Source organism: Myotis myotis, unplaced genomic scaffold, assembly GCF_014108235.1.
Source record: "Myotis myotis isolate mMyoMyo1 unplaced genomic scaffold, mMyoMyo1.p scaffold_m19_p_14, whole genome shotgun sequence".
Classification (NCBI taxonomy): domain Eukaryota; kingdom Metazoa; phylum Chordata; class Mammalia; order Chiroptera; family Vespertilionidae; genus Myotis; species Myotis myotis.
This window is the reverse complement of record NW_023416318.1, coordinates 20,043,477-20,613,349: the sequence shown is the minus strand read 5'-3', so window position 1 is coordinate 20,613,349 and position 569,873 is coordinate 20,043,477. Positions and strand designations below refer to the sequence as shown.

Below are 569,873 nucleotides of genomic sequence, written 5' to 3'. Positions count from 1 at the left end.
AAAGGTAAAGTATGATCTGGGAGTATATATCACGTTACGAGGGACTAAGTAAATGTGTTGGATTTCAGGTGTGAAACTATACTTAGAAATACTTTTTTTAAAAGTCAGAACTATCTACATACGTAAAAGTCTAAGCGACCATCCGACCAACCATCTGACCAGTAGCTATGACATGCAATGACCACCAAGGGATAGACGCTCAATGCAGGAGCTGCTGAGCTGTGGTGACTTGGCAGCTGCAGTTCCCAAGTAACGCATTAGAACCAGAGAGGAGGGAGCCCGATTTTGGGGTGCATCCCCCGAGAACTACCCTCACAGTCCGGGACTCCTCAGGGGATGTTGGAGAGCTGGTTTCAGCCCAATCCCCGCAGGCCAGGCCAAGGGACCCCACCGGTGCACGAGTGCATGCACTGGGCCTCTAGTTCATTATGTAGACATGCTCATTTTCACAAGGGTTAAATTTTTTTTTAAATTTTATTTTATTGTTTAAAGTATTACAGATAGCAGTGCATATGTCTCCTTTTTTAACCCCATTGACCTTCCCCCGGGCTCCTCTACCCCCCAGCACATGCCCTCACCCCACCCCTCCCAGTGTCTTGTGTCCATTGGCTATGCTTATATACATGCATACAAGTCCTTTGGTTGATCTCTTACCTCCCCCTCCCCCAACACTCCCCACTTCACACTGTAATTTTAAAGTCTGTTCCATGCTTCTCTGCCTCTGTATCTCACAGGGGTTAAATTTTAATCTCATTTTTCAGTGACTGGTTCTGAAAATTAGTATATATCGAAGGAAAACAATTATCTGCTAATTTACCCTTAGGGACAATTTGAGAGACAGGGTTTGTGGCTTGAAATCTTATAATATTGGGGCAGGAGAATGAATTTTAAAACACTACATTGGATCCCACTCCTGACACCAAAAAAAAATAAAAATAAAACACTACGTTGGTGCTTACAATAAGCATAATTGTCTTACAACAGCAATTTAGTAATATTAAAATGCTCCTCTAGCAGAAGCAGTAAAGTGAAGCTGGGCTAACATTATTTTCCACTGTTCCACAGCTTTGAAATCAGAATTCCTAATGGGTGTCATGGACCATAGGGAATCCTTCGCAAATGTATATAAGAAGTTTTATTTATATGCATTTTTCTGGGGAGAAATTCATAGCTTTCATCACCTTTTCAAAATGGTTCATGACCCTAAAAATAGGGGTGGGGGACCACAGCTATCCAGAATTGAATAATCCCGGACTCAGGGGAATTTTTTCCCATAAGATTTTCCTGTGGTATATTTCTGAAAATGTACTATGGCTCCTAACTAGTAAAGTGGGCTGATGGAGGATGCTGAAACACCAAATTTCTCTCCAGGTTTCTTTATATATTTCAGATGAAACTTCTTCAGTACTTAGAAAAATGCTTCCTATTGCATTTATAAATGTCTTCATGTTAATTTAGATTCATCAACGGGGTCAAACTTTAGTTCAACAAATCAGAGTAGAATAGCTTATAATGGCCATTAGAAATGGTAAAAAGTAGTTAATCATTAAAGATCCTAATCCTTATGATTTAAAGTATCATTAAAGTTCTCTTGTTCTTCTGTTTGTGGTTCAGACTAGAATGTATACTGAACAGACCAATAGAACTTTAGTTTAAAAAACATTTTTTATAAATAAAATTGTATTTAAATAAATAACTGCCTATTAAATCTTCCAAAGCTTAGAATTTAGGCCATAATGATAGTGATAAAAAGTGCAGATGTTGGGAGAAAAAACCAATCTCAATAATGGTAACTATGTATTTCCTTGGAATTTTTTCAGAAGAATTATACAAGGTCATATCCTTCCCAAATTTCCTATTTTTTCTGAAATAATTTCTGAAGTTAGTAGAACATAAGATTATTATTAGACTTGCTATAATTTTTAAGCTATTACTACATTTTAGCAAAGATCCACATAATTACTTTATAAACTGCTTAGGATATCTTTGAGGTAAATGGTGCTACATCAATCATTCCACAGTGTTAAGTAAAATGAATGCAGCTGTGTGTGTAATTCATTTTAATTTTTCCTGCCTTTTATTTGGATTGTCTTATTTCTTAGTTATACACATGAGCCTCATTTGTCTGAAATAAGTAATCAAATAAACTTGCTTTGATAAATAGGTGTTTATGATTGATATTATTTGGGAGTAATTTTATTTTTCAAACTGACAACCAATTTGGTTATACCACTCAGTTTTTTGGGAAGATAATGATAACCACTACCTGCTTAATCTGAAAGTGAAATTCATACTCAATTTGCCTCATAAGAATCACTTATTAAATATTTGTTATCAAGCAATAGCATCTGCCTCATATATTGAGGGCAAAATTCTGTCAGCCTTGTGGTCAATATCAGGTGACCAGAGTCCTCTACTAATGGCTAGCCAGTGATGGCAAACCTATGACACGCGTGTCAGAGATGACACGCGAACTCATTTTTTTGGTTGATTTTTCTTTGTTAAATGGCATTTAAATATATAAAATAAATATCAAAAATATAAATCTTTGTTTTACTATGGTTGCAAATATCCAAAAATTTCTATATGTGACATGGCACCAGAGTTAATTTAGGGTTGTTCAAAATGCTGACACGCCGAGCTCAAAAGGTTCGCCATCACTGGGCTAAACAGAAATACATTTAGCAATCATGCCTTTGGTACTGTCTACAGAGGGACATGTTACAGAGCTGGTTACATTCTTGTTTCTGAAGTGACTTTTTTTATAGCCGAACCACGTATCTTGAATACTAATAGTACTGAATTCACAAGACCCTATGTCTGCATCATTAAGGTTATTAGCAAGCCACTCGTAGCACCGATGGAAACACGTTTGACATTTATTACGTTGATTAGCAGGGCCGCCTGAATCCATAGAGCAATGGATAACAGAAGGGCGGGGCCCCTGGTACTCACTGGTGAAGCGGGGTCTTCCAGATTGGATTGCCAGCTGACCATCCCTGGAGTGTGACTTTCTGATAAGGGCAACTCACTGATCCTAGGATATAACACAAATATCCCACTATGCTGAAATGTTTTCAAGTTAACATCATAAGTTCTTTGTGGGTCCAAATGCATTAAAGTATTAAGGTCAAAATAGAATGTATTATAAATCACATTTTCTAAAACTATCAAGCCATAAGATCCAGCCAAACTTACTTACTAGTCCTTAAAAGGACAGGCTTCTAAACCCTGATGATTGATATTTTGGGCCTAATGATTGCACAAAGCCTTCCATGTGAACTTGGTCAGAGTGATTCGGCCTACATTCCCTAACATGTTACTTGTACCTTTTAAAATTTTAATCTAACTTGTGTAATGTTCACTTTACCTAGTTGTTTGCCCTGATGAGGTTGTAGATTTGAGAGTAGTAACCTTTATCCAAGAATCTTCATGTAGTCGGATGCCCAAAAAATGCTGAAAAAGAAAATGCATGAGTCCTGCTTGGTTGGTTGTTTTTGATCTTTTGGCTTTTGTTTTTATTTATTTGAATAGGATTATCTAGAAGGGAGGCCTGATGAAAGAACTAAGATGCAGAGGCAAACAAAACTTAGTGGAAATCATTAAGACATGTTTTTCAAACTTTTCCAACTGTAACACTGAGTAAGAAATACATTGACATTGCAAGTCAGCACATGTATATACACATAAATGAAAATATTTGTATATATAATTTATATAATCAAAACAAGTTTCACAAACACTGCTTTCCTGACTATGTGTAATACAGATTGATACTTTGTTTTATTACTTTTTCAGTGCTAGTTGTGATTTAACAAAGGTGTTTTCACAACCTCTCCTGAGTCATGACCTACACTTTTGAAATACATTGCATTAGAAGTTCTTTTCCCAAAAATTCATCTCAAACTTCTTCCCCCAAAAGTTCATCTCAAAACCTGGATCATCTTTTCTTTATTCAGTCGGTTCTAGAATGCAAACTGGTATAGGAAATAGTACCAGAAAGGATAGTATGAAGCATGTGGAAGAAGTAGATGATGAAGGATATATAGATGTTCCTTTCTCCTAAAGAAAAATATTACCAGGAAACTTACATCTTTGCATCAGTTGGTAATTTTTAAAAATGTAAAAGCCAAAAATCAGCAAAGAGCAAGACTTAGGACATTTAGATGGTATTTATTTTAGTATAGGTCAGTTGACCTCTGATGGCCAAGGGATGTCATCAATCCCTGAAGGGTAGACTGGAGGTAAACTAGAATGACAGACATCTTATTAACCAAGAGCCACTCACGTGAGATACATAAATTACTCATTCAGAGAATTCTATTGTACACGTCTCCCATATAATATCCCAGGAACTCAAGTATACTAGAGAATTCAGGTCCAATAGTAAAAGTATTATCTCCCCTTGGCTGGTATGGCTCAGAGGTTGGGGCATCGGCCTGAGCACTGAGAAGTCACAGGTTTGATTCTCAGTCAAGAGCATGTACCTGAGTTGCTATTCGCTTCCCAGCCTCCCACCCCCGTGTGTGCGCAAGAGGCAACCAGTCAATGTGTCTCTCCCTCCCACCTTCCTTTCACTCTCTGAAAAGCAATGGAAAAAATATCCTCAGGTGAAGATAACAAAAAAAAGGTATTACTATCTCCTGAGAAATTCTAGATCATAATTATAAAAATGTTTAACTGACTAAGCATTTAGGATATGCCTTTTAAAACATTGTGGCATTACTCCTTACAATGAGGTAGCAGTTATTTACAAATGAGGAAATGGAAGCTTAAAGAGATTATATGACCAGCTCAAAATTGCATGACTATTAATTGGTAGACTCAGGAAGTATGATTCAAAGCCTAGTGCTCAGCTATAGCTCCCATTTATGAAACAAGTTAGACAAAGGTGTGGATCAAATCCATGCCAACCTGCATTCTTCCGGGGAGTCTGAAACTTGAGGTAAACCTGGTCAGCAGCAACATTGGTCATTTGTGATGGGCTGCAGGGGGCACTGGTCTCCTGCAGAGAGTCCAAGGCTAAGAATCAGAAAAGCTCAGTTCTGGCCCAGCACTGCCCCTCAGATTTGGGTAACTTCGACACTCGATCCCCACTGTGCTTTGTTTTCTCCCATCTGAAACGTAGAGAAGCTGTGACAGGAAAGTATTCCAAAAGAGTCATAGAGTTGCCCTAACCGGTTTGGCTCAATGGATAGAGCGCCAGCCTGCAGACTGAAAGGTCCCAGGTTCGATTCCGGTCAAGGGCATGTACCTTGGTTGCAGGCACATCACCAGTGGGGGGTGTGCAGGAAGCAGCTGATCGATGTGTCTCTCTCATCGATGTTTCTAACTCTCTATCCCTCTCTCTTCCTCTGTAAAAAAATCAATAAATATATTAAAAAAAAAAGAGTCGTAGAGTTCTACAGATAGGATGGACAGACAGTTAATCTCCCAGAATAATAGCCATGTAACATTCCCTAGACATCAGTCTAGATTGGAGCAGGAAGAAAAGGGATTCAGGAGAATACTGCCACGAAAAGAAAAATGAAAGTGAAGGTTTACCTGATAAGCTTGATCATAGTGGAAGGAAATGAACATTTCTATCAGAGTTTGAGAATAACCAAGTAAATGTTTTAAAACATTAATTTTAGGGAAATCAAAAGGCTAAATAAAGAGGAACTGTAACTACAGTGTGTCACATGGCTCAGCTGTGAATATTTATATAGTTGTAATAAGTAGAGAATATTGAACTATACTGAGAAGGGGAGAGGAAGGACAAGGTAAGAGTCAAATCCCCATCTTCAGTGGAAGTAGAAAATATCGAAAACTAGAATAGTGTAAACATGTTATTTAGAAATAGGAGAAAAGCAAATAGAAAACTAGGAGTAACTAATACAAAAGCCTTAAAACGAAAATAATTGCCTCTAGGGAACAGAAATCAGGACTAGGGGGAGACTGGGAAGAGATGACTTTTGTTGTTGTTAATCCTCACCAGAGGATATTTTTTCAATTTTTTTTTGTTTTGTTTGTTTTTTTGTTTAGAGTGAGAGTGAAATGGGGGGAGGGAGAGAGAGAGAGAGAGATGTATTGGTTGCCTCCTGCACATGCCAGGACCTGGACCAGGGATTGAACCTGCAACTCAGGTACGTGCCCTTGACTGGGAATCGAACCCACAACTCTTTGGTGCACTAGCCAATGCTCTTAACCACTGAGCAACACTGACCAGGGCAAGGAGATGACTTTTTTTTAAAAAAAAAAGACTTGTAGGGCATTTTGACTTTTAAACTAATGTAGCCACTATCTATCCAGTATGTAGTAAGAGAGTGTTGTAGACTGTGGAACAGAGGGCCTTCAAGCTCATCTCTTACCACTTATAGGCTCAGATTCCAGCTCTCACTAACTGAGAAACTGTGGAAAGTACTTAATTGCTCTGTGGCTCAGGTTTTTTTCTGCTAAAAATAAAAGAATCTACCTCCAAGAGTTGCTAAATGGATTAAAAGAGAATCCAGAAGCTCTTGACACATAGTGGAGTTCAATAAATAACTGAGACATTAAGAAGTTTACACAAAAGAGCTCCTCATGCCCTATTCATGGCACTTGAACTACACTGGGCATCTCCTCCTGAAAACATCAGAAAAACCAGGGAAGAAAGCCAGTGTCTGTCTCCCCGGCCAGACAGACATAACAGATCTCTGCCTCCCATGCAATGATGTGGAGATCGTGTTTCTTGCCCTGCCATCAAGCCTTCTCCAAACAGAACAGTTGTTTTATTTGAAGAAAGTGTATTATAAGACTCATTTAATTCTTACAGGGTTTCACTGGCTTATTCTTCAGTCTGCTTAAAGGTTACAACAGGACAAGCTGAGATGAGGAACCCCAGCCAGCTCAGGACTCCCAGAGCGCCTAGTTACTAGAACAGGTGCACCACCAGTGTGCAATAGACACATCCTCTCATTTCAGATCAGACTCCACACATGGAGAAATAGCGACAGGAATGATCTAAAGCCACACCTATTCCCAGATGCACCTATACCTCACTACTCCCACCTTTCCTGGGAGTGAGACAAGACTGTCTAACCCAGATCCAAAGTCACTTCCTGCCCCGGCTTCACAGCAATTCAAAGAACTTCTAAGGGCAGGTTCTTTCCAAATAGATTGGTTTCTTGAAACTCACAAGAAGTCAAACACAAGAAAAAAAGGGGATTTCTGAAAGCCACCCACTAGGATGGCAACTGGTACTTGATAGTTTCAAATATTAAGAAAAGAAAAGAAAAAATTAGCGTTGATTAGGCAGTATCTAATCTCCCTGAGCACAGACTGAGCACAGGAAGTGAAGGCGATGGAGCCTGATTTGCAGGAGGGCCTGAGGTTGCACAAAGCAGCCACTCCTCCAGCAAGGCCCACTCACTGCCTGCCTCCAGCTGAGCACACTAGAGGGAAAGCACCACTAAATTCCCTGAGAGCTCTGGGCCAGTTCGCTGCACCAAGGTCACCAGGTGAAGGGGACGGGGAAGGATGGACCCAAGGAAGAGATCAGTTTGAAAGGCTACGTTAATGGGGTGAGTGTGAAACAGTAGCCACGAAGCCATTCATTTCTTAAGGGTTTATCAAGCCCCTAATGTTCACCGGGCATCAAGGTAGGCACCCAGGACACAAACAAAAATTAAACCCATATCTACACTAAAGGACCCCTCAGACAGGTGGGAAGTTTGCTGACAGCTGGGTTATGTCTGCCTTGGTCAGCGGTGGTGTTAGAGAAGGGTAACCTCAGGGTCGAATGTTGTCAGGCAAGGAGGAGTTTTCCAGGCAAACAGTGGGGTAGGTGGGAGGGTGGAAAGCAAGGCAGAGGACAACACATGTGCAAAGGACAGAGGTTCTGGAAATCAGAGGTTGTAGGAAGGGCGTGTGCAAGGTGTGTGGATGCACGCATTTGGGGAAAAAGATAAGAGGAGGCTGGAAATGTAGGGGAGTCTTTCTGCCTGAGGATGGGAGAGGAAGAGGCAGAGGTAAGGAAAGAGTGAGGCTCTTGGTATGGTCCAGCTAAGAAATGGGGAGAGAGGACGCCTAGGCAGCAGAGTGGGGGAGGGGGACACGTTTCGAGAGGTTTCTTAGGTAGGATGGATGGGATCTGCTGAGAGACTGGGCTAGGGAAACAATAGGGGATAGTTCCCTTGGGGTGGGAGACAGATTGTATTGTCATTAATTCTGAAAGTGGGGGGTGGTGAAATGATCAGGAATTCAGATTTGGCTGTGGTGAATTTGGGCTGCCTCAAATTCATCTGCGTAGAGATGTGCTGGAGACTGGGAAATGCTCTCTTCAGCTCAGGAGAGAGACTTTGGCTGGAAGTCCAGATTTCACAGTGTGGCAGGGTTGTCTTAGATATAAGTTAGGGGGCACTAGCCTCATGAGAGGGGTTCTTACGAGAGAAAAAGGGAGGGGCAGCTTATCTGATTGGTCAGCTTAAAGAAGGAACTGAGCAGACGCAATCAGCAGGAGGTGGTGGGGGGGGAGGAGGGGAGGTGGCTCCCCGCTCTTGATCCATCCCACCAAGGGCTGAGTGGTTCGAGGGACTGCAGTGGGTTGGTCTGTAGAGTGAACCACTGGGTGCGGTTTCCAATCAGCTTTGTCAGTAATAAAGCAAATGTTTTTACCTTCATCTGTCTCCTACAAATTCACCAGGGAGAAAGAGTTGATTACGGAAACCACTGCTAAACTCCCAACAATATTAATGCGTGTTTTGTTTGTTATAATTTTCCCTCCTCTGCATTCCAAGCAGGTGTAAGGTCTGAAGCCATTCCTTTGCTCACCTTGTAAAGGTTGTTTGTCTGTGTGTGGTGTTCCCGGCAGCAGAGCTTTGAGAGATGCTTGCAACAGGAGAGAGGAGAGATTCGGCCTGGGACTGAGAAGAGGGGGAACATCAGCCGTCTGGGTGCTGCTCTGTGTCAACTCGCTGGGGAGGTGGCATGTCCTCAAAGAGGGCCATTGATCAGGATAGTTAGGAAGGCTGGACCCCAGACACACGAGCACTGATTTTGTCAAAGATTCCTTTGCTCCAAGCAGCAAGGTCATTGGACCTGAAGGGTTCATGTCGTCAGACCAGGGACCATCTCGACAATTAATCAGCCAGAACCAAAGGCCAATGGCTTTGCCTAGAGGGGCCTCCCAGGAGGAGCTGACATTGGCACATTCCTGGGTGGAAGGGGGAAGGGGGGTGGTGGTGACGGGACAGTCAACGATTCCTGAGATTAATTTCCTGCCAGCTCAGTAGAATGAGGCCTCCTTGTTAGATTGAAGTTGATTTAAACAAGATCACAAGGTCAAGAAAGTGTTATTTTCTTCACCTCAGATTTGGAAGACTAAGATTCATAACTCCAACAAAAGTTATCAGAACATTCGAGGTGCTGGGAGTAATGAATATGGGAATTCAGAGGGAGTGAAGCTAAGAAGTTGAGCTAAGCCTGGACAATCTCAGATTTAGGGGTAAGTGAAGAAAGATGGGGCTGAAAAAGTGGAGTCAGCAAGCAAGAGAGGCTAAGAAGAGAGTTAACAGCATTAAATACTGCAGAGGTCAAGCACTGAAAGGTAGCCATCTGAGCTGGCATTTATGGTGACCTTAGCAGAGAAGTGGAGGTGGAAGTGAATGCGAGGAATAAAGGTCACATTCTCAAGAAGAGTAGCAGGGGAAGGAGGAAAAGATCAGGGGTCACAGATCAAGGTGGCAGAAAGGTTTATTTTTAACCTAAGAGATTTCGGAACATGCCTCAAGGTTGAGGGGAAGAAGCTAATGGAACATATAGAGCTAGATTCAGAGGACAGGAACATTTGCACATGTTGAGGAACTAGCCCAGGCAGGAAGTAGGAATATGGTCCCAATGATCTCTGCCCCCTGGTATTCATGCCCTTGTATAATCCCCTCCCCTTAAGTGGGGGGTGGACTTATTGACTCACTGCTAACAAATAGAGTGTGGTAGAAGTGATGGTATGCCACTTCTGATATTTGGTTATCAGAAGTGGCATACCATCTGATGCCACTAGAGGCAATCAGCTGCTGTGTTGTCAGGCAGCCCTATGTAAAGGCCCACATGAGTGACCTTAGGAGAGCATTCTGTAGCCTCAGTCAAGCCTTGAGACCACTGCTGCCCCAGCCAATAGCTTGATTGCAACGTTATGAGAGACCTTGAAGGAGAGGCACCCAACTAAATCACAGCTAGAGTCCATAAACTGTAAGATAATAAATGTTTGTTAATTTAAGCCACTAAAGTTTGAATGCAGCAATAGGTAAGTAATAAGAAATAGATACGTTTGCATGTGTGAAAGGCAAAACATTGGAGGAAGCATGGCCACAGTGGAAGATGGGAAATTTAGCTGGCTAAGGGGATGCATGAAAGAATGGACCAGTATTCTTAAGGGCCCAGTTGAGACTGGTGACAACAAAGTCAAAGCTACTGAGATATGCAGTTAGGGAATTGTTGTCCATGACCTTGACATCCTGAAATAGAAGAGAAAGAGGTTGTTGAAATGACCAGGATTGGGAGATTATAAAATAGAGTTGAAAGCCAAACAGGCAAATTAGTTGAAGATGCTAGCAAGAGATAGGCTACAGGAAGGGAACAAGAGGTGGTTAAAAGGTCATGATTGGATGAGGGGAACATGGTAGTTTCAATGAAACTGGTGAGCTGATATGATGGGTTTAAGAGTGAGAGGAACTAAAAGGCCTTAGGTATATGTTTAGGGGAGAGCAGTTCTTGGAAACCAGACAACTCAGGGTGTGCCCAAGGGTATAGTTTTCTAAAATGGAGTGCCCTCTGCCAACTCTTTCAATCTCACTCAAACCAGACTGAGCTCCCTCTGACCCTTCGCCATGAACACCATGCGTTAGCCTCAGAAGACTCCAATGGTTCTATACTTGTCACATCTGCCTGGGTTGCCCTCCTTTCCATCCCCATCTTACCCCAACACATTCCTTTCAACCCCAAGCTCCAGCTGATGTTCTGCTTCCTTAGTGAGGTCCTCACAAATGTTTCCAGTCTGAATTAATGTCTCCCCACCCCCAGCCCAGTATAGCCCTGTCATTTGCCATATGTTATCATTAGGTTGATAAGATAGGGTTTTATGTTTTCTCCATTGGAAGGTACATCCTCAAAGGACAGAAAGTGTGATCCAGGATCTTTAGGTTCCTGATGTCCCCACCAGAGCGGCTGATTCGCACCCAGTGCTCTCTGTATCAAGTTGGATAAAGTAGTTAAATAATAAGACTGAAGATGCTGAGCTGACAATACATCTCCTGAGGAACTCTGAGATGAAAAAGGCAGTGGGAAAGAGCTATGAGTCACTGAGCACTTGATTTGTAGAACATATGCCAACACTCACAACAACTACGCAAGTGGATCTTGCATTGTTTGGAAAACTAAGGCTTAAAGGTTCAGACACTTGGCCATGACTTTTGTCTTTACTCTTCCCTAGGGTCTCAAGACTAAATTCCATGAATATGCTGATCACTCTGATTTCCTCTCCAGCCCAGACTGTTCCCATGCTGAACTCTAGACCAGCAGTTGCCAACTGGTGGTCTGCAGACCACTGGTGGTCCTCGAGGTCTGAAAGGTTGGCAACCACTGCTCTAGACAACTCCCACCTGCTTATGCAGCATCTCTAATAGACCTCTCAAACTTCACCTAGTAAAAACCAAACTGGATCCTCCCCCAAATGTGTTGTTCCCACAGTTGTCTTCATCTTAGTAAATGGTCAGTCCACTCTATAGTTAGGACTAAAAAACATTGACTCCTTTATTTTATACATCCACTCCCAATTATCCTATCGGCACTTCCTGACTGCTCCACCATCCACGTGTGTCTAAATTCAACTCCTTGCTCCCCAGCTTCCAGCACCTGCTGGGAGCCACCAGCACCTCTCACCTGGATTATCGCAAGCTCCTCACCATCTCCCCACGTCCACATCTGCCCTCTCCAGCCTATTCTCAGAGCAACAGAGAGCATCTTTTCAAATGGAAATCCCATCATTTCACTCTTCTGCTTAAAGCCAGCTAATAACGCCCCACCTCAGAGTAAAAGCACAAATCCTGAAGACCTACCAGGCCCTGTGTGATTCCATCTCCTGTGGGCCACTGTTCTGATTTTTAAGAGAGCTTTTTCAGATAAAATTCACATACTATACAGTTTACCTAAAGTATAACTGTGTGGCTTTTAACATAGTCACCGAGTGGTGCTGCCAACATCTCAACAAGTTTGAGAACATGTTTATCATTTCATAAATGAATCCTGCACTCCCTAGCCATCCCTCCCCCATCTTCCCTCTCCCTGCCCTTGGCAACCTGCTCTCCATAGATTCACCTGCCACCATAGACTTGCCTGTAGTGGATATTTCCTATAAACCCCTCTCATTTTTATCTCCTACTCCTGGAAACTCCTCCTCCACTCCTTCTCCATCTTCTTCCCCCACCCTCAGCCCCACCCCACACCTTGGCCTCCAGGTGCCCCCAACACTCCCAGCACACTCCCTTCTCGGGGCCTCTGCACTACAGTTCCTTCCATCTGAAACCCACTCTCCCCAGATCTCTGCACTGCACAGCCACACCTTCCCCTCTTCATGTCTCTGCTCAAATGCCATCTTGTCACAGAAGCCTTCCCTGACCTTCACACAAAACAGCACTCCCACCATTCCCTTATCCCCACATCCCACTTAATGTTTTCCATGTCACTGATCGTTATAAATAATATATCACAATAGAATATATCTCTATCTATAAAAGCCTAAGCAACTGTTACAATCGGTCGACCAGTCGCTGTGACGCGCACTGACCACCAGGGGACACTCAATGCAGGAACTGCCCCCTAATGGTCAATGCGCTTCCACAGCCAACCTGCTGTGGCCAACCAACCTCCCATAATCCCTTCCCCACCCCCTATTTCCCTCCCCCTCCCCCAGGCAGCTGGCCCTGATAGGCCCTGATTGGGACTGGGCTAGACAGCCCCAATCGCCCTAATCGCTGGTCAGGCTGAGGAACCCCAACCGTGCACGAATTTGTTCACCGGGCCTCTAGTATTATAATAATATAGTATATACTATAGGCCTGGTGCATGAATTCATGCACAGGTGGAGTCCGGCTGCACACCCCTCCCATAGGGGCCGATAGGGCCAGGCTGGTGCGGGGGAGTGGACATGGGTGGTTGGCCAGCCGGCCCCGTTCCCGATCGGGGTGAGGGGGTCAATTGGGGGTGGGGCTGGCCAGGGGGAGAGGTCAGCTAGGGGGAGGGGCCGCTCTCCAATCAGGCTGGTTGGCCTGCCACAGTGGGCATCATTGCGACCGGTCGTTCCAGTCATTCTGGTTGTTCTGGCATTCCGGTTGCTTGATTTTTATATATATAGATGATATTATGTAATATCATATAGGGAATATAAGCTCCGGAGACTGGGGGGTTATCACCATTGTAGCCTTAGTACCTTAACAGCACCTAGAATACACTCTATCAATATTGTTAAACAGACGGCAGAAATAGGATTTGAACATGAGTCTCTCAGACTCCAAAACCTACATCCTCACCATTATACTCTGCAGATCTTAGAGGACAGGAAGGATTTAAACAGGTGGTAAAAGGCAAAAAGGTCTAATGCCCTTGCTCAGTGTGATGGATGCTGAGGCATGTTGTCCAGCTCTCTCTCAGGATGGGGCATTCCTTACCCAGCTGCCCAGAGTGTTGGCAGCCAGTGGCTGGCAGCTGCATCAGCTGAGTTTGCCCTGGCCTAGAAGGAGCCGCCTCACCCTGGCCCCTGGCCCCTTCCTGAGCAGCCTGTAGCCAATGGTGCCCTCGGTGTATAAAGCCTGCCCAGGCTCCAGGTTTAAAGGGCCATTCTCAGTTCCAGAGCCCCTGTGACATTAGCAAAAACCTTTGTTGTGACAGCACTGAAGTTCGACTTTTCCCTCTGTCTATCCTGCTTCCCTCTCACTCCCTCAGGTGTTGATCTTGAGAGCACTCCCCAGTTAATTTGTATGCAAATCTCTATTGCAGAGCCTGTTGCCTGGAAACTCAACCTGGTGCTCAGAATAAATGATTGAATGGCTTTCCGGAAAGGCAGAAGGATATTTGGGTTTTGGCTACATACCCAAATGAAAGCCACGCCAACAACATGATGAACCAACCCAACCTGTGTTGGAATGAGCCTGGCTCATCATAATCCTTTTAACAAAATGGAAAGGGAGAGATTGTGCGTCCAGCATGTGTTGCTCAGTGGTTGAGCATCAATCTATGAACAGGAGGTCACAGTTGGATTCCTAGTCAGGGCACATGCCTGGGTTGTGGGCTCAAACCTGTGTGGGGGAGCAGGCATGCAGGAGGCAGTGGATCAATGATTCTCTCTCATAATTCATGTTTCTATCTCTCTCTCCCTTCCTCTCTGAAATCAATAAAAAATATATATTTTTAAAAAACAAAGGGAGAGAATGTGGTGTGCATGGCCATGATCACCTCCACGACTCTGAAGCATCACTCATGTAAAAGCAGCTCCATTTCTTGGCCAAGCAGACCTGAGTTTGGGCTCCCAGTCTGTGCTGTGACATCATCGTGCTGTGCCAAAGTACAGTGACTCATGAGTCACTGGCTCAATCAAAATTTCCTTAGCTATGTGCCCCATCCCCACCCCAAGGACAGTGGTTATGACACCTCCCCCTCTGGAGCAGGGCTGCTGAGTGGAAGAGAAGAGGGAGAGGGAAAGTGAGTCAGTCAAGAAGTGACAACCCCAGGGGGCAAGAATATCCCTGCCTGGAGTCTAGAGAGGAACAGGCAAAAGTTATTCAAGTTATATTTGCCTGTCAACCTTTTAGTTGAATAGGAAAATAGAAGGTGGCACCCACCCTTCCTAGTGTGAGAGCAGTTTGAGCACAGGTATTTGTTATAAGTAATAGTAAAGGCCAAGGCTCAGAAGAGACTGTGCCAAGCTTCTGTCATGAGATAGGTACCATTTTACATATTGACTAGTTAGTGAGATAGGTACCATTATTATCACCCCCATTTTGCAGATAAAGAGACTGAGGTACAGAAAGCTTAAGAAAGGGTATAAAGCATATAACACTTATGAAGACCAAAAAGGCTATAGGTGGTTTTGGCTGCTGTATTATACTGCCTGTGTGTGGTTCAGGGCTGCAGTCAGCGCCTGGGGCTTCCTTGGATGCACTAACCACATACCATACCCCCCCAGGAGCAAGCGGAGGAGAACTGCCCACCAGAGACCTGGGTTCCAGAGAACATGGGTTAAGAAGACCTGCAGGGTCCTCCTGCCTGATGTCCAAGGGCTGCGTGCATCTCCCCCTGGCTTGATTCATGGCGTCCGCTTCCGTTTTGATGCATTCATTCTTTCCAGATATTTTACTTTCCATTTGCTCACGAGAAGGCCTACTGGGGCGGAAACATCACGCCAGAGTTACAGGAGAACAGTGGGTGCTGAGGTGCTGAGGTGCCGAGGTGCCGAGGAAGCCTCGAGTGTGGTGGCTGTATTGTGGTTCCTGAGCTTCCTCCATGCAAGATCTGATCTTACATGACGCCCAGCAGGGCCAGTGGAGACCTCATCACTTCCTCCCTCAACAAAAGGTGCTAATAAAAGACACTTTTCTTCTCCTGGGCCAGTTGGCTGCTGATTGATTAGAACAAGATCTCTGTAGACTCTAGTCATTTATTTGTCCTTTTGGAATATGGTTGTGTCTGTACCTACAAGCCCCAATTCCTCCCAACATACAGCAGGATCTTAGCTATGTTTTCCCAAGGGCATGCTGGGTAGCGTTGCTTATTCCCAAGATACCTTCCTTGACCAAAAAGCAAGGTCATCACCTTAGGTTCCTGATTTTGGAGATATGAGAACATCCAGGTTTAGTGAGACCAATTTACTCAAGCTGTTTGCATTATCACCTCCCAAAGGAGACTTGCCATGTACTCTTTTCCTAATCACCCTTATCCCATGACATCCTATCTAATAAAAGAGAAACATGGGAGTGAGATTGGGGGAGGGAAAATGGCGGCGGTATAAACAGATGTGTCCTGTGCCTTGTCCTAGAGCAGATAAGGGTGAGCAGCTGAAACGGGTAACATACAGCCCGAATAGGCAGAGGATTTTCAGCTGAGAGACTGTCTGCAGCTAGGAAAGACCGAGAACCCCCAGGAAAAAAAGGACGGTTGGAGACTGCGGCTGAAACCTCTCATGGTGCGTCAGCTAAGCAGCGGAGACTGCGCCATCTTAAGTGGTTGTTGCCGGCATCCAGAGACCAGCTACTAACCTGGAAACAAGGGATCGCAAGCAGCGTGACTGCATGAACTCAGACGAGCACTGCTTCTTCTCATGGAAAGCAGAGAGAGAACTACATAACCAAACACCTTGAGAAGAGAAATCATGGTGAAACAAAGAAACAACCCAAATATGAAAGAAAAACAGGCATCATCAGAAAAGGAAGTAAACGAAATCGAGGAAATGGAGGCAAGCAACCTGTCAGAGAAAGAATTCAGAGAAATGGCCATAAGGTGGATGAAAAGAATGGAAGACCGATTCAACAATATGTGTAGGAACCAAGAGGAAATGAAGAAGAACCAAGAGGAAATGAAGAGAAACCAAGAAGAAATGAAAAATGACATCACTGCCATAAAGAACTCAATAGAAAGCATCAACAGTAGACTAGAAGAAGCAGAGGACCGCATCAGCGAGCTAGAAGACAAGGTAGAAAAAAATACCCAAACAGCACAGCTTCTAGAAAAAAAAATTAAAAAGCAGGAGGAGAGCCTAAGAGAACTCTGGGACAATGCTAAACGAAACAACATCCGAATAATAGGGGTGCCAGAAGGAGAGGAAACTGAGCAAGGAATAGAAAACCTGTTTGAAAAAATAGTAACAGAAAATTTCCCTGATATAGGGAGGAAAAAACTCACAAATCCAAGAAGCTCACAGAGTCCCAAACAAAATGAACCCGAAAAGACCGACACCAAGGCACATAATAATTAAATTGGCAAACACCAATGACAAAGCAAGAATCTTAAAAGCAGCCAGAGACAGAAAGTAACCTACAAAGTATCCCCCATCAGACTAGCGACCGATTTCTCAACAGAAACACATCAGGCAAGAAGGGAATGGAATGAAATATACAAAGTCATGCAAAGGAAGGGTCTAAATCCAAGAATACTGTACCCAGCGAGGCTATCAATCAAAATTGAGGGTCAAATCAGGAGCTTCACAGACAAAAACGGTCTACGGGAGTTTATTACAACCAAACCAGCAATGCAAGAAATGCTAAAGGGTCTGCTGTAAATAGAAAAAACAGGAAACAAAGAAGGAACGCAGCGGTAAAGAACAAAAATGGCAACTAACAAGTTTCTATCAATAATAACTTTAAATGTAAATGGATTAAATTCCCCAGTCAAAAGGCATAGGGTAAATGAGTGGATAAGAAAACATGACCCATATATCTGCTGTCTACAGGAAACCCACCTCATAAAAAAAGACGCACACAGACTGATGGTGAAGGGATGGAAAAGGTTTTTCAGGCCAATGGAAGTGAAAAAAAAGCCGGGGTAGCAATACTTATATCTGACAAGTTAGATCTAAAAGTGAAGGACATAAAAAGAGATCAAGAAGGCCACTTCATAATACTAAAGGGAGCAGTCCAACAAGAAGAAATAACTCTGGTAAATATATATATGCACCCAATATAGGAGCACCCAAATACGTAAGAAATCTTCTGGAGAAGATCAAGGGAGAGATTGACAGCAATACAATCATAGTAGGGGACCTTAACACCCCATTATCTCCACTGGACAAATCCTCTAAACAGAAACTCAGCAAAGAAACATCAATCCTAAATGACTCACTAGATCAGATGGAATTAATTGACATCTTCAGAACATTTCACCCCAAAGCCACAGAATATACATTCTCCTCAGGTGCACATTTGTCATCTTCAAAGATAGACCATATATTGGGTCACAGACAAAGTCTCTTCAAATTCAAGAAAACTGAAATCATATCAAGCATCTTCTCAGACCACAAAGGCATAAAACTGGAAATCAACTACAACAAAAACAATCCAAAAAAATCAAACACATGGAGACTAAATACCATGCTATTAAACAATGACTGGGTTACCAGTGAGATCAAAGAAGAAATAAAAAACATCATGGCAACAAATGACAATGAAAACACAACAATCCAAAACCTATGGGACACAGCAAAAGCAGTCTTGAGAGGGAAGTTCATAGCTCTACAAGCCTACTGCAAGAAACAAGAAACAATGAGAATAAATGACCTAACTCTACAACTCGAAGAGTTAGAAAGAGAGCAACAAAAAAAGCCCACTATAAGCAGAAGGAAGGAAATAACAAAGATCAGAGCGGAGATAAACGACATAGAGACCAAAAAAAAACAATACAAAAGATCAACAAAACCAAGAGCTGGTTCTTTGAAAGGATAAACAAGATTGATACACCTCTAGCCAGGCTCACCAAGAAACAAAGAGAGAGGACCCAAATAAACAAAATCAGAAATGAAAGAGGAGAAATAACAACAGACCCCATAGAAATACAAAGGATTGTTAGAAAATACTATGAACAACTCTACTCCAACACACTAGACAACCTGGAGGAAATGGACATATTCCTAGAAAAATACAACCTTCCAAAACTTAACCAGGAAGAATCTAAAAATCTCAATAGGCCAATAACTATGGAGGAAATCGAAGCAGTAATCAAAAAGCTTCCAGCAAACAAAAGCCCGGGGCCAGATGGCTTCACAGGGGAGTTTTACCAAACATTCAAGGAAGACCTAAAACCTATCCTCCTCAGACTATGTCAAAAGATCCAAGAGGAAGGAACACTTCCCAGCTCATTCTATGAAGCCAACATCACCCTAATCCCAAAACCAGATAAAGACAATACAATGAAAGAGAATTATAGGCCAATATCCCTCATGAACATAGATGCCAAAATCCTCAACAAAATCCTAGCAAATCGGATCCAGCAGTACATCAAAAAGATCATACACCATGACCAAGTAGGATTTATCCCAGGGATGCAAGGATGGTACAATATCCGCAAATCAATAAACGTGATACATCACATAAACAAATTGAGAGAAAAAAACCACATAGTCATATCAATTGATGCGGAAAAAGCATTTGACAAAATCCAACACCCTTTCTTGATAAAAATTCTCAGCAAGATAGGAATTGAGGGATCATACCTCAACATAATAAAAGCCATATATGACAAACCCACAGCCAACATCATAATCAATGGGCAAAAACTAAAACCATTCCCCCTAAAAACAGGAACAAGACAGGGATGCCCCCTCTCACCACTCCTGTTCAACATAGTACTGGAAGTACTAGCCATTGCGATCAGACACGAAGAAGAAACAAAAGGCATCCAGATTGGAAAAGAAGAAGTAAAACTGTCCTTATTTGCAGATGACATGATACTGTACATACAGAACCCTAAAGGCTCCATCAAAAAATTATTAGACTTAATAAATGAATTCGGAAATGTAGCAGGATACAAAATTAATGCTAAGAAATCCATGGCATTTCTTTACACCAATAGTGAACTTACAGAAAGTGAAACTACAGAAGCAATCCCATTTACCATTGCACCAAAAAAATTAAAATACCTAGGAATAAACTTAACTAAGGAGGTAAAAGACTTATATGCTGAAAACTACAGGACACTGAAAAAAGAGATAGAGAAAGGCATAAACATATGGAAGAATATACCATGTTCATGGATTGGTAGAATCAACATCATCAAAATGTCCATACTACCCAAAGCAATTTATAGATTCAATGCAATCCCCATTAAATTACGAACGGCATATTTCACAAATCTAGAACGAACGTTCCAAAAATTCATCTGGAATAAAAAAAGACCCCAAATAGCTGCAGCAATCCTGAGAAAGAACAAAGTAGGTGGGATCTCAATACCAGATATCAAACTGTATTACAAAGCCACTGTTCTTAAAACAGCTTGGTACTGGCACAAGAACAGACATATAGATCAATGGAATAGAATAGAGACCCCAGAAATCGACCCAAACCACTATGCCCAATTAATATTCGACAAAGGAGGCAAGAGCATACAATGGAGTCAAGACAGTCTTTTCAATAAATGGTGTTGGGAAAATTGGACAGATACATGCAAAAGGATGAAACTAGATCACCAACTCACACCATACACAAAAATAAACTCAAAATGGATAAAAGACTTAAACGTAAGACGGGAAACCATAAAAATTCTAGAGGAATCCACACGCAGCGAAATCGCAAACATATGCCGAAGAAATTTCTTCTCTGATAATGCTCCTCGGGCAATGGAAACTAAAGAGAAAATAAACAAATGGGACTACATCAAAATAAAAAGCTTTTGCACAGCAAAGGAAACCATCAACAAAACAACAAAAAGACCCACTACATGGGAGAACATATTTGCCAATGATACCACCGATAAGGGTTTAATCTCCAACATTTACAGGGATCTCATGAAACTTATCAAAAGGAAGATAAACAATCCAATAAAAAAAAATGGGCAACGGACCTAGATAGACACTTTTCGAAAGAGGACATACAGAAGGCCGAAAGACATATGAAAACCTGCTCAAAGTCACTAATTATACGAGAGATGCAAATCAAAACGACAATGCGTTATCATCTCACACCTGTCAGAATGGCTATCATCAACAAATCAACAAACAACAAGTGTTGGAGAGGATGTGGAGAAAAAGGAACCCTTCTGCACTGCTGGTGGGAATGCAGACTGGTGCAGCCACTGTGGAGAACAGTATGGAGCTACCTCAGAAGGCTAAAAATGGAACTCCCATTTGACCCAGTGATCCCACTACTAGGAATATATCCCAAGAAACCAGAAACGCCAATCAGAAAGGATATATGCACCCCTATGTTCATAGCAGCACAATTCACCATAGCTAAGATTTGGAAACAGCCTAAGTGCCCATCAGCAGATGAGTGGATTAGAAAACTGTGGTACATATACACAATGGAATACTATGCTGCGGTAAAAAAAAAAAGGGAACTCTTGCCTTTTGCTACAGCATGGATGGAACTGGAGAGCATTATGCTAAGTGAAATAAGCCAGTCAGAGAAAGATAAATACCACATGATCTCACTCATTTGTGGATTATAGAGAACAACATAGACTGATGAAAAGGGACAGACTCAAAGACTGAGAAACAGCGATCAGGCTATCAATCCCCAGAAGGAAAGTAGGGGAGGGTGGGGGTAAGGGGAAGAGATCAACCGAAGGACTTGTATACATGTATATAAGCCAAACCAATGGTCATGGACAACAGGGGGATGGGAGCATGAGTGTGTGTGTGGGGGGGGAGGTTGGGGGTTAATGGAGGGGATGAGGACACATTTGTAATACCTTAACTAATAATAAAAAAAATAAAAAAATAAAGAGAAACATGGTAAATAGCCGTACATCCGCTACCCTTCCCATTGGCTAATCAGTGTGATATGCAAATTAACTGTCAGCCAAGATGGCAGCCGGAAGCCAGGCAGCTTGAAGCTAACATGAGGCTTGCTTGCTTCAGTGACAGAGGACTCCAACGTTCCCCGCCTGCCTTGCTGGACTCTGAGCTTGCAGTTTGAAACATTGTTACAAATATAGAAGCTAAACAAAACCCCAGAAACCTGCTTTCAGCCAGCCAGGATCTCAGAGCTGGAGTTGATACAGTGTTTCGATTATAGAACCCAAACAAACCAGATACCTGCTTTCAGCACCAGAGGCCTCAGAGCTGGAGCCAGAGCTAAAGCTGGCCCAGAATAAAAAAGAAAAAAAGAAGAAAAGGAGCAGTTGGGAGCTTCAGTCACCCACCAGCCTGAAAACAGCCCTCAGCCCCTCACCCAGACTGGCCAGGCACCCCAGTGGGGACCCTCACCCTGAAGGGTGTGTGACCAGCTGCAAACAGCCATCATCCCCTCATCCAGGCTGGCCAGGCACCCCAGTGGGGACCCCCACCCTGATCCAGGACACCCTTCAGGGCAAACCAGCTGGCCCCCACCCATGCACCAGGCCTCTACCCTATATAGTAAAAGGGTAATATGCCTCCCAGCACCAGGATCAGCGGAGCTGAGAGGCCTCCCGGCACTGGGATCAGCGGAGCCGAGAGGCCTCCCGGCACCGGGATCAGCATGACAGGGGACAGCGCCCAAACCCCCTGATTGCCCTGTGGCTCTGTGTGTGACAGGGGGCGGGGCCACAACCTCCCTATCGGCCCTGCTCTGTTCGTGACAGGGGAAGGCGCCCCAACCCCCTGATCAGCCCAGCTCTGTGCATGATAGGGGGGAGCTCCCCAACCCCCTGATCGCCCTGAGGCTCTGTGTGTGACAGGGTGCGGCGCCCCCACCGCCCCCCACCCCCCCCACCCCCCCCGCCACGGGCCCTGCTCTGTGCATGACGGGGTAGAGCCATAACCTCCCCATCGGCCCTGCCCTGAGTGTGACAGTGGCGGCGCCCCAACCCCCTGATCGGCCCTGCTCTGTGTGTGACAGGGGGTGGCACCACAACCTCCCCATCGACCCTGCCTTGAGTGTGACGGGGCAGCGCCCCAACCCCCCAATTGGCCCTGCTCTGAGCCCGAGCAGGGCCTGCACCTAGGGATTGGGCCTGCCCTCTGCCACCCAGGAGCAGACCTAAGCCAGCAGGTCGTTATCTCCCGAGGAGTCCCAGACTGCTAGAGGGCACAGGCCGGGCTGAGGGAACCCCCCTGCCCCCCTGAGTGCACAAATTTTTGTGCACCGGGCCTCTAGTTATTGTATATCTGTGTAACTCAGGGCCACAAACCATTGTAATTGCTAAGATATTTTTCACAAATCCAATGTCACCTGTTGAGAACACTCGAGCTAGAAGCAGCAGCTGAGTGCCCCAGCTGGCACTTTCTCCTTTTTGGGTGGTGATAGCTGACACCCGGTCCCAACATTGCATTTCTTGCTTATGGTTGTATATAAACTCCCACCTACCTCTCGCAGTCAAACCTTAAGCCTGAAGCAATTTCATACCTTAAGTAATTACCCGAGAGAAATGAGTGCCTGTGTCCACCAAAAGACCAGCACAAGAATGTTCATAGCTGCTTCATTCATAATAGACAAAAACTTGAAACAATCTAAGTGATCTATGATAAGGGAATAGATCAATCTATCAGGCTGTATTCACACAATGGAATATCACCAGCAACAAAGAAGGAACAAACTACTATTACACCTATCAACATGGATAAATTGCAAAAACATAATGTGAGTAAAAGAAAACAGACATAAAAGAGCATTTCCTGTATGATTCCATGTCTGTGAGCTTCAAGAATAGGCAAAATGAGTCCCTGGTAATGGCCAGGTTAGTAGTCACCTCTGGGAAGATTTAGAGGAAAATTTCCTTCTCTATCCTGTTCTGAGTGATGGTGATGCAGCAGCTTAAAACGTGTTATTATATAAAAATTCTAACTGTACACTTAAGATGTGTGCACTTAACTATATTTTAAATAGGTCCTTGAAAGCTCCTAAAAAAAATTCAGCCAGGGGGTACCTGGTTAAGATGCAGATTTTAGGGTCCTATCCAGAGACCTCCCTGGGGCGGGGATGAGAAACAATCTTATCCAACCCCCCCCCCCCCCCCAGGTAATTCCGATGCAGGTGGTTCTGGATCTAAACTCTAAGACACACTGGCCAAGAGTTTCAGCAGAAGATAATTACAACTCCATTAGCTTCTGGGTACATGTTCCCTTCCATAAACCTAAGGAATGTAGACTGAACAGAATATAGCAAAATGTTCCTGAAAAGCTGTGAGGAGTGCAACGGAAAGAAACCCGGTGTCCCATCAGCTTAAATTGAATCCATGTGCAGACAGACTTGCCCAGGATGAAGCTTGTGATGTTGGAGGCAAGGAAAAAGGCAGAGGAAGGGACCCTTTGACTAAACAGTGTTTAACTGTGGCCACTGAGTACTCTGGTCCCAGCACAGCCTAAGTCACTGTGTGGAGGAAGGCAGAGAATCATGCTTGGACTCTGACACTATCTTCTCCTGCCGTGAGATGGGACTTTTGGTAAATTATTTAACAACTCTGATCTTCAGTTCCTTCTCTGTGAAATGGGAATAATAGACTTTACTTCATGGGGTTGTTGTAAGGATTAAAGGAAAGTATGTATGGTCATTGTATCATATATAGGGTACAAAAAAATCTTTGTCCTTCTACCCTTTTAAATTCTATAACCGGGGCTCTATAAATTAGACTAACAAAAGACAGATTAACAAGAAAAATACTAACAAAATGTTATTAACGTGTGCACTGTATGTACACGTGGGAGGACCCAGTAATGAGTAACTCAAAGGGGTGGTTAAAACTTGGGCTTATCCATACCAATGGACATGGACAACAGGGGGATGGGAGCATGAGTGTGTGTGGGGGGGAGGTTGGGGGTTAATGGGGGGGATGAGGACACATTTGTAATACCTTAACTAATAATAAAAAAAAAAAAAAAATTACAGAGCAAAAAAAAAAAAAAAAAACAACAAAAAACAAAAAAACTTGGGCTTATATAGCATCTTAACAAAAGAAAAATATGCTTTTAGAGAAGTGACAAGGAAAGGACTTTGAGTTTCTAGGGCAGCAAATTGTGGGAAGAAGAAATGGGGGAACTAATGGAAGATAGGGCTAGTTAGTAAAGTTCATTACGTAGTGTCCTCTCGTCACATTTCTGGGCTGATAAGGGTCTAGAGCTGTCTGCAGCGATTAACATCTGTCCTTCCTGGTAGAGAGGGGAGAGGGACACCGTTAGGAATTTCTATCCTGCTTTTAGGCAAATAGGGAGAGACAGAGAGCTTTTCTTGTATCTGCTTCTTCTCAATGGCTATCACTCAAAATAATCCTACACCAAAGTGGTGTGTTTTGGGGTGGCATTTTCTGCTACCAATCATCCATATGTCTGGCCTGCAGAAGAAGCTTGTTAAGTGTGGCTTTCTCCAATCTTTCCTGAAATTTAAATTGCTGTTTGCACTAGTTTCAGCCCCTTATTCACTCATTGATTATTTATTGGGCACCTATTTGGGGTCCAACATTGTACCAAGGACGGGGCCTGGAGGGATAAATGAGATATGGACCCTCATAGTAGATGGGGTGAGCAAAATAATCTGGGAGTACAGATACTGGGGATGCCCTGCAGGCATACCCCCAGTCTCCAGGGATTAGGGACAGCTTCTCAGAGGCCCCCCCCCGCAAGATGAATTTAGCAGAATAAATAAACATTGCCAGAAAAAGCAAGTCATAAGGAAGATCAAAGGCCGGGGGTGAGGAGGCAATCGAACTATGTAAACTTTGTGGGTTCTCTTTCATGGGGCACATTAGTGAGAGATTGTCTGTGTCAGACTCCGGGTTAGAGACCATGAGAAATACGAGGATGACTAAGATAACCCATGTTCTCAGACTTGTCGTCTGAATTAAGCCCTCCTTAACCACTAGGGTGGTAGAAAGCAGGGGATCGGAATGACATACATAATTTGTACTTGTGGATGCCAACCAACTGCCGGTTCTCAGAGGGGAGGGAGGAGGTCTTGAGTGCCTCTATTATTTGTTCTAGCACCTGGTAATCGTCTCTGACCATGGCCGGGTCAGCCAGCAGTGCTGAGTGGCCAGGTCCAACCACTTCCATCACCCTCAAATTACATCATTTATGAGGTTCTGCTTCTTGAAAGTCAGTTGCCAGGAAACATTCATGAGTAACAGAAATCACACTCCATCTCAGGCAGACCAGCAGCATCTTTTCCCAGCTACTCAGGCAGGATCCAAAGGCCACCATGTCACTCACCTTTTCAAGACAACTTGTGATTCCATGGCAGTGGCTCTCAACCTGTGGGTCGCAAACAATGAAAGTACATCCTGCTTATCAGATATTTACATTACGATTCATAACAGTAGCAAAATTACAGTTATGAAGTAACAATGAAAATAATTTTATCGTTGGGAGTCACCACAACATGAGGAACTGTATTAAAGGGTCACGGCATTAGGAAGGTTGAGAACCACTGTGGGAAACTGGGTAACTTCTCTAAGGCAATGAGAGTTGGTTCACGCTCACTGACATGTTAGTAAATGTTTAAAATGGTTTCAGCACAGCCGAAAGCACTGTGCAAAGGAAACCAGAGAAACATATTTAGACCCTGCTATCCCCTCCTGTTGTGGGCTGTGTGACACTCCAAGGAAGAAGGCGGGGAGGGGAAGCCCTGATTTGATTGCCAATTTTCTCTGGTGTAAATACTCCCACTATGACCAATTTCAAGTTGCCAATGCGGTGTCACTAAATGTGGAGCTGGGAAGAGATGTGCAGTCAGCTCTTGCAAGCAGAAAGGAGCCTGCTCCAAATCACCACTGACTCTCACGCTACTTGGGCCCTGAAAGATGACTTACCAGAATGATCTGCAGATGTTACCTCAGTGATGAATAACAGCATATTCTTAAAAGCCAAAAAGCAGTGTTTGAAACATCTTGAGCACTAGAGTGACATGAACTCTGAGCTGAGCCCAGGCCTAAGGAACCAGGGCTCTATTCTTCTCTGGACCAGTCTACCTTCTAGATCAGGTCCCATTCTTCCGCTGCCCAATCATTACCCTTCCATTCTCTGCTTGAGTAACGTCCTCAAGGAAGTCTTCCCAACACCCCACTCCCCACCTAGGTCAAATCCTCCCACCATGAGCTCTGCAAGTTTCACTGACCTCTCCTTCCTGGGCTTATCACAGTTCAATGTTACATGTTGTTGGTGTGGTTATTTGATTTGTATTTCTCTCCTAGACTGATTTACCCAGGGGCAGAGTCTGGTCACCATCAATTCCTCCTGAGCACATGATAGGAGCTCAGCACATACTGTGGGACAAAGAAGTACATGATGTGAAGAAGTGACTAGACCAGTGGTCGGCAGACTGCGGCTCGCGAGCCACATGCGGCTCTTTGGCCCCTTGAGTGTGGCTCTTCCTAAGCCTTAGGAGTACCCTAATTAAGTTAATAACAATGTACCTACCTATATAGTTTAAAAAATTTGGCTCTCAAAAGAAATTTCAATCGTTGTACTGCTGATATTTGGCTCTGTTGACTACTAATGAGTTTGCGGACCACTGGACTAGACCAAAAGAGCAGGGACACAAGGCAGAGCCAGAACTACCTTTCTCTCTCTTTCATCTTTAGTCAGTTTCAAGGTTTTCAACTCCAGTGTCAATTCAACCACAGGGTCATCATCCAGCAGAGAAGAAAAATTTCCAGCTGAGATAGGAGGCCATCTAACCATGGGCCTTACATGGCTTGAGTATAGATTAGATAAAGATCTCTCCCCTGTGGCCAGAGCCCCAAGGACCCTTGGGTTTGCCATAGGATGCTCTTTGGTGAAGGAAAATGCACTTCTTCCTCAGAGCACACAGCTTGGTGGGCAGCCCTCAGTCTGTGCAGTGCACAAGCTGCAGAAGTGTTCACAGCAGCCGTTTGGCTCAGCTTCCTCGGGAGCCAGACTTGCCTAGAAGCAGAGAGTTCCAGGCAGAGGGAATAGCAGTGCAAAGTCCCTGAGGCAGGGCTCAGCTTGGGCATTGAGAAATAGGAGGTTAGGGTGGCTGGAATTCCGTGAAGGCAGGACAAAATGAAAGGGATGGTGTGTCAGAGAGGTGGTCAGCAGAGACCAGAAATATAGGGGCTTTGAGTTAAGTGAAGAGCATTCTTTAAATATATTTTTATTGATTTCAGAGAGAAAGGGAGAGGGAGAGAGAAATAGAAACATCAATGATGAGAGAGAATCATTGATCTGCTGTCTCCTGCATGGCCCCTACTGGGGATCGAGCCCGCAATGCAGGCATGTGCCCTTGACTGGAATCAAACCCAGAAACCTTCGGTCCACAGGCCGATGGAAGAGCTTATATTTTAAGTGTTTGTTGAATTACATGGAAGTCATAAAATTAGATAAAACAAGGTTTTTCATTCTTATTGTCATTACAAGTTTGGGGACCAGGTCCTCTCCCAGGGCATGCAGGACCTGAGCCAAGTTATACTGTGAATCCACCTTCCCCTCCAGGTACAACCAGCTCACACTAAATATCAAGGATGGCCTTAAAGGGGTAGACATTGTTACATGAATCTATCCCCTTTCCCTTCTTTTGGGATTGTTCTTTTCCCTGCTTTAGTCATGTGATCCGAATGGGGGTTGCCATGTTCTTATAGGCCCTGCTCTTGGCCACAATCCTGAGGTGGAAACTTGACCCTAAATTGTGTGGATGGAAAAAAAGGGGTGGGGGATTCTATGGGCAGTAACTTCACAGGGTGATCAGATTATAAATTCCTACCAGGGCAGATCATGGCATATAACAGCTTCAGTAAAAGAGTTATCTTTAACCTAAGCAAGCCCTGTCCATTGTTTCTGTGCACACCTTTGAAATGCTTCTTGTCAGATCCCTCCTAAGACTTAACCACCCTCAGAAGAATAAATCATCTTAACTATTTTGTAACCTGCTCCCTCCTGCTCCCCCACCTTTCTTTTACCTTCATGTAATCTATCTTCATTTGATTTAAGCAATTAGGTAATCTATCTTAAGTCCCCTCCTTAATTTCAAATTCATAAAAGACACTGAATTTGAGATCTTGTTTCCCAGCATATATTGTCAGTTTGGCTCAAGTAAACTTATAAAAATTCTCTACAGGTTTGGAAATTTTTTTTTTAAATGTCCACAGCTGGAAGCTAAACCAGTCACAATTCTTTCCTAAGATTTTTAAAATATATATTTTTATTGATTTCAGAGAAGAAGGGAGAGGAAGAGAGAGCTAGAAACATCAATAATGAGAGAGTATCATTGATCAGCTGCTTCCTGCACACCCTCTACTGGGGATCGAGCCTGCAACCCATGCATGGGTCCTTGACTGGAATCGAACCCGGGACCCTTCAGTCTGCAGGCAGACACTCTAGCCACTGAGCCAAACCAGCTAGGGCTTTTCTAGGATTTTTAAAATGTGGACCAGAGAGGCCTGAGTAACTTCTTTCTGGTTCATTCACTTAGCCAACATTTTTCTTTTTAGGAGTGAGGACCTATTACAAATCTGTGCGTAGGTAAAAAGGATACAATGGTAATAAAAGAAAAGGGCACAGTCCTTGCCTTCTCAGAGCTTACAATCTGGTAGGAGGGACACTAGACAAATTCCAATGGTGCTTTGAGAACCTGTGATGGGGAATTGACCTGATGAAGTAGGTCAAGAATAGCTTCCCCAGCCCTAACCGGTTTGGCTCAGTGAATAGAGCATCAGCCTGTGGACTCAAGGGTCCCAGGTTCGAGTCTGGTCAAGGGCATGTACCTTGGTTGCGGGCACATCCCAGTAGAAAGTGTGCAGGAGGCAGCTGATCGATGTTTCTCTCTCATCGATGTTTCTAACTCTCTATCCCTCTCCCTTCCTCTCTGTGAAAAATCAATAAAATTTTTTTTTTTAAAAAAAAGAATAGCTTCCCTGAGGAAGTGATGACTGAGCTGAGATCCAGACATTGGAAATGGCATGTCAGACAAATAAGAGGCAGGAGAAGCATGGTGAGTACAGAAGAGAGGGCAGTGTGATTAGAGAAGGTGGAGGGGGGTCTGGTGCCAGATGAGGATGGAGGTACCGGAAGAGGCCATTATCCGTGTTGGGAATTGTGTCTGGTTCTAGTTATAGGGGCCTGGAATAGGACTAGCTTCAATATGATAGGAATTTGTCATTTCTCACCTAAAAGTTGTCCTTAGATACAAAGTAGGCATCTTTCTCCCACACTCCTTCCACCATTTCTCTGCCATTTTTAGTGCTAGCCAACCTCTTCAAGTTGTCCTCATAGTCTCAAGATGACCACTGCGACACCAATTATGACACCCACATTCCACGCAGAAGGAGAAGAGAGGCAGAGGGCAAAAAATGGCAAAACTTCCAGCTGAGTCAGCCTTTCGTCAAGAACTTTCCCTAGAAGCTCATCTTAATCACCTCTGCAAACATCTCTGTCCATCCCTGGCTACAAGGAAAGCTGGAAAATGTAATCTTCTCAGCTGGGTACATTGCCACTTCCAACATGGGGATTCCATTAGCAAGAAAGAAGAGGCAAGTTTCAGATGTCTTTGAGATGCCCAAGAGGAGCTGCAGTTGGCATTTGGCCTACAGTTTGGAGAAAGTCTGTGTTGGAGAATAAATGTATGAATCCTCTAAGCAGAGTTGGTGATTAAAGCTGCGGCCATGAATGAGATCTCTGAGGGAGGGAGTAAGAGGTCCTAGAAGAGAGCCTTAAAAAAAAAAGTAATCTCACTTAGCCATTGTTTCAAGCCATTCCACTTGAATTTAGTTAACATGCAAGTTTTTCTCTTCATAATATGGCTAGAGATAACTCAGTGTTGTTTTAATCTGTCTTTTAAAATTTTATAGTGCAATATATAGTTATTTGAAGTTTGACATTTTTCCTTGGGTGTCAAGATGAAGTCATTTTTCTTTCTTTTGGTGATGAATAAAATAGTGGAATGAGTAAAAAAAAAAAAGAAAGAAAGAAACTCCAACATTTGATGGTCAGTAGAGGGCTGAGCTCACCAAAGAGATAGAGAAGGAGAGGGTGGGATGGAAAGGGAAACTGTGGCTGTGGCACCTCCATCATGGGGAGGACCCCAATCTGGGAGAGAGAAGAAAGCCTCCTTGCAGAGAGTTAGCGAGAGAAAGATTATGGGAGAAGAGATGAGAGAGAAATGGATTCGCCGGTTTCCCTGCCCTTCCTGTGATTGAGTTGTTGAACTTTCTGTTATATGAGACTTCCAATAAGCCCCCTCTTTTGTCTAAGTCATTTTGATTCTATCCCTTTATAGTTTATTAATATAGGCAAATTGAGGCCTAAGAAGTGTAGAAAATAACTCCACCCACTGTTTCATGTGAAAAGAGGGTGCAGCTGCTGGCTGTAAATGAGTCTTAGGTCTTTTCTGCATGATTGCTGGGCCCAGTTTGGGGGAGTCCTAAGTGTGAGCTCTCGAGGTCAGCTCTTGTATCTTCCCAATGTGTGGCTTATAAATGGTTCGATTCGTTTGAATGAGTAAATATTTGTGGAATGAGAACCACCATGGCATGCTCCTTGTTTCAGCACTCTTGAAGCCATTGGCTTGGTCAGAGTAGGGTTCATTTAGTCATGCACGTGGTCAGAGTTGGGTTTGTTTAGTCATTCACTTCCCTTCTCCTCCTCCCCTCAATCACTCTCTTAATGGTCCCAAGGCAGAAGCACCACATCATACATTTTCTAGTTACGAAGACAAGTAGACCAATGGCAATAAAGATACAAAGATAAAGGCTCATTGCTAATGGTTGTGTTCTAACCACAATATGTACCTAAGAGCAAGGGCAGCCTATATCCCCCCCCCAAAAAAAAAACACATGTTAATCATTATATAAATGACATTCCTGAATATTCAAGGTGACGAATTGACTGATTATCTATACAATAATTCACCACCTGACAAACAGAACTTAACTAAGCTCTCTATCCCTGTGCCTGAAAAGAAGAGCAAAATCAGGTCTGGCCAAGAGGAAGAAGGATTTTTAAGTAGTAGGGAAAGGGCAAAAAATCTATTGTCTTTTGTTTTGTTTTGTTTTGGTTTTTTTTGTGGTTTTTTTTTGTTGTTGTTTTTTGTTTTTTGTTTTGTAGGGGATTGAGGAATGGTTTGAGTAGAGAGGACAAATAGATAAATCATATACCATTTCCCTAGGGACTTTATAAACAAGGATATGAAACACATCCTTTCTACAATCACATTGGCCATCACCAGCCATAAGCTTCTCCAAATTTCCTTCTCCAATCCAAACCAATTATACACACAGAAACCATCAACTTCACCAGTGTTGAAAGTTGTGGGAAGAGCTCAGGAGATTTATCTCAGTGCAGTGGCGGATGCAATGGCGTGAGCGCACTCCACCTATACAAGCTTCCTCGGCACACCGGGAAGTGGCAGCGCCCGCCTGAGTAAGCCCCCTAGAGCCCCTACATAGTACCCTAACTTTCCTACCATTGGTTGCCCTAAGGATGTTGTAAACTTCTGATTGGTCTGGAATGTTATATATGTCGCTGTACTTAAACAATAAAACTCAGATCTGCGTCTTGAACCTGATCTCCAGAGTCGGGCATGCTTCGTTAGGACTCCGTCGGCCTCACCCTCGCGGGACCCCCTGCCTCAGAAAGTAAACATGGAAAATAGCCCAGTCCTCATCCATTACACTACAGGGGCGCCAGTGTGTTAACTCAAGCCAGTCTCAGTAGCTAACATATCATCTATCCCTATCTACTCTCTTGAGAAGGAGCTAGGCAAATTGGATGAAACAGGAAAAGTGAGCATTTAATTCAGGAAGGGAAATATATAGTACTTTTCAAAAGGAAATATTTTTCTCTAGGAAGAAGTAGTCATGAAAAAAATGTTAAATTTCTCATTGGCTTAAGGTTTAATCTAACTGGTAGGTCCATGACAGATTATCTGGTCTTGAAAAGTCTTATCAGCACCATCCTTGGGTGAAATGTCCCCACACTTTGCCACTTTCAAGTCTTTAACGGTAGGGTTTTGGCCTTCAACCCTTTTATATTTCCCCCTTAAGGGATATAAAACTGTTGTTTGTTCTAGATCAGTCACTGAATTAAATAAAACTTCCCCTCTGAATAAACCAACTTCCTCTCTGACAGAATTAAGGAATGAACCAACAGATAGACAGATGGATGAATGCTAGACAAAAGCTTACTAATACCAACTTATTGAAATTCCTACATTGGAGACACAGAGAAGGGATCCTTGTCATCAAATACAGATTTAGTGATCAGATGTTATTCACTTGCCTTTTAAAATCTGATGGCATTTGATGCCAACAGCTCAAACAGTATTTATTGCTTCCTTTAACTTTACATATGTAATAGTAAAATACTATCAGGGTAACAATACCAATAAGTTTCTTTTAGGTATTTTTTTTTTATTTTATTCTAACAGAGGACAAACAGGAAGGGAAAACAGGAATTGAATCCCCTCGCATGTAGTCATGTGTTTCTGTTTCTCAGAGCCTCGGTTACAGGGAAGATGCGAATGACATTTAGATGTAAGGCTAGTGACTGACTCGCAGTCTCTGGTGAAATAGGGTATTTCCATTTGGTAATCACTGCTCTAAAAATGGCAATCGGGTGTTGTCATTCTGCTGAACAGAACTCCAGCCCAAAGGAATTTCCCTGGGAGCCCTGCTTTAGCCATCTCCCTGGCCCCTGGGTACTGTTTGTCTGGTTTTTGCTCAGTTCTGAATGTGACGTCATCACCATCACCCTGGCTATTCAGGGCACTGAGAAACAAAAGGGTAGGAGGTGGACATGGTGCCATCCATGAGGGAGCAGAGGGGACTCCAGGACACACAGTTAAGGAAGGGAGCAAGGCTTTGCTCATGGAGTAGGTGAGTGGAGAGGCCAGGAGTGTATGAGGTGGCAGAAGATGGCCAACTTGAGACAATCTTCCTTTTGGCAAGTTGATAGCGAAACAAAAGTGGCAGATCAGGAGTGTGTTGGTGAAGCAGGGAGGACCGAATGCATTTGTAGGGGAAGGAGGCAGTGAAGGAGGGGAGGCTGGGCTACATGAAAGAGGGAAAAAATAGCTAATGGAGGGAAGTGCAGTGGGAGACCAGAGGAAACCAAGATCAAGATGGAGGGGAAAAACTGGGCTGCAAGAACTTTTCTTCCTTCAAGACCAGAGATGAAGATAGAGACAGATTTTCAGGGAAGAGAGAAGCACAAGGAGTTCATACTGGAGATGGGCAGCCCTGGGACCCAAGGCCGGCATTGTGACTGGGAAGAAGTTAAAGGCCTCTCTAAGCTCTGGTGTCATCTGCAGAACACAGTTATTGATAGGCACCTCGCAGCTGAAGCGTATTTGTCGCATCAGCCCAGTGCTGTGGTTGCTGCATAACTGAGAGCAGCTATGATCATTTTGTTACTAATCTCGGGAAAGCAGGAGGCAAGGGTATATGCAGAAGAGAATGGTTTGGGTCTTTGGGGGAAGTGAGCCACCAGGGGAATTCGACAGATTCACAATCAGAGATGACCAAAAGGAAGGCCAAGAGGCAGTGAAGGACGAGCTGAGAGGTCAGAGGGCAGAATTTGGGGCAGTCTATTGGTAGCTCTGGGACTTGAACTAGTAGTAGGGCTCAGCAGCCTGGGAGAGGCATCCACATTGTCAAGGTGTGGACATTTTCATCCACATTGCATTGATATTCCTATTGTTGAAGGAAGTGGTAGATTTCAGTGTTACAGAGCCTGGCCTTTGGGCCAGGATTTGTACAACAAAGTGTCACTTCAGTACCTTCATTCTCCTATCATGTTGAGGCCATTTCCAGCCCCGTCTCTGCCACTATAGGAGGGCTCCTTGTTTCTCAAGCATCAGCCTTAGAATCAGGTTCTCACCATTGCTTTAGTTAGAGCCACTGTCTTTTCACGGGTGGGGAGGTGGGAGTGGACCTTCCTAAGGAAGAAAGAGCCAGGTATGTGCTGTACAATGGTCTATGGGGGAGATCAAACTGCAAACTGCCTTTGAGAAGTTACCTCCTACTGCTTGCTCATCATTTCATGTTGACGACCTGAGCACCCAAGAACAGGATTTCTCAGCATCTGCACTACTGACATTTGGGGCCAGATAGTTCTTTGTAGGGGGTCGGGGGCTGTCCGGTATATTGTAGGATATTTAGTAACATTCCTGGCCTCTACCTGTTGCCTACTAGATACCAGTAGCAGCTCTCCCCACCCCCACCCACTTATGACACCAAAAATGTCTCCAGACATTGAGGGGGGCGGTCTAGGGTAGTGGTTCTCACCTATGGCTGAGAATCACTACCCTAGAAGGACAATGGTAATCCTCGAAATAAAACATCCTGGTACATACGTCTCATCACTTTGAACTCAGCTTTGGGGATCTATCACCCTCCTAGCAGTTCTCCAGGGACCTCACCATCAGATCCCCCAGCTGTTGCATTGCCTCACCTGGCGAGGCAGAGCTAAATGATTGTAAAAAGTAAATCTGCAGGCCCTGACTGGTTTGGCTCAGCGGTTAGAGTGTTGGCCTGCGGACTGAAGGGTCCCGGATTTGATTCCGGTCAAGGGCATGTACCTTGGTTGCGGGCCCATCCCCAGTAGGGGGTGTGCAGGAGGCAGCTGATCGATGTTTCTCTCTCTTCGATGTTTCTAACTCTCTATCCCTTTCCTTCCTCTCTGTAAAAAAAAAAAAAAAAAAAAAAAAAGTAAATCTGCAAAGCAAGAGCTACAGAAAGAGACAGGCATTTCCTCAGCAGCTCCTGTTTTTAAGCCTGAAAATATCTGCACTCTGGGAAGCCCATTCAGGACTGCTGATGCCAAGTTATAAGCACCAACTCGCGAGGGCCCCTCTTGGGCTCTGGAAGAGGCTGGGCCTAAGGGAGGGCCTTGAATCTCAGTCTTCATCAGTTTCGCCATGAACTTGCTTCTACACACCAGGCAAACCTAATTCTCTGCTCAAGTTTCTTCTCTTGCCTGAACTATTTTTTTTTCCAGAATACTATGTCAGATGACTCCACATATGACATCCAATGTGTTTTGCTCTTATAAACAAAGACTTAAGACTATCCCTTTTCCCCACAGAAGTGATTGAAGGCGAAACCACACTGCTTTCTCCCCCAAGAGGTGTGAAGTTGACCAAGACTATGTAAAAGAAGCCATCTAGATCTTCATTTCCAGGGTCTATGGAAAATGAAATTGTTCTACTTATTAAAATAGCCTTTCTTCAAATTCTTGTGACTTACTAAAAAGGACCATTAACATTTCCAGTTGGTTCCATTTTGGTTTTGGTCACGGTTTCTTCTGAACTGAGTTTCACTAACAACTTTGGTGACATTTTATCCTTCCTTCACTTCCCTTTTTTTTTTTTTTTCCCTGGTGCCTCTGGGACTGAGGCTAAGGGATGTGCCACTCTTGTTAGCACAACAGCTTCTCTTTCTGGTTAGGATTGGCTGAGACTCGATGCTCCCATAAAGTCAGTAAGTCATGTTTTCCTTTCCAAAGCACTCTCCAAGTTACTCTCATTAATGCTATCCCTAAGAACCTCTTGTGAGTGCAACATTGACCAGGCTTACTTGAGAATCCAACATAAACAGGGCCCGCCTTTACCCCACAGAAGCTTACAGTCCAGTAGGAATGACACATAAGTATATCTAAATAATGACAATAATAATGGTGTGGTAATAATAATAGTTTGAGTATGCACTATGTTGCTATACTGTTCAAGCACTTTACAAACATTAACTCATAATATATTGGGCAACCCACGATGTTAGTTATAATGACAAATAACAAATATGTTATCTGAGGCCATATCAATTACAGCTGTGGGGGAGAGCAACCAGGAGAGTGCTGAGAGCAGGAGAAATTTCAACTTGAAACCCCTGTGCTTGATGCAGGCATCACACACACTTACTTATCAACCCCTTATCCCAGTGGTTCTCAACCTTGGCTGCACATTAGAATCACCTGGGAATCATTTTAAAATCCTGATTTCTGGGCTTCAACCTCCAGAAATTCTGTTTCTTTGTTACTAATGCTGTGGCCCCACCCCATAACAAAGAAACAGAATTTCCGGAGGATGAGACCCAGGAATCAGGATTTTAAAAAGATTCCCAGGTGATTCTAATGGGCAGCCAAGGTTGAAAACCACTGCCTTATCCCCTCACAAGGCTACTTACAATAAAAAACACAGCCACAAAAGAATTGTTAAAGCGGTACTTAAAACACAAAGATCGCTTTAAGGAAGAGAAGGGAGAGCTGTGCGAGAGAATCTCGGCAAAGAATATTTCTTAGAATTGAAGTAAAAATCTAAGTGCCCTGGCAACTTGGGTATAATGAGTTTCATACTTTCAACTTCTCTTTAAAAAGCACACACGCTTGCTCTAAACTCTAAGAAAACTGACAGGATGAATCTTTAACCAAGGGGGTGGTGTGTGGCAGCAGAAATTTTTTCCCACAGATACAGGAAGGTCTTCTATACACCTGTTTCAGATGTTAAAGTACTGTCCTGTGATGGCATTTCTGTAGAGAGCTGAGAAGCTGAGATTTCTGGTGTTTTAATTGGAAAGGGATCACGGGAGAGAGCCTAGAGCAAAACTCTTCAGGTTCTCATGTGCACCCCAATGACCTGAGGATTCTCATTCCGTTGGGCCGGGTTGGGACCTGCGGTTCTGCATTTCTCACAGTGGAGAGGCAAGAGCTTATAGCCGGCCTTCTCCACTGTGAGCAGGCACCGGAATCACACAGGGACGGCTGGGTCCCACCTCCTGAGTTCTGATACAGTAGTTCTGGTGTGGAGCCCAACACCTGGCATTTCTTTCTTTTTAAAACCACTTTATGGCCCTAGCCGGTTTGGCTCAGTGGTTAGAGCATCGGCCTGCGGACTGAAAGGTCCCGGGTTCGATTCCAGTCAAGGGCATGTACCTTGGTTGCGGGCACATCCCCAGTAGGGGGTGTGCAGGAGGCAGCTGATCGATGTTTCTCTCTCATTGATGTTTCTCTCTATCCCTCTCCCTTCCTCTCTGTAAAAAATCATATATATATATATATATATATATCTCCACTTTTTGGAGGTCTGATGACATACAAAAAGCTGTAGATATTTATTATATACAACCTGATGAGTTTGGAGATAAGTAGTTATCTGGGGACCCATCACCACCATAAACATACCCATCACCTCCAAAAGTTTCCTCCTGCCCTCTTTATTAATTATAATTTTTCTGCTAATAGAAGTTTGCATTCCTAAAATGTTTCCAGGTCACATTCATGCTGCTGACACCCACCCCCACCACCACCACCACCACCACATTTTAAGAGCCACTGGCTTAGAACATTTCTTAGACCACCTGAGTGGTCTCTCCTGGACTTTGCAGGAAAGCTGGGAAGCAGGGGTGGAGAATTCAAGATAAAACCAGCAACATGGGCCTTCAAAGCAGGTATTCTGTGGGCTTGAATGAGAAGGGATTCATATGCTTCAGATGGTGAAGATAAGGACGGCTAGCATTTGTTGACATTTTCTCTGTGCACCAAGCTAAGGGTGTAACTCACATTTTCTCCCTGGGCATCCGGCACGGGTGGCAGAGCTGGTGTGTGATGTGTAGCTGAGGAGCTGGATCTCAGTCTGGTGCGTGCCAGGAGGCAGCGTCCCATATCTGTGTGTAGCTGTGATCTGCAGAGGTACCTACAAGCCGGCCCCCAGGAAACACCTTTCGATCTGGACAGGCAGGCACTGCTGAGTTCTGCTTCACAGGGCTTGCAGGAAACAACCCAAAGAATTGAAGGGCAGGTGTTGATAATCGTGTCTCAACCACAAGAATACCTGAATATAGCACAGAGTTTACCAGCCCTGGTGCACACCAGAAGCCCTGGATGCCTAAGACCCATCTGGAGGGAGACATGTTTAAAAGCTCCTCAGACAAGATTGAGAACTGCTTGTATAGTTTTGATTTGGTGCCAGATGAACGGGGGAGAAACCAAACTTATCAAACAAAATACCTATTCCCAGAATGAATCTCGTGAGGGCTTGCCAAATTGGCCAGATTGGTTTCTGTGCTATTTACAGCCGTGGTTTTCCCATTTCAGGGTGCATGAGAGTCACCTGGAGGGTTTGCTACAGCAGATTTTGGGCCCCAACCCCAGTTTCTAATTCCGCAAGTCTGGGGCAGCCAAAGAATTTGCATTTCTAACTCATTCCCAGGTGGTGCTGATTCTACTTGTTCCAGAATTTTACGTAGTTGCTTTGCTATAAAGACCTTAACTAGTGTCTACTTTGCCTCAGCCTTTTTCCTTTTTGTTAACTAGAGCAAAAACATGACAACACTGAAATCACCCATGATCTAATGATAAACCACAACAAGCAGCAGCTTTCCCCCCTACACAATAGATACTGTGCACAGATTTTCTTTCAGAAATTATGATGATCCTATGAAGAACATTTCGCGTCTAGAAAGATATTTACTAGTATGTAATCCATGTTTCAATGCCCCTTAGGTCAAAATCTACACAACACAGTTTGCTTTGAGTTTAGAGCGACAGCAAAGTTTGTTTCTTTGGATAACACCTTGAATGCTTTGAATAAAAGTCGTTTTAGAAAAGCTATATCAAGCTACTGAATTAAAAGTTAAAGAAGCGATAGCCAGGTTAACATGCTATTTAGGTTGAATTTTAGAGGTATCATTTTGGTAAAGCCTCTGAAGAAATGTGAAAAGTAGGATCTCTTTTCATCTATAGGGCTTGGCCCATAAATGTTTTATGTTTATAAACTTAGAGTAATGATCAAGAGATACTAAAAGCTTTCACTGTTTTATTACCGTTTTCTCCATGGAGCAAAGTTGAGAAAAGCGAACAGCTGGGTGGGGGAAGCTGGCTCGGGGTGGGATAGAGGAATTGAGCAAAAAAAGAAAAAACTCACGGACATGGACAACAGTCTCCCCCCCCCACCCCCAAGACCTTTCCCTCCCTCTGGCAATCACCACACTGTTGCCAGAGGGGAAGGAGACTATAGAGAGGATAAATGGTGATGGATGGTATAATTTTATTAACCAGTGTCACCCCAATAAATTCAATTAAAAAGAGGGGGGAAAAGTGGAGTGAACTTAGAATTTGCCCACCTCTCACATATGGGACAAGAGTTAGAAAACCAGCCCAGACCTCCTTGCAGGTGATAGCACTGATGTGGTGGCATTGTGTGTGGGCTAAAAGATTATATATTAAAAATAAGACCAAGAAAAAAAAAAAGACAAGAGCGAAAATAACAACTTAGGTCACCACAGTAAAACAGAAAAATACAAACGAAGAAGCAAAATCTCCACAATGGGACAGGCCCGTAAAAATAATGAAAAGCTGATGCAACTGTTCTGAATAGTGAACTTGAAATTAAATTCAGGAATCCCTTCTTAAGGGAAGGTGGCTGTGGGCAGTCCCTAAAGCTCCTGTACTTGGGGGTAGGTCTTCAGTCACTGCTCCAGGTGAAGAGCCTCCTCCTCACCCTCAGGGGCGTGTCCTCAAGGGCCATTCCTGCTGTCAGCCATTTGTCCCCCAGCCCTCTCCTCACCAGACAGCCCTGGGGCCCCACCACTCTGAGGCCCCCTGGGTCAGCGCTCAGACACACAGCCACAGGTCTTCCCTCCCGGCCAGAACGAACCAACAGACAGAGGGCAGTGTTCTCAGCCCTGGATGCGCCCCTGAGAAGGCCCCTGCCAGGACTTCACCCCAGGGATTCTGCTGTAATTGGTCTGAGGTGGGAACTAGGCAACAGTTTTGCTTTGTTTGTTTGGTGTTTAAAATATTTTCTCAATTACAGTTGATGTGCGATATTATATTAGTTTCAGGTAGTATACAACATAGTGATTTGACATTTAAATAACTTGTGAAGTGATCACCTGGATAAACCTAGGACCCATCTGATACCATACATAGTCATCACAATATTATTGACTATATTCCCTATGCTGTGCTTTACATCCCCATGACAATTCTACAACTACCAATTTGTACTCCTGAATCCCTTCACCTTTTTTTTACCCATCTCCTCCCATTTGGCAACTGTCCAAACATTCTCTGTATCTCAGCCCGTTTCTGTTCTGCTCGTTTATTTTGTTTTGTAGATTTCACATCTAAGTGAAATCATCCGGCATTTGTTTTTCCCTGCCTGACTTATTTCACTTAGCATAATACTCTCTATGTGCATGCATGTAGTTGCAGATGGCGAGATTTCATTCTTTTTTTTATATATATATGTAGCTGAGTCATATTCCATTGTGTGTATATGCTCCACTTCTTTTCCCATGCATCCATTGATGGACACTTAGGTTGCTTCCATATCTTGACTATTGTAAATAATGCTGCAATGAACATATGGATGCATGTCTTTTCAATTTAGTGTTTTGGGTTTCTTCAGACATAGACCCAGAAGTGAAATTGCTGGGTCCTTCTTTGTCTCTTGTTATAGCCTTTATTTTAAAATCTATTAGTATTGCTACCCCTGCTTTTTGTTTGTTTGTTTCCATTTTCGTGAAATACCTTTTTCCATCCCTTTACTTTCAGTCTGTGTGTCTTTGGATCTTAAGTGAGTCTCTTATAGACAGTATATGTAAGTGTCTTGTTTTGTTATCTATTCAACCACCACATGCCTTTTGATTGGAGCATTTAATCCATTTGTATTTAAAGCAACTGTTGATAGATATGTATTTATTGCCATTTGATTATTCACATTTTTTATCTTTTATTTTTCCTTATTCTTATAAGGACCCTTAACTTTTTTTGTAATACTGGTTTGTGGTGATGAACTTTTTGAGCTTTGTCTTGCCTGGGAAGCTCTTTATCTGACCCTCAATTCTAAAAGAGAGCTTTGCTGGGTAGAGTAATCTTGGTTGTAGGTCCTTACTATTCATCACCAGATGCCACGGCCCCTTCTCTATTGCTCCTGTCCAGGGTTTAAGAAAGAAAAGGCAGCAGGAGGACTCAGGTCTCTGGTGGTGGTTGTGAAAAGCACACACACTCTTCCTTCAGGCAGGGATGATGTAAAATAGTAAGTGTGCCCCTTCAGGAGTGTTCAGTGTCCTCGGGCTCTCAGCGCTTCTTTATCCTCACTGGATGACCTGGAACAGAACCCAGTCTCTCTGAGTCTCAAGTTCCTCATGGGTAAAATGGGAACAGACAGGTTTCCCTTGCATTCCCAAAGTAGAGCATTTCTACGAAATCTTTTACCAACCGAAATGGTGTAAGGTGAAGAGGCAATTACCATTAATTTATACGGAAACATTTTTGAGCATTCCCAGACCCAAAACTCGATGCACATCCAATGTCTTTATTTCCTTCACCACAATCAAAACACTTAATTACATCCAGTTTAACACTGAGCTCTCTTAGGCTTTTCTGATACCTTAGGACACATCTTGCTGAGAAAATAAATCTAGATAAAATTCAGACGCTCACAGACACAGTCAAAGCTATGGCAGCTGGGTGTTGAGATGCAGAATGTGGTTCCTAAAGAAGGAGGTTGGTGGTGCCACTCTTGCTGCTTGGGGTGCACCTTTTTTTTTTTTTTCTTTTTCCTTTTTTTTTATATAAAAGCAAAAATCCTCTTCAGATTTCTTTTGGTTGGGAAAAACAGGTTCAGTGCTGATGTAGGTCTTCTGTAACATTAAAATGGCAAAATGCGAACTTTAGAAAAGCATGGGAAACCTATAATACATACTTATGTGTTAAAGAATGAATAACATATAAAAACCTAAAACATACAAGCATTCAATATGATGTAGATACTCTTGATATTTCTAGATAGAGCACATTAGCCCTGAATCTTCAACGTTTCCCTCTCTACTGGATCTTTTCCATCAGTGCACCAATGTGTTATTTCTCCTATCTTTAAAAAACTCTCTCAACCCTACCTCTTCCTCTAGCTTGAGCCCCATTTCTCTCTTCCATTTAAAATGAATGGCCTCACAACCCCAATGCCCATCAATAGATGAGTGGATACAAAAGCTGTGGTACGTTTATACAATGGAATATTACTCCACCATAAAAAAGGATGAAATCTTACCATTTGCGACAATATGGATGGCCCTAGAGCAGTGGTTCTCAATCTTCCTAATGCTGCGACCCTTTAATACAGTTCATGTTGTGGTGACCCTCAATTTCATTGTTACAAATTGAACATAATTAAAGCATAGTGATTAATCACAAAAACGATATGTAATTATATATGTGTTTTCCGATGGTCTTAGGCGACCCCTGTGAAAGGTCATTCGACCCCCAAAGGGGTCGCGACCCACAGGTTGAGAACTGCTGCCCTATAGGGTATTATACTCAGTGAAATAAGTTGGTCATAGAAAGACAAATGCCACATAATATCACTTATGTATGGAATCTAAAGGACAAAATAAACAAACAAATAAAATTGAAACAGACTCATAGATATGGAGAACAGACTGATGGTTGCCAGAGAGGAGGGAGGCTGGGGGATAGGTAAAAAAGGTGAAGTGATTAAGAAGTGCAAATTGGGCCCGGCTGCATGGCTCAGTGGTTGAGCGTCAACCTATGAACCAGGAGGTCATGGTTCAATTCCAGGTTGGGGCACATGCCCAGGTTGTGTGCTCAATTCCCAGTGTGGGGCATGCAGGAGGCAGCCGATCAATGATTCCCTCTCATCATTGATGTTTTTATTCTCTTTCACTCTCTCTTCCTCTCTGAAGACAATAAAAAAATAAAAATGTTAAAAAGAAGGACAAATTGGTAGTCACAGGGAGATAAAGTACAGCATAGAGAATATAGTTAATAATCTATATATATAAAAGCCTAAGTGACCAGCCAACTGTCTGACCATCCGACCATTTGACCGTCTGGTAGCTGTGACATGCACTGACCACCAGGGGACAGACACTCAATGCAGAAGCGGAAACCACAGGCATAGAAACATGGAACAGACTGATGAATCTCGGAGGGGGAGGGGGAGGGGGGAGGGTGGAAAGAGATTAACCAAACATCTTATATGCATACTAGAGGCCTGGTGCATGGATTGTGCACCGGTGGGGTCCCTCAGCCTGGCCTGCACCCTCTCGCAATCTGGGACCCTTTGAGAGATATTGAACTGCTTGTTTCAGCCTGATCCCCGCAGGCCAAGTCGAGGGACCCCACCGGTGCATGAATTCATGCAGCGGGCCTCTAGTATTATAATAACTATGTATAGTGCCAGGTGGGTAATTCAAAATATCGAGGTGAACAATTTGTAAAGTATATGATAGTAACCACTATGCTGTACACCTGAAACTAATAATAATATTGACAAAATAATATTAAATGTAAACTGAAAATGCGATTTTTAAAAAAGATTACAAAAAACACACCACACCACCAAATGTCCTTCAAAGCATGGTTCATACCGACTGATTGTAATTCTTCCTCTTCATTTGTTCTTGAACCTTTCCAACAAGACTTCCACCCCCACAGCTCCACTGACATTACTTTTTTCACGGTTACCGATGACTTTGGCTTTGGAGGATTCTCAGTCACATGTTACTTGCTCTGTCAGCAGCTGTGGGCACAGTTGATTTCTCCCACCTCCTTGACATATCTTTTTTCATTTGCCTTTCAGGACAGGCACCAGACCCCTCTAGTCTCCTCCTATCTCATTGGATGACTCTTTTGTGTGTGTATGGGGTTTTTGTTGTTTTTTTGTTTTGTTTTGTTTTTTGTTTGTTTTTTTTGCTTGTTTTCCCCCAGCCATAAGTACTAGACTGTTCCAGGACTCCTGTCTTAGATTTCTCTTTTCCATCTACTGTAGTTCCTCAAACATCTTATCATTTCTTAGTTTTAAATGCCACCTACTCATTGATAACTCCCAAAAGTTTATCCGCAGGCGTGACCTTTGCCCTGAGTTCCAAACTCATATATCTGGCCTCTCCACTTGGACATCCAACAGGAATCCAAAATGTAAATTCCCACAACTGAGTTCTTGATTGTCTCCCCAACCTGCAGCCCTGATGGCTTCCCTCTCAGTTCATAGCAACTCCCCTTTTCTAGTGGCTGAAGTAAAAAACCTGATGTTCTATTTCACTGCTTTCTTTCTCACACCCCACAACCAACCTACTAGCAAATCATTTTTACTCTATTTTCAAAATATACCCAGAATCTCAGCACTCCTCACCGTCTCAATTACTATTATCCTGATCTGTGATTCTTTCTTCTTTCCCTTAGACCAGCGGTTCTCAACCTGTGGGTCTTGACCCCTTTGGGGGTCGAACGACCCTTTCACAGGGGTTGCCTAAGACCATCGGAAAACACATATATAATTACATATCGTTTTTGTGATTAATCACTATGCTTTAATTATGTTCAATTTGTAACAATGAAAATACATCCTGCATATCAGATATTTACATTATGATTCATAACAGTAGCAAAATTACAGTTATGAAGTAGCAACGAAAATGTTACAGTTGGGGGTCACCATAACGTGAGGAACTGTATTGAAGGGTCGCAGCATCAGGAAGGTTGAGAACCACTGCCTTAGGCTATTTCAGGAGCCTCCTAAACTGGTTTCACCCTGGCCCTTCACAGCTTATTTTCAACACAGCAAGTCAGATCATGTCACTGCTCGGCTTAAACCACACAGTAGTTTCCCATCTTGTCAATCAACGTGCTTATAAAGGCCCTCCATGATTCCCCACCCACACACCCGCACCTTTCTGACCTCATCTTCCACTCTTCGCATGCTCATCCTTTCTTGATTCAGTCACACTGGCCTGCTTTAGTTGATCCCTAACCTTGCCAGGCATGCCCCTGCCTCTGGCCTTTCGTTGGTTCTCCTCTATGCCAAGAATGCTTCTCCTTCAGATATCCTGTGCCTCTTCCCCTCCTCCTCCAAGTCTTGATTTAAATGTCACCTTCCCAGTGAGCACTTCCCTGACAACCTTACTTTATATTGTACCCCTCTTTATTTTCTCCCTTGCACTTCTCACCACTAAACACAACACACACACACACACACACACACACACACACACACACACACTACGTGATCTTGTTTAATGTTTGGTTTCCCAGGGAGAGTGTATCAGGTACAAGGGCAGGGTTTTTGTCATTTCAGTTCACTCCCAATTTCTCCAGCACCTGGAGTGGTGCTTGCTTATAATACAAGCTTAGTAAATATTGGTTTAATGAATGAGTTAGTCCCTACTCACAAATGAAAAACAAAACCAACAGCCTTAGTAAAAGAGATCCTGGCGGAAATCCCCACACGTTGGTTGGCATGAAAGAAATACAACTTATTTAAAGGTGTAAATAGTTTTGGGCTTCCCTTTTATTTCAAAAAGTTCTATTTAACAAAGACGAGCCATTGCCTGTCCCGGTAATCCTATCTAGTCTTTAATGTGCCTTAATGAAAATGAGAACACAAAAAAGAATACAGAATGGGAGTCTGGGGGAGGGGGGAGGAAAGAGGGAGGAGAACAGAGGAAGATAAATAAAGGGTAGAAGGCTCCGTGGAATGCATGACCCGCAGGAACTGGACTTGCCCTGGGTCTTTTCTGCCTCAACTAGGTCCTGAAGCAGGTTTCCTGCCTGCGTCCTGCTCTCTAGGCCCTCCTCCTAACCAAAGAATCTTTCTGGCAGCCTGGCTATTTGCATCACTAATGAAGCCTCGGTTAGGTTGTTTCACAGCCTCCCCATTTAAATGTTCTATCATGCAATGGCATCTGTGAAGAAAGAATACAGAACCAGTCCGACCGGTGTGGGGCAGTGTTTGAGCATCAACCTATGAACCAGGAGGTCATGGTTTGATTCCCGGTCAGGGCACACTACTGTGAGCAGGTTGTGGGCTCAATCCCCAGTAGGGGGCAAGTAGGAGACAGCTGATCAATGATTCTCTCTCATCATTGATGTTTCTCTCTATCTCTCCCTCTCCCTTCCTCTATGAAATCAACTATATATATATATATATATATATATATATATATATAGAGAGAGAGAGAGAGAGAGAGAGAGAGAGAGAGAGAGAGAATACAGAACTATTAACAGTCAGTATAAATACCATTTCTCCCGCTAGAGGTGGGAGAGGGTGGAAGGGATGCTGTCCGCCACAGTGCCCGATAGGGAGAAAGTGGTTTGCTTTCCTTAAATGTACACCTCAGTGATGTGTACACAACAGAATGGCCAACCAGCGAGCAGCTGGCAAAGGCTGATGAGACAGCCACTCACCTGGCATGATTTGAGGGGCACCAAAGGCCATTACCACTCACCTGCCACAGCACATGCCCTGCTCTGGTTAGGACAGCTCTTCCTTGGGTGAAGAGGCTGTGTCTCTAAGGGTTGTCTAGCAAAGCCCAGATGTCCTGTAGAGGCAGAGAATCCAATCCAAGACTGTCCCTTACACTTGCCTGGGCAAGAGTACAAATGGCAGCCTACAAAATACGTGTTTAAATATTTAAGTTATAAACGAAGCCAACGAACCAATAAAATATGTTCCATCCTCCTATCCTGGAAACAACCTGTAAGGTTAGATTCACATTTAGAATTCTCAGATTCCTTGGACGTATCTGCCAGAAGTGGAGACCATGGAGGGCCACCTGTGGTCCCAGCTCATGTCCAGCCTCCCTTCTCCTCCCACCCTGGCTCCACCCCACCCCACAGCGCCTCCTGCACATGCCTGTGGTCACCACAGTGTGCACCTCCAAGTGCTGCTCACCTCCCCAAACAGCTGCCCTTGGCCACCTTGGGTTTGGGGTACGCACACCATGGGCACAGTCTGCCCTCCAGAGGACCAACACTGGGGATAGGCCTAAAGGAGGGATGAAGTTTTGGGGGGTGGCAGCTTCCCAGAATATGCTCTAGAAGAAGAGCTCGGGCTCTGGGATGGGACAAGAGGGCATGTCCCCTTGGCCCTAAGGACTCCTCACCCCTGTGAAGGGAGGCATGCCAGGAGCAGCTTTCCAAAGTGCAGGGCTCAGCCAGGGGGCCCCTCTTGCCTGGGTCTAAGGGACGAGCTTCTCAGGTCTAGGGCGTGAAGCGGAGCACAGAACCGTACCCAGGAGGGAGAAAGGACGAGCGTGTGGCCAGCGTGAGATGCTGCTGGGCAGGGGCTCACCGTGAGGGGTCGGGGAAGGAAAGTGAGGAAAGAAGAAATGGAAAAGGGTGAGTGGAAAGTAAAAAGGCACTGAAAACAAACCTACTTTATTACTATTTTTTCATGGGTTACCAAGTTTATTACATGACACAAATAAGTTCTGGGGAACTAATGTACAACAGTGTGACTCTAGTTAATAATTCTGTATTGTACACTGTGGGGCGCGGTTACGGTGTTTTGGCCAGGTTCAGGCCTCGGACTAATGAAAGGACAGGGTCCTCTCATTGCCACGTGCAAGTCCCAGCTGGAGGGCAGGGCCCGCCCAGCACAATCATAGCCAACGGCTGTGGTTGTGAGCTTGAACCTATGGTCCGAACACGTGGCCCCTCGTGCCTTGTGCTAGAGTTCAGGCGCATGTAGTTGAGTGGGGTTGGAGCTCTGGAGAATGCTGTAATCAACGTGATCACGCCCCTACTTTGCCTCGTGGCATCTGCTATAAAATAAAGACACAGCTTGTGGGCGCTGGCGTTGTCTCCTCATCAGGGAGGCAGCGTCCCACCGAGACCCAGCTATTACTCTCTTGTCTGTCTTTTCCTTAATCCTTTCACCCCCCCACTGGGGATCACCCTGGGTTGTGCAGCCACAGTATACTTGTTAAGAAGATAGATCTTAAGTGTTTACCCCCCTACACACATACAAAAACAACAACCATGAAAAACATGATAACTAAGTGAAGTGATGGATATGTTAAGTAGTTTGAATATGGTCATTTTCTTCACAATGGATACATATATAAAATCATCAAGTTGTGTGCCTTAACTACATGCAAATTATAATTTTCATAAACCTTAATAAAACTGGAAAATATACTAATAATAATGCAAGCCCAATATCCAAAATAAAAACATCTCATTTACAAATATAACATGGATCACATCAGCATAAACCAGCGGTTCTCAACCTTCTGGCCCTTTAAATACAGTTCCTCATGTTGTGACCCAACCATAAAATTATTTTCGTTGCTACTTCATAACTGTAATGTTGCTACTGTTATGAATCGTAATGTAAATATCTGATATGCAGGATGGTCTTAGGCGACCCCTGTGAAAGGGTCATTTGACCACCAAAGGGGTCGCGACCCACAGGTTGAGAACCACTGGTATAAACTGTTTTCAGATATTATGATGGTTTGAAAATATTATCTGTTATTTGTCTAATTTGTTAGTTAACTAAGAAAAAACCTGATTTCTGATTTATCCAGATTTATTAATCATATCCATTGATTTTATTTTCTCTATTTCTATAATTTCTACTTTTATCTTTATCATTTCTTCCTAGTGACTTTCTTATCTTACTCTTTGCTCTGTTCAAACCTACTTTATAATTAACCTTGGGTTTATTTATGTAAGTATGATGTGGTTTTTTATTGAACTATTAATATTACTCTCAGTTCATGGTACATTGTCATCATTATCCTTGTATCACTAGAGGCCCGATGCATGAAAATTTATGCAAGAGTAGGCCTTCCTTCCCCCGGCTGCCGGCACTGGCTTCCCTCCGGCACTGGCTTCCCTCCAGCACCCAGGACCCGGGCTGCTTCCCTCCTCCACCTGCTGGCAGGCACCCAGGACCCAGTCTGGCTTCCCTCCGACCCCGACTTTGTCAGGAAGGACATCTGGAATGATGTCCAGAAGACGTCTAGTCTAATTAGCATATTACCCCTTTATTATTATAGATTATTATTACATTGGGTGGTAAAAGATCACGCTTGTTTTATTTATGTATTTTTCCCTTTCCTTTCTTTTTAAAATATATTTTTTTAATTTGAAGCAACCTTATCTTTTTAAATATCTTTTAATTAATTTTAGACAGAGAGGAAGGGAGAGGGATAGAGAGATAGAAGCATTAATGAGAAACACCAATCGGCTGCTTCCTGCATGGCCCCTACTAGGGATTGAGTCCACAACCTGGGCATGTGCTCTGGTTCATAGGTTGATGCTCAAACACTGAGCCACGTTGGCTGGCCAGCTGGGCTTTCCTATCCTCCCCATTCCCCACTTCTCACCCTATCCCCAGCCCCACTGGCAATCCTTCTAATATATTAAAGAATATTTTGGCACTCTCTAAGGGCCATCCTGCTTCCTCTCTCTTCATCTCTGGGTACAATAGCCCTCTGTCTCAGGCATGCCTGAACCAGCAATCATTTTCTGCCTCTACCTGTTATGTGTCTTTGAAGTGACCATGTGTCCTTTATGTCCAATAGAAGACGTAGTCATCTCCCTCCTAGGCCTCAGAAGAAGAACAGACCACATTAAAACTTCCAGAAGACCCTGTTACCCTAGAATGGACTTTTGCAAAAATCACTCCATCTTGGACCCCCTACAAAAGAAAGGCCAACATCTCAGGAGTTATTTTCATCTATAAATACTCCTGCTGTGTTTTCTTATGATGCTGTCTGAAGTCTGTTACATCCCAGTGTAATACTTTGCCTGCTAAAGACATCTGGCATACATGCTATATGGTGAGTAGAAGAATGTTTCTGTACTAATTTATTCTTGGGAAAGAGTTTGTTTAAAGTTTCTGGCTACCAAATGTAGTGTAATTTTGATTACCATACTTTTTCTTGGATAGTTCAGTTAACTCCTCTACCTAATCAGTTCATAATAAATCTTTATATTATGATTTCACTTACCCTTGAACACCAAAAACATGGATAGATTTTCATTAACTTAAAATTGTTGATTAAGTATAATATCCAAAGTTTAGACTTTAAAAACTAATTTGATATGATTTGGTGCGGTGTATGCATGTGTTTTTTTAAAAAAATAACATATATCTAAATTATCTGGAATTTAAAATAAATTTTTGTCATTAGTCCTAATTTTTTTCCTTTTAATAACAGATTTAATTCATAATATAAACTAAACATATTTTTATAGTAATACATTTCTATTTATGGAATTTAATTAATATTATAGGAAAGCAGGCCCTGATTGGGTAGCTCAGTTGGTTAGACTTAGAGCATCCTCCCAATACACCAAGGTTGAGAGTTGGATCCCTGGTCAGAGTACTTATAAGAACCAACCAATGAATGCATAAATAAGCGGAACCACAAATCAATGTTTCTCTCTTCTCTTTTCTCTCTCTCTCTCTCTCTCTCTCTCTCCCTTCCTCTCAGTCTAAAATTAATTTAAAAAACATTTTTAAAAAAATAAGGAAAGCAAATACTGAGAGACCTATGAGACCTTCAGAATCAGAGGCTGGTCTGTTTGTAGGCCTCCTCACCAGTAATCTGATGTATGGGCCTCTAGGGAACTAACGTGTTGTCACTAGGGGAGGGTTAAGACCATTGGATCCTGGTGATCTTACCAGATCAGGATTTAAATTCTTGGTCAATAGATGCTAAAATAATTTCTGGCAGGAATAAGGGCAAACACTTTCAGGGACGAGGAGCCTTGTTGTTTCTGCCCTAAGGGGCTTTTGAAGCTATCTCTGAACGTGAAGCCAGAGCTGCCAGCCACTGGTCCTGGCCTTACAGGTGAACATATGACCTACCATCCTTTTTTCTTAAATATATTCTTATTGATTTCAGAGAGGAAGGGAGAGGGAGAGAGATAGAAACTGGCTGCCTCCTGTACGTCCCCCACCTGGGGATCGAGCCCGCAACCCTGGTATGTGGCCTGACCAGGAGTTGAACCATGAGCTCCTGGTTCACGGGTCAACGATCAACCACTGAGCCACACTGGGCGGGCTGACCTACTATCCTTTATTCCTTCTCTTGGGTACCAGCATCCTCCCATCCAGGGCTGCTGCGTCTTTGTGCAAATTAGAAAAAGGTGAGACAGACAGACAGAGCCTTGCACCCAAGACACCTGGCCTGGACAGCAGGGTGCAGCCTACTTTGCCCCGCCACAACCATTACAAGCACATACACCTGTCCTTCCCCATCAGTTTTCAGACAAACTGTGTCCCCCTTAAAGAACCCTCCTCCTGGACACCCTTCAGTGACTACCCCAACGCTTGGTTCCCCTCCCGAACCTTCAGTAAGGTCACCAGCAGATTCCAAGTGGCTAAATCTAAGGAACAGTTTTTGTTCCTTGTTTTACTGTTGCCTCAGGGAAACTTTGACCCTGCTGATCACTGTCTCCATAAAATGCTCTTCCCTTGGCCTGTGTGGCACCACAGATTCCTGGTCCTCCTCCTCTCTTTGGCCTCTCCTCTCGGTCTCTTTGCCTAGGGCTTCCCGCCTTGAAACCACATTTAGACGTGGACCTTCCTCCAGCCTCAATCCTGACCTTCCCCTCTTCCCATTTTATTCTCTTTCATTGGTGCCAATGACCTCAAATATTATTCCCACAGTCAGGGAAAACCTTATTCCTCCATCCTCACACATCCACCCCAGGAAGAAACAGTACTGGAGCCGCTCTCCTGGCCATCTTGCCACAACTTACCTTTCTTCTCCAAAGACCAAATGAATGGGCTGATTGGGAAGGTTTGAGAAAGACTGCATTAACTGCAGTGACAACACGGTTAAGTGTGGCAATGCCCTTAGCAGACCAGGAGGCCTGGCAGCTGGGGTGGGGAGATTCAATTCAGAAGGAAGGTATGAGGAAGCCCAATAATGGCTGCAGATTTCGAGCTGTACCTTCCAATTCAGTGTTATCAGCAATGGGGCTGATACACTGAACCCTAGCAGTGGCCTAACCCTTCTTCTCAGTTGGTTCAGGATTCGGAATGGGGGTTGATTTGTCTCCTCCTCACCCCAAACTCAGTCCACATATCAGGGAAGCTTAAGAAAAACAAAGATAGAGCTTTGGAGATTTAAGATCTATCCCATGAGAAGGATGTTTCGGGTGTGGCTGGGATAGGAGGTGTCAGTACGTTAGTAAACACAGGACTTCGAGGTCCTGGACTGCTGTAAGACACAGCAGTTTAATGAGATGGGAGTCACAGGGCCTCGGCAAACCCAGGCCGTTGCAACCTCGGTGTACACAGGCTGTGCAGGTTTTTGCAACTTATAGATCTAAGCAGGTGTGCCCAACGTGGGGATTAACTGAGTCTTTCCATCACTTAAAACATGCAGAGCTTCAGCAAACAAATTCTTTAGGCATTAGTGGTTGGGAAAATTTCTTGCTGCTCCTACCATATTTCTGGGCAGGAACAACCCAAAGGAAGCAAAGTTTCACATGAAACTTCCTGTACAGGGAGCTTGTGGTTCTCAAACTCTAACGTTCATGAGAATCCCCTCTTGAGTTTGTTATCATTATTTCCTGGGCTTCCACCCCCAGATTCAGTGGGTCTGGGTGGAGGCCTATGAATTTGCATTTTGAGCAAGTTCCCAGGTGATGCTGATGCTGCTTGTCTGAGGACCACTTCAGAGCCACTGGGTTAGAGTGGTTCTAACTTTTAGGTGCATTAAATCAACTGCCTCAAACTCTCTTCCTCTTTATATTATGTTGAACTGGATCCAGTTTTAGAGCCAAAGAGTGAACTGCGGTGGAATTAATCTCTTGATTTCTTTATCTGTTGGGTTTATCCCCCCTGGAGGATATTTTTTCCATTGATTTTAGAGAGAGTGGGAGTAAGGGAAGGGGGTGGAAGAGAGAAAAGAGAGAGAAAAACATCAATGTTCCAGAGCCACATCAATTGGTTGCCTCTTGCATACTCCCCAGTCGGGATGGGGAACCTGCAGCCCAGGTACATGTCCCTGACTGGAATTGAACCTGTGACCCTTCGGTTTGTGAGCTGATGCTCTAACCACTGAACCACATCGACCAGGGCTCTTGATTTTTTTATGACTTACCTACAGACTCCTAGAATCACCTTCAAACCCCCACTACATAGATCAACGTCCTCTCTAAATTTGTTACTTAAGCCTGACCATGGCTTTGGTCAGAGACTCATATTTAGAAGTTTGGCCACAGAGGGTGGTGGTTTTTCATCAATAAACAAATAGAGGAAAAGGGACCCTTATTTTATAGATGGCAGGCCATCTTTTTGGGCACTTTTCACCCCTGATGTTTCAACAATTTTTCATCCACTGACCCTTGCCCTGCTCCTTGGTTATAAATTCCCACTTTTGCCTCTTGTATTCGACAACTGTAAAACTCCATCGCAGTGGTCCCTACTCCTACCACAATAGTCCTGAATTAAATCTGCCTTGTGCTTTCACAAGAGCCATGAATAATTTTTTTCTTTAACAAAACATTGATCTTAAAGTTGGAGAGAGAGAAAAATAAGTAAAGGAGACAGGTTGATATTGGAGGGCGGTGGTCAGCAGGGGAAGCCTGGGGTTCATCCAGAGACATACCTTGGTTGTTTGAAGCCAGGGTCCATCCTGATTGGCCAGCACTGAGCCTACCACCACTGCCATGTAGAGAGAAGGAATTCTTTAAGAGAAGGGTTTTAATTGTTGCGGCCAGGATAGTCCAATATGAAAGGTGAAAGGAGATGTGCTTGGACCTAACTGCTCTCAAGGAAGGTCTTAGAAACCCTTTTTGTTTGTTTTGGTTAGTACTAGACCAGAGGGCTGGCTAGAATCCAGAGAACTCAATACAGGAAGATGAGATTTCAGAGAACAGACTGAGATCATCTACACCCAACACCACCCCCCAATCAGGGAGGTCAGCAGTTCCAGGAAGCTTTTGAGAAGTGCCCTCTTAAAAGGTCAGATAAGGAGTCAACAATAAGTGTAACTGGGGAACCACCCTTTAATGACTGTGATAGTTATATCAGGCAGTCATGCAACTGGGGCCAGATTAGAGCGGGGAGGTCTGGGATGATGACCACAGAATGCTTCTAGCATTACCAGTGATTTTCAAGGTGGCTAAATTATTATAGGAGAGAATGCAGGCATGGGCTGTGCCCTTACAGAACATACCCAGGAAACTTTTGGAGGGGGACAAGGAAGGCATAGGAAGATGAAATAAGCTACAGGTGAACTAGGTAATATAGTGGTAGACAGAGTCCATGCCTGGGTTAGATATTGGTCCAGTAGAACAACAGCATCCATTTTGGATCACCCACCCAGGAAGACAGACAATATCTAAGGAAAGTCTTTGCTGCCATCTCCATAGCTTTACTACCCAAGAGGAAGGCAGCGTTCTCTGGAGTAGCACATGGCAGAGGCGATTATCCTCACCAGCCCCAGGAAAGAGCCTCAGGACCACCACCACAAGCAAATATGTATTGAGAACCTTCTCTGTGCCAGGTATTGCTCTAGGCACTGGGATTACAGCAATGAACAAGACCTCTGCCCTCATGGAACATATACTCAATAGCAGCTTTAGTTGAGGAATCCACTAGGAGTGATTCTCCAGATTAAACAAGTGAGAAAACAGGTATTACAGGCCTAAGAAATTCCAGGCAAAAGGCAATAGCTCTTGGGGGGGGGGGGGGGGGCAGCTCAGAAAAGCTGATAGTAACATATTCAGGGATTTTGAGCCACAACTTTGGTGGCTTGAAATTTTCCATGGTGGGAGTATTTACACTAAGGAAATGGGCAAAGTCTTTAAATCAAGGCCCCGCCGCCCCCGCCCCATGAGACAGCACACTATTGCAATAATTGCTCACCAGAGAAATGTAGGTGATTCCTTGGTTTGACAGGGACATAGGGGAAATTGAATTTAAGGGCAGGTTTCAATTTCCATATATAATATGGTAAACTTAAGTCGTAATTAACCTCTTCATGAAAGCCTTTTCCCAACATTGTAAAGTTCACAGGTCAAAAACTATAGAAAATTGGCATACAGACAAGACTGATATGGACAAGATTTTCTCTTTCATGTTTTCTTAGTCTTCCCTTCTTCCCCAGATACTGCCAGGCCTCTGCCCAGGTCTTCAGCTAATGCCAAAACTATGTGTGTTCTGAGATTCTGAGAACTTTACTTAGATTGAAGTAGACATTTGTCATGACTTTTGGCTGCCCATCATCTGAACCTCTTTCCTCTGCTTTTACAAAAGCAGAAAATTCCATCTACTTCCCCAGCTTCCCTTGAAGCCTAAGACAAGGGTGCAGCCACGTGACCAAGGCTCAGGCTGTGAGACACACCCACAGGAGTATCTTCAATCAGGAGTCAGAGATGCACAGACACAGCCCCAGCAGAAAATTCCCCACGACAATGGGTGCACAGCTCAGCTGTTGACAAGTGTCCTCATGGGACCACTTTGTAGGTCATACTACTCAAAGACAGGTTTTCCAAACCTCCCTACAATTCCCCCAACTGCCCAAAGAACCATCAATAAATTCCTTCTCAGTTTAATCAGGCTGAGTTGGTTCCTACAGCTCACAACCTACTATCAGGACTGATGCAACTGGTCTAAATGCCCTCATGGGCCAGCAGATTTGCTCTAGTTTTCTAAATTTCTTGGGTGTGGAGCTGGTGTCGGGTAATCTTTCATGTCTTATTAACTTTAAAGTCTTTTTTTTCTTTCTTCTGTGGCTGGTGATAGAAGTAATGGAAAAGTGAAGAAGTGGAAGAAAATTGAGGGCTCTTACCAAGAAAATACATTTTGAAATGATTTTAATCTTGCCCTTAGAATTACTAAGGGTTTTACTTTTTGAATTTTATTGAATTTATTAAGGTGACATTGGTTAATAAAATTATATTGGTTTCAAGTGTATAATTCTATAACACATCATCTGTACTGTGTGTTCACCACCCCACGTTAAGTCTCCTTTCATCACCAACTATCCCCCTTTTACTCTCTTCTACCTTCTCCCCCAACCCCCTTTCCCTCTGGTAATCACCATATTATTGTCTGTGTCTATGAGGGTTTGGTGGGGTTTTTTTGCTTAATCCCTTCACCTTTTTTCACCAACCCCACAACCCCCACCCCTCTAACAGTTGTCAGTCTGTTCTCTGTATCTATGAGTCTATTTCTATTTTGTTTGTTAGTTTATTTTGTTCATTAGATTCCACATGTAAGTGAAATTGTAAGACACTTGTCTTCCTCTGACCAGCTTATTTCACTTAGAATAATACTCTCTAGGTCAGTGATGGCGAAACTTTTAAGCTTGGCGTGTCAGCATTTTGAAAAACCCTAACTTAACTCTGGTGCCGTGTCACATATAGAAATTTTCTGATATTTGCAACCATAGTAAAACAAAGACTTATATTTTTGATATTTATTTTATATATTTAAATTCCATTTCACAAAGAAAAATCAACCAAAGAAATGAGTTCGCATGTCACCTCTGACACGCGTGTCATAGGTTCGCCATCACTGCTCTAGGTCCATTCATGTGGTCACAAAAGATAAGATTTCCTTCTTTTTTACTGCCAAGTAGCATTCCATTGTGTAAATGTACCTCAGCTTTTTTATCCACTCATCTGATGGGCACTTGGAGGTCTTCCAAATCTTAGCTATTGTAAACAACACTGCATTCAATGTAGGGGTGCATATAATCTTTTGAATCAGTGTTTCCAGTTTCTTTGGATATATTACCAGAAATGGAATCTCTGGGCCATATGGCGGTTCCATTTTTTATTTTTTGAGGAAACTCCATACTATTTTTTACAGTGGCTGCACCAATCTGCATTCCCACCAACAGTGCACAAGCATTCCCTTTTCCCTACATCCTCACCAACACTTGTTGTTTGTTGATTTGTTGATGACAGCCATTCTGATTGGTGTGAGGTGACATCTCGTGGTTTTAATTTGCATTTCTCTGATGATTAGGGACATTGAGCATCCTATATAATAAAAGCCTAATATGCTAAGTGTCCGACTGTCCATTTGATCGTTCGACCATTCGACCAGTCACTACGACACGCACTGGCTACCAGGGGGCAGACGCTCCAACCAGTAGGTTAGCTGGGGTCCGGCTGATCGGGACTGGGCGAGACAGGCCAGACACGCCCTGGACGAATCCGTGCACCAGGCCGGTTTGGCCCAATCCCCGAAGGCCAGGCTGAGGGACCCCACCGGTGCACAAATCCGTGCACCAGGCCTCTAGTTTTTTCATATGTCTATTGTCCATCTGTATGTCCTCTTTGGAGAAGTGTCTATTCAGGTCCAACTTTTCTCAATGTTCTGAATCACTTTTTAAAAATTGAGAGATCATTCACATAGCCTAAAACTCATCCTTTTAAAATATACAATTCAATGGTTTTTAGTATATTCACAAAATTGTGCAACCATCACCAGCACCTATCCCAGAATATTCATCACCCCCTAAAAAAACCCTGAATCCACTAGCAGTCATTCCCCCATTCTACTCTCACTCTCCCAGTCTTGCAATCAGAAATCTACTTTCTGTCTCTAAGCTCGAAGTGGCCTGTGTGGTACCAGATGGCATCACCCTGTGTCATCAAGAGCACCGGTGATGGAGCATTTTACCACAGTGCTCTGCTCTGTCTGCTGGATTTTCTTCCAGGCTACAGACACCCATCCTGCCAGTTTTGATGCACATGGTAGGTAATGATACCTCCTCCCAACAGCTGCCTGGCTGATGCGATTGTAATAAAATGTAGAGGGAAAATTCACATCTTAAAACCAATGAAATACTGTGATAGATGGAAGTTATTTGGGACATTTTAATTTTATTAGCTTAGCATCATTGTCAAACATCATACGTTTATGCTGTCATTTGATCCATTGCATATCTTCTGGTAAACCAGTTGGACAACACAGCTGAGCAAATATGAGATAGGAAGGAGGAGAGTGATGAGTTTTCACCCTAGGGTACAATGGGCATTGATAATTTAAAGAACTGTCCTGCTCCCACTTCAGAGCCTTCTTGGAGCAAAGGGACTCAAAGGAGCAGTGGATGGTAGGGGCTGGGGTATGTAGGCTAACCTCATAAAGGTGAGAGGAGGATAGCAGGCTTCTAATCCTCACCTCGGGAAGTTCACTGCCAGAAGAGGAAGGAGAGTAGCCTCTTTCCCTCTCTCCAGCCCTTACTAACCATGGGCTGGTCATTTTTTGGTTGCCCATTTTCCACCTTTTCTGCCTCCTCTGTGCCTGGGCAGGCTGACTGCTACAGACTGCATTCCCGGGTCTCTATAGTCCGATGGTTTCCTGTGGGTTGGTCTATGAGAGGAAGTTCAGAAAGTGGGAAGTCGCCCGACAGGCATATGGCTCAATGGTTGAGTGTCGACCTATGAACCAGGAGGTCACAGTTCGATTGAGGTCAGGGCACAAGCCCGGGTTGCAGGCTCCATCTCCAGTGGGGGGCATGCAGGAGGCAGCCAATCAATGATTCTCTCTCATCATTGATGTTTCTAACTATCTCTCCCTCTCCCTTCCTCTCTGAAATCAATAAAAATATATTTTAGCCCTAGCTGGTTTGGCTCAGTGGATAGAGTGTCGGCCTGTGGACTGAAGGGTCCCAGGTTTGATTCCGGTCAAGGACACATATCGAGGTTGTGGCTCAATCCTCAGTGTGGGGCGTGCAGGAGGCAACCGATAGATGATTCTCTCTTATCATTGAGGTTTCCATCTGTCTCTCCCTCTCCTTTCCTCTTTGAAACCAATAAAAATATTTTTTAAATATATATATATATATATATTTTTTTTTTAAGAAAAGATTTTTTTAAAAAGTGGGAAGAGCAAGTAGACAGAATATTTCTCTTCCCCACCTCTAGAGACTCCCCTCACCTCTGGAGAGTGAGGGCCACAGTTTTGGCACTGGTTCCTTCCCTCGGCCACATTCCTGTTGGGCAATGCCTCTGCCTGGGCTACAGCTCCTACGGATTCTGGTAAGAGCTTCCTCCCCTATCCCTATTAGAACTTTCCCGTATATAGTTCCTGGATGCTTGTACATCCCTTGTTGATACCCTTAACCTTGTCCACACCTCTGCAAATAATCCCTTTGCCATATTCCCTTCAATTACCTCTTTGAGTACACCATTGTTTCCTGCTGAAACATTCAGTCGTCCCAAGGGGAGTGACTTACGAATAGCTTGGGTGCCTATCTTTCTCATCTCTCTTTTTTTTTTTCTGGGTCCATGTCCCCGGTATCAGGCTCCCAGTTTTCTCTCTTACATGACACAATCCTACTGGGCCAGGTTCAGTTTCTGCAATAGGGGGGTTTACAGTTGGGGGCCAAAAAGATTAAATTCGGGGGGAAGATATCAAAAAGCCAAGTTTTGTCTACACATCAAAGCTGTATTCTTTAATCCAGTTTAACCAATAAAAATGTTGAGAGTTTGAGCCCTGAGATCTATTTCTCAGTTGTTTCTGAACCCAGAAGGTAGGGGGCATTATTCATTGGTCCTCTTAAATCCCAACAACAACTCTCAAATTTATATCTTCAGTTTCAGACCCACATAGAAGGCTGCCTTATTGTTTCTCAAGCTGCTCAGATAGAACATTATCCACCCTCAACCTCTTCCAATGTGCCCTATTTCATTCTACCATACCACACTCTACCCAGTTGCTCATGCCAGAAACCTGAAAGTTATTCTTTTTATTTATTTATTTTTAAAATACATATTTTTATTGATTTCAGGGAGGAAAGGAGAGGGAGAGAACGATAGAAACATCAATGATGAGAGAGAATCATCAATTGGCTGCCTCCTGCATGCCCCCTACTGGGGATTGAGCCAGCAACCCAGGCATGTGCCCTGACCTGGAATCAAACCAGTGACCTCTTGATTTCTGGGTCAGTGCTCAATTGCTGAGCTAAACCCAACTGGGCATCTTTTAAAATATATAAATATTTTTCTTGACACCTCCTTCATTATACATATATATATAATATATATATATATATATATATATATATATATATATATATATATATATAATTTTCAAATATTGTAGAGCCTGTCTATGAATAAGTCATCAATCCATTCACCAATCTCCATCATCACTGCTACAACCTTTAACTCTTGCCTGGACCACGGTATCAGCTTTCTAAAAAGCTGAAAGTTGGAAACAAACTAAAGAGTCAAAAATCAGACCATATTCTACAGTCTCAGATGTATCATGAAGCTTCCAGTAAGTCCCAAATAGCCAAGAAACATTTGTTCTAGTTTAGAAGGGCTAGAATCTAGCCCTTTTTTTAAGAGTAAGTGACATTTTCAAATGAAAGCACCTCTCATATCTATGGGCCTGAAAGCAACAAGAAAGAAGTGTCCGAGTGTTTGAAGCCGTGGGGACCATGAAGGGTGGGTGGTGTTCTCTATTTACTCCAGGTTTGCAAGTGCTCCCTAGGATGAAGACTGAGCTAAATCTGGTGGCCATCGCTAGCATCGCTGTCCCAATTACATAATAAGGAGGATATCTTTGGTCCAAGGAGCCTCCAGGGCTCTCTGCCTAAGTCCATTGCTGCTATGGTTTAAATTGTGTATCCCAAAAAGATATGTTCACGTCCTAAGCCCCCCCCCCCCGCCCCCCGCCAGGTACCAATGAATGTGATCGTATTTGGAAATAGGCTCATTACAAATGTATTTACTAGTAGTTAAGATGGGGTCATAATGAATAAGGGTATGACTGGTGTCCTTATAAGAAGAGAAGAAGAAACACAGGCACATACTGAGAGAAGACAGCCATATGGAGACAGAGGCAGAGATTAGAGTTATGCTGCCACAAACCAACAACACCTAGGGCTACCAAAAGCTAGAAGAGGCGAAAGGGGTCTTCTCCCAGAGCCTTGGAAGGAGCATGGCCCTGCAGACTGCAGACTTCTGGCCTCTAGAACTGTGAGATAATAAATTTCTGTGATTTTAACCCATGCAGTTTGTAGTACTTTGTCCTGGAAACCTTAGAGTGCTAATAAACCAGCATTTAGGAATTTAGTCCTCTACCCTATTTTTATATGGGTTGGCAAACTATGGTCCATAGACCATATCCATCCCACTACCTATTATTTTTTAATTTAAATTTTTGTTTAAAGTATTACGTGAGTCTCCTCCCCCCCCCCCGCCACCCCCCCTCCACTGACCTCTCCCCCAGCACTCCCCTCCCCCCCAGCACATGCCCTCATCCCCCTACTTGTCTGTATCCATTGGTTATGCTTATATGCCACTACCTATTTTTATATGGGCCACGAAATGAGAACTTTTTTTTTTCAGAAGAACATTTGAAATCAATTTAAGGATACAGAACATTAACTTTGAAACAAATAAATAAAATGTTATCTCCCAAAAAAGAATTGCATTCTTCTCATTAGTAGATCTGTATTACAAAGAAATTATATTCCATTATTATTATATTTTAAATTTCATCACTTCAAAATGTGCAGAAATTTGTCCTTGGTTGTTATATGAGTACCTTTGTAATAGCTACAATATTGCCACTTGGCCCGAACAGCCTAAAATATGTTCTATCTGGCCTTTTACAGAAAAAGTTTGCTTGCCGAAACCGGTTTGGCTCAGTAGATAGAGCGTCGGCCTGCGGACTGAAAGGTCCCGGGTTCGATTCTGGTCAAGGGCATGTACCTGGGTTGTGGGCACTTCCCCAGTGGGGGATGTGCAGGAGGCAGCTGATCGATGTTTCTCTCTCATCGATGTTTCTAACTCTCTATCTCTCTCCCTTCCTCTCTGTAAAAAATCAATAAAATATATATTTTTTTAAAAATCAATAAAATATATTTTTTTAAAAAAAGAAAAAGTTTGTTAAACTCTACCCTAGAGGAATCTCAGCATCATCTTCTCAGTTAGCCTTGGGAATTTCTAAGCATCAGTGAAAACATTTAAATTATGATTTTTATCTGTCTTCATGTTATATAAACTTTTTTCCCCATGTTACTTTTTTAAATCATAGCTTTATTGAGATATAATTAACACACCATACAGTTTTCCCATTTAAAATGTATAATTTAGCCCTAGCCAGTTTGTTTTAGTGGATAGAGTGTTATCCTGTGGACTGAAGGGTCCCAGGTTCAGTTCTGGTCAAGGGCACATATCTGGGTGAAGGCTTGTGGAAGGCAACCAATCGATGTGTCTCTCTCACATAGATGTTCTCTCTCTGTCTCTCCCCTTCCCTTCCACTCTCTCTAAAAATCAATGAAAAAATGTCCTTGAGTGAGGATTAACAGAAAAATAACAATAAAATGTATAATTCAATATATTTTTAGTATATTAAGAATTTTGCAATTATCACCATGATCAATTTTAGAACATTTTCAGCTTCCCATAAAGAAATTTCATATTGATTTTATTTATTAGCAATCAGTGCCCATGTTCCTCCAGGCCCAGTCCCTCCAGCTCTAGGCAACCATTAGTCTACTTTCTCTCTATGAAATTGTTTACTCTGGACATTTTCACATACAAGTTGACCTTGAACAACATGGGTCTTAGAGATGCAGTCGAAAATCTGCAAATAACTTTTGACTCCTCCAAAACTTACTAGTAACAACTAATAGCTTACTGTTGACTAGAAGCCTTACTGATAACATAGACAGTCGATGGACACATATTTTGTATGTGTTATATACTGTATCCTTACAGTAAAGTAAGCTAGAGAAAATGTTAAGAAAACCATAAAGAAGAGAAAATACATGTACTGTACTGCTTTTATTTTTAAAAATCCACATATAAGTGAACCTGTGCAGTTCAAACCCATGTTATTCAAGGGTCAAATGTACATTTTCTAAGTTACTTTTCTTACATTTGGTTTCATTGATCTTAATTTTTATTCATTTTCTCTCAATATTTTACAACAAGAACAAAAAGAATACCAGAAGTGTGAGCCATAGAAGGCTTAGACTTCTCTGACATCCCTTTCCCACCATGAAATTTAGCCCGCAGATAGGGCCCCCCTGGCTACACGTCCTATATCAACTAAAAGTGTCCTGCACTTTCCCTTATAGAAATGCCACATCACTGAATGTTCTGAGGTCAGGAAAAGTCTCCCACTGCATTGTGATCCTAAACCTCCCAATTTGTAGCTTCTTGAATTGTGACAAACTCAAATATGTGTCATAGTTTATTGGTAATATGAATCTCTGAAACAGGAAGAAAAAGTGGTAAAATGAAAATTACTTATGCAAGTTACCCTTGAGAAATATGGCATAAGCGTTAAATATTTCGTATTAACTAAAGTGCAGTTCTTTCAGAATCAAGACTTTTTAAAAATCTTGGGCGTGAAGGAGGCCTAATATAAGGTGAGGGAGGGTGATCTAACTCTGGGTGGTGAGCACACAGTGCAATATACAGATCTTGTAACAGAAATCTACACCTGAAATTTATGTGATCCTATTAACCAATGTCACCCCAATAAAGTTAATAAAATTTTTTAAAATCTTACTTGGCCTTACTAATTATTCACTGTTATTATTGGTAATAGGTCCTCTGACTGGAAACCACCACTTCACCTTGTCATAGTAATTACACTTGCCATAGTAATTAGCTATAATGGCTTCTAATGGGCCTGTAGACTCTTTCCTTACTCATTAAAGAACCATTGTATTTAAATCACGTCATCTATTGTTCTGGCTATCCATTGCTGCATAAACAAACCACCCCCAAGCTCACTGGCTTAAAACTACAACAATCAATTTATTATCTCATGATTTCCATGGGTCAGGAATTCATGCAAAGCTCCACCCATAGAATTCCTCATGCAGTTGCAGTCAGTGGCAGGAGCTGGGACAGTGGACATTAGGAGAGCTTGGGGTAGCTGGGCATCAATCTCTCTCCATGTCAGGGGCCTCTCCATGCGGGGTGTCTACATGGGTTAGCCTGTGCTTCCTCACAGCATGGTGGTCTGAGGGTGGTAATGCTTCTTGCATAGTGGCCCATGGCTCTAATGCAGGATCTAGCAAACCAGGCAGAATCTGCTCCAGGTTTTATGACCTAGCCTGTTAAGTTCCATAATGTTACTTCTGCCATACTTTACTGGTCAACTAGTCCCTAAGGTTTGGCCCAGATTCAAAGAGAGGGGCCACAGAATTCACCTCTTCATGGGAAGAGAGGGTCAAGGAATTTGCAGAAAGGTTTGAAAATTGCTGTTGTCTATGCAGAAACATTCTTTGGTTTACGCAATAATTGCTTCCTTGAGAGACATTATTTTTCTCTTCCTTCTCCTTCCTTGTGTTTTGTCTCCTTTTTCCTGATCCCCTTAAAATGTTTACAAATTAAAGATTTTAGCTCTAAATATTTTGCTTGGCACTTTGTGTTGTATAAATAGATTAATCTTGTGCCAGGCCCAAATATTTCCGGCTGTGCTGTTCTATTCTACCTACTTCCTGTTTGGTTGAATTTTATTTCCTGCACTCTTGTCAAGGGTTTGTCAAAGTTGTAAACTTGCATTTTGGCCTAAGCACTACGCCCTACCTCTGAATCTACCAGTGGTCTTGAGCAACAGTATGAGTAGAGTAACTGTAAGTATAATATAAGAAATGAAAATTAAAATTCTATGTCTTGCCCTAACCAGTTTGGCTCAATGGATAGAGCGTTGGCCTGCGGACTGAGGGTCCCAGGTTCGATTCTGGCCAAGGGCATGTACCTTGGTTGCGGGTACATCCCCAGTAGGGGGTGTGCAGAAGGCAGCTGATCGATGTCTCTCTCATCAATGTTTCTAACTCTTTATCCCTCTCCCTTCCTCTCTGTAAAAAATCAATAAAATATATTTTAAAAAGTACTATGTCTTAATATTAATAGAATTAAATGCCTACTTTAAGGAAATACATATTTTATTAGAGAACATTATCCAGGAGCTCAGATCTCAAAAAGTCAGTTCACCTCTCAGTGGTGAACTTCTTTGGACCATTGAGGGTACAGCCCCGAAGATCTTATTCCCGAGTGATTACAAACCTAGTTAGACTTCTTTTAGGGACAGCTCTATATCTCTTAAATTGCATGGGGCTGCAAACAACAGGAACCTCAGCTCAACGGGTGTAAACTATAAGGGAATGTTTATTATCTCATATAACAAGGAGTCTGCGGTGGGATTGTTCCAACTCAATAGCTAACCATGTCATCAAAAACTCAGATTCCTTCTAAATCCTTTTGCAATAATATCTTCATCATGTTGCCTTTATGTTTAACACATGGTCTTAGAATGGCTTCTATAGTTCTCTTGTCACTGCAGATGCAGCAAAGTCCAGTGAATTCCGTGGTATCTCTTTTTACGAATGGAAAAAAAAAATTATTCCAGAATTTCCCCTGCAAATTTCCCCCCTGTTACATTGATCAGAAGTACATCATTTGCCCATTCCTAAGCCACTCTCTGTCGCAAGAATGGGATAACCATGATTGACTTAAAGGCACACTTGGGTCCATCTGGTGTGGCTCAGCATTTGAGTGTTGATCCATGAATCAAGAGGTCATTGGTTCAATTCCCAGTCAGGGCACATGCCTGGGTTTCGGGCTCAATCCCCAGTAGGGGGCATGCAGGAGGCAGCCAAACAATGTTTCTCTCTAATCAATGTTTCTATCTCTCTGTCCCTCTCCCTTCCTCTCTCTCTAAAATCAATTTTTTTAAAAACTTGGCATTTGTATCAGGGTAGACTAGTCAAAATCAATATTCTATTTAAAAGGGGAAGTGGTGGTGGGAATGCAGACTGGTGCAGCCACTGTGGAGAACAGTATGGAGTTTCCTCAAAAACACTAAAAATGGAACTCCCATTTGACCCAGTGATCCCACTTCTAGGAATATATCCCAAGAAACTAGAAACACCAGTTAGAAAGGATATAGGCACCCCTATGTTCATAGCAGCACAATTCACAATAGCTAAGATTTGGAAACAGCCTAAGGGCCCATCAGCAGATGAGTGGATTAAAAAACTGTGGTACATCTATACAATGGAATACTACACTGCGGTAAAAAAGAAGGAGTTCTTACCATTTGCAACAGCATGGATGGAACTGGAGAGCATTATGCTAAGTGAAATAAGCCAGTCAAGAGAAAGATAAATATCACATGATCTCACTCATTTGTGGAATATAATGAACAACATAAACTGATGAACAAAAACAGATCCAGAGACAGAGAAGCATCAATCAGACAGACTGTCAAACCTCAGAGGGAAGGTAGGGGAGAGTGGGGGTAAGGGGGAGAGATCAACCAAAGGACTTGTATGCTAGCATATAAGCCTAACCAATGGACACAGACAACAGGGGGAGAGGGTGAGGCCATGAGTTGGGGGGCTGGGGGTAATGTGGGGATAAGGACACATATGTAATAACTTAATCAATAAAAAAATGAAAAAAAAATAAAAGGGGACATGGGGGAAGAATGGCAGGCAGGGGCCTTTTAAGTTTTGGACTTACTGTACTACAAAGGGGTACATTTCCCTCCCCTAGAATTTCTCTATCATTGAATGGCCCCCTAATTAATATAGTTGCTCAAAGCGGAAACCTGGCCGTTCTCTTTACCCGTGTCTCCCAAATATCAGTTCCCCAAAGCCGCTGCCTTCATTCAAGCACTTACCTTCTCTCCTCTCCATTATTGCAACTGTTTTCCCTACTAGTCACTACCTCTAGTCTTGTACTTTCCCCCGTCCAGCGGCCACCCTGTTGAGAGGGTAAGCTTTCTCTCATGCATTATCAGTGTTCTCACTGGAGCTCAAATGCTAAAAACGGAGTCAGATGCCTCTTTCACTATCCACTTCCTCCAGCATGTGAAATGTGTTTTGTGACTGCAGCAGTATGAAAGAGTTCAGGTGCAAGGGGGTTCAAGAGACAGGTGTGAAAGCAAGGATGGTAGCGAGGTGGGAAGGCCATCCACTCCTGTCATGAGCCTGATGACGGCAGGAAAATGGGTTAAAGCCAAACGATAAAGGAACTGTATGCATGACAGGTTCTGTGAGACTTGGGGCACAAGCAGTCCTTTCTGAAGCCTCGGTGACAAAGTGTGATAGAGTGGGACAGAGGGGCCGTCTCCGGGGCTCAGCCAGGCAGGAGAGAAGACCCCCTGATCCCTTGTATCCACCTTATATTAGAAGGGCAGGTCTGTGTCTCCACTAGCCTGTGGGGTGCTTGATGCTGGGACATAAATTCTCCTTTGTATTACTAGTGCCTAACACGGCGCTTGGCATGTGGCAAGTACTTAATCACTGACTAATTCAACACTTCTTAAGTTTAATTTGTATTTATAACCATTGATAGAACATATCACAAGTCTAAGGCAAAATGTCTCTCTATAGGCAGAGTTACTTCTCTCTTTGGACAGGGAAGCGGGCGTTAAACCTTGTGACTCACTCTCCTTTTTTAAGTAGTACTAGTAGCATCTAATGCCCAAGTATTTAAAAAAAAATATAACCAAGTAATATGAAAGTATAATTTTATTATTTATAATGTTGATCTATCACTTTTATAAATAAAAATGAATGTGCATGAAAATGAAAATTTTGATATGAAAATAAAAAAAGTCCCATCTGGACTATCCAAAATTAGGTTTAATATATTTTGAACTTCACTAGGGTTTTTGATCCTTTGCTGTAGCTATTGGATGAAATATTTAGATTGGATTATAAGATATGTTAAAATAGGTAGCAACAATGGAAAATGTGAATAGTATAAAGATGAAGTGAGGGGGAAAAAGGGCTACCAAATTTTATGTATGTACAGTCGTCATACTTGTAGTTATATAAAGTATTCAATTAAGGTGATGAGAGGATAGATTCTAAACCAATACTCTTGAATATTTTTTACACAGGGTTGGGGATGATCTCATTTTAATAGACTCTTTTTTTCTCTGCTATAATTTTTTACCATGATCAAATAATAGCAGAAGAAATAAATCAAAGCCTGCATATGAAAAAGCTCTGGAAGGGAACACACTCACACCTGCACATTGGTGATATTCAGATTAGTGAGGCAGAATTATAGGTCATTTTTCTTCTTTTCTCCAATCTTCCTTTATATGTATATTTTTGATGTTGTGATTTTAAGATAAAAACTTTAGCAAAAAATCAAGGATTTTGAATATTATTAAAGAACTTTATTAACTGGTTGGCTCAGCTTGCTTTTATGCTATCAAATTCATGATTTTGGTATTCATCTTAACATAATCGTATTACTAGTATGTCTCTGTACAGACAGAGTTACTTCTCTCTTTGGACAGGGAGGCGGGTGTTAAAACTTGCCACTCTCTCTCTTCTCTTTTTAGTAGTAATAGCATCTAATGCCCAATGGTAATATATTGTCACTCATATTAATACTAGAGTGATTCAATGTGTAACAACTTATATTTCATTAGATACTTACTAAGTAAGAATCTACAATACTCTGGGCAGTATACTAACCCCTACAGTGGTTCTCAACCTTCCTAATGCCGCGACCCTTTGATACAGTTCCTCATGTTGTGGTGACCCCCAACCATAAAATTATTTTCATTGCTACTTCATAACTGTAATGTTGCTACTGTTATGAATCGTAATGTAAATATCTGATATGCAGGATGTATTTTCATTGTTCGCGACTCACAGATTGAGAACCGCTGCACTAGAGGGAATAAACGATGAATAAAACACAGTCCACGCCTTACATTTTTAAAAAATTTGAAGAACTGATCTTTACTTTTTCCACAGAGATATTGAATTGAGGATTTTGGAGAAAAGAGCTTGAGACATACAGAGCCTTTGAATACTACACATTCCAGATGTTAGCATTTTCATTAGTAAGATTAAGGCAGTTAGTTAGCTAACAAATATGTTTAAATTGCTTTGTGTCTTAGGTCATATTTGGAAATGCAATGTGGTATAGGGGAAAAGAGAACTAAGAGTTCGGAGATCTAGTTTCAAGTCCCAGCTGAGCAACTAACTAGCTGCATGAAGGTGGACAAAGTACTTAACTTTCCTGGGCCTCCATTTCTTTTTTCTTTTTATTTAAAATATGTTTTATTGATTTTTTTTACAGAGAGGAAGGGAGAGGAATAGAGAGCTAGAAACATCGATGAGAAAGAAACATCCATCAGCTGCCTCCTGCACACCCCACACCGGGGATGTGCCCGCAACCAAGGTACATGCCCTTGACCAGAACTGAACCTAGGACCCTTCAGTCCGCAGGCCGAGGCTCCATCCACTGAGCCAAACCGGTTAGGGTTGGGCCTCCATTTCTTCATGTGTAAAATGATCTGTAGGGTTCCTTTCGACCTTAAAACTGACTACCCTCTGTTGAGGCATCTCAGAAACATCACATGACCTTACGGTGATGATGTTGTTACCAGTTCTGAAAAAATGGTGATTCTAAATCGGTACTAGTAATTATTGGATCTCATGCTTGTGAAACATCCGCTATTACTGTTACAGAAACCAAGTTAGTGCACTGTGCTATACTTCCCAGCAGTGCTACCCATGCAAAACTAGCATAGATAGCACTACCGGACTCACACAATATAAACAAACATAAAGATGACAGAGGCATTTTTAAAAGAAAGGTTTGATGACTGCTTTTTAGAGTTTTCATGTACTAAGATTTCATTTCTCTGGGTGTTCACAAATGTAATGTTTCAGTTCCGTAAATGAAAATAGGTGAGCAGGGCAGGTTTGCTCATAGCTACCGTTCTTACATTAGGGACTGTCCCTTTCCCCTTGAGTTTGCTTTAAGGATGGTGGTGTATGGACTGGTGTTGGATTGGAAGGAGAACAGGCAAAATCGATGATGGCAGGATCTGGGTCTGCTGCCACACTCCAAACTACTTATGAATTTTTAAAGTTAATCTATAAATTTCCATTTCCCTGACAGAAATCCCTGCTGTATCGGCAGTTTCCCAAATTAAGAATCTGGGACTTTCTTTGACTCTTGGTTCTCTTTCACTCTCTGTATCCAGTTGGTCACCAAGACCGTCACCTTCTCTTTATAATATCTTATGATTGTTTCCCTTCCTCTTCATTTCCATGTTCAAGATCCTGGTCTGTTTCACTGCAATACTCTCTAATGAAGGCTTTTCCCGCTGATTTTCCTGAAACACTTACCTCCATCCTGGCACTCTCTAAGAGCCTGCAGTATTTCTCCATTGCCTCTGAGATAAAACTAAACGACTCCTCCCAGCATTCTAACCCACCCATTACCAGATTTTAACTTTATTTATCTGTTTCCTAGTATATACTCATATCAGTTCCTACAATGATATAACAAAGAGACGTAAATGCAATTGAATTCAGTATCTGAGTTCCAGGCTGCTCCATGCACTCATGCAGGTTCCTTCCATCTTGTTTCTCAATCGTAACAGTGTCCTCAAAAATTGAGTGGGATATGCATCACAGGACATCTTTTTAGCCCCAGGGAAGGCGAGGAGAAGGAGAAGAAGGAAAAGGAGAAGAGGAGGGGGAGAAGGAGGAGGAGGAGAAGGAGGAGGAGGAAGAGGAGGAGGAGGAGGAGGAGGAGGAGGAGGAGGAGGAGGAGGAGGAGGAGGAGGAGGAGGAGGAGGGGAGGAGGAGGAGGGAAGAAGGCGGCTCATCATCTGAAAGTCTCATATTGTACTCAAAGGAAGCTGGGAGGTATAGTGCAGTTGAGCAAATATTTATCAAGCTACAATTAATACAGCCAAAGAAGTCAGCCAGCACTGTCTGCCTGCCCCACATCCTCTGCTTCAATTGTCCTGGTCTCTCCCACACTCCGTTTTTCTTTCTTTCTCTCCACTTACCTAAACGACACCCACCCTGCTTAAGTATCACTTCCTTCTGCAAGTATTGTAGCCATTTTCAAAGAATGCTTCAGTACGCTGAAGAAAGTGGAAATAGTTCCTGGACACTTCAAAACCGATTTATAGGGCCTAATCCTTGTTCTTTATAAGCTGTCTTTCCCCCTTAACTTTTGGCTTTTACAACTCTTAAATTCATAGAAGTGGATGTCAGAGGTCTCAAACAATACTCATGTAGTAAGTACAGGCATATCTAGTTTTATTGTGCTTCACAGATACTGAGGTTTTTTATATATATATATATATATAAACTGAAGGCAAGACTCTCCACCAGCAAAAAGATTATGACTCACTGAAGGCCTAGATGATTAGCATTTTTTTAGCAAAAAATAATTTTTTAACTAAGGTATATACATTTTTTTAGACATAATGCTATTGCACACATAATAGACTACAGTAAACATAACTTTTATAAGCAATGGGAAACAAAAAAATGTCTCACTTATTGCAATATTTGCTTTATTAGGAGATATCCATAGTATCGCCCAGGTGTGCCTGTAAACAGGTGAGCAGCAGGTAAAATCCACTCCTAACGGTTGAGTCCTTCTATTGCAACTACGTGTCCTGACTTGCAGTACTCTATTGGATCTAGGCTTTATTTTCAACCAGGCTTAATTTCTTATGAAATGACCTTGTGGCCTAAATTGATGTAAAATATCTGCATAAACTGTGTAACAGAGGGAAGGGAACATGGGTAAAAGGTGTATCAAAAAGAAGCAATTTGGTAACGTTCGTCTAGAATTCTCTGAGAGAGAGACACAGTGAATCTGATGAACGGGATTGTTCTGGTTACTAGCGAAGCATAAAAATAACGGCTTATGCATGTTGAAGTGTGCCAGTGTCTGCAATTTATTTTGAAATACATTTAAAGTAAGGAATGAACGGATGGATGGACAGAGGGATAAAAAGTGGCTAGACAGGTGATAAGGCAAATTAGTAAAATATTAATTTGCGAAGCTAGTTGGTGGATACATACATGTTCCCTGCAAAGTTCTTTCAACGCTGCTGCGCGTTTGAAAATTTTTATGATAAAAGATGGGGGAGAGGGGGACTTGCTAACATTTTCAACGCTTTCCATGTGTCAGACACTTTAATGATCTCATTTTGTCCTCACATCAAGCCTGTGAGATCGTTACTATATTATTATCCCCATTTTACAGATGAGCAAACCAACACAGAGAAGTTAAGTGACTTGCCCAATACCCCACATTTTACAAGCGGCTGACCTAAGATTCAAACCCAGGTTTGTGCTATTTGCAAAGCCAGAGCCCTTAGTATGGCCCAGGGATAAGCCCACAGACTTTCCCAGCCTCCACTGAGTGTCATTCAAGATTCCCTCACTGACTTTGCCTGACCCCCTAATCCACGAAGCAGTCATTCACGTTCTTCCCAAACAACTGCACCTGAGAAAGGAATGCCCGGGACCCAGTGGATGAAATACATACTTTTCTCACAAGAACAGCTTCTGATCAAACTCCAGTCCTGTGCTTGCTTCTCAGTTGGTGGTGAAAAACAGATGCCCTCTAGGCAGTGTTAGGTTTTCATGTTAATCACCAAGCTGAGCTCCACTCTCTTCCGACGTTCAGCTGGAAGGCTAGGACACCATTCCCTGCGGTCCATTTGGACTCCTTCGTAGGTTACCACTAACTTCGTAGGTTACAGCTCCCCCTGTCCCATCCAAGTACCTTCCCTAACCTCTCCAAACACTAGTCATTGTTTTTCTGGCCCTCCCCTATTACCACTTGAGTTTTAAAATCTATTCTGTGTTAAATAATTATTAGGGTAGTAAGATTAGACTCAACAGTATTATTACAATTTTCAACTACTAATGGAATTTTTAAAAATATATATTATTTTATTGATTTCAGAGAGGAAGGGAGAGGGGAAGAGAGAGATAGAAACATCAATGATGACAGAGAATCATTGAACGGTTGCCTCCGGCACGCCCCACACTAGGGATCGAGCCCACAACCTGGGCATGTCCCATGACCGGGAATCAAACCATGACCTCCTGGTTCCTAGGCCGACGCTCAACCACTGAGCCATGCCGGCCGGGCTTAAAAAATATTTTCGGTATGGTGTAATGTTAAGGTCAGGTTTCATTATTGTCCATATAGGTGACAGATTTGTCCCAGCACCAGTTAATGAAAAGACCTTTCCACCCAGAGTATTATAGTAGAGACTGTTACAAACAAGTTTCTCACCCACCCCATTGTTCTATTTGTCTAAATTTGTGCCAATATCACACTATATTAATTTCTGTACTTTTATAATAAATTTGGATATCTGGTAAGGTACATTCTTCAGCTTTATTTTCCGCTATTGGCTTGGCTATTCTAGGACCTTGGCATTTCGATATACATTTAAGAATCACCTTATCAATTCCATCAACAAAAAATACGTGGGAGTTTCAGCTGGGAGTCATTAATATACATTAATTTGGGGAGAACTGATATTTTGACAATACTGAATCTTGCAATCCATGAACACAGCATGTCTCTGGGGAGAAGCATTATAGGCAGATGGGAAAGCATGAACAAGGGCAGAGAGACAAGAAACAGCCTGGATCCTGGAATATGAGAAGCTACAAAGCAGTTCAAGGAGGTGTAAAGGAGGCATGGAGTGCAGAAGATGAGGCTGAAGAGGCAGAGGCCAGATTATAGAGCAGTGGTTCTCAACCTTCCTAATGCCGTGACCCTTTAATACAATTCCTCATGTTGTGGTGACCCCCAATTTCATTGTTACAAATTGAACATAATTAAAGCATAGTGATTAATCACAAAAACAATATGTAATTATATGTGATTTCCGATGGTCTTAGGCGACCCCTGTGAAAGGGTCGTTCGACCCCAAACGGGGTCGCGACCCACAGGTTGAGAACCGCTGTTATAGAGGAACTTATCAGTCACCTCTAAGAGTTTGGATCTAAGGCTGATGGATGGTTTTAAAGCACAAGAGTATGGTCTGATGTGCATCCATACAGAGGATTCAATCAGCAAAGGGTCTGAATAGGTTTGAATGCAAAAGTGTAGACAGGCCTAATTGGAGATGATTACAGAAGTTAAGGTGAAATATGATGATAATTTGAACAAGGACAGTGGCAAGATGGAAAAGAAATGACCCTAGGCAGTTTGGCTCAGTGGAAAGAGCATCGGCCCCCATACAGAAGGGTCCTGGGTTCGATTCTGGTCAAGGGCATGTACCTTGGTTGCAGGTTCCCTGGCCCTGGCCAGGGAGTGTGCAGGAGGCAACCAATCGATGTGTCTGTCTCACATCGATATTTCTTTCTCTCTCTCCCTCTCCCTTCCACTCTCTCTAAAAATCAATAGAAAAATATCCTCAGGTGAGGATTAGCCCAAAAAAAAAGATGGAAAAGAAATGGATTCATATTTGATTGGTAAAATCAGTAGGATTTGGTGACTGGATGTTGTGGGGTTGATGAGGGTGGTCAGTGAGAGAATCAAGGGTGGCTCCTAATTTTATTTTTTTAAATCTTTATTGTTGAAAGTATTACAAATGTCCCTTTTTTCCTCCCATTGGCTTCTTCCAGCCCTCCCACCCCACACCCAGGCCTTCACCTAGTTATGGGAAGATGGCGGTATAAGGCATATGGGAGGATGAGTAAACTTGGGACAGATGCTGAGTAGGTTGAGTTTGGATGCCTATGACTTTCCCCATGGAGGTGTCTTGAAGATAGTTGGATATATAGGTCTGAAGTCAAGAGAACGATCCAGGCTGGACATATGGTCCTGTGACCATGAGTAAAATCATGAGAATCGACAAGATTACTCAAGGAGTGCGTGGGTGGGGCGGTATTATGTGTTCCTTCCTCATATTCCCATTCAGATTTAAGTTTTCCTAGTTCTTTGTCTTCTTTTTCATATTATCCATTGATATCCCTTAGGTCCGTGGTCGGCAAACCGCGGCTCGTGAGCCACATGCGGCTCTTTGGCCCCTTGAGTGTGGCTCTTCCACAAAATATCACGTGTGGGCGCGCACGTACAGTGCGATTGAAACTTCGTGGCCCATGCGCAGAAGTCAGTATTTTGTGGAAGAGCTGGTATTTTGTGGAAGAGCCACACTCAAGGGGCCAAAGAGCCGCATGTGGCTCGAGAGCCGCGGTTTGCTGAGCCGCAGTTTGCCGACCACTGCCCTAGGTTAAAAACCATATAAGAAATACTATTGCCCTAGCCTATTTGGCTCAGTGGATAGAGCGTCATTCTGTGGACTGAGGGGTCCCAGGTTCAATTCCGGCCAACGGCACATTCCTTGGTTGCGGGCTCAATCCCCAGTAGGGGGCGTGCAGGAGGCAGCTGATCAATGATTCTCTCTCAATGATGTTTCTATCTCTCTATCCCCCCCCTTTCTCTATAAAATAAATAAAAATTTTTTTTTTTTAAAAAAAGAAAAGCTGTTTACTGGTCTAACATTACATTTATGACCACTAATTTCAAATGGATATTTAGTACAGCCAGATATACCTTATAAAGTTCCATTCTCATATACCATATTTTCAGCGTCTCTTCTTCCTTGAGCCTCCCATTCCCTTGCCTTAGCCTTCCACTCTCAGTTGAACCTTACATCATCATTCTTCACTATTTAAAAAAACAAAAGGCAATTTGACTGATTACCTCATCTTCATACCATCAAGTCTACCAGGTTCTCTGCATCTGCTGTCTTCCTTCTTGTTACTGAAGAAGTGTCCCCATTCTAATCTACAGCCAGCCCCATAACCTGTGCTCTACATTTCATTCTCTCTCTCTTCTTCAATAACCTGTGCTCTAGATTTCATTCTTTCTCTCTTCTTCACACATTACCTCCTGCGTTCTATCATCATCCACGTCGCCTTCACTGCTGAGTCAGTCTCATTTTAATACAAATGTGCCTTAATATCAAAACAAAACCCTCTATAACAAAACAAAACTTCAGTGCCAGAGGCTGCTAATGCTCATGGACACATTTTCTTCTCTTCTTTCTGGGCACACAGCTAAATTACATTTCTCAAATTTTATTTCTCAGCCCCATTGTGGAGGCCATATGGAAAGTAGATTGCGACCAGAAATAATGTATTCCACTTTCAGGCTTGGCCCATAAAAATCTCCCATTCATGTCCTGGCCAGGTAGCTCAGCTGACTGGAACATCATCCAGTACGCCAAAAAGGTTGCGGGTTCAATCCCGCCAGGGCAACCAATTGATGTTTCTCTCACACATCTATGTTGTTGTTGCTTTCTCTCTCTCTCTCAGAACAATAAAAACATATCCTCAGGTGAGGATTAAAAAAAAATCTCCCCTTCCTGATTCTCTACTCTCTTTCCTTTTCTGAGGTGACTTTGACGGCTACATGTTGGTGCTATGAGATTGAACATGCCTGGGTCCTGGAAGAAAGCCACTCAACTCACATTGGACTGACTCAAATGATAAACAAGCTCTGTTTATGTTAACATGTTGAGACTGCAGTTGTCAGTGATAGCCTTGGCCTAATATCACTCCACATCCCCCTCTAGCTATTGCTCCATTTCTGTTTCCTTTAACACTCTGAATAATTAATTGTCTACACTCATGGTTTCCATCACTCTCTTCTCAATCTCCTTCAATTCAACTTTCATCCCCACCATTCCACTGATACGACTCTTATCAAGGTCATTAGTGATCTTCATCTTGCCAAAACCAAGGTCATTTCTTTATTCTCATCTTTTTCAATTTCTCAGTATCATTGACAACAGCCGACCACTTCCATTCTTTTTGAAACATTCGCTGGGACACCACAGTCTATTGGTTTTCCTCCTACTTCCCTGGCAGCTCCTTCTTCTCTAACAGTCCCCTAAGACTTGGCGGATCCTAGTGCTCTTTTAAAATTTTTTTCTCTATCTGCATTTTCTCTAGGTGAAATGCTGCTCACTCCCAAATCTGTATTCCTAGCCCTGTCCTCTCCCGTTAGCTTTAGTTCTGCATGTTCTCCTGGGGTATCTATTAGGCATCTGTAAAATAATATCTGATTTTCCCTCTCAAACCTTTTTCTTCCTTTTTACTTGGTTGCTCAGACCAAAAATAGGGGAATTTCCAATTCCTTTTTTCCTTTCCCACCTACATCCAATCCATTACCTAGTACTTCTGGCTCTGCTACCACAGTATCTTACTAAATCTGACTTCTTTTCACCACCTCCTCAGAACAGCAGTCGAAACACCACTTTTACTTCTCAGATTACCCCAGCGTTTCTTAACTGCTTTGCCTTCACCCATGCCTGTAGTGTATGCTAACAATTTAACACATCAGTCGGGGAGAACATCTCAAAATATAATCGTAAGTCAACCACACGCTTAAAAACTCTCAATAGCTTTCTGTGTAAAACTGGAATAAAATCCATCCTCCTGACCGACCAAGTGAGATTTCTTCTTTGTCTTTACAATCTCTTTAGTGCATTACAATATGGTTTAATGCTTATCATAGTTCCCTTCTTTTGTACTTTTCTACATTTTGAGGAAATAATATTTTGGGGTTGGTAGGAGACCCTCCCACCCCCAGCTGGGCCCTCCAGTTCCCACACTTGTGTGGCAGGCTGATGTTCCCCATTCCCCATCCTTATTTTAGACAGCAAGGGAAGTGGAAAGGGCATGGAGGTTCGGAATCAGACAACCCATTGTTGAAACTGTGCTTTTCTTTTTATCAACATTCTGAAGTAGGAACTTAATTTCTCTGAACCCCGATTACCTCCTCTATAAAATGAGGATAACAATATGTTATAAATGAGCTGACATACAGGTTCTTAGCACATGAAGGAAAACAAAGACTAGATTCCTTCAACACAACGATTTTCAACCTGTGTGCCCCAATCATTTTTTAAACATGCAATACTTGACTATTTAATCAGGGTCACTGACATCTTTCTCCTTAGGTGGTCAGATGAAAAAAATGCCAACATCCAACACAACAATAGCCATCTAGTGTTAATGAATCAAAGTTATACCTATTTTTTTTTTTTGGTAAGATGGGCAAAAATACACTTTTTTGGTGTGCCGCAGAATTTTAGTCATTAGTTTATGTGTCACGAAATGAAAAATATTGAAAATCACTGCTTTAAACACGCTAAATGTTCCCATTCACCCTTTCCTTCTGGGTATCTGTGAAATCCCAGGATAGGGTCCACCCCACGAATCTTGAGCACACTGCGTAATGATATAACGTACTCGCAGTGCGGTGAACCTTCAGAGTTGAAGAAGCCAGGTAAAGTACGTAAAGTTAATTTAGACATGAAGAGGGAAAATCAGACTGCGGAGGACCCTGATGCAAATACATGAACTACAAGTGCCTACGGACGACAGCCGCTCCCGCACTTCCCCTCCCGGGCGCACCGCGGCCGTAGCGCAGCGCCGCCCGCAGGCGCGGGGGCGGAGATTTGCATGTGCGAAATCGGGAAGAGGGGGGGAACCACCCGGAGAAAACCCCGGGCCCCGGTTCCACCCGCCCGGGGAGGGCCCGCCTCACTTCGCTGCCCGCCCCTTCCCCAGGGCTCCCGGCGGCCGGCCCTCCCGACGTCACCGTCCCCGCCTCCTCGCTCCTGAACTTTAAATCGAGCTCTTTAGCACAACCTGGAGGCGGGGGATTTCTCGGGCGCCGGCGCTTCCGCACGCTCGGGACCCCAGCACTCCCGGCTCCAAGCGCTCCCTGCGCTCCCGAAGGTTGCGCGCACCTGCTGCCCCGACCCAGTCCCGGGTCCCCGCGGCTCCCAGGGCGGGAGCGTGGGCGGGGCGCGGCGGGGCGGAGCGTGGGCCGCGGAGGGCGGATGCGCGCGCGCTCGGCGCGAGGTCGCCCGGCGCCTCCGCCCCCGGGAAGGCGGCGGCTTGGAGCCGACGTCAGCGGCGGGAAATCCCCCACAGCCGGGCGCCCGGCTCTCCAGCGGCAGCCGCTCGGCCCCGCGGCGCTTCGCCCCCTGGCTTCTGCACCCTGGACGGGCGACGCCGGGCCATCCGCAGCGCGAGAATTAAGGGGGTGGGAAGGTGTGAGCCGCAAACCAGGGGAGGGCGGGCAGGAGGAAGACGCCCCGGGGGTGGCCTGGGGGACGCAGGGGTCCCGGCGGCAGAGGACGGCGCGGCGGGCTGACTGACTGCGGCTGCCTTCGGTCCGGACGCGCTGCGCGGAGCGGAGCCATGGCCTCCGGTGAGTGCGCTCGGCGCCGGGGCCGATCCGGGTCTGGGGGTGGGGAGGGAGCTCGTCCCGGACGCGGGGCAGGGGGGCTTGCTGCTCAGTTTCGGGGGCTCCGTTTTGATTGTGGAACCTTCTGACTTTAAAATCGCCTTCTCTGGCAAATTGTCAGTCTTGTAAAAAAAAAAAATGGTTCGAGGTTTGCGTGCGAAATCAAAGCCATGCTCTGTAATGTGATGCCATTACTATAGCCGGAACCTTAGAAATTCCCCACGACTTGGCTTTAGAAGTTAGGAAAGTAATCATCTAAGTAGCAGGAGACAAAGAGTTCTCGTATTGAAAAATGGATTTTGAAATGGTGGTTTTGTGTTTTAGACTAGAAATGAGGAACCTCAGACTTCAGGAGAGCTTTGAGTGCGTGTGTGTGTGTGTGTGTGTGTGTATGTTTAGTTTAGTTTAATTTCATCCAGTGCTAAGAGGTGATGCTGCTGTGCTAACAGTGGTACAAAATATGTGCCTTTAATATGTGCCACCAGGGGCATTTAACAGGGCTTAAAGTGGAAATGTTGCTTCGACAAAGTGGGCAACTTTTACAGTGCGCACATCCTAATTTACGGAGTTCTGTTTTGTTTTGTTTGTTCCTTTGTTGGAAAGAAGGGAAAAGAGAATTTTTAGAATACCCATGTTTTACAGTAGGGGTAGGGGTGAAAACCACTTTGTGTTGCTTATGTAAATACTCATTTTCAGTGAATAAATGCGTGAAACTCTTGCTTTTGGGGAGAAGGGAACGGCTCAGAGGGCAAAGGAGGGAGCCTCGTATTTATAGCCATGGTTGAGGTCAGCCTGTACCCGAAGGGGAAGTAAACCAAGTCGTCTGCGTTCGAGTTGGACCTTTTCGGGGTTCTGGTGAGGGTCCTAGGGGCTCCTTCCCGGCCGAGGGAGCAGCGTAAGCAAAGGCGGGGAGGCGGGGAGGCGGGGAGCTGCCGGTGAGCGCCTCACCAGCGGGCTGGACAGGGGCGCGGGTCTGCGCCGGACCCGCATCCTCCCGAGTCCCGGAGACCGTCACCCGCAGGAGGAGACTGACGATGTCTGGCCGAGAAGAGGAAGTTGCAAGCTCAGAGGACTTTTTTAAAGGGTTGAAGCTGAACATATGCTGCTGATTTAGGCTGCAGAGGAAATTGGGGTGGTTCACATGACACTTGATTTCAGTTTGTGTGTGTGGTTTTCAAGTGGGTTTAAAATATTTCAACTTTCTCTCTACCCACTTCACTGACCCTCAAACTTTCAGATAATCTTGTAAGTTGATACATTCAAAGTGTGTTTAGATGAAAAGTGCAAAGATGACTTGAAATGTTAGGTTAATTTGTTGCTTATGAGAGCTTGTATGAACGTAGTAGAGAATGGCGAGCATGATAAATTTAACCAAAAAAGGTCAGCCTGCTGGCAATTGAACCAAACTTTATTAATGTATGGCATGAATGTAATACTTATGATTCTTTCAAAAAAGAGAGAAAAATAATTTAACCACATAGAGAAAGAGTATTGTAAAATCCACATCATTTAAAAATGTGATACAGTTTAAACTTGTTTAATGACATTATAGTTTGTGCTGTTATGAGGACTGATTCCCTAAATTGAAGGAGAAATTTTTTAAGGAGTGTAAAGTTGTAGAGTAATTATCAGAAGTTATTTAAATTATAATTCGGTTGTTTGAAAATTACTAAGCAAATTTTTAAAGGGAGTTTGGGTGTACTTTCCTTTAGCAGTTGTAAAGACTTTAGAGAGTTACTAACTTATAAATTCTCATCCTGTTTCGAAACAGTAATTTAACCTAATCACACACAAAAAGTGTGATAAATTAGTTATCGTTGACTAGTTTAGATTCTGTTTGTAGTAAGGTAGTATTAAAACCTCAAAAGGTATTTTTATTGATTACCAAGCCTTAACCATTTCTTCTTTCCTCCCGGATGTCCTATGTAAATAGGTATGTGTAGTTGAATATGTGATATGTATAACGTAAAAAGTAACATCATAATCTCATAAGCAAATTCTGTAAGTACCATGTGTAACTGGGCTGTGATATCTGTATATATATTTTATATAAATTCTAAATTTTGTTCAGGTAAATTATCAGATTATTTAGAATTTCACAGTTTGTGTTCTATCAAGTTGTCTTTTTAAATTACACCTTGATTCCAGTCTTTTGACATGATTAGAGTAGGCATTGTGAAAGAAAATGCCCATTGTTCCATTGTAAAGTATAAAATATTCTTGTGTGTACATAGCAGCTCTGTTTACTAATAAAAGTACTATCTTTGATAAAATGTTTTAAAATTTAGATAATTTATTTTTATTATCAGTTTTCTTTAATATATAGTTCTATGTCACATAGGAAGTACACAAAGAATTTGTTTTTGTCAACGACACACTACTTCCCTCCTGTCTGTAGTGTAAATTTCACGAGAACTATTTCTCTTGAGTAAGGGGGGGAAATGTAAGTATATGGTGCAATTTAAATTTTTAATGGTAGAGCTGCAAGCTGGACTTGATAGCTAAAACAAATGACTTTTTTTTTAAAAAAAAAATAAAAGACTACATAGAAATATGAAGGCTATTTCAGAAATGCAATACATGAAAATAACAGTAATATAAAGGAATGAAGGTGATATATGGTAGGCAAAAAGTAAAGGGAATGAGTGAATGAAATGACTAGTGAGATGTCAGATCATGAATCATTTTGGGAACACGTGGAGTGTGTGTACTGTAGTATCTCAAATACGATTTAAGGGATTCAGCATTCCTTTTATTCCATCTTTTTCTCATCTGTTCTCTGCAAATGATTGGGGTTGTAGGCACACGACCTAAGTAACTGGATGAAATGTACTTTTTTTTTATATACCAAAGGAAATTATTGTAAACAAGATATAACGTACAACAAAAGAAATATTGAACAAATTGTAAATCCCAAGGATTATTTATTTATTAAAAGAAAACTTTTTATTTTCCAAGGGTCCAAGTTTGGATGTCAGAAATCTAGACACAATATAGAAAAATGTTAAATGGGAAGGTATAGGGATATTTTTCATTATATATTTTAAACAATTTACTTTTGTTTTACCACTGTGTGAATCATTCACATAACCCCACCCCCCAAAAACCCACCTCCTGTAAATTAGCAGGACAATGTTTTCCCATTTTTGAAAAATGATCATTAACATTGCGTGGGATATACTTATACAAAAAATATATTTTAAATTCATATTTAAATGAGCATCCTGCAATTTTTATTTTTAAATCTAGTGATCTTAATCAAGACAGATGATTTGGCCCTGACATCTATTCTTAATTTAGTTAAATACCTGAAAGATCTAGGACAGATTTTAAATATTTCTCTACTTTTTTACCCTGGAAGTTAATTTTTTTTTCAATCCTTATTTTTTTTTACCCCCACAACAATGAAATATCTAATAGTAGACTCTCTGTTGTCATAATCTTTTATTTACCTTGTGATGCATACATCAGTCAAATACTCATCCAAAAATTCCCTTACTTGGATTATTATTAAGACCCAATTGAGAATCAGCCTGTTATGTTGGAATAAACCTGGACTTTAGCCTATGATGAACCTGAATTGGTTTTTATTCCATTTCTACCACTCTGTGATATAAAAATGGGAATAATTACTGCTGAGTCTTGTGGGGAACAAATATGATCATGAATGCCCATAATCACATTTTTTTGTAATGGAGCAGTTTGGGGACTCAAAACTGTAGGAAACAGAAACTACTAGAGGCCCTTGGCACTTACTATTTAAGCATCTGGTGATTCTAGAATTTTGTGAAACCATAGAACCAATATTAATAGACTAGATCAGATGCTAGATAGAAAATATATCTAATATCCTATATAATAAAAGGCTAATATGCAAATTGTCCCCACGGGAGTTCGACCGCTCGCTATGACGTGTGCTGACCACCAGGGGGCAGTGCCGGATGAAGGAAGGCCCCAGCTGGCCCTGATCACCGGCCAGGCCTAGGGGCCCTACCGTGTACGAGTTTCATGCACCAGGCCTCTAGTTAATATATAAGAAAGGAATGCCCATTTACTTTTAAAATATTTGAAAAGGTATATTTAAACTAGGGGAGTAGAATTTGACAGTGATGTTGGACTCAGTGTATTTTTTTCTCCTTTGTCCACTTAAATGATAGTAAGCATTCCGGGGGGGGGGGGGGGGGGTAAATCTAAAATTGTTTAGTAGATAAATCATGTGTCCTTTTGCCAAGTTGATTGATATAACTTATCCTCTATTTTATTCTTTTTGCACCTTCCATGTTAGTCTTTTTCCTTCCTGATGGGAATAGGCTTAAGTTTTCTTTGCCCCTTTGTTAATTGCATGCAATTGTAGCTATTAAAGAAGTGGTAACTCTAAATTCTGATGATAACAAAGAAGAAACAGAAAAAGTTACCTGTGTCCTAAGGTAAAGAAGATCATCACCATGATCCAGTTGGGTTCTGAGGTTGAAGGAAAGAAGAATAGTTATTATTTTCTTTTTCTTCAAAATGAGTAGAGGTGATATTTGGAAAAGTATATATTGTTAGCTCCATTTGCTCCTTTGGGTCTCTGGTATCCAGTACCCCTGTGAGGGAGATGCAGGCTGTAGTTAATTATTCTCAACTGTGGTGTTGACACATTGGCATATTATGATCATTTGTGTGCTGTATTTAAGAAATATTTTTGATAGTTAAAATATTAATTTTGCAAACGATTTACTTTTTAAAATAGATCAGAGTGACTAAAGGCTATCCTTATAGTAATGTTTCCTCCCCTTTGCTTGCATTTGGATAAGCTTTTTAGAGTGGGAGGGAGGGGAAGAGGAGTGACAAGCAGTCAGAATTCTTCTGCCTAGTTTATCTATCACCCAGCCTATACTTGTATGTGAATTTTTGGATTACTTCTCCAGATATGTGCATCATTGTTTCCACTTCTTTATGTTCCAGGGCAATGGTTCTTAATCAGGAATGTGTTAGAATTGCTTGGGAGGCTTTTTCAGGAACATGTCTGGGCTTTAGATGGATCTGTTTCTGTTCAGCAGACCTCAGGTGGGGCCAAGGGGATGTGTATGTTTTGAAAGCTACCTAGGTGATTCTTATTTACAACCCCAGGATGAACTCTGTTCCAGGAATATCATTGGATCTAAATATGCACCTGCCTGTAGCAAGATGCATATCTTTTTCACTTAAGTTGCCTTTATTTTAGGTTATTTGCTGTATCAGTTATTGTGAATTTATCCTCAGCTGTTTTTATGCTTATTGTTGGTATCTCAGCTGTCATATTTGCTAATGTCATTCATAATTTCATATAATTTTGAGCTTTAGTTTTATCTGTAAAATGGGATGATAATTTCTGTTCTATTCTTATGAAGAATAAAATTATAAAAGGATCATATGAGAAATGATAAGGTGCTTAAAGACAGTGTTATAATTACTATAATTAATATTTTTTCACTGTATAAATAATGCTGGTTCCAATTCTAGCTATACAGTTTTAGTTTATAATGTGGCTATTTCTGACAGTTGATCCATTTTTAACTTTTATTTCAGTGTAATTTCTTTTTTTTTTAATCTTATAAACTCATACATTGTTAGGTAGGCACTGTTTTAAAATAGCACTTTTTGCATACGTGCAGGTAAGACCATAAATATCTCTTGCAAACATTTTGGCTATATTTCAAATGTTATTCTGGTCTGTATTGGCTTTTTATAATATTATTCAAAATATAGGGGCCAATCCCAGTTTATTAATTAAAGAAAAGTACAGTCATCAATTTGTTTGGAACCAATTTTGAAGACTTTTCGGTGCTTTTCAAAACTTTAGTGATTTGAGATAGTGTTTTGAATTGAGTACCCCTTTTCCTTGCAACTCCCTGATTTATATTCAAAACAGGGAATTGAGGAAGGAAGTAACTGGAGTACTGATACATGATATAAATGATTTATAGCTGGAAGTTTTTAAAAAACAAATACATATAAAGAAATCAGAATATAAATGGATAGGAGGAGTATGAAGATGTAGCCATTCTGGTACATACAAAGCACTATTTTTTTTTCCATAGTAGGTGGAGTCTATTGAAGAAAATCTGATTATCATGAATGCGTAACTTACACAAACAAAAAGATCTTTAGATTTTTATTCATTCATTCAACAGATATTTACTGAATATCTGTGTGCAAGACACCAATGAGTAAGACGCAATTCCTGCCTTCAAGTAGCTTAAAGAAATAAAACAAGTAGTTTTTTTTTTCAAGTAGAAATAGTAAGTCTTCCCTCCATTATAGTTATTTGGAATAATTGCCATAAACAAAATAGTATGGTAATTTAGAGTAGGGGAAGGTAATTTCCAACTGGAGGAATGTAGACTATTACAATAAACTCTGGCTGTTGGTAAGACTTTTTACCAACAGAGAGCTTCTACAGTAGGAAGAATAGAGTTCAAGGTTTTTTTTAAGTGCTTGATGTTATATAACTAACATGTCATTTTTATAACTTAAAAAATCTTTTTAGCCCTAACCGGTTTGGCTCAGGGGACAGAGCGTCAGCCTGCAGACTGAAGGGTCCTGGGTTCGATTCTGGTCAAGGGCATGTACCTTGGTTGCGGGCACATCCCCAGTAGGGGGTGTGCAGGAGGCAGCTGATCGATGTTTCTCTCTCATCGATGTTTCTAACTCTCTATCCCTCTCCCTTCCTCTCTGTGAAAAATCAATAAAATATATTTTTTAAAAAAATCTTTTAAAAATGTTTTATTTAATTTTTAACAACTGCTTTTCTGTTCTCTTGTGTATAGACTTCTTCATAAACACTTTCTAGTTTAAGGAAGTGTTGTGTAACCAGTGAAATCATTTGAATTCTCATTTTGAGCCTAGCATTTTTGTTCACACTCCTCCCCCTAAAGTTAGCCACTTACCCTTAATGATGTCATTCTATGTCAACTTCCCACCAAGACAACCTTTAAGTAGTGGGCAGGGATTTATTTGACCTTTAGTTCAACCACATAAATGATTTAAGATATCACTTTAAAAATTTTTAAAAATCTTTTGAGTATTTTGAATTATTGTAAGAAAAATGTATTGCACTTTAAATATTCCTGCAAGGATATATAAGCATGTGAGATATTTGAAACTGAAATGTGGATGTGAATTACTTTAAATATACAAAAATATATAAGGATATGAAATTATGAAATATCTGCATGCCTACTTTTTTCCCTGTAAAATTGAAATAAGTGTTATGAACTTGATTAGGTTAAATTCATTTTTTTTTCTGGCTCTTTGTCTTTTGAATAAACAAATAGGTAGTAGAGTCAAACGCAGGAAGCCTGGTCCAAACAGAATAAAATTAATGGTGACAGTAATTCTTTACTCAGTAACCCAAAGTAGAAACTATGGAGCCATCAATGATTCTTTTTCATATATATATATATATATATATTAATTTTTATTGATTTCAGAGAGGGAGAGAGAGGGGGAGAGAAATAGAAATGTCAGTGATGAGAGAGAATCATTGATTGTCTGCCTCCTGCATGCCCCCTACTGGAGATCGAGTCCACAACCCCGTCATGTGCCCTTGACCGGAATCAAACCCGGGACCCTTCAATCCACAGTCCAAAGCTCCACCCACTGAGCCAAACCAGCCAGGGCAAGGATTCTTTTTCTTAACCCTAATGTTCAGTCAGTCACCAAGTACTGTCAATTTTATCTTTTAAATAACCCTTCATTTCTATTACTACCATATTTCAGACATACTCTCATCATAACTCATATTATTGTAACAACCTCTAAAACTGATCACCTTGCTTTCTCTTTTCAATCTGTTTATTGCCACCAGAATTCTTATTTGAAAATTCCAATCTGATCATGTGATTCCCCTGCATAAAATCATTCACTGATTGACATTCAGAGAATAAAATCCAAATCCCTAAATGTACTCTGGCTTTTGGTTCTCTTTCTAAGCAAGGGAAAGGCACCCCATTCCCATCCGGGCTATTTTGGTGATTCTTAAAATCTTCTCTTCCAGCCTTAACTGGTTTGGCTCAGTGGCTAGAGCGTTGGCCTGCGGACTGAAGGGTCCCGGGTTCAATTCCGTTCAAGGGCATGTACCTAGGTTGCAGGCATATCCCCAGTAGGAGGTGTGCAGGAGGCAGCTGATCAATGTTTCTCTCTCATCGATGTTTCTAACTCTCTATCTCTCTCCCTCCCTCTCTGTAAAATCAATAAAATATATATTTTTAAAAATCTTCTCTTCCACTGAGGCTCTATCTTCTATACTGGTACACCTTTGGACACACTGTTTCCTTTTCTTAGATTGCCTACCTGTTCCCCTTCTCCCTCCCTCTCCACCTTTTTGCTTCATTAACTCCTATTTTCCTTCGTGTTGTTTGCCTACCTGTTCTGTAAAATCCTTGAAAGTAGCAGTTGTGATACCATCACGGTATCACTATAAATCATTGTTTTTAAGAAAGCACCTGAAAGAATCGACACTATTATATTCGAGACACTTGGTAAGAACTTAACACAACAGCCCACTGAGGTAGAACCGTTGTTATTAGCTCCATTTTATGCAGTGGGAGGTTTAAGAAATTTAATAACATTTACAAGGTTTTCATTGTTAAGATTTAGTTTGGTAAGATTCAAAGGCTTCCTCCCTTGAATCCGTAATGCACTAAGACCCACTGTGTTACCCTTTTCTGAAGATTTGTTTGCAGTCTAACACGGAGTAAGTCTATAGTATATATTAAAAAAAGGATATCTAATTTTAGTGTAAAGGCCGCTGAAGTGAGCACACAAAAATGGATATCTAATTGAGGCAATTTAGAAATAACTAAAGTGATTGAGGAAGGTTTTTCATTGACGGAAGTTCTCTTCATGTGTCTGAAACAAAGACACAGTGCTAGGTATTCTATTTGTAAGCACATTTTAGTGAACTTTTGTTTCCACAATTTGAATAAGGGGGGGTAAGGTATATATTTTTTAGAGAGCTTTATTGACATATATTAAATTGCACTTGTTTAAAGTATGCATTCTGGTGTTTGTTTGTTTTTAAAATAATTCTTTATTGTAAGTATTACATATGTCCCCTTTTTTCGTTCTGGTAAGTTTTGACATATGTACAGCCTTGAAATCATTGCTTACAATCATGATAATTAGCATGCCCCTTTCCCCCCAGTTTCCCCATCCACTCCAACCCCCAATCTGCGGTCTGACATTATAGATTATTTTACATATTTTAGAGTTTTATATCTATGGAATCGTACAGCATGTGCTCTTTAAGCCTGGCTTTCGCTCAGTATAATTATTTTGAGATTCATCTGTTGTGTTTATCAGTAGTTCATTCTAAAGTTGCATATTTCGAATTGTATTTGTTATAGAAATAATTATTTTCTTTTCCTTCATGGCATCTTATACCTTAGAAAGGTTTAGATCAGCCGTGGGTAAACTACCGGCCCGCGCCCGTTTGAAATGAATAAAACTATTGAAATAAAAGACCGTACCCTTTTATGTAATGATGTTTACTTTGAATTTATATTAGTTCACACAAACACTCCATCCATGCTTTTGTTCCGGCCCTCCAGTCCAGTTTAAGAACCCATTGTGGCCCTCGAGTCAAAAAGTTTGCCCACCCCTGGTTTAGATGAGACTGATTGAAGATTATTGAAGCCCCTTGTGGAACTTGTTTTGATATACTCTGTAAAAGTCCACTGACTGCAAGGGTTTTAAATGCATTTACATTTCCAATGAGTAGTCTTTTAGTCCACTATTAAGAGTCTGAGGTAAAATCAAGCCGTTCAACTCACTTTTGGAGTATAACATTGAACTTCTGAAGATTTTCTTCTTGACTCTTCTGGGGGAACCTTGGGAGAAACCCTTCTGCTTGGTGTCATGTGAGAAGTGGGTATCCCTAAAGTGGCTATCTCAGAACTTCACATTGGCATTAGCTCTAGATATTAAGTGATAAAGTGCTAACCAATCAATATGATTTGAATGGCGTGTGTTAACTCGATTTGGAGCTCAATTTGAATGGGAGAAAAAGATGTCTTTGCCACCCAATCTTAGATTTTAAACCTTGTTATTTAATTTGGGAGGGAAAATATTTTAGTCTGCTGTTTTTTAAAAAATGAAATGGTTAATAGCCATTATTATTGCTGTTTGAATCTTACGCTCCTTGCCCCTCCCCCTTTTTTTAAAATTTCAGGTGGGTATAACCCATATATAGAGATAATTGAACAACCCAGGCAGCGGGGAATGCGTTTTCGATACAAATGTGAAGGGCGATCAGCGGGCAGCATTCCGGGGGAGCACAGCACAGACAACAACCGAACATACCCGTCTATCCAGGTAATGGACCGTTCTCCTGTGTTTGTGTCTCACTCTTAGTTGCTTCATATTTTAGCTACAGCAATTGCATTAAAGGCCCAGTTTCTTTACAGTCATTTCCATGGGCTTTTCTTCTTCTTTTTAACTAGAGGCCCGGTGCACGAAATTGTGCACACGTAGGGTCCCTAGGCCTGGCCAGCAATCAGGGCCGATCTGTGGGGCGACTGGCGGGGCGATTGCTGGCCCTGCCCTTTGCTGCCTTCCTCTGTGAGGTGACTGGCGGCGGGGGGCGGGGGGTGGGGGGAAGTGCTGCTGGCACCCACCTTGGCTGGCCTGGGGGCAGATCCTGCATTGAGCATCTGCCCCCTGGTGGTCAGTGTGCATCATAGCCGCCAGTCGTTCCACCGGTCATTCTGCCATTTGGTCGATTTGCATATTAGACTTTTATTATATAGGATTGATTTGTACTAAGTAGCTATCTAGGGTCATTTCTTAACTATAGTATGGATTCTTCATCCCTGCTGATAGCTTCGTTTGTGTGTTAATCTAAGTAGAGTGATTCACAGTGCTTAGTGTACATTGGCAGCTTTGGGGTGATGATTCCCCTCATGAAACACAGAGCTAATGAGGAGAAAGCATTCCCTCCTTCCAGCAGTGAGCAAAGTCATTCCGTAGATTAAAGACGTGGATTTGGGAACCCAATCAGAATTCTTTCTACAATCATTTGGCTAAACTAGGGTCTACAGGAAAGGAGAATGAACGTTTTTGCCTCCTTTTTCCTTGCCTTTATTATCTATCCCTGATACTCTGGGTTTCATTGACTTATTTGAAATATAGTCATTTTCTAAATAGTTTTTGATGTTAGCATAAGTTTTAAAAGTAGTTTTTGATCCAAAATGACAGTATATTCTACTTATAAAATATACTATATTTCATTTGATTTTTAATGAATTTTTATCCGTTAAATGCCAATTAAAAATTTGAATGGCAGAGTGGATTTTGAGAAGTGTTATTTAGCCTTTCTTCAACAGATGTTAATTCACTGTTTTATAACTAACTTGTTTACAAAGTTTATTCTATTGAACTTAAGGGGAAGGCTAAATTATAGAATAAAACAATGGCAAAATTATTGAATTGTAAGATCCTAATTTTTGTCACTTTTTGGGCAGCAATATGGATTTGAGTTATCCAAGTCCTTTTGTTTAAATGTTAAAATGAGAGAAATGCTACTAAATGGTAGCATTCCATAATTCAGCTTATTCTGTACGTTCTCTAAAATATTTCTAAGATCCAGTAGGTTCTGAACCCTTTACACCTTGAGTTTTACATCAGCCTATATTACAGTTTTAAGTGGTTACGGTGTCTTTTATTCAGAAAGGCAATAAATACTTCCTGGTTGCTTTTCAAATTAAGTTTAAATTCAGGATTATGGATTTTAGTGTCCTCTTACCTGTAAAGCTACCCATCATTATGTAACTGCTTTGCTCCTTTGTCATATCTGGTTTTCATTTTCCCTGCTTTGTGTTTCCAAACTGAACCTTCTCTTCCTCCCCATGCTCAGAGTACCCTCTTTCCATGTTTAACTCTCCTCTTTATTCTCAGTGTCCTAGATGTACTCACTGTGTGAAAACAATTTTGTGAAACTCAACTTGATTTATTGCCTACTGTACAGCAAGCACTTGGGATAGCTAACTGATGAACAACTGTCTTTGTGAGCTGAAATGTCACATCTTAAATAAAATGGTCCTATGTATTGGTGTGCTATCATATCCAGTATGGCTTAAGTATATACTTTGAAGGGATGTGTATGGTATGACAGTGAATCTAAGAGCATGGCATTCGCTGACTTAATGATTAAGTATTTTCTCATGCACTGTGATAATATTTTGGTATAATTTCACTTGTTTTTAAAAGGAAACTAAGCAGAATCAGATGCTAATGGCCAATTGAAATTAATATGCCAAGGAACTGAGAGGTAAATTCTTCGCTACTGGTATTCTTGGCAGGTTTCATCCAAACTGCAGTTGCCAGCCAACTGGATACAGTACTAGCCACATTATATAAATTGAACCTTCATTTAGTAGAATAGTTCTTCATGAGGAATATTTATGGATCATTTATTTCTTTCTTTTTCAGATTAAGAACTGTTATGGAAAAGGAAAAGTGAGAATTACATTAGTAACAAAGAATGACCCATTTAAACCTCATCCTCATGATTTAGTAGGAAAAGACTGCAGAGATGGCTACTATGAAGCAGAATTTGGACAAGAACGCAGGCCTTTATTGTACGTATATTGAGTTGTCATGCTTATTTAGTCTCCTTTAATTTAGACCAGGTTCCCAGCCTTTTTTCATCTTTCATGATGTTAACATTGTTGAAACGTCTAGGCTGTTTGTTTTGAATATTGTTGTTCAATATGGATTCGTCTGAATGGTTGCTCCTATTTATATCCATGTTCCCATGAATAGCATGAATGATATTTTCATGTTAATATGAAACATTTTGGACAAGGAGTCTACAGAGGCGATGCTGTATTCTTCTCAAAATATCTCTTCAGGAGACGTGATATTAGTTTTTCCCACTTGTGATATTAATTGGCATTCTACTGTAGAGAAAAATTTTCCCATTTTACCCTTCCCCATATAAAAAGAATAACACTATAGACCAGTGATGGCGAACTATGACACGCGTGTCAGAGGTGACATGTGAACTCATTTTTTTGGTTGATTTTTCTTTGTTAAATGGCATTTAAATATTTAAAATAAATATCAAAAATATAAGTCTTTGTTTTACTATGGTTGCAAATATCAAAAGATTTCTATATGTGACACAGCACCAGAGTTAAGTTAGGGTTTTTCAAAATGCTGACATGCCGAGCTCAAAAGGTTCGCCATCACTGCTATAGACCCATGGATTTTTATAGTCAATGTACTGACATTGTTTTGATTTTCAGATTGACCCAGATTGGACTAATTCAGGCCCTTTCAGACTGTTTCCACTGTCCTTTGGACATGGCCCCATATTTCTTTAAGCACTTCTTTACTTCCTGACACAACAAAGTGTTCAAGACTTACTTCTCCTTTTCTTGCCACTGCCCTGAAATCAGCTCTTTTCTCAAGAGCCCTCGTTTTTTCAGTGGGGAATGTACTCAGTCTGATTGTCTTTTTGACATATTCTCTTAAATATCTCAAAAGAACCTCAAATAGAATACGCCCCACACCATGCTCTTATATAATCATTCCGCTGTCCTCTCAAAATTGGTCTCCTAATGTACCTTAAGTCAGAGGTCGCCAGTCGGTGGTCCGTGAGGCCCAAAAGGTTGACGACCGCTGATCTAAGTGGTTGCTGTAAAAGCCCCAAACATAGTTTCATCCTTGGCACCTCTCACACAGGTGCACACGTTGAGTTCACTGATGGGTACTTCCTAAAGAGTTCTTGAATCTGTCTCTCCACTTGTCTCAGTGACCTCCCTCACTTCCCCGCTACCGACGCGGTCGTCTAAATGTGGGCTGCGAAGAAGAGCCTCTGACTGCTCTCCTCCCGTCAGCTCTTGTTGTGTCCTCCGCTTTAGCCAAAGTGATCTTTCTAAAAAAAAATTTAAATAAATAAATGTATTTATTCAGCGTGATCTTTTGAAATACAAATCTGATGGTCACATCTCTGCTTAAAACATGTTGATGGCTTTATGTGACTCTTGGGATTAGGACAACATTCCTCAGAAGCCCACGTGACCTGCGTGTATCTCCAGCCTCTGGTGTGCGGTGTTCTCCTTGACCGCCATGCTGCAGTCGCGAGGCCTTCCTTCAGTTTCCAGGGCGCACACTGCTCTTCCCTAGGCTCTTTGGCATGTTCTTTTCCTTCGGCCTGAAGTCTCTTGACTCTCCTTTTCCCCTCGTTCATTTCTGTTCATAGTAAGTGTCACTTCTGACAAGAAGCCTGTCTGCCTTCCCTGAGTTGACCACTTCTTTCCCCTCATAGGGCTCTCATGGCAGCATGTCCATCTCCTTTATAAAAATTGTCATGGTTTCAGTTTAGCGTTTTTGTGTGTGTGATTCCTTAATGTCCATCTGCTTCACTACACTAAAGGTTAGCAAGTTTCTTCCGTAAAGGGCCTGAGAGTAAATATTTACGGCTCTGCAGGCCGTATGGTCTCTGTGGCAACTTCTCAGCTCTGCTGGGGCAGCATGAAAGCACATCAGCAAATCCGTTGAGTTGTGCTCCGATAAAATTTTGCTTGAAAAAGCAGGCAGGGGGCCAGATTTGGTCCATGGACTGTAGTTGGCCACTCCCTGCACTAGACTGAACTTCGAGAAGGGAAGGATTATAAACCCCCATTTTCCCAGAGTTTTTGGTACATGGTAAGAACCCCAAAACTTGTTGAATGACTATGAAGGAATGAATGTATGATTCAAGTAATCTCTATGATCCTTGGTTTCCTCCTGTCAGAATTTCAGGAATCTCTACCACTTCTAATCTGTGACGAGGCAGTCAAATATGATTCAGATGAAACTAAATCAAGTAGTGTAAAAATATATTAAAGGGGAGGATTCTTTACAATCTTTTGTCAAAGAAAAAGAACCAAGCTAAGAATCTTTCTTTCAAAGAAGCAGAATACTTTTGAGGAAGAGGATTGTGGTTTTGGGGTTTCAAGAAAGGATTATGAATTCAAGACTCATTTTCTTTTTAGTTATTGGAGGCAGAGGAAAGAAATGTCAAGGATAGTTGAGGTGCTGACAACATCACAATGCGGTAAATGTGAAGAGCATGAGCCTGGAGAGGGGCAGGCAGGCAGCCTCCTGTTGCAAGTGCCCTGTGAAATTTGAACAAATAGGAATGTTATTATAATCAGTTTTGCTTCCTTATTCACACCCACCCATCTTGAATGATGTCATGGTTTTTCCATGTGGGAACAAGTATGACTGGTGGTGGTAGGGGAGTTCCCCCAACCATCATCTGTAGTACACATGCAAATTAGTAATATTTGTAGCTATTGAGAAGTTTTCCATAAATGACATTTTGAAACTTTTGTTAAATATTATTGTTAGTATCAAACATCTTTCTAATTAAAGAACACATTTCAGTGCTTTCTTGTGATGATTATTATAACTTCATATAATGTGACATAAAATATGTTCCACCGCTACTAGCAGTGTAGTCAGGGCTCAAATAACAAGTGTCTGTGGAGTGGAGTGTGCCAGGTGTGAGAGGACTCGCAGGCACCATAGCAAACTGGAGAGCCCTCCTTCAGCTTCAGCAAGGTGTTTCTGAACCAGCCTACTGTCGGCAGACCTTTAAAACGGGCAAGAAACCAGAAATCCAGATATTTGTATGCAGTTACCTGATTTTTAAATGTTGGTAGTCTATGAACATTTTTTTTAAATGTAGACAACACTTTTATGAGGTCAGCAAAATATACCTGTGGGCTTCAGCCTGTGGGTATCTTTTATAAATTTTGCTTTACATTATCAAATATACAGATTCTATTGATTTGATAATGAATTTGGTTAGAAGGTGAATTTGAGCTTTTTAAAAAATAAATATTTTTGTTGATTTCAGAGGAAGGGAGAGGGAGAGAGAGATGGAAACATCAATGATAAGAGAGAATCATTGATTGGCTGCCTTCTGCATGTCCCCCACTGGAAATCAAGCCCGCAACTCGGGCATATGCCCTTGATGGGAATCGAACCTGGGAACCTTTAGTCCACAGGTGGACACTCTATCCACTGAGCCAAACCCGCTAGGGCTGAATTTTAGCTTTTTGATGTCACTTCCCTGTTAATCTTTACCTACTTTGGTATATTTGACCTACGCATATTAATATGGTGTAATTGTAAAATACTGTATGCAACAGCTATATGGTATGCATTATTTTTCTTTTAACAGTTCTCTTAGAATTTAACCCCACTTTTTTAGCCTCATACCTTTATTATCTCAGTTGGAAATTTACAACATGCTTTATCATCTCCATCTGACAGTATGGAGACTCTTCTCTGTTGGATGGATGCTTAATACTTAGGATATTCTTTGGTGTTTATGTGTTTAACTATAGTGCATTTTGACAGTTCTGTTTTTTTCTTTCTAGTTTTCAAAATTTGGGTATTCGATGTGTAAAGAAAAAAGAAGTAAAAGAAGCTATTATTTCAAGAATAAGGGCAGGAATCAATCCTTTCAATGGTAAGTATGTTTGATATAATCATTTCTGTTATTTGGATATTGGTTTATTTATGTGTTTTCTATTTGTATTTTAAACCTATGGTTAAAAGCTATCTTAAATTCTGTGTTCACTTTTCTACTTGTTGACTTGTGTCTATGTCTGAATAATGAAGTATATTCAATATCTTTCAGTGTTAAAAAAATTCTTATGCTTTCTTATATCAGTGGAGATTGCCATTTTTCTATAAGAAAACCTCAGAAATGTTCTTTTTCATTCTGGAATGTAAAGCTCTTTTTAATTCAAGTATCATTGACATAGAATATATATTAGTATCAAGTGTACAACATAGTGATTTGTCGTTTATATACCTTATAAATGCAAGAAGTCTAGTAACCATCTGTCACTGTACAAAGTTATTGAGATATTGCCCTGACTGGTTTGGCTCAGTGGATAGAGCATCAGCCTGTGGACTCAAGGGTCCCAGGTTCGATACCTGTCAGGGGCATGTACCATGGTTGCGGACACATCCCCAGTAGGGGGCGTGCAGGAGGCAGCTGATCGATGTTTCTCACGGATGTTTCTGACTATCCCTCTTCCCTCCTCTCTATGGAAAAATCAATAAAATATATATTAAAAAAAAAGTTATTGAGATATTATTGACTGTATTCACTGTGCTGTACTTTATATTCCCATGGCTCACTTATATTATAACTATAAGTTAGTGCCACTTAAGCACCTTCACCTTTTTGCCTATCCCCCCACCTCCCCACCTTCTGGCAGTTTGTTCTTTGTATCTATGAGTCTGTTTTGTTTGTTCATTTATTTAGTTTTTTTCATTCCACAGATAAGTGTAATGATGTAGTTTTGTCTTTCTCTGACTTATTTTACTAAGCATAATACCCTCTAGGTCCACCTATGTTGTTACAAATAGCAAGATTTCATTCTTTATTACCGCTGAGTAATATTCCATTGTATATGTATACTACATCTTCATTATCTGTTCATCTGTTGATGGACACCTAGCCTGCTTCCATTATTGTATATAATGCTGCAATAAACATAGGACTGCATATATCTTTTTGAATTAGTGTTTTCAATTTTCTTTGGATAAATTCCCAGACGTGGAATTATTGGGCCCTTCTTTGTCTCTTGTTATAACTTTTGTTTTAAAGTCTATTTTGTCTGGTATAAGCATTGCTACCCTAGCTTTTTTTTGATTGTTTCCATTTTCATGAAATATCTTTTTCCATCCCTTTACTTTCAGTCTGTGTGTCTTTTGATCTAAAGTGACTCTCTTGGGTCTAGTTTTTTTATTCATTTAGATACCTTGTGTCTTTTAAATGGAACGCTTAGTCCATTACATTTAGGTATATAGGTATTGCCATTTTAATTGTTTGCATACTAGCTTTATAAGTGGTTATATCTTTACTATATGTTTGCCTTTACTAATGAGATTTTTTTTTTTTTTCAGTTTCTTATTTCTAGTTTTGGCCTTTTCTTTTTCACTTAAAGAATTCATTTTGCCCTAACTGGTTTAGCTCAGTGGATAGAGCATTGGCCTGTGGACTGAAGGGTCCTGGGTTTGATTCTGGTCAAGGGCACATGCCCGGGTTGCGGGCTCGATCCCCAGTAGGGGGCGTGCAGGAGGCAGCCAATAAATGATTCTCCCTCATCACTGATGTTTCTATCTCTCTCTCCCTCTCTGAAATCAATAAACATATATCTAAAAAATAATAATAATAATTCCTTTTAGCCCTATAGCCCGTTTGGCTCAGTGGTTAGAGTGTTGGCCCTCAGACTGAACGGTCTCAGGTTTGATTCTGGTCAAGGGCACATACCTCAGTTGCAGGCTCGATCCCCAACCTGGTCAGGGCACATGTGGGAGGCAACCAACCGATGTGTCTCTCCCCCTCCCTTTCACTCTCTCTCTCAAAATCAATGGAAAAAATAGCCTTGGGTGAGAATTAATAACAACAAACATTTTTTTAAAAAAGAATTCTCTTTAACATTTCTTGTAATGCTGGTTTAGTGGTGATAAACTCCTTTAGCTTTTGCTTTTTGGGAACCTCTTTACCTCTTTCAATTCTGAAAGATAATCTTGCTGGGTATTCTGGTTGTAGGTTTTCCCCTTTTGTCAACTATATTCCCTTGAATATATCTTGCCAATCCCTTTGGCCTGCAAAGTGTTAAAAAATAGCTCATAGTCTTATGGGCATTCCCTCATATGTATCTAGTTGTTTTTCTCTTTCTGCTTCTACGATTTTTTTCTTTAACTTTTAACATTTCAAAAATGATGTGTCTTGATGTGGGTCTCTTTGGGTTCATTTTGTGTGGGGGCTCTTTATGCTTCCTGAGTTTGGATATCTGTTTCCTTTGCTGAGTTAGGGAAGTTTTCACCAATTATTCCTTCAAATAGGTTTATTGTCCTTTCCCCTCTCTCTCTCTTCTCCTTCTGGGACTGCTGTGACATGAGTGTTAGTACACTTGATGTTGTCCCTTAGGTCCCTCATTATTTTAAATTCTTTTTTCATTTTCATCTTCCAGTTGGGTGATTTCCATTATCCTTTATTCCTTATCGCTGATCAATTCTTCTGAATTATCTGATCTGCTGTTGATTTCCTCTAATGTATTTTTGCATTGCAGTTGTTACATTCTTCAGTTCTGATAGGTTCTTTTTATTTTTTTAATAATTTTTATCTCAAGTTCTCACCGAGTCTATCCACTTGTCTAAAGAGTTTGAGGAGCCTCTTTATGACTATTACTTTGAACTCTTTTCTAGGAGACAGCTTGCCTTCGTTTTGCTTAGTTATTTTTCTGAGGCTTTTCTTGTTTTATTGTTTGGAACATATTCTTTTGTCTCTTCACTTTGCCTGTTTGTTTCTATGTGTTAGGTAGATCAGCTACATCTCCTAGTCTTGAAAAAGTGGCCTTACTTAGAGGGTGTCCTGTGGGGCCCAGAGGTAGAATTCTCCCTTGTCACCAGAGTCAGGTACTTCAGAGGTGTTCCCTGTATGAAATAGTGTGGCCTCCTGTTGTGGTTGGGCCACAGCTGCTAAGGACACACTGGTAGGCGAGGCTGGTTCCTGGCTAGGGTGGCTATGTAGCTTTGCCACAACTGTTACGGGCACACTGGTGTTCAGTACAGACTGTCAGTGTAGCTGCCTGCAAGGCCCAGTCTCAACTGTTGCAGACACACTGCTGTGTACTGGTGCTGACTAAGGCCGCCTGCCAGGTGTAGCAGGGAAGGAGTTGCTTTGGAGGGGTGCCAGCTTGGGTGGGTCATCAGGGAAATGCCATGGTGGGGTGAATAGTATTAGCATGCCCTGGCCAGTGTTGGTCAGTTGGTTGGGTGGTGGTTGTCCTGAGCACCGAATGGTTGCTGTTTGATTCCTAGTCAGGGCACATGCCCAGGTTGCAGGCTCTATCCCCAGTGGAGTGTGCAGGAGGCAGCCGATTGATAGTTTGCTCTCACATCAATGTTTCTCACCCTCTCCCTCTCTCTCTAAAAATCAATAAAAATATTTTTTTGAAAAATATTGTTAGCAAGGTTAATGAAGAGTGTCAGAAACGGTACTTGCTAGTGTCAGAGCAGCTAGGTAGGAGAATAAAGAAAGAGACAGTTGGCGCCCACTAGCACTTCTGACTCAAGAGAAAATTCCAGCAGATACCTGTCCCTCCAACACACACCCTAAAAGTAGTCACTGTATCACTTTCATACATGGCCCAGGTGCTTTTCAAACTGCTGCCTCTGCACTGGGGCTCAGAGCACAAGCTTGGTTTCCTCTCAGCCCTTCGGCTCTCCCAGATGTAAGCCCTGTTGGTTTTCAAAGACAGATGTTATGAGGGCTCCTCTTCCTCTTGCAGGTTCCCAGGTTGGGGCGCAGACCCCTCACTCTTTACGGGGCGGGGGACTTCTGCCATTGTGATATTCCTCTCACTTGTGGGCAACTGCGTGGGGAGTGGTAATAGGGTAGGCCCTAACTGAGTCTCTACCCCTCCTACTTCTCCATTGGGCTTTTTCGTTAGATCCGTAACTGTGGGAAATGTGTTCTGCTAGTCTTAGGTCATTCTCAGAGATACGTCTTCTTTATGTAGTAGTTGTAGTTTTGGTGTCAGTGAGGAGAAGTGAGCTCAGATCTTCCTACTCCACCATCTTTAACTCAGAGCAAGAGCCTTGCTCTTGAATGCCGTGTAGTTTGTCTGTGAAATGTTATTCCTTACAGTCAGTGCACTGTCCATGCAACAAACGTGTCTCTGGATCCTCTCAGAAATGTTCTGTTTCTTTTTGAATGTGGGTGGCCGTTCTTTTGCCACTTTAGCAGACAGTATGCGCTCTTCTTTCTGAATGTTGAATAGGCATTATGTCAAGGTATTGGAGTGCATTTAACTCAAAAGCATATTGAACAGCGAAACTTTAAGCCCAATGTGGAAGTTTAGAAATAGTAGAAACTATACAAAATATTTTCGCAGCATATTTCTGTATATGGCTAGATATTTACTGTTTAGTGGATTTTAATCACTGTATGTTGTTTCACTAGATAAATGATACCACGCTAAATGCTAGCATTCTACACCACAGTAGTCTCCTTATAAAGTCTTCATCAGCTACTTAAATATGCATAATTAATGAATTGAACATCTATAACATTTTCAAAGCATAGATTTCTTTGTCATATTTAAGACATCCTTATTTTGTTGGTTTGTGTTTTTCCTGGATGAAAAAAAATTTAAGGGGATATGATGAAAATTTAAGGAATATTCTTGTAGACACATATTATATGTTTATAAGCCATAAGGTTTGTATCTCTTTTCTCTAGGTCTTTGTTTTTCCTGCTATTTAGTATAATGTGGAAAGCAAAAGTCCTCTTCTTCCCTGTCACTCTTAACTCTCCAGAGGAAATCACTATTAAGTTTGCTGTATATTTTTCTAGAATTTACTTTATACTTGTGTAGACATATATACACATAGTATTTTTTAAATAAATGGAATCATACTAATTGCCTGTTCTACTGCTTCTTTTCCCTGCACTCTGGAATATATCTTAAATATCTTTCTATATTAGTACTTATAAATCTATTTTAGTTTTTAACCGTATTCTGTTGTTTCGGTGGGTCATAATCTGTTTATCTAGACATCTATTAATGAACAGGTTATTGTTCATTTTATTCAAAAGACTTCACTGAATGTATACTTTGAATTCTTGTGTGATATTTTCTTAGGATAAGTTTTCAGAGATTTCTAGGTCAAGAGTATACTCATTTAAATTTTTGATTCATTATTGAAGGCCAAACCTTTAAATAGGCTATCTCAGTCTAGATCAGGGGTCCTCAAACTATGGCAATGCGGGCCACATGCAAATACAAATATTGTATTTGTTCCCGTTTTGTTTTTTTACTTCAAAATAAGGTATGTGCAGTGTGCATAGGAATTTGTTCATAGTTTTTTTTTTAACTATAGTCCGGCCCTCCAACGGTCTGAGGGACAGTGAACTGACCCCCTGTTTAAAAAGTTTGAGGACCCCTGGTCTAGATGATGTATAAAACAGGAATAATTTGGTATAAAACAAGATTATAAATAAGAGCCACCATTAAGTACTTTTTATATTATCCAAGAGTAAATGTTAAGTGCTTTATGTATACTCTTTAATTATTAACAACAGTACTGCTTCACAGAGAACATATCTTCTTAATAATATAAAAGCATAATATGCTAATTAGACCAGACGTCCTTCCAGACGTCCTTCCCTCCAGACAAAGCCACAGCAGGCAGGCAGGAGCCGCGGCAGAGGGTGGCAATGAGAGGACTGGGGTCCTTGCACGAATTTCATCTGATAAAGGTTATCCTGAGTACTCAAAATAGCTGGTTAATCATCCATCTATAATAATAAAAGCATAATATGCTAATTAGACCAGATGTCCTTCTGGACGTCCTTCTAGACAAAGCTGCAGTGGGCAGGGGCTGCAGCAGAGGCGGCAGAGGGTGGAGGCCGGGGTGAAGGCCCTTGCATGAATTTCATTAGTCTCAGGTGTAAAGAGGCATATGGGTCATCTGTGGAAGATCTTGGGTTTGGGAGGGAGAGGGTATTGTTTATTTTTCAAATCCAGAACCAGGCATGATGTTAATTATAGACACTCATATAGCACTTAGAATAGTTCCTAGTACATAGTAAGTGCCTTACATTAAATAGGTTTAAATATTTATTATATAATATACATATATATAATTTTTTGTTGTTAATCATTACCCAAGGATATTTTTTCCATTGATTTTTTTCCCTCTTTTTCTTTTTAAATGTTTTTATTGATTTTAGAGAGAGGAAGGGAGAGGGAGAGAGATAGAAACATTGATCAGCTGTCTCCTGCATACCCCCTACTGGGGAACGAGCCCACAACCGGGGCATGTGCCCTGACTGGGAATTGATCCGGCAACCTCTTGGCATATGGGTTGATATTCAACCACTGAGTCACAATGGCTGGGCTCCATTGAGTTTTACAGAGAGTAAAAGGGAGGGGGAGAGACAGAGAGAGAAACATCAATGTGAGAGAGAAACATTGATTGGTTGCCTCCCACATGCACCCTGACCAAGTCAGGGATTGAGCCTGCAACTGAGGTACGTGTTTCTTGACCGGAATTGAACCCGAGACCCTTCAGTCCACAGGCTGATACTCTAACCACTGAGCAACCAGCTAGGGCTATATTATATTTTTGAAATCATTTTATATTTTTCAACTACAGTTGACATACAATGTTATATTAGTTTCAGGTGTACAGCCCAGTGATTAGACATTATAATACTCATTTGGTGGTGATGAACTCTTTAGTTTTTTCTTGTCTAGGAAATCGGCTGGCAGTCTTATGGGAGCTCCCCTTTTACTAGAGAACTAACTGCTTTTCTCTTGCCGCTTTTAACACATTATGTTCCCAGTCTGTTTTGTCTTCTGGATGGAAAGTATAGTGTCAGTCACTGGTGACTGGGCGCTTAACATGTTAAGAGTCTCTCTTTTTCTTTAAAATTTGGCACTTCAATTATAATATGTCTTGGTGTGGGCCTCTTTGGGTTCATCTTGTTTGGGATTCTCTGAGCTTCCCAAGCTCGTATGTCTATTTCCTTCACCAGTTTAGGGAAGTTTGCTGTCATTTTTTCAAATATATCTTCAATTTTTTGCTTTCTCTCTTCTCTTTCTGGCACTCCCATGATGTACATGTTGGTACACTTGAAGTTGTCCCAGAGGCTTCTTATGCTATCTTCACTTTTTGGATTCTTTTTTCTTTTTGCTGTTCTGTTTGGATATTTTCTGCTTCCTTATCCTCCAAATCTCTGATATGATCCTCTGCTTCATCTGCTGTATTGTTGATTCCCTATAATGTATTCATTTCAGTTAAGGTATTTGTTATTTCTGACTAGTTCTTTTTTATGTTTCCTAGTTCCATTTTTATGTTTCCTGTCCTTTGTGGATGTCAAAGTTCATCTGCTCTTCCCCTAAGTTCATTGAGCATCCTTATAACCAGTGCCTTGAACTCTACAACTGGTAGATTGCTTCTCTCCATTTTGTTTTGTCCTTTTTCTGGAGTTATGTTCTTTTCTTTCATTTGGGACATGTTTCTTTGTCTCCTCATTTTGGCAGCCTCCCTGTGTTTGGTTTTATGTATTAGACTAGTAGCCCGGTGCACAAAATTTGTGCACATTAAAAGGGAATTAATTGCCCTAACCGGTTTGGCTCAGTGGATAGAGCATCGGCCTGCAGACTTAAGGGTCCCAGGTTCGATTCTGGTCAAGGGCATGTACCTTGGTTACGGGCACATCCCCAGTGGGGAGTGTGCAGGAGGCAGCTGATCGATGTTTCTAACTCTCTATCTCTCTCCCTTCCTCTCTGTAAAAAATCAATAAAATATATATTTTAAAAAGGGAATTAATTAGCAGAGATATTTTAATATTTCTGTTTGCCCTTTCTCTTTAATAGAAGTGTGAGAGATGAAAGGGAATTAGTAAAATGTATATGAAAATCATATATAAATTTATTAATAAATAAACAGTAACAAAAGGATATAACAACAGAGGCATGATATAAAAAAGACAAAAACATGATATGAAAACAACAAAAACATGATATAAAAACAACAGTGATGCAAACAATGACCGATACAGTGATTAAACTTATTCTAATATCTCCTTGTACACCATATTAAGAGTGAAAACACTTTCAGAGTGCTTGACTAATTTCCCTTGTGATGAAGTACTTAGAACTTTAACTGTAACATCACATGCCCTTCAAACTCAAGAGAAAGCAACATATAACTGACCATGTGCAAAAACGGGTTCAGGTAGGAACATGCTTACTCTGTCTAGAGTTTGTCCTTGTGATTTATTAATAGTCATCGCAAATGCTGGCATCACGGGAAACCATCATCGAATCAATTTAAATGGGAGGCCAATGTCAGATGGGGACAAATTAACTCTTGGAATCAGAACAGCCTCTCCCTCTGCAGATCCTGTTAATACTTCAGCTTCGATAATGTTAGGTCATAATCTTTTGATAATAAATCTGGTACCATTACAAAGATCCCATTTACTATTGAGATTTCTCAATAGCGTGATGATTGCACCCACTTTCAATTTTAATTTATGACACGGCATTCCCGAAGGAGTAATACTACTCAGAAATTCAATGGGGAAATTTTCCTTTGTTTCTTTGGGATGGGGCCACAACATTAGTAACAAAGAAACAGAATTAAAACTTTATTGTGGGGAGCCGCTACAGTGTTTTGGACAGGTTCAAGCCTTGGACTGATGAGAGGGCACAGTCCTCTCATTGCCACATGCAAGTCCCAGCTTGGCGGGCAGGGCCCTCCCAGCACAATTATAGCCAAAAGGTGTAGTTGTAAGCTTGAACCTATGGTCCGAACACCCCACGTGCCTGAGTGATGTAGGCTTGATAGAGTTCAGGTGCATGTAGTTGAGTAGGATTGAAACCCAGGAGAATGTTTGTAAACATCTTGGTCACGCCCTTACTTTGCCTCATAGCATCTGCTATAAAATAAGGGCATGGCTGTGGGCATGGCTGTGGGCATGGTCGCTTTCTCTCAGAGAAGCAGCATCCCACCGAGACCTGGCTTTCATTCTCTTGTCTGTCTTTTCTAAGCCTTTCAGCCGCCCCACTCAGGTTCACCCCGTGCTGGGGCGGCACACCTCAGAAAGATCTGCCTCCACGCTCCCAGGGCGGGTTCCTGCCTCAAACTCCGCCCTTACAGGAAACAGCTCCGGGAAACAGCTTGGGGTAGAGCGCAGCCATTGCCAAGACAACCCCTGTAGGACTGACTGACTTCCACTCGGTTGCTGGCTATTCGTCTATATGTGACGAACACCACCCATGGATTTTATATAAGTAGATAGAGCTGCTACGTCTCCCAGGCTTAGTAGAATGGTCTTATGGAGGAGGTGTCCTATAGAGTCTAGTGGCACATCCTCTCTGTTCACCCAAGCTGGACATTCCAGGTGCACCCCCTTTTGGGCTGTGTACCCCCCCCCCCCCCCCCGTTATAGTTGAGCCTTGATTGCTGTTGGCACGTCAGTGGGAGGGATATACCCCCAGGCTGAACAGCTAAAAGGACTGGCTTTAGCCTCGTGTAAGATCAGTTTTGCAGAGGCCCACTCAACAGAGCAGGACTTACTTCAGTGGGACTCTGGTGCCCACTGAGTCTGCCCGGTGAGTGTGTGCCTGTGGAGGTGGTTGGGTGGTGCTTTGATATGGCCCAAAATTGTCCCATGGTATGCTGGCTCTGGGACCTTCCAGGAGGTGCAGGCCAAGGCCAGCCACCGGCATGAGCTACAAAGTGACCTGCAGATAGCTGCTACTTGTGCTGGGCTTCGAAGTGCCCAGGAGAGGCCAAGCTTCAAACCAAGGTCAGCTGCCACTAGTGCTGGGCCTGGAGCCACTTAATGAGAGGTACAGGCACATTGAGGTCATATGCTGCTTGTTTAAGAGATTCTAGGAAAGTTAGAAGCATGAACCAAGATAGGCCATTCATATTGAAAAGTCACTGTAGCCCAGCTGGTATGGCTCATTGGTTGAGCATCAACCTATGAATCAGGAGGTCACAGTTTAATTCCCAGTCAGGGTGCGTGCCCGGGTTGCAGGCTTGATCCCCAGTAGGGGGCATGAAAGAGGCATCCAATCAGTGATTCTCTCTCTTTCTCCCTCCCTCCCTCCCTCCCTGAAATCAATAAAAATACATTTTTTTTTTTTTTTAAAAAAAAAGGAAAGAAAAGCCACTGCAAATAGCTTGGATGGGCTGGCAAATTGAGTGGGACACAAGTCTCAGGGAATCACCAGGTTAGGGTCAACTGTGTCAGCCAGGTTGATGGAGACTCAGATATGGCTCTGTGCGGGGAGGGCTCAGAAAAGGAACAATGGCCTCTGCCAGCACTTTTGTCTGGAAGAAAGCTCCCCATCCAGCTCTTGCCCTGATGCCAGACAATTCAGTTCCTCCCCTGTGTCCCTGGTGCCTTTTAAGCTGCTGCCCCAGCACTGGAGCTTAGAGTGAGTGAGTCTGAATAAGTCCATGTGCAGGCCCTTTAAGGGAACATCTGGGACTCCAGTAGCCCTATGTCTCACTCAGCCTCAATCCTTATTGGTTTTTACAGCCAGAAATTATGGGTACTTGTCTTCCTGGCTTTGGAACCCTGGGCTAGGGGGCCTCACTTCTCAATGGGGACCTCTGAAGCTGAGATATCCCTCCTGACTTTTATTCGCTACACGTGAGTGTGGGACTGGCCTGTTCTGCGTCTCTGCCCCTCCAGTCTCGGTGTGATTTCTTTAGTTGTCGGACTTCTGTTCAGCTAGATTTCAGGCGGTTCTGAATGATGGTTGTTCTGTAGTTTAGTTGTAATTTTGATGTGATATAGGAGGATGCAAGTACTGTGTCTACCTATATTGCCATCGTGATCAGAACACTTTTTAAAAAATCACTTTATTTTGTTTCCTCATATGTCTGGTTATTTAAAATAGAATATCAGTCATTGTATGTGAAAAATTGTGGGGATTTTAGTTCTAGGATGTTATCTCCTTTCAGAAGATTTTCTTGTAGTGGCTGATTTAGGGTATTTGAAGCTGGTCTTTCATCCGGTGAGTCTCTAGTGTCTTTCCAGTTAACCCTTACTTCTAGGGTATAGTTGGGTGCCTCCAGGGACCTCAACCAAAGCATTGAACATTTATCAGATTCCCCATCCTCAGCAGACCCTGAACTCCCTGTTTTTCCCTTATAGTTTCTTGCGAGTTCATCTCAACCTCTCATCCTCTTAGCCACCTCTTACAAAACTGGCAGATTATATCTGCAAAAAAAGAGCCCTCTTGTTCTGAATTTACCTCTCTGGATTTCTGTAATGATTGTGATTTTATGGTATTTATCCCTATTCTTGGCACAGAGCTCCTAAAATCCTTGGAATTTGCTAAACGATAAGAGCTAAAAAGGTAAAAAGAATGTCTGTTGTTTCCATAACAAGCCTCTTTAAACACATCTGAGTTTATGTTAATGAGGTGACTTGAAAAATACCTAATGGTGGGGGGGGCGGGGGCTCTGGTTGTCAAAGGAACCAATCAATTGGGCTCTTAGAGTTGCACCATTCAACCTCATCCCTTTACCTCTGGAAAGAGGAAGGGCTGGAGGTTGAATTAATCACCACTGTCCAATGATTTGATCAGTCATTGTTCAAAATGAAGCCCCCATAAAAATCCTAACTGAAGGGGCTGGGAGAACTGGGTTGGTGAACATGGGGAGGTGCTGGGAGGGTCATGGATGCTCAGTGTAACTTCTACGTACCTTTTCTTATGCATCTTTTCTGTCTGGCTGTTCCTGAGTTGTTTTCTTTTAGAATAAACTGGTCATCTACTATGTCATTTTCTTTCCTGAGTTCTGTGAGCCGTTCTAGCAAATTATCAAACCTGAGGAGTGGGTCATGGAACTCCCAATTTGTAGCCAGTCAGTCAGAAGCATAAGTGACCACCTGGACTTGTGATTGGTGTCTTAAGTGTGGGGTTGAGCAAGGTCTTGTGGGATTGAGCCCTTGCTTGTGGGATCTGTTCGAATCCCAGGTGGTTAGTGTCAAAACTGAGTTAAATTGCAGGACACCCAATTGGTGTTCTGAGAGTTGGAGAATTGCTATGTGTGAAAAAACACACAGACATCAGAAGTGAGTAAAGAGAAACAGGAGTGTTTTTCTTACAGTTCTTCTATATCCTAGCCCCATGATTCTTCATGATTTTATTAGCTCTTTGATGCCTTTAGAGGACTTTTGTTGCATAGTTTGTCCACCTTTTTTAGTTCTCATGGTACAGCTGATCCCAATGTGGTAATGTCACCTGCCATTACAAAAATAGAACCCCCCTCTGTTGATATTTACTTTATAGTTTTCTTCAGCAAATGTTTGATTGTTTACCAGGCCTTTCCTTAATTTTTCAGTCACTCACTCAAAAAGTTTTTTATTTTCTTAAAAGCTTAAGAAAATGTTTAATATGTATTATACATATGTGTTCCATGTTTAGTGAAGATGCATCAACACCCATTCTGCTTTCATGGAACTTAGCCTGATTGGGTAGAAAGAGGCATATGTAGAGGATAATTAATTATGCAAGACATATTTAAAAAACAACAACTTTAAATGTGTAAGAGAGGAATATAGGTCAAGGTTGTACTGACTTAAAGAAGAAAGATATATTCCTTCCAGTTCAAAACATGGAGTTTTATGTACCATTTTAAGAGATTTTAAATGAACTTTTTATTGAGTCTAAGTTATATACAGTTAGATCTACCCAAATATATACTCCCATGGAACACCACCACCATCAAGATGAGGAACTTTCCCACTACCACCACCAGCACCACCCCAAAATGTCCCTGGGCTCCTTCCCGTCAATTCTCTCTCCCTCCTCTGGCCCCAGTCAACTATTCATTTGCTTTTTGTCACCATCAATTAATGTTTTCTAGAACTTCATATAAATGGAAGCATAAATATATTTTGCTCAAAATGTTGTTGAGTTACATTCGTGTTGGGGTCTATATCCAGAGCCTGTTCTTTAATGTAAGCTGTCACAGTTTGTTTCTGTCACTTATATAGGTTTGTTTTTAAACTTGTCAGGTGCACTTAGCTAATAATTTATTTTTGTATATTGATTACTCATCTTTGACATTCATAAACATTAATGTCTTGAATTCTAAATGTATAAAGCTACAAAAAAATGATTTTGAAGAGGTAGACCTCTCATTGCCTACATAATTGTGCCAGTAGAGTATGCTGCTGGGACACAGGTGTTTGGATCATACATCACATTTTGACCTTTTATTTGTATAAATATGTTCTAATAGACTCCTTCAAATGCTAGGCTTAATAATGATGATAATGGGATAATTTTAAATCTTGTGATAGCTACTGAGACTACAAATGTAGTTTAAATAAAAATAGGCAAAATTATATTGTAGTTTTTATTGTCTGTAAGACTATTTGGATTTTAGCTGTTTTCAAATTTTAATACCCTCTTAAAAATAAAAGTTTTCATAAAATTTAATATGTATTTCATGCTTTTAAAATATGACTATATTATGATTTATTGCCACAGCTTATGGTATTCTTTGAAAAGGCAGAGTAATATTTTCCTTTGGAACTGGGGTTTTTTTTCAATGTCAATTAGCAAACATTATATTCTTTCATAAGGAATGTGTTTTTATATTTTCTAGAATTATAAAATTTTCCTGCTGTAGGGTTTGTTTGCCTTTTTTAAACAAAACAAATCTGTACATAAAATTTCTTATACAAAGAAAGCTGCCTTATCTCATCTAGTACCTCTTGGTATTTAATTCCTAAAGTGTTGATCTAAACTTTAGTAGATACTCCTTTTGTCACTTGATGCAAAATATATGTAAAATTTTCTAATGGAGTTCAGTCTTTAAGAGCCTAGGCTCTGGATTCAGTTACCTGAGTCTGAATTTCTCTTCTGCCACTTAGCTGTGAAACTTGGGACAAGTAATTTCATTTCTTTAAAATCAGTTTCTCATTGTAAAATGGGGATGTTAGTCATTCTTGTACAGGTTTAGGAGATAATTTACAGAGTTTTTAACACAATGACTGGACTGAATACATGTATGTTGAATTAATGAAGGAATGCCTATTCTCTGTTGTATATAACCTACAACTATATTTGTAAAAATTTGATATTAATGTCAATTTGGAATTCGCCCTAAATTCTAGGTGACTGGGATAGTTACTTCCTGACCATGGTCATAACTTCATGAATACTGTTAGTGACTACATGATATACCGATGATAAAAGGCATTCTTGAGATTGTATACGATTCTATTTTAGTTAGTGCAGATTTGGACACTACTCAAGTATATTGGGCAGGGAGGAGGACCTAGCAGGGATTTTAGTTCTATGTGAATATTCTAGATTCTTTTTTTTTTTTTTAATGTACCATTCAGTCCCTGAACCACAGCTGCTTGATACTGAAGATTGCGACCTCAATGTGGTGAGATTATGTTTTCAAGTTTTCCTCTATGATGAACATGGTAATTTGACGACTACTCTACCTCCTGTTGTGTCTAACCCAATTTATGACAACCGTAAGTACTTTATATTCTTGCGTTTGTAGCCTTAGCTTATTTTTTTTTAGTATAGTATAATTTTTTAAAGTATTTTAGTACTTAGAAAAACAGTATGTCTATTACAGGAAAAATTCAAACATTTCTGAAGTAAATAACAGGAGGTATTCTCCTATAGTAAATCTCTAATTTCATTCTCCACAGGTAGTCACCGTCCTCAGCTACATATCTCACCCGTTTCTTCTTCATATATGTACAAGTACATTATCTTCATCATTCACACTATATAATTTTGGCAACTTTTTAAAGAAATCATTACTGATCTTTAAAAAAACATTCCCCCCCCTTCTTAGCAATGTATCTCGAATCATTTTTCCTTTCAGGCACCCTATTCTTTTCAGTAGCTGCATATTGCCTTAGATGGCTATATCATAATTTTATTAAATCATTACCCTATTACAAGACATTTGGTTTGTTTCCTTCTCGCTTTTTTTCTTTTGGCTCTAACACTTTGTACTGCAGTAAGTATCTGCATGTGTATATCTTGTGCAAGTCTTTAGCATACACTTGCAGAGTAGACTGTTGGCAAATGCTAGATCAAAGGATACTGATATTTATAGTTTTAAAAGATTATGAAATTGCCCTCATAGTGTGTGTGTGTGTGTCTGTGTGTGTGTGCCTGTGTGCGTGTGTGTACCTGTCTTGCATGTAGAAAGATAGTGGGACATAGGGCTATAAAGGCAGATCAGATTGTTATCACAGAGAGCTTTGAATTCCAGGGAGAGTTACTGAAATATTGACCCAGATAATAGGAAGCATGAAAAGGGCATTGCCTTAGGGTTATGGTCATGATTTAAGAAGATTAGTTTGGTGACAGGGTGTAGGAGGGTGGAAAGAATCAGAATTCAGAAGCAGGAAGATTTCATTAGAGGACACGTCATTGCCTAGAAAGTCACTCTAAACCAGTTTAGACAATGTAGTCAGAAAGGAAAGGGTCAGGCGTGGATGATTAATGTCGTGTTCTTAATGTTCTTATACATTAAAATTCTTTACCTGTTCTATAGATTGTTTTCCTAAAATTCTCTCCATCAAAACGGAATAAAATATTAAGGTAGCGACCCATTAAAAATCTCTTCATATTTAGGTGCTCCTAATACTGCAGAATTAAGGATTTGCCGTGTAAACAAGAACTGTGGAAGTGTCAGAGGAGGAGATGAAATATTTCTGCTCTGTGACAAAGTTCAGAAAGGTATTTGTTTTTTGTTTGTTTGTTTCATGGACTTCAGAATATATTTTAAATTAACAGATAACATTTTACTTTGTTTTCCCACTGATAGTTCTTTGCCTTCCTATTCACTAGATGACATAGAGGTTCGGTTTGCGTTGAATGACTGGGAAGCTAAAGGCATCTTTTCACAAGCTGACGTGCACCGTCAGGTGGCCATTGTTTTCAAGACTCCACCGTATTGCAAAGTGATCACGGAGCCCGTGACAGTGAAGATGCAGTTGCGGAGACCTTCTGACCAGGAAGTTAGTGAGTCGATGGATTTCAGATATCTGCCAGATGAAAAAGGTGTGACTTCTTAGTGGTCATGTTTTATATATTTCTTAAAATTAGGCCTTGTAATAACATTTTTTGGTAAGATACCTTGAAATACAGGTGGTGGTTGTTTTTCATAATTTCCATTTCTTTGCCTGGTAGTTTTTCATTGATTTTTCAACCGGTTGATCTGTGTGCTCTTTACACCTCTTTCTTAGGAAAGGAATCTGGAATAATTTCAAAGTATCTAAACTGTTTGCCAAAATTTGTTTTATAGTTGAGGGGGTTTTTATAGATAGCAAACTTGCCAGAGAGTAGTCTCCATTTTGGTCCTTTTCTGCCTTTATTGCATTAGTTGACGTTGTTGACTTATAGATGTTAGAAGAAAGCGAGATGAATATCAAACTGTTTTTTACTAAGAGAAAAATACCCTTATCACTGGCGTAGGACACACTCTGCAACATCTATTAAGTCCATATTATGTACATTTATTTAAAGCATTTTTTATATAGGGATAAAAACTATTTATTAAAGGAGAAGAAGCATGATGATTCATTCACATGCTTTCCTGGTTTCTTTCTAACCAGATACTTATGGCAATAAAGCAAAGAAACAAAAAACAAGTCTCCTTTTCCAGAAACTGTGGCAGGATTGTGGTAAGAATATTTTTGGATTGATTCACATTTAAATAGATTTCGTGGGGGGTTTTTTGTTTTATTCAGTTTTGCGCATTTTAAGTGATAATGTTATTTTTCAAATTTACATTTAATAATGGAAAAACCTTTATCACAGCAGTTAATTTTCCTGAAAGACCTAGACCTGGTCCCCTAGGATCAACTGGAGAAGGAAGATTCATTAAAAAAGGTATTTTATTCCCTATAAAATATCCCTAGTCATTGGAAAGACCATGGCTTTGCATAATATATTGGAATTCCATTCTTAGAAATAAAACTGCTTCTTTCTATTTTCCACGCCTACAAATTTTTTGATGCTTTGAATATTGAATTAATTGATCTTGGCTTCCAAGGGTCCTATTGGAAACTGGTTTTGGGGAGTTACTGTTTGGGAAATTACATTTCGTTCATATGGTGGTACTTTTACTAATTACGGTATGTCATGCAAGAAACTGTTTAGATCTAACCAGTAGCCTGTCTTTATCAGTAGAGTTTTGCTAGAACATAGCCGTGCTCATTTGATTACAAATTGTCTGTGGCTCTTTTTTCACCACAGTGGCGGAGTTGGTAGTTCCAACAGAGGCTGCAAAGCCTAAAATATTTACTATCTGGCCCTTTATAGAAAAAAAAAAAAGTTGTCAATTTCTGGTTTCGATCATTCAACCAGGGTTAATTAGAAGTCTTTTGCCCCTTATATTCTTAAACCAGTGCTTCTTCCAGGATTACTATGTATAGCAGTCACAATAATGTGTAAATAAACACAGAATCCTTCATTTTTTTTTCTGACGGGGAATTTGTAGTACCTTAGTGTGTTATATCTTAATACATCTTAGATAATTATGTGGACTTTCAATCATCCCCAATGAGTGTTTCCTCCATCACTTCATTTTTTCTTAAAAAAGAAGAATATGAAATGAATTTTGGCTATTTAGAGTCCCATTAACTGAAATTCTAATATTCATCTCTCACTTTCCAAAAATATCTTTATGGGGCCTCAGAAGCTAGATATTCAGATTTGACTGGAGTGAAATCTGTGCCAAAATAACGTAGCAATATTATGTACAGGTATTTGTAGAAAGGTAAGTGTCACAGAATTTAGCTTAGGGCTCATGTAATCATTTTAGTGCTGTCTTAGTTTTTAATTTGAACTGCCACATCAGTGTCCTTGAACATTTTCTTTATTAGTGTGTTTGTGCCATTTTTAGAAGTAGTACTTTTTATAATTTTGTTCACTTCAGTGCTGTAATGATATATTTCCCCCTCCACAGAATCAAACTCGTTTCCTCCTGGTGCAGTTTTGAATGAAATGCTCCGGCCTGCAGGGGTTTCGAGTCAAGCAGACTCTTACTACTCCCCATCTGTGTCCATCTCAAGTGCCATGCCACATCATGCCTCAGCCATGCCCCCAATGGTGCCTCAGCCTTCTTCACACTGGTCCTCAGAGCCCCACCCCCCCTCATGCTCAGTCAGTACAAATCCACTGAGTAGTTTTTCAACAGGGACAATTTCCTCTAATTCACAGGGTATCCCGAGATTCTCAGAAGTGCCTGTTGTGAATGACTTGCATGCTTCTAATGCTTGCATTTATAACAGTACTAATGACATAGGCAGAATGGAAACATCATCCCTGTCATCAGCTGACTTCTGTGGTTTTTCTGGTGCCAACATGCTGCAGAATTGCCCTGTCAGTATATCCAGTAATGACAGCATGAGGGAGACTGACAATTCGGGATTTACGAGAATGAATATTGAAAGCCCTTCATGCAACTCGGTGTTAGACCAAAGGGATTTGAGACAGTTCCATCAGATGTCCTCTTCCAGCATGCCAGCAGGCGCCAGTTCCGGTACCACTGCTTTCGCGTCACAGTTGGATGCATTTGAGGGATCCGACTTCAGTTGTGCAGAGAACAGCATGCTAAACGAGTCAGGGCCTTTGAATGGTACTAATCCAAACGGTCATGGTTTTGCTCAAAGTCAGTATTCAGGTATTGGCACTATGCAGAATGAGCAGTTGAGCGACCCGTATACATTTGAATTTTTTAAGGTTAACTTGTAAGACTTAAATGGTTCAAGCTTTAAATCCTTTTAAATGTTTGCAATCATTTTGATATTACCCACATAGAATCAACATTTTCTATTTCTCCCACCATATGTAGGAGATTTCTTTGATAGGCTCTCTTGGCTCTGGAGCTCCTCCAAGAAGTGGAAGAGAGGGATGAATTCATTTCCCAACTTCGGGAAGAGCTGCAAAAAGCCCCAGGGCTTTGCTTCAAGAGTGAACAAATCCATACCATTTGAACTCTAGGCTATGATGTCCCCTGGAATCCTGCGTGCACCCCACATAGTTTATTTAAACTAGTACATATTTCCGTCTCAGATCATTATTTGACCATTAGAAGTGTATAATGAATCTGTGACATGTTAAATATTAAATAAAATCAGTTTTTCAATTTAAAAAAACAAAACACACACACAAAACCCACACCTTTGGGTATGGAGAATACAAAGTTGGAAATTGCCAGAACAGGAACATTCCAAAGTAGACATTTAAAAGGTTTTAGTGTTACTCTTTGAAGCATGCGGCCTGATACTGTGTATGGTGGGAGTTCTGGCTTTAGAGTCCCACCGCGTTTCCACAGAACAGAGCGAAGGGAGCATGAGGGCACAGCTCCAGTTTTTCCAAACTTTTTAATATTTCTTTTGTAATGTATTAATGTATTCCTAGTTAAATGAATTAACCGATATTTGCTTTTAAGCAAATTTAAGGTAAAACCTGTAATGGCTATGTCATTGGAAAAATTAATTTCTTATTATTTTTTGAGGCCCATGGGCCAAGGTGACCCCTAAGGGGTTTTTCTGAGGCTTTTTGGAGTTTCTTAGATGTATATGTAAATCAAAATTTCTTTAAAATGCTAAGTTGGACAGAAGGGTGCATTTAAGTAATGGGAGGTTCTCTACTTTTTGGATTATTTAAATCCATATCTAAATTGCTTGTGATTTTAGGTCTACACCTATGTTCTTAAGGGGAAGAAATTTCTTTGGACCTCTTCTCTTATGTGTCCTCAGTCACTGTGAGTTCATCCAATTTCATGCTGTGAGCTCTGAAATTTTACCCCTAGTTTAGACCTGTCCTCTGAACAGCAGATTTGGAGTTTACCCATGTGTGTAAAACTGCTTATTTAACATCTATACCTAGAAATCTAATTAAAGATCAAACCCAGCACATTCTTGATCTTCCCTCCCAAACGTGCTTCTCTTTTAGTTCTCCCCCGTCTCAGTAAATGGCAATGCCATGCCTCTGGTTGCTCAGGTCCAGGTCTATGGACTCGTCCTTGATTCTTTTTTCCTTTTATCTCCCATATCCAAATCTGTCAGCAAATCTGGTAGGTCCTACCTTCAGAATACATCCAAAGCTGGCCACCTCTTTTGACCTCTCCCATTAACATCCTGTTCCAAGCAACCATCATCTCTGGCCTGGATTGAAGCTATTTTACCTCCAAAAACCCTCTTTATTTCCTTGTGTCCCTACAGTCTGTTCTCCATAAAGTAGCCAGAGTGATTATTTTTAAGCCACATCAAATCATATCATTTAACTGCCCAAAACCATCCGATGGCTCCCCATCTCAGAATAGACACCAAGGTCCTTAAGGTGAGCAAGCCCTCGCTCCATCTCCTACCTCATCTACCACCATTTCCCCTGCCATTCAGCGCCAGGTGCTCTGGCCTCAGTGCTCCTCTTCGAGTACACTCCTGCCTTACGGTCTTTGTACTTGTTGGTCTTTCTGCCTGGAATGGTTTTCTCTCAGATACATGCAGGACCACCCTCCTTACACCCTTCTCACGCCACGTTACCTGCTCAGAAAAGCCTTCCTTGACACTATAACTAGTTACCAGCACATCACGTCCCTTCCTTTATCTGTTCCCATAACCTTATCTAAGCATTCATTTGTTTACTATTTGTTTTCTTGTACTGGAATATAAGCTCCTTGAGGGCAGAAATATTTGTTTTGTTTGTAGAATACACAGTTTGTAGAACAGTGTCTGCCTCAGATTAAGCGATCAGTAGGCCCTAAGTACTACTGATACAACTCTGTTTTTTGAAATAAAGAATAGCTTTAATTATTAGATGCTCATGGTTTTCATAGTGCCATTTAGTGTTACATCGGGTTTCTATCAGAATCATGTACATTTAAGACAACCATTAATTAATGGTAATCCAAATAGTTGGAAGGCAAAGTGTAATTGTGATGGGATTGTCATGATGCTAAGACCTAGTTTATTTTATAACTAGAACCTACCATAAATGTTGAGCATATTCCTAGCTAGAAACGTGTCATTTTGTTAGAGAAGAGTAAGAAGCTAGGAAAATTCCAGGACAAGCAGAATTTGGAAACTCAAGAGTTAAATAGCACTTTGCAGCCACCTAGTAAATCCTATCTTCCCTCAGCCAAGAGTAAATGGTTTGCACATCTCCTCCCCAACTGGAAGGTAAATAGCTTAAATCACCCTACTCAGGGAGACATAACAGAAATCCAGTTAGTGCCATTTGCCAACCACACCCAAGGACAGACAATTTAAGAGAATAAATCTTCCCCCTCAGGAAGACAAGAACTGAGGTCTCCTCGTCTCATGGTTAATAATTTCACTAACATAGCATCCAACCAAACCATAAATTTACTGGAACAATTAAAACTAGTCAATTTGGTCAAAATACAGAATGTGAGAATGTCATACAAATAAAAATTCTGAGTTGAGTGATCCTGGGAAATGGTAATGGTAATATAAGGTGAAGATATTTAGGAAGAAAAAGATTAATGATTAAAAATATTAAAGCTAAGTACCATTAATGTTTCTCAAAAAAGATGATTTCAAAATGAAACATTCTTGTTATTATAATTTTAAAAACCATAAGCACATAACATACTTCTGTAGAACATACCAAGAGAAATAAAAGCCTGAAGGCATAATTTCTTACCTATTCAAAATATGAACCCAAGATATTTCCAGATAGTGGTTGATAGGTGGTACACTTTTTTAAAAATATAGAATCCTCTAGTTGTGTATTAATTAGCATTGGTCAGCTTAAACAACTGATAGAAAACCTAAATGGATTTTTTAAATTAAATAAGCAGTTGACTTGCAGTTTTTTCTGTGTAAGCCAAAGTAAGGTACTGCTACATCTGTGTTGAGATGGATTTTTTATTTTTCATGTGCCATTTACTGATCATAGGATTTATTTTATGATTTAAAAAGAATGTTATCCCTAAATGTGTTTACACTTTCACCTGTACTTGTAACCCCCCACTCTTAGCTTCTGAGGAAAAGGTGACCTTCTGCCTTTCTAACCTCTACTGATACACTGGATTCCCTCCCCTTTTCTCTCCAATCCCCCTCCTGTTTCTTTATCCTCACATCAGCATTTAGTGCCTCTTTTTTTGTATAATAAACATAATCAAAGTCTTCTTTAGCTTAAAAGGAAAGGAACAAACCTCTTCTGCTATCCTCATGCTCCTTCCCTTCACATCCAGACTCATAACATGCTTTCGGTCTCCATGTCCTCATTCCCGGTCATTCCTTACCCTCTCCTCTCTCACTTTACCTCCTACTATTTTCTTCTGCTATTCTGTGGAAAGTGACCTGGGACACCCTCCCTTGTTAAACCTAGCATCTTTGTATCCATCTACTTACCTTTGTATGTTTGGACTATCTGTAACCTTCCATCCCCTGGAGCACTCCCTCCTTGGGTACTCCTCCAAAGATTCTGTGGTAGAGAACATTCTTCTCTGAGGTTGATTTTTTTACTCTGAGTCTCAACCCTGGGCCCTCAGTTGGTGCTATTTTTCCCCCAGGGTGACCTTATCAGTGCCCACTCCAGCTTTCTCTCAAGCTATCTGGATGCCTTTAGAACTGGTTCTTCCTTTTGCTACTCTAATGGCATTACCATTTACCCTGCCATCTAAGATACTTAAACGAAACCTCAAAACCTCACATTCATCCGTAGTCATCAAGTCCTTTTGAATCTGCCTCCCCCAAATCTCTTGCATTTGTCCCTTAATTGCCGCTGAGTTCTTAGTGTAGGCCTTCCTTCTTTTTCCCCAACAAGAATATCTTTTCCATATGCTCCAGTTAAAAATAACACCCCAGCTCTAGCCGGTTTGGCTCAATGGATAGAGCCTTCAGTCCGAGGATTTGATTACAGTCAAGGGCACGTACCTCGGTTGCAGGCTCGATCCCCACCCTGGTTGGGGTGCTTGCAGGAAGCAACCAATGGATGTGTCTCTCTCACATTGATGTTCCTGTCTCCCCCTCCCACTCTCTGAAAAAAAAAAATCATTGAAAAAATACCCTTGGGTGAGGATTAGCAAAAAAAATACCACCCCATCCCCCCTTATCCCTTATTGTCATTCTTTGAAAAAAACTCTGGGCATCCATTGCCTTTCATGTATTATATACTCTACCTGTATTGTTCAACCACAACACATCGTCTTTAAGACTAGGCTTCTCTGTGAAACTTGAGCCTGCCCCCCTAGCTGAGGTACAATTGTACATTACCCCTGTTGGAGAACTCCCTCTGAATTGTAGTCACTTAAGGTTTGTCTCATTCATCTTTGGGATTCTTTCCCTTAGCATAATCCCTGGCATAGTTGGTGCTGAATAAATGGTAGCTATTACTAGAGAGTCAAGGTTGAAATTGACACAGGAGTGATATATACGGATGGGGTTCTTTTTTTTTTTAATTGTTTTATTGCTTAAAGTATTACAAAGAGTATTACATATGTCTCCTCCCCCCCCCTCGCCCCCCGCCGCCCTTGACAATCCCCTGGCCTCCCCTAACCCCCAGTGTCTTATGTCCATTGGTTACGCTTATATACATGCACACAAGTCCTTCGGTAAGGATGGGGTTCTTAAAGGAAAAGGTACTTAACCTGACAAGAAAAGCATTGATGCCAAGATTTTCAAGTTTGTGAAACACTTTACCCTCTGCCTCCCATGTTATTAGCTGTATTAGGTAGAAATTTTACAGCTATTAGGATTGTCTCATATGTCTGACTTGGCCGCTTCTCTCTACTGTATGTGAGGGGTTTAACCTCAGTTCTCCGTGCATTTCCTGGACACCTTACCATTGCACAGACACTGGGGTCTTCATGTAATCAAGTCACATGTCACACTTTTTTTTTTAATATATATTTTATTGATTTTTCACTGAGGGATAGAGAGTTAGAAACATCGATGAGAGAGAAACATCGATCAGCTGCCTCCTGCACACACCCTACTGGGTATGTGCCTGCAACCAAGGTACATGCCCTTGGCCGGAATCGAACCCGGGACCCTTGAGTCCGCAGGCTGACGCTGTATCCACTGAGCCAAACCGGCTAGGGCACATGTCACACTTTTTTTTTTAATTTTTTTTTTAAAATATATTTTATTGATTTTTTACAGAGAGGAAGGGAGAGAGATAGAGAGTCAGAAACATCGATCAGCCGCCCCCTGCACATCCCCCACCGGGGACCCGCCCGCAACCCAGGCACATGCCCTTGACCGGAATCGAACCCGGGACCCCCCAGTCCACAGGCCGACGCTCTGTCCACGGAGCCAAACCGGTTTCGGCGTCACACTTTTTTAATGTCTAATGTGCAAAGCACCATGTTTGGTTCTGGAAATGATAGAGAGGTGAATGAGGCAAAACACTTTCTCAAAGAGGTCAGTCTTTTTCTTTTGAGGGAAAACATCTACGGTAAAGTGCATAAAGTGGATTAATTTTAAGTGTACAGCTTGAGTATTTACATAGACAGTCATTTCCAGCACCCCACAGGTTTCCTTCATGCCCATTGCCAATCTACCTACTCCTCAAAAGCCCTCTTCTGATTTCCATCGTCAGCACCTATCTTAATAGCCTTTTAAAGTAGTCACTGGGCCTCTCTACTCAGAACCTTGCTGAACAGACACATTTGGATTGTCACTTTCTAACCTGATACTTCAGAAAAACTAATTATACTAGTTCTCCATGTTAAAGACTTGGAATTGGTGATCCAGGCTGCCTAGTAGCACCAACTAAGTTGTTATAAATTGATTTATTGAGGGATTAAAGAAATGTCCATGGGATGTTTAAATAGCATGGAGAAATGGAAAGGATGGGGATATTTTAGTCAGACATCTGGGTTTTAATCTTCAGCTCTGCCACTTAAAAGCTGTGTGATATTTAACAAAGCACACCTTGTGTGAGCCTATCTCTTCAGATATAAAATTGCAGGTAATGCCCAGCCTACCTACCTCACAAGGTATGTTGTATTAAGTAAAATAACGCATAAGAAACACTGTAAAGAGTATAGTACGAATCAAATACCGTTAAACCATCCGTATATGTCCTGGGTCCCTGGTTAATCCTTAGTCCAAACGCTCCTTCCGGTGGCAGAGTGAGAAAAACCACATGGTTTAGATTTCCATAACAGGCATCCTGAAACCGGTTTCTGTTGGGAGTGGCCAGCTGCTGCCCACATCTGGAGGTCCTTCATTCGACTTTATTCTTTCCAATCTTTAGCCATTTCCAATTGTATAGCAAAGGTAGGTCAATTAAAGACTTCCAGTTCTGAAATTCTGTGACTTTCTTCCTAAAAAGAGGTCTCGTCATAGATAATGAAGTTACCACTTTAAGATTCCTTTCCTGTTTTGTTTAAGTATGGGGCAAAATTAGGATGTTTATAAACAATTATTTTTTCTAAATATTTTTTTTCTATCCTAAACGTCTATGACTTTAGGGAAAAGATACCACCTGCTAGTAATTACCTGTTTAAAAGGAGTGGAATTTATCATATTCTAGTCATCTTAATCACCTGCTTCTACAACTTCAGTTTACTATTGGACTTTCAAAAATTTAAAGAGTTACAGAAAAGATTCATTAAACACCTCTGTATGAACAATAATTAGTACAAATTGTTGGTGCTTCACCAAATTGAGTTTTCAGAGATATCAGCAGGTAAATAAATGACAAATTGGTAAAAGTATCAAGTGTTTATCTTGCCTACTTTCCTTCTTAAACTTTATTATCTAGTCAAACCATTATAACTTTGTATAACATGTAGTAAGAATTAGATGAGGTTGGAGTATTTGGGGATCCATTTGTGGAATTCAGTCTCAGGAGACTTCATTGGTGACACAGTTGAGGTAGCTTTAAGAGGAAATGGAAAGGACACACAACGAGATTTTTAGGAAATGGACATTCTTAAATGCATGGTTCAGACCACATGCACCCTTTAGAAATTATATCTGTTTTAAAAGAATGTACTTACAAATGCTTTTGATTATGAGGATGCACTATTACATTTCTTACTGTTATAATTTTTAAAAGTTCTCAGGCACCGTTGAATTATTTAATTGTTAAGTGTGATGTCAAGATGCAGTTATTTTACAAAAGGAATGTTTTATTGTACAGAATGTTGTCTTTGTAATATCTTTGTATACAGTAATTTTTTTCTTGGTAATATAATAAATGGAAAAAATTCTAAAACCCTTACTAAAATGTTGTTGCTATTTGACTTTAAAAATATCAACGAGATGTTCTTTGTATTTATAGCATCTTCCTCACAGAGAAAGCTAGTTTTGGTTGCTTAGAAACAGTAGGCATTTTAATGGAATGCTGCAGCTGGAAATACTTGCATATATAACTGCCCTTTGAGATGACAGATAATTTTGTAGAGTACTAAAATGCCTTTTTTTTTAGAAAATAAAAAAAGATTTTTATTTTCTGCCTTCCTGACTTATTTCCTGCCTGTTTCTCTTCCTTCCTGAATAACTAAGGACAAAAGTCATTCACTCATTCTGAGCAAGGCACAGGTAGGTATTAACCACAGCAGGTGGGATTACAGTATGCAGAGCCCAAGGAGAACATGTAGGGTAGTGGGGAGGGGAGTCTCAGTGATCTGAAATAGGGATGCAGCCTTAGGAGATCACCTAGGAGGGGGACTGATCTATTAAGTTAATACATTAAAGCTAATGGGAGCCAGATTTCTCACTCTCAGTGAAAGAAATGGCAAACATGGAAAGGGAGAGAAAACTAGAAATAAGATTGGAATCAGAAATAGTGGTATAATTCATAGTGTTCAATATATGTAAAAAAAAAAAAAATACATAGAAGTAAGCATGACTGTGTGCATGCCATGAGAAGGCTTGGGAGCACCAATGCCACAATAGCAATGAGCAGACCTAGTGCCCGGATTTTGGTTTATAAATACCATTTTCTACTAAAAGGAACTAGTTCCTCTTAGTGAAATAGCCCACACTAGGGCTGGTGCAGATGAAATACAAGATGAGCTTGGAGTGTCTTTTTGTATTAAAGCAACAGCATTCAAAAATAATTAAAGAACATTCTCCAAGAATAATAGGATCATGTTAAAAGGACACAGGACTCAGCTTGGTGGGGCGTCCACTGGCCAAATCAGGACTTAGAAATCAAAATAAACATCAACAACAAATTATAACTCATTGAATAAAACAGGAAGCCATGAATACACAAGAAGGAAAAGTTTTAAGTAATATAGAACTTACCCAATGCCAACCAAAAAATATAAATGAGGAAACTAGTTTTGCAAGGCATGTCAGGCCATAAAAACTGTAAACAATGCACTGCCCTGGAGGGAAGGGGGGGCGGGGGGAGGGTTATGCTGGCGCCAGGATGTGGCCTGACACTTGGGGGCCTTGCTACAGGGCCACGAAGGGGGCAGAGGACATAGGGCATATTTGCAAGACAAAGACCCCAGCAGGATATATATGTACAGGCTCTCTGCATGTTTCTTCACTCTGATTTGGAAGTTATTCCTGGAGTCCACTGGTGTTAATAAATGGGGTCCCTCCCTTTCTCTAGGAAGCGTGCTTGGTATTTCTTTGCTCTTCTGTAACATAAAAGGAATTAGAAAATGAGTATTTGACAGTCATCCTATCTAATAAAAGAGAAACATGGTAATTGGCGTACGACCACTACCCTTCCCATTGGCTAATCAACGAGATATGCAAATTAACTACCAGCCAAGATGGCGGCCGGCAGCCAGGCAGCTTGAAACTAACATGAGGCTTGCTTGCTTCAGTGACGGAGGACTCCAATGTTCCCCGCCTGCCTTGCCGGCCTCTGAGCTTGCAGTTTAAAAAACATTGTAACAAATATAGAAGCTAAACAAAACCCCAGAAACCTGCTTTCAGCGAGCCCCAGATCTCAGAGCTGGAGTTATACATTGTTTCGATTATAGGACTGAAACAAACCAGATACCTTCTTTCAGCAGCAGAGGCCTCAGAGCTGGAGCCAGAGCTAAAGCTGGCCCAGAATAAAAAAGAAAAAGAAAAAAAGGAGCAGTTGGGAGCTTCAGTTGGCCTGAAAACAGCCCTCAGCCCCTCACCCAGACTGGCCAGGCACCCCAGTGGGGACCCCCACCCTGAAGGGTGTGTGACTAGCTGCAAACAGCCATCATCCCCTCACCGAGGCTGGCCAGGCACCCCAGTGGGGACCCCCCACCCTGATCCAGGACACCCTTAAGGGCAAACCAGCCAGCCCCACCCATGCACCAGGCCTCTATCCTGGTAAAAGGATAATATGCCTCCCAGCACCGGGATCAGCGTGACAGGGGGCAGCGCCCAAACCCCCTGATCACCCTGTGGCTCTGTGTGTGACGGGGCGGGGCCACAACCTCCCTATCCGCCCTGCTCTGTTCGTGACAGGGGAAGGCGCCCCAACCCCCTGATCAGCCCTGCTCTGTCCCTGATAGGGGGGAGCTCCCCAACCCCCTGATCACCCTGCGGCTCTGTGTGTGACAGGGTGCGGCGCCCCAACCCCTCTACCCCACAGGCCCTGCTCTGTGTGTGACAGGGTGCGGTGCCCCAACACCCCCCCCAACGGGCCCTGCTCTGTGTGTGACGGGGTGGCACCGCAACCTCCCCATTGACCCTGCCTTGAGTGTGACAGGGGGCAGTGCCCCAACCCCCCAATCAGCCCTACCCTGAGCGTGACTAAGGGTGGCATCGCAACCTCCCAATCTGCCCTGCTCTGTGCATGACAGGGGAATGCGCCCCAACTCCCCAATTGGCCCTGCTCTGAGCCCGACCAGGGGCTGCACCTAGGAATTGGGCCTGCCCTCTGCCACCCGGGACCAGGCCTAAGCCAGCAGGTCGTTATCTCCCGAGGGGTCCCAGACTGCGAGAGGGCACAGGCCAGGCTGAGGGGACCCCCCCTCCCCCACGAGTGCACAAATTTTTGTGCACCAGGCCTCTAGTCTTACCTAATAATAAACAAACATGTAAATTAACCATCCCGCCACTACACTCACCAGCCAATCAGGAGAGTATGCAAATTAGCCCAACAAAGATGGCAGTTAATTTGCATACATAGGGTCAAAGCGTTGGAGCGAAGACTGAAGGCTCTAGCTGGAGCGAAGGCCTGGGTCCCGGGTGCCGAAGGGAAACCGTTGCCAGCAACCAGGGGAAGGGAAGGCCTATTGCACGAATCTCTTCGTGCAACAGGCCTCTAGTTGTAGTAATAATTGATTCAGTTGAAAATCTTCAGTGAATGCTAATACTAATAAGTGAAATTTTGATGTCACTCTGTAAGATATTTATTAATCAAAGGGAAAAAAGAGTGGAAGAGTTTGGCAGATACTACCTTCATTAATTGAAAAAAAGTCTAATCATTGGTAACAGCACAAACCAAAATTGTGTGACACTTTTGCAAGAAGAAGATACTATTTCTTCTGTGGTATTCTTGTTAAAAAGGTACAACCTGGATCTATTAATGAAATATTAGGCAAACACAAATTGAGGAACAATCTATTAAATAACTGGCCTGAAATCTTCAAAGTGTTAAAATAATGAAAGTCAAAGAAAGATGAACTGTTTCAGATTCATGGAGACTAAAGTGTGATCCCTTAACTGTGCAGTATCAAATTAATTCCTGATTTTGATCATTATATTGTGATGAATGAAGTAGAACAATGTCCTTGTTTATAAGAATTACACACTAATGTAGGGTGATAGGGCATCACTGGCTCAGTGATTCAGGAAACAAGACTCTTTGCACTTTTCTTGCAACTTTCCTGTGAATGTGAAATTGAAAGTATTTTTTCATAAAAAAAAAAAAAGAGTACCATTTTTAAAAATCAACTCAGAAAAGCTTACCTCAAAGTTCATTCTTTTATATGGACTTAAAAAGCAAAGAATCAAGCTCCAAAAGAAAATATCTACCTAAGTAAAGAGTTTTTCTCTTTGGAAATGGGAGTTTAACTTCTAAGTTTATTTCACATAACTTACAAATGTAACTAGTTATCTTATTTAGGAAATTTTTAATTTTACCAACTTTATTTTTACTTTTCCAGGTATTTAGAGTTGATGTTTTTTTTAAACTAAACCACAGACGATATTTGGGACAAAGAGGTGCTAAGAAGTACAAAAGGTCCTTTCACTAAGTGTTATTTACAAGACTTAAAGCTGTAAGATATCACAAAACTAATTTTAAAATACTTTTATACAGGCAAAAGTGAAACGATAGTATTCTCATTACTTAATGTTTTCAGTTTTGCATAAACAAAGACCTACATTAATTTAACATGTCTCTTAATTATTATATGAACATTTGAAATAAGTATTTATAACTAAAATTTACACTTTGCTTGAAATTTTGCATAACCTCAGGAATAAAAATTTAAGAAATAGAGGTCTTCTAATTTGTGTTAGCTCAGGAGGTTCTGAATTCTTCCATTTTGCAGATCCACTGAATTCAAAGACAAGCCAAAAACATGCAAAAGACTAGCTCCCCACATTATTTAAATGTCTTTTTGTAGCAAAATTTCCCCAGAAACTGAGAAACATTCACACAAAAGGTCTTACCTTTTTATCAAAAGTTTATTTCTATTATCCCTTTCTCATTTTCTGGCTTATTGAAAATAGTGAAAAAAAATTACTTGCTGTTATTCACATAATGAAATTTCATGAAAAAACCATTTTCCTGATTTCTGAAGTGAATAATACATCTTGTCAGGCTGGTGTTGCTCAGTGGGTGAGAGTCGAGCTATGAACCAGCAGGTTGAGGTTTAATTCCTGGTCATGTGCTGGGATTTCGGGCTCTATACCCAGTAAGGGGGGATTGGGGGGGGGGGGGAGAAGATGTTTCTATCTCTCTCCCTCTCCCTCTCTGAAATCAATAAAAAAAATATTTTAAAACAATTTTTTAAAATAATACATCTTAGTATCTGAATTATATTGGAGAGATAGGAAACTGGGTAATCTAATACTATCCAAGTCACATGTGTTCTGAAGCTCAGAGGGTTGAGTCAGGATGATGGAAATGACACTGAAGCGTAAAATTTTAATGAGACTCCTTTCTGAAAGTTTTCTCTTAATGACTCAACCGTTTTCTCTAGGTTTTGTTTGTTTTTTCCTCTTCATAGTACTGATGATTAACTTACTAGCAAATGGTAATCATGAGATACTATGAAATATACTTGGGCTATTTTGGGATAAGCTCCTTGAATCTAAATTCTAAAAGTCAGTTTTCATGGTTATGTGCATTAAAATGACATCCTCAACTGCCTCCTTCACACAGTATGTGCTCAATAATAAGGTTTATTAGAAAGGGCCTACAGACCAGGAAACGTAAGTTTGGTCTTAGACATGGAAGTAACTAACAATTTAGATAAATCATTTAACTGCTATCTTTGGTTTTCATATTTATAACATGGAGATGATAATATCCTGTCTACCTGATAAGGATGTTTGAGGTTAGATAATATATTGAAGCCCGCTAGAATAGTATCACCTTTTTTGGGCAATCTCAATTTTTCAAAATCTTATCCCTGGCAATGAAGTTATTGAAGGCACTTGTGTCTCCTTCTTTAAAAGATTTATTAAAGTCTCTTACCTCGATTCCTAAGGTTTTACTTTCCCTCTCCAGGAAAGGCATTGACAATTTTAGATTGTCAATGAGTAACTTGAAGTCATTAGCATTTGTGACAAATCACACCAAGAGTACTTCTATTGGTAATAGCTTGCTAGAAGCTTACTGGGAAAAATATTAATGGTCTCAGATTTGCATTTGGTATCTTATTATAAGATACTGTGCTGCATAAATATAGACAACTTATCAACATTGTTTTAAAAATTTAGAACATGATTTTAAAGGTGGTAATTCTCTTGTGAAGGGAAGTTTTGCTGAAAGAAATTACAGCTTCTTAAGATTATCAGAGAATGTATCCTGTTTGTGCACCTCTCTAAATGGAAGAATGAATATAGGGAATGGTTTCATAATTCATAGTTGGACTTGTGGGGGTTGGCGAGGGAACAAGAAAAATCATAAGACATCTTTAGAACAATGTAGCACACATTCTACACATACTGTATATGGATCCTGAGATGTTACAAGTTTAAAAATAAATAGATCAACATGATCCAAACAGTTGCCAAGACACCCTTATGGTGGGTAAACAGCCGTTTCACAATGTATGCTGAATGGACATCCACGTTGGGCCACAAAAACCCTACTCCGTTTCCAAACTTGAAAGCTAGTCATCCAGAGCAGGGGGCCAGTCAACATCTACAGACTGGAAGGAAGAAAACAAGTCATTAAAATATATTCCTGTTCTAGGAAGCAATTGCTGGTAATGCTGTGTAAGTTAAGACTTCTAATCTATACTAATAAAAGGGTAATATGCTAACTAGACCGGACATCTTCTGGATGACCTTCCGGGCGTCCTTCCGGACAAAGCCATGGTGGAGGGGCTGAGGCAGAGGCGGTTAGGGGGGATCAGGCTGGCAGGGGGGAGCAGTTAGGGGGATCAGGCCAGCAGGCAGGTGAGCAGTTAGGAGCCAGTGGTCCTGGATTGTGAGAGGGATGTCTGACTGCCAGTTGAGGCCCGATCCCGGAGGACATCCCCTGAGGGGTCCCGGATTGGAGAGCGTGCAGGCTGGGCTGAGGGACACCCCACCCCCGTGCACGAATTTCGTGCACCAGGCCTCTAGTCTATATATATAAAAGGCTAAGCAAACAGCCAACCAGCCAACCAGCCAGTAGCTGTGACACACATTAAGTACCAGGGGACAGATGTTCAACGCAGGAGCTGTCAAGTGCCCTCTTGCACTCTGGGACCCCTTGGGATGTTGGACTGCCGATTTTGACCCAATCCTCGCAGGCCAGGCCAAGGGGCCCCACCTGCTGGAGGGAACTGCTCACTCCACAGACACCCTTTGAGCCCCAGCACCACCCCAGGTGTGGCTGGCCAGGGAGGGACTACGGGCAATTGGCTTCAGGGCATGTCCAGCCTGTCTTGCCCAGTCCCACTTTGCCGGCCACCTTCTAATTAATTTCCTTTCAATGTGTATGAATCCGTGCACCAGGCCTCTAGTATACTATAACAGAAGAAACTGCATTTGAAGAAAAGAGTCAATGAATGCAATTTAACACTCTCAAACCCTCTGGGACCTGGGGTTCGTGGGCCTGCAGTCTGTTGCTAAATTTATTGAGCATTCTGTTACTCAGCTGGTTATTAATTGTGCCTTTTGACTGATAAAAGAGACTAGAGTACATTAAAAAATTTTAATGTTATTTATGGGTAAGTAACAAACAAGTTCAGGTGGCAACACCAACTTTCCCTAAGAAGTTTCAGCCACTTTTATTCTTCTGGTCATTTTCATGTTCCCATATTTCTACCCACCCTGGTCTGGCTCTTCTAAAACAAAACCTTGAGCTTCAGGTCATAATGAAATTATAGTACCAGACTATTCTGTGCCACATTCCAGCCTTAGAAGTACGATATTGCACCTTGTCTTCACTACCCTAGAGGGCTTAATTTAGGGGAAAGTTTCTTTTAAAAAATCCACTGTACCTGTGTTGTTTGAGACTTAAACTTTGAAACTTGAACTAATTTGCTAAAAATGATTTTCGAATTAATCTATGAGTCACTTCATATACCGTACGCAGAAAATATTAGAAGACCCCAAATAACAATTGCATATGTGTGTGTGCTCTTCTATAAATCTCAGGGAAATAATTGGATTCTGTTTGAGACTATAGCCATATACCCAGAAAACACTGCTCACAATCTTGTAGTGTTGTGGGCAGTGGGGCGGGAGGGGTGGGGGTGGAGGAGGGGTAAGTATGTTGTAATGTTGAAAAGCTCTACAGGTGAGTCTATTGAACAATCAGGGCTGAGAAACACTGGCCTGTGGCTCTTTTGACACTCTGAAACTGTCCTGAGAAGTAAGGCAAAGAAGACAATGCAACTGGGATTTTCTTTAACAGAATGGGATTTTCTTCATCAGAATGACTGAATGACGGTGTTTCCCCGAGGAGGCTCCCTGCAACCTTGAAGATGCTGTCACTGGCTGAGCTGTATGAGATCCCATCTGAAAGCACTCAAGAGGCCTGCTGGTGAGGTAATAGTGTTCCAGGGCTCACTTGATTGCCATAGCTGCTCTCACACTGGGCAACTCTACCCACCTTTTATAATGGGTACAATTCCCAAGTACGAAACGTTAGCATCTCCTAAAATGTTTGTTGTGGGGGTGGGAAGGGGCTGTATTCCTAATGGGATATTCGTCAAGGAGCACAACTTGTGACTCAATACCTACTGCTGCTCAAATAAGAAAAATATTGATGGAGAACTTCCTGAAAGATCCAGTCTGTCCATTTTTCTAATTACTTACAAATTTAACCTTGTTTCAATTCAGATTATAAGAGTGGAGAATTTGGACCACAGCATAGTGGTCCCTTATAGAACTGCTTTTATTAATAACCATCGGCTCAATCCATTTTCTACCCCTGTCCTGAACATACATTTCTCAGTAGTTTACCTTAAATTCTTTAAAAGACAAAACTGGTATGGGAATGAACTATAGAGTCCAAAGGACATATGAAAGGCAACTTCATTTCTTTGCTTGGTTTAAGGGTTTAGATCTCATGCCATATGTAAAGAACAATTAATAAGTTAGCTATATATTTTTGCAAGGGGGATAAATGAGACCTTGTGGGGTTTTTTAAAGACATAAAAATTCCAAGATAGACCCTCCCTGCAATATAAAGCTATCGTGAGATTTTGATCATTTTCAAACACCTCTTAAGGTAAGCAGTACTATTTGGCTTAATGCCAAAAAAGCATAACTTTGAATTCAAGGTGAAAATGGGCATTTCCACAATAAAATGGTTTACCTCAACGTCCAGCTCAAGAATGTCTGCAGTCACATTCATCAGAGAGCCAATGTTCGGCTTGGTTCTCCCGAAGTCTCCGTGTACAAACTCTTTAATGTAGCTGGGGTTTGTTTAAGGAAAAAAATAGGATAGCCACGCAGTACCCATTGTTTGGTGAGATTTGATAGATGAAAGAGAAATAATAAAAGTAGAAATGTTACAAAAGAGGTTATTTCTGAGCTGTGACTTGTGATGTGTGTCTCAGAAATTAGGCTATACAAACTGGATCCTACCTGCCTAGCAGCCAACATCAGGACCTACAACTTGTGTTTACATCAAACTTGCCAAGAGTCATCATTTTCTTTTTTCTTTAGCTCATCTCCAAGTATCAAGGTTTGGGTATGGGTTTTCACAATCAGCTGTAGATAAATGCCATATATATATATATATATATATATATATATATATATATATATATATATAGTTTTTTTGTTTTTTTTTTAAAATCTCAGCTATTGTTTCTTCGCCACAACTTCCATTTTGACAACTTTCTTGTCCCATTTTTCAATAATGGCAGCCGGTATCTGCCATGTGATAGGTTTCCAGAGTCACAAGAGTCACAAGAGTCACCTCAGAGACGGCTTTCCTTGTAATGTGATCCAGTGACACAATGGCAATGGGAGGGGAGGGACAATAAGACAATTTAGTCTTGATGAAGGCCCTTCAAAAGGATTACCAGAGGACCTAAATTCTAGTTGTTTTGCAAACATGGTAAGCAAAAGGATTAAGTAAATTCTCTCTTTTTTTACTGGGGCAACTTTGTGTTTTACTCAGAAGTCTTCAAATTTTGAAGTCAGTGACTAATCCTAGAATTAGTTATTAATAAGATTATATTAACATCCCTTACACAGGACTACTACAACCTTGACAATCTTTATCTGAAAGATATGTTTTTGCCAGCATTCAGTAAAAATTCATTCACCATTATGTTGTCGTCCATAAACCAGCACTTGGTAGAAAATTTAATATGATTTGAATAGAAAAAATAAGTTTGTTCTCAGATGATGAATAATAATTTAAAAAAAAATAACAGCATAATATGCTGATGTATCCCCCTCACTTTCTGAAAGTTTATTCACTCAAGTTTTACCAAATGTTTTGACTCAAGCATAAGATGTGTGACTGTCTTCTTTGCTAAACTCATAATTAGTTAACAACTATCATTCTTTTTCTCTCACTTTCTTTAGAGAATGCCACTTCTGAGTAGCATTGATGAGGTAGATGACCCAAAATCAATTATAAGGTCCAGAATGGTTCTTAATCATACCCTGAGGGGTGAGGTGTAAGTCAAATGAACTCGTTCCGTGTACTGAGCAGTATCTGTGAAAAACATATATTTCTGAGTATAACCACATGGTATCTACAGCTGTGCCAGCTGTCTTGGCTAATGCCTTAAGTTACATGTACACGGCTAGTTCTAAAAACATCTAATGAGATTAAAAAGATCTTAGCTTCTCCAAAATACCACTGCGTTTCTCCCTAGCACACAAAACTAAAGCTAGGATTAGGTAGAAAGGATTTTTTTTTTTTTTTAAGAACCTGTGATTTCTTTGAAATCCCATCCACATGCCATGTATAATGGGCAGATGTGTTCCAAACAACAGAGATACAAAGATCTGCCCACTGAATACACCACCCCTTGTTCTAAATAGTAAAATCTTAGGAGATTTTAGAAGTAACCTATGCCTGTTTTTGAGGGGGAAACCCTGGTCACTCCTAGGGCGGGATAGGGGAGACAGAGGGGTGAGGAGGTTGGTGGGGAAGGAGAGGCAGACTAATTACAGCAGCATAGTACAAATGCTATTTGGTGATTAAAAATTAACATTTTCCCTCTTATATCCATAAGCATATCATTAATCTTATACTAGTTAGATGGCATTTTGTCATTTCATGCTAGTAGATCACAAAATAATATAAAACCAAGAAACAAATAAAAACTAGGAGCACTGCCCTAACCGGTTTGGCTCAGTGGATAGAGCGGCAGCCTGCGGACTCAAGGGTCCCAGGTTCGATTCCGGTCAAGGGCATGTACCAGGGTTGCGGGCACATCCCCAGTAAGGGAGTGTGCAGGAGGCAGCTGATGGATGTTTCTAACTCTATCCCTCTCCTTTCCTCTCTGTAAAAAATCAATAAAATACATTAAAAAACAAACAAACAAACAAAAACTAGGAGCACCTTTGAAAAGTAAACTAAAGCTAAGACAACAGCAGCTCTCTAATTTTATTTTATTTTATTTTTTTTAGGTTCTCTAATATTTTATAACCAGCAAGTCAGACCTGATACCAAACCATGCAAGGCAGGGTAGGCTATGGACAGGCGATCAGCCTTGGACTGGTCTCTTGTTCTGGGCCAGCAGCCAATAAAGACCATTCTGTAAAGTGGGGCCACTCCCATCTACTCTCAGTGTTTAATCATCTGGGCACGTGCTCAGAAAGGTTGAAAGGACCCAAATGTGGTCATGAACATGTGACTGGCAAAATGTGTAAAGACAGCCAAGGAATCAACGGGTTTCCTGAGTACTTACTATGTGCTCACCATTGTGTGAGACACTACATATATTTTTTTAAATATATTTTATTGATTTTTTACAGAGAGGAAGGGAGAGAGATAGAGAGTCAGAAACATCGATGAGAGAGAAACATCGATCAGCTGCCTCCTGCACATCCCCCACTGGGGATGTGCCGGCAACCCAGGTACATGCCCTTGACTGGAATCGAACATGGGACCTTTCAGTCCGCAGGCCGACGCTCTATCCACTGAGCCAAACCGGTTTTGGCAACACTACATATTTTAAAGATCACTTTGAACTGGCTGCTGCCTCATGGTTTAAAATGGCATTTTGAAAAATATAAATTTAATGAGGGAAAAACACTCAAACAAGACAAAACAAAAAATCTTCTCCAACCTAACCCTTTGCCTATCCTCCTAGATCCTTTGAACCTATTTTCTAGGGCAGCACGAACTCTTCTACTAGGGTTGGGGTTAGGTCACTGCTGTGCAGAAGGTGAAAGGATACGTTCCAGCCTGAGTCTTTAGCTGGAGGCGGAAATGATGCTCATCCACATAGCATGTCTCCATGGAGTGAATGATGCGATTTCTTACAGCCAGGGGCCTCCGGTGCAGGACCCGCAGAGGTGTCTTCTGGTCGATCTTTAAGTCCTAAGGAGGATGTGATACACAACTATGGAGTCAGCTTTGCTGCCCACTGAAGCTCCTGTTAGCACCTCCTTTGTCCTCTGTGGCTCACCACACATGTTTTCTCTAGAGGACCCCACCTATCACTGTCATGGTAGAAACTAACTAATACCGTAATAAACTGTATGGTAAAGGCTCACGCTCTGTGGGACTTCTCATAGCCTCGTCCATACTTACTTTCTGGGCCCCAGTGCCCCAGAAAAGGCTTTGATGTCAATGTTCCCCAAAGTCCCTTTTGCTCTAATATTTAACCACTAGAGGCCTGGTGCATAAAATTCATGCACTCGGGCGGGGGGACGGGGGGCGGAAGTCACTCAGCCCGGATTGTGAGAGGGCGTAGGCCAGGCCGAGGGACCTCACCGGTGCATGATTGGGGCTGGGGAGGGACATGGGAGGTTGGCCAGCCAGGGAGGGACCATGGGAGGGCTCCAAGGTGTGTCCAGCCCGTCTCGCTTGCCTGATCAGCCAGATCCCAACAGCAAGCTAACCTACCGGTTGGGGCATCTGCCCCCTGGTGGTCAGTGCACGTCATAGCGAGTGGTTGGGCGGCCTTAGCATATCATTAGCATATTACACTTTGATTGGTTGAATGGATAACTGGATGACAGGACACTTTGCATATTAAGATTTTATTATATAGGATTAGGAACCCGCCCTTTACATTAACAGCTCTTTTAGAAGACATATTCTTACTGCTTTTCCCCTAACCCAACAAAATAACCTAATAGTGGGGAATTCAGGCTGGGGTGAGAAATGGCAGTTTTCGAAGGCGGGACTTTGGCCTCCCTGTGTGTACAGGCAGTGTGCATGTGTTAGGTAGAACCGTACACCTCCTCAGGGTTATTTTTTGGTTATAAGAAAGGACACATCTGAAAAATCAGCAGTTGAATCATAATTTTAGAGTGGTGTTTCCACATAATAATGACAAGAGTGTGCAATAAACCAGGACCTCTTACTATTTGTTGGCCCGGTCAAGTTACTTGAGAATAACAATACTGCATGTCTTTTTACAATTCAGATTTGTTTAGGGACACAGGCTTGTTTTCCTCAAAATTAGAGAATTCCTTTTATGTCACAAGATATAAATGAAGAAACAGGGGTTAGTATTATAAAAAGCAAACTAATTTCAAGTTTTAAAAATAGATATTGGATATAACCAGAAATGTAGGTTCATAAGAACTTTGAGTCCTCTTCCATTTCTTGTTGGAACAACTCCTTTCTAATTTGCATGATCAGTGAGTGCCTGAAGCCACACTAAGAAATATTTTGGTCTGGTCCTCCCACCCCCATCCCCATCAAGTTCTCCACCAAGAAAGAAAGAACAAGTTCTGACAACAACTGCACTTGAAGTTGTGTGACTGCTTTTATCAGAGCAAGGAGTCAATGGCCCCTCCTAACTCATAGGGCTTTTTTTCAATTTTACTTTTTTCAATTACAGTTGCCATTCAATCTTATATTCGTGTCAGGTGCACAGTGCAGTGGTTAGAGATTTATATAACTTATGAAGTGGTTCCCCTGGTAAGTCGAGTGCTCACCTGGCACCATACACAGTTATCACAATATTATTGACTCTGTTTCCTATACTTTACATCCCTGTGACTAAGTCATGGGCTTGAAGATTCAATAATTCTTTTATGTTAATAGCACTTTGTTCTGACAAGATAAGCTGACTTCATAAGGTTTGTTCTTGCAAGTCATAGACGTCGACCTACCTTTATCTTTTTTCTATTTTTGTGTTTTTTTAAATAGTTAGATCATATTCCAACTTGTTCTACCATTTCCTTATTAAAGGAAATTCATTTTGTTTCCAGTTTTGTTCTCTGGCCAGTAAGACCAAAAGAACGACAAGGCAGAACTTTTAAGGAATCTGTAACGATGTGGCCTCTACTTTAGAGTACCTTTAAATGAGCAACTACTTAATGAATATTCATCGCCATTTCCATAACTTCCATCACTCCCAGGGCTTTGACCCATGAGCCAGTCAATGGAAATACCTCTACAATAATACTCAGATCAACACACACTCATGTGTCATTTTTGGTCTGTTTTTAGCAGCAGAAGGAAACCAATCAGCTACTCTAACATTACACGCTGATGTCCCCAGACTGCTGAATGTTCAGAAACACACATAAACACACACAAATGATTTTTCCTCCTTGGAAGTAGGTTGCCCTTAAAAAAAAAAAGGAGAAGAGTAATAAATCTGAAGTGGCTTTTTCTCAGAATGGGGCAATACCTCAGTTTTTATATTTTTTATACCAGTAGGAATACTTGAAAACTATTTTAACTCTAACACTTAAAAAATTATCAGAAGTCATATAGTCTCTGGTCCCAATAGTCCACTTGGGCTGTGGATCATTAAAACAGATCCTTTAACTATTTAGGCTGTACCTATAAAAATTACCTTTCAGCAATATTTCTGAATTAGCTTTACAGCTACCTCCAAACTCTAGATCTATTTTTCAAATGAGTTTACTTTCCCCACAGCATTCTCAATGACTTGTACACATGGCATGAAACAGAGGTTTAACAATTTGTTTTGCAACCTTAAAGATATCTATCTATAGTACAACTATCATCCTGAAGGCCCAGATAACAGGGCCAAAAGCCAAAAGGCCTTACACACAGAATCACAGGACCTGAGAACTGGGGGTGATTTAGTCTACCTGATTGTATAGATCAACTTCTATAAGCAGGTGCGTTTCCACCAAAACACTCAGACTATAAACATTATTTTGCATTTCACTTTTTTTTCTCACCATGCCATGGGTGTTCCTACAAGTCATAGATGTAGACCTCCCTTTATCTTTTTTCTATTTTAGTTTTTTTAAATGGCTGTATCATATTCCAACTTGTTCTACCATTTCCTTCTTAAAGGAAATTCATTTTGTTTCCAGTTTTGTTACTGTTGATTTTTTGCCACTTTGAACAAATATCCTTGATGCACATATCTGTGTGCCCTGGGGTTTTATTTCTTCAGGACAGACTGCCTATAGTAGATGTGCTGGGTGGGAGACCAGTGTATTTTTAATTTTTACAGTCACTGCCACATTGTTTTCCCAAAAAGGCTGGAACGCTTTACATTTCTACTGAATGTATGCCACAAGCCCGCCCTCTGCTCCAACCAACAGGTGCTATGCGTCTCAGAGGAGTACAGTGATGGCCTCATTGTCACTTCAGTGAGGAGGTGGAACATCTTGTTGAATGGTTCCTGACCATCTGGAGTTGCTCTTTTTTTCAGCTGCTGGTTCGTATCCTTTGTCTTTTTTTCTCTATTGGGGGTTTGTATTTTTCATAAGTATAAATCCTACTCAAGAAATCTTTTGCCGATTTGTTTTCTACATAGTCATGCATATGTGTACAGACACTCAGTGTGTGTGCTCTCTTCCCCTTACCATTTGTCAGGCTCATTTCCAATTTTGTCAACAAATACTCATCTACCACATAACTTCTAACAGCTGGCTAGTAACAGTCCCGCATACAGATAAGCCGTAAGATTAAACCAATCCCCTCTAGCAGGTCATCCAGATTATTACAAAATATTGCCCATGTAAATAATGTTCTGATAACTACATATGAACATGTTTGTGCCCATTTATTCTCATTTCTTGTGTGTGAAAGTAAACTATCTTTATAGGAAGAGGTGGGGGCGGATGGGAAGAAATATTCAAATGAACTGGCAGACCCTTTATAATGACATGCTCACGTGAAGGAAAATCTAGCATGGGGCAAAAAAAAAAAAAAAAGTGCTCTACACATTATGCTGTCCTATTTATCTATAACATGTTTTATGCAGTTTATGTTTCTTTTGTACGGGAGGCCAAATACAATAGTAGCATTGCTGAGTGTTTTCTATGTGTCAGATACCGTTCTACATGACTTTTGGGGCTAAACTCATTTAATTCTAATTTTATAGATGGAGAAATTGAAGAGGCTAAGTAACTTGTCCAAAGTCACACAATTAAGAAATGCAGATCCAGGGTATATACCCATGCATCTGTCCTCAGAGGCAGGCTCTTCATCACTAGCAAGACTGCCTCTCAGACAGGTTAGATGGATTGCCCAGTCATTCAACTAGTAAATGGCAGAGCCAGGAGTTGAAACCAGGTCTCACAGTCCCCAATGCCCATGCTCTATGACTTGCTGGTAATAAACTAGAAGACAAAGGACTCTTTTATAGGCAGTAGAAAAATAAAATAAGAAGAATCAGGGCATTTAGCTACCTTCATGTCATTTAGAAATTCAATGTCTTCCTTCCGTATTGCTTTATTTGTCCATATTAAGGCACTATAGGTCTTGGTCTTTTCTTCTTCACCTTCTTTCATATGTCCTATTGCCTCTCTAAAATAAATATATAGATAGATAGATAGATAGATAGATAGATAGATAAATAAATAAAGCAAGCAAGCAAACATTTGTCTGAATATATAAAACTAGAGGCCTGGTGCACGAAATTCCTATAAAATGGAATCATACAACATGTGGTGTTTGGTGTCTGGCTCCTTGCACCTCATAACGTGTTTGAGGTTCATCCATGTTGTAGCATGTATTAGTACTTCATTCCTTTTTATCACTGGTAATATTCCATTGTATGGTTGAATATAACACATGTTGTTTATCCATGGACATTCGGGTTGTTTCTACTTTTTCTGCAATTATGAGCATTACTGTGAACATTCATGTAGGTTTTTTTGTGTGGATGTACATTTTCATTCCTCTTGGAAGTAGAATTGCTGGGTCATATGTTAACCTTTGGGGAAACCACCAAACTGTCTCTACACTGGCTGCACTTACAATACCATGAGGGTTCTAATTCCTCCACATTCTTGTCAACGCTTGTTATTTTCCATCATTTTTATTACAAACATCCTAATGAGTGAAGTTGGATCTCATGGTTTTTATTTAAATTTTCCCGAATAATTCATGCCATTAAGCATTTTTTAAATGCATTCATTGGTTTATTCATATATCCTCTTCAGAGAAATGTCCCCTTACTCATCTCCCTATCGTTAGTTGGGTTGTTTTCTTATTACTGGTTTGTAAGAGTTCTTCATATATTCTGGATATGAAACTTCCCTTTTGAAATGACCTCCAGTGAGCCTACCCTTACCTTGTGACAAGCTGCAAGTCACGGACTTGGATTTTGTTAGACGAGCTATTAATTTTCTATAGTAGCAGAAAAAGAAAAACAATTAGCAGCTCCAGGTCAATTACAGAGTGGCACAAACAGGACGATTTCCATGCCATGAAGTGGTTTACCTGCTGAAGTTCCTTAATTTCTTGTGAAGTGAAATGTACTCTATGAGGATTCACCAGCTCAATTGCAAAGGGCCTTCCTGCAGCACACACCCCGCCATGAAACAGAAATGTGTGGATGGAGTTAACATTTGGGCGAGTGCAAGAGGGTTAGGAGGTGTGAAAACATGAGGTGAGCTCTAGAGGACTGAAAGTTTAGCTACATCTGGGGAGGGGAGAATGTGTGAAAAGAATTAAGGGGCTTTGGGGGGCTGCTAAACCCCAGTGCAGGCAATATGTGAAAGTGACTGCTTTCCCAAAGGTCCACAGGCAAGCCTGTGTTAATTACAAAATAAAATCTAAACGACCACTAACGGACTTGGTTACACTGGTGTCATGCTGTCACATGCAGCCATGTCCAGGTAAGCCTCGCTGAAATCCATCCTCCTAGCTTAATCCTCTCGTGAAACAGAGGAGCTGTGATTCTATGAGAGGAAGGATCTATAAATCTCAAATAGCTCTCATTTTTCTTGTAATGAAACAACGAAAAACCAGAAATGAAGGCTAAAAGAGCAGAGTCACTTTTTCAACGAAGATGTGCATTTTAAAAACTGTTCTTGTCCTGCTGAGATGTTATTAAATGGAACAATTAACAATCAAACTTTTGGGGGAAAATCAGGCACCTCCTGCTGAATGCACATAAAAGTCCCTTGTAACCTACAGGCATGCAATAAAAATGGCCTCTGAAGAAATGACTCCAGTTAAAACATAACAATTATATACTTTATAAACATAGCTCCATAATCCACAAAGCTTTCTCACTTGGAGAGGAGCTCTGGGCTCCACCCACTTTGGTTTTGAGTCAGTGACTATAGTAAACTATAGTGATAGTCTGAAAGTTAGTTCTAGTCGAGTGATGCTGTTGCAATCTTACCATTTCCTAATGTCCTCACATCTACATCTTCTCTTCCAGAGGATGAAAAATTAAAACCTTCAGAAAGCAGATAAAGAAAAAAAAAATTCAGAGAAATAATAGTCCTAATACTTCCATTCCTGCCCTTCGGTAGAAACCCAATTTTTCTTAAACAATTTACAGGAGAATCCGAAAGGATAATCATCATCCCACCTCTATTTCCAATCTCTCCTAAAGATTCCAATAATAATGACAAACACCTTTTATTGAGCACTTACATGCCAGGCACTAAGCTAAAATTTGTGCGTACATTATTTCATTTTATTTTACCCGGTGAGATAGGTATTAAAAAAAACAAACAAAAACAAACCACCAAGCTTCAGAAAGGTTAAGTACTTTTCTCAAGGTCACAATTTAAATGGCGGAGCTACTTGTTTCCAGTGTCAAGGCCAGATCTTAACCACCATCCCACGGGAAAGCCAAACGCAGAGCATGATTTGGAGGAATCCCCCCTCTCCCCCACCACCACCCTGGTCACAACTTATGGTGAAAGGTCTATCTACTTTCTTCATTTATTTGATAATTAAACTCTATGAAAGGGAAAGGAGGGAGGAAATATTTGACTCTAACGCAAATTCATTATATAAGCAAATCTAAGCTGGAACTGTGACAAAACTAGCGTTCATTTTAAGATCGATGGGTCATCACAGACTAAAAGCTGCAAATATTGAAATGGGAAGTGGTTTTAAAAAAAAGTGAGGGGAGAAGTGTCACATGACAGCTTTTTTAGAAATAGAACTGACTAATGATTTCATCATCATCACCATAGCCCACATTAACATGAGAGGCATTATTCTAAACATTTCATATGTGTTAACACTATGAGATAGGTTAACATTATGAGATAGACAGTGACATTATCTCTATTTTATTTATAAGGCAGGTAATACAGAGAGGGGATAAGTAACTTATCTAAGATCACATCACAGATAAGTGGTATGGTCAAGATTTGAACCAGGTAGTCTGGCTCCAGAGTTTCTTAACCTTGTCCATACTGCACCACCGAGAAGACAGCCAAAAATGCTCAGACTTGTGCCCACGGAAAGCAAGACCAGTCTTGGACCAAAGACTGGGAAGGCGGGAATGTTTTTGAAAGCCTGGTCAATCATCAGAGTGGTAGAGTTTAAGGTCTCTGAACATAGAGCTCACACCCTGATTCTTTCATTCGGGAACAAATATGTACAGGATGTGTGTGCAAGGCACTGTGCGAGATGATGGAGGACTAAGGCACACAAGGCGGACATAGCTCTTGTCCTCCCAGAGATTACTGTGTATGCAGGAGATGGACCATCAACTAGTGGAGGGCTGGGGCAGGAGAAGTACGGGAGCATTCCTGCACTTAGAGCACAGTGCAGTGAGAGCGATGAGATTTTTATTTATTCCTCGGTAGGCCAGCCACTCTGGAAAGCACGAGATAAGGGAGAACAAGACTATGGGATGAGCAGATAGGAAGGTGGGAGGAGGAGGAATTCCATTTTAACAGCCATTGTTAAATCTTCCCAGGGAAGATTCTAAATACAAAGTTCTCATGTAGATTTTTAAAAAGGGAAGGCTAAAAGCTTTAAAGTCCTATGAAAACTACACTCAAGAATAGCCCTCCTTGCCAAAACCGGTTTGGCTCAGTGGATAGAGCGTCGGCCTGCGGACTGAAAGGTCCCAGGTTCGATTCCGGTCAAGGGCATGTACCTGGGTTGCGGGCACGTCCCCAGTGGGGGATGTGCAGGAGGCAGCTGATCGATGTTTCTCTCTCATCGATGTTTCTAACTCTCTATCTCTTTCCCTTCCTCTCTGTGGAAAATCAATAAAATATATTTAAAAAAAAAAAAGAAGAATAGCCCTCCTTTCCAGTATGGTTATCTGTGAAGAAAGCAGGATTTCACCCTTCCTTCATCTTTAAAAAATCACGTTAGCAAGCCAGGGCCAACCCCTGCTGGAAACATGGGCTCCGAGCTATAGGGTGTCAGGTACTGCCATGGCAGAGGGGGCTCCTCTCTATGCTCAGGGCCCAAAGCTGTGGCTCTCACACAGAGAAGCAACCAAGGACTGGCTAGCTAAGCACTAGCTATCCAAGGCAGGTCTAGAATTCAAGCTGTGAGTGAGGCTCATAAGTCTGGGTAGGCTGTGCTGCATTATTCCAGAGGACTGGCCAGTAGAGAATCTAGGTCAGGCAGGGAGTGGGATTCCATGGACCAGTAAGTCCCAAAGAACCATCCATTCCATGCTTCCACTCCATTGTCAAGCTGTTAATACACATTCAGCAACATTAGTAGCTTTCAGTTAGTCAACACACTTAAGAGTAGCACTAACTGGGGATGGAGAGCTAAATAGAGAGTTCAAATGGCATCTGGGAAGCTGAAAAATACCGACTCCTTGTGGCTATGATTTGTCTTCTACCTGTTCACCTCCATCTCCAAACCAGCCATAATGTCAGGGAAGCAGGAATCCACAGTGACTGAGCCACACCCGCAACAGTGACTGCTAAATCAGACCAGAAATCTCAAACGCATAAATCAGTCCATCTAACTTCTCACAAATTCCAGCACATCAACAAGAAAGAGGGGCAGAAAGCGAGGCTCTGGAGAAGTCCAGAGAAACATCATAATCCTTCCAGACAGAGGGAGAGGGGGTATTTACTGTATATTTTAGGAAAATGTTACAAATTTGAATCCCACATGGAAAAACACTTTTGGGGGCAAACTTCAAAACTTTATTCATAGGCAATTATGAATAACAGCCAGTAAAAAAAAAAAAGGGGGGGGGAGCCACTGCCATTCTGGGAAACACATTGTTTAAAACTTAGTTGCATTTTCTAAATCCTATAAGTGCTTTGAGTCTTCTGCTCAAAGAAACGGATGTTTCAAAAACAAATAGAAAGCCAAGGGTAAGAAGGGTCAGGAACTATGTCTGTGGTTCAGCTGGTCTGCAGTGGCCTCAGACCCAGGGGCAGACAAGGGGGCAGAGACCAGCTGATAACGTTAGGATGTCAAGTGAAGTGGTGGGGACTTGATCCTGTAGCTCAGTCACTGACCAGTTTTCAGCAGGGAGCCGCCATGACAAACACTTACTCACTGAGCGATGGAGTGAGTGTGTTAGGGGAAAATTTTTCTTTGATTTTGAGAGTGTTCAAGTTTATTACTCATCGCCTAGGGAATTCGCAAGTGCATACCATGAAGTGACTGAGAGACAAGTTTGTATCTCTCACTTAGGGGAAGGAACCTTTCTGAAGTAGCTAGGCTGCTTCGTGCAACACCGGCTTATTTTCATCGAGCTGTAAAACGTGGAGGTCCCACAGTCAGAACCATCTTCCCTGAGTTGTCAGAGGTGAACCCCAGGAATGACAAGTAATTTATCTGAGAAGCAGGGGTTTAGAAAAATGGATGCTATTACTCAGGCCTTTCGAACAACAAGGTCTTATCACGACAAGAAGCCCCTGAGCACAGAGGCCTCCAGAAATACGCTTTTTCTTAAGTGGCTCTCAATAAACTTCCTCAGCACAAATACCATATATGTTACACACACAGTTTTACTTATTTCCAGCTTGGGGACAGATTTTCCCTCTCAAATGGAAAATGACAATGGAGTGCCTTCATGAAAGACTGCAAGGGTGAAACACGCTGGTCATGACAGGGGCTTCCTGGGGACCCACATCATCAGAATTGAAAGTTTCTTGAATCTTACAGAAAAGGAGTGAGGTGGCCACAAAAAAGTTTGAAAGAGACGTCTTGTGCCAAAGTTGTATTTTCACTTCTCCACGACTTGGATAAGTTTTATAAGATAGCTAGTGTGCGAATAGTAGATTCAGTAGATTAAAGCTCATGGCAGTAAGCCAGAGTCGTTACTGCTAAGATTCTGGAAAATACTAGTTTGCTAGGTTACTTTCTTCTTCACTCAGTTAAACAATTCTTAAAAGGCCCTTACAAAGAGGGCTGTTCTATATAATCATAAGCAGGGTGGGGTTTGAAGTGCTTCTCTTTACAAGCAGAGTGCGGGAAGGGACAGCCATATGCCATCTCAGCCACTGCTTGCCATTCCTACAGCAAGCTTGTTTTAAGGTGTTTCAGAGAGAAGGATGGACGTTGAGTTGATTCCTCAAAAAAGGTGTTCTAATTATTTCAGGAAACCCACTTCAAGAGTGATTGACATCCTGCCTACAGTTTTTCCTGACGGACATGATTTCCTGTGGTTGAAATCTCAGCCCCTTTCCGCTAGTCTACTCCTCGGTGAAATCATGAGGCTTTATGCTGCCTTTGACCTAACAGGCCTATCAAGACAAAGACAGCTAAACCTGCCCAGATCTGACTCATCCCCCAAACCTGGGCTCATTAATGCCTATGGGATTAAAACGCAACACGACTCCCAGTAAGTCTTTGTAAAATGGTAGCGGTCGGTTTCTTTTCTCTGGGCTTCAGCTTTTTCCCAGGACATTTTAGCGACTGACGGAAGCCAGGCATGTGTCAAGCACTGACTGTGCAAGCTGTATTTTAATTTCCTCAAATTCCACCAAAGAGGTCAAAGCTGAGGTGTCCCAAGGTCAGCGCGTCAGTGCATTCATTTAAAGTAGTTTCGATTGTTTTGAATTTTCCCAGGAAAGAGCAGTCATTTTGAAAAGGGAAAGAAATCCTTGGCACCTTGGCCCAAATCCAGCCCCGGTCAGAGGAGCTCAGCCATGGAGTGTCTGTTTATGGGAAGCTGTCAGGCCAGGGGCCCAGACTTGGTGGTGATTTTAAAAATGCAGAAATCTTGCCCTAACCAGTTTGGCTCAGAGGAGAGGGTTGGCCTGTGGACTGAAGGGTCCCGGGTTCGATTCCGGCCAAGGGCATGTACCTTTGTGGCGGGCACATCCCAGTAGGAGGCGTGCAGGAGGCGGCTGATCGATGTTTCTCTCTCATCGATGTTTCTAAACTCTCTATCCCTCTCCCTTCCTCTCTGTGAAAAATCAATAAAATATATTTTAAAAAATAAAAATAAAAATGCAGAAATCTTTCCTGCCACCTCCAAAAAGTCTGTTCATGAATGACAATGTATTTAAAATGTGAATAATGTAACACTTACTCTCTGCTTTGAATACTGTCAAAAGATGATCTGAAATTAATTCTTCCACTGAAGATTCCAGCTTCCTTTCTCCATCAATTATCCAAGGAGTTTGTGGCAGATTCCTGGAGTATTTATTATATCTCCCTGCCAGAGAAATATAAGGTAGGCTTGATGGAATGATGTGATTAACACAATGGAATAAGTACAAAAAAGCAACAACTATGTATTGCATGCCATACCCTATGATATAAAACAAGGCTTAGCAAATAATAATAAAACTAACTAACTAACTAAAATAAATAAATAAAACAAGGCTTAGCCTTCAATTAACTTACAATCTAATTTGGGGAGCCAACGTATAGACAGGTAGACAATTAAGTGATAATATTTAAGGTAACAATAGAAGAGATAGCTAACAACATAATATGAATCATTAAATGAGTTCTAAAGGAATGTTCAATATATTTATTAATCTGACTGGTTGACAAAACAGGTTATATTATTACAGAACTCACCAAGGATCTTTTTTTTTTTTTTTAAAGAGAACAACTACTGCTTTTACAGATGATTAATAATACTTTCAATGTTATAGTCATTGGTGATAATATATTCCAAAGAATTCAAATACAGGAAATTTTGAAGTTTTTGTACTTGAAAAAAAACAACACCCTAACAGAATATGACTCATTGGTTTATGAATAAAGCTCCCCTAAGGAAGGGAGCTTTCATTACCTCATTTCATTCAATAGTCAAAACTAAATATCAATTTCATTTCAGCTATTACTACAAAACAGCTGTAGCTTTCAAAACAAAAACTGTCTGCTAGATTACCCTTGGGAAAGTCAACGCAACAATTTCTTTTCAGGCAGAAGCCAAGTGTTTAGTCATTTTGCAGATAATAAAATTATTTTTGCAAGTTTGTGTTCATGTTATTAAAAAAAAATCTTCTCCATGGCTGTGTTTCTCCTGGCCAGTTTTGGGTCTCACCATCTACTCATATTTCCACTCGGCCATCTCTGATGAAAACTATTACGACCTGGGAAGTGTCATTTCCTTTTGGCATGGCATTCTAAATAACAAATCTCCCGAGTGACCTTAAGAATATCTGTACAACCTAAAATAAGCTTGGCTATCAGTTCTAGTTCTCAAAGAGTTAACCAATCAGAATCTAATAACAAGAAGAAGGAAAGAGAGGAGGAGTCAGTTGAGTTTTTTCAGAAAGGTGAGTAGGTTGACAGCGTAAGTGTATTCTAGACAAAAAATATTACCAGCCACAAAGACAGCACCATGAGCACATTCCATTTCAAGAACAGAGCATACAGCCTTTGGTGAGTTTGGAGGACAAGGAAACTGCCTGCAAAACAAAATAAATTTTATAGCTACTATATTCCGGACATGATAATGAACCACGACAATGAGTCATCGTTGTTCCAGAAACACAGGGCCTGAGTCTCTCAAGGACTCAGCCTCTCCCTGACTTTCAGTTTAGGATCCATACGGGTCTTTTCGCCTCCAGGAGAGGGTCACCGAGGAGGTCAGGCTCTGATTTACTACTGCCTTTCACGTCCAAGGAGGCCTCATGCTCCCAGATGATAATTCCAATGGCCTTGAAATTTGGGAGAAAATTCCGTATATATGAAGTAGAAGCCTCTCCAGATTGTTTGGCCATTTTGCTACCTCTGAACACTTGCTGCTGGCTTACAAAAGTCCTCAAGCATTTGGGTCAAGCCGGTGTGCAATGAGATTGGTCACACCTGTGGGGAGGGTACTTTTTTTTTCCCTTCTCATTCCAACAGAGACCTTTGGAATCAGACCAAAGAGTCAGAAAAAGTGGAATGTCCACTCTTTTTCCTGCCCTTTTAGCAAGAAACTTCACTGGAGAACAGACAGGGAAGAGCAGCGTATGGCTTTAATCTCTGCCCACCACCTGGGAACCTCCAAAGCCATGAACTGGAGTATCCCTGTAAGTGACTAGACGTGGACTTAACACGAAATGTCTGTCTTGAAAATGTCATACAGTTTCCCAAGATGTCTCAACAAAGAAATCACTTAGGAACTCAAGAATTATTGCTTATAGAGAGTAACTGTCTTTACTTCAGAAAATTTAATAAAAATATTTCCATTGTGAGACTCATTTTTAGTCAGTAAAATATAGGAAACCTTCCTCATAACTTCATTGTTTGAAATTTATTCAAGGATCTCCTAGAAGGATAAACTATAACATATTATTAAACAAAATAAACACACTGAGAATTGAAATGTAAGGCTTATTGCATTTCAGCATATTTTCTCCCTTCTCTGGAGGAGGATAATACTACAAAATGCAGGACTTGGACTGGGGAGTCAGGAAACCTGGCTCTAAATTCCTACTCTATTACCCAGTTGAAATAATAAGCAAGCTGATTCCCTCTATGAATTGCTATATCCTCTTCTATAAGATGAAGAAGTTGGACTTGACTCTTAAATTCAAATTTATTTGACAAACATGTATTGAACACCAATGCATGCCAAGTACTGAGCTAGGGACTGGGGATAGAATGATGACTAAGGCACAATCCTGCTCACTGAAATACCTCCAGTCTTGTCTTAAAGACAAATAACCCAAACTCTCGCTACCAATCCCTTTCTTCTCAAGTTCCATGATGCTTCCTCGCTTCCATGTTTCTACTTACTTGCGGAAATCCTCTTCGTTTATCTTATTCAAAGCTTTCATAACCGCCATTCTAGTGAATACTGACTGTAGAGGGTAAAATGAAAAGAAAAGACATTTTATCAGCTAGATGAGAAAACGTCAGAGGTGAAACACAGAACATGGTTGGAGAAATCATACCATTTTAAAAACATACTTAAAAGGGAGAAATACTTAATAGCTTCAAGAAAATAAGTAAAATGTACAAGTGCTCATTTGGTCAGTTCTGCAATCACTATACTCCTACAACCCTTCTCCTTCAGCCTAGTTAGTCTATGTCTACAATACCCAGTAGGCCTAGCAGAACACGTCTTCTTCACTGCACTGTCCCACTCCCCTCAAAGCGTGGCATTCTTCAAATACAAACATGATGACACTGCAGGAAGTGTGCTTGGAATATCTTCTCCCAGGCCTCAAAAGGAATTTAGGTCGATTCATCTACCTTTTCTTCCCTATATCCCTGCAGAGGCTACAGGACATAATTTAGGAGTTGGCTGCCAGGCTAAGGGGTAAAACAGAGCCAAGCAGCCTGCTCTGGCATCTAGCAACTCAACGTCACTCAGCAGCCACAAAGTAAAACAAATCCATGATACTGAATAGAAGGGCATCTACAACAAACGTCCCCCTTAGGGGTTTTTAAAATAAGAAAAGCCAAACCACATGGTAGACATACTAGAACTAACTACTTTATGTATATATATATATGATAAGTCACATATATATATATGATAAGTCACAATTATTTTGTCTGTTATGAGAAATGACACTTGACTGAAAAGGGGCGCAATGTAGACATCTCAATAGTTTATCATCAAGGCCATGTTTTTCTAAATCACATTCTGGGGAACCCCAAAGTGTCACAGGGTTAGAACTGAAAATTAAGTGCCTGTTTGTTCAGATTGGAAATTTTAGGCCTGAATCTCTTAAGGTCACTCAATTTACTACCAGCCACAAGGCAGGAAAAGTACAGTTAAAACTATACAGCACCTACTGGCCAAATGGTGTGGTGTCTATGATGCTTTCACAAGAATTCCCTTATCCTATTATCTGATGCTGGTACTTGTATATTTCCTCAAAGATAACACAAAATAAACCTAGCTCTTCAATATAAATATGGCTTATAGGTCATTGGGACAGAATTTCCCAACTGATATGGCAAAGCAGTGAGCTGCAGTTGTGCCAATATTCCAATCCCTGTAGTTCACGGGAGCTGAGCAGGGCCTGGGACAGTGGGCGGCACCAGGCTTACTGCTTCCAACTTAGAGCAACTTCATCTGTTAACCTCAGGGTGCTGAACAAACATGGCAGTGTTCTGGGTGCACTGTGACGTGAGAAAGGTCGGGAAGTGCTACTTTAGACTTGGTCTACATTTCTAGTCATTTTTGCACAGAGCATTCAGCAAATGTTACACCCCGCTCCCTCCCGCACCACCATCCCCCCCCCCCGCCCCGCCCCACCAACAAGTTCTAAAGGCTCAGCAATCAGTCAAAGCAAGAGGAAGATCAAATGAACTATTTTTGACAATAAACTTACATTCTTTTTAACAACCAGAACAGCAAAATGGATGTCAGTCATTCAGGAATGCCTGAGCCTGCACAAAACCAGCTAAGTAATGGGACATGAAAGTTTGCCAATACCATGCCATGCCATTCTATCCTGGTATAATAGAAACTAAAAGTAAATGCCAACTAATTTGCTCATTAACATGAAGACCAGCTCACATCAGACAGTAAAGGGGAGTTTGAATAATATGCCCTTTTTGCAAATGTAGCTTGAAATAGTCTTTATTAATTCCGTACAATAAAATAATTTACTTTGGATTATATTTTTTAAAACACCAATTGCTAGAAAATAGATCTTAGACAAAAGTTTGGAATGCTGTTCAATTTACCACAGACTTTTCCCAGATGATATCATTTTGGGAATTAAAATCTATACGTTCAAATTTTCCCAAATGGTTAACAGAAACATCCTTGAAACCCGGGTTCTAAATTCAACAAGAGGATAACAATCCAGATGATGACACAACCGTGAGTGCGGTTATGACTTTCTAGACAGACGCACAGGTGTTGAGAGCTGAAAAAATAAATAAATAAACATAGCAAGTGGAAAGATTTAAAGACTTGATTCTTAGTAAAATAGATTGCCACATTACTATTGCATACCTTTCTTTTTTTTTTTTTAATTTGAATAATCAGCTCAGACAAAAACTCACTAAAGAATAAGAACCAGGCGCCCTTACCTGTTTGTTTTTGGCTGGCTTGAAGCAATCCGGGCATATTGCACGTCTACGTAAAATTCAAGTTATTGTAAAAGGTTAATGAGTTTATTTTGCTGTGAATATAATTCAAACGTATTTTATTCAACATGGCTGCTAAACTCAGGATATCAGGAGCAGACAAAATAAATCCCTATACGAGCTGCATTGGTCCCAGGGGTGGGGAATGTCCAGTCTGTGGACTGTGAAATCATTTGGTCTGGCCCTGCCAAGGCATTAGGGGTGAGTTAGTTAAATGTCTGACCAAATACAGCAGGCTAATTTTTAAGTTGATAATTTTGTATGGCCCGAAAATGATGTTATAAATATCCAAATGGCCCTTGGCAGAAAAAAAAGGTTCCCCACCCCTGGCTAGACTTTACATTAGAGAGAGCACATTTTAAACCTACTAAGACATGACAAGTTCTGATATACTCATTAGAAAGAGGAGCAATACTATTTTCATGAAAACCAAAAAGCATTAACAATGTTATACCATTGACATTGTTGTTTACGCGGCAACTTACAGGAAGTGGCAATCCTCCACTGTTTCTGGGTGAGCAAAGACCACACTCACTTCAAACAAGCTCTAAAATATTATAAAAGACAGTTTAAAAATGAGCAAAAGGAAACCAACATCTAACAACTTATGAATGGAAATAGAAATGAACTCTCACAGGTTGGCTCAGAAAAAGAGTGACAAGGAAAACGGGAAATACTACTATTTTCAAATCGGCTTGTACACAGAGCAGTTGTAGAGGAAATTGTCTTTTTTCTTTTTTTAACTCCTAAAGTTCAACCACTAGTGATCCTACCAAAAAACAAGTTTGAAAGAAATTTTAAAATAAATGTTTCTGACTTTTAAATGTTTAAATGTTTTTAATGTTTCTTCACATTTTGTACATGAATATACATTAGGTGTGAAAATGAATGAGAATTCAGGGAATTGGGAAGAGAGAACTGAAAGAAATGAAGAATTATTCCAGGCAATACGAGGATTAGAATTATTAGCAAAGGAAAAAGCACTTTATTTACATGCTTAAAAACTCTGTATGAGGCTTTTTAAAGGTGTTCAAACTTCTTAATAAGTTTGAGTTTTAAAAGAGAGATCTTAATTTTTTCTTATTACAAAAGCAATACATACAAATTGTAAAATGATCAAATACAGGGCAGGTTTTCAATCCCACTCCACTGAGGGGATAGAACCAGGAATAGTTTGGTGTGTTTCCTTCAAACCCTTCTTATATATATAGACATAAATGTACAGTATATACTTCTTGGGACAGTAAACATACATTTGTATAACTGCTTCATGAATATTATGTCATGGACATCTTTTCAACTCTAGGGGCTGTTGGATATTTTAGTTGTAGTAAGTTTTTCTAGTATTAAAAAAATTCTAAAATAAACATCCTTGTACACACAAGAAATCACAATTTCATACTTTGCGTACACTGACCATGGAGAATATATAACATTCCACATTGAGAAAAATATATGAATGTCATACCATGCAACAATCTTACCTTTTTTATTGAGTACTACATTACAGATTGCATAGGACTGTCGGCAAGCCGATTAACTACTCTAGAATCACAATAGTTGGTTTTTTCCTCTCTATTCTAATCTACCAAATAAAAATAAGATTACAACATTTTTTTTTTTTTTTTTACTCATAAAAACTTCAGTCCTTCTGAATCTATTAGAACATTTTTATATCTTTTGTTTTCTATTTTTGGTTCTGAGTCAACATATAAGAAATCATTTGTGCTTCAAAAATAAAACTTGAGGTAAAAAATATTTTTTGTCAATGACTTCTTTAATTTCCAAAGTACTTTCATTACCTCATTTCCTCTTCATGCTATCTGTGGGTTTTATTTTCTATTCTCTCAGTATTCAGTTTAAAGGGTAGTCAGAGTTTATTCTCACTAACTGAGAGAAACAGAGCTATACAATTCAGAACAGTAAATTTTTAAAAAATATTTAGCTTTGAAAAATGGTTTTCTGATTTTACTTGCATGAGCGTGTGTCTGATATTCAGGGAATTTCCTTCAAGCAAAATGACCAAGCAATGAGGCCATACTCTTACAATTTAATTTAAATGAGCTGGGAATATGTCCTGTTTCCACATCTTGAAACTTGTTTAGCTCTTCCCCAAAATTCAATCCATTCTAGAGACTGAGGCAAGGTCGGCTCTGGAATAGGGAGATGGTTAAGTGTTCGGTTTTCCAAGGCAGTCTCTGCATAAGATCCAACAGAGGGATTTAAAATAGCAACAAGGCAACAGACTGAGCCCAGGCTCACTGTAGTTGAGAGGATTCTGTCTGCATATTTGAAAACAAGATTAGCCACAGATAACAAAATTTAAATAGTCTAGAGTGGATGCTATACTCGCTCCGTTATTTATGTATTGCTTTGTGTCAGTAAATTCATCCCTACAATTAAAATATAAGTACATTAAAGGCTTAGATTCATTTCTAACCTCTTAAGGTCAATTAGGATACACTGCACCTGTTACACTCACAAGGAAGTCTTTAAAAAAAGAAAGAAAGAAAAAAAACTTTAACCTCAATTTAAGACTGTTAAAAATTCTCATTTTAAAGGCTTAAAAATCCTTCATTGGATTATTTAAAGAGAATATTCTCTTGGCTAACCAAAACTGTACCATAAAATAAAGTAAAATTGGTGAAATCAGAGAACATAATTAACAATGCTGATGACCCAATACCTTTCCATCAATGGGAACACCCAGTTCCTCTGAAAACAGGGGGTGAGTTATCCATTTGTAGGCTTCTTTTAGCTGAACTATGTCATTTCTTCCCAGTGACAGACTCTGCTTTCTGAATAACATAAAAATGAATTCACTGACATGAAAAACTTCACTTTTTCTACTAAAGGCAAGAGTTTATGCAATTATTTAAAAAATATTTATTAAGTGCCTCCTATGTCCCAGGCACTATTTTACACATTAGATAAAAAACAGAGAACAAAGCAGACAAAAATTCATGAGCTCATGGGCCTTATATTCCAGTAAAATCAAGAAGCTGGGTTTTTTTTAATGGCATAAAGACAGTGTATAATGTTTCAGAGACAAAGGTGTACTAATGAGCTAGAATTGTCAGATTCCAGAATTTATACATCAAAAGACAGAAAGGTGGGATGGAGAGAATTGTTTATTGTTCAAAAACTACAAAACTGCACATTACAATAATCTCATCCAGACTAAACTGTTTGCATCAATACTATTCCTGATAATAGGGCTTTCTTTTGGGAAATATATGTAATAGCTATACTTTTTTCTTTACTGCTGAAGATGAAATATTAAATCCTAAAGTATCAATGTTCTGAAATACTCATCATCTTAATATCAGATAAATGTCTGAATAAAAATCTGACATTCCCCCAAAATCTACTATGAGCCAATAAACAGGTTTGGGGAAGTCCCAATTATGATTTCTAGCCTTTGGTTTGTAAACTAGAATTGTGAGAGAAAGGAACTGAGGTAAGAGGAAAGAAAAACATGGTATGATATTATTAAAACTGCTCTACTCTGCTGAGAACACTGCAGTATCTGCTGAGAACACTGCAGTATCACTAATAAAGTAACAGGTCCACATCAGTCATATAATTAAAACTTCAAATCAGTCTTATGGCTAGTCACAGGGCTACTTTTAACGAAGGAGATATTAAGGACCAACTTGTGAATCATTTATTTAAATGTCTAATTTTCACTGATATACCCTGGCCAAGTAGCTCAGTTGGTGTCATCCCGATATATCAAGGTTGTGGGTTTGATCGCCAGTGAGGGCATATATAAGGATCAACCAATAAATGCATAAGTGGAACAACAAATTGATGTTTCTCTCTCTAAAAATCAATTTAAAATGTTTTAACTGACAAAAATTAATTTTCACTGATAGAAATGACTACTTTTAGTCAGTGCTTATTATAATTTAAATTCTTCAAGACCAAAAGACACTACTAAGCGAAGGTAGAAAATAAGACCGTAATTTAACTAATGGCTAAATTTAATCAATTGTTAAAAAATAAATATACATTCAAGAACTTATTCAAGCACTAAGTATTTGAGCTTCATAAATTGTTTCTAATTTTCTAAATAACAAAAAAAGTAGGTCTTTTTAAAAACTATCTTGATATTTTATCAATAGTTTAATGATATTTCCATTAAAAAAACATCACAATTGAAAGGTGAATAATAAATGAGAATGCATTTTTAAAGGATAAAAAGTTGAAACAGAGAACATAAGAATGGAAAACTATTTAAAAATTGCTTATACTCTAAAGTACAATGGGTTGCGGCAAAAGTCAATCCTGAAAACATTACTCAATGTGTAGTTAAGAAAACCGGTATTTTAAATCCCTCATAGTCTTTGAAGTATATTTAGAGCTTCTCAGTCAAGTTAAAAAACTTCAACTATATGCATGTTTTTCTTCCAGATCAAAGAGCTAGGGGAAAGAGTTGGAAACCTTACCCTTATGCAAATATTTAAAATGCCAGATTTTCAATCCTGTAAGTTGAATGTGGCTAATGACTTTTCTAATATGATGTAGGTAGACGTTTTTCCAGAGGCCCCTAGCATATGCTTGAAAGTCCTTTAGAGGAATTAGTATAATACCAAGTTCAGTCCCAATTTAGTACTTAGTAACCACATTTCCCTCCTCTATCAGGAAACTACTGATGAGGATGTCAATTGCAATCACTTTTGCTATAGATATAACATGACAACCAACTAGATCAAAGAATCCAACACAATTTTTTCTAAATTCCTTGAGTCAATTCTACAATGGCAATTCTTTCACAATCTTTTGAACATAAAAAGACTTAGGGACACTAAGAATAAAAATTAGTGCTCTTTCTATATCTTTCCTGTCTCAGAAACCCTACATTGAACGGAATCTTTTGGAAGAACTCATAAACTTAGTTTAAAATCCTTCAATAAGAAATAACAGCAACTCACAAGCAATGTGGGTGGATTCTGGAAAATTCAGAAAATAGAATGTTCTGACTACAGTAAACACTTTCTCAAATACAGTATCAAGTTTTATTATGCCAGAATCACAAGCATTTGAGACTAATCTAACATAACCTGACCGAACTCCAAAACCTTTGATAAATATGTGGTTATTGCCCCCTGAAAAATGTAGATGTGAAATATTTTTAAAAACCAACTACTTCGTAAATAAATTACTTAACCAAATTCAAGATTTTAATACAGAAATCTGTACTTCTCTCTGAATTTTTCTCTCCAGAGTACACAGAAAACCTCTAGCAGTCACATGGCCTTTTTTATATTAGTCTAAAAATTTCAGTGTTAAAATCCGAAAAGCTCTGGAAAATGCAAGATTTTTTTTCTTAGCTCAGTGAATTGAACATGTGAGACTGTTTAGAGACTTTAGTTATGAAACTTAGTGTGAATATTCATATGTTTCACTGTAGAAGTATTAATGTTTGATTATACCAGTGGTTCTCAACCTTCTGGCCCTTTAAATACAGTTCCTCATGTTGTGACCCAACCATAAAATTATTTTCGTCGCTACTTCATAACTGTAATGTTGCTACTGTTATGAATCGTAATGTAAATATCTGATATGCAGGATGGTCTTAGGCGACCCCTGTGAAAGGGTCGTTCGACCACCAAAGGGGTCGCGACCCACAGGTTGAGAATCACTGGATTATACAGTAGCAACCCAGACCCTAGAAGGGAAGGTATGTTATATATGGTATTTAACACCATATTACATTTTCAAAATCTAAAAATTTCTACCTTCCACCACACATTTGGCCTTGAAAGGTTTCCGATGAAGGACTGTGGACCTGTTTCCTATGTCTCGTCTACGTATAAACTCACTATTGTTCTGCCTTAGCTAGGGTTTTACTTTGTATCTTTTATAGCATAATTAGTTTCGTAAATTAGTTTCTAAAACCAGTATAAAATTTATTCTCTTAAAATAACTTGCCAAACTACATTATATAAGTGACCAATGAATATAAAGTATGTATTTACATTCATGTTAAAGCTACAAAAAAAATCTGCTAATGTTATGCAAATAAACCAATTAAACAAGGTTGACACCTAAATTTATACAATGAAAATTTTCTTTGTGCCAAATTCTCTAGTAGCCAGTGAACTCACTCTAAAAAAAAGAGATAGTGGTACTAAAAGTCCTTTAAGAATTAGGTAGCTTATATTTAAATGGTGGTAAAAATTCCCTACCTAAATTACTTACCCCATTTCCTGTTTTACCAGCAACCATGCAGCATGCTGTAGGCAATTTAGTCACCCCAGAAAGAAAAGGGAAAAAATGTTTATTGAAATTCAGTTCCAATATCATTACAAAAGCGCTTAACTAATTTGCTAATCAAACTCCCCTTTTGGGGAGAGAAGGTAGTGTTCAGAAATGTGGCAGTGACCTCAACCTCATAAAAAATCAGAAATGAGATTAAGAAGCCACTTTGCAACGTTGCTTGCTGTGGCCTAGGAATTCAACAGGGGTATCCCCCACCCTCCTACAGATTTCTATTTCTTATTAATGAGGTACAAGTGTTTTTTGACATGGGTAGCTTACATTTTTTTCTTAAAGTATCTTACTATTGCATAGGGAAAGGCCCAAAGGGACTGAGTACATACTATGTCCCTAACGCACAGAATTGAAGGCTCAGTTTTGTTTTTGTTTTCTAATAGGGCTAACACAGTTTTAATTATGCCTAATGATATACACATGTACGTGTTGAGGAGTCAAAGGTCCTCATGTCTGTAACTCACTCTGGAATACAAGAAAAACTAATGTGGATGGTAGATAAATTGATGGATAGATATACAAAAAAGCAAATATAGAAAAACCATAACAACTGTAGAATCCAGGTGGGTATATGGGTGTCCATTCTTTCCACTTTATTATATGTTTGAACATTCTCATAAGAAGATGTTAGGGAGAATGTTCTGGGGAGGATTAATAGAAAACTGAAAAAACTGCTAAAACCACATTCACAATCATAGTCATTATGAGGATTCAAGAAAATTCATGTAAAATGCTTTTTTTTTATTGTCTAAAGTTTTACATATGTCCCCTTTTTCCCCCAATTGTAAAATGCTTTACACCAGTGGTTCTCAACCTTCTTAATGCCGTGACCCTTTAATACAGTTCCTCATGTTGTGGTGACCCCCAATTTCATTGTTACAAATTGAACATAATTAAAGCATAGTGATTAATCACAAAAACAAAATGTAATCATATATGTGTTTTCCGATGGTCTTCGTTTGGCCCCCAAAGGCGTCGCGACCCACAGGTTGAGATCTGCTGCTTTACACGGTATGTGTGTGACAGTAAGATTTCTCCGTTTGCCATTAGACTACCATAGCTTTCACCTTAAAAGAAGGTAATGACACGTGCTACCTCAGTATACAGCATTTTGTGAAGATGACACAAGCACATGTAAGACGATAAAATGCCATATGCAGTCTCTATCACTGGCCAGTCATTATCACTCACATCCACCTCAAAACCTAGTTATATCTATAGATCTATCAATCTATCTTATCTATCCACCTACACACACACACACACACACACACACACACACACACACACACACACACACTCACTATGGCTCATATGTAGAACCCTGTCCTTTTAAACTTCAGTAAGGCACTAGATACTTCTAAAGACTTACAATCATTTGGAAACATTAGGTGCATTACTTCCTTTGGACATGAACTAAACAGAATAATCACTAGCTAGGTGAGAACGAGAACTGTTCCCAGTGCCTAACTGTCTCATCAGTGCCTTCTGATCTGATAGTTTCTTTACCTTGTTAGCTCAACCTAACACCATGTGTAGTACTACAGAACCCCTCCGTCTCTCCTTCCCTTTACTCAGGACCTCTTTGAAAGTGTATGGGCATGGCATAGTATACATATCACTAGCGGTCAGAGACCCTCAGATCCCAAACTGCTCTACTACAGGTAGTTCTGAAATCTCCCTCATCGATGGAATCTCTTCGGTATCTGAGCTTTAGGAAACTATCTTACCTGCCCCCTCCTTAAGGGGGCTCAGACTCATTAGTTCTTTTTCAGTAACCTTCTTCTCTCCTCTTTTGAGGCAAAATCTGTTCTCAACAGTCACTTCCAGGTGATGCCATCAAGTCTGCAATGTTTCCTGTCATCCTCTGATTATAAAGTAGGGCAGAATTGGAGGTTGCCAAGGGAAACCAGATTACCATGTGTAACATGTAAAATTAAATCAAATCTCTTCAGTACCTGAGATCTGCTAAAGGGTTTCCCCTTCCTAATCCTCTAGGCTCCCTGCTCAAGCATGCCAGCAGGTCCCACAGAACTCATCACACAGCAGGGGCTGGAAAACTGAATCCCAAACAAGTTCCAGGTGCTCAATGATGCAGTTTTTTACCAAGTGTTAACGATGCCCTGAACCTGCTTCTGCTGGGGAAAGAGAAGTACATTTCTTTTAGGTTACCAAGATAATTTTAAATTTATAAATCTTCGATTCCTTAGTCAATGGGAAAAATTCATTCTCTAGAGAGCAAGCAATTCAATTCTTCCTCCCCAAAAGAGTCAAATGGCATTAAAGTTATCAAGTTTAATCAAATTTGATAACAAAGGCAGTATATCACCTCCTAAAAACTCAAAAACCACACAATTTAATCTTGGACTCTGCTTTAACTTTATTAAAGAACTGAGGCTTGGTGTACGAATTCATGCATGGGTGGGATCCCTCGGCCTGGCTAGCGATCGGGGCTGCGGGAGGTTGACCAAGGGGGAGGGGCCATGGGAGGTTGGCTGGGGAGGAGGGGCCGTGGGAGGTTGGCCAGCCAGGGGGAGAGATTGTGGGAGGTTGGCCAGCCGGCCCTATTGGGGCCGATTGGGGCTAGCCGGCCATGGGAGGTTGGCTGTGGGAGTGCACTGACCACCAGGGGGCAGCTCCTGCGTTGAGTGTCTGCCCCCTGGTGGTCAGTGTGCATCATAGCAACCAGTTGGCTGGTCGACCGGTCGCTTAGGCTTTTATATATATAGATTCCAAGCAAGTTCTAAATGGGGCAGTTGAATAGCATCCTTGCTACAGTGCTGTGTACTCTGGACATGGACACACACACACACACACACACACACCAGGGAAAGTCTATGCCTTTTGAACTTTAGAGTTCTGAGGAAGTGGTTCATCCAGTACCTAATGCGGAGAGTGGATGATGTAGGGCCAGGGATTGAGGCTGATTCAAGCCGAGGTGGCAGGAAGGAAGGACAGAGAGGAACAGGCATTAAAAACGGCATGTTTGGGAACTACAATTTAGTAAAATTGTAGTGTAGAGTATGTATATGCGTGCATAAATGCGAGTAGGGAGTTCAACAACAAGAAATTAAACTAGAAAGGTTAGCAGATTTTCAGTACCCAACGAGGGCATGAATCCAAAGACTAAATAACATGAGAAATGCCACATTTATGTACTTACAAAATCCCACAGAGGCACAAAGAACCAGCACTGACCTGTAACTCATCAAGTCACAATATAACCACCATCTTCACACTGTCTTTCTTTGTGATAGTGTAGTTAAGAGAAAAGTAAAATATTTCTTATACCAAAATATTTCTTTATCATAGAAAAGGTAGTGTAAAAAAAGGCATATGTTCCAGAAAAATGACAGAATGATTGCTGAAAAAGATAGTCCACTTTTCTCAGATATGTTGCCTATCTGGCCCTTATAGAACCTGAGTCTACAATTCCCGAGGGAAACAACCCCTAAAAGGTTGGTCCTGACTGTAAATATTGTGTGATCACTTACAAGGTGACTTATCTCTCTACATGTTGGTTTCTCAACTATAGCATGAAAGGGCTCTACACTTCATTATTTTGTGGGCACCACTTATGTGGTGAGATCTTTGCTGAGAATACGGAGATGAAAGACCAATCTCTGCCCATAGGGAACTCATGATGTAGGAGAGAATAAAGGGGAGTAAAACAAAATTTAATAATAATAATAATAATAATAATAATATTGATAAAAATAAAAATACAGAATAGTGGTGACTATGTCAGGGACATATTTAGAGGGAACGTGTAAGGCACCCTCCGCTCAGTCCTGTAGGAGAAGTGACACCTAATCTGAGCTTTGAAGGATCAATTACTTAGAATTAACTGGGGAAAGAATGGGGGAAGTATGTTCCAAATACAGAAACTCTATGATGCAAAAACCAGACAGCTTCAGGAGAGTTCTGGGAACTATAAGTCCCTAAAGAGCTAAGGACATGTGGCTGGGGAGTGCAAAGGTACAGAACAACTGTACCTATGCTAAGGGGTTAGATTTTACACTTAAAGCAATATGGTGCCATGGCAGGATTTTAAGCAATGGAAAGACATGATCATATTTGTCTTCAGGAATGCTCTCTCTGGTTTCAGTGTCAATTAGAAGAGGAAGATGGGAACTAAGGGAAATGAAGACATGTAGTAAATTAAAGCAGTAATTCAAGCAAGAAATAGTATATTATGGCAATGCTGGTGGGGATAGAGAAGAGTAGGCAGCTTAGATATGAAGACACAAACCAAGAAAACTTGGTGACTAGCAGTGATGTAGGTCTTTCGAATTACCATTAATGCCCTTAAAACTCTAGTCTTTTGCCCCAACCAGGGTGGCTCAGTGATTGAGGGTCAATCCATGAACCAAAAGGTCACTGATTCCCAGTCAGGGCACATGCCCAGGTTGTGGGCTCAATCCCCAGTAGGGGGCGTGCAGGAGGCAGCTGATTGATGTTTCTAAGTCTCTATCCCTTTCCCTTCCCTTCTCGCTAAAGTCAATAAAAACATATTTTTAAAGCAATTCTAGAGTCTTTTTAATCTGACACATCTCTTGGACTCTTTATAATAACAAAGACAATACAAATATAGACTTGTGCCAATAGGGAAATGACAATAGTTGTTTGGGCAGCTAGAGGTAGTATTCCTGCTCCCTCTTCTTCTTCCAACACATACACATGCATACATATACACATTTCTTTTTCTTGCATACAAATAGCCGGTTGGGAACGAGACTCAATACTGAGGTTCGTAACAATAGATACTCTTCTTCCCTTTTCTCATCCAGCCAACTGCCTAAGATTTCCTTCTCCTCCTTCTCCCCTTCTTCTACCTCCTTCTCCTCCCCACTCTCCAATCTGCTACAACCTTGAACACCTGCCTCACAAAGGACCCACTCCTCTCTGTGTGTCAGGTTTGATGTCAAGTGCGGTGGCAGAAAGAGGAAGGTAAGAAAGGAAGGGAGGCCCAGCTGGCGTGGCTCAGTGGTTGAGCATCGACCTATGAACCAGGAGGTCACAGTTCGATTCTTGGTCAGGACACATGCCCGGTTGCAGGCTGGATCCCCAGTGTGGAGCATGCAGGAGGCAGTCAATCAATGATTCTCTCTCATCATTGATGTGTCTCTCTCTCTCCCTTTCCCTTCCTCTCTGAAATCAATAAAAATATTTTTTTTAAGAAAAAAAAGGAAAGCAGAATACACTCCTATTACTCTGCTGGACTGTACCACTAAGCTGAGGTAGACTCTTCCCCTGCATCTCTCACCCCAGAGTCCTCATCTCCAGCATCTCCCTGCCTGAATCCCACTCTTCTTTTCCCCAGAGTCTCCGATATCAGACTGTGTTATAATGACCAACAGTCTGAGTCTGGGTGTTGCTTTTGACAAATAAAACTTATGTCAGCTATGTACAAAAACCTCTACAAATCTATTATCTTTTCCCACAGAACTGAGAAAAAAAAGAAACTGCAGTGAGACATAAGACCTTCTCACTCCAGCTTCTCCTACTACTGTTGGCAATAAAATCCTCTAGATAGCATTAAAAGGTTGAACACTTATGACAGGTGAGAGGGGAGAAGCAAGGACAAATCAACAAAGATAGGACAACTCTGCAGGTTCATATTAGGTTGTACAGCCCCACCGACCCAGTTCCAGGAGAATTACTATTTCTAGGTTGTGAATTTTGAGGAGGAGAATTTCTGTTGTGCTCCCGAATACTCTAGGTGCTGAGATTTGCTCTGAAGGATGTGATTGGAAATAATCATGGGAAAATTCTATGGAGATGGGAAGGTGGGGTTGGAGTGGAGGTGGGGGAGAGGGGGAATCAGGAAAAAAACAAACAGAACAGCTACAATGAACGAAAGGCTCCGTCTGGGATAGACATGAAGACAGTTAGTGTCCCATGCTAAAGAGGGGTAACCTGGCAACTGAATTTCATGTAACTCTAGAGTTAATAATATCAGTGAAGCAAAGACATCTCAACCAAGACTGCTAGCCACAGGGTGTGGCTGAGAGGATACAAATGTATTTCCTCCTCGAATTTGATCTTCAAGAACTAGCATCTTCAGTGAAATAGCAGTAAAGTGAACTTATAAATTCAAGAGACTTCAATGTATTAACTGGCTCAATTTCAATAGCCGTAAATACAAGTTCACTTCAAAATTACTACCAAGAAAAACAGCTCTTAAAAGTAAATTTTAAGTTTTGAAATACCAAGGAGACAAAGTTATTGTTCATTGCTGAGAATCTATTAATTGTTGAAAAAGGCCTGTTCAATAAATAACTCAAGAACTCCATAAAGAGAAATATTTAAAAATTATTCCAAGTTATCAAAGGAAAATTACAAGACTGGAGGCATTCTGTGTGTTGAACTTGATTTACATTGAATATATTCCTCAGGATAAGAATTTATTTATTGAATTTTAATAGAATTTATTGGGGTGACATTGGTTAATAAAATTATAGATTTATTGAATTTTAAAAAATTAATTTTTAGCTATTACTTTTTTAATATACTAAAGGAATTTGTTATTATAAAATCATAAGACTTCTAGCTTCAAGATGGTGAAAAAAAGACATTTCTGCCCACCTCTCCTCTGGAAAATCATCTCAAAATAAGGTGGAGAATGAGAAATAGGAAATAGAAACTCTAACAATAAAACAAGAAAATAATTCATCACCCCTTCTCTCAGTACGCAAAGACGGATGCGGGACTGGAAAGCAGCTGGTCCCTAAGTGTCAGCAAAGGGAGGTACTTGCCCTTCAAACCCAGCAAAGCTGAGGTCTGGAGGCAGAAGACAACAGAGGGTGAGACATGGGCCAACCAAAGGGAGTGGCTGAAGGCTAGCGGAAGGAATGGGCTGACACCGGGTCACCTCCCCGATACCAAGCAGGAGCAGAAGATTTATACTCTGGGAAACTGAACTAGTCGTGTCTGCACTCAGGAGCCTCGGGCAAGAGGATGGCTGGAGTGAAGGCCTCCAAGGAAAACAGGAGGATTCAGTGAGGGTTTGCAGTCTGAATAGAGACCTGCCACCACCTTCCCTACTCTGCTCTGGTCTCAGGCAGTCAAGTTTATGCCTCTCTGGTCAAGAGATTCTTCTTCGGATAAACTGGGTGGTTTCTGAGGGAAAACTTTCAGATACTTACATATGGTCATTCCATATAAAATCTCAGGTTGCTACCTATTTTCCTCCACTTCTCATTTTAAAACTTACTCAACTTAGAATAAAAACAAACTTCCTTAAATAAAGAATATCAGACATCATTCCCCATAGATACAACAGCTAACTTTAGAGGTGTTGTGAGAATAGATTGCTTTGTAAACTAAAAAATGTTACACACACACACACACACACACACTCACACACACACCCATATATCATGATCTTGCTTTTTAAAGAAAACATTTTTTCCAAATTAATGAATTCTATTATAATTTGAGAAACAGGTTATATGTCAAGCTATTTATATTTGAGTCTTTCTAAATATATCAAAGCCATGCACTGAGAACTTCAAACAAAATCTTTTCAAGTAAACAATAAGCTCCTCTGATCTGTTAAGGTTTAGTGTGCCTGCCACCTTTTCTTTCCAGGGAATTGCACAAGTAGTCAGAACCAGGATGGCAAGGAGGTCATAAAATACCCTACAGAAAACAGGAGATTTCAAGACGGAAAGAACTAAGTTCAAGTTCTCTTCCTATTTAGCAGCAAGTAATTCGGAACAATGAAGGAAGAATGCTGTTTCTTGTGTAATTAAAAGTTTAATTGAGAAGGTCTACCAAAAAAAGGTTAACTGTTGTTTCTATAATGCTGACTCCCTGTGTATAATTCAAAAGATATATTAAACTACTTCTTGAAGCACATTTTTTAAAAGGGGGCTTTCCTTGAGCCTTGTCCCTTCCAAACTTTCAGTTCTAGTTTTAGTCTAAATGTTTAAGGAAGGTGATATTTTAAAAATGTTGTTGTGAATCTGAGTATGGAACAGCACCTGCACTGGGCCAGTTTCTAGCTATGAATGCTGATTAACAGGTATGCAAGACATACAGGCAAATGATCAAGGCAGATCAAACCCACACACTCAACAACAAAACGCAATGAGACACTGGGATACGGAGAAAGGCAGGGGCCCTTGGACCTTAGATCCTGCCCAGTTTAAATCCTGCCAATATCTTTATTAAGACACCTTAGTGTAGTATGAGGAAGGAAGGGAGGGAGGCAGAGAAGGAGAGGGGAGTGGGGGAGGAGTGAAAGAGCATGGGGAGAAAGAGATAGAGACAGTGAGAGAGAAAGAAGAAAAAAGGAACCATAGATTCCTAAGAATAACTTGGTGAAGGCCTGTCTCAAGGCAAGATCTAATGACAAAGCTTCGGTGTCTGGGAAATTTCAAGTAAATTTCTAGAGAATGACAGTGTGGTGAGTTATTCATATACAACCACTAATTTGTACAATAAAAATAGAAGCTAGCGCTAACTGGTTTGGCTCAGTGGATAGAGCGTCGGCCTGCGGACTGGAGGGTCCCGGGTTCGATTCCGGTCAAGGGCATGTGCCTTGGTTGCGGGCCCATCTTCAGTGGGAAGTGTGCAGGAGGCAGCTGATCGATGGTTCTCTCCCATCGATGTTTCTAGCCCTCTGTCCCTCTCCCTTCCTCTCTGTAAAAAAAATCAATAAAATATATTTTTTAAAAAAATAGAAGATAAAACAACTAAACAAATAAGAAAGTCCTAAGTTCATGCAATGTCAAAATGATTATTAAATATCTCAAGAATCTAACAGATAATGAGTTTCTTCTACACTTCTCTTCCATCTACCACTCCTCACTACATAACCTTAAAATCTGCAAGCACTGTAAAGATCATAAGTCAGTGAGGCTGGGGCGGGCAAAGGAGAAAGCAGACCTTCTGGGTATGAATCCTATTAAATGCCAAAAAGGAATATAAACCCTACTGCAAATATTTTTTCATATATTTTCTCTTCACGTTCTTCTGTATAATTAGGTTGTAAAATAAAAACTAAATTGATAGATATACATTAGAGTTGCTATAGCACAAAAAATATTTCTAACCTCACATATAAAAAGAACAAGGCTGTATACCTTGATCTGGGTGATTTGTTTAATGTAGTAAATAAAAATAATGTAACAATGGTAAAAATTAAAATGAGACAAATGCAAAAATTATATCTTAAAAGTAAACAAAAATATTTGGACTTCTGGGTAAGGAGAGAAGATCAAATGAAGGGATGAACTTTTGCTAATCTTCTAAACCAGCGGTTCTCAACCTGTGGGTCGCCACCTGTGGGTCGCGACCCCTTTGGGGGTCGAACGACCCTTTCACAGGGGTCGCCTAAGACCATCGGAAAACACATATATAATTACATATTGTTTTTGTGATTAATCACTATGCTTTAATTATGTTCAATTTGTAACAATGAAAATACATCCTGCATATCAGCTATTTACATTACGATTCATAACAGTAGCAAAATTACAGTTATGAAGTAGCAACGAAAATAATTTTATGGTTGGGGGTCACCACAACATGAGGAACGGTATTAAAGGGTCGCAGCATTAGGAAGGTTGAGAACCACTGTTCTAAACCAACAGTAAAGAGATTTGTTAAAAGTGTATAAACTCTTCCAGGATGGGGACAGTGAGAATGTAGGGAACAGCAACGTTTGGAAAGCAAATAGAAGAGTGGTAAAGGACTTAGTAGACCCCCCAAAATAAATTGGAATCCCAAAATGGCAGCAGGACAAACTGACAGGCAATCAGCAAACGTTTGAGTAATAAACAACATGAAGGAATTTGGAAATAAGGGTAGGAGGATCAAAAAAAAAGGAAGATTGACTGAAATCTGTTTGAAAAAGAGGTAGATCCTTACACCCCTCCCCCACTCCATGCAGCCAGATGAATGCCTCTCTCTAACTCCTGTAAAGACTATAGAGTCTTTTTCCTGGAGATGGCAAAATAGGGGTCTTTTGCCTGGGGGGTCATGAGTTACATTTACTTCAGTGAGTAAACAAAGACAATAAGATCATGGCACACACCCACCACTGCTGCCCCCACCTCTGGATCTGGACAGTTCTCTAGATAGGAAATTGCATCTTCTCTGAAGAATGTGGCCTACTCAAGAGGAAAGTCCTAAAGATAATGACAATGGAGACAGTAAAACTGCCTGTCAACCACTCCTCCTTATTCATGCACTCCAGCTTAAAATTGCTTCTCGTCCTGTACTCTTAAATAAGACCGGCCAGCCAAGGGTCAGCAAACAACTGAAGAAGGCCTCTCACATGGGAGAGGCCAAAATAAACTGAAAAAAGCAACTTTAAAAAACTAGAAACAAGAAAAAAAACTCAATAGCAAAACTAGATAGTAATGATGGTTGCACAACATCATAACAATGCCACTGATTTGGACACTCAAGGGTCCCAGGTACGATTCTGGTCAAGGGCATGTACCTTGGTTGCGGGCACATCCCCAGTAGGGGGTGTGCAGGAGGCAGCTGATCGATATTTCTCTCTCATCAGTGTTTCTAACTCTCTATCAATCTCCCTTCCTCTCTGTAAAAAATCAATAAGATATATTAAAAAAAAAAAAGAGAGAGAGACACATGTGGGCCATCTTAATCTTATTTGCAAAATAAGATTTTTTGTAAGATTTTTATAACTTGGGGTTACATCATGAATAAAAATGTTATCCCACAGAAGTGCCCTGATTACATGTCTATATTTTAAAAAAATCTTTTGGAATAGCAGTGTAGCATTCTGCCTGGTTACAATAGGGCATGAGTAAGCATGCTCATTTCCTTGATAGGTAGAGGATTCTGTGATGCCTTCAGAAATACGATCCAAATACATGCTAAAATTACTACCTCATGGTTTCTAATATGAATTTATAGTGATAATACTAAATGAATATCATATGGTCAATACACATCATAACACCTTCACAGAAAATTTAAATCCTAGGTGTGAACTGAATTCTAAACAGAAACCATTTTATACTATGATTCTTAATATAATAAAAGTGCTACCCATGTTGATATCTTTGCATCAATTTCATTATTTCATTCCCTTATGGATACTTCAAGACCACATTTAAATAAAATCTATTTTATTTTTTCCTATCTAAGTTAGTTCCCTTCACATTATATTGGACCTGATACTCACAGTAACATTTTAACAACCACTTCATAGATAAACTGAGATTCCACCAAAAAAAAGGATCATGAGTTTCAATCATATCAGTACTTCAAAGTATATGAATAGCTTTTAACAAAAATATGGCTCTTTAATTTGCCATTTGTATGTATATACGGGGTGGGCAAAAGTAGGTTTATAGCTATTTAGATGGATAATATAATAATTAATAAAGGGGGGATAAATTGGGATGGAAAGAAACACAGTTTTTAAGCCACTCCTGCCTATCATTTAGTTGGCAGTTTTCTAATCCCAAGTATAAGAATTTATGTTTCTACTTTGCTTTGGGCGATGGATGCATGATGCAGTGTGCAGGTGATGCTTTATTGAGTTATACACTTGAAACCTGTATGGTTTTATGAACTAATGTCACCCCAATAAATTCAACTTAAAAACTTAAAAGAAAAAGAAAACAAAGATGTTCCATCACACAAAAAAATTTGTTACCATGTATGGTGATGGACATTAACTAGACATATTATGGTAATCATTTTGCAATATAGACATATATTGAGTCATTATGTTGTACACCTAAAATCAATAATGTTATAACCAACTGTATTCCAGTTTTTTTAAATAAGAAAATAATTAAACATATAAATATGTAATAAGACCTCAAAAAAGGATCTGAAGAGTGAGGAAGACTTAGAACAATTGTTTCACAGAAATACTTAAGCTCAATAAATATTTAAATAGATGAATGAATGTAGCATTTATATCTAATTAAGTAAATGTAATAAACAGTAAAGCCCTAAAAAAAAAAAAAAGTAGGTGTTTCATACAACCAAAGTAACATTTAAGAGGCGCTATATGCATTTAAAATCAATAGAGTGAGCAAACGCCCACACACTACCCCAGAGGGACCAATAAACGAAACTAATAGTACCATATCGCCCTCTACTGGACTCCACTAGGAAAGATAAACCTAAAAGATTAACAGGACTTTAAAAACATTTACTTTTTAAAGGACTTAATGGAATGCTCTTTTCCTAAAAATACAAGTTTAGCCTAATATTAGATAAGTCTTGGTCATTCAACCTATGGTAATTTTAGTGTGACACTAACTCAATGTGGTGTAGAAGTTCAGAGGAATCAGTCATGAATATAAGATAATACAGAAATAACTACTAAAATAAATATTTTTCTTAAAACTATATATGCTCTTGGAGTTGAAAAGGCTGAATAAAGTCTCTGGTCTAGCTAACTATATGGTGCATGTCTTCCTGCTATACTATACATCTGCCAATAGTTGCCCAGCTTTGGCTTAAACATTCTGGTGATAGAAAACTCACCATCCCTGAAAAGTCTCCCCTGATCTGGATAATTCCTTAGGGCTGAAAATTATTTTCCTCCTGATCTTATCTCTGCAGCAGAAAACCCCTCAAATACTTAAATAGAGCAAATTAATCCCATTAAATCATCTATTCTCTAAATTAAATAACCCAACTTTCTTCCAGTGGCTCCTTTGTCCAGGTTTCAGATGTCTCCACTATTCTTCTTTATATATATTTTAATTGATTTAGGAGAGGAAGAGAGAGGGAGAGACAGACAGAAACATCAATGACGAGAGAGAATCATTGATTGGTTGTCTCCTGTACACCCCACTCGGGGGATGGAGCCCAAAACCCAGGCATGTGCCCTGACTGGGAATGGAACTGTGACCTCCTGCTCATACGGCGACGCTCGACCACTGAGCCACGCCGGCCACTGAGCCACGCCGGCCACTGAGCCACACTGGCCGGGCACCTCCACTATTCTGAATGCACTCCTCTGTGTATTCTTTTTATTGCTGCTACAACAAATTACTGTAAACTCAGTAGGTTAAAACAACACAAATTTATTATCTTACCAATGTTTAGGTCAGAAGTCCATCTGGGCTAAAGTCAAACTGTCAGCAAGGCTATGTTCCTTTCTGGAAGTTCTAGGCTAGAACCCATTTCCTTGTCATTTTTAGCTTCTAGAGGCCACCCACATCCCCTGGCTCATGCCTCCCTTCCACCATCTTCAAAGTGAGCAACAGTGCATCTCTCTGACCATCTTCTACAATCACATCTTCCTCTGACCCTAACCCCAGCCAGAAAGGGTACCTTTAAGGACTCATGTCATTCAGTTGAGCCCACCCAGATAATTCAGGATGATCTCTCCATCTCAGGGTCCTTAATCTTAATTACACCACAAAGTCCCTTTTAATTTTTCACATTCGGTAACATTCACAAATTTGGGGGATTTGGGCTACCACAAAATGCCTTTTCCCACTTGTCCTTCTTCCTCCTAAAGTAGAGTGTTCCCTCTGAATGTGGCACTCCAGGAATGACCAGCACTGAGTAACCCGGGATTGCCCCCTTCATCTTTCCAGATCCGATACTTCTAATATCTGGACTAAAATCCAGAGGTTATCTACATCACACCTCTCATTCTTATCAGGCCATGAATTAAAACCCCTAAGCCTTGTCTATAAACACAGTTTTTAAGCCACTCTTACCTATCCTTTACTTGGCAGTTTTCTAATCCTAAGTATAAGAATTTATGTTTCTTTCTGTTAAATTTCATTAGATTTTCCCCTATTCTTGAGATCTTTTCGGATCTCAATTCTAACATTCAACCTATTTGCTATACACTCAGTTCTTGTCATGCACACCTGTAGTGAGTGCTCCTATTATGTCATCAATGATAGAAACCATGAACAGGACAAGGTACGAAGAGAGTTCTGCAGCACGTCAGAAATCTGTCTGAAGTTCCATGGTTCTTACATTTCAGTGTGTACATGAACTACTGAGAGGTTTCTATGCCCCATCTCTAGAGACTCTGATTTAGGAGGTCTGGAACAAGAACCAGCAATCACAACCTTCCCCCAGTAGGTTTCAGATGGCTGATCTGCAGAGAACATGGGGAGAAACACTGTCCAGGTCCACACCGATCATTAACCAGTTCCTTTTGGGTGTGGCCAGTCAGGCACAATCCACCCTGCCACTTTCAGGTAGTTATCATGAGAAAGAAATCTAGTCAATGACTAGCTGAATTCTAATCACACCAGTGCTACTGTATTTCCCTGCTCTACCAGTCCTGCTACCTGTAAAGGTAGAAATGTTGCAGATTTGATTTGTTCTTAGAAGACCTGTTTGATGTGTTGACATCAAGTTTGTCTTATTTCTCAGTGCCCATCATTTATTCTTTAGTTCCTGATCTAGAATCTTGCCAGGGTTTTAGGATCAAGCTCACCAGCTAGTACTTAACAGAACCACCTTTCTTCACCTTTGGAAAATTGAAACTGCCCTTACCTGCCTCCAGTCATTTGGAAAATCTGTTATCTTTGAAGAGCTCTCAAAGATCATGGACCGCTGTAAGTTCTTTCTGAATCTATCTTGGAATGTAATTCATCCAGGCTCAAATACCTGAACACATTTAGAGAAGCTTCACCATGTGGAGTTTCATTCTTCCCTACCAATGATCACGCTACCCTTTTCACAGGAAGATTTTTCTTGACAGAAAGGACAGAAGCAAAATAGGATTTTCAGAGTTCTGCCTTCTCTGTCATCCATCAGCAGCATACCTTCAGTTCCTAACAGCAAATCAATCCCCTTTTCATCCCTTTCTTGCTCTAAACATAACTTTGAGTATCCCAAGTCTTCCTTAGCAATTCTTGGAAGTCTCTACTCAGGGAGATTTTATCTTTTAGTTGCTATTCTTAGAAATCTAAACCTCTTCTTACATTTGCATTAATTTGACTTCACCTTTCCTCTCTCTTTTTGAAACTGATCCTGAATTGGCAAAAAATTTAGCTGTTGGAGTTGAATAATACATACATAGGGGTTATTAGGCAGGTCTTACTATTTTTGAAATTTTCCAAAATAAGAAGTCAAATAAATATATCTAAATATATAAATACAAATGTTTATGTAAACATTTGAGGGAAGGGTGAGAGGGAGAGAAAGAAAAAAAAGGGAGGGAGGAAGGTATTCCCCATTTCTTTTTTTACTGGAATAGGTTTTTATCCCTAAACTTCCTTTTATTGGTTGGGATAATTTGGTTTTAATTAAAGTCTCAATGGCACTTCCTCTGCATCTCCCAATCCTTTTCATTTATCTTCCAGGCAAGATTCCCATGCCATTCTTCTTTGACTGCTTGAAATCCATCTAGCAAAAGTCTAGGATATACTCTAATTATGTTTGTTTCTCTCTTCCTATCAGGAACACAAATCTTAAAAGGTTGTCCATTTTCATTTAGGACTACATTAGTTTCACCATTATTCTTTAGGAAAGTGGTTCTCAGAGTGTGGTTCTTGTACCAGCAACAGCAACATCATCCATGAACTTTTTAGGAACCAGAGTCATGCGTCCCACTGACCTGTTGTATCAGAATACCTGGAGTTGGGGCCTAGAAAACTCTCCAAATGAGTCCTATCACATTAAAGTTTGAGAACCACTACTTTAGGAGAAGTAACTGTTCCCATTCAAAAGCTGTCAGACGCTGTGCTTTTAGCAAACGTGATTTCCATCAAGTGCCTAAATACTGGGAGTTCCTCATGCTACTGTATACATTAACCTGTGTGCCTATTTTATGTATGCAACTCATCACCTCTTCCTTAAGCCAATGGGCATACAGCACACTTCCACTTCTGTATCTATCCCATTTATCTCTTGCTTTAAATTCTCCTCTAAAGAGTGTTTAGCATCCTTCCACTCAAAAGATCTCAATGAAGATATAATTTCTTGGCATAGCACACTATTATATCTCTCCCTTTAAGATATCTGAATTGTTACATTCAAGTGGTAAGCCAAAATCCAGAAAGTCACCAAAACAGTCATGAGATATTTATTCTTCTCCCTTATCATCTCAACTTTATATTGTCATTCATATTTTGTATAAAGGTATTATACAAATACCTTTTGCAGAAGGTACCGAAGCTCCTAAGTATAACATCAAGCTAGTTTCCATATCTGTCTTTTGTGAATCGCTGGATACTGCCTCCATTTATTTCTGATTACCATGTCTTACTGTATGTCTAACATAGTTTCATCAATTAATCTGCTTGTTTTTCTCCTTTTCAGTAGCATTTAGCCTAAAACTGTCCTAACCAGACCAGCTGGTTCCTAGGAACACACCCACAGGAGAAGTACTCCATCCCTCCTTTCATTCTCCTAAACTCAATGAAAGATGATGATAATGATACTAACTGCAAGCTTTCTTCCTAGGCTCTTAAATTAGTGCTTCTATGATGATAAGTAAAAACTATAGCTGTAGCCAGAAAGGCATTGGGAGGGCCAGGAATATAGAAATTAACACAAATTTGATAGCTTGATTTTTTAAAAAATCCTTTACTTGAGGTCATCCCTTCCCTTGGTTCTTTTGTAAGCAGGAATATAAACAAATATTACCTTGTTGATAAAATATTTGCTTTCAAATCAATATATTTGTAATCATAATTTTCTTCTTTAGAAGTGGGAAAAATTTACTTAACTGTATATTCCACTCTGAATTATGAAATAACTAACACCAATCAATTCCATGTATAGTAATGTTTATTCTACACACAGACAAGTAAGTTCAAAGTTTTAAAGATCTAAATTGAAAAACCACATTGTAGAAGAAATATGTCACTGAAGAAGTTACAGAATTTATATTCAAAATGCAAGGATAGTCTAAAGATGTGTACTTTTTAAAAATTGGAATGTGTAACAAATAAGTTGGTATGAAAAAGCAATTTATATACAGTCTGGCCCAGAACATACCTCAACACCAAAGAAGTAATAAAAGACAGCAATAAAGGAAACTAACAATGCATAATGATAAAAGAAAATCACAAAGTGAAACATAAAACAATTTGCTAAAGAACTCTCTTGGTTGTGAAAATAGTAAGATGCATATAAAATTGCATACTTTTGAATAATGATTATTCTTAAGAAATGAATGAGGAAAAATAGACTACTCATTAACAAAAAAGAAAACAATGAGTCACAACACACTAATCTGTGGAAAGTAATAATTCCCCAATAATAAGAATAGTCACATATTTCTGCTAAATAATTTAGTGGTTAAAATCTCTTACAAAGAGTAAATAGAGTGTAAGCAGAATAATTCTGTTTTTTTAAATGGCATCTTCTATTTCTGACATGGACTATAAATACTTCATAAGTAGTCAATAAATATTAAATCAAAATTGTTAAAAATCACCTGGCTGGGAGTAGCTCAATGGTTGAGTATCAACCTATGAACCAGGAGGACATGATTCGATTCCAGTCAGGGCACATGCCCAAGTTGCGGGATCCAACTCCAGTAGGGGCATGCAGGAGGCAGCCAATAATGATTCTCTCTCATCACTGATGTTTCTATTTCTCTTTCCCTCTCCTTTCCTTTCTGAATTTCAATGAAAAATTTTTTAAAGAAAATATATTTACAGTATTTATTGAAAAAACCTGTGCAGACCTGGCCAGAGTGGCTCAATGGTTAGAGCGTCAGCCTGCATACCAAAGGGTCTTGAATTCGATTCCCGGTGAAGGGCACATACCCGGGTTGCGGGTTCACCCCTCCATCTTTCCTCCTTCCCTCTCTCTCTAAAAAACAAACAAACAACAAAACCTTTGTATAAGTGGGCCCACGCAGTCCAAACCTTTGTTGTTCAAGGGTCAACTGTATTTCTTATTCCTATTTTTGTTACTCAAATACTTCAACTTCTTGTGAGTCATATAGCTTTTGAAGTCTGTTTCTCTCTACCAAAACTGAACCTTGGAGATAACCTATCTGTGAGAAATGCTTTGATGATTGACTAGAAAATGACTTTAAGTGTTTATAAACCTCAGTATATCATCATCCCCTTTATCCTTCCATTTGCTCAGTTATCTTGTCATCAACAGAGGTACTACTTAAAAGCATCTACTCTTTCACGTCTCAGTTCCTACCTATCATTGAACAAGTTTTAAATCAATGTTCAGCCTTTTAGAGGCTAATAAACATTCTCACCCAAAGAAAGTGACAGTATAAGATGTAATCTTCTGGTGATGCTTTGGGATTCTTAACAAAAAGACACCTTATACATAAAATAAATGGGTATGTTTAGAACTCATTGTTGTAATTTGAGATTACAGAGGCCATTCTCCCTATACTTCATATAACAGTATTAAGAAAAATAGTTTTATGTTTTCATGTCAGTTTTGACACACAAGAATATTACAGTAATTACTACTATTATTATGTGAGTTTTTCGCTAACAAAGGAAAAATGTTAAATGAAATATGGTTATTTCCCTTTTTACCACTGACTAAAAGAGGTGCTACCATTTTATATCAGAAAATAAGAAAGTTCATCAGAATTGAAATAACCCTATCCTAGGACTATTATAAAATGCACACTTCACACACACACACACACACACACACACACACACACACTCACTCAAATCTCTGGATTCCTGGTCAATTATCTTTCTCTGACCACGGAGCTAAAACTCAATGAATGTCTTCTACTGAATAAGGGCTTTTTATTTTTTAAAAATATATTTTTATTGATTTCAGAGAGGAAGGGAGAGGGAGAGAGAGACAGAAACATCAATGATGAGAGAGAATCATTGATCGACTGCCTCCTGCATGCCTAGTGCCTCTTGCATGCCCCCTACTGGGAATCGAGCATGTGCCCTTGACCAGAATTGAACCCAGACCCTTCAGTCCGCAGGCTGATGCTCTATCCACCGAGCCAAACCAGCAAGGGCTGAATGAGGACCTTTTAAAAAGATAGCAGTCCTGCCTGCCCAGTGTCACTAAGTTGGTTGAGGATGGTCCTATGCACCAGGTCCCAGGTTCGATTCCTAGACAGGGCACATGCCCAGTTTGCTTGATCCCTAGTAGGGGGTGTGCAGGAGGCAGTCAATGGAATGTTTCTACCTCTCCCCCTTCTTTTCTCTCTCTGAAATCAATAAAAACATATTTTTAAAATTAAATAAAAATAAAAACAAAAAAATGGCAGTTCTATGACAAATACACGAATCTGAACCAATAATTCCTTTTTTCATCCATTCACTCAATATTATTAAACAGCTATAATAATGTAATGCTTTCAATCATTCAATAAGTACACAAAATGTAAAAAATGTAATATGGTAAGGAATATTTCTACATTCATATTTTTTGAGAAACTCCTAGCATGCATTTCACATGCAGTTTCGTGTGTATAAATGACCTTACCTCTCTTACAGATAGCTGTGGTGGGAAGGAGACTGAAAACACTAAGTTAGTGAATTCAAATCCAGAGGCCTCTACCTTTTGGCACACCTGAAAAAGTATTACATAAAAATTACTTTATTACATAAAAGAGCATTATATAAATTCCCAGGAAGTGTTAAAAATTATATACTAATCTTCATAACATAGATTTTTGGTCCAGGAAATGACACTGCAAAACTTCTAAACTTTCACCTTTGAGTAGGGAATTCTCACAAACATCATGAAATCAAATATTTGCTAACTATGACCCTGAAGACTGACAACACCGAAACAGCAAGGACTCACCTGCAGAACAATCTGCTGAATGTCAAAATAGTTTTCTATTAGGTTACCTCATCATTTAAAAAAGATTTTAAACAAAGTAAAGCCAAATATGGCACTCCTGACAGCTGAGAACAAAAGCCAGTCCTACATTCAAACATGCACCTCCCACAAGGCTGTAACACTTGTCTTTTCTAGACACTAATAGGTATGACTAACAAAGAACTTTTCTCTAGCTTCTTATGTTAAAATAGCAAAGGGAAAACTGCTATTTATTTTTTTCAATTGAATAGCACTCATGACTGACATACATAAAGGGATATATATTTCATTTTCAGATATCATGTTGATAAAAAGGTAATTTGAGATAAAAAGGTGTTCATTATCTGAAATAAATTCAGGAAATGTTTTAATAATACATTGGTGTGAAACACGTTGAAATGAATGGCATTGTTCCTGTAGATACAAGAATTCCAGGTCTGCTCTGGCCAGGTGGCTCAGTTGATTCGAGTGTCATCCCGTACACCAAAAGGTTGAGAGTTCGATTCCCAGTCAGGGTACATATGCGAGACAATTAATCAATAAATCTCTCACATTGATGCCTCTCTCTCTCTTTCTCTTTCCCTTCCTATCTCTCTAAAATCAATAAAAAAAAGAATTCTAGGTTAAAACTAAAAATCTCTATATAAGTGCACATATAATAACAGAAGACAGATTATTTACCTTTTTAATGAACTCTTTTTCACAGAATTCCTGAAGAATTCCTAGGCATACATTGCATACATTTGGACTGGAGCTCTTAAAAGCAATGCTTCCGCCTTCAATAATGGACACCCTTCCCTCTCCATTTTGACTCTGATTATCAGTCCCATCAATCCCATCTTCCAGTTCATGGAGTCGAATTTTCTTGGGAGGTGGGTTTGGAACTTCCAAAATTAATTCACCTTTTTCAGTTTTCAGAAATTTCTGTAGTTCATTGAACAACTCCTAGAAAGTTAATTTTTAACAAAACACAATAAAAGTAATAACTCTAAGGGTAAGATGAAGCATGAAAACAGGAGTGAATATTATGGTATATCACAAACTTGCCCAATGTTGATTTATATTCAATCTAGAGCAATGAATTAATTTTATTAGCCAGCACCGGCTTTCTGGGGAATTTAAAAGAGGCTTAACTAACTCCTATGATAAATGTGTGAATATTGTTTCAAAGGAGTTTCATATATCAGAGAAGCTAAATCTGAGGCAAAAAGGCTCCATTAAGATATTAACTAATTAATTAGTGCACTGGGCATGTAGTTCTGTTGTGGGGTCATTCACTCATTCACTTGCTAAGTAAAAAAAGAAACAAGAAACTACTTTTCATTTCCAATTTTTAACTAATAGAAATACAAATGGACTTTCCATTATTGCTTTCCATTATTGGTTATGTAATAACCTCACAATCACTAAAACGTCATATGTATAATATTTAATATGAAGTCTGAAAAATTAGAGAGAAATTAGGGGTCTATTAAGTAAAAGTAAGGTCAAGACAATTTACTAAATAAAGGTAAACAGATGCTGGAAATGCTGAGATTTGGCACCATAATTACAAACCATTTATATGTGCTAATTGAAAGCGGCCCTCTACTACATTCTGGTTTGCCTACTTTTTGTTACCTTTTGTATTAGAATGTTAAAAGTGGCATTCCTTTGAAACCATTCTTATATTTCAGACATTCTACTCATCCAAATACTCAGAAGACTTTTCCTCAATTTTGTTTAAATTAAACAGGCTTTTTTTTTCAGTTGTTGAATAAATATCCTTTTAAATTCACTCAGATTACAATTTACTGACTGTAAAGGGAAAAGTCTTTCACTCAAACAAATTTAATTCATTTTATTAAGACATTAGCTCTCCTATTTTATCAACAGAGAAATACTCATAGATACATACACATACAGGTATATTATGACCCACACAAATGTTTATTATTACCTAAGATCTACAACGTTGGTATAACACAGTACATATATATATGTATATGTACATATATAATTATATGAATAGAACAGGTCAAAATTTAAGTACATTTTTTAAAAAGTCTTCAAATATTTACATATTTACACAAATTGATACAAACAAAAGTTAGTAACACTAAGTTTCTTAATATGTTTTAAATCTTAACAACATATGCATAGCATACTAGATTATAATGTCTTTTAAAATGTGTAAGAGAAGTTACACAAAACCAGTTTTGTTACTTTATAGTCATTGTGTGTATAAATAAATATACACATATATTAATCATCATAGCATATGTACCATTTCCAGTTTTCAAAGTGCTTTCACATACTTTATTAGATATTGTCCCTTAAAATCCTGTGAGGTGGATGTTATCATCATTCCCAATTACAGAGGAGAAAACTGAAGATGGAAAGTTGTGGAACTGGGATTCAAATCCATGTCTTTCAGCTCCAAATTCTAGGCTTTGGGTTCAGACAGACAGTTCATATCCTAGCTTGCTCACTTAATAGCTGTGTAACTTTGGGCAGGTTGCTTAACCTCTCTTTGCCTCAGTTCTTCATCTGAAAATAGAGACAATCATAGTATGTACTTACCTAATAGGTTACTATGAGAGTTACATGAAGGTTGAAATATAATAATGCTATATGAATATTAGATATAATTATTATTTTAAAATAATAGAAACAATTAATTCATAGGAAAAATGACTGCTATTGCTAACTCCTGGGAAATTTTTTAAAATTATAAGAAACTGAGTGTTCATGTATATGAATCTGTGTGTGTGTGTGTTTGTTTGTTTATACTGTTTGTATAGTTATATATTTACATATATATAATTACTATCTGCCTCTGAAAAGAATATCACTATTAGAATCAAATATATTTCACAAAATGTTATATAATTTGAAAGGATTCTATTAAATGTCAAAGATCTCTGTATATTACTTTTGTTGTTATTAATAGTAAATAATTAATGATTTTAATGGAATTTCTTTCTAGAGGGTTGCAAATACTATTTGTAAATAAAATGATAAAATAGGAAACAGAAAAAAAATGCAACCGAACCCACAATGCTTTCACTTAATAGAGTTAGTGATGGCGAACCTTTTGAGCTCGGCATGTCAGCATTTTGAACAACCCTAACTTAACTCTGGTGCCGTGTCACATATAGAAATTTTTTTATATTTGCAACCATAGTAAAACAAAGACTTATATTTTTGATATTTATTTTATATATTTAAATGCCATTTAACAAAGAAAAATCAACCCAAAAAAAATGAGTTCGCATGTCACCTCAGACACTCATGTCATAGGTTCGCCATCACTGAGTTAAGGACTACCACCCCCTCCTGTTACAACTTCCTAATATCTGGTAAGAAGCACTACTTTGTGATAGTCTGTCCAGATACTCTTTAGGAACGGTCTATACAAACATTAAATGCACCAGGGAATTGCTCCACAAAGATCCCACTATATTAAATGTTAGATTAATCACTTAAAAAGAACCTTACATTTTTATGATAATGTAAATTCTAAAATTAGCGTTACCAGTAATTATTTTATTATAGTGTTTTTAAATTTAACGTAGAGTTATGGATAGATACTTGCCCTCAAATATACACGTATTATTTTAAAACTAGAGAAAACTTCTTAACTTAAAAAAAAAAGAAAATACCTCGTAAGAAAGTTTGTAAGGTGCATGAAAATCCACACCACAGAACCTGAAGATACATCTTGGACATGTACCAGTACTGAACAACAACTGGGCCACATGCTTGTTTCCCTCAGTCAGCGGAAACATACTGAGTATCTATAACTACAAAGAAACAAAAAGTAAAACTAATGAGCATCTTTTGTGTTTTACTTTCACAGACAAATAAATCATCATCTTTAAAGATAAAAACTAACTTTTATTTGAAAAACACTATTTTGTATTCCCCAATAATGACCTTTTCATTATATGCATAATGAAACATACACTTGAAAGAAATTTAATAGATGAATCAGATAAGTTTCTAATTGCCAAGGGATTAGTTTAGTATTCTGGATTATGATAAAATATATCAATATACCTCGATCAATCAAAAAAATAAGAAGAATGGTTGTCTCTGAAAAAGGTGATGAAAACAAGAGCAGAAAGTAAAAATCTGATTTTATTTTGTACCAGTCAGTGTTGTTTGAGAATACAGAATAATAAATTCAATAAACTTTTCGTATTAGAAATTAAAAATGAGTTTGCTAGAAAAAACTTACCAGATAGGTTTACATTATATAATACCTGACTAACCTTAATGAAAGTTAAGCAGTCAAACATTTAAAACAAATTAATGGGTGGATCCAAAAACATCAATTTTACTTTGATGATATAACTAAATGACAACTATTATCAAAATAAGAAAAATTTGTTTATTTCATGCACAAGTAAAACCTCCAACAAAAACAAATGAAATGCAAATATTTTAGAGTAATTACTGTCTGGAACAATTTGCTACCTTTTGCAATTTGAATAAATTCACTTAGAAACAAATACTAGAGAACAGAGGAAATCCAATATAATTCTCATGTTGCCAGGAAGGAGGGGTGGTAAATTACCTAATCATTCTGTTTGGCAAAAATGGTCTTCTGATGAATGAGTCAGTCCACATTACTTTAAAATGAGGAACTAGCAAAGGGATTACATGGCAATGTTGTGGTATGGTGTAACTTTGGTCACACAGGTAAAAGGCAGTGGCACCTTTTAATTTGTGGTTTCATAAAGCAAATGAACTTGTTAAAAATATGTGAGAAGGTGAAGCTCTTACCAACTGCTTACTATAAAGATGTGCTTCTTAGAATACGTTTGTGTTTTTCAACCCTTTAAATGCACTACTTCCTTCCAAGCTTCTAAATGTCTGTGGCCACTTACCAAGAGTGGAGCCTTGACACAAAATAATGACTGCACTCCCCTCACTGAGAAACTGTTTCTGTCTCACCCTTTATGTCATCTTTTCTCCTCCTTTCCATTAGTTAAGGTCAAGGATATCATTTAATTCATAATTAACCTTTAACTCAGAGAAACAAATAACTCTTCTTCCCCAATAAAGTCTAGGAGTAAGTGCTTAAAAAGGACACTTTGTATCAAAGATCGCCCTGGGGACTTAAGTTAAATAATTTCAATAAAATGTTTATGTTCTTTCCTTTGACTTAAAAACAATGTTTATTTCTCCAATAGGTTCCTAGAAATAAAGATATCATGCAACGTGAATTAATGATACAATATCATCTCTTTGCTCTGAGAAATTCCCAAACCTACTGGGAATTAGGAGACCTGTACTGAGTAATTTGAAGGGGTCTTAAACAAAACCAAACAAAACCCTCTTGAGTGTGTCATTAATTGAATGGATTTACAATCCTCCCAAATCATTTTCACCTAGCAACAATCTACACAGTGGTTCTCAACCTTCCTAATGCCGCGACCCTCTAATACAGTTCCTCATGTTGTGGTGACCCCCAACCATAAAATTATTTTCGTTGCTACTTCATAACTGTAATTTTGCTACTGTTATGAATCGTAATGTAAATAGCTGATATGCAGGATGTATTTTCATTGTTACAAATTGAACATAATTAAAGCATAGTGATTAATCACAAAAACAATATGTAACTATATATGTGTTTTCCGATGGTCTTAGGCGACCCCTGTGAAAGGGTCGTTGGACCCCCAAAACGGTCGCGACCCACAAGTTGAGAACCGCAGATCTAACGCCTTCTTGAGCACGTGAACATTAAAAGGAGGAAATACGTTCTGCCTTAAATTTGGCTGTTGTATCTTAATGTACAGCGTCGAAATGACAGGACTTCATAAGACATGAGAAATCGGTTGTCCCAAAAGAGGTTTATCTTTGAGCAAGATAAAGCAAGCCGTGAGAAATGTATCCCACCCAGCAAGGTTTTCATTGTTGCTACCTTGGTGAAGATGTTTGCTTTCGTTTACGTTTACGTGTTTACTTTACAGAAAGAACCGGAACAAGTCATTGCAACAGAGCCTCCTCCCACGTGTCAGGATCCCCAAGGGGAACGAGTCCCTTCTCCACAAACCAAGGATCACCAACCCAGTCTATGGTAACCCGATCAACTGGGGGAGAGGAGGAACTTTCTTTCCACGTCTCCGAATATTACAGAAACCATTCACTGCAAATAGGGAAGGGGCAGGGCACGTGAAAAAGCACCGACATGACCAGGCTGTCTCACATCCTGTGATCTTTCTAAAAACTCATTGCATACTGAAGGGTGTCATTTGTCTCGTGGGGGTAGGGGTGGGGTTGTGGATTTCTAAATAGGGAGGCGCTACCGATGCACTCAGCTGTGCAACCTCCCCTACATCCAAGATCTATCTAACCTTGAGGGTCTTTTTTGGCCAAACAAGACCTTCACCACCACCCCACCACCCCCCACCCTACCCCCGCTTCGGTCAAGTCCAAGAAACTTCCCACTCACCCCTCCTCGCTAACAAAGCGGCTCCAGCAGGGAGGAGACGATCCCCTCCATCCGCACCTCTCCGGCACCCAGATGGCACGCCCTCACCTCGGACCTCCCAGCCTCACCTTCTCCCACGGAGCCGGAGCCTGAGATTTAACCCCTGCCGGCCCTCAGAGGGAGCGGGGAAGACTAAAGACAGCGCACCCATGCGTCTAGCAATTCTGTTCCCCGAGGAAACGAGAGCTTTAGGACGAAAGTACCAGCCCCCTCTCGGGAGGACTGACTGCGCTATATCCCCTGCTTGTTTGCAGAAAAATCAGTGAAACTGTCTGGACTGCCGCCACACACACACCCCGCCTCTCCCGCGGGTAGAGGAGTGCGGGGGACAGAAGTCCACGCCTGAGCGGGTCTAGTCTCAGAGAAGCTGCCGGGGGACTCCGGACCTCTAAGACATTGTAGCCGCTGCCAGAAATGTCGATGAGCCCTTGACTTTATCAGGAGGTTTAGAAAGGAAATTCTTTCTTTGGCAAATAAAAAGAGAGCCTCTTTCTCTCTCATGGGTTAGTGGCATCCTCCTATTTTCCTGTTCCAGCTGGCAAAGCCCCACACGCCACGTGCTGGCCGCACGGGTGGACGGGGTGGATGGCTCGGCGCTCTGCCCGTCATGCCTGGTGCGCGAGCTGTGGGTGCGCCGGGGCCGGGAGTCCCAGCGCTCAGCCGCCTCGGAGCGCAGCGCAGCGCAGCGCAGGCGGAGGAGATGGCGTCCCAGCCGCCGCCTCCCCCGAAGCCCTGGGAGACCCGCCGGATTCCGGGGGCCGGGCCGGGTCCTGGCCCCGGCCCCGCTTTCCAGTGAGTGTGGGATACTTCAGGCCGCGAGTGTGGTGGACCGGAGCGGGGCCTTGTCCGGAGGCGGTTGGGGCCGTTGTGCGGGCGAGGTTCCCCTCCCCCTCACCCCCTGCCCCAAGCCTTGAAGGGGGGTCGGGGCGGGGGTCCTGGGACAGCTTTGTTGTCTGACCGCAGTTTCTGACCCGTGGACTGTTGGCGGGACGGCCTCCAGGGAGCTGCTCTTCTGGGTCCTGGGGCTTGGAGTAAAGGGGGAGGCTTCCTGCCCGTTTCTGTTTGCGGGACACCGTGGCGCCCGCTGGGCCCCTGGTCAACGGTGGACTTGGTCGTAGCGGGTGAGGGTGACGGCCGCCCAGCCCGGCCGGAAGGGGAGCAGAGCCTCTCCAGCTCTGAACGGCCTCCCGGGTCGTTGGAGGAAGCCCAAAAGGTCCCTTTGACGCAACCGGGACCTCAGCTTGTTACACACTTGGCATTGTTTCCGGAATCGCTGTGCAGTGGATCGTGCAGAGATTTGGAGGAGCGACTTGACAGCGGGAGTTCTAAGGCCTATGGATGGTCTTTATGCGCAAAATAGTGTGTGGTTTTTCTAAGGCCTGTGGTTTTTGTTGTTGTTGTTTTAATTTAATGTTTTAATCCATTTGTTGAATGGATTTACAACCCAGAAAAGGTTAAAATAGTATGAGAGAGAGAGTTACACAGCCTTCTATGTTTGTGGATTTGGACGTCCTAGTCCCGATGATGAAACTGGAATGTCACATAACCTAATACATAAAAATCCCCGACGTACCGGAAAGTATTTCCCCTGTGCTCTAAACTCTTGTAATAATTTATTTAAACGATATGGTGCTTGAACACAACAGCTACTTAATGATAGCTACTTAACAAGTAATAAGCTTTAATTATGCTGTTAAGCTGGGGTGACACTTTCTACTACCTTTTTCATGAGTGATTTGACTTACTAAAAATGTGGACTGCTTTTTTGGAACAGAGAGGTTTTATTCTTGCATCTGTTAAAGTTCTGTTTATGTAAAATTAACCATTTCCCACTCTGTTTTCATTGTGAATTATTTTAAATATGTAGAGACCTGTGGAGAGTAAGATAGTGAATACGTGTGTATGCATTCCCTCCCGGCTTTCAAAAATAATATTTTGCCAGATTTGTCTCCGATTCTTAAAAAAAATTAAAATTAGAGACACAGATAAACCCTCCCATTCTGTTTCCTGCAGTAACTACTGTCCCTATTTGGTATGTAGTGTACCCAATAGCTTTTATACTTTATCTATATTTCACTACTTAGCTTTGTGTGTGTGTGTGTGTGTATATATATATATATATATATTTTTTTTTTTTTTTAGATATATTTTATTGATTTTTTACAGAGAGGAAGGTAGAGGGACAGAGCTAGAAATATCGATGAGAGAGAAACATCGATCAGGTGCCTCCTGCACACTCCCCACTGGGGATGTGCCCGCAACCAAGGTACATGCCCCTGACCGGAATCGAACCTGGGACCCTTGAGTCCGCAGGCCGACGCTCTATCCACTAAGCCAAACGGGTCAGGGCAATGTATATATATTTTTTCAAACTATCATTTTGCAAAATGTGTTTCCAGTTAATCCTATATAATAAAAGCCTAATATGCTAAGTGTCCAGTTGGCTGTCAATCTAAGCATAATATGCTAATGAAATGCTAAGGCCACTCAACCACTCGCTATGACAGCACTGACCACTAGGGGTCAGACACTCTGACCGGTAGGTTAGTTTGCTGCTGGGGTAATTGGGACTCAGTGAGATAGACTGAACATACCCTGGAGCCCTACCGCAGTCCCTCCCTGGCTGGCCAACCTCCACATCCCTCCCTGGCCCTGATCGTGCACCAGTGGGGTCCCTCTTCCTGGCCTGCACCCTCTCGCAGTCTGCAGTACGGGACCCCTCCGGGCATGTCAGAGAGTTGGTTTTGGCCCAATCCCGCAGGCCAGGCCGAGGGACCCCACTGGTGCATGAATTCGTGCACCGGGCCTCTAGTATTATATATAAATATTTATTTTTAGTTTATCTTGTTCATACATATAGCTGTAGCTTATTTTAATTGCTGTAGGATAGTCTGTTATATAAAAACAAACTTTATATGCTCTGTTGTAGATTTTAAAGTATTAGTTGGTACATATTAAAAACTGCTGCAATGAACATTCTTGTGCCTTTCTCCTTTTCCACATTTCCAATGGGTTTTCTAATGTGTTACTGTAAGTGGAATTGCTTGGAAGAGTGTTTATCTTCAAGTACTATTGCCAAGTTGTTCCCCAAAGTGGTTATATATTAGTTTTTCCTTTCACTAGCAAGGTATTCTGTTTTTCTACAATCTTTCCAGCACTTGATACTGTGGGGCTGTAAAAAATAACTTCTGACCTTTTTAAGTTCTAGCTGGGCTAATGAACCAATTAACAGAGACATTAATAGCAGAAAATGTACAAAATTTATTACAGATATGCATGTGGGTGTGCCATAAGAATATGACACACAAAGAAACATTGGGCAGTTTATATGCCATTTTAGACTAAGGAAAAGTGGGGGGGGGGGGCGTTTGGGACTTTAAAGGGCAGGAAAGCAATTCACATGGAGATGGAAAAGCAGATGTTTGGTAAATAAATGTTTACTGGGCCATCTTTAACAATAGGATACTGAGAGGACTTTGAATAAATGGGTCTTGCTAGGTTCCTTCGTGGCTGTCACACACAGTAGTTTATATTAAACTCCAAGTATCTATGATGATATCTCCCTTCCTGGGGCAGATGCTCTATCAAAATTCTTTTTAGCCAATTAGGGGAAGGTCAGTGTTTCTTTCTGTCTTTAGTCCTTAATTACCAGCTTAAAATCAATATCCCAATAGGCTTATTTTGGGGTAGCAAATTTAGTCCCTCTCAATGTTATTTTTTTTAGTGCTATATTTGCCAGTCTAATGGATGTGAAATGCTATTTCACCTTTATATTTCTCTGATTAGTCATAAGATTGAGCATTTTTTTGAAAGCTTATTCACCATTTGAGTTTTTTCTGTTGATTTTCTTTTTGCCCACTTTTCTTTTGGCTTTATCTTTGTTTATTAATTTGTAGTAGTAATTTATTGTTCATACTAATTCTGTTTTCTTTGTTTTTAATATCTTTCAGTCTATGGCTTATCTTCTTTATATTCATGTTCATTTATGTTTTACAGGTACTTTTAATTTTAATATAGCCAATATGTTCATATTCTTTGTGCTTTTTGTGTCTTGGTTAAGAAATTCTTTCTCTTCAAATCAGGAAAATTTTTCTTTTAAATGTTCTTTTCACATGTATGTATAATCCACTTGGTACTGAGTTTGTTGTACAAAATCATTGTGAAATAGGGAATCTAATTTCTTTCCATGTGGATTACTGGTTGTCCGAGTACCATATACTCATCTATTCCATATTAGTTTATAAAGCCATCTATGTCATCAAGTTTTCCTAAATGTGTGGTTCTGATTGCCCCTAACCTGCCTCTGTCTCGGCCCCAGCACCATGGCTTTGTCCGGAAGGTCTCCCGGTCTAATTAGCATATTACCCTTTTATTAGTATAGATTGCTTCTACTTTAGAGCTAGCTGCTTTATCAAAACCTGAATATACTATACTATTTGGCAGTCTGCTGACCTTTTTTAAAGTTTTATTCCATTTTTTTATGATATATAAAGTAAACAATATTACCCATAAATTTTCTTGGCAAAAATGTTAAGATTCTTTTATATGTATTTATTGATTTCAGAGAGGGAGAGAGAGATAGGAACATCAATGATGAGAGAGAATCACTGATTGGCTGCCTCCTTCATGCCCCACACTAGGGATTGAGCCTGCAACCCAGGCATGTGCCCTGACCAGGAATCGAACCATGACTTCCTAGTTCATAGGTCGATGCTGAACCATTGAGCCACACCAGCTGGGCTTCACTAATTCTAATCAAACATTTAGAAGCAGTCTTTAGTTTAACTGGAAATATAGAGGATAGAGGTATACTTAAACAACATTTTTGGAGAAAACATCTAGAATGTGGGGCATTCTAGAACAAAACTGGCTGGACTCTTCAAAAAGTCAAGGACATTTTGTGTGTGTATATATATATATATATATTTGATTTTTTGCAGAGAGGAAGGGAGAGGGATAGAGAGTTAGAAACATCGATGAGAGAGAAACATCGATCAGCTGCCTCCTGCACACTCCCTACTGGGGATGTGCCCGCAACCAAGGTACATGCCCTTGACTGGAATCGAACCTGGGACCCTTGAGTCCGCAGGCCGACGCTCTATCCACTGAGCCAAACAGGTTAGGGCTCAAGGACATTTTTTAAAAAGGGGTTGTTCTAGTTTAGAAGAGAGAAGGAGACAACCAACTACAATGTGTAAACCTTAATTTAATTTTTGTTTAAAAAAATGACACTGAGCACACTATTTTGTCAAACTGGTATTTTCTTGATAGCAAAACTTTATCTGTGAAGAAGGGATGTGCTGATTTACATTATGGTGCAAGCTCCTTATCTGGTAGATTAGCCTTTTGAATAGCAGTGGCTACAGGATGATTGGGGAAGAAAATATCCAGAATAAAGCACAAAGTGACAAAAGGACAGAACATACAGAAAGGAAGGGAAGAGATTTAGGGGATGAAGTAAGGTGTAATTTACAAATAGAAAATAAATGAACAGTCCTGTAAGTCTAGGGTATCCCAAAAAATGCATACACACACTTTGAATAATTATAAAAGCAGTGTTTATTAAAATAAATTTTCAAAATTGAGCTATCAACTAGCTGTTAAAGTGTGTATACTTTTGGGGGGACACCCTTATTACAGCAGTGCTTCTCAAAATATTTCTGTTAATGCCAGTACATTTGTAAATTACAGTAAAAATATCATAGCAGTGTCAAATTACTTAAACACTTAACCTCATTTTCTGTACTTTTAATAGATTGGTACAAATGGTTCATAAACTAGCACTGGTCCACAGAACATACTTTAATAGCATACTGTTAAAGAAATAGAATTCATAATTAAAATCCTTCTTACTAAGAGAATTCTAGGCAGGCTCATATGAATTTACTGGTAAATTTTACAAATTTTTTTAAAAATATATTTTATTGATTTTTTTTACAGAGCGGAAAGGAGAGGGATAGAGTTTTGAAACATCGATGAGAGAGAAACATCAATCAGCTGCCTCCTGCACACCTCCTACTGGGGATGTGCCCGCAACCAAGGTACATGCCCTTGACTGGAATCAAACCTGGGACGTTTCAGTCCATAGGCCGATGCTCAATCCACTGAGCCAAACCAGTTAGGGCAAATTTTACAAATTTTTTTTTTAAATTAAATCTTTATTGTTCAGATTATTACATTTGTTCCTCTTTTTCCCCCCCCATAACTCCCCTCCTCCCAGTTCCCACCCCACCCTCCGCCCTCACTCCCCACCCACTGTCCTCATCCATAGGTGCACAATTTTTGTCCAGTCACTTCCCGCATCTCCCACACCCCTTTCCCCCCCAAGAATAGTCAGTCCATTCCCTTTCTATGTCCCTGATTCTATTATAATCACCAGTTCATTCTGTTCATCAGATTATTTATTCACTTGATTCTTTGATTCACTTGTTGATAGATGCATATTTGTTGTTCATAATTTGTATCTTTACCTTTTTCTTCCTCTTCCTCTTCTTAAAGGATACCTTTCAGCATTTCTTATAATACTGGTTTAGTGGTGATGAACTCCTTTAGCTTTTTCTTATCTGTGAAGCTCTTTATCTGACCTTCAATCCTGAATGATAGCTTTGCTGGGTAAAGTAATCTTGGTTGTAGGTTCTTGGTATTCATCACTTTGAATATTTCTTGCCATTCCCTTCTGGCCTGCATAGTTTCTGTTGAAAAATCAGCTGACAGTCGTATGAGTACCCCCTTGTAGGTAACTAACTGCTTTTCTCTTGCTGCTTTTAAGATTCTCTCTTTGTCTTTAGCTTTTGGCATTTTAATTATGATGTGTCTTGGTGTGGTCCTCTTTGGATTCCTTTTGTTTGGGGTTCTCCGCGCTTCTTGGACCTGTAAGTCCATTTCTTTCACCAGGTGGGGGAAGTTTTCTGTCATTATTTCTTCAAATAGGTTTTCAATATCTTGCTCTCTCTCATCTTCTGGCACCCCTATAATTCTGATGTTGGTACGCTTGAAGCTGTCCCAGAGGCTCCTTACACTCTCCTCGCATTTTTGGATTCTTTTTTCATTCCGCCCCTCCGGTTGGGTGTTTTTTGCTTCCTCACATTTCAAATCATTGACTTGATTCTTGTGCTCCTCTGGTCTGCTGTCGGGAGTCTGTATAATATTCGTTATTTCAGTCCGTGTATGCTTAATTTCTAGTTGGTTCCCCAACATAACATCGAGGGTCTCATTAGTTTTCTTGTAGATCTCATTAAGTTTATCGGCGGCTTCTAGACAGTTCTTGAGAGACCTTAAAAGTGTGGTTCTGAACTCTATATCTTCCATTGACAATTTTGTCCTGTTTCTTTGTCTCCGCATTTTGTTATGCTTTCTTGGTGCACCCCCTAGTGGTCTTTGTACGCAGTCTTGTAGTTAAACCTTGATTGTTGTAGCTAATACCAGGGAGGGTTTGACCTCCAGGCCAAGTGGCTGTGAGAATCAGCTGTGTCTGCAGTGAGAGAACTTCTGTCCTCTAGGGAGGTGCTAATCTAGCCTTTGCCTGAGGCTATCCGGCAAATGCCTCTGTGCAGGGCTTGGGCGGGGCGGGTCGCACAGGATCAACAGGGTGGGCCGGAGAGAGCAGTTATGGCGCCTCTCAGTCCTGTCCCCAGGGGCTCTGCCTCTCTGAGTCCCAGCACCCGCTGCAAACCTCGGAGAGAAAGCTGCACTCGCTCTGACCGAAGCCAGACAGTCCCGCTTCTCCCGTTTGAGTCTGGGTCCCTAAAGACTCGCCCGTATCTGGAGCTCCGAGTCTGCAACTCCCTCCCGATTGAAAACGCCAACCGCGCCCTCCGCCGCCAGCCCGCTCCGCGCACTCTGCACCTCAGAATTTGACTTCAGCACTGCGCTGAAGTGTCTGTATGCGTTTCTCTTTCCTCCTAGTTGTAGGACTTCCACTCAGCCAGCGTTCCTGTGGTTCTGGGTGATGTCCGTTCCGTCTTTTAGTTTCACTTTTGAAGTAGTTGTTCAAGGCAGCAATCTCCGGCGTTAACCTATGCCGCCATCTTGGTTCTCCCGAAATTTTACAAATTTTTAAAGAAGAAATAAATATACAAACTATTATAGAAAAGAAGGAAATATTCCTCAATTCTTTATAAGAGGCCAGTTTAACCTTGATACCGAAACTTGACAAAAACAAATTAGGGCATTCTGTTATGAAAGAAGATACAAAAATATCTTCAATAAAATACTGGCAAAACAAATCAGGAGTGATGAGAAACCAAGATGGCGGCATAGGTAAACCAGAAATTGCTGCCGTGCACAACCACTTCATAAAATACAACTAAAAGACAAAACGGACATCATCCAGAACCCCAGGAAGGCTGGCTGAGTGGAAATTCTACAGCTAGAAGGAAAGAGAAAAGCACACTGAGACTCAGGAGGTACAGAAGTAAAGTGCAGAGGTACGGAGGCACACGTGGAAAGGGCTGGCAACTGAGGACACAGTTGTCTTTTTCAATCGGGAGGGAGTATCAAGCTCCCGACTGCTCTGAACTCCAGTTCCGGGCGAGTCTCTGGGGACCCAGACTCATAAGGGGAGAAACTGGACTGTCTGGCATCAATCAGAACTCGAGGGCGGCTTGCTCTCAGAGGTGCTTGCAGCGATTACCAGGACACTGAGACACAGGGCCTCTTAGGGTAAGACTGAGGAGCAGCCATAGCTGCTTGCTCCGCCCTGTTGATCCCCTGAGACCCTGCCCCACCCAAGCTGTGCACAGAGGCTTTTGCATATGAAAGGCCTGGCCCTTTGCAATCTGAAAATTACCTAACAAACTGCAGCTGGGTCAGAGAGACCCAGAACTTCCAAAAGAAGGCCCAAGGCCCCACAGCAGCTTGCATTTCTTCACAGCTGGGCCTCATCTGGGCACCTCCAAACCTCAAACAAAGAAGAGGAATCTGCAGATCTCTCCGTAGCTCCTGCTGAGTAGCCTCAGGCAGAGGCTAAATTAGCACCTCCTTAGAGATCCAAGAGCCAGTGTACCCAGTGGTCAGAGTGGGACCATCCAGATTACAACTCCTCAGATCCATAAGGGACACACTCAGGGAGCAGACTCAGTGAGTACCAAAGCCCCACTGAAGCAAGTCTTGTCCCATAAGGGTGTCTCCAGCAAAGAAGTTCTCCCACCGTAGACACAGCTGATTCTCACAGCCAATTGGCCTGGAGGTCAATTCCTCCCAGTGATACCTACAACAATCAAGGCTTAACTACAACAAGACTGTGCACAAAGCCCACAAAGGGGTGCACCAAGAGTGTCCACCTCAGGTAATTGGGGAGGCTGAGCTAGTGGGCCCTATAGGACACCTAGCACACAAAACCACTCTATCAACACAGGGAAGCATAAAAAATGCGGAGACAAAGAAACAGGTCACAAATGACAGAAATGGAGGAAAGCAAACTACTGGATATAGAGTTCAAAACCACGGTTATAAGGTTTTTCAAGAATTTTCTAGAAACCGCCAATAAATTTAGTGAGACCCTCGAGTTTATGAAAAAGGACCAACTAGAAATTAAGCATACACTGACTGAAATAAAGAATATTATACAGAGATTCAACAGCAGACGAGGATCGCAAGAATCAAGTCAAAGATTTGAAATACGAAGAAGCAACAACCAACCGGAAAAACAAAAAGAAAAAAGAATCCAAAAACATGAAGATAGTTTAAGGAGCCTCTGGGACAACTTCAAGCGTACCAATATCCAAATTAGGGGGGTGCCAGAAGATGAGAGAGAGCAAGATATTGAAAACCTATTTGAAGAAATAATGACAGAAAACTTCCCCTACCTGGTGAAAGAAATAGACTTACAAGTCCAGGAAGCGCAGAGAACCCCAAACAAAAGGAATCCAAAGAGGACCACACCAAGACACATCATAATTAAAATGCCAAAAGCAAAAGACAAAGAGAGAATCTTAAAAGCAGCAAGAGAAAAGCAGTTAGTTACCTACAAGGGGGTACTCATACGACTGTCAGCTGATTTTTCAACAGAAACTATGCAGGCCAGAAGGGAATGGCAAGAAATATTCAAAGTGATGAATACCAAGAACCTACAACCAAGATTACTTTACCCAGCAAAGCTATCATTCAGGATTGAAGGTCAGATAAAGAGCTTCACAGATAAGAAAAAGCTAAAGGAGTTCATCACCACTAAACCAGTATTATATGAAATGCTGAAAGGTATCCTTTAAGAAGAGGAAGAAGAAGAAAAAGTTAAAGATACAAATTATGAACAACAAATACACATCTATCAACAAGTGAATCTAAAAATCAAGTGAATAAATAATCTGATGAACAGAATAAACGGGTGAATATAATAGAATCAGGGGCATAGAAAGGGAGCGGATTGACTATTCTTGGTGGGGGGGGAAGAGGGGGGTGCGGGAAGAGACTGGACAAAAATTGTGCACCTATGGATGAGGACAGTGGGGGGGGGGTAAGGGCAGAGGGTGGGGTGGGAACAGGGTGGAGGGGAGCTATGGGGGGGGGGAGAGGAACAACTATAATAATCTGAACAATAAAGATTTAACTTAAAATAAAATGTATGGCCGAAACCGGTTTGGCTCAGTGGATAGAGCGTCAGCCTGCGGACTGAGGGGTCCCGGGTTCGATTCCGGTCAAGGGCATGTACCTTGGTTGCGGGCATATCCCCGGTGGGAGATGTGCAGGAGGCAGCTGATCGATGTTTCTCTCTCATCGATGTTTCTAACTCTCTATCTCTCTCCCTTCCTCTCTGTAAAAAATCAATAAAATATATTTTAAAAAAAAATGTATGGTTTTGGATAGGGAGAGTGGGATACAGAACTTCAACTTCTGATTCTAAAGTATACAGGGAAATTAAAAGGATTAAATAGTCAAGACTCACTTTTTTTTTTTTTTTTTAATCCTCACCGGAGGATATGTTTTTCATTGATTCTAGAGCAGCGATTTTCAACCTGTGGGTCGCGACCCCTTTGGGGGTCGAACAACCCTTTCACAGGGGTCACCTAAGACCATCGGAAAACACATATATAATTACATACTGTTTTTGTGATTAATCACTATGCTTTAATTATGTTCAATTTGTAACAATGAAGTTGGGGGTCACCACAACATGAGGAACTGTATTAAAGGGTCGTGGCATTAGGAAGGTTGAGAACCACTTTTCTAGAGAGAGAGGAAGGGAGAGGGTCAGAGAGAAAGAAACATAGATGTGAGAAACTTGATTGGTTGCCTCCCATACATACTCCGACCAGGGATTGAACCCTCCACCCTTCAGTGCATGGGACGACACTCTAATCAACTAACCATACCGGCCAGGGTGAGCCAAGACACTCTTGAATATGAAGAACATTATGGGAGGACTTGTTTTATTGGACATTAAAAACTATTATAAAACTGTAGTAATTTTGATAGTGTCATTTAGGTACAAGTATGGACAGTATCTAACAACCAACCCTGAGAAAATGGACAAGAGTCTTAAAAAGAAAGTACAGATTGAAGATAGTACAAATAATGGTAGCATAAGTAAACAAGAAAATAAGAGTTATTCGGGTATTTTACTTTATGCATTTTGTCTTAACACTGAAATTCTAAGCAACTGGATATTAGAGACTATTCCTTACTCTTAACATATCTTCAGTAGAATCTCATAACACTAGATATCGGAGGTGTTTAATAATTCATTTGAATTGAACCTCTTGTGTTTAAGTTACTATTTTGAATTTTATTTGTTTGTTTTAGATCTGCTGATTTGGGTCCTACTTTATTGACAAGACCTGGACAACCAGCACTTACCAGAGTACCCCCACCTATTCTTCCAAGGCCGTCACACCAGACTGGAAGTAGCAGTGTGAACACTTTCAGACCTGCTTACAGCTCATTTTCTTCAGGATATGGTGCCTATGGAAATTCGTTTTATGGAAGCTATAGCCCTTATAGTTATGGATATAATGGGTTAAACTATAACCGCCTCCGTGTAGATGATCTTCCGCCTAGTAGATTTGTTCAGCAAGCTGAAGAAAGCAGCAGAGGTGCATTTCAGTCCATCGAAAGTATTGTACATGCATTTGCCTCTGTCAGTATGATGATGGATGCTACCTTTTCAGCTGTGTATAACAGTTTTAGGGCTGTATTGGATGTAGCGAATCATTTTTCCCGATTAAAAATACACTTCACAAAGGTTTTTTCAGCTTTTGCATTAGTTAGGACTATAAGGTATCTTTATAGACGGTTACAACAGATGATAGGTTTAAGAAGAGGCTCCGAGAATGAGGACCTATGGGCAGAAAGTGAAAGAACTGTGGCTTGCCTTGGTGCTGATGACAGAGCGGCTAACTCGGCAAAATCTTGGCCAATATTCTTGTTCTTTGCTGTTATCCTTGGTGGTCCTTACCTCATCTGGAAACTGCTATCTACCCACAGTGATGAAATAACAGGTAAGAGTAACAGAACAGGTTCTGAAACCACATAACAATCTCAAATTTCAAGAATAGATTTGTTACATTAACATTCTTTATATTTATTTGTATTTAATATTTTTGATCCAGTTATATTTTTGGTTCAGAACTGGAAAAGAAATATATAGCAAAAATGGCTTGTTGATTTATTCATTATTCCCTCAGTATAACAGTATACATTACCTAACTACTATTTACAAGGTGCTGAATTTGATGCTATGGGGTATACATAGAACATAATTACCTTTTTTCTAAAAGTCAATTGGCAGGGAGATGAGTAAGACACATATACAGGTAATTGTGATGAGGCAGAAAGAGTGTGGTAAGGAATAAGGACAGTTGGGGAAATATAGGATTTATTGAGCCTTTTTTATATAAAAGACACTACTAAGTATTTTGTATATTTTATCTCACTTAATTTTTACAATAACCCTAAGAGATAGGAATTACCTTCATTTTACAAGGGACAAAACTAAAGTTCAAAGAAGTCACTTGCCCAAGATCACATCTTTAATAAAGTAGGACTAGAAACAAAACCAGGCCTGTTTGTTTAGTTCCTTCTCCACCAACTGGTACCGAGTGCTATCTCAATTTAGAAAAGCAAAGCTAGTTTTTTGGGGGCAGCTCTTAGTATCCCAGAAGTAGCATTTAAGTTAGATTTTTGAAGGACAGGTAACATTTCATCAGTTAGGTAGGGAAAAACAGACTGTGAAAGGCACATATATACATGGAACAGAACAGAGAACCCAGAAATTGACCCAAGCCATTACGCTCAATATTTGACAAAGGAGGCAAGAGCATACATTGGAGTCAACAGTCTCTTCAATAAATGGTGTTGAGAAAATTAGACAGATAACATGCAAAAAAATTAAACTAGACCACCAACTTACATCATACACAAGAATAAACTTAAAATGGGTAAAAGGCTTAAATATAAGTCGTGAAACCATAAAAATCCTAGAAGAAACTATAGGCAGCAAAATCTTAGACATCTCTTGTAGCAGTCTATTTATAGATACATCTCCTAAGGCAAAGAAAACTAGGGAGAAAATAAACAAATGGGATTACATCAAAATAAAAGGCTTCTGCACAGCAAAAGAAACTTTCAACAAAATGAAAAAAGAGCCCACTGTATGGGAGAACATATTTGGCAATGATATATCTGATAAAGGGTTAATATCCAAAATATATAAGGAACTCATACAACTTAACAAAAGGAAGACAATCTAATTTTTAAAATGGGCAAAGGACCTAAATAGACACTTCTCCAAAGAGGACATACCAAGAGACATTTTTCATATGAATCTTGGACATACCAGATGGCCAAGAGACATATGAAAAAATGCTCAAACCCACTGAATATTAGAGAGATGCAAATTAAACATCACTGAGGTATCACCTCACCTGTCAGAATGGCTACCATCAACAAATCAACAAATGAAAGTGCTGGCGAGGATGTGGAGAAAAGGGAACCCTAGTACACTGCTAGTGGGAATGCAGACTGGTGTAATCGTCATGGAAAACAGTATGGAGTTTCTTCAAAAAATTAAATATGGATCTGTCATTTGACCCAGTGATCCCACTTCTAGGAATATATCCTAAGATACCCGAAGCACCAATCAGAAAGAATGTATGCATCCCTATGTTCATAGCAGCACAATTTACCATAGCTAAGATCTGGAAACAGCCCAAGTGCCCGTCAGTAGATGAATGAATAAAAAAGCTGTGGTACATCTATACAATGGAATACGATCGCAGCAGTAAAAAAGAAGAATATTTTACCCTTTGAGACAGCAGGAGGGACTTGGAGAGTACCATGTTAAATGAAAAAAAGAGAAAGACAAGTATCACATGATCGCACTCATGTGGAATCTAAGGAACAAAAACTGATGAACAAGAGTGGATCCAGAGATATGGAAGCATGGAACAGAGTGCAGAATCTCAGAGGGAAGGCAGGGGAGGGTGAGTGGGAGGAAGGTCATCAACCAAAGACCTTGTATGCATATATGCATGGCCCAGGCCACAGACAATAGGGTGCTGAAGGCCTGGGATGGGGTCAAGAGCAGGTTGGAGGGGGTCAATTCGAGGGAATAGGGGACATGTAATACTTTCAACAATAAAGAAAAAAAGACTGTCAGCTTGAACAAAAGTACATAGGGAATATGATATTCAGCAGCTGTCCTATTGCATAGAATGAAAGGATAATAAGGTTGAAGGCTAATAATGGAAGCTCTTAATCTTCATTTAGTAAGGAAAGGATGTGTTTTTGTGTGTGTATGGTTTTTTAAGCAAACTTATACACAGTGTTCTAAAGAGATCGGTCTGTCTCAAGTGTTTGAACTTCGGGGTCTACTTATATGCTGATTTTTTTTCAATAAATACAATCAGCCCTTTGTATCTTCGGGATTCGAATCCATGGATTCAACCAGCCAAGGATCGAAAACAGTATTTTCTCATTCCCAACCACTGATGAAAAATACTGCTTTTCATTTATTGTTAGTCAAATCCGCAGATACAAGGGACGGATTATAGAGTCAAAGATATACATGGACTTTGAACTGCACGGGGGTCAGCTCTCCTAACCCCTGCATTGTTCATGGGTCACCTGTGAAAGTCGGGGGGATTGTGCCATAGGAAGAGAAATAAGAGTGATGCAGAACCAGGCTTAGGAAGTGGGGTCACAGTGCTACCCCAGTCAGGAAGTTTCCCTTAAGGAGGTGAGAGATTAAGGCCTGCAGCTATTTGAGGTGTAGGGAATAACAAAGGTATGTAAGTGGTAGTGTGCCTGGCATGTCATGTGAACAGCAAGGAAGCCAGTGGGAAAGAAGCAAAGTCTGAGTAGCCAGAGATGAAGGAGGGAAGAATACAGTGTTTTGGGATCTCCATGGAAGTGCAAAGGGAATGTCCATATCAAGTTTCCACCTAAATGATTTTCATTTGGAAGTGAATTAATCTCTAATGTAATGGCATGACATACATACATTAATACAAAAGAAGAATTTAACAGAATTCTACTCTTTGTCTACTTATAGATGGATATACTCAATTAAAACCGCAAGTTCAGTGAATTAATATCAGGATTTGTCAGTACCTGTCTGTATGAAAAAAATATTTTCAAAGATGAAATACCTCAGATCTTTTTATGTATGAACATTAACAGATGAACATTTGCACTTGATATGATAGGAAGCACTACAGTTAAACCCCAAAATATCCCTCCCACCCCCAAAATCCCATTCTTCTCAGTAGAAGACCTATATTATAAAAAAAATAACTCAATTTTTATTACATTTTGAGTTTTGCCAAAAAATTTATGGAAAAGTTTTTTCTTTCATTAAATAAGTACAATATCTTCAATTCCCCTCATGACCTGCAAAGTCTAAAATATTTACTTACTGTCTGGCCCTTTATAGAAAAAGTTTGCTAACCCTTGGCCTAAAGTAAGGGAGCTAGAATTTTGAGCTTGAAGAAAAGGGAAAAGCTCATAATAGGTAGTCTAGTGAACATACTGTTGACTTTACATCATGTTAATTATAGAATTTAAGGGGTAACTTTTCTTGACAAATTTATGCAACTTGCAAACCAGAGCCAGTCAAATATCTTCATCTTTTGTTTGTAAGTTTTACTAACCTAATTTTAATTCTTAATTTGGTTTATAGACAACACCAACTGGGCAAGTGGTGAGGATGACCATGTAGTTGCTAGAGCAGAATATGATTTTGCTGCCCTATCTGAAGAAGAAATTTCTTTCCGTGCTGGTGATATGCTCAACTTAGCTCTCAAAGGTAACAAAACATGAATAAATTGAAATTATCTGTGAATTTTTTGAATTTGTAAATGTATTAAAAACTGCAACAAAATATTGGTTATTATTAGTTAACTCAGAAGTAATTACTAGGATTTCACTTTTCATGTCTATTTTGAACTTTCAAATCTGGGTGGTGGGGGAGAAATGGCCCAAATAGTGGTTTTAATAATATTTAACTGAGATAAGGAAAGAGCTTGTTTATATAATCTCTTCTAAACCCAAAATGCTTGAAGTCCAAACTCTTAATTGCTACACAAAAACATGAGGCAAACGCTAAATGTAATAAATATAACAAACCAAAGAAATTATCTAGCATCATTTAAGTATCCCTTTCCTCCTTTGAATGCTGGGGCTGTTACTGCTTTTTTTTTTTTTTTTTTAATTGAATAGTGCTTACTTCAGAAACTTCAACATAAATATTTTAGGAATTACTGTCATGAAATATTTGGACCAGGTCACCAGCAGTTTTTAACAGGTCTAGAAAAAGTGGCTTTTTTCTTTGGCTATCTCCAGTAATGAAAATCAGAATTTTTGCTGATTTACAAAAAAATTCTTTGTATGTTTATGAGGATTCAGGTTTGCTACAAAAAGTCACATTGTTGGTAAAGATACTAGTAATAACAATAACCTCTGTCATTTATAGAATACTACTTACTATGTACAAGGCACTATACTTTACATGTTTTACTTAACCCTTATAATAATAATGCTATAAAGTGCCAACTGTTACCTTGTCCTTGTTTTAGACATGAGAAAACTAAGACTCAGAATTCTGAGTAAATTGTCCAGAATCACAAAACTAAGATGTGGTGGAGCTGGACTATGAACCTAGGTTTATCTGACTTTGGAACCACTTTGGCTGTTTCCCCTGCGGTCTACTAAATGGGAACTTTAGCCCAGCGGTCGCCAACCTTTCAGACCTCACAGACCACCAGTGGCCCACCCTGATTGCCAGCCAGGCCGAGGGACCCCACCCGTGCATGAATTCGTGCACCAGGCCTCTAGTATGTAAATAATTTAAAATTTTAGATCCAGTTTGCTAAATCTCTGCCACATCCCCTCATACACAAACTCTCACCTCTAGCCATTATATTCATGTTTTCCATCTAGTGAAAATCACATCTTACTATTTTGAATTTCAAAAGAATGAGTTCTTTATAAGATGTCTTTTTTCTTAATATATATTTTTTAATTTAAATATATTTTTATTGATTTCATAGAGGAAGGGAGAGAGCTAGAGAGATAGAAACATCAATGATGAGAGAGAATCATTGATTGACTGCCTCCTGCACACTCCCTACTGGAGGGGATTGAGCCTGCAACCCAGGTATGTGCCCTTGGCTGGAATCGAACCTGGAACCCTTTAGTCCTAGGGTTGCGACCAGTGCTCTATCCACTGAGCCAAACCAGCTAGGGCTTTTAATATATTTTTATTGATTTCAGTGAGAAAGGGAGATAGAAACATCAGTGATGAGAGAGAATAATTAATTGTTGATAGGCTGCCTCCTGCACACCCCCTACTGGGAACCAAGCCTGCAACCCAGGCATGTGCCCTTTACTGGAATCTAACCAGGGACACTTCAGTCCATAAGCTGATGTTCTATCCACTGAGCCAAACCAGCTAGGGCTATAAGATTTCTTGATGTAGATAAGATCAATAGAGATAGTTTTAATTAATCTAAATAAACAATAAAGAAGGTTTCTTTCAATTACATTATAATAATTCAGAAAAATGTTAGCGCTCAGATTAGCCTTCTACTAATATTGTTTCTTAACACATTGGCTTTGCTTCTTTGGTTTCTTCCATTGCTCAAGTAAAGTATGTTTGTGCACTTAGAATAAAATCTGTCACAGACATGGTTAGTTTGTTTCTTCTTTTTTTATAGCATATTAAACACTAAAATGTCATATTGTGTCTAAATTATAATGTTGAACTAAAACTCTAGTGTTAAACAGCTTTTTAAAGACATGGATAAAATAGGTGGAAGAATACCAAAATTAAAAATTGAATATATTAAGTAATCTTTCCTACTTTAAGCTTAGGACTCAGCGGTTCTCAGCCTATAGGTCGCAACCCCTTTGGTGGTTGAACAACCCTTTCACAGGGGTCGCCTAAGACCATCCTGCATATCAGATGTTTACATTACGATTCATAACAGTAGCAACATTACAGTTATGAAGTAGCAACAAAAATAATTTTATGGTTGGGTCACATGAGGAACTGTATTTAAAGGGCCAGAAGGTTAGGTTATTGCTTTTAACTTTTTGTCAAGGTTGGAGATAACAGAGGTCTTCATTTTTGGATTAAAATTAACATTCACTGTCTTCAGGATTGTTCATCACAATCACATAGAATGAATTTTATATTTTGGCCAAAGGTATGTAAAGAAAGCTGGCCGCCCTGGCCCGAATTTCTTAGTGGTTAGAGCATTCACCCTCGAACTGAAGAATTGCAGGTTGGATCCCTACCCTGCTCTGGGTGCATGCAGGAGGCAACCAATCGATGTGCCTCTGTCCCATTGATGTTTTTCTCTCTTTCCCTCCCTCTCTCCCTTCCCCTCCTCCTGCCCCTCTCTCTCTCTTTTCCTTCTTCCACTCTCTCTAAAAAGTCAAAGGAAAAAATATCCTCAGGTGAAGATTAATAAAAAAAAAACAAAAAGAAAACTGGCTTATGTGAAGGTATACATTTATCTTCTATACTTACCCCTGAGTTACCCTATTGAGAAGGATTGAGAAATCCATTTCTCAAATTCCAATTTAAAATATGAAAGACATTGATGTTAGTTCTCAGCTTTTGGGGTAGCTGAATCTCCTTACTCTATGAATGGACAAACTAATATAAACTTTGTTCTTCAAGGTTGAAAAATGTTTAGTAATTATAAAATGTATAAATTATAAGAAGGGATCTAGAACTGTTAAGTCTATCATTTGATATTGAATATATGTGTATATGCTATTTGTTTATATATTTTATTATATAACTGTAACACAGCTTTTCCTTAATATTTTACTATTACTTTTCTGCTGGACCTCCAAAGTATGTTATAATTACAAGGCTGTCTTTTCTTTCATCAGAACAGCAACCCAGAGTGCGTGGTTGGCTGCTGGCTAGTCTTGATGGTCAAACAACAGGACTTATACCTGCTAATTATGTCAAAATCCTTGGTAAAAGAAGAGGTAGAAAAACACTGGAATCCAGTAAAATTTCCAAGCAACAACAGCCTTTGACCAACACAACACTAATTAAAGGAGCCACAGCTGCTGATTCTTTGGATGAACAGGAAGCTGCCTTTGAATCTGTTTTTGTTGAAACTAGTAAGGTTCCAGTTGTACCTGGTTCCACTGGAATAAGTGGAGATAAACAAGATCTTTGATATCTTTCATGTTTGCCTGCAGTTGAACTATAGAATACTTTTTTAAAATTACTTCTTATATAGGAATTATTCTATAGTCCAATGAACACACTTATTGCTATTCCAGGTGTTTTGCTGCTAGAAATTGTTAAAGTGGTACACTAGTATCTTGGTCGAGTGACCTGGTTACATTTTACAAGTTATTGGGCCACAAGGATGTTTGTTTCACCTAGATTTTAAGATTATGAAAAAAGTTTTATTTTCATCTTATTTAAAAACCTATGTTTATTGCCTGGCCCAGTTGGAAAATTGTCCTGTACACCAAAAAGGTTGCAGGTTCAATCCTGGTCAGGGTACATACCTAAGTTTTGGGTTCTGTCCCCGTTTGGGGCACATAACAGAGACAACTGATCTCTCCCTCTTTCTCTTTCTCTTTTACTCTCTCTCTCTCTCTCTCTCTCTCTCTCTCTCTCTCTCTCTCTCTCTCTCTCTTTCTCTTTGTCTCTAAAATCAATAAACATATTCTCAGGTGAGGATTTTTTTTAAAAAGTAAAACCCTATGTTTACTGAAGGAGTAAGAGTAATGAACTACAGAATATACTATTTGCTACAGTAGAGATTATTACTGTTTTTAAAATTCTACATTTATTGTCTTGAAATCCTCAGAAATTGAGTGCTAATATATGAAAACAGGAAAAAGGCTAATTTTTTTTTTACAACTTTAATTATATTGAATAATAAAAATTTTCTGATCTGTATTACATTCAGTCTTGGGTTTGTTTTAGGCAATAAAATGTTTTTGCCCACTAACAATTGATACCATTATCATTTATTGTGTTTTTAAAAATTTATCCTGGAAAGGTCACTAGAAGCATTGTGAAGGAGATGGTTCTAGAGTATATTTAGCCCTAATAGTTTCCCCTGCTACTAAAAAGGCTGACATTTATCTTTCTTACAGATTATTTTCATGTCTTCTGAGGAGTAAATAACTTTTTTCCCTTTACAATATGACTAGTTTCATCCTGGATGGATCAGGATATAGGAAAGATTTCCTTTCTCTTTCTCCAACCAGGACTCAAGTCCTTGGAGTTTGTGCATAATGATATAGTCAATCCTAGCATTTAAAATCTTTTCATAGATTCTCTTCTCACTAATATAATTACTTTTCAAGAGTACATATTCATTCAGGCTGTTCATTGAAAATACACTTTATTTTAGGTTTAATTTTTACTACTTGAGACTATAAATAAAATTCTGAATTGCCATTTAACATATGATAAAGCTATTTGATTTTTTTGTTTAATATTGACTTTATATGCAGTTAAATTTCACTGAATATTTACACACAAAATTGGAAAATTTGTATACTTGCTGTGATTATACTATGAAATAATACTATCAGGAATACAGGTGTACAAGAATATATTCACAGGTATATTATTTCCCATTTTGTTCTAGTAGAGGTTCTGCTTTGTTATAGAGTAATTAATAGAAATTTTATTCTTGAAACAATTTTTTGATAAATTATTAAATTTGGTGTTGAGACATCTGAATTGAATGCTGTAAGTGAAGTGTAGAGGTGAAATGTTGATTCAGTCTATTTAGGTTAGAAAAGGTGAGTCTTTACAATAGAATTTGTGACTGGTATTAAAGATGTAGAGGGGAAAGAGTATAGCACAGAATGAATAATGAGTAATTTCACTTTTCTTAGAGTGTTTATTGTAATCTTTTTATTATGACAGTTTTAGTATACTTTTTTAGATATTAAATGTAATGTTCAAGGCTTCAATATTATTATTTTTAGGAACTTATTTAAGGAGTACCACTTTACAGAAATTACTAAAACCAAACATTATAAATTAATAAATCACAAATTACAATAAGAAAACAGGTTTTATTTACAGTTTTTTTTCTGATTTTATTTTATCAGTTTAGAAAAGAAAAGGTAAAAAGACAATTTTCATGTTTTAACATGTTATTTATGTACTTGATTTAGTCTTTCAGTTTGTCATAATTACACATTTACTTGAATCTAGCAGTCCTTTATCTTTAATGGAAAAAACAAATTGAATGCAGTTAAAATTTTATTTTTAATTGTGAAATTACTTTTATTGGACAAATAAAAATACATTAAACTTGAGTGACATTTTTTTAAGATAAACTGTTAACTCTATTTGCAGGATTGGAATTTATATAAAAAGTCTCTATTTTTCACACTGGCCGGTGTGTGTCAGTGGTTAGTAGTCTGCCCTCGAGCTGAAGGATCTTGAGTTTGATTCCCAGTCAAAGGTACATACCTGGGTTACAGTTTCTATCCCCAGCCCAGGTCGGGTGAATTCCAGAGGCAATCAGTCGATGTGTCTCTCTCACATCATATTTCTCCATCTCTCTCTCCCCTTCCTCCCTCTCTTCCTTCCACTCTCTCTAAAAATCATTGGAAGCTCTAGCCAGTTTGGTTCCGTGGGTAGAGCATTGGCTGTGGACTGAAGGGTCCTGGGTTCGATTCCTGTCAAAGGCACATACCTCGGTTGTCGACTTGATCCCCGGCCCTGGTCAGGGCGTGTGCGGGAGGCAACCAGTCAGTAGTGTCTCTCTCACATCAATGTTTCTCTCTCTCTGTTTCTCCCTCTCCCTCCACTCTCTCTAAAAATCAATGGGAAATTATCCTTGGGTGAAAATTAACAACAATAAAAAGTTTATTTTTCTTCATATCATTGTGTATACTAACAATTGCAAACCAATGTGTCCTTTTTTTGTGTGAGTTAAAAAATATTAGCCGAAACCGGTTTGGCTCAGTGGATAGAGCGTCGGCCTGCGGACTGAAAGGTCCCAGGTTCGATTCCGGTCAAGGGCATGTCCCTGGGTTGCAGGCACATCCCCAGTGGGAGATGTGCAGGAGGCAGCTGATCAATGTTTCTCTCTCATCGATGTTTCTAACTCTCTATCTCTCTCCCTTCCTCTCTGTAAAATATCAATAAAATATATTTAAATATATATATATATATATTAGATGCCCAGCCAGTGTGGCTCAGTGGTTGAGCATTGACCCATGAACCAGGAGTTCATGGTTTGATTCCCAGTCAGGGCAATGCCTGGGTTTCGGGCTTGATCGCCAATGGGGGCTGTGTAGGAGGCAGCCAGTCCCTCTCACATCGATGTTTCCCTCTCCCTCTCCATTACTCTCTCTGAAATAAATTTTTTTAGAGGGAAAATAATGAAAAATATTAGATTTAGATTTATATAAAAACTTTCTAGAAGGTTGAGTTAAATAAAAATAAGACTACAGCCCTGACCGTTGTGGCTCGGTTGGGCATTGTCCTGTGCACTGAAAGGTTGTCGGTTTGATTCCAGGTCAGGGCCCGTGCCTGGGTTGCGAGCTTCGATCCCTGGTAGGGGGTGTGAAGGAGGCAGCCAATTCCTCTCACATTGATGTTTCCCTCTCTCTCTAAAAATCAATTTTAAAAATCTTAAAAATGAAAATAAAAAGACTACAAGTAATCTAGGTTTTGGATTCTAATCTGAACACCACTACTACTTACTGTAAGATTTAACTCACATTATCTTTTAATTTCTTCAGTAATAATGTTGGGCAAAGCTGCTATATCTGCCTTCATGGGAGTACTTTTTTTTTCCCCCTCATAAGTAGGATTTTTTATTTGTCACCATTAAATCTGAATTTTAAATAGATCCTGGGGCCAGGGGCTCATATCATCAGTTCATTCAATTTTAATACCTGTCTCATCCCTAGTAGCTTTTCCAGAACTCTTAATTTCACCGTGAATCTCCATGAGTTTTCCCAATTCAAATTTGGGCTGCTTTAGCATTTTGACTTTTCTAACAAAGACATAATGGAGCGGATAGATTGGCAAGCCTTTTCTGTCTTTTCCAATGCTATCTGGAATCAGTTTATTGACCAATTCTTTCAAGTCACTTGTCTCATCTCTCAGTTCATGATTGCCATCATCCATATGTTCTTAACTCCAAAATTTATATCTTCAGGCCTTTTATCTGAATTCCAAAATCATATCCACCCACCACTCTGATATCTTCACTTGATATCTGAAGTTTAATATGGTTAAAAATCCTGACCTTCACTTCAAAACCTGTTTTTCCTTCATTCTCTTTCTTGTGCTAGTAAGTGGCAACTACATTTTTCTGTTTGTTTAGGCCAGAAGCTTTGGAACCCTTTTTTATTTCTCTCACAACCCTCATATTATTGTAAGAGACTATGACTTGTTGCTTGGCTTCTGCCTCTACTTCACCAGACCTGTAGTCACTTGTCAGAATAGGAACAGAGTATTCATTTTTTTTAAAATCTAAGTCATATCACAACACCCTCTGCTGAATTCCTGCCAGAGGCTTCCCATTTGACTCAATATCAACTCAAAGCCCTTCTAGGGCTACAAGTGATTATGACATCTGACCCGCTTTCAACTCTTCACCTTGCACTTTCCTCATAGGCGCCACATTGCCGCCTTGCAGCCACTTTCATATTCTAGCCATGTTTTCACCTTTGGACTTTTGCACATAGTTTTTCTTAGGTCTGGACATTCCCAGAAATCCTCATACCTTTCTGCAACTTTCTGGTCATTGCCCAAGAGTTCTCTCGATGAGCCCATCCATGTCACCCTGTTTTAAACTGCAACCTCTGCCTTAACTTTGTAGTATACTGGTATATTGCTTCATGTCTTCCTGCATCCTACACATGAAACAGTACCTAGCATATTTGGGGCACTCATATCCTGAAAGAATGAGCGGATAAATCATAGTATCTTTTTCCCATACTCTCATTAATGTCAGAAAGTTTCACTGTAGAAAGAGCATATGAAATTAATCCTAACATAATAAGTGTACAGGGTAAATCAATAACTTAAATTCATAACTACGTACTAGCTATCGTATGCATTATTTCCCTAGATAGTCATAATGCATCAATGTTTTGTTTACACTGTTAATAGACAATATGTGGAAGGAATATCAAACTATATGCCTTTGACCAGTTAATTTTTATACAGTTTAAACTCAGTTGATTATTTTTATTTTTTAATATATTTTCTTTATTGATTTCAGAGAGGAAAGGAGAGGGAGAGAGAGATAGAAACATCAATGATGAGAGAGAATCACTGATTGGCTACCTCCCGCATGCCGGACATGTGCTCTGACCGGAATCTAATTGACCTCCTGGTTAATAGGTCAATGGTCAAACCCTGCACACCAAAGAAGTTTTCGTTTTAAGCCAGTATAGTACATTGCAGTTGGAAAGTAAGCCCCAGAGAAAAGGCCACAAGTCACTTAGGTAGCATATCTTTTTATTACTTTTTTCCTCTTTATTGTCGAAAGTATTATATATGTCCCCTTTTTCCCCCCACTAGCCCCCTCCAACTTGCCCCCGCCCTCTGCCCCAGGCTTTCACCACCCTATTGCCTGTGTCCGTGGTTTAGGTAGCCTATCCTTTATTTTTAATTTTTATTTTTAATATATTTTTATTGACTTCAGAGAGGAAGTGAGAGGGGAGAGAGATTGAAACATCAATGACGAAAGAGAATCATTGATCAGCTGCCTCCTGTACACCCATACTGGGGATCGAGCCCACAACCTGGGCATGTGCCCTTAAACCCAAATCAAAGGGCACATGCCCGTAGGCTAATGCTTTCCACTGAGCCAAAGCAGCCAGGGCAGATAGCATATCTTTTAGAAGGCAACTGCTTTTGGAATACATTTGACTTGCTTCCGGGATCTGTGGACTTTTGGATCCCTCTTTCTAATCAATTCTAGAAATTTTACAACAGTGATCACCATTCTGTTTGTTCTCTCTGGGATTCAAATTAGACATATGTTAAACCTCATTCGGTCCTCCATAGCTTTGTCCTTTGCATTTTCTATGTCTCTGTGTGCGGCAGTCTGGATAATTTTTCATGTATATTTGCATGTTCACTCTTCAGCTGTTTCTAATTTACCGTTGAATTCATTCACTGATTTCTTTAAATTTTCATAATTATATCTAAAAGTTCTTTTTCTTTTAATCAGCTTGTTCATTATTGGTCATTTATTGTGCCCTTTTTTAAGGATGCCATGTTAATATCTACAAGAACTCCCGTATCTGCAATCCTTAGAAGTTCAAATGTTTATTGTCTGTTTTGATGGTCACGCATAGTGTCTGGCTTCATATTTATGGTGATCTTTCTGAGCTTATTGCTTGTTAATCTGTGAGTTCTGCAGGCCAAAGCTAGGAAGGCTTGACTCCACAGAGGATTCACTTCTGCCTATACTGGAGGCATCATATTCTGGGACCAACTAAGTCCTTCCTTGCAAGTCTTAAGTAAGAGTAGGAGACCAGGATCAGTTTCCCCTCCCCCTCACTCTGCTGATTGGCACAAAGCTCAAACTCCTGACAACTTCCGGCATCTCCCCTCAGGGCACCCATACCCCTCCCTTCTGCCTGCAGTTTCTAGCTCATTGGTTTTGATAGATTTTTGCCTGCTCCCCAACTTCCTATGAGACTCAAAGTGCTTTAATGTGTATGTCCCAGACGGGGTCTTGTGCAGCAGGAGAGCCTCACATGTAGTCCACCACAATGCCAAAAATTAGAACTTCCCTCCAATTTCCAGAGACTCATGGCCAATTATTTTAAGTTTTACATTGTGAAAAAAATCAATAAATGTATTTTTTTCTTTGCGATATTTTTTTAAATATATTTTTATTGATTTCAGAGAGGAAGGAAAAGGGAGAGAGAGATAGAAACATCAATGATCAGAGAGAATCACTGATTGGCTACTTCCTGCACACCCCCTACTGGGGACCGATTCCCACAATCCAGGCCTGTGCCCTTGACTGGAATAGATAGAACCCGGGACCCTTCAGTCCCCAGGCCGATGCTCTATCCACTGAGCCAAACCAGCTAGGGCTCTTTGTGATGTTTTAGCTATTAGTATTTACTTTGTAAAAACTAATAATATTTACTTAGTAAAAAACTACTCCTTAGTTTGAAATTAGCTGGGAAACTCAATATTCTTAATGGGATGTAAGGAGAAACCAGGAAGGAAGAAAGGATATTAACACCAGAAAGTAGAGAAGCCATAATTTCTACTAATAAACTTAATAAACCTGCACGCATGTACATTTTATATTTTTTCCCCATTTGCCACAGATTCTCACAGGTCCTTAAACTAAGACATTTGGGAACTTCTGCTTTAAGGTTTAGGAGATTCCTTAGTGCCTTCTGATTCAGGGGGGGAAAGCAGATATATTTATAACAATGTAGTTTTCCGTGTGTGTGTTTTAGTCTGTCACAATATTGTTTGAAAATGTTCATCCATATATGGTACATGGCAACTAAACTCATAAATTGATTGGAAAAATCCACTCCTTGCCCTGACCGGTTTGGCTCAGTGGATAGATCGTTGGCCTGCGGACTCAAGGGTCCCAGGTTCGATTCCGGTCAAGGGCATGTACCTCGGTTGCAGGCACATCCCCAGTGGGGAGTGTGCAGGAGGTGGCTGATCGATGTTTCTCTCTCATCGATGTTTCTAACTCTCTATTCCTCTCCTTTCCTCTCTGTAAAAAAATCAATAAAATACATTTAAAAAAGAAAAATCCACTCCTCAACCATTGTATTAATGATTAGACATATATTACTTTACTGTTTTTCCATTTGTATGTGAAAACACAAATTTTTTAAAGCCAACCAAAATGAACTTATAAATGGTTAACACATTTTTCATTTGAAACTTGTTAATATTCATTAAGTTCTAAATAATATCTACTTAGAGTTGTTGGGAGGAAACTGTCTTAAGCACCTAGCAGAGCAACTGACATATAGTAAAGGTTCTTGTTAAAGGTGATTAGCATTGTTAATTGTTATCTGCAAGTTTGAATCAGCAGCTATCTTTAAAGACCAAAGACCCACTCTAGCTGGTTTGGCTCAGTGGATAGAGCATCAGCCTGTGGACTGAAGGGTCCCGGGTTTGATTCCAGTCAGGGGCACATGCCCAGGTTGCAGGTTCGGTCCCCAGTAGGGGGCATGCAGGAGGCAGCCGATCAATGATTCTCTCTCATCATTGATGTTTCTATCTCTCCCTCTTCCTTCCTCTCTGAAATCAATAAAAATATATTTAAAGAAAGAAAAAAGAAAAAGGCCAATGACCTGCCAAGGGGATCATGTGGGACAATGCCCTTTAGGAACAGGGATATTCTCTTGTACATCCTATTAGAAGAGTGGGATATTCTCTGCCTGTTGCTAGCACAGATACTGAGGGACAGGGGGAAATATTATTGTTCAGAAGTAAGCAGTCAAGATTCTGCTATGTTGGGCATAGAACTGCCACCCACACAAACACATATGTGATTCCACCATGTGGGACTTGGAGTCTGAACATGAGGCATATTAATTTAAGGGAGTTTTGTGAACAAGAGCCCACTTTTGGGTAGTAAAAAGAATTCTACACTGGGATATAGTAACTTATCAGAGACATTTGGGAAGTGATTATGGTCTCCAACATGATTTCTTCCAGACTTGAAGCAAATAAAGGAAATATGCTTATTGATCTATCTTTTACTTTTCCACATTTTATTCCTTTTTGTTGTTTTATACAGCTCTTTGCCTTCTCATAAAGTTATTATTTCATGTTTTATTATTAAACCTATTTTTATTGATTTCACAGAAAGGGAGAGGGAGAGAGAGATAGAAACATCAATGATGAGAAAGAATTATCAATTGGCTGCCTCCTGCACGCCCCCTACTGGGTTGAGCCCACAACCCAGACATGTGCCCTGACCGGGAATCCAACCGGGAATCCAACGGTCATTGAACCTGACCTCCTGGTTCATAGGTCAATGCTCAACCACTGAGCAACACCAGCTGGGCACATTATTTAGTTTTAAATCGTGCTCTGCAGTGATGTTTGGTACCAGCTGGAATCCAAAAGGCATTGCATTTTTATTGTCTTTTATCCATAAACATTTATCTGAGTGTATATATAATTTTTGTAGTACTAATGGAGTTCCTTTTTAGTTTCATATTTCACTAGTTAAAAATGTTTCAAAAATAAGTTACTGTAATGAAGTCAATAATAGAGGTCTGGGTAGCATATAACCCTTGAAACTAGACTGTTGTGTAGAGGCTCACTCTCCCATAATTTAAAAGTGGGTGCACAACTGCTCACATGGAGCCTACATTATCTGGCCTTCTCGTCTATAGTTAAACTGTAGCCAATGGGATATAGTGGAAATGATACATGTGATTTCTGGATCATGCCTTAAAAGTCCTGGGGCTTGCATTTCTTGCCCTGTCTCCCATTTCTTCTGTGCGGGGTGGAAGTAAGAGTGAGTGTTGGCAGTCATTTCAAGATGCCGCAATGGAAGCTGTGTGTCAAGATGGCAAAGCAGCTATGTCAGCCCTGAATTACCACCTCTACTGTAATTTGACAGAGAAATAAACTTATATCGTGTTTAAGCTCCTGTATTTTGGGTATCTTTGTTAAAGCAACTTAGTCTGTACTAAACCTAGTAGAGGGATAGATGAACTTGTGAACACAAAAGAGTTAGACTTGCCTAGGAAGGGAAAGTGGATGGAAGAGCTGGGTTCAATTGCCCATTCTGCATAAAAGGCCTCAGGAAGGAACATCTGTACAATACCAAAGAAAGATTCTTCTTTGGGCAAAGGTCATTGAACCTGAGTTGGCTATTTGACCTTGGACAAGTCACTTAAAATTTATCTGACCTTAACGTAAAAAGATTGAAGCCCTTGCAACTGTGGCTCATTTGGTTGAATGTTACCCTTGCACCCAAAGGCTGCTGGTTCGATTCCCAGGCAGGGCACATGCTCAGGTTGTGGGCTCAATCCCCCCCGCCCCCCCGAATGACCAGTAGCGGTCATTCAGGAGGCGGCCAATTGATGTATTGCTCTCACATGGATGTTTCTCTCTCCCTCTTCCTTTCTCTCAAAATCAATTAAAAAGTCTTTAAAAAAAGATTGAAGAAGTTGATTTTTCAAGGATCCTTTCTAGCCCTGTCATTCTATAAATGAATATCGTTCTAGAAGAGACTGGAGAGAGATGAGGATAAACCTCAAACATTAAGTACCTGAATTGATCCCCCAGAGATGCATAGTAATACTGGTATGTGGATCAACAGCTGGAGCAGATATTACGGATGGGGTCCAGTAGTAGAGACTATTCTCTAATGTGTCTACTTGCAAACTGGTTAATTCTGGACTGATTTCCTTTCTTTTTCTTGAACCTTGCTAAAAGCAAGGAGTGGCAGCCAACACACGTGACACTTGGGAAGAGTCAGCAGCCTTCCAGCCTGCAGTGTGTTTCTACCTGCCAATGCCATATAGATCAAGTTTCTGTAACAAATAGGTTTTTTAAAAAAATGCAGTAGCTAAAGCAAGATGAACACTTTCCTCCCATGTAATAGTCCAGAGGTAGACAGGCAGTCTAGGGCCTCTTAGGCAACTTTGCTTCACAAGGTAATTCATGGCCGAGGTCCCTTCCTTACTGCTCTGCAATCCCTTAGGGGTCCTTCTTGTTCTCATAGTTTAAACGGGCTCCCCATGGTCACAACTGGGTTGCAGCCCACGTGAGAGGGCGAAGAGGAAGTACAGAACAAGCAGTCTCTCTTACAAATGTACTGACTGGTATCTTTGTGGTACAAAACTTACCTAACTTTAATTAACGTCTTTGTGGAACAAAAATAGTAAAAGATTTGCAGAGTCACAGGTGATACAATTGGGAAAAACTGTGCAGTTAGCCACTTCATCATCAGGTCTCATGGCAGTAATCATTCATTTGGGTAGGGCTTTTCGTTCTCTGTCCTTTCTGACTGTGACATTTAGTTTTTGGTTCTCAGAATAGACAGATTCCAAGTGGAAATTTAAAATGTGTGTAGTATTTACCCTACGAGATTGGGCTTTGTACGCCTTACGAGGTTCCCAGTGGCAACACTCACAATAGCATACACATGCTGAACCTATTGTGAATAAAAATTGAATTTGTGCTCTAACCGGTTTGGCTCAGTGGATAGAGCATCGGCCTGCAGACTGAAGGGTCCCAGGTTTGATTCTGGTCAAGGGCATGTACCTTGGTTGTGGGCACATCCCCAGTAGGGAGTGTGCAGGAGGCAGCTGATCGATGTTTCTCGCTCATCGATGTTTCTAACTCTCTATTCCTCTCCCTTCCACTCTGTAAAAAATCAATAAAATACATTTAAAAAATTGAATTTGTAACCCAGAGCTATTTACATTTTCCCCCACAAAAGATGCCTCCTGATAAAGACAATGCTTAACCCAAGACACTCTTCGTGTCCCTCGGATCATACAATGTTGCCTCTACTAACCCAAGCAGCGCTACCGAAGGGACCTGCACCGAAAACCATTTCGTCCACCCTTTGTTCGAGTTCATTTCTCTCTCCCATGTTCCCCCTTTCTTCTGGACTCGGAGTTGGTCACCTAGGATCGGCTTGGAGGACCTGGTTGCTAAGAGACAAGACGCTGGGAGGGTGGGGACGCTGCACTGCGACAGGCCCGGGAGTGAACGCTGAGGGGGGGCAGGGGAAGACCGGGCCAGGCGCCGCGGCCCCTGCTGCAGCAGCCCGTTCGGCTCCCTCCCGCCCGACAGGAGCTCGTCGCTCATTGGCTCCGCCGCTGCGGCGCTGGCCCGCGATTGGCCGGGCGGCGTTGGGCGGTGCTCCCCCGCCCCCGGGCGCTGGTCCCGGCCGCTCCCACGCGGGCGGGGCGGCGTGTGAGGGCTCCTGTGAGGGCTGCGGCCAGGGCTGCCGGCGGGGTCGCGGGAGCTTATGGCCGGAGCGCGGGCAGAGCCGGCCGCCGCAGGGGACGGAGGTGCAGCGAGGGCCTCCCGGCCCTGTGGAGGTGAGCCAGGCGCCGAGGGGCTCGGGGGCCGGCCGGGGCGGGGAGTGCGGCGAGGGGCGGGGCCGCCAGCGCGTTCCCGGCTTGGCCTCCATCCCCGGCGGGACGGCCGGGGTCCCGCTCCCCGAAACGACCTCGAACGCCCCCAGCGCCGCCTGCAGCCCCGCCCACAGCCCCGCAGCCCCAGAGCCCCTCCACCCGCCCCGCCCCGCCCGCGCACCAGCCCCGGAGCCAGCTCTGCCCGCCGCCCGCCCGCCCAGCCCCCGCCTCGCCCCTCTGCCCGCGCCTTTGTGCGCCCTCCCCTCCCGACCCCCGCCGGGAGCCTCTCCCATCCGTCCCCCCCACCCCCCGGGTTTAGGCGGAACCGAAGCCGGAGGCGTCGCGAGGGACCCCCTGGCCGGACGCTTGCTGGGCTCTGCCCTGTCCATCCGGGTGTCCGATGGGCTTGGACTGCCCCCTCCCCGTCCTGAGCCAGCCGGCTCCGTCCTCGTCCGCGGGATGGACGCGCCGCAGGCTCCCCGCGTGCGGATGACTCAGGGTTACTCCCACCCGGTCACCCGAGGCCCGCACCCGCCCCGCCCCTCGCTGCCCGTCCTACCACTGCTCAGGGACAGTGGTCACTCTGTAGGAGCCTTGTCCGTTTCAAAAGGAAAAAGCATCAGATGCCAGTCGTGGACCCCTGTTGGCCTTAGATTGTTCTTTGTAGATACATTTCAGTAAACCGAGCTTGTGCGAAGGGGGAGAGGACGTGAAGTGCACGCTTAAAGCGCGTTGTGTATTAAACAAGTAGAATTTTTATTTCCGGTAAGTCACACGTTTCTACTTAAACATTAACTTTTAAAATATACTTTGTCATGAATGGGAGTAGAGTTAGTCAAGGTATAATTTGAGCTTCGAACTTTTCTTTTTGTCATAGTTTTTGATAAGTCTGTACTCCCCTCTGCCCCCCAGAATGGGATGCACTGTGACAGCTCCTTTGTTATCCATCAAGTATTAAGTATCCTTTCATACTTATATTCAGACTCTAAGGCAGCGGTTCTCAACCTGGGGGTTATGACCGCTTAGGGGGTCGAACGACCCTTTCACAGGGGTCACCTAAGACGATCGGAAAACATATTGTTTTTGTGATTAATCACTATGCTTTAATTATGTTCAATTTATAACAATGAAATTGGGGGTCACCACAACATGAGGAACTGTATTAAAGGGTCAGGGCATTAGGAAGGTTGAGAACCACTGCTAAGGGTTGCTTTCTTGAACATTCATTTAGCTGGAATTAGTACAGGGTGCTCTTCCCTTGTTTGGTGTGATTCAGTTGTGTAAAGAAAATGTCAACAGAAAACAAAAAAATTTTCATCTTGGAGAAACCAAGATGGCGGCATAGGTAAACACCAGAAATTGCTGCCTCCACAACCACTTCAAAAATACAACTAAAAGACAAAACGGACATCATCCAGAACCACAGGAAGGCTGGCTGGGTGGAAATTCTACAACTAGAAGGAAAGAGAAAAGCACACTGAGACTCAGGAGGTGCAGAAGTAAAGTGCAGAGGTACGAAGGCACACATGGAAAGGGCCGGCAACTGAGGACGCGGTTGTCTTTTTCAATCGGGAGGGAGTCTCAAGCTCCCGACGGCCCTGAATCCAGTTGTGGGCGAGTCTCTGGGGACCCAGACTCATACGGGGAGAAACTGAAGTGTTTGGCATCGATTGGAACTCGAGGGCAGCTTGCTCTCAGAGGTGCTTGCAGCGATTACCGGGACACTGAGACGCAGGGCCTCTTAGGGTAAGACTGAGGAGCAGCCATAGCTGCTTTATCCGCCCTGTTGATCCCCTGAGACCCCGCCCCACCCAAGCTGTGCACAGAGGCTTTTGCATATGAAAGGCCTGGCCCTTTGCAATCTGAAAATTACCTAACAAACTGCAGCTGGGTCAGAGAGACCCAGAACTTCCAAAAGAAGGCCCAAGGCCTCACAGCAGCTTGCATTGCTTCAGCTGGGCCTCTTCTGGGCACCTCCAAACCTCAAACAAAGAAGAGGAATCTGCAGATCTCTCCATAGCTACTGCTGGGTAGCCTCAGGCAGAGGCTAAGTTAGCACCTCCTTAGAGATCCAAGAGCCAGTGTACCCAGTGGTCAGAGTGGGACCATCCAGATTACAACTCCTCAGATCCATAAGGGACACACTCAGGGGGCAGACTCAGTGAGCACCAAAGCCCCATTGAAGCAAGTCTTGCCCCAGAAGGGTGTCTCCAGCACAGCTCTCCCACTGCAGACACAGCTGATTCTCACAGCCAATTGGCCTGGAGGTCAATTCCTCCCAGTGATACCTACAACAATCAAGGCTTAACTACAACAAGACTGTGCACAAAGCCCACAAGGGGGTGCACCGAGAGTGTCCACCTCAGATAATTGGGGAGGCTGAGCTAGTGGGCCCTATAGGACACCTAGCACAGAAAGCCACTCTATTAACACAGGGAAGCATAAAAAATGCGGAGACAAAGAAACAGGTCACAAATGACAGAAATGGAGGAAACCAAACTACTGGATATAGAGTTCAAAACCACAGTTATAAGGTTTTTCAAGAATTTTATAGAAAGTGCCGATAAATTTAGTGAGACCCTCAAGAAATCTAGTGAGACCCTCGAGGTAATGAAAAAGGACCAACTAGAAATTAAGCATACACTGACTGAAATAAAGAATATTATACAGAGATTCAACAGCAGAGTAGAGGATCGCAAGAATCAAGTCAAAGATTTGAAATACGAAGAAGCAACAACCAACTGGAAAAACAAAAAGAAAAAAGAATCCAAAAACATGAAGATAGTGTAAGGAGCCTCTGGGGCAATATCAAGCGTACCAACATCCGAATTAGGGGGGTGCCAGAAGAAGAGAGAGAGCAAGATATTGAAACCTATTTGAAGAAATAATGACAGAAAACTTCCCCTACCTGGTGAAAGAAATAGACTTACAAGTCCAGGAAGCACAGAGAACCCCAAACAAAAGGAATCCAAAGAGGACCACACCAAGACACATCATAATTAAAATGCCAAGAGCAAAAGACAAAGAGAATCTTAAAAGCAGCAAGAGAAAAACAGTCAGTTACCTACAAGGGAGTACCCATACGACTGTCAGCTGATTTCTCAACAGAAACTATGCAGGCCAGAAGGGAGTGGCAAGAAATATTCAAAGTGATAAATACCAAGAACCTACAACCAAGATTACTTTACCCAGCAAAGCTATCATTCAGAATTGAAGGTCAGATAAAGAGCTTCACAGATAAGGAAAAGCTAAAGGAATTCATCACCACCGAACCAGTATTATATGAAATGCTGAAAGGTATCCTTTAAGAAGAGGAGGAAGAAGAAAAAGGTAAAGATAAAAATTATGAACAACAAATACACATCTATCAAACAGTGAATCTAAAAATCAAGTGAATAAAAAATCTGAAGAACAGAATGAACTGGTGAATATAATAGAATCAGGGGCATAGAAAGGGAGTGGACTGACTATTCTCGGCGAGGGGGTGGGGGTGCGGGAAGGAGTGTGGAGGGTGCAGGAAGAGACTGGACAAAAATCGTACACCTGCCCTAACTGGTTTTGCGCAGTGGATAGAGCATTGGCCTGGGGACTCAATGGTCCCAGGTTTGATTCCGGTCAAGGGCATGTACCTTGGTTGTGGGCACATCCCCAGTAGGGAGTGTGCAGGAGGCAGCTGATCCATGTTTCTAACTCTCTATCCCTCTCCCTTTCTCTCTGTAAAAAATTAATAAAATATATATTTTTAAAAAAATGCTACACCTATGGATGAGGACAGTTGGGGGGGTAAGGGCAGAGGATGGGGTAGGAACTGAGTGGGACCCTCTGGGGGGAAAAAGAACAACTGTAATAATCTGAACAGTAAAGATTTAATTTAAAAAAAAGAAGATTAAGACTACCCACTTTGAAAAATTGTATCAGCTTCAGGTTAAAAAAGTTTTTTTTCATCTCTAAATGATTTAAATTATTCTTTTTTTTAACAAATAAGTTTATTTTTTACATATATGTATTTTATTGATTTTTTTACAGAGAGAAAGGGAGAGGGAGAGGAATAGAGAGTTAGAAACATCGATCAGCTGCCTCCTGCACACTCCCTAATGGGGATGTGCCCGCAACCAAGGTACATGCCCTTGACTGGAATCGAACCTGGGACCTTTCAGGCCGCAGGTCGACGCTCTATCCACTGAGCCAAACCAGTTAGGGCTAAATTATTCTTACACATGTATATTGTGAGTACCCTATTTGAAATATACATACACGTTTTTAAGTATTTAGTCCGGACTGTATTTTTGATTAGCTAGTAGGTGCCTACACATTGTAGGACACAATAAGTATTTTAGGAATTTTAAATAAATGTTTTGGAAGTGGAAAAAAAAGTACCCCTGTTCCTTGCCCTGAACTCTGTTTTAGACTGAGACCCAAATAAATTGTACAAAACTACCCTATGCCCTAACATGCATCCCAAATTGTGTGGTGTGAAAAAGTGATGATGTACCAGGCACACAGGTGGAGGACAGTGAAGTTCTGGAAAATCTATTTTTACTTGGGCTCATTTACAGTTATTAAAATTATTCTTAGAAATTTTTAATGCCAATAATGGCCAAAATAGGAGGAAGAAAAATAATAATAGTGGTGACAAGTTATTTACTGAGCACGTTTTGTATGCCAGATAGTGTGCTGGATGCTATATCTATTACTATTTAATCCTCACAGTAACACCAAAGGTAGGTATTATTTTCTTATAGCTGAGACTATTGAAAGTGGTAAAAACTGGATAAGAATCTAGATCTGACTTTTTTACTCATTTTGTCAAAAGGATACTTCATTGAAAAGTTACTGTCTCTTATCTGCCACATTTATCTATATGAATTTGTTTAATCTGAGGATGTCCAGAATGGTAATGTTACTACTACAAACATTACATAGTCCTTACTGTGTACCAGGTAGCACTGTCCATATGTCCTCAAAAGTATGTGGGCTAGCCACTATTTTTTTGTTTTACAGATGAGGAAATTGAGGCACAGAGATAAGTAATCTGAACCATGTAGTACCTTAAGTGTTTCTTTTTAATGCTCAGGCAGATACATGTAGGATAACTTTATGTCTGCCACCTGATGTCTTATATCAGTGTTTTATGGAAACAGTTACATAGTCCTAATCATAGTTAACCCTTACTGAGAGCTTCTACATTCCAACTCCCCATCTGAACATTAAAACATCTCGCATAATCCTCAGCACAATGCTAGGAGGTAGATAACTCTCATTCGTGAGGCGCTTTCATTGTTTTCAAAGTGCTCTCACAAAATAATCCCTTTGATTCTCTCTATGATGTCAGTCAGAAGAATTATCATCTTTTTAAAAATACATTTTATTGATTTTTTACAGAGAGGAAGGGAGAGGCGTAGAGAGTTAGAAACATTGATGAGAGAAACATCGATCAGCTGCCTGCTGCACACTCCCTAATGGGGATGTGCCCGCAACCAAGGTACATGCCCTTGACCGGAATCCAACCTGGGACCCTTCAGTCCACAGGCCAACACTCTATCCACTGAGCCAAACCAGTTGGGGCGGTATTATCATCATTTAGTCTAACTACTGAAGTTCAGATCACTTGCCTTGACTAGCATGTGTGGAGTTAATACTCAAAGCAGAGCTATGGACTCCTGGGTGCACTGCTTTTGGCACTGCACCAGTCTGTCAGTGGATTCTTGTTTTCATACTTCATGCCCTACAATAGATGTAGTTTTCCGTAGTAACAGCTTCTCTTTGGTGATTACATTCCCAACCCAGAATTCATCATCAGTTGAATCATAGATATGACTAGCCATAAACCTTTGTCTTATTTTCATATGTAAGTTTATGTTCTAACTTCAGATAGAATGCCTGGCCCATAGCAAGGGCTCAGCACGTGTTTGAATAAGATAAGAGACGTCTCACATACATTGATACCAAAAAAAAAAAGTTTTTTAAAATTATTTTTTAAATCTTGGCTTTATTGAAGTATAATTGCCAGAAATACTTAAACTTCTCTAAGTTTAAATGTCGTGGCTTCATTTTTGTTCTGATACCACAGCCTTCCCCCTCCCTTACCTCACAAGCAGAAGCTTTCAGAATTATTTCTTTGAATTATAACTGACTTCAAAATTAGACTGTCTTTCTCTACCCTAAGTCATCATTCCCAGCCTGCTGTCTCCCTGTAATATACCTCTTGTATATAATGGAAACAACATGGATGTGAGCGTCAGTTTTACCTTGCCCTGCCTCTTATTACTTCTGTGGCCTTGTACTTCTCTGAACCTATTTCTTCATCTTGTAAAAGTGGGGAGAGCACCTTTCTTATAGGGGTGTGGTGAAATTTTATTGAAATAACAGTTCTACCATCCTAGGAAGTACTCAGTAAATAATAGCTGTTATGTGTCCCTCCTCTGCCCCTCTGGCTCCCCTCTGCTTTGGCTCTCAGAAAATTATATTAAAAAGATCCGTTTGTCTGCTAATACTTCGCGCTAAACCATAAACTCCTTGAGGACCGGTACCATGCCATATTTATTTTTGCATCCCTGGTGCTTGGCACATAGTTGGGACCCACTGAATGAATATTTATTGCACTACATGCATTCGGAAAGCCATCTGGAGCCTTTTTTCTTGGTGATCCTATTGCCTGAAGATTTTGGACACCCTTGGCCACTGCACATGTTATTCAAGGGCTCCTAGATTGAAATAGGGGATGTGGTTTGTGGAGAGTCAGGTGAAGAAGCAAGGGAAGCCTCCATTCTGCTCAGTAAGTGCCTGTGTGTGGAGGTGTCTTGGCTTTGTATATATGAGTGTCAGGGTGTGTATTTAAGGATTAAAACTTATCGGGCCAATTGTTCCATTGCTTCTGAAGACAAGGAAGAAGAGAAGAACTTTCCCCAAAAAAGTTGTTTCGAACATATAAAAATAACACTAATTATAGTTGATGATTAATAGTTTCACATTACACTTTTAATCATTTATCTATCTGTCCATCCTTCTATCCATCCATTTACCAAGTCATAATGTCAAAATACTATTATATTTGAAGAGTTTGAGCTATATCCTTTGTGTTTATTTTATGTCAGCTTTACTTTATATAGTAGCAGATAATTTTTAGGAATTTAAAATGTTCTGAAAACATTTGTATATCAGATGCAAATAAATCTGCTTTTATCTGTCTCTAGTTCCAAAAGATGAGTCGTGGATATTCAGAAAACAACAATTTCCTGAACAATAACAGCCAAATGGTGTTGGACATGCTTCTTTATCCATTAATCGGAATCCATCAGACGATTAACTGGGAAACTGTGGCAAGGCTTGTTCCTGGATTAACGCCCAAAGAGGTAAATAACAGTCCCACAGATATCTTCTGAAAAAAAATTAGAAAAAGTAATCAATTTCAAGGAACAACTAAAAAAATAATTATAGAAAAGTATCTTCAAATAACAGACAAGAATATATTTTCTTATTTTTTAATTTTAAAACTCCCAGCCCAATCAGTGTGGCTGAATGGTTGAGCATTGATCCATGAACCAAGAGGTCACTGGTTCGATTCCAGGTCAGGGCACGGGCCCAGGTTGTGGGCTCCACCCCCCGTAGGGGTGTGTAGGAGGCAGCCGATCAATGTTTCTCTCTCATCAATGTTTCCATCTCTCTATCCCTCTCCCTTCCTCTCTCTCTAAAAATAAATAAAAGCATAATTAAAAACAAACAAAAACTCCCAGACCTGCATTTTCTTCCTTTGATATTATCACAGTGTGCAAAAAGGTTTGAGGAACTGAAGAGCAGTGGAAGCTCACCTGTTGACAACCGGTATAGTCCCCTAATGGCTGGAGAGAGTCCTGTTGAAACTTTAGCCACGTATATCAAATCCTCACTTCTTGACGCACAGGGAGAATTTCAGGAGGCTTCTGTTGATCAGGATGCCGTTTCCAAAACAGGTAAGGTTTTAAAACAAAATGCAGTGTTTGTCCTTACGATAATTCTGCAAATTATTATGTATTCCAATCATCTTTTCTTTATTTATGTAAAGGCTAATATAAACATTAATAGAAAAATCTACACATTTTTGTGTCTTCCTAAATTTTAGAAATTTTTCTTTTCTATATTTGAAAAAATTTTAAATGTTAATATACAGGTCAAATATTATTAACAAAAAAATTTATTTACTATACCAAAATTTACTATTCCAAGTTATGTCATAAATATTAAAGGGATTTGACTTAAGGTTTTTTCCCCCTCCCTCAGGGAATTTTGCTTGTCTCTTGTGTTATCTTTTTTACAGCTGTCTATCCTTTATTGCAGTCAATGATAGTTTCAAATGACACAGTGGCAGGATAGAAGAGATGTTTTTCGCAATTGCTTGGAAATAATAACTGGTTTTAGAAATCCTCAGAGTGTAGTGAATTATTTTAATCTCAGCAACAGCAGTCAGAATATTGATGTGAAATTTACTTCAGGAAGGGAAATTTATATTATTGGCTTTTGAGCATTTGACCCTATTTGTACACGCCATATCAGTATTTTTTAAATCTTCATTGTAACATTAGCAATTTGTTATCCCTTTTTTGGACTGTTTCTTGCATAAACCTTTGGAATACTAAGGGAAGTGCCACCTTTAACTAGCTTTGGAAGCCATGCATTTACAGTATAACCATTCAATAAGTAAAAATTCATTCTGAGCTAGAAATGCTAACTTCCCCCCTTTGTTTTTGTATGTGTTTGTTTCTGTATTTAAGCTTCCACAAGGAATTGTTCTTCAGAAAGTGAAAATTGTACTACTCGTAATGGTGGAGAAGAGACTGAAGAATCTGAAGGGTAGGAGGCTGGTTCTTTGCTAGATAAGTTTAATATGAGTATCAACTTTAAATTATAAAATACATGACTGGTGATTATATACATCAGGTACCATAATTTAGGAATACCACAATTGCTGAAACAGTTGAAATTAGTTCATATGTTGAACTATATATAATTGCTTGATAGCTAAACATATGCTTATTTGTGTTGTTTATAAGTTGGACTAGTTTTTCATTTTAAAATTTTATTTTCATTTTGTAAATATTAGAAATAACATCTATTAACCTAAAACTTTGAAAAGTAAATTTTAAATCTAAAGGAAAAGTCAATTATTAGTTCTCCAGTTTTATTAAAGAAACTGGGTATGTATTTTAGAATGACGTATTTGAATATAATTATTCATTATAGAAACATTTAAAAATTAGAATATATCTTTCAATATATTACAAGTTATTTTTAAATCTCCCTATTTTTTTCTTTTATTGATTGTAGAGAGAGGAAGGAAGAGAGAGAGAGAGAGAGAGAGAGAGAGAGAGAGAGAGAGAGATCAATGTGGAAGAGAAACATTGATTGGTTGCCCAAGCGGACCGGGGATCAAACCTGCAACCTGGGTATGTGCCCTAACCTGGAATCAAACCTGCCACCTTTTGGTGTATGCAATGCTCCAACCAACTGAACCACACCAGCCAGGGCTGTATTGCAAGTCTTGATACTTTTGTATTGTTTTGTATACTTTACATACAGTCAACTGCCCATATTTTAAGTGTTCACTTTGATGAGTTTTAACAAATGGGCTCACCATGTAACCATGACCCAAATGAAGATATAGAATATTTTCATTGTCTCTAAAAGTTCTTTTGTGTATTTTCAGTTTAGATAGTTCTTTTTATAACAGTTTTATTACTATGTAAATCACATACTATAACATTTACCCTTTTGAAAACATCTTGGAGATGGATGGTAGTGATAATTGCAACAATGTGAATGTGCTTAATGCCACTGAACTGTACTCTTAAAAAGGCAAATTTTATGTAATGTATATTTTACCACAATAAAATAAAATCACCCTTTAAAAGTGATTTTTAGTTTATTTACATATAATTTTTACGTAGATTTTTAAAAAAATATATTTTATTGATTTTTTACAGAGAGGAAGGGAGAGGGATAGAGAGCTAGAAACATCAATCAGCTGCCTCCTGCACACCCCCTACTGGGGATGTGCCCACAACCAAGGTACATGCCCTTGACTGGAATCAAACCTGGGACCCTTCAGTCTGCAGGCCGACGCTCTATCCACTGAGCCGGATCAGCCAGGGCTACGTAGATTTTTTTAACTGCTAAGTTTGTATCACAAACATTTTATCAGATAATTTTTTTACACGGAATTATCTAGTATTTCAGATAGTGGTCCAAAAAGCCACAGAAACTTTATGCTTCATTATACCAGCCATTACCTGTTTATATTTTGACCATAATTTATTTGGAAGAACAATTTTCAGAGAGTTATTTAAATTCTTTTGACTTGGACAAGAGTGTTGATTAATAACCCTTTTTCTGGTAGCCCAATTTTATTTCAAATGCAATTATTTACTTACTTATTTTTATTTTTCAATTACAGTTGACATTCAGTAACATTTTATATTTGTTTGAGATGTAGAGCATAGTGGTAATTTTTTATATTTAGAAATAAAGTTCCACTAAACACACATCCAGTTCATCTTGTAGGACAGTGTATCCCTTCTTATTTAATCTCTTCCTTTTGTAATGACATGAAGGCAATTGTGGATCACACTAATGTTTCTTTTTGAGGTGATATACTTTTCAAAGGATACTAAATTCAAGGAGTACATAATTTTCGAAGCAGTCATTCTGATGTATCATCTAAACTTATTCTCAAATTATTAAAAAATATCTAAATAAGCACATTGTAGTTTTAAGAATTATTTTAACTATATTTACTAATTTATATTTATTGAATGCCTGACAAACTTTCTTTTTTTAAAAAAAAGTTTTTATTGTTATTGTTTTTAAATATATTTTTATTGATTTCAGAGAGAGAGAGAAACATCAATGATGAAAATCATCGATTGGATGCCTCCTACACACCACACCCCGTGCTGGGGATCCAGCCCACAACCCGGCTTGTACCCTGACTGGGAATAAAATCATGACCTCCTTGTTCAGGAGTTAAACCTCATCCACAGAGCCACCCAACCAGGCCTGACAAACTTTCTTGCTGTTAAAAATAACTAAGTTACTCTACTAATTTTTTTATTTTTTAGTGAATAGTTTTAACTGTTTTTTTCTACTTATTATTAGTAAGGAAATTTTAATATTCAGCTTTATCTACTTCCAAGACCCATAGCCATGTAAAAGTACTGTTTTATGTTCATCACAAGAATTAGGATGTATTACTTAATTTTTCTTCATGAATTGGTACTGTTTTTTAAATTTTCATAATTTACTTATACCTTGAAAATAATGAATTTAAAACCTGTAAATTATGAGTCCCATAGTAAAAAATATTTTTATTTGTCTAATTAAGTGAGTAGTTTAATTAAAATTTTCATAATCTCAGATATGGATAAGATTAGCAAGACACTTAAATCCTATAAAACTGATTTGTGGTCAAATCTTAAAAAACATCTCGTTCGCATACTTCCAATAAATGTTAATATTCTTGACTCCTCTTCTGAAATTCTAATAATTTTATTTCTATGTAACATTTTTTATGAAGGCCAAATATGGTGATCCATGTATGTGATGAAGCAAAAAATTTGAAAGAAGATTTTATTTGCCCACGAGACCTATTGATATCAGAAATGAAGTACTTTGCTGAATATTTATCTATGGATGCCCAGCGCTGGGAAGAGGTGGACATTTCAGTTCACTGTGATGTTCAAATTTTCAACTGGTTGATAAAGTATGTTAAAAGGAACACTAAGGAGAATAAAGGTTGTGAGATGCCCACTTTAGGTAAAAGACAATCTATTACTTACTTTGTTGTTAAGTTTGTGTGTCACCTGGTAGTTGCTTCAGGCCGAACATGAAATGTGGATAATTGCTTGAACATTAGCGTTTATACACAAATTAGTAATTGCCCTTTAGAAAACATACCTCATATTTTTTAGTAAATTATAATGAACTAGAAGCCCAGTGCACGAAATTTGTGCACTCAGGGGGGGGGTCCCTCATCCTGGCCTGCACCCTCTTGCAGTCCAGGAGCCCGGGGGGGATGTCCGACTGATGGCTTAGCGCTGCCACGGAGGCGGGAGAGGCTCCCACCACTTCCGCTACGCTCACCAGCCATGAGCCTGACTTCTGGTTGAGCTGCACTCCCCCTGTGGGAGTGCACTGACAACCAGGGGGCAGCTCCAGCATTGAACATCTGCCCCGTGGCGGTCAGTACACGTCATAGCAACCGGTCGTTCTGCTGTTTGGTTGATTTGCATATTAGCCTTTTATTATATAGGATGTATGGCGAATGGACAGGTCTCTACATCAGCAATTCCCATTGTATGGTACATGGACCACTGGAGTCCTAGAGGATTCTTTTAGAGGATCCAGGAGGTCAAGACAATTTGCATAATTAAACCAAGATGTTATTTGTCTTTATGTGTTGACATTTGTCCAGGTGGTACAGATGTAAAACTGTTGCAGCTTTAGCATATATCAAGGCCAGTGCACCAAACTGTACTAGTGGTCTCTGTATTCTTCAGCACCATGAACTCAAAGTTAAAAGGAAAAAAAAAAATCCAGGTTCACTTAAGAATGTCCTTGATGAAATGGTAAAAATTACTAATTTTATTAAGTTTTGTGCCTTGAGTATACATCTTTTTAATATTCTGTGTGAGTATACAGAATATACATCTTGAGTATACATCTTTTTAATATTCTGCCACACACCAAAGTATGATGGTTGTCTTGAGGAAAAGCACTTGTACAGTTGTTTGAGTTGCAATCTAACCTCGTTGCTTTTTTTAAAAATTGAAAACTGTGTTTACTTGAGAGAATGACTGACAGACAAATTATGGTTACTCAGACCTAGGCATTTGGCAGATATTGTCTTGAAAATTAATTAAGCCCTAGCTGGTTTTGCTCAGTGGATAGAGCATTGGCCTGCAGACTAAAGAGTCCCGGATTCAATTCCGGCCAAGGGCATATACCTTGGTTGCAGTCTCCTTCCCAGGCCAGGCCTTGGTCAGGGCTCGTACAGGAGGCAACCAATCGATGTGTTTCTCACATCCATGTTTCTCTCTGTCTTTCCCTCCCTTTTCCACTCTCCCTAAAAAATCAATGGAAAAATATCCTTGGGTAAGGATTAACAACAACAACAAAAAAAACACCAAAAAAAGAAAAGAAAAGAGAATGAATTAAATGAGCTGGTCAATTAAAAAGAAACAACTGCTAGTATTTGTTGCCAATGATAAAATTCAAGCTTTCAAGTGAGAAAGTTTGGAAAACATTTATATGCTTGACAGCTTCTTAATATTTAAAGACTTTTCTGATGAGACTTGCAGTCATATTAACAAGTGTGATTTTTTAATATATTGTACAATGAAATGGTTCAACATTTGGAAGATCTGCATAACTCCGTGAACCAATATTTTCCTTGACTAGTACATGATGTTAAAAATCGTGCATAGAGCCCTAACTGGTTTGGCTGAGTGGATAGAGCGTCAACCTGCGGACTGAAAGGTCCCAGGTTCGATTCCGGTCAAGGGCATGTTCCTTGGTTGCGGGCACATCCCCGGTAGGAGGTGTGCAGGAGGCAGCTGATTGATGTTTCTCTCCTATCAATGTTTCTAATTCTATATCCCTCTCCCTTCCTCTCTGTAAAAAAATCAATAAAACATATTTTTTTAAAAATTATGCATGGAGTTAAAGATTCAAAGCACAAGATAAATCAGTGGATTTTAAGGTAATAGAATGGAAAAGTTCATTGATACAATTTCAGACCCCATTGCAACTAACCTTAAGAAAGTACCATTTGTCAAGTTTTGAAATAACATCAAAAAAGATACCCATATATTGAATATAGAACCAGATATGAGAATCCAGCTGATTTCTGTTAAGTGAGACATTGAACAAATTGCAAAATATGTCAATGTTATTCTCACTGGTTTTTTTCATTTTGGAAAATATACTAGTTATTTTTCATAAAAATATGTGAATATGTAATAAGTTTATTATTTTTTTAAAGTAAATTAATACATTTTCTGTTTTAATCTTTAACATGGTAAATACTCATATAACCCATATAAACAAAAGCTCTTTAGGAGTCTGATTTTCAGATTACAAAGGGACCTTGAGAGCAAAAGTTTGAGAACCACTATTCTAGATGATAAGAAGACTAATTACTAAGTAATCTTTCATTGGGCATAGTTTTATATAGGAAATCTCACTAGTGGTTTAAGAAAGTCTTTCTGTGCACTAAAATTGCTATTTACAGCAGTACCAAAATATTTCTTTTTAAAAAATATACATTTTTATTGATTTCAGAGAGGAAGGGAAAGGGAGAGAGAGACAGAAACATCAATGATAAGAGAAAATCATTGCTTGACCGCCTCTCACACACCCCCTCTGGGGATCATGCTAGCAATCCAGGCATGTGCCCTGTCCTGGGAATTAAACTGTGACTTCCCAGTTCATAGGTCATGCTCAACTACTTAGCTACACTGGCCAGCACCAAAATATTTCTAACCTCTTATTAGTAAATGAATCTATACTGACAGTATAAAAATTTTCTGAAGAAGTTTATAATTTCTATTTTAATGGAAAATGTTTCTAGTGGTTTATGATTAAATAAAATGAATTAATTTAAAAAAATTTCAGCCAATCAGAGTCCAGAGATACTGGACCATGCAGATGATATGTATGTGTGAAGTAAAAATCAAAATATGTAGAGAGAAAAAAAAGCTATTGCTTGATCCAGCATATTTATGTGGATGGTAAAGGTAAAAGTAGAGCAAAACTAGTCACTGTAATCTTTGACCTTAAAAAATGACTAGAAATGTAAACTTTTACACACATAATCTTTATTCTGATCTGGAAAACTACCAAAATGCTTAATTAAATCTCTGATAATCTAGACAATGGGTCTTAACTGGAATGGATTATATTATAATTTCCTGAGGAACTCTTTCACCAGCTCCTTCCTCCCTTCATTTCTATCTGAGAAACTTTCATCTAGAGTTGTTATTTAAGAAAAGATAGGGGTTACTTATTTTAATCATTGTTTGTATAGTTCTTTAGTTGGATTGTCTTAGTGCTTTAATGGTAAAAATCAGATTTTTCTTTAGTTGGATTGTCTTAGTACTATAATGGTAAAAATCAGATTTTTCTTTTTCTTAACTATAACTCATAGGAGATGAGTTAGGTTTACTGAAACAGTAGCATCATTTGGCATCCTCCTCTCCCTGGCTTCACTCAGTCTGCCTTTAGGAAGGAACTTTAGCATTTCTGCAGAAGTAAATTTTGTATTGTCTTTCAGAATCTTTTTCATTAAATACTTGTTCTTAAAAAGCATTGAACTGCTTTTTATGAACAAGGGCTCTCAATCATTTAAAAAATTTTCTCACTGATTTTTGTGTGATGAGTTATATTCTGGTTTTTTTTTAATATATTCTATTGATTTTTTTACAGAGAGGAAGGGAGAGAGATAGAGAGTTAGAAACATCGATGAGAGAGAAACATTGATCAGCTGCCTCCTGTATACTCCCCACTGGAGATGTGCCCGCAACCAAGGTACATGCCCTTGACTGGAATCGAACCTGGGACCCCCCCAGGCCACAGGCCGATGCTCTATCCATTGAACCAAACCGGTTAGGGCTTTCCTCAATTTTAATTATCTTTTTCCCTGGTTTAGTTAAGGAGAAATTTGCATATCTTGTATCTTTAACTGGAGTCCTCTTACTTGATAATGCATCTAATTCCAGGGCAAATTTACTGTGCATTTTCTTTATACCCTAAGTTTGAACATTGCATTTTCTTTCTTTCACATATGTAAGCCATAGTAAGATAATCTTAAATTGTTCTTATTAGAGTATCATCCTCTTTTAAGGTGAGAAGGAGCCTTTTCTCAGGAATTTGAGGTACAAATAAAAAGGAGAATTTAAATGTTTGTTTTTGTTTTTTTTTAAGAGCCAGGAAATGTCATTTCAATTCTTATTTCTTCAGAGTTTTTGAAAATGGATTCATTGGTAAGTATTAATAAAAGATCTAAGGTCTTCTGCTCACCCATGCTTGATCTAATATTTAACTTGATTTTTCCTTCAAGTTCTGAAGTAATTGTTAATTCAAGAGTGTGATTCCATTAGAATAAACTGCTCATGTTTGAGGTATTTTATTCTGTTGTGAAAGGGGTTAAGGCTGTTATATATCATTTGTATATGATGCCTATAAAGCAAGCAATTTATCCTCAAGGAGTAGCTCTCTGTTGTATTAGATGAAACAAAACAGAATTAACTTTACTCTAACAAAGAATTTGCTCTAAAATCAAGTTAAATGAAAATTAATTGGAATATATTTGTTTCACTATTTAAGTAATTTTTTTAAGCATGTTTTGTTAATTTGTGTCTTTCATTTATAGTTCAGCAAATTAAGAACCAATACCCAACTATTAAATAATATAATTTTGTATGTGTAAATCAGATGCTCATTCATTCTATTGTTTAAGAGTAGTTGATGAAACATAAAAGCATATGTGCATAAACATATATCAAGTTTTAACATGAAATATATTTGTATTTTTTTTGTTAATGAATTTGTTTATCATTCAAATGTTTTTATATATTCTTATGGTTTTCCTTTAAGTAAATATTTGCTTTTAGTCCCCAAGAAGATTACACAGGGCAGAACACTCCTTTGCTATGCTAACAGATGTGAAATTTGTTTGTTTATTTGATTGATTGGGGTTTTACTAGTTTACTATGTTCTTTTTATTCCTTAGTCCTCCCCTAGTTAGTTGTTGGTATTAATTGCTTCAGGAAAGGGTTACAGAAAAAAACAGAAATTAAAAGAATCCTTAACATTTGAATTCTGAAATCTAAGGCCCAAAGGATATTTTTCTGCCATAAGCAAAGTATTTTGAAGACTACATGATTTGCCAATGCTAGTTTTCCCTGGAACCCAAGTCCACCTCAAAAAGTAAATTTTCATAAATGATTTAATATGAAAAAAAGTAAATAAATATACCTCAGGTTGGAGAAGGAGGAAGAGAACAAGCACAACACAACTGAGAAAATCCTGAATTGACTGAAATTATGTTTCTGCTACTCAGAGAAATGGAAACTTAAAATTGTTATCTAAGTTCAGTGATAAGAAGTCACATATCCTATATACTTGAGTTTGTGGACTAAGATTTATACCTGCCACAGCTATGAAAGATGCTCATTGCATTACTTTTTAAAATATCTTAAGAAGGTGGAAAATGATTATTCTAGCTATGGATATATGTTTGTACAAATTTGACCTGCTGGACCACTTTGGAACAGTGTAGATAACCCAGATAAGCAAAACCCAGATAGTACGTAGCAATACATAGATAAGGCTTTTAATGAACTTTACCTTTGAAAGGTATTGATATTATACTATCCTTTATGCTGCTATTTTCAACATTCATTTTTTATTCTATGTTTTTTAGGTTGAACAATGTATTGAGTATTGCCACAAAAATATGAATGCCATAGTAGCTACGCCATGCAACATGAACTGTATTAATGCAAATCTTATTACACGTATAGCTGATCTATTCACACACAATGAGGTTGATGACTTAAAAGACAAGAAAGATAAGTTTAGGAGGTAATTTTTAATTTTACTATTATTTTTTAATATATTTTTATTGATTGCAGAGAGGAAGGTAGAGGGAGAGAGAGATCAAAACATCAATGATGAGAGAGAATCATTGATTGGCTGCCTCCTGCACATCCCCCATGGGGACTGAACCCGCAACCTGGGCATGTGCTCTTGGCCGGAATCAAACCTGGGACCCTTCAGTCCATAGGCCAACACTCTAATCACTGAGCCAACCAGCTAGGGCTAATTTTTAATTTTAAATCTGATGTTCCTATTAGAAAAAATATATTATTTCTATTTCATTTTAGTAAAATAGTCTGTTTTTAGATTACATTTAAAAATGTATTTCCATTTTATTTTAAATGAAGTAAAATTTATCCAGAGCCAATTGCCCAAGATAAATATTAGTAATTAAATTAGTTATTTTGTATAGTATATATATGAGCTTACTGTGGCAGTGCATTATGTAATTATTAAGACTGACCTTAGTATAAAGGGCAAGAGTGGTATGAGGAGGGGTCAGCAATAGTCATTGGCAGCAGAGGAGTGGCATTATCTGATTTGTTAAAAGATCATTTTGGTTTCTGTGTGGCGAATAGACTATAAGGATATAAGAAGCAAGGAGACCTACTAGGAAGTTAATGCAGCAGTCTGGTGAGAGAGGAAAGTGTTGGGACTAGAGTGGAAGCAATGGAGCTGGAAGGAAATAGATGTATTCAGAGTAGGTCATTAGACAGATTTGGTAGATTTTTCCTATGGAATGATGTAGGAAGAGAGAGTATTCTAGGGTAATTACTAGGCTTTAAGGTTGAGCAACTAAGTGGATGGAGGTGTCATCCACAGAGTGGAAAGATTGAAGTGAAGGGAATCAAGAAATGGGTTTGGATCATGTTAAGATTATTTAATGACCCAAAAGTATATATTTAATATATTTTTAGACATCAGTTAGGATGGCAAGTAGATAGTTGGATAGCTGAAGTTCAGGTCAGAGGTCAGGGCTTAAAACAGAAATATAAGCATAGATGAGGTTTGAAACCATGGAACTGGATGAGATTTCCTAGCAAACCTTTCTCCACTGAATTGCAGTGGCACCTTTATTATAAATCAGAGGAATATATATATGTGAATTTTGTTTCGGAATTCTGCATTTTCTGTTGATTTCTTTGTGGATACATATATCAGAGGCACATTGTCTTAATTGTAGTAGCTTTATAATATTCTTTGTTATCTAGATTCTCCAACTATGCCTTTCTTCAAGATTGCTGCTTTAGCCATTTTAGGTCCCTTGCATTTCCATATAAATTTTATAGTCATCTAGCCGGTTTGGCTCAGTGGATAGAGCATCAGCCAGCGGACTAGAGGGTCCCAGGTTCGATTCCGGTTAAGGGCATATGCCCAGGTTGCAGGCTCTATCTCCCCACTAGTGGGCATTGTAGGAAGCAGCCAATCAATGATTTTCTCTCATCGATGTTTCTACCTCTCTATCTCTTGCCCTTCCTCTCTGAAATCAACAAAAAATATTTAAAAAAAAATTTATAATCAGCCTGGCCGTTTCTCTCTCTCTCTCTCTCTCTCTCTCTCTCTCTCTCTCTCTCTCTCTTTCTCTCTCACACACACACATACACACACACACACACAGACCACATACACACACACCTGCTAGAATAATTTGGGGTTAATATTGAACCTGTAGATTTGTGAAGATTTGACATCTTAATAATATTGAGTCATTCAGTCCATGAACATGGTATAACCCCCCATTTATTGTAGCAATGTTTTATAATTTTCAATGGAAAGATCCTTTTCATTTTTTATTAAATTTATTCTTGGGTATTTAATTTCAGGGTGCTGTTGTAAGTGCTATCTTTATTTACTTTTCTAATTGTTAGCATGAGAATATTAATAAAAGACTATCTAAAATTTAGTTAGAGGTTCAACAGAGGAGTGTAGCCAGTGAGGGGCCTGAGAAGGAGGAGCCAATGGGTGGAAGGAAAGGCTTTCAAACAGGTGGAAGTAGTTAAGTGATCAAATGTGTAGAATGCTGTCACATGTAGAGTAAGGAGAGGACAGAAATGTGTCCAGTTGGATTTAGATAGATTTTTTCCAGATGTATTTTTACAATATATTTTTATTGAGTTCAGAGAAGAAGGGAGAGGGAGAGACAGACAGAAACATCAATGATGAGAGAGAATCATTGATCGGTTGCCTCCTGCACACCCTCTACTGGGGGTGGAGCCTGAAACCTGGGCATGTGCCCTGACCTGGGAATCAGACCTTGACCCTCTAGTTCATAGGTTGATGCTCAGCCACTGAGCCATGCAGGCCGGGCCATAAGTATTTTTTTAAAGGAGAGAATTATGTTTATTTGCTGACCAGGATGATTCATTAGAGTGAGAGGAATTGATAATATAGGGAATTGATCCAAGAGTGTAATCATTAAGGGAAATGAGACAAAGGGGAATTATCTAAGAGCTAAATACTTAAAAATGGGATCAGGGTCCTAAATCTGGATCTGGACTTTAATAGCAGCTGTTACATGAGGGAAAATGGAGATAGAATGGTACTTGGAATTAATGGCAGTTAGTTTAATTAGAAAATTCAGTCAAATTATGCATATTAATAAAGTATTAATATTTATTGAATGCTTAATGCTATGTCTGGCACTCTTTAAAAACATCTCATTTAACCCTCCTAAAAACTTACGAGTTTGGAATTATTAACCCCATTTTGTGGATGAGAAAACAAGGTTCAGAGAGGTTAACTTGCTAAAGATCATGACCTTCACTCCCAAGGAGGGTGTCTGGGCACTGCAGCTCAACGATGGGCAGTACTGGGCTGTGTCCAGTCCTGAGCGGACCCCCTCAGCTGTGGCCACCTATCCCACTTAAGGGTGGAACTGGACCTCAAAGTGGGGGCCGTGTCCTTCTATGCTGTGGAGGACCTGCACTCACCTCTACACTTTCCGTGTCAGCTTCCAAGAGCGTGTGTTCCCCCTTTTCTCTGTCTGCTCCACTGGCACCTTCTTGCGAATCTGGCCTTGAGAGACATTGCCAAGCCTCCAGAGGGAGCGGGTCAGTCAAGGGTTGAAGAATACATAGATTATCGCATATTCACTTTTAAAGGCAATTATAAGTATATTTTTTGGTAATTATCAGTACATTTTTAAGTTTTAAAAGAATAAAAATGGTTGTGTATTTATCACTACCACTACTGAGTTGTTGATAGACCTAGAATTGTTAAATTTCCAAAATCTTCAATCTTGAATATTACAGTACCAAAAGATTAAAAGAGAGGTAGATATTTATCAGTCTTATTTTTCTTATTAAAATAGATTTTTTTTTTAAATATATTTTATTGATTTGTTACAGAGAGGAAGGGAGAGGGATAGAGAGTTTGAAACATCGATGAGAGAGAAACATTGACCAGCTGCCTCCTGCATACCCCTACTGGGGATGTGCCCGCAACCAAGGTACATGCCCCCGACCAGAATTGAACCTGGGACCCTTCAGTCCGCAGGCCGACGCTCTGTCCACTGAGCCAAACCAGTTAGGGCTAAAATAGATTCTTGATCAAGCAGTTCTCATTAGGAGAATTAATTTGTAAATTCCCAAAGAGAATTAATAAATCTAAGGATTTATTAATCTTATTTTCTACATGTGCAGATAGGTCAGCATTTGTTTTCATTACTATGACGTAACTTTAGTAAAATAAACAAAGGAAATTAACTTGGCTATTTGTTGTTACTAGTAAACTGTTTTGTAAGAAGATTGAGAGACTATTTGATCCTGAGTACTTGAACCCAGATTCTCGGAATACTGCAGCAACGCTGTACAGGTATGGTGGCATGCTTTTCTTTGGTAGGCTGTATGATGCAGCTAAAATCTTTAATTTACTATATTTACATTTTCCTTCTTGTATGTTTTTATATCAATTTTTGTTATAGATGCTGTTTGTGTAAGAAACTTTTAACAAAAGAAACAGAAAGAAGAATTTCTTGCATTCCTGGAAAAATCAATGTGGATCGACATGGAAATCTTGTGTATATTCACATAAGGTGTAGTGAAAATAAAATACAGCTTTTCAAATGTAAATTACTAGTGTATTTATAGAAGCATAACTACTCCTATAAGGAATAGGATATATTTTCTGCATGTGATCCAACTTTGATTTAGAGCAGTGGTTCCCAAAGTGGGGCACATGGCCCACAATGGGGCAATTTGGTTTTTTGTTTTGTTTTGTTTTTTTAAAATATATTTTATTGATTTTTTATAGAGAGGAAGGGAGAGGGATAGAGAGCTAGAAACATTGATGAGAGAGAAACATTGGTCAGCTGCCTCCTGCACACCCCCTACTGGGGATGTTGCCTGCAACCAAGGTGCATGCCCTTGACTGGAATTGAACCTGGGATGTTTCAGTCCGCAGGCCAATACTCTATCCACTGAGCCAGACTGGTTAGGGCCAATTTGGTTTTTAAGGGGGGCAATTTGAGAATGAGTTATTAACAGTGAATTTTTTGCATTTCTTATGGTTCTAGGGGCCTCATATACAGTATGTAAATATATATTGTGACATATTTATGCATTTTAGTTCTCTTATATGTTTATTTGCATGTTAAACTTTATTTGCAATTTTTTATATCACTTTATATTATTATTATTATTATTATTAGAGCCTGGTGCACGAAATTCGTGCACTAAGGGGGGGTTTCCCTCAGCCCAGCCTGCACCCTCTCCAATCTGGGACCCCCTCAGGGGATGTCCGACAGCCAGTTGAGGCCTGATCCCTATGGGATCGGGCCTAAACCAACAGTCGGACATCCCTCTCACAATCCGGGACTGCTGGCTCCCAACTGCTCGCCTGCCTGCCTGCCTGATTGCCCCAACCACTTCTGCCTGCCAGCCTGATCACCCCCTAACCACTCCCCTGCCAGCCTGATTGATGCCTAACTGCTCCCCTGCCGGCCTGATCGCTCCCAACTGCCCTCCTATCCTCCCCTGCCGGCCTGGTCCCCCCCAACTGCCCTCCCCTGCTGGCCATCTTGTGGCTGTGGGTGCCGCCATCTTTGAGGGCATGGCGGTCAATTAGCATATTCTGCCCTTATTGGCTGTGGACACTGCCATCTTTGAGGGCATGACAGTCAATTAGCATATTCCCTCCTTATTGGCTGTGGGTGCCGCCATCTTTGTGACGCTGTCGGGTCAATTAGCATATTCCCTCTTTTTTTTTCTTTTTTTTCTCTTTTATTTATTTTTATTTTTTTATTTTTTATTTATATTTTTTTTATTTAATCTTTAAATTCTTTATTAGTTAAGGAATTACAAATGTGTCCTCATTCCCCCCCATTAACCTTGATTAGGTAAGATTTTTTAAACAATTTCTTAGTGATTTGTTCCTTAGTACTTCAGCTGCCCTTTCATTCTTTTGTTTTTCTCTTTCATGGATGCCATGTACTTTGGAAGCTTGTTTAGACCAAGTTAATGGCCTTTTAGGCTTCCTCCTACATGAATAGGAGTTCACTTTTTGAAGAATAAGAATTATGTCACAGGGGGCATCAGGATTTCAGAGATGCTTAGGTGGGGCATGGCCAAAAAGAATGGTTGGGAACCAGTGATTTAGAGAGATGCTATTTCCAAAACAAAATTGTTTTAAAGGCTATGTCTTATTGACTGGGTAAGTATATTTTTTAAGTTTTAAAAGGATAAAAATGGTTGTGTATTTATCTCAAAAGATATTTTGATCAGTACCATTACAATTATTTCTTGTTACTAAAAGATTTTAGTTATCTATATAAATGTTACTTTGAATATGACAAGAGAACCAAGTTTACTTTCAGGTGAATTTTTGTAAATGAGGAAAATTGTCTTTAAAATTGAATATTCCATAATCTATGTATTCTTCATATTTTGTCAATATTCCATTAATACATAGTGTTTTTTTTATTCCCCTTTAAGTTCAAAACCAGTTCTCATTCTGAGTTGGAGGGAGAGTGTTGTTAAATGGTATGTCTCAAGAAAGCAAAAACTTTCAAATATATCCTACTCCTAGGAATTAACACAAAGAGGTAATATTGGATTTGTGAAAGCATTTAATAAGGACATTTATTGCTATGTTGTTTAAATTTTAAAAGGGAAACACCCAAATAATTAAACAACCTAAAATATCTATACAATAATGTATATAAAGCACCGCTAATCAATTCTTAATGTGCAGCCTTTGAGAATAATGTTGTAAAGGACTATATACTTACATATAAAGTTGTTAGTGGTAAATTAAGTGAAAAGAAGAACAGGTTATAAAACAAAACTAGAAACATGCCCACTAAAATGTTAACAGTGTTACCATTGAGTGAGTATTATGGATGGTTTTAATTTTCTTTGTGCTTGTTCTTTTTTCTGCATTAAAAATGTGCACCACTTTTACTAAAGAAAAAAACTACAAATGTTAATTTCATAGTTTAAACATTAAAATGGAAGTACAGAAAACATATTTGACCTTAATATGCATAGCATAGTCAACTTTAAAATGTTTCATTTTTCTCTTCATACAATAATCAGGGAATCTTTTTAGTTATTATAAGCACCTGGGATTTTATACTTTTTTGTCTTGAGACTTGTTTCATATTTTTAAAATTATGTCCATTCTGGCCCTAACCAGTTTGGTTCAGTTATGCCTGCGGACTGAAGGGTCCCAGGTTCAATGCCGGTCAAGAGCAGGTTGCAGGCTCCTCCCCGGCTCGGGCCCTGGTCAGGGCTCATGCAGGAGGCGACCAGTCGATGTGTTTCCTCTCACATCAGTATTTCTGTCTTTCCCTCACTCTTCTACTCTCTCTAAAAATCAATGGAAAAATATCCTCAGGTGAATATTAAAAAAAATTATGTCCATTCTGCCCTGGCCAGTGTTGTCAGGGTCAGTGTTTCTCTCTCTCTCTCTCTCTCTCTCTCTCTCTCTCTCTCTCTCTCTCTCTCTCTCTCTCTCTCTTCCTCTCTCTAATATCAGTTTTCAATTATTTTGAAAATTATTTCCATTCTGATAGCAATAACTATTATGTATTCTATATATATTCTGACATTAGGAACTATGAAAAAAATTGATAACTTCAACATCCATTTTTGTTTTATTCAAAGTATTTTAGCAAGTCAGCTGTTGATGACATTTTAAAAAATTGTCTTTAACTTAAAACAGATGTGCCTATGTAAATTGCAATAATACGATGTCATTTTGTTATTTGTTAAGGACAAAAATAGCAAAAGTCTGAAAAGATGCCCTGGCCGGTTTGGCTCGGTGGATGGGGTGTCTGCCTGTGGACTCAAGGGTCCCAGTTCGATTCCGGTCAGGGGCATGTGCCTTGGTTGGGGGCACGTCCCCAGTGGGGAGTGTGCAGGAGGCGGCTGATCGATGTTTCTCTCTCATCAATGTTTCTAGCTCTCTGTCCCTCTCCCTTCCTCTCTGTAAGGCAATCAATAAGATATATTTAAAAAAAAAAAAAGTCTGAAAAGATCAAGGAACTTGGGGAAAAAAATAGGAACTTGAGTTACATATGACCATAGCAAATAGGGTTTTAAGCCTTTGTTTTTTTTTTAAATACCCTTTTTATTGATTTCAGAGAGGAAGGGAGAAGGAGAGATAGAAACATTAATAATGAGAGAGAATCATTGATTGGCTGCCTCCTGCACTCCCCACACTGGGGATTGAGCTTGCAACCCAGGCATGTGCCCCTGACCAGGAATCAAACCGTGGCCTCCTGGTTCATAGGTCAATGCTCAGCCACTGAGCCATGTCAGCCAGGTGCCTTTGCTATTTTTAAAGTTGATCTCAACATAAAAATGTATATTACCAAGACCTAATTATATATTACTATATTATTTAATTACTAAAAAATACCTCCTGAGAATAATATAAACATATTAATGAAATGTTTAGAATCACCCATAATTAACAACTTATTATATAATATGTACAATTAGAATAAAGCAACATATGTCGAAGCCCCAAATGTTAGCCTACGCAAACTTTATTTAACTTATAATCCTTTATGTAGCTTAGCAAAATAATTTGGCATTCAACCATTCATACCTTTTCCTATTATCCACAAAAAAAATAAAGCATAAACAGACTCCCAAAGGATATTTTACCTACTGTTCAGTCCATTCTACAACTATTAGTTACGGACTATTCTTGGATATAAACCACAAATTTAAAAGCATTTGCCCTAAACAATTGTTAATATTGATTTCTTGTAAAATAATATAACAATTGATGCTCTTTCCCCAGAGATAAGACTTGGGATGTTCATGAGTATTTGAATAGTCTTTTTGAAGAATTAAAATCTTGGAGAGATGTATATTGGCGCTTGTGGGGAACAGTCAACTGGCTAACTTGTTCGAGGTGTTTTCAGGTGAGTTTTTAAAAATATATCCTGCTCTGCAAACATTGAGAGCAGATTCTTTGGTATATGCTATTAAATTAGTATATTTGGATGTGTTTTGACAATATCTAACATCTTTATAAGAATTTGGTGGCAAAAGCGGTTCTATTAAACATTGCTTACATCTGACTTAATTTCTCTTACTATGTTTCTTCTTCCTCTTTATTTTCATTGTTGAAACAATCAGTGACTTGCTGAATTTTTAGAAAACCAACAGGTTATAAGTGACCAAATACATTTTTCCAATTATTTCCAGCTAAACTGTTTCTCTGTTGGCCCATACATTTCTTTATTTTTTTACTTGTACTTATTTATTTTAAATCAATTTTACCTTTCTTTAATATCACTTTGCTTTCTCGAAGCCTATCTTTGTTCATTCTGTAACATTTCATGAGCACATACTAATGTGCCAAACACTCTTCCTTGCCAGGTGAAGAGCACTGAACTGGGCTGTCACCTTTATTTTCATTTAAAAGTCAAACATCAAATGTAAATGGTAGCCCATGCATTTCTTTAGAAACACCTTTGCAGATAGGATGCTATTGACATATCACTTCTTGTTATAACAGCTGTGTTCCCAAAGGGTTTTGTTCATTTTTTAATAAATGAGTCTATAATAAAAGCACAGGAAAGCTTGCTTTGTGAAGGTACCTATAATAAATCCTTTTATAGAATAAATAGATCTTTATAGATCACAATCATTCCTAATTAGGCTTATGTATAAACTAGAGGCCCAGTGCACAAAAATTTGTGCACTTGAGGGGTCCCTCAGCCCGGCCTGTGCCCTCTTGCAGTCTGGGCCCCTTGGGGGATGTCCACCTGCTGGCTTAGGCCCGCTCTCCAGGATACTGGGCCTAAGCTGGCAGTCAGACATCCCTTTGGCAGCCCAGGAGTCCTTGGAGGATGTCCACTTGCCAGCGGGGAGCAGGCCTAAGCTGCAGTTGGACATCCTTAGCGCTGTTGAGGAGGCAGGAGAGGCTCCCGCCACCACTGCTGTGCTGGCAGCTGGCAGCCTGGCTTGTGGCTGAGCAGAGTTCCCCCTGTGGTAGCGCACTGACCACCAGGAGGCATCTCCTGCATTGAGCGTCTGCCCCCTGGTGGTCAGTGTGTGTCATAGTGACCAGTCATTCCCAGTCTTTCTGCTGTTAGGGTCAATTTGCATATTACCCTTTTATTATATAGGATAGAGGCCTGGTGCACGGTTGGAGGCCATTTGGTTTGCCCTGAAGGGTGTCCCAGATCAGGGTGGGGGTCCTGCTGGGGTGCCTGGCCAGCCTGGGTGAGGGGCTGAGGGCCGTTTTCAGGCTGCCCACAGCCCCTTCAGGGTGGGGGAGTCCCATTGGGGTGCCTGGCCAGCCTGGGTAAGGGGCTGATGGCCGTTTTCAGGCTGGCCACACCCCCCGGCAACCCAAGCTCCCAGCCTCTCCTTTTTTTCTTTTTCTGGGATTTATTTATCTTCTATAATCGAAACTTTGTAGCCTTGAGCGTAGCCCAGGGCCGGCCAGGGCAGGCAGGAAGCTTGGCTTCCTGCGTTGCTGGGTGCAAAACAAACCTCCTGCTCACTCCAGCTCCATGGCCGCTGCCATCTTAGTTGGGTTAATTTGCATACTTGCTCCTGATTTGCTGGTGGGCATGGCTTGAGTGTAGCGGAGGGATGGTTGATTTGCATGTTTCTCTGTTATTATATAGGATTCAGAGTGTTCCACATAACGTTTTTTTTTAATATGTTTGTATTGATTTCAGAGAGGAAAGGAGAGGAAGAGAGAGAAACATCAATGATGAGAGAATCATTGATCGGCTGCCTCGTGCATACCCCCTACTGGGGATCAAGCCCACAACCTGGGCATGTGCCCTTGACCAGAATCAAACCTTTCAGTCCGCAGGCTGACAGTCTATCCACTGAACCAAACCAGCCAGGGCTACGTAAAATTTTTTATGACTCCCTAATGTCTTCCTGCCCCCAGTAATTTTCCTCTCTCACTTGAGTAATGATTTTAAGTAGAGTGAAGGAAGAGCTACTTATTAAAACCTTCAGAGTGAGGTTTCTCAAACTGTATAGGTTTATACCAGCCATGGGCAAACTACGGCCCGCGGGCCGGATCCGGCCCGTTCGGCTGTTCTATCCAGCCCGCGGAGCTGAAAGAGCGGAGGGTTCTTTTGCTCTCCCCTCCTCTCCTTCACCAGCAGCAGTGTTAACATGTATTAGTTCACACAAACACTCCATCCATGCTTTTGTTCCGGCCCTCCGGTCCAGTTTAAGAACCCATTGTGGCCCTCAAGTCAAAAAGTTTGCCCACCCCTGGTTTATACCCAATGGACTCCCTGTGTCCCCTCAATTTTTAAAAATTGGACTTATTGAAGTATAATTTATATACAGTAAAATTTACCTTTATACAGTAAAATCAATTCCTTTTAAGAGGTTTGACACAGTTATGTAACTACCACCACAATCAAAACATAAACCAGTTCCATCACCCTGAAAATTTCTTTTGCCTGTTTGTAGTCAGTTCCTTCTTCCATCCCCGACTCTGGCAATCACTGACTTGTTTAAGTGTCTTTATAATTTTGACTCTTCCAAAATGTCATACAGATACTATTATAACATTTTTTACTTTTTGGGTCCAGATTTTTTTATCTAGTAAAATGGACTTGAAATATTTATTCATTCACCAGTGAAGAATTTTGTAGGTGTTTCTAGTTTTGGACTATTATGAAGAAAGCAACTATAAACATTTCCTATAGACTTTCATGTAAATACTAGTGGCCCAGTGCATGAAATTCATGCACATTAAAAGGGAATTACTTAGAGGAAATATTGCTATTTGCCCTTTCTCTATAATAGAAGTGTCAGAGATGAAAGAAAATTAGTAAAATGTATATGAAAATCTCCCTCCTGTCAGAGTCTGAGGCGCACCACAGGACCCAGAGTCAAGTCCCTGCCCACCTGTCCGCGCCTTGAAATCGCACAAGACCCAGACCCAGCAGCCCCACCCCTGTCAAGCCCCGGAGGGCCAGAGGCGCAGCCTCAGGTCCCCCAGCCCAGCCTCAGGTCCTCTGGCCCCAGTGTGACGGCATGATGACTATTTGCATATTAGCTCTTTATTATATTGGATAGATTTTCCCCTTGGGTAACCTAGAAGTAGGATTGCTAGATTGCATGGTAAATGTAATCCCAACAGTTTTCCCAAGTCCTGAACTTGCATTCCTCTCAGCTGTCTCTGAGAGGTCTAGTTGCTCCACATTGTCACTAGCACTTGATATTGTCAAGTTGGTGTTTATGTTTTTTGTAAATTTAATAGCTGTAACATCATCTATAATAATAAACGGGTAATATGCTAATTAGACCGGATGTCATTCCGGACATCCTTCGGGATGAAACCAGGGGCCAGAGAGAAGCCTGGGTCCCAGGTGGCAGAGGGAAGCCATTGCCGGCAGCCAAGGGAAGGGAGGCCTACTCTTGCACGAATTTCGTGCATCAGGCCACTAGTATCACTTATAATCAAGAATATCAGGTTTCTAAAACCTGACTTGTTTAGCTTGTCAGAAGATAGAAAATTTGAGGGATTTTTTTTCTCCTTTATAGAAAATTGAATATTAATTTATAGCATTTAACATTTATTATGGAGAGTTCATAAACTCAAAAAATAATTTGTATGCTAAATACTTTGTGTGTGAGTGTATGCCTTATAGCTTTTATCATACTCAAAAAATTTTAATTAAAAATCGTTTGAAAATCAACTAGAACTAACAAGTAAGTATTCTGAATTATAGATTATCCTTTTTTGCCTTTGTGTTCAAGATCAGTGCTTAACCCTAGCCAGTTTGGCTCAGTGAACAGAGTGCTGGCTGGCCTGTGGACTAAAGGGTTCCAGGTTCAATTCTGGTCAAGGGCATGTACCTCAGTTGTAGGCTCAATCCCTGGCCCTGGTTGGGGTATGTGTGGGAGGCAACCAATCAATTGTCTCTCTCACATCAGTGTTTCTCTCTCTGTCTCCCTCTCTTTGTTCCACTCTCTCTAAAAATCAATGGAGCCCTAGCTGGTCTGGCTCAGTGGATAGAGTGTCGGCCTGCAGACTGAAGAATCCCGGGTTTGATTTCAATCAAGGGCACATGCCCAGGTTGCAGGCTCGATCCCCAGTGGGGGACATGCAGGAGGCAGCCAATCAATGATTCTCATCATTGATATTTCTTTCTCTTTCTCCCTCTCCCTTCCTCTCTGAAATCAATAAAATACATATATAAATATATGATCAAAAAATAATATAAAATAAACAAAAATCAATGGAAAAATATCATTGGGTAAGGATTAACAACAAAAATAAAGATCAGTGCTTAAAATGATTAATTTTGTTATTTTCTTTAAATTATTTTTATCAACTTATAAACACATCTGGATTGTATGGTAAATGTAACTCTAACAGTTTATTACTTTTTAAAAAACAGTTTATTTTATAATTAAACCTTGATGTTTCTTTACCAATGATTCAGAGTTACTCCATTGTTTTCATTAATACTAATGTTAAATATTTATCTTAAAATGCAAAGAATAATCAAGACAAAATTTTATTTCATTATTTTTACTGGAAACTTTTTATATGATTGGCTATTGTAAAATTAGATGTACATCAAGATCAATTAATTCATCTGAATTTTGAGTAAAGTGTTCTTGGTTTTTCTTTTTAATAATTTTATTGAGGTATAATTATATGCCATAAAATTCATTCATTTTAAGTATACATTTTAGTAAACTTAGAGTTGTGTAACCATCACCACCATCCAATTTCAGTACATTCCCATTACCCCCAGAAGATTGCTTGTGTCCATTTGCTGCCACTCCCCAATCTTATCTCCAACCTCAGGCAACCACAAATCTACTTTGTGTCTCCAGAGATTTGATACTTCTGTACTTTTTATGTAAAGGGAACATACAGTATGTGATCTTGATTAAAGTATTTTTGAGATGTAGATTTCAATGTGGTAATAATAATTGATTTTATATTTTTCTTTTATTTAGGTTTTCCTCTGCACAGAATTTTCACATTGTCAGTATCACTCAGAAGCGGTGATTTATCCTCCTGCAGCCAGTTCACTTAGTACTGTGGGCACTGGAATTTATCCCTGCTGTAACCAGAAGGTCCTTCGGTTTGATCCTACTCAGTTGACAAAGGTAAAGGTAAAGGATTGATGGTATTACAGTATTGCAATGAGCATCCTTGCACATGCATCTTGGTACAATACTTGAGTATTGCCATAGGTTAGAGTCCTTGATCATTAACACTTTTGAAAATCTTATGTAATTAAATTTCATGAGTGCTGAAAGGAACCTAAAGCTCCTTCTCATCATCCTCCATACAACAAATACAGGGTGGGGCTAAAGTAAGTTTACAGTTTTTGTATGAAGAATAATACAATAATTAATAGATAACAATACTGGAATAAACTCTGTATTTCCCATACTCACGGCTATACACCTACTTTTATCTCTCCCCGTCTCCCACATTTATAAAGTACTAAAGTTGCAAGTACTTTGTGCAAGACAAAGAGTAGTGTATAAATTAGATAGTTTCTGTCTTAATGGAGCTTTATAGTTCAGGTAATATCAAAAGGGAAAAAAGCACACAAAGAAATGTTGGAAGAAGTATTCAGAGTTATAATGTCTGTAATAGGCTGGTTTTACCTGGCCACGGAAGCCAAGGAATGCCTTCTTAAGGAGTTGGTATTTCGTTGATGAAGGGAAAGAGCCCTCCAGTCAAAACAGCAAGTCCAAAAGGAGCACAGTGAATATGAGAGACTGAAAGAAACCATGCTTGTTACAGAAAACATGACAGTTCAAGACAAGGCTGGAGATGCTGGAGATGTCAGGCCATGGACGGACAGGACCTCATAAGCCATGTTTGAGTTTTTTTCTTCATTTCAAGTTTTTGAAAATATCAGTTGTGTGGAGAATGGCTTGAGGAAGAATCAGTGGAATTAGGGTCAAGAAGTTATTACATAGCCTTAGAGAATGATGATGGTAACTTGGACTAGGGTAATGGCAATGAAGAGAAATAGATGAATTCTATTTAGGACATAAAACTGATTGATGGATTGTATCATAGAGGGAGAAGGATGACTCAGTTTCATGCTTGTGCTACTTGATAGATGGTGGTATTATTCATTGAAGAGGAAACAACAGAAGGGAATTAGGTTTGGAGAGAAGCTCATGAGTTCTATTTTGGGCATTTTTTGAATGTGAGATGCTCTGAGGTAACCAGGCAAAGAGTTAAATATATGGGTTTGTGTTCTCAGAGGAGTGGCTAGGCTGAAGATAATAATTTGTAACTCTTCTTGCAAATAAATGATGCTTGAAGCCACGAAGTATAGGTGAGCACAAGATCAGAGGCCCTGCAATGGAACCTAGAGAAACTCTAACATTTAATGGCTAGAGAAGCATGAGCTACAAAGAATAATAATCAGGAATAGCCAGAATAATAGGAGGGAAATGAAGAATGTTGCCATGAAAGTCAAGAGAGTAGTGTTTAAAGAACGAGAGAGTGGTCCACAATGTCAAACATTGATAAGAAATCAAATAAGATAATGAAAGAAATGAGTTTTGGCTTTGTTGACTGGGAATTCAGAGGTGTGAAGAACTGTTTTGTTGTTACCCAGATCCTGAAGCCACATTAGTGTGGGCTGAAACATGAGTGAAAGAACAAATGGAGGCAACTCTTTCTCAAATTTCCCAACTCTTTTGGGAAATTTGAGAAAGGAAGAAGATGGATCAGTAATCAGGTTATGAGTATTTGTTTATTGTTTTTGTTTTATTTTGTTTTTATAGGAGAGACCTATTTATTTTTAAAATATATTATTGATTTCAGAGAGGTATAGAGAGGGAGGGAGAGATAGAAACATCAATGATGAGAGAGAATAATTGATTGACTGCCTTCTGCATGCCCTCTGCTGGGGATTGAGCCTGCAACCTGGGCATGTGCCCTGAGCAGGAATCAAACCATGACCTCCTGGTTTATAGGTTGACACTCAACCACTGAGCCATGCCAGCAGTGCAATAAAAATATTTTTTTAAAAAGATTGCCAGGTAATTTATTTTTAGGGGGGAAAAAGGCATTTAGTTAAATCAATTGTATTTCTATAAACCAGTGAGGTTACCTAGAAATAATTGTAACAAATAATGTGCAAGAATGCTATAGAGAAAACAAAACATTATTGAGAGAAAATAAAACTAAAAACTGGATTGTTGTACCAGGTTCCTAGATTAGAAAACTCAGTATTGTAGAGATGTAAAAGTTCACCAAACTTATCTATATAGATAATGCAATCTCAATAAATATCCTAATGGTTTTATTGGGAACTTTGCTTACCTGATTCTAAAATGTATATAGAAACTCAGAGGACCAAGAATAGCTAAAATAACTTCAAAGAACACCAAGATAGAAAAGTACTTGCTCTGCCCAATATTAAAATCTACACTAATAAAAGAGAAAGATGCAAATTGACCATACCTTTGTGACGCCCACCAGCCAATCAGGCGTGAGTATGCAAATTAACCCAACAAAGATGGTGGGTTAATTTGCATATGCAGGCACTGAGTGGCTGGGGGCAGGGCGGGACGCAGGCATTCTGCACCACCCCAGCCCCTCCAGGCCTCTGGGCAGCGTGGGAAGGTGGAAAGGCAGCTCCAGGCCAGAACAAAGGCAGTGCTGGCAGCCAGGGGAAGGAAAGCCCATTCTTGCACGAATCTTTGTGCATTGGGCCTCTAGTCCATACTAATAAAAGGGTAATATGCTAATTATACCAAATAGACCGGATGTCTTCTGGATGTCCTTCCTGACACAGCTGGGGGCGTGGCCAGCCTGCACACTGCATGTGGCCCCTCATCCAGGCCAGCCCCGTCCCAAGTGGGGACCCCCACCCTGATTGGGGGCAGGGCCAGCCTGCAAACCCCCCAGCCCCTCGCCCTGGCCAGCTCCATCATCCCCCAGCAGAGACCCCCCCTCTGTCCCTATCCAGGGCCCCCTTCAGGGCAGGCCAGCCAGTCCCCACCTGTGCACCAGTCCTCTATCCTATATAATAAAAGGGTAATAAGAAAATTGACCCTAACAGGAGAATGACAAGAACGAGCTGGACCAGTCACTACTGACCACCTCTTGGTCCCTTCCCCTGGCCATCAGGCACCGATCACCCAATGGCGAATGGGAAACTGGGGGTGGATGATGGCGGGGGGTGGGGCTGGCTGCGGGCAGCTTGGGAAGATGGCCCTGATCGCAGGCCAGGCCTAGGGACTGTCCCCACACACGAATTTTGTGCACCAGGCCTCTATTATACAGCTTTGGTATTTAAGACAGGGTGATATTGCCCAGCTAGTGTGGCTCAATGATGGAGTGTCAAGCTATGACCAGGAGGTAACAGTTTGATTCCTGGTCAGGGCACATGCCTGGGTTTCGGGCTTGATCCTGGTGTGCAGCGTGCAGGAGGCAGCTGATGGATGATTCTCTCTCATCACTGATGTTTTTATCTCTCTCTCCTTCTCCCTCTCTGAAATCAATAAAAATATCTACTTACGTAAAAACCCTGGGTGGTGTAACATCACGACCGGTCTGGCAACCAAGCAGAAGGAAGTCAGTCCTGCAGGGGTTGTCTTGGAAATGGCTGCACCCTCCCCTGAGCTGTTTCCGGTGAGGGCAGGGTTTGAGGCAGGAACCCGCCCTTGGAGTGTGGAGGCATATCTTTATAAAGTGCCACGCCAGCACAGCCAAGGATGAACTTGAGTGGGGGCAGCTGAAAGGCTTAGAAAAGAAAGACAAGAGAATGAAAGCCGGGTCTCGGTGGGATGCTGCTTCTCTGAGAGACAGCGACTACGCCCACAGCCATGTCTTTATTTTATAGCAGATGCCACGAGGCAAAGTAAGGGCATGACCAATATGTTTACAATATTCTCCTGGGTTTCAATCCTACTCAACTACATGCACCTGAACTCTATCAAGCCTACATCACTCAGGCACGTGGGGCCATGTGTTCGGACCATAGGTTCAAGCTTACAACTATAGCTGTTGGCTGTAATTGTGCTGGGAGGGCCCTGCCCTCCAAGCTGGGACTTGCACGTGGCAATGAGAGGACTGTGCCCTCTCATCAGTCCAAGGCTTGAACCTGTCCAAAATACTGTAGCAGCTCCCCACAATAAAGTTTTAATCTACTTATATAAAAACCCTGAGTGTAACATCACGGCTAGAAGCGTGTCCAACCAGAAGGAAGTCAGTCCTGCAGCGGTCGTCTTGGAAACAGCTGCGCCCTCCCCCAGCTGTTTCCTGGAGGGCGAAGTTTCAGGCAGGAACCCGCCCTCGGAGCAGAGCATGGAAGTGAAATTATTTGTAATGGATCTATTATTGAAGCTAACTTTGGAAATATCTATAGATCAGTGGTTATCAACCTTGGCTGCACGTTAGAATCACCTGGGAATCTTTTTAAAATCCTGATTTCTGGGCCTCATCCTCCGGAAATTCTGTTTCTTTGTTACTAATGTTGTGGCCCCTCCCCGTAACAAAGAAACAATTTCTGGAGGACGAGGCCCAGGAATCAGGATTTTAAAAAGATTCCCAGGTGATTCCAATGTGCAGCCAAGGTTGAGAACCACTGCTATAGATGATATTAAAAATATATCTAAACGTGCAATTCTTTGTCCAAAAAATGAGCATGTTCAAAAATTAAATGAAGAAAATTTGGATATCCTCGATGGAGATTTTCACACATATTTGAGTGATGATTCCATTGATTCCACAGACGATGCTGAAAAGGAAAATTTTCCCATTGAATTTCTTTTTTTTTCTTTCTTTTTTTTAAAATATATTTTATTGATTTTTTACAGAGAGGAAGGGAGAGAGATAGAGAGTTAGAAACATCGATGAGAGAGAAACATCGATCAGCTGCCTCCTGCACATCTCCTATTGGGGATGTGCCCGCAACCCAGGTACATGCCCTTGACCAGAATCGAACCCGGGACCCTTCAGTCCGCAGGCCGACGCTCTATCCACTGAGCCAAACCGGTTTCGGCCCCATTGAATTTCTTAATAGTATTACTTCTTCAGGAATGCCGTGTCATAAATTAAAATTGAAAGTGGGGCCTTGACTGGTTTGGCTCAGTGGATAGAGCGTCAGCCTGTGGACTGAAGGGTCCCAGGTTCGATTCCAGTCAAGGGCACGTACCTTGGTTGCAGGCACATCCCCAGTGGGGGTGTTCACGAGGCAGCTGATCGATGTTTCTAACTCTCTATCCCTCTCCCTTCCTCTCTGTAAAAAAATCAATAAAATATATTTTTAAAAAAAATTGAAAGTGAGTGCAATCATCATGCTATTGAGAAATCTCAATAGTAAATGGGGTCTTTGTAATGGTACCAGATTTATTATCAAAAGATTACGACCTAACATTATTGAAGCTGAAGTATTAACAGGATCTGCAGAAGGAGAGGCTGTTCTGATTCCAAGAATTAATTTGTCCCCATCTGACACTGGCCTCCCATTTAAATTGATTCGACGACGGTTTCCCACAATGCCAGCATTTCTGATGACTATTGATAAATCACAAGGACAAACTCTAGACAAAGTAGGCATATTCCTACCTGAACCCGTTTTTGCACATGGTCAGTTATATGTTGCTTTCTCTCGAGTATGAAGAGCATGTGATGTTACAGTTAAAGTTCTAAGTACTTCATCACAAGGGAAATTAGTCAAGCACTCTGAAAGTGTTTTTACTCTTAATGTGGTGTACAGGGAGATATTAGAATAAGTTTAATCACTTTATCAGTCATTGTTTGCATCGCTGTTGTTTTTTGTTTTGTTTTTTAATTCTTTATTAGTTAAGGTATTACAAATGTGTCTTTATCCCTCCCCCATTAACTCCCCCCCCCCCCACTCATGTTCTCATCCCCCTGTTGTCCATGTCCATTGGTTTGGCTTATATGCATGCATACAAGTCCTTTGGTTGATCTCTTCCCCTTGCCCCCTCCCTCGCCTACTTTCCCTCTGGGGATTAATAGTCTGCTGTTTCTGTCTTTGGATCTGTCCCTGTTCATCAATCTATGTTGTTCTCTATAATCCACAAATGAGTGAGATCATGTGGTATTTGTCTTTCTCTGACTGGCTTATTTCACTTAGCATAATGCTCTCCATTTCCATCCATGTTGTTGCAAAAGGCAAGAGTTCCTTCTTTTTTACTGCAGCATAGTATTCCACTGTGTAGATGTACCACAGTTTTCTAATCCACTCATCTGCTGATGGGCACTTAGGCTGTTTCCAAATCTTAGCTATGGTGAATTGTGCTGCTATGAAAATAGGGGTGCATATATCCTTTCTGATTGGTGTTTCTGATTTCTTTGGATATATTCCTAGAAATGGGATCACTGGGTCAAATGGGAGTTCCATTTTTAGTTTTTTGAGGAAGCTCCATACTGTTCTCCACAGTGGCTGTACCAGTCTGCATTCCCGCCAGCAGTGCAGAAGGGTTCCTTTTTCTCCTCATCCTCTCCAACACTTGTTGTTTGTTGATTTGTTGATGATAGCCATTCTGACAGGTGTGAGATGATACCACATTGTCGTTTTGATTTGCATATCTCGTATAATTAGTGACTTTGAGCATGTTTTCATATGTCTTTCGGCCTTCTGTATGTCCTCTTTCGAAAAGTGTCTATTTAGGTCCCTTGCCCATTTTTTGATTGGATTGTTTATCTTCCTATTGTTAAGTTTCATGAGTTCCCTGTAAATGTTGGAGATTAAACCCTTATTGGTGATATCATTGGCAAATATGTTCTCCCATGTAGTGGGTCTTCTTGTTGTTTTGTTGATGGTTTCCTTTGCTGTGCAAAAGCTTTTAATTTTGATGTAGTCCCATTTGTTTATTTTCTCTTTAGTTTCCATTGCCCTAGGAGCATTATCAGCATCACTGTTGTTTTTATATCATGTTTTTGTTGTTTTCATATCATGTTTTTGTTGTTTACATATCATGTTTTTGTCGTTTTCATATCATGTTTTTGTCATTTTTATATCATGCCTCTGTTGTTACATCCTTTTGTTACTGTTTATTTATTAATAAATTTATATATTATTTTCATATACATTTTACTAATTTCCTTTCATCTTTCACACTTCTATTATAGAGAAAGGGCAAATAGCAATATTAAAACATCTCTGCTAATTAATTCCCTTTTTTAAAAAAATATATTTTATTGATTTTTTACAGAGAGGAAGGGAGAGGGATAGAGAGTTAGAAACATTGATGAGAGAGAAACATCGATCAGCTGCCTCCTGCACACTCCCCACTGGGGATGTGCCCGCAACCAAGATACATGCCCTTGACCAGAATCGAACCTGGGACCCTTGAGTCTGCATGCCAATGCTCTATCCACTGAGCCAAATTGGTTAGGGTAATTAATTCCCTTTTAATGTGCACGAATTTCATGCACCGGGCTACTCGTATATATATATATTTAAAAAAAGACAGGGTGATCCTGATGAAGAATAGACTAATGGACCAATAGAAAAGAATAAAGTACTGAGAGCCACTGAATACTTGACTGACACAGGTGTCATTACAGAACAGTGGGCAAAGGATAGACTTTCCAATAAGAGGTGCTGTGACATTGAGATATCCATATGGGGGGAAAATAAAATTAGATTCTAGCCTAAACTATTAAAAAAAGACCTATATGTGGAAGGAAAACAAAGCTATTAAAAGGTAATGCCATGAAGGAAGAGATTTTAAATTCAGGTATATCAACTACATTAAGTAAACTGAAAGTAGGAGACAAACTCACAGGTGGGAGCAGAATTTAGCAACACATCTCCATAAAAGGTTCATATTAAGATTTTTTCCATTACTCTTACAAATTCATAAGAAAAGGACTACAGAAACTCGTACAACAAAGTTCTTTTTTGTTGTCTAGTAAACATGAGAGGAACTCAGCCTCAATAGTAATTGGGGCCCTAGCCAGTTTGGCTCAGTGGAGTGAGTGTCGGCCTGCAGACCAAAGGGTCCCAGGTTCGATTCGGTCAAGGGCACATACCTGGGTTGTGGGCTTGGTCCCCAGTGGGGAGCATGCAGGAGGCAGTAGATCAATAATTCTCTCTCATCATTGATGTTTCTATCTCTCCCTCTCCCTTCCTCTCTGAAATCAATCAAAAATATATTTTAAAAAATAGTAATTGGGGAAAGGCAAATAAAAACCACAATAGAGATACCACTGCATACTCATTAGAATGACTAAAAATGTCTCACCAATTGTTAGTGAGGATATAGAGTAATGAGAATTCTCATACACTGCTGAGAGTAATAGATTTTAGTACGTATTAGCACTTATGTGCCAGGAAACATGTAAAAGAATGTTCATAATAGTATTATTTGTAATAGTTCCAAACTGGAAACAACGCATCTATCAACTGGAGAATAAATAAATGTGTGTATATTCATGTAAAGGAATACTGTACATTAAAGTAAATGTTAGTTACATGCAATAACGTGGTTGAATCATAAAAACATAATATTGAACCAAACAACTGAAGTAAAACTAAATGATAGTATTTAGGGATCCATCCTTACGTGGTAATGGATGAAAACAAGAAGTAAGTTTGGCTCAAATAAACTCACAAAAATTCAAAAAAAACCAAAAACCAAGAAGTAAGTACTTATAAAAGGCAGGATAGAGGTTATCTTTTGGGAGAAAAGAGGCAGGTATGGACCCTTGGAGAATGGGCCCATGGAGACTCCTGGAGTGTTGCAAATACTCTATTTCTTAATGTGGGTGGTAGTTGCATGAATGCTCTTGGATATTCTTTAGATGTACATTTATGTCTCATGCTCTTTTCTTGAGAAATGCTAAAATGGTTGATATGACCAGACAAAGAAGAACAAAAATGTATGCCTTGGCCGGTGTGGGTAAGTGGTTAGAGCATCAGCCCTCTAACTGAAGGATCCTGGGTTCAATTCCTGGTCAATGGTTCTCTCCCAGACCCCGGTTTAGGGTGCATGCAGGAGACCACCAGTGGATGTGAGAGAGACATCTCTCTATCTCTCTCTCTATCTCTCTCTCTCTCTCTCTCTCTATCTCTATCTCTATCTCCCTCCCTCCTTCCCTTCTCCTCCCTCCCTCCCTTTCACTCTCTCTGAAAAGCAATGGAAAAAATATCCTCAGGTGAGAATTAACAACAACAAAAACATATAGTCATCTTTAAAGGAATGTGTCTATAATGAACCAGGCTCTCCAATTTCATGTCTCTTGTACAACAGGGTTGTAAAGTGAGGGACCACATAGTTGCTCTTCATGATCAAGGTGAAGGTGGAAGTTCGCTGTCCTATCCAACTGCTAGAATACTGGAGGATCTGCACAAACACAAAGATGTCATTGTTGTGCCTTTTTCTAAAGATACAATTAGGTGAGGTTGCGGGTGGGGTGGGGTGGGGTGGGGTGGGGTGGGGTGGGGTGGGAGAGGGATGCTGTACTGCCTATTTATTCAGTGAGTCCATCTCAGAATCCTTTATCCACCTATGCTTCCCCAATCACTAATATCAGTCCTCAAATAGTTTACAGTATTTCTGAAAGCTTAACTAGAATTATATGTTAGCTTACAATAAGAGCAAGCAGGTGTTTATTTGACAGGAAAAGCACTTCAGAATATTGGCGGTCCAGAGGTGGAAAAACTAGTAAAAGGAGTCCTTGGTGATTGAAAGGTTAGGATCCAATTTTTGAGGTGTGTTTTTTTTTTTCTTTTCCCAAGTTACTTAAGCTTGTCCTCAATGCTTGATTGACACAACTGGAAAAATAGTTGATGGTTGAGGTTATCTTTTCATAAATTTGAGCTCCTTGAAGTCAGTAATTTCAGAAGTTACTTCCATCATCTTACACCTACAGCAGGCTGTCAGGTTGAGGGAGGAGGACCCTTAAAAAAGGCTGTTCTCAGGCCAGTACTCATTATAGAAGCCCATTTCACCACCTGGCAAGTATGATGCCTGGAGAGCAATGGTGTGATTTCTGTATGGAGTGATTTCTGTAGGGGAATCTCTAGGTGAATAAAGAAATGTAAAAGTTGAAGTGGCATACCTTATACTAAAGAACTATACTTCTAAAGAGCAATTTATAAAACACTTGCAATAAACAGATATCATTTGCATTTAAATTCTTTAAAAATTGAACACTTCTCCATTAAATGTCTTTTTCTTCCTAGTGATTCTGGGGTTGGTCCCTATGATGAGAAGGGTCTGGACTGTGATATTTTGCTGGAGCCAAATACACCATGGGGCCCCAAAAGTGGGGAGCTCAATGCTGTGAGTAGCTTGTTTCACTTATTCTTTATTTATATAAACAATTGATGACATTTATCTTTGACAGAAACCTGATCAGTTTAAATTGAAGTTGAGCCGAAACCGGTTTGGCTCAGTGGATAGAGCGTCGGCCTGCAGACTGAAAGGTCCCAGGTTCGATTCCGGTCAAGGGCATGTACCTGGGTTGCGGGCACATCCCCAATAGGAGATGTGCAGGAGGCAGCTGATCGATGTTTCTATCTCATCGATGTTTCTAACTCTCTATCTCTCTTCCTTCCTCTCTGTAAAACATCAATAAAATATAAAAATAAATAAATAAATAAATGAATGAATGAATGAATGAATGAATGAATGAATAAATTGAAGTTGAAATTTTTAGTTATAAGTATTTACTGACTACCTGATCATACCACGGTATTATGCTGAGTTAATAGGATTATAAGGATAATAGGGCACATTCATTGTCCTCAAAGAATTAATAACTAATCGACTTTAATTTTGGGGGAAAATATAACATGGCCTTTAGGGTTTTTATTATGGGTAAATAATGATTTGATAAATGAAGATAGTATGAATGGTATATTTTGTCCTCTCCTAGTAGTCCTATAAACTTTTTGGTAAGAAATGCTTTTTTTTTTAATTGTAATCAGGAGTGCATTTAGTTTTTCCAAAATTTCAAAACTGAAATATGACCAGAAAGCTTTGATTCCTGTTGCTAACAGCCAGGAAGTCTCTGTTTACTGGTGAGCTTCCTGCCTTCATGTCGGTTGAAATAGCTTCACTTGAGAAAGTGAAATACTCCCTGTGAAAGAGGTTATAAACTCCAGCTGGCTATAAGTGTTCAATCATTAACATTTATTTCTGAACTGTATACAAAGTAGCAAATTAGATTTCTTGAATATTCATATGTAATCTAGTTCTTTAATTTATAAAAATATAAACATTAAAAAGTGATTGAAATAGTTAAAAAAAACTAATATTGTGTCTACATGTGATTTACTTGTCTTTTGGAAATTACACTAGGAAATGTCTTTTGGGTTTTTGTTTTTTGTTTTGGTAAACATATACATCCTCTCTACACAGGGGTTATAAAGATAATAATCTACCATTTTCAGCCTGAATTTAAAATTATATTTCAACCTGAAAGGGAACTATAGTTGTAACTTTTTAAAATTCTTCTACAATATCCATATGAAAATAAGGATCTGCAACGTGGGTATATGCAGATTTATTAATCTCTTATTCTTTTGTCTTTTTTATAGTTTTTATCACTGAAAAACTGGACTCTGCAACTGGTAAGTAAACAACTATATTCCACTTTCATAGATCTCTTTCTTGCTACAGTTTAGTTTAATATAATGTTATCAACATCTTATTTTATAGATTTTACTTAAACGTTTATCATCTTTTTCAGTGTCTATAATTTTGTACTTTACTAAAAATGTTATTGTTTAAAACAGACACATATTTGCCAAACCAGTTTGGCTCAGTGGATAGAGCGTTGGCTGCGGACTGAAGGGTCCCAGGTTCGATTCCGGTCAAGGGCATGTACCTTGGTTGCGGGCACGTCCCCAGTGGGAGGTGTGCAGGAGGCAGCTGGTTGATGTTTCTCTCTCATCGATGTTTCTAACTCTCTATCCCTCTTCCTTCCTCTCTGTAAAAAATCAATAAAAATATATTAAAAATAAAATAAAATAAAACAGACACATATTCTATTATCTGGCTGTATAATTTATAAGTCTATTAAATGACTTATTAAGAATTATTTTTATGTCACATTTAGAACACTGAACAAAGTAACAAATCTGTAATTTGAACTTTCTAATTATTTGGTCGTTTGATTAGTTGGTTAGTTGATTTTTTTCTTTTCTACCTGTTTGCCATTACTATGCAAATCTGCCATCAGTATTCACAAAAATGGAGTCAGAATTGGATCAGTGATGACAGGCAGTAGGGTGGATAGCTACAGGAAACAGATACGGATACTTTTAAGTAATCTAGGACCCCGCTGACCCGGAGAATGTGTACATGTGCTTGTTTATGAGACTACTTTAATATTGGCAATTACTATATTTTAATTTATTTTTCAATATATTTTTATTGATTTCAGAGAGGGAGAGATAGATTGAAACATCAATGATGAGAATCATTGGTCGGCTGCCTCCTGCATGCCCCACTAGGGATCCAGCCCACAACCCAGGCATGTGCCCTTGACTGGAATTGAACCAGGAGGACCCTTCAGCCAGCAGGCCGGCACTCTATCCACTGAGCCAAACCAGCCAGGGCTATATTTTAATTTATTCTTAATATCAAGGAACATACATTCAGTTAAGTGATGAGGTACGATTTCAGCAAATACTGAGTACCTGTAAGGTGCCCATCACTCTGCTAGAATCTGTGAAGGAAATAAAAAAATATTTGATGTAAAGCAATCCTCAATGTTGTGCTAGGCAGTGGTCATTTTATCAGCTCTTGCTTGGCTCATTCATTGAAAACAAATTTAGATAAATGTGTTTGAAAAAATTCATTAGGGATGTGATAAATACTACATTTTTAATAGGATGTATATTGTTTCTTTAATTCAGAAACAACAGTCATTATTTTCAGAAGAGGAAGAATATACCACCGGATCTGAGGTCACTGAAGATGAAGTTGGAGATGAAGAAGAAGTATCCAGGAAACAAAGTACATTGATTTCTGAGTTAAAAATCAAGCCTTGCCAAAACCGGTTTGGCTCAGTGGATAGAGCACCGGCCTGTGGACTGAAGGGTCCCAGGTTCGATTCCGGTCAAGGGCATGTATCTGGGTTGCGGGCACATCCCCGGTGGGGGATGTGCAGGAGGCGGCTGGTTGATGTTTCTCTCTCATCGATGTTTCTGACTCTCTGTTCCTCTCCCTTCCTCTCTGTAAAAAATCAATAAAATATATTTTTTTTAAAAATCAAGCCTTACTTTTAAAAAAACATTTATTTTTATTTTTGAAAGTATTACAGAGGTTCTCTTTTGTTACCCCCAGTAACCCCTTTCCACCCCTCAACTTCCTCAGGCCTTCACCACACTATTGTCTGTGCATATAAGTTCTTTGGTTAATCTATTCTGCCTCCCCCCACTGCCCTCTGAGATTCATTAGTTTATTCCATACTTCTGTGTCTCTGATTCTATTTTATTCATCAATTTATTTTTTTATTTTTCATTTTTTCTCTCTTTATTGCTCATCAGTTTATTTTATTCATTAGATTCCATATATGAGTGAGATCATATGATACTTCTCTTTCTCTGACTAGCTTATTTCACTTAGCCTAATACTCTCCAGGTTGCTCCATGCTTTCTCAAAGGGTAAAAGATCCTTTTTTTTTTTTTATAGCTTCATAGTATTCTATTGTGTAAATGTACCACATCTTTTTTATCCACTCATCTGCTGATGGGCACGTGGGCTGTTTCCTGATCTTAGCTATTATAAATAGTGCTTCTATGAACATAGGGGTGCATATATTCTTTCTGATTGGTGTTTCCAGATTCATAGGATCTATTCCTAAAGTGGGATCACTGGTCAAATGGCAGTCCCATTTTTATTTTTTGAAGAAACTCCATACTGTTTTCCATAGTGGCTTCACTAGTCTGCATTCCCACTAGGAGAGTACTAGGGTTCCCCCTTTTTCTTTTTAAATTTTTTTTAAATGTATTTTTATTGATTTCAAAGAGGAAGGGAGAGGAAGAGAGTGATAAAAATATCAATGAGAGAGAACCATTGATCGGCTACTTCCTGCATGCCCCCTACTGAAGATCAAGCCCGCAACCTGGGCATGTATTCTGACCAGGAACTGAACCGTGACCTCCTGGCTCATAAATCAATGCTCAACCACTGAGCCATGCCAGTTGGGCTAGGGTTCCCTTTCTCCACATCCTTGCCAGCAATTTTAGTTTTCTTTTTCACCTGTTTGCCATACTGACAGGTGTGGAGTAATATATCGTTGTTTTAATTCGCATCTATCTGGTGATTAGTGACTTGGAGCATTTTTTCATATGTCTCTTGGCCATCTGTATGTCCCCTTTGGAGAAGTACATTGGTTTCTAAATTTAAAACCAAGCCTTACTTTTATGAAGGGGTTGTATTCTGAAGGCTTTAATGCAATGGATGAGGACTTGGCTTTCTAAATCTACATGTTGGTTTATAATATGAAAGAAAATAAAGGAAGCTCCATCAAGATTTCCTAACCCTGGCACTAACACAGAATACTCATAAAATTGTAAAGACAGTGCAGTGTTCTTAGAATCCTCCAAGTTTTTATTTCAGGTGTAACCTTTAATGGGTTTCTCAAAATGTATGACTCACATCATTGTACCTGAGATGATTTGAAGTGACACTCAAATGAAACATTGACTAACAGTTATCAAAATGTGACTTTAAAATTAAAAACATGATTTTATACAACTGGAGAATGAACTTATGTCAAAGATTTTCAAATCACTGGTGAGAGAAATAGCAGAGAAAGTAGTTCAAAGAGCATTTCAAGATTCAGATTTTCCTACAATGCAATAGTCCTATGACCTTTGGGGTTATCTTTTCTACAAGATAGAAATCATTTGCATTTCTATTAAACACAAAAATCTGCAAGTTAACATGAAACTTCATAGAATCTGAGCCCTTAGTCAGTAGTAGATGGGAAAGTCAAACACAAGGACATTCTCTTAGAGAATTAAACAGTCCTTGTGGGTCTGTGTAACAGTCCTCCAGTAGGCACCGAAAGAACTTGCAATCCACCCTTTGTCTTATTTCCAAATTTTATATAATTTTTCTTTAAATGTAGTCCTTTATCAATTATTTTTAAATTCTAATTAGTCAAGGAAGAAAATGCTACTATGTTGTATGTTTTTTTCACAGTTGATTAAGATATAATTTACATGTAATAAGATTTAAAATGTGTACACATTGATGAGTTTTGGCATATGGTTGTATAAACCACCACCAAAATCAAGACCTAGAACATTACTCCAAGAAGTTACCTTCTGCCCCTTTGCACTCAGTCACCTTGCCCCACTCCCAGCCCCAGGTAACCACGGTACGATGCTTTTTGTCAGGATGTTTTACCTTTTCTAACATCTCGGATACTAGTAAGTGAAATTCTGAGTAGGCTTTTATGTCTGGCTTCTTTCACTTACTATGATGTTTTTGAGACTCACCCATATTACATATATTAGTAGTTTGTTCCATTTTATTGCAGAGTAGTAGTCTGTTGTGTGAATATACCATAATTTGTTTATCCAGTCACCATTTCATGAACATTTAGGTTGTTTCTAGTTTTTGACTCTTGAATAATGCTGTTGTGAACATTAGTGTAAACCCTTGTGATCACAAGGGTTTTATTGTTTGGAAGTAACAAGTGCTTTGGAGAAATATATGGGACTTATATTCCTAACATTAATTTTCTGTTGTCAGGGAAAAAGGAGAAGCCAAAGAAGTTCACTAAACAACCAAAAAAGCAGATGTCTTCACCCTGTGGTCAGAGGAAAGAAAAGGCACTGGAGAAGGTAATTCTAAATTACATACTTCTAATCTAAAGTTCATATTGAGAAATAAGCAAGTGTAGCCAGGGAAACCTGAAAAAGAAGAGAAGCAAATATTCATAATGGAATGCTAGTAGTGTAAAATGAATAAATTATTATAAAGACTGAGATTAATTAAATACCTCTAAGATGTATTGACAGGTGAAAAAAGGAAAGTGCAAAATAGCATGTAGAGTGGTATATTGTGCTACCATTTGTGTAGTATAGGTGAAAGAATATATATGAGTATATTGTATGTAAATAAAATATCTCTCGAGCCCTAGCCAGTTTGGCTCACTGGATAGTACGTCGACCTGTGGACTGAAGGGTCCCAGGTTCGATTCCGGTCAAGGACACATGCCCAAGGTTGCGGGTCTGTCCCCAGTAGGGGGTGTGCAGGAAGCAGCCAATCAATGATTCCCCCTCATCATTGATGTTTCTCTCTCTTCCTCTCTGAAATCAATAAAAATATATTTTAAAAATGTTATATATATATATATATATATATATATATATATATATATATCTCAAAAGCTACATAAGTACTTGATAAGATTGGTTGCCTCTGAGGAGTGGAACTGAATGTCTGGGGGCAAAGGCTTTTTACCGTGTGTGCTGTTTGTAACTTTTGAATTTTGAACCAATATTATTCAAAAAATTAAATAAATAAATAGACTTTAAAATGAAATAAAATAAATAGATTTTAAATGCCCATCAGCAGATGAGTGGATTAAAAAACTGTGGTACGGCTACACAATGGAATACTATGCTGCTGTATAAAAGAAAGAACTCTTAACCATTTGCAACAGCACGGATGGACCTGGAGAGCATTATGCTAAGTGAAATAAGCCAGTCATTTGTGGAATATGATGAGCAACATAAACTGATAACAAAAATAGATCCAGAGACACAGAAACATCAAACAGACCAACAAACCTCAGAGGGAAGGCAGGGGAGGGTGGGAGGGGAAAGTAAGAGATCAACCAAAGGACTTGTATGCACACATATAAGCATAACCAATGGACACAGACACTAGGAAGGTGAGGGCATGTGCTGGGGGGTGAGAGCGGCTGGGAGAGGTCAATGTGGGGGGAAAAGGAGACATATGTAACACTTTCAACAATAAAGAGTTTTAAAAAAAAGAAAAATGTTATGTAACTATGACCACCTTGTTGTTCTTTAAAAAGTGAAATAAACGTAATGTTACTACAAAAAAAATTTTTTTAATAAATTATAGAGGATGGGGCAAACATAGGTTTATAGTTGTGAGTACCTGAAGCACAGAGTTTATTCTTGTATTATTATTTATTAATTGTATTGTTTCCCATACAAGCAACTGTATATCTACGTTTGCCCCATCATGTATTTTACGTTATTTTAAAATAATTCTTATTTCCCCATGTCATCAAAGAAAGGGGTGAAAAGCCAGGTGGGAATAAGAGGACAGTATAAACCACAGTTGGCTAAAAGAAAAGCCCTGGATTCCAAAATGTGTGAAAGCTGGGGTTGAGACAAGTACCACACAATTGCATTGGGTGGGTTTTACATTCATCTTCGTGCTAAGTACTATAGGCACATAAATGGGTGAATTATAAAAGATTACATAAGCTGGGGCTTCCAGATCAAACAAATAAAGCTGGGTTCAAATTCCAGGTTTGTTTCCCTTTGGATATGATTCTTAATTTTTATAAACCTGTTTTATTATAGAGACTAGAGGCCTGTGCATGAAATTCGTGCGGGGGCCGGGGGGTGACCTTCAGCCTGGCCTGCACCCTCTCCAATCTGGGACCCCTTGGGGGATGTCTCCTGGAGATCGGGCCTAAACCGGGAGTCGGACATCCCTCTCACAATCCAGGACTGCTGGCTTCTAACCACTTGCCTGCCTGCCTGCCTGCCTGATCGGCCCCTAACTGCTCCCCTGCCAGCCCGATCGCCCCCAACCGCCCTCCCCTGCTGGCCTGATCGCCCCCAACTGCCCTCCCCTGCCGGCCTGATCATCCCCAATTGCCCTGCCCTACAGGCCTGGTCACCCCCCTGCTGGCCTGATCTTGCCCCTAACTGCCCTCCCCTGCAGGCCTGGTTGCCCACAACTGCCCTCCCCTGCCAGCCATCCTGTGGTGACCATCTTCTGGCAGCCATCTTGTGACAACAGTGCGGTGGCCATCTTGTGATGACGTCGCACGATGCCACCTAGGCTTTTATTATATAGGATAATAATAACATCTGTCTCACATGGTTGTTGTAAGGCTTAAATGAAATACTTGTAATGCTCTTGGTACAGTATTTTGCACTCATTAAATATATACTTTTATTACTATAGCACTAATAAGTCAATATGTTCTAATTGGGCTTTACTGTTGTCTACTTTTTTTTTAGACAACTTCTAGAGATGTGTCTCCTTTCCTGTGAGTATTGCTCCTGAATCCAGTCAAATATTCACTCTGAAAGCACCAGTGCTGACTTTGGTTTAACTTTTCACTAGTGTGAGTATGCAGAAGAATAAGTGGGATGTCACAAGATCCTTGAGATTCAACCAGGATGCACAAAGAGAAGATGGTAAGTTTTATTACTTGTGTAATATGCAAGTTAGGTATAAATAACAATAATAGGAATCTTTTATGTTATGAAGTATGCTGAATAGCTTTAAAGGTTTCAACTGGAATAAGGCTCAGAATTAAAACATTCCTTAGACATCAACCAGAGTTTCATTACTAGACTGCCCTCTATTTTATGCACGTATATGGTTTTAAGGTCTCTCAGACTGACTTTTGCTCACTACTTTCACTCTAAAGATGACAGAATATGGTTTAGGCTGATTTATAGTAATCTTAAAAACATGAAAATTATCCATGTTTGAGCTATTTTCCACTTGTAGTCTAAAATTCTTCAATGATAATTAGGCTGTAGGTAGTCTGTAAAACATTTTCATAAACACTTGATTGCAATCTTTTTTAAGAAATAAAAGTTATAAATCACCCTTATAAAAAGTAAGGTTTATTATTTTTTACCTTCAGATCAGCGACGGATGTCTGAGATTACAGGGCACCTTATAAAGATGAGATTGGGTGATCTGGACCGAGTCAAGTCAAAGGAATCAAAAGAAGTAAGAATTATGAACTAGTGCCCTATGCTTGCTTAGATATGCCTTCCTACTTTCTGTTCATCATGAGGAATATAAAGATGTTTTAGAAATAATTTTAAGAGAATGATTTAAATATTTTTATATTCTATACCAGTTAGCCAATTCATTCACATAAAAGTTTTCTGCTACCGCTTATTGTCTGTGGTTCATAGGTCCTCTATAACACGTATAATAAAGTGCATTGTCACTGGATGTGTGATGTCACACCAACAGAGGCTAACGATGCATTGCTGACCAGATGCTGACTATCCAGAGGGTGACTTTTAAGAAGTTGCTGATTTGATCAACTCTGCTTTCAGTGCTTAGATGTTATCTCTAAAATAAGATATTATCTTGCTGAAAATGACTAGAAATGCCTATGTTCTTACTAGAATTATATATTAACCATAACATTATGTATTACCACAGTATTGATAATGTTTAGTTATAATTACTCATGCTATGTTTTTAATTTTTTTAAATTTTTATTGATTTCAGAGAGGAAGGGAGAGGGAGAGAGAGATAGAAACATCAATGATGAGAGAGAATCATTGTTTAGCTGCCTCCTGGACGCTCCCTACCAGGGATCGAGCTCGCAACCTGGGCGTATAACCTTGACCAGAATCAAACCTGGGACCCTTCAGTCCACAGGCCGACACTGAGTCAAACAATCTAGGACTTGCTCCTACTTTTTTATTTAAAAATTTACTTCCGTATAAAACTTCTAAGAGAAAACATAGGCAAGAAATTTTTGTGACCTGGATTAGGCAAATCATGTATATGTTAGCTACCACACCAAAAACATGACCCATAAAAGAAAAAAAATTAACAAATTGGACTTCGTCAAAATGTAAAATTTCTTCTTTTTGAAAGACACTAATAAGAAAATGAAAAGACAGGTCATAAGCTTTGAAAAAATATGTGTAAAACATTTATCTGGTAAAGGATTTGTATCCAGAATATATAACTCTCAAAACTCAAAAATAAAATAAACAATCCATTAAAAGAAATGGTCAAAAGATTAACCATACACTCCCTTTTTTTTTTTTTAAATATATTTTATTGATATTTTACAGAGAGGAATGGAGAGGGATAGAGAGTTAGAAATATCGATGAGAGAGAAACATCGATCAGCTGCCTCCTGCACACCCCCTACTGGGGATGTGCCCACAACCAACGTACATGCCCCTTGACCGGAATCGAACCTGGGACCCTTCAGTCTGTAGTCCGACGCTCTATCCAGTGAGCCAAACCAGCTAGGGCTAACCATACACTTCTTAAAAGAAGGTTACAGGTGGCAGATTTTAAAAATATATTTTTATTGATTTCAGAGAGGAAGGGAGAGAGAGAGATAGAAACATCAGTGATGAGAATCATTGATTAGCTGCCTCCTCCACATCCCCTACTGGGGATGGAGCCTGCAGCCTGGGCATGTGCCCTGACAGATAATCGAACCTGCGACTTCCTGGTTCTTCAGTAGATGCTCAACCACTTAGCCACACCAGCCAGGTGAGATGCAACAGATTTCGTCATTAGGGAAATGTAAATTAAAACCTCAATGATACATCACTGTACACCAATTAGAATATCTCAAGATTTTTTAAAAACATGCTGGCAAGAATGTGGATCAACTGGAACCCTTAAATATACCAAATAGGGATGCAAAAGGAATGATCACTTTGGTAAACAGTTTGGCAAGTTCTATAACAAACTACTGAATTCAACAACATAAATGCATCTCATATACATTATGCTAAATGAAAGAAGCCAGATGCAAAAGTCTACAGATTGTATCATTCTATTTATATAATGTTCTAGAAAAATGGAAAATCATAGGGTCATAAAACAGATGGGTGGTTCCAAGAATTGCTAGTGTCAAATTAGTTGACTTAAAAGAGGCTCAAGGGGATTTTCTTGGGGTGAAGGAACAATTCTGTCTCCGTTGTAACAATGGTTCACAGCTTTATGCATCTATCAAAACAAAATGTTTACTAAGAAAAGGTGAATTTTAATGTATGTAAACTATAAGTCAGCCTGAATTTTTCAAAATAAAGTTACTTTTAAGTTAAAAAGTAATACCTTTTTAAAAATGTATACATTTTTATTTATTTCAGAGAGGAAGGGAGAGGGAGAGAGAAATATCAGTGATGAGAGAGAATCATTGATGGGCTGCCTTCTGCACACCCTCTGCTGGGGATCGAGCCCACAACCTGGATATGTGCTCTTGAACGGAACTGAACCAGGGACCCTTCATTCCACAGGCCAAGGGTCTCTATCCATTGAGCCAAACCGGCTAGGGCAAAAGCAATGCCGTTTTAATAAAGCACAGCTTCTGTTGATTCTGTAAAGATAATGTCTAAATTTTGTCCCTTTACTCTGCAGTTTGCAGGAGGTATTTATTCCAGGCTTGAAGCACAAATCAAGGCCACAGTGCCAGTCAGTGTACGGCAGGGAAGCTCCGAGAAAAACACAAGGTAAGTCAGCATCAGAGAATTCAGAGCGCCATTGGCTTTGAAGGGATTTTTATTTTATTTTATTTTATTTTATTTAATTTTAGGGAAAATTATATGACACTAGAAGCACATAATTTGAGTTTTGTTTTGCTTCAAGGATTAGACCAAGACATTAATAAGAACCAGATTTTAACTTAAAAGTTAAGACTTTAAAAGGTCATAAGCACAAAATTTAATGAAAGAATAGTTCTTATAAGTATTCTTTTTATTGATTCAGTTCTGTTCTGACCCAACTGCTGATAAAAATGTAAGCAATAGTGTTACTGTGAATTAGCAGAATTTTATACTGTTTATGAGTTATATATTATTACTTTATATAAATCATTGAAGTCTTTCTCATTCCTTGTTTTATTTTATTTCTCTTTAAAAAAATCTAACTTGTGGGCCCTGTGTTATTTTATGTCACACTTTTTCTTTTAAAGATTAACAGTAACTGAGATTTGATCATTAATACTACAGATCCAAAGCCTTATCTGCAATGCAGAAATCCAGAAAGCTCAGAAAACCACAAGATTTTTTTATATCTGTCAGTTCAAACCTAAACTGAGCTACTATGATGTTATTTGTAGTTTTTATTTATCCCACTTAATGAAAATGTTCATTTGTTTCACTGTGAAGAACATTAAAGCATTCGATCATGGGACACTGCTCCAGATCCGTTAACATACAATCCAGGTGCCATATTATCTCCCCAAAACAAAAAATCCGAATCTCACTCCAAGGGTTTTTAAAAAGGGATTAGGGAGCTACATAAAGTTTCTTATTCTTCGATACTGTCAAGCAAGCATAACCTAAGCAGCAGTAACTTTCTATTGTTTGAGAAGCACCTCTGACCTTCTTTCCTGTTTAAAAAATGTAGGTCGAAAAGCCGTTTTGGTCCAGGGCGTCCTGCATAAAGCACCTTAGCGTGTAACTACAGAGGCAGCAGACACACCTCCGGACATCCGAAATTGCTCACCTCTTGGAGATCTTCAGAACGATGACTTCTAAATGTTTTATTTATTAATTATTCTTGCAAACATCATAAATCAGAATGCTAAGGGAAGCATATAATTAGGTCTTATGAAATCTAATTGTAAATATGAAATTCTTATCTAATTTTCTTTTAGTGTGATGCTAGGCTATATAGAAAATTAGTATTTACAAATTAGTTTAGATTCCTAATATTCGTTTATTTATTTGAAAGAGAAGAGGCCTAAACTCTTGAGTAGCTAAGATCTCTTAAGACCTTAAAAAATTAGGCGAACACACCTGGTAGTGGTACCATGCATGTGCACCGACTTGGCATGCCTCCTGTGAATTGTGGGGTAGCGTTGAGCACGGCAGTTTGTGTGATGAAATTCTCAGTGATGCTGATTTTAAGTTTGCATGAATATTAAGGAGGGATGGATCTCAAGACTGCATTAAATAAAGTGTCATGGTGAGGTATGTCTTGTGTTGGGCAGAAGGGTTAAATGCTTTCAGTGTTATTCCATGGAAAGCACAATGTCAATCCAATTTTTTCTTCTTTTGTTTTTTAATGCTTACCTATTGGTCATCTGAGCTGGAATTACTGATTATTGACTCTTTCTCTGTGAGGCTAGTGCCATCTGAATTTGTTAAAATAACCATTGATAGTTTTAGGATAGTAAATCATTTAGGTTGTCTGAGATACCCATTATACCGTTCTCAGGGTTCTAAAACCCAACCATATGTCTATAGCTATTCAAATAGCCCTTTAAAGAAGTTACAATTACTTATTGCTTTAGAGCTGTCTAGGAAGAAAGATTCCCAAATGCATTTGATGGATGAAAAACTGCATATATTCGAGAGAAATCAAAATTCTATAGATCATGTTTTAATTTTTCTAACAAAGAAGAAAGAGTGCTCAGGGAAAATTTTTCCAAACCATAAGCACATAAAGTATATATTTAGGAATTATTTATATATAGGTCTCTTTAAGATGCACTGTTTCTAATTTAAATGAAGATTTGCCTTATAATTGACATTTCTTCAAAGTATTTAGAGAACTGACTTTGATAATATGACAGAACAGCAATTTTTGTTGAAATATTGAAGTGTTATACTTAGTAAACACATACAGAAACCATTATTTTTAGTGAGTGTTTTAGTTGATAAATTAAGTTAGATTTTATTTGATGTTATATATATGGCTTGGCCAAGGTTTTGGAACTTCTGTTTGGAAACTTGTGTTGCAGTTTATATATTTTTCAATTGATATTTTTGAAATGGACTATACATTTTTTATTTTTAAAAGAAAATGTTTTATAGCACATAATCTGTAAGCCCTGCTAAATACCAGAGTCTTGCTTAGTTTACTGTATTCTCTAATTTAAAGGATTTAGGCATATACATGTTATATTGTGCTGTGACAGTCACAACCAGACGAGGAAAAGATGCCCTTTTGATTTTTAACTGATAGTAACAAGGCAACTTGCTTGTCCCCTAGGGAGACTGTACCACTGAATTGATTTTTACAAACCACAATTTATCAGAATTTGGTTCTCTTCAAAATGTGCTTTTATTTTATTAATGTCTGTTGAACATAACACAAGTACCACAAACATTTTATTCAAACTTTTAATAGTATTTCTTTTGCCAAATACTTTGAGGTTTGACCTTACATTAATTCTGAATTCACATTTCTTTAATTGAAATAAATGTTAATGACAAAAGTAGTTTGAAACATCCTTTGATCTGAATCATTCCATCTCCCCAGGAAGGTCTCACAATACCCACCCCTCCCCGCCCCCAAATCCAGTATTCTCATTTTATGGGTGGAGAAGTAAGTTCAGAGAGTAAAGTAACCCACACAGGGATTGGGGTCTGGGCCTATCCGCACATTCCAACAGCTTCTTGAAATAATATGCCTTGGATTGCCTAAACAGTCAGTCTCTCCTGGCTCACTGGTGACCCTAGCTCACTTCCTGTCGTTTCTTTCAGTCTTCTGTATCCAACGCCTACTTGGCATTTGTACTTGAAACACCAATACGTGTCTGCAGCTTAACATAATCAAAACAGAGCCAACAGCCCCACAGCTCCCTGCTTGTTCAAGTCCAGTCTTCCACAGTTTAGGAAATGGTACTATTGCCTCCCCAGTGCACAAACCGAAATCTAGAAATTACTTCTTATTCCTCTCTTCCCTTCACCCCCCACATCCAGTTCATCATCATAGCCCATACATCTTTTTGCTTCTCTCCATTGTCATTAGCACCGCCCAAGTCAGTATCTTTTACATGAAGTGCTGCAAACGTCTCCCAAGGGATTCCCCAGCTTCCACTCCAACCTCTGTTATCCACAAAGCAACTGTAGTGATTTTGAAATGTGAATCAGATCACATCGCTCCCCTGCTAACATTCTCGTAGCACTTCATCAAACCTAGAATAAAATCCAACCTCCGTGGCGTGGGCTTACAAAGTCCTACGTGGCCCAGGCCCTGGCTGCCTCTCAGACCTCCTTTCCCTCCTGCTTAGTACAGTCCAGTCACATTAGCTCACCTGTTCCTCCAACATGTAAGCTCATTCCCACCTTTCAGTCTCTTCACATTAGCTGTTCTCACTGTCTAGAAGGCTTTTTTTTTATAATTCAGATTTGAGGTTAGCTCTTAGTTCCACCAGGAGGCATTTCCATGTCTCAATCTAAAGTAGCTACTCAGGTCACTGTCATATCATAGTTTATTTCTGTACAACTGTGACATTATTGCTCTGATGTTTTTCTTTTATTTGTTGGTTTGCAGTTTGTCTCTAATGCCAGAAAATGAAATTCAATGCATCCAAATTGGAAAAGAAGTAAAACTGTATTCACAAATGACATGATTTTTAGATAGAAAAAATCTTAAGAAATCCACTAAAAGCCTATTAGAACATATAATTAAGTTCAGCAACATTTCAGGATTCAAGATCGATGTACAAAAGTCAACATTTCTATACACTATTAATGAAAAATCTGAAAATAAAACAATTCTCTATAATAGCATCAAAAAGAATAAAATACTTAAAAAATAAAAGAAATGCAAAACATTCTGAAAACTATAAAATATCATTGAAAGAAATTAAAGAAGGGTTAAATAAGTGGGAAAACTATTCCATGTTCATGGATCAAAAATCTTAAATGTTAACCTAGCATGACTCATAGTTTCACCACAATTTCTATCAGAATCCCAGCTGGCATTTTTGTAGATATTGACAAGCTGATCCTAAAATTCATATGGAAACTCATGGGACCCACAACAAGCAAAACAGTTTTGAAAAGAACAAAGAAGATTCACACTTTCTGTTCTAAATTCTTACTGTAGAGCACAGTATAGCACTAGCAAGGGATAGGCATATGTATATATCAATGGAACAGAATTGAGAGTTCAGAAATAAACCCATCTATTTATGGCCACCTGATTGTCAACAGTGCCAAGACCATTCAATGGGAAACAAATAGTCTTTTCTACAAATGGTGCTGGGACAACTGGATAGCCTCATGCAAAAAGAGTGAAGTTGGACACTTACACCATGTACCAAAAGAAATTGATTCAAAATGGATTAACCACCTAAATGTGAGAACACACACAATTAAGAAAGTGGACAGACAGCCTACAGAATGGGAGAAAATGTGTACAAGTCATATGTCTAATAAGGGACTTCTTTTCAGAATATAGGAAGAACTTTTACAATTCAACATTAAAAAAGACAACCCAGTTTTTAAAATGATAAAGGATTTGAATAGACATTCCTCCAAAGAAGATATGCAAATAGCCAATAGCACTTCATAAGATGCTCAACATCATTAGCCATCAGGGAAATGCAAATTAAAACCCCAAAGAGATACCACTTCACACCTGGTAGAATGACTATAATGAAAAATCCACCTAAGGACTGGTAGAGAATGTGGCAAATTTGGGCCCCTCATACCTTGCTGGTGACAATGTAACGTATGCAGCTCCCTTGGAGAGCAGTCTGCAGTTCCTAAAAAAGGAAATTTAAGATAGAGTTACCATTTATCAATTTATCCTAACAGGTATATTATTTTCTATCTAGTCTCTTCTTGTGTTTATCCATATGCATCTATTCATGCACAGGACAGTAGCATTATCTACCTTCTCATGCAGGAGGAGAAACAGACCCAGAGATGGCAGCGTGACTAAGGGCAACAGAAAGAATGTTCTGTGCAGTGTGCTCTTCGTGACAGTATTGCTGTGTTACATGAGGTAATACATACATGTAAAACACTAAGAATAGTGCCTTTGCGGTTTGGCTCAGTGGATAGAGCGTCGGCCTGCGGACTGACGGGCTCCAGGTTCAGTTCTGGCCAAGGGCACATGCCCAGGATGTGGGCTTGGTCCCCAGTAGGGGGCATGCAAGAGGCAGCCAGTCATTGATTCTGTCTCATCATTGATGTTTCTATCTCTTACTCTCCCTTCCTCTATGAAATCAATAAAAATACATTTTTAAAAAAAGAATAGTGCCTGACACATAGTAAATGCTCAAAAGATGTTATTATTAGACCACATGGAAGACTTTTAGAAATAACTATATGGTGCTCATTTCCATTTTTTACCCTGGCTCATGCCGTTTTCCCACCTGGACTGATGGCCTTTTGTTTTGCTGCTTATTGAAATTTCCCCCTGGCCCTCTGTCCCTGCTCAGACCTCCATGAATCTGCTGGTCCCTCTCTCTGAATTTTGTTGCACTCACGACATTGCCACAGTTTAGCAGTCACACATTCTCATTCCTTGTTTTGTTTTGTTGCCCTTGGGTCCCCAACAACTCCTATGCTCTACTGGTAATATTTTATATATAGGCTAGAGGCCCGGTGCACTCAGGGGGGCCCTCAGACCAGCCTGTGCCCTCTCGCAGTCTGGGACCCTTCGGGGGATGACCACCTGCTGGCTTAGGCCTGCTCCCTGGGGCATAGCGAAGGTATAGTCAATTAGCATCTTTGTCCTTTATTAGTGTAGATGATTCCCAAAACAATGTGGGAGTTAGGGCTCAAACTCCCTGAAGAGTCAAACTCTGCCTATAACTTTTGACTCCCTCCAGAACATAACTGTAAATAGACTACTGTTGACCAGAAGCCCTAGCAATAATGTAAAGTTGATTAACATTTTATGCTTTATGTATTATACCAGAGGCCCGGTGCATGAAAACTCATGCACTGGAGGGGCGGGGGTCCCTCAGCCCGGCCTGCCCCCTCTCACAGTCCGGGAGCCCTCAGGGCCAGGAGGCGACCAGGCAATCAGGGGAAGGTGACGCCCCATCACACCTCTGCTGCTGCCACTGCCGGCAGCTCAAGCCTCGGCTGACCCTGGTTACCTGAGCCTCGGGCGGCCCTGGACAGCTGGGCAGCCACTATCTGAGGCTTGCCTGTGCCTCAGGCTGGCCCTGGGGGGCGGAGGGGACTGGGGGACTCCAGAGACAGGCACTCTGGCGGGTCTGAGAGGACTGGGCGCCGCCATCTTGTGGCTGTGGGCGCTGCCATCTTTGGGGGGGGGGGAGTCAACTAGCATATTCCCTCCTTATTGGCTGTGGGAGCCGCCATCTTTGTGTCGGTGTGAGGGTCAATGAGCGTATTCCCTCTTTATTAGATAGGATACTATATTCTTAAAAAAAAAAATGAGCTACAGAAAAGAAAACATTAAGAAAATCATAAGGGCCAAAACCGGTTTGGCTCAGTGGATAGAGTGTCGGCCTGCGGACTGAAGGGTCCCGGGTTCGATTCCGGTCAAGGGCATGTACCTTGGTTGCGGGCATATCCCCAGTGGGAGATGTGCAGGAGGCAGCTGATCGATGTTTCTCTCTCATCGATGTTTCTAACTATCTCTCTCCCTTCCTCTCTGTGAAAAATCAATAAAATATATTTTAAAAAAAAAATCATAAGGAAGAGAAAAATACACTTACTATACTTATTGAAAAAAAATTGAGTATAAGTGGAACCATGCAGTTCAAACTCATGTTATTCAAGGATCAACTGTTATTATATAAATAATTGAAACAAACATGACAGTTTCATATTTGTTAGTTTTGAATGGTGGTTACTGTTTTAGACTCTGGTTGTTTGTAGTTAATACATTTTCCCAAATTAAAAATACTAAGCCAACCAGAAGTTATTGACCATTAAAATGATGAGGATTTGTTTAAAAATTTGAGAAAGAGAAATAAAAAACCCAAAAATTTGAGAAATTAAAAATAAAAATTTGAGAAAGAAAAGCTTCAGCAACAAATGTAGGCAACTCAGAATTATTTTATATCAGGTACAAATGCATGATGGGATCTCTAAAGTGTATTTACTTCTGACTGTAAGTAGTCACAAGACTGTGAGTATATGTGGTTACGTAATCAGGGAAGAGAGCTTACTTTCCCCCAGTAAGTAAAGGAGCTGACTGCTCCTTCAATGACATCTAATTTTGTCCAACGAATCAATGTTGAAGCCTTTCTCACGGTGGTTCTGGAGTGAGACCTAGTGTTGGCATTTTTAAAGGTCACCAGGTGACTCTCTGTACAGAAGGTTGAGAACCATACTGCTATGTGACATGATGTCGTTAAATGACTAACACAGCAAGCCTGGGCAGGAAATGTTCAGGAGTATTAAAAAAAAATTTTTTTCAGGAAAACATAGATTCTGATACCAGAACACTGTCACAAGGTGGTGCTGAAGTGTAAAGAAACCATTGCTTAAAATCATATAATTTCCTTTATGTTTACTCTTCCTTAGCAAGTGTGCATATGTGGATTATTTATAGAAGAAAACAGAATATAGGAAAAAGAGCTGGTAAGGTAAAGTACAGCTAAAATACATAAAGGATCCTAGAAGACAAGTGAGAAAAAAGAGAAAAATCAGAAAAAGAACAAGGAACACCACTTGTATAGTGAAATTGCTCAGGGCCAGAATTGTCTATTCTCAGGCTGTTGTGTATTTATTCTGTATGCATTATAAGCATTTAGAAAGTTCTAATCATTCTGAAAAATTGAGGGGGAAAATGTTTAAATAGTGTGACTAAAAAGTGATGGGAAGTGAACTAATATAGATTCTTAAATATTAAATCATGAAATGTTTCTCCTTTTTGTAAATATTTTACTTAGCAAACGTACATCCTCTGTACCAGTAAATTATCACTGAGATTCAGCAGATTACCCAGCCTGCTCAGCGCCGTGCCCTCCTCGCTGCAGTTATCCGAGGACCTGACGCCTGCTCTTCCCTGTCCGGCGCGAGAGACACAAAAACACAGGAGAGCATTGGGCAGATTTATACCAATATGGTAACAGACGTTATTCCATGGGTGGGGCGGGGGAGGTAGAGTTATGGGTGCTCTTTTCCTTTTTGCTTGCCTGTATTTTCTAATTATTATTAAATATTTAAAGTCAACAGAAAAGTACAGATAATACAACAAACATCCAGGTACTCACTCCTCAGTATTCTGACATAATAACATGATATACATTTTTTATAAGAAATGAAACATTCCAAGTATCTTCACCCTATTATAGATGATTCTGCTCCCAACTTCCTTTCCCAGAAGTAAACACTTCCCTGAAGCTAATGTGGGTTTCTGTTGTTGTTGTTGTATGTTTTTAAATGTTTTATTGATTTGAGAGAGAAAGGTAAAGGGAGAGAAACATCAATCAACTGCCTCTTGCATGCCCCCTACTGGGGATCAAGCCCAAAACCTGGGCATGTGCCTTGACTAAGATTTGAACCAGCGACCTCTTGTTGCACAGGACATACTGAGCCACACCAGCCATGCCTGTCATTATACTTTTTATGCCCATGACTGTCATTATACTTTTACTACATATATTATGTATCTACAACATAATATACTATTTAAACTTTAATGAACTCATACTGTACATCTCCTATGATTTTTTTTAGACTCTAAATTATGTTTTTGAGATTTAAATATTTTAAGACAGATAGCTTGGATTTATTTATTTTGGTTCCTCTATAATAATCTATATGAATCTACCAAATATTTATCCATATCCTATTGATGGGCATTGAGGTAATTTTCAATTTTTTTTCTTAAAATAAAACTGCAGTAAAAGTTTTGGATCAGTATCCTGTGCATACATGGATTGAAGGGTATGCACATCGTCAAGCTGACTAACCATTTCCAAGCTTTTCTCCAGGGATGGAGCAGCTTAGCCTCCTGCCAGCAGTATGTGAGATTCCCTGCTGTCCGCTTCTTCACCAGCAAGTAAGGTTATATCGGTCAGGATAACTAAATTTTGCCACAATAACCAGCAACCACAAAAATCTCAGTGGCTTGATTCAAAGGTTTATTTCTCATTCATGCTGCGAGTGCAGTGTGCGCCAGCAGTGCAGTTCAGCGGAGTCACTCAGGGCCTGGGCTGTGGAGACTCCATCCGGACATGTGCTGCTGTGAGGCAGGGAAAAGAGCCACCAGCTCACATTGCCGCACAGAAGTGACGCATCCCTTCTGTTCACGTTTATTTGGCCCAAGCAAGTCATGTGACCACATCTAACTTCAAAGAGCTCCCATTGCTAACTTTAGGGTCTGAATGTCAGTGGTTACCATGGTACTGATAGACTTTCATTTTTACTTCTCTAGTGTGTATGAGACGGTGTCTTGTTATTTTAATTTATATGCCCCTGATTGCTATTAGGTTGAGCATATATTCACAGATTTATTGGTCATTTATGTATCCTCTTTTGGAAATTGCCTGTTTATATCCTTTGCTCATTTTTCTGTTGAATTTTTTTAAAATTTATTTTGTATTATTTCTTTATATTCTGAATACTAATCCTTGATTGGCTATATATATATATATATATATATATATAACTCTTTCAGACTGTGACACTTCTTTTCACTTTGTTTAAGGTATCTTTGTTCATGTAAGTTAATTTTAATGTAGTCATATTTTCTAATTTTTTCCTTTATGGTTAGTCCTTTCGTATCCTGACACCTAAACCAATGCTTATTCTCAGAAGTTTCAAAGTTTGCTTTTTCACATTGAGATCTTTATTCCACCTGGTATTGACTTTGTATATGGTATAAAGTGGGAATCTGATTCTAATTTTTTTCCATTTAAATATGCCCCCAGCTTCATACTTTCTCCACTGGTTTATAATGCTGCCTGTCCTGAACCATGTCTCTATGAATGTATAAATGTTTCTGTGATGCATATTTTGTTCCCTTGGTCATTGTCCAATGAAATATAAATATGGGCTTTTCTTCTTTCAACACAAAAACTAACATATATACACTGTGCATTTTAGCATAAGTTCCTTGGATATGTTTGTATAAAAGTTAATAGAGATCTTCATTTTTTAAACAATTGCATAACATCCATTGAGGATGTATCATAATTTATTTAACCAGTTCCCCACTGATGTATGCTTGGGTGTTTTCCAACCTCATGTTGCAAATAATATACAGTGAATATATAATAAATCAGTTTGTTCTTATACAAACAAGTACATCTGCAGGATAAATTCCTCAAAGTGGAATTTCTTGGTCAAAGATTTCTTACTTTGATGTTGCCAAATCACCTTTCATATGTACATCTAATAATTTCACCAGTAATGTACTGAAGTGCGTGTTTCCAGGCAGCTTCAGAAACAGAGTATTGTCAAATTTTTGGATTTTTGACTAATGGGTAAAAAAATGGTGTCAGCATCATTTTGATTTGCACTTCTTTATATGAATTGAGCATCTTTCATACATTGAAGAGACATTTCTTTTCAATCACTATCCATTTTTATATTTGATTGTTAGTATTTTCTCATCATTTTCTGAGTTCTTTATATAGTAAAGAGTCTAGCTTTTTGCCTGGTTGTGAATATGAATAGCAAATGATTTTCCTGTTTGTCATTTATATTTTACTTAGTGAATGATATATCTTGGCTATCCAGAGAGTTTTTATGTTTAGCTACTGAGATATACCAGTCTAATCTTTTATGACTTTAGAGTTCAAGTCAAAGGCCTTTCACATATAAAGAAATACCAGCTAGCCCTAGCCAGTTTGGCTCAGTGGTTAGAGTGTCGGCTTGTGGGCTCTATCCCCAGTAGGGAGCGCACAGGAGGCAGCCAATCAGTGGTTCTCTCTCATCATTGATATTTCTGTCTCTCCCTCTCCCTTCCTCTCTCTCTCTTTTTTTTAATGTATATATATTTTATTGATTTCAGAGAGGAAGGGAGAGGGAGAGAGAGAAAGAAACGTCAATGATGAGAGAGAATCATTGATCGGCTGCCTTTTGTAGACCCCCATTGGGGATCGAGCCTGCAACCCAGGTATATGACCTTGACCAGAATCGAACCCTGGACCCTTCAGTTCACAGGCTGATGCTCTATCCACTGAGCAAAACCAGCCAGGACTCTCCCTTCCTCTCTTAAATCAATACCAGCTATAAAGAAATTCTCTCATGTTTTCTTCTGGAACTTGCATGATTTCATTTTTCCCATTTAAGTATTTGATTCATTTGAAAGTTTTTATAATTTTGGAATATGGACCCAATTTTATTTTCCTTTCAGATGGCTAACCAGTTATCCATGGTGTTAGTAAACACATGTATTAAATAGAATTCTTTCCTCCACTTGCTTGTGATGCTAAATTTATTACATACTAAATTCTGTTTTAAGGTTATGCTAACTGCAAACCCAAAAATGGCTCAAACACAAGAGAATCAAGGTTTTCCCCTTGATTTTTAAGTACATCAATTTGTCTCCTTGAATGTCTGACTATCTTTTATTTTGAAAAGTGGTCATTGTATATGAAAAATTATAGAGATAATTTGAAGCCTAAAATAATGTTATTTTCTTCCTGAGAGAATACATGTTTTCTTCTGAGAGATGGCTAGGAGCACTGTCAGTCTTGGAGCAACTTAATCCATTCAGAAACTGAGGTAATTCAGAATTGGACTGTAGCTTCTAGCTCCGAACCCTTCAAGCCTGTTTCTCATGTCCAGCACCAAGTGCTGTAGGGAACTTCCATGTTGTTATCCACCTCTGGCCCTGCACCTCTGTTTCGTGAGCATCAGGGGAGTGGCAGGGGGAGCATTCCTGGAAGCCATTCCTATTCCAGGACAGCCAGCAATGACTTCACTGTACATGGAGGTCTCTGGAAATCGTGGAGATGTATCCCGTCGCACTCAAACGGAATACATCCCCAAGTCTACTTCCTCAGCTTTTAAAATTGCTGAAACCCTTCTGACGGCAGGCAGCATGAAGTGTGGCGTGGGAGAGGAGGGTCTGGAGTGGAAAGAGAGAGCAATGACCAGCGTCAAGCTTTGTCACAGCCTGACTGGAGAAGGGAAGAAGTTCTAAACTAAAAAGAGTTTGAAGAGCTGCTTTCTATTTGCACCTGTGGAGTCCAGCACGCTCCCCAGAATAGGCCTCTCGTGTCTCTTAGAAGTAGACCGTCTGTGCCGTGAAAGGCAGGTGCCTACTGCCTTGCTCACCACCACATCCCCAGCCCACGAAACAGTACCCACACAGGAGGTTCCCAATACGTACTTTTCAAATGGATGCCAAACTCAGAGTATAAACGACAGGTAAGCCTCAGCCCCTGTCCTCAAGGAACGCAATCAGGGTTACTGCAGACGGGAGAAGAAATTATTTCAGTAGAACTCAGGAAGCCCTGCAGAGCAGAAAAGGCTTCTAGGTGAACCATGAGGGATGATCAGGGGTCAGGCTGGGCTGACAAGGGTCAAGAGGTGCAGGGCGCGGGCAGTGCGAAGCACAGTGGAGAATTCTCAGCAGCATGATGGAAACTGAGGCCAGGGAAAAGAGGCGGGACTAGATTCAAACAGCTTACTTGCCCGGTGATGGGGAGCTGATGAAAGGTTAGGCCACGAATAGCATTTCCAGAATTGTATTTGACCAAGAACACTTGGATGGGTTGGTAAGTGGTGAGTTGAAGAGGAACAAATTCCGAGTTAAGGAGACCAGTTAGGCAGCTCTTGTAATAGTCCAGGTAGAGTTAATGACATCCTGGCTGACCTTGGGTCACAGGTGGTAGAGATGAAAAGGAGGCGTGGTTTGGAGAAAGATTAGGATGTCAATCAGCTGGATGTGGTCATTGATTAGATGGAGGCGGGGAGAGGAGAAGGTTTGTGCTGACTTCCAGGTTTCTGGCTCATGTTACGCAGTGGATGGTGAAGCTCTGAGCTCAGGGGCAGGATATACGTAGGTAACCTCGGTGTGCCCTTCACAAACCTGAAGGGTGGAGTGGGACCATTGGAATGATGGCTCGGGCAGTGGTGGCAGAATCCCCAGCACTGTATTCCTCCTTCCTCCTGAGGTCTGCTGTAGAGCATGAGACAGAAGGACTTTAAAATGTTCCCTGGAATGGGTGGGCACTTGCGTATTGTGTCTATTGTGGTCAAAGTCAGGGATGTACTAACGCAATTATGGGTGGTTATCATGTAATATTAACAGTGCCCTGCTTCTGACACTTTCAGAGATGTTTTGATTCCAGATGAATAGATATTAGCTGTAAAGTCTTGCCACATCTTTTGCAGTGAATTGGCAGGCTCTTCTGCTGAACTGTGGCATTTGGGGATTGGTGTACGGTGACCAGACTGGATCTCCCAGGTGGGGCTGTGGAACAGACAGTGCATGATTTCATCACCAACTTCTACTGGCCTAACACAATAAAGCCCCATATCTGGTTTGCTGTCCATTAATGTAGGGGGGGAAAACCTATTTCAATATAAGTGCCTGGTTAAATATCATACCTTGATGTTGAGGAGTTTCAGTACCTTCCGTTTAGCCTTGTAAAATCTAAAAGAAGATCTCCAGGCAGCCCACTGCTGTGGTTGGGAAAAGACTGAGCTGATTTGATAAAAGAGAAAAGGAACTCATTTCATTTCCCTTGTCACTGAGGCTGGGGTGAACATATGTAATGTCCAACAAGGTAGTGAATGGGCTCAGTGGCTCTCACGTGAGGAATGCAGGAATCTCATGTTAGGAATCAAGGGCTCAGAAAGGGAGGCAGTATGGTGTTGATTATAACGTGTTGATAAGGATCGCAAGAGACATAAACCTCACTCAGACCAGCAAGGCAAAAAGGAGAGGCTCATACAACTGAAGGTTCAGCTTCTGGTTGACACTTCTGTGCTGGTGGTTTCTGCAAACGTCCCGACACTGAGACTAGCTGAGATGACTCAGAGCACATGTTGACCCCTGAACTGCGACTGATCAAGCAGGACTGGGTCCTGTGCGCACCCTGGTTTTCACGAGGCAGCTGTGACTCGTGAATCCTCTGGATGTCCTCATCTTGATCCTGCAATTCAAGCATCATGCTTTCGTCAAAGGATGTCACCAGCTCATGTGGATCAAGGTCCAGCTGGAGCACAAGATGCTGTAGAACCTGTTGCCAGGAGTGCACATCCTCTGGCCACTACCCTGAAGTAGCCTCCAGGCAGGAGGGGGAGGGAGAGCAGACTGCTCAGCCTGGAGGAACCCATGTCTGACCGCAGTGTGACAGATGCCATGACCACCAGAAAAGCCCTCCTGGCTCCAAAGAGAACTCCCTATCTGCTGGCTGATGCCTGACATTCTACCCTGTCTTGCTTTTGCTTGAAGCCCGTGTTAAAATATAAATGTCCTTGAGAGTGGGAACACTTTACATTTCTGTCAGGAATTCTTAGAGTGAAGGATTAGAAAGCAGGCTTTGATCACAGGAGGGAATAAAATGTGCAGGGTTCTGGGAGCCTGAGGCCAAGGGAAAGTGAGGTGGGAGGAGATAAATAACAAAGAATGGGGAAGATGCTGCCACTTCCCCGGGTGCCTGCAGCTGGAGCTGGGCAGGGCAAGGGCTTGGGATGCAGGTAGGTGATACAGTGCGTCACTGAGCTGCAGTGACAACGGAGAGGAAGCAAGGAGCCCAGCGGATGGCGATGGCATCATGGAGGAGCAATCCAAGACCAAGACCTGGAGGACTTAGAGATGAGGACAGGTAGAGGTCTGAGGGAGGGACAAGGACATTCACAGTGGGCAACAAAATGAGCAAATGGATGGAGATTGAAACAAGGTCTCTGTGCTCGTTTTATTTTTCCAGTGCCTGCCATATACCAAGCTACTTTCCTTTGTTCCACAAATACGTTTTTAATTGTGATAAAACACATACAACACAAAATTGGCCGTTTTAACCATTTCTAAGTGTACACTGTAGTGTCACTAAGTGTATTCACAATGTTACGCAGCTATCACCTCTATCCATCTCCACAAGTTTTTAACTTTCCTGAACCGAAACTCTGTACCCATTAAGTAATAACTCACCATTTCCCCCTCATCCCTGCACCTGGTAACCTCTATTATACTTTCTGCGTCTATGAATTTGACTGTCCCAGGTATCTGATATATAAGTGAAATCAGGCCTTTTGTGGCTGCCTTACTTCACCTGGCATAATGCCTTCAAGGTTCATCTATGTGCAACGTGTGCCAGAATTTTGTTCTTTTTAAAGGCTGAGTAGCATTCTTTTGTATGTATACCACATTTTGTTTATCCATTCACCTATTGATGGACACTTGGATTGTTTCCACCTTTTGGCTATTGTGAATAATGTTGCTATGAACATGGGTGTACAAATATCTGCTCGGGCCCATGCTTTCGTGTCTTTTGAGTATATACCCAGAAGTGGAATTGCTGGATATGTAATTCTTTAATTTTCTGTGGAACTGCCATACTATTTCCCACAGTGATTGCACCATTGTACATTCTCACCAGCAATGTACAAGGGTCCAATTTCTCCACATTCTTACCAACACTTGTCATTTTCTATTTTTTTCTTTTCTTTTTAATGCTAGCCTTCTTAATGGGTGTAAGGTGGTATCTTACTGTGTTTTTTTTAAAATATATTTTATTGATTTTTTTACAGAGAGGAAGGGAGAGGGATAGAGAGTTAGAGACATCGATGAGAGAGAAACATCGATCAGCTGCCTCCTTCACACTCCCTACTAGGGATGTGCCCACAACCCAGGTACATGCCCTTGACCGGAATCAAACCTGGGACCCTTCAGTCCATAGGCCAACGCTCTATCCACTGAGCCAAACTGGGTAGGTCTCTTACTGTGGTTTTGATTTACTCCTTAGTTATTAGTGATGTTGAGCATCTTTTTATATGGTTTTTGGCCATTTGTATATTTTCTTCGGAGAACTATCTATTCAAGTTCTTTGCCCGTTTTTGAATTGGGTTGTTTTTGTTGTTGAATTCTTTATATATTCATACCACACATAAACACAAACTTATAGGGGTTCTTTATATATTCTGGATATTAATCTGTGACCATATATGTGATTTGCAAATATTTTCCCAACATTGAGTATGATGTTAGCTGTGAGGTTTCTATACGTAGCCTTTATTATGTTGGGGGTAGTTTCCTTCTATTCCTAGTTTGTTGAATGTTTTTCCTTTTTATCATGAAGGAATGTTAAATTTTGTCAAATGCCTTTTCTGAATCAATTGACATGATAATGTATTTTCCCCCTTATTCTGTTAACGTGGTGTATTGCATGTTGAACCATCCTTGCATTCCAGGAATAAATCCTACTTGGTTATGGTCATATAATCCTTTTAATATGCTGCTAAGTTCAGTTTGCTAGTACTTTGTTGAGGACTTTTGCCTCAGTATTCATAAGGAATATTGGGCTTTAGTTTTCTTTTCTTGTATTGTCCTTGGCTTTGTTGTCAGGGTAATATTGGCCTTATAGAATGAGTTAGAGAATGTTCCCTTTTCTGCAATTTTTTGGAAATCTTTGAGAAAGATTGGTGTTAGTTTTTTAAATGTCTGATAGAATTCCCCAGTGAGACCATCTGGTCCAGGACTTTACTTTGTTGGGACTTTTTGACTATTGATTAAGTTTCCTTATTACAGTTCTCACTCACATTTTCTATTTCTTCATTATTCAGTCTTCATTGGTTTTGTGTTTCTAGGAATATTTTAATTCAGCTAGGTTAACCAATTTGTTAGCATACAATTGTTCATGGTACTGTCAGAATATTTTTTTATTTCTTTAATATTGGTAGTAATGTCCCATCACAAGTAATTTTTTAGTACAAACCTTTTTTTTTAAATATATTTTATTGGCTTTTTTACAGAGAGGAAGGGAAAGGGATAGAGAGCTAGAAACATCAATGAGAGAGAGAGACATCCATCAGCTGCCTCCTGCACATTCCCCACTGGGGATGTGTCCGCAACCAAGGTACATGCCCATGACCGGAATCGAACCTGGGACCCTTGAGTCCGCAGGCCAACGCTCTATCCACCGAGCCAAACCGGTTAGGGCAGTACAAACCTTCTTTGTGCATAGCATATAGTGTTAGGCCCTGGAGACCCATCTATAAGTAAAACCCCATGGCATCACAGTTACAGTCCAGTATTTAAAATACAATTTAGAGACCAAATTCAAATAGTCCTCCACATATTATAGTATATTAACTATACATATAAATTTAAGGTATAATTCTCAAGCCACATTCAGTGAAAGAAAGCCCTTAGATACAGTCTTATCCAGCCCTTACTTGCTGCTACTGCTGTGTCCTTGCAAAAGTCTCTGGTCTTAGAGTATGTGTGGTGAACAATGTTGGAGACAGACCACCCAGCAGCAGTGCCCTCTAGTCCAGTGATGGCGAACCTATGACACGCGTGTCAGAGGTGACACGCGATCTCATTTTTTTGGTTGATTTTTCTTTGTAAAATGGCATTTAAATATATAAAATAAGTATCAAAAATATAAATCTTTGTTTTACTATGGTTGCAAATATCAAAAAATTTCTAATGTGACACGGCACAAGAGTTAAGTTAGGGTTGTTCAAAATGCTGACACGTCGAGCTCAAAAGGTTCGCCATTACTGACCTCGTCAGTCCAGCACTGCTCTGCACCACACACACTCAAATTTAAGTAAGGGGATGGGCCCTTTCCCCCTTTTTTATTTAAGTATAACTTCCACACAGTAGAGGGCATGAAGTGTACTAATCTTAAGTACACAAATTTAATGGATTTTTACATATGTTTAACTCAGTGTAACCACCAGTAACTAGATATAAAATCTCCCAGAAAAACCTGTGTGTCCATGAGGCATGAGAAGACTTGAACTCAAGCCTCAGTTGGACAGCAGTGTATCTGAGCCTTCATCTCAGAGCCTTGGCTGGAGAACGCTTCATCCAGGAACCTGCTGACTGCTGAGTGGCTCAGAGGTTCACATTCTGCAGAATCAGCCTTGCCTGAGCCCTTCAGTAAACTACACTTGTGCTCACACACACACACACACACACACTTACTAAATATTTATGGAATTTCAGGTCCTGACTTGGTGGAGTATACAAAGGTAAAGAAGCCATAGTCCTTGCCTTTCTGGGAGGTAGCCAGTGTCGCTGCAGCCCAGAGACCCCTCAGCTCACCTTTGACTTTTATAGATGTGATTGGCAGCAGCTACCATACTCCTTTGTACCTTCCTTTTCTCAGAAAATCCTAGCTCTGCCCTCCCTTGTCCTGGGCACCGCTCACTCACCTGAAGTTAGGGTGCGTCAGGGGTCATCGCTGCTCTGGTCAGCTCAGCCAGGGCCTCTAGAGCTGCCAGTGCTTGGGAAGTAGGCCCATTGCTGTGGGATGAGGAGGATATGGGCTATGCGGTCTGGAGAGAATGCTACTAGGAGGTGAGTTGATTACCAGCCTCAGGGCTACAAAGCAGGACTTTATAAGGAGGAAGCGGACTGATGGTTTATGGTCTGTGAAAAAAGCAGTGAGTTTAGCAGGCTCCGGTGAAAGGAAGGAAGGATGGCATGGTTTTAAGAAGAGGAAGAAAATCCTTGTCCAAAGAGTGGCCAAGATGGTGTCAGGTGACCTCCACCCCCACCGTCTCAGAGGAGAGGACTGACAGACAGCAGCCCAGAGGAGAGCTCTGTGGATTTCCTGATTCCAGGTGATGGGTGGGGTTGGGCTGGGCTCCAGTCCCTCTAACCCAATGGTTCCATGAGTCTGTGATGTCACTGAAGAGAGAAGAGAGGGTAGCGGGGCTCAGCTGCAGATGCCCCAGTGCCTCTCTCCTTAGATTCGGATAGTTTGGGGGATGAGGGGCGGTGAGCTGAGGGAGCACACAGCAGAGCATCTTTTACAAAGCTGGCCAGAAGAACAATGAAAACAGCCTTTAGTTCTTCTGTTTCTAGAAAACTTAAAGAACAAGAGATCGACATTCAAACTGAACTGAAAAGGAATATTTGGACAAACCGTGATTGCGAGAGTGGATAAGTCTCTAGCTGAGCCTATGAGCTCTGACACCATAGCAATCATCTTCGTCATCCTCCTCCTCATTTGCTTTACTTCCATCCTCTTTTTATTGATGCTGTTTTTATATAAATGGTATAAATCCATGCTGATAAATTGGGATCAGATTTCAAGTCACACTAGCAATGTATCTTGAAATAAGATCAAATAATTTAAAATAGATGAAATAACAATTCTGTAGCTACTTTTCCCATTCAGGGTTTGAGAAATGCAAATTGCCTCTGTAAACATGAAGTTCCATGCTAGTCTTAAACCAAGACCATTTTTCCTTTTTCTGAACTGTTTGCTTGTTCATTTTCAGTTTCCAAAGCAGGAAAACTGAAGAGACAGAAAACGGTCCTTGTGAAGATTGTTTAACTGATAATGTGCAGACAAGCAAACCAGGAGACCAAGAAAAGTAAGTCTGTGTCATAGAATGTCCATAGAATGTCGTAGAAAGCCATTTCTGCATGTGATACTGGTGGCTAATGTGCATGAATTTTAAAATCCCTGCTGGTTGATTTTTTTTTTTTTTTTTTAGTAATCTAAAGCAAATCATGAGGCCTGGCATCCTTGTCCACAGACTGAGTAAAGAAATGGTGGCTGCATACTTGAAAAACAACGAGGACATAGAGGGCAGAGTGGAGGGCAAAATACAAAAGAAGCCAGATCTTCAGGGTCCAGATCTTGAGGGTCCTAAAGAGAACAGTCCAAAGGTGATGGGCTTGCACCTCGCAAGGGCAGTTTAGAATCTGTCCGACGGTAAGGGGGTAGCTCACATGGCCAGGCACAATAAGGGATGCTCTTGCCTGTGATTTAGGTTTGTACCTGGAAGGAATGCCATGTCCATGGTCATTTAAACCATTCTTCTTAGCTTCATTGGTTCACGTTATTAACGACTTACATATGCCAAGCCTGACATATGCTCCTTCTTCATGGCTACATTTGTGTTTTTCTTAATAATTCCCCTCATTTTGCTGCTTTTCTCAGAATCCTTGAAGCTTAGAGCTGGAGGAGGTCTTGGAGATCATCTAGGGATCCAACAAATGAGAAAGTGACATGAGTTGTTCAAGGTCATTCCTCCACCGTGGCTTAGCTCGGGACCAGACTGTGTCCCTTCTGAGTTCGGGCTCCTTCAAGGCCAGCACACAGACATTGCCAGGGCTCCTTAGCTCCGTGCTTGGAGCTCCCTAGTAAGAACAACTCACACGCCCTCCCAACAGAAGACCCAGGCCCAGGCAGAGACAGAACGATGATCCAGGCAGCTCCGGGTTTGACTGCAACATAGAGAGAACAACACACGTTACCAAATGCTATTTGGATGTGTCAGTGTTTGCTTTTAAAACCCTAGAAATACGAACATGATGGGTTCTCACAGTTTTCCTATATCACTTCGTGATACTTTTCTGTTCCTTACTAACAATGTACATATAACCTGTATTTTCAAAAGCAGGGCTTGTTGTGTTCATAAAATGATCACTTACGCAGTCCGTCCCATTCTCTTGCAGGACGCTGATTTGCAAGGAGCACACATATCTGTCACTGGAACCCCTTCAGTTACTGACATCAGCAAAAGACCTTTAAAAGAAGTGACGTTTTCTAGGGAGGTGATTGTTGTGGATCTCGGGGAGAAACACCCTGCACCGCAAAGCCATATTCAAGAACATAAAGAGAGAAAATGAAGGTCAGAAAAGGCTGAGAGTGAAAGCAATGTAACTTGAGACTAGCAGTGCAATGACTGGGGGTATGAAATCATGTTGAAACGGCAAAATAATGGAGAATTAAGCAACTACAAATAACATTTTATCTTTGTGCAGAAAGAAGTGGGCTACATGCAAAATTCTGTAAGCAAAATACCCAGAACTTGAATATAATGTGTGTGTTTTTAAACACAAATCCGAGTTCAAGAAATTGATTATATTAAGTGTCCTTGCAACTCAGTCTACTCAAACACTGCCTAACCTATGAATAAAGTTACTTTGTGCAGTTATCTTAGGTGAATGGTATTCAAAGTAACGTTGGAAACAGCACATGTCCTTGATGACCATGGACATTCATGGCCAAAACCGTTCCCACCATCATCAAGGAAACCTCCAATAACTAGGTCTAGAATCCCTTACCATACAATCCCTACTGCACTCAGTTCTGAAACCGTTCTTGTACTGACAACTGCTTTTCAATATTGATTTTTTTTTTTAAATTACCATTACTAACAATTTCCTGTTATGTTAGGGAAGTCATGAGATCACACTATTCCTGATTTCAGTAGTTTAAAATTTGCTGTCTATATGAGGACTATGATAGTACAGACCAGTGCAACATCACCCAAACCACTGCAGTAAACACCTATGAAATGTGTCAGGGACCGTGGGAGAGATAATAAGCAGAAAACACAGCATTTGATTCAGGGGCGTAGCACATTGTCATGAATATGGCCTATGCTCAATAAATGTTTGTGGAGTGATTGAAAGAGTAAGTGATAACATAATTTAGAATGTGTAACTAATGCTAAATGGGGAGTACTGGCACTCACTGTGGCCTGGGACTATCTCATTGTGAGGAGGAGAAGGGATTTAACCAAACGGAAGGATTGGATGATACAAGCAGAGGAAAGTGTGCATCTCAGACAGGGAAAGGCACAAGCCAAGGCAAAGAGGTGAGCATATGTGCTGAGTTTGGTGGACACCAGTTAGCTGGAGCTGCAGGTTGGTGTTGAGGAGAGCTGAGAGGTAACTGAGTCAGAGCAAGGTTACTCTTAGGATCCCAGGCTAGGAGTATAGGTGGAGAACAGATGGAAGCAGTGTGGACTGCAGGGTGTGTGGGTCTACAAAAATATTCATTCAGAGCCCATGAGTTCTCTACAAGCACTTAAAAATTTTGGTCTTTCACTTGATAATATTTTTAAAAGTTTAAATTGTGGTAAATATACATAAAACTTACCATATTAATTAACCATTTTTAAAAAATATTGTTGAAAGTATTACATAGGTCCTTCTTTTCCCATTAACCTCTTCCAGCCCGCTCCTATCCCCTACTCCACCCCCCAGACCCTCACCACCCCAATGTCTGTGTCTATAGGTTATGGTTATATGTATACAAGTACATTGGTTGATCTCTTTCCACCCATCCTCACCTGCCTTCCCTCTGAGGTTCAACAATCTGTTTATGCTTCTATGTCTCTGGGTCTGTTTTTGTTCATCAGTTTATTTGGTTCATTAGGTTCCACATATGAGTGAGATCATGTGATACTTACCTTTCTCTGACTGACTTATTTTGCTTAGCATAATACTCTCCAGATCCATCCATGCTGTTGCAAATGGCAAGAGTTCTTTTTTATTGCTGCATAGTATTCCATTATGTAAATGTACCACAGCATCTTGACCATTTTTAAAGTGTACAATTCAATAATGTTAAGTACCTTCACATTGTACATTTCCACATCTACCCACACAACACTTTTCATCTTGTAAGACTATAACTCTATATCCATTAACACTAACTCCTCACCCCCAACCCCACCCCAGCCCTTGGTAACTACCAATCTATTTTCTGTCCCTATGAATTTGACTGATCTAAGCAACTCACATAAGTGGAATCATAGTATTGTCCTTTTGTCCTTATGTCACTTAGAATAATATTCTCAAGGCTTATACATGTGCCAAGAATGTCCTTTCTTTTTAAGCCTGAATAATATATTCCATGTGTATGTATACACCACAATTTGTTTATCCACTCACCTGCTGATGGGCACTTGGATTGCTTCTTACCTTTTTTTCTATTGTGAATAATGCTGCTATGAATATTTAAAATTTTAATCTAAGAAAGCTCAGACTTATCTAGATGTCCATTTATAGTTGTGTATTCCCCTATGATGTCTTGTGTATTCCCCTATGATGTCTTCATTGCCCATATCTGCGTCTATATTTATGGAACCAAGTTCCTTAGTCATAAGCTGAGGAGAAAAGAGTAGAGGAGGAATTAATATATACATGATGCATCTATGTTAAAGTGAAGGCCAAATTTCCTGGTGACTGACTATATTAACCAAGGTTTCGTAGCAGTTCTAAGAGAAGAGTAGAAAATTGGCCATCAGGGCCCATAACACTGCAGGCACACAGAATTCCAGAAGGCCGTCAGTGCCATGGCAACAGGATCAGCAGAATAGTCAACAGAACAGCATCTGGCACTAAATGGTAACGTGAATTTTATTGGTTTTACGCTTTTGTTTGTATTTGATTTGTAGTTTGTTTTGGTTTTAGAGTCAGATAGGGCTCTGAGGATAATAAGTTAATGTCCAGTTTTATGTTTACACATATTTTAAGTGACACTATATAGATATATACATACAAACAGTTTAAGGCGATAATGGTGGGGGGAATCCCCGAGAACTTTCTCGCAGGATGAGGATATTGGAAAGTAGCAAGCAGAGACAAGTGGAGATGCTATCGTGACAATTCAGATTTGAGGGATGAGGGTCTGTGACAGGGAGGTGATCTGGAATAATGAGAACATGAAGAGTAAGGAATGCCAATTTCTGGTTAGGTACAGGAGGGACGAAGGGAGGACACAGAGATGACCTCTGAGTTTGGATTCATGAGACTGTCAGAAATAGGAAAGTCCTAATTTGAGGGAAAAGGTTGTCTGGGTTTTAGTTCTGTTGAATTTGATGTGTTTGCCAGAAATTCAAATAAAGACACAATGAGCAGTAAAGCTATAGGCTCTCCCTCTCCTAAGCTATGGATCCAGTGAAAAATTGAGTAAGTCTTTCTCAATGTTCATTGTTGTTTCTCTTGCAGAAGTGGGATGAAGCTTGCCACTTTTCCTTTTTAATTAGCTCTTAACCTAGGGGTTTTCTTCAAATGACTACCCTAGGCAGGACACATCACCCAAAAGCCAAAAAAGAAAAGCATGGATAAATTACACTCTTTAAAAAAAAAATTTGGGCCCAGCCAGTATGGCTCAGTGGTTGAGCATTGACCCAGGAACCAAGAGGTCACAGGTTGGATTCCTGGTCAGGGCACACGCCCCCTGGGGTTGCAGGCTCGATCCCCACAAAGTGGGTAGGTGCAGGAGGCAGCCAATGGATGCTCCCCTCATCAATGTTTCAAGGGGAGGAGATACACAGGACATGAATACCAAGAGGCAGGGACCATTGAGGCTCATCTTAGAACTGCCAACCACACAGTACTGCCTGGGAACAGCAAAAATAAATGCTCTCTGGGAGGACTTGTTTTCACTAGGGGCCAAGAGCAGTTGTAAGTCACTGCCCATTGCAGACGCCCTCTGACTTCAGAGCTATGAAAATGCATGATATGATAGACATAAAACTCAACATAGTAATGGACTGGCAGAGGGGGTGGGACTGAGAAGTGGAGACACCAGGGAGAGTTTTGTGGAGAAAAACATTAGTGCAGAGTCTGGGTGAAAGGGGTGAGGGTGGAAAGAGCCCGCCAGGCAGAGTCCTGAAAGTCACAGCGCAGATGGGGTGGCTGCTGTGCTGGGTGCAGGCGCGGGAGCAACTCAAGATGAGGGGCTGGAGAGGCAGGCAGGCCAGACCTTGAGTGAGCCTTGCTTAGGGGTGAGTGTGGGGAGTCATCGAAGAATAGTGTCTGCAATTTTTGACTCACGCCTGTAAATGGAGAAAAGCACGCCCTCCTTTTATCTTCCCTGTCTTCCTACAGGTAAGAATATGGGAGTGGCTAAAGCAGATGAGGGCAGCATCTCAGAAATGGTATATATAGTTTGGGAGCCCAACACATCAGGCTTCCATATTGGTCTTGAACCACTAGTGAGAGAGAAATAAATTTTTGAGTTTATTATTAGTATTTTTAAAAAATCCTCACCCAAGGACATGCTTAGAGAGAGGAAGGGAGAGAGAAAGAAACATTGATGTGAGGAACATCAGTTGCCTTCCGTATGTGCCCAGACTGGGAATCAACTGGCAACCTTTGGGTGCATAGGGCAATGATCAACCCACTGAGCCACTCTCACCGGGCAGGCCAATTTAATTCTTTTTTTTTTTTAATATATTTTATTGATTTTTTACAGAGAGGAAGGGAGAGAGATAGTTAGAAACATCGATGAGAGAGAAACGTCGATCAGCTGCCTCCTGCACATCTCCTACTGGGGATATGCCCGCAACCCAGGTACATGCCCTTGACCGGAATCGAACCTGGGAGCTTTTCAGTCCGCAGGCCGACGCTCTATCCACTGAGCCAAACCGGTTTCGGCTTAATTCTTGACCAATTACTACACAATGCCTTTTCCATTTACATTTTAATATAATTGTTTCCATTGGGATAGTTCTTTTTATATAAATATTGCCCCCCAAAATTTTTGTCCGCATAAAATTTTAGTGATTATAGCTTCTGCCTTTGTAGGTTTTCTGTTGTTTTATTCCCCCCCCCCACCCCCAGGTTCTAATTATCCGTACCTACATCTTACTGTGTCATGCTCTACCATTAATATTCTTTACGAGTTAGATAAAAGCTGCACAGCTAATGCACAAGAAAACCGTGCCACGGGCATTGCCATTGCAATTCTTCTCCATGTGATACGTGTGTTTAGCTGTCCATGCCTCTGGTGAGGCAAAGTGTAAAAGATGAAATCAAAATGTCATTTTGTTTTGGGGCTAAAACACTTTGAAAGCAGTTTGTTTATATAACTGTTGTGTTTTGGAAACTGGAACGCGGTAGCTCCAGGTAAGTAAAGGAGAAAAAATGTTCTCCACCAGCTAGTTTCTCTCACCGATGCGCACAGGCCCGGCAAAGGGAAGGGCCCCACCGGGGGTGGAGCAGTCAGGCTCCCGCCCGCCCAGCTGTCATACCCGCTTCCCACACTAAACCTCCACAGGCCGTTAGCAGCACCTCACACACAGCGGGTACAAAGTTTTTGCTAGAAGGTGACGATTCCTTAAGGAACCAATATTCACCTAATTACTGTAAAACTGCGGCAAGCTGGAACACGCGCCGGCCATCAGGGAGGATGACATGCGAAACGTGCAAACCGTCCTGAGTGGCTGGGAACCCGGGGGCTCGCGCTCCGGGCGCAGGTGGGCGAGGCCGCGGGCAGGACCCGGTGCGCCCACCGCAGCGACTTGCAGACAGAATGGACGCGGGCGCGCTCCGGGCTGGGCAGCCGGTCGTGGAGCCAACGGCGCGATTCGTGCTCCGGTGGGTCCTCGCTGGGGCCGATCGATGGCGCGGCCACCGCCGACAGCCGCTCTCGGTCTGCGGCCCAGCACGGCCTCGGCCGCCCGCTCCCGGCACCGAAACCGACCATCGCCGCCCTCGCCCGCCCGAGGGGAGGCGCCGAGGAGCCCCCGCCAGGCCCCGGCCCGCGGGCCGCCCCAAGGAGCCCGGTCTCGGCACATCTCCCCGCCCCACCTGCGCTTCCTCACACCGCACTTCCCGGACCCCACGTTCCCCTTCTCCCGCCCTCCCCCGCTCCCGACTCTCGGGCGGACCTCTCGGGGCCTCCCGCTCCCCCGAGCCCGCCGGGCCCGCCGCCCCAGGCCCCCGCCCGCCGGGCCGGCCGAGCTCCGAGCTCCGAGCGCCGGGCGCGCAGCGCGGGGCGGTGGGCGGGGCGGCGCAGGGGCGGGGCTCCCGCACTTTCTGGGCCGGAAGCGCCGGCGCCGCAGCCCCCGGCCCGCAGCCCCCGCCGGTCCCCGCCGAGGGCGCGCCGCGCAGACATGGCCAAGTGGGGCCAGGGCGACCCGCGCTGGATCGTGGAGGAGCGGGAGGACGGCACCAACGTGAACAACTGGCACTGGTGCGGCGGGCGGGGCCGCGGCGGCTTCCGGGCCGCCTCCCGCGGGCCGGCGGGGCCCCTCTGTTCTGGGCGCCGGTGCCCAGGGGCCGGGGTGGAGGGTGGCGGGTTTCGGGGCCCCTCGGGCCGCGGGGTCCCTCCGGGGGCGGGGCTGGCGCAGGTGCAGGACGCCCCCCCCTCCCTTCCCCCTCCGCGGCCCCGGCCCGGGGCGCCCTCCGAGCTGGGTCCTGGCCTCGCGTGGGCGCTGCCCCCGGGACTGGAGCCCTTTGGAAAGTTGGTTTGGGCCCCGAGAATGGCCTTGGACTCACTCTCCAACTTGGACAGTCTGTCCCCTAATGAAGCGTCCCCGCCGCACACACCTCATCATCTTAGTGTTGGAAGTGAAATGAAGCTTGAAAGCGTGTGCGGGGAGCGGGGTCTGTGCTGTGGTTTGTGCGAATCGGAAAGAACAGGAATTGGACCTAACGCGGCTTCCACCTGATGGGCCTGGGGGAGCCCTGCCCTGGAGGAGTTTGGACAAGTTACCCTCCTTTTTGGGCCTCATCTGGACACTGGCTCTTCTCTGCCTCCCTCCCTCCCCCACCATCGCTTCCCTGACCCCCCGAACCTCCCCACCCCCCACCCCCAGGCCTGTGGGACCTCAGGGCCATCAGGTGATGCTGAGGCAGGTCCCGGGAGAGGGGAGCCCTGGGGGTGCCCTGGGCTGTGAGGGGATGGGTTACAGGGGTGCCCTGGGCTGTGAGGGGTGGGTTACTGGGGTGCCCTGGGCTGTGACGGGATGGGTTACTGGGGGTGCCCTGGCCTGTGAGGGGATGGGTTACTGGGGAGCCCTGGGCTGTGACGGGATGGGTTACTGGGGTGCCCTGGCCTGGGGCTTGGAGGAGCTGCCCTCCCCTTTCCTAGCCCTGTCACCATGGACACATCATGGACTTCTCTGGGCTCATTTCCGCTCCCCAAAATGGGAACATCATTTGGGATGATTGCGTAAAATAATAGGTGTGGACACACTTGATACTTTTTCTTGCTGTGATTAGAATTATTTCAATTATTGCTACCTTTTCATATGGTCCAGGCTTTGCCCATCCATTTCCAACTGGTCAGATTGCTAGACCCTCTTTTCCCCCAAATAAGCTGGTGGTTTCAAGACAAAATCCTACTTTATATAGTGGCTAATGCTACTTAAGAAACTGAGCAGGAGGAGTAAAGGCTATCTGGTAGAAGGTTGGCTTGAGGAGGCTGTAAGTTTGAGGGCGGCAGCTCTTTTAAGGCCGGAGAGGAGTCAGGCTGATCTGGGCTGGGCAGGTGACACACCTGGGCCTTCCACTCACGGCTCGGCCCTTCTGTTCCCCGGCAGGACAGAGCGGGACGCCACCAGCTGGTCCAAGGGGAAGCTCCGAGAGTCCCTGGTGGGTATCGTGGTGGAGAATGAGGCTGGGCGCTGCCAGATCAGTGACCTGAAGCAGGTGGAAGGCGAGGCTTCCTGCAGCAGCCGCAAAGGGAAGCTGATTTTCTTCTACGAGTGGAACATCAGACTGGGCTGGAAAGGTACGGGGCCTCGGGGTCCAGGAGGGCTGGAGGCAGACACGGGGCAGACTCGTTGATGCATCCTTCATCATCCAACACATGTTTTTAGAGCTGCTGTGGGCCCTGCACAGACTGGACCCCGAATTGGTGTTGGTAGCTGCAGACACAACCTCACCACACCTGGAGCTCCTTGTGCGTCATGCTGGGGCAGTGGTTTTCAACCTTGGCTGCACATTGGAATCACCTGGGAATCTTTTTAAAATCCTGATTTCTGGGCCTCATCCTCCGGAAATTCTGTTTCTTTGTTATGTATGGGGTGGGGCCACAACATTAGTAACAAAGAAACAATTCCGGAGGATGAGGCCCAGGAATCAGGATTTTAAAAAGATTCCCAGGTGATTCCAATGTGCAGCCAAGGTTGAGAGCCACTGCGCTGGGGGCTTCCCGTTCTCAGTGACACTTAGAGTTTATCGCTTTCAGCTGGACTCTTGCCTGCCAGGCACTGTGAGCCTAGCACAGTGGTCGGCAAACTCATTAGTCAACAGAGCCAAATATCAACAGTACAACGATTGAAATTTCTTTTGAGCCAAATTTTTTAAACTTAAACTATATAGGTAGGTACATTGTTATTCACTTAGTTAGGATGCTCCTAAGGCTTAGGAAGAGCCACACTCAAGGGGCCAAACAGCCGCATTTGGCTCTCAAGCCGCAGTTTGCCGACCACGGGCCTAGCATTCCCCGGAGCTGCTGCCCGGAACACGCTTCCCCCTGGTAGCTGCCTGCTGGCTCCTCTGGCCCCTTCAGGTCTTCATCCCCGAGTGAGGCCACCTGTCTGCATCTGTAAACATTTCAGAAGCCATCCTTGTCCTGCCTCCCTGCTCTCTTTTCCTCCAGACTGCTGATATTTTGTTATATGTGGTTACTTAAATATTTTGTTTGTTCTGGTTCCTCCTCTTCTCCCAATTCATCAGGGTGGAGATTTTAAAAAACTACCAGCTTTATTGAGGTATAATTCACATACTATATAATTTGCCCACTTGTATAGAGTTCAGTGGTTTTCAATACGTTCAGAGTTGTATAGCCATCACTACAGTGAATTTTAGAAAAATTTCGTCACTTTCCCCAAAACCCTGTATCCATTAGCAACCACTCCCCCAGCCTTCCACAACCACTGGTCTGTTTTCTGTCTGTGGATTTGCCTGTTCTGGACATGTCATCTGAATGGAGCATACAGTGTGTGTGTTTTTGTGTGATTGTTTTCCACTTATAATGTTTTCAAGGTTCATTTATGTTGTATGTAGCATTTTTCATTCTTTTTTTTTTATGTTCTTTGTACAGATACGGCACATTTTGTGGGTTGTTTTCACTTTTTGGGTCTTCTGGTCAGGAATTGATTGGTTCTGTTTCAGGCCCAGATCCCTGTCTGGAACGGTGTGTGTTTGTTGAATGAATAAATTTCTCCTGTGGTGCCTAGCTCCTGGCCGGATAGGCAGTCTTTGCTCAGTGAAGACTTGTTAAAATAACCACAGATGTGAAGACAAAGGAGAAAAGGAAGAGGAGGAGGGAGGGGGAATCCGGTTCAAGAAGATTGTGCTGTGTTCAAGGCTGGGCCTCAGCCCAGGAGTCAGCCCCTTGAGAGTTTGGGTTGGAGAGCCACCCAGTCAGCTGGTCTTGGGCCTCTGCCCTAGTGGCCACCTTGTTCCCTCCAAGCTGCCCAGAGCCCAGGGCGATGTCAGCCAGCATCAGAAGTGGTCCCACTGCCGCCTGCGAACCTTCGGGTCGGGTTTGCTGTCAGTTACTCCTTTGGTGCTGCTGCTGGAGGGACTGCAGCAGGGCCGTCTCCTGCACCGCCTCGTCCCGCTGCAATCTACCTCCTTGTCAACGCTTGCTCCCCTCTTGATAGTAGAGGTGGTGCTCATTAGGGTTTTGATATGCTTTCCCGGTGGATTAGTGATGTTAAACGCCTTTCATGTACCTGTTGGCCATCATTTGAGTATGTTCTTTGCATAAATATTTATGTCCTTTGCCTGTTTTTAAATGGGATTTTTTTTTTTTTTTTTTTTTTTGCTATTAATTTGTATGGGTTTCTTATATAGTCTGGACACTAGCTCCTTATCAGATGAGGCTTGCAAATACTTTCTCTCATTCTGTAGGTTGTCATTTTATTGATGGTTTCTTTCTCTGTGCAGAAGCTTTTTATTTGATGTAGCCCCACTTGTTTAGTTTGCTTTGTTGCCTTTGCTTTTGGTGTCAGATGTCAAAATAATTGCCAAGACCCATGTCAGAGAACTTCCCGCTTGTGCTTTCTTCTAGGAGTTTTATGGGTTCAGGTCTTATGTTTACATCTTTAATTCATTTTGAGTTAATTTTTGTGTATGGTGGAAGATAGGGATCCAGTTTCATCCTTTTTCTTCCTTTTTTAAAATTGCATATCTTTATTTTTTTCTTTATTGATTAAGGTATTACATATGTGTCCTTATCCCCTTATTCCCCCCAGCCCACTCATGCCCTCACCCCCCTGGTGTCTGTGTCCATTGGTTAGGCTTATATGCATGCATACAAGTCCTTTGGTTGATCCCTCCCCCTTACCCCTACCCTCCCCTACTTTGCCTCTGAGGTTTGACGGTCTGATCGATGCTTCTCTGTCTCTGGATCTGTTTTTGTTCATCAGTTTATGTTGTTCATTATATTCCACAAATGAGTGAGATCATGTGATATTAATCTTTCTCTGACTGGCTTATTTCACTTAGCATAATGCTCTCCAGGTCCATCCCAGGGGCCCTCAAACTGCGGCCCGCCAAAAGCATTTATCTGGCCCGCTGGGTGTTTTTGGCGCTGCTGCCTGTCCTGCTTGGCAGCTTCCTGGGCCCGCAGTCCGCATGTGTGGAATGTCTGAGGGACAGTGAACTGGCCCCCTGTTTAAAAAGTTTGAGGACCTCTGATCCATGCTGTTGCAAATGGTGAGAATTCCTTCTTTTATAGCAGCGTAGTATCCCATTGTGTAAATGTACCACAGTTTTCTAATCCACTCATCTGCTGATGGGCACTTAGGCTGTTTCCAAATCTTAGCTATGGTGAATTGTGCTGCTATGAACATAAGGGTGCATATATCCTTTCTTTTTTTTTTTTTTAATATATTTTATTGATTTTTTACAGAGAGGAAGGGAGAGAGATAGAGAGTTAGAAACATCGATGAGAGAGACACATCGATCAGCTGCCTCCTGCACACTCCCCACTGGGGATGTGCCCGCAACCCTGGTACATGCCCTTGACCCGAATCAAACCCGGGACCCTTCAGTCCACAGGCCGACGCTCTATCCACTGAGCCAAACTGGTTTCGGCTATATATCCTTTCTGATTGGTGTTTCTAGTTTCTTGGGATAGATTCCTAGAAGTGGGATCACTGGGTCAGATGGGAGTTCCATGTTTAACTTTTTGAGAAACTCCATACTATTCTCCACAGTGGCTGCACCAGTCTGCATTCCCACCAGCAGTGCACTAGGCAGTGGACGGCAAACTGCAAACTGCGGCTCAGCAAAACCGTGGCTCGCGAGCCACATGCGGCTCTTTGGCCCCTTGCGTGTGGCTCTTCCACAAAATACCGGCTCTTCCACAAAATACTGACTTCTGCTCATGGGCCACGAAGTTTCAATCACACTGTACGTGCATGCCCACATGTGGTATTTTGTGGAAGAGCCACACTCAAGGGGCCAAAGTGCCACATGTGGCTCGCGAGCCGCAGTTTGCTGACCACGGCACTAGGGTTCCTTTTTCTCTGCATCCTCGCCAGCACTTGTTGTTTGTTGATTTGTTGATGATAGCCAGTCTGACAGGTGTGAGATGATACTGCATTGTTGTTTTGATTTGCATCTCTTGGATGATTAGTGACTTTGAGCATGTTTTCATATGTCTCTTGGCCTTCTGAATGTCCTCTTTCGAAAAGTATCTATTTAGATCTGTTGCCCTTTTTTGATTGGGTTCTTTATGAGTTCCCTGTAAATGTTGGAGATTAAACCCTTATCGGTGATAACATTGGCAAATATGTTCTCCCATCCAGTGGGCTTTCTTACTGTTTTGTTGATGGTTTCTTTTGCTGTGCAGAAGCTTTTTATTTTGATGTAGTCCCATTTATTTATTTTCTCTTTAGTGTCCATGGCCCTAGGACAGGGGTGGGCAACCCCTGGCATGCGTGCCAAACATGGCACACCAGTAACTTTTGCTGGCACACGAAACCCTCTCTTATAATCTTCCATTTACAGTTTTTTTCTTAATATCAACTTCTTTATTTTTCAGATAAATTCAGTGTAGGTGCATCTTAGATAAATAAATAATTTTACATAACAAGTTATCTTAAAGACCATAGACATGGATTGACGAGAGAGGGGAAGAGCAATTTCTATGCCTCTGCCTTAACTCTCCCTGCCTTCCTAGATCCGACCAGTGTTTTGGTTTCATCCACATACGCTTGTGAATCTTTGTTCTCAGTGATGAATTTTGTTAAGTCTCATAATAGGAGTAGCCTGACGGATGAAAGTAGTAGCTCGTGCATATCTCTGAAGGTCACGAAATATAAACCTGATGTAAAATCTCTGTCATCAGTGATGCAGCAGCAAAAGTTCCACTGATAATATCAAACGGAGTCATAAATTTTTCTGTCGGACTATCAGTGTACGTGTATCATTAAAAAATAAATGTATTTTTCATCATCATATACTGTGTTTTTGTCACTCGAATGAATTTTATTTCTTCAAGGTTCTTCACAAACGTACAGCTTAAGAGAGATCAAGTAGGCATAACATGTTCTCAAAAAATTAGGGTTGGCACGCAGAAGAATTTTGAGTCAGATATTTTGTTGGTTTTGGCATGCACTCACAAAAAGGTTGCCCACCCCTGCCCTAGGAGCTGTATCGGTGAAGATAGTGCTTCAGCATATGTCTGAGATTTTGCTGCCTGTGGATTCCTCTTAATATTTTTATGGTTTCCCGTCTTATGTTTAAGTCCTTTATCCATTTGAGTTTATTTTTGTGTATGGTATAAGTTGGTAGTCTAGTTTCATTTTTTTGCATGTATCTGTCCAATTTTCCCAATACCATTCATTGAAGAGACTGTCTTGACTCCATTGTATGTTCTTGCCTCCTTTATCAAATATTAATTGAGCATAGTGGTTTGGGTCGATTTCTGGGTTCTCTATTCTATTCCATTGATCTATATGTCTGTTCTTGTGCCAGTACCAGGCAGTTTTGAGAACAGTGGCTTTGTAATACAGCTTGATGTCTGGTATTGAGATCCCTCCTACTTTGTTCTTCTTTCTCAGGATTGCTGCAGCTATTCTGGGTCTTTTTTTATTCCAGATGAATTTTTGGAAAGTTCATTCTAGGTCTGTGAAATATGCCGTTGGTATTTGAATCTGTAGATTGCTTTGGGCAGTATGGACATTTTAATGATGATGATTCTACCAATCCATGAACATGGTATGTTCTTCCATCTTTTTATGTCTTCCTCTGTCTCTTTTTCAGTGTCCTGATCATTCTTTTTCTCTTCTTTTCTTTTTTGTGCTGCTCAGTTTTCCCAGCAACATTTTTAAAGACTCTCTTCTTTGTCCACTGATTAGTCTTGGCTCCTTCGTTATAGAACAGTGGTTGGCAAACTCATTAGTCAACAGTGCCAAATATCAACAGTACAACGATTGAAATTTCTTTTGAGAGCCAAATTTTTTAAACTTAAACTATATAGGTAGGTACATTGTTATGAACTTAATTAGGGTACTCCTAAGCTGGCCTTTGCTAAAAACGTCCTCCATCTGATTGAGGTACATTTGCGAGGTCGGCCCCTTCCAACTTTCCCATCCACACTCGTTTTGTATACTTGTTTCGTCTATCTCCTTTCCGAAAACCGACTTCTGCGCATGGGCCATGAAGTTTCAATCGCACTGTATGTGCGCGCCTGCACGTAGTATTTTGTGGAAGAGCCACACTCAAGGGGCCAAAGAGCCGCATGTGGCTCGCGAGCTGCGGTTTGCTGACCACTGTTATAGAATATTTGACCAAATGTACATGGTTTTATTTCTGGATTCTCTATTATATTCCATTGACTTTTGTCTTTGTTTTTATGTCAATATCATACTGTTTTGATTACTATAGCTTTGTAATATAGTTTAACATCAGGAAGTGTGATGTCTCCAGCTTTGTTCTTCCTCAAGATTGGTTTGACTATTTGGTGTCTTGTGATTCCATACACATTTTAGGATTGTTCTGTTGCTAGGAAAAATGCCATTGGAATTTTGATAGGGATTGCATTGAATCTGTGTATATTGGTTTTTATTTCCTTTTTTTCTGCTAAATATGAGCTTGTTTGTTCTACTTTTTCTGGTTTCTTGAGGTGTAAAGTTAGGTTCTTTATTTGAGATCTTCTCTTTTTTTTTTATTTCCTCTTAGAATTGCTTTTGCTACATCCCCTAAGTTTTGGTGTATTATGTTTCCATTTCCATTTGTCTTGAGATATTTTTTAAATATTCTTTTGATTTCTTTAAGGCATTGGTTATTCAGGAGTGTTTTGTTTAACTTCTTTTTAAAAAATATATATTTTTATTGATTTCAGAGGGAGAGAGAGAAACATCGATGATGAAAATCATTAATTGGCTGCCTTCTGAATGCCCCCCACTGGGGATTGAGCCAGTAACCTGGCATCTGCCCTGACCGGAATCGAACTGTGATCTCCTGGTTCATAGGTCAACGCTCAACCACTGAGCCATGCCAGCCCGGCTTGTTTAATTTTTATGTATTTGTGAATCATCCAGCTTTCCCCCCTGTTATTGAATTCTAGTTTTATACCATTGTGGTTGGAAAAGATACTTATTATAATCGCTATCTTTTTTAATCTATTGAGCCTTGTTCTGTGCCCTGACATATGATTTATCTCAGAAAACGATCTACAGGTGCTTGGTAAGAATGTGTATTCTGTTACTGTTTGATGGAATGTACTTTATATGTCTGTTGGATCCATTTAGTCCACAGTGTTGTTTAAATTTCCTATTTCCTTATTGATTTTCTGTCTGGATGATCCATCCTCTGCTGAGAATTGGGTAGTAAAGTTCCCCAACTATATTATTGTATTGCTACTTATTTCTCCTTTTTGTTCTCTTAGTACTTGCTTTATATATTTAGTTGTTTCGATGTTGGGTCATTAGTATTTATTATTGTTATATCTTTTTAATGAATTTACCCCTTTAGCATTATACAGTGACCTTCTTTGTTTCTTTTGAGCATTTTTAGTTTAAAGTCTATTTTATCTAATATAAATATAGGTACTCATGTTTGTTTGGTTTTTTTTGGTCACCGTTTGCTTGAAATATCTTTTTCCATCCCTTCACTCTTAGTTCATGTGTGTCCTTAAAGGTAAAGTGAGTCTTGTACAGGCAGCATATTGCTAGATCTTGGTACTTTTTAACCCATTCAGCCATTATATGTCTTTTGATTGGAGAATTTAATCCATTTATGTTTAAAATAATTACTGATAGATAAGGACTTACTATTGCCATTTTGTTGTTTTTCTGAGTGTTGTGTAGCTCCCGTGTTCCTTCCTTCCTCTCCTGTCATCTTCCTTGGTGATTGGATGCCTATTTGTGGGCATGCTTTGACTCCTCTTCATAATCTTTTGTGTATCAACTACAGGTATTGCTTTGTGATTACTTTGAGACTTACATAAACTATCCTATTTACACTGGTAACAACTTAACTTTAATAGCATACAGAAATTTATACTTTTTCTCTCTCACATTTTAGGTTATTGATGTTGCTTCTATAATATTCCTGCTTAACAGTCTTTCCTGTTTTGGGGGGTTTTCTAGGACTTTAAATAATTTTTTATTTTTCAATTACAGTTGACATACAATATTATATTAGTGTTAGGTGTACAACCCAGTGATTATACATTATGTAACTTGCTAAGTGATAAATCCTGATAAATTCATCTCTGTCTGACACCATACATAGTCACTATAATATTATTGACTGTATTGCCTTTACATCACTGTCACTGTAACTGTTAATTTGTATTTTTTAATCTCTTCACCTTTCTCATCCATATCTCTAGCCCTCTCCCATTTGGCAACAGTCAAAATATTCTCTGTATCCATGAGTGTTTCTGTTCTGCTTGTTCATTTATTTTGTTTTGAGTGGGGAGGGTCTTGGAATCACCAGGGAGAGGTGGACAGTGTAGCCAGGTTGATGGATATGGCACCCGCCTGCTGGCTCTGTGGGGGGAGGGCTTGGAAAAGGAGCAGTGGCCTCAGCCAGCTCTCCGTCTGGGAGAAAACTGCCCCTCCAGCTCTTACCCTGATACCAAGCAATTCATTTCCTCCCCGTATGTCACCGGTGCCTTTTGAGCTGCTGCCCCAGCGCTGGAGTTCAGAGTGAGTGAGTCCGAGTCAGTCTGGATGCGGCTCTGTAAGCGAAGCGCCTGGACTTCGCGCCCGCACTCATTCAGCGCGCTCTGCTGGTTTTACAGCTGCGAGTTATGGGACTGCTCTCCCTGGTGCTGGGACCCTGGGCTGGGAGCCTGCCACGGGCTGGGACTCCCCATTTCTAATGGGGACTCTCCGCAGCCAAGAAACCCTTCCTGACTTTTATCCACCACATGTCGGTGTGGGCCCAGCCTGTCCCGAGTCTCTGTCCCTCCCACCTGGCGTCGTCCTGTCCTTAGTTGTGAGACCGCTGTTCACTAGATGTCAGGTGGTTCTGAGTGATGGCTCTTCTGTAGGTTAGTTGGCATTTTGATGTGGTTGTGGGAGAATAAGAGAACCGTTTACCTGTGCGGCCATCTTGACCAGAAGCCCTGATAGTCTTTTCTTTCAATATTTTGAATATATAGTCTGACTCCTGGCCTGTCAGATTTCTGTTTAATTGCCCTTGTATGTGATGTCACTGTTCTCTTGCTGCTTTCACAATTCTGTCTTTGACTTTTGACAGTTTAATTGTGTGTGTGTCCTGGTGCTGCCCTTTTTAGGGTCAGCCGATTCGGGTCCTTTGCACCTCATGAATCTGGGTGTCCACTTCTCTTACCAGGCTTGGGACGTTTTTGACCATTATTGTTTTAAATCGACTTTCTGTCCCCTTTTCTGTCTCTTCTTCCGGGATTCTCATTGTGTGTGTTTGTTTCTTTTAATGGTATCCCGTAAGTCCTGGGGGGCTTCACTCTTTAGTTTTCTCTTTTCCTCTTTCTAGGGCTGGATAATTTCCAATGACTTGTCTTCTAGCTCACTAATTCTTCTGCTTGCTCGAGTTAGCTATTGAAGCTATTTAATTTTTGAGTGCAGTAATTATACTCTACAGCTCTAGGATTTGTTTTTTATTTTTTATTTATTTTTTATTTTTTTTTAAAATATATTTTATTGATTTTTTACAGAGAGAAAGGGAGAGAGATAGAGAGTCAGAAACATCAATGAGAGAGAAACATCGATCAGCTGCCTCCTGCACATCTCCCACTGGGGATGTGCCCGCAACCCAGGTACATGCCCTTGACCGGAATCGAACCTGGGACCCTTCAGTCCGCAGGCCGACGCTCTATCCACTGAGCCAAACCGGTTTCGGCAAGGATTTGTTTTTTAAATTTATTTTTGATGGTTTCTATTTTCTTGTTCAACTTCTCATTTTGTCCATGCATTGTTTTCCTAGCTTGGCTTAGTTGTCTGTGTGCCCTTGTAGTTGACTAAGCTTTAGGAGGTTTATTCTGAATTCCTGGTCACAGTTTATAGATCTCCATTTATTTTTTTTAAAAATTGATTTTAGAAAGAGGGAGTGGGATAGACAGAAACATCAATGAGAGAAACATTGATTGGCTGTCTACCCCCCCGCCCCCCCATGGGGATCGAGCCCACAACCTGGGCACATGCCCTGACTGGGAATCAAACCTTGACTTCCTGGTTCATGGGCCGATGTTCATCCACTGAGCAACACCGGCCAGGCAGATCTCTTTCTTTTGTGGCAATTATTGGAGCTTTATTAGTTGCCTTAGGTGTTGTCACATTTTCTTATTTCTTTATGAGCCTTACCTTGCATTGGTATCTGTACATATAAGTGGTCTCCTCTTACAGACTTTACAGGTTTGTGTCAGCAAGAAAAGACCATCTTTCAGCTTAGCTTGGGAACTGGATGGGTCAGCCAGTGGTATCCATGGTCTCTTGGAGTTTGTTGTCAGGGTCTCTAGTTGGGAGGGGCCTCTACGTGTGCTTTGAGGAGTTGATTGCTGATGGCTGGGCTCCACATTGAAGCAGGGCCAGTAGCTGGGCTCTGCAGTTACCTCTAGTCAGGCGGGTCCCTAGCAGGGCACTGTCACTGGTTGGACCCTATGATTAGGGAGGCCTGTGGGCTAGCTCCACAATTGCTCCTGGGTGGGTGGGGTCTCCGACTATGCCTCTTGATCAGATGGCGCCACTGGTGGATTCTGTGCAGGCAGGGCTTTGGGGTTGGACCTGGGCTCAGGCTGTGCTCTGTGACCAGGTGGGCACTCAGACAGGTGTGCAGGCTTGCCTTTGTGCCAGGTAGGCCCGTAGGCCGCAGGCTATGCTCCACTGTTGAGCAAAGTCTCTGGCTGGGCTCTCAGCCAGGAGGAGCCTCCAGCCGTTGGGTGGGGCTAAGACTGTGCTCTGCAGTTGGGCGGGGTCACTGTCTGGATGAGGCCTCAACCTCTGTGTTGCATTTGGGCAGGGCTGTAGGCCGGCTCTGTGGCTGCTTAGGTCACTGTTGAGGCTCCCTCGCTGTGCAGGGCCCGAGGCTGTGCTCAGCAGTTGGACAGGTGCTGGTTAGGCTCCCTGCCTGAGTGGGGCTGCAGGTGGGCCCATCCCGGTTCCCGGTCAGGCTTCCTGGATGGTTGGGACTGGAGGCTCTGCTTAGCAGTTGAGCAGGGCTGCAGATGTGTCTCCTGCCTGGGTGTTGCTATCTCCACAGCTGGCTTCGGCCATTGCCTGGGGATCTAAATCGGGCCCCCGGTGGGCTGTCCCTGACTGGGACGTCTACTTATGTGCTGCTGCAGGCAGGAGTGTGGTCCACCAAGATCTTAGTGCTGCACAGCACATGATTGTCCAACCACCCTGCTGTACACCTGAAACTAATGCAAAAATAACATTGAATGTAAGTGGAAAAAAAGATTTGAGTGCTGGTTGCTGAAAGCCCTGCCCCTACTCCTCTGATTCCCTGTGGGAAGGCCCAGGCAGTCTCCAGGCAGCACCCCACAATTCTGGAAGACCCTGGGTGTGCACCTCGTGCTGTTCTCCCTCTGGAGAAACCACAGTGGGAACCTCTCCCTGGGGCTGTGCTGGCCTGAGGGCGGGTCATTCGGTCAGTGTTACTACTCCTCGGCCTCTAGTGCCGTCCTCTCTGCCCCGGGTCCAGGAGGGGGTTCCAGCCTCACCTGTGGGTTCTGGGATTTTCACAGTGTGTCCTGTCTAGGTAGCTGCTCGTTGGTCATTTTGTGAGGGCACTGAACTTGGGGATAATGTACCAGTGTGTTGCCACCTTGATGTGGTCCCTGAAATCACTCTGGTGTTGAAGAAGATCCAGCTGCATGGAGTCCACATAGAACTTCCCAAGCCACACCCTCTCCCCCTCCCACTCTGTCCATGATCAGAACTCGTCGTCCCTTCCTGTTCTTCCATCTCTTCTGTGACTCATCAGGGTGGCCCTTTATCCGGCTTTGATGTGGTAGAGAATATGGGGGGATGAAGAAGAAACACTGGTTACAAAACCACTTACTCCAACCCCACGCTTCCACCTGGCCCTGATTCTGTGTGCACGTTCATTGGCCGGGTCCTGGTTGCTTCCCTGTTCGTGGGCCAGGAAAACAGGGCCAGTGTTGGTACCTGTGTGGTGGGAAAGCCTGAAGCCTCCTGGTCACTAGCTGTGGCGGCTCCTGTGAGGAGGGCCGGCTCTTCGGTTATGCAGGGAAGTTTTGCATAAACCTATTGTTACTTTGTAATTGAAGAACATGTTTTGCTCATTTTAGGTATAATTAAAGAATCTGGTGCAAAGCACAAGGGATTGATTGAAATACCCAACCTTTCTGAAGAAAATGAAGTAGACGACACGGAGGTACAGTATCTGTTTCCTTGTTTGTAATATCCAGCTCCTGCTATAGATGGAGAAGGTTTGAAAAACTATTCATCAGACAGCGATTCCTGCAGTTCTGGTCAGTTCTGGAGGGCTTGCTTGCTCAGGCAGCCTGGGGTGTGGAGCGGAGCAGAGTGGTGTAGGAGAGTAAATGGAGGCAGCCCTAGACTGCCCCCCGGACCAGTGTGGGGCCTGGGCCTGCAGCCCGTGGTCTCATCTGTCTGCGGACTGTCAGGTGTCAGGGAGCGTGGGGTTTGGTGGAGGGGTTGTTTCTCCTCCCCTGCATCTCCGCTGTTCCCTTTAATAGTGAAAATCCCCAGCTGTTAGCTGTGATCTCCCTGGGTTATAGCGTATGTTTTTCGTAAACTAACTAGTATGTATTGCTTTTGACTGGCTCTCTGTTCTCTGGGGGATGAGCCTGTGGTAAATCCTAACCCTGGTTTTCAGCCGGTGCCTCCTGTCAGCTGGACGCTGGTTCTGGGGAGAGACCATTTGTACAGCAGCGGTATTTTCCAAACCAAACAGTTTGACAAAATGTCTTTTTTGGTTTGTGAAACTATTCAGTGCGAAGGCTTTCAAAGATATAAAAACTAAAACATCCTGGGCAACAGTCTATGACAGTGACGGCGAACCTATGACATGCGTGTCAGAGGTGACACGCAAACTCATTTTTTTGGTTGATTTTTCTTTGTTAAATGGCATTTAAATATATAAAATAAATATCAAAAATATAAGTCTTTGTTTTGCTATGGTTGCAAATATAAAAAAATTTCTATATGTGACACGGCACCAGAGTTGTTAGGGTTGTTCAAAATGCTGACACGTCGAGCTCAAAAGGTTTGCCATCTCTGGTCTATGACTTGCCTTTATGAAAAGTTATAAAATGCCAGAAAAGGGGGCTGCCTCTGACAAATCTTCAGACATGAGGTTGCTATACTCAGGGGCTGGTTTCACTTTACGATGTTCAGATCCATCAGCTGAAAAATTTTTCATCAGCATAGTAAACTGGTCATTTAGATTCAGTCCTTGGTAGCGTTATAGAAAAACTCTTTAGATGGGACCTGGGACAGACCCAGCTCTGCTGAATCATAGGGACACTAAATGAGTTCTAACCAACAGGGCTCTTCATTCTGAGAATACCAGAAGCATCTCAGAGCAGCATTTTGATGTTTCCTTCTCCCTGTCTCACCCCCCCTTCTGCCTTCCCCCTGCTCCTTTCTGTCCCTTCCCTTCCCTCCCTCCCTCCCTCCCTCCTTCCCTTCTACTTTTCCTCTCCCCTTCCCAGCTCTACTCCCTGCCAGAAATGTGTAGCTCAAGGTCATGTTATGTGGGAAGTTGTTTTTCTTAATTACACTAGAGGCCCAGTGCATGAATTTGTGCACGGGTGGGGTCTGGCTGGCCCGGGCCCAATTGGGGTGGATTGGGGCCAGGCCTGTTAAGAGGAGGAGACGGCAGGAGGTTGGCAAGCTGACCCGCCCCCTATTGGGGTGTGGGGGCGATCAGGGGTGGGGCCAGCTGGGGGGAGGGGCTGCAGGAGGTTGGCCACCCAGCGCCCCCCCCCTCCCCCCGTCTATTGGGGTGGGGGGTGTGATCAGGGGCAGGCTGGCCAGGGGGAGGGGGAGGGGCTGCAGGCCTATCGTGGTGGGGCTGGCTGATCGGGGGTGGCGGGGGAAGAGATGGGGTGTTTGGCCGGCCGCCCCGCTCTTGATCGGGGTGGGAGTCCGATCAGGGGCAGGCCAGCAGGGAGGAGGAGCTGCGAGGTTGGCTGGCCAGCCCCACCCCCTGATCAGGCTGGTTTGCTGGCCACAGTGGGCGTCATAGCAACCAGTCGTTATGGGCCGTTTCGGTCGCTGGTTTTTTATATATATATAGATTGGCTTTGGGGTTATAGACGAGTGCTGTTCAATAGAAATATACCCCCCGGCGACGGGGCGTGCGGAGGGGCGGGGCGGACTGTCCCCAGTGCGCCCCGGGCGAAGTCGCGCCGTCGGGCAAAAAAAAAAAAAAAAGAAATATAATGCAAGCCACATATGGAATTTAAGATTTTCTAGTAGCCATATTTAAAAAAGTAAAAAGAAATGGGTAAAATGAATATTAATGTTATTTAACCCAATATGTAAAAAACATCATTTAGACGTGTAATTAATATCAAAATTATTAGAGATTATTTTACACTCTCTTTTTTTGTACTAAGTCTTCCAAGTCTGGTGTGTATTACTTTACACTTACAGCACATCTCAAGTCAGACCAGCCACCTTTCGAGTGCTGAGGAGCCACATGCGGGTGGTCGTGAGCATGCTTGGACAGCGCATTTCTAGATCCTAGTAAAAGCCATGGACTGCATCAATATAATACATATACATATGAAATTGTGCGCAAATTAAGGGGCTCACATTCTAAAAGTTCATTCCAGATTTGGCCAGCTTAGTCAAGGGAGACTTGATTTAAAAACCCTTCCATTTTCTCAACTATAGGGAGAATCCTGCCTGTCACATCTCTTAATAGTCACTTCTTCCCCTTCCCTCACAGTCACAGTTCCTCTCATCCATTTGTCCCAATGTTGTAAGAATACATCAGACCAGATTTTTCTTAGGTTTGTATTTTTCTGATTTATAGGTGAATGTGAGTAAAAAGAAAGGAGATGGGGATGTACTGAAGGATCTTATGAAAACTGCAGGCACCGCCAAGGTCAGGGAGGCCCTTGGAGATTACCTGAAGGCACTTAAGACGGGTAAAGAAGGCACCCCTTGTGGACCCGGGGCCCCTTTCCTGCGTATGCTCTACACTCTGCTCTGGATTTGCAGGTCAGGCTGACATCTAAGGCTCCAGAAACAACCCTATGCTGCAGGATACATTGTAGGCTGGATGTTGAGAGCTGGTCATAAGTAAGACCGTAATTAGTGGTTGTCAGTCTTGTACACCACGTGAACCATTTTGTCTATAGGACTGTTAAGCTTTCTGGAATGAATGATAATCATTTAATGAGTTATTTGTATAATTAGTTTTTTAATTGGTGTCTTCCCTGACAGACCATGAGCTCCATGGGGGCATGGAAGGGGTCTGTCTTGTTCATTGCTGTATCTCCAACATCTAGCACAATGCTTGGCACATAGTAGGTGCTTAATAAATCTTTGTTGAATGACTGACTGCAGGTAGTACAGGTGTAGTTGAAATTTACCTAGGTAATCCCTACCTATACTATGTGGAAGTGAGGTTATTTATTGCTTTCTTCCCTACATTAGATAAGTTACGTGCCAGGCAAGGTGGCCAACAGGGGCCTGTCTGCATAGCTTCCTTGGGTTCTGCTGTGTCTGGGTGTTGGCATAGATAGGTTTGAGGTTGCCACTGGCCCACAGGCCTGAATATCGTGAGGTGGTGGTGAAGCAATGTGAAAGTGTCCAGTTTTGACAGTAGATGAAGGCCATAAAGCTATTAGTAATTAGTTGTTTAAAAATGAGGTTTTTGGGCCAGCTGGCCTGGCTCAGTGTTGACCTATGAACCAGGAGGACATGGTTCGATTCCTGGTCAGGGCACATGCCCGGATTGTTGGCTTGATCCCCAGTATGGGGTGTGCAGGAGGCAGCCAGTCAATGAAACTCTCATCATTGATGTTTCTCTCTCTCTCTCTCCTTTCCTCTCTGAAATCAATAAAATACATATTTTTTAAAAAAAAATGTTTTTGGAAAAGAGCATTTGAAAATTTTTGCTGTTTTATCAAGAATTGAATAAAAGTGAGGCATTTGAAAAAATAAAAGGCATTTGTTGCTATGAACTCATGTTAGTTTTATATATAAAAACTAGAGGCCCAGTGCACGAAATTCATGCACTGGTAGGGTCTATAGTGGCTGCCTCCCTTCCCCTGGCCAAAGGGACAATTTGCATACTATGCTTTTATTATATAGGATTTGTAATGTTCTTGAAATTCTCAAAATGATTTAGGACTCTTTTTTTACAGTTTTTTTGGGTTTTCTGCCAATTGATGCTGAAAAGGAAAAAAGTTCCTTATTAAAACCATTTCCTATGTTTCCTTTGTAGAATTTACAGTGGGAATGATTTTACCAACCAGAGCAACCGCAACTCAGGAATTGACTGTTAAAAGGAAACTGAGTGAGAACACCTTACAGGTATGATCTCTAGTGGTTAACGTGTAGGGAAGGGGGAAGGAAGTGCTTAGTGAGAATTCTTCAAAGCTCTCAGCAGCCTTTTGATGATGGACTATAGAGCATAGTGAGTCCATCCTTGACTCCATGCTGTTGTGTGTTTTTGTGTTGTTGTTTTTTTTGGGGGGGTGGTGGTGATGAGAGTCTCATCTTTGATGGAAGGGAATGTATAAACACCTTTTTGTGGGATATTGAATTTCATTCAAGATTATTCTAAAGGCACTGTTCTTTGGTAGCAACAGATTTCAAAACCAGGTGACTTTGAGCTTCAATGGACCAACCTTCTCTCCAAACTTTTAGATTGGGAGGTTTTAAATCCTGTTCTTGGAATCTTGTGGTGTAAATTGACACTTTGTCCTTATGTGCTATTGTCTTTGATCTGCTTATCTTCATACCCTTTAAGCCACATTTATATGTCCAAGTAGGACTTGGGGTGTTAAACCATAGCCCAGAAGAACAGAGCTAAAGAGCTCAAAGGAATAATGAGCTGTTTCCAAAGTAAAGGCCAGGACTGGTGGTGCTAAAAAGCCTTTTCATGCTCTCTCTGTTTCTGGAATGGGTAGTGTGAAATTTCGGCTATTTTGGTGTTCTATTAAGGCAGAAAGACTAAATTTTAAAATCTAAGCAACTTTATAACTTGGCATGCTAATTATCCTTTTAAACCTCTTGAGATTCAGGTGCCACTGGGTGTCAGGATCCCCACTGTGGCGCTGCACATGACGGAGCTGTTCGACACAGGTGTAGAGCGGCTGTATAGCATCTTCACTGTGAAAGAGGTGAGTCACTTCTCAAGCTAGGATCTTAAGTGCTGGCACTGGGAGAAAATGTCCCAGAAAGATATGGAGCTGGATTTTGGTTTCCCTTATGTTCATGTTTTCCTGATTGAAGGGATCTAGAACAATGATGGCGAACCTATGACACGTGTCAGAGGTGACACGCGAACTCATTTTTTTGGTTGCTTTTTCTTTGTTAAATGGCATTTAAATATATAAAATAAATATCAAAAATATAAATCTTTGTTTTACTATGGTTGCAAATATAAAAAAATTTCTGTATGTGACACGGCACCAGAGTTAAGTTAGGGTTGTTCAAAATGCTAACACGCCAAGCTCAAAAGGTTCGCCATCACTGATCCAGAATGTGGGGATACAAGTCTTTAGGGTAGCTTCAGAAATATTTGGGGGGGAATATATCAGTAATTAGGGAATACATAAATTTACTTAGTTTTCTCCCTCTGCGAGGAAAACTGTAAATAATTGCAAGCTACATATTCAGGACTTAAAAATTTTGTCTGCCTTCCTTCCATTCTAAAAAAAAAAAAAATCAATGGGAAAAATATCCTCATGTGAGGATTAACACCACCCCCCCCCCCCAAACCATAGTAATTATTCTATACTGAACTAATGTCTATGTTTTTCTTGGTTAGTTGGTGCAGAAATTTTCTAAATCTCCTGCCATATTAGAAGCTGAAAAGGGAGGGAAATTCCAGATGTTTGATGGGAATGTCACCGGTGAATATATAGACCTGGTAAGAAATCTCTGGTTAAAAGAAAAGTAAGCTGGGGACCGACTCATTTCTGTTAACATTCTTTTACTTGTTTTGGGCTTTTAATTGAGCTCACAGAAACTTGAGAACTTTATATAGTTGGTTGTAAAGCAAATAAAAAATGTTATATATAATGAGAAAGTTGAAGCCTTAATTTCACAATATTTGTGCAAATGCTTATGATTTTAGAAGAAACAAGTATAATTCTCCCAGCTCTTGGTGTAGAACATTCAGCTTTCTGCCGCCTGACTCACAGGGTCTGCAGTGTCAAGTGTTAGCAGCTCTGCTCCGTTCCCTGTGTTACACTTGTCCCGACGTTAACTGCTGTTACAGATTTTGGCACTAGGGACAATGAATTCTTAATGGTTTTGGCATATAAACTGAAGGTGGGATTGTATGTTGTTCACTGATAACTTTTAGTACATAAGGGTTTTAATGAAAGGCTTCGCTGTTTTTCTGTATAGTACTGTAGAAAATTTAAAAAGATGTTTTCAGTAGAACTTCCTCTTTGTTTTCAGTTAGCAAATGAAAAGATTGTCATGAAATGGAGATGTAGGAACTGGCCAGAAGGTATGTTATTAGTACCATTTCTTTGTTGTAAGAGTCCGAACACTCAAGCTGTACTCATGTGTTTTCCTCTTCATAATGGTTCCTATTTTTCTTCCAGAACACTATGCCACAGTTGTACTGAATTTTGTGCCTACTCCAGGGCAAACGGAATTACAGTTGGACTGTAAAGGAGTTCCTGTCTGTAAAGAAGAGAACATGAAATTCTGTTGGCAGAAGCAGCATTTTGAAGAAATAAAAGGTTTACTGCAGCTGACCACTCTAAGTGGTTGAATTAGAAGATTTTACAAGAGCATTACTTTTTTTAAGCAGAAAGTTACTTGTTCCCTATCATTTCTTTTAAAAAAGGAAAACAGAAATCTTAATTTATATTGGATGAGATCCATGAACTTTTACAGAATTTAAAGCATTGCTTGAATCTTGACTACAAGTAAGAAATAGCAAGCAACCTGAAATTAAGTACTTAACCTTACCTCCCATAGATGCTCCTCTGGGAATACCTTGAATTCCTGAGTACAGATGTAGTTTCCTAGCCTAAAGTTTGTCCTTGTAGCAAGCTTACTTTCTGCTGTAGTTTTAGTTCAGGAAGACAAGAGTAAGTGGCATGTTGATGTCATTCCTTTATTTACTTCAGGGTTTCTAAGGTAGGTAGCTCTTAGGTTAGTGAAACAGTGGCATGTTGCACTCAGAAGCATGTTGAAGTGAGAGGAGTTGGTTGTATTGTCACACTTCTCCCTGCAGCAGTAAGCATTACAGGGTGGAAAGACTGAAAAGTCTATGGGAATGAGTTACTTTTGGACTGCCACTAACACGACGAAATAGAATACAACCGGTAAGTGCTTCCCCCATTCACAGTTTTCTCATTACTTTCACCTGAGAAGACTGAAGCAACGTATGTAAACAAATTAAAAGTAATCACAATCAGTTTAATTAAGTGCACAGAATAGCAATCAGTCATGTCAATAAAAATAAAACAATTATTTTTACATCAAGTGTGCTTTATTTCCTCCACAGGTATTCTGTTAAATAAAGCACCATTTATATACTGCCAGGCCACAGCTAAAGAGGATTCTTTACAGAATCAAATTTCTTGTGGTTGTTCCGTATACAAGTAAACTTAATTTTGATAATAAGAACCACAGCGATCGGAGGCAATCTGCCTCTATTATAAGGTACAAAACTGGCACAGAAGACACCATATTATACACAGTAAAAATGCTGTAAGTTTAAATTACATTGTACAGGGCCAGGGAACCCTGTTCCTCCCAGACAGCCATATTAAATGAAAGCCACTACAGTGAACTCTTAATTACATAAAACATATCCATTATCTGATTGCCCTTTAGAAAGTATACTGAAGATGCAAATTTTTTTTCATCTGGAGTTCTGCCTGACCAAGAATTAAGCCTATAAATCTATCTTGCCATTCAAGCAGAGAGCACTGGACAAACTGAAGCACAAAAACAGAAATAAGCAAAACTTATACAAACAGCATTGGGGAGCAGGGGACCTTAAAAGTAGACATGCTACATCCAATGTCAAGAAGCAGCTTGGTTTCCTTTGCCAGATATCCTTATGACCACGTGAATTGTTGACTCAATGGTTCTGCACAGGGTATCTAAAATGTCGTGTTGCTGCATGTGACTCAAGAGTCCTCTGGAATGGCCACAACTGAGTGACAGAGCAGCCTCAGGGTCCTGGGAGGGCAGAGGTTGACCATCACAGCTTCTCAAGTCGGCTAAGTCAGACAGAACGGCAGAGATAGAAGTAGAAGGGAACTCTGATTCGTCCTCAGCTAAGTTGGAATCCTTGGGACAGTGGAGGTCTTTCAACTCTTTACACTCTTCAAACCTACCACTGTTGGACTGTTCTTCTGTGTGCTGTGACCTGATATTTGACATGTCTTCTGAAAATGAAGAGGGAACTTCCATTCGGTATTCTTTAACAGAACTATTTTCAGGGGAAGGAAGATCTTGCTCAGTTCCTGGATCAATAATTGAGGAGTCTCTCGTCTCATTGTCTGAAGTGCTGGTTGGGGTCAGGACCTCCCTGGTGTCTGTTTTTATGTCGCTGATGCTGTCTGCAGTGTGCTCCTCATCACTGCTGACACGCCTTCTTTTAACAGGCGTCGCCCCTTCATCATCTGTGAAGACATCAAAACGAACTTCTGTGAAAGGAGCCATTAAGATCACACTGAGGGAGGGGTGTTTATGGAAATTTCCTTTACAGCATTCACATTGAGGAGGCCCATGTGAACAGAGCTATTGTATGGTCAGTTACACCAAGTGTATTCCCTCCTCCCACCCTAAAGTTAATTCTGGTCTATAAAACTAACCTTTAGTTTTTCTTTCTTTGGCTTCTTGCTCTTGGAGTGAGTTTCTCTGCTGCAGACAAGTCCTGCATTTGCTTAAAAGCTCTTGCAGAGTTGGAATTAGAGCTGGGTTTAACTGTTTGGGAGTGTGTACCGACAGAAGCAAAGCAAGTGCCCGTAGGTCCTACAACAACCCGGACACGAACATTTCAAATTCTAAAGCCAACATTTGAAACACTTTGTTCACAGTTCAATGCACATATTTACATTCCCAGGAAGCTACCCTGGCTTCTCTGGCATTTTTAGAAGAATGCTGCAACTAGAAAGCCAATGTTATGATACTATATCTCATCAGTCCTAAGTAACTAATACCATTATTTTATACATCACATCATTTAAAAAGTTAGGAGACTCAAATAGTGTTTTTTTGAAAATGGGGGGGGGGGGGGAGGAGGATAGAACTTATATAGGAATGTAAAAAAAACAAGCCCTGAATGATCTGTGAGAAATTTAGGGCTTATTAATCTAGAAATCCATTTCTCAAATATGTGAAAAACAGTATGGTCTTCTTCCTCATCTCTGTAATCTGCTGGCACCAGCATTTTGTTACTCAGGAGGCTGCTGCTGGAGACATGCCAGCACGGTTCCAGGATGTTCCTTTACTCTATGGCATGGCCATCATGGGAGCCAACATAAGGCAACTTACTAATTCCCTAGTTTTAACTGGCTTTATAATAGATTATTAATCTGATTGGTTAGTTACTTATGAGCAATAGGCAATAGAAAAATCACAATTGTTTCAAAAAATGTAAACAAGTTGAGCTAAAGGGAATGTCTTTTAGTGGTCATACTGCCTTAGGCATTTAATGACATTAGCTCATGTCTTTTAAGGTAGTGAACATGTGTGCACCCTGGCCAGTGTGGCTCGACTGGGTGTCTCCTGTGCACACTGAAAGGTTGCCGGTTTGATTCTTGGTCAGGGCCACCTTCCCCGTTGCAGGCTTGATCCCCGCTAGGGGACATCTAGGAGGCAGTCAATCAATGTTTCATTCTCAAATTGATGTTACTCTAAAAATTAAAAAATGTATATTTAAAAGTGTGTGCTATGTACATAAAAGGGATAGTGAACAAATTTTTAAAACTCTGATTAGTTTTTCATATTTGACTTCTAGAGTTTGAATAATAAAGGCATAATAAAATCACAGTAAGGCCAAATTTAGAGTTGATGTAAGGAAGGTCTGAAGTCCACAGTTCTTACCCCATTTAATGCAGCACTTGCTTTGGACATTTCAATTCGGTTGGTGAAATCAGATTGCAGGTTCTGATACTGATTTATCAAGTTTGTAATAAGGGTGCTGATCAAATTGGCACAGTTTGCTTCAGAAAACACTTGACCTTGAACCTGAAAAAAAGGGATTAAAAAAATCTCCAAAAGACCAACATAATGAAAACACAACCATTAACTAACTGGAAGTAACATACTGAGTTTTCAAAGTACAACATACCTTTAGAAGAAAATGAGTCATGAATGTGTAGACAATGTTGTTGTTTAGGAAAGTTCTTTCATCCATTAGGATACATTTTATATATTCTGCAAAAACGGGATCTTCACACAAAAGCTTGATGCAATTTTTTGACAGGGCAGACTAAAGTGGGGAGAAGAAGTACTGATGGGTGAGCACTGAAATCACTGTAAACCTCAAACATACTGCTTATGATGTACAGGAGTCTGTGCATCCGACTGGAAAAACACTTGTAACTGTCTAAACTTTCAGTTACAGCAACTGTCCTCCCATCAGTTAAAATATTACTAACTTGGACTATATGGGTGAGTGCCAGCAGAAGAGACTTATAAAAGGGTTTGAATGGCAAAACTAACCAATATTTCCTTTAAAATAATGCAGCTTTAATTAACATTAAGAGAATTAAAGGACTGGTCAAATAGAATGTTTTTAGGGGACCAATTAATGGATAATAGGTAACCCGAGCACAGGTAGAGATAATTTTAGAACTTAAATGTATTCTCTAAAATGAGTTAAAACTTTTGCTGTATTATCTCATTAGTAGTAGTAATTTGTTAAAACTCTTCCCCCCCCTCCCCCCATAAATATTGCAAAGATAAACAGCAAACCTCTTCCTAATTATCTCAGTGGTTTCCAATATATGGAAATTTCATTTTCCTGTTTTCAAATGGTCATGGCTCTTAAACACAAGTAGTATGTCTTTTAATAGATATATTCCCTAGATAACTTATGTGTGTTTTAATAACAGATCATTTATATGGAAGCAAAACAGACTTTTAAAAAATAGGACAAAAGTTTAGATAATATGTACATTACATACTTACAGGTTTTATTACAGTAACTAGTAAGTAAAATATTCAAGGACGCCCTAACTGGTTTGGCTTAGAGGATAGAGCATCGGCCTGTGGACTGAAGGGTCCCAGGTTCGATTCTGGTCAAGGGCATGTACCTTGGCAATGGGCACATCCCCGGTGGGGAGTGTGCAGGAGGCAGCTGATCGATGTTTTTCGTTTATTGATGTTTTTAACTCTCTATCCCTCTCCCTTCCTCTCTGTGAAAAATCAATAAAATGTATTTTTAAAAAAATACTCAAGGTCACCCAAAAATTAGTCAAGTAGGACCAGGACCATGTCTTCAGATTTTTGGTGTCAGGAAAAGCTGCCTTATTCTCCCAGTCACACACAGCCTCTGCCTCTGCCTATGGTTCTCGCACAGGATTGCCGGCAGGGACTTAGGAAGCCTCAGCTGGACTGGTTTTGGCAGTTGGGGGATGGTGAATTCTGGGGCAGTGGGGAAGCCAAATAGAGTAGGAGAGTACAGCACAATAGGGAAGCAATAGGAAGTGGCAGAGTGCAGCCCTCACCAACACATACAAATAAAGCAACCATCCAAATCAAGAAGAAAGATCAACAACAGAGAAGGAAAAAAGCAGAGATCTGATCTGCTTTAATTTACTGAATAGACCACTCAGCTAAAAAATCAACCAGCAACTCATTTTCTGACTGTCTATGAAGTACTAAACCATGTGGTCAATGTGACTAGCCTTTCCAAGATTCCTACTGTAGGAATGACATTTCTTCAGGGAACAGAGATGACAGATAAAAGTGTCTGCACTAGAGGAGCTCAGAGTTTGGGACAAGGAGAGAACTATTACAGTACCTGACACAGATCCATTATGAGAACATACAGAACACTATACCTGGGCAGGAGGCTGGACCAAGCTCAAAGTAATTCAGATACTATAATATGGATAAAAGGTTTATGCCCAAGGGAAGTTAAGAAACCCATCTCTTTCTCTGGAAATGAGCAGATGTAATCAGGCAGGAAAACAATACCTTTTTCAGGGTCTAAAAGAGTGGGGATCCTTTTTGCCTGACCTAAGGAATGAGCCCAACCTTTGGACCAATCTGGTTTCTCCCCCCTCCAGGACATTCTCCCTCCACAATTTAACACGTGTTATTTAGGTGCCCACTTTAAGAGGTTGGCTCTCAGATACTTAAGGGCACAGTATTTCCTGTTTTTTTTATGAGATTAATGATGAGAAAACAAGTGCATCCGACTTGAAAACTACTTGGAGGTAACATAAGCAAGAGATAAAGGACAGACTGCTGAAGTAGTTTCTGCTAGAGCTTTTGGAATGGTGGAGGGAATCAAGAGACAAATGGGGGCAAGGCAGAGAGAACAAGAAGTGACATGTCTTCTTCCCCTAGTACCTCCATTTTGGATTTTTACCACAGCTATTGATATTGACCTACAAATGAAGAATTCAATTATAAACAGCTTATTAGAAACTAGAGGCCCTGGTGTACAAAAAAACTGTGCATTTGGGGGGTCCCTCAGCCTGGCCTGTGCCCTCTCGCAGTCTGGGACCCCTTGGGGGATGTCCACCTGCTGGCTTAGGCCCACTCCCTGGGGGGGACTGGGCCTAAGCTGGCAGTCGGACATCCCTCTGGCAGCCCGGGCGCCCTTGGGGGATGTCCACTTGCCAGTGGGGAGCAGACCTAAGCTGCAGTCGGATATCCTTAGCACTGCTGAGGAGGCGGGAGAGGCTCCCACCACCACCGCTGTGCTGGCAACCGTCAGCCCGGCTTGTGGCTGAGCAGAGCTCCCCCTGTGGGAGTGCACTGACCACTAGGGGGCAGCTCCTGCATTGAGCATCTGCCCCCTGGTGGTCAGTGTGTGTCATAGTGACCAGTCATTCCCAGTGGTTCTGCTGTTAGGGTCAATTTGCATATTACCCTTTTATTATATAGGATATCCTGTGATACAAATCTACTGAAGTCAAAAACTTCAGAGAGCAACTAGATGCCCAATGCTTAATAGCTATTATTTCCATTAATCATTTTTTACTTATGAAGATTCTAAAATAGCCCTCAGTGTCCAGCCAGCTTTCAACACATTGTTCCTAAAATTACTGACCACCTGGGTCATATGAGATTAAAGACCAAATAATCTAAAACTAATGTTCTTTACCTGAGTCTGGCATAGCTCAGTCCAAAGTTTGGGAAACAGTGCAAGATGAAGTGGCAAACCTTCATAGGCAACTAGGATACCTAATATTTGAAAAGAAATCAGAATAGGTTATAAATTGCACTACTGAGGTATTGAACTGCAATGCAGGTGCATTATAATAGCTACTTCTAATCATAACTATGCATATTTTCTATCTTTTAGAAATATGTAAAATACTTAAAGGGAAGAATTCATTCCAATGTTTTAACCACATAAATACTTTAGAATGCAGTACACTTTTAATTTTTTAATATCCCACACCTCATTCTCAGAAGAATCTGAGGCAACTTAAACCAATTCTGCTTTTTGAGTACTGGAACTTTATTTGGGACAATTTAATAAAGGTTACTGCGCCAAGTGTTCTAAAGCTTTCTTGGATTAAGGTACCACTTTGCCTATAGAATTTTTATGCAACAGCTAGACTGCAAGGTAGATGTGTGCGCCCATGCACGTGAGCTTTCCTAAGATCAAAAAGATATTCAGAATTAGATGACATCATTACTTCCTCTTTTACCTTATTTCTCTAAAGATAGGGAGAATTAAACACTGCTCTGAGTCTAACAGCTTCTAGCCTTGTTCCTAGGATCTATTGGATAGACCATACCTAGCTGTATGTCAGCATCCTATTTGGAACCTCTGTTGTTTTAATCTTTCCTCTTCTTGCCTGTTCCAGATGTCAAGTACATCTGTAAGAAATTCGTTCCCCTACCCTCTGCCCTCCCACCTCTCAAACCACAGAAATTTCGATACCATAGTTTGAAGTCAATTTCCCATCCTTCACTCTTCCACCTCTAGGCAAAGTATAATCATGGGGAAAGAGAAATACAATAAAAGCTATGTCCTCCATTAAAAAATATTATAAATTAGACCTAAAGTGAGCAAATTTTTCTGTAAAGGGCTAAACAGTAAATATTTTAGTCTTTGTGGCCATATGATCTCCTCTCTTAAAACTACTCAACTCGGCAGAGTAGTGTGAAGACAGTCACAGATAACATTAAATGAATGGGTGTGGCTGTCTTTCAATAAAATTTTAAGAACACTGAAATTTAAATCTCATGTGGTTTTCATGTGTCACAAACTATTCAGAATCTAGTGGGGGTTTTTAAACTACCTAACAAGCAAAAACCTTCCTAAGCTTGAAGGTAGCTCACTGGTTATACAAAAACAAGCAGCATGCAGGCTCTGTTTGCCAACCTCTGGATTAGACCAAGGATTTGAGAAAATTTTAGAAAGGGAAGTCAGATCAGATCAGTCACCCAATTTAGTCATCCAAAGATGCCTTGACTCCCTTTTGTGGGCAAACCCATTTGCTTTCCAGTCAAGATTAATCCCTTAATAAAGATCCATGGAAACTCCATCATCTTTCTCTTGTATCTAATATACGTAAGCAAACAAGGGCATGTCATCAACTGTTGGAACAGAGTATCTATAACCCATATCCCAGCATCATAATTACCCATAAAAGTAGAGCAGGAGCTGGCAAACTGTGGCCCCACAGCCTGTTTTTGTATGGCCATGTAAGCTAAAATGAGTTTTCACATTTTTAAAGGAGTGTAATAAACAGGCAAACAAAGAATATGTGACAGAGACCACATACAGCCTGCAAATCTAAAATATTTAATATCCAGTCCTTTGCAGAAAGTTTGCCAACCCCTGAACTAAAGGCTGCACTGACATAAACCCTCTTACGGAAAGCAGACTGTAGAATTCAGTTTATATTTCTCTGGTCTTTATTCTCTTTGCTTCTTCAAAGTAAAACAATCTTTAATCCTATTTTCCATAACTACCAAAAAGCCAGCACTACCACAACAAACAAAACCCCCATGGAGGCCTTTTATAATCTAGGTAGCTTAAAGAGATATTCTGATACAAGTATCTTTATTTTACAAGTGAAGAAGAAAATAAACACATGCTGACATCTACTGTGCTAGGTATGTCAGATATTCACACTTTTCTCTTCAATTTGGAGGCATTATTCTCATTTTTGTTCCCTTTTTTGGATGAGGAAATTATGCTCAGATAGATTATGTAATCTGCTCAGGTTCATCCCAAAAGCCAGTGAACGATACATTTGTGTCTACCCTAGATTTATCTGATTCTAAATCATGGGTTTCATGTAGTAGGTATGTATTTTTGTAATACAGTAAGATCCACACATATTAAATATAAACATTATTTTCCCTAGCCCGTGGTCGGCAAACTGGGGCTCGCGAGCCACATGCGGCTCTTTGGCCCCTTGAGTGTGGCTCTTCTTAAGCCTTAGGAGCACCCTAATTAGTTAATAACAATGTACCTACCTATGTAGTTTAAGTTTAAAAAATTTGGCTCTCAAAAGAAATTTCAGTCGTTGTACTGTTGATATTTGGCTCTGTGACTAATGAGTTTGCCGACCACTGCTAGGCCATCCTGTACACTGCACTCTGGAAACACACCCACGATACGCTAAGGACCCTCTTCATCATCCCACCTACTCCCTTTCCAAGTGACACCTCCTTTGGAAGGAAGAGAGTTTCCATTTCTTCCTAGCATTTTCACAGAACACTGAGGATCAGGTGCATCTTGGCTCTGTGACTCATGGTAGACACCGATATCATCCTACTCCACACACTCCTCTGGTACCTCGTGAGGAATCTTCACTTACTGGGCGGAAAGCACAGTGTGATGCAGTCACCCAAGTTCTTAGGCACACATCCAAGCTTTGTCTCAGTAAAACAGGACGGGCAGGCCTAAAACCTACTGGCTTCTATACACTTATATTTCTTCATCCCCCACGCACAAAGGAACTAATACACAAGAATAAAAAACTATTGCAACATATCTTTTCTTCATCAGTAACACTTATACTGTAGCAGCTGCTGGTGTGTTATGAAAAATCTTAAAACTGCTTTTGTAGGTAAAATAGTTCAGATGATTGCTGTGAGGATAAAATATTTCATATGTATATTTACCAGTTAGGGTTACGCCTATCTGAATTATATGACGATTCTTTATCTAGTTTTTATAGGAGTATTTATCATATCCCAGCATTATCTATGGGAAGTGATAGCTTCAGCCAATGGATGAAAGGCCCACAATTCAGTCTCAATGCTCCACTGTGAAACTGAATCACCAAGACCTCTTAGATGCTTCTAATTCCCCTTGTTATGACTTCCAACCACTAAGTAACCTACTGTTGTCTACTTGGCTTCCCTTGTAGGTTACTGGAAAAATCTGCTGGTCCTACCACAGAATATTCAAATACCGGTGCCAGTTTTTTTTTCTATGTAAATTACCAAATTGCTATAGTAAGTAAAATTATAAATATGTCTATTACATATAATTACCATGTATTAGTCTAGGATAAAGGGATTTATTTGCCTTTGGTGGACTAATAAATGCTGGCTCTGATCTGCACTAAGTGGTTGGCCCTGTTCTGAAGTACCTTTTCAGAAACAGCTAACCAGTTGCTTCTCTAATCAAATACCACCTTGACATCACAAAAAGGTAAAGCATGAACCAGTGCTGTGTTTTTTATGATTTGAAATTTTAACACATTTACTTTTACCAACTATAACAATTTTTCAATTCTAGATATTTGAAGATTATGGATTTTCTAGTAATGTCATGTTACTTTAAGAAAATCTATTTTTACTTCTGGCTATTAATGCATTAAGCAAACTTTCCAAAACCATGTTAAATAATAAAGGTGATAAATTCTTGTCTCTGAAGATTATTTAACTGAATGATGAAATCTAGGGATTTGTAATTAAGTTTAATTCTACTTGAGCATCTTGTTAATTCTGCATAAACTATATAGTATCTAAAAAATGGTATTAGAATTTGTAGTACCAGTTTTCTGTTACTTTAAACTTTTTTTGTTTCCCAAATACAAAAACAACGCATGATCCTTACAAATAATTTAAACCTTAACAGATATTCAACCTAGAAAATAAAAACACCCCATAATTTTATCCATATGCAATTAGAACATAATCCTCTATAGGTGTTAATTTTTTTTTGCATATACTGAGTGATTTTCCCCCTTTTAAAATGAGAATGTATCAGCCCAGGCCAGCGAGGCTGTCAGTTAAGTGTCCTTCCATGTACTGAAAGGTCAGGCACAGGCCTCGGTTGCAGGTTCCATCTCCTGGTAGGGGGCATGCAGGAGGTAGCCAATTCACGTTCCTCTTTCTTTCTCCCTCTTTCTTTCCCCCTCCCCCCACTAACTCTCCCCCTCTCTATAGAAAAAAAAAAATCAGTTTAAAAAATCGGTTTCAAATGTCACATTCTGTCTGCATAGTTTTCCAATTTATTTTTTTCACATAAATTCCATTTTTTTATTTTAAAGGCTAGATAAACTTTGGTTTATTTAACAAAGCTCCTATTAAGGGACATTGGATTGTTCCCAATTTTTAGTACAAACTAAGTGAAAATAAACATCTTATGTATATTGTTGTACACACTTATGAGTGACTTTCTAGATCTAAGTTGATGCCAAATTGCCTCTCCAAACCGACCCCAGTATAAGATGTTTTTCCCCCAAACATGTGTTTTATCTAAACTTTAACTCATAGTTGGAAAAAAGAGAAATTCTTATTTGCTTTCTTTATTTATGAAGTTCGGACTACTTTTCATATGTACTGTGCATGCGTGTGTGTGTATACTGCCTATTCATGGTTTTTGTTTATTTTACTTTATATTCTTTACCATCATATGGAATCCTAAACACTCTGTTATTTGGCAATACTAGCCATTTATCTGTTACAAATGCAAATATTTTCCCCATTATTTCTTTGTATTTTCATTCAATTTATGGCATTTTAAAAATTATATAGTATTTTTATGTAGACAAAATTTTCAATTTCTTATTGTTTCTGGGTTTTGTTTCCTGAGTCTTTCAAATCTCAAGGTGGCATCTATATAATCTCTAACATTTCTATGATTTTACTCTTCACAATTAAATCATTAATCCTCCTGCAATACATTTTGGTCTAAGGCAGCGGTTCTCAAACTGTGGGTCGCGACCCCTTTGGCGGTCAAACGACCCTTTTACAGGGGTCGCCTAAGACCATCCTGCATATTAGATATTTACATTACAATTCATAATAGTAGCAACATTACAGTTACGAAGTAGTAACAAAAATAATTTTATGGTTGGGTCACAACATAAGGAACTCTATTTAAAGAACCACTGGTCTAAGGCATGAAGCAGGTATTCAAGGCTTCCCACCTTCTCCCAGATGACTATCTCAATACCACCCATTCACCATTAATCTGATGTGTCCTCGTATATCTTTATATTTGTTTTTGAACCTTTTTCCCACTGTTCTGCCTGTGTATTTCCGTATCTGCATCACATGGTTTTAATCATTACAGTATATTTTTATTTAAGAAAGGGGGGAAAAAATAAACCCGTACTTGCTGTTTTTATGCAAAAAAGGGATAAACAAAAAGTGAATAAAAAGTGGTAGGAGGCTGTGAGTGTTATGATGTGTACCTGATATTGTTTTGAATTGTGAACTACATATTTAGTAAATACTAAAAAACAAAATTACTGTATCTTTAGTAAGTATTTAAAAATCAAGAGTGCCAGTCCCTTTGTCAGAACTTTTCTAGCTAAACTCCGCTATAGTAAAGTATCAAAATACTGTGGTTTCAGACAGTTATTTCACATGGCAGTCAACAGCCTGTTCACCCTTCCTGAATTCTCTTCCCACTTCTGTCTCTCCTAACCCCATACCTGACTGTCCTCACTTCAAAAGTACTTCTACCCTCCCTTTGTTTACGATTTAGTACTTGAAACTCTATCCCCTGCAATTCTAATCTATAGTTATTACATAATTACTTTTTATCCCCTAATAATCTTAAAATCTGCTCAGTTACCCATGTGAAAACTACCACAAAGACTTTAATTCAATGACTTGCAATCCAATATAGGTCTTGAGACAATCCCACCTATGGTTGGTCACAATATTCTGGCCCTTGGACCATCTAACCTCAAGACTCAAATGATTAAGAACACAACCAACTTAAACTTACCCTTTCCTCTCCTTGTTGTCAAATATAATTTTTTGAAGAAATTATACAAATGAAAACTCAACTCTCTGCTTCCCATTACAGTCATTAATGTGGGCTTTGCTTTGTTCAAGCTCTTTCCTAGGTGACTCTCCTGGAAACAATTATGTCAGCTGGAAAAAGGAGTTGCCTTCAAACACTGAGACATAATCTCTCCATTTATACGAGGCACAAGGAAAGCAATGTTTTTAGGTTTCTGTCTTATTTCATATCCAATTTCCTGCATTAAGTAAGATATAACCATGAAAAATTTCTATCCTGCTCAATTTGTGAAGGCTTTGGTTTCTATCTAGAGCTGTGCTATTATTATTATTATTTTTTAGGCTAGTTTAGACTAGTCAAGTGAAGCAGTGGGAGTGGAGAAGGAACAAAGAAATCTGTAACTGGCTGTGATCAATTAGTTGTAAGACACCAGCCAATGTGCTATTCTAATACAGTAGCCCACCAGCCACATCCGGCTCTTTAAATTTAATTTGGTTAAAATAAAATAAAAAAATCAGTTCCTTAATCAAACTTCAAGTTCTCAACACTCACATATGACTAGTGGCTATCATATTATGCATGGTGATGCAATTGGAGAATATTTCCATCCTTGTAAAAAGTTCTATAGAATAATGCATATGTAGAGAACTAAATACCATGAGACAGCATAAACAGTGCTTCGCGGTTTTAATAGTACTAAGAGTATAAAATATTATGAAAGCTGAGTCAGCTAATGTGGATGTCTGAGTTGTCCTTTTCCTCCCTCCTCCTGCTTCCCTCCATATATAATGTCCTTAAAACTGTATATTTGCGTTGATAAGAAACAGTTCCAAACAGGAAAGAACATTCAATATTTGGTTAGAGCTGTTCAAGTAGCTAAAATAGCTCCTCACATAATTTTTGGTAAAAAACACATGAACACAATTACCAAGAACTTTTTTTAAGGTCAGCATCTTTATAAGTCCCCTCTTTATCTGGGAGCAAGGCTGTGTTACTAGAACTCTTGGATATTATCTTACATCTGATCACTGCTGCTGCTACGTTTTAGCATTTTACCAAGTGCCACAACCCAACTGTGCAATCATAAAATGGCCGATCTGAGCATATCCTCACCCCTCCCACCACCATGTTGGCACCTCAGCTACATATATATTCAGCTAATGATAACAGGTGGAAGGAACAGCCTTTCAAATCTGAAGATGCTCTAATCACTTACCAATAAGATGGTTTTTCTGAAGAGGAATTATCCCTGACAGCTTTTACCACTTCCTTCTTCTTGGATAATGAAACCTAAAATAGGTTCACATCTTTTGCCCTACCTATAATGGATCAAAACCTTTTCCAAGAAAGGGAGGGGTTGTGATTGAGAAGGAACACAAGGGGACTTATAGGGTTGTAATTATAATTATGTGTGGTAACATTCTATTTCTTGACCTGCGTGATAATTCCATGAGTATTTTATTTCCCATGCTCTGAAATAAAACTCCAAAACACTGGAGAGGATCCTGGACCATCCCTAAAGAAGCAAGACACACAGACCCTGGGAACTCTGGAGGTCCTCAGATAAGGGACATCTGATGAGGGCTACATGTCTTCCAAAGACTTATCAGCTAAAAAATGTCACCCAAAGGGAGCATTCTCTACAGCTCTCAGGCACATCCTTGGAAAGACAATATTACTTATTAATTGGCATTTTCTTCCCCCTTAATAATTCACTGATGGTTTTGTTTTCTATTTCTCACATATTCCTTTTCAAATTTCCCTTTCTACTCACCTCTCTATTTTATGAGACTTACCTCCTAATTTACTCATATATGCACCTCTGCTTCACCCTAGCAAGCCCAGTCAGCTTGCTCTTGGTGTTACCAGCTCCAAAGCACAGCTGGCACTATAGATCTCAACTTACCCTCAAGATCAGGGCTGGGGAAATAAGCCTGTCTTCCTAAGCAGAACAGTTTTTGTTTTTCAATTCTGCTGGGCAGGTGGAGGAGGACATGGGCTTCTACATACAAAAGTGAGCAGCCCTACTCCACACTCCTGTATAGGCCAGCTGAAACTCTGGGCAGAACTATTCAATGGAAACCAGTAAGTTGGTGTTTTCTTAATAAAAATAAAAATGTTCCCAAGAATAATTAATATTTTTAAACATTCACTTTAAAAAATAAAAAAAGGATTGTCTCATTTTTTTCCTCCCCTTCCTGAATGGCTAAGGGCTTAAAATAATTCAGTGGAATTTACTGCTCATCTTTTATACTTACTCAGCTTAACTAATGTTTCAGTAAATTTTTCACAGTTGATTGCAACTCGGCATAATAGATGGATGAATTGATGATAAGAAAAGAAGTAGTCTAGCAGCATACGATCATAAACGTCATCTTTGCCCTGAAGGTTAAAGATGATAAAATGGTTGCACTTAAATTGTATAATAAATTAAAGAGCATATTTTGTGCAAATGTAATAAATTTAACTAAAAAGCTGATTAAATATTTAAAATCTATAAGAATCTAGTTTTAATTTCCAAGTTTCTATTAAGGTTATTAAGATCTTAATTGTCACAAGTTTATTTTCAGTGTGCAAATGCTGTCAATTAAAATTACCCATTATTTCTACATACTTTAATAAAGTAAAATTACTATAAGATTTTAAAATGTGATACTTTCACTCTATAGACATAAAATCAAGAAGGATTAAATTTTATTTTTGAAATAGATTCCAAATTATTTTTGTAATGGTTACTATAGGGTTAATTATTTTTATAGTTTATCTTATAAAAACTCAAGTATATTTAAGATACAAAGATAGTGGGGGCAAGGGAGAGTGTGAATGAAGTGGGGTGAAGAAAGGTAAGTGGGAAAATTGTTTAAAAAATGTTGAAACTAAAACAAATTATCCTGTACCTTTTCTCCATAATTTAAAATTAGTATTATTTTTAGAATAAGCGTTAGAGGACAAAAGTCAAGACTACAAATGATAAATCTATCAATTGTGATACAAAGCTTAGGTCAAAGGATTATAATTAAAGGTAAGAGAAGTCATTGATTACGTGAATTTAAACAGTAGTAAGTACCTAACTTGACTTTTCAGGTTTAGATATATATGACCCAATTATAATTTGGCCTAGTAACAAACACTAATAAGGTTTTCCATTAAGGTATTTTTAAGGGGGGAAAAAAAAAACTTACTACTTGTACTTATTGTTGATTTTGCAAATATTAAACCAAAATTTCTGAGCACTATAAGGAAAAGTCCAAATGAGTCTAATCTTTTTAGGATCCACAAAATGGTCATTTAAGTCTAATATACTCTTAACTGCCAGAGGGGAAATTTCAAATTACTGTGTACTATAGAAACATGGTTTTCCTGGCATCCCAACATACCTTACTGGTTTCCACCATTGTGGGCAAGAGGCACATATTGAGTTCAGGGCGCGGAGGCCGAATATTGCTTTTCCCTCCTATTAGCTTGATATTTTCTCGACAAGGGAAATAAGGTCCAAGAGACACTAAGACATTAAAAGTGTACAATAAGAATAAATGGAAAAAATAAATCTCCATGTTTCAGTGTGCAGAAAGATTAAATGCCAACCATATTCAAGGACTGGGCTAGATGAATACATACTTGGTATGTTACTGTGATGGTAAGTACAATGGTTGTGTTGTAGAAATGGAACCAGAGTATGAAGAAAGTCATGGGGACTCAAAAGCACAAGTTCCTTGAGGACATCTGAAAATAAGAACACAATTTGGGTATTAAAAAACTGGAGTATGTCTACCAACTTTCAAACTCAAAAACCCGTTTGGAGTGACTAGTTGCAGTGTGGCAGCTGGAAAGTTTTAATGGGTCTAAAACTGTTTTAGCTCCTGACACTGGGAGAAATCATGTCTAATCCTCAATCAAAACTGGATCAGCAGAGTTACTAACCACAAAAGGGCTATCATTTAGATACTAAAATTTAAAACTATTTATTTGTATATTATTTATTCAAGAGAAGCATCATGGAGAGTACCTGAGGGAAATATTTAATGCACATTGTTTTCATAAAATCAACCAAAGAAACATATTAATGTAAATAAGGTTCAAAGTTCTTCAGATATAAGGAGTAATCCTTAATCTACTTTTAATGTTTCATGGTGCCGGTTGGACTGACTCTCATCTTCTAATCACGTAAGTGTCAAGCTCATGACGACAGGCAACTGGGAGAGATTCTGGCAAGATTACCACCATGCGCCTCTCTCCTCTTGTTGGAGAGTCATAGGCCAGTAATTCCACAGACCGTCAGGCCAATGCCTGCTAAGACTGACTGCTACATATGACAGCCAGTTCGTTATTCATGTTATTTTGAGAAACTCTTATAAGCAGTTATAGTATCTAAAGATTTAAAGTGGCTTCTAAAGTAGTAAAAATTCAATATAAGCCAAAACCGGTTTGGCTCAGTGGATAGAGCGTCGGCCTGCGGACTGAAGGGTCCCAGGTTCAATTCCGGTCAAGGGCATGTACCTGGGTTGTGGGCACATCCCCAGTAGGAGATGTGCAGGAGGCAGCTGATCCATGTTTCTCTCTCATCGATGTTTCTAACACTCTCTCTCCCTCTCTGTAAAAAATCAATAAAATATATATATTTTTTAAAATTCAATATAAATTTAAAATGAGGGGGGTCCTTTAACAGGCACAAATTATTTTATTATTAATATGCAATTAATAAAAAGGTAAAATACTTAGGAGTTAGGAGTCTTTGAACAACTACTAAGAAGTATCTTTAGGCAAAAGAGCTCACAGTGAAATAATCACCACAACCCTTTACAAGGTCAATTCTACTTTGTAAACATTTGCATGATTCTATCTTGCTTCTATAGGACAGAATATTCAGAGCAAGAGATCTAGAGATAACCTAAGGTCAAACAGCCCAGATATATTAAGTGACCAGCCTATGATCATAAAGGTAATTATTGGCATGTTAAGAAATAAAATTTGATTTTCTTAAGACCTGTTGGCTATTGCAAGTAATACATACTGGTAAAAAGTACAAATGTCTTTCCAAACCCTACAGAACATCACATCTTATAGAAAAATAGTCCCACAAAAATGTTCTTTCACTAGGGTTTCTAAGTTACTTACCGATACAGGCATTTCTAAGTTCTGGAGGGCTATAGGAATTAAGAAGAGTTAACAGTTTATGGGCAAATTCAATTCGTTCTTGCCACTGGATTAATGCTTGTTTCACATCTGCAAATACAAAAACACACATAAATATGCCACTTGAGATCAAACCCCCTCAATTATTTTCTATATAAACTACAGAATACTAACACTAAGAAACTCATATTAATTACATAAACATCTTGGGTAAAAGCTATGATTGTTTTCATCCGATGGCTACTACTGTTAAACCTGCTAGATTTCTTAAAGCACAGATTTTAGTGATGAATATACCCTATTTTCTAGAAATTTATATGAAGTTCAGAGTTCACATTATCTTACAGGGACACAAGAGATATTTTTATAGTTATTTCTCTTGAAACTAAAATGATCTAATCTAAGCCATGAAGTTTCATGCTTAGAGAACCTTCACATGTTGTTATACTCATGTTGTTAGTGGCTGGAAATGTTTTCCAGTCTCCTACATCTTGACACTTACAACATGCCTGACTATTTTGGGGGCAGACATAAAGAAAATAAGAGCACTTCAATCTTATATCAAGAGGTCATGATAAGCATTTCCTTTTGACTAGCAACAGCCCCATCTTCTGTAACTGGAGATAAAAACAAATTCTCTGAAGCATGCGGTTTAAACGCCTTATTTTATTCTTTAACAGTTGAACTAACAACAATAAAAACAAAGCAAAAAAACAAAACAAAAAAAGAGAGGAATAGCCAAACCTTTTCTCTGAAGATATGGACGTGTAGACTTCAATACCGAAAGGAATATTGACAGAAGTTCTACTAAGTCTCCAGTCACATGGCAAGCGGTGGCTTCATGATACATCATGTGCAGTGTGTTGAATGACTACAAGTGATTTAAAAAATAGAAAACTTCATTTCATTTTTACTTTATTGAGCCACAAAATTGTAGAGCTCAGTTGTTTTCAGGCTCAGACTATGTATATGCATACAAACACAAAGAAAATGTATATGTTTTTTATCTAAAAGTCAAATTCTCTCTTTCAGCTCTTTTAAAATATAAAACAGTCCTCACACTTCAGAGCCCTCATATTTTGGGTACACATTTTAGTGTGAAGAAATAATTTGTTTAATCAGATTTTTCTTCTTTTTGTTACTGTTTGCTCTAAGATGGCAAGCCTTAGAGAGTATAAGGCAGCAGGCAACAACATGAAGATTAGGGAGAATAGCATGGCTTCTGAAGAAAGAAAATGGTGACATAGTTGTCAGCTATATTCAGAGAAAGAGGTAAAAGAGCTCAAAAGGGTAGGAATTTCTTTCATCACTAGTGGCCCGGTGCACAGATTTGTGCACATTGAAAGGAAATTAATTAGAAGAAATATTTTAATATTGCTATTTGCCCTTTCTCTATAATAGAAGTGTCAACCGAATTCACGATTGACAATGACAGAAACACATGTGTAATTGGCGCCAGCGAGAGCTTTACTTGTATCATGCATGCGTGAGTCAACTTACCCTTTTATAGATATAGAATAAACTTGCTTAATTAGACCTACTTTCTGATTTAGCTAAACTTTTCCAGCCCAGTGAAGCACTTCTCTTTCAGGTAATTGTCAGCAACACAGCAGTAAATATCAACACAAAGCAAATTATTATTGTAGATCACGCAGGGAAAATAAAGGGTGAAATATTTAACTGCAGCAGTGTTTGACTATATTCTGCGCAGTGAGAAAACCTGAAGTACTTTCAAGGTTCACCATTTCTTACTTCTTTTCAAGTTGGGTCAAGTTTCTCAGCTTTCTAAATCTCCGTTTTCCGGCTAATGAAAAGAAAATAGGATTCCACCGAGTCTCCTATCTACCTACTACAGGACTTCTGTGAGGATCAAATGAGATGAGGCACAAACATTTGGTTACAGTGTAAAATGTTTCCACCTGGCTATAAAGCAAGTTGAGTTCCTGGGCTGAAGAAACTCCAAGGAGGCTAGTCGTGAGGGAGAGGAAGCTGGGCGTTGCTACGTAACGTCATTACCCGGATGGACACTTAGCATATCAGCCTTTTATATATATAGGTACTGGCTTGTTAAATCTATTAACTCCTTTAACTATATATTAGTTTAATTAAACCCTTAGATTTTTTTCCCCACTTCCTTTACACCAAAGCATCTTTTTTCTAATCCTCTAAAATCAGTTCAAAATTCATGGCCTAATCTGTGGCAGTACATAATCTGAATGATGTACTTATGCGGCACTTAACCTGTAGACTGTGAAGACAGTAACTACAGTGCCTAGCACAAAGCCTGGCAGAGAAGACATTCAGATATCTGCTGAATGAAATTCTCACTACTGCTCTTTCATTTACCTTTTGTTTTAGCCAAACAGAAAAGTTGGCATTTCTCAAATACGACCAAAACTTTCTTGCCTCTGTGCCAATTAAGTCATTTATCATTCCAAGTCCAAATTCTTCAACGTAGTTTCAAACATGTTGTATTCCTATTCTGCCATACCATTTTCTGGAAAAAACCACCCTACCTCCTAATCACATGGTACCCATGGCATATATCTTTCAACTTATCTCCATTAGTAGACTAAAGGTTACAATGGACCTCTATGGCCTTAAAATCATCTCAAAGCAAGGATGTTCAAGAATTATGGGAAGAATGAATGGCTGATTTTAACCACCTGTCACAATCTCACTAGCTTTCTCTATTATGCTAAGCTCAGTTTCTTAATGCTATCAAATGAGTGAGCTCTTGAGAAACTGTGCCTTTGAATAAAATGCATAAAACTAGTCTATTTCAAGTGGTTGTTCCAAATACAAACTGACGGGGAAAGTATGGAATTACTATGGAAAAAGTAAATAGCACCCTAAAAATTGTGACTTAATTATTCTCTGAATATTAATTAGCATCTACTGATTGGTATAATTAAAATCTAAATAGCTGTGAAACAGTCTACCATAAACTCTAAATATCCACAAAACAAGAAGTCTTGGTGAGAAAATAAAAATGAAATAAATCTACAAAATATTTACCTCAGTCATCAGGATCAACCCTCGATTAAATACAACAAGAAGCCTGTCTTCATCAGATTCTAATAATATTCTGAAGGCACTGGAAGAATACATAAAGTCTAATTTGAGAATTCTGAATCAGAATAGAACACTTTGCTCATTAAAAACACAAAACAAAACCAGATGTATATTGTCATTTAGGCTCTCTACATTCCTACCAATAGAAAAGAGACTACTACATCTATTTCTTAGTAATTCAATAAAAGGAGATAATATTAAATACGAAACCCTCTAAGTAACTTAAAGGAAAGTTATGTCTAACAGTATCTAGTCTGCTCTTAATTATCCACAATGGTAGAAGAGAGATGTAATAAGAATATTTTGAAAGTTTCAGTACAAAAAAATGCTTATTTTTATAATGGGTTTATCTTTGAGATTATGCTAAGTTCTGAACAATAATATATACTTGTATTATCAAATCACTCATTAGGTGGTAATTGGGGGAAAAAGAGAAACATGACGGGAAAAACATTAAAAACATATGGTGGCCCTAGCCAGTTTGGCTCAGTGGAGAGAGCATAGGCCTGCAGACTGAAGAGTTCCAGGTTTGATTCCAGTCGGGGTGCATGCGGGAGGCAACCAATTGATGTGTCTCTCTCACATCAATGTTTCTCTCTCTCTCTCCTCCTCCTCCCTTCCACTCTCTCTAAAAATCAATGGAAAAATATCCTTGGGTGAGGATTAACAAAAAACAAACAAACAAAAACATACAGTAGCCTTAAAAATAATTTATATAATAATCAAAAGCAGTTATTATTCTTGTTAGCGGACCTAATTCCATTATTGGGTACTGAAAACTGCTGTTATATAGTATGACTGGAAATCGTTGCACTTTGACAAAATGTTATCTTTCCTTTTTCAAAAGAAAGAATTAAGAAAGCTCCAAATCTTTTATTGAAAATAAAAACTTTAAGTAGTAAATCTTGGGAAACCAATATATTCAAAATTAATGCCAACATTTAAAAAATTTCCTTTAAAGAGTCCTGGCGAAAGCATTTAGTGTATTAATAAAGATCCAAATTGAAAGTTTTCTGAAGAAGATAATGTAAAATAACTTTATCTTGGGTTAATAGCTTAAGGTACTAGAGTGTTCAACACTATGAACAAACAAAAAAACAAACTCAGTAAGGGGTGTAGGGGTAAAATGAAGAGGGTAATAAAGGTGACATGGTGACAGAAGGAGACTAGACTTTGGGTGGTGTGCACACAATAGAGTATACAAATGTATTATAAAGCTATACACATGAAATTTGTATGATGTTATTAACCAATGTTACCCCAATAAGTTTAATCTAAAAAAATTTAAGAAGTTATTACAGTATTCAAGAATGTACTGCCAAGAAATGTGCCTAATAAAGGACATCACCTCCAAGTCTTATTGTAATACTAGTAGCCCAGTACATGAAATTTGTGCACATTGAAAGGGAATTAATTAGAGGAATGTAATTTGGACTATCTAATATTAATAATATGTGAGCGTGAGGCAGTCCGCGTTTCAGAAATTCAATGACGTGAATTTTAGCTATTACTTTGCCAAATAAATGGAATTTACAGATGTCATTTAAAAGAGCATTCAGCTTCATATTAAAAACTTTGGCTACCAAGTCAGGTCTGTTTTCAACTTTTTGCCAGCATTGTAAATTGTTTGCAATATCTGCCCATTTGGGGTTGTCATGTCATGGTTATGAATAAATCGGGCTTGCCATACCTCGTTATAATTGCCATAGCGTCCTGATATCGCTGCTGCATATTTCTGGGACTACCCTCAGAAGATGATGGAAGTATTATCATTTTACCAATCGGCACATTGTCCTTTTCAAATCTAGATTTGAGAAAATCCATCAAACCACCGTATTTTTCAACTCTCAACTTAGATTGGTTTGCTTTGATGAAATTTATCTGATTGGCCTCCATTTTTGAATACGAATCCATGATAAACTGTTGAGTTAATTTTCCTGCATTTAAAATAGGATTGAACGTGTCCTGCACAGAGAGATGAAATCCATAATACTGCATTTGTGTGACTCGTGTCCTTACATTTTGTCTAGTATTATTGTCGATGACACTGTTGTCTCTGAGTCTTAATGCAATATCTGTTCCCCAGGCTTGTTTACCATGTGGAAAAAGGATAAGATATGTCATTGCATCTAATGTAGGAAACAGGATATTTATTTGTTTCATTTTAGTGGCATTTGGGTTATTGGGATCTAGTTTACAATGAATGAGCAAGTCCCTTTTTCAAAAGGAGGTTCTCCACCTTCATTTCTGAATATGACAGCAAACTCAGTTACACGGAGAGAATTATATCTACCTGGGTCACTGTTGCCATCGTATTTAATTGCCATTGTTACCTCTGTGGGAGCAATACCTTTTGCTGCTGCTTCAGATTGGGCTTCCTTTTCTACCTCATGTAGCATCTTGTACGATTTTGTTAATTCATTTATTTCATGGATGAGGTTGTTGATGTTGATCATGAGTCTTTCTGAGAAGCCTGGTTTTCTGGCATTGCTAATCTTTTACTTGTAGCTTTGGCTGTATCCAAAATATAGAGTTGAGCAAACTTCTGAGAAACACCATCCGAAGGATGTAAAGTTCCAGTACGGTGATAAACTTGCCCGTGTATTCTAAAACAGTATGGCCCATATCCTGATGGCGATGCAATATTTGCACCCATGGAAGCAAAAGCAAAGGAACTATTTATGGGACGGATATTTTCCATGATATTTTTACTGTCAGAATAGTTTGTCATTAATCTTTTTAAATATGCCGGGTAATCTGAAAAATATCATTTGGACAGACTTTCCCTTTGCTACAACATCGAGTAAATTTCCCATCAGATGGTTTTTCATCTGAGAAACTGAGTGATAGGCAAAATTCACATCAAACAGTCATTCCACCACAACTATGTTCGAGGATTGCATCTTCATGTACTCCATTTTTGCTGAGAAGACAGTTCCTACAGGTATTTGTAGTACTTGTTGATGACTGTTCTCTCAACATATTCTGTCATCGCCACCGCCTTCTTTCAACTTCAAAGGCACGTTGGTCTGTAGACATTTTCCGTCGATAACACTGATGTTTTTCGGCATCAGAGCAACGTTTTTCCAGTAGCTGTTCAGATACATCCTGCTGCAGGCACCGCCTTCTTTCAAGATCAGACGCATGCTGCTCTGCAGACACTTTCTGTCGATAACGCCAGCATCTTTTGGCTGCAGACCTACGTTGTATCAACTGTTGTTCTTAGACATAGTCCGACCTCTCTACTGTCAAGGTCTGAGATGCAGGTGAATGAGAGTCCTGGCTATCAGGCCGCTGAGAGCTGTCTGACCAATGGCTGATTCTGTGGGGGTGGGACTTCCTCCTCCTTGTTGTCAGTTTCCACAGCTGTGATGAGGAAGCTGGGGTGACAGAGGGAGCCGCGCCCTCCAAGCCGCCCTCTCGCTCTGCTCTATGTCCAGCAGTCTCCTGCTCTGCTAAGTCCCCCAAACCTCCCGCTCTCTGCTGGCAAGGTCCTGGGAGTCCGCGGGCGTGGCTAGGCACGGGTGGCCGTACCTCCCTGACCAGCGAAAGTCCTGGGAGCCTGCGGGCATCGCTATGGCCTTGCCTCCTGGGGCCAGCGAAAGTCTTAGGAGCCCCTCCTGGGGCTCTTGACACCTGTGTATGCAAATTAACCGCCATCTTTGTCGGATAATTTGCATAGTCACTCGGATTGGCTGGTGGGCATGGCTTCAGCATAGTGGCGGGACAGCTAATTTGCATGTTTCTTTTATTATATAGGATATAGATGAATTTTAAGAAATTAACCTGGATTTTAATTTGCTCTGATTAATTATAAAGGTCATGATTTGTTATTTTCCTAATTCCTAGTTAAAAAATATAGGGCTAAACAAATGAAAAACATATTAACAGCGAGACTCATTCAAAGATGAAAAAAGCTATTTCTGGAGGCCTCTAGAACAGAACTGTTCAAGCATAATTTGGATGACTGTCAGAGAGAAGGGAAGTGTCAAGCTTTAAGTAGAACACTGTCTATTAAGGTTCCTTTCGACCTTAAGATTCTATCATTTTGACAAAACACAGACAATCTAAAACCAAACAAAAACAAAACCTGCTCAAAAGTAGCTCATCAGCTTTCAAAATATAAATTCTTCATGGTGACTAAACACATAAATGCTTCCCCCAATAACCTTACAGAGTTGGTAAACGTTTAGTTATAACTTAAATTGTCAGAAGTATGGTGCCCATCATCTCAGTTGGAAAAACAAAAACAAAAAACCCCCACAAAACATCTTTTTACCTTATTAAAGTAGTCCAGCAGGAGCGGCCATCTAAGCAACGCAAGTAACAACTTATGGTTGTTTTCTTAAACTGTTTAATATCTTCTAATTCTTCATCTCTCATATCTGGCCTCTGAGCTATAAACAGCTGCATCAGGTTAAATAGTTCTTCCACTGCCTAAAAAGGGCAAATAAACATCATGGTGATCTTTTAACCCTACAATGTTTTAGAATGTATGCTTCTCATTCTAGATGTTATACTCATTAGCCAGCCCTTACAATTACACAAATGAGTTCAGTTACAGTAACATTCAAGAATGGTTATAAAATTAGCAATGAATTCTATTTTTAAAATTTCATATATAATTCATTTAGTGCAAATCTCAAAATATAATTTTAGGAAGATTAAAAACTGCAAGTTAAGATAGTTCATTTTTAGTCTTAATACTGTTTCAAGACCAGGTTTTGTAACTTCAAATGTGCATTCAGAGACCTGCTACAACAAACCTTTACCACCTTTTCTTTAGTAAGTGAGAAATTATCACTTTGTCACAAGAATTTTACATCCCTCAATTAAGACCATTTCTAAGAAAACCCTTTGGTGCCAACATTTGGAATGATCTTTCTTGACTGATGGATGCTCAGTTCAAGTTACCTGGCAAAAATTGATTTAAGCACCATTTTCATTAAAGTCTTTAATAGATAAGTTCTACAATAAAAACCGTTATATTTCACTGATGTCAAGGGCAAAAAAACATTAGGGGATAGTCTCATGCAGCACTCTTCAGAGGTATATTTAACTATGGACATGTTAAGTAATGAAATCAAGTATTACTTATATGAATGTGATAGAAAAAAATGGATTCACTCTTATAAATCTTATCCTAACTCCTAAGTCAGGCAGACTCTCTCATTCTTTTCCTTATGTATTCTTATTGCCTTGGTTTTGAAAGTGTTTTTCTTTTTTTGTACTGAATACAATCACTTTATTATAGGCATTCTAACTTTCTTCACTGGAAATTAGGTTCTTTCAAGGTGAGAAATTATAAACAATTCACTACATTATGTCTAAAGAACTGTTACGGTCCTTTTTTTCAACAGGAAAAAAGTATAGTACATAACTCAAGGATACCAATCCTTAAAATACCCTTCACTGTATTTTTTGATTAACTCTTAAATGTTGAATGTCTTGAAAAATGTCTACTCTCCACTCCCACCATTTCCTATTTAGCAAACAACTTCTCATATTAGCAATTTATGGCCTCTGAGTTCACAATAGCCTTAAAAAGGTTTCTGCACTCCCCTTCCAAACACCTTCCCAGACTTATACCCTCTTGGTATAATTTCAATTGACAACAGAGAATAAGAGATGACAATGAAAAGAAATATCCAGGAATGACAGCCTTATATAGGGATGGGGGGGGGAGGGGCGGGTAGATGTAATATCAAACCTACAAATAGTCTGCAGAGAAAAAAAAATCCTATTTACACTGAATATATTTGTATTCTGATAGAACATTTAACCATTTCATTCACTTCAATGTAGTATGAGAAAAAAATACTAGGGAATACTACAGCAAAGATAAAAATATTATTTAGCTCACAACTTAGCTTAGCATATAGACCTTGATAATAAATATCAAAATAAAAATATTCACTTCATTAAAACTGTACCATAAAGCTAACTTTTTTTCATTAGGTACATATGAAAGATACATTTACAAAACCATAAATTAAAATAGGTAAATTCCATTAGAGAAAATTTCATTATCAACCTACGAAAAACTACCCATACACTTATAAATTTTATAACCATACAGCATTTTATGTTTTCAAGAAAACAAATATATGTTAAGTCCTTAAGAAAGAATAAAGTTAGACCATACTCCCATATTTTCTCACCATGTCCCAACAGGGGAAAAACAGGTATTTCCAATCAATTTGAGGATACAGATATAAGTTATCAATTTTACTCACTCCAGGGTATTGGCTGGCATGGGGTGTGAGATTCTTAAAGGCCCACTGGATGTTCTGGTGAGAAGCCAGTTGTCGTGTAAATGTAGGAGACTGCTCACAGCAGAGCCTCAGAATGCCATAGTAGGCAGGCAGCATCCCACGGTTAAAGAGCACCACATCCTGATCATCATGGTCAGCAAGGATGTAATTGAAGGCAATGTTCTTGGTTACCACTGGGTTCTGAACAATAAGGCGGATATTCTCTGGACAGTCAGCACACACATTGTACCAAAATGAAAGCAAAGCCTGTTTATTGTGATTTGTAGCTATTGCTGGCTCAGAAAGTTTAGGCTGGAAAAGGTTCCACAAATCCATGAAATATGTGGAAAACATCAGCTTCTCAGTTTTGGAAATTAAACAGTAAGTCATAAAGCTAAAATAGGGCACTAGCTTTGTAGTGCCATGAACAGCAGCATCAACATAAAGTTTGGCTCTTGACAGCAAACCAAGGAGCACGTTGTAGACCTGATGTAGGACTACTGTTGTGTCTGGACTGAGTGGAAGGTCACGGGTTGGGATGTGCAAAGACCTTGTTGACCGGAACATCTGGCGGAATGAATTGCTTGGTATAAGGGACACCAGAAGATAAGCTGCAGCTATAAATGTAAAAAAAAAAACCTGTCAGATAGGTCCTTACAAGATATAAAAAATAAACTAAAGAGTAGTCATTAAACACAAAGCCACTCTTCCCTTTAAAAATTAAAGTGAATAAAATTTAAGGGACATGGACATCTCTTTTAATATCTTTCTGCTCTATCATTAGTCCCAGAGAAAGATCCCAAGGAATGATGTAGACTGATATCTTCCATTCTGTCACTGTTCTTTTTTAAGTAGAGACAATAATCACATTAGCAAAAATAGCTTTAAACTGCTTTCGTTTAGCTTTCCCAAGATGTAGAGTTTTCCCAGTTATTTTATCATTTCATTTCTTCTCAGGAAACAATATGGTTTAATAGAACACAATATTTAGAACCAGAAGACCTATATAAGGCTGATAAACATGGTCAAATCATTTAATGTTTTAGGGTCTTAGTTTTATTCTTTACAAAGCAATAGTAAATTCTTTTGTAATAATTTATAGGTAAAGGTAAAATTTACTTACATTATAAAGACAGAATGAGATCTATTTAAAAGTCCTTTGTAATACATAAGATCATATATATGCCAATTTTAGAACATTAACTTTGAAAATTTTATTTAAAAGTCTTCTAGGCTAATCTTGCACACAAAGAATCTCTCCTTCAACATACCTGAAAAATCTTAAGTCTATGCTATAATTCTGAGAGGTTAATGACTCATTAGTTGAGTCCATATATAAAAGCAGTTACTATGCGCAAGGAAATGAGCTACGTACTTTATAAATATTATCTCATTTAATCCTCACAACCACCTTGGAGGTAGGTACATTTGAAAGACATATGGCATTGGAAACTCTGAATCTTGGAAAAGCAAAGACCAAGGCCACACAGATAAAGAGGAGAAGCCCATAATCAGCCTTGGGAAACAATGATTATGATAATGGTAAAACAATAACAAGAATTGCTAACATTTATTGAATGTTTACTATTTAACATCATAACTTTATATAGCAGGCACTACTTTTGTTATCCCTACTTTCACTGAGACTTAAAATAGTAAGACTACCCCTTATAACACAGATAGGTGGCACAACTGGAATTCAAACCCAGGTCAGTCTCATGAGCTCCTAACAGTCACTACAGAGCCTCCTCAAGGCTTCTAATGACTTAGTTTAACTCTACTTTTAATACACCTACTAAATTCTGTCTCCCACTATTTTATCAATAATTTGATAATTTCCATTGTACTGTCAAAGCAAAAAAAGTCAGTATATCTAAAATTAATTGTAATCTAGTTTATAGATTATAAATTAAAATTTATTTCTGCACAATACTCCATTTCTATGTATTTTTTCACTGATATCAGTAGTCTATTATCAGTATGGCTCAATTTGATATGTGCATCAAATATAAAAAGTTGGCATATAAGTATCATTCTGATAAATTTTTGTATAAAACTGCAACTAAGAAAAGTCATGATTAAAAAAAAAAACACCTTAAGTCAGTTGAACTTAGAGCAAATCTACTTCCATTTCTATATGGCAACTACTTTAAGGCACCTATCGTGTCTCAATTTTTCTTCCTTAAACTAAACATTCTCAGTCATTCCTTAAAGTTATTTTGTAAGATTTAAAAGTAGTTCTCTATAATCTTTCTTTTATACATGTTACACTAATTCTTATTCTAAGTTATCTTCATTCTATTCAAATACTTGGGCCCTTTTTTCAAGTTATATAAAAAATGCTTTTTGATATTACTACAATCTCCACCACAATACTTAAAAAAAAAAAAATTGATGCATTATAACAATTTATTTCCTAACTGAACATCCAGCTTTAAATTTTTCACAACTCTAGTTTAACAGATATTAGAAGAACAACAGAGAGAACCAAGATGGAGGCACAGGTTAACGCCGGAGTTTGCTGCCTTGAACAACTACTTCAAAAGTGAAACTAAAAGACGGAACGGACATCACCCAGAACCACAGGAACGCTGGCTGAGTGGAAGTCCTACAACTAGGAGGAAAGAGAAACGCATACGGACACTCAGAGGAGGCGCAGTGCTGAAGTCAAATTCTGAGGTGCGGAGTGCGTGGAGCGGGCTGGCAGCAGAGGGCGCGGTTGGCGTTTTCAATCGGGAGGGAGTCGCAGACTCTGAGCTCCAGATACGGGCAAGTCTAGGGACCCAGACTCAAACGGGAGAAGCGGGACTGTCTGGCTTCGGTCAGAGCGAGTGCAGCTTTCTCTCCGAGCTTTGCAGCGGGTGCTGGGACTCAAAGAGGCAGAGCCCCTGGGGACAGGACTGAGAGCTGCCATAACTGCTCTCTCCGGCCCACCCTGTTGATCCTATGCGACCCGCCCTGCCCAAGCCCTGCACAGAGGCATTTGCCGGATAGCCTCAGGCAAAGGCTAGATTAGCACCTCCCTAGAGGACAGAAGTTCTCTCACTGCTGACACAGCTGATTCTCACAGCCACTTGGCCTGGAGGTCAAACCCTCCCTGGTATTAGCTACAACAATCAAGGTTTAACTATAAGACTGCGAACAAAGACCACTAGGGGGTGCACCAAGGAAGCATAACAAAATGTGGAGACAAAGAAACAGGACAAAATTGTCAATGGAAGATATAGAGTTCAGAACCACACTTTTAAGGTCTCTCAAGAACTGTTTAGAAGCCGCCGAAAAACTTAATGAGATCTACAAGAAAACTAATGAGACCCTCGATATTATGTTGGGGAACCAACTAGAAATTAAGCATACACGGACTGAAATAACGAATATTATACAGACTCCCGACAGCAGACCAGAGGAGCGCAAGAATCAAGTCAATGATTTGAAATGCGAGGAAGCAAAAAACACCCAACCGGAAAAGCAAAATGAAAAAAGAATCCAAAAATGCGAGGATAGTGTAAGGAGCCTCTGGGACAGCTTCAAGAGTACCAACATCAGAATTATAGGGGTGCCAGAAGATGAGAGAAAGCAAGATATTGAAAACCTATTTGAAGAAATAATGACAGAAAACTTCCCACACCTGGTGAAAGAAATAGACTTACAGGTCCGAGAAGCGCAGAGAACCCCAAACAAAAGGAATCCAAAGAGGACCACACCAAGACACATCATAATTAAAATGCCAAGAGCAAAAGATAAAGAGAGAATCTTAAAAACAGCAAGAGAAAGAAACTCAGTTACCTACAAGGGAGTACCCATACGACTGTCAGCTGATTTCTCAACAGAAACTTTGCAGGCCAGAAGGGAGTGGCAAGAAATATTCAAAGTGATGAATACCAAGAACCTACAACCAAGATTACTTTATCCAGCAAAGCTATCATTCAGAATTGAAGGTCAGATAAAGAGCTTCACAGATAAGGAAAAGCTAAAGGAGTTCATCACCACCAAACCAGGATTATATGAAATGCTGAAAGGTATCCTTTAAGAAGAGGAAGAAGAAGAAAAAGGTAAAGATACAAATTATGAACAACAAACATTCATCTATCAACAAGTGAATCTAAGAATCAAGTGAATAAGTAATCTGATGAACAGAATGAACTGGTGATTATAATAGAATCAGGGACATAGAAAGGGAATGGACTGACTATTCTTGGGGGGGAAAGGGTGTGGGAGATTCGGGAAGAGACTGGACAAAAATCGTGCACCTATGGATGAGGACAGTGGGTGAGGAGTGAGGGCGGAGGGTGGGGCGGGAACTGGGAGGAGGGGAGTTATGGGGGGAAAAAAGAGGAACAAATGTAATAATCTGAACAATAAAGATTTAATTAAAAAAAAAACACACAAAAGAATAAAAAAATAAAAAACAAAAAAACAAAAAAAAAAATAAATAATTTTTTCACAACTATAAATAATGTGGTTGGATATCCATATATTAGATGACTTACTTATACTGGAATCCTGAAATGATATTACTGAGTTAAAAAGGAAAAAGATTTTAAGGATCTCATCACATACTGCTAAGTTGCCTTTAAGGGCAATATTAACTTAGAATGAAACTGCAATGCATGAGAATGCCATTTCCTAAGCACTGTCATGAATATTAGGTGTAATGGCTAGCCAAAAATCTTTTTGGGGCAGTAGAGGGACACGAATGCCAACCGGCATATGTGTCAGCTCTTACAAATATCCCATTACTGTGGGGTTACCTAAATTGGCAAGAAAAGCAAGCCTATAAGCAGAGAACCAATGACAATCCATGTCTACCCATGATGAAAGGTGTTTTTCCCAAATATTTTATTTTAGAATAGGTAGAACAGACAATCTCCATACACCGCCTCCCCATTTCCTCTATTGTTAATAGCCATTATTACTAAGGAACACTTGTCGTGACTAAAGGAACCAACACTGGCACATAACTGTCACACTTTAGATTTCAATAGTTTTGCCCTAATGTTCTTTTATTCTGGTTCTAGGATACAGTACATTTAATTATCATGTCTTCTTAAGCAACTTTTGGCTGTGACAGTTTCTGTGACTTCCCGTGCATTTGGTGACATTGCTAGTTTTGAGGTCAGGTGGGTTTTTTTAACCTATTGTACACCATAAGCATCTGTAGATGCAAGTGGCAGACCTTCCCCACACACCATGTACATCTAAAAAAAAATGTTTTCCCTAAGTGGCAGCCCCTGACCAACTTGAAAATCGTTTTTCGTGAGAATTTTCAGCTGAAAATATTGAACACCCGAATTATGAGTAATATATTTATTTTTATAATATTCATTACAAATTGACTTTTTAAAATTAAATTCAAAATATCGTGGCATGTGGGGATGGTTTCCATTTTGGATGTGTGGCAGTTAACTGGTTAAAAAACATTTTTATTGATTTCAGAGAGAGGAGGGAGAGGGAGAGAGGGATAGAAACATCAATGATGAGAATCACTGATTGGCTGTCTCCTGCATGACCCCTACTGGGGATCAAGCCAGTGACCTCCTGGTTCATGGGTCAACATTCAACCACTGAGCCATGCTGGCTGTGTGTGAGGTCAGATATTTTTGTAGAACAACCCTGAAATTGGGTTTATCTGATGTTTATCATATTTAGACTCAGGTTATTGGTTTTTGGGAAGAAGACCACACTGTGCCACACACACAGGTACAGTAACCATTGCATTACATTATATCAAGGGTACATGCTATAATAAAAATGTAACTCTTCAGTGATGATGTTAACCTTAATCATATGGCTGAGTTAATATTTGTCAAGTTTCATTACTTCATTATTTCCTCCATCCCCCAAACTCTACTTTTTGAAAACAAGGCACTTAAGCTCACACAAAAGGAGTGGGGAGATATACTCCACCTCCTTGGGGACATAAATTATCTGAAATTCTGGTTGGGAGATCTGTCTCTTCTCCATTTATCCATTTATTCATTCAATTAGTCATTTATTTTAATCAGTATGGACTCATGAATATTTATTTTATACTTTGGGTCACAATCTAGCGCTATGTATTATTTACTTTTTTTACTCAAATTGTTCCAGCTTTGGTCATTGGCAGCTCTTTCCGGTTGGTTCTACAGTGGGGCCTTGACTTACGAGTTTAATTCGTTCCGTGACAGAGCTCATAACTCAAATTACTCGGATGTCAAATCAACAGTGAACGAGTGAGACACGTGATGCTGGGCTGATGTTGTGGCGTTCACTGTGACATTCGCTGCACCACCTAGCGGTGGGGTGTCTGAAGCTGGCTCATAACTCGCAACTCAAAGCCAAAAATCACCTGAGAGACGGCTCGTATCTCGAAAAACTCATTAGTCGGGACACTCGTAAGTCAAGGCTCCACTGTATGTCCGTTTGATATATCCCCATCAATTTGGCTTTTGAGTACTTCTTTACTTTCTGGATCTATAAGATGATGCAGATTCATTTTGTATGTTCCCAGACACAGTCCTAGAATCAGCCATTTCTTCAAGGAACTGTGATTCCTTTCATTTAAGAATGAAAAGGAGATCTGGGTATTCGATGTGCTTGTTGCTATTGGAGTGACATTGATTCCAGGCCCTTTCAGGAGACAGCTAACAAATGATTTTAATGATTGAAAAAATTTTAACTATTAACTACTTTAATTTTTATTTCTTTGAATACTACCATGAGAACATAATATAAGTTTATTTACCAACAATTTTCTATTCTGTGAAACATCTATATTTTGTATTTGTCCTTCTGTCTTCCAAGATCTTTGTTTATTCTCCTCCAGCATGTGTATAAGAAAGATGTTTATCTGCCAAACCGGTTTGGCTCAGTGGATAGAGCATTGGCCTGCAGACTCAAGGGTCCCAGGTTTGATTCTGGTCAAGAGCATGTACCTTGATTGCGGGCACATCCCCAGTAGGGGGCGTGCAGGAGGCAGCTGATCGATTTCCCTCATCAATGTTTCTAGCTCTCTGTCCCTCTCCCTTCTTCTCTGTGAAAAATCAATAAAGTATTTTTTAAAAGGTAAAAAAAAAAAAAAGATGTTTATCATTTAATGCCCATAATTTCAGTGAATATTTTCCCTCAGTTTGTTTTATGTCTTTATTATTACTTTATTTTTAGCCTTCATTTTCATTTTTATTTATTATTTATAATTTATTTTTAGAGAGAGAAGAGAGAGGGGAAAACAGAGAAACATCGATGTGAGAGAAATACATTGACTGGTTGCCTCCTACACGGGCCGGGGAGGAGCCTACAACAGAGGTACTGAACCTGGGACCCTTCAGTTCATAGGCCAACACTCTATCCACTGAGTCAAACCGGATAGGGCTATTTTTAGCCTTCTTAAATTGCTTTTAAGATAGAATTAGAGAGGAACCAAGATGGTGGCATAGGTTAACGCCGGAGTTTGCTGCCTTGAACAACTACTTCAAAAGTGAAACTAAAAGACGGAACGGACATCACCCAGAACCACAGGAACGCTGGCTGAGTGGAAGTCCTACAACTAGGAGGAAAGAGAAACGCATACGAACACTCAGAGGAGGCGCAGTGCTGAAGTCAAATTCTGAGGTGCGGAGTGCGTGGAGCGGGCTGGCGGCGGAGGGCGCGGTTGGCGTTTTCAATCGGGAGGGAGTCGCAGACTCTGAGCTCCAGATATAGGCGAGTCTTTAGGGACCCAGACTCAAACGGGAGAAGCGGGACTGTCTGGCTTCGGTCAGAGCGAGTGCAGCTTTCTCTCCGAGCTTTGCAGCGGGTGCTGGGACTCAAAGAGGCAGAGCCCCTGGGGACAGGACTGAGAGCTGCCATAACTGCTCTCTCCGGCCCACCCTGTTGATCCTGTGCGACCCGCCCTGCCCAAGCCCTGCACAGAGGCATTTGCCGGATAGCCTCAGGCAAAGGCTAGATTAGCACCTCCCTAGAGGACAGAAGTTCTCTCACTGCTGACACAGCTGATTCTCACAGCCACTTGGCCTGGAGGTCAAACCCTCCCTGGTATTAGCTACAACAATCAAGGTTTAACTATAAGACTGCGAACAAAGACCACTAGGGGGTGCACCAAGGAAGCATAACAAAATGTGGAGACAAAGAAACAGGACAAAATTGTCAATGGAAGATATAGAGATCAGAACCACACTTTTAAGGTCTCTCAAGAACTGTTTAGAAGCCGCCGATAAACTTAATGAGATCTATAAGAAAACTAATGAGATCCTCGATGTTATATTGGGGAACCAACTAGAAATTAAGCATACACGGACTGAAATAACGAATATTATACAGACTCCCGACAGCAGACCAGAGGAGCGCAAGAATCAAGTCAATGATTTGAAATGCGAGGAAGCAAAAAACACCCAACCGGAAAAGCAAAATGAAAAAAGAATCCAAAAATGCGAGGATAGTGTAAGGAGCCTCTGGGACAGCTTCAAGAGTACCAACATCAGAATTATAGGGGTGCCAGAAGATGAGAGAAAGCAAGATATTGAAAACCTATTTGAAGAAATAATGACAGAAAACTTCCCACACCTGGTGAAAGAAATGGACTTACAGGTCCAAGAAGCGCAGAGAACCCCAAACAAAAGGAATCCAAAGAGGACCACACCAAGACACATCATAATTAAAATGCCAAGAGCAAAAGATAAAGAGAGAATCTTAAAAACAGCAAGAGAAAGAAACTCAGTTACCTACAAGGGAATATCCTTACAACTGTCAGCTGATTTCTCAACAGAAACTTTGCAGGCCAGAAGGGAGTGGCAAGAAATATTCAAAGTGATGAATACCAAGAACCTACAACCAAGATTACTTTATCCAGCAAAGCTATCATTCAGAATTGAAGGTCAGATAAAGAGCTTCACAGATAAGGAAAAGCTAAAGGAGTTCATCACCACCAAACCAGGATTATATGAAATGCTGAAAGGTATCCTTTAAGAAGAGGAAGAGGAAGAAAAAGGTAAAGATACAAATTATGAACAACAAATATGCATCTATCAACAAGTGAATCTAAGAATCAAGTGAATAAATAATCCGATGAACAGAATGAACTGGTGATTATAATAGAATCAGGGACATAGAAAGGGAATGGACTGACTATTCTTGGGGGGGAAAGGGGTGTGGGAGATGCGGGAAGAGACTGGACAAAAATCATGCACCTATGGATGAGGACAGTGGGTGGGGAGTGAGGGCGGAGGGTGGGGCGGGAACTGGGAGGAGGGGAGTTATGGGGGGGAAAAAAGAGGAACAAATGTAATAATCTGAACAATAAAGATTTAATTAAAAAAATAAATAAATAAAATTGAAAAAAAAAAAAAAGTACAAAAAAAAAAAAAAAGAATTATGACCCTTTATTTACTAATGCTAATCATGCTTTGTCACTCTATCAAGCAAGGAAACAAAAATGGCTTATGGTGATGTCACCTAAGAAAGAACATACTTTTCTATCCTTAAAAAACCAAAACCACTATATAGATATTTGTAAAACATTGGTACAGGTTTCCAAATATTAATATAACTTCGGCTTTTTAAAAAAAATAATACCTTTAAGAGCATTTGAATTATACAACAATGGGCATATTGTAGTCACCTTACAACAAAACAAAGAAAGAAAACTTGAACAACAAATGGTTTGTTAAATTCTGAATATTTGACTTACAAGTCCTGACTCTAGGGTAATTGTGAGCCAAAAGAAACCTCTCGACCCAGTTTTCCATATTCTGTAGGACCCAGCTGTGTGCCAGTTTATTTCGGGGTGTCTGCACTGCCAACCAATCCAGACACTGAGAGGGATTATATTCAATTACCTAGAAATAAAACAGACAAGAACAGAATATAAAGCCAACTGAATGAGCAGTAACTTTTTAACTTACTTTTGGTATATGCCATTATACACTTAACCAAAATAGTTTTATGAAAACTAGATCCTAAAAAAAGTTTCAACCATGTGTTTTCCCATTTTTAAAGCTACTTTACTCTTATCAACAGAAAATGTTCAGAAACATTTGTCTTTAGATTACAAAATAAAATTAAAATAACCAAGGACTCTAAAATAAGACCAATAAGAGAAACCAATGACACATTAACCAAGGATTCTAACATGAGACCAATAAGAAAAGCCAATCATTTTTAGGTCTTTAGTTTGCAAATTAACTTAAAAGTGCTTTTAATTCTTTAAAGTTTCTCATCTTTACTTTTCTTATTGTTTGCCCAATCTGTTTCTATACATGAGAATGAAAACCAGCTCACTGCACCACTGAGGAGTTTTTTGTTCGTTTTTTTCAAGGGGAAATAGAATTTTAGGGATCTAGAGTAGGGGTTGGAAAACTATGACTCCTGGGCCAAATTCTGTAGTTTGCCTGTTTGCTAAGTATTTTTTTTTTAACTTTTTTTTTTAATGGGAACTTTTTTTTTATTATTATTTTTTGATTTCAGAGAGGAAGGGAGAGGGAGAGATAAAAACATCAATAATGAGAGAAAATCATTGATCAGCTGCCTCCTGCACGCCCCCTACTGGGGATCCAGCCCACAACCTGGGCATGTGCCCTTGACCAGAATCGAACCCAGGACCTTTCAGTCCGCAGGCTGATGCTCTATCCACTGAACCAAACCAGCTAGGGCTATTTGCTAAGTATTTATGGGAACACAGCCATACCCTCATTTATTTATTTTTCATGGCTGTTTTTTTTTAGAAATACTTAAAAAAAATTTTTTTTTATTGATTTCAGAGAGGAAGGGAGATGGAGAGAAACATGGATGCAAGAACTAAACATCTATCAGCTGCCTCCTGTATGCCCCCTACCAGGATCGAGCCTGCAACCCGGAATCAAACTGGTAACCTTCTGGTGCATGGGATGACGCCCAACCAACTGAGCCATACCGTGTTTGTTTGAGACTAGGGAAATGAGAACCGTGGACTGGCTGAAGGCTGTTCTCTTTAAACATCTGGGAGACAAGCCCAAAACTCTTTTCCCCCATACTTTCTGACTAAAGTGTCTCTCTTCTTTCCTCAACCTAGGACTTACTAAACCCATTTTGGAATTCTAAGTAAGAAGAAACTGGTACTTAACATGTTAGTGACTGTATTCAACAAATAAAATCTTCAGAAAAATAAATACTGAGACATTTGCTCTAAGATTTACCTCCCATATCCTCTGCAGAATGTAAGATGCAAAGGGAGGCATTCCTGGTGGTCCACCAGCAAATTCCATTAGCATAGTCAATAATTTAAAGAAAGGATTAGCTGCCTGTAAGAGACATACAAGACTGTATTTATATCTATTTGAAACCATCTCTATCAGCAAAAAATAAACACATATAACTCTTGTATACATCACATTTAAATATGCTGCATTATATTTGCAGAGCAGAGTACTCCTGCATATGAATTTGAACTATCATAAAAATCAGCTGGGAATACAAAGTCAGTTGCATGGGAGCCACATGTAACAGAAAACATGTTTTTACTGGATGTTAATTTGGAGAAAAAAAAATCAAAACTCTTGTTAAATGAGACAACCATGTTTGTAGAGTAATTTAGATTAAAAGTTTGTTGCAGCAAATTTTGACCTGATATAATTTGTATTAATATTTAACATGTATTATCAAAGTAGCTGTGACATTTCCATTTTACAAAGATAGTTTTGTACAATACTGTATTCAATTTTTTTTATATACTTCCCACCTATCCAGTCACCTGATTAGTATATATTTTTTTCTTGGGCCCAATTATATGCTTAAAGCCAAACAACATTCAAGCTTAGGCAGGCCACTGATATGTTGAACTTATATGTAAAATTTATATTTAATTGAGAAAATTACATTTGTGATAAGACATAAAGAACTAACTCCATTTATTCAAGTTATATACTTAAAAATAGGTTTATTATGGGGAAATGAATAATTTTTTTTTCAAGGACAATTACAATGGTTCATTTGAAAGCACTGTCAATACTGGTAGAAGTTTTAAAAACATGATTTAATAAATTTCTACATACCTCAGGAGTCAGTTTTGCTATTGATGTGAAAAGCATAGATACAATCTAAAACAGAAAAAGGAAAATTTCAGAATATTCTTTTAAAAATTATCAAAAAACTTTTATACTTTAAAGTTAAAACTTTAAGTTTTCTTAGCACTTACATGTTCTGCAAGTCGATTATTGTATCGACACAGGCTGAAAATCAGATTACAAGTTTGTCTTATATTGATGCCATCACGAATATGTTGAAACAAGAAGGGAAATCCCTGTTAAAAACAAAAGGTGTTCATTTAGGAACTGTTATTATTATTTTTGTGATTATCAAATGGTCTAACATAGAGTAGGTAATACCTTTCCTCCTGTTAATGCTGCCATGTCAGTCTGTGATAATGTCAAATGCCTAAAAGAAAACATTAGTAGAAATAAGTTTTTCTTCCCTCTGTACTACTTTATAGCTATCTGCATCATGACACACATCAAAATTGTCAATCCAATTATAATCATACCAACCAACCATCATAAAATGATTCTGAACTATCTGCTAGCTAGACTTTTTTGCTAGACATATTTTGTTATTATTTTTTTATTTACATATATTTTTATTGATTTCAGAGAGGAAGGGAGAGGGAGAGAGATATACAGACATCAATGATGAGAGAGATTCATTGATTGGCTGCCTCCTGCACGCCCCCCCACTGGGTATTGAGCATAACCAGGGCATGTGCCCTTGGCTGGAATCGAACCCAGGACCCTTAAGTCCAAAGGCTGATTCTCTATCCACTGAGTCAAACCAACTAGGGTTGCTAGACATATTTTAGACAATTTTTCAAGAATCCAAAATTGGTATAATACAGCTCAAATCTAATTTATTTCCATTTAATTAATATTTTGTGACACTTAGAGAGCTTTTCCTGAAATGAGAACCTTAAAAACAAAACGAACTTATAAGAAATACTTGAAAGTTTCATTCCCAGTTTAAAATTAGTGCATATTTTTTTTAAATTTACTATAAAAAATTTAGTACAAAAATAAAAATAATAGTGTAAATATCCTATCATTCAGCTTCTAATTATCAACTCATGACCAGTCTGGTTTTGTTTGTACCTCCTACTCACTCAATATGGACTATTTTGAAGCAATTCCAGTATTTTAATTTAATCCATAAATCTCAATACATATTGCTAACAGATAAATTTAAAATACAGAACCACACTTACATTATTTACACCCAAAATCCATGAACAATTACTTTCTATTGTACAATACGCAGTGTACAATTTCCTCAAGTTTCTAACAAAAAAACTTCTTACACTTAATTTGTTTAAATCAGGATCCAAATAAAACCCTCTGTTGCTATTGGATGAAATTATCTTTCAAATATTTTAGACTACTGGTCTCCCCTCTGATTTCGTTTTTTATCTTGCAATTTATCTGCTAAAGAAAGCAGGTGGTTTGTCCTATAGAATTTCCCACATTTCCATTTTGCTGATTGTACCCTGTGGTGGTATTTTATACATGCTATTCTCTTTGCCCGTATTTCCTGTAAACTCGTAGGTAGATAGAGACTTGATCAAATCAAATCTTGATCAATTCTTGACTTTTTAACCAAGAATACTTCAGTGATAGTATGGATTTCATCAGGAGGTACACAATTAAAAGTTGTCTTTCTTTTTGTTAATGATGATGTTAGCGATGATCCTTTCCTAGATCCAATATTTCATTTGGGATGCAAAATGTTGATATTGTAATTCCAGCACTACTTGCTTATTTATTAGCTCAAATACCTCTTTGATGACAAACTTCCTCTCACTTACCATTTGGTTGCCACGAGCTATAATTCTTACAGGTAAAGATAAATGCTTAATATTCCTTTATTATCAAATTTCCAAAATTATGATTAGGTTTCTTAATATACTCCAAAGGTTGTCAATGAGTTTTGAAAATTTTTGTTTTTAAGTATCATTATAAACTCATGAATTTAAACATGTGTGATGTGTTTTAGTCCACTTGTAGTTGTTATTATTGATGCTCAGGTTGTGCAATCTATAACCAGCATAAACATCTTTAAGTTGGCTCTTGAATCCTTTTAACATGGCCTCAGTAGGCTTTGACAGACTTTGTTTTCCAATGTTACAAAACATTCCCAGCTTCCCATTCATTTCTTGCCCCAAACCTGGAATTGGCCATATTTCCAAGGAATTGTAATTTTTTCAGTGGGAAATGTTATCTAGTGACTACAACCTAGATGCTAGGGGCACTCATTGATTCTGAGCTGGACAGGATTTCTAGGCCTTTTCAGAAAATGGAGGTATATAATACATGTTTTGTTTGCTTAAGACAAAAATACACCATGAATTCTACTGATATTTCTAAATTTAGTTTTAAAGAAGTTATATAAAAACCCTATTATATTTGTACTAGAGGCCCGATGTACAAAATTCGTACAAGGGGCTCGGCCCTCGCAACTCTGGCTTCATCCGGAAGTTTGTTTGACTGTCTGGTCTAATTAGCATATTATGCTTTTATTATTATAGATTTCTTTTTTATTTTGTTAAGAATCTTGGTTTCTAATGACATTAACAATTACTTGCTTTATAATATAAAAAGTTTCAGAATAATAATTTCAAAAACAGTTTAGGATAATTTTACAATTCTTTTTGTCCTCCAGTTACCTCCTTGCTGGCAATTTACAGTGATATTAATGTGCTCTAAAGTTACTTTAATTCCTCTCCATTGGCTATGCCACCAGCTCAATACACAGCTAGGTTCATTTATTTCAGTCTGCTTTTGATTTTTAAACATTCACATGATTCCAAAGTTAAAACAAATACAATCAATACACAAAAAATGTATATTCAAACAAGTCAAGCTTTCATTCCTTTCCCCTCCAGCCTGTATTTCCCTCCGCAACCATAGGAAATGCTTTTTTCTTTGTTTTTGAGTCAGCCTTCAACTAAAAAAAAAAAATACAGTCAATTCTCATATGTAGTACTATGTTCTATAAAGTGCTGCAAACACCAAGTAGTGAATACTCAATCACTGCTTGAAGGGGAAATACAGGGTTAGGTTTCTGTGAGCCCCTGGTCACAATATTTTCATCAACTGATAGATATTCCCTTTTTTTTCAAGCGTGTTTCTGTTTAAAGACACCTTATTTAATACATAGTTAACTCATTAGCATTAAACTAAAAGCAAACAACGCCCTAGCTCATACCTAAATGAAGCTTATCTAAGACATATTATGAACTTGATCTTCTCGAGCTTAGGTACACTAGGCAGCACTTAACATTATGTTCCAAGACCATTTTAAACAGCCAAGTCACAACAAAAAGCAGAAACGTGAAAAATGTGACATATGCCAAGAAAAGAACATTGTTTACAATATGAAAACTGGAAAACAGTACAATAGGCAACTTAATTTTTTTTTTTTTTTTTTTTTTTTTGCCACTCTACACATGTACTTTCTACAGTTCATAAATGACTGTAAAAGCTTCTTGAGTACTGATTTGGGGATTAAAAAATTTTTAGCAAGAAGGCAAATTCGAAAATAGGAGATCTATGAGGATACATGTGCACGCGTACACACACAGACACTCTCTCTCTTTCTCATAGCCCTTCTTAAAAAGTAGCATACTATATATACTTTTCTCACCTTGCTTTTTTCACTCAGTAATACTTATCCTAAAGATTTCTCCAAGGTAGTACAGATATATTCCATGCTTTCTTTTTTCAACTATAGAGTACACTATTGAGTGAATACCCTGTTTTTCAACAAGTCCCCTCCTGGTGGACATTTCGTCTTTTGTTAATACAAACACTGCAGCAATAAATAGCACTGCCTATACATCTTTCTATTTTGGGGAACAGATTCTTAAACATGGGGTTGTTAGGTTAAAGGATGAATGCACATATAATTTTGCTACATATTTTACTGTATAATTTCTTCAATGTATATTTCTAATATGACTCAGATAAATACCGTACGAGTTTGCTACAAAGGATTGAAATAAGCTACAAGAGTTGGTAAACTGCAGTGTTATTTAAAAGGAGTTAAAAAACAAAAGCTACTGAATTAACATAACAGTGGTGAAACGATCATGAAAAAATAAAATCAAACATGCTTTAAGCATTTTGAATGTGAAACATTTCACCTTTCTGAGCGAGACTGTTCAACCAAAAGAGCAACTAAAGCTATCATTTTTTCAAGGGCAGCTGGCCTGTATTTTTCTTCTGCCAGAGAAAGGATATCTTCTTCCTCCTCCTCTTCTTCCCCTTCTTCCTCTGACAACACTTCAACTTGAGGCTAGAACAGAACAAAATCCAATTTTAATATATTAGTTTTAACATTATCTTGAGAGCATATAATTTGATTGTTTTATATAACTAACCAAGGTAGATGGTGGGAGGAGTATGTGTCATGAAAACAACAACACTCAAAGGCCTAACCCTAACTTTAAAAGTGTAAACCACATTCAGGACAATTTTAGATCTAATGGGCAGAACTGTAAAGAGCCATGATTGATTCTCAAAACTGTGACTATTTACCTTACCTAAAGGAATAAATCCTTTAATAATTTTTTTTCTTATTGGCAAGCCCTTTGGAAGATAAATCAGATCAAAATTTATGAGTATGGTAAAAGAGTATTTATTATTTAATAAAACTGCCGGTTACACAAATTAAGGCATCCTTATTTGCAGTTGTCAAATAATCTAAATAGTAGGTATTTTGAAGAGATATTCACTTGGGCTTTGAAATGAAAGAGACTGAAAAGGTTTAATGATCTAACAAAGCAAGAGAAAAGCAGTCTTAACAAGCAGCCATATAGGCTAGAATTACATAATAACTGTCCATATTCTGAGAAGCATTTATATATACACTAGAGGCCCAGTGCACAAATCCTTGTACTGGGCCTCTAGTATGCATATATCATCTTTGGTTAAAATCTTTGGTTAATCTCTTCCCACCCTCTTCCCTCCCCACTCCCCTCTGAGATTCATCAGTCTGTTCCATGTTTCCATGCCTGTGCGTTGAGTGTCTGCTTCCCCCCCCACCCCCCCCATGCTCAGTGCGTGTCATAGCTACCGGTCGAACGGTTGGTTAGGCTTTTATATATATAAATGTGATTAATACTTTATAGGTAAGGAGTCTGACCAAGGATCAAAGCCCAACTCACTGTGATTTAAAACAAGTTAATGTCTTTATGCCTCAAGTTCCTCATCTGTAAAATGGAGATAACAAAACTACTTACCTCTTAGGATTACAAACGGATTAAATAGAACAGTGCAAATAGAGCATTCAATCCAATGTTTGTCATTACAGACAACACAAAATCCACATTAATGCCTTAATATATAAACAGACTAGCTACTTAAATTTTTTGAGACTCTGATAAAAAATACGGGCAACACAAATTTTCATCAAAACAATAAGTTAATGATAGAACCCCAAAGTGGGTGGTGGCCATTTTGCCTAAATTATTTCCTTTGTTCCATGGCTTTACCAATCAAATTTATTGCTTGATTGTTTCTTCTCTTGCTATACCCATTAAAAATATCAATCAAACTTAGACTCTTAAAACTATCTAATATCACAGCTCGAAGGGACTTTAAAGAGTTAATATTTCATGATTTTCCATGATGCAAACTTGTAAACATGGCCTATAAATCCCTGATATGAGACAGGATTGTACTTACATTTTCAGGCCCTTTGGTTCCCATGTAAAAATGTACCATTGTAGATATGGCTTGCAATGAAAGCAAAAACTGGCTCTAAAAATAAAAATATTGGTTTAAAAATATGATATAAAAACAAATTTTAAATACTGAAAATAGGTACATAATACCAGAAATAAACATGATATGGCCTCACCTCTTCTTCACCCATTTTAGCAAATTCGTAAAGGAAGGCAAAATATTCTGTAAGATGTTTACTATGAGGTTTTACACCATGTTCCATAATTAATAATAGAGTTCTCACAAATCGAGTAACACATGAACGACCACCAATATCTTCAACCGAGGCATCCATATCATCCGACCTGAAAGCACAATTTAATATATCTTAGAGAAAGTATGAAGTCTGGAGATAGATACTCTGGGAGGAGAACTGTTTTTAAAAACCTGAATTTTGCCCTGGCCAGTGTGGCTCAGTTGGTTGGAGCATCATCCAGTACACCCAAAGGTCATGGGTTTGATTCCCCGTCAGGGCACATACCTAGGTTGTGGGTTTGATCCCCAGTTGGGGCATATACAGCAGGCAACCGACAGATGTCTCTCTCACATTAATGTTTCTCTCTCCCTTTCCCTCTCTTCAAAAATCAATGAGCATGTCCTCAAGTGAGGACTTAAAAAAACAACACCAAAATTTAACTCTCTCTTCTTTATAATAATAAAATACCAATTACAACAATGTAGTAGTTGGATTCCAATTATTGTGCCTGGCTAAATCAATATAAGCAAAAGATGAAGTCATAAAGTTATTTGTAGAGTATTTTGAAGATGCACTTAATTAAAAATAAAAGAAGTAAAACAAGTTTTGCCTTCTTGATTTATATAATTACAGATTTTTTTTTAAACAAACAAACAAAAAAACCACCTAAATATTTCAATGTGAATATTTACAAATACTTTGTACGAAGCCCTAGTTGGTTTGGCTCAGTGGATAGAGCATTGATCGGCCTGCAGACTGAAGGGTCCCGGGTTCAATTCTGGTCAAGGGCACATACCTCAGTTGCAGGCTTCTCTCTAACCCGGGCCTTGCAGGAGGCAACCAATGGATGTGTTTCTCTCACATCAATGTTTCTCTCTCTCTTCCACTCTCACTAAAAATCAATGGAAAAAAAAATGTCCTCAGGTGGGGATTAACAACAACAAAAAAACTTTGTAGGCAGATCATCAAAAAGCTTAACAATAAAATGTTCAAAAAATAGTTCTTACCCATCTTCCATTCCTGGCTGTAGATAGAGATGAGCATGCACAGGTCTAAGTCTCTGAATCACATGGATGCACAAACGCTGAAACATCTATAAATGAAAAGATTAAAACAATCTGGAAGCCAACTCACATCAGGTAACAAAGATACTGAAAAATTTACATAATTCAAATTCTCTGCCATCCATTTGTATTTGCCTGCATATTAAATCGTTTTACATTCTAAAGCTTTCTTGGAGTCTCAACTGCAGACTGAAGATATAAGGCAAAGTTAGTTTAAAAAACAACATTCAGTTTTATAGTAAGGGATAAACAAAAACAAGTTAAGTTTCAGTAATAGAGATTACCAAAAACAAAGCTTCACAAAACTCTCTTAACTGTGGAGAATCTCTAAATAAGATATACAAATGGTCAATAAACACATGAAAAGATTTTCAATATCATTAATTAATAGGACAATACAAACCAAAACCACAACGGGATACCACTTCATACTCATTAGGATGGCTAAAATAAAAAACAGTAAAAAACGTTGAAGAACATGTAGTGAAACTGGAACCCTCATAGATTGCTGCTGGGAGTATAAACTGGTGTAGACACTATGAAAAACAGTTTGGTAGTTCCAAAAATTGTTGAAGATAAAGTGACCATATGACCTAACAATTCCACTCCTAGATACATATTAAAAAATATTGAGCCCTGACCGGTTTGGCTCAGTGGATAAAGCATCGGCCTGCAGACCAAAGGGTCCCGGGTTCGATTCCAGTCAAGGGCATGTACCTTGGTTGTGGGCATATCCCCAGTGGGGGTTGTGCAGGAGGCAGCTGATTGATGTTCTTCTCTCACCGATGTTTCTAACTCTCTATCCCTCTCCCTTCCTCTCTGTAAAAAATCAATAAAATATATATTTTTAAAAAATATTGAAAACATATGCCAGGGGAGGATGGGTGGGTGGGAGGTAATCAACCAAGGACCTTGTATGTATAGATGCATGGCCCATGGACATAGACAATGGGGCGGTGAGGGCATGGGTCAGGGGATAGGGGTGGGCTGAAGGGGGTCAACGGGGGCAAAAAGGGGGCATATATAATATTTTCAACAACAAAGAATTATATTTAAAAAGTGGTGGGGTTATGGGGCATTTTCAAAAATAATAATGTAAATATTGCAAAAATCAGAATAGCATTGTTTGGAAAAATATTCTCACCGACGTTGAATAAAGATTTGCAATCTATGTTAAAAAAAAATATGTCAACACAAATATTTGCATACAAATGTTCATAGCAGCATTATTCAAAATAGCCAAAAAGTGGAAACATCCCAAATGTTCATCAATTGCTGGATGAATAAACAAAATCTGGAATATTCATTTAATGGAATATTATTTGGCAATGAAAAGAAATGAAGTACAGATCCATAATCCAGCATAGATAAATCTTGTAAATATTATAAAATCAAAGAATCCAGTCACAAAAGACCACATGCTATATAATTTCATTTATAGAAATGGTCAGAATAGATAAATCTATAGAAAGAGAAAGCAGATTAGTATTGCCAAGGGCTGGTGAGAAGAGACAGGATAAAATGGGGAGTGACTACTAATAGGTATATGGCTTCTTTTTGGGGGGTTATAAAATCAGATAAATGACAGTTGCACAAGTTTAGAAACAAACTAAAAACCACTAAATTTTACACTTTGAAAAGTTTCGGTAAGTTTTATATTATAAGAATTACATCTCAATAATAACTGAAAAGTGGCATATTTCAGATCAAATTTTTGTTTTTGTATAATAAATAAATATAAAGTAATATTTGTATTTTCCTTGCCTCAATTTTCCAACTAGAAAAACAAATATTCATGTGATAGCTCAGGACTTGTCACAGAAATGAATTATAAACTATTTATTTAACTTTCAAGGTCATTTCAGTCCCCATGGTTAGAATATCTTAAAGATGTGAAAAAGAACCAGTACAACTCATAAAGCAGCCAGAATAGGATCTGAGACAATGGTGGCTATAGCTATCTTCCTATTACCAGGCCATGTGAATGATTTAAATTGCTTGATTGAAATATTTGTGTAGAAAGGGCTGGTGAAAACAACAGTAAAATGACTTTTATGGTAAAAGGTTGATCTTTCCCAATTATATAAAAGACTAGAGGCCCGGTGCACAAAATTCGTGCACTGGGGGTTGGGGGTGTGTCCCTTCAGCCCAGTCTGTGCCCTCTTGCAATCCGGGACCCCTCCCTCCTTACTGCCCACCTGCTCGCTGCTCCTTACTGCTTGTCTCGCTGCTCCTTAGCACTGCAGTGGAGGTGGAAGAGGATCCTGCCACAGCTGCTGTGCTTGCCAGACGTGAGCCTGGCTTCTGGCTGAGCAGTGCTCCAGCTGTGGGGGTGCACTGACCACTAGGGGGCAGCTCCTGTTTGAGCGTCTGCCCCCTGGTGGTCAGTGCACATCATAGCGACCGGTCATTCCGCCATTCGGTTGATTTGTATATTAGGGTTTTATTATATGTGATGGGTTAAGACATAGTCTCGGGCTAATTTAGAATCAACCTGACAGCCGTTTCTTTTTCAAATACATTTTTTCTTACCTGTCTCACAATTTGATTAGGGCACTTAATTAATATCTGCATTGGCCACCAGTCATCATCAGCCATGCGGTCCAAAAACCACTGTAAGAAAATAGTGGGATTTTAACATTTAACCAAAACTCGTTAAATGGGATAAAAATCCTATAAGAATTTTAATACTCATCAATATTTCAATTATTTTAAAATTTTACCAAAAGAGATTCTTCATTTGCTAAAAAATCCAAAACCTAAAATGCCTAAAGTCATAATCAGGATCACCTTATTATAGAACCAGAGGCCCGGTGCACAACATCTGTGCACTGGTGGTGTGTGTGCGTGTGTGTGTGTGTGTGGTGTCCTCCTCAGCCTGGCCTGCGCCCTTTAGCAGCCCAGGAGCCCTCGGGGGATGTCCAATTGACAGCTTAGGCCCACTCCCTCGGGTGAGTGGCTCCCCTTACCGCCGCTGCGCTCACCATGTCTGCCCCCTGGTGGTCAATGCATGTCATAGCGACCAGTTATTCCACCATTTGGTCGATTTGCATATTACCCTTTTATTATATAGCAGGGGTCCTCAAACTTTTTAAACAGGGGGCCAGTTCACTGTCCCTCAGACTGTTGGAGGGCCGGACTATAGTTTAAAAAAAAACTATGAACAAATTCCTATGCACACTGCACATATCTTATTTTGAAGTAAAAAAACAAAACGGGAACAAATACAATATTTGTGTTTTGCATGTGGCCCGCGGGCCGTAGTTTGAGGACCTCTGTTATATAGGATGGGATACTGTTTTCCTCTTAGTCCTCATAAATGGCATACTGTAGAATCTTTTGTTTCTTTTGTTATGATCTGAGTACGATTCATTTTCTTTATGTTTAAAAACAAATCATGCTCTCTTGATAACAAAAAACATGCTTCTTTAAGCTAAGAACAATTTCCCACTGATTTTGAGATATCTTTGAGTAACATATTTAACTCTTCTACTGAATTGTACTATTTATGCATACACGCAATTAATGACAATTGTAAAAAACATGTTTAATTCCTTGACAGAGTTCCAATAGCAAATCCTTAATTAAAATTCTAAAGCAAAAATGTATTAAAAAATAAAAAAAAAAAACAATTATGACCTAATCAACCCACCCTCTGGATCTATGAAACAGCTTAAAAATCATGAAGTGGAAGGGGAATAGAGAAAAATGTTAAATAACACCAGGAGGATGCAATTAGCTAAAGCCAACATGTGGAAAATCCTGCATAACAAATGACAAAGTAGCAAATAAGTAGAAAAATAAGTAACTGCTAATATATGGAAGACTGAAGAGACAAAAGCAAAATGTGGACCCTGTTTGAACACTAATGTAAGCAAACCAACTGAAAAGAATACATTTTTTTAAAGAGACAAGTAGAGAAAACTGAACACGGAATGGGTACTGGATATTAAGGAATCGCTTCTAATTTTACTAGCAGTGAATGGAGATACATACTGAGCTTAATTGATATATGATATGGTATCTGGATTTGCTTTAAGATACTTCAGCTGAGAAAAAGCATGGGGGGAGACACAGAAATAAAAAAAAGATGTTATCTTTTGTTGAAATTGGGTGATAGGTACATCTTTCTTCTTTTGTGCTTGTTTTGATATTAAGATGGCAATATGGTTTAGCAATCATTATCTGGGAGCAAATATCCTTAGGGATGTCTTTCTCTTATAATGCAATATTGGAGGAGATAAAAACTGAATATAAACTGATCCACTGGGATATATGTATTTTTTTCTCAGAGAGGTAGGGGAGATATACATTTTAAGTAGTTTCTGATAACATTCAAAAGTAGTTAAGAAATATCTGATAGTCTTTGGAATTTTCTATACTTTTTCTTCTAATGTGGGGGGAACCAAAGAGTTTTAAAGTAACTTAATCAGTTATTTAATGGGTGTAATAGATTTGATAAATAAATTATAACTTTCTTTCAGTTATCAAATGATTTTATGACAAACTCACACTGGGCTCCCTATGATTTGATAGATAAACAATTTTGCTGTAGCATCTATGTTAAGAAAACTAAGAAATGAATCTTAAGTTATGTGTTGATGGTTGCATTATTCACCTCACCTCACAAGCTGCTTGACTATTATTAAATTGTTTCGTCAATAATTCAATCCATTGAAGCATTGTGGGCTAAAAAAACAAAAAGAAAGAAAGAAGTCACTGAAGGCATAAGGAATTCTCAGCTAAAGATAGATAATGAAAACCAAAAGATATCAAATCACAAAAATGCACAAAATAAAACATACCTTTTCTTTTGAATGAATAAATGTCTCTAGGACAAAGGAAGTGCTTAACTGTAAAGAAAGATGAAATTAAGCAAAAAAGACAGAATTATTTTAAAGTAGTCATTTTGAAAAAGTTATCTAAGGCTTATATATTACCTTTGCAGTCATTAGAGACACAGCTTTAGGATCTGGTAATGTACTGGGAATACAACTACACAACTGCCACATAAACCTAGAATTTAAAAATAGTAAGTTGAAATTCTTATAGGAAAAAAATTTAAACGTGTAACAAAAAAAACTATTATGGGGGGAGACAGAGAGGTTAAAGGGGGGATAAATGGTTACAGATGGAGACTTGACTTTGGGTGGTGAACAAACAATACAATAAATAAATGATATATTATAGAATTGTACACCTGAGTCATATATAATTTTATTTAACCAATGTCAGCCCAATAAATTCAATAAACTTTAAAAATCTACTACTAAATTTATCAAACTTACCCAAAATATGTATGTTCAAAAATATTTTTGTCTTGAAGAAACTGCATGTTATCATGCCAAATCCACTGGAAAAAAAAAAATGTTAACATCAGATATTGCTTCATTACATTTTACCAATATTTTAAGAACAACCCCCCCAAAATACATGCACTTAAAATTCATGTTGATTTTTTTCCAGGAATAAGGAACATGAAAGTACTGTTAAGTTACTAAACCTGATCCAATTTATTATTCTATATCTAGCTATCTCAAGTGATTACTGTTGTTTAAGAACATATTTACAAAGATTTTGAAGAACAAACATATACATGAATAAAACTGTCATATATATTTGGATAAGAATAGGTAATAAGAGAAAGGTTTATGTTTAAAAACTGGCAAAAAAAGACAACCACTCTTTAATTTATGTTGGCAGACCTATATGGGAGTTGATTTCCCTGTTTACTCTATAAAAATAATGAAAAATTATTATTTCTCACAACAGTCCTGTGGAACTACTCTGTCGTTAGTTTTTATGTTCCTTCATCTCTTTGAATACCTTAAAAACATGCTCTAAGTTACTGTCAGGCAGTTCCATAACATTATTTTTACCTGGTTCAATTTTATTTTCTGATTATTGATATTATTGGCTAGCTTTATCACCCTAAAGATTTTCAACTAACTCTACTTACCCTCCAGCCCCCTACTACTCTGGACCCAGGTTTCATAATCACATATTAGGGCTCCTGCTGTACAATATATTTAGAAAATCACAGACCTAGTCATTGAATGGCCTTGCTTCAGAGTTCTTGGTCCTCTACTATTTCTAGGCATAGACTAGCTGTAGCCACAAGGAAAGTTTGACAGCACTTACTCCACTCAATTCAGTGCCTTTCCATGGCAACTGAGCCCTATTCCAACTTCTTGCTTTTAGCTAGGTACTATCTCTTTAACCTCCCAAGAGCTGAACCTTTGGCCACCATTATCTGCTTTGGACCTAAAGCCTGGTAGTCCCATGATTTCCACCAGATTTACTGTGCCTTTAATTATGTTCCCTTTCTGTTCTATAGAAATATTTATCTTATTTTTTTATTGTCCTTTTTGCCTTGTATCAATACAATGTATGTGGAACCAACTGGGTATGTTTAAGTGTGAAACTATTGTACTACATTGATCAGAAAGAACTTTCCTAAGTGTTTTTCTATATACCCATCCAACTTCATCTTGGATCACTCTTCCTTGCATTTATTAATCATCACAGCTACAGAGGTCACCTTTCAGCGTCTAAAATAGGCCAACAAACTCTATTCTTCCTCAGGACTCTCTGTATGTAACATTCTTTTTTCCCAGGGTACTCTTCAAATGATTAACTCCTCACTAACTTTCAAACTGAAGTTGAAGGTCACATTTCCTGAATACCTTCCACAGCACTCCTGATTCAATTATCCTTTTCTGAGCACTCTACTTGTTTTATCCATAATAGTCACACATTTGAGGGTTCTAAAAATTTTCTTTTTACCTCTGGTAAAGTCTGCTACTAGCTATATTTTAACAGTACAAATCTAAAAAACCAGATTCCAGTTTACATATAAAATCTATGTTAATGTTAAGTAACACTATTATTATTTATTTTAAATTTTTTAGTAAAATGTATGTGAAGGCAAACATTTTAAATTAATAAGCTGAAACGATGATAGAAAAAAATGGTTGGTTTAGGTCTACAATCAAGAATACTCTAACAGAGTCTAGTTTGTTTTTCTTGTTATTATTATTATAATAAGCAAACGTCTGGGATTCCCTTTTCTCACAAGGTAAATCAGTGCTTCTCAAAGAATGGTTCAGAGAGCTGTGGTGTCCCTGTGACATTTTTAGGGTGTCTAAGATCCAAAGCATACAATGGAGTTTTCCAAAAGCTAAATGACGAGATTATAATATACCAAAATACAGAAGTTGTTATGAGACACAAGCTGTCTTGTATTAAATCAGATATTAAAGAGATTTGCAAAAATGTAAAACAGGGACACTTTTCTCACTGAATAGTATTGTTCTGAGAGAAAAAAAAAATTTTTTTTTTAAACTCTAAAATTCTCAGCCCGGCTGGTGTGGCCCAGTGGTTGAGTGTCACCTATGAACCAGATCATGGTTCAATTCCCAGTGAGAGCACAGGCCTGGGTTGCAAGCTTGATACCCAGTGTGAGGCGTACAGGAGGCAACCGATCAAGGATTTTTCTCTCGTTGATGTTTTCCTCTCCCTCTCCCTCTCCCTTCCTCTCTGAAATCAATAAAAAATATATTTTTTAAAAAGGACGGGGCAGGCTAGAAGAAGTCAATGGGGGGTAAAAGGGGAACATATGTAATACTTTCTAAGTCTGCCCGAATACCCTGGGGGCATATAATCTTACACATAATGGAGATTCTAATCTATTTAATTTTAATTATGGATGGTGGTTGAAATTATTGTACAAGTAGGTGAGTTTAGTGGCCTAAAATGTAGCAAAGCAACTAATTTTTCTGGTAAATCCAATTCAAGGGCTTAATGAAAACAATATTCTTGGCTTTTAATCAGTAACATTATGGGTAGGCAAGATACCAATTTAGAGTATGTGTTTGGGGGAACTCAGTTTTAAGTCCTGAACACATAGTGGAAATATCAGCAAATCAATTAGATAGTAAAAACTGAATTGTCTATATGGGAGGGTATTTTTTCAGGTATACCTTTCTGGAGATTTACTTTTTGTACTTTTGGCTGACTGGCTTTGGCTGACTGGCTTAGTTTACAACAATGACACAACACACACTGCGTGATGAGTACTTTTGTAAGTCTTAAAACATTAAAGTAACATTACCACTTACATTATGAAATAAAGAAAGACTCATTACTATAAATCAAACACTTTATAATGTAAAAAAAACATATTTCAAATGCATTTCAAATACACATACACTTATACTTGCAACAAAGAATAAGAGAACACTTGCAATTCTATCACCACTAAGAACATTACCAACCATACAAGCTACCTGCAGGCTTGCTGTAATGCCATCAACCATTTTATCTTTCTTATTTTTCTTAAATGTTACTAATAATCCCTTTAATCTCATTCACTTTATATTCACCTGTTGTATGTCAGTATTACCAAAAGTATTTGCATATTGTGTTAAGGTTTATCCTCGATTATAGGTACTAATGCTGTCATAGCCTAATCTTGTATCACAGTACTATTATTACTTAAAAAATACTTAAAACATGCTTTCAAATTGTTGCTAAAGTTAAATTAGCTTATACCTCTAGTAATTCTGATGAAACATCAAATTTGTATTCTTTCCCATTTTCTTCCTCTGGTTCCATGCGTTTATAAAACAGCATATATGCACTATGTGTCTTTAAGAGGGAAAAAAAAGTACATTTTCAGTTTGATAAAATATGATTATTAAAGAAGGCAACATGTATAGCATGGATGGAACTGGAGAGCATTCTGCTAAGTGAAATAAGCCAGTCAATGAAAGAAAAATACCACATGATCTCACTCATTTATGGATAATTAAGACCATTATAAACTGATGAACAAAAATAGATACAGAGGCAGAGCAACATTGAACAGACTGTAAAACTACAGGGGGAAGGCCAGAGAGGGTTGTGGGTAAGGGGTGGGTGGGTAAGAGATCAACCGAAGGACTTCTATGCATGCATATAAGCATAACCAATGGACACAAGACACTGGGGGGTAGGGGAGGCCAGGGGAAGGTCAAGGGGAGAAAAGAAAAAAGGAGACATATGTAATACTCTTTGTAACACTTTAAGCAATAAAACAAAATTTTAAAAAAAGCAACATAAAAAAAGAGAATGATGTAAAATTACATATGAAGTGGTTACCTTTTCAAAAGAGAAATCCATAAACTTATCTGTAACAGAATCGTAGGTCTTGGTCTGTTTTAAAAAATAAGTTTCCTTCTTTAGAAAATGGGCACATTCAGTTGAATTACATATAAAATACTTTTTAAAAAGCTGTTTAATACTATGCAATAACTTCATCAATAGTTTCTCAAATAGCATAGCATTCATAAAAATCCTTAACAGTAATTTTTGGCTAAGAGTATTAAAATTGGAGATTCAAAATGTATTTTAACGTACTTTACCATAAAATATATAAAGCATAAAGAAATAAAAGGAACTTGCAATTTTAAAAAACTCTTATAAAAGAAGAGTTTTTTGTTAAGTTTACTTTTTTTTTTTTTAGGAATAGTTCTATGAATGACTTTAGAGATGCAATCAGTTTAGTGATAGCTTCAGTGGTAACTCATTATTTACTCCTCCTTTCACCCATTTCCAAAGTATCAGCAGTTTTCCTACTTCTTTTATATTCAGAATAGTATAAGGACACCAAAGAGCAATAAAAAGTCCATTAAAATCCAAAATGTGAATAATTATTTCACAATAAACATGGCTATCAAAGTGAAAAACTGGTTTATCTGGGCTTATCTGTGATATGGAAATGACTATTAAATATTTGACTTATAAGAATTAACAGGGTATTTTTAAAGTTTTCATAAAACTGGTAGGTGTGAAATTATTACAATTCTACTCCAACCTAATGATCTTTTTGTATAGCTTACTGCTAATTATGTAACAGGTAAGCTATTCTTTTTCTATCCTGTCACTTGTAATAACCAGGTTGCTGCTGCTTTATAAAAGGGACCGAATAAACAATTCTTTAAAGCCCAGCTCAATCTAACTTCCTTGTCAAAAAGTGTTCATAATCTTATCTAATAAAAGAGGAAAATGGTAATTGGCGTACGACTGCAACCCTTCCCATTGGCTAATCAGTGAGATATGCAAATTAACTGCCAGCCAAGATGGCGGCTGGCAGCAGGGCAGCTTGAAACTAACATGAGGCTTGCTTGCTTCAGTGACGGAGGACTCCAACGTTCCCCACCTGCCTTGCCGGACTCTGAGCTTTCAGTTTAAGAAACATTGTAACAAATATAGAAGCTAAACAAAACCCCAGAAACCTGCTTTCAGTGAGCCCGGGATCTCAGAGCTGGAGTTATACATTGTTTCGATTATAGGACCGAAACAAACCAGATACCTTCTTTCAGCAGCAGAGGCCTCAGAGCTGGAGCCAGAGCTAAAGCTGGCCCAGAATAAAAAGGAAAAAAAAAGAAAAAAAGGAACAGTTGGGAGCTTCAGTCGGCCTGAAAACAGCCCTCAGCCCCTCACCCAGACTGGCCAGGCACCCCAGTGGGGACCCCCACTCTGAAGGGTGTGTGACCAGCTGCAAACAGCCATCATCCCCTCACCCAGGCTGGCCAGGCACCCCAGTGGGGACCCCCACCCTGATCCAGGACACCCTTCAGGGCAAACCAGCCAGCCCCACCCATGCACCAGGCCTCTATCCTATATAGTAAAAGGGTAATATGCCTCCCAGCACCGGGATCAGCGGAGCCGCGAGGCCTCCCAGCACCGGGATCAGCGGAGCCGAGAGGCCTCTCGGCACCGGGATCAGCGTGACAGGGGACAGCGCCCAAACCCCCTGATCGCCCTGCAGCTCTGTGTGTGACAGGGGGCGGGGCCACAACCTCCCTATCCGCCCTGCTCTATTTGTGACAGGGGAAGGCGCCCTAACCCCCTGATCAGCCCTGCTCTGTGCCTGATAGGGGGGAGCTCCCTAACCCCCTGATCGCCCTGCGGCCCTGTGTGTGACAGGGTGCGGCGCCCCAACCCCCCTCCCCCCATGGGCCCTGCTCTGTGTGTGACGAGGTAGAGCCATAACCTCCCCATCGGCCCTGCCCTGAGTATGAGAGTGGCAGCGCCCCAATCCCCTGATCGGCCCTGCTCTGTGGGTGATAGAGGGCGGTGCCCCAACCCCCTGATCCGCCCTGCCCTGAGTGTGACAGGGGGCGGTGCCCCAACTCCCCTATCGGCCCTGCTCTGTGCATGACAGGGGGGAGCTCCCCAACCCCCTGATTGACCCTGCTCTGTGCGTGACAGGGTACAGAGCCCCAACCCCCCTGATGGGCCCTTCTCTGTGCGTGACAGGGGGCTGCGCCCCAACCCCGATTGGCCCTGCTCTGTGAGGACAGGGGGTGGCGCCGCAACCTCCCCATCGATCCTGCCTTTAGTGTGACAGGGGGCGCTGCCCCAACCCCCAATCGGCCCTACCCTGAGCATGACTGAGGGTGGCGCCACAACCTCCCCACTGACCCTGCCTCGAGTGTGACAGGGGGCAGTGCCCCAACTCCCCAATCAGCCCTGCTCTGAGCCCGACCAGGGGCTGCACCTAGGGATTGGGCCTGCCCTCTGCCACCTGGGAGCAGGCCTAATCCAGCAGGTCGTTATCTCCCGAGGGGTCCCAGACTGCGAGAGGGCACAGGCCGGGCTGAGGGACCCCCCCCCCCCCCGCGAGTGCACAAATTTTTGTGCACCGGGCCTCTAGTCTAAATATATAAAAGCTTAAGCGACTGTTGGACCGGTAGCTATGACACGCACTGACCACCAGGGGGCAGACACTTTGACCCGTAGGTTAGCTTGCTGCTGGGGATCTGGCCGATCGGGACTGGGCAAGACAGGCCAGACACACCCTGGAGCCCTCCTGCAATCCTTTTTTGGCCCCCATCGTGCACTGGTGGGGTCCCTCGGAGAGCCGGTTTAGGCCCAATCCTTGCAGGCCAGGCCCAGGGACCCCATCGATGAAAATCTGTGCACTGGGCCTCTAGTAAGTCAATAAAGAGTAATATCTTTTGCCTTTAATCCCAAAGCATTCAAGAAAACAACTTACTCAATCATAATGTTACAAGGCAAGGTAATTCAAGTTCTATACTATTATTTAATTTTCAATTGCTAAGTCTTAATCTTCTTAATCAGTTGAAGGCAAAAATAGTAATTTTAAAAATATTTTCCAGGGTCTATTACATACTCCAAACATACTAAACTTCCATTAATACCAGCAGAATAAAATTTAGATTGAATCATAATGATTAAAAAGAAAGTTAAGTGATTCTGCTGTTGGATTTTATGATATTGCAAAGCATGTGAAAGTCACAAACTATTTATAATTTCTAAATAAAACTTACTGTCATTTCTCCACCAAAACATTCAGAGGCAAGTTGAGCAGAATCAAAAGGTTTTACCTCAGCATCATTAAAAAGATACCTAAAACAGAGCAAGTAGTGTTGATAAAGTATATATATAGTCAATACCTCTCTATTATGCCTATTTTAAAAATACTTAGGTTATATACTGATATATTATAAATAATTATCAAACTATTATTAATATGAGGTAAATTCTAACTAAGCTCTTGTTTTGATAACTCTAATCCACTAGAAATTAGGGATATAATTTTACAACAGTCATAACCACCCTAAAATTTGAGATTCATTTATAACCTAGAAGTAACAGGAGTTTGTAAAAGCAATAAAAAGTCTGCATAAATATAACATGTAACATGGACAAAAAATATTAAGAGATGGAAGAGCATCCAAAGATGAAGCTGCCATTTTAAAATTTATGATAAAAAAATGATTCAAAGTATATTTATGAAAATATATTCAAATGGACAAAAACATTAAAGATATCACATGATTGACTTAGAGAGAAATAGTTGAACTATTATTAAGTGCAGATTGAGACTCTATCTAACAACATCTGAAGACATTTGAAAACCAAAAAATAGTTACAAAAGAACTGATTTAATAACTTCCAACCATCTCTATATATAAAAGCCTAAGCGACCGGCCAACCAGTAGCTATGACATGCCCTCACCACCAGGGGGCGGGAGCTCAATGCAGGAGCTGCCAAGCTGCGTTGACTTGGTAGCTGTGGTTCTTGGGTGACACACCCAGAACCAGAGAGAAGGGAGTCTGATTCCAAGGTGCATCACCCGAGAACCACCTTCTCGCAATCCGGGACCCGTTGGGGGATATCAGAGAGCCAGTTTCGGCCCGATCCCCACTGACCAGGCTGAGGGACTCCACCAGTGCACGAATCCGTGCACTGAGCCTCTAGTTAACTTGATATAAGAAGATAAAATATAATGTGTGTGTCAAAGGAGAAAGGAAAGGTAAAGAGAGTGGAGCATGAAGGTAAACTTACTATGGTTTTTTTTGTTTTTGTTTTTTTTGGAAAATACATTGATTTCAGAGAAAGGAGAGGGAGAGAGAAATAGAAACATCAATGATGAGAGAAAATCATTGATCAGCTGCCTCCTGCACGCCCCACACCGGCGATTGAGCCTGCAACCCAGGCATGTGCCTTGAGCAGAAATCAAATTGTGGTCGATGCTCAACCACTAAGTCACGCCATCCCGGCTAGGTTAGCTTCTAACCAGAATATATAAGGACTTTGTGGCCACCCTATAGACAGAATTCAGTAAAAGCTCTTGAATGAGTGAACACAGACAGGTAAGATTTGGAAGGTGCAATATGTTCTATGAATATAAAATTGCATGCAAAATTTTGTGTTCATTCTTTCTTAAGAAAGCATTAATAAAATTCTCAAAGGAGTCTAGAGATCCATGAAGTTTAATAATTAGGTCATATTGTCTTTTGAAAGTAACTCTCATTTAAAAATTTTGTCTAACCCGTTTCTTAAATTTATAAAGTTTTCAGAAAACTGACACCAGAAAACATATCTGAAGAGAAAACTATCAACAGCTTATACTTTAAAAAAAGATTTTTTAAAATCCCAATAAAACATTTAAAACTCACCATTTATTGTTTTTATAAGCATGTGGATTGACTATATCTCTAATGAAGCTATAATAATGCCCACCATCTGCTGTTCCTGTGTGAACAGTCACTCCAATCAAGTCATATTCATAGCTCTCTGTGTCTTTTGAATGATCACTGACTTCCTTAAAGCCTGAAATGATTTACATAAAATAATGGCAATAATTTTGAAAACTACAGTGACACCTTAGAATCACTTTATATACTTTACGTACATAAGCAGGTACAGGTACTTTATATATTAAAATAGGTACAAAACAACTGCATTTGCTAGTCATTCATCATCCATAGCCTAAAATTTTAAGGAACATTTATACAAATTGGAAAAACCACCACCTATCAGTGCAAAACTATGGACAACAAATTTCTTATCTTGACATAAGTTTCTGCTACTTCCATCCATGAAAGCGTCATGAAAAATAGAAAGAAGCACAGTTCCTGTGCAGTCTTGCTATAATTTTAGAAATGGTTTGAAGAGTTCTAAAAAGAAGAATATATATATATACAATGCTCATTTCTTAACTTCACCTGTATTTTAAAACTTATCATCTCTACTGGCTCATTTCCTGCAGCTTCTAAATATACCCAAATGCTAACTTTAAAAATTCCCTTCCATAACTCCATATTCCTTCATAGCTATAGACGCCATCTTCTCTCCTCTCTTCAAATAAAGACCATGTTCTTCTCTTGAAAGAATACCCTACACCCATTGTTTACACCTCTCTCACCTCAGTAAGTGCCAGGCAATAGAATATAAAGATGAAATCATTGTTCTCTTTCCTAAATCTTATAATAACTTCTTTAAACCTTAAAATTTTAAATCAGCATAACTTTTTATACAAAGAAACAATTGACAGGACCTTTAATATGTAAAATGGAACTTCTCTGACTAAAAAAGAATGTAAAAGGCAAGGGCCCTAGATCTGTTCTGCTTTCTTCTCTCATCTATTCCCATTCCTCACCTCTGTGGTCCTTGAGTGGCATATGAAGAATTTTGAAAATCACTGGTCTTATGGAAGTAATAGCAATTTGGAGGTAACTTATGAACCAAGGGCCATCTCTGACTCATTGCAATCTACCTTCCTATTGCAATACCCAAATGAAATTGCTCCAGTAAAGATAACCAAAATTCTTCTCCATCACATTCTTACTGAAACTGTTGTTTTTCTTTAGCATCCAATAATTCTGATCACATTCCTTCTTTCTTGAGATCTTGAAATACTGACCCCTTATTCACCTAGCTGATCCAACCAGAAACCTGAGTCACTCGACTTTTCCTCCTCATTCTAGTAGCAGACTGACTAAAATGAAATGTAATCTTCAAAGGGGGCAGATACCTTGTTCTTTGTTGTCACTATAGTCCCATTACTACAAGAATAGCGAATTAGATAGTAGGTAGATGTTCAATAACTTTGTTGGATTCCATTATTCAATTGAGTCCTGTAAACTGCATCTCTATACACTTCTCCAATCTTACTGGTACGCTTTCTCGTCTAAGTTACCACCTCTGTAGTTTACCAGAATGGCCTCCCCACACCTCTGTCATCCATTTTGACTGCTGTAGTCAGATTAACCTTTTCCAGATCCCACCTGGTTCCCATCTCAGTTCTCTGCTTAAAATCTCCCAATGGTTTCACATTGAATAAAGATCAAAATTTTTAACATGACCTACCAAAAAAATGATTTGGCCCCTGCCATTTGCCCATTTCATCAGCTCCACTCCTCACCTGCCAAAGAGCTTACCCATTCCTCTCAATCTAGCTCTTACTCAAGTTCTGCTTAAATGTCACCTTCTCATAAAAGTCCTCCCCGATTCCCTTAGAAGTATGTAATACATTCACTGTCCTATTTGACATTACATCATGTTTGTAATTTCTCGTTCAATATAAGACTTGCCCACTAGACTTAAGTTCTACAAGGGAGGGACATTTATCTTGCTCACTACAGTGTCCCCAATGCTTAGAAGAGTGCCTAGAACACAGTTCTAGTAGATATTAAATATTACCTTAGTAACTGACTGAACGTGCCACACTGTCTTTAAAAACATTCTTCTTTTTAAGATTCAGTCCCATTTTGTTAAAATGTATAGGTTATTACAACTTTGTAATTATAACTATCTGGTTATGGAGACTTACAATAAAAGAAAAGAGATGGAAAGTTACCTTCTTTCCTATCACTCTTTCCCATAAGAAAATCTTCTGTGTAGGGTGTCATATCCAAACGTAGTGGGAAGGAAAAGTGTGTGTTCACTTTCTCTTTCATCATCGTTACCATATTGAATGTATACCTCATAGTATTAAAACTCAGAATGCGAGGCAATTTCTTAAAACATGCCCTGAAACACAGAAAAATTAATGAATAAAACTTATTAAAAATTATCTTTCAAAAGTACTTCAATCATGTAAGAGGGGGACATATACATATATGACTTCTTATATGACTTTTTTCATTCTGAAACAACTTTCTTGTGTCTAGATAAAAGAAAACTAAGTAGACTGTGATAACATAATGAAGATATATAAAGGTGCTATGGAAGTATAGAAAAGAGTCATATCATACTTCAAAGGCAAGGAGGTCTTTGGTTCAATTTCCTTTTCCATCTTAAAGAACAGGGTTTGAAGTATTTATTTTTGTGAACTAGAACTGCAGTTTCTGTATCATTGACTAGATGTACGACCCTAAACAAATTACTTAGCCTCTCTAAGCTTAATTCCTGCTTTGTAAAATGGGACTAAAGTGGCTACTCCCTATAACTTTTAGAATGCTGCCTGGCAAATATCATTCAATATATGTTGCCTGATAGTACAACAATCACAGCAGTAGCAGCAGAAAGTCAACTGGTTACCTAAATCTATGGTTGACATATTACTGGTAGTTCAAGTAAAAAAAAAAAAAAAAAAACCCACAAAATTTTGGTTTAAACAAAATCTATAATAATAAAAGTACAATATGCTAATTAGACCAGATGTCCTTCCGTCAGGAGGACGAAGCAAGGGCTGCGAGGGAAGCCCGGATCCCGGGTGCCAGAGGGAAGCCAGTGCCGGCAGCAGGGGGGGAGGAAAGCCTACTCTTGCACGAATTTTGTGCATCAGGCTTCTAGTATATATATATTTATGAAAAATATTAATTTTATGAAACAATACTTCACTGTACACAGGAGTCAAAAGAGAATTTGTTTAAACCAAGAGCACAGTATTTTTGTTTTATAAAGAAATTCAGAAAGATGAGATAGGGAAAAAATGTCATTAAGTAAAGGCAGTAAGTAGTCCAAAAATTCATCATTACTGATTATTTAGGACTAGCAAATGATAAGGTTACAGAAGTATAAAGGAGTTAAATGATGAAGGGCCTTGTATGTAATGTTAAGAGTATGAATTATCCTGAAATATGAGAGTCACTCACAGACTTGTGGTGGGCAATGGAATGTGCATTGAGTCAGAGGATAAAATAAACATTTGGAAAGATAAGAATTTATGTTACAGACCTATTAAATCTATGAGAGTAAGACGGTTGTAAGAGAACAGCACAGCACTCCGAATTAGGTAAGATTAATTTGGGAATCATTAGTATGTCAGCAGAGATTAATGTTATGGTAGTATGTAAAATTATTCAGGAAAGAATAAACTGAGAAAACAAAAGGTTAAAGATAGAGCAGAATATGATCCTTCGTACATTTCTGTTGACCACTTACTATGTTATTACAGACATCTATAAGTATGTTAAGAATATAAAAGTCTGATTAACACTTTGCCTGGGAGAAATGAGACAGTATTTAGAAAAACCAAAACTAGTAGAATAATAGCCAAAAAAAAAAAAAGGAAATGTTACAAGAAGCATATTAAGAATGACAGATTTATTCCAAGTAAAAAGAAATTCTCCAAAGAACGTGACTCTCTCTATCAATTATCTTTTGACTGACTCATTATATCCCACCACAATAAAAAACTTGAGTGACACCATTTTGTGAGTCCTTAATTCTTACCCTAATCCAATTATCAGATGAGCTTTTCTTCTTCCTATAACTGTCTGTACAGTTATACTTTCATATTAATATGTCCACCCACAACCTTTCTCTTTTGCAATCAACTTGAACTCTGAAGATCAAGACAAAGAGTACCATTCCCTTCAAATACATATTTACGTACATGAGCAATGGCTTTTTTTTTTCTGCCTTCAACATGATTTCATCTAGAAAACTGTTTGATCCCCAAGTTCATTTTATTTTATTTTTTTATTAATTAAATCTTTATTGTTCAGATTACAGTTGTTCCTCTTTTCCCCCCTCATAACTCCTCGCCACCCAGTTCCCACCCCACCCTCCTCCCTCACTCCCCATCCAGTGTCCTCATCCATAGGTGCATGATTTTTGTCCAGTCTCTTCCCACATCCTCCTCACCCCTTTCCCCCCCAAGAATAGTCAGTCCACTCCCTTTCTATGCCCCTGATTCTATTATAATCACCAGTTCATTCTGTTCATCAGATTATTCACTTGATTTTCAGATTCACTTGTTGTAAGATGTGTATTTGTTGTTCATAATTTGTATCTTTACCTTTTTCTTCTTCTTCCGCTTCTTAAAGGATACCTTTCAGCATTTCATGTAATACTGGTTTGGTGGTGATGAACTCCTTTAGCTTTTCCTTATCTGTGAAGCTCTTTATCTGACCTTCAATTCTGAATGATAGCTTTGCCGGATAAAGTAATCTTTTTTTTTTTTTCCCCTACTCTTTACGTCTGTCTTTATTTTTTTTTTAAATTAAATCCTTATTGTTCAGATTATTACATTTGTTCCTCTTTTTTCCCCCCCATAACTCCCCTCCTCCCAGTTCCCGCCCCACCCTCCGCCCTCACTCCCCACCCACTGTCCTCATCCATAGGTGCACGATTTTTGTCCAGTCTCTTCCCGCATCTCCCACACCCCTTTCCCCCCCAAGAATAATCAGTCCATTCCCTTTCTATGTCCCTGATTCTATTATAATCACCAGTTCATTCTGTTCATCAGATTATTTATTCACTTGATTCTTAGATTCACTTGTTGATAGATGCGTATTTGTTGTTCATAATTTGTATCTTTTGCTTCCTCTTCCTCTTCTTAAAGGATACCTTTCAGCATTTCATGTAATACTGGTTTGGTGGTGATGAACTCCTTTAGCTTTTCCTTATCTGTGAAGCTCTTTATCTGACCTTCAGTTCTGAATGATAGCTTTGCTGGATAAAGTAATCTTGGTTGTAGGTTCTTGGTATTCATCACTTTGAATATTTCTTGCCATTCCCTTCTGGCCTGCATAATTTCTGTTGAGAAATCCGCTGACAGTCGTATGGGTACTCCCTTGTAGGTAACTGAGTTTCTTTCTCTTGCTGCTCTTAAGAGTCTCTCTTTGTCTTTTGCTCTTGGCATTTTAATTATGATGTGTCTTGGTGTGGTCCTCTTTGGATTCCTTTTGTTTGGGGTTCTCCGTGCTTCCTGGACTTGTAAGTCTATTTCTTTCACCAGGTAGGGGAAGTTTTCTGTCATTATTTCTTCAAATAGGTTTTCAATATCTTGCTCTCTCTCATCTTCTGGCACCCCTATAATTCTGATGTTGGTACTCTTGAAGCTGTCCCGAGGCTCCTTACACTATCTTCGTATTTTCGGATTCTTTTTTCATTTTGCTTTTCTGGTTGGGTGTTTTTTGCTTCTTCGCATTTCAAATCTTTGCCTTGATTCTTGCGCTCCTCTGGTCTGCTGTTGGGAGTCTGTATAGTATTCGTTATTTCAGTCCGTGTATGCTTAATTTCTAGTTGGTTCTTTATCATAACATCGAGCGTCTCATTAGATTTCTTGAGGATCTCACTACATTTATCGGCGGCTTCTAGACAGTTCTTAAGAGACCTTAAAAGTGTGGTTCTGAATTCAATATCCTCCATTGACAGTTTTGTCCTGTTTCTTTGTCTCCGCATTTTTTATGCTTTCTTGGTGCACCCCCTAGTGGTCTTTGTGCCCAGTTTTGTTGTAGTTAAGCCTTGATTGTTGTCGGCAATACCGGGGGTGACTTAACCTCCAGGCTAACTGGCTATGAGAGTCCGCTGTGTCTGCAGTGGGAGGGCTTCTGTCCGGATAAAGTAATCTTGGTTGTAGGTTCTTGGCATTCATCACTTTGAATATTTCTTGCCACTCCCTTCCTGCCTGCAGAGTTTCTGTTGAGAAATCAGCTGACAGTCGAATGGGTACTCCCTTGTAGATAACTGACTTTCTTTCTCTTGCTGCTTTTAAGATTCTCTCTTTGTCTTTTCCTCTTGGCATTCTAATTATGATGTGTCTTGGTGTGGTCCTCTTTGGATTCCTTTTGTTTGGGGTTCTCTGTGCTTCCTGGACTTGTAAGTCTATTTCTTTCACCAGGTAGGGGAAGTGTCCTGTCATTATTTCTTCAAATAGGTTTTCAATATCTTGCACACTCTCTTCTTCTGGCACCCCTATAATTCGGATGTTGTTATGTTTGAAGCTGTCCCAGAGGTTCCTTATACTATCTTTGTATTTTTGGATTCTTTTTTCATTTTGCTTCTCCGGTTGGGTGTTTTTTGCTTCTTCATATTTCAAATCGTTAACTTGATTCTTGCGATGCTCTAGTCTGTTATTGGAACTCTGTATAATATTCTTTATTTCAGTCAGTGTATGCTTAATTATTAGTTGGTCCTTTATTACAACCTCGAGGGTCTCATTAGATTTCTTGTAGGTCTCATTAAGTTTATCGGCAGTTTCTAGAAAATTCTTGAAAAACCTTATAATCATGGTTTTGAACTCTATATCCAGCAGATTGGTTTCCTCCATTTCTGTCATTTGTGTCCTTTTTCTTTGTCTCCACATTGTTTATGCTTCCCTGTGTTGATAGAGTGGTTTTCTGTGCTAAGTGTCTTCTAGGGCCCAGTGGTTCAGCCTCCCCAATTACCTGAGGTGGGCTTTGTGCACAGTCTTGTTATAGTTAACCCTTGATTGTTGTAGGTATCACTGGGAGGAATTGACCTCCAGGCCAAATGGCTGTGAGAATCAGCTGTGTCTGCAGTGGGAGAACTTCTGTGCTGGAGACATCCTCTGGGGCAAGACTTGCTTCAGTGGGGCTTTGGTGCTCACTGAGTCTGCCCCCTGAGTGTGTCCTTTATGGACCACGGAGCTGCAAACTGGATGGTCCCACTCTGACCTCTGGGTACACTGGCTCCTGGGTCTCTAGGGAGGTGCTAATCTAGCCTCAGCCTTAGGCTATCCAGCAAAAGCCTCCCTGCATGGCTTGGGCGGGGCAGGTCCCACAAGATCAACAGGGCGGGGCTAGCAGTTATGGCTGCTCTCAGAGGCTCCGCTTCTCAGTGTCTCGGTAATTGCCGCTAGCCCCTCCGAGAGAAAGCTGCCCTCGAGTTCCAACCGATGCCAGACAGTCCCGCTTCTCCCGTATGAGTCTGGGTCCCCAGAGACTCGCCCGGAACTGGAGCTCAGAGCCTGAGACTCCCTCCTGATTGAAAACAACAACCGTGTCCTCAGCCGCCAGCCCGCTCCATGTGCACCTCTGTACCTTAGTATTTTATTTCCGCACTGCGCCTCCTCTGAGTCTCGGTATGCTTTTCTTTTTCCCTCTAGTTGTAGAATTTCCACTCAATCAGCCTTCCTGTGGTTCTGGATGATGTCCATTCCATCTTTTAGTTGTATTTTTGAAGTGGTTGTTCGAGGCAGAAAACTCCAGTGTTTACCTATGCCGCCATCTTGGTTTCTCCCCCGCAAGTTCATTTTAAATTCCATCTTCCTTGCTGATTTTTGTCAAACTTCTAAAATGAATGATCTGTATTTGACACCATGTGCCCTGACAACCTGCTTTTATTGCTACAACTTGACAAAACACACCAAGTACTTATTTGAAACAAAACCCAATGCTTTTTACTCAGCTTTCATCCCCCACCCCAAATCTCTGAATATATTCTTAAGATTCTCTTCCCCAGTTTCTGGGTTACCTTCCTGTCCTGATTTTCGTTCTTAGATTCTGTCACTTTTCCCTCTGTACATTCAAGATGGCTTAAGTCTCTGAACTTTGCAATAGTTATGTTGTTTCTCAAGCAGATGTTCTGATGCCTTCAGTCAATTATGCAGATAATCTAATACAGGGGTGGGCAAACTTTTTGACTCGAGGGCTACAATGGGTTCTTAAACTGGACCGGAGGGCCAGAACAAAAGCATGGATGGAGTGTTTGTGTGAACTAATATAAATTCAAAGTAAACATCATTACATAAAAGGGTATGGTCTTCTTTGTTTTTAGTTTTATTCATTTCAAGCGGGCCGTAGTTTGCCCACGGCTGATCTAAAATCTAGATATTAATTACTTGATGTTACTATATATTACCAATCTTGCAAATCCTCTACCTGAATGATGTAGGCTGGCCTATTTCTGGACCTGCTGCATATACAAGGTCATTTCTATTTCTCTGCTTCTGTTCCTAGCAACTAGCTGTATAAGATGCTCTTTCAATCTAATTTCTACTTGTCATTCAATATTCACCTGTAGAACTTAAACATCTTTACCCAATTACTCTGTCCTGAACTGGCTATCGTATGTGTGAGCTCTGAAGTAAAAAAAATCTCTCATTATAGAGATTCAGAAAAGGATGTCTTCAGTTCATGAGTAGACTCTTTATCCTGCTCCACTAAATGCAGAGGAGAAAAATAAGCAATCAGACAGACTTTGGTAAATATTTGATTAATTAAGAGAGAAAATCTGAAATATTTAAGGGTGCTTGAAAGTATATTTAAAATACTACCAATAAAAAACTAACAGAATGAGCTCCAAGCAGATGACCTTAACCTTAATCAGATAATTTTAATTTATATAAGTTTGTGTTTTACTTACATTTGATGATTATCAAAATAACATTACATTTAAAAAACATACCTTTTTTCAGCTCGTACTTTCTTCCCACAATGAGAACAAGTATACATGTTGTCACCTTCTAAAGTGTCTTTAATAGTAACTTCATCAAGAGACTCCTGTATATAAAGCCAGAGTTAAAAGTTTGATTATTTACAGCATGCAAAAATACAAAATATAGTAATTACAATTTGGGTAAATACACAGAGGAAAACCAAAGTTTTAAAAATATTTTTATTGATTTTAGACAGGAAAGAAGAGGGAGAGATAGAAACATCAATGATGAGAGGAAATCATCAATCGGCTGCCTCCTACACGCCCCACACTGGGGACAGAGTCTGCAACCTGGTATATGCCCTTGACCAGAATCAAACGTAGGGCCTTTCATTCCACAAGCCGACATTCTATCCACTGAGCCAAACCGGCTAGGGCCAAAATATTTTTTCAAGTGAATTCTTAATTTTAATAACAACTGTCTTTTCCTCACATTGACACAAATACTCTCTGAATCTTATTAAATTTTTCAAAAGTGAAGCATTTAAATTTTGATTAGGAAAAGATCAACTTTGTGGTCTATCTTTAGTTCTTATCTTGAGTAGCACAGTATGAGAAAATAGAAGACAGTTAACTTTCAAGATGAGAAACATAATCCTGCTATATACAAATAGTTTAAAGCAGGAAAAAGTCTACAAATATATACATTACTTACATAAATGTTCTTCATATCAGCCACTTGGCACCTCACAGTATAAAACTCTTCAGCAGTCTGACTAACGTGTTCACAATCCTGGTCAATTAAGAGTAAAAAGTTAGTAATCTTTATAATAAGCTAATTAAGATTTCTAAAAAGCAAAGAACAGGTAGAATACTTACCAAGGATACAACATTGTTTGTAATTACACCTCCAAACAAACTTTTGACAGTATTTTTCTTTGAAACAAACAAACAAACAAACAAAAGTCAGTAACTTAAGTTGGGCAAATCTCTACAAATGTCAAGAAACTTCAGTATTCTGGTACGAACCAGTTCTGGAGACATTTCTTCAATTTTGGTAATTAGATCGGTAAAAAACTCTGTCATATCTTTCTGCTCCCCAGTATTCAGAGGCTGCTTATCCATGGTGTATGTTTTACAGAAGGGTCTAGGATTATATGCTTTGCATTCACTCTCCTGTAAATGAATGGTGGGGTTGGGAGTGGGGAAAATGATTACAAAATAATCAAATAAAGAAACCTAAGTCTCGCTCTGGCTGGTATTGCTAAATGGTAAGAGCATAGGCACAAGCATGGAAGGATCTTGGGTTCAATTCTAGTCAATGACACACACCTCAGCTGTAGGCTCAATCCCTGGCCCCAGCTGGGTGCAAGTGGAAGGCACCAATCACTGTGTATCTCTCCCATCAATGTGTTTCTTTCTCCCTCCCTCTCTGTTCCTCTCGTTCTCTCACTCTCTCTACCCACCCCCCTCCCTTCCACTGTCTCTAAAACTCAATGGAAAAAAATATCCTCGGGTAATGATTAACAAACAATGAATAAAAAAGAAAATGAAGAGAAGCAGCAAAATCACACAGGGTAATGCTCCATGCTGATGAACCTGGATACTATTCTGTTCATAATAAAGAACCACTGAAAAGTTTTAAGACTGGAAGTAATATTGTAAGATTAGCAATTAAAAAAACACAACACACTGATTGAGTGACCTTTTATAGTTATGGAAGTAAGGGGGGGGGGGGAAGGAAATCAGAAAACTCTAAGCCTAAGGGGGGGCAGAGGGACTGTGACAGAAAAAGGGATTCTTCAAAAGAGAGTAACAGGATGTAAATAACTGAGATATAGCTATTGAAAGTACCAGTAAGTAACAAATTTGATTTGAAAAGTAACGGTATATAGTCAGGACGTCAAAACAAATGAGCTCTAATGTTTTCAGGTTTGGTCAGAGGGTGTATCTAATCACGTTTTTAAAAAAATACTAGAGGCCTGGTGCACAGATTTGTACACAGATGGGGCCCCCTGGCTTGGCCTGTGGGCACTGGGCTAAAAGCAGCTCTCTGACATCCCCTGAGGGGTTCTGGATTGCGAGAGGGCATAGGCCAGGCCAAGGGACCCACTGGTGCACAATCGGGGCCAGGGAGGGACTGTGGGAGGTTGGCCACCCAAGGAGGGCTCCAGGGCGTGTCTGCCCCATCTGACCCAGTCCCGATAGGCCGGACACCAAACAGCAAGCTAACTTATGGGTTGGAGTGTCTGCCCCCCCTGGTAGTCAGTGTGCGACATAGCGACCGATTGAATGGTCGAATGAAGGGTTGGACACTTAGCATATTAGGCTTTTATTACATAGGCTTTTTATTGTTGGGAGTACTACAGATGTCCCCCTCCCATTTTCCCCCTTTTTACCGCCCTACTCCTCTTTCACTACCCTATTGTCTGTGTTCATGGGCAATGCATACATGGATATAAGTTCTTTGGTTAATCTCTTCCCAACCCCATCCCATACACGATTTTCAAACATACCATTAAATATGTAAACATTTTTTGAAGCTCCAGAAGAGTGGTCTTATGCTTCATATCTTCTGAATACTGAAATTCAAAAGAAAACATTCAATTAAAAGATACTGACATTAGACATTCTAGCAAAGAAAGTATTACAATATACTTTACACCATTCAATTTCTTTTAGATATGTGCAGAAAAAACAAAGGCACATTCCAGCAATTTTAGCATTAAAAATGGAAGTATTTTGTTCATTATATAAATACAGCCATCACTATTATGTAAGAAAATTGAATAAAGACATCTTTAAAAAGTCACTTTCTTTGTCTGGCCTGTGCGCTCAGTGGATGAACTTCGACTTATGAACCACGGTTCAATTCCTGGTAAGGGCACATGCCGGGGTTGCAGGCTCGATCCCCAGTAGGGGGTGTGCAGGAGGCAGCTAATCAATGATTCTTTCTTATTGTTGATGTTTCTATCTCTCTCTCTCTCCCACTTCCTCTCTGAAATCAATAAAAATATATTAAAAAAACAAAGCCCACACATGGAGTTATTAGCTAGTTATAAAATCAAATTGTCATTTTTTTAAAAATTCATAAATTGCTTCTCAAACAATATTTCAGTAAATTAAAAAAAAATCAAGATTTAGCCACAGAATTTTAAAATTTTGTTTTATAGTTTTAATTTTTAAAGTGAGAAAATTGTACCTTAGCAGTGAAGACAGCCTGTCTTGCTTCAGGTATCATATAAAGTTGCTGAATAGTTGAAGCCAAGTAACAAGTCGCTCCAAGGTTAGTCAGGCCAACAAATCTGCACTCAGCACGGACATCCTCGTGAGGCCAGTAATCCCATTTATAAGGTGCATGGGCTGCTGAAAAGAGAGGGAAGGAAAAATGTCCCCCAAACAAACTATTAAACATAATGTATTGTTTTCATTAACAACCATTACCCTCCATTACGTATTTAGTTAATATGCATAAAATATTATATATGGTAATTTTTAAATTAGTAGTAAGAACACATAGTAAAACTAATTCATTCCCTAAAAATTCAAAGGACTGTCACAACTTCATTTCATTTAATACTAAATTATTTAACAAAAAAATGTTTAAGTACTTCAGCTATCTATAAAACGGCCTTCACACCTGTTTTTTTTAAAAACAATTAAAATTTTTTAACTTCAATAATATCTAAGCAACATTTATAATTGATTGTTAATAATTTATAAGTGTGTGAACAGTGATTTCTTTCTTTGAAATATGCCCTTCAAAAATCTGATTTCTGCATACAAATTTTAAAAAGATTAAAGAAAAAGAAGAATGCTTACACTGCATGTGTTGTGCCATAACCCAGTTGTGTATTAGCCTGTAGTTCTCAACAGACCCCTTTACCATCTCTACTAACAAATCATAAGCAGCAGCTCTTGAAGAATGTGATTTGCACTTTGGCTGTTGTCTATCTTTTAGACTAGGCAACAAAAACAGGAGGTTGAAGATATCTCTTAAAAATTCCTGAAAAACAGAAAAACCAAGCATATTATCTTAAACTTAAATATTAATTATATTCCAAATATAATGAGTAACTTACTTAAACTAAATCCTATGACAATCTACAATTTTCTAAAAGACTGAAAATTTCAAGCAGCATCATATACAATCACTGGAAAGTATTCCCAATGTTCACTTTTCTTAGAGAAAACAGAGGGTGAGAATCACCTTCATTCTTACCTCCCTCTTGACACCTAATATAGCTCATTCTTACCACAATGCAATTATTTTACAGTCCATTAAGTGACCAAAAGTTTTTGTTAAGAACTCATTACTACCTATCTTGACTGCTTCTGCACTTACTTAAGTTTCTCCTTACTTTGCTCTAATAATAACAGTAGTAGCCATCAAAGCAGCAACTTATGCATAATGAGAACTTTTAAGTGCCAGAGGCTCCCAAACAAAAAACATTAAAAACCATGTCTGTTCTGGTCGGGTGGCTCAGTCAAAGCATTGTCACATTCGCCAAAAGATTGTGGGTTCAATTCCCAGTCAGGGCATATTAAATTGCAAGTTCGATCCCCTGCAACCTAGGGGTGTGTATAAGAGGCAACCAATCAATGTTTTTTTTCTCACATCGATGTCTCTCTCAAATGAATAAAAACACATCTTGCATGGAGTTGACAGGTGCCTGAGTCAGGATTTAATATACCAAACTCTTAACTTCTATACCAGTGAAGTTCAAACTAATGTGCAAGGTTTTACCAGGTAAAGTACATTTCAGATGTACTTTTTCCTAAATTTGATAACCTTGAGAAAGTGTTACCTTTCCTGCTTGTTCTTTCTTAATTTTCTTTGGTAAAGTAGCAAATGACCAATTATGTCCCTCACCCATCTCAAATACTGCTATCATAGATTGTTCTGGGGCATAAAACCTGGGACACTGCATAGAAAAGAGGTAATGTTGTTAAGACTGAGATTCTGCTATACTTAGAAAGTCTGGATTGTAAGGTTGGCCCTTGGCTATCATCTGGAAACCTGAACGGTAAACAGTATCCTCCTGTGATATAAAAATTTCTTAAGTGATTAAAGTAGCTTATTGTGCCTGTTTGTTTTGGTTTATGCTGAGTAACTGCTTTCTATCTGGGAGTATGGAATTTCAGTGACTGTGGTCAATTATTCAGATACTATGCACCTACACCATCCACCCCAATAAAAACCCTGGACTCCTAAACGCAAGAAAGTTTCCCTTACCCTGCACATGTATTGTGACATTCACTGCTGGGTGAATTAAGCACAATCTGTGAATCTCCATTGGGGAAGGACTCTAAAAAGCATGTACCTGGTTTCCACCAGAGGTGGCCCCACACTTTCCTTTGCTGCTTTCATTTTGCTGTAATAAAGCTCAGCTATGAGTACAACTAAATACTGAGCCCTCTGATTCCTTTTAGTGAATCAATGAAGCTGGGGATAGTCATGGGAACCTCTGACATGAGTACCCAATACAGGACAATATGAAATATTTTCCCATTAATGACTTCAAAGCTCTTCTACCCCACTAGTATCAAAGAAAGTAAAATACATAGTTCCTAACTTTGGCTAAGAAATATTAAAAGTAAATATGGTCTTACTTCATATAGTTGAAAGATTATACTTGTCTATCTTAGAATTCAGAGGTGAGATGACTATCTTGGACACAAAGTAACATATTTACTTGAACTAGAAAACAAAACAAGGCTCACTTAAAAAAAAGAAAGGGAATTGGCTAGTAACCATTTAACAATGAATTATCTTTGTCAATCAGTTCAGATGCAGAAATTGAATAAGCTAAGTATCTGTAGCTCCAAAGTATTGAAAAAATATATTTAGAGATAGGGTGAGCAGCTGAAACCAGTAACATCCAGCCCAAATTGGCAGAGGAGATTCAGCTGGGAGACAGTTTGCAGCCGGGAAAGGCAGAGGACTCCAGGAGAAAGGGGGCTGTTGGAGACTGCGGGATCAGGCTCCCCTAACCGGGCAGCCTCCACTGCTGCTGAAATCTCTCCTGGAGCGACCGGCTCAGCCACAGAGACCACACCATCTTGAGTGGCTGATATTGGAAGCATATACATCCAGAGACCCTGCAACCATGGCATCCAGGGATCATCTCAAGCAGTGCAACTACGTGGACTCAGACAAGCCCTGCTCCTCCTCACGGAAAGGTCAGATTTGGCCTAGATAAAGGTGCGGTTTGCAATTCAGGTTGGAGAGAGGAACGCACGCGGGGAAGTCTGTGCCCCACAAAGTCCGCGGCCGTTGGGGCCAGCATGATCCGTGAGTGTGAAAGGGGTCCTGCAGGGCTGCTGGCAGAAGGGAACTCTAAAAATTAGCCCATAGCTGGACTGGGTACAAAAAGGCAGCCTCGGATTTTGCCAGTGTGCTGGCTGCTTAGTGCCAGGGGAGAGAGGACGTGCGGAAGAGACTGCGCACAGAGCTGGACGGTGGGGGGTTGCCAGTTCGCGCACCTTCTCAGGCTCTTTTTTTTTTTTTCTTTTCTCTCTCCCCCTTAAATATTTGTGTCTGATTATTAAACCCAATACATAGGATCACCCAATTGGGGTCACTCACAAAGACTGCAGGGGAAAGTTGTTTTTGTCGAACCTGGGAATCAGAGCGGGGAGTAACGATCAAAGAACCAGCTCTGGGTCAGCCGACTTTCCCAAACCAGTATTATGTGCGATAGGGAAAACAAAACCTAACTACTGGCTAGAGAGGACTTATAGCCTTAGAGGTCAATCCAGAAACACTGCCACCCAGAGGCTGAACCACAAACTGACTCTTCTGTAAACACAAATAAAGGCAGTCTGGGAAACAAACACAGCCTGCTTTAAAATCAGGACTGTGGTTTACAACACGGAGGAACAGTGTATCGCAGGGAACTTCAACACTCTTTTGAATACCTGACAGGAATAAAGCGTGCCAAACAGAAGAATAGAGGAAGTGAAGGACATTCACTACTGCACATTTTTTCCCCCACCTTTTACTTAAGAAACTAATTTTTTTTCTTTTTTCATCACCTGATTTTACCTTTTTAATTACATTTTTATTTTTAACCAGTATTATTACCACTACCATTTTACCTTTTTTTTATAGTGTCATTTTATTTTCTCTTTATTTTATTTTGGAGATAGTGTTTCACATTCTATTTTCATCTTTCCTTTAGCATCATTTTACTCTACCTCAACTTTACCTTTATGCCAAAACTCTGTTCCTCACTTTTCCCCTTCTGTTGTCCTGTTTCTTTTACCCTATTCCTGCTTTAGATTTTCCCTATTCCTTCTTCTTACCCCGTTAAAATTTCACCCTTATATATCTAATTTCCAATCCCCTACTCTAAATCCATATACACCTCTCTCTTCTCTTTCTTCAATATCCAAATTTTTTTTTCTCTCTGTCGTTTTGTTGTTCTTGGCTTGATTGTTGAGTATATTGGGGTTTTGTTATGTTTGTTTGTGAGATTGTTCTGCCTTTTCCTTTTCTTTTTCTGTTGTTTTTTTCCCTCCAGTTATTTTTTTGCTTCTGTTTTCCCTCGCCTCACTTAATATTAGTTGCTGTTTGTAGTTTGCATTCATCTCTAGGGATCTGTTCCTGGAATCTGTTGGGATTAGTGGTTGTTCTATTGGAGTTTTCTCCCCATATAAATAGTTTCTTCCCCTCTTCTATTTCATTCTCTTTCTTTTCTCTCTTACTTTTTTTTTCCTTTTCCCAACTTCATTTTTGCACTCCTTTTCTTTTCTTTTTCTCTTTTTTCTTGTTCTCTTCTTTCTTCCTTATCCCCTAATTCTCTTTGCTCTGGTGGTCATCTTTATTTGGGGTTATTAATATCATGAATACATTTGTGTTCAGTGCCTTGTGTGTTGTGCCTTGTTGTGTTGTATTTTGTGCCTTTAAATCAATGCAGCAGAGAGAGAACTACATAACCAGACACCTGGAGAAGAGAGATCATGAGGAGACGAAACAGTCCGCATATGAAAGAAAAGCAGGCATCACCAGAAAAGGAAGTAAACGAAATGGAGACAATGGAGGCAAGCAACCTGTCAGAGAAAGAATTCAGAGAAATGGTCATAAGGTGGATGAAGAGAATGGAAGACAAATTCAACAATATGTGGAAGAACCAAGAGGAAATGAAGAACCAAGAAGAAATAAAAAATGACATCACTGCTATAAAGAACTCAATAGAAAGCATCAACAATAGACTAGAAGAAGCAGAGGACCGCATCAGTGAGCTAGAAGACAAGGTAGGAAAAAATACCCAAGCAGAAGAGCTTCTAAAAAAAAAATTAAAAAGCAGGAGGAGAGCCTAAGAGAACTTTGGGAAAACACAAAACGAAACAATATCCGCATAATAGGGGTGCCAGAAGGAGAGGAAACTGAGCAAGGAATAGAAAGCCTGTTTGAAAAAATAACAACAGAAAACTTCCCTGATATAGGGAAGAAAAAACTCACACAAACCCAAGAAGCTCACAGAGTCCCAAACAAAATGAACCCCAAAAGACTGATGCCAAGGCACATTATAATTAAATTGGCAAACACCAACGACAAAGCAAGAATCTTAAAAGTGGCCAGAGAGAGATAGAAAGTTACCTACAAAGGATTCCCCATCAGACTAGCGACTGATTTCTCAACAGAAACGCATCAGGCAAGAAGGGAATGGAATGAAATATACAAAGTCATGCAAAAGAAGGGTCTGAATCCAAGAATACTGTACCCAGCAAGGCTATCAATCAAAATTGAGGGTGAAATCAGGAGCTTCACAGACAAAAAAGGACTATGGGAGTTTATTACCACAAAACCAACAATGCAAGAAATGCTAAAGGGTCTGCTATAAAAAGAAAAAATAGGAAACGAAGAAGGAACACAGGGGTAAAGAATAAAAATGGCGACAAACAAGTATCCATCAATAATAACTTTAAATATAAATGGATTAAATGCCCCAATCAAAAGACATAGGGTAACTGAGTGGATAAGAAAACATGACCCATATATCTGCTGTCTACAGGAAACTCACCTCAGAAAAAAAGACGCACACAGACTGATGGTGAAGGGACGGAAAAAGGTTTTTCAGGCGAGTGGAAATGAAAAAAAAAAAGCTGGGGTAGCAATACTTATATCTGACAAATTAGATCTCAAAGTGAAGGACATAAAAAGAGATAAGGAAGGCCCCTTCATAATACTAAAGGGAGCAACCCAACAAGAAGAAATAACTCTGGTAAACATATACGCCCCCAATATAAGTCTCCACATACATAAGAAAACTTCTGGAGGAGATCAAGGGAGAGATTGACAGCAATACAATGATAGTATGGGACTTTAATACCCCACTATCACCATTGGACAAATCCTCTAAACAAAAAATCAACTGGAGAGGATGCAGAGAAAAGGGAACACTCGTGCACTGCTGGTGGGAATGCAGACTGGTGCAGACTGGTGCAGCCACTGTGGAAGACAGTATGGAGTTTCCTCAAAAAGTTAAAAATGGAACTCCCATTTGACCCAGTGATCCCACTTCTAGGAATATATCCCAAGAAATTAGAAACACCAATCAGAAAGGATATATGCATCCCTATGTGCATAGCAGCACAATTTACCATAGCAAAGATCTGGAAACAGCCTAAGTGTCCATCAGCAGATGAATGGATTAGAAAACTATTGTACATCTACACAATGGAATACTATGCTGCTGTAAAAAGGAAGGAATTCTTACCATTTCCAACAGCATGGATGGCACTGGAGAGCATTATGCTGAGTGAAACAAGCCAGTCAAATGAAGAAAAATACCACATGATCTCACTCATTCATGGATAATAAGGACCATTATAAACTGATGAACAAAAGTAGATACAGAGGCAGAGCAGCCTCGAACAGACTGTCAAACTACATCCAGAAGGGTGGGAAGGTTTGGGGGGGGAGGGTAAGAGATCAACCAAAGGACACGTATGCATGCATATAAGCATAACCAATGGACATAAGACACTGGGAGGTAGGGGAGGCCGGGAGATTGTCAAGGGGGGGGAGGGGGAGGGAGGAGACATATGTAATACTCTTTGTAATACTTAAAGCAATAAAAAAAAAGAAAAAAATATATCTAAAGCCTGTGATAAGAAGAAAGCATTTTATCAGAAATATTAGATTGATAAAAGCATGCTAAAATAAACAATATTTTTATTTTCCTTACCCTGAGCAGGTGTCTTTAAGTGAAATAGTAACATATGTATGTTAACATACCCATTTGCTAAATAATGTAAAGCCATTTTAGAATACTTCCCAGAAAGAAACTCAAACAGCTACCTGAGAGAATATTAAAATGTTCTGAAGATTGATCACAGTGTATTTTTGATATATAATTTAGAAGAAATTCAAAGAAATGACATTAAAACAAAACTTCAATTCCCACTGTAAACATATGAATAAGGCTTACATTTCCACTATGTAAACAAAGTTTCTCAGAATTTATAAATCCATAAAAATATAAAGACAGGATCATTTTAGCTTAACAGACCACTGCACTACTGCCTCTCAATCAGTTGCCACATTTACTTTACCAAAACATATTCCTGATGTTATTTGACTGATCAAAACTTCAAAAGACTCTTTTTAAAATTACAAAAGGTTTTTGTTTTATTGTACATATAAAAACAATTTCCTGTGACCACAATAGACTGCCACCTAGCTTCCCAAAGTTACCTCCTATACTTCCTCAAATTCAAGCCAAACTGAACTAACCACTCACTTTCCTGTAGATACCCAGTAGTTTTCTATGAATTCTTTTTTACTCGTGTTCTTTTCTATGATTAAATGTTTCCTTTATATGTCTATTTAAGAAAACTTTATCCTGTATTACAAAAGCTATCTTCTTCAAAGCCTTTCCCAATCTTCTCGATATCTGATCTTAAATATCTCTGATAATATCCCTTTAGTAGCTTATTATTTTAACATGAGTTACAAGTATAAGCAGCCATTATTTGTGAGGATACATACAAATTTTGCATAAGGCAAGCTTCTCCATAATTACCTGCTGAACAAGTGAACCATTAAATTGTTAGTTCTTAAGAATCAGGACTAAGTCTTAAGCATGCATTTATTCAACATATATGTGCTAGATACTATGCAAGGTAGTACAGATAAAAATGGAGTTTATATTTTAAAGAGGAACGAGAATACGGGAGGAAGAAAGGAGGAAAGGAAAGAGAAGCAGTAACAATAGTGTTGATAGTGGTGATGGTGGTGACAGAGACCATACCTGGACTGCAAAACCTAAAATTGTAAGGCTGTTTGCAGAAAATGTTTACTGACTTCTGAACTAAAGTAAAATTCTAAATGAAATTTTAAAAAATTCTTAAATAAAAAAGCAAAATCGTTAAAGTAAAAAAGGAACATTAAATATATTGGAGATACAGATTATTCTTAAAATTACACCCAAACCAACCGCCTTAAACTGCCACTGGTTATCTAAATTGACATTTCAAATTTAACATGTCTAAAACAAAACTCCTGATTTTGATACACCCACTCTCTCCCCATCCTGTGGAGTCTGAGTTTTCCTCTTCTTCGTAAAAAGCATCATTCACTTAGTTTCTAAGACTTAAAATTGAGGAGTCACTTTTGATTAACTTCTCTTCCACCTCACAATCTTATTTAAATTTAAGTTTTGTGAGCACCACCTTCTAAAATATTCCAAATCCAACCACTTTCACCAGAAACACTGCAAAACTTTCTAACTGGACTCCTGATTCAAACACACTTGCCTTTCCTAGTTTTCCACCTAGATCTCCACACATAGAGTATAGTGAAGCTTTTAAAATGTCAATGCAGATCACATCTCTCCTGTACGTGTTTCTATAGGTTTCCCATCTCACCAAAAAGTTATAAAAAACTATAGTTTTGACTACATAAACATGAAAACCTTCTCAACAAACAACTACTAATAAACAATAAAACTATTATTTAACGTTGTTCTGGAAGTTCCAGACAAAATTAGACAAGTTAAAAGGAAGGAAGGCCACAGATAATTAGTGCAGTGAAGACCAGAGTTGGGGCAGGAGCCAGGTGGAGAGGGGCAAAAGGTATGATGGACACCTGTAATACCCTTAACAATAAAAATAAATTTTAAAAACTGGGAAGAGTCCTAATCGGTTTGGTTCAGTGGACAGGGTGTCAGCCTGCGGACTGAAGGGTCCCAGGTTTGATTCCAATCAAGGGCCTATACCTTGGTTGCAGGCATATCCCCAGTAGGGGGTGTGCAGGAGGCAGCTGATCGATGTTTCTCTCTCATCAATGTTTCTAACTCTCTATCCCTCTCCCTTCTTCTCTGTAAAAAATCAATAAAATGTATTAAAAAAAACTGGGAAGATATAAAACTTAAAAATCAATTACTTGCAGATGATAAATAAAAAAACAAAAGGAAACTCAATTACAATACTGAAGATTAAAGTGAAGACAGCTGAAAAAAGTCTATAAACAGGTGAATTTAAGATGGCCTACAACAAATTCATACACAATAAATGCTGTACATAAACCACCAGTTAGGAAACATAATTGTAGAAAAGATTCCATTTATGATACCAATTATGAAAATAAAATTCCTAGAAATAATCTTAAGAAATGCTTAAAATTCACAATATTCAAATGAAAACCTCAAAGTGAAAAACACAAAAAGATTGGTCTTCTATAAATAAAGAGACAGATCCTGTTCTTATACAGGTAAATTCAATACAATGTCAATTTTTCTATATCAACCATAAATTTAATACAACCCAAATTTTAAAAAGTAACAGAATTTAAATTTTTGAAAGAATGAGACAAATTGATTCTAAAGTTCACGTGAAAAATAAATAGCCAGGAAAATTATGAGGAGTAATAAGAAAATGGGCCATCTCTACAAGATACTAACTATACAACTATGTAATAAGGATATAAGGTTGATGAATGAATGGATGGGTAAAGTGAAACAGGAAGCCCAGAAATAAATACAAATACATACACCAGTTTAGGATGATTCTAGAAAGGAATTTCTAATCAGTAATTTAAAAAAAAGCTAGCCTTGCTCAAGCCAGTTTGGCTCAGTGGATAGAGTGTCGGCCTGTGAACCAAAGGGTCCTGGGCTCGATTCTGGTCAAGGGCATGTACCTTGGTTGCAGGATCCTTCCCAACCAAGGCCCTGGTCAGGGCTTGTGCAGGAGGCAACCAATCGATGTTGTTTCTCTCACTTTAATGTTTTTCTCTGTCTTCCTCTCTCTCTTCCACTCTCCCTAAAAAAATCAATGGAAAAATATCCTCGAGTGAGGATTAAGAACAAAAACAAAACAAAACAAAACTTAGCCAGTTATTAGAACTGGGTAGCTATATAAAAAAGAAATTAACTCCCCATTTCATTCCTTTCACCTCAATAAATCACTTATAGTACAAAATTAGAAGTAAAAACTAAAATAATATAAGTGTAAGAAATCTATGAGTTTTTAAAGTATAATACAAAATCCAAAAGCTATAAAAGATTAGTAAATCTGATTAAATGAAAGTGAAATCTGCTTAGGAAAACAAGCAAAACAAAAGCACAAAGTCAAAAGACAATCAGGGCATGGGCGGTGTGAGGGCCAAAAGGGGGTTAAGGACACATATGTAATACCTTAACCAATAAAGAAAATAAAAAACAAACAAAAAAGACAAACAGATAAAGTACTTGCAATTCACATTACACAGGAATTTATTTTATGGAAAATATTCTACAAATTAGTAAAAAAACCCCACACCTATATAATAAAAAAAAATATGCAAATAGACTGAACAGCAGGACAACCAATCAAAGCATAATAAGCTAATGATATGCTAAGGCAGCTCAACTGCTCGCTATGACATGCACTGACCACCAAGGGGCAGACAGTCAACTGGTCAACCAGTTGCTGTGACGTGCACTGACCACCAGGGGACAGTCGACGGATCGACCAGTCACTATGATATGCACTAACCACAAGGGGGCAGATGCTCTGACCAATAGGTTAGCTTGCTGCTGGGGTCTGGCTGATCGGGACTGAGCAAGATGGGCTGGATGTGCCATGGAGCCCTCCTGCAATCCCTCCCCAGCCCAATCGTGCACCGGTGGAGTCCCTCAGCCTGGCCTGCACCCTCTCGCAATTTGGGACCCCTCAGAGGATGTTGGAGAGCCGATTTCAGCCTGATCCTGCAGGCCACTCCCCTTGGGAGGGCATCAGATGCAGGGCTCATGGCTGGTGAGCACTGCTGCAGCAGTACGAACTTGTCCTGATCGGGACTGATTGGGCGCGAGCCCGCGGCAGGCACAGTGGGGCTGGGATGAGTGGGAGCGGGAGGCAGGAGCTACAGGCAGGAGCTTCAGGCAGCGTTGGACTGTGGGTTTCGGCCCGATCCCTCCAGGCCACCCAGAGAGACCCCACCTGTGCACAAATTTGTGCACCCGGCCTCTAGTTATACACATATTAGGAAAATGAGAAAAAGATTTTAACAGATTAGAGAAAAGGTAACACAGATAAATGGCTTTCAAACACATGAAAAGAAGCTCAACCTCACTACTGTGCTTCTGTTGCACACCAGTTGAAAACACCTATCATGTAGTATAGCTGGGAATATAAAAATGATATAGTCTTTTGTAAAGTTATGTATTCTAATTAATTAAGTTTACTTTAAGAATTTATTACTGGTTTGGTTCAATAGCTGAGCACATATTCGTGTTGGGGGCTCAGTCCCTAATGTGGGGCATGCAGGAGGCAGTGGATCAATGATTCTCTCTCATCATTGACGTTTTTATCTCTCTCCATCTCTTCTTCTCTGAAATCAATAAAAATATATATTTTTTAAAAACATGAAATTATTTCCCTCCTATGTATTTAATTTTTGAAAGATTATTTTTTAATGTATTCATTTTTTAAATGAAGAAAGCAGATCACAGAATGGTGTTTCTATAACATAAATTATATACTTGTGTATTTACTATATCCACAGAAATCCCTGGAATGCCATCATCAAAGCATCATTGGAAAATGAACTATATAAAGGAATCTTCTCTTTCTACTATCTAAAATTTTTGCTTTACAATAATGTTATCAGAAAAATTATTATTTCTACTTTAGAATAATAGTTATATATTGGTTTATATATAAGACTTCAACCAGAAAGATTATGAATCATTCAAATTATTCCCACTGGGTATAATGGAAAAATAATGGAAGGACCCAGAAGAAACAGCACAGGAAGGAGCTTTAAGGAATAGGGGAAGTAACACAGATTTAAGGTAGGTAAGAATGTCACCCTAAGTTCACCTCAAGAATTCTTAGTCAATGCTCATGGGAACAATTTTCCAGCCTGTGTTTTCTGACACAATCAATAACCAACTCTCCAGATCATAAATAACTCCCTCCCTGCAAGAAATGACAAAAGTGCCAATGGAAGAGTGAATAACTCAATCTAAAGAGTAATTAGACATTTGTTGGTTTAGTCATTAAGTGTATCAAATAGATTTTATGTCAAATGGGCCTTTCAAATATAAAACCAGTAAGACAGGTACTCTATAATGACTGGTTATTAACTCCATTGTGTAAGTTACTATTCAAAATACTCAATCCCACAAAACTATACCAATAAAGGTTTTCTCTATATATAGTCATAGAAATTAAAAATTATTTCTGCATTCTAAAAATGAGCCTAAGGTTTATATTTCCAGGGTTCATTTTATTCACAGTTCACTTTTCCTCCCAGCAGTAAAGTTCTAGTAAACTTTACGCTTGTATGTTTAAGGAAATTTTTCATTGCAACAAAAAAAAGTTTCAAACACATTTCACACAGATATTTAGATGTCTTAATACCTACCTGTCCTTCCCTTGAAAATTTAAAGGGTGGTTTGTGTTTAATAACACTTGTTGCAAGCCTGAGGAGTCCTGTAAGCCCATCATCTTCTATGTTGCCATCTTGATGATCAAGGATCTCCCTGCTACAGAGAATACAAGCAAAACAAGATAGTTTACATGATTGTCCTTTTACCTTTCCTCAACCATATAACTGTCAATGTTATATCAAATTTTACCTTCGAATACAGTCAGCCAAATGCCGTGCCAAAGCATCTAAGTCGAGGAGTGTTGTCTTAATACAAAGAGAAAATATAAAATTCAAATGTAAATTTTTATTTAGTAATTCAGAGATTATTAAAACAACATAAAAAATGTTTTCCTTGAAAGTAATAAGAATTTGGTTCTCTTAAATACATGGCTATACCTATTAATTAACTCATTTACTTATATATGTCAAATTAATAATATTATCGTTGTAAACACATCATTGACAGTCCTTCAAAAAAGATACAATGGGCCCTGGCCGTTATGGCTCAGTTGGTTGGAGCGCTGCCCCATACACCAAAAGGTAGCGGGTTCAATTCCCGGGCAGGGCACATAGCCAGGTTTGTGGGTTCAATCCTTAGGCAAGGGGCATGAGGGAGGGAACATATCAATGTTTCTCCCTCTCTCCCTCTCTCAAAAAGATAAATACATACATATATATGTTTATGTATATACATATATATATCAATAAGAATTAAAAAACAAAAGATGCTATGGGATGTCACTAACAAATTATGATTGTCACAGTTATTTATTGAGGAGATACTAAGGTTTCATGTTGTTTTTTATTCTTTAACAATTTTATTAAGATATAATCACATACTGTACAATTCAGCTATTAAGGTTTTTTAACACCACCTTTAAACTAGGCTTTAAAAATAAACTTACATACAGTTAAATAATTTCAAAAAGCTTTAATTACCAATACAACTGAGCAAAAAATTTTAAGATTATATAAACTAGAATTTAATGTTTTAAAAACGTTATGATTTTTAGAAAAATGGTAAGAGAGACAGACACAGAAACATCAATGCTGATCAATGGGGCTGCCTCCTGCACCCTCCTCTGCTGGAGATAGAACCCGCAACCCAGGCATAACATGCCCAAGAATTGAACCAGGGACCTCTTGGTACATTGGTTGATGCTCAAACACTAAGCCACACAGGCTGGGCTAGAACTTAATTTAAGAGGATTCTTAAAGACAATCTCTGTGAAGGAAAATGTTTGGCAAGCAAGAAATATTAGATTCCTACTTTTAATAGGCACCACCAGATTTAAAAAAAACAACGATGTTTATGTGACATCAATATTCTATATAATAAAGCAGTAATATGCAAATTTCCCATTACACCCTCGCACAAAATGGCCCCCATGTGGGCACAAGATGGCCACAAGATAGCTGGCAGGGTAGGGCAGGTGTGGGTGATCATGCCAGCAGGGGAGGGCAGTTAGGGGCAACCAGGCAGGCAGGGGAGGGCAGTTGGGAGCAACCGGGCCGGTAGGGGAGGGTAGCTGGGGGCAACCAGGCCAGCAGAGGATGGCAGTTAGGGGCAACCAGGCCGGCAGGGGAGGGCAGTTAGGGGCAACCAGGCCAGCAGGGGATGGCAGTTAGGGGGGACCAGGTTGGCAGGGGAGGGAAGTTGAGGATGACCAGGCCTACAGCGGAGGGAGGGCAGTTAGGGGCGACCAGGCCGGCAAAGGAGCGCAGTTGAGAGTGACCGGGCCTACAGCGGAGGGCAGTTAGGGGCAACCGGGCCAGCAGGGGAGGGTAGTTGGGGGCGATTGGGCCAGCAGGGGAGTGGTTAGGCGTCGATCAGGCTGGCAGGGGAGTGGTTAGGGGGTGATCAGGCTGGAGGCAGAAGCGGTTAGGGGCAATCAGGTAGGCAGGCAGGCAGGCGAGCAGTTGGGAGCCAGCAGTCCCAGATTGTGAAAGGGATATACGACTGCCCGTTTAGACTAAACCGGCAGTCGGACATCCCCCCAGGGGTCCCAGATTGGAGAGGGTGCAGGCTGGGCTGAGGGACACCCCTCCCCCAATGCACAAATTTCGTGCACTAGGCCTCTATTTTTATGAATAATCAAGCAAATTAAAGCATACTTAATATTAATTTTTACAATTATTTCTCAAATGAAAAGTAGAAAACTTAAGAATTCAAATTAGCCCTACCCGGTTTGGCACAGTGGATAGAGTGTTGGCTGTGGACTAAACGGTCCCAGGTTAGATTCCTGACAATGGCACGTACCTCCATTGCAGGCTGTGGCCCTAGTCAGGGGCATGTGGGAGGCAACCAATCAGTGTGTTTCTCACCACATCAGTATTTCTCTCTATCTTTCCCTCTCCCTTCCACTCTCTCTAAAAATCAATGGAAAAAAATATCTTCGGGTGAAGATTAACCAAAAATTAAAAAAATAAAGAATTCAGATGTAACAGTTTCTTAAAGAGAAGTTCAAACACTACAGGATATTTTGTATGTAAAGTGTATATATTGCACTTTGATCAAAATATATTAAAAAAATCAGAGAAGCTGAAACCGGTTTGGCTCAGTGGATAGAGGGCCTGCGGACTGAAGGGTCCCAGGTTCGATTCCGGTCAAGGGCATGTACCTGGGTTGCAGGCACATCCCCAGTGGGAGGTGTGCAGGAGGCAGCTGATCGATGTTTCTCTCTCATCGATGTTTCTAACTCTCTATCTCTCTCCCTTCTTCTCTGTAAAAAATCAATAAAATATAAAAAAAAAAAAATCAGAGAAAATGTTTCCTAAATATTTAAATGTATTTTGTTTAAGTTGTTTCTCTTTTTTTCCCCTGAGATCATTTAGATGCATTTTAGTTTACTAAATTTATAAGTGAAAAAAATCAAAAGACTTTATGTGGCAAATTTGTTTTTGAAATTCACTTGTTTTAAACAATTGTTTAGATGAAAATATTTTAGTTTACTAAAAAAAAATTAGATCAGCAAACTCACAGTGTTTCTTTGACCTTAAAACAACTCCTATTTGAATTGCAATTTTATTTTATATTCAGAAATCCAAATCTACAGGCTATTATAGAAAGCTGTATTTAAATTTAAAGTCTGAATATCACATTCTAAACAAGATTTTGCATCCAGAAATCTTACTTAACAGAGACAGGAAAACTACTTATATGTAGATACTAGATAAAGCCATTTCAAAAAAGATAAAAGTAAAAAGAAGAAAGGAATTAGAGCAGGACAGAAAGGTGCAAATCCAGTAGAAAAATCAAAACATTTTCAACTCATTGATTAAAATGCTTTAATAAGGACCTATAAAGTATGAACACATATGTGCATAATTCATTTCTATTAACATGATAATGTATAATTTCCTGAACATACCTGACTAGCGTCCTTTATATGTATGTTGTCAACTAATTTGCACAACAACCAAAAATACTCTTTGCATCCAGGTTTTAACATTGGTTCTTCTTCATAATCATCTATCTATTAAAAAAATTTTAACTTTGTAAAATCATTTTTAAAAGGAAAACAACTTAAAATTACAATATATTTAAGAAACTACACTATGAAAAGAATTAAATCCTAATACAAACTAAACAGTAATAAAAACTTAACAAAAATATGAAGACAACACTCCTATTTTCTATAAAGTTAGAAAACTAAGAACATAGTGAATGAGAAAACTCAGAATAACGTTGCTCTCAAATTACTTACAACCTACTTGAAAAAGATATGAATAATGTATAATGTTAAATAATGTGATATAAATTAAGACTTCAATGAAAATGTCGGAATACAAGAAACCTACAGAACATGAGTATATATAAAGCTACCCACATGCAATGGTCTATTATAATTTTGAAATCTGAAAAATAAAGAACATATCGTATTTCTTACATAGTCGATGATAGGTTAATATGGTGGAGGAAAGTAAATCCTACAATACAACATATTTCTGGGATTAGTAAAATTTACTTACTAATGGGCTCAGGATTTATTATGTGGTAGATGCTTTTACAAGGCTAATATATACATGGGAAAGGGATGAAAATTGGAAATTGAGAATATCATAATAATAATAAAACCCTATGTGACTAAATTAAATGATAGCTACATTTATGATGTTTCTGACATTCAACTTACTAACACAGGCCCAAAAATACAGTAAGAACAAATGTTATTTCCAAAACAGAATATCCATGACAGATCCCCTAAAGCTGAATAAAATTGGGCACAGGAAACTGCAAAAATAGAAACCACTCCTGAATACAGTAAAATCTTACCCTGATAGGTTTGAGAGCTTGAGCATCAGGAAGAAATTTCAACAATGTTGAGGCAGCAAGTAGCAGAAAAGAGCGATTGATTGAGTCACCTCCATCCAGTCCTGATAGAGATAACTTATAAAGACCATTGCAAGACTCATGTCGGACTGCAGTCTAAATGAAAAAACAAGTTCCAAAGACAATCTGAGTTAGTATTAAACAGTTAATATTAGGCTTAATACATTGGCAGAAATAACATTAGGTGACTTATTTAGTAACATTTTAAAATGCAATGTTCTGATCACATATTCACGCATATAAATATATGAACAAATAAAGTACTCCAAAGTATATAGTAATAATGTAAAAACATATCTGAGAAATCCTAAATATGGTCATAAAATAAAACCAATTAAACAATGATAATAGACAAATACAAAGGGGATTGAGGAGAAAATATACATATAAATTTATGTACAAGATTAAGTAACAGGATAAAATATTTTCATAACAGCAATTTATATAACACTTAAAGTAGAACATTTTACCAATTCTAAGGTACTTGCCCAAGTGTCACAATGGTTCTTTGGGACAGAACCAGAACAAAAACACATATTCATCAACTCAGAGTACAGTTTTATACAGTACTGTCTAAAAAAGATGTGATTGTTGGGGCTAAGTGATAGTAAGAGTGTGTTTCTACTATTTCACGTAGGAATATGGTGTGAGTAATATCAAAGATATAGTTAGTGAAAATTATATTGTCCTCCTCAATAATGGAATCAAAGAAAATATATTTATTTTTATTTTCACTTGCATCTAAGATACACTCTAATTAAATAGAAAAAAAAACCACAAATAAGAACTTCTCTAAAACGTAAATGACCACAATAAATGCTAAATGACCACAATAAACGCTCACCTCTCCATGTCCCAAAAAAGAGCAATTTTTTAAAAAAAAGCAAAATAATCTATAAAGAAGTATTTCAGAAAAAGACAAATATGAATGCTATAGAATATGTAACATTCACACTTAAGTATAGATAGTTCCAAAATATTCTAGATCTTCCAGATAATGTGATATATTTGTGGGATCATTTGTTTCCATTAGTTTTTTTATTATCAACTAAAGGCCCAGTGCATAAATTCGTGCATGGGTAGGGTCCCTTGGCCTGGCCAGGGATCGGGGCCATCTCGCCCAGTCCTGATTGGCCAGACCCCAGCTAGCAAGCTAACCTACCTGTTGTAGCATCTTCCCCCTTGGTGGTCAGTGTGCATCATAGCAACTGGTGGAGTGGTTGACTAAATGGTTGACCGATCGGTCGGACACTTAGCATATTATGCTTTTATTATATAGGATGTTAATAATATAAAAAGTAAAGCGTAACTACTAATCTTTATTTTTATCTTACCTCAGGAATAAGGAGGGTCAATTTCTTTAGCCAATCTTGTAAATGATCACTATCAGCAAGGCTAGATTTCACTAAAGAACAGCAATGAGCCCAACTCACCAAGAGCCACATTGAATAATGTGAAACTAAAGAAAAAGTAGAAAAAATACAATTATAAGGGCTTGGTACTGTAAAGAAAACAATGTTCATTATTTAAAAATACATATAAATTTATCTAGTTATCTAAATTTTTACCTCTTAAAAATTAACTTTCTTAAATCCTTACCTTCATGTCTAGACCTGTGATCAGACTGAGCTTTCAAAACTCTGCAAATAAAAATACACCACCACCAATTAAATTCAGTAATGAATTAAAAATAACTTAGTTAAAAGTATATACAACTTTCCCCATAAAAAACATTAGATTTTAGAAAGCTACTTTTATTTTTTCTATGACTCTTATCTTTTATTTTAAAATTCACTGGTTAAATCTTATAGCAAACAAATGGATGCTCAGATTTAATAAAATTTGACTGAAACCAATATTGATTGAAATAAGTAAACCCTCAACAAATACTCATGGGCTGTTATTCAAGAGAAAGGTCACAATGGTTTAGTCTAAACTTCAGACTCTTTAAAACAGTGGTTCTCAACCTTCCTAATGCCACGACCCTTTAATACAGTTCCTCATGTTGTGGTGACCCCCAACCATAATATTATTTTCATTGCTACTTCATAACTGTAATTTTGCTACTGTTATGAATCGTAATGTAAATATCTGATATACAGGATGTATTTAGGCGACCCCTGTGAAAGGGTCGTTCGACCCCCAAAGGGGTTGCGACCCACAGGTTGAGAACTGTTGCTTTAAAAGAAGAATCATACATTGACATAAAATGCCCTTCCTTTGACAAAAAAAAAAATTCTGAGCAGTACTAAATTAAATTATAGCAGGCCAGAAAGTGAGACAGAGAGACAAGAGTATTCAACCAGTTAATTAATGTCTGTGAGCCAACTAACAATGCTCACATTCCTAAATACATGAAGGAGCTTTGAAGCAACTCCCAGAGCAGTGATGGCGAACCGATGACACGCATGTCAAAGTTGACATGCGAACTCATTTTTTTGGTTGATTTTTCTTTGTTAAATGGCATTTAAATATATAAAATAAATATCAAAAATATAAGTCTTTGTTTTACTATGGCTGCAAATATCAAAAAATTTCTACATGTGACAGGGCAGCAGAGTTAAGTTAGGGTTTTTCAAAATGCTGACATGCCGAGCTCAAAAGGTTCGCCATCACTGTCCTAGAGCAACCACCAGAAACCATCACAATCTGCTTATGCATGAACTTTCAGGACTGTTCCCTGCAGCCAATCAAAAGTAGTAAACATTTCTTCCTCAGGGACTATGCACCTATCCCAGAACTGCCCCTGCTTTACCTTCCTCCTTTACTTAGCCAATGTAAATTCTTTCAAAACAACTTACATCTTTCTTCTATAATGTACAAAGAGCCCATCAACTCCAGAATGGGGGACATGTAGTCTGCCGTTGGTTTAGACTTCATGCCCCAGGACTTAGTCCTCTTCTGGCTAGCATTCAGCTCAACAAACCCTTTCAGAAAAGCTTTCAGCTATGAGTTCTGTTTAATGCTGTTGTATGTTAGTGCCAGTTTCTAGCATGAATAGTTAAAAGCAAATTATTAAGCCCTAACCGGTTTGGCTCAGTGGATAGAGTGCCGGCCTGCAGACTGAAGGGTCCCGGGTTTGATTCTGGTCAAGGGCATGTACCTTGGTTGCCGGCACATCCCCAGTGGGAGGTGTGCAGGAGGCAGCTGATTGTATCCATCTGGAACAAGTGTTCCAGTTTCTAACTCTCTATGCCTCTCCCTTCCTCTCTGTAAAAAATCAATAAAATATATATATTTTTTAAAAAAACAAATTATTAAAAAGTAGAGAAAGCTGACTAATTTCGTCACTAGAAGTCCAATGCGCTATCCATTGCGCCACAGAGCCCGCTAAAGCTGACTAATTTAATATAATTTCATCTTTATTTTCCCTAATACTTTTAGTAACTTCAATGGAAAATGTATTACTTTGTCCGGCTGGTATAGCTCAGTGGTTGAGCATCGACCTATGCAACCTATGAACCAGGAGGTGGTCATGGTTCAATTCCCAGTCAGGGCACATGCCCAGATTGTGGGCTGGACCCCCAGTAGGGGGCGTGCAGGAGGCAGCCGATCAACGATTCTCTCTCATCATTGATATTTCTAGCTCTCTCTCCTTTCTCTAAAATCAATAAAAATATTTTAAAAGAAAATGTATTCAGTTTCAAGAAAACTAATTGAAATTTTTATTTTAACAAGACTAAATAGATTATTTGCCTTATAAATAAACTTTTTAAAAATATATTTCTATTGATTTCAGAGAGAGAGGGAGAGAGAGATAGAAACATCAATGATGAGAGAGAATCATTGATCAGCTGCCTCCTGCACGCCCCTCACTGGGAATCAAGCCCACAACCAAGGCACATGCCCTTGATGGGAACCAAGTCCGGGACCCTTCAGTCTGCAGGCCGACACTCCATCCACTGTGCTAAACCAGCTTGGGCTTACAAATAAACTTCTAAAAAATCACTAATCTCTAGCATTCACACTTTGCTATTAATTCACAGAATACCTTTTAAAGTCCCCCAAAGCAAGGCTCACCCATATTACTGATTTAAAGTAAAAGGTACTAAGAAGTAAAAACTTTATAAATCAAACTTTATTAATATTAAACATACTATAAACATATTGGTATATTAACTTTACCAGAGTAGCTTACCCACCTATCTTTTAAATTTGTAGTATTAAATGATTTTTGATAATACAAGCATAAAGTGTTTTAACTGCTTTGATGTAAATCTCCTAGCACAGTGGTCGGCAAACTGCGGCCCCTTGAGTGTGGCTCTTCCACAAAATAACACGTGCGGGCGCGCACATACAGTGTGATTGAAACTTCGTGGCCACACAAAGAGCCGCATGTGGTTGCGAGCCGCAATTTGCCGACCACTGTCCTAGCACCTTATGAATGGAGGGTTAGAACCTATGAAAAGATAATGGTGCAGAAATAGAAGCTGAGAAATCACAGAGATGAAGTGTGGGAATGGGGAGTGGGCAAGAGCTCACATTAGAAAGATTTTAATGAATTTTTTAAGATGGAACTACTGGCCCTGGCTGGGAAGCTCAGTTGGTTAGAGCATCATCCAAATTCACCAAGATTGTGGGTTCGGTCCCTGGTCAGGGCACATACAAGCAAAGAATGAATGTATAAATAGAACAACAAATTGATGTCTCTATGTCTCTCTCTCTCTCTAAAATAAAATAAAAATGGAACTGCTAGAACGAAAACAAGAATTGCCACACAGAGAACCAGCAGCAAAACCTGGTATCAAATCTGCATATTTATTTTTCATTGCATGAGGTTAACAGAGTCAAGTGAACAAAAAGTGGACTAAAGCAGTCATTGAATTGCCTTAACTCAATGTATTGTAGTGTGTGAATACTGAGGAACAGTGTGTGTTAGAGGACAAGGAAGAAGAGTTAAGAAATATTTAGCTGAGAGTAACTGGTGGTTGGGGTATAAAACGTATTTTATCATATTAATCAAAGCCATGTTACATCATTTTCTTCATTTCCCCGTTACTCGTTCATAAGTTTTTAAACTATGAGGTAAGATATCTGGCACTGAAAATATAATGGTGAGCAAAATCACATTTAGTTTATATAGTACTTACACTTAACCAGTCTAGTGGGGTAAAGCAGGTATTGATCAAGGAATGACTGTGAATTAAACTGGGACAGACACTAAAGAAAAGTACATTAAGAAAGACATAATCTTAGGCCCTGGCTGATGTGGCTCAGTTGGTTGGAGCATCGTCCCATATACCAAAGGCTGCAGGTTTGATTCTTGGTCAGGGCACATACCTAGGTTGTGGGTTCAATAGCCTGTAGGGGTATGTACAGGAGGCATAACCAATTGGTCTCTCTCTCCCCCTTTCTCCCTGCTCCCCATGTATTTAGTCAGCAAATACAATACTTTAATTGGGGGGGGGGGGGGGATAACTTGTACATTTAAAAAAGCTTTTCCAACATAACTCAAATACATAGAATCATATTACACATTTAACTATATTCTTATTTCCAGCTCTATCCAGAGGGCAGAGAAGCACGGAAACACTGGTAGCAATGAGTAGACCACACACCCATATTTCTGAGGTTCCCTACCAACAGGCTTCTTAAAGAAAATGGCTGATTCTAGAACTAAGGCAGGGAAACTACAAACCTGGAAGGGGGAAAAAAGGATCCCTCCCCTCCACACAAAATAATGTGATATGTCAAAAGACACATGAACAAGCCTGACGAGGCCAACTCAGGAATATAATTTTAGTAAAGTGAATAGTAATGGTAATGAATTACAACATGTTGAATGAAAAAAAAATCCAAACTGATATTAAATAAAAGGAAAGAAGAGAAAGCACTTCCTAACAATAAAATGTCAACTAATAAACATAAAAGGAATGTTAAGAGTTAGAAAAACCACTAGTTTGTAAATATATATTACTTTTTTTTTAACTTTTAATCCTCACCCTAGGATATGTTTTTTTATTGATTTTAGAAAGAGAAAGAAAGGAGTGAGAAAGAAGGTAAGGAGAAGAGAGAGAGAGAGAGAGAGAGAGAGAGAGAGAGAGAGAGAGAGCGCGCGCGCGCTCAATTGACTCTCAAATGTACCCCGACTGGGAATTGAACCCACAACCAAGGTATGTACCCTGACCATGAATCAAACCCACAACCTTTTGATGTATAGGAAAATGCTCCAACCAACTGAATCACCTGGCGAGGGCTATACCAATATTTTTAATTCAGGCAAGAATCATCACTGAATGCTTAAAAAAAAAAAAAAATCAATGAATGAAAATTTTATTATAGGAGCTGGAAATTTAAGCAATTGCAAAATATAGTCCCCTCGGGTTACTTTTAATTGCAAAGAAAAAAATCAGAAACACTGTAGAAAAAGCTAAAGGAAACCAGATTAACCAATCATAATTAATATCACTAGTAATGGACAAACTGACATCACCAGGATGTACTGGGGAAGATTATTATTTATCGAGTATTCCTGATAAAATATATAATCCGTATCTAATCATGAGGAACAATCAGGAAAACCTAGATCGAAAGGTGCATTATAAAAGAATTGGCCTGTACTATTCAGAAATGTCAGTATCATAAAAGAAAGCTAAGACAGTATCAGTGATTAAAGGAAATGAAATATGACAACTAAACGCAATAGTAGTATGTGGTTCTAATGAGACATTGAGTACCAACTGTGTATTAGATAATATTTTCTAAACTTATTTTACACTAGTAGTTAATAAAATGTCCTTGGTCTTAGGAGATACACATGAAAGTACTTATGAGTAAATGGTCATAATGTCTGAAACTTACTCGCAAAGATTCAGTATAATATGTAAATGAATGTGTTCGCGCACACACAGATATACACACTCATGATTATGTGATAAAATTGGCAAAATGTTGATAATAATATGCAAATCTAGATAAGCAGTATGGGAGTTCATAAAAACACCCTAAAATTTTTCTAAGTATTAAATGTTTTCAAAAATGAAGCTTTAAAACACTATATTCTTACCACAAATGCATACATAAATTATGTTAAAAACATCATACCTAGGAGCCAGATTATCATAGGTATAAGCAACAGACATAAGTCGTTGAATCAAGCTGGTTCCTTGCACAAGAACAAGAAATACCTTTAAAACAAAACAAAACAAAAAACATTTTTTAAAAATCTTTAAATACATTAAAAAAACACACAAAACCACACAACTGCATTTTTAACCTGACTCAAAATTATGTTAAATTTTTTTATGACAAGGAGTATCTTAGAATGGCCATTTGAAAATACTGTAAAAATATCAAATATTAGAAAACAAGCAACTTTAACAAAAAAATATTCAAAATTTAGAAATACACAAATAAAACTAGTTTTTTATATTTGCTCCACAGATTCCCTGCATGTCAGAGAAAAATACTATATCACACACTGGTGGATTTTTGCACCATAGGTGAAGAATAAAACATTTTCTACTTCTGAAACAAGGAAAAAGAAGTCAAGCAACAGCAGACTCCTCAACCATTCTGAAATGAATATAGGAAGACAATATAATACTCCAGGGATATACAGCATGGATTTCAGATTTAAAATCCTAAGGTTCAATGTTGAGTTTGCTGACTTTCAAGCTGCCTCGATTCTAATAAATACTTTATTTCTAAATTCTAGCTCTTCGTCCATAAAATAGGAAAAAATAATAATTTGCTAATTTAATTTAAAAATTTATTGAATCTCTTCTGTAGGTTAGATAATATTTTCTAAACTTATTTTACACTAGTAGTTAATAAAATGTCCTTGGTTATAGGAGATACACATGAAAGTACTTATGAGTAAATGGTCATAATGTCTGAAACTTACTCGCAAAGATTCAGTATAATATGTAAATGAATGTGTTTGCGCGCACACAGATATACACACTCCTGATTATGTGATAAAATTGGCAAAATGTTGATTATAATATGCAAATCTAGATAAGCAGTATGGGAGTTCATAAAAAACACCCTAAAATTTGGGCACTTATTTTATAAGACACTGTTCCCATCCTGGAGATGTTAGACAAGTGCAGCAGATAACACAGAGAGCGCTGTAACACAAGCATATATATGTCAAATGTGCAAAACCTGTCCCTGGCAAAATCAGGAAAGCTTCAAGAAAAATTATGTTTAGGTAGGAATATAAAAGTTCAATTTGGAATTTCAACCTTTGTAAAGACTATTAATATTAAACAAATACAAAGAATTTCGTACTATCTATAGTGTACCAAAATTGGATGGCTCTGTCTCCAGAATTAGTGTAACAAGAATTTTGTTCCCAAACAGCTTAGATTTACATACTAAGCTCTAATTATTATGATGAATAAACGGTAAAATACATAATGTATGTACCTTTTGTAAACTACAAAAACAACCCTGGCATGTGCACAGAAAAAAAAAAAATAATGCTATTTATGGTTGTCATCTATGACTGAAGAGTTCACTTGTATATTCAGAACTATTTTCACTAAGAATGTACTTTCATATATTTTTTAAAAAATAAGCCAATTCTTGGGGTCTGTGTGGAAGTGGCCAAAGTGGGAATAAGGGGTACATCTATAATAGTGTCAACAATTAAAGGTAAAAAAATAAAAAGCAAGCCAATTATTTTTAAAATTCTATATGTGTACCTATATTTATATATTATTAATATCTCAAGAGGAAATCACTAAGTGTCAAAAGCTTTTAAGTTATTTAGTGAGTTGATGGGAAAAAGCACATTCAATCTGTGCTTTTTACATTATAACCTGGAAATACTAGCATAGACCATTTTTCCCATTTAACCCTGGAATACTAACATTGATCATTTCCCCCTTTTAATCTCCCCAAATTCCAGGGAAATATGCTTTATGTTTCCATTTATACCATCAGTTTCCAACCTATAACCACCACAATAGTTTTCTATCAGTAACCAATTCATTACTCTGTTTTTTCTTGAGCAGGTATGAAGTGAGGCACTAGTCACAAAAGATTACAAAATGAAAAAGAGATTTCACTAAAAACTCATCATCATCTCTTCCCCACTTCCAAGACCACTGGTGAAGACATTGGAAATACAAATATATAATCACATGAACAAAAATAATTCTAATTTTACTGCTGGTTATTGTGTCATTTTCTTCAGCTCTATCCATTATATATACTTGCTCTGCAATCCTAGGGCTGGTACATAACAAATCAAATTTCTCCTTGCCAGCTGACTTCCTATTAGGTTCTGTCAATCTGACACACTATAAATTATTTCCTTGTGGATTTCCTCTTTTTTTTTGGCACTGCGCCAAAGTATTTCACCCAGAAAAGGCAGTTGGTTTTAGTTGGTTTTAGAAGCAGTAGCAAAACCCCTTTCTTGAGAGGCCTAAACCCCAGTTCAACAGTATTTTTATTCTATAAGCTTATTTCTGAAAACCCCAACCTATTCCTCCCATATGTTCTGAAAACCCTGAGCAGTAAATGGCTACTTGTCTAGATTACCTCAACATTTCTCTTTTGTATGTTCAGTCTTCCAACACATACATATAAAACCAATTCTCTATTTTAAATTTCCTCTGTTGAAATATCTAATGTGGTTTGCTTTCCTGAATGGACCCTAATACATACATACATTCTCTCTCTCTCTCTCTCTCTCTCTCTCTCTCTCTCTCTCTCTCTCTCTATATATATATATATATATATATATATATATATTACTGAATCCAAATAATAACCTCAATCCTACAGTTAGATAACATTAAAATGCCATATAATTTATTCTTGCATTTTGGATGATGAACTAAGCATCATAATTACTTCTGCATTAAAATGAAGGCATCACTTCAAATGGTAAGTCATACTGTGGTATTGTAGAATAGCATTTCTTATGCATTAGTGTTTTACATCATTTTGTCAAAACAAGAAATACACAAGCTCTCTTAAAACATAAATAGAATTCATTACTACAATTTAATAACTTCTGAACTTTACCTCTGTTAATCTTGGTATATGAAGACCTTTGGCATGATCACCAGCAGCCTTTCTTGATTTGCCAGGCCAAGTTCTTTTCCTATGGCTTTCTGCTATACCAGACCAGGCAAAGACATCATGATAAGCTAAGTCCAAATCAGACGGATCTACTGCAAACTGGCATATTAACTTCAGCAAGCAAGCAAGACAGTCTAGCTGCCACTGTGGATAAGAAAAAAATGTCATTTCCCTATTTTAATTAACTTAATATGGCTACTATATAACTTAAAATGAAAGGCTAGAAAATAAAAATAATTATACCAAGTAGTTAATCCATGTGCTGTAAAATTTTCCTCAGCATATATCAACCCAATCTTATGAAACTGAAGAAAAATTATCAAAACACTAAGAGGGTGCATGTAATGAAATGGAAATGACACACATTTCTACCATGAAAACATCATATAAATGTATGTAATAGGGAGATACGGGGTTTTTAATAAAAATACAGTACAGCATTTCGGAAGCAGTGATATCTGAACAAAGATGCTGATCCTGACCTGAAAGACATCCCTGGAAGGAGTGCTGAAAGTGATCCCGTTCAGGCTAGTAGGGGATAGCTCGATAAATTTAAGAAAATACGTGTTTATTTATAAACAGTACATTATACATGTACTGTATATAAGAAAAGTTAAACAGGGAATTCTTTGGGGATCTGGAATGGATTGATTCAATTTACATTCTTTCTAATGGGAAAATATGATTCAGTTTTTTAACAAATCACTTCTTGAAAAGCCTTCCGGCATGAATTAAGTTCGAGCACCAAGGTTCCACTGTACATTGCTCAAAATGTACTATGATTTTTAAAACAGTTAAACAACTAACAAGTTGTTTCTCCAACAAGTTGCATATACTCTAATATATTGGGGCCATAGCAATTCTCAATAGCTCTAGAATATAATTCAACTGAAAATGTTACATTTCTATATGTATATTTAAAATAAAAATATTTTGGTAAAACATTTTTTAGTGTAATATTTCTGACTTAAAGATCTACTTAAATTTTTTTAAAGTAAAACACTTCCTTAAAATGAATTAATAAGAATTATCATTTATGTTCAAGATGAGAGTTTCAGAGCTTTCGCCTTAATAGTCCTCTTCTTCCCATTTTCCTAACGCCAGTGCCAAGTGGTATATCTATACAATATACCAATATACTTGAAACATAGCAACCCCATATACGTAACTGGTTTTCAGAAAGGTACGAAGAAATTTCAGTGAGGAAAGAATAGTCTTTTCAACAAATGGTGCTAGAAAAATTGGATAGCCATAAAAAAATCAAAACAAAACTTCATCCTCACTCCACTTATATAAAAGTTAGCTCAAAATGATCACAGACCTAAATCTGAAAGATAACTGTAAAACTTACAGAAAACAAATAAACAAACAAAAATCAGGAGAAAATCTTTGTGATCTTAAAAAAGGGATTTCTTATACAGGATACAAAAACTGTTACATTTTAAAACTTTGCTTAAAAAAACATAAATGTTTATTTATATATGTAAGCCACAGACTGAGTGAAAATATTCCTACTACAGTAGTCCTTCCCTTAGTCACAGTTTAATTTTCAGAGGTTCCAATTGCCCATGGTCAACAACAGTCTGAAAATATTAAATGGAAAATTCCAGAAATAAACAACTCATAAGTTTTAGATTTTGTGCTGTTCTGAATAGTGTGATGAAATCTCCTGCCTGTGCTGTTCTGTCCCGCCCGGATATGAATCATCCCTTTGTCCAGTGTGTCCACACTGCATACACTACTCAACCATTAATCACTAAGTAGAGCTGGCTCAGTAGCAAAGTGCTTGTGTTCAAGTAACTCTTATTTTACTTAATAACAAAAAATTGGATAACTTACACAAAATGGACAAATTTTTAGAAACACAAAACTCATTCATAAAAAAATAAAAAATCTGAATAATGCTCTACACATTGAAAAAGACAAGTAACATGATTTCACTCATATATGGAATCCAATGAATCCAATGAATTAACAAGCAAAACTGATACAGACTCATAGATAGAGCATAGGCTGATACCTGGGGAGGGGCAGGGGGACACTGGGTGAAGGAGGTGGATGGATTGAGCAAAAAGAAAAAAAGAAAAAGAGAGGAAAAACTCAAGGATATGAACAACAGAGTGGTGACTGCTGGGGGTGGCGTGGAGGAGGATTTAGAGCAGCAGTTCTCAACCTGTGGGTTGTGACTCCTTTGGCGGTCAAACTACCCCTTTCACAGGGGTTGCCTAAGACCATCCTGTGAATATTTACATTACAATTCATAACAGATATCAGATGTTTACATTACAGATATTTACATTACAATTCATAACAGTAGCAACATTACAGTTATGAAGTAGCAACGAAAATAATTTTATGGTTGGGTCACAACATGAGGAACATTTAAAGGGCCAAAAGGTTGAGAACCACTGGTTTAGAGGGTAAATAGTGATGGATGGAGGACTTGACTTGGGGTGGTGCACACACAATACAGTGTATAGATGATGTGTTGTAGAATTGTGCAACTGAAATCTGTATACTTTTGTTAACCAGTGTTCACCCCAATAAATTCAATAAAAAGGACAAAAATGCAGATGGAAAATGTCAATGTAAATGAAAAACAAATTATAGAATATTAAAATAAAATTACTTCTGAGACCATTTAATGTGGAAAGGACAGCCTTTTCAAGAAATGCTGGGAAATCTGGATGTCCATATGAAAAAGATTAAGGTTGAACCATTACCTAACACATATACAAGAATTAATTCAAAATGAATCAAGGACCTAAAATATAAAACTCTTGGAAGAAAATATAGGACAAAAGCTTCAGGACATTGAATTTGGCAATGATTTCTTGAGTAAGACAACAAAGACACAAAATAATACTACATACTCACTAGAATGGCTGAAATTAAAAAGACTAACTATACCAACTATTGGTGAGAATGTGTAACAAATGCATGGTACAAACTCCTTTGCAAACAGTTTGGCAGCTTCTTATAAAGTAATCTTACACTTACCATACTTCTCAGCTATTTTTTTACTTGGCATTTACCCAAGAGAAACAAAAACATATGTACCCCATAAGACTTGCATATGAATGTTTATATCAGCTTTATTCGTAATAGCCCCAAATTGGAAACTCAAATGTCCATTAATAGGTGACTGCATACTCTTAGTATACATATACAATGGTTCTCTACTCAGTAATAAAAACCAAACTAAAAATACATGCAACATTTATCAATCTCCATATACATGTTTAGTGAAAGAAGCCAGATACAGAAGAGCATTTACCATTATTATTCCATTTACATTAAATTCTATAAAATACAAATATAACCTATAGCAACAGAAAGCAAGTCAGTGGTTGGCTGGGAGAAACTGATTATAAAAGGGGAGGATGGAACTTCTGAGGTAGTAGAAATATTCTATATCTCAATTGTGTTGGAGGATTACACAAGTATACACATTTTTGAAAACTTAAACAATAATTTATAAATGAGCACATTATTTACTGCATGTAAAATATATTCAACTTCGTAAGACACATAAAACTGAAAGTGGATCAAAGACCAAAATTTAAAAGCTAAAAATGTAAAGTAATTAAAAGCAAACAGTCATCAATCTTCATGGCTTTGGATAAAATATTACTTTCAAGGATGAACCTTGAAAATCATATGCTAAGTGAAAGAAACCAGTCACAAAGGACCGACCATCTCTATAATAATAAAAGCATAATATGCAAACTGACCGAATGGCCAAACAGCGGAATGACCGTCCAGATGAAGCCGTGTGGCTGTGAGGGCCGAGGCAGCGAGGGCCTACCCTTGCATGAATTTCGTGCATTGGACCTCTAGTATATATAGAAAAATTTATATGAAATGTCTACAATAGGCAAATCTGTAGAGATAGCAAGTCGATTAGATTAGTGGTTGTCTAGGGCTCAAACATAAGAAAAAATGAGGAGTGATTTCTAATGAGTCTGGGATTTCTTTTGGAGAATGATGAAATTGTTCTGGAATTAGACAATGGTAATAGCTGCACAATTTTGTCAATATATGAAAAACCACTGATTTACACATTTTAAAATAATTTTATTGTATGTGAATTATACCTCAAATTTAACTTTAAAAGTATACTTCAGCTAAGTTCATTATAAAGTAAAAAAAAATGTGATTAAGAAACAAAAATGGGAGAACCAAGATGGCGGCATAGGTTAATGCGGAGTTTTTTGCTTTGAACAACTACTTCAAAAGTGAAACCAAAAAACGGAAGGGACATCACCCAGAACCACAGGAACGCTGGCTGAGTGGAAGTCCTACAACTAGGAGGAAAGAGAAACGCATACGGACACTCAGAGGAGGCACAGTGCTGAAGTCAAATTCTGAGGTGCGGAGTGCGCGGAGCGGGCTGGCGGCGGAGGGCACGGTTGGCGTTTTCAATCGGGAGGGAGTCGCAGACTCTGAGCTCCAGATCCGGGCGAGTCTTTGGGGACCCAGACTCAAACGGGAGAAGCGGGACTGTCTGGCTTCGGTCAGAGCGAGTGCAGCTTTCTCTCTGAGCTTTGCAGCGGGTGCTGGGACTCAGAGAGGCAGAGCCCCTGGGGACAGGACTGAGAGCCGCCATAACTGCTCTCTCCGGCCCACCCTGTTGATCCTCTGCGATCCGCCCCGCCTAAGCCCTGCACAGAGGCTTTTGCCGGATAGCCTCAGGCAAAGGCTAGATTAGCACCTCCCTAGAGGACAGAAGTTCTCTCACTGCTGACACAGCTGATTCCCATAGCCACTTGGCCTGGAGGTCAAACCCTCCCTGGAATTAGCTACAACAATCAAGATTTAACTATAAGACTGTGCACAAAGACCACTAGGGGGTGCACCAAGGAAGCATAACAAAATGCGGAGACAAAGAAACAGGACAAAATTGTCAATGGAAGATATAGAGTTCAGAACCACACTTTTAAGGTCTCTCAAGAACTGTTTAGAAGCCGCCGATAAACTTAATGAGATCTACAAGAAAACTAATGAGACCCTCGATCTTATATTGGGGAACCAACTAGAAATTAAGCATACACGGACTGAAAGAACGAATATTATACAGACTCCCGACAGCAGACCAGAGGAGCGCAAGAATCAAGTCAATGATTTGAAATGCGAGGAAGCAAAAAACACCCAACCGGAAAAGCAAAATGAAAAAAGAATCCAAAAATGCGAGGATAGTGTAAGGAGCCTCTGGGACAGCTTCAAGCGTACCAACATCAGAATTATAGGAGTGCCAGAAGATGAGAGAGAGCAAGATATTGAAAACCTATTTGAAGAAATAATGACAGAAAACTTCCCCCACCTGGTGAAAGAAATGGACTTACAGGTCCAAGAAGCGCGGAGAACCCCAAACAAAAGGAATCCAAAGAGGACCACACCAAGACACATCATAATTAAAATGCCAAGAGCAAAAGATAAAGAGAGAATCTTAAAAACAGCAAGAGAAAGAAACTCAGTTACCTTCAAGGGAATACCCATACGACTGTCAGCTGATTTCTCAACAGAAACTTTGCAGGCCAGAAGGGAGTGGCAAGAAATATTCAAAGTGATGAATACCAAGAACCTACAACCAAGATTACTTTATCCAGCAAAGCTATCATTCAGAACTGAAGGTCAGATAAAGAGCTTCACAGATAAGGAAAAGCTAAAGGAGTTCATCACCACCAAACCAGGATTATATGAAATGCTGAAAGGTGTCCTTTAAGAAGAGGAAGAGGAAGAGGAAGAAAAAGGTAAAGATACAAATTATGAACAACAAATATGCATCTATCAACAAGTGAATCTAAGAATCAAGTGAATAAATAATCTGATGAACAGAATGAACTGTTGATTATAATAGAATTAGGGACATAGAAAGGGAATGGACTGACTATTCCTGGGGGGGAAAGGGGTGTGGGAGATGCGGGAAGAGACTGGACAAATATCGTGCACCTATGGATGAGGACAGTGGGTGGGGAGTGAGGGCGGAGGGTGGGGCGGGAACTGGGAGGAGGGGAGTTATGGGGGGGAAAAAAAGAGGAACAAATGTAATAATCTGAACAATAAAGATTTAATTAAAAAAAAAAAAAAAGAAACAAAGATGATTCTGAACTATAATATATTAACAGAGATGCATTATAAATAGGGGAGATATCAGCTGACTTAAAGCAATCTGTCTCTCAGGCATGCTTGGCATCTCTGACATTGCTAGGCCTACCAGTATATGGCAGCAAATTTTTCTTATCAGTAATATTTCATAACAGTGCCCAAACTATCAAAGTAAACAAAGAAAACCTTTGGCATGATTCCCTGCAATACCATTCAATACTAAACTTAGAATATTTTATAAACAAAATTTCTACAAATGGCACATAACTACTCATTAAAGATTTTAATTAAATACTCCCACTTTGCCAAAGAACTAAAAAACACCTTATAACACTAAGAGATTAATGGGACAAGAAAGACATGAGAAACAATAAAACAAAACAAATATTTAAATTATAAGACACAGACATCAATATTTATTATAGTAAGGTATCTATTTTCATAAAATATCTGTAGTAAAATATGTAAAATAAAAATGTATTGTTTTTCATTTCCAAGTATTGAAACCAGTGGTAAGAAAGCAATGTTTTCCACCCTAGCTGGTTTGGCTCAGTGGATAGAGTGTCAGCCTGTGGACTGAAGGTTCCTGGGTTCGATTCCAGTCAAGGGCACATGCCTGGGTTGCAGGCTCAATCCCCAGTAGGGGGCGTTCAGGAGGCAGCCGATCAATGATTCTCTCTCATCATTGATGTTTCTACCTCTCTTTTTCCCTTCCTCTCTGAAATCAATAAATATATATATTTTTTAAAAACATAGCAATGTTTTCTAAATGTACTTTCTTTCATTAATCTTTTATAGTAGCATTTGACATAAAAAACACCTGTCTCCTAAATTCTAAAATAATTCTAAAAAACAAGTACTAAGAAATTACTTGAATGAAATGTTTCATAATGCTACTCTGCTTTGTTGGAGGTCAGGAAACAGAGCATCCTTTCCATTTGTTTTAAAAACTGAAAAAGAGTCTCTTCAAAAAATTAAATACATACACCAAGTTCTTTTAAAAAAGCATTCAAAGTTTAACTATATGAATATCTATATAAAAGCCTAACTGGCTGAATGGCTGAATGACTGTTTGACCGGTCACTATGACATGCACTGACCACCAGAGGGAAGATGCTAAATGCAGGAGCTGCCCCCTGTGGTCAGTGCATTCCCACAGCGGAAGCACCGGTCAACTGACTGACAGATGCCAGATGCTGGCAAGAGCAGCTGCAGCAGAGTGAACCTCTCCCACCTCCATGGCAGTGCACTACTGAGCGGTGGAGGTGGCAGGCGCAGCAGGGCCGGGATGAGCAGGAGCGGTGCCAGCCAGGGCTCCTTTCTGGCTGGCTGCCGCTTTGCGCACTACTATATCCTTCGGGGGTGTCGGACTGCCGGTTTTGGGCCGATCCCTGCAGGCCAGGCCAAGGGACCCCAACTGCCAGAGGGACCCGCTCACTCCGCAGACACCCTTCGAGTCCCAGCACTGCCCCAGGTGCAACCAGCGAGGGAGGAACTGCGGGAGGTTGGCTCCAGGGCGTGTCCGGCCCTGCCAGTCACCTTCTAATTAATTTCTTTTCAATGTGCACGAATCCATGCACTGGGCCTCTAGTTAATATATAATGTATAAACCTAAAGGAAAAATATTCATTAGACATAGTTCAAGAGTCATTAATTTTAACACTTAAGATTTTTTAAACGAAGTGACATGGAAAACTCTTACTGCGTAATTTCTTTATCAAACCCTATTTAAGAAACAGTAATTTCTACTATACTCCATACTCTCCTGTGCGACAGTTGATGTAGCTCAAGTTATACTTGCTAAAGGGAAATGGAAATGCTTAAAATGGGATAACTATTTTAACTAGCTAACAGTGAATTTTCACTTACCACAGTCCAGGATTCCTGCTCTTTAGGCTCCAGAATTCCAGAATTAAAAATTTCTAATAACTGTTGAAGCCCTCCAGCAGCAACGAACTGTAAGCAATTATGAGCATAATGGTAAGAGAAAAGCAGCTACATAATGTAATGAAGACCTGTTTTGAGGTATGTGTATATGTAAGTAAAATATTACCTATCTTTCAGTTAAAAAATTTCTCTTTGACTTAAATAATCAAAATAATTTTTATACAAGTAACATACAGCCTACTTTCAAGAACTTTTAAAAGACTCTTGCAAAAATCTACAACATATCTTTATATTCCATTAACCACTTAATCCCAAACAGCGGGATGTACTAACAGAGTATTGCAATGAAGGAAATATGTAAGTGCTATAATTAGGAGCTCCAAGATATTAATACATATTAGCTTATAGTGAATTGGAGTAATCTGTATTTTTAAACTACCCTTTATTTTAATAGTAAATAAGTTGAAAACCAATAAATAATTATGGTATCTACTTTTGGAAAATTAGAAATAAATTATTTTCATCATACTGTAAAACACATGATCCAACCTTGCAACTCCATGAATTTTTACTATTTTCCACTTGATCCTCACTTGAATCATCAGAATCTGGATAAAGATCACTGTAACTTCCCTGTGGAAAAAAATAAGAATGAGAGAGAATGGCAAGAGAAAAAATTATTCTGGAATCAAAAGATAACATGCTCTGGAATTTTGCTCCAGAGTGAATACAAATATGTAATGATAACAATAGAAATACAATTACCGTTGACTCTCTCCTTATTCTTCTATTAGGTTTCCCCAGTGCTTCAATAATTTCCAGGGCATATAATAGCTTGTGAGCACTCTTAATTTTGAGAAGTTCTTTCCAATTAAGTCCATCATTACTCTTAAATAAAAGAAAAACATAAGTTTCCCATGCCAACTTACTAGGGGGAACCTCCCTAAATTAAAGAAATTGACACTCTATAAAAACTCTAATATTACATATACATTGAAATACATTCAAACATGTGAAGACCAATCATATAATTGGTACTAATGTTATGCTTAAAACATCAATTACTGAGGAAGGAAGACGGTGGCATAGGTGAAAATGGTACTCACTGCCTCCCACAACCACATCAAAAATTTCAACTAAAATACAGAACCACCACCATTCAGAACCAATTGAAATCTGGCTGAACAGAAGTACTACAAATAGGAAACTACAGAAAAGGTACATTGAGACTGGTAGGAGGGGCAGATGTGGGAACTGGCTGGTCTCACACCCAAGTGTGGTGGTTTAAAATCAGGAGGGATATCATGGCTGTGGAGGTTTCCCTGAGGAGCAAGGAATCCCTGCCCCACACCAGGCCCCCGGCCCAGGGTTTCAGTGCCAGGAAGAGAAGTCCCCACAACTTTTGACTGTAAAAACCAGCAGTTCCTCCTCTTAAAGGGCCTTGCACACGGACTTTCTGGGAATCGCTCCCTCTGAGCTCCAGCGCAGCAGTTTGAAAGGAACCTGGGACATTAGGGGAGGAACTAACTTGCCTGGAATTGACAGCTTTCTCCCAGACAGAAGTGGTGTCAGAGGCCATTGTTCCTTTGCTGAGCCCTTCCTGCAACAGAGCTGAAAGACTACTGCCATATCTGAATCTCCATCAAAGTGGCTCACACTTTTCACCCCAACCGGTGATTCCCTGAGACCCCACCCCTCCCTCCTGGCAGGCTCATCCAAGACATTTTCAGTGGCTTTTCCATACAACTGGCCTCTCTTGCCTCATGCTTTGGAATTTCCTAAAATCTCTCAAACAAGCAGCACCTGGCATCAGTGTGCCCTGTACCTCTCAATAAGTGGCCCCAGGCCCAGCAATAGCAGCAGACTGCCCTCGTTCACATCTTGGCCTCTCCTGAGCACATCCAAGCTCAACACAAGTAGGAGCCATCTGCAGATTGCTTTGTAACTAAGGTTGGGTGGCCCCAGGCAGGGCACAGGCAGAGGTTGACTTTGCCCCTCTCAGGAGGCCTCAGAGCCAGTGCACCGGGTGGTCAACTTCGACCACACCTGATTACAATCCTACCACCTCCACCAGTAACACTCTTAAGGGATGGACTCAGTGAGCACCAAAGCCCCACTGAAACAAGTCCTGCTCCCAAACATCAGCTCTTATGCTGTAGTCACAGATGATCCTCACAACCAATTGGCCTGGGGGTCAATCCCTCTCATTGAGGCCAATGTAAATCAAGGCTCAACCATAATAGGACAGTGCACAGAGCTCACAAAGGCATGCACCTGAAGCACCCAAATTAGATGACTGGGAAGGCTGAGCGACTGGGCCCTACAGGACACCTACTACATAAAGTGACTCTACACCAAGTCTGGGAGACATAGCAGATCTACCAAATTCAGAGAAAAAAACACAGGGAGTGGGCCAAAATTGCAGTGACAAAGAAACATGTCACAAATGAAAGAAAAGGAGAAGTCTCCAGGAAAAGAATTAAATGAAATGGAAGGAAGAAAATTACCAGATACAGAGTTCAAAGCAATGGTTATAAAGATGCTCAAGGAACTTAATAAAAACTTCAAGAAATTTAGTGAGAATTTCAAGGAACTCAGTGAAAACATCAACAACATAAAAAAGAACCAGTCAGAAATGAAGGATACACAAACTGAAATAAAGAATAATTTACATGGGCTCAACAGTAGAGGATACCTAGAATCAAATCAAGATTTTGAAATATTAAGGAAGCAAAGAATATCCAATCAGAACGCAAAAAGAAAAAAGAATCCAAAAATGTGAAAATAGTGTAAGGAGACTCTGGAACAACTTCAAACATACCAACATCCACATCATGGGGGTATCAGAAGGAGAAGAGAGGAAGCAAGAGATCAAAAACCTATTTTAAAAAATAATGACAGAAAACTTACCCTACCTGGTGAAAGAAATAGATATCCAAGTCTAGGAAACACAGAGTCCCAAACAAGAGGAAAACCAAAGAGGCCCACACCAAGACACATCATAATTAAAATGCCAAAGGTTAAAGACAAAGAGAGAATCTTAAAAGCAGCAAGAGAAAAGCAGTTAGTTACCTACAAGGGAGTGCACACATGACTGTCAACTGATTTCTCAACAGGCCAGAAGAAAGTGTCAAGAAATATTCAAAGTGATGAAAAGCAAGGACCTACAACCAAGATTACCCAGCAAAGCTATCATTTAGAATTGAAGGTCAGATAGAGCTTACCAAATAAGGAAAAGCGAAAAGAGTTCATCACCACCAAATCAATATTACATGAAATGTTAAAGGTTGTCTTCTTTAAGAAGAAAAAATAAAATGTCAAAAATAAGAATAAAATAGCAATAAATGCATATTTAGCAACAAATGAATCTAAAAATTAAAAGAAATGAACAAGGAATCTAATGAAAAAATAAACTAATTAATAAAATAGAACCAAGGGCATAGAAACCTGGAACAGTCTGAAGAATCTCAGAGAGAATGGGAGAGGAGGGCTTGAAAGAGATTAACCAGAGAATTTATATGCATATATGCATTACCTATAAATACATACAATAGGGTAGTGAATGCAGGGGGAGAGGGAGCTGAACACTACGGGGAGGGGGGTAATGGTGGGAAAAAGGAAGGGTCATCTGTAATACTCTCAACAATATGGTTTAAACAACTAAAAAATAAAACATCAATTACTGACTAAATTCGTTAAAGTAAAATTAATATACAAATAGCAGAATAGGAAAAAATTGTATCTTGTTAACCTTCACAACAGCTGAATCAATTTATCATTTGACTAATAAAAAACATAGCAGCCTAGTTGAATTCGTGTACTTTTAATATAGAAGTAGTAAAGTCTATGTTTAATATTTGTAAGTTAAACCGACCCATTTAAAAGTCATACGCAAATACATACATTTGAAAATACTGTTTTCTACTCTCAACTTATGAAATTGTTATTCACACTTAGTGTGCGTCTTTGACAATATTATTATTATCAGAGCTACTCTGCATCATGAACCACCATTTTCCAAGGCCATCATCTTCATTTCTAAATCATTCCAGATATAGGATTTTCTGAAATCACATGAAAACATCCCAAATCTAAGATAACGATTAGCGTAACATTAGATAATTTTTTCCATTCATCCTATAAGTGTTCCATTGGTGTCTCCAGAAAGTAACCACTAAAAAATAATCTCTCATTTTAACAGATATCTTTATAGGGAGATATCTAATAATATATGTGAGGTCATGCTCCTATGGGAAATCAACAAACATATTATTAGATTTCCTAGCTACATTATTTTACCTAATTCTATCAGTTCACTTGTATGAGCATCATACAAGTTGACAAGCACTGATACATGTCATTCAATCATACTATATGTTGTCTAGACATTTTTATTGTTGAAAACTAAGCAATATTCAGAATATTTAGTAATATGAAAAAACACTAATATAAAGGCAAATCCATGTTTTTTTCTAAAGATAATTTTAGTAAACATCCTTGCCTTATATTTACCCTACCTTTTCACTAAATGTTAAAATGAACTGGCACTTTTTACTGAAGATACAGGTCAAAATGCAAACTCAAACACTGCCAGTAGGAATGTAAACTGGTACCATCCTCCAGGAGAATAAAGAGCTTCTGTAGGCCTTGGCTGGATATCTCAGTTGGTTAGACCATCACCTTGATATGCCAAGGTTGAGGGTTAAATCCACAGTCAGGGCAAACATATAAGAATCAACCAATGAATGCATAAACGAGTGGAATAACAAATGGATGCTTCTCTCTTTCTCTCTAAAAATCAATAAAATAAAATAAAAAGAGAGATTCTGTGGGCTTACCTGTTCATCTGAGATATTCTGGAATGCCATTAACATATTAGGACATGTAGGAAGAAGCATCAGTAGTTCCCATACACGCCTAGAGAGGTTTTCTGCATGAAGATGAAGTTCTTCACATCTTAAGCTCTACATAAATAAGAACAACTGCTTATCAAGGTGGATCAGTAAAAAAAACCAAAAAAAAATCCCTAAACTTAAGTTCAATTTTTTTGCATAAAATCACTAATGATCAAGTTTGATAATACTTTATAATCTTACTATAACAGTGAGAAATAAACTATGTACATAAATACATTTATCAATAAATTATGTCAAAGTTACAGTCTTTCAACTTGTTATTGAACACTTTTCTGGGAAGAAAAGTGACCTTTAATTCTAGCCCTTTTTCTTAGGAAACTTTCCAAATCACAGTGAAAATGTCTGTTTTATAAAGACATACAAGTAAATTTCAATAGGACTATCAACTACGTCCCCTTTGCAGGTTACTATTCTAAGTACTATGAAGACATGGTGGATTAAGTCCTTAACCTTATATTTGGGAAAAGAGTATACCTGTTCCTCTTATTTTGCCTATCCATACCTATATTTTATTCTCAGACAAGCAGAGATTAAGAGGAAATGAAAAATTTTTAACAATCTATTTTTCTCCACTATCATTTGTTAAATTTGACTCTATAAGGTGTTGAAATAATATTTAAGTATGTTTCAGGAAATATGCAAGAAATGAATGGGCAAGATTCCTGATTTTTTCTTTCTAGTTATAGCAGAACCTCAAGGGTTAAATAAGCAGCAAAAGCTCATTTATAGTTTTGGATTTTCCACAGAGTATGAATTTGTGTATTATTATTCTACCACTGCTGTTGTCATTCATTTTTTAAAATATAATACATAGTCGAAAACCAAGATGGCGGCATAGGTAAACACCTGAAATTGCTGCCTCGCACAACCATTTCAAAAACACAACTAAAAGGCAAAACGGACATCATCCAGAACCACAGGAAGGCTGGCTGAGTGGAAATTCTACAACTAGAAGGGAAAAGAAAAGCACACTGAGGCTTGGAGGAGGTGCGGAACCAAAGTGCAGAGGTACGGAGGCGCACGTGGAAAGGGCTGGCAACTGAGGATGCGGTTGTCTTTTTCAATCGGGAGGGAGGGACAAGCTCCCGACTGCTCTGAACTCCAGTTCCGGGTGAGTCTTGGGGAACTCACACTCATACAAGGAGAAACTGAACTGTCTGGCAGCGGGCAGAACTCGAGGGCGGCTTTCTCTCAGAGGTGCTTGCAGTGATTTCTGCAGGACACTGAGACCCAGGACCCCCGGAGACCCCGCCCCACCCAAGATGTGCTCAGAGGCTTTTGCATATGAATGGCCTGACCCTGTGAGATCTAAAATTACCTAACAAACTGCAGCTGAGTCAGAGAGACCCAGAACTTCCAAAAGAAGGCCCAAGGCCCCACAGCAGCTTGCATTGCTTCACAGCTGGGCCTCATCTGGGTACCTCCAAACCCCAAACAAAGAAGAGGAATCTGCAGATCTCTCCATAGCTCCTGCTGGGTAGCCTCAAGCAGAGGCTAAATTAGCACCTCCTTAGAGAAACAAGAGCCAGTGTACCCAGTGGTCAGAGTGGGACCATCCAGATTACAACTCCTCAGATCGATAAGGGACACACACAGAGAGCAGACTCAGTGAGTACCAAAGCCCCACTAAAGCAAGTCTTGCCCCATAAGGGTGTCTCCAGCAAAGAAGTTCTCCCACCGTAGACACAGCTGATTCTCACAGCCACTTGGCCTGGAGGTCAATTCCTCCCATTGATACCTACAATAATCAAGGCTTAACTATAATAAGACTGTGCACACAGCCCACAAAGGGGTGCACCAAGAGTGCCCACCTCAGGTAATTGGGGAGGCTGAGCCACTGGGCCCTATAGGACTACCTAGGACAGAAAGCCACTCTATCAACACAGGGAAGCATAAAAAATGCGGAGACAAAGAAACAGGTCACAAATGACAGAAATGGAGTAAAGCAAACTACTGGATATAGAGTTCAAAACCACGGTTATAAGGTTTTTCAAGAATTTTCTAGAAACCACCAATAAATTTAGTGAGACCCTCGATAAATCTAGTGAAACCCCCGAGGATATGAAAAAGGACCAACTAGAAATTAAGCATATCGCTTCTCGGCCTTTTGGCTAAGATCAAGTGTAGAAATTAAGCATACACTGACTGAAATAAAGAATATCATACAGAGATCCAATAGCAGACTAGAGGATCGCAAGAATCAAGTCAAAGATTTGAAATACGAAGAAGCAAAAAACACCCAATCGGAAAAGCAAAAAGCAAAACGAATCCAAAAATATGAAGATAGTGTAAGAAGCCTCTGGGACAACTTCAAGCATACCAACATCTGAATCATGGAGGTGCCAGAAGAGAGAGAGCAAGATACTGAAAACCTATTTGAAGAAATAATGATAGAAAACTTCCCCTACCTGGTGAAAGAAATAGACTTACAAGTCCAGGAAGTGCAGAGAACCCCAAACAAAAGGAATCCAAAGAGGACCACACCAAGACACATCATAATTAAAATGGCAAGAACAAAAGACAAAGAGAGAATCTTAAAAGCAGCAAGAGAAAAAGTTACCTAAAAGGGAGTACCCATATGATTGTCAGCTGATTTCTCAACAGAAACTATGCAGGCAAGAAGGGAGTGGCAAGAAATATTCAAAGGGATGAATACCAAGAACCTACAACCAAGATTACTTTATCCAGCAAAGCTATCATTCAGAATTGAAGTTCAGATAAAGAGCTTCACAGACAAGAAAAAGCTAAAGGAGTTCACCACCACCAAACCAGTATTATATGAAATCCTGAAAGGTATTCTTTAAGAAGAGGAAGACTATTTGCAGCAGCATGGATGGAACTGGAGACCATTATGCTAAGTGAAATAAGCCAGTCAATGAAAGAAAAATACCACATGACCTCACTCATTTAAGGCCTGGGAGGGTTGCAGGGGGGGTGGGGGTGGGGGGGAATAAGAGATCAACCGAAGGACTTGTATGCATGCATATAAGCATAACCAATGGTCACAAGACACTGGGGGGTAGGGGAGGCAGGGGGAAGATCAAGGGCGGGGGGGGGGGGGGAGGAGACATATATAATAGTCTTTGTAATACTTTAAGCAATGAGACAAAATTAAAATATCTATATATATATATCTATATATATCTATATATATATAAATATATATAAATAATACATAGTCTAAATTGCCAAAGGACTCTTTTATACTCTGAGGCCCAGTGCACAAAATTCATGCACGGGGGAAAAGGGGTGTCCCTCAGCCCAGCCTGCACCTCTCCAATCTGGGACCGCTGGCTCCTAACCGCTCACCTGCCTGCCTGCCTATTTGCCCCTAACTGCTCCCCTACCAGCTTGATCACCCCTAACTCTCCTCTGCTGGCCTTATCACCCCAACTGCCTCTGCCTCACCCCATACCCAGGACCCAGGATTCCCTCTTATAGCCAGTCGCAGGCACCCAGGACCTGGGCTTCCCTCCCTCTGGCCAGCCACAGACACTCAGGACACAGGCCGGCTTTGCCTGGGCCAGCCCCAGCCACAGGGGACCATGGGCAGACGGCTTTACCTGGGCCACAGCTGCAGGTGCCTGGGACCGCGGGGCGGGCAGCTTGTCCCTCTCCTGGGCCGCAGCCCCAGCCGCTGGCACCTGGGACCACGAGGCATGCGTCTTGTCCCTCTCCCAGCCCGGGCCGCAGGCACAGGCGCAGCCACTGGCACCCGGGACACAGCCTCAGCTACTGGCGTCCAGGACCGCAGGACAGGCAGCTTGTCCCTCTCCCGGGCCACAGCCCCAGCTTCTGGCACCCGGGACCACAAGGCCTGGGTCTTGTTCCTCTCCCAGGCCGGGCCACAGGCACAGGCACAGCCGCTGGCACCCGGGACCGCAGGGCGGGTGGCTTGTCCCTCTCCCGGGCCGCAGCCTCAGCTACTGGCGTGTGGGACCACGGGGCAGTTGGCTTGTCCCTCTCCTGGGCTGCAGGCGCAGCCACTGGTGCCTGGGACCGCAGGGCGGGTGGCTTGTCCCTCTCCCGGGCCGCAGCCTCAGCTACTGGCATGCGGGACCACGGGGCAGTTGGCTTGTCCCTCTCCTGGGCTGCAGGTGCAGCTACTGGTGTCTAGGACCGTGGGGCAGGCGGCTTGTCCCTCTCCCAGGCCGCAACCTGGCTAGTCCCCATTCCTCTCTCATGAGCTCATTTGTGCCTGGCTGGTCCCCTTCCTCTCTCACGTCATTTGTTCCTGGCTGGTCCCCATTCCTCTCTCCCCAGTGTTGAGTGTCTGAGCTGCTAGAGTGTGATGCCCATTTGCATATTAGCTCTTTATTATATAGGATAAAAAGTAATTTGGTTCTTTTTGTATAATGGTAAATAGCTAGTATACTCTGAAGACAAGGGAATGTTAGAGATGGAGTTTCAAGGTAAATTTTGCTTTTCATAATCCTAATAAAGATAGAGAAAGGCCCTGGCTGGTTTGGCTCAGTGGGTAGAGCACCAGCCTGAGGACCAAAAGGTCCTGGGTTCCATTCTGTTCAAGGGCACATGCCAGGGTTGTGGGCTCGATTCCCAGTGGGGTCTTGCAGGAAGCAGCCAATCAATGATTCTCTCTCATCATGAGTGTTTCTATCTCTCCCTCTTCCTTCCTCTCTGAAATCAATAAAAATATATTTGGGGGAAAAAAGAAAGGAAGGAAGGAAGGGAGGGAGTGAGGGAGGGAGGGAGGGAAGGAACCCAACTAATAATTTTGCTTTAGTTAGGAAAATGGTAGTGAAAGTTCTTCAGTAAAAATAGAATTTATTATTTTGTAAACTCACAGTTTTTATATAAGAAAAAGATGGAATTCTGCAAAAAACTATTTGAAGAAAAAAAAAATTTCACCCATCTTATATGACTATATTCTATGTTATGTCTCTAAGGCCCTACAATATGAGTCATACACAGTGAATGTCCTTTATTTTTATCTTGAGGCCAAATCAGTCTTCAACAAGATACTCAACATCAACAATGATTTACTTACCACAAATAAAATCCAATAAAATACCTGCTAATGAAATAAATTCTTCCTTTTTGTTTAGGTCTCATGTGGACTATTCCAATGGCCTATTAACTGGTCCTCCACCTCTGGCCTTTGGAATGGCCTATTAATTGGTCCTCCAGTTGTGGTATTTGTTTTCTCTCAGACATCTTCCACACTAATACCTAAACCTAGTTTCTAAAAGCCCAGACCCAGAAAATGATCCCATGTTGTTGCTAAAAAGCCTTCCATGATGATCGCCATCCTTTTTACAGAGAATAAAAAACTCATGCAATCCTTTGTGGTACTGTTTACGATCTCCTTTTCTGTCCTTATATTTGTACTAGAGGCCCGGTGCACAAGTTCATACATGGGTGGGGTCCCTCAGGGTGGCCTCAAGAATGGGGCTGAAACTGGCTCTCCGACATCCCCCAAGGGGTGCCAGGTTGCGAGAGGGCACAGGCCAGGCCGAGGGACCCCACCGGTGCATGATCAGGCCAGGGAGGGGCCCCAGGAGGGCTCCAGGGTGTGTCCAGCCTTGTCTCGCCCAGTCCCAATCAGGGCCAGCTGGCTGGGGAGGGACGCGGGAGGTTGGCCAGCAAGGGAGGGAGGGTTTCAGGGCATGTCCGGCTCATCTCGCTTAGTCCCGATAGGCCGGACCCCAGCAGCAGGCTAACCTACCGGTTGGAGCGTCTGCCCCCTGGTGGTCAGTGCATGTCATGGCAAGCGGTTGAGCGGCCTTAGCAAATCATTAGCATATTACGCTTAGATTGAACAGTTGACTGGTCATTGGACGACCAGACACTTAGCATATTAGGTTTTATTATACAGGATTACACTATACTCATAGTCCCAAGCTTTTCAAACATGCCATTTACTTTTCTGTAAATCTGTAATGTTTCTCTTTACTTTTATCAGCAGCTGGACCCTATATTAAAGACTCTCCTTTTGCAAAATCCTCTCCCCAATTTTTTCCTCTCCCCTATATTCCCATAACATCCTACAGAGAAGAGTAGCACCCTTCTGGAACACTGGAGAACTCTTGTAATTATCTTTCTCTCTTTTAAACTGCCAATATAGTCCTCAAAGGAGTAAAAAGTCATTAAGCCCTGTCCTAGTAATAGCTCAGTTTGGTTGGAGTGTCATCCCATACACTGAAAGGTTGTGTGGTTCAATCCCTGGATCAGGATGTGTCCGGGAGGCAACCAATGGATGTTTCTCTCTCTAAAAATAAATAAAAATAATATCCTCGGGTGACGATTTTTTAAAAAAAGTCATTATTTGTGGCATAAAACTTAAAAGGTGAGGAAATGGGAGTTCATGGGCATCTATTATTAGTTACTCTGCTTGAACAAAAGGGAGATTTCTTAGGAATTAAGAATGTACCCACTCATGGTGGACTCCCAGCTGCCTGTAGTGAACTTTGGCTCCCTGCAACCCGTGCTGCCTCCTGCCCCACTTCTCTGTTACCTGTGGGTCTACTCTACAGCCCTCACCCACCTTTTGTCGGTGCGGCCCGCACCTGCTCCTTGGATGCTGCCTTCACCTGCCAGGCCCTTAACCCTAGCTGGGGCAAGCAGAGCTTCACCCAGTAGAATTAAAGCTATGTCAGGATTATCGAAAACTGAGCAGCAACCTTGGGGGACCCAGGTCATCATGTTCTCCCCCAACTGCAAAGTCTTTCTCTGGTCTCAGTTACCATCTCAAAGCCCCACCCATCACCTACAGCGGTGTCTTCCGCACCCAGCACATTGACTTTCAACAGCAGGCCTCCCACTTGATGTCCTACACTGGATGCTGAAGCCCTAGCAACAGGCGGATCCATCTTCCTGAGAAGGGTCTTCCCCATGGGCAGAAGAGCTTGGGCCTCCCAGGGACAAGGAGCCTAGATTGCCTCCACCCTGAGAGGGTTCCCCTTGCCCCTAGCCCCTCAGGCCTTTTATACAGACTATAAATATGTAAGGGGAAAAGGGGTGGCTGAGAGGGGCTATGGCGCTGGGGCCTCGCTTCCCCTCCTCCCTGCTCCCCTGGTCCCCTATCCCTGGGTCCATTTGTTAAAAAAATAATAATAAAAAAAAGAATGTACCACTACAAAAGAAACCAAACTATCAGGAATAGAGGACTCAGTGGCTACCACTGTATCCATGATCACATACATTTTAGAAACATAGAAAGAAGTCACTTATTCTTGAGAAAGAAAGAACAGTAGCCATTAAAGGCAAACTACTATTAATTGCCACTCTACCTCAAAATAATGATTCTCTGGATGAGAAAATCAATGAACCCCTTAGGATAAACCCATTTAAAGGTATTAAAAAAGTCAACGGACTGAAAGGATTCCTTTAGGTGATCTTATACACACTACTGACTTTAAATACCATCTTATTAGTGGTAACCCACAAACTTACTTTTCTAGATCAAACCTTTTCTCTGAGTTCCAAATTCATATATCCAAATGCTTACTTAACATCTACACTTCATATCCCACAGGCTTCCATTCTTAATTTCAAATGGAATCTACCTAGTTTCTCAAGCCAGAAACCTGTTTTCCTTCTTCCTAAACCCAAGTCTATCCCTACTCTTAAGCCAATGCACCACCAACCTTGATGTTTTGACCTACTATCTACTTTCTGTCCACTGCCACCATTCTATTTCAGGGTACCATCAATGCTCCCTTGGACGAGTGCATTGGGTTCTTTACACCTTTCTCTATCCTTGCCAAGCAAACCTATTACTTTTAAAACAGAAATCAGAACATGTGTGCAAAGCAAACCTACTACTTTTATTTATTTATTTTTTAAATATATTTTATTGATTTTTTACAGAGAGGAAGAGAGAGAGATAGAGAGTTAGAAACATCGATGAGAGAGAAACATCGATCAGCGGCCTCCTGCACATCCCCCACTGGGGAAGTGCCCACAACCCAGGTACATGCCCTTGACCGGAATCGAACTCGGGGCCTTTCAGTCCGCAGGCCGACGCTCTATCCACTGAGCCAAACCGGCTTCGGCAACAAACCTATTACTTTTAAAACAGAAATCAGAACATGTGTGTTCTGCTTAAGATATTTTAATGTTCTCCACTTTACTTTGAGTAAAATGGAAATAGCTTGCAATGGCTAGTCTGGCTATGCTTACCTTTCCAATCTCATTCCTCTCATCACCCTTCACATTCTACTCACTAGCTCTCTAACAATTCCTAGACCTGTTTAACTACTTATCATATCAAATTACTCTATCCCAGTGGTCGGCAAACTGCGGCTCGCGAGCCACATGTGGCTCTTTGGCCCCTTGAGTGTGGCCACGAAGTTTCAATCGCACTGTATGTGTGCTCCCGCACATGGTATTTTGTGGAAGAGCCACACTCAAGGGGCCACAGTTTGCTGACCACTGCTCTATCCAAATCATTTCTCATTCAGCTGGCTCTTTACCCATCATCCCCAGATTACATATAGTCTACCTCAGAGAAACCTTCCCTGACCAAATAATATATAAATGAATCTCTATCACCATGTCCTAATAATTCACGTCTCAGTCTTAGCACCTATCTCTATCTATGATTTACCTGTGAGTTGATCTGAAACTATTTATCTGTTCGACATTATCAATGATCTGTCTTCCCCACTGGATTCAATAAAAACCCGAAACTATGCTTAGTTTGATCCCTGCAAAACAATACTTTAAACAGTATGCCTAGGTCATATCAGACACTTAAACAGCTAATGAATGAATAATTGGTTTCCTAAGTTTTACTGCTCTTAAGAGATTTATGAGAAAATTATTTTCCACTCCACAGAAACACACAAAAAAACTTTGTGGAAATGAAATGATGAAGTCACCTCACGATCTTCTACTGCCACTTTTCCTGAAGGTGGTTTAAATGATGCAAGCATCTCTAATAAATCAAAAAGAGTAGTTAAATGCGGTTCTTGTAAAAGCAAAAGCATCGGAATGTTGTCCTTCTGAGGGGGTGGTAGGCAAGATGCTGGCAGCTGAACACCTTCCCCTTTCCGTTCTCTCCTCGGTGCACCCAAAGATACGAAAACCATCTGTTAAAAGAGAAGCAATAGGGAAGAAAAACAAATAAAAAGTGTGTGTGTGTGTGTATCTCAAGTTTTTGGTTTAATAAAGTTCTTAAGTATAAAATAACTTCATTATGATTTTAATATAACAATAGCAGGAAGAACTGTTTTCACACTATACCTTCAAATATTCCACTACTGACTATAATAGGAAATAAATTAAAACTCAATTCACATTTATATGTACCTGCATATCTTTAAAACCAAGCTCATGAAGTGCTTTTTCATCATAATCTGTTGTTAACTCATGTCCAGATGAAATCATCCTGACGGGTCCCATAAGGCCTCCTTAAAAATAGGAGAAAACTTAAGTGAACACTTTTATAAGAGTTAACTTATTTGGTGACATGAAAATATGGTTATAAGAATTAATCTCACTGTACATTAAGCTTACTATAATTATTGAGTAAAGTGGAGACAGTATTAAGCATCCTGCATTATTTTCTGTTGTACAAGTTAACCTTATGCAGTGAAAAATTAAAATGAAATTATCAGTTAGCATCAATTTAACGAGATCAATTCCCTTCTGCTTAACACCTTGCTGACCAGTCATGAGATAAGTCATGTCTGCACTTACGTTAAGTAATTTTAAAACTCTACATTACTTTCACACCTTACTGGTCAGCAATGTTTGGACATGGAACCATGAGTTATCTGATGACCAGTCAGCAAGTTGTTAACAATGTGAAAAATTTTACAAGTAAAAAACACTCTTGGAGCTTTATGGGAACCTAAGCATTTGCTCTAGCAACACATGAAGACGAATCAGATTTAGTAATGCATTAATTACACAAGTAACCATCCAGTACTGTTTAAAATATATTTTTATTGATTTCAGAGAGGAAGTGAGAGAGATAGAAACATCAATGACGAGAGAAAATAATTGATCACCTGCCTCCTGCATGCCCCACACTGGGGATCGAGCCCACAACCTGGGCATGTGCCCTGACCAGGAATTGAACCCTGACCTCCTGGGCACAGCAAGTGTTTTTAATGATCGAGTTTTCTCTTCCCTGTTCTTGCACACCAAAGCAAAGTAAAATAAACTATAATGAAGGAAAAAAATTAAAAAGCAAAGCTCTGACATGAAAAAATATGTATGTTACAACATCCCAGATTATGATAAATTCAAGAAAGTCAATAGATTGAGTCATTTTATTCCCAGAAAGCATGAAGTCCTTTTTGCTGCCCACACCTTCAATTCATTTCCCACCATCATCCCTACCTAAATATGCTTTAGCCAATTAGCCTCCTTACTCTTTCTTGAAAATACCAAAAATGTTCCCATTTCAAGACCTACAATGTTCCTCCACAGAAATTCAATAGCTCATTCCCTCACTTGCTTCACGTATCTAGCAAATGTAAGGCCTTTCGCCTACCCACTCAATCCACTATTTTATTTTTTTGAAAAGCAAGCAAAAATGTACTGACCACAGCAAAAATATACTTAGGGCAACAAAACAAGGAAGGGCACACAAGAGAGCCTATGCTGGGCTGCTCTGGCTCACTGGGAAGTCAAAGAAAAGAAGGCCGTGGAGACATGTTCAGGGGGTTAGCCTGGGACTAGGTGCCTCTGCCCATTGCTCCCCTGATTGCAAGTCTCATAGGATCCCTTAGAGGTTAGGGGACACGTGCCTTGTGGGGGAAGAAGAGGGAAAAGGAATGGCACAGGCATGCTCCCTGGAGGGAGAGGGCCTCAATTCACTATTAATCCCTTATTCTGCTTTATCTTTCTTTAAAGCACTTAATAGCATCTGACATTATATATTTATCTGTTGCTCCTCCATAAAAAAAAAAAATCCAATTTCACAAAGGCAGAGATTTTATTATGTTTACAGCTGTAATCCCCAGTACAAGAACATAGCAGGCATTCAAATTAAATAGTTTAATCCATACATTTCTTTTTAAAAAAGGAAATGCTTAACAGAGTAAGAAAATTAAGGGGTTCCAGTTAAGATGGCAGCATAGGTAAATGCAGTACTCGAATTCTCTCACAACCACATCAAATTTACAAATAAACTACAGAACAACCATCATTCACAACAGCCTAAAATCTAGCTGAACATAAGTCCTACAACTAAGTATATAAAAAAAACCACATCAAAACTAGTAGGGGAGGCGGAGACAGCGAACAGGCTGGCTCCACACCCATGTCCTTTTGATAAAAATTGTGAGGGATATCGCAGCTGCAGAGGTAACCCCTTGAGGAGCAAAGGTCCCAGCCCCACATTAGAAACCCCCCCCCCCCCCCGCCACCCACCAGCTTAGGGTTCCAGTGCCAGAAAAAAAAGGCCCCATAACTTCTGGCTATAAAAACCAGAGGGGATTATGGCAGAGTATGACAGAGAACTGCTGGAGTCTCAGACATTCCTCTTAAAGGATCAGCACACAAACTTACTCAAACTAACTCCCTCTGGGCTCCAATACTGGGGAAGCAGCTAGAAAGGCACCAGGGACATATGGGAGGAAATGAATTGTCTGGTATCAGGACAAGAGCTGGAGGGGCAGCTTTCTCCGGACCGAAGTCTTAGCAGAGGTCATTCATTTTTCCTTTAGTGAGCCCTCCCCTCAAGGAGCTGGCAAACAGGAGCCATATCTGCGTCTCCCTCAACCTGGCTCACACAGTTCACTCTGCCCTGCTGATTCCCTGAGACCACACCCCAAACAACTTTTGGTCCCATTCAAGCCATTCCCAGTGGCTTTTACATACAAACGGCCCTATTTTTTTATTTTATTTTTTTCAGAGAGGAAGAGAGAGAGAGAGAGAGAGAGAGAGAGGAAGAAAAGAGAAACATTGATTGGTTTTCCCCTGCATGTGCCAGACTGAGGACTGAACTGTGATTTCCTGGTTCATAGGTTGACACTCAATCACAGAGCCACGCTATTTGGGCCAAAGAGCCCCTCTTGATTAATGATTCAAACGTTCCTAAAATCTCTCAAACAAGCAGCATCTAGCTAGGCATACAGTGTACCTCTCACTAAGTGGCCTCAAGCCCGGCACTAGTAATATGGCCTCTCCTGAGCACCTCCAAGCCCAGCACAAGTAGCAACCATTGCAGATTGTTTACTAGCTCATTCCAGGTGGTCCCAGGCAGAACACAGATGGAGCTGACCTTGGCCTGCACCTTCCAGCAGGCCCCAAAGACAGCACACCTGCTGGAGAGCTTCAGGCCACATTGAAGGACCACCTACCCTCTTCCACAAAGGACACACAAAAGGGGAAGAACTCAGCAGGCACCAGAAACCTGATGAAGTAAATCCTGCTCTGTGAGGAAATCCCATGCACAGCTGATCCTCCACGGTGATCGTAGTTAGCCCTATGTCCAAATCATGTGATCCAGGAAGCTTTGCCACTGGACCCTATAGGACATCTACTACATAAGGCCATTAATAAGCCCAGGAAGCATAGCAGCTCTACCTAATAACACAGAAACAAACACAGGGAGGCAGACAAAATGAACAGACAAAGAAATGTGTCCTAAATGAAAGAACAGGAAAAAACTCCAAAAAAGAACTAAATAAATAGAACTAAATAGAGACAAGCAATCTACTAGATACAGAGTTCAAAACGCTGGTTGTAAGAATGAACAAAGGGGAAGAGTAGATGAACTTAGTGAGAACATCAACAAAGTAATAGGAAACATAAAAATGGAGATAAAACAGACTCAAACAGAAATAAAGAATTCATTAACGGAAATGTAGAATACATTATAGGGAATCAACAGTGGAGAAGATTAAGCAGAGGATCAAATCAGAAATTTGAATGATAAGAAAGCAGAACACAATCAGAACAGAAAAAAATTTTTTTCCAAAAAAAATGAGGATAGTAGAAGGAGCCTTGGGACAACTTCAGCGTTTCCATCACGGGGGTACCAAAAGGAGAAAAGAGAGAGAGCAAAGGATCAAGAAACTATGTAAAAAAAAAAACTATGTGAAGGCTGAAAAAAATGGCGACCAGCAGGAAGGTAGGGAGGGAGAGAGTGTGAGGAAGTGATAGAGGAGTGTGTGGACGTGTGTGGTGTGTGTATATGAGCTAGGGACAGTTAGATTCTGCAGGTCTTCTAAGGGGCTGCTAAACCGGGCAGTCTTAGACAGTGGAGTCCCGCTCCCTGCACGGACACTCCTGGGCGGCCAGCACAGGCACTGCAACCATGCCATCTTGGGAAACAGAGCTGCTTGAGACTAGGATCCTGGCCTCATCACCACCCAGTCTGATCTCAGACGCATACCAGGACCCTGCAGCCACTGGGGACAGAGAACTGTGACCACAGCTACACACCTGCGGACACCAAAAGTTCAGAAATCCCCACGGCAGATCCGTGAGTAACAGAGCCCATCCCCCCTACCCGCAGGCTTGCGGGCAGCGCCAGAGTAACTAACTGATAGACCCACCCCTTGCCAGGGCCTCAGCGCTCCAGGAACTTTAGCCTGGAAGTGTACGAGCACCTTGGAACTGATCCCGCATAGGGCCGGGTTCAGGAGCCCTGGGCTGGGAGCAATCGCGCGAACACCGGGATCTGGTCCTGCTCGAACTGCCTGCTCCAGGAGCCCTGGGCTGGGAGCAAACGAGCAAACCCCAGGAACTGATCCTACGCGCACTGCTGGCTTCTGAGCCCTGGGCTGGGAGCAAACGCGCGAACCCCAGGAACTGACCCTACGCGCACTACCGGCTTCGGAGCCCTGGGCTGGGAGCAATCGCGCGAACACCAGGAATTTGTCCCTCGTAGCACAGGCCCAGGGACCCCGATTCTCTGGGCAGGAGGCAGCACCAAGCACCAGTGACTTGACTGTGTTTCTTATCACCTGCGCCTGAGATCCTGATTCCCTGTGCATTCATACTAAGAGCCAGTGACTCCAATTCCTGGTGCAAGGGCACACAGGGACCCTGATTCTCAAGGCAAGGTTGCGCGAAGCAACAGAGACTCTGATACTGGATTCTTAGGGAACCCTGACTCCTGGCGCACACTAAGGGGCTCTGGTTTTCAACACGCTTCAGGGGGGGGTCTCTGTTCCAGCACGGTGCAGGCAGGGTCCCTGATTCTAAGGGCGCGTACGAGGCCACATTGAGCACTGACAACACTGACTCTGAGCAAGCCTGGTTCCCACCAACCCAAAACAACCACACATCTTAGTGTCAGAGCTCTTCAGTGACACTAGGGTGGTGGGAGGTTCCCACTGCACACGGCCCAGGCCCACGCAACTTGACGTTTGAACCATCGGGAGATAATCAGAATGAAGAGACGACACAACACCCAGAGGAAAGACAATGAATGAGGAGTCGCCAAGAAAGGAAATTAATGAAGTTGAAGCATGCAACATGACAGAAAAAGAATTCAGAATAATGGTTGTACAATTCATTCACCGGATGGATGAGAAAATCAACAACCTATGCAAGAATCAGGAATAAATGAAAAGTGATATAGCTACAATCAAAAACACCATGGAAAGTTTCAACAGCAGACTAGAAGAAGCAGAGGACCGAATTAGTGAGTTAGAAGATAAGGCAGAGAAACAAGCTCAATCTGAACAGCAACTGGAGAAAAAAATTAAAAAGCAGGAGGAGAGCCTAAGGGAGCTTCGGGACAACATGAAACGAAGTAACATACGCATAATAGGGCTGCAAGAAGGACAAGAAGAGCAGCAAGGATTAGAAAATCTATTTGAAGAAATAATGTCAGAAAACTTCCCAGATATGGGGAAGAAAAAAGTTACACAAGTACAGAGAGTCCCAGGCAAGATGAACCCCAAAAGACTCACACCAAGACATGTCATAATAACGATGGCAAATGTACAAGACAAAGAGAAAATCTTAAAGGCTGCAAGAGAGAAACAGAGTGTTACCTACAAAAGATCCCCCATCAGATTATCAAACGATTTCTCAACAGAAACACATCAGGCCAGAAAAGAATGGACAGAAATTTACAAAGTGATGCAAAGCAAAGGACTGAATCCAAGAATACTCTATCCAGCAAGGCTATCATTCAAAATTGAAGGGGAAATAAGAAGCTTCACAGACAAAAAAAGGCTAAGGGAGTTTATCACCACCAAGCCAGCAATACAAGAAATGCTAAACGGACCGGTGTAAAAAGAAGAACTAAAAAGCCCGGAAAGAAAACAGCCACAAAAAAATAGAAATGGCTACAAACAAGTACCTTTCAATAATAACTTTAAACGTAAATGGACTAAATGGTCCAATCAAAAGACATCGAGTGGCTGAATGGATAAAAAAACATGACCCATATATTTGCTGTCTACAAGAGACCCACCTCATTAGAAGGGACTCACACAGACTGAAAGTGAAGGGATGGAAAAATTTCAGGCAAATGGAAATGAAAAAGAAGCTGGGGTAGCAATACTTATATCAGACAAAATAGACCTCAAAGTGAAGGCCATAACAAGAGATAAGGAAGACCACTTCATAATACTAAAGGGATCAATACAACAAGAGGATATAACCCTGATAAACATATATGCACCCAATGCAGGAGCACCCACATACATAAGAAAACTCCTGGAAGATATCAGGGGGGAGATCGACAACAATACAATCATAGTAGGGGACTTTAATACACCACTGACATTACTTGATAAATCCGCTAGACAAAAACTCAGCAATGAAACAGCAATCCTAAATGACTCACTAGATCAGACATCTTCAGAACACTTCACCCCAAAGCCACAAAATATACGTTCTTCTCAAGTGCTCATGGGACATCTTCAAAAATAGACCACATATTGGGTCACAAACAAAGTCTCCCCAAATTCAAGAAGATTGAAATCGTACCAAGCATCTTCTCAGACCACGATGGCATAATATTAGAAATAAACTACAATACAAACATCTCAAAATACTCAAACACTTGGAAGCTGAATAGCATGTTATTAAATATTGATTGGGCAACTAAAGGACTTGTATGCATGCATATAAGCATAACCAGTGGACATAAGACATTGGGGGATAGGGGAGGCTAGGGGACTGTCTAGGGCGGGGGGATAAAATGGACACATATGTAATACCCTTTGTAATACTTTAAGCAATAAAAATTAAAAATAAATAAATAAATAAATAAATAAATAAATAAATATTGATTGGGTTACCAATGAGATCAAAGAAGACATTAAAAACATACTGGAAACTAATGACAATGAAAACACAACAATCCAAAACCTTTGGGACACAATGAAAGCAGTCCTGAGAGGGAAGTTTATAGCTCTACAGGCCTATCTCAACAAACAAGAAAAAATGGTAGTAAATCATCTAAATCTACAGCTCAAAGAATTAGAAAGAGAGCAACAAGAAAAGCCCAGAGTGAGCAGAAGGAAGGCGATAATAAAGATTAGAGCATAAATAAATGACATAGAGACCAAAAACTATGTGAAAAAATGAAGAACTTCCCTAACTTGGTGAAGAAAATAGACCTACAAGTACAGGAAGCAAGAGAGTCCCTAACAAGATGAATCCAAAGAGGCTCACACCAAGAGAGAATCTTAAAAGTAGCAAGAGTAAAGCAGTTAGTTAGCTACAAAGGAGCTCCCATAAGACTGTTAGTTGATTTCTAAACAGAAACTTTGCATGCCAGAAGGGAGTGTCAAGAAATATTCAAAGTGATGAAAAGGACCTACAACCAAGATCATGCTACCCAGGAAGGCTATCATTTAGAATCCAAGGCCTGATAAAGAGCTTCCCAGACAAATGAAAACTAGAGTTCTTTACCACCAGTATTACAAGAAATGTTAGGGTCTGCTTTAAGAAGAAGAAAAATAAATTTAAAAATACAATTACTTTAAATGCAAATGGATTAAATACTCCAATCAAAAGACACATGGATGCTGAATGTATAACAAGGCCCTTACATATCAAGACACACATAGACTAAAAGTAAAGGGATGGAAAAGATATTTCATGAAAATAGAAACAAACAAAAAGCTGTGGTAGCAAAACTCACACCAGACATAATAGGTCTAAAAAACAAAATAAAGCAGAAGAGAGACAGACTCACAGATACAAAGATTTTGGTGAGAGGGGTAAAAAAGGTGAAGGGTTTCAGAAGTACAGCGTAGGGAACATAGTAAATAATATTGTAAAAAATGTTTGATTTCAGATTGGTACTAGATTTATCAGGGTGATCACTTAGCCAATTATATAATATCTAATCACTGGGCTGTATACCTGAAATTAATATAGTATTGTATGTCAACTCTAATTAAAAAAAAATTTTAATAAAAAAATGAATACAAAATTTAAGTAAAATAAGATATTTTACTTATTTCATTGAAACGTAAATAAATATTGTCAATTTTTATAAACTTAGTGTAGATAAACTCCACAGGCTGGGCACTAAACAGCTATTTTCAGAAATGAGTGAAACAGGACTACTGCTTTGTGTATCGACACATAAGAGACCTGGAGAACATTATGCTAAGTGAAATAAGCCAGTCAGAGAAAGATAAGCAAAACAGAGCCAGACTCATAGAGAGCAGGCAGATAGCAGCACTGGGCGGGGCGGGAGGGGGGACAGGACAGTGGAAGGATTCAACAAAAAAATGAGAGAAAACTGATGGACATGGACTAGAGTGTGGTGATTGCAGGGGCGGAGGTGGTAGAGGGCATAGAGGGGATAAAGGTGATAGAAAAATAAAATCAAAAATAAAATGTGAATGAATGAGGTAACTTTCTATACGCACTAATATGGAATGTTCTCTAAGAATGTTAAGTACTATAAGGAAAGGACAGAGAGTATAAATAGAATGCTACATTTGTATTTTAAGAGTGTGTGTGTGTATATATATATATGTGTATATGTGTGTGTGCGTGTGAGTGTGTGTGTGTGTCTACCTATATCTATATGAATATGCTTACATTATATCTTGGTATCTTCTGAAGGAAGTGTAGGAAACTAATAACATCTACCTTAGCAGGAGAGAAAAATTGATGCTTTAAAGATCAGAGTAAAAGGGAGACTTTTCAACACCTACTGTGCCAAGAATATTTATTCATTATTCAAGAAAACATTTGAGATCTGCTACTTTAGAAGATATACATGGTTTCATCTTAATTAAGCACACTGTAGTAAAATGGTTGGCTCTTTACTAAAAGAGGTCAAAGAATTATCATTCTGCACATAATCATGTTAAAAATCCTAAAAACAAGCTTTAATACTGTAAGATTTTCCCCCTAAATATGTATTTAGTCTGTTATGATTTCAGACCCTTAAATTTTAAGAAAAATTAACAGCTTTTATCATCAATCCTCTGATTAGCTCAGATTTTATATGTTATAGAAAGACACTAGAAATCACTAGTCCTTGCCCACCCTGTGAGGCTTAGTTGTTGAGCCTTGGTCCATGAACCAAGAGGTCATGGTTCAATTCCCAGTCAAGGTACATGCCCAGGTTTCGGGCTCCATCCACACTAGGGGACATGCAGGTGGCAACCAATCGATGTTTCTCTCTCATCAATGTTTCTAAGTTGCTATCCCTCCCTCATCCTCTCTCTAAAAACCAGTAAAATATATGTTTTTAAAATGTACTAGTCGTAATAGTAATGTAGAAATCAAATATACTTTTCAGGCCCACATGAAAAATTTCTTAATATGATACTTTTTTGGAGGGAAGGGGAGAGACGCACAGGTGGAATTGAAGGGTGCATTATTTTCATATGCTATGAAGAATAACAAAAACAAAATATATCTAAATGGCAAAACAAATTATTGATTACCAAGTAGTACATGGAAACAAATTATTATTTCCCACAGTGCTCATCAAATAACCTCCAAAAATAGAAATTTTCTTAAAAAGGGAGAGAACATGTTTACAAGTAACATCTGAAGTAACTCTTAACTCCTGCTTAAGAATGAATGGCATACCACGAGTAGGGGAAGGTGAGTGGGAGCCACAGACATGGTTGGTAGTCTTCAAAGAAGTAAAGCTTCAAAGTTGTTATTATAATGCTACCTAAGAAATATGAAAATTGGAACTTACCAGGAAACTCTCCCTTTCGGCTGCTTTGACCAAATTCCTGAAGCTGAGCTTGTTGATTTATTTGTTCTTTCTGTAAATTTTCATACCAATGAGTTACTTCAGCCCTAAGATCTGCTACCTGGTCACTAGGATACATTTCAATAGTCATCTGAAATATGAGATGCAACCAATTTAAAAATACAAAAAGAACAGATATTTGAACTGGGAAATGTTATCAATTTGAAAACTAACATTATGCAACTACCTTATCAGGAAGTCCAGCTGGCTGACAGACAACTCTTAACGGCAGGGATTGTTTGTCACTCAATGCTTTCAAATGACTACTAATTCCAGTGCCTTCAATTTGCCACTGTCTGAGATGATATGCAAACCTAAAACACACAAAAACCACATATAAGAAGGATATCATTTCAAAACATTTTAATATTACTGAAGTTTTTATTATTTCACAAAATGAAAAAGCCCACTAAAGGTTCTAATATATTCCAATTTAGTCTATCAATACCATTAAGTTTAATTTTTTCCCCCAAAATAAAAGCACTAAGTTTAGGTTCATCATACTGAATTAAACTTAAATAGCAAGTTGTAATTCCTACATTCAGAAGGGGGGGGGGGGGGGTACTAGAAATATTTTTTTCAGAGACAGAAGATTTTCTAGTAAATATACGTTAATCAGCCCAACAGAATTTTGTGGGCTTATTCCATGACTGCTAAAACTAAATTACGAAGACTAATATTTCAAAGGACACAGGCATCTAACATGACAATCTAAATATCTGTCAATTTTCCAAGTGATTTTTAGTAGTTGAAGACAGGATCCAGAGTACCTAAATTCAGATAAGAAAAAAATTATCAATATCTTACCTAATCATCAATTCTGGAACAGAAAGAGGGTAAGTAAGAGAATAAAATGGACTTTATTTCCTAGAAGCAGGCCAATGTCTGGCTTCTATTACTAAGCAAAAAATTAACCTTAGACAACATTTCTGGGCCCAATAATTCTTCGTTATGGGAGGAGGGGAGCTGTCTCATGCACTGTAGGATTTTTACTAGCATCCATGGTTTCTACCTGCTTACTACATGCCAATAGTAGCCCCTTCTCCCTTAAGCAATGATAATCAAAAATGTTTCCAGAAGTTACCTAATGTCCTCCAGGAAACATAATTGCTTCTGGTTGAGAACCACTGTTTTATTATAACCTTATCTTTAAAAAAAAAAAAAGAAAAAGAAGAAAAAAACCTTTAAAAGAGACACTTTTATTTGCTCTCTTAATATAAGGAATATATAAACACAATAATTACTTTATATTTTCATTCTATAAATGTTAGCAATTTTAAATAGTAGCACTGACAAAATTAAGCACTTGAAACTGTACAATGATAATGCACAAAGATTCGCATGAAAATACCTAGATAAATCATTAAACTACCTCTTAGTTTTTTTTTGTTTTTGTGTGTTTTTTTTGTTAATATATTTTATTGATTTTTTACAGAGAGGAAGGGAGAGAGATAGAAAGTCAGAAACATCGATGAGAGAGAAACATCGATCAGCCGCCTCCTGCACATCCCCCACTGGGGATGTGCCCGCAACCCAGGCACACGCCCCTGACCGGAATCGAACCCGGGACCCCCCAGTCCGCAGGCCGACGCTCTATCCACTGAGCCAAACCGGTTTCGGCATCTCTTAGTTTTTTAAATATTCAATTGTTTCCTAGTTTCTCTACTAGCCACCCATAAAATTAAATAACCTTAGTTTATTTTTAAATATGTTCTTTATCTTACAACACTGTTAACATCGTATAAGGATTAAGGGTTTGAACCAACAGGCTCTTTTTATTTTGTTGTTTGTAGACACTACAGCACAGAGAAAATTTTGGAATATATATATAGGGGTAGGCAAAACTAGGTTTACATTTTTAGTACATAAAGCACAGCTCCTTTTATTATTTATTAATTATTTCATTATTTTCCATACAAACAACTGTAAACCTAGTTTTGTCCACCCGGTATATATTTATATCATTAACAGTAACTATCTGATACTATTTTCTATAGTATTATGTTGTGTAACATACAAATTTTATGAGTATTTATTAATTTGAATACAACATCACATTTGCTTATTCTTTTATTTTTAAAAGTGGTACAAGTTACCTGGCAGTGTTTAGTTTCTGTGCAAAAATCTTGAGTTCACTACACATTCTTTAAAACCACAAAGAATTATTTAAAAAGAATTTCCACAAATTTCAACCATAATCAAAGTAAAAATTTTGCAGTACCCAAATGTTTTAATCATAGAGTCATGTTATGTATAAGGAATGCCTAGAGGACCTTCATTGTTCATTATTTCCTGATATTTTAAATAAAAATGTCAATAAATGTCAATTGTATGGCATTTTCATTATCAAACTAAGCTCTGAAGTTGAAAGAAATGATAAACTTTAACAATTTTTTTCATCATATTTTTTTGTTATTTTTCACCCAAGGATATTTTTTCCATTGATTGTTAAAGAGTGGAAGGGATGGAGGGAGGGGAAGAAAGAGAGAGAGATGGGGAAAGAAACATTGATATGAGAGAGATATCAACTGGTTGCCTCCCCAGCACACACCCACAGGGGTTGGGATTGAACCTGCAACCCAGGTACATGCCCTTGACTGGGAATCGAACTAGAGATCCTTTAGTGCATTGGCCGACACTTTAACCAGTGAGAAACACCGGCCAAGGCACAAAACAGTTCTTTATACTTTTACATTTACTCATGATTTCTACTACACAGAATTTCTTAATTAAAACTATCTACTCACCTTTCACTTCAGTCGATACATTCATAAGTGTTAATTTGCTTTATTTCTGTATTACACAGGGTATGTCTAAATTAATTATACAGATATTCATTAACAGAATTTTTTATCATGTTTCCATGGTAAATGGAAATTCAAAATTAAAATACTTTCTCCTAGTCCAGGAAGAAAAAAAAACAAAAAACAGCGAATGAAACAACCTCAACTTGGTTCAACTATGAGAGATTATTTGATCTCTTGGCGAGGGTTTTAGTGAAACCGGTTTTGGTAGTGTTTTGCCTTTTCAATCTTAGTAATACTTTGTTAGTGATGGAATTCTGACTAGAAATTCTTATTCATGCATACCTTCTCATAACCTAATGATTTTAAAGCTCTGCAATATTTACCAGGAATCTATATTGCCTATTGTACCACTATATGTTACATATTATGAACAAAAATTGCTTCTAATACTAGCACTTTCGTTTTTGGTAAGTTATGCTTTCTACCTGCCTCCCCCAAAAAACCCCTCTTTTAAGAATACTTTTGGACATGTCAGCAATAAAAAAGTCTGAAATTCATTCTAATTTGGTATAACAAAAATTACCTTCTCCTAAATGCTTCCAGATGTGTCTTCAGCATAAGAAGTCCTCTTTCTATAACAGTGAGACTTGAGTGTGATTCTTGTTCAAGACTGCTAGAAGCTATCATAAGACTCTCCATACACTTACTAATAAATTCTTGTTCCTTCTCCAAACCAGTTTTACCTGAAAATCGGATGTTTAGACATGTGAATCAATCTTATATTTTTGCTTTGCTATATAAAGAAAATTAACTGTAGCTAAACTAAAAATCTTCACATAAAAAACTATCTATTAGGGAATATTTCAAATAACTCACCATTAATATAATAGGAGTTAATATACTGGATAGCTGCTCGACTGACATCACCAGATTGTGCTCTTAAAGCAATGCCCCAAAATTGGTCCATACCACAAAGCTAAAAAAGAAAAAGGTGACAACATCTATTTTGAAGTAACTAATTTAAGAGTCATACATCAAAAAGTTTTAATATCCTATAGCAGTGATCGGCAAACTGCGGCTTGCGAGCCACATGCGGCTCTTTGACCCCTTGAGTGTGGCCCTTCCACAAAATACTGACTCTTCCACAAAATACCGACTTCTGCACATGGGCCACAAAGTTTCAATCATACTGTACATGCGTGCCCACACGTGGTATTTTGTGGAAGACCTATACTCGAGGGGCCAAAGAGCCGCATGTGGCTCGCAAGCACGGTTTGCCGACCACGGTCCTATAAAATATTTAAATGGTAATTCCTATTACTTAGTTATTAAATAACTAGAGGCCCGGTGCACAAAATTCATGTGCGGGTAGGGTCCCTAGGCCTGGCTGATGATCAGGGCTAATCAGGGCCTTCCTTCATTCCACACTGCCCCCTGGTGGTCAGCACACATCATAGCGAGTGATTGAACTCCCAGTCTCCCAAATTCCCCAGAGGACACTCTGCATATTAGCCTTTTAAATTATAGAATATAAAAAACAAGAGCAGTTGAAATTTCCTCATGTACTGAGATATAGCTGAATTGACTGTAAAAATACTTATTTATAAAGCAGTTGACTGTGTATGTGTGTGTAATGTTCAGTAACTCAAAACTTGTGACTACATAATAGTAAAAAGTCCCCAAAACATGCTACAAAAGAATAAAAACACACAAAACTATTAGCATAATAATGATTCTATGCTTTCATATAACTTACTCTGATAAAGTCACTCCTTACAGGTATTCACAGAAAAAATTTTTAAATGTTAACCCAAGTTGTCACTTAAATTTAGGTTAACTATGAGATGACAAAAAAAAAATGTTTTCCTGAAAACTACAGAAAACGTGGAGAATGGAAGTTCTTAAAAGCTGGGCGGGGTAAAGCAAGATATCCTTCTGATAAGTGACTAAACAGTCATAGTCTTTACAACATCTACATGAAAAGCAGTACTATCTCAAAATTAGAGTATGACTAGTTCTTAGATAAATCAGATCTGTCTGGTTGTCTGAAATCACAAACTGAAATTAATCATAGTACTATCAAAGTGAGAGTTAGAGCCAAAACATTAAATTTAAAAAAGAACACTATTCAAACAAGGATAGAAGAGTAGGAAGATACTATGAAAGTACTCTAGATATATTCTTTACCACATAAATTAACATCAGTTTTCTATGCCTTTGTCGCTATAACACAACTCAAACTTCTGAAGAAAAGTAATGAAAAATGTGAATGGATAATAATAAATGAAAACTATCATTAATAAGCTGGAATGTCCAATGAGGAAGACTTTCAAATAGTCTGTATCAGGAGAGTCTAGAAATAATGCATTCAACAAAACCCAGTAGCCAATCAATCAGGCAAATGGAACTCTAGAGATAAGACTAGCAACTTGTGAGAGTTTCAGCTAATAAACGGATTATATGACTCATAGTCAAAGATGACTTAGATTCTATTCCATAATAGAGGTTAGCAACAGGAGCTCTGTAACTGCCCAAGAGCAACTAAAAGTTTTGGCCTCAACAAATGGCATTAAAATTAGATTTTAGACAAATCAACCTTCTAATTGATAAAACTACTTGATAATATTACCTGGGAGTGTTTAGAGGATTAAAAGAACACTCAAATAGAATCTTCTCTATTAATCCAAGAATGTGCAACAAGTTCATTAAGCACAACCAAGATTATCATTGGTAATGAAAAGTCATCAAATTTGCTTTATAAAACTTTTATTCTAAAACCTAAGAATAAAAGTCTTCATAGTAAATTCAATGCTTGACAAATTATGTAACATAATTCAGTAATCTAATTTGAGAAATAAAAACAAAAATTCCACAAGCTAACCTAATAAAATGACAAGTCTAAATCCTTACCTCAGAGTTTGAACCACCATCATAGGCACTGGTAGCCAATCGAGCCAAGTTACATAGATGCTGAAACAGGTTTAAACCAGTCATGCTAATCGTTTCAGGTTTTAGCTGGGGCATCTTAAAAAAAAAATTTTTAAGCTGGTTTAGTGTGGTGAATTAACATTTTATTTTATTGGATTTAACTTAAGAGATTTAAATTAAACTTGATTTTACTGAAAATATTATAGAAAGAAATGTAGCAGCTCAGATTTTCAATGATAATTTTAAAAATTAAAATAGATAATTTAATGAAAATTTTATTCAGGTCATAATTAAAACAACTCTCAATTGTTTCTATTTTTATACAGAACACAGCCTCAAATCAGAGAAAACAAGTAAAAAATTTTTATCATTTAAATTTTATCATTTTTTGTATACATAGTCCATGCACATTTATGAGATGTGTAGCTACATGTATAAGTTTGTGTGTAAGTCACAGATTGAAATTAAGATAGTGAGGGTCTATTTGTAGCTTTGCTTTAGAACTACTAAGTGACTTAATTTACATATACTCATTCACATTTACTCAATTCTACCACAAAGATCATGTGAGAGTTTGCAGAGAGCCTTTACAATCTCAAAAGCATACAAATAATTTTAAAAGTCTATTTCTGTGTTATTATCAATGTCCTCAAAATTCAAATGGAAAATTAACACCTGAACCAATTGCTGCATCTGATAAAGGGGAACAAAAACTAGATAGAATGTCATTATTATCATTATAGCAATTCCTGCCTTGCCAGGGATCTACATCTACATAAATTTTGGTTTACATCTGCTAGAAGATTGGCTGAACCCACACCTATTTAACTAAGGAAGAGTCACAGAACACAACTCTACACTTGTGGGTGTGGATACACTCCTGAAAATGTAACTACAATGTTATTATTTTAAAAATAAAAGACTCCCCACATTTCTTATAAGTATTTGCCTGAATTAATACTCAACATTAATTAGCATAAATACTTTAGTTAAGGAACAGAATATTTTTGTAAATAAAAACTAAATATTCATTTTGATATAAGACAAAATGAAATGGAATCCACTGTGTTGAAGACTCTTGATATTATGTGAAAATCTAAGTGGCAAAAACTATATAAGAGCTGCTGAAAAACAGCACATTCACCTTTTTTTAAAAAAAAAAAGTGTTAAAAGATGAAAAATTAACATTACAGAGTTTAAGAGATAAAAAGGAGATATGGAAAAACAATATAAACAATAAAACTGTCAAGAAATAAAATTACCTTCTCTAGGAAAAGATGTTTGTAGGTTTCCATTCCCATAGCATGTTGATCTTTACTTCGAACTTGATTTAAAAACCAATGGAGTGCATCATCATAACACTCAGAATCTTCTACTAAACAATGCCATAAAATGTCAACTTGCTCTAAACTTAACCCTAGATAAAAATTACAAATTTTGAATCATGAAACATACAATGCTTCGATCCTAATTCAATGTATTAGCACCAATATATCAAAAAATAGATTTTTATAGCCTTTTATAAATATTATTCTGTAAAAGATTTCACATAATTATGCTTTCAAATTTAGTTAACTATAACCTATATATAAATTATCTAAAAACATACAACTTATATAATATCCTAGAAGAGTCATTTGGTCTGGAAAATCATTCTTCCTAAAGTATGAACATATTACTGTATTAAAGTACACATAATTAAAGGAAAGTAACCCCAAAAGTTGAGGAGTCAGTTCTAAGGTTTAAGCATTAAGAAAAGAGTGGATACCATGTTCAAAGCTCATTCTATGCACACAGGAAGTAAACAATGCATGCTAATAAGCATTATTTTTGTGAACTGTGAAAAAAAGGATCCTTGTGATAAAGCAAAATGGAACTGCCTGCCTAAAACAGAGAACAACAACACATCAGGGGATACAATCAGCTGGGAAGCCAAAGTAATGAGATGAAATCTGTATGATACTTTGACCCAAGTATTAAATGATTCCAAAGTGTGACAGAAGGAAGTCAGAGAATTAATCAAAAAGAAGACAAGGCATTAAAGGCAATCTGAAGACTGAATATGGATGAGACAATCTAAAGGGATAGAAATAAAAGCATCACATGGATTTCTAAAGTATATCATAAGGGGTTCCAAAGCCTGGGACTGCCCCCCAGAATCAGAAGTGATATGAAGTTATGACAGAATCATAAGAAACCTCTTTCTTGGAAAAAATAGGTGAGATCCAGAAAATGGAGGGAGGGGGGAAGAAACCCTCAGAAAATATTTACCAAGAAGCAATACCAGTCTAAAGAGTTTAAGCAGAAAAACAGTATCCTAGGGTCTCCAGTCCAAGCCAGCCAAACGATCTTGCCACGCCTCCCACCAAGACTTCATCAAAATGGAACACGCTATGGAAACCATGATGTTCATGTTTCATAAATTTACTAGTGATAAAGGCTACTTAGCAAAGGAGGACCTGAGAATACTCATGGAAAAGGAGTTCCCTGGACTTTTGGAAAATCAAAAAGAATCTCTGACCGTAGACAAAATAATGAAGGACCTGGATGAGTGCCAAGACAGCAGAGTGGGCTTCCAGAACTTCTATAAGCTAACTGTCAAGCTCACCACAGCATGCAATGACATTTGTAATACACATGAAGCAGAAGGAAAGGAAGTAGGCAGCACTGAGCAGTTACTTCCACCCTGATAACAGTTCTCCCAATGAGTTGCTTAAGACATAAGTGCCCCACAGATTCCCCCTGTATGAAATTTCATGAGCAGATTGGGACCCTTAACAAATATACAAATACCCTACCTAGTCTGGCTCAGAGGATAGAGCACTGGCATTCAGACTGAAGGGCCATGGGACGATTCTGGTCAAGGGCACATACCTCAGTTGAAGGCTCTATCCCCAGTCCCGGTTGGGGCATAAGGCAGGGCAGAGCCAATCTATGTGTTTCTCTCACATTGATGTTTCTATCTATCTCTCCCCCTCCCTTCCACTCTCTCTAAAAATCAATGGAAAAATATCCTCAGGTGAGGATTAACGATGTGTGTGTGTGTGTGTGTGTGTGTGTGTGTGTGTGTAAAACCCCAGCCCATTCAACAGGAGAAAGAATGCCACATGGTCTCACTCATTTATGGATAATTAAGACCATTATAAACTGATGAACAAAAATAGATACAGAGGCAGAGGAACATCAAACAGACTGTGAAACTATAGCAGGAAGTCCGGGGGGGGGGGGGGGGGATGGAGGGTAAGAGATCAACCGAAGGACTTGTATGCATGCATATAAGCATAACCAATAGACACAAGACACTGGGGGGTAGGGGAGGCCAGGGGAAGGTCAAGGGGAGAAGAAAAAAGGAGACATATGTAATACTCTTTGTAATACTTTAAGCAAAAAAATTAATAAATAAAATAAAGCCAGATAAGCTTTTGATTTTTATATTGCTTGTATCCCCTTGCCCTCAAACAAGTTTCTTTCTTAGTAAAACACAAATTATCAGTATCCTATCAGTGTCTCACAGAAATAGTTAATGTTCGCCCTAACCGGTTTGGCTCAGTGGATAGAGCGTCGGCCTGCGGACTCAAGGGTCCAGGGTTCGATTCCGGTCAAGGGCATGTACCTGGGTTGCGGGCACATACCCAGTAGGGAGTGTGCAGGAGGCAGCTGATCGATGTTTCTCTCTCATCAATGTTTCTAACTCTCTATCCCCCTCCCTTCCTCTCTGTAAAAATCAATAAAATATATTTTTTTAAAAATAGTTAATGTTCAAAATATTTGTTCTAAGAACAAACTGTGCCTCTGGGAGTCACCATAAAACTAGAAACAACCTTTAGGGTATATAATAACTTAAAACATTAATTAAGGAGAGAAATAAGTGAAGAAAATAGATAACAGGCCTAAAAAATAGTATCCCGGTAAGTTATAAATTAAATGATAAAACAGAGGTGTATTTATAAATGGCTGTATCACCAATCCACATTCAATAGGCAATGCTTTGTTATTGCTTTAAGTTTTTAAAAAAGATATTTGTTGATACATTAATAATCAGTATTAACCTACTGAACATAACTTTGGAGTGATCATATTATACCTGACAGGAACTATACCAGTAAAAGTACAATTATGATCTGGGAGAAGTGAAATTTTCAACTTGATTCTATCTGGACAGTAGCTATAATACACAAAGAATTTATACTGTGCTTACTGTGATGGGAGCAGCAAAATAAATAATTCATTATTCAAATAGAAGAGTGGTTAACATTTTCCCATGAATCTATTTTAAGCCAACATGAAACTTAGTGGGCATGTGAAATTAGTTATGCTGATAATATTTGTTTTGGCTTGACTTCTCCATGAGTAAGACAGGGTTTTTACATTTTATATTATTTATTTCCTGTATGTTATCTATAATAATGGATATGATAAATGACCTTGTAACATGAGACAAGGTTTCCTATAAAAAACAGGAGTCTTCATTTTGAAATCTGTTGGTATAACAATGTCAGTGGGATTTGTTACAAATAACTCAACTCGAAAAAATTAGAGACTGAAACAGTAAAATAAACACACGGTGCATCTCGAGCACAGATATGGACTTAAAAAGAGTGATGACACCTCTCAGGCTAGTAAGACACTTATCCGTTTGACTATACTAACAGTTTAAGAAAGAGAATGTCCTCACAAATGAGGTTTACTGATGTGAACACACATAAAGAGTGTGGGGAGTGAGAGACAACATAATCAGTCTAGTAAGAGAAGCAGCTCTGGCAATCAATCAATCAATTAATCCATCTTCCTTCTCTCTTGTGAGAACAGTTAGCATGCAGATTTGGACATGGTTGACACTCTTAATATACCTGACCAATCTCTTATTTTTTAAAGGTTAACTGTTAATGAAATAAGAGTTTGAGATTAATCTAAATAAAAGTAGGGTCTCTAAATGTTTCTTTCTATTACCTATGAAACTAAGCAATTTTGGGTAAGATTAGCTCTGATAATAATATGTAGATGGTATCTGTTTCCAGCTTTGGTGATAGGAAGATTCTATAACCAAAGGTAATAAAAGATGCAATCACCCTAACATGATATGTTCTTGATATGAGTCATTTATCCATTGAAAAACTGGCATTTTCAGAGACTAAAGTAAGAATGTGTCAGGCTCATGCTCATATTGCCATATATACTGAGAAGACATTCATTATTGAGAATAATCTAGTGACTAAAGAAATCAAAATGCATGAGTATATTTCACTGGACTCTTCTCACTACAGATCTAAAAAATGATTAAAATACTGATTTAAAAACTTACTGAAGTGATCAGGTGATCCCAGGGTTGAAAACACACAAGTCAAGAACTGAAGTCGGACTTGAACTTCAGCACTGTGGCTATACCTACATACAAAAAGTCATTAAAATAATTAACCCTATTTCTTAATTACTTTTAAAGATTTAATGACCCTAATCTTAAATTATACAAAGAAGTAAAATTCATTTTCATAATTACTAAATATTTTTATTACATAACTTTGGTTACACAAAAGGTCATACAGTCAAATGTTATGTTTGAGATTTATGTTATTTAATAAATTATAAAAATCTCTAAACTATTAGAAAATGTACTTTCAAATTAGATGATCAGAAAGTACATAAGAACCCAACAGTGGAACAAATACATTTTGAAATTATGCAACATGCACATAAATTACAAGTTAAAAAAAAACTATTCTAGAAATTGCATGTTTCATTATCACTGTCCTTTCAATGATACAACCTTATTCCTTAAACAAGAAACGCTAGTAAAATATCAATTCCATAAATCAAGTTCTTGAGGAATTCGGCTGATACACAACTGACACTTTTGAATGTTATTTCAAATCTAAATAACTATAATTCATGTGTAAAAAATTCAATTGTTAATTTAAGAATTGCTTTGGAAGCTTATTAAGTAGGTAATTTTGCATGGTTTTCTGGGAATTCAATTTGTAGGCATTTGAAAAGAAACAGCTTTTTAAAAATGCTGGATGAGCCCTAACCAGTTTGGCTCAGTGGATGGAGCATTGGCCTGCGGACTGAGGGGTCCCGGGTTTGATTCAGGTCAAGGGCGTGTGCCTTGGTTGTGGGCACATCCCCAGTGGGAGGTGTGCAGGAGGCAACTGATAGATGTTTCTCTCTCATCGATGTTTCTAACTCTCTATCCCTCTCCCTTCCTCTCTGTAAAAAAATCAATTAAATATATTTTTAAAAAATGCTGGATGAGGAAACATAAGAGGTGGTCTGAAGAGCTATAGACAGAGGGCCAGATTATAGCCAGCCTGAATGTCAGATAGAAGAGGTTGGTATTGAAATGGGTGGAAGTCACTGAACGATATTGGGGGGAGAAAAAGTTAATGATCAGGTTTTTATTTTAGGATTCCTTTAGCAACCCTGTGAACTGGACACTGAACAAAGTGGTATCACAAAATTCTAGTACTACAAGCACCTGAGCACTCAACCAATGAAACTGAGCACTCAATCAATGAAACAAAGTCAATGAGTTCTTATCTCTATGTTACAAAACAAAAGTCTGATTGTAGATGAATTGCCCAAATTACTTTGCCAACAAAAGGCAGCAACCAGCCTGAGCCCTGATCCACAATCCAGTTTACAGAGTCAGAGCCTCTTAAATCAATTTCCAATAATCTTTAAGTACAGATTATTTTAAGTTTCCCCAAATTAGTTTCAAAAATTTCATTAAATTCATTGTTACATTTTAAAGTTAAAGTTTTTCTACAGATTGAGTTTGCTGGATATAGCTTTACTAAATTGTCTCATTAATACTGGCCAAAAAAAAAAAAAAAGAGAGAGAGAAGAGGGGGAACACTGCTTCATTATTGTTGCAGTGCCCTTTGTAAAGATGAAAGTACATGTGGCAAAGTGGCTGAAGTGGGGGAGGTTGGAATATAATAAACCACTCACAGACTAAAATGCTATCTAAATAGAATTCAAGGACAGCTATTAATAGTTTCTCACCCTTTTCTAATAGGACACATTTTGTAGCAGAGGCCTTGAAGTACTCTGAGACTAAGTCTTAAGGACCTTGATCACAGACATAAAAGGTGAAGAAAGTCCTGTTCTTTACAAATTGCTTGAATACTTTATTTCTTGAATACTTTCTTCCCTATACTCGCAAATCAGAGTGAGACCCATAACCCTAGGAAGCATGGATCCAGTCCATCACCCATTCTTCAGTTTCCACAGAACCATTGACTCTATCTACACGTCTGTAACCCAATGAACAAGTAGAAAATAATGTGCTAGGAACTCAGTATGCTTTACCAAAGAGGAGCAAATATAAAACTGTTTTATAGCCTGAAGGAACAAAGGAGTTATACTGAAATAGTAGAGACGACGTCTCTCTGCTCTAAGGTTTTATTCTCTAAAAATGCCAGGCAACAAAGCTGATTGGATGATTGGAAAGATGCTCTGGTGTACCTACGGAAATATGAAACTCATCTCCAAAGAGCACTATTCCTCTATTTTTTTTTTTTTATCACAGAATCAATGGTTCTACTAACAAAGTGACAACCCTGTAGACAATGCTGTAAACAACCAAGTTTCAGACCTGTATTTATTTTTTGTCACTTAATGTTGGGACTTTCACTTTTTTAGGGTAATTCATCTGTTTTCCACTCCCCTCTCTTAAGCACCCCATCCCTTCTCTTTAAGCCCACAGGCTGTGGTTGTGGTAGGAGCTCTTTTGTAACTTAAGGTTTATTTCTCTTCTGATAGGTAACTTGAATTCTCTCTCTCCTGAAAATGCTGAGGATGTGGGTCACATGTGATTTAATTTCTGCTCCTTTTTTATCTTATAGATTTTATAGAGGATGTATGGAGATGTTCACATTCAGGCCATAATTATCCTTGACCTCTGCTTCAAGAAGAAAAATTAAAGGAGAACACAGACTATGAAGAACACTTAGAATTTTTTTAAAAATATATTTTATTGGTTTTTTACAGAGAGGAAGGGAGAGGGATAGAGAGTTAGAAACATCGATGAGAGAAACATCGATCAGCTGCCTCCTGCACACTCCCCACTGGGGATATGCCCGCAACCAAGGTACATGCCCTTGACCAGAATCGAACCTGGGACCCTTGAGTCCGCAGGCCGACGCTCTACCTGCTGAGCCAAACCGGTTAGGGCAACACTTAGAATTTTAATAGGATTTAACGAGACTGCATCTTGCGTAGTGGTAACTTTATAAGCAAAACTATGGAATAGAGTAAATTTAGGGAAATATCTAAAAAATAATTTGATAGGCTTGTAGAATAGGATACCTTAAGAAATCATTGAACAATAAAATAGGAAATGCTGACTGAGTTTAGATTTTAGAGGGCCCAGAAAATAGGCTGTAAAAAACTGGTATTTATTTTTTATGCAGGGGAAAATCTACATGGGCTAAGGCACAAGTTTCTTGTTTGCTTTAGCAAAGTAATCACAATTTATAGATACTCTACTATGTGCCAGATATTACTTACTAAATTATTTTATTTACTCCTTACAAAAATTCATAAGGTAAGTAAATGAAATTTATTAGAGAAGTAAACAACTGAAATAAGGCCAAAGCAAGAGATTCGTAATCTAAATACATGTCTGTATGGTTTTTAAAACTCATGAGCTTTCCAACAATATCATACTGACTTCCTAATTTAATAAAGATAAGAAATTTACAATCACAGGGGCAGATTTAGGCAAGAAGACTGATCCAGAGGTTGGTTAAAAGAACTGGAACAGTGTTTGTGGTAATGTCAACTTGTGAAAAGACATGAAATATATTTTAGCATTAAGGTAACTAGAGATTGATTACAGTACAAGGGAACACTCAAGAACAGGAATTATAGAAAACAGACTGTTTCCTTGTTCATAAAATGTGTGTCTATAAAGTGAATTATAGAAACCCTGGCTACACTATTTTATTTTTCTGGCTCCACTATTTATAAAATGTGTGACCTTGGGCAAGTTATTTACCTCAGAGCTTAAATGTTTTTGTTTTTAAAATGCAACTACCTACCTCAAAAGGGTTGTTGTATATCTTGAAGTTAATACTTATTATTTAAATAACATCTAGCACACAATATCAATGAACACTAGCTATTTTTATCAACATCATCATCATTATTCATGTTTGGAAATAAAAGAATCCCCAAAAAATCCTTATGTGGAAAAAAATAAGTAAATTTATTTTTGAAGGTGGATAAGTATGTATGCTTTAAAGGTCTGTGACTTTTCTGAACACTTTTCCAGTCAACTCAGCTTCCATCTATGCGGAAGTTTTCTGTGTGTATATCTTCTCAGTAAATACTGTGCTATTTCTCATATTTACTAATATGCTGATATTAACAACAAGCTGGTTTCCTCAATTAGACCATCAGTCCCCATCAATTGACTCACAAGCAGTAACCTATGAATTTAAATGTTTACTTCTGGGCAGGAATTTCTCTGTAAGCACAGTTTTAAATACAGCTATATCACTGACCAATTTCTACCAATTCTTATCCAGAGTCAGTTCAACATATCCAGAGAACATTTTTAATGAGGAAATATTAACCAGTTATACCATCAGTTTTTAAACTTTCCACACATGTCCTAAACTTTTTAAACTAGTATCCAATTAAAGTAATAAAGGGAAATGTTTTAAATTAATTATATGTTAAATATATTTTTTTGAAAGTAAATATTTAAAAATTTTGGAGTCAATGCCCCTAATACATTAAGACACGGATACTGATGATTTCTGGGGAAAATTTACTTTTAGTTCCTGAAAACAACTTCAAACAGAAGTCAATAGTGAAGGTTAACCATGACCAAGTTATAAAAGATTAAGAATTACAAAAATAACTTTATGAAATACAACTTTAAAAAATCCTTTCTTTCTCTTAAATTTTTCACATTTTTTTTATTTACTATATAAAAGAAGTAGAAACACTGGAAAATTATCTTTCAGGGGACAATCAAGAGTTAAACATAACTAACCTAATTAAGGGATACTTACAGTGCATGTTTTTGCCTTCCTTCTCTTACAGACTGAATATAGTATACCAAATTATCAAAGAAAAGCTTCATCATATTCAGTTCTTTTTCTGCCCACCTGGACCAATTGAAAGAAAAAATAATTTTAAAGCCATAAGGTAAGATAGTAAATCTACTATAGAATGGGAAAAAAAAAAAAAAAAATATATATATATATATATATATATATATATATATATATTAAAATCTTCAAATACGAAATCTTTTCATTACCAAAACTTACACCTTAATTTTTATTAAAGTATCAATTTTGTTTTATTTTATTGCTTAAAGTATTACAAATAGTAGTATGTGTCTTTTTTTCTCCCACTGACATCCCCCGCCCCACACTTGCCTTCCCCCCTTCCCCCTCCCCCCTCCAGTGTCTTGCATCCATTGGTTATGCTTATATGCATGCATACAAGTCCTTCGGTTGATTTCTTACCCCCCCCCCCAACCCTCCCCTGCCTTCCCGTTATAGTTTGACAGTCTGTTCGATGCTTCTTTGCCTCTGTATCTATTTTTGTTCATCAGTTTATAATGTCTTTAAATATCAAAATACTCAATCCTTGTGAAGTGGGAAAATGTCTAGTACAGTGCTAATTATAAATGGTTATCATGAATATTAAAAATGTCTGACACAGTTCATTTAAGAATAGACTGCATGCATTGGTCATTATTTAGCAGAATTTAGTAGAGGGCCTGACATAAAACACATACAACATAAAATTACTAAACCAGAAAATTTTACTATCAATATGTAATCTGCTTATTTTTTAACAATTTTTAAAACTCAAATAAATATTCAGGTATTAAACTCCAAAGTAGGGGGAAAAAGAAATATTGATAAATATAATTAAAGATCCCAGGATCTTTAACTTTCATAACTAACAATCCATCTTACACAATATTTACTAACAATACACCTGCGAAAATGTATAGATATAAAAGGATTAAAACTCCCAAACTTCTAATGTAGTTTAAATCATTTTTGCTATATAGTTCTCTTTTCAAAATAAGTTACTCTCACTTTGCCAGTCATTTAATGAAGATCAAGTGGTAGAAAGAAAACCTAAAACTTAAGGCTTAAAACCAGTTCTAACAGACTTGCTCCACAGCTTTGGGCAAGTAACCTGACCTCTTGAAGTCTGTTTGCTGGTTACCTGAACATTTACTAAGAGAATCAGGGACAACTTCCAATTTTAATAAATGGCCCTAAGAGTTTAACAGATAATATTCACCAATGTTGAGGGCTGCTGCACATAACAGATTCACAATAAATAGTTTTTGTTACTACTGATACTAAATAATCATAAGGGTTCTGCTAAGATTTAGGATACCAGTCTCATGTTAGAGACCCAGTGATCTGTCATTAACTGAGCTTATTTACATTTAATTTAAAGAACAAGCTCAAAGAGTTTCAACTCAATATATTTAACTTCAGGTACTAGATAAGTAACTATATATTCAGAGTTTGCCTCTTCTACAAGAATGTTACCCTTTCTTCCTCCTTAATAATAACCTTCTCAAATAGCCACAATATGTCAACAATGTGCCCAAGTGAATCCCTTTCATACTTTAGAAATTTTGTGATTCAGCCTTTTAAACATTATGGGAAGTGTCAATGAAGTAAGACTCATGCTATTCTTGTATTTTAAGGATGCTAAAAGTTTCCCTCTGTTTAGCAGCTCAAGGACCTTCCTTGCATTCATAATCTAGAATGATCACTAGAGTCATATTGCAATATTAACCAAAGACTTTCTAAGATGCTTTTAAAAAAAATAGAGGTTCATGTTAAATAGATCTCCTTTAAAAGAGCAATAAATAAGCAAGAGCTATAACTCAGGAGAACTATAATGTAGACTTCCAAGAATTTTTAAAATGGTATTCATTTTGAAAGCAAGCAAAGTGCAAGCGCTCTTACCATCTAATCTTAGGTTTGAGAAGCTAACTAGGTAAAAAGCCATCCTACTTGACTTCAAAAATGAATCCTTCAACAAATCTAATTTTTCCTAAAGTTTAAATGTCTCTGAAATCTCTCCAAAAGTCTATTTTGAATAAGCACCATATTCTTATAGATTAATGAAGTGCTTGTGATAGCTAACTTTCTCTAGAATGTTACAAAAACTAGATCAATTTCACAAAGATTTTTTTGAAAGACTTCTTTATTAATAGGATGGAGTCAAGATTACCCCAACATGATATAATGTCTAGAACCAATTCCTAGGCACAGGAAAAATAAAAGACATCCTAGAGTGTTCATTTTAGTGGGGATCTTCTTCAGGAGTTCTTTGGTATGGCCAGGCATACTAAAATTACAGCACTAATTGCTACAACATTTTTCTCTAACTATAAAGAATACAAAAGTCAGATTTTCCTACTGATGGGAATATAATTTCCATGGAGTTAAGTGGAAGAGATAGCACTCTTAAAAATCAAAGAAAACATTTGAACCACATGAAAGTCAAAATTTTCTGGTACAGAATAAAAATCAGTAAGTTATTAAAAACCTTGTTTGATAACTATGATTTGAAAAAAGATCTTTAAAATGAAAACAAATTTTTTTTATTTACTTACATTGTAATCCAATGTGTATCATAACTACTCCCAAACTGCTGAAATGTACCAAACAGTTTTGGAAGAAGCCGAAGTGAAATTACAACTGACCTGAAACAGCAAAAACAGATATTTATAGAATAAACTAATTTTAACTACTATCAGTAATTCTAGCTTTTTACAGAAATTCAACTATTTTTAAGATCTTAAATGCAAAAGAATTCAATGAATTTACAATATATTTCTTACACAAACATTAAAATTTTTTCTACTGAAATGGGGCAAGAAATCAAGTTTTAAAATTCCAATCCAAGACTTTCAAAGTAAAATACACTATAAGTATCTGAGTATAAAAGCAAGTGAAAAGCATTTAAAGGTAATTTGGTTGTTTCTTTTTCTCCCCATGAAAGTACATATTCTTTAACAAGTCATGGGGGCTCTAAGAATTTAATTAAGGAAAATAGAAAGCAGAAACCAGAGTGGGGCTTCTCAAAGTTTAATGTGCACTTCATTCACCTGAGGGAATTTTGTTAAAATACAAATTCTGATTCAGTAGGTCTAAGGTAGGTTCAGAAATTTTGCATTTATAACAAGATCACCAGTGACAAACTGTTGGGTTTATGGACCACATTCTGAGAAACAATAATCAAGAGATGACATTTATTAAAAACTATACAAATGATCACTTTCTCCCTAATTTTCAGCCAAGTTGAGATTCACTGCATTAGGAACCATGTTAACAATGAAAGCACACCATATACCTCAAGTATGAAGGAGCAAAAGATTAATAGGAAAGCTCACACAAGTACATCTGAGTATGCCTATCTTCGTATAAGGGAGATATTGGCATACAAATCCCAGTAGTCTTAGTACGTAAGGAGATCGGCTGCATGAGCCTTCAAAGAAGGACAAACTCTAATGAGATACTGAATTTTTTTTTTTTTAAGCTCGGGAGCCAATATAGCTTCTTGAAAAAATTTTTTTACAAAGTTGGCACCCTAACCACAAGTCTGGTGTACAAGTTAGTCCTCCAAAATGCCTACTCTTTGAGAAGGGTACCAGGGATAGCAGAGTAACAGGTGTGAGTGGGAAACAGTGGTGGAATACTGAGTAGCAGAAATTAGAAAAAATTATCTATGCATGAAATCCAAAGTACTTAGATTGGACTACAAAGCCCTGTGTTATAAGTCCTTACTCCTATCAGTCTATTTCCTTCAGATCTTTCTCTTTGCTATCCCTTCAACACACATAAGCACATTACTGGTAGAGGCCTTCACTTTTGCCTGTACTTGGAAATGCTCTTTACCTAAATATATATCTACAGGACTACTCCTTCTCTTACTTTATTCATGTTTCCTCAACAGTCATCAGAAAAGATGACCAGGATAATTCTCTATTAAATAACACCCTTGAATTGAATCTCTTTATTCCTCTTGATTTCTTCCCATTTTTCTTCATCATCTAAAAAATATTCCTTTATTTTAATGTGTCCATCATTAATATGTGCTCAATGAGAGCAAATACTATCTTATTAAAATTCTCTGCATATGGTGCACACTGAACATATACTTACTAGGTGTATCGGTTAACAATGTGGATTTTGTAATCAGAGAAAACATGGTAATTTCAAAAGAAACATCAAAAGTGCTTTATTCAAAGTAATGTCCATCGCTAGCTACACATTTCCTCCTTCTTTCAGGTAATTTGTGGATACCGTCCCAATAGAACTTTTGTTTTGAGGCAAACCACTCAGAGACCCAATTTTCCACTTCTTCGTACGTTTTGAGGTGATGCTCAGAAAGTGCGTGTGCCATCGATCAGAACAAGTGGTAATCTGAAGGAGGAAGGTCTGGTGAATACAGCTCGTGGGTTAATACTTCCCAGGCAAGATCTTTTAACATGTCTTTAACTGGTTTTGAAGTGTGTGATGGTGTGTCATCATGAAGCAAAATTACTTTGCCTTGTCTTCTGGCACATTCTGGTCATTTCACGATCAAAGCATGGTTCAAATTCATTATTTGTTGTCGGCAGCAATCAGCATTAACAGTTTCACCTGGTTTTAGAAGCTCGTAATACACCACACCTTCCTGATCTCACCAAATGCAGAGCATTGTCTTCTTTCCGAAGCGATTTGGTTTGCACTCGATGTTGACCTGGATCAACCCATGATCTTGTGCATTTGGGATTCTCAAAATAAATCCACTTTTCATCACCAGTCATAATTTGATGCAAAAAAGACTTTCTTTCGTGCCTTTGAAGCCACATTTGACTGATGACTTTTCGGTTTTCCATTTGTCTTCCGTTCAATTGGTGTGGCACCCATTTTCCTACCTTTAAGATGTTTCCCATTGATTGTAATCAGATCGGAATTGTTTGCTGAGCAATGTTTTATCTTTCTGCAAGTTGTTTTTGAGTATGACAAGCATCTTCATCCAATAATGCTTTTAATTGTTGGTTTTTAAACTTTTTTGATTGACCTGGACGTGCTTTGTCTTTGACATCGAAATCATCACTTTTAAAGCGTTTAAAACAGCGTTCACAAGTATCTTGAGATGCAGCATGTTCACCATAAGCTTCCTGAAGTATTTAGCAGCACTTTTCTTCAAAATAATGAATTAAAACTTCTTGCAAATGCTTTTTTTGGCACGAAATTCGACATTTTTAAGCATAAAAATATTTATGATGTTAACACCTTCAGAAAATTTAACATATGAAGTTTTCAAGCTTGTTGTCAATACAACAACATAGCATAATATCAAATCGCATATATATCAACATATGTGTAACTCCATCTATTGGAAAAAATCCGCATTATTAGCCAGTACTCCTAGTAAATAATGAACCAGCAAAGAACGTAAAAGCAAGATTCTCAAGGAAGGAGATGAGGAACTTTTTATTTATGTATTTAAATCCTCACCCAAGGATATGTTTTTCTTGATTCAGAGAGAGAGAGGGAGAGAGGGAGAGCGAGAGAGATCGGTTACATGCCCAAACAGGGGATCCAACCCACAACCTAGGTATGTGCCCTAACAGGAATTGAACCCACAACCTCTTTGGTGTATGGGACAACAGTCTAACCATCTGAGCCCCACCCAATCAGGGTGATGACCAACTTTTTAAATGCTATATAACTGTCATGAAGAACCTGGGCAAAAAAAAAAAAAAAAATACTACTGGATAACAAAATAAAACAGAATGTTAGAATGTTAGAGGATCAAACCTACATTGGTAAAGATTAAGGAGTACATAGTGAGGTAATGAGGACAGGTAGTGCCTGGGATATCCGCACTATAAAGTACAATATAAATATTCTTCGAATATTTAAAAACATTAACATTCTAAAGTATATTTTTAAAATATGACTGTCGCCGAAACCGGTTTGGCTCAGTGGATAGAGCGTCGGTCTGTGGACTGAAAGGTCCCAGGTTCGATTCCGGTCAAGGGCATGTACCTGGGTTGCAGGCACATCCCCAGTGGGAGATGTGCAGGAGGCAGCTGATCGGTGTTTCTTACTCTCTATCTCTCTCCCTTCCTCTCTGTAAAAAATCAATAGAATATATTTTTTAAAAAAAATTTTCTTAAAAAAATATGACTGTCAAGCCCTAACCGGTTTGGCTCAGTGGATAGAGTGTCAGCCTGCGGACTGAAAGGTCCCAGGTTCGATTCTGGCCAAGGGCATATACCTTGATTGCGGGCACATCCCCAGTAGGAGGTGTGCAGGAGGCAGCTGATGGTTTTTCTCTCTCATCAATGTTTCTAACTCTCTATCCCTCTCTCTTCCTCTCTGTAAAAAATCAATAAAATATATTTAAAAATAAAAAATAAAATAGGACTGTCAAAAACTGTCAGTTTCTTAAAACCCCATGAGACTACAATTCCATTTTTAGGTAGTTGATTAAAAGGAAAAAAATATGTAGGTCTATACATATTTTTAAAACTATTTTTTAAATATTAAAATGTTTAATATTTTTCTGCAAGTTGCATAGTGTTTGGAAAAACAGGCCATGGAGAATGAAGGGGAATTTCAGATTCTTTAACTAAAATCCTTTGTCAAATTTCAGAAACATTTGTGGTTTTTCCTAAGAATCTATAATAATAAAAGAGTAATATGCTAAATAGACCGAATGCCCTTTCGGATGAAGCCGAGAACGTAGCAAAGCCCGGTTCCCAGGTGCCTGCCGGCGGCCGGAGCAGGGAAACTCGGGTCCTGGGTGCCAGAGGGAAGTTGGTGGCAGCAGCCAGGGGAAGAAAGGCCTACTCTTACACGAACTTTCGTGCACTGGGCCTCTGGTTAACATATAAAACACTAGACCTAAGCCAGTGATTTTCATCCTTTTTCATCTCATGACACACATAAACTAGTTACTAAAATTCTGTGGCACAGCTAAAGAGTATACTTTTGCCAATCTGACAAAAAAATGCACATAGTTTTTGATTCAGTCACACCAGATGGCTATTGTTGTGTTGGTTATTGTCATTTTTTGACAATCTAAGGGAAAAGAAATCGGTGCCCCATACTCAGCTATTGCATGTTTTCAAAATTCTTGTTAAGTGGACATTGGTTGAGTGAATAATGGTGTGGTTCATGTAAAAGAACCAAAACCAGAAATTTGGATAGAAATGAGACTCATCTTCCCTCTACTCTTCCCTGAAGAGGAATGTTTTTCTCCACAATTTATTTATACCCATTAAATTATCAAGAAATGATTACATATTAAATTACTAAAACATTTTTTTTAATATTTTTTATTGATTTTTTACAGAGAGGAAGGGAGAGAGATAGTTAGAAACATCGATGAGAGAGAAACATCGATCAGCTGCCTCCTGCACATCTCCTACTGGGGATGTGCCCGCAACCAAGGTACATGCCCTTGACCGGAATCGAACCTGGGACCTTTCAATCCGCAGGCCGACGCTCTATCCACTGAGCCAAACTGGTTTCGGCTACTAAAACATTTTTTAAAGTTTTTCCTGACTATCAAAAAATTTTTCAAATTTTCTCCTTAAAAATTTTCCAAGAATATAGAAGTCACACATTTTATGTGCTATACATTTATTTTAATTTTAATATATTTTTGTTGATTTGAGAGAGGCAGGGAAAGGATGAGACAGAAACATCAACAATGAGAGAGAATCATGGATTGGCTGTCCCTGTACACTGGGGACCGAGCCTGCAACCTGGGCATGTGCCCTTGACCAGAACTGAATCCAGGACCCTTGAGTCCGCAGGCCGATACTCTATCCACTGAGCCAAACTGGCCAGGGCTTGATTACTTTATAAGAAATGACTAAATCCAAATTCAAAGTGACCCCAAAATACTGCATTTTATTTAAACTGATAAATTTCAAAGTAAAAAATGATATAAAGTACCTATTTATTATAGACTAAAAATCACTTACAAAAAAAAATGGAAACAATTTATTTGATTGGTGACATAAATTAATATTTCCATGTTGAAGCTTTGATTGCTGAATGCTTACAAAACTCAATATAAAAAGAACTGTATATTCAAACGTTTATTTCAAAAAATCTTCCAAGAGTGAACCTTTCAAATACCAAAACACAAGCCTAGGCAACAATGTCAAAAAGGTTCAATAATCCAGAATAACAAATACTAAAAGACTCAAGAAAAATGCTATTACACTAAACTGTCGTAGTTCTTTGCTTGATTCTAAGAGTTTCTGTTGGTAAACAGAAGAATATTACCAAACCAGCAATTTTCAACCTGTGTGCTGCTGGACACTGGTGTGTAGCTAGAATTTTTAAAACATGGATTACCTAGTTATTTAGTCAGGGGCACTGATATCTTTTATTTATTTATAAATAATAAATTATTTATTAACTATTGTATTATGTCTTTTTCCACACAAACAACTGTATATAACAAGAGTTGATGCAAAATCCTGTTTATAATATAGTCATTATGAAGGTTAAAACGTAACAAAAAAGTACACAATACTATCCATTTCTTAGTTATCTGAACTTTTATTTATATAAATAGGATTCCTGACATATGCAATCATTTTACTCATGAAATCATTTGTACACAAAGGCAAAAAAATTGAACACTTAGGTTCAAGTACCTATAGGGAATCAATGGCAAAAAGTAGCGCACTGAATAGGTTCCCATAGTCTCAATTCAATTCTTAGGACACAGAGTTTCAAGGATGCCTAGGAACCGGATGTGGACCTAGTAAACATAAACACTGGTAAACATTCACAACTAATGGGCTGACTACCACCCAACCCTTACATTTCTACTCTACTCACTGGACAGCAGTCTTATCTCACTCATCCTTGGTACAAACATTAAGCTGATAATATTGTGGGAGCTACTTTCTGCCTCATGCTCTCACATTATGACAACATTCTGCAAACACATTCTACCACGTTTCTGTATGTAACTTTAAACATTCTGCACTGCGGAAATGTTATGTGCCTTATAAACCAATCTGCCTAGGGATAAATGTGCACACGGCACATCCTATATCAGTGATGGCAAACCTTTTGAGCTCGGCGTGTCAGCATTTTGAAAAACCCTAACTTAACTTTGGTGCCATGTCACACATAGAAATTTTTTGATATCTGCAACCGTAGTAAAACAAAGACTTACATTTTTGATATTTATTTTATATATTTAAATGCCATTTAACAAAGAAAAATCAACCAAAAAAAAATGAGTTTGTGTGTCACCTGATACACGTGTCATAGGTTCGCCATCACTGTCCTATATAATAAAAGGCTAATATGCAAACTGACCGAAGAGCGAAACGATTGGTTGCTATGACACACACTGACCAAGGGGCAGACGTTCAATGCAGGAGCTGCACCCTGATGGTCAGTGCATGTCCACAGGGGAGCACTCTTAGTCAGAAGCTGGGCTAATGGCTGGCGAGTGCAGCGGCAGTGGCAGGAGCCTCTCCTGCTTCCTTGGCAGCGTTAAGGATGTCCGACTGCCGGGCCTAAGCCGTTAGTCGGACATCCCCCAAGGGCTCCTGGACTGCAAGAGTGAACAGGCTGGGCTAAGGGACACTCCTGAGTGCACAATTTTCGTGCACTGGGCCTCTAGCGTTAAATATTACAGAGAAAGATTACTCAGGCCTTTTTTAAAAAAATGTTTGCAATGGTTCCATATAAATGATAGAATTATAGGAGAGTATGAAAGACTTAAGTTTCTTCTTCAGATCTGTTTCCTGAGAAGTAATGAGTCCAAATTATTGTTCAAAAAAAAAACTACGTCCATTTTATAAAATTAGTTGGAATATGACCACAGAAAAGCAAAAGCAAACAAAAAATGCTGACAGGTTTATAAACCATGACGAGTAAGGAACTGAATAGAAAATGAAAAGATCAGCATAGAAAAATAAAAAGAAACATAAAGACTCTAAGTACATAAAAAAAATTAACATCATCAAGAAGTAAACCTCTGATTTTTGTCAAATGTAAGGAAAATGGTAAATGTGTTAAGATTACACTGCCCCATTGTTTAACATAACTAAGAACTTTCCTATTAGTATGAGCACACTTGTGCAACTTTCTTTCTTACTGTGATGATAAACTGTGTTACTGTGTTTAGAATAGGATTTCTCAACTCTGATGTCATTACTGACATTCTGGACCATATAATTCTCTGTTGTACAGGGCTGTCCTCTGCCTGGAAGGATGTGCGTTATAAACGAATCTGCCTAGGGATAAATGTGCACAAGGCACATGTTGAATATTACAGAGAAAGATTATGCAGGTATTTTTAGCAGCAACTCCAGCCTGTACTAGTAATAACACATCTAAACCTACTCATTAGTGTAACAATCCAAAGTAACTCCAGCCCAGACAGTGTAGGTCAGTGGTTGAGTGTTGACCTATGAACCAGGAGGTAACAATTGGATTCCTGCTCACGGCACATACCCAAGTTGCAGGATCGATCCCGTGTGGGGCATGCAGGAGGCAGCTGATCAATGATTCTCTCTCATCATTGATATTTCTCTCTCTCTCCCTCTCTGAAACCAATAAAAACATGTTTTTTAAAAAGGAAAAAGAAAAAAAAGCATTTCCAGACATAAATACTGGGGACAAAGTGGAGAGAATCACCCCCATTGAAAAACCAATGGTTTATCAGGAAACCCAGACTAGTGATGATTAAAATATTTTCAAACTTATTTTTTTTCCACTTGCATGGTAACTTCAGTAAGTACAGCTGATATACTGCATATGTTGCATATATTATTGGCTGAAAAATGCTGCTATGTACTATGTATTGTCACATATGACTAATGTCTTTTATAGTAAGACTAGCATGATATAGCAACCCTCTGAGGAGGAAAGTCTGAGGGCAAAATTAACTTCAACATAATAGTTATGTTTGAAGCCATTAAAAAATTCATTAAGTAAGTCCTAGCCTGTGTGGCTCACTTGGTTGGGCATTATCCCCTCTACCAAAAGGTTGCCAGTTTGATTCCTGGTCAGGGCATATGCTCAGGTTTCCGGCTCCATCCCCAGTGGGGAACGTGTAGGATGCAGCAATCATGCTTAGCTCTCACTTGGATATTTCTCTCTCTTTCTCTCTAAATATCAATGAAAATATTTATTTTTCAATCATTACATGATTAGTGTGCAGGGAATGCCTCAAAACAAATGTAAAATGTTTCATCTTCAACCAATTTGGGAGTAGACAAATTCAAGCTTAATAAGAGATCCAGATTGAAAATTTTCATTTTATACACAGATTTTTCCTTTTGTCCTTTTATGAGAAAAATATGCTAATAGTGGAAAAATGGAAAACAGAAAAGCGTAAAGAAAAAACAACACCTCAATCCTACCAGAAAATAACCATTTACAATCTCATATTGATAGCAATTTTTTTAGTAAATTGGCCTATGAATATATGCCCATCCTATATAATAAAAGGCTAATATGCAAATTGACCAAACATCGGAACGACCGGTTGCTATGACATGCACTGACCACCCGGGGGCAGACGCTAACGCAGGAGCTGCCTCCTGGTGATGAGCGCACCAGAAGCCGAGTTCACGGCTGGTGAGTACAAGGTCGGTGGTGGGAACCTCTCTCGCCTCTGTGGCAGCGCGCTAAGGATGTCCAACTTCCAGCTTAGGCTGCTCCCGCCAGTCGGAGGCCTCCTGGACTGCGAGAGGGCACAGGCCGGGCTGAGGGGCCCCCTAGAGTGCACGAAATCCGTGCACCGAACCTCTAGTGTTATTTTTAATCTTTGAAAACAAGACTCTAAAAGACTACATATTTTATCTTTCAGTTTTTTCTTTTTATTGAAGTATAACATACATGCAAAAACATATATAAAGCTAAGTAATAGTTCAAAATATTAGGTGAACATACCTGTGCAACCAGCACTATCAATAAATTACCAGCACACCAGAAGCTTTCATTGTGCCCCTTTCCAGACACTAACAACACAAGAGTAACCATTATCCTGACTACTAAATATAATAGTTTTCATGTTTTTAAACATTATAAAATTAAAGATAGATCACCTGACTTCTTTCACTCAACATTATGTGTCTGAGATTCACCCTCACTATTTTGTGCAGTTGTAGTTCATTTATTATTATTGCTATATATATATTATATCACTCAACAGTCCAAAATTTGATTTTCCTTCCTATTCTTTTTTGGCATTTGGACAGTTACACAAAGAATATTTAGTTATTTTGAATAGTGCTTTCTGGAATGTCTTTTGGTAACCATGGGGATGAATTTCTTAGAGCACATACTTTGTAGTGAAATTGCTGGGTCACAGGGTATGCAGATACACATATGAGGAATATAAAATTTATTAAAACTTTATTTTTTTAATTTTAACTGTTTTTATCACACAGTTGGAAAAGAACAAATATTTAGATTGGAAAAACAATATTAAATGATAATTTTTAAAAGATTAAAAACAATGTATAGCATGCTACCAACAAAAGATATAGACACATACCTTCATATGTGTTTTTATTAAGTCATATAAATGGTTCTTTGAGGTTATGAGATTATGGATAGTTAAAATTTTTCTTTGTGTTTTGTTTTTTCACATATTCTACAATTAACATTTTTAAACAGAAAAAAAGCCACCATTTCATATATATAATTATAAATGTAGAAGCATTAAGATCTAATACAACTATTGACAATAACTTCCTCACATGTATTTTTTTAATTTAATCCTCATAACAACCCTACAAAATAGGTTCTAATATTATTCTCATTTTTACATAGGAAATACAAGTGTTGCACCAAAAATCACAAAGTGAAGTTGGTCAAGCAATCTGATTCCAAACCCATCCTCTTAATTTCTGGTTAAGTATAAAACCACTTTAAAAAATGTTTGGTGGTTTCACAAAGACTTTTAAAAGATAATTATCATTTTTAAATTAACTACTATAATACCTATGTGAATGATGAAATATGATCCAACCATTAACAACATTCCTGTAAACGAAAAATGCTAAATGAGGCTATTGATCCACTAAAAGAAGTTCTATTAGTGATTTCTCAAACCTGCATGAAAAAGCTATTTTCTATTTGATTGTTCAAATTTTAGCTCTTTAAAGACCAAAAGTAGAAAATATTACACATACAGTGTCTTAATGAAGTGTATTAATTCAATTAAGTAAAAAAAAACTTTTTTGACGCACTTAAATATTCAATAAAATTAGACATTTATATCAGTCTTGGGGAGAGGTAAGCTGAAAACATTATATTAATATAAATAACATATTAATAACTGAATTTACTATGCCAGAAAATAAACCATCATCAAAGCAGTATGAGAAAAGAAAAACCTGAAATTATACAATAGAACAGAAGTTAAAAAATATTAATAAAGAGCCCTGGCCAGTTTGGCTCGGTGGTTGGAGCATCAGCCTAAAAGGGTCCAGGTTCAATTCCCGGTGAAGGGCATGTACCTGGGGGTTCCAGGCCCGATTCAGGCCTGGGTCAGGGCATGTGCGGGAGGCAGCCAATCAATGTGTCTCTCTCACATCGATGTTTCTCTCTCTCCCCTGCCCCTCCATCCCTTCCACCACTCTCTCTAAGAATCAATGGCCCCAGCCAATTTGGCTCAGTGGATAGAGCATCGTCCTGTGGACTGAGGGGTCTCGGGTTCGATTCTGATCAAGGGCACATGCCTTGGGTTGCAGGCTCAATCCCTAGTAGGGGACGTGCAAGAGGCAGCCGATCAATAATTCTCTCTCATCACTGATATTTCTATCCCTCCTTCCCTCTCCCTTCTTCTCTGAAATCAATAATATTTTTTTTTTTTAAAAAAAGAAGCAATGGAAGAATTATCCTCAAGTGAGGATTAACCAAAAATAAAATTCAAGAAACTGGTGGTAACCATTTGAGCTCTATCTGATAAGGAGATTATAAATATAGGGCACAGAATTTAAACTAGAGAAAAAACACTAACCTAAATCTTTATATTTTACAAAAATCAAGACACAAACGAACGAACAATGATCCACCCAAATGAAAGAACAATGCCATTATCAAAATGTTTATATTTCAGCTTAAGTTTACTTTACTTATCTTATTTAGCTTCCTTTATATGTAATATGACACAGTTTAAGAATATTTAACTGCAATGTGAACACACAGTAATCACCAATATGTTCTCAGAATCAAGAAGAGAGTGTTATTATTTCTTTGTTTCTCTTGGTGGGAATCTAAACAAGAGTGCCAAATAAAATAAAGTGCTGAAAAAAAGCAAAACTGTGTGATAAAATATGAACCCTGAAAAGGAAGTCTTTAAACATAGTATGAAGAAAACCACAATTACTAAAAAATAGGTTGATAATTACACATAAATGCTTTGATTTCACCACACCTAGTCAATAATATACAAAATGAACTTTGGCTACTACATAAAAAAAATTTTTAAATTCCTATTTACCTGTTGTTTCCTAAATTTTCAAGGCAACCTTCAATGAATCTCATTCGAATCTGTCTATCCGTAAACCAACATACTAAGGAACAGAGAAGTTTCTCTGCTTCATTTATTAATCCTTCAGAAAGGTTAACCTACAAAAAATACATAAAGTTACTATTTATTCTGAGGGCATTTTGCAGTAATTTTGCAGTCTTTGGTTCCATTAAATAACTTACTGCATCATCATCTTGGACTATATCCCACAACAAAGTGTTTCCTTTCTTGCAAACGTTATCCAAATTAATGTCTGTCACAGCATTACTGTTGAATTGATGTTTATGAACTGCAGGACCTGAGGGGGCAAAGTACAACACATTGTAGAGGAAGACAGCTGACTAAAATTGTGATGTGAATTAAAGCATTCATAAAGTTAACAAATCAAAAGTATAACAATATCTTTTTATATAACAAAATAAAATCAATACAAGATTAGCACAATAGTTGCTTTATGAATGGCAAAGAATAGTATTGTTTAAAGTTTGATTAGACTAAAGTGAGAAAAGTTTTCTTTCCATAGTCTCTTCACTACTTATAATCAAGTATGACTTAATGTTTTTTTCACAGGTCAGGAGAACTATACATAAATACTTAAAACCCAAATTAAGCATAAAGAAGACAACTTACGTAAATTAATTCTATAGCCAAGGGACAGTCTTCTAACTGACTTTCTATATAGTTGTTTTATATTCTTACACTAAAAAAAATTTTAAATTAGATTGGATATTACTTACCCAAAACTTCACATTCAAAAACTCTATTGAAATAATTCATACTTTCTGAGTACCAGGCTAAATAAATTCTCACTAATTCTGTTATATTAAGCAAAAAGCTCCATTGCTTTTGTCTTTTAAACAGCTTTACGACGAAATTTCTCTACTGGAATGTACTCATACATTGATTTCATAAAATAAGAATTGTAACACCATCAACACAACACAGTTTTAGAACACTTTCACCATCCTGAAACATTCCCTAATACCCAATTCCAATTAATCCCTGTTCTCATTCCTTAGCCCCGTCTTTATTCAACCCCAAAAATTATTAGCCTTTTCTAGAAATTTCATGTAAATAGAATCACACAGTAGGAGGGGTATAGTCTTATGTCTAACTTTGTTCACTGGGCAAAATGTTCATTGAGGTTAATCCATTTTGAAGCATGTATCAAAATAGTGTGTTCCTTTTAATTACAGAATAATATGTCATATGTGGAAATAGTGCATTTTATTTACACATTCACCAGTTAATGACCATTTGGATAGTTTCCAGTTTGGGGCTAACGTGAGTAATGCTGCCATAAACATCTGTGTAACAAGTCTTTTTATGGATATATGTTTTCCTTTCTCTTGGGTAAATGCTTAGGAGTTAATGGATCAAAAGGTAAATAAATGTACATTTACTAGAAACAAACTGCCAAACTCTTTTCTGACATGGCTGTGCCATTGTACATTCCCACCAACAGTATATTAAGAGTTCAAGTTCCTGCTCCTCCACATCCTTTCCCAACACTCTTTGGTCACTTTTTTTTTAAGAGTCTACTCTTTATTCTGCTCCATTTAAAATAATGATTTGCTTCCCAGTTATATAAATTCCATTTCTAAAAGTGTCTTGAACAATAAATGCATACATATGTATTTTCTAGTCATCCATTAGGTTAATGTTTTTTTAGATTTTTTACAAATAGCTATTTTATTTATTTTTTCCCATCACCATTTATCCCCCCCATACCCTCTTCCATCCCCATCCATTTCCCTTGTCCCTGCAATCACCACTATTGTCTGTGTCCATGAGTTCTTTCTCTTTTTTTTACACAATTCCTTCACCTCTGCAGCCTCCCCCTAGAACTGTCTGCCTGCTATCTATGAATCTATTTTAGTAGTTCAGTTTGTTCATTAGATTCCACATGAGTGAAATCATATTGTACTTGTCTTTTTAATTTTAGCTAATCTAATAGGTGTGAAATAGAATCTCATTGTGGTTTTTATTTGCATTTTTCTAATAACTACTGATGTTGAGTTGCTTATTAACCATTTATGTACCTTCTTTGTGAAATAAATCATTCCCCACTTTTTAATTATGTTGCCTTACTACTGAGGCTTGACTTTTTGGTATTTACTTTTTAAAATTAATTTTATTAAAATATAACATAAATGCATAAGATACAGAACATTTTTATCACCCCAAAGTTTCCTTGTGACCTTTTACAATCCCCACCACCAAATCTCAAGTAACCACTGAGTAGATTTCAATCATAATAAATTAATTTTGAATACTATAGAAATGAATATAAATTATATACAGCATATACTCGTCTTTCTAACTTCATTTGCTTATAATGTTTTTGATATTCATCCACTGTGTTGCACTGTATCGGTAGTTCCTTCCTTTTTATTGAGTAGTATTACACTGGAAATATTCACTTTGTTTATCTACCAGTTAATTCCAGCTGAGGCTCTTATGAATGAAGCAGATATGAACATTCATGTATATTTTTGTGAATATGTTTTCATTTCTCTTGAATAAATACCTAGAACAGGAATTGCTAGGTCATATGGTAGGTACATGTTTAACTTAATATGAAACTAATAAAATAGTTCCCAAACTAGCCATACTTTTCTATACTCCCTGACAGCAATTTACAAGAGTTCTAATTTCTCTATATCCTTAGCATCATTCATTATCATTAGCCTTAATATTACCCATTCCAGCAGGTGTGTAGCATTCTGGTTTCAACTAGCATTTTCTAGATGACTAGAGATATTGAGAATCTTTTCATGTATTTATTGACCATTTCTATATCTTCTTTTATGTATTAACTGTTCAAATATTTTGGTGGTTTTTTTTGTTTTTTTTTTATATTTTTTTGATTTTTTACAGAGAGGAAGGGAGAGAGATAGAGAGAAACATTGATGATGAGAGAAACATTGATCAGCTGCCTCCTGCACATCTCCTACTGGGGATGTGCCCACAACCCAGGTACATGCCCTTGACCGGAATCGAACCTGGGACCTTTCAGTCCGCAGGCCGATGCTCTATCCACCGAGCCAAATCGGTTTCGGCAATATTTTGATCATTTCCAAATTGGAGTGTCTTAATGTGTTGGAAGAGTTCTTTACAGTATTAAATACATTGTATTGCAAGGTGAATTTGGACAGCATTAATACATTTAATAATTTTGCTCAACTTCTAACTCCATAGAGTAAACAATATGTACACTACTTAATAAAAGGAAAATGAATTAAGAATAGAAGAATGGTCAAAATGTATTAATGTAGTATCAAATCTTAACCTATTCAGTTATGAGCAATCACAATAGCACAATTTTAAAAAACGGTAACCTTATCTAAGTTATGTACAAGTAACATTTGAAATCAGTAAATTGCTACCAAGGTCCACAAGTTCTATCTCCAAGTTTAATCATGACCTTTTAGACTAAATCTAATTGACCAGGTTTACTTAGTTTGCAATGTACTATCATCCCAAAACCAATTTCATAGACTAGCAAGTGCTGATGGCACCTAACCAAACAAGAGGTAGGATATAGACCTTAAAACTGGCAATTCTAAAACTGTTTTTCTCTTCATTTTTTCTTTCCTCCTTTTTCTTCTATTATTCTTTAACCCCTTCTCAACTCCATTCTTCCAAATCTGGTCTGTCCTATTACTTTAGATTTATTCAGAGTGATTAGAACATCATTTTTGAAGATTTTATCATCCCAGGTGAAAGAAACACCTTGCCCTTTAGCAGTCACACCTCCTCTTATTTTCTAATTATCCCTAGCCCCAGGCTATACATTTTATATAAACTGAATTATGCAATATCTGATCCTGTGTAATCTCCTACTTTCTGATCCTATGACTGCTTAATATAAAATCTAATAAAGTTACTTATGTTCTAAAATACAAAGCTATAATTTTTATACATATTTTTTATATTTCTTCTAATTAAGTATCTCTTGATGGAACTGCAGCCTTTATATTCGTGATGGAGTATTCATAACAATTTAATTCACTCAAAAAGAAAACTCCCACATAAAACTTATTTGGCAAAAACATTTAAGTGACATTAATTTTTGATTCATTTTAACAATGTAATATAGATTATTCCTATTTTAAAGAAAGTAATATATTTTACTTACTACAGAACCTTACCTTGACTAAGATGTTCATGGTAAATAGATGCTAAATTGGGAAGATGTTGTTGAAGATGAGATGTTAGCTCTGCATGTGAATTAATCTGAACTAGCTCCTCTTCACACCCAGATTCTTCACCATCAAAATCAGCCATATTTTTTTCCGATTTTGCACTGACCTGGGAGCTGCTGCAGCTGACATCATCTGCACTTAGCATATCATCAACCATATGCCTATAACACAGAAGAGCACAAAGTTACTAATTAGATATTTAAACAGTTTCTGAATAACAAAAATATCTCTCAAAACATTTGGCACAAGTTATTCACACTCAAGAATAAAGCTACATTTGTTTTTTAATAAGACAGTATGTTAAGAGCTTTACAAAAACTAAAAAACCCACGTCAGAACTATATATTAATTTTACAATATACCTACATGTTTTATGGTTCATCAACACACTTCAAAGAGAGTAATTGCAGAGTAGGTCAGTAAACTTACTTTTACATAATTATTTTATAAACTCAAATCACAATATGAGGAACCTTAAAATTTGTTTACATTTACTTATACAACTGCAGAATCAAGTGAGATAACTACCAAAAAAATTTTTTTTCAATTTAAGATAGCAATTTAAATGTGATTAATATTAATTGGGGCACTTTTAACTCAATAAACACCAATTAAGCACTCACTTCTAAAACATACTATCCTGGCTACTCTGATATAAAGACAAAAGAATGAAAAAATAACATGAAGAAAAAATGTTCAAGACTAACTTAGAGACTCACAGGTAGTAGTACCAAATGAAGAGCATATGGAAAGTGCTAACAAAGATAAAATCATTAGGTCTTGTGAGACGAGTTTGGTTTGGGAAAACTAAAAGATATTTGCAATATAACAGTATGAGCTCTCAAGGAGAAAACTTTGAATACCTATCTATAAAGACAGACCTTAACCAGTGGTTCTCAATCAGGAGTGATTTTGGCCCCTGGGAGGGACATCTGGCAATGTCTAGAGCCATTTCTGGTGATCAAAACTGGACAGATGATGCTGGCATCTAAGGATAGAGGCTAGGGATGCTACTAATTCTACAATGCATAGGACAGCATTCACATTGGTGCAAATACAAAACAAAGAATTATCTGGGCCAAAATGTGAAGACTGCCAAGGCTGAGAAACATTACCTTCAACTCATATGGGTTACTGATAAGAATAAAAAAGCAAAGGAAATAAAGTAGCAATATATATGAATACGTAGTTCTCCCCAACAACCATATTAAATTGTGAAAGGCCTGGCAAATTGTCAAGTCTAAGAAAACTCATCCTGATAAAACACATGTTTGTACTTCATCAACTCAAACATTACTACGGGCAATGATAGTAATAATAAATAGTAGCTAACATATACTGAGATCTTATATGCCAATCATATTAGTCTATGAAATGCTCACAATAAACCAATGACATAAGTAGTATTGTTTATTTTATTAAAACAAAGAACAGAAAAATTACTATCACTAGTGACAGAATTACTATTACTATTAAATACCATAGGTGTATTTCACAAATAATCAAGAAGCTTTATGCTTATTAATACCCTAAAATTAGGATTATGTATAGTTTCCCGTTTCACTATCATACTTTCATGTAAATTTCCAAAAGCAATTTTACACCTGCTTTTAAGCAATTATTATAAGGAGTTGAAGATACAGATCTGTGTTGTCCAATGAGAGCCACCAGCTACATGTGGCCACTGCACATGTACAAAGTGGCTGAGTTCCAGTTAAGATGGCAGAGTAGGTAAACATGGTATTCGGAACCTTCCACAAGCACATCAAATTTACAACTATATTACAGAACATTGGTCATTCAGAATACCTGAAATCTAGCTGAACAGAAATCCTACAACTAAGGATATAAACAAGCATGTCCAGAATAGTAAAAGGGGCAGAGACATGGAACAGGCTGGTCTCACACCCACGTGTGGTAGTTAAAAGTGAGGAGGGATATCTTGGCTGTAGAGGTCTCCCCTAAGCAGCGATGGGTTCCAACCCCAATCAGAACCCCCAGCTCAGGATTCCTGTGGCTAGAAGAGAAGTCCCTATAACTTCTGGCTGTAAAAACCAGCTGGGATTGTGGCTAAAACAAAGGGCTCCTAGGCTGAAGTTTCTCTTAAAGGCACTGCACACTGACTGACATACTTGCTAGCTCGCTCTGAGATCTAATGCTGGGGCTTTATCGCGAAAGGTGCCAGGGACACATGGGGAGGAACTAAATCGTCTGGCTTCAGGACAAGAGCTAAAGGTGCCGCTTTTTCCAAGATAGAAGTGCTATCTGAGGCTGTTATTCCTTTGCTGAGCCCTACCCCCACAGAGCCAGCAGGTGAGCACCATATCTGAGTCTCCCAACTGGGCTAACATTGTTCATCCCACCTTGGTGATTCCCTGAGACCCCCCAACCCACTCAACTTTTGGGCCCATCCAAGTCATTCCCAATGGTTTTTCCATACAAATGGAATCTCTTAACTCATGCATCAAACTTTCATAAAATCTCTCAAGCAGCATCTGGACTTTGTGTACTCCATACCTCTTGCTAAGCAGCCCAAGGTCTGCCACTAGAGGCCAGCTTCGGTTTGCAGATTGGTCTCTCCCAGGCACCCTGAAGCCCAGCACAATTAACAACCATCTACTAATTACCCTGTAGCTCATGCTGGGTGGGCCTGAGCAGCATGTGGTGGCTTTCCTTGCACCTCTTGGGAAGCCGCAGAGCCAATGTACCTGATGGACAGCTTCTGCCCCATAAGCAAATACTCAAGGGGCAGACATAGCTGGCACCATAGTCCCACTGAAGGAAGGCCTTCTCCATGGAGTTGGCCCTTGCACAGCAGCTCCACTGCAATAGCAGCCAGACCTTGCAGCCGATTGGCTTGGGTTCAATCCCTCCCAGTGCATGGTTAACAGCAACCAACTCAACTGCAACAGGGCAGGACACACAGCACACACAGGAGCACACCTGGAATGCCCAGCTCAGGTGACCGTGAAGGCTGTGCGACTGGGCCTTACAGAACAGGACACCTACCACATAAGGCCATTCTACACCAAGTCACATAGATGTAGCGGCATTACCTAATACATAGAACAAACAGAGCTGCCAGATTGATTGGACAGAGGTTGGGGAGATGGGTGAAAAATGTGAAGGGATTTAAACTAATAGTCACAGTTATGTAAAGCATAGCACAGGGCATGTAGTCAAAAATAGCTACGTATGATGTCGTACGGGTTCTACATTTATCAGGGTGCTCACTTGGTAAGTTACATAAATGTCTAATCATGAGGCTGTACATCGGAAACTAATATAATATTGCACATCAGCCATAATTTAAAATGAAATAATTGTTTAGCTCTTTTCCTCCCTGGCTGCCTGAAGACCAACCTTCATCATGAATGACACAGTAACCATCCGGACCAGGAAGTTCATGACCAACAGACTAGTTCAGCGGAAGCAAATGGTCATTGATGTCCTTCACCCTGGGAAGGCAACAGTACCCAAGATAGAAATCCGGGAAAAACTAGCCAAAATGTATGAGATCACACCTGATGTCATCTTTGTGTTTGGATTCAGAACCCACTTTGGTGGTAGCAAGACCACTGGCTTTGGCATGATTTATGATTCCTTGGATTACGCAAAGAAAAACGAACCCAAACACAGACTTGCAAGACATGGCCTATATGAGAAGAAGACGACCTCAAGAAAACAGAGAAAGGAACGCAAGAACAGAATGAAGAAAGTCAGAGGGACTGCAAAGGCCAACGTTGGTGATGGCAAAAAGAAGGAGTAAAGATTCTTCGGTGACTTTATCTGTGATGGTTGTGCAGATTTTTCATGAGAGGATTAATAAACTATAAACTTAAAAAAAAAATTGTTTAAAGTGGCTGGTCTAAACTGAGATGTGATTTAAGTATAAAATATACACAGAATATACACAGAATATTGAAGACAGTACAAGAAAAATCTTATTATCCCTGTTACATGTGAAGATATCTTATATATTGTTTTAAATAAAATTAATGATTAAAAGTAACCTCTTCTGTTTCATTTTGCCTTTTTAATCCTCACCTGAGAATATTTTTATTGATTTTAGAGAGAGGGGGAAGGGGAAAAAGGGGAGAGAGGAAGGGAGAGGGGGAGGGAGAAGGTGAAAGGGGAGAAGGAGGGAGAGAAAGGGAGGATGGAGGAGAAGGGAGGGAGAAGGACATCCATTAGTTGCCTCCTATATGCAATGCACCCTTACCAGCGATCAAACCAGCAATCTTAACTAGGTATGTGCCCTGATCAGGAATCAAGCCCACAACCTTTATGCTGTACGGGATGACGCTCAATCAACTGAGCCATCGGCCAGGCTCATTCTGCTTTTTAAAATGTGCCCAACAGAAAATTAAAAACTGCATATTTGTTGCATGCATTTGTAGTTGGTATTATATACCTATTGGACAACACTGATCTATAATAATTGTAATTTAATAAGTATAAGACAAAATTACTTCCCTAAAAGAAATGTAGCTGTTTTTTAAAGTAGACCTACCCATCATGGTGGTGGTGATGGTGATGGTGATGGTGGTGATGCTGTGGACCAATGAACTGCCGACAATTAAATAATTCACTCCCAATAGTCTCCCCAAGGAAGTCCCCAGTGCGTGTAATACATGATTCCTGAGATGCTTGTGCTATATGAGCAGCATTCATTTCCCCTGAAATATCATGTCCTGGGTCTTCGGAGTGTGAACATGCATCAAGCATTCGTATTCTATTATCTACTGATGGCAGTGACTCAGTGTTAAAAACCAGGTCTTTTCCTGTTCCATTGCTTGTCCCACTTCTCTCTGATGGGCCTTGGGAATCCCCTAAGCAAATGCCTGCTTGACTTTCTAACTTTCTGTTCCGAAGATCTGTACCACAACTGCTTTTAGGAGGATTATGACCATGATCATCATCTTCATCTTCTTCTTTAAGGGCTTCAATATCTGCAATGTCTTCTGACTGTACTTCACTGCCAGGGCTTCCAGCTGACTGGCTTGCGTGGCTAGAATTCACCTCATTGCTAGATCCATCACTATGCCCACTACTGCTACCAGGACCACTGCTTCCATCTTCACCACTGTTGGCAGTTTCATCAGAACTTCCCTGCATGGATTCCTGTATTCAAAAACAAACAGATTTAAATAAATATTTACACTAGTAAGAAAAAGTAACTGATATTAACACACTTATTTTTAAAAGGCTGCCACAGTGCTGACTCATTCCTTAGAACAGTGGTTCTCAACCTTCCTAATGCTGCGACCCTTTAATACAGTTGCTCATGTTGTGGTGACCCCCAATTTCATTGTTACAAATTGAACATAATTAAAGCATAGTGATTGATCACAAAAACAATATGTAATTATATATATATTTTCCTATGGTCTTAGGCGACCCCTGTGAAAGGGTCGTTCGACCCCCAAAGGGGTTGTGACCCACAGGTTGAGAACCGCTGCCTTAGAATACAAAATGGAATTAAAAACTCCAACCAAAAAAAATATAAAGGATCTCAATAATACCACATAAGAGAAAGATTAGGCCTGAACATAGATCGCCTTTTATATTCCCAGTTCAAAGCATAAACATGGCAGAAACCCAAAAATCACTTGGGGGGGGGGGGGGGCGGGCGCGCAGGTTTCTTACCTCTGTGTCCGACAGTCGCTGTTGCACATGTTTGGTTCTATTAATAAGTTGCTCGTCCATTTCAATGTCACTGCCTCCACTTTGATGGGTATCACTGTTATCACTGCTTTGAGGACTAGCTGCAGGTGACCCTATATTAAATAGATTTTTTGTCTTACTCCTACTTTATATTAACATGGATCTATCAGAATGGCACAGTCCTTTGGTTCTTTGATTTACCAAAGCTTCATGCTAAGTAGCCAAAAATATAATCTGTAAATATGTTAACATTTGCCAAGAGGATATACACGATTTCAATTAAGTCAAGATTACCAACAGTTTATTAAACAAAAGGGTGAGTTGGATAACTACTTAAGGGTATACTTCTTTTGCTCAAAAGGGCCTTTATGACTGATACAAATACATGAAATCAGTTAACTGTGATTATCTCTAGGAAAGGGAAGCCATGGCGCCATGCACATCTAGACTCAACTTACAAGGTGATGGAGCTGCTCTTCTCAGCTCTTCTTCCTCTGAGGGAAAAGGAAAAAACAGGAGGGAATATTCTAAATGACTGGGCTTCTTTGGGACAGCTTATCAGTTGTTCTTATTACATAGTCAACAAGGTACCGGTAGGGAAATCTGCAATAATGTTAAGTCTCCACCACCTGTAGTGGTAGTTGTGGGTCCCTGCACAGAAAAGCCTAAGAAAATAGTAGTATATGATGTCAGGAGACAAAAATTGGGGTAAAGTTGATAAAGTTTTAGAAAGTCCTAGAAAGCTATATATATATATATATACACATAAAAGCACATATAAAACGCCTGAAATTATAGCCAGAAAGATGAAGCAACTCCAATTTATTCACCCTTTCACAAATACTATAGTGTCTATCTCAAACTTAGTTTGAAATTAAGGTTGAACTGAACTACTAAGCAGAAAATATATTTTATAGTTATAAACTTTGCACAACTAAAATACTTTACTAACCTTTCTTAGTTCCCATGGGAAGATTAGTATTTAATAAAGATGCAAAAGAGCTCTGTTTAGATAGCTGAGCCTTAGCTGCTAGTGCATTATTCCATAATGCTTTAATTAACATTGATGCCAAGTACAATGTCTTTAAAAAAAAAAAGAGAGAGAGAAATTTTAGGCAACATGATAACAAATTTAATATCCTTATGCCTAATTAAAATGTTAACAGTAATAAGCTACAAGTTAAATCATCTGAATCACAAATAAATTTTCATATTTAATGTGTATGAAAAATAATTAACTATCATTATGTTTTGAATAAATTACCTGCTCAGTATGAACACTTGGCTCAAGAGCTGAGACCAGATTAAGAAGATGTCTAAGTGGTACTGGATCCAAATTCTTGATGAGTGAAGGAAATAAATCATGTATATACCGACTACAATGTTTCAACTACAAAATAAAGGTAGAAACAAGAGTCAAAAATAATTACCCTACATAACTAAATAATTTGGTATCAAAAAAGTTACGCAGTTTATACTTTTTTTTTTAAATATATTTTATTGAATTTTTACAGAGAGGAAGGGAGAGGGATAGAGAGTCAGAAACATCGATGAGAGAGAAACATCGATCAGCTGCCTCCTGCACACCCCCAACTGGGGATGTGCCCGCAACCAAGGTACATGCCCCCGACCGGAATCGAACCTGGGACCCCTGAGTCCGCAGGCTGACGCTATATCCACTGAGCCAAACCGACTAGGGCCAGTTTATACTTTTTTAAGTTATATAGTTTTAAAAGCCAAGGTAACTGGTACACTAATATTTTTTTAGTATGTTGGTAAATGCTAATTACCAAATATCATAAATGGCAATACATACAATTTTGAAATTCTACATAAGCAGGATTTTCTTATCCAAACAAACCATTAGCTTAATTTTTTAACTATAAGGATCCCAATTAAATTTATGTACATATCATTAATATAAAAACAAATAAATAAATAAAAATGTAGGTCAACACTCAACCATTGAGCCAAACCATATCTCAGTTTCTTTATAAAACGGGATAACAGAACTAACCTCCTAGGGGACTAAGGGACTTAGAACACATAAAGAGAAAGTACTCAATAAATGTGAGCTGTTAATATTACCTGTGCTGCAGCCCAAATGCAATCAATATGCTGAGTACTCAGTCGCCCTTCAGCTGCCAAAAAATTCAAAATCACTTGGCACTGTTTGATAATCTGGAAAAAAAAAAAACTTACTATAGTTAATCTTTGGAAATATTCTCCTGTCTTAATAGAGCAGAAAAGTCATATAATCATCCACAAACCTCAATATGTAAATTTGGTCCAAATATATGTTCTACTACATTGTTGCTTATAAGCCAGTCTGCAAGTTCTTTTGCAATGGACCTAAAATCAAATTTAAAAAATAGTTAATACATTAAAAAATATTAGTGATCAAAAACAACAACAAAACATTAGTCATCACTCATTCCCATGTCTAAAAGGCAGACACAGTTGAAAATCTCAATTTGTTCACCTACAAATTAGAAAAAAGTGATTATACACAATTAACTGTTTAAGTTACTACACAAAGAATAACAAAATAAAATATTACCTAATTTTATAAACAAGTAAAAAAAAGTCCTGGAAAGTTAGGATAACAACTAACTCCAAGTACACAGGTGAGAACACCAAGTATAAAACCAAATAAGTGATGTATTTTCCTATTCAAGGACTTTGCCTTCCCACTTTTTAATTTCCATAGGCTGAAGTGTTCAGGGAATGTTTCCGAATGTAGATTACCAAAAGGATGAAAACAATTATTTCCAAGCCAAGCTACAAGTTTCCTGCCTGATACTATGATTCCACTAATGGAGTCCAAAGATATCAACTGATCGTTCAGAATAACTTACATTTACCAACATCTTAGCCATCATTTCAAAAAAATAATCTTATTTTAGAATGGTTTTAGATTACCCTTCTTTTTAAAAATTTATCTTTATTTTTGAAAGTATTACAGATGTCCCTTTTTTCCCCTCATTTACCCCCTTCACCCCACTCCCGCCCTCGCCCCAGGGGTTCCCCAAAACTATTATCTGTGTCCATGGGTTATGCATATATGCATATAAACTTTTTGGTTAATCTCTTCCCATTAAACGCCCCCCCCCCCCCCGCCCTCCACCATTCCCTCTGAGATTCGTCAGTATATTCCATGCTTCCATGTGTCTGGACCTGTTTTGTTCATAAGTTTATTTTGTTTATTAAATTCCACAATATTTTGTTTATTAAATTCCACAAATGAGTGAGCTCATGTGATAGCTGTCTTTCTCTGACTGGCTTATTTCTCTTAACATAATACTCTCCAGGTTCTTCCATGCTGTCTCAAAGGTAAGGAATCCTTATTCACAGCTGCATAGTATTCCATTGTGTAAATATACCACATCTTTTTCATACTCTCTACTGATGGGCACTTGGGCCGTTTCAGATCTTAGCTATTGTAAATAGCACTGTTATCAACATAGGGATACATACACTCATTCTGATTACCTTTCATTTTTTTAAGAACTATCTAAAAGCTATTCTCGCACTAGCTGGTTTCGCTCAATGGATAGAGCATTGGCCTGCAGACTGAAGGGTCCTGGGTTCGATTCCGCCAAGGGCACATGCCCAGGTTGCATGCTCGGTCCCCATTGTGGGGCGTGCAGGAGGCCGCCAGTCAATGATTCTCTCTCATCATTGATGTTTCTATCTCTCTCTCCTCCCTTCCTCTAAAATCAAAAATATATTTTAAATATAAATAAATAAAAGCTATTCTCTCTTAGACTAACAACTCACTGACTGGCATACAACTTAACCTATTTATGTTAGTTCTCCCAATAAGGCAGTATGGGTTTATCAGTTGTCTTTTAAATATTTTGAGATATACATAACATCTAATACTGAACTTATAGGGTGGGGCAAAAGTAAGTTTACAGTTATGAGTATGTGAAACAATTTGTGCTCGTATAATATTGCATTATTTTCCACATGAACAACTTTAAGCCTATTTTTGCCCAACCTTGTATTTGAAATGTGCAGTCTGATGAGGTAAAGCTTAAGTATGTATCTATGTATCTATCACCACCATCAAGATAATACATAATCGACCCAAACTTTCTCTATGCCCCTTTTGTTACCCAGCCCCCACAACCCAATTCCCCAACTAGCAACCTGCTTTGTATTACTATATACTAGAGGCCCGTTGCAGGAAGATTCCTGCAAGAATAGGGTTTCCTGTGGCTGGAGCGAAGCAGAGAAGGGAGCTAAACCCGCTGAGGCGGGCTTCCCTCCCGCCCCTCCGCCGCCACCTGGCTAGTTTCCCTCCCGCCACTCCGCCGCCTAGGCTCCGTTCCTGTCTCCACCACCTCTACTTTGCTCCCTTCTGCAGCGCTTCGCTTCCATGTTGTCTTCATTCTTCTCTCCCAGCCAGTATTTGCAAATTAACCACCATCTTGGTTGGGTTAATTTGCATATAGTCCCTCTGGCTGGTGGGCGTAGCGAAGGTACGGTCAATTAGCATCTTTCTTTTATTAGTGTAGGTGTTTTCATTTTCTAGAATTTTATATTTTAAAAAAGTGATAAAGTATGCACTTTTTTTTTAACTGGCTTCTTTCACTCAAAATAAGATTTATCCATTTGTTGCATTTATCAATGGCCATTGGTTCTTTCTAGGTTTTGGCAATGATGTCTAAAGCTGCTATAAATATCTGTGTGCACGTTCTTGTGTGGGCATGTTTTCCACCTCTTTAAATACTAGAGAGCATGATTGCTGGATCATGTGATAAGAGGATGCTGAGTTTTGTACAAAACTGCAAACTTTCTTCCAAAGTAGTTGCACCTTCTTGAATTCCCACCAGCAATGAATGAAACTTCCTCCTGCATCACATCCTTGTCTGCATTTGGTGGTTTAAATATTCTGGATTTTGAGCGTTCCTAATAGTTGTGTAATGGAATCTCACTGTTATTTTCATTTGCATTTCCCTGACAAAGGATGATGTGGAGCATCTTTTTTTGTGCTTATGTACTTACTATCTGTACAACTTTTTTTTTTTTTTAATAGTGCCCTTGACCAGAATTGAACCTGGGACCCTTCAGTCTGCAGGCCGAAGCTCTATCCACAGAGCCAAATCAGCCAGGACTGTCTATCTTCGTTGATAAGGTGTCTGCTGCCCAAAGTCTGGCTCTGTGGTTGAGTATAGAACTATGAACCAGGAGGTCATGGTTCAATTCCGTCATGGCACATGCCCCAATTACGAGATCAATCCCCAGTAGGGGGTGTGCAGGAGGCAGCTGATCAATGATGTTTTAACTCTCTATCTCTCCTTTATTCTCTCTGAAATCGATAAAAAAATATTTTTTTAAAAGTCTTTGGCATATTTTCTAATCAGGTTGTTTTATTACTGGGTTTTCCGTTCTTTTTATATTTTGAATAATAGTCCTTTATCAGATTTGTCTTTTTTTTATGTTTCTCTTCACACTTATTTTATTTTATTTATTTATTTTTTTTGTCGTCAATCCTCACTGAGAATATTTTTCCATAGGCTTTTTTTAGAAAATGGGAGGGAGAGACAGAAAGAAAGAAAAATCAGTGTGAGAGAAATACATTGATTGGTTGTCTCCTGCATGCACCCCAACCAGGACCAGAGATCCAGCTTGCAACCAAGGTACGTGCCCTGGAGAGGAATTGAACCTGCAAATAAACACTATGTTGATATATGCTTTATATATATATATATATATATATATATATATATATATATATATATATATATATATATAGTTGGTTTTTTACAGAGAGGAAGGGAGAGGAATAGAGAGTTAGAAACATCAATGAGAGAGAAAAATCGATCAGCTGCCTCCTGCAGACTCCCTAGTGGGTATGTACTCACAACCAAGGTACGTGCCCTTGACCAGAATTGAACCTGGGACCCTTGAGTCCGCAGGCCGATGCTCTAGCCACTGAGACAAACCAGCTAGAGCTTGGTATATGCTTTTAAAAAAACATGGAGAAATGTTTCAATATGTTATTCTGAAATCTTATTAAGACTGCACAAATGAAACCAAAAAGCAAAGAATTTCTAGTGAACACTTCAAATCTAAGTCACAATTATACTTACCATGTAAATAGTCACACATTAAATATTATTTATGTATAAGTAATGCTCCTACTTACGTTTCTGTGTCTGATACCAATGATTCATTATTGCACACATCATTGAAGGTGTGAAGTTGATTCTATAATTAGAAAAATAAAGTTTGCCAAAATTATTCTTATATGTGTTAGCAAATGTTAAGAAACATGGTTTGATATTTGCAGATCATAATCAATAACCAGAACAAAATTATAAAATTTAAATAGAGAATCAATACATACACTTCCCAACTAGTCTGGCTATTTCCTTTATCATATTAAAACATTAAATAAATTCATTCCACAAGTATTAATTATGCTTCATTCCACTATGCACCCTACAGAGAAAATCTAAATCATAGAAAAACAAAAAAACCTAATGCAAGGCAACAATATGTTCTTAAAGACATATAAGTTTGTAAAGGCCCACTAAATAAACAGTAATGATTTAATTTGGGGCCTGGAGAGCATTATGCTAAGTGAAATAAGCCATTCAGAGAAAGATAAATATCACATATCTCACTCAATTGTGGAATATAATGAATAACATAAATTGATGAACAAAAATAGAGCCAGAGACACAGATGCATCAAACAGACCGTCCAATAAGAGGGAAGGGGGGGAGGGGAGTAAAAGATGGACCAAAGGACTTGTATGTATACATATGAGCATAACAAATGGGCACAGAGAGTAGGGGGGTGAGGGCATGTGCTGGGCATCGGAGCGACTGGGGAGAGGTCAATGGAGGAAAAACATGATATGTAATACTTTAAACAATAAAGAATTTAAATTAAAGAAAATATTTAATTTGGAAAAATGTCAACAAATATTTTCCACATTCTCAAACCCCAATACATGAGTAAAATCCAGCTACTTCAGAATAACTACACTATAAAAACAGGCAGAAAATAAAAAGTAAGGTTAAGGGAGGCCTTAGTAAACCATAGAAAGCATATCCATTCTAAAGAGTGCAGCTAATTACTTAGCTCTAGCAAATTGTTAATGCAATACAGACTCAAGGATAACAAGTCTTCCTCCCTACACCAACTCCCTCCCCATCCCACCCAGCCCCACCCACAAGAGAGGTCAATAATACAGATTTTGACCTATTTACAACAATATTTGCTACTGTACAAACAGAACATTTTTGTTAGTCAAATTTGGCCTATGGCCCATTAATTTGTGGTTTCTCCCTGGACAATGAATTAAGTACCTAATTTATAATCTCTAATTCTCTAATCAATCAAAACACTGATTTCTAAATGAAGAGTTAAAAAAAAAAAAGTGAAGGAATTGGACCCGGAAATAAAAAAGACCTAAGGTGTAAGTCCTTCTAAATCTAAGCCTCAGTCTCTTCATATTTAAAATAAGGAAAATACAGCCCTGGCCAGTGTGACTAAGTGGTCTGAGTGTTGGCCAGAGCACTGAAGGGTCTTAGGTTCAATGCAAGTCAAGGGCAATTCTTAGGTTGCAGGTTAAATCCAGGTCCTGGTTGGGACACATGCAGGAGGCAACCAATCAATGTGTCTCTCTCACAAGGATGTTTTTCGCTCTCTTTCTCTCTCTCACCTCCCTCTCCTCCTCCTCTCCCTCCCTCCCTTCCACTCTCAAAAAAGCAATGGAAAAAAATATCCTCAGGTGAGGATTAACAAAGAATAATTAAATATAAAAATAAAATAGGGAAAACACAAAAATTCTTTTTAAGAACCATACAACATAATGCATGTAAAATACTTAGCACAATGCCTGGCATAAGGTAAGTGCTCCGTAAAAAGTTGGCATTATTATGGTGATGATGACAGTCTTAAAGGTAAAAAATGAAACAAAAATAAAGCAAGTATAACTTACCGTTATCTGACTTAGTCCAGCCAACCTCATTGTCAAAGTAGGTGACATAAAGTACTTAAATGCAAGATCTAGGCTTTCTTTATCAAAGCATAACGTTGTGTCCAATGGTTCTTTCACTGTGCTCCACATTAAGTCAGCCATGTTGCGAGCCGCACTCTGTCTTAACTCCTGATCAGAGAGCTTGCATAAATACCTGAAATGTTTCAGAAATAAAAACTTGCAAAATATTTCTAAAGACCACTTAATGATTCAATACTATTACTTTACTCCATAACCTTCAAAATGCAAAATGTTTAGTACGGTAGAATCTGGCATCCTGGGATTAATTAACATTCCCAATTTAAACTATTTCAAAGTGATGGTTCAAAGATTATGACTTGTGGCAATGTGTGCTTTACTGAAAGGCCAATTTAAATCATTAACTACAAAGAGCCAAGTCATTTAACACAAGATCCTGCACCTCCAGTAAAGCTTTATTATTCTCTAATACATACAATGTATACATCTTGTTTTAAATTTCAGCTGTTGTCATATAAACAGTGTATCTACTTCCCATATTCAGCCAAAATTCTTTTAATTGTGAACATTTTAAACTTCATTCTTTTTTGCCTTCCAAAAATCACAAGTCACTGATGTTCCTCTCAGACCCTGAATATTCTATTTGGTTGGTTTCTCTTCTCTATTCTAACCTCTCCGCATTAGGAATCCTCTGGGCTTGTAATGAATGGCAAAAAGGCCCATATTCCTCTCATCACTTTATATAGAAATCTTTACACCTCTTGATGGGAAGAGTGGAACAGTAACATTGTAATCTATTTCCCTACTCCCTTAAATCTCAGTTTTGCCATGAAACATCCTTTGGCCAATGGGACATTAAGAAATCTGATGTGAGACAGAAGCTGGAGACTTTTATGGGAGAAAACCAAGATGGCGGCATAGGTTAACGCTGGAGTTTGCTGCCTCGAACAACCACTTCAAAAATACAACTAAAAGACGGAACGGACATCATCCAGAACCAAAGGAAGGCTGGCTGAGTGGAAGTTCTACAACTAGGAGGAGAGAGAATAGCATACCAAGACTCAGAGGAGGCGCAGTGCTGAAGTAAAATACTAAGGTGCGGAGTGCATGCGGAGAGGGCTGGCGGCTGAGGGCGCGGTTGTCTGTTTCAATCAGGAGAGAGTCTAAGACTCTGAGCTCCAGATCCGGGCGAGTCTCTAGGGACCCAGACTCAAACGGGAGAAGCGGGACTGTCTGGCTTCGGTTGGAACTCGAAGGCAGCTTTCTCTCCGAGGTTTGCAGCGGTTGCTGGGACTCTGAGAGGCAGAGCCCCCGGGGACGGGACTGAGAGCAGCAATAACTGCTCGCTCAGCCTGTCCTGTAGATCCCCCGGGACCCGCCCCGCCCAAGCCCTGCACAGAGCCATTTGCTGGATAGCCTCGGGCAAAAGCTAGATTAGCACCTCCCTAGAGGACAGAAGTTCTCTCACTGCAGACACAGCTGATTCTCACAGCCACTTGGCCTGGAGGTCAAATCCCTTCTAGTATTACCTACAACAACCAAGGCTTAACTACAACAAGACTGCGCACAAAGACCACTAGGGGGTGCACCAAGAAAACATAAAAAAATGCGGAGACAAAGAAACAGGACGCAAATGCCAGAAATGGAAGATATAGCGGTCAAAACCACACTTTTAAGGTCTTTCAATAATTTTCTAAAAACTGCCAATAAATGTAGTGAGATCCTCAAGAAATCTAATGAGACCCTCGATGTTGTGATAAAGAACCAACTAGAAATTAAGCATACACTGACTGAAATAAAGAATAGTATACAGACTCCCAACAGAAGACCAGTGGAGCGCAAGAATCAAGTCAAAGATTTGAAATGCGAAGAAGCAAAAAACACCCAACCAGAAAAGCAAAATGAAAAAAGAATCCGAAAATACGAAGATAGTGTAAGGAGCCTCTGGGACAGCTTCAAGCGTACCAACATCAGAATTATAGGGTGCCAGAAGAGGAGAGAGAGCAAGATATTGAAAACCTATTTGAAGAAATAATGACAGAAAACTTCCCCCACCTGGTGAAAGAAATAGACTTACAGGTCCGAGAAGCACAGAGAACCCCAAACAAAAGGAATTCAAAGAGGACCACACCAAGACACATCATAATTAAAATGCCAAGGGCAAAAGACAAAGAGAGAATCTTAAAAGCAGCAAGAGAAAGAAACTCAGTTACCTACAAGGGAATACCCATACGACTGTCAGCTGATTTCTCAACAGAAACTTTGCAGGCCAAAAAGGAGTGGCAAGAAATATTCAAAGTGATGAATAGCAAGAACCTACAACCAAGATTACTTTATCCAGCAAAGCTATCATTCAGAACTGAAGGTCAGATAAAGAGCTTCACAGATAAGGAAAAGCTAAAGGAGTTCATCACCACCAAACCAGTATCATATGAAATGCTGAAAGGTATCCTGTAAGAAGAAGAAGAAGAGAAAGGTAAAGATACAAATTATGAACAACAAATATGCATCTACCAACAAGTGAATCTAAGAATCAAGTGAATAAATAATTTGATAAACAGAATGAACTGGTGATTATAATAGAATCAGGGACATAGATAGGGAATGGACTGACTATTCTTGGGGGGGGAAAGAAGTGTGGGAGATGCGGGAAGAAACTGGACAAAAATCGTGCACCTATGGATGAGGACAGTGGGTGGGGAGTGAGGGCAGAGGGTGGGGCGGGAACTGGGAGGAGGGGAGTTATGGGGGGAAGAAAGAGGAACAAATGTAATAATCTGAACAATAAAGACTTAATTTAAAAAAAAAAAAAAAAAAAAAGACAGAACCTAGCTGGAGAACCTAAACAGAACCTGGCTATGATGATCACCTGAAAAAAAAAAAAAAGAAAAGAAAAAAAGAAAGAGATGTGACCTAAGCAGAAGTTTCAAACGCCTTTGAGCTTGCCATCTCTCGCTGGGAGCTCTTCAACCACCAAGAACAGTGACTCAGGTTAGCTTGCTTGATGAAAGAGATATGGTCAATGCCCCAAATGACATCTAGCCAACTGCAAGACAGATATGAAACTCTCTTCCCCACTATGACCAATCACCCAGACAAGCACAAGACATATGAGTGAGGCTATCCTAAAGCACCCAGTTTCTAGCCAGTCAGCCCAGATCAGGAGAACTAGCCAAACAGATAATTGTTAAATTGCTGTTATTTCAAGCCACTAAGTTTGGGAGCCGTTTTCTTTCTTTTTTTAAAAAAAAATATATTTTATTTTTTTTTTTTTTTTTTTTTTACAGAGAAGAAGAGAGAGAGATAGAGAGTTAGAAACAATGATGAGAGAGAAACATCAATCAGCTGCCTCCTGCACACTCCCTACTGGGGATGTGCCAGCAACCAAGGTATATGCCCTTGACTGGAATCGAACCTGGGACCCTTGAGTCCGAAGGCCGACGCTCTATCCACTGAGCCAAACCGGTCAGGACTGGGAGCCATTTTCTTATACAGCAAAAGCAAACTGACACAGGGATCCATCCTACGATCACGTCTATTCTCTTTCTACATTCTCTCCCCAGAGAACCCCATTCACTCCTATGGTTTTTAAGTGTTACCTTTATGTTGACAACTTCTAAATTGAGGATGTTGTTCTGAATAACAGACTTATACTCCCAATTTGCCAGTGCCTCTTAAACATCCTAAAGGCATATTAAAAGTAAGTCTTTTAAGCTCTCCCAGTCTTTTCACATCTCAGTTAATAATACAGCACAAAAGAGAAACTGAGGGGTGTGGGTTAAGTGTAATCCATGATACTACCCTTTTCTTAAACTCCACAATCACTAATCTTGTAGATTTCATTTTCACTTATATCCACTGAATTTTCAAAATCACCACAAATAATCCTTGCACAAGCAAGCATGATTTCTTTCCAGGACTACTGCATTATCCTTTCAATTGGTCTCCTGTCTTCTATTCCAACCCCCCTATAACGTATGATCCAATTAAAGCCAAAGTGATTTATAATGAAATTTACCAGGGTGACATTGGTTAATAAGATTATATAGGTTTCAAATGCTACATGATCTTTATACTGGAATTGTGTGCCTACCACCCAAAGTCAAAGCATCTTCCGTCACCATATATTTTGCCCCCTTTACCTTTTTTCTTTGTTACCTTACTAGTGTAGCATTCATCACTATCTGTTTATTTTTCTGACACTTTCTCCAATAACTCAAACAGTAATGAAAAATTATTAAACACCCAGTAATTTGCAAATGAATGAAAAAAAGTATAAAGAACTTAAAATTATTACCAAGAAATACAATCTTAGAACTCTTAACAGTTCATACTTTAAGTCTAATCAATACAATTCTTCTTTATCCTCTTCATATGTTTCCTTCCTAGGCTGAGGCTTAAAAAACTCAACTGTCACCTTCTCCTCCATGAGACTTTCTCTATTCCCATAATTAAAATTGTGACCCACTCTCTGGAACTCTCAATCTACCTTTGCTGCTATTTTTCTCTAATACTAATCATTATCTGATGAACTATATCATTTATTTATTCATTTTGTACAGAGCTGCACAAAAAAATTTTTTTTTCTGTTACATCCCCAGTGCTTAGAATATAATACTTAGCATACATTTGTTGACTGAATATAGTGGAATCCCATGTAACCAATGGTAATCTCTTTAATCTATATACCATGTTTAAAAAGTCTGACATAAATGGCTTTAAAAAGCAGTATTAGCCCTGACCAGTTTGGCTCAGTGGATAGAGCGTCGGCCTGCGGACTGAAAGGTCCCAGGTTCGATTCCAGTCAAGGGCATGTACCTTGGTTTCGGGCACATCCCCAATGGGGGGGGTGGGAGGGGTGCAGGAGGCAACTGATCGATGTTTCTCTCTCATTGATGTTTCTAACTCTCTATCCCTCTCCCTTCCTCTCTGTAAAAAATCAATAAAACATATTAAAAAAAAGCAATATTAAATATAAACCTACATATACATAAAAAATACTACACACCAAACTGAGAATAAAAATTTTCTCTAAAGAATGTGAAAACAAAGGACTTTGAAACAATATGATTCTGTACTATGTCATAAATTGTTTAAATGTACTACACTGATAATCAGACAGAAAAGATTTTATAAACGTACCTGATAACATAGGTCCTAAAAGGGATAATGTGCTGCATGACAGCGGGAATATGTAGCCATATTCTAATCTATAAAGAAACGTAAAGATGGCATTAATGTATAATAAATATATGAATACAAGTGTATTTCACTTTAATTAAAAACAAGATTATTTAGAATTTTGTTGGATCTAAACTACATACATTTTATCTATTTTGAAAAAGATAACAATATAATACACATTATCAAGTAATTAATTTAACCTATATACATTTTATATATACTGTAGGAGTTTGGATTTAATTTTATACTTATATAAATATAAGAATACACACACACACACACACACACACACACACACACACACACAAACAAAAAATCAATCCGAAAAATTATTAGCTTCTTGCTTAAAAAGGGACAACCACTTATCCAAGTAATATGGTAGCAATCCAAATACTACAGCACTAAATTAGTTTTCTAATAAACCATCTTACCATTCCTTCTAAAAAATATCAAATTACCTCTGATTTCTAGTCACTTCCATTAAATTTAAAACAAATATACTTAGCCCTGGCCAATGAGTTGGTTAGAGTGTTATCCAAAAAGTGGCAGGTTCAATTCAGTCAAGCACATACCCAGGTTGCAGGTTTAATCCCCAATCTTGGGGTGCATGGGGGAGGCAACTGATCATTGTTTCTTACATCGTTGTTTCTCTATCTCTCTTCCTCCCTTCCTCTAACATCAATGATAATATATACACTTTTTATGGAGTCACACATTAATTACAATATAAATAATCATTTATGAATTAAGCTTTTACTGTTACTACAGTCTAAGACAGGGGTCCTCAAACTTTTTAAACAGGGGGCCAGTTCACTGTCCCTCATACCGTTGGAGGGCCGGACTATAGTTTAAAAAAAAACTATGAACAAACTCCTATGCACACTGCACATATCTTATTCTGAAGTGAAAAAGCAAAACAGGAACAAATACAATATTTGTATTTGCATGTGGCCTGCAGGCCGTACTTTGAGGACCCCTGGTCTAAGATATAAAATGTTTCCTTTTTTCTGCAAGATATTCAAATCCATTTCTAAATCTAATATGCTTACGTTACAGTAGTTTTATTCTCATAATGATTTAAATATAAGAATAAAAATCCTAAGCAAAGCATCTAACAAGAAACTATGATACTAAGCCTAGTTAAGGGATATAAATGAAAAACAAATTTGCAAATGCAGAATGTATGACTTCACTCTAATCTAATAAGATAACCTACTAAGTCCTATAGCAAATACTATACTAATGTTGAAATGTACAAACTTTTTCTCCTAAGACCAGGAACAAAACAAGAATGCCTTCAATTCAACTTGAATTAATGGGCCTACACAGTGCAATTGGCAAGAAACCAAATAAAAGGAAAAAATAAAATCAAGATTACTTTGAGATGATATGACTACATAAGTAGAAAATCCAAAATAATTTTCAGATAAACATTTCTTGGAATTAACTATTTTAGCAAGATTGCTGCTTAAGAAGTTAATAAAAATAAATAAATCAATATATACATACATATGTACACATACATACACACAAAAACTATATTATACATATATATGTATGTATATTTCTTTTATACCAGGAACAAAGAGTAATTACAGTTTTCAAAAATATCCTCTTCAAGAACCAAGATGACGATATAGGTAAACACCTGTACTCACTGCCTCCCACAACCACATCAAAATTACAACTAAAATACAGAATAACCATAATCCAGAACCACCTGAAAGCTGGCTGAATGAAGCCCTACAACTAGAGAAGTAAAGGAGAAAGCACATTGAAACTGGTAGAAGGGACAGAGGCGCTAAACCAGTGACACTTTTTTAATCTGGAGGGAGATCGTCTCTACAGAGCAGAGGATTAGGGATTGGAGCTCAGTTACGAGGAGGCTGCTGGTGACCCAGCTGTTCCTCTTAAAAGGGTCCCACCCCAACTGAACTTACAAGGTTCCACTTCCTCTTAGCTCCAGTGCTAGGGTGAGGCTCTGGGGGACCCAGAGACATAGGAGAAACAGACCAAGGTGCTTGCAGGGGTCTTTGTTCCTATGCTGGGACCTCCTAGGTCAGCAGGGCTGACTGGCAGCCATTTCTATTTCCTCCACCCTGGTGATTCCCTGAGACCCCGCCCTATCCAATTTGCAGCCCCATCCAAACTGTGTGCAGCTGCTTTTGCATACGAATGAACTGTCCATGCTCAGGCTTCAGACTTTGCTCAAATCTCTCAAGGTGCCCCAAACCTATCAATAAACGGCCCAACACACAGCACTAGCACCAGCCTGCCTTGCTTCACAGCTGGGCCTTACCAGAGCACTTCCAAACCCAATACAAATAGGAGGAATCTGCATATCTCCTGTAGCTCCTGCCAAGTGGCCTAAGTCACTGGCTGACTTTGCACCTCCCTGGAGACATAACAGCCAGTGCACTCAGTGGTCATCATCAGACCATACCAAATTATAGCTCTACACATCCATAAGCGACACACTCAAGGGGCAGACTCAGTGAGCACCAAAGCCCCAATGAAGCACATCCTGCTCCATAGGGGTGTATCCTGCACAGCAGCTTTCCCACTGTAGTCACAGCGGGTCCTCACAGCCAATTGGCCTGGAGGTCAGTTCCTCCCAGTGACACCAACAGCAATCAAGTCTCAACTACAACAAGACTGTACACACAGACCCCAAAGGGGTGCAGAGTGCCCAACTCCGGTAACTGGGGAGGCTATAAGACACTGGACCCCACAGGACATCTACTACACAAAGCCACTCTACTACAGGAGACACAGTAGCTCTACCCATTACATAGAAACATAGGAAAGTAGCCAAAATTCAGAGAGAGAAAAAACATGTCACAAATGAAAGAAATGGAAGAGGGCAAACTGCTAGATACAGAGCTCCAAACCACAGTTATAAAGTTACTCAAGAATCTTCATGAGACCTTCAAGGGACTTAGTGAGACTTTCCAGGATATTAGTGAGAATGCCAAAGACATGGAAAAGGACCAGTCAGAAATTAAGCATACACTGACTGAAGAATAATATACAGGGATTCAACAGTAGACAGAGGATTCTGAGAAACTATCAATGATATGAAATATGAGGAAGCAAAAAAACATCCAATCAGAAGAGCAAAAAGAAAAAAGAATCCAAAAATATGAAAATAGTGTAAGGAGCCTCTGGGACTTTAAGCGTACCAATATTCGCATTATGGGGGTGCCAGAAGAAGAGCATGAGCAAGATATTGAAAATCTATCTGAAGAAATAATGACAGAAAACTCTTCCATTTAGTGAAAGAAATAGACTTACAAGTCCAGGAAGCACAGAGTCCCAAACATGAGGAACCCAAAGAGGGCCACAACAAGACACATCATAATTAAATGTTAAAGGCTAAAAGACAAAGAGAGAATCTTAAAAGCAGCAAGAGAAAAGCAATTAGTTACCTACAAGGGAACACTAATTTCTCAACAGAAACTGCATGCCAGAAGGGAGAGGCAAGAAATATTCAAAGTGATGAATAGCAAGGACCTACAACCAAGATTACCCTGCAAAGCTATCATTTAGAATTGAACATCTGATAAAAAGCTTCACAGACAAAAAAAGCTAAAGGAATTCATCACCACTAAACCAGTATTACCTGAAATGTTGAAGGGTATTCTTTATGAAGAGGAAGAAGGAAAAGAAAAAGAAAAAGATCAAAAATATAAATAGAATGGCAATAAAAACATATCAGCAGCCGAAACCAGTTTGGCTCAGTGGATAGAGCATGGGCCTGCGGACTGAGAGGTCCCGGGTTCGATTCCGGTCGAGGGCATGTGCCTGGGTTGCGGGCACATCCCCGGTGGGAGATGTGCAGGAGGCAGCTCATCGATGTTTCTAACTCTCTATCTCTCTCCCTTCCTCTCTGTAAAAAATCAATAAAATATATTTTAAAAAAAAAACATATCAGCAACTGAATCTAAAAATCAAAATAAATGGGTAAGAAATCTAATGAAGAGAATAGAATCAGAGGCATGGAAATGGAAAAGACTAACAATTCTCAGAGGGAAGAGGGGTGAGAAGGGCAGGAAGAGATTAAACAAAGATCTTACATGCATTACCTATGGACACAGACAATAGGGTGGCAAAGGCCTGGGGTGGGGCAGGAACCAGGAGGAGAAGGGGGGTGGGAGGAAGGGACATCTATAATACTCTCAACAAATAAAGATTTAAAAATACATATATACACATATCCGTATATATTCTCTTTACAAGATCAAGAAATAGCATATGCCTAGGAATAATCTAAGACATATGACACCTCTACATAGAAACAGAAATTATGAGAAATATTAAAGAACATGTTAATAAAAACACATTTGTCACAGTTATAGATTAGAAGACTCATATTACAAAAATGACAGTTTTCCCCAAAGTGATCTATAAATTCAATGCAAACAAAAAGTTTATGTACAAACTTTAGGCTCTGCTTCCAAATGCAAAGGTCCAAGAACAGATAAAACATTCTTTAATAATGACTGAGAATGGGGATGTAATGTACGGTGACTATAGTTAATAATGTTGTATTTTGTATCTGAAAGTAGCCAACAGAATAGTTCTTAAAAGTTCTCATTACAGCCCTGACCGGTTTGGCTCAGTGGATAGAGCGTCAGCCTGCGGACTCAAGGATCCCGGGTTCAATTCCTGTCAAGGGGCCGAAACCGGTTTGGCTCAGTGGATAGAGCGTCGGCCTGCGGACTTAGGGGTCCCGGGTTCGATTCTGGTCAGGGGCATGTACCTGGGTTGCAGGCACTTCCCCAGTGGGGGATGTGCAGGAGGCAGCTGATCGATGTTTCTCTCTCATCGATGTTTCTGGCTCTCTATCTCTCTCCCTTCTCTCTGTAAAAAATCAATAAAATATATTTAAAAAAAAAAAAAAAAATTCCTGTCAAGGGCATGTGCCTTGGTTGGGGGCACATGCCCTGTGGGGAGTGTGCAGGAGGCAGCTGATCGATGTTTCTCTCTCGTCGATGTTTCGGGCTCTCTGTCCCTGTCCCTTCCTCTCTGTGAAAAATCAATAAAATATATATTTTTTTTAAAAAAAGTTCTCATTACAAGAAAAATAAACTTAAGTATGAATGATGTCAGATGTTAACTAGACTTTCTATGGTTATCATTTTGCAATATATACAAATATCAAATCATTATGTTGTACACCTAAATTAATATGATGTTATATGTCAACTATACCTCAATTTTAAAAAAATGACAGGGAGATAGAACTTGCTTTACAAGATAGCAACCCTGCTCATAAAGCTCCAGAAATTAAGGTAGTATGCAAATAACCAAGATTAAACAATAGACTAATAGAATAAACAAGAAATCCCAGAGCCATGCACATATAGGTTCCTAACTTATGGTAAAAATGATAGTGTTGAAAAAAAGGAGAAACACTTCCGTTGCTACAGTGTTAGGAACAGTGGTTGTCTATATCAAAAAAAAATGAATCTTGATCCCTTACCCGCACCATACATAAAATAATTCCAGCTGACCTATAGATTAAAATGTGAAAGTAAAACAATCAAACTTTTAGAACACAGAAAAATCTCATGATCTCAAGGTAAGAAACATTTTTCCAACCATAAATAAAACATTACCATAAAACTTTTTTTTATAAATTACACAGTTTGATGGATAACTCTTAAAAGAGACAAGAGAATAAAAATCAGACTAGAGTGGAAGATATAACAATACATAGATGTCACACAAAAGACTAATATCCAAAACATAAAAAGAAATCTCCACCTATCAATAAGAAACAGACAGGAGAATCCAAGATGGTGGCATAGGTAAACATCTGAAATTGCTGCCTCACACAACCACTTCAAAAATACAACTAAAAGACAAAACGGACATCATCCAGAACCACAGGAAGGCTGGCTGCGTGGAAATTCTACAACTAGAAGGAAAGAGAAAAGCACACTGAGACTCAGAGGAGGTGCGGAAGTAAAGTGCAGAGGTACGGAGGCAGTGCGGAAAGGGCTGCCAAATGAGGACGCAGTTGTCTTTTTCAATCGGGAGGGAGACACACGCTCCTGCTCTGAACTCCAGTTATGGGCAAGTCTCGGGAGACCCAGACTCATACGGGGAGAAACTGGACTGTCTGGCAGCAGGCAGAACTCTAGGGCGGCTTTCTCTCAGAGGTGCTTGCAGCGATTACCACGACACTGAGACCCGGGGCCTCTTAGGGCAGGACTGAGGATCAACCATAGCTGTGTGCTCCGCCCTTTTGATTCCCTGAGACCCTGCCCCACCCAAGCTGTGCTCAGAGGCTTTTGCATATGAATGGCCTGACCCTGTGAGATCTAAAATTACCTAATGAACTGCAGCTGGCTCAGAGAGACCCAGAACATCCAAAAGAAGGCCCAAGGCCCCACAGCAGCTTGCATTGCTTCACAGCTGGGCCTCATCTGGAAACCTCCAAACCCCAAACAAAGAAGTGGAATCTGCAGATCCTTCCATAGCTCCTGCTGGGTAGCCTCAGGCAGAGGCTAAATTAGCACCTCCTTAGAGATCCAAGAGCCAGTGTACCCAGTGGTCAGAGTGGGACCATCCAGATTACAACTCCTCAGATCCATAAGGGACACACTCAGGGAGCAGACTCAGTGAGCACCAAAGCCCCACTGAAGCAAGACTTACCCCATAAGGGTGTCTCCAGCAAAGAAGTTCTCCCACCATAGACACAGTTGATTCTTACAGTCCATTGGCCTGGAGGTCAATTCCTCCCAGTGATACCAACTACAATCAAGGCTTAACTACAACAAGACTGTGCACACAGCCCACAAAGGGGTGCACCAAGAGTGTCCACCTCAGGTAATTGGGGAGGCTGAGCCACTGGGCCGTATAACACACCTAGCAGAGAAAGCCACTCTATCAACACAGGGAAGCAGCCAAAATGCGGAGACAAATAAACAGGTCACAAATGACAGAAATGGAGGAAAGCAAACTACTGGATATAAAGTTCAAAACCATGATTATAAGGTTTTTCAAGAATTTTCTAGAAACTGCCAATAAATTTAGTGAGACTCTCAATAAATCTACTGAGACCCTCAAGCATATGAAAAAGGTCCAACTAGAAATTAAGCATACAGCATACACTGACTGAAATAAAGAATATTATACAGAATCCCAACAGCAGACTAGAGGATCGCAAGAATCAAGTCAAAGATTTGAAATACGAAGAAGTAAAAAACACCCAACCGGAAAAATAAAAAGAAAAAAGAACCCAAAAATATGAAGATAGTGAAGGAGCCTCTGGGACAACTTCAAGGGTCCCAACATCCGAATTATAGGGGTGCCAGAAGAAGAGAGAGAGCAAGATATTGAAAACCTATTTGAAGAAATAATGGCAGACTTCCCCTACCTGGTGAAAGAAATAGACTTAAATGTCCAGGAAGCACAGAGAACCCCAAACAAAAGGAATCCAAAGAGGACCACACCAAGACACATCATAATTAGAATGCCAAGAGCAAAAGACAAAGAGAGAATCTTAAAAGCAGCAAGAGAAAAACAGTTATCTAAATGGGAGTACCCATATGATTGTCAGCTGATTTCTCAACAGAAACTATGCAGGCCAGAAGGGAGTGGCAAGAAATATTCAAAGTGATGAATAGCAAGCTGTATTTCAGACTAGAGGCCCACAGCACGAAATTCGTGCACTTGGGGGGAGAGGGTCCCTCAGAGCCCTCGGAGGATATCCAACTGACAGCTTAGCACTGCCACAGAGGTGGAGAGGCTCCCACCAGCACTGCAGCGCTCACCAGCCATGACCCCAGGTTCTGGCTGAGAGGCACTCCCGCTGTGGGAGCACAATGACCACCAGGGGGCAGCTCCAACATTGAGTATCTGCCCCCTGGTGGTCAGTACGCATCATAGCCGCTGGTCGTTCCGCCTTTTGGTCGATTTGCATATTAGCCTTTTATTATTTCAGATAAGAGGTAAATGGCTAAATTTACCTATTCAACTTAAATTCAATTATTTATACAAATTCAATTTTATTATAATACAGATTTTAAGAAGGCTTTAAAGATATAATCAAGTAATATGGAGGTCACATGGGATTAAGGTAGACCTTAGTTCAATGACTAGTGTCCTTACAAGAGGAAGGAAATTTGGATACAAACACACAGAGGAGAAAGCCATGTAAAGATGGAGGCAGAAATTGCAGTAATACATCTCTATATAAGCTAAGGACCATCAAGGATTGCAAGCAACTACCAGATGCTGGGAGACAGGACCAAATACTTCTTAAGAACCTCCAAAAAAAGGAACTGCTGACACCTGATTTATGACTTCTAGTTTCCAGAACCATGAAAGAATAAATGTCTATTGTTTTACATCACACAGTTTATGGTACCTTTGTCACAGCTGCCCTAAAACCACAGAAGTGCTTTCTGGATTTTAATGAATTCTTTTTTAATTCTGGTTATTTGTTAGTATAAGAAGGTAGTATACAAATTAAATAAAAGAGATCTTGACCCTTTCTATGAAAAAAAAGTACTCTAAGGAGGTTTCTGTACTCAATTTTTTTTAAATATAGCGAAAAAAAAGTTATTCTACATACAAATCACTCAAAACCTGCCTTTACTGTACATAAAATTTGTTATTAAAATCTAGACATTATACTCAAGGGTAAAACCAATTCCAAATAACACTTACGTTAGATACAACTGTAATAAATGCATGTGCTATAAGAAATGGCAAAGTTTCAGGAGTTCCATATTCAAAGCAATCCTTCATGAGAGAAAGGCCATTTTTCCCACAAAACAAACATACATAACGAAGCAAATGCAATGGTACTTCTACATCCTGAGGAAAAAAAGAAAATGTTATTTTAAAACTAAATCAGGAATGATTTTTATTTTATTATCAATACTGGAAAAATACTGATCATACATAAAAATAAACTCAAAACACACAAATGGGGGTGGGGGGCACAACCACAAAATTTTCCATAAAACTGAGAATGAAAATAGGCAAAAACTTACATTCATATCACAGAATGCCCCCAATATGTTGCTTTCTTGGGTTGATATATCCTGAGTGTATAAAAAAAAAGTAAATACAATTAGGTCACACTACTTAATGACAACCCTTACAAAATACAATTTTTTAAAGACTGCTTTTATAAAAACTCAGATTTTGTGATTGCTTCTCATCATGAACAGTGGTATTCCTAATTGAAGCTAATATGACTGAGTTCTAAAGTATATGTTAACTCTTCTCCAAATAAATATTTCTATACTATGTAGTACACATTATTTATCTTAAACAAAAATCTTTCCTTAAAGAATTGGAGTAATTATATATATATATATGTGTGTGTATATATATATATGTATACACACACACACACACACACACACACACACACACGTATATTTATCTTTTTTATTAGTTGTTTAGGATAATTGACTAAATGATGAACAGGACCAAAGGGAATGTACATTTTAAATGCTGATGTACATTGCCAAATTGCCCTCCAACATGGCCTTACCAGCTTATACTCTCACTAACAATGGATGAGTGTGCTTCTGGGTAGTTAAATTTTATGTATGGAAAGCACATTATAAAACAGAGAATTCCAAAGCACAGTTTCAAAACCATATTAAGTGTTTTTAGAATTACTCTAGCCCTAGCCAGTTTGGCTCAGTGGATAGAGCGTCAGCCTGAGGACTGAAGGGCCCTGGGTTTGATTCTGGTCAAGGTCACATGCCTGGGTTGTGGAGTCCATCCCAAGTAGAGGGTGTGCAGGAGGCAGTTGATCAGTGATTCTCATCATTGATGTTCCTATCTCTCCCTTCCTCTCTGAAATCAGTAAAATATATATACTTACACACACACACACACACACACACACACGCACAGTTTGTCTCAGTGAATTAAGCATCAGCCTGTGGAACAAAGGGTCCTGGGTTTGATTCTGGCCAATGGCACATGCCTAGGTTGTGGGCTCAATCCCCAGTGAGGGGCATGCAGGAGGCAGCCAATCAATGATTCTCATCATTAATGTTTCTCTCTCTCTCCCTCTCCCCTCCTCTCTGAAGTCAATAAAAATTTAAGAAAAAAAAAAAACATTTAGAAAATGTATATGTAATCAGACTCACAGAAATTATTCATTTAACATCTCAAAATTAGAAACAACTTAGGTATCAATAGGATGGCTAAATAAATGGTGGCATAACCATCTAAGCTTTTTAAGCATCCTTCAAAAATATTAAGGGGAGTCCTGGCTGCCGTGGCTTAGTTAGTTGGAGCATCATCCCATACATTTTGGGTGGGTGTATATGAGAGGCAACCAATCAATGTTTAGCTCTCACATACATGTTTCTCTCTTGCTGTCTCTGAAATCAATTAAAAAAAAAATCCTCAGGTGAGGATTATAAAAATGATCTATATATATAAAAGGCTACTATGCAAATTGCTCGGGAGTTCAACCAGGAGAGTGGGAGCTCAATCGTTATGATGTGCGCTGACCACCAGGGGGCGGCGTGGAACATGACAGGCAGCCACAGGTTGGTGACTGCTGCCCAGCCTAGACAACAGCCAGCACCAAAAGTCAGAAAGGAAGTTGGACCATAAAACACTCAAAAGTGAATGCAGCTGCATAAATGAGACACACAAAACCAGCAAAGGAATTGCCAGGCCAACCCACGGAATCATGAGTAATAATAAATCACTATTGTTTTAAACCACTAATATTATGCACTGCCACGTAACTATCTCAATTTTCACTACATTTAGAAAGAAATGTCATTATCTAAATTAGAAACCTAAGATGAGTTACTAAACTCTTTAGAAGGGCTTATAAAAATATTACTAATAGAATGAGTCAAGCCATCTTACGTTACAAAAGAAAATACTATTATTTAAAACTAGTGGCCCAGTGCACAAATTTCATGCACCGGGGAAGAGGGGTTCCCTCAGCCCAGCCTGCACCTTCTCACAATCTGGGACCACTGGCTACTAACCGCTCATCTGCCTGCCTGCCTGATCACCCCTAATTTCTCTCCCCTGCCGGCCTGATCTCGCCCCCAACTGCCCTGCCCTCCCCTGCCAGCCTGATCTTGCCCCCAACTGCCCACCCCTGCTGGCCTGATCGCCCCTAACTGCCTCTGCCTCGGCCCCCCCACCATGGAAGGAAGTCGGAAGTCCAGAATATGGCTGGTCGACCCGGTCTAATTAGCATATTATGTAGATTATGTAGGATAGGATTGCTTAAATGGGGGGGGGGGGGGGGGGGCGCCTTTTTCAGCAGGAGGAGATGCTCCTGGCAGACAAAAATACATAATCCCTATATCTGGACTGATAGCCAGCCAAATGCACTATACTGCCAAACAGGTCATTAAAAAATTGAACCGCTTTTTTACATCTTACACCAAACAGCTGTTGCCCTTTTAAAACCTCTCCTCAGCCCCACCTTAGGTTCTGCCTTAGCAGTTCACCCAGATTAGGTTCTTACTGGTCGGTTTCTATGCCAGCATCTCCCGGCCTGATCAGAGGGACAGGGCTGATCAGCAGCCGCCTCAGGCTGCTGGCGTGCGGGCTGAACTGCTGATCTGGGGGGGGGGGGGGGGGGGGGGCGGGGGCAGGGAGGGAGAGGCGTGGCTACTGGCGAGGCCAGAGAGAGGCAAGCCTGCACAGAGGCTGCTGATCGGACCCTGCTTCTCACTCCAGGCCTCACCAGCAGCCACGGAAGCTGCTGATCAGCCCTGCCCACCTCCCCTCTCTCTCTCCAGAAGTCAGCAGTTCCGCCCACTCGCCAGTCCCCGCCCACCTGAGCCTGCTGCCCACGCAGCCTAGCATTTGGTTGTCCCTTCGGTCGTTTTGGACATTACAAACCCTGGCTCTTTATATATAGAGACTAATAGTTACTTTTTTGACTAAGACCATTTCAAATTCTGTTACCTATACCTCTAAAAATGAAATTCAAAATTCTATGTGCTTCTTTTTCCCAATCATTATCTTTTGAAAGACTAACAATAGAGCATAGATCCACATCAGCAAAATATTTAGATCATCAATGAACAGTTCAATTTTTATGACTGCAATGTATATATCCTTCCTTAATAGGAATATGAACAAATGTTTAATATAAGTTATTACAGGAACAGTTTAAAGAAAACTGGAATTATTTTTATAATAGTAATTTTTATACATTTTTCCATCAATAACTGTCTTTATATTCATAACTTAGAAACTGACAACTATATACTAACATAGTATTACTTAAAATTCACAATACTTATTTTTACATACCTCTATAGTAGGATGAGTATTATGCTTATAAGCAGTATATAAGGGAAATTGAATTTGAAAAATTTTTGCCACACATAGTAAGAGTTTTTCCTTCTCATCTGTACTCCATAAACTAAAAGGATCAGAACACTCCTCAGTCACACTACAAATTCTTGTAGAGTTCGATTTTTTTTCTATTGATTTTTGCCTTTCTGTACTTCCTTCATTACACTCTCTTTCTATATTCAGTGGTTCTTCTGCTTGATTACTCTCATCTTGCCACGTGGAATCTATGTTAATAGTAGTACAATGTTTACAAAGCTGGTCCCGGAGCACTTGAACTTGGGCAATCACTAAGTTAATAAGTGCACACACTACTTGGTTAAAAATCTCCAAATGCTTATATTCCTTGAAGCAGCATAGACATTGCCTGTAAGGGGAAAAAAATAAATTAATCAATACTTCCTAGAGAAGTAACAATTATATATAACAATATAAAAAATTAAGCAAATACTAAAATACATTTTTCTAAATGGTTTTTATTTCCTCCTTCCTGATTAAGTAGCACCATAATAACTTTAGATAGCATAACATCAAAAACTGGTACTTTAGCCCTAACCAGTTTGGCTCAGTGGATAGAGCAGGGGTCCCAGGTTCAATTCCGGTTAAGGGCATGTACCTCGGTTGCGGGCACATAACCAGCGGGGGGTGTGCAGGAGGCAACTGATTTGATGTTTCTAACTATCCCTCGCCCTTCCTCTCTGTAAAAAAATCAATAAAATATATTTTTTAAAAAAACAAAAAACTGGTACTTTAGTTAATAAAAAGTCACCGTATTAAGTGGACAGCTATCATCTCAATTTTATGTAGGCATTTACCTGCCCTTCTATACAAAGAACTATTTAAGCATAAGAATTGTGGCAAATATTTTTGCTTCTCTAAGAACCAAGTACTCATTTTATGCTCAGTAAATAACAGGAAAACAGGTTATAATAATATGCCTTATTAGTAAAGCTGCTTATTTTACAAAAGTGGTTTTGTTGTCAATTTTAAAGCCCACATTTTAAAATTAATAATTTGCTTGAAGTCTACTTGGGAGGAGCATTCCTACCCTATTTGGTAGAGCAAGAGTTTAGGAACATCGCACACACACACACACACACACAACAACATATAAAAATAAATGTAAACAATGAGTCAGTAATTAATATACTTGTCTAATTTTTTTAGACAAGTTTAGTTAGTAGCACAATGCCTAGCATATTGTAAATAATCAAAGGGGTCTGTTGAATCAACAAGTGATACACAAGTAATAGGTTATAATAATTGCATCCAATAATGAATGACAGTTAAGTAACTATTATAATTTTCACCTAGTTATATTATCAAAACATCTATATTGTAGTCCAAATAGATCACCAACTCCTTGTGTGACCATGTAGAAATAATCCCATTTCCTCAACTGTAGCAGATTTAAAGTATGGCCACATACTCTTCCCTTTAAAGAGTGAAGGCCAATTTTCCTCCCCTCGAATATGGACCAGATTTAATGACTGGCTTCTTCTAAAGAATGGAATGTGGCAGAAATAACAGTGTATGACATCTGTGAGTAGGTCATAAAAGACATTGCTACTTCTGCCTTGCTCTCTTTTGGATCACTCACTCTGTGGGAAGCCAGCTATCATGTTGTGAGACACTCAAAGAGTGAAGAGGTCCACATAAGAAAAATACTGAGGTCTCACACTAACAACAGGTTACAACTTGCCAATCATGAAAGTGAGCCCATCTGGAATATGCTCCAGCCCCACACAAGGTTGAGATGACTAACCTGACCAACATCTTGAGTATAACTTTATGGGAAATCCAAGCCAGATCTGACTAGTTAAAACCACTCCCAAATTCCTATCCATAGAAACTGTGAGGATAATGTTTATTATTGCCTTAAAACACTACTTTTGGAGTAATCTACTACACAGAAAAAGCTAAATGATACATCATGCCTATTTTATCAGTAGCAAATGAAAGGGATTTTACTTCTAAGGCCTCCTCCAGTTTTAAAATTCTATAATATTGCAATTTATATAAGAAAAATAAAGTTTTTTCCTGATGAATAGCTTCTTCCTTTAGGTTTAGGAAAACCAAGTTCAAAGGACCATACCTTTGAATACGTTTCTTTTGTGAAAATATTCTAAACTGCCCTCCCTCACAAAAAATCTTGAAGTCAGATTTGGGTTAAGAAAGCCAAAAGGCCAGTCAATTTTACCATAAAAATTCATTGTCAGGAAATGAGCATTAAACTGCTTGATAACTGACTGTGAAATCAGTATTAAAAAACAAAAATGAGACCGGCCAGCATGGTTCAGTGGTTGAGGACCAACCCATGAACCAGGAGGTCACGGTTCAATTGCCAGTCAGGGCACATGCCCAGGTTGGGGGCTCAATCTCCCATTGGAGGATGTGCACGAGGCAGCCAATCAATGATTCTTTCTCATTACTGATGCTTCTATCTCTCTCTCCCTCTCCCTTACTCTCTGAAATCAATAAAACTATACATATGTTTTTAATTTCAAAGGAAGTAGATAAAATGCAGAAAGAAAAGAAGTGAAATAAAAGGTTTCAAGCAAGGGTGAGTGCTCAACCACTTAAGCCCACCAGCCAGGCTTTCAGTGCCCTCTCTTAACCATGGAGGGACAGAAAAGGATAAGAAGATTTTCCAGGAAAAGCTTCAACACCAAAGCCAGATCAAAACAAGCAGTAAAAAGAAATTCAGCCCAGTTGCTGTGGCTCAGTGGCTGAGCGTTGACCTATGAACCAGGAGGACATTATTTGATTCCAGGTCAGGGCACATGCCCAGATTGCAGGCTTGATCCCCAGTGTGGGGCTTGCAGGAGACAGCAAATCAATGATTTCTTCTCACCATTGATATTTCTATCTCTCTCTCCCTCTCCCTTACTCTCTGAAATCAATAAAAATATATTTTCTTTAATTTCAAAGGAAGTGGATAAAATGCATAAATAAAAAAGTGAAATAAAAGACTTTAATTAATTTATATCCTGAGACATAAAAGATAATGGGTTGCTGAAACAAGATTAATGCATTCAAATTACAAAACAGAGCCCTTTAATGTGTACAAATATATACTAGAGGCCCAATGCACAAAATTCGTGCAAGAGTAGGCCTTCCTTCCCCCAGCTGCCAGCACCGGTTTCCCTCTGGCACCAGGGACTCAGGCTTCCCTCGCAGCCCTGGCTTCATTCAGAATGTCATCTGAAAGGACATTCAGTCTAATTAGCATATTACGCTTTTATTATTTTTTTTTTAAATATATCTTATTGATTTTTCACAGAGAGGAAGGGAGAGAGATAGAGTTAGAAACATCGATGAGAGAGAAACATCGATCAGCTGCCTCTTGCACATCCCCCACCGGTACATGCCCTTGACCGGAATCGAACCCGGGACCTCTCAGTCCGCAGGCTGACGTTCTATCCACTGAGCCAAACCGGTTTCGGCACGCTTTTATTATTATAGATAGCTTTTGCACATACAACATTCACAATTTAATAATAAATTAAAATTATAGCAATTTGTAAAATTCAACACAAAGTTCAGAAGGTAAAACTAAAGAAACCTCTCTCAAAGTAGACAAAGAAAGACAATGGGAAGAATGGGAAGGAAAAGAGGTAAAATCAGCTGACTAATATAATTCCAAGAAGACACAGTAAAAAATCTAGATGTGAGGAAATTATGACATTATTTTAATTTCAGAACTTAAAAGCCCACCAAAACACGTATCATGAAATTTCTGAAATAAAGGAGGGGCAAAGATCCTAAAAGCTTTCAGGGAGAGTGAAGAATGACAAGGAAAAGCTCAGGAATAAAAATAGCTAGTACTTCTTCAAAGCAATATTGGAATCCAGAATACAATGCAGCAATATTTTCAAAGTCCTGACAGAAAAAAATTTTCCATCTAGATATCTGTATCCAACAAATTGTCAATAAAAATAAGGGTATAACACACATTTTGAGGCCTTGAAAGCTCTAAAAATACATTTGTTTCCCATGCACTCTTCTCAGAAAAAAACAAAGAAGTAAACCAATAGATATGACAACATGGAATCCCAGAAACTGGAGATCCAGAACAACAGAAAAGCAAATGAAATTTCAAAGGTGATGTGAAGAGAAGAAAGCTGTTTAGTAACCCTAGTAAGAAATCAATACAGATTGGAATAGGAAAGGCCAAAGAAGACTGGGGAGATCAGAGAAAAGAAGAAAATAGATCATTTAGTGATTTATAAAAATGTAAAAATTAGTACTAAGAAAAGTTAGAGAGTGTGGGAAGAATTAGTGATCCACACCCAGAAAATTAATCAAATGAAAAAAACCAGTAAACTCTAGGAAACCAAAGAAATGACAACAGATAAATAAGAATTTATATCATGTTAAGATATAAAATGAACCCAAGAACCATTATTGGCTCCTCACTGAGCAGTATTTTTATTTTTTTTAACTACCCTGAGAACTAATATAACTTTACTGAAAGGATAAGGAAGAGTAAGGGTGAACTCTTTATATATAAGAAAAGGAATATCATAATTATACCAAAAATTGATAGATGAAGTCATCCTATCTAATAATAGACAAACATGGTAATTAACCGTACCTTCGCTACACTTCCCATTGGCTAATCAGGGCGATATGCAAATTAACTGCCAATTAAGATGGCAGTTAACCTCCAACAAAGATGGCAGCTAATTTGCATACTGCAGGCAGATCCCACTGTGCAGCCCAAGGCGAGATCCTGGCCTGCCGTGTCTTGGGCAGGGTGGGCGGGGCGAGCGGCAGCGTGATCTGTGAGAGGACACAGGTTGAGCTGAGGGACCCCCCTTCCCTGCCAGTGCACAAATTCTACTACCTTCTACTACCAAACTAATAGACAAACATGGTAATTTACCGTACCTTCACCACGTTTCCCATTGGCTAATCAGCATGATATGCAAATTAACCAACAAAGATGGCGGCTAATTTGCATACTGTAGGCAGGGTGGGACAGCGCCATCCCACCTGCCCTGCCACCATCCAGGCCTACTATCTGCAACCCAAGGCAGCGGGCGCCCCGTATGCAACCCGGCCCGGAGCGGCGGGCGGGGCAGCGAAGGCTTGAAGACGGCTCCGGCCAGAGCGAAGGCCTGGATCCCGGGTGCCGGAGGAAAACCGGTGCCGGAGGAAAACCGGTGCCGGCAGCCAGGGGAAGGGAAAGCCTATTGCATGAATCTTTCCATGCAACAAGCCTCTAGTACCAAAATAATGTTTTAGAATATATAGGTTAATATCAAAACCAACATCTGAAAGAGTTGAAAATAAAAACGGGGCTGAGGAAATAGGAAAACATTGACTTTTTTTAAAAGACAGGCTTTTCCTATCAATTTATACACCAGTTACTTTGCATTTATATACCATATCATTCATACCCTTCCACTATCTGATCTTATGTTATTCTCAATCCTACCCCTATTTTTACCATCATAAGATCAACCAGCCTATACTTAAGAGTTATATTCTGCTCACCTAGGTGGAGTATGCTTACATTTTAAAATGTGCAATGAGCCCTAGCTTGTTTGACTCAGTGGATAGAGCATCAGCCTGTGGATTGAAGGGTCTGGGGTCTGATTCCCTCCAAGAACACATGTCCTGGTTGCAGGATCAATCCCCAGTAGGGGGTGTGCAGGAGGCATCCAATCAATGATTTCCTCTCATCATTGATGTTTCTCCCTCTCTCTTCCTCCCCCTTCCTCTCTGAAATTAATAAAGACATATTTTTTAAAAATGTGTAATAAAAATTTCTAAATGCCTACCATAATATATATAGCTTAAATTAATAAAATGAAAAAATAGTAACTAAACAATCATAACAAACCTACATATCAAAATTAAATTATTTTTAACCTGCATTCTATAATTCCATCTAACAACAAATATCCTAATGGATACCCATGGCCGTTGGCTCATTTTATTGGAGCACTGTCCCATGCACCAAAAATTTGCAAGTTCAATTCCTGGTCAGGGCACATGCCTAGGTTGTATGTTCAATCCCTAGTCAGGCACATTAAAGAGGTAGCCAATCAATGTTTCTCTCTCTCATGGATGTTTCTCTCTTGCTCTCTCTAAAAATCAATAAAAACATCTCCTCGGTTGAGGATTTAAAAATTTAGTTTAACCCTAGCCGACTTGGCTCAGTGGATAGAGCGTCAGCCTGCGGACTGAGGGGTCCCAGGTTCGATTCTAGCCAAGGGCACATGCCTGGGTTGCAGGCTTGATCCCCAGTAGGGGGCATACAGGAGGGAGTCAATCAATATTCTCTCTCATCACTGATGTGTCCATCTCTCTCTCCTTCTCCCTTCCTCTCTGAAATCAATAAAGAAATATATTAAAAAAAAACAAACCTATTTTTGACCTAACCGGTTTGGCTCAGTGGATAGAGCGTTGACCTGCAGACTGAAGTGAAGGGTCCTAGGTTCGATTCCGGTCAGGGGCATGTACCTTGGTGGCGGGCACATCCCCAGTAGGGGGTGTGCAGGAGGCAGCAGATCGATGTTTTTCTCTTATTGATGTTTCTAACTCTCTATCCCTCTCCCTTCCTCTCTGTAATAAATCAATAAAATATATTTTTAAAAAAAATACAAAATTTAGTTTAATTTTAATCTATATTATATACATAAAAGGCTAATATACAAAGTGTCCCCTCAGGAGTTCGACCGGGAGTTCTATCACTCACTATGACGTGCGCTGACCACCAGGGGGCGGCATGGAACGAAGGAAGGCCCTGGCCAGGAGCCAGGGAAGGAAGGCCCCAGCTGGAAGTCCCCGATCAGCCCCGATCACTGGCCAGGCCTAGGGATCCTACCCATGCACAAATTTCGTGCACCGGACCTCTAGTTTAAAAATAAAAAACACTGGATCTAACGTTTTCCCTGGCGTGGTACAGCTGAATACATGCAAGTACTATTGATCCACAGAAGTAAACCTCAATAAAGGTTATTTTATTTAGGAGCTAATTTCTGAAAAACACTATTTTAAAGAGTCAATATCAATATACCACTGGTCAAATTTTTTAATGCCAAAATGAAAGTTAGATCCTTAAGCAATGGAGAACACACATTAACCAATGCAAAAGCAACAGCTTCCAAAACTGTTTTAAAAAATAAAGTTTAGCCCAGCAGGTGGTTCAGTGGTTGAGCATTGAACCATGAACAAAAAGGTCATTGGTTCGATTCCCAGTAAGGACATATGTCTGAGTTGGGAGCCTGATCCTCAGTGGGGGCCATGCAGGAGGCAGCCAATGTTTCTTTCCCATTGATGTTTCTCTCTCTCTCTCTCTCTCTCTAGTTCTCCTTTCCTTTCTAAAAATCAATGAAGACATCCTATCTAATAATAGAGAAACATGGTAATTAACCGTAACTTCACTACCTTCCCATTGTCTAATCAGCAGGATATGCAAATTACCTGCCAACCAAGATGGCGGCCAGCAGCCACACAGCTGAAGTCGATCGAGCAGGAGGCTTGCTTGCTCCAGTGATGGAGGAAGCCATCGATCCCCGCCTGCCGCGCTCAGCAGCAGCGAGCTCCGGATGCAACAATGTTGCAATTATAGAAGCTAAGCAAAGCCCAGGTACCTGCTTTCAGCCAGCGGGGCCTCAGAGCTTAGAGTGGCCAGAGATGGCAACAGAGTTTCAATTATAGAAGCTAAACAAACCCAGATACCTGCTTTCAGCTGGCAATGGCCTCAGAGCTGGAGCAGGCTCTCAGCTCCAGTGACAGCTATAGAAGGTAAATAAATCCCAGAATAAAACAAAAAGAATAAAAAAAGAGGCTAGGAGCTTCAGTAGCCCACCAGCCTGAAAACAGCCCTCAGCCCGTCATCCAGGCTGGCCAGGCACCCCAGTGGGGACCCCCACCCTGACCCGGATCACCCTTCAGGGCAAACCAGCCGGCCCCCACCCATGCATCAGGCCTCTATCTTATATAGTAAAAGGGTAATATGCAAACTGACCCTAACAGCAGAAAGACTGGGAATGACTGGTCACTATGACACACACTGACCACCAGGGAGCAGACGCTCAATGCAGGAGCTGCCCCCTGGTGGTCAGTGCGCTCTCACAGGGGGCAGCTCTGCTCAGCCACAAGCCAGGCTGACGGCTGCCAGTACAGCAGTGGTGGTGGGAGCCTCTCCCACCTCCTCAGCAGTGCTAAGGATGTCCGACTGCAGCTTAGGTCTGCTTCCCACTGGCAAATGGACATCCCCCGAGGGCTGCCGGGCTGCCAGAGGGATGTCTGATTGCCATCTTAGGCCCAATCCCCTGGGGAGCAGGCCGAAGCCATCAAGTGGTCACCGCCGAGGGGTCCCAGACTGTGAGAGGGCACAGGCGAGGCTGAAGGACCCCCCTACCCCCAAGTGCACAAATTTTGTACACTGGGCCTCTAGTATTAAATAAAATAAAATGAAAATTTTATTAGAACAATGAAAAATAAAAGCAGTAACCTCAAACACTTAAGGACAAATGACAAGTATGAATGTTATAATTAATATAAAGATCAGACAGAACCTCATCTTAGCCAGGACCCAGAATTCTTTTAGAAGAGAATTTTTGAAATAGTTAAAAAGTAGATAAGTAAGAGACAACAAAGAGCCTTAACTGCCTGCTAAGGAAAATAAAATTTACAAGATATAAACCTAAGCCTGTTTTATAATAAGCATTGAACAAGTAAAAAAAAAAACTAGCAACACTTCCAACATGAAGGATTATGCCTTATGTTATCAATGAATTTGTCAACCATGATATTCCTTTCAGACTCTTGTACGCTCTTTTGTATATTCAGTTTATCCCCATAATCTGCTCTTCCCATTCTCTGAATTAGTTTTCCTTTCATACAATTCCCAATTACAATATTAATAAAATTAAATAATGATAATCTGTTAACAGTTAAACCAACATACATAACTTTCCTGATCTTGCAAACAAGACAAAGGTGTGGCAGTTGTATGACTACTATACAGTAATTAACTTTAATATGTTTTTATTAATTTCACACAGAGAGAAACATCAACATTGATCAGCTGCCTCCTGCACGGCCCACAATCTGGATATGTGTCCTGATGGGGAATCACACCAGAGAACTCCTGGTGCAAAGGTCGATGGTGAATTGAAACAGTGACCTCCTGGTGCATGGTTCAACAGCCACATTGACTGGGCTGCTATACAATAATGTAAAATGATAACATAAATATTTGATGACATGCAGAGACTGATCACAGTAGACTATATGTGAAAAATCAGATTATCCAACAGACATGTAATAAAATCACATTTTGTAAAATTTTAAACTGTACTGTTCACAATCTCATACCTAGGTTAGACAAAACAAAACAAAGTTTTTACTCTGGATGGCAGCATGCTTTTTCAAACTCTGATTTCCTGTATTTTTCTGATTTTTATAATTGTATCTTTTAAACAGGAGTTTATATCTTTTAAAAAGAATATAAAATATTAAAATGTTTGTGATGCTTATAAGTTATTAAATTCTTATTAACATACTGGTTTTTTGTTTTCTTTTTGTTTTTTGTTCATTTTTCATTGATTTTTTACAGAGAGGAAGAGAGAGGGATAGTGAGAAACATCGATTAGCTGCCTCCTACACACCTACTTCTGGGGATGTGCCAGCAACCAAGGTACATGCCCTTGACCAGAATCGAACCTAGGCCGACACTCTATCCACTGAGCCAAACTGGTTTGGCTTAACATACTGTTTTTAAACAAAAATTATTTTACCTATATTCAATACATTAAAAATATTATCCTTGACCACTGATAATCTTATGAAAGCTGTTATCACTTTCCTCCCAGAAAACCTATAAAGAACATTTTATATCAAATGCCATGGGTTCATTAATGCACTAAGGTATATTTATGGGCTTCCACTGTCATGGGCCCCCAAATTTAAAATCTCTTTTGTAGAATAACTGCTTTGTGAGTAGCCATTTACTCACAATCCTCTATAATAAAAAAATATGCATTGTCCCCTTGACCAGGAGTTTGACCATGTGCTGACCACCAGGGGGCGGCATGGAACATGGTGGGCGTTGACAACACGGCATTGGCAGCAGGCGGCAGTGGAGGTGCTGCCAGCCCCAATGGGCCCCAGCGAGTGCAGGTCCATGGCGGGATGGTGGAGCAGATGAGCAGGCAGTGGCAAGATAAGGCGGGTGAAAGCAGGACCCAATCACCCCATTGATCGTCCTGCAGATGGCAACCAGCAGCAGCGGCAGGAGACAGGGCTGCTGCCTGGCTCCCAGACACCAAGGGAGCCAAGTGGGAGCCCAACCACCCCGACGATTGCCCCGCAGACGGCGACCAGTGCTTCAATCACCAGCCAGGCCTATGGACTGCAACCATGCCTGAATTTCGTGCACCAGGCTTTTAGTCTTAATATAGGCAACAATATTTTTCTGATGCCCAAAAAAGAAACTGGGTGATATAGGTGGGAATAAGGACAGGACAATAGGCAAAAAATTTTACCACAAAGCACTGTGATCCAACTGACTATTTTATTATCTCTCTTCTATCAGCATGACAGAATGTAACCATCTGCTTTTTGGTACTTTTTACTACCAGCTAAAAACTTTTCATAACTTATCATGTAAGTAGAATTATAAACATTACAAACTGTGTTTTCATTTTCAGTTCAACTTCTCAAGCTTTAGCTATGTACTCTTCAATATATATTTCATTTCCTAAAATAAATGTTAATAGTTTTAACTAAAATACATGGTTTATTATTAAGTTCGTCAGATACTATGTAAGCACTTTGTTTCTTTACAACCTAAGATAGTATTTGCTTTATTATTACCATTTCACAAATGGGGAGGAGCTTACACCTTACAGAAGCTATTTGTCATAATCATCCAGTACACATGTAATAAAGGAGGACTGGAATCCACATCTATGTAGCTCCAAAGCCATACTCTTAACCACTACACGCTAGAGCAGAATGAGATAAAGACAGAGAGCATCTCTAACAGTTTGGGACAAACACTTTGATATTCTAATGAAACCTACAAATTAATGTCTAAAATTGTGCATATCAAAATTTCCTTTATAATTCCTATCCATAGACTTCAGGCTAAAAATTCCTGATACAGGGATTAAGAGTAAACATCTAAGATAAAAGTGGACTACAGCCCTGACCGGTTTGGCTCAGTGGATAGAGCGTCGGCCTGTGGACTAAAGGGTCCCAGGTTCGAGTCTGGTCAAGGGCATGTACCTTGGCTGTGGGCACATCCCCAGTGGGGGGTGTGCAGGAGGCAGCTGATCGATGTTTCTCTCTCATCAATGTTTCTAACTCTCTATCCCTCTCCCTTCCTTTCTGTAAAAAATCAATAAAATATATTAAAAAGAAAAAGTGGACTACAAATGCAAAAATGTAACTCCTACCCAGCTCCACCAATAATCAGTGGTGAGATGTTAGTAAAATATCATTTCTCTGAATTTCATTTTTATTTAGTGGCACACTATAAATCCTGAAATTAAAAGTATGGTTTTATCCTAGTATCACATGTTGCCACCTAAATATAATTACAAAAAATTCAAAATTCTGACTCAAATAATGGCATTTCAAATCCTTTTGCTATTAAAATGTGAATTTTACTGCATTAATATATTAGTATTATAAGATATCCAATCATCTATTTTACCCATAATGAAAGGAACAACAACCATTGCTAAACTTAAGTCAAAAAAAATTTCAGGTTGAGACTCAGAAGAAATGCCAATAGTGACAACATATAAATTTCAAATAACGAAAATCTACAATCTTTTCTTCTAATTTTATTGACAAAAGGAAAAGATGGAAATGGTATTTTTTGCACAGGAAATGCTTTTTTGAAATTAAACTATTCTGATAAACTATCATCAGCTACTCCATGTGCTTCAGAATGCTCATTTATGTTATCACTGCAGTTAATATGTTCATTAATCATTGCACACACAGTACCTCAAATATTCTCTACCCATAAAAATTTTAGAAGGACCAAGAAGTTTAAACAGGATAGGCACACAAGAGAAAACAATATTTAGCCATAACCAACTAAAATCATGTCGAACAAAAATTTGCAAATACTTGAAACAAAGTTTGGTTGTTTTAATTATTGTGTTCCCTAAAGTTTTATTTTCTATATTTTTCATTATATATATTATTTTTAAATGGATCTAGTATACATAATTGGAAAGGAACAAATAGCAAGTGGCTTCCAGAAGGGTCAAAGTGTCATCTATCACGTTAGTGATTTTTTTTAAAGGATTAAGTTTGTTATAGGTCTTTAGCTATGCCGTAACAATTTTTTAACATCTCAAAATAATTTTTAGAATTTTGACCACATCCACATGTGTTAATAATGAAAAAGGGGGTTAAAGAAAAAATGAGTTTTATTTTTTAATGTTTTAAAAACAAAACCATAAATGAGTAAGAAAGAAGATATTTACTAAATATTGATAAATTGTGCCGAAACTGGTTTGGCTCAGTGGATAGAGCGTCGGCCTGCGGACTGAAAGATCCCAGGTTTGATTCCGGTCAAGGGCATGTACCTGGGTTGCGGGCATATCCCCAGTAGGAGATGTGCAGGAGGCAGCTGATCGATGTTTCTCTCTCATCGATGTTTCTAATTCTCTAGCTCTCTCCCTTCCTCTCTGTAAAAAATCAATAAAATATATATTAAAAATATATATATATATATATATATGTATATATATATATATATATATATATATATTGATAAATTGTCATTTTATGACTAACGGTATATAACCGAACATCCTAAAAGGAAAACTTGATGACAAAGCAAATTTAAAATACAAATCACAAAGTCATCTTCAACATACTTAAGAATACATACCTCTGTGTCCAGGAATTGATGTAAGCAAATATTCTGAGAGTATGTTCCTTTCTGAGCTGCAGTCCATCACCACCTTCTATATCTGATACTAAAATAAAGTAGAAAAGAAAATTTTTAATTATGAATAAATAATGCTAAACCAATGTTAAAGCCAATATTTCATTTTTTTTTAAAAGCCTAGATTTTTAGAACTGTAAATATTTCAGGTGACTTTTTATTTTTTGCTTTCACCAAATAAATCTTGGTTTGTTTATGTAATTATTGACTCATTTGAGCTTAAGAGATTTTTAATATATGTAAATCTGAGTGGAAAAGAAAGACATTTTGCAATTATTCTGGCATTGTCTCTCAACTTCAAATCCACCCTTCAGTTCTGTTTTGTGATGCTGGGGCTAGGACTCTTACCAGTTACATTTTTCATTTCCAACTGGCTTCCTGTTAAGATCTTCCTCCAGTGCCTACACAACACTAGAAAAAGACTGGAAGGTAGAAAGAGACCAAGGACTCTTTAGCTTGCTATATCTGAAAGCAACACTCAGCAGCAGCATTGATTCCAGTCAGGCTCCAGCTTCTAAGAACCTATCTCATGGCACCACTCTCTTAGAAGTACCAGGATTAGGCAGGCCGCATCCCTTCCCTGAAGTCCTAGACAACCCTCTTTGTTTCTCCAGCCTTAGGGGAGAATGGATGTTTCCTGCAGGCATCATCATTGTTGTCATCATCATTTTCTGGATGTTCTCTGGGTTCCTTTGCTCTTTAAACCTTCAACATCTATTTAATTATTTCTCTTTACTAAATTCCCTCTTCAATTCCCTGACTGACATACTGGCATTTCATATACAATATGTACTACTATTACTATTACTATTACTACTACTACTACTACTACTACTACTACTACTACTAAAGGAACCTAAAGTTAAATCTAATAGCCCAGTAAAGTCTTTTAAAGTACAATGTTTGTATAAAATCAGAGATCAGCCCAGCTGGTGTGGCTCAGTGGTTGAGCATCAACCTGTGAACCAGGAGGTCATGGGTCTGATTCCCAGTCAGGGCACATGCCCAGGTGTGGGCTCGATCCCCAGTGGGGAGCATGCAGGAGGCAGACGATCAATGATTCTCTTTCATCGTTGATGTTTCTACCTCTCCCTCCCTTTCCCTTCCTGTCTGAAGTCAATAAAAATATATATTTTTTAAAAATTCAGAGATCAGCAAAATGTTCTATAAAGGGCCAGAAAGGGAATATTTTAGGTCTGCAGGCCACCAAGTCTCTTTCACAACTACGCAGCTCTGCCACTGTACCTTGAAAGCAGTGACAGACAATATGTAAACAAATAAATGAGTATGGCCATGTTACAAAAAGACCAACTGGCCAGGTTTGCATGATGGGCATAGTTTGACAACTTCATGTTAAACAAAGTCCAAGATAACAAAACGCATGGCATTTAAATCTCCACTGTGTCTAGAAGTCATCATATATCTACATATATGAAAGCCTAAGCAACAGAACGACAGAACGGCCGGTCACTATGATGCGCACTGACCACCAGGGGGCAGACGCTCAGTGCAGAAGCTGCCCCCTGGTGGTCAGTGCACTCGCACAGCCACCTCCCACAGCCCCTCCCCCCAGCAGGCCAACCTCCCACAGCCCCTCCCCCCTCACTGGAGGGCCCCAATTGGTCCCTCCCGCCCTCCCCGCCTGCCAGTCAACCTCCCAAGACCCCTCCCTCCAGCTAACCTCCTATAGCCCCAATCGCCAACCAGGCCGAGGGACCCCACCTGTGCACAAATTCATGCACCAGACCTCTAGTACATTAATATTTGTTGAGCACTAGGTATGCCATAGACAATAATGAATGAAATAGCAACAATCCCCACCCCATGGAACTTAGTCTAGCCAAGAAAAGGAAGAACATAAAGATGTAAACAAATAATACTCATACATATTGTGATAAATACCAATAAGAAATCAACAAGACTATTATGTACCAAATAAGCATAACCCACCTTAAAATGGGAAGTCAGGAAGAAAATCTCTGAAGAGGTGATTTTTAGACAAAGACTAGAATGTTAAGAATTCAGACATTAAAACGAGTAAAAGAGAGAGATTAAAGAATTCTAGGTAAAGTTGATGTTTAAAGAGAATTTCCAAGATAATAGGAAGATACAAGGAAGAATACTGTGCACAGACCCCAAGAACACTTGTGGCTCAATGGTTGAACGTCGACCTATGAATGAGGAGGTAATGGATCAATTCCCAGATGGAACATATGCCCAGGTTGTAGGCTCGATCCCCATGTGAGGCATCCAAGAGGCAGCCGATCAATGACTCTCATTATTGATGTTTATATCTCTCCCTCTCCCTTTCACTCTGAAATCAATAAAAAATATATTTTTTTAAAAAAAGACAGGGGAAAGAGAATAAAAGGGCTCTAAGTAAGATGGTTCTGCAATGGGGGAAATAAACATAATTTACATTTGATTTATCTAAAAACGAGTTTTACTCTTTTAGAGGAATTATAATAAATGCTGACAGAAACTCAACACACATGCATATTAAACTTGGCAACTACTAAATATAGGGATGAAAGAAATGATGTAAGTCAAAAAGTGTAACTACAATATACTGCCTGGCTTAGCAGTGAATAATATTTACATAGTCCCAGTAACAAATACACAATATTAATTCAAAAACAATTGGAAAGGCATGGCAAGAGTAAAAAAAAAAACAACAACAGCTAATCCTCTTCCTTCCATAGAAGTCAAAAGACCAATAGACCTTCCATAGGAGGAAGTCAAGAGTTGAAAATATGTATCAAGAAATAACAATATGATTGATCATTTAAACCAGTGACTTTCAGCCTTTTTCATCTCATGGCACACATAAACTACTAAAATTCTGTGGCACACCAAAAAACATACAATATTTTTTGTCAATCTGACAAAAAATAGTTGTAATTGTGATTCATTCACACCTGAAGGCTATTGTGTTGGCTGTTCTCATTTTTTCTTTGACAATCTAAGAGAAAAAAGGTCGGCGCCCCTGACTAAATAGTCAGGTTTTAAAAATTCTTGTAACACACTGGTTGAAAAGCACTGATGTAGACACAGTCCCATCGATGGCTGGCACCAGCGGTGCACTCCTAAGAACAACATGAGCAAGCCTTTGCAGACAGCTACTGGGTAGGTACAGAAAGGGTACCAACTCTAGGGAAGTGGGAAAAAGCACACAAACTTAAAAATTCAGCACCACCGTAGGGAAAGCAAATCAGAGGCTGCCAGAACTCAACCCAGCTTTGCATGATCTAGAGAAGGCATACAATCTTAAGAATTCCCTCCAAGGGTGTATAAGCAAGTATATCCATAGAAAAGCCTGAAAAAGCCTCAATCCCTAACAGAGCTGAGACAAGGTATATCTTTCTCGAAGTCAGTCAGTAAGGTGACTAATATTCAGATATAAAAACAGCAACTCAAGACTTCAAGGAATATGAAAAAAAATCAAAGAACCTAGACCACTAAAAAAACACAGTAATTTTTTAGTAACTAACCCCAAAGAGATGAAGATATGTGATTTGTCTGATAAAGATTTCAAAATAGTCCCTTTAAGGAAGCTCAGTGACCTATAAACAGAAGTCAGAAAAACAACACATAACAAAACAATGAATGAAGTATAAAAATGTAATGGGACAATAGCAACAGCAGACTTGACCATATATAAAAATCTGTGAAGTACAAGACATCTGAAGTTACAGAGTCAGAGAATTTAGGTTTTTTATGCTATTGTAAATAGAACTGTTTTTTAAGTTTCACACTTTTGCACGGTTCATTACCAGGATACAGAAATTGCATTGATTTTGTGCAAAACTTATACACTGAAAACATTGTTAAAGAAATTAAAGAACCCTGCTGCGCATCGGGACCAGGGTATGGTGCGGAGAGCCCCTTGTCCTGGGAAACGGGGTGCAACCAGAAAGCAGGCCGTCTCCTTGCCCTTCACACAATGCACGTTCGTGGGGAACCTGGTGCTAAGGGGTTTTGTGCGTAGCAGAGGAGCTCCCTGACTGTGATCTACTGAAAGTCAGCCCTCAACACAGGGTTTGTAAAAAGAGAAAAAAAAAAGTGAAAAAAAAGAAATTAAAGATCTAAATAAATGGAAAGACATCCCATGTTCATAGATCAGAAGACTTATTATTGTTAAAATGGCAATACTTTTCAGCTTTATCTACAAATTTTCCATACTCTCTCAGAATTCCATTTGATTTCTTTTAAAAACTGACAAGCTGCCCTAACCGGTTTGGCTCAGTGGCTAGAACGTCAGCCTGCGGACTCAAGGGTCCCAGGTTCGATTCCGGTCAAGGGCATGTACCTTGGTTGCGGGCACATCCCCAGTGGGGGCATGTAGGAGGCGGCTGATCGATGTTTCTCTCTCATCGATGTTTTAACTCTCTATCCCTCACCCTTCCTCTCTGTAAAAAATCAGTAAAAATATATTTTTTAAAAAATCAATAAAATGTATTTTAAAAAAAAACATAACAAAACAAAACTGACAAGCTGATCCCAAAATTCATATGGAAACTCAAGGGATCCAAAGTAGCCAAAATAATTTTGAAAAAGAACAAAGATGATTCACAGTGTCAAATTATGAATCTTACTACAAAACTACAATGATCGAGACAGTGTCGTGCTGGCAGATGAGTAGACATATAAATCAACTGAACAGAACTGAGAATCCAGAAATAAACCCATGTATCTATAGTCAACTGATTTTCAACAAAAATGCCAAGACTATTCAACAGGGAATGTCTTTTCTACAAATGGTGCTAAAACAAATGGATAGCTTCATGCAAAAGAACGAAGCTGGACCCTTACCTCAGACCAGGTACAAAATATTCACTCAAGAGGTTAAAGGCCCAAATGTAAGAACCAAAACTATAAAACTCTTACAAGAAAGCAGGGATAGCCCTGACTGGTTTGGCTCAGTGGATAGAGCGTCGGCCTGTGGACTGAAGGGTCCCGGGTTCAATTCCGGCCAAGGGCTTGTACCTGGGTTGCAGGCACATCCCCAGTCGGGAGTGTGCAGGAGGCAGCTGATCGATGTTTCTCTCTCATCGATGTTTCTAACTCTCTATTCCTCTCCCTTCCTCTCTGTAAAAAATCAATAAAATATATTTTTAAAAAAAGAAAGAAAGCAGGGATAAGTCTTTGTGCCACTGGATCTGGCAATCTATATATCTTCTATGTATATAAAAGCCAAAGCGACCAAACAACTGGAACGACCAGAGTGACTGGTCACTATGACATGCACTGACCACCAGGGGGCAGGCGTTCAATGCAGGACCTGCCTCTTGGTAGTCAGTGCGCTCCCATAGCAGGAGCATCACTCAGCTGACCGACCCATCCCGGCAGCCCACCAGCCCAGCAGCAGCCACGCACTCCCTCAATAGTCCTGCAGGTCTAATCTCTGGAGAATGGGCCAGGCACGGATGGAGCAGCGGCGCCGGCCTCCTGGAAGTCAGCCTTGGCACTGTGACCACTTCCCCTCCCTAGACACTCCACAAGGAAGAAACAATATAAAAGCAGCTGCGAGGTGGCTCCCAACAACCAGCGCAAATGTGAGCAGGATGGATCTGAATCCTGGGCCAGCAAGGGCATCCCACTGCCCGCCCGGAGGGCCAATCGTGTCCCGCCCCTGCCCCAGACCCTCCATGAACGAATTTGTGCACCGGGTCTCTAGTAAAAGCATCTACACTAATAAAAGAGAAACATGGTAATTATCGTACGACCGCTACCCTTCCCATTGGCTAATCAGGGAGATATCCAAATTAACTGTCAGCCAATATGGCGGCCAGCAGCCAGGCAGCTTGAAACTAACATGAGGCTTGCTTGCTTCAGTGACGGAGGAAACCAACGTTCCCGCCTGCCTTGCAGGCCTCTGAGCTGGTAGTTTCAAACATTGTAACAAATATAGACGCTAAAAAAAACAAACCAGAAACCAGCTTTCAGCGAGCTGGGATCTCAGAGCTGGAGTTGATACAGAGTTTCGAGAACCGAAACAAACCAGATACCTGTTTTCAGGAGCAGAGGCCTAAGAGCTGAAGCCTCAGAGCTAAAGCTGGCCCAGAAAAAAAAAAAAAAGAAAGAAAGAAAAGAAGGAGGAGTTGGGAGCTTCAGACCCAGCCTGAAAACAGCCCTCAGCCCCTCACCCAGACTGGCCAGGCACCCCAGTGGGGACCACCACCCTGAAGGGTGTGTGACCAGCTCCAAACAGCCATCATCCCCTCACCCAGGCTGGCCAGGCACCCCAGTTGGGACCCCCACGCTGATCCAGGACACCCTTCAGGGCAAACCAGCCAGCCCCACCTGTGCACCAGGCCTCTATCCTATAGAGTAAAAGGGTAATATGCCTCCCAGCACTGGGATCAGCAGAGCCATGAGGCCTCCCGGCACCGGGATCAGTGTGACAGGGGGCAGCACCCAAACCCCTGATTGCCCTGTGGCTCTGTGTGTGACGGGGCAGGGCCACAACCTCCCTATCCGCCCTGCTCTGTTCCTGACAGGGGAAGGCGCCCCAACCCCCTGATCGGCCCTGCTCTGTGTGTGACAGGGTGTGGCGCCCCAACCCCCCCTCCCCCCCCACAGGCCCGGCTCTGTGTGTGAAAGGGTAGAGCCATAACCTCCCCATCGGCCCTGCCCTGAGTGTGACAGTGGCGGCGCCCCAACCCCCTGATCGGCCCTGCTCTGTGGGTGATAGAGGGCGGCGCCCCAACCCCAATCCGCCCTGCGCTGTGTGTGACAGGGGGCGGTGTGCCAACTCCCCTATCAGCCCTACTCTATGGGTGACTGGGGGGAGCTCCTCAACCCCCTGATGGGCCCTGCTCTGTGCGTGACAGGGGGGAGCTCCCCAACCCCCTGATGGGCCCTGGTCTGTGCGTGGCGGGGGGGGAGCTCCCCAACCCCCTGATCGGCCCTGCTCTGTGCGTGACAGGGGGCAGTGCCCCAACCCCCTGATCCACCCTGCTGTGTGACAGGGGGCGGTGTGCCAACTCCCCTATCAGCCCTACTCTGTGCGTGACAGGGGGCAGCGCCCCAACCCCGATTGGCCCTGCTCTGTGCGTGACAGGGGGTGGCGCCACAACCTCCCCATCGACTCTGCCTTGATTGTGACAGGGGGCGCTGCCCCAACCCCCCAATCGGCCCTACCCTGAGCGTGACTGAGAGTGGCATCGCAACCTCCCAATCCGCCCTGCTCTGTGCATGACAGGGGGCGGCGCCCCAACTCCCCAATCGGCCCTGCTCTGAGCCCAACCAGGGGCTGCACCTGGGATTGGGCCTGCCCTCTGCCACCCGGGAGCAGGCCTAAGCCAGCAGGTCGTTATCTCCCAAGGGGTCCCAGACTGCGAGAGGGCACAGGCCGGGCTGAGGGACCTCCCTCCCTCCCCGCCCCGAGTGCACAAATTTTTGTGCACCGGGCCTCTAGTAAGCAATAAAAGAAATAGATAAATTGAACTTCATCAATATTAAAAACTTCTGTGCTTCACAGCCAAGGAAACCATCAACAAAACAACAAGAAGACCCACTACATGGGAGAACATATTTGCCAATGACACCACCGATAAGGGTTTAATTTCCAACATTTACAGGGATCTCATGAAACTTAACAAAAGGAAGATAAACAATCCAATAAAAAAATGGGCAACGGACCTAGATAGACACTTTTCAAAAGAGGACATACAGAAGGCCGAAAGACATATGAAAACATGCTCAAAGTCACTAATTATACGAGAGATGCAAATCAAAACGACAATGTGTTATCATCTCACACCTGTCAGAATGGCTATCATCAACAAATCAACAAACAACAAGTATTGGAGAGGATGTGGAGAAAAAGGAACTCTTCTGCACTGCTGGTGGGAATGCAGACTGGTGCAGCCACTGTGGAGAACAGTATGGAGCTACCTCAAAAAACTAAAAATGGAACTTCCATTTGACCCAGTGATCCCACTACTAGGAATATATTCCAAGAAACCAGAAACACCAATCAGAAAGGATATATGCACCCCTATGTTCATAGCAGCACAATTCACCATAGCTAAGATTTGGAAACAGCCTAAGTGCCCATCAGCAGATGAATGGATTAGAAAACTGTGGTACATATACACAATGGAATACTATGCTTCGGTAAAAAAAAAAAAAAAAGGAACTCTTGCCTTTTGCAACAGCATGGATGGAACTGGAGAGCATTATGCTAAGTGAAATAAGCCAGTCAGAGAAAGATAAATACCACATGATCTCACTCATTTGTGGATTATAGAGAACAACATAGACTGATGAATAGGGACAGACCCAAAGACTGAGAAACAGCCATCAGGCTATCAATCCCCAGAAGGAAAGTAGGGGAGGGCGGGGGTAAGGGGAAGAGATCAACTGAAGGACTTGTATACATGTACATAAGCCAAACCAATGGACATGGACAACAGGGGGATGGGAGCATGACTGTGCGGGGCGGGGGTGGGAGGGAGGGTTGGGGGTTCATGGGGGGGATGAGGACACATTTGTAATATCTTAATAATAAAAAATAAAAAATAAATAAAAATAAAAATAAAAAATAAAAACTTCTGTGCTTCAAAGGACACTATTGAAAAGTGAAAAGACAGCCCATAGCATGGAAGAAAATATTTGCAAATCCTATATCTGATAAGGTATGTGTCTAGAACAGCCGTGGGCAAAGTACGGCCCGTTTGAAATGAATAAAACTATTGAAAAAAAAGACCATACCCTTTTATGTAATGATGTTTACTTTGAATTTATATTAGTTCACACAAACATTCCATCCATGCTTTTGTTCCAGCCCTCCGGTCCAGTTTAAGAACCCATTGTGGCCCTCGAGTCAAAAAGTTTGCCCATCCATGGTCTAGAATAAAGAACTCTTACAACTCAATAATAAAAAGACAACCCAATTAAAAAGTGAGCAAAGGATCTAAATGAACATTTCTCCAAAGATATACAAATGACAAGTACATGAAAAGATGGTTATCATTATTCATCGGGGAAATGCAAACCAAAACCACAAAGATATAACACTTTACAACCGCTAGGATGACTAGAGTAAAATACAGGTGTACCTTGTTTTATTGAGCTTTGCAATTAGTGTGTTTTAATCAGCATCAAGGCAAGAACCTCCACCAGCAAAAACATAACTGACTCACTGAAGGCTCAGATGATGGTTAGCATTTTTTTAGCAATAAAGTATTTCAAATTGTTTTTGTTGTTGTTAATCCTCACCCAAGGATTTTTTTTTCCACTGCTTTTCGGAGAGTGGAAGGGAGGAAGGGAGGAAGGGGTGAGACACACATATAGGTTGGTTGCATCCTGCACACCACCAAACCAGGGTTGGGGAGTGAACCTACAACCCTTGGGGAGTGAACATGCCCTTGATTGGGAATCAAACCAGACACCTCTTGGTTCATGAGTCGATACTCAATGACTGAGCAACACCAACCAGGATACATTGTTTTTTAAGACATACTGCTGTTACACACTTAACAGACTACAGTATAGTGTAGCCATACTATATAGGAACTGGAAAAAACAAAAATATTAGTGACTTCCTTTATTGTGTTATTTGTTTTATTATGGTGATCTGGAACCATACCAACAAAATCTCCAAGGTATGCATGTAGTCAAAATAACAACTGTTAGTAAAGATGTGGGAAAGATGGAACCCTCAAACACTGCTGAAGGAAATATAAAATGGTGTAGCATTTTGGGAAGAAGTCTGGCAGTTTCTAAAAAAAATTAAAGAGTTACCATTTGACCTAGTAATTCAACTCCTACCTATATACTCAAGAGAAATGAAAACATGAAGTACACAGAAAAATTCTTACACAAATGTTCACAGAAGCATTATTCATAACAACCAAAAGGTGAAAACAAGCAAAATGTTTACTTAAGTAGATAATGAATAAACAAAATGTGGTAATATATATATACTAGAGGCTCGGTGCACAAAAATTTCTGCACTGGGGTGGGGGGGTGTCCCTCAGCCAGGCCTGTGCCCTCTTGCACTCTGGGACCCCTCGGGGGATCACCACCTGCTGGCTTAGGCCCACTCCCCGGGGGGATTGGGCCTAAGCTGGCAGTCAGACGTCCCTCTGGCAACCCAGGAGCCCTCAGGGATGTCCACTTGCCAGCGGGGAGCAGGCCTAAGCTGCAGTCGGACATCCTCAGCGCTGATGAGGAGGCAGGAGAGGCTCCCACCACCACCGCTGTACTGGCAGCCGTCAGCCTGGCTTGTGGCTGAGCAGAGCTCCCCCGTGGATGCACACTGACCACCAGGGGGCAGCTCCTGCATTGAGCGTCTGCTCCCTGGTGGTCAGTGTGTGTCATAATGACCAGTCATTCCCAGTGGTTCTGCTGTTAGGGTCAATTTGCATATTACCCTTTTATTATATAGTAGGATAGAGGCATGGTGCATGGGTGGGGGCCAGCTGGTTTGCCCTGAATGGTGTCCCAGATCAGGGTGGGGTTCCTGCTGGGTTGCCTGGCCAGCCTGGGTGAGGGGCTGAGGGCCGTTTTCAGATTGGCCACACCCCCTTCAGGGTGGGGTCCCGCTGCGGTGCCTGGCCAGTCTGTGTGAGGGGCTGATGGCTGTTTGCAGGCTGGCCAAAGCCCCCAGCCACCCAAGCTCCCAGTGGAGGCGGCTGGAAGCAGGTATCTGGGACTTATTTATCTTCTATAATTAAAACTTTGTTGCCTTGAGTGGAGGCCTCAGCCGGCCAGGGCAGGCAGAAAGCTTGGCTTCCTCCATCGCCGAGGCAACCAAGCCTCCTGCTTGCTCCAGTTCCGTGGCTGCCATCTTGGTTGGGTTAATTTGCATCTAGTCACTATGATTGGCTGGTGGGCATGGCTTGGGCGTAGCGGAGGTGCAGTCAACTTGCATGTTTCTCTTTTATTAGATTAGACAATGAAATATTAAGCTATTAAAAGAAATGAAGTATTGGTACATGCTCCACCATGGATGAATCCTGAAAACATGTTAAACGTAAGTAGTCACAAAAGACAGTGTATTATGATCCCATTTACACAAAAGGTTCAAAATAAACACGTAAAGAAAGTAGACTGATTTGGGTTGGGAGGATGGGGAGGTTTAAATGATATCTGTTTATTTTTGAGGTAATGAAAGTGTTCTAATTGATTGTGGTGATGGTTACATAATTCTGTGAATATACTGAAAGCCACAGAGTTGTAGAGTTTTAAGCCCTGGCTGATGTTGCTCAGTTGCTTGGGCATCATCCTGTGCACTGAAAGGTAATAGGGTTTTTTTAAATAGTTTATTGATTTTTGGAGAGGAAGGGAGAGAAACATCAATGTGAGAGATCAATCAGATGCCTCTTGCACGTCCCCCCACTGGCGAATGAACCTGAAACCTAGGCATGTTCTCTAACTGGGAATTTAATTGGCAACCTATCAGTGCACAGGATGATGCCCAAGAAACTGAGCAACATCAGCCAGGGCTTAATGGGTGAGTTTTAATATAAAGCTGTTAACAATAAAGTAAAATAAAAAAGTTCTGTGGATATCCCATTTAAAATAGGAACAAACAAAAATACCTAAGAATAAATGTAAAAGAAACATGCAGAACTTGCATAAAGGGGAAAAAAACCCACAGAAGTTCACGAAGAAACATAGAAGATCATATAAATTTAAAAACACATTATGCTTGCTAAACAGGCAAAATCAAGGTTAATTCTATATACATTATGCAATTTCAATTAAAATTCCAATGGGGCCCTGGCTGGTTTGGCTCAGTGGATAGAGCATCGGCCTGCGGACTCAAGGGTCCCAGGTTCGATTCCGGTCGGGGGCATGTACCTTGGTTGCGGGCACATACCCAGTGGGGAGTGTGCAGGAGGCGGCTGATCGATGTTTCTCTCTCATCGATGTTTCTGACTCTCTCTATCCCTCTCCCTTCCTCTCTGTAAAAAATCAATAAAATATATTTAAAAAAAAAAAAATTCCAATGGGGAGAAGAGGCAATGCAATAAACAACAGGATTCTTAATTGTTTATGTTTCTTTTTAATGTATTTTTTTTTTTATTGATTCAGAGAGGAAGGGAGAGGGAGAGAGGTAGAAACATCAATGATGAGAGGGAATCATTGATCGGCTGCCTCCTACATGCCCCCTACTGGTGACCAAGCCCGCAACCCGTGCATATGCCCTTTACCAGAATGGAAACTGGGACCCTTAAGTCTGCAGGCCAATACTTTATCCACTGAGCCAAACCAGCTAAGGCAGGATTCTTAAGTTTTATCTCAAGGAATAAATAACTTTTCAGTAGCTATTTGGTCTAATGCTATCAGGTACGAAAATGTACCCATAAAGCAACTAATTTAAAACCAGGTAATTAATTAAAAAGCTTAGAAATAGACCTCTATGACTGCACTCAAGAATTGTTTTTTAATTTTTTTTTTTTTTTGGTAATGTATTTTTATTGATTTCAAAGAAGGTAAAGGGAGAGATAGAAACATCAATGATGAGAGGGAATCATTGATCAACTGCCTCCTGCATGCCACCTATAGGGGAATGAGACTGCAACCTGGGCACATGCCCTTGGCCAGAGTCAAACCCGGGATCCCCCAAGTCCGCAGGCCAACGCTCTATCCACTGAGCCAAACCGGCCCAGGGCTCAAGAATCCTATCCTATCTAATAAAAGAGAAACATGGTAATGGGCGTACGACTGCTACCCTTCCCATTGGCTAATCAGGGCAATATGCAAATTAACTGCCAACCAAGATGGCAGCCAGGCAGCTTGAAACTAACATGAGGCTTGCTTGCTTCAGTGACGGAGGAAACCAACGTTCCCCGCCTGCAAGCAACTATGTAACAAACATAGAAGCTAAACAAAACCCCAGAAACCTGCCAGGCTTCAGCCAGCAGGATCGCAACATTGTAAGCAAAGGCCAGAAACCTGCTTTCAGCAGCGGAGGCCTAAGAGCTGGAGACAAGCCTCAAAGCTAAAGCTGGCCCAGAATACAAAAAAAAAAAAGAAAAAAGAAAAAAAGGAGGGGTTGTGAGCTTTAGTCACCCCAGCCTGAAAACAGCCCTCAGCTCCTCACCCAGACTGGCCAGGCACCCCAGTGGAGACCCCCACCCTGAAGGATGTGTGACCAGCTGCAAACAGCCATCATCCCCTCACCCAGGCTGGCCAGGCACCCCAGTGGAAAACCCCACCCTGATCCAGGACACCCTTCAGGGCAAACCAGCCGGCACCCACCCATGCACCAGGCCTCTAACCTATATAGTAAAAGGGTAATACGCCTCCCAGCACCGGGATCAGCGTTACAGGGGGCAGCATCCAAACCCCCTGATCGCCCTGTGGCTCTGTGTGTGACAGGGTGTGGCGCCCCAACCGCCCCCCCACCCCCCACGGGCCCTGCTCTGTGTGTGAAAGGGTAGAGCCATAACCTCCCAATCGGCCCTGCCCTGAGTGTGAGAGTGGCGGCGCCCCAACCCCCTGATCGGCCCTGCTCTGTGGGTGATAGAGAGCGGCGCCCCACCCCCTGATGGGCCCTGCTCTGTGCGTGACAGGGGGCTGCGCCCCAACCCCCTGATTGGCCCTGCTCTGTGACAGGGTACAGAGCCCCAACCCCCCTGATGGGCCCTGCTCTGTGAGTGACAGGGGGCAGTGCCCCAACCCCCTGATGGGCCCTGCTCTGTGCATGACAGGGGGTGGCGCCACAACCTCCCCATCGACTCTGCCTTGATTGTGACAGGGGGCGCTGCCCCAACCCCCCAATCGGCCCTACCCTGAGCGTGACTGAGGGTGGAATCACAACCTCCCGATCGCCCTGCTCTGTGTATGACGGGGGCGGCGCCCCAACTCCCCAATCGGCCCTGCTCTGAGCCCAACCAGGGGCTGCACCTGGGATTGGGCCTGCCCTCTGCCACCCGGGGGCAGGCCTAAGCCAGCAGGTCGTTATCTCCCGAGGGGTCCCAGACTGTGAGAGGGCACAGGCCGGGCTGAGGGACCCCCCCTCCCTCCCCCCCGAGTGCACAAATTTTTGTGCACCAGGTCTCTAGTCCTATATACTAAAAGAGAAACATGTAAATTGACCATCCCTCTGCTACACTCACCAGCCAATCAGGAGTGAGTATGCAAATTAACCCGACAAAGCTCGCAGGTTAATTTTCACACACAGGCACCGAGCAGAAAGCAGAGTGGGAGAGCAGGCGGCTTGGGGGACGTGGCTCCCTCGGTTGCTCCCTCCAAGCCACCAGTTGGAGAGCAGAGCAGGAGAGCCAGAGGCTTGGGGGGACATGGTTCCCCAAGCCGCCGGGCGGAGAGCAGGGAGGGAGAGCTGGTGGCTTGGAGGACATGGCAGAGTGGGAGGCCACAGGACGGAGAGAGAGCAGGAAGGGAAAACCAAGATCGCAGGGAGCACCAGGAATTCTGGAAATAGTTCTGGTGGCCGCCCCAGACAGGAAGCGGAAGCCAGAGCACAGGGAGCACCAGGAATGCTGGGAATTGTAGTTCTGGTGGCAGCCCCAGGACGGGAAGCGGAAGCCCAGAGCACGGGGAGCACCAGGAATGCTGGGAATTGTACTTCTGGTCGCAGACAGATCTCCTAGACACTAGAGCAGTGGTTCTCAACCTGTGGGTCTCGACCCCTTTGTGGGTAGAGTGACCCTTTCACAAGGGTCGCCTAAGACCATCGGAAAACACATATATCATTATTGTTTTTGTGATTAATCACTATGCTTTAATTATATTCAATTTGCAACAATGAAAATACATCCTGCATATCAGATATTTACATTACGATTCATAACAGTAGCAAAATTACAGTTATGAAGTAGCAATGAAAACAATTATATGGTTGGGGGTCACCACAACATGAGAAACTGTATTAAAGGGTCGTGGCATTAGGAAGGTTGAGAGCCACTGCACTAGAGCAAAGTGAGCCTGGAGCAAGTTACTGTTGCAGTGGGGTTTGGAGGGAAAGAAAAGGTGAGAGACATAAATAAAATCAGGGTGGCCGTGGCCGGTTTGGCTCAGTGGATGGAGCGTCGGCCTGTGGACTGAGGGGTCCCAGGTTCGGTTCTGGTCAGGGGCATGTACCTTGGTTGCGGGCACATCCCCAGTGGGGGGTGTGCAGGAGGCAGCTGATTGATGTTTCTCTCTCATCGATGTTTCTAATTCTCTGTCCCTCTCCCTTCATCTCTGTGAAAGAATCAATAAAATATATTTAAAAAAAAAAAATCAGGGTGTCTAGGAAATATTAAAGGGAAGATATCCTAAAACTTCCAGGAAATCTCCACCAATGAAGCAAAAAAAAAAAAAAAAAATGCCTCTATTATTCTGTGAGCAACAAACCAAACTGAGTTGGGGTCTCAGACAATTCACTCATATGATTGCAAAGACAGACAGAAACTCCCGGATTGGAGAGGGTGCAGGTCGGGCTGAGGGACCCCCACACCCCCCAGTGCACGAATGTTGTGCACCAGGCCTCTAGTATTATATAAAAATCCTGCGGTCGTCACGGCTACACACCGTAACGACCGATGAGCAGGAGGCTGTGTGAGTGGGTTGGGCGGGGATGCGTGCATGGCAAGGCACACGTGTGGGTGGGTGGGGACTTGACTCTGGAGGACTTGACCAGAGGCGGGGGTGGGTTTCTGGGTCCCGCCTCCCCTGGTCGCAGGACTCTTTCTGGGTCCCACTGAGCTGCGGGACTCTGGGTCCTGGGTCTCACACAATTTCGCATGCTGGGCCCCTAGTTTAAAAATAAAGTTAAGGAAGACACACAAAATAATAAATTCAGTAAATGTAATGTTAAAAATGGTTTTCAGGCTCTGGCCTAGTAGCTCAGTTGTTAGATAGAGCATCATCCCAATATGCAAAGGTTGTGGGTTTGATCTCCAGTCAGGACACATACAAAAAGCAACCAATATATGCATAAATGAGTGGAATAACAAATTGATCTCGATCTCTCTCTAATCAGTATATTAAAAATCTTTTTAATGGTTTTTAACTTTCCAACCTGGTCTGGCAGAATAGCTCCCTCAAAGACGAGGAGAAGAAGGGCCATTCTACCGTCAATGAGGTAGTGACCAGAGAATATGCCATCAACATTCACTAGTGCATCCATGGAGTGGGCTTCAAGAAGCTTGCTATTCACACACTCAGATCCAGGCTCATTACTGAAAATCTGGAAGAGGAAAGAATTAAGGACAAGATCCTGTGGCTTGCTAATAGTCAAGTCCCTCCAGGTTGACAAAAAAATACATTTCATCTTTTTCACAAGGTTAGCATCAGATTCTGTCAGGTGTCTTAATGTTGTGAAAATGTCGTATGTAGTAGCATTTCCATGTTTTATCATACTAGTTTCCAGGTCAAAGAAAAAAATGAAATTGGTTTAACATAAGTTACTTAGTAGTGCCATGTCAATTTTTTACTATCCTTCCTTTCAATCTTTGTCTTTACTAGGTGATTAATTAATACTGGTAAGTTTCTATTGTAGTTCCCAAAATGAGGACAAAAAAAAATAACCTAAGACAATACTTGCCAATTTCTGTTCTTCTGTAAACTTTTTTTTTTTCAATATATTTTATTGATTTTTTACAGAGAGGAAGGGAGAGAGATAGAGAGCTAGAAACATCGATAAGAGAGAAACATCGATCAGCCGCCTCCTGCACACCTCCCACTGGGGATATGCCCGCAACCCAGGTACATGCCCTTGACCGGAACCGAACCTGGGACCCTTCAGTCCACAGGCCGACGCTCTATCCACCGAGCCAAACCGGTTTCGGCTCTTCTGTAAACTTAAGAGCTACAGCTTCACATTCACAAAACCATGGTTCTATGACCTTCACTGGAATCTTTCCAGACCTGGAGATTTTAACTTTTTTTTTTTTTTTTTTTGGAGATTTTAACTCTTAACTCCACTAACTATGTACTCATTATTTTTAACAATCTGGAAGTTAAATTCCTTCTTATTTAATATATGATTTATCCTGCCAGTTTGGGGACTCCTCTGAGAAGGCAAAACGGAAGCAAAGTATTATTAGAGTAAAACAACATTCTGCTGACCACCAGCCTCTATTATACTACTCTACTGTCCACTACCCCTTACTATCTATTTTTGTACTTTTTTTTTAAATATATTTTATTGATTTTTTGCAGAGAGGAAGGGAGAGAGATAGAGAGTCAGAAACATTGATGAGAGAGAAACATCAATCAGCTGCCTCCTGCACATCTCCTACTGGGGATTGTGCCTGCAACCCAGGTACATGCCCTTGACTGGAATCGAACCTGGGACCTTTCAGTCTGCAGGCCGACGCTCTATCCACTGAGCCAAACCGGTTTCGGCTCTATTTTTGTACTTTGAACAAAACTTAAAAAGCACTATTAAGCATCTTCTTAAGTCTCAATTTATTTGGATCTAGTACTTACTACCGCTCATATACTTCTACATTCATCATTGGTTACTAAACCGTTCTCAATCAAAATATGGCTCATGAAGCTGGCAGCAAAGTTACCCAGAATAAAAAGTACACACCTAAAAAAGAAAAAAGTACCCTCCTATTTTGTTCTATGGTTATTTAGAACCAGTACATTGCTAAATCTGACCCACAAACCAGGAGTCAAAAATAAACACTTAGACTATGAAGCCTACACACTGATGATCTGATGTTAGAAGATAAATTTACTTTTAAGTTTTATCATATTGCCAGATTTCCTCCCAGATATACTGTATGAGTTACTCAACAATATGACTTCAAATATTCAAGGTGATAATCAGACAATTACACAAAGACATATAGTAACACAACAGCTGTCAATTGAAAACTGGTTAAGTTACAATATGATCAAATAATGGAATACGCCTTTTTTTTTTTTTAATATATTTTATTGATTCTTTACAGAGAAGAAGGGAGAGAGATAGAGAGTCAGAAACATCGATGAGAGAGAAACATCGATCAGCCGCCTCCTGCACATCCCCCACTGGGGATGTGCCCGCAACCCAGGCACATGCCCCCGACCGGAATCGAACCTGGGACCTTTCAGTCTGCAGGCCGACGCTCTATCCACTGAGCGAAACCGGTTTCGGCATGGAATACGACTTTTAAGGCATTAAAAATTATAATGGCCCTGGCCATCGACCCACTGACCAAAAGGTGGCAGGTTCACTTCCAGTCAGGGAACATACCCAGGTTGCAGGTTCGATCACCAGTTGGGGCACGTACAGGAGGCAATTGATCAACGTTTCCCTCTCACATCAATGTTTTCTCTCTCCTTCCCTTCCTCTTTCTAAAATCAATTTTTAAAAATAACATCCCGCCTGACCGGTTTGGCTCAGTGGATAGAGCGTCGGCCTGCGGACTGAAGGGTCCCGGGTTCGATTCCAGTCAAGGGCATGTACCTTGGTTGCGGGCACATCCCCAGTGGGGGGTGTGCAGGAGGCAGCTGATCGATGTTTCTAACTCTCTATCCCTCTCCCTTTCTCTCTGTAAAAAAATCAATAAAACAGATTAAAAAAATAAATTACATCCCTCCCTCCCTTCCATGCTCTCTCAAAAAATAAAACAATGGAAAAATATTCCCCGGTGAGGATTTACAAAGCAAAACAAATTATAATTTAATTGCATATTGACATGGAAAGGTACCTCTATCTTATTAATAAAAATGATATAGAATAACCTGTAATTAGTTTATTTACATAAAATAGTATGTCCAAGGAAAAAGAAAAGAATGACATAAGAGATGTTCACCATAACATAAGTCATTTCTTCGGTAAGTAGAGTTTCAGACTCTCCTAATTTTATTATTTTCTGCACTATTTGATTTTTTTCTAAAAAAGGAGGCATCCTTTTTAGAAATGAGTAACAACAAAGCTACTTTCATTCTTTGAAAAAAGATTGAACAACCTGGTAAAGAGGTAAGTAATAGGGGTTTTAAGTTTTCTCCTGCCACCAAATACTACATGCAACACTTCCAAAAACCTAGACCAGATTATAATGAAGCACTCACTGCTAAAAACTACTCCAAATCTCCAATAGATGAGAGCTCATCGGGCAATATTGGAATCAAAACACTTGGTTGCATACTAAAATGGTATGCACAGGAGACACACTTCAAAAGGAGCTCTAGCTTCAGTATTGGATAGCCACCAGGGTATTATCTTCTGTCTCTATGAAATTTCAGTATCAACTGTTTCCACAAATTTGCCCCAAAACTCTTTTGCAAACCGCCTCCCTCTCATCAGCTTGCCAAAACACTCACTCTAGTTCAGCTGCTCCAGTTACCTGGGTTTTTAGTTCAAATATTCTGACAGGAAAAATCTGACTAACAGCAGCCCCACAAATCCATGAGGTCAGGAGTCTACCTGTAAATCTAAGCAGCAATGGCTAGGGAATTGGGTCTTCCAGAGGCTGTAAGCATGACAAATTCTCTAGTGCAGGTTATGGCCACTACTAAAGTGGTAGAAGAGAAACCTGTCTTCTACCACTATTAGGAAAGTGCAAGAATGAGCGAGGTTTATACTACATCAATTCTCAATTAACTGAATACTATACATTTAGAAACTGTTTTTAACTTCTATGGAATTTGAGATAAAAAAAAATAACATTAACAGGTGATCACATTAAAAGACAAAGTCCAATTAATTTTCCTGGCATATAAAACCCAAAATAAAAGTAATTTAGCCAAATTTCATCCCATGTCTCACCCAAATCTCACCTCCTTCATGGAGAGAGAGCTAATTTTTGCCTTTTTGCATTGTCTATCAGTTTAGAACATAGTTGGTTAGGGTGGATATTTTTTATAAGCATATACCTACTGGCTTATGAAAAAGATAATAAAAAGCAGTACATATGATATAATCTAAGCATACTTCATCCAGAAACTCTCATATCTAAATCACTACTGACTAAGCTCTGGCTGGGTAGTAGTTCAGTTGGTTAGAGCATAGTCCCAATATGCCAAGGTTGCAAATTCAATCTCCGGTCAGGGCACATACAATAATCAACCGATGAGATGCTAAAATCCACAACAAAATAATAGCAAATCTGATCCAGCAATATATTAAAAAGATCATACACCATGACCAAGTGGGATTAATTTCAGGGATGCAAGGCTGGTACAATATTTGCAAATCAATAAACATGATACATCACATAAACAAATTGAAAGACAAAAATCACATGATCATATCAATAGACACAGAAAAAACATTCAACAAATTCCAACACCCATTTTTGATAAAAACTCTCAGCAAAGCGGGAATAGAAGGAGCATATCTCAACATGATAAAGGCCATATATAACAAACCTACAGCCAACATCGTATTCAATGGGCAAAATCCAAAACCATTGCCCCTAAGAAGAGGAACAAGACAGGGATGTCCGCTTTCACCACTCTTATTCAACATAGTACTGGAAGTCCTAGCCACAGGCATCAGACAAGAAGAAATAAAAGGTATCCAAATTGGAAAGAAGTAAAACACTTACTATTCGCAGGTGACATAATAATATACACAGAAAACCCTAAAGACTCCACCAAAAAACTACTAGATTTAATAAATTAATTTGGCAATGTAGCAGGATACCAAATCAACACCAAAAAATCAATGGCTTTTTTATACACCAATAGTGAAGTCTCAGCAAGAGAAACTAAACAAGCAATCCCATTTACCATTGCAACAAAAAAGTTAAGATACTTAGGAATGAACGTAACCAAGGAGGCAAAAGACCTGTACTTGGAAAACTACAGGACATTGAAAAACAGAGATAGAAGATATAAACAAGTGGAAGAATATACCTTATTCATGGATTGGTAGAATCAACATCATTAAAATGTCCATACTACCCAAGGCAATCTACAGATTCAATGCAATCCCTATAAAAAATACCAATGGCATATTTCATAGAGCTAGAAAAAATACTCCAAAAATTTATATGGAATCAAAGAAGACCCCCAAATAGCTGCAGCAATCTTGAGAAAAAACAAACAAAGTTGGAGGAATCACAATACCAGATTTCAAGTTATACTACAAAGCCACTGTAATCAAAACAACCTGATACTGGCAAAAGAATAGGCATATAAATCAATGGAACAGAACAGAGACCCCAGAAATTGACCCAAGCCATTAATATTTGGCAAAGGAGCAAGAGCATACAATGGAGTCAAGACAGTCTCTTCAATAAATTGTGCTAGGAAATGGACAGATACATGCAAAAAAATGAAACTTGACCATCAACTTGCACCACACAAAAGAATAAACTCCACATGAATAAAAGACTTAAATTTAAATGTAAGTCGTGAAACCATAAAAATCCTAGAAGAAATCATAGGCAGTAAAATCTCAGACATCTCTTATAGCAATATGTTTACAGATACATCTCCTAGGGCAGGGGTGGGCAACCTTTTTGTGAGTGCGTGCCAAAACCAGCAAAATCTCTGACTCAAAATTCTTCTGCGTGCCAACCCTAATTTTTTGAGAACATGTTATGCCTAGTTGATATCTCTTAAGGTGTACGTATGTGAAGAACCTTGAAGAAATAATAAATTTCATTCAAGCGACAAAAACACAGTATATGATGATGAAAAATACATTTATTTTTTAATGTATACGTGTACACTGACAGTCCGACAGAAAACTTTATGACTCCGTTTGATATTATCAGTGGGACTTTTGCTGCTGCATCACTGATGGCAGAGATTTTACATCAGGTTTATATTTCGTGACCTTCAGAGATATGCACGAGCTACTACTTTCATCCGTCAGGCTACTCCTATTGCGAGACTTAACAAAATTCATCACTGAGAACAAAGATTCACAAGCGTATGTGGATGAAACCAAAACACTGGTCGGATCTAGGAAGGCAGGGAGAGTTAAGGCAGAGGCATAGAAATTGCTCTTCCCCTCTCTGTCAATCCATGTCAATGGTCTTTAAGATAACTTGTTATGTAAAATTATTTATTTATCTAAGATGCACCTACACTGAATTTATCTGAAAAATAAAAAGTCGATATTAAGAAAAAAATTGTAAATGGAAGATTGTAAGAGGGTTTCGCGTGCCAGCAAAAGTTACTGGCATGCCATGTTTGGCACGCGTGCCAGGAGTTGCCCACCCCTGTCCTAGGGCAAAGGAAACTAAGGAGAAAATTAACAAATGGAACATCAAAATAAAAAGCTTCTGCACAGCAAAAGAAACCATCAGTAAAACGAAAAGGGAGCCCACTGTAAGGGAGAACATATTTGGCAATGGTACATCTGATAAAGGGTTAATATCTAAAATATATAAGGAACTCATACAACTCAACAAAAGGAAGACAGACAATCCAATTAAAAAATGGGCAGCCCTAGTTGGTTTGGCTCAGTGGATAGAGCATTGGCCTGCGGACTTATGAGTCCTGGGTTTGATTCCGGTCAAGGGCACATGCCTGGGTTGTGGGCTCGATCCCCAGTTTGGGGCGTGCAGGATCAATGGTTCTCTCTCAATGATGTTTCTCTCTCCTCCCTTCCTCTCTGAAATCAATAAATAAATACATACACGTGTGTGTGTGTGTGTGTGTGTATATATATATATATATATTTTTTTTTTTTTTTTTTTAATGAGCAAAGGACCTAAATAGACACTTCTCCAAAGTGGACATACAGATGGCCAAGAGACATATGAAAAAATGCTCAAAGTCACTGATCATCAGAGAAATGCAAATTAAAACGACAATGAGGTATCACCTCATACCTGCCAGAATGGCTAACCATCAAGGAATCAACAAATGGTATGTGCTGGTGAGGATGTGGAGAAAAGGGAACCCTAATACACTGCTGGTGGGAATGCAGACTGGTACAGCCATTATGGAAAATAATATGGAGTTTCCTCAAAAAATTAAATATGGAACTGCCATTTGACCCAGTGATCCCACCAATCAAAAAGAATGTATGCACCCCTATGTTCAGAGCAGCACAATAGCTAAGATCTGGAAACAGCACAAGTGCCCATCAATAGACGAGTGGATAAAAAAGCTGTGGTACATTTTTACCATGGAATAGTATGCAGCAGCAAAAAAGAAGAATCTCTTATCCTTTGATACAGCATGGCAGGATCTGGAGAGTTATCATGCTAAGTTAAATAAGTCAGTCAGAGAAAGACAAGTATCACATGATCACACTCATATGTGGAATCTAAGTAACAAAATAAACTGATGAACAGAGTGGATCCAGAAACATGAAAGCATAGAACAGACTGCAGAATCTCTGAGGGAAGGCGGGGGAAGATTGGTGGGTGGGACGTAATCACCCAAGAACCTTGCATGCATATATGCATGGCCCATGGCCACAGACAATGGAAGGGGAGAGGCCAGGGGGGACTGGAGGAGGTCAATGGTGGAAAAAGGGGGACATATGTAATACTTTTAACAATAATTTTTAAAAAAGGAAAAAATAAAATATAAAGAATCAACCAATGCCCTAGCCCGTTTCGTTCAGTGGATAGAGCATCAGCCTAAGGAACCAAGGGTCCCAGGTGCAATTCTGGTCAAGGGCACATGCCCGGGTTGCGGGCTCAATCCCAGTAGAAGGTGTGCAGGAGGCAGCCGATCAATGATTCTCTCTCATCATTTATGTTTCTATCTCTCTCTCCCTTCCTCTCTGAAATCAATAAAAATATTTTTTCAAAAAAGGAATAACTAATGTATGCATAAATAAGTGGAACAAATCTCTCACCCCTCCTGCCCCATCCCCTCTCTCTCCCTCTATAAAAAAATTTAAAAAAATTAAAAGACTATAAGCTTTCAGAAATTTAAAAAATAAATGAAATAATAAATAAATAAATAAATAAATAAATGAAATAAATCACTACTGATTATAGGCCCATGAATATTGATTTACTTATCTAGGCAATCTTATACCACAACTTTTCATTAACTAAAATGTTTACTAAGCACTACTCTCTGCAAGGCACTGTATCAGGACTGGGAAAAGAATAAAACATGGCTTCTAACTTTAAGGAGTTCACCATTCAGCAAAGGAGGCCGATTTTTTTATATACATATAAAAAGGATGAGCTATTACACAGTATGTATCCTAACTAAAGGGTATAAATCATTTTAAGAGAGGTCCAAAAAGATTTAAGAAGACCTCACACACACAAAAAAGAGATGACTTTGGGCCAAAATATGCTATAATATATATGCCAGGCTAAAAAGTTAGGACTTTAATCTCCAGGCAATAAGAGCTATGATGGTTTAAGCAAGCAATATGATGACCATATATTATATTTTAGACAGGCAACAATGAAGAAGCTGCACAACATAAAACATTTTTTAAACCAGTAATTAAAAATGCCAAAATGAAAAAACAAACAAAAAAGCAGGAAAAAGATACATGCTGAATTTGACCAAGGGTTGATATACTTAATAAGTGAACAGCTCTTCTAAGTTAACGCAAAACATTAAAAGCCAAAAAGGGCCCTGACTGGTTTGGCTCAGTGGATAGAGCGTTGGCCTGTGGACTGAAGGGTCCCAGGTTCGATTCCGGTCAACGGCATGTACCTTGGTTGCGGGCACATCCCCAATAGGGGGTGTGCAGAAGGCAGCTGATTGATATTTCGCTCTCATTGATATTTCTAACTCTCTATCCCTCTCCCTTCCTCTCTGTAAAAAATCAATAAAATATATTTAAAAAAATAAATAAATAAATAAATGCCAAAAAGGTACATTTATACCATTAAATAAATGCAAATAGCCAATAAAAATGTGTTTAAACTTACTAGTAATTAGTTATTACATGTGTTGCCAAAAGAACACTTTTTAAAGGATAATATTCTGTACAAGTGAGAGTACCCAAGTTGCGAAGACACTGCTGAAAGAATGGAAATCAGTATATCCTTTCTGAAAATTGGATAATATAAACAAAGTATTTCTATTTCTGGCACAGTAATCACTTCTAAGAATCTATCTTAAAGAACCAGTAATGTATTAAAATATTTACATGCAAGGATGATCATTTGCAGGATTGTATATATGTGTTATTAATTCTCACCGGAGGATATTTTTTCCATTAAATTTTAGAGAGTGGGAGGGAGTGGAGGGGGGGGGAGAAGAGGGAGAAACATCAATGTGAAAAGAGACACATCGACTGGCTGACTACCGCATGCACCCTGACAGGGCCAGGGATCAAACCTGCAACCCAGGTACGTGCCCTTGACAGGGAATTGAACCCAAGACCCTTCAATTCGAGATCCAACACTAACCACTGAGCAAACACCGGTAGTGCTGCAGCATTATTTATAATACTAGAGGCCCGTCGCACAAAGAGATTCATGCAATAGGCCTTCCCTTTCCCTGGCTGCCGGCACCGGTTTTCCTCCAGCACCGGTTTTCCTCCGGCACCCGGGACCCAGACCTTTGCTCCCGCCAGAGCCTTCAGTCTTCACTGCTCTGGCCGGAGCCTTCAATCTTTGCTGCTCCATCTTTGTTGGATTAATTTGCATACTCTCCTGATTGGCTGGTGAGTGTAGCGGAGGGATGGTCAATTTACATGTTTGTCTATTATTAGGTAAGATGGGAGAATCGGAAACAAGCATACAATAAGGAAATACTAAATTGTATACAAAATGGAAATATACACACAAAAATGTTTTCCAAAGTTAAAGGAGATGATCAAACACAATGTTAAGTTAAGCTAGATATTAAACTCATATACCTCATTATCAATTTTTAAAATGGATATGGGTACAAAAAAGATGGAAAAATATTTAAAAGCATTAACAGGAGTCATCACTGGATGGTAAGATTAGTGCAGATTTAAATTTGAACACTTTTCAGTATGTCTACAATAAGAATATGCAACCTTTCGGAGAACCAAGATGGCGGCATAGGTTAACGCCGGAGTTTGCTGCTTTGAACAACTACTTCAAAAGTGAAACTAAAAGACGGAACGGACATCACCCAGAACCACAGGAACGCTGGCTGAGTGGAAGTCCTACAACTAGGAGGAAAGAGAAACGCATACGGACACTCAGAGGAGGCGCAGTGCTGAAGTCAAATTCTGAGGTGCGGAGTGCGCGGTTGGCGTTTTCAATTGGGAGGGAGTCGCAGACTCTGAGCTCCAGATACGGGCGAGTCTTTAGGGACCCAGACTCAAACGGGAGAAGCGGGACTGTCTGGCTTCAGTCAGAGCGAGTGCAGCTTTCTCTCTGAGCTTTGCAGCGGGTGCTGGGACTCAGAGAGGCAGAGCCCCTGGGGACAGGACTGAGAGCCGCCATAACTGCTCTCTCCAGCCCACCCTGTTGATCCTGTGCGACCCGCCCCGCCCAAGCCCTGCACTGAGGCATTTGCCGGATAGCCTCAGGCAAACGCCAGATTAGCACCTCCCTAGAGGACAGAAGTTCTCTCACTGCTGACACAGCTGATTCTCACAGCCACTTGGCCTGGAGGTCAAACCCTCCCTGGTATTAGCTACAACAATCAAGATTTAACTATAAGACTGCGAACAAAGACCACTAGGGGGTGCACCAAGGAAGCATAACAAAATGCGGAGACAAAGAAACAGGACAAAATTGTCAATGGAAGATATAGAGTTCAGAACCACACTTTTAAGGTCTCTCAAGAACTGTTTAGAAGCCGCCGATAAGCTTAATGAGATCTACAAGAAAACTAATGAGACCCTCGATGTTATGATGGGGAACCAACTAGAAATTAAGCATACACGGACTGAAATAACGAATATTATACAGACTCCCGACAGCAGACCAGAGGAGCACAAGAATCAAGTCAATGATTTGAAATGCGAGGAAGCAAAAAACACCCAACTGGAAAAGCAAAATGAAAAAAGAATCCAAAAATGCGAGGATAGTGTAAGGAGCCTCTGGGACAGCTTCAAGCGTACCAACATCTGAATTATAGGGGTGCCACAAGATGAGAGAGAGCAAGATATTGAAAACCTATTTGAAGAAATAATGACAGAAAACTTCCCCCACCTGGTGAAAGAAATGGACTTACAGGTCCAAGAAGCGCGGAGAACCCCAAACAAAAGGAATCCAAAGAGGACCACACCAAGACACATCATAATTAAAATGCCAAGAGCAAAAGATAAAGAGAGAATCTTAAAAACAGCAAGAGAAAGAAACTCAGTTACCTACAAGGGAATACCCATACGACTGTCAGCTGATTTCTCAACAGAAAGTTTGCAGGCCAGAAGGGAGTGGAAAGAAATATTCAAAGTGATGAATACCAAGAACCTACAACCAAGATTACTTTATCCAGCAAAGCTATCATTCAGAATTGAAGGTCAGATAAAGAGCTTCACAGATAAGGAAAAGCTAAAGGAGTTCATCACCACCAAACTAGGATTATATGAAATGCTGAAAGGTATCCTTTAAGAAGAGGAAGAGGAAGAAAAAGGTAAAGATACAAATTATGAACAACAAATATGCATCTATCAACAAGTGAATCTAAGAATCAAGTGAATAAATAATCTGATGAACAGAATGAACTGGTGATTATAATAGAATCAGGGACATAGAAAGGGAATGGACTGACTATTCTTGGGGGGGGAAAGGGGTGTGGGAGATGCGGGAAGAGACTGGACAAAAATCGTGCACCTATGGATGAGGACAGTGGGTGGGGAGTGAGGGTGGAGGGTGGGGCGGGAACTGGGAGGAGGGGAGTTATGGGGGGGGAAAAAGAGGAACAAATGTAATAATCTGAACAATAAAGATTTAATTAAAAAAAAAAGAATATGCAACCTTTATAATTAGGAAAAAAACAGTAAGTGACAAAGAAAGATAACCCAGCCAATTTGGCTACGGTCTGTCTACCTTGATTAAGTCATTATTGAAAAGTTTCTGACCTTCTTTTTAAAAATTTAAAAATTCCCAATACACATAGGAAATACTAGATATATACTCTCATTATTAAACATAACATTCACATATTTCATGAATACAATGCTAAAGCCAGTCATCAATAGTTATCACTGACTATGCAGAAAGCTTTCATACCTACTACACGTTTATAGTTCTATGGTTTACAAATTACTTTATACAAATATTTGAATTAAAACGTGAATACTATTATCTTTGAAAAACTATTTCAAATGTTAACTGGCTTAAGGGGATATATATATACCAAGATTAATTTACCAAATATAAATCCATAATTTGGGACTTCATTTTGTCATGAAATAAAATTTGCAATTTTAAGAATCAGTTCAAATAATAGAATAAAAATCTACCAAAAAATGTTGTTACTAATGACAGATTATTTAGTGCCTGTGTACTTATCTAAAAAACCGGAGAGTCCTAGCTGGTTTGGCTCAGTAGCTAGAGCGTCGGCCTGTGGACTAAAGGGTCCCAGGTTTGATTCCGGACAAGGGCACATTCCCAGGTTGCAGGCTCAATCCCAGTAGGGGGTGTGCAGGAGGCAGCTGATCAATGATTCTCTCCTCACTGATGTTTCCATCTCTCCCTCTCCCTTCCTCTCTGAAATCAATAAAAAATATTTTTAAAAAATAACAACGGAGAGAAATATGTAGTATTTGTTTTTATCCCCACCTGAGGACATGTGTTTGTTTTTTATTGATTTTAGAGAGAGGAAGAGGGAGAGAGAAAGAGAAACATCGATTTGAGAGAGAAACATGGATTGTCTGCCTCAAGGCTCAAACTGCAATCTGGTTATGGGCCCCAACTGGGGATGAAACCTGCAACCCCTTGGTGGGAGGGAGGAAGTTCCAACCAAGCCACACCAGCTAGGGTGAAATGTGTAGTTTTTTAAAAGAGATTATTGCTGACAAACAATATTAAGATAGAGATTCCCATTCAGCTACATTTATCACCATAAATTTCTATTACAATTACCATGGATTTACACCTGAATTTGTTAAAATACATAAAAATATAGTAACTATTTATTTTGCCAAACACTGTATTCATAATGATGTCCTCCACTTGAATAGATTATCCAAGTTTATACAGTATATAGCATAACTGTTAAGAGCGTGGGCTTTTCGGGATTAAATCTTGTTCAAATCCTGGCTCCACTGAATCGTCCCGTGCCTCTGTGCAAGTTGCATAAGCCTTAGTTCTCTTATCTGAAAAGGGTGATAGAGTACCCACCTCAAAGAATTGATAAAGTACCCAACACAAACTGTTCAATAAAGTATTCTGCAAACAGAATTATTCTGCAAATACTGGTATCAGAGTATCTCGAGTTCTAGCTTAGATATGACTACTAACTAAGCAGATGACAGATGATCTTTAGCAAACCACTTAGCCTTTCTGAGATTTAATTCTTCACCTTTCAAATTATATCAATACATGTTCCTGCCTATCTCAAAGGATAGTTAGGAAGGACAAATGATTTGTCTATTTTAAACAACTGTAATTCACCCAACATAGAACATAGAATAAAATCCACAACATACAAATAGTTTAAAAGACTGATGTACATTTAAAGTAATTTTCACTCTGCTCTCAGAGAAATGTACCTTTCCAAAGCAAATAATGACCTCAATTTACTAATGACCTAGCTATGGTGATGGGGCAAAGCATAACTTCAGGCCTCCAAATTCTCATCAACATCCAAAAATACCTCTGACTTACTGAACTGTTCATAAAAATAGCTATAAAAAGCAGCAAACATACAAATTCGACAAAAGCAGCATAGGAATATAAACTTTAAATCATCTCCTAAACTAAATGCAACCCCATAAACTGATACAGTAAAATTCACCCAATATATTCCAAGCTTTTAAAAATGTCTTCTTGCCCTAGCCAGTCTGGTTCAGTGGATAGAGCATCAGCATGTGAACTGAAGGGTCCCAGGTTCCAGTCAAGGGCACATGCTGCCCTGGTTGTGGGTTCAAACAAGCAGAAGGCAGCTGATCAGTGATTCTCTCTCATCATTGATGTTTCTCTCTCTCTCTCTCTCCCCCGCTCCCTTCCTCTCTGAAATCAATAAAAATATATATTTTTAAATGTCTTCTTTATTAAAAAACAAAGCATGAAAGTAAAATGGAAATTCAAATGTTAGCATTGTTGAGATCTTTTCTAACACTACAGCCAAATGCTATTTGGAAATGTAATTTCAAGTTTTAGGATATCTGTCATGACCACATTAAAAAGAGTCCTTATTATGGGATCCTTAACCTGGTTCTACAGACAGGCTTCAATGCGCCTTAACCTGCTGGCAAAATTGTGTCTGTATACGGATATATGTTCCACAGTTAGAGTTTACAGCTTCAGACTCTCAGCAAGAATAGAGGTATAAGTGGTATTAATACTCTCATCAAAAACTACTCACATTCTTTTACTACCAATTTTTATTTTAACTACATTACTTTCTACAAGATTTTAAAGTAAACAATTCATCTAAAGTCCTTACCTTATCAAAACTGTGTATATCAGATATAAAACTATATACTATCCACATATGTTTACCCTTTTATTTAAAACACAAAATTTTTAGATTGCACATTTACTGGTGTGTCCAGGCAGACTTCTTTAAGTTTGGTCAGAGATTGTAAACTTGAAATTAAGTTTTTGGTACTTTTTTAAATAATTTTTCAACATCAACTTGAAACATAACACCCAAAAATATAGTTTTACTTCTTCTCTTGGTTAAACTGTTATGGGGAGTTATATTGAGAAATGAATTCTGAGCACATTATTTTGATACTTTAACTCTGAATTTCTAATCAAGAATGAATTGATGCTCATTTTTGCACAACCTATGGAAGGGGAAAAGTAGTCTTAATAATTATTGTGAGCCAGATTACCACAAAGACATATTCCCTACACTTCAATTCAACAAGTTTTATCAAGTTCCAACTATTACAATTCTACCCAGTCATAGATAAATGTTAGTATGAAATACAGGAACTACACAAAGAAAAAATGATAATGGGGGGGGCGGGGGATGTGTGAGGAGGGGGGAGGAAGCAACTTATAACAGCTCGGTATAACCTACAAAAAAATTGCTTAAGTAACTTTTTTTAAAAGGAAATTATCACTGTGAAAATGTGTTTAGGAGGCAAATTTTTAAACTGAGCCTGAAAGGAAATATTAAGAAACGGTCTCAGTATTTTCAGAAATCATTGGCCCAGACACAAATAGGAAATCCTTCTATTTTTTGTTCATTAAAACAGGTTTTTAAAAAATAACAGGTTTTCTTAGAGGGTCTGCCTGGACAAATTTTGTGAGCCTTGTTCAACTAACTATATTTACTTAAAGGTAATAAAAAGTAAATTCTACTTCAATTCTCCATACTATTTCCAACTCTCCATAAATCCATTACATGTTTGAGTGCTCCTAAACAGAGTTCTAGGGGGTTCACAAATAATCCTCAACAGGACCTTTCACCAAGTCTCTTCAAAAAATAATCAAGATTAGCTAACTTCAGTTTATTTAGAAACTATGTTTAAAATTAATTGTACTCGTTAAGTTTAAAATTTTTAAAACGCCAACTTAATTATTAAAAGCAATTTTTCCTAATATATTACACAGCAAAGCTATTCATTTTCCAATTTCAGAACCAAGCCATAATCACACAACTTATATCTGAGATACAGAATACAGTTTGCTGAAATAAGGACTTAGGTTTATCAGTGTATCAAACCACCTGCACCAAAAATAAAAGTATCTAAAAATACAAATAATTTTTAAAATCTAGAAAATTTCAGAATGGCACAGTTATTGGAAAGTATAGTTTGAATATGAGCAAAACCCTGCTTCCACCTTTCAGGAGTAAACACTCAGTTGAAAGTAAACTGAATACCCTTCCACGTTTATTATTGCCTTTGGTCACTAAAGTGAAATTCAAACACAAACAAGATGATACACTTTATAAATCAATTGTCTTAAAGAACCATATTAGAAAACAGGTAGTTTGAAAGTCTTTCAAACTATCACACACACAACACAAACCCAAAACCTACAGAAGCTGCTGGTAATCGAGCATTTCCTTAACCATCATGTTTCTGTATGGTAACCTTTTATCTAATTCACCTGGTCCAACTAGGCCTTTGGGCCCAGGAGGAGTTAGCTTGCAATACAGCTTGTTTCTTTAAGCTAAAAGACCATCTTGCAAGGGTCGGGAATAAAAATTTTAAATCTGGCTGGATCCATGTACGTGCATTAACACTCTTTAATAATCAAAAGTATCAGGAATAAGGCCTTTTATCCCAGGAGCGAGGCCATGACTGTGTCGGGATGGTGTCTGAGGTACAATACTCTCCTTAGTATCACAGAATTGCCCATGAAAACAACGAATGGCACGCGAAGAAACGGCATTAATTTTTCACAAATGTCTGAAGTTTCCAATCACCACGGCCACAGTTCATTTCCAGGTACCTAAGGTCTGGCAGAAGGTTTTCACACACCCACCCACCCACCCACCACCACCCCCCGCCCCCCAAGGGAGGGGAAAGCCACCATCCTCCTCCCAGAGAGTCGAAAGGAAACCACAGGGACGCGAGGCCTCGGCAGCACCCCGACAACCAGGGGGCGGCCGGAGGGTCGCAGGTCCGGCCCGCGGAGGGAAGCCCGCCCTCGGCCGCCCCTCCCTCCCCTCCCATCGGGAGCGGAGGCGCTCGTTAGTGCCTCGCTAATTGACACCTGTAATGAGGAAACTTTCCCGGCGCCCAGGCCGCGGGCCGGGCCTGGCTGCAGCTCGGCCGCGGCCCCCTCCCGGCGCCCAGGTGAGCCGGCCGAGCTGGGCCCGAGGCGGCGCGGCGGCCGCGCCACAGCGCACCTTCCCGCGGCGCTAGGCCCGCACGCCGCCGGCTCGGCCGTCCCTCCCGCGGGCCGCAGCGGCCGGCCGGGCAGCGCGGGGGCCCCCAGCCCTGCACCCCGACCGGCGCCGCCGCGCTACTTACTTTCATTTAACACCTCCACCAGGTCTGCGCAGTTCTCGCACATCGTTCGGCCGCCGCCCCCCCCTCCCCCGCTTCGGATCGCGCTGACTGATCCCGACCGGCGGGGGGGAGGGGAGAGAGGCGGAGGCGGGGGCCGGCCGGCCGGCGGGGCGGGGAGGCAACGAGGGCGGGCGGCGGCGGGGACGGGGCGGGAGCAGGATGGGGGAGGGGGCCGGCGGTCGCCGGGGCGGGCGGGGGAGAGGAGGGGGGCGAGGGGAGGTGCGCAGGCCGGAGGGGCGCCGAGGCGCCGGCGGCGGGGAAGGGGGGGAAGGACGGGGGGAGGGGAGAGGGAGGGAGGGGGCGGGTGGGGAAAGCAGCAGCAGAGTCACTTCACCGACCAGACGCCGCGGCCACCGCCGACGCCGACGCCGCCATTTTAATAGAGCGTTCGGGCTGCGCTCGGCTCTTTCCGTGCGGGCGACGGGGCCCGCGAGAAGCGCCGCGCGCGCTCATTCCTCCGCCTCCCGCCCTCGCCTCGCCTCCCGCCCTCCCACTCGGCCTCCGCACACACGCCGCACGCTCCGCTCCCCGCCGTGGCCCGCTCGCTGCCCTCCCTTTCCTCTTCCGTCCGGCCTCCCCGCCCTCGGCCCACCCCCTCGGCGCGTCCGCCCCCCGCCCCGCCCCGCCCGGATCTCCGTCGGCGGCCGGAAGGGAGACGGCAGCCAGCGAGGCCGCGGGGGGAGGGGGGCCCGGGTGAGTCGAAGATGGCGGCGGCGGCGCCTAGCCGGTCGCGATTGCGCGGCGTCGCCCACGACGGCCCCCTCCGCGGGCGCCGAGGCCCAGCGAGCGCCGCTCTGACCCCCGCCCTTGAGCGTCGCCATTTTCCCTCCGGGCTCGCGAAGGGAAGCGGGCGCCGCTTTCTGCCACATCTTCCTTCCCCGCGCTGCGGGGGGGGCGGGGGGGCGGCCATGGGGATCCGGGCCGACGCCGCCGCCCAGGGGGGCACACGGCCCTCCCCCCGCGGGCTTTGTGCGGACGGAACGGCCCCGTCGGCCTGGCCTGCGGCCGCGTCCCTCACTACCTTCAGTCCCGCGGGCTCATCCTCCCTCGAGCCTGAGACGCCTGAGGAGACGAGAAATGGCGGGGAGCGGCGCCCACATGAGCAGCTCCTCCTTTTCACGCGAGAGGGCCCCTGAGGCGTCGCCCACCTGAGTCCTCACCTGAGGCGCCGGCGCTGCTCCCCGGGGGAGAGCAGCTGTCAAGGGAGTGGAGACGGGGCCGGGGCGGACGGGGCCGGGGCAGGCAGGGGCGCCGCGCGAGTTCCGGGCCGGGGAGCCCGCTGCCTGGGGATGGCCCTCGCGCCTGCCCTTCCCACACCTTCGTCGCCGGTATGTGTCCCGCCTGGTGATGGAGGGACGTGGCTGAAAAGTCCCCCAGGGCGGGGGCCTCGTGTGGTGCGAACCGAGCCCCGACCGGCTGGGGAGGGGTCGCTCCGCCGCGGGTTTCGTGGAAGTGGGCGCGCCACCACCTCGCCGTAAGGGCCGCCGCCCGGGGTGGCTGCGGGGGCGGTGCCCGTCCTGTGGTGAGCGGCTCCCCGGGAGCAGGGGCCCCTCGGGGCTGGAGAGCCCTCCAGACAGCACCTTCCCTTCCCGTCTTTCCCCCGAAATCTGGGCTCCTAGACTTCAGGCCCCGCGGGCAGACATCCTCCCTCCGGCCTCCAGCCCCCCTGCCCTCCTCCCTGCCGCCGGGAGACCCGCCACAGCCAAGTGGGTTTGTTGGTGGGTGTTTTCAGGGGCCATCGGAGAGACCCCCGTGTCAGGACAGCCCCCAGTAATGTCTCCTGTCAATTGAAAGCCAGGCCGCATGTTTGCGTTCTCGCCAGCGACACGGAAGCAGAAAGCCTCAGAGTTGACGGTGAGCGCGACCTACGGATGATGGGGTGCAATTTGGTGAACCAGTATCACCCCCACACACACACACAAATTCAATCAAAAGGCTGGGAAGAAATTGAAGGTGATACAAATAAGTGGAAACAAAAATAATTTCTACAAATTTGTCAAAAATAAAATCTGCAGAGTTGGTCTTTTGGAAAGAATTGCCCATTCCTAATAAAAGGGTCAAACTCAGCAGACATGCCCCTTAACCCTTAGTTCTTTCTGCCTGAAACATGCTCCTGATACACAAAGTAATACAGCATCCATTTTGATTTTTTTTTTCCACAATGAAACCACAAACAAGACAAAATTCCACCATAAAGTTGATAGTACAGAATTGTAAAGTGTGGGTGGATCACTGATACATCCTTGAGCAGCTTCTACCCCCTTTTTCCTTAATCCACGCTTAGATTTCCATTATTTGTAGCCACATTCCTAACTGATACAACTTTTCTTTTGATAATTACTTGTAAGTTATCTGTCAACTACGCTTTTAAGACCACAGAGGACACATAACAGTTCTTGAAAATAGGAAAATTACTACATACTCTGACCTTTAAATATTTTTTTAATCAGTTGCTTCTATTCTTTCTTCTTTAAATAATTACGTGAATTGATTTGAGAATCTTGTTCCAGCCAGAGTGCTCAGTTGGTTGGAGGTTCATCCAGTGCACTTAAAGTTTGCCCGTTGATGCCCGATCAGGGCACATACCCTGGTTGCGGTCAGGGTGCACACAGAAGGCAACCGATGGATGTTTTTCTCTCACTAAGCATGTCCTCAGGTGAGGATTGATTAGAGAATTACTCCCAGGTATGATCATTTAATCATCACTTCAGTATTCAACAAACTTCTGTGAAGGGCCAGATAAATATTTTAGTCTCTATTTCTTATCCCAACTACTCCACTCTAAGCAGAAAAGGAGCCATAGAGAATATATACTGAATAAATATGTCTGTACTCCAATAAAACTTTATTAATGGACTTTGAAATTTTTTTCAACCATTTAAAAATTATTCTTAGCCCACAGGCCACACAAAAACCGGTAACCAGCCATATTTGGCCTATGGGTTGTAGTTTACCAACCCTTTACTTCAGCTGCTTGTAAATAGATAAGGGCATAGAAGCTAATAAGAAGGTTGCCTGCCTGCCTCCTGACTCTATAGTCTTTACTCTTCAGTGCTATCTTGGTATATGTGTCAACAGAGACTTTTTAATATACTTGAGAGGTGTGAATTCTAAAAGAATTATGGAACAGAATCTGACAAAATATCTCCTAAATTCTTGTAAGTTGATTTTCAAAAAACTAATCAGCGACCACCATACACCTTTGATAGCTAGTACACTGCTGATGACTTTTCAATAATTTGTATACATGTCACCATCTAGTGGTACAATTATGCTTTGAGTAAAATTATACAATCTAGCCAAAACCGGTTTGGCTCAGTGGATAGAGCGTAGGCCTGCGGACTGAAAGCTCCCAGGTTCGATTCCGGTCAGGGGCATCTACCTGGGTTGCGGGCACATCCCCAGTAGGAGATGTGCAGGAGGCAGCTAATCGATGTTTCTCTCTCATCGATGTTTCAGACTCTCTCTCTCTCCCTTCCTCTCTGTAAAAATCAATAAAATATATTTAAAAAAAAATCATACAATCTATGAAATTTCTAATTCTCGAGCTTGTAGTATCTATCATAATAAAAGGGCAATATGCTAATTAGACCAGCTATCCTTCCGGACATCCTTCCTGATGAAGCTAAGGCCAGAGGAAAGCCAGCCCAGGTCCCGGGTGCTGGAGAGAAGCTGGTGTCGGCAGCTGGGGGAAGGAAGGCCTACACTTGCATGAATTTTCGTGCATCTGGCCTCTAGTATTTCAAATACTATATTCTTAAATACTTCCCCGGAAACCAGCCCAACATAAACTTTGGAAAATTATTATTGCTGTGGAAATTATCTGTCCTCCTGAGCATTCTGGTTGCTGTTACTGATATAAGATTTTTGTCTCTGGATTTGGAGGTTGAAGTCATCCTCCTATATAATAAAAGGGTAATATGCAAATTGACCCTAATGGTGGAATGACTGGTCACTGTGACATTCACTGACCACCAGGGGGCAGACGCTCAATGCAGGAACTGCCCCCTAGTGGTCAGTGCGCTCCCACAGGGGGAGCTCTGCTCAGCCACAAGTGGGGCTGACTGGCAGTGGCTGGAGCCTCTTCTGCAGTGCTAAGGAAGTCCAACTAACAGCTTAGGCCCACTCTTCAGTGCTATCTTGGTATATTGGTCAACAGAGAGCATGGAGCAGGACTAAGCCACAGCTGGAAGCCTGGCCACTGTGCACTGAAGTGATAAGAACTAGGAGCACAGCCCTAACTGGTTTGGCTCAGTGGATAGAGCGTCGGCCTATGGACTGAAGGGTCCCAGGTTTGATTCCAGTCAAGGGCACGTACCTTGGTTGCGGGCACATCCCCAGTAGGAGGTGTGCAGGAGGCAGCTGATCAGTGTTTCTCTCTTCGACGTTTCTAACTCTATCCCTCTCCCTTCCTCTCTGTAAAAAGTCAATAAAATATATTTAAAAAAAAAAAAAAAAAAAGAACTAGGAGCACTGATGGTATCTGGTACACCATCCTTCCCTCTTCTAGCTGCCTTGGATACAAATGTGATATGTGGAGAAGCAGCAGCCATCATGACACAATAATCCTATAAGCAAAATCCAAGGCATTAAAGATGACAAAATGGAAAGAGAAAAGGCTTGGGTACCTGGTGGTGTTGAGCAGCTGAATCAGTGCTAGCAACTAACTGTCTACTTGTTGCTATGTAAGACATTCGGTTACCTAACAAAAACCCTAAAGTCACTATCAGAGTTTTGCACTTACTAAAACTAGTGTGGTAGGCACAGTAATGCCCTCCCCACACAGACACACACACACTCCCAAAGATGTCCATGTCCTAATCCCCAGAATCTGAATATGGTACCTTAACATGGCAAAAGGAAGATTGTTTTAGATTATTCATATGTGCTCAATTAATTATATGCAGCTTTCAAATAAGAGAACCTTTCTCAGCTTTATTCAGAGGGAGCTATGACTACACAAGAGTGATCAGAGAGATGCAATTTCCTAGCTTTGAAAGCAGAAATTGGGCCATGAGCCAAGAAATGCGGTGGCCTTGAGAAGCTGTAAAAGATAAATTCTCCCCTTCAGCCTCCAGAAAGGAACACAGCTGACACCAGTGAGACCATATTAGACTACTGATTTACAGAATTATAAAATAATGCTTGTTAAAAGAAACAAATTTAGTTGAACCCTGGCCAATGTGGCTTGGAGTGGCTCAGTTGGGCCTCAGCCCATGCAACAAAGGTTGCTGATTCAATTCCTGGTCAGGATACATGCCCAGGTTACGGTCTCGATCCCCGGTGTGGGGTGTGCAGGAGGCAGTCAATGTTTCTCTTTCTCCCTCTCCCTTTCTCTAAAATATATAAAAGAAATTTATTTTTAAGCCACTAAATTTGTGGTAATTTGTTACATAAAAAAAAAAAAATAGAAAACTAATAAAAGTAGCATGCAGATATAGATAACAGCAAAATCCCTGAAACAGAAAAATAAAGCCAATATAACTAGAACATGGTTGTGGGAGAAGGCCCAGGCCAGATTTTGCAGAGCACCACAGATCTTGCTAAGTTGTTGGCTTAGAGATCCTAAAAGCAATTGGAAGTGTGGAAGCTATACAATCATATTTGTATTTTAAAATAGTTTGACTAATCTACAGAGAATGGATTGGAGGTAGAGACAACAGAGGGTTACTAACATTAATCCAGAAAGATGATGATGATAGCTTGGACTAAGACTATCGGAAAGACATGGATAAAAAATGAGTCCAGCCGAAACTGGTTTGGCTCAGTGGATGGAGCTTCGGCCTGCGGACTGAAGGGTCCCAGGTTCGATTCCGGTCAAGAGCATGTACCTGGGTTGCAGGCACATCCCCAGTGGGAGATGTGCAGGAGGCGGCTGATCGATGTTTCTCTCTCATCGATGTTTCTGACTCTCTATCTCTCTCCCTTCCTCTCTGTAAAAAATCAATAAAATATATTTTAAAAAAAATTAAAAAAAGACATTTACATTGTGTCTGAAACCAGAATGGATGACACCTCCTGGGTAGATTGAGAGGTGCAATGAGATGGTTCAGGACTGCACCATGAGGAACTTGTCAAACTTGTCTCATGACTTTCAGCTTCTATTTCAGAAGTTTCATAAAAAGCAATATGCTTTCACAGAAGAACTATAGCTGGACTGTTCTATTTGAGGGCATATTTTTCAAGATTATTTTGAAATTCTTATCTCCAATATTCCTGGATTTTCTGAAATGAGTCAGCTTGACTGAGCAGATAACTGAAAATCCAGGCACATTCTCAAACTTATTTAGCAAAGGCAGCCTGAGAAATTTTAAATAGTTCAGACTTACCAAAATCTATGACTTTTGCTTGAGGTTGTGACTTTACATTTATTAAGTAACTCTGGATCTATTCAAGAGTTGTGATTCTATTAAATTCAGGAAATTCATTATTAATCAATTTATCTTGTGATGACTGAATTCAGAAAGATTCTGGAAGTTCTTTTAAACATAAATTCATGGAAAAAATAGATATATAAATTCATGGAAACAAAATTATACCGCATCAGAGGTCATCCTGAATATATTAGCTTTGAAGAACTAAGAAAGGAAAGAAGCAAATACAACAGACTAGTGAATTTACAAGTTAGATGAATATTAACTGACACAATTTATGAGTTAAGACCATTTCCTACCCTGAATATGTATTATAATTCCATGCAATTATATAAACAAATTGTATTTTAAATTAATACAAGTTCTGGGGTTAGAGTTTGCATTGCTAAGAGTTAAAAACGAATCCTCTAGTTTGTAAAAAGTTTCTAAAAGAGGTCTTTTTTCTTTACCCTGGATATCAGGAAGCACAGAGATTTTTAACTGAAAGACAAAGCAGAGCATACAAGCAACCTAATTAGTTAGCTAAGGCTCTATGGGGTACAAAATGTGTAAGTATTATGGAGAAGAGCAATTTACTGCACAGCACCTCAACGAACAAAGATGGCTGACCCAAAAGGAGTATCCTGCAGAACATTTTAGCTCCTAAAATTTAAGGGCCACCCTAGCCAGTATGTTCAGTGTTTAGAGTGGTGACCAGAGCACCGATGGTCGAGGGCATTTACCTGCGTTGCAGATTCAATCCCTGGCCCCGTTAAGGGAACATGCAGAAGGAAGCTAATGAATGTATCTTTTTCACATTGATGCTTCTCTAAAAAAATCAATGGAAAAAATATTCTCACGTGAGGATTAACAACAACAACAAAATATATCAGGGCAATTTTTTGGTGTTATGCATGAATGAATCAAAGTAGTTATATGGTCTCTTCTATTTTTTTAAAATACATTTTTATAGATTTCAGAGAAGGGAGAGGGAGAGAGAGATAGAAACATCAATGATGAGAATCATTGATCAGCTGCCTCCTGCACACCCCACACTGGGGATGGAGCCTGTAACCTGGGCATGTGCCCTGACTGGGAATCGAACCATGACATCCTGATTAATAAGTTGATGCTCAACCACTGAGCCATGCCAGCCAGGCATCTTTTCTATTTTAACCTTGAAGACTTGACAGCTCTCAGTAGTTGCAAACATTGTCAGAAGCAGAAAAATTTTTTCCTGTAGGCTAATAACTGGCTTATTATTTTATTATTTCCATTCTGGGAGTTGTTTTTATTTTGTTTGTTTTTTTTAAAGCAAACACTATTTGTAATGCTTAAGGAAACCTAAAGGGTAGCTGGTCCCTGTAGATGAAGACTCAAACTTCAAGTGAACTCAGGAGCGAAAGAATTTCTTGTAGACCATTACCAACAGTCTAGAAAACGAGGGGGAGAAGTGTGAATGTTCCCATGTCCCGTGTAGTTCAGGGTTCGGGGATCTGGAGAAGGGGCTGCACGCAAATGAAAGAGATGAGTCAAGAAATAATAATTTGGTAATATGGGGGCCACGCGGGCAAGCCCAATGCAAAAGAAAGGACTTCCACTGGTGCCCAGGCCTTGCCAACCTTTTATTCACTTTTGGATACACATTTAGCCCTTAGGCAGGTATTTGCGGTAATAGACAGACTATCTTAAAGGTCAGTAAATAATAGAAAGATTTACTCTGAAACTATTTGGTCAGGAAATAGCTTAAGACCCCATTGTTGGGACTAAACAATCAGTGCATAACTCTGGCCCTTGCCATGGGTTCAAGGTTCACCAGCATTCCAGGATCCTTATTTATACTTCTCTGCTAGTGAAGACAATGGGTGGCTTCCTGCAGAGAAGTACTTCACTTCTTTCTATATCTAAGAAATAGGCAAGTTATAAAAAGGTAAAATGTATTTAATAAGTTTGCTCTTAGAACTGATTGGGCATGTTGAATAAGTCTGACCTTACTTAGTATACTTAGACCAAAGTGGGGGAGGGGTGCTCAGAGTTTCTTTTCCTGTTTTAGTTGTAGTGAAAGGACATTCAGGGTCAGGGACCTAGTTAGATAGCAGGGGATTTCTTATGACCTATTGCAGTATAAAAAATAGTGTATTATTTGTACAACCAAAGACTATTTTATGGTTTAAGGAGAATAAAGTTGACTACATGCCCTGGCCACTGTGGCTCAGTTGGTTGGAACGCTGTCCCATACATCAAAGGCAGCAGATTCCATTCTTTGTGAGGGCACACATACTTGGGTGTGGGTTCGATCACTAGTTGGGGTGCATATGGGAGGCAACACATCTGTTTCTCTCTCTAAAAAAAAGTTGACTACATTAAAAAAAATAGTGTGTCCTAGTTTGCAAAATTCTGGTCTTTTTGATAAACTAACTGAAGAGAGATTTAATAAATTAAGTGCATGCTAACTTATTAGGCTCCAAAGAAATACTGAGTGTGAAAAGAAAAAACGCTGTGGAGTACTATGCAGCAATAAAGAAAGGATTCCTTACTCTTCGAGACAGCATGGAGGAACCTGGAGAGTAGTATGCTAAGTGAAATAAGCCAGTCAGAGAGACAAGTATCATATGATATCACTCATATGTGGAATCTAATGAACAAAATAAACTGCTGTACAAAATAGATCCAGAGACAGAGAAGCATAGAATAGACTGCGGAATCTCAGAGGGAAGGCAGAGGAGTGTGGGTAGGTGGGAAGTGATCAAGCAAAGAACTTGTATGCATATATGCATAACCCACCCTTGCTGGTTTGGCTCAGTGGATAGAGTGCCAGCCTGCGAAACAAAGGGTTCGATTCTGGTCAAGGGCATGTACCTTGGTTTCAGGCTCTTCTCCGGATTGGGCCCTGGCAACCAATCGATGTGTTTCTCTCACATCAATATTTCGGTCTTTCCTTCTCTCTAAAAAGTAACCGGAAAATATCCTTGGTTGAAGATTAAATAAAATAAATAACATTTTTTATTTACTAGAAGCCCGTTGCACGAAGATTCGTGCAATAGGCCTTCCTTCCCCTTGCTCCCACCACTGGTTTTCCTCTGGCACCCGGTACCCAGGCCTTTGGTTTGGCCGCAGCAGAGAAGCGAAGCTCTTTCAGTCTTCACTCTTCACTCTGTCCAGAACCTTCAGTTTTTGCTTTGCACCTATGTATGCAAATTAACCGCCATCTTTGTTGGGTTAATTTGCATACTCATCCTGATTGGCTGGAGGGCGTGGCAGAGTGACACCAATTTGCATGTTTCTATTTTATTAGTGTAGATTGGACACAGATAATAGGGTGGTGAAGGCTTGGGGAAGAGGGTGGGGTGGGCTTGAAGGGGTCAGTGGGGGATAAAAGGGGACATAAGCAGTACTTTCAACAATAAAGATTAAAAACAATAGATTCAGAGACATAGAAGCATGGAATAGACCAGTGGTCGGCAAAGTCATTAGTAACAGAGCCAAATATCAACAGTACAATGGTTGAAATTTCTTTTGAGAGCCAAATTTTTTAAACTTAAACTATATAGGTAGGTACATTGTTATTAACTTAATTAGGGTACTCCTAAGGCTTAGGAAGAGCCACACTCAAGGGGCCAAAGAGCCACATGTGGCTCGTGAGCTGCAGTTTGCCGACCACAGGAATAGACTATCCATTCTCAGATGGAAGGCAGGGGTGGGTGGGTAGGAGGAAGAGATCAACTAACCAAAGCACTTGTATTCATATACGCATAACCCAGGACACAGACAATAGGGTGGTGAAGGCCTGGGGCAGGAGGGTGGGAGGTTTGGGGGGCCGAGAAAGGATCAAGGGAGAAAAGGGGGGACATATGTAATACTTTCAACAGTAGAGTTTAAAAAAGAAGAAATATGCCCACTGGTTTGGCTCAGTGGATAGAGCATCGGCCTGTGGACAAAAAGGTCCCAGGTTCGATTCTGGTCAAGGGCATGTACCTTGGTTGTGGGCACATCCCCGGTGGGAGATGTGCAGGAGGCAGCTGATCGATGTTTCTCTCTCATTGATGTTTCTAACTCTCTATCCCTCTCCCTTCCTCTCTGTAAAAAATCAATAAAATTTATTTTTTTAAAAAAGAAGAAATACTCAGGGTATTTTGAAATGGAGTAAACATTTGTTAGGAAAGAAAAGGCCTAGTTTAGTCAGCAAACATTGGGGAAAAGATATCATTTCTTTGGATATCTTAACAGAGAAGTGAGAGCAATGGTATTATTTGGCATTAGGTCAATTTGAAGTGGATGAGGGAAAGTACTTGAATTTTAGATTCTACATTTTTCCAAGATATTTTTCCACAATGGAAGTAAAGGTTTCAACTTTCCCAACCAACAGATTTGGCCCTTTCCCTCAAACTCTGCAATTTTCCCCTAAGTTAGGTTATTAGTATCAGTAGTTTTACTTATTTTAACTATCAAAAAGACACAGTAATTAGTAACGGACAGGAGTAAGCTGCTAAAAGTACTACTTATAGACAGCCAGTTGGCCTGGAGGTCAAATCCCCCCTAGTGTTACCTACAACAATCAAGGCTTAACTACAAGACGGCGCACAAAGACCACTAGGGGGTGCACCAAGAAAGCATAAAAAATGCGGAGACAAAAAACAGGACAGAAATGGAGGAAGGCAAAATGCTGGATATAGAGGTCAAACCCACACTTTTTTTTTTTAAATATTTCTTTATTGATTTCAGGGAGGAAGGGAGAAGGATAGATAGATAGAAACATCACTGATGAGAGAGAATCATTGATTGGCTGCCTCCTGCACACCTCCTACTGGGGACTGAGCCTGCAACCCAGGCATGTGCCCTTGGCCGGAATTGAACCTGGGACCCTTCAGTACGCAGGCTGATGCTCTATCCACTGAGCCAAGCCGGCTAGGGCCACACTTTTAAGGTCTCTCAAGAACTGTCTAGAAGCCCCCGATAAATTTAGTAAGGCCCTCGAAAAGACTGGTGAGACCGCCGATAAATATAGTGAGATCCTCAAGAAATCTAATGAGACCCTCGATGTTGTGATAAAGGACCAACTAGAAATTAAGCATACACTGACTGAAATAAAGAATATTATACAGACTCCCAACAGCAGATCAGAGGAGCACAAGAATCAAGTCAATGATTTGAAATGCGAGGAAGCAAAAAACACCCAACCAGAAAAGCAAAATGAAAAAAGAATCCGAAAATATGAAGATGGTGTAAGGAGCCTCTGGGACAGCTTCAAGCGTACCAACATCCGAATTATAGGGGCGCCACAAGATGAGAGAGAGCAAGATATTGAAAACCTATTTGAAGAAATAATAACAGAAAACTTCCCCCACCTGGTGAAAGAAATAGACTTACAGGTCCAGGAAGCGTGGAGAACCCCAAACAAAAGGAATCCAAAGAGGATCACACCAAGACACATCATAATTAAAATGCCAAGAGCAAAAGACAAAGAGAGAATCTTAAAAGCAGCAAGAGAAAGAAACCCAGTTACCTACAAGGAAATACCCATACGAATGTCAGCTGATTTCTCAACAGAAACTATGCAGGCCAGAAGGGAGTGGAAAGAAATATTCAAAGTGATGAATACCAAGAACCTACAACCAAGATTACTTTATCCAGCAAAGCTATCATTCAGAAATGATGGTCAGATAAAGAGCTTCACAGATAAGGAAAAGCTAAAGGAGTTCATCACCACCAAACCAGTATTATATGAAATGCTGAAAGGTATCCTTTAAGAGGAAGAAGAAAAAGGTAAAGATACAAATTATGAACAACAAATATGCATCTATCAACAAGTGAATCTAAGAATTAAGTGAATAAATAATCTGATGGGGGGGGGGAGGAATGTGGGGGATGCGGGAAGAGACTGGACAAAAATCGTGCACCTATGGATGAGGACAGTGGATGGGGAGTGAGGGCGGAGGGTGGGGTGGGAACTGGGAGGAGGGGAGTTATGGGGGGGAAAAAGAGGAACAAATGTAATAATCTGAACAATAAAGATTTAATTAAAAAAATACCATTAAAAAAAGTACTACTTATAAATAGTAATTAAACAATTTTATATAATTCTTTTCTTTAATCCTTATCTGAGGATATATTTTAGTGATCTTTTGAGAGAAAGATAAACATTGATGAGAGAAACATTGATTAGAGAAATATCAATCAGTTGCCTTCTGCATGCACCCCAACCAGGAACAGAACCTGTAACCTAGATGTGTGCCCCGACTGGGAATCAAACTTGCAAACTTTTGGTGTATGGGACAATGCTGTAACCAAGCTACCTGGCCATGGCTTATATTTCTTTATAATCCAGACCTTTCTTTATCTATAAACTTTAAAAAAATAAAAGTATTTTCATTGATTTCAGAGAGGGAGAGAGACATAGAAGCATCAATAATGCTTATCATTGATGGGCTGTCTCCTGCCTGTGCCCTTGACTGGAATCAAACCAGGGACCCTTCAGTCCACAGGCTGATGCTCTATTCACTGAGCCAAACCAGTTAAGGCCATCCACGAACTTCTTAATCATAGAACCAAAACCAGTTCATTGCTTTATGTGACCATATTTTTTTAAAAATGTATTTTTTTGATTTTTACAGAGAGGGAGAGGGATAGAGAGAAATATCAATCAGTTGCCTCCTGCACACTACCCACTGGGGATATGCCCACAACCAAGGTACATGCCCTTGACTGGAATCAAACCTGGGACCTTTCAGTCCGCAGGTTGACACTCTATCCACTGAGCAAACCGGTTAGGGCAAAACTCTTTCTTGAAAACTTGTCTTCACATTGTTACAGAATGAATTCTGCTGGCAACATTTCTGGAGGAAAATTCAATACATATGAGTAAGTCAGACTAATTAGTACTTCTCAACATTCTATATTTCTTTCAAACTCCATCCTTGCCTATCTCTGTTGCTATCATGCCATGAAATGCCTGCATTTCATGTAATCCTACCAAAGTAGATTCGACACAAGTGGGGGGTAAGAATAGCCTGTGAAG

The 569,873-nt window shown here is 39.7% G+C and overlaps 8 protein-coding genes, 1 long non-coding RNA gene and 1 pseudogene across 31 annotated transcripts; 7 read left to right on the top strand and 3 right to left on the bottom strand.

The window, feature by feature from the left end:
* Positions 1 to 41,868: 41,868 nt before the first annotated feature.
* LOC118669470 lies at positions 41,869 to 54,289 on the bottom strand. 2 transcript variants are annotated; one of them, XR_004971977.1, is made up of 3 exons: positions 53,953 to 54,289; positions 46,819 to 46,980; positions 41,869 to 42,216 (listed from the first exon to the last, which is right to left on the bottom strand). It is a non-coding gene; the product is annotated as an uncharacterized LOC118669470 (long non-coding RNA). The 2 variants fall into 2 exon arrangements; XR_004971978.1 differs by lacking the exon at positions 53,953 to 54,289 and adding an exon at positions 52,094 to 52,166.
* Positions 54,290 to 78,787: 24,498 nt separating this feature from the next.
* REL (REL proto-oncogene, NF-kB subunit) lies at positions 78,788 to 115,109 on the top strand. 6 transcript variants are annotated; one of them, XM_036334446.1, is made up of 10 exons: positions 78,788 to 79,336; positions 89,568 to 89,710; positions 91,826 to 91,974; positions 95,773 to 95,864; positions 110,316 to 110,456; positions 111,580 to 111,684; positions 111,796 to 112,008; positions 112,563 to 112,631; positions 112,771 to 112,839; positions 113,918 to 115,109. In XM_036334446.1, the coding sequence occupies exons 1-10, from the start codon at positions 79,327 to 79,329 to the stop codon at positions 114,703 to 114,705; spliced, it is 1,779 nt and encodes a 592-aa protein (XP_036190339.1). In that variant the 5' UTR covers positions 78,788 to 79,326; the 3' UTR covers positions 114,706 to 115,109. The 6 variants fall into 6 exon arrangements, with proteins under 6 accessions (XP_036190339.1, XP_036190337.1, XP_036190341.1 ...); XM_036334444.1 differs by having other exon boundaries at positions 112,768 to 112,839; XM_036334448.1 differs by lacking the exon at positions 112,563 to 112,631.
* An 11,693-nt stretch (positions 115,110 to 126,802) lies between these two features.
* PUS10 (pseudouridine synthase 10) lies at positions 126,803 to 183,221 on the bottom strand. 11 transcript variants are annotated; one of them, XM_036334452.1, is made up of 18 exons: positions 182,723 to 183,221; positions 179,922 to 180,062; positions 176,959 to 177,222; positions 175,936 to 176,022; positions 156,493 to 156,527; positions 152,972 to 153,083; positions 150,771 to 150,832; positions 150,229 to 150,274; positions 147,970 to 148,034; positions 146,566 to 146,651; positions 145,316 to 145,441; positions 140,225 to 140,281; positions 139,315 to 139,391; positions 139,166 to 139,221; positions 138,279 to 138,396; positions 133,877 to 134,019; positions 130,822 to 130,921; positions 126,803 to 128,218 (listed from the first exon to the last, which is right to left on the bottom strand). In XM_036334452.1, the coding sequence occupies exons 2-18, from the start codon at positions 180,045 to 180,047 to the stop codon at positions 128,180 to 128,182; spliced, it is 1,599 nt and encodes a 532-aa protein (XP_036190345.1). In that variant the 5' UTR covers positions 180,048 to 180,062; positions 182,723 to 183,221; the 3' UTR covers positions 126,803 to 128,179. The 11 variants fall into 11 exon arrangements, with proteins under 11 accessions (XP_036190345.1, XP_036190346.1, XP_036190347.1 ...); XM_036334453.1 differs by having other exon boundaries at positions 182,830 to 183,221; XM_036334454.1 differs by lacking the exon at positions 182,723 to 183,221 and adding an exon at positions 180,839 to 181,757.
* Positions 183,222 to 183,353: 132 nt separating this feature from the next.
* PEX13 (peroxisomal biogenesis factor 13) lies at positions 183,354 to 204,517 on the top strand. The gene is made up of 4 exons (XM_036334464.1): positions 183,354 to 183,553; positions 194,501 to 195,195; positions 198,876 to 199,001; positions 202,100 to 204,517. The coding sequence occupies exons 1-4, from the start codon at positions 183,369 to 183,371 to the stop codon at positions 202,396 to 202,398; spliced, it is 1,305 nt and encodes a 434-aa protein (XP_036190357.1). The 5' UTR covers positions 183,354 to 183,368; the 3' UTR covers positions 202,399 to 204,517.
* Positions 204,518 to 214,100: 9,583 nt separating this feature from the next.
* On the top strand, positions 214,101 to 269,467 carry KIAA1841 (KIAA1841 ortholog). Of its 3 annotated transcripts, XM_036334442.1 has the most exons (22): positions 214,101 to 214,243; positions 214,947 to 215,044; positions 221,473 to 221,631; positions 222,045 to 222,228; positions 223,027 to 223,105; positions 225,825 to 226,063; positions 230,231 to 230,289; positions 231,732 to 231,892; positions 235,634 to 235,720; positions 235,830 to 235,940; positions 240,158 to 240,281; positions 245,326 to 245,478; positions 254,581 to 254,726; positions 255,516 to 255,615; positions 256,875 to 256,907; positions 258,198 to 258,297; positions 261,049 to 261,140; positions 263,532 to 263,560; positions 263,638 to 263,711; positions 264,170 to 264,258; positions 266,659 to 266,750; positions 267,649 to 269,467. In XM_036334442.1, the coding sequence occupies exons 3-22, from the start codon at positions 221,482 to 221,484 to the stop codon at positions 267,683 to 267,685; spliced, it is 2,139 nt and encodes a 712-aa protein (XP_036190335.1). In that variant the 5' UTR covers positions 214,101 to 214,243; positions 214,947 to 215,044; positions 221,473 to 221,481; the 3' UTR covers positions 267,686 to 269,467. The 3 variants fall into 3 exon arrangements, with proteins under 3 accessions (XP_036190335.1, XP_036190334.1, XP_036190336.1); XM_036334441.1 differs by lacking the exon at positions 214,947 to 215,044; XM_036334443.1 differs by lacking the exons at positions 214,101 to 214,243; positions 214,947 to 215,044; positions 222,045 to 222,228; positions 223,027 to 223,105 and having other exon boundaries at positions 221,505 to 221,631.
* A 15,093-nt stretch (positions 269,468 to 284,560) lies between these two features.
* CUNH2orf74 (chromosome unknown C2orf74 homolog) lies at positions 284,561 to 288,170 on the top strand. The gene is made up of 5 exons (XM_036334440.1): positions 284,561 to 286,105; positions 286,332 to 286,427; positions 286,551 to 286,657; positions 286,712 to 286,725; positions 287,518 to 288,170. Exons 1-5 carry the CDS (start codon positions 286,011 to 286,013, stop codon positions 287,689 to 287,691), a joined length of 486 nt encoding a protein of 161 aa, XP_036190333.1. The 5' UTR covers positions 284,561 to 286,010; the 3' UTR covers positions 287,692 to 288,170.
* Positions 288,171 to 293,601: 5,431 nt separating this feature from the next.
* Positions 293,602 to 316,019, top strand: LOC118668966 (activator of 90 kDa heat shock protein ATPase homolog 2). 3 transcript variants are annotated; one of them, XM_036334436.1, is made up of 9 exons: positions 293,602 to 293,779; positions 295,131 to 295,321; positions 307,298 to 307,383; positions 310,018 to 310,132; positions 311,437 to 311,525; positions 312,239 to 312,337; positions 312,988 to 313,089; positions 313,626 to 313,677; positions 313,775 to 316,019. In XM_036334436.1, the coding sequence occupies exons 1-9, from the start codon at positions 293,700 to 293,702 to the stop codon at positions 313,945 to 313,947; spliced, it is 987 nt and encodes a 328-aa protein (XP_036190329.1). In that variant the 5' UTR covers positions 293,602 to 293,699; the 3' UTR covers positions 313,948 to 316,019. The 3 variants fall into 3 exon arrangements, with proteins under 3 accessions (XP_036190329.1, XP_036190328.1, XP_036190331.1); XM_036334435.1 differs by having other exon boundaries at positions 312,233 to 312,337; XM_036334438.1 differs by lacking the exon at positions 313,626 to 313,677 and having other exon boundaries at positions 312,233 to 312,337; positions 313,775 to 313,945.
* Positions 314,580 to 556,614, bottom strand: USP34 (ubiquitin specific peptidase 34). 3 transcript variants are annotated; one of them, XM_036334433.1, is made up of 81 exons: positions 556,467 to 556,614; positions 523,586 to 523,673; positions 510,664 to 511,072; positions 507,393 to 507,443; positions 507,064 to 507,213; positions 498,340 to 498,407; positions 493,180 to 493,372; positions 491,374 to 491,435; positions 487,487 to 487,568; positions 487,305 to 487,397; positions 486,481 to 486,606; positions 486,169 to 486,298; positions 485,675 to 485,710; positions 485,199 to 485,329; positions 484,063 to 484,673; positions 479,496 to 479,710; positions 475,524 to 475,639; positions 475,312 to 475,439; positions 463,424 to 463,513; positions 460,830 to 460,925; positions 456,110 to 456,192; positions 452,070 to 452,224; positions 450,790 to 450,903; positions 448,756 to 448,855; positions 448,463 to 448,622; positions 445,320 to 445,446; positions 445,076 to 445,223; positions 435,283 to 435,383; positions 434,853 to 435,062; positions 425,932 to 426,057; positions 421,859 to 421,981; positions 421,643 to 421,726; positions 421,076 to 421,162; positions 413,042 to 413,242; positions 410,105 to 410,187; positions 404,660 to 404,700; positions 404,395 to 404,519; positions 403,004 to 403,156; positions 402,099 to 402,203; positions 398,936 to 398,991; positions 398,722 to 398,842; positions 386,688 to 386,871; positions 386,068 to 386,231; positions 385,382 to 385,447; positions 383,895 to 384,041; positions 383,745 to 383,801; positions 383,581 to 383,658; positions 382,896 to 382,990; positions 376,153 to 376,325; positions 373,970 to 374,123; positions 372,334 to 372,412; positions 369,137 to 369,190; positions 368,549 to 368,644; positions 365,284 to 365,348; positions 364,936 to 365,011; positions 364,801 to 364,848; positions 364,619 to 364,684; positions 362,528 to 362,608; positions 359,939 to 360,024; positions 358,872 to 359,040; positions 358,697 to 358,771; positions 357,154 to 357,305; positions 353,354 to 353,402; positions 353,164 to 353,268; positions 353,021 to 353,065; positions 352,166 to 352,270; positions 350,683 to 350,830; positions 341,001 to 341,635; positions 339,044 to 339,201; positions 336,455 to 336,568; positions 334,708 to 334,786; positions 332,434 to 332,560; positions 331,672 to 331,779; positions 330,175 to 330,279; positions 329,934 to 330,058; positions 328,815 to 328,938; positions 320,482 to 320,561; positions 317,491 to 317,631; positions 317,244 to 317,387; positions 316,010 to 316,169; positions 314,580 to 315,817 (listed from the first exon to the last, which is right to left on the bottom strand). In XM_036334433.1, the coding sequence occupies exons 1-81, from the start codon at positions 556,507 to 556,509 to the stop codon at positions 315,213 to 315,215; spliced, it is 10,743 nt and encodes a 3,580-aa protein (XP_036190326.1). In that variant the 5' UTR covers positions 556,510 to 556,614; the 3' UTR covers positions 314,580 to 315,212. The 3 variants fall into 3 exon arrangements, with proteins under 3 accessions (XP_036190326.1, XP_036190327.1, XP_036190325.1); XM_036334432.1 differs by lacking the exons at positions 336,455 to 336,568; positions 556,467 to 556,614 and adding exons at positions 523,991 to 524,064; positions 539,628 to 540,049 and having other exon boundaries at positions 315,213 to 315,817; XM_036334434.1 differs by lacking the exons at positions 485,675 to 485,710; positions 486,169 to 486,298; positions 487,305 to 487,397; ... (7 more) ...; positions 523,586 to 523,673; positions 556,467 to 556,614 and having other exon boundaries at positions 486,481 to 486,576.
* Positions 453,189 to 453,468, top strand: LOC118668968 (annotated as a pseudogene).
* Positions 482,879 to 483,413, top strand: LOC118668967 (40S ribosomal protein S24-like). Its single transcript, XM_036334439.1, has one exon. It carries the CDS (start codon positions 482,920 to 482,922, stop codon positions 483,316 to 483,318), a length of 399 nt encoding a protein of 132 aa, XP_036190332.1. The 5' UTR covers positions 482,879 to 482,919; the 3' UTR covers positions 483,319 to 483,413.
* Positions 556,615 to 569,873: the final 13,259 nt, after the last annotated feature.

Coding starts and splice junctions, on each gene's coding strand:
- REL (XM_036334444.1), top strand. Junction 89,711..91,825: donor GAACATACCCGTCTATCCAG/GTAATGGACCGT, acceptor TTTCTTTTTCAG/ATTAAGAACTGTTATGGAAA. Junction 91,975..95,772: donor CAAGAACGCAGGCCTTTATT/GTACGTATATTG, acceptor TTTTCTTTCTAG/TTTTCAAAATTTGGGTATTC.
- PUS10 (XM_036334452.1), bottom strand. CDS start 180,047: ATGTTTCCGCTGACTGAGGGAAACAAGCATGTGGCCCAGTTGTTGTTC. Junction 176,023..176,958: donor AAAAAGAGTTCATTAAAAAG/GTAAATAATCTG, acceptor ATACTTTTTCAG/GTGTGCCAAAAGGTAGAGGC. Junction 148,035..150,228: donor AGCCAGCCAAAAACAAACAG/GTAAGGGCGCCT, acceptor TACCCTCTACAG/TCAGTATTCACTAGAATGGC.
- PEX13 (XM_036334464.1), top strand. CDS start 183,369: ATGCCTGGTGCGCGAGCTGTGGGTGCGCCGGGGCCGGGAGTCCCAGCG. Junction 195,196..198,875: donor CCACAGTGATGAAATAACAG/GTAAGAGTAACA, acceptor TTTGGTTTATAG/ACAACACCAACTGGGCAAGT. Junction 199,002..202,099: donor GCTCAACTTAGCTCTCAAAG/GTAACAAAACAT, acceptor TTCTTTCATCAG/AACAGCAACCCAGAGTGCGT.
- KIAA1841 (XM_036334441.1), top strand. CDS start 221,482: ATGAGTCGTGGATATTCAGAAAACAACAATTTCCTGAACAATAACAGC. Junction 231,893..235,633: donor AAGAAAGATAAGTTTAGGAG/GTAATTTTTAAT, acceptor TGTTGTTACTAG/TAAACTGTTTTGTAAGAAGA. Junction 263,712..264,169: donor GGATGCACAAAGAGAAGATG/GTAAGTTTTATT, acceptor TTTTACCTTCAG/ATCAGCGACGGATGTCTGAG.
- CUNH2orf74 (XM_036334440.1), top strand. CDS start 286,011: ATGAGCTCTGACACCATAGCAATCATCTTCGTCATCCTCCTCCTCATT. Junction 286,106..286,331: donor ATGCTGTTTTTATATAAATG/GTATAAATCCAT, acceptor GTTCATTTTCAG/TTTCCAAAGCAGGAAAACTG. Junction 286,428..286,550: donor AAACCAGGAGACCAAGAAAA/GTAAGTCTGTGT, acceptor TTTTTTTTTTAG/TAATCTAAAGCAAATCATGA.
- LOC118668966 (XM_036334435.1), top strand. CDS start 293,700: ATGGCCAAGTGGGGCCAGGGCGACCCGCGCTGGATCGTGGAGGAGCGG. Junction 307,384..310,017: donor ATGAAGTAGACGACACGGAG/GTACAGTATCTG, acceptor TCTGATTTATAG/GTGAATGTGAGTAAAAAGAA. Junction 313,090..313,625: donor CCGGTGAATATATAGACCTG/GTAAGAAATCTC, acceptor CTTTGTTTTCAG/TTAGCAAATGAAAAGATTGT.
- LOC118668967 (XM_036334439.1), top strand. CDS start 482,920: ATGAATGACACAGTAACCATCCGGACCAGGAAGTTCATGACCAACAGA.
- USP34 (XM_036334432.1), bottom strand. CDS start 539,719: ATGTTGATGGCATATTCTCTGGTCACTACCTCATTGACGGTAGAATGG. Junction 368,645..369,136: donor TGGATTTCTCTTTTGAAAAG/GTAACCACTTCA, acceptor TCCCTCTTAAAG/ACACATAGTGCATATATGCT. Junction 350,831..352,165: donor TTCTGCAGAGGATATGGGAG/GTAAATCTTAGA, acceptor TTTTATTTCTAG/GTAATTGAATATAATCCCTC.